The following is a 576716-nucleotide window of genomic DNA, read 5'->3' on the forward strand; positions in this document are numbered from 1 at the left end:
TCATAGAGGGTCACCCGTAGAAACAAAATCCCCAGTGCTAAAAAATCAGAAATAGAATTGGCTTTATTTGACATCTGACAGGACTGTTAACCTTAGAACTAAGGCTGGAGTGTCTTTACACTCCACAACTGTGCCACCCTAAAGTGAGTGAGATTTAGCAGACTGAGTGCAGGTATTCCCACATGCACTCCTGGCTCTGCCCCTGGTTTATTACATGAGCTTCACCACATCATTTCAATTCTGCAAGAAACTCATGGTACGCAACAAGAAGCAGTTAGTATATATAGAGTGCTCCAGAGAGCTGCATGCAGTGCACTGCGACCCTGAAACAAGCGGAACAAGGGAGAAGAATGAAAAATTCAACATGGAAACAAGAGCTAAAACTCTTACTTTTGGCTGCCGGTGCCATCGCCATAGCAATGCTGACTCGGGGAGTGCAGAGCCGGGTGCTGACACTCCACGCAGATGGTGTGGCCCTCCCTGAGGTAATGCATCCAGCGAGTGTATGAGTGGTGGTTGTGCAGGCAGCCCGGCGTGATGGCCACGAGCTGGAACTCCACACAGTACCTGCCAACCGAACAATGGCGGGTCAGCTCAAAAACCAGGGGAGGCCCTGCACGGGCTGCCAGAGCCACACTCACCTGCGAGACCACAGATCACTAACTAAGAGAAACCAAACCATACCAAACCAAACAATCCCCCCATCCAAGGTCATTAAAAACAGAACACGTGGTGTACCTGCATTTTGACAAGGTTAAATAGGGAATAAAACTATTCTGTTGATGCTTTCAGCTAACATATAAAAAATATCAGGTATGACTGGCATCTTTTTTTACCAGTAGGGACACAGACTGGTCAAGCATTTGACTAATCTAATTCCAAGTCTGGTACCCACTTGCTGAGCCACACTTCCTCTATCATCTCCTCTCAGTTACTTAGAATAGGTTTCATAGAGCAGGTTGTGACAGGAGCTATGATTTGGTCTGTAAAGGTTTTCCTTGTGATGATCTCCCTCCTGCAACCAGAGAGACTCTGTAGGTGGCATATGGCTGAGTCCCTGAGCTGAGCCTCCAACTTACCCTGCCCTTTCACTGGCATCAGCTGCAGCTCTTTTCTTCCTCGCTTTTCCAAACCCTCCTGTAGTTATTAATGCCGGGACTGTGTATACCAAAGAGAAAGGGTACAGAGCATCAGTGGCAATGCTGCTCTAAGGCTCTTTATGTCTGCAAAACAGAAAAGATGAGCTTTTAATGTCATAGGGTTTTATCTTTAACAGGCAACAAAAACAATTCTAAGTTTGTATTTTCATATTATCCATCACTGTCAACCATTCCACTCAGAAGAGAATCTGTATAACTGACAGATTTTTGCCTGAGCAGAGTAAGCCTACTTACAGGAACAGCCAAAGACAGGGGGAGGCAATATTCACTTAATGCCAGCTCTCAACAGGTTTGAAGAAGTCACTTGCAGCTGTAATCCAGACTGGACAGATTTTGACCCCAAAATACCAACCAAAATGACAAGCAACTCTTCTAAAAGAATCATAAAGGTGTTCCATGAAAACCTGATTTGAACAAACTGAACCCAGGCTTTTTCTCCAGAAACCATCTGGAGGTCTCCCTTGCCTGCACTCTGCTCCAGTGCAGAGAAGGCATATCTCGGCCTTGAGAGGTATTGCTCTTTTGTGACTTTTTGCAGATAACTCATAAAATAAAAAAATACATACATAAAAATGAAAAAAATAGTGTTCAACACCCACTTACAGAAGTTTTAAACAGACATAAATCTGCCAATCTTACCAAAGTTTTCAGAGATTTACACTTGTATAAGTGAGAGCACAGGAGACCTGTAACATCTCACTTTTGAGACACAGTGGATCACAGTAAATAGCAGGTACCACTTCCAACACTGTCCTGGGAAGGATGTGTCTAAGCCCTTGCATGAAGAGCTCAGTTCTCAATTAGCCCAGGCAGGCCCATGGCAAACATCCCAGTGTCTAAAAACAATTCTTCAAACAGAGTAAAAATCAGCTCTGCTGACCCAAACCAGAGTCCTCCCCACAACTACCCAGACACTTTTCAATGGACTTACTCAGGGACTGTTGGCACTCTGTTCCTTGCCGAGTCCAGTACTCTACACAGCCAGCCCTCTCCTCCAGAGCAGGACATGCTTCTCCCCCGTTCCTGGGCTCCTGAATGATGTGCCTCATCCGGACACGATAGGTTGTCTTACAAGGCTCTGCGCAGCCACTCCAGGCACTCCACTGAGATACGACACAGGGGATAACTGGAAGAAGAGCAACAAATGGGGATGTGGAAGGTTAAAGGAATGATGCCAGTGAAATGCCTGCTCCAGAAATAACACTTTTTGACATAGCTCAGCACAACCTTATTTTAGACCTGTCCCATAGTTCTCTTGGGCAGTTCTGAGTAGTTCTCCTCCAGGCCCCTTCACCGACCCCACAAGACGCACTGAGCCCGGTGGTGCCCGGACACGCAGCCAGAGCCCGAGGCGAGCAGGGGGCTGGTCCGCTCGGGGGCACCGGGGCCGGGAGCGGCCGCGGCCGCAGTCCCTCACCTGTGCAGGCCTGGGCGTAGTCGTGGCAGCAGTCGAGGGTGCGAGCGCACGCCTGGTCGCAGTAGCAGGGCCCGGTGGAGCCGTCGGGCCGCCGGCCGGAGCTCAGGCAGGCGGCGTCGCGGCCGGGGCAGCACAGCCCGCGGGCGGCGCAGCCAGAGGCGCGGCGGGGCAGGGCCGGCGGTGGCAGTGGCAGCAGCAGCAGCAGCGCCGGGAACCAGCAGGGACTGCCGGCCATGGCCTCGGAGCTCCGCCACCTGCGCTGCCGCCGCCCGCTGCCCCCCCCCAGCTGCGGCGGAGCGCCGGGGCGGAGGAGCCGGCCCGGCCCGGCCCCCAGAAGCGGCAGGAGGCGGCCACACCGGGCGGGGCTGGGGCGAGTCCTGTGGCGGCCGCTTCCCCGGGACCACGGTGTCAGCGCATCCCCGGTCCGGGGCCCGGTGTGCCGGGCTGTACCGGGACTGTGCCTGCTTTACTGGGGTTGTACTGGGGTTGTACTAGGGCTGTACCGGACCGTGCCGGGGCTGTGGCCGGTGCCGAGCGGCCGCCCTGAGGCGGCAGGTGCCGCTCATAACAATACCCTCATCTCCTGCCACACTCTTTGTGGCACCTCGCGCTGGCCGCACACCCGACAGTCCCTTTCTGTGGACTTATCAAACCAAAAACTCTTCAGCCCCGACTGCTGGCATTTACCCACCAGATTATCGAAAGATTATCATAAAAAGTAGATTATAAAGGAGACCAATATTTTTGCTGGATTTGACTCCAGCATACCTCAGGAGCCATTAAAAAACAGAAAATACTTCATTGCCAGTACAGCAGCTCCTAAGGAACACGATCCAGCTGGCTATGCTACCTCTCTACAGAATTACCCTGTAATTTCTTCTTAATTCGAAATGCAAGAAGTTTAGAGAGATTACAGCTACTCCTGTGAATTATCTAGCTATTCAGTACAAATCAAAAGGCTTTACTGTAACTTTTTAATCAAAAGAGGCTTGCTCTAAAATATTGATCACAACAAATGTTATACCTTGCTGAACACTGAACTGGGATTTATAAAACCCACCCACTGGTTTTGGGGGTTTTTTTGCAAGCAATTATGCTATTGTACTAAGACGGGGTATGGACAAAGCATTCCCATTTCAGGGAAGCTGCAGCAAAGATGTTTCTAGAAAACCAGAAAATAACATCAGAGGACAGGTTAACACCTTCAGCATGTACAATTCTGGAGGCATGCTGACATTGCATCAGCTTGGGCATGACATGGTAAAATGTTCCAAAAAGATAAGAAATAAAACTTTAGCTTTTTTGTATATCACTAGATGTCTGCAGCAAAGAACAGGCATCTCATTTTCTTGGCAGTGGTCATATTGTCACCTTGGAAATCGCACATGTAACAAATCCTTCAGGGAGCAAGAGGCATAAAGGCTGGGAGAGGAAAGAGCACTAGAAATCAGTAGCTGTGGGGTCTAGGAAGCAGGAATTTAAATATATCAGGTGTTAATTTCTGCCTCTGCCAATGAGTCACTTACTCTGTGACCTCGGGTAAGTCGTTTAACCAATGCATGTCTCGTTCTTGATCTAGAACAGGAAGGACATTCAAAAGGAGATTGCATTACTCAGCTAATAGTTCACACAAACCAGAGGCGGGTGCTGTTCTTGCGCAATCCCCCGAGGGGCAGTAACAGAGCACACTTCCCTGGTCCAGCACTCATGCTGCGATGCTCCACATCCCCCGCCAACAACTGAGGTAGGAGGAGCACCTTCACATTATTCTGAGATACACAGACTGAATGAAAATAAGCTTCAGAAAGCTATGGGTCTGCATAAAGACTGCAATTTTGACTGACCCTGTGCGGTTAGGAAAATTAGATCTGGGTCCAGGCATCTCAGTAGGGATTTTATTCAACCCCCCTCCCCAGCAAGTTCTTGGGAGCAAACTTTGTTTCTTACATTCCCAGAGTGACAGCAGTTCTCCCTTGTTCTGGTTTGACATAGCCCTGGGGATTTTTTAGGGTTTGGGTTTTTTTTTTTTTTCCCTCTGACAGGCTCTGAAGATGCCAAGGAAACATGGCCCAAGCCATGCTGGACCACATCAGCCCAGCAACAGATTTCTTGCAAGACAATTGCCAAGTCTGGGTGGGTTTGCTGGCCCTGTGAGGAGTATTGGAGCCAAGCAAGCATGATTTTACAGAAAGGAAATGTGGCTAGTCTGTCATACAGGGAAAAGTTCAGGAGCAGAACAGCTTGCAGGGATGTCCTTGGGAACACCAGTGGGTGTTCCCTGTTGTATAAAAAGGGGCATTCTTTTGTTGATGAAAAGCATAGTTGGTCAAGATAGAAGTTTTAAGAGCAATACAAACAGAGGATGGTAACTTTTGGGGAGAAAAGGTTTAACTGCACCTTCTCCTCCAGGTTTTTTGGAATTGTTTTTGCCCTGGGACCTCACAATAAGTTTACACAGGCCGACAACCAAGTCCAGCTCTCTGGTATTTCTGGTAGGATCACGCTTTCTTCTGCTGCCTGCAGAACTCAGCCCATGAGTCCCAACACACATTCTACAGTGTGATCACCAGCAATTTTTGACAAGTCAGATGATTTGTGCTGTGGATGATAAAGGAAGGCCTTTGGCTGAATGACCAGAGCTGCCTACAGACCTCACAGCTATTGTTCCATAGCTGTGGACCAGGACTGAACAGGATTGGACCTGGATTTTATCCTAAGACATCACAGAGAAACAAGTTAAGAGCTTTCTTTGGTTGCTTTTTCCAAAACTGTATTTCCATAGACCTGTGTGACCCTGCATTCAAAATTAAGAGTGCTGTATGTTCTTTTTCCACCTGCAGCACAGCACTGCTATGAGCAGTGTCTGACTCGGAGCCTTGAAGAAAACAGTCAGAAGCAGACATCTGAACAATGAAAGAGGTCACATCTAGACCACATTAGCAGAAAACCACAGGCACTGACCTGAGTAACATCTCTTACCAGCACTGCACAATCCAGATGTGCATAGTAGAGATGTGCACAGTCCAGATGTGCACAGTCCTTTGCAACATGGTCCAAAGGGAGCAAGACCAGTTTTTTCTTCTACAAGAAAAGTTAGGCTGCCAATTACTCTGCTTTCAGCAAGTCACAGCTAAATATGACAGCAAGTGGGATGAGTTACAGCTGCAGAAGCTGAGAGGTCGGGCAGCATGCATACAGCTCTCACAGGACAAGGGCACTGTTCCTACTCTTCCAGTTCCTGAGGTCTTTGCCCCCACTATGAGGAAAATAAAGATGAATGAACCCTGCAATAAACACTGCTACAACTCTCTCTACAGGGCTACCACCTCACCCTCTCTAGGAAATCCTCTATAGTTTTCATGATCAGGCAAACCTACAGGAAACCACAACTCACCCGTGGCTGAACCCAGTGCTGCATTCCTGAAGGCCTGAGAGATCCTCTCTTCTGTTAGCCTTGCAGACCTCCCAGGAAGCTTTATATCTTCCTGTTCCCAGCTCTCAAGCCACAGCTGGGGAAACAGCAATGCTGTGATTGATGGACACACTCCTGTCATTAGGCAGAGGGAACATCTGACAACACCCAGATAATGGTGACCTTTCCTCTTCAGTGTGAGGGAAAATCATTAGACTCATCCATGGATAGATGCCTTTGTTAGACTCCCTGTCACCATTCAGACAGGGAAAAGGCAGCTCAGGAGACAATGGTTTACGTTTTGGTTAAAAAAAAAAAAGAAAGGAAAAACAGCAGGGAGAGAACCCACCAATGCCCCTTCCAGCAGCCTGCAACACAGGGTAACTGTGAGGCACCTACTTGTTACTTGAAAGGAAGACTTCATCACATCTCTCAGGCAGCTGGCTGGGCCATCCTCTGTGCCTGTCATATCCAGCCCACACAGCCTGGTGACCCTGCACCCAGACCCGATCTGTTTTCTGTCAATCCTCTCCCTGCTCTGCACTATTCCTGCAAGTACTTTTCTACAGGGCAGGAAAAGAACAGTAAAGAGCAGATTTGCAACTGCTTTATAAACTAACAAGATAACTCAGGAGTTGTCCCCTCCTCACCAAGCCTTCAACTTGCCAAAAGGCTATGGAACAGCAGGTCTACCTGGTCAGCTCAGTCAGAACAAAAACCCAAGTCTGCATGCAAAAACATTCACCAAGTCACTGTAGCTCCTTTTGAGAGATGAGACCTCACCAGCATCCCTTTCACTCCTGCCGATGTTGCTACTTACCTTTACAGGCCGCAACTTCACTCAGGAGAACTTCAACAGCACTCTGACAGTTCCAGAGGCAAGACTGACTGGTGGGACTCTGGCCATAGTTTAGAGGAGTGACAGAGGGCTTACAGAAGGAAATAATGACCAGCAGCACAAAGTATGTCACCCATATGACACAGCAGCAGCTGCTGTGAAGCATGTGCCTGAGGTCCAGGTTTTCATATGCCAGGAACCACTAGAGGATGCACATTGCTTCTGGCACCTTTGGCAAACAGCCTTTTCCCCAGGCATTTTTCCTAAACCCTACTAAGGCATTTCCTCAGGAACATAAATTGCTGACTAAAAAGTTCTCTGTAACTTCCAGTCCTCCTCTATAGATTTCCAAGAAAATTGCATCTATAAATATCCTGCTGTAAAACAGTGACGGCGAATACTCAGAGGAAAAGTCTGCTTTAAACTGGTGGTGTCCAGGGCCTGATCCACATCTGCTGAAAAATGGATTCACTCTCAAGACAGATCTTCTCCCATAAGGGCTGTATCTCAGAGAAAATACGTTTTTATACCCTCTTATTAGCCTAAATTCTTGCAAACATGAATGGAGGCCAAGCCAGTATAACAATTACAGCACTGCTCTTGTAAGGCTTCAAATGATCTGAAGCCATCTGCATGACATGGCAACTGTCTCTGTTCATCAGCAGGCCAGATTTGGAAACATTGGTGGGGGTTAAGGCAATGTCCACCACTGCTGCAACTGTGCAGCACAAAGTGAGTACACATACTCCAAGCTGCTCAACAAGGGCAGAGGTAGAGCTCAGTATTTCTTCTCACTGGGAAATGGTACCCGGAAGGCAGCTGCTGCCCACAGGCCAGGCGCTTTCCCAGACCGAAGTCCGGGTACTCCAGTGTGTGTGGGAGGATCAAAAGCAAAAGCCTCACCTGTCCATTAAAGAGCAGCCCTGAACCAGGAGGCTGTTGAAGACACTGCAGCCACCCACAGTGGGAGGAGCAAGTAGGTGTGGGGCTGCTCTGGGGCGGCCCCTGGGTGCAAGACACACCTCCAGGGAGCAGCTTTCATGAACAGGCTTCAGGGAATCTGTCTGGGCAAGCAGCTTCTCATGAGGCTGCATTTACTGACTGACCAGCCTCGTGCAGCAGCTGAGCCTCCCCAGCCCACAGGAAGAACACCTGCTACCCTGCTGGATCTGGAGGAACGTGCCTTGCTTCATGCAGTCAGCATTGAGACGGCACCTCCAAAGGTCTTGCCGGCCCTGGAGATCCTCGCTGAAGAGTGTTACGTGAACCTGAGGGAGTCTGCAAAGTAGAGAAATGAGGCCAGCCCCTGGATTTAGTATTTGCTTTAAGACTGAGGAAGTCAAGCTTATTCTGAGCACTAGAGGGAAGATTTTAAGCTGACCCAGTCACAGCATTCAAAACTGAGCAGAGCAAGCAACAGGCACAGACAAGTATAGACAGTCCAGTGGACATTTTCCCAAATGTAGCACTAAAGAAATCAGGCAGATTCTCAGGATTACATGGATAGAAAGGGTCCTGAACCTGTTTCCATTTCCAAGACATTTTGTTGCACTCCACCACTGTAAGGGATCTGCCGAAAAATGTGGAAGAGTCTATAGTCTAGAAGTTATAGCTGCAGAACATCTGTTTAAAACACTGAATGCTGTAAGAGACAGAAATACTCTGCTTCAAAACAAAGTCTTCCTCTTACTGCCTGGAACAGTCTGAGGGTCCCAAAATCTGGATCTTCCTTGGGTGGTCACAAACTCAAGTTGTGCTTCGCTGGCTGTCCATGGAAATGTCCAGCCTATCAACACAGCTGATGTGTCAGATAATCTTCTCACTGAGCAGAGATGAAAGCAGAGGAAATAACACAGCAAGTAGAAGCAGCAATAAGTAATGGACTGTGCTTTGCTATAAGCTAATATGCAGCAGCTAACACATGGGTCTAGAAAGAATAATAATCACCATGCAGTCAAAATATGCCTGGGTCTTTGGGAATACAAATGTTAAAACTCTCCCTGTGTATGAAAATTTCTATTAAAAGCAACATCAGACAGAGAAATAATATGTGCTATTTTCCTCTCAAATGCTCACGCCACCAAGAAACAGATCTGTTTGAGAAAAGTAAACATTTGCTTAAACATACCAGCCCAGTGAGTGACTCCAGGTTTCAGTTTAGAAAGTTGCACAAGTACCTACAGGAAGGTTTCTGTTTCTGCTACAACTGATAGAACTGACAGCTCTGCCTGGCCACTGACCTGCAGAGCCCCCCACAGCACTGAACGTGGACGTGCCATGGTTCTGCTTCCTTCGCAGGCTGCTGAGAGCTGCAAGGGAGTTCTCTTTGCAGAGGAAGAGCTGCAAAAGTCAGCCTTTGTCGAGAAAACGCTTCCTGACCTCCATCTCGTTCAAGTCAACCAATAGACAAACTCAGGAGCTGGCCAGGGCCAGCAAAAGTCCGGCTGCTTTAAAGCCAGAGTTAAACCTCCTCATCCCTACCTCTTATCAAAGCACATAGGAAGAGATTTTCAAATGGGGTTGTCTGCCCCCATGCCTGCTACAGCCAAAGCAGTGTGTGTACTAGTTCCCCGTGCCCCGGGAGGTTCTGTCACGGCTGCTCTGGGGACACTGGAGCGGGTCTGGGGGGCTCTGGCTGCATCGGCTTTGGGGGGCTCTGGCTGCATCGGCTTTGGGGGCTCTGGCTGCATCGGCTTTGGGGGGCTCTGGCTGCATCGGCTTTGGGGGGCTCTGGCTGCATCGGCTTTGGGGGGCTCTGGCTGCATCGCCGGCAGGGCCGGGCCGGTGCGGCCCTGAGGGGCGGCAGCGGCCGCACAGCGCCCCCTGCAGGCTGGGCCTGGCCCAGCGCCCCCAGGAACCCAAACTCTGCCCCCCAGGAACCCAAACTCTGCCCCCCAGGAACCCAAACCCTGCCCCCAGCAGTCAGGGGCTGCCTGGGATTAGTACCCTACCAACAGTTTGAAATTTCATCCTGATGCGTGCGTGCAATAGCAACAGTCTGAAACCTGACCTGAGCAACTGTTCTTGCAGAGGTAGTAAAACATGCCAAGAACATGTTTAAGCTGCATCTGTGCCTCCAGCTCCCACTGGACAAGCAGCACTCTCTCCTCCCTACAGGATGTTTGCTGGTAGGTCTGCTCATTACATTAATGAAGTAATTATACTAGCAGCAGTTCTGGTCCCTCATCAATATGTAGTTTCAAGAGATCACACTGCTTACATTAATTGAATGAGAAAAATCTCGATTCAATTAAATTGAAGACTCCTTTGAATGCTGAATAGTAGTCGACTTTCCATCATTGCTGTTTCCTAACAAGCATACATGCCAAAGGCCACTGTCAGCTCAGACATCAAAAAGTCCCCTCCCAAAACCACTGGAACTGTTTATTTAACTGAGGGACCACCCTTGTCCAGTGGCTGAGCACAGCCTGCCCTCGTGATACCTGCAGCACAGCAGCAGCCACAGCCTCAGCCAAGCACTTCTACTCCAGGGTGTGTGGAGCTCTGTTCCATGAGATCATGCCTCATCTCCTGGCTTGAGGCAGCAGGCAGCTCCATTATCACTCACAGCAGCACACTGTTGCTGTGCTCTCCAACTCCCCAAACAATTGGGAATGAGCTGTTAAACATGGGTCAAGAGAATTTCAGTCACCAGCCAAATTTACCCACTGCTCAGATTTTATTAAAAACAGGCTCTCAACAGTACAGAAACACACTGTGCTGCAGCATCCCAGACACCCCTTGCCCTCTTCACAGACTGCCAGGGATACACCACTAAAGCTTTCTGGATTGGCAGGGGAGAATCAAGCCCTGACTCCTTTCCTTACACACAAGGCCATCCTCCCATACCTGACAACTGCTCCAAGGAGCATTTTCCTTGCCTTTAATGACTGTGGCAGGATAACATTCCAGGCAAGGAATGCAGCCCCTGCAGACAAAAGCATCCAACTGCATTAAACATGCAGCAAGTTCCAGCATACATTCCAGTTACATGCCTTGTACCCAGGGGACAAAAAATGTAACACCCTCCATCTAAGTTGGCAGGAGACAAATTCATCACGCCTGACAGCTCTGAGGAAAGACCAGAGCTGTTGCAGGGTGATGTGAATGCTGTGGCTTGGATGAGGATCCCAGGCAGCAGCATGGGAGCAGCAGAACCATCCATCTTCTTTAGCAGAGCACTGAAACCCCAGGAGGGCCCAGGACAACTTCTTCTAAGTCTCAACCTGTCAAGAGAACAGCCAACATTGTGTCTGTCCACTCTACCACAACAGCAAATATACAGCTTTCAAATCACCCCAGCCCCCATAAAAACCACCATTAGACAAGGGCTGCTCTGCAAAGAGCAGAAGCTTTCTCCCTGCCAAACAGGATGAACTCAAACTGCACTGTGAGCTTTTAGAGCAGGACATGCCATCAGCCTGGGGGATCTAACAGAGCAGAGTGCCAGAGAAACGTTCAGGCAGCTCAACCAGCTCCACCATTTGGACTGAGTACTTGTGTCCTACTGCATCCAGGAGCACACAGAGGGCACAATCCTGCTCTTCAGAGACTTCAGCCTCCCTGGAGAAAGAGCAGCTGCACCTGAACAGCAACAGGAGGCTGGAACTGGACGAACCAGTGGCAACAGCAGTTTATCTGATGATGTTAAGCACACTTTCTAAAGAATTAGTGAAATGCTAACCAGACAGGTTTTCAAATGTCACAGTTGATCTTCGAGTAACAAAAATAACACCAAAAGCAATCCTTCTCTTGCAAACAGACACATTGCCGAAAGCATGACTTTCATCCACTTCTCAAGACATTGAGAACCTCCCATTCAGAGGTGGGGGGGGAAATCCAAAAAGTATGAAGAACAAAAGCTCCCAGACTCTGCAAGAAGTACCTTGTTTTAGCACTGCTTAAATGAGGCAAGACAAAAACATTACATTTATGCCCTTGAAGTTGAATCAAAACCTTTCAGACCCCTCTGCCACTAATTTGAGGTCTTTTGGAAGAACTTCAGCTAACAGGAACTTCCCAGCAGGGAAACTGAAGTATTTTAACAGGGATACTCAGGTTTTAGCACTTACAAGGGCCCCTTCTGCAATACTAATCACTCTGCCAAATCTCCAGGGACATTACCTTGTCAAGGCACTGCAGAAACAACTTCCTTGGAGAAAGGTGTTCTTTCCATTTTTATTTAAGCCAGTGAACATAGGTGAATTAAAATCTTACCATTCTCCCCTGGCATAGGGGCACACATGGTGGAGCAAACCAGACAACTGCCCACATCACACACTTCTTCACTGTCAGCTGCAGCCTTAACTTCAGGTCTCCCCAAGGCTCAGCCCCACTTCTGCCTTCACAGTGCCCTGGGGGTAAAGCCAAAGGGAACCATCAGCACCAGGCCCCTGATTCCAATGTTTTGGACAGTTGGTAACACCAGGGTGTGGGACACAGCAGCACTTCCCTGCTGGTGCATCAGACATGATCTGGCTTGAAGAGCAAGAAATCAACACTGTCGCTCTGATGGGGAAAAAAATCAGTCATCACTTACACCAGCAAGTCCCTAGGAGCTGGAGCTGTGGCTGTACACCTATGGCAGCTGTGCCACACTCACACCTTCCCTGGCAGAGCCACAAGCACCATGATCTAATAGCAGAGGAAGTAGCAGAGCCATGCCCACATTTGCAATCCCTTCACACTCCCTTAACCTGGGCAGCAAGGGTCAGGGCAGAAAAGCCTTGCCAGCAGCACCTTCCACAGGGACACACTTCAGCCAGAATGGTTCCTGTTCCTTAATGGGGCAGCTGCTCAGGGCAGCCCATCACCCACACATCTCTGTGCACAGTGCCCTTAAAATGAGCCCTCTGAACACAATGCAGCAGGGAAGCAAACAGGACAGAGCAGTAAACCACCATGCTATTCCACCTCAACACATACAGGGGCAGCTTGCAGCTTCCTTGGCCTGCTGGTTGCCATTCACTTTGGACATGATGGAACAGGAGGCCCTCCCTGTACTCTCATTTCTGCAATACCTAGGCTAACACTCCTCAGTATGGTCTCCAGGGTTAAACCAGAAGCAATTCCCTTGCAGAAAGGTATTTCCTACCCTGTTCTTTTTTTTCCCCTCCCTTCTACTTTTAAAATTTAATTTACACATATGATTCACACCTAATTCAAAGACTTACCATTATGTGCTAGAGGTTCAGGCATGATGGAGCAAACCAGACAACTGCCCACATCACACACTTCTTCACTGTCAGCTGCAGCCTTAACTTCAAGTCTCCCCAAGGCTCAGCCCCACTTCTGCCTTCACAGTGCCCTGGGGGTAAAGCCAAAGGGAACCATCAGCACCAGGCCCCTGATTCCAATGTTTTGGACAGTTGGTAACACCAGGGTGTGGGACACAGCAGCACTTCCCTGCTGGTGCATCAGACATGATCTGGCTTGAAGAGCAAGAAATCAACACTGTCGCTCTGATGGGGAAAAAAATCAGTCATCACTTACACCAGCAAGTCCCTAGGAGCTGGAGCTGTGGCTGCACACCTATGGCAGCTGTGCCACACTCACACCTTCCCTGGCAGAACCAAGGGCAATGATGGAGTTCATGTAAATCCTTCCCCCAAAATAGGTGGCTGGTTGGCATGCCCTACAGGTACACAGGGCAGGGAAATATTCCTTAAAAATATGGAGAACATTGACACATGGGGGTTCCAGAGCAGAGCTCAAGACAGCCAAGACCCTTAACAGAAAAAGAGGCATCAGGCAGAGATTAACAGATTATTTCTGCCTTTTGCAGCCCCAGGTCTGGTGCCCATGTGAGGCTCTCGTTCTCCGCCGGCAGGCGCCGTGCTGCCCGTGCAGCCGCCCGAGCTCATGAGCACCATACGGTGCCCACGGCAGGGCAGGACCCCCGGCCAGCCCCGGAGCCGCCCCGCACCGCCCATCCCGGGCTGCGGCCTCTGCGCGCGGGGCTCCTGCGGGAGGGACCCACACCCGGCACCTCTCCAGTGACAATGCGCGGACCAAGTAAGTCAGTAACTCTTTTGAAAGAGCAAATATAAATACGTGTGGTTTTAGTTCAGTACGGAACAGTTATTTTGCACTTACCGCTGGGCCCTGGCAGGGGCTCGGGCCTGCCGGCGCACGCCGCGGAAGTGCCCTCATCGCCGGCCTGGCTTGGGGCACGGGGCTCCCGCCGGCGCCTTGGGCTCCGCCGCGCCCTACGGGGAAACAAAGCACAGTGAGCACCGGGGGCAGCGGACAGATAGCACCGGCCCGCGGCCGCTCCGCTGGCGTATCAGACACGACCTGGCTTGGACAGCGGTAGTCAACACTGTCGCTCTGACGGGGAAAGAGTCATCACCTCTACCAGCGAACGCCTGGACACGTCCGGGGAAGCTCCGTGTGACCTTCCAGGGAAGAGCGGCCGGAGGCCGGTGAGGGGCCCTTGGGGATAAGACCCGAGGCCGAGCGGGAGCGAGGCGATCACACGGAACGGCGGATGCCTCAGCGGTCGGGGGGGCGGGCACGGAGACGCCCCGGGCCGCCCGCAGAGGCCCGGCCACCCACCCAGGAAGGGGCAGAGGGGAATCCCAGATCCGCCCAGCCCACCAGTACCTGCACGCACCTCGGCCGCTGCGAGAAAGAGGGCGCGAGGGCCCGCGCGAGGCGCTTTATGGGCTCCGCAGGCCCCGCCCCGGGCCCGCCCTGCTCGCCCGCGCTGAGGGGCAGCCATCGCCGCCATGTCGGGTGGTGCCGTGGCGGTCCTGCAGAGCCGCTCCTGCTCTACCCCATCCCCGCCCCGCCCCGCCGCCCGCAGGGGGGCCGGATCCTCCTCCCGCCGCTGCCGCGAGCTGGAAGCTGGGGAAGGCGGTAGGAGGCACGGCTGGAGGGGCGGTCCGCCATTTCGCGGTGCCGCGCGGGCCGGGCGCTGCGCCGCATGGCGAGGCCCGGCTGCGCTGTGGGGGCAGGCGAAGGGGGGCGAGCAGCGGAACCCAGGCTATCTGTACGTGTGGTATTCTTTACCGGGATGGGCGAGCGTGGCTTTGGACACTTAATTTTCTCTTACAAAATAAAAATAAAAACCAAAACAACAGTTCAGAGATGTTCAGTGACTTGTCCAAAAGCACGAGCAGTTGCAGCGCCAACGTCCATCACGCCCGTGATCCCGTCAGGCCGGAGCAGCAGCCCCGGCAGTCTGTTCGGTGCTCAGCCCTAGGTCGGCCTCTGCTGCTACACCGGAGCTCGGCTTGGGTTTGTGCCGCGGGGGGACCCCGCCCCTGTCTGGGGTACACATCAGAGTCAGGTACTTGGCTTTTAGGTGCTTTAGACAGGTGAATTATGTTGCGTTAAATAGTTTGCCACTGAGTGACATGAGGAATGGAATAAAGAGCAAAGGATATGTCTTGAATGAAAACAGCCCAGTTTGTAACCCAAGCACTACCGTGAGTGGTGATTTTTATAGCTAAAAATTCAGCTTGGAAACGGGGTGTGAATTCAGTCATCGGGCTCTAGTGGAGACATTCCACATGACATCCCTGAATACACGTGGAAGGTGTTCCCGGAGCCCTACACTCCAGCAGCCTGTGCATCTCTTGGTGTTCAGCGAGGTCAGCCAGGCACGGCGGCTCGCCCTCCCCGGGGGCGGCCGTACTGCAGGACCTGCTACCACACGATCCCGAGCTGTTGTTCCCTCCCTCCCTCCGTCCCAGCTCCTGCCGGGGAGGGCAGGAACTTGTGTCTCTGGAGTAACAGCAGCTGAAGAGATGGGGTTGAAACGGAGTCACGCAGGGCACAGGCAGGGAGAGGGACAAAGCCAAAAGCCTTTACAGCAGCTGAGACTAAACACAGGAGATGAACAGCTGCGTGCTACAGGAAGAAGCTCTGGTCCAGACAAGCTCACAATCATGTCATGGCTCCATGCTTTGTTTTTTTCTGTTTGTAAAATACACACAGGTTCTACCCCGACAGGAGGCACAGCCACTTGGTCACTCATTCCAAGGTGTGAGAAGGGTCGGCAGTGTGTGACTTGTCCTGTCAGCACTTCACAAACCAGAAACTACCTTGGTACCAGGTCCTACCACCTCATCAGGTCATGAGGGGACCTGACCAAGCTGATTGGGAGCGGAGTGCATTCTCTGGGACCAGTGGAAGGGGAAGGTCGTGCTTGAAATGCGATGAGAACAGGAAAAAGCCACCTGGTGAACTTGTTGGCTGGTTTCCAAACAGAGCCAGGGCTCTGCAAATACCCTGGGGCAACCACAGGAGCTGTTTTAGATGCTCTGAAAGATAAGCATGCCTTTTTTGATTCACCTTCTTGTCCACACATCCTGCAGGGAGATAAATGGGCCTTACAGAATGTCAGGCAGAAACTGGTTAATTCAGCTGTTAAAATGCTTTTTCCAAATTGTGTTTGTAGGCAACTAATTTTTGAAAGCAGCTTATCAAACAGGACTTGTGGAATAAACCTCAGTGCTGTTAATCCAAGTTCCAGAACACCAAAAGATGAAAAGACAATCAAAGGAAGGACATTTTAAGAGAATTACAGGGAAAACTAATCTTGTTACACTGCAAACCCCTGTCACACACACAACACAAAAGGAACTGTAAACATGATTCATGTTCGTGTTGCCTAGCTTGGCAAGGAAGGGAAAGTAGGGAGGTCTGAAATAGTCAACAGCTGCAGCAGAATTTAATATTAAATTTATTCGGTTTTATGTTTGGGTTTTATTCTCCTTGGCAAAACCAAGTGGAAAATGTCTTTAGCTCAGTCAGTCTCGTTGGACTCAGGAAGTTCCTCAAGAGACAGCAGAAGTCTCTTCAGTCCCAGTTCTCCTCCTTGTCTCCATACAACAGGAGCTCTGGTGCCCCACAGTCCATCCCAGGGCATCGGGGGACACTCCCGTGCCCCTGCCCAGCCTCACAGGCATGCCCAGGGTCAGGGTAAATAGCTAAAAGTCACGTTTTGGTTTTTTTTAAGTACCACAGCCCCGGAAGAATGTATTTGTATTCTCTGCCAGCCCTCACAGAGACTCTGTCCGCATCTCCTATGTGCCAGCACAGGATCATTGTTTTCTCCGGGCAGGGGAGACTTGGGAAAAGATGAAATGCTCCTGAATTGCTAAACAAGGCCTTGTTAGATTAAATGTTTCATGTGTTTCATTAACTCTGTTACATTGTTACATATGTTACAACTGTTACATATGTTCAGGGTTCTTTTAAAAGCTGAACTGAACATGAAGAAATCCAAACTTTAGCTGGGATACAACCTCTGCTTTCCTGATATAACAACCTAAACTAGAAAATCAGCACCAGATGCCTACAGTATTCTTGACATTTCTAATACAGATTGTGATTTTCCAGCAAATAGACTTTATTTAAAAAAAAAAAAAAAAAAAGGTAGGCATCAAGAAAGCCATGAAAAGACCTCCCTAAACTGTTGGGTCAGCAGCTTCACTGTGATAGTCAAAATAAAAGTCACACTGATGGGGCTTGGAAAAAACACTTCATGAGCTTCTGCGAAATCACACACGCTGTTCTTTTAGAATAGGAAAAATCCCAAACACAAAATTCACAGAATGGATGGCTCCAGGCTGCTTCCCATTCCCATTCGGCTCTCCTACAGAGCCTTTTACAAGAGCTAAAAGGTGCATTTTAGCTATCTTGCAGGTCAACAGTCCCAAAAACTTTGGCACAAATTCTTTAAGATCTTCATCCTGAAACCAAGACTGATGGACCGCAAAGTCATATTTCTTCCTTGGGGAGTCAGGCCTTCAGGCACTGAAACCAGAAGTGGAAGCTAGTGAGTCCAGCCCTCCCGGCTCTGCCCTGGGCAGCCCTGCGTGCAGAATGACTGCAAGGTTAAAAGGCTGGGGAAATAAGGGGGTCAGTTTGAGGAGAAACAAGAACATTGTCTCAGCTGTGTCTCCTGCCTTTGCTGCATCACGCACAGAGGAGACAACAGGAAAAGCAAAGGACTGTAGTAAAGCCCCACTTTTATCCAGAGCTCACGTCTGCTTACCCAGAATCCACACGGTGCCACGGAGTCTCCCACCAGGAGGCTGTGATTGCAGTGAGGTCTGGAAGAGGAGACACTTCTTACACAGCCCCAAGAGGGGATCAGGGTGTTTAACAGCATTGAACAACTTCCTGTGGCAAAGTGTCTTAATCCAGGTTCTTATAAAGCACAGCATTAGCCACAAGTGACTGCTGCAGAACAGACCCAAGAGCAGGCTCTAGTCCCATCCAAGGAGAAAACTCAACAGCAGCAGATGAAGGCAGGGAGAACCCAAGCCCACGGCTGTCAGTGTGCTCCCTGCTTTCCAAAAGGAATTGTTTAGTAAGGAGTTTCTGAATTGGAAAAATTTGCAATACAAAGCCTCAGCCTAGCAAGTTTCTTTTAATTTTTAAATGTACAGCATTTTAGTTCTACAAATGTAAAAAAATTTAAAAACAAAAAACCTTTACAATGTTTGGGGTTTTTTTGCTTATAATGATTACACCCAACATGATTCAATGCAATCTGGTCTGCAGTTCCTGTGGCCTGATTGCTCTGGATGATGCAAATAAAATGGCCAAGACATTTAGCTGAGATAGCACCTGCAGGAACTGCTCTCTGTGGCAGGAGTTCTTGCGGGCACTGCACACAGGTGTAGGAACTGCTCCTGCAGGTCACAGGTAAGGAAACACTGACTGTAGCTCACACTCGAACGAGACACTGACACATGTCAGCCTGCGGGGCCAGTGCCGGGGCCAGTGCTGGGGCAGGAGCGAAGCTCTGGTTTGCAGCACTGCCCCCAACATCGCTGAGGCAAGGCAAGGTTGTGGCTCGAGTTACAATCAAACAAGGAAACAGTTTAAGTCTCTACTTTGAAGAAGTCCCATCCACCGGCTGTGCCAGGTTCCTCATTTAAGTTAACTTTAAAGTTTCACTTAGAAGTCCAGCTTGAGCTCCCATTAACACAGCTGCACTAACGCTGCGGCACAAATAACAAACTGTACCCACGTTACTTTGCATTCCCTTGCCCTGCCAGGTCTGCACACCCTGCACAGCACAGAACATAGAACATTCTATATGCACTTGAGAACCACTGGAAGTTACTCCACAGCTCAACACACTGCCCGGACTAGAGCACAAGCATTACAAATCTATAAAAAGCAGCCCCTGTGGTGGTGTACAAGAATAAATTAACCAAAAAAATTTAGTATTACCATTTATTGGTGACAAACACTACGTTTTACTTACATTCCATGGGGAGAAAAAATTCCAGCGTAAACAATGAACGGAAGCAGTACTGAACTCGCGCGGCTATCGTGCTGTACCTGGACCAATGCAAACCTCATCGCGCACCGGCCGTGCGCAAGAACACAACATCAAAAGCAACACAGTTATATATAAACATAGGTAATTTTTTTCAGCCCTACATGGAGATGTAATTAAACAGTATAAAGCACTCAAGGAAAATCAATCTGCAGTTTTATATGCACTACATTGAGATCATATCCTGTACTGTAGTGAGCTGTAAGCCACCAACACACAGTCCCTAAAACACAGCTCAGAGATCACTGAAAGTCACGTTGCATTCGAGTTCCCCTACCCCACACTCAAGAAAACTAGAAATTAACCAAAAAAGATCAAACCAAGTTTAAAATTCCTGAAGTGTTTAAATTCCTTCAACCACTGGATAATTAGGGTTGGTTTGCGAAAATATGGGGCTTTTTAAAATGGTGGGACACAGCTTGTTTCCAGTGAAACGCTGCTATTCCAACAAAACCAAAATAACCACATACAGGGATATGATCTTCCCAAGTTAGTTCACAGGTAACATGTCAGTCTGAGAAGACAAAGTTTCTAAACTGTGCTATGGTTCTAGATACAATTAAGAAACTTTTAAATGAAAAATTTATAGTGTCATTTCAATCAAAACAACATAAACTAAAAATGTATCACTGTTTGAAGAAAAAGCAACAGTTATGATTTAGACACTACAGTAGGTTGTAGAGACTGTAGCACTCCAACAGTTAGGTTACATTAAGAGGAAGCATTTGATTTTCTCTGGTGCTTTCAGGTTTGGGTTCAGTCAAGAGCCTATTTCAGGCAGTGCTGTCCAGTGTTTGTCCCAAAGGGTTTGCGCTCGCCGGTTTGAGGAGAGGGTCACTTTCCATTTCTTGTTTCACACATCTAAAATGATAAAACACCTGTTACTTAGGAGACAAAACACTATTTCCACGAATAAGATGCTTTAAATTGGATACAAATAATTTGATGTGCATTTAATAATTTGTTACCATATAAATGCCCCAATTTTTAATCAATTAGCACTTTGTTAATCCCACCACAGTTAATTTAAGAGTTTATTATCTCAATGAGAGGCTCAACTTTCTCTCCTCCCAAACCCAGCCAAGGGAATAATTTGCACCCTCTCCATGTTTCTGCTGAAAATGAGCTTTGACCCCTGCATATCCCTTTACCTGTGACACACAACAGTGCAAGAGAGAGAGAGAGGAGCAGCTGGAACCATGAGCCCACTGCAATGTCACACTCCTTACAGGGAAATGGGAAGGGGCAGCTGAGCTGAGGGAAGCCAGAACTGCTGGGGCCCAGAACTGTCACACTGGGCTGGGGTCACACCACAGCCCCCACACTTCACCCACTCGCTCCTGCTCAGTGCTTTGCCTTTGACACACGAAAGTGACAGGCTTGATCATCCAAACCCCCCTCTGGTCCTGCTGGAGGGCAAACAGCCCTTGGCATTCCAACCTTTCTGGCAAATAAAACCCCTCATGTTATTTGTCTAAAAACTCTCATAGGGTTAATTTGCATCAGTGCAAGGGAAGTCGGTGGAAACCACTCACACAGACATTGGTCCATTTCCTGTCCTTGGCATCTCTGTGGTTTGTTGGTCCAACTCAGACAGCAACTTTAAAATATTCAGTGCAGCCTAAAGAGAAGAGAGAGCACTCAGCAATTCAGCCTCTGGCCAGTTCAGTAATTTAGTGAAAGCACTCACTTAACCCAACCAAATGTTCTTATTTTGGCAATATTTTTAAAGAATTTTTTTTAAGTTGCATAATTATGGTCGAAAAGACAAAGGTGTAGAATTTCATCTTGCTTCATTAAACAGTTCAATGGCGCTGTGACTGGGGATTCCCACTGCACTTGTTTCAGCACTGGGGGAAAAAACTAACACACCAGACTAGAAACAGCAAGAAAAAAGACACTAAATTAGTAACAGCTCAAACGGTGTGGAGCTTAAGACAAAGAATAGAAAAATACACCGAACCAGAATCCTTTTCCAAAAAAGAAAACAAGTTACACAAGAATCAAAAATACAACACAGGTGGGGCCCACGTGACTGTTTAACAGCGTCAGTGTGACATGGCTCAGGCCAAGGTCAGTCACCTCCCTTGAGAACTGGTATCTTTTTTCCACTTCGTTCAGACCAATTTCAGGTGCAGCTTCCCAGCACATCCCTGACTCTGGCACAGGCCTTAGTGACAGCTGAACTTTGAACCGAGGAGGGGACTCACAGTGGCCCCAGTCACAGTGCTCAAGCTCTGAACCAGCTGCTCTTTCCCCTTCTCCCCCCTATCCTGACCCCTGTGCTCAGTCTGACAGGAGCTCTGCATAGCAGAATGTAGAGATGGGCATGAAAATGTCCAAAGAAAGTGACAAAGACCAATGAAATCCGTATCAAACAATGTCCATTAGAAAAGTACTGCAACAGTTTTTTGTATAAAAATCAGCAAAATCAGGTTTTCCTAAGTGTATTCACATATTGCAAATTATTCCTTCAGGCTGCTGCACTCAGGTCACCTCTGGAGCCCAAAAGAACAAGAAAAATTCCTCTGAATGGGAGCAGACTGGGAACATCCTATCAGCTCCACGTAGTTTTTTACAGCCAAAGTCCCCTGTAGGTTTCAGTATAGCAGCCTCATTCTTTCACAAAGAAATATTTCAGCCAGTGGTAATAAAAAAAATCTTTTTTTATAAAGGGAGATGAACAGATTTAGAGTGTCTTTTACTATCCAGTGCTGAACTGCATTTCTTCCACAAGGGATTCCATTTCTGCAGCAAGTCTGGGAACATGAACCCAACTATCACAGCTCTCAATGAAATATCAGCCCATTCTGACATGGTAAGAAAATAAGCTGAGATGCTCCTATGGTTTATAAGTTCCTTTTTGTGCATTTACTGTCATGGGCTCATACAAATACTATGAAGATGCAGCAAATGTGCTTTTTGTAGACCAAAACTGTGAACACATGTTCAGCATATTAAGCATTATTTAGATTAGATTCTGATATTAATAATCATTATTTCCACAACCTGTGAAATACTAGGCAAAAATTAGCCAGGGAACTAACAGTGAACATCTAATTCCTTGCTCCCAGCAGTGATATAAAACCTCGGTCTCCCCTCAGGAGTACCATTTCAGCAATGTTCATCATACCATGTCGTGGCAAGACTCCACATCCTTTCCAATCCCATGACTGATCAGCGGTGGCTGAGAGGAACAGTTTATAAGAGATACAAACTCGTTCTTGTTATTTTTTGGAAAGTCTTTATATTCAACCTGAAGAAAAGAGAAGGATTTATTTCTTTTTGTTAACCAAGTACAGAAAGTATATCACAACTGCTACAGATTATTTGCCCATATATGAAGCTGAGCCTTTCTTCTCATCATTCTCTCAGCCAGCAGAACCACTCTATTTGAAGTTTAACCTCACTTACAATGTTTTTTAGTACTCACAAGAGCTTGGCAAGGCTCCTGAATGCAAGTGGCTACTCAATAATGATTGTTACTGGAACCTTTGTTCTAATCACTGCTGTCTGCATTTCAAACTTCTGTATTATGCTTTTTGATCCACTGAGCTCATCTGTCATATGAATATAGGAACTTAATGCAATTCTCATTAAAGGGACCTAAAATGCAGAGCTTACAGCACATGTTACTATATGACGGATTAGTGAAAGAACCTGATTTCAGATCAGCCAAGTTCAAGTCCACACTGTCCTCCTACATCAGGACAATTTTCAGAAAATGCTTCTTTAATTCTTCTTCCAAGATCTCAGAGTAGCACTGAATTGGGGCTGAGAATGGGACAGAAATGTGCATTTGAAAATTAAATTTAAAAGGCTGCAAAATTTGGTACATGTCATAGGTAAATTCAAACTATGATATGAATTTCAGCAGGCTCAGAACTCATCTCTCACCAGCAGAACTGAAAAGCTTTTGAACAAACAAAAGGTTGGACCAGCTTGGATAGGTCTGGAAGAAGTCTTGCAAAGCCAAACATTTACCTGGATTCCTTGAACATTGGAAAGATAGTCCAGCTGCTCGGAGGGCCTGGTCAGAGGTCCATGGGGGACGTGGCCTGAGGAGTTGTTGCTCTTCAAAATGGTCTCGGCAGTAGGAGAAGTGCCCCCATAGAGCAGCTCCCTGGCAATCATCGCCGTCACCGTCGCCTTGGCAGGGTTGGGAGCTGCCCGACTGAACTCTTTGGTGTGGTGTCCTTGATTGGCTCCTACAGCCTGTGCAACCTCAGGGACCATGGGAAGAATTCCAGCAGGAAGCTGCTGATGGCTGAGATAAGGCATCCTAAACTCATCTTCTTTATTACCTGGGAGAAGAGAGGTGCACACTGAAGAGCTGCTGTTTGTGAGTCCTCCTGCAGGCACACACACAGGCACCAAAAGTCACTTTGGAAAAAAATAATTAATTTCAAATTACTTTTGAAATACTAACAAACTTGGTAAGCTCAATCAGCCTTTGGAGGGTCAGAGCTTCAGCATCATTGAGACAGTTTGTTTATTGAATTACTGACTCAGTGCAACACCTGCTTCTGCCAAAAGGGAGCCCCTTTACCTCCAGGAGCAGCTTCTCCAGGTCAGTCAAGCTTACAGACACCTCAGCTGAAATCACATTCTAGATACATCTTTTGTTTTCAGATTTTTTTATTCCATCATTTAAACTGTAGGAGCAAATAATGAAACCACAGAATGACCAGAACCACCATTAAATGATGTAAAGAGTGACAGTCCACAAAGTTTAAACTGTATATTGTGAGAACAACAGGTAGGAAAGGTAAAATGGAATGTTAGCACAAAGAAGCAAGACTATTTACAGCAAATGTCCAGCCACAGTCAATTGATAGCAATTTGCTGACATTATGGTATAAGTTAGATTAAAGAGGGATAAGAACACCTTTTTAAGGGGAACTCACACAGAGCTATGGATGAAACTTACACAGATGTGCTCAAGAAAATTGGGGAAGACAATGACACCAAAATAAACCAAGGAATCACTATTATGGCAGAACAGATTAATAAAGTTCTGCAGGGCAGAGCTGCTTCAAGCCTAAGGATGAAAGCCAAAACTTGTAGATGGAAGAAAACAGGGATAGAAAAATCTGAATAGGAAGTCAGGAAGTTTATCTAAGACCTTATGGATGCAGGAAAATAGTACTAAAGTCCAAGTCAATCCCAACTTACTATCATTTAAACAGCAAAGTTATACTCAAACACAAAGTACCTGAAACATGCTCTCTAGAACAGCAATCTGTGCTGACAGACAAACTCTCCAAAATGATTCCTCCCACCAGATGACATTCTGGAGAACAATGTCTGTGTACAGGGTGGCCAGGTTTGGGGTGTTTTGGTTCCAGCCTGCCACCTTGGGTGTGACCATCACAACTACTGACTGCCTGAAACAAGTGCAGGCACAGCTCCTGCTCTCAGTCATCAGAGACCAGGCACAGACAAAGGTGGTTCTGGACAAGGCCACTTCTTCCCTCTCCAACTCTGCCTTAGGTTGACCAGTTAGTACTGACACCCTTTCTCATCTTCATCCCAGGACCAGGGCCTTGGGAGGAATAAGTTCTTTGGAGTTTGAACCAAACCTTTCCAAGGGCTCCACTTGGTTTGCAAGGCAGCAGCTGCACAGCTCTGCTCATCCCAGAGTGCTACATGGCACTGCTGAAGGGACTGGGAACAGACCTGACACCCCCCAACAGGGCCCTGCTGCTTTCACCAGGTTACTCACTAGCTGAAGTCTCTTCAGAGCCCGGCTCAAAGAAGGTTACTTTTCTTCCATCACCTGGTTTTTTCACTGGGGTCTTAAAAATAAAAGGAAAAGAACTCAAATACACAATACCCCTTTAAAACTTTTTTCCCCATTAATTTTAAAACAAATTTAAAGTTTTCAAGATGCAGGTGATCTGACCAGCCAAAATTTAACTGAAAAAGTTATTATTCAAAAACATCAATAATCACATTGCTAGCAAGAAAAGAGAAGTTCAGTGATTCTTATTCATTGAAGGCCTAAAACTACCACATCCCAGAGAAGTGGTATTAGGAACACAGCTACTCAAAACTAGATACCAGAATAAAGCCAGTTAAACTGCCATTAGTTACTGGTACTGCTGAGGGGAGCATACCGGACACAAATGAGCACATACAAGAAAACAAGAGAACTAACCCTAGATTTGCTGTTTGAGCTCCCTGGTAGTATCTGCTGAATCACCAGCAGAACACAAGGCTCCTTCCCTGCTAAGGGACCCACCAGAGAAACCCATAACAAACTTTCCACTGCAACTGGTGACAAGGCTGTGTAAAACTGTAGCTACCAGAGTACTGTAACCTATAGGTCCGCAAGTTTCTAAGACAAACACATTGATTATCACAGGTTCTGAGACATTTCACAAAGCAGAACACATTCATTTAGCCTTCTGATGAGACTTTGATTTACTTGAAAACCCAAACACTTAATGTATCCAAAACACTGGATATGAAATATTTTTTCAGAGAGCAGTCCCCTCGATACCATAGTTTCCTGGCTAGCGCAGAGGGAATGAACTTCCTACCCTGTTACTGCCTTGCAAAGCTGCTTCAGTTTCAGCTCAGCCTTTGCTGCAACATTAACCAGCTGCTGCTTCCTCAAGACTCACCTTCTCTTCTGTCTTTAATGCTGGTTTTGGAGGTTGAGGTTGAGGGACTTTGAAACCTAAAATTTCCAACATATTTTCAGCTGCATTGCGTTTAGCAACCTTTTTGTTTGTGCCCATTCCTTCAGCTGTGTGTACACCAACTTTCACCTGGACAGAAGAGGAAGAAAACACAATTCTTAAGCAGTAGTATGGGGATTCCCTTATTAGTGATGTGTCTCAAGCATGCTGTGAGTCACAAAACAGTTCCAAGTGGTCATTGTTCTAAGCAAGTTGTCATTTATTATCAGTGATCATTGGCCTTCAAGCACAAAAAACCCAAAGAGAAGTCACACAAAGAACTGTGTTTCATCATCTCACCTTGGGTACCCAGGTTAGTAGTAATAAATCCTTTGCTACAAAATATAAGCAGCTTAGTATCTCTTAGCAGAACATTAATACTCCTGTTAATTAAAACATTAGGCAGTTACAACATAGACTACTGGTGCCCTGTGCAATTTCTTTTTAAACATGACTCAGATCACTTTTCTTGAACCTTTATCTTCTGTGAATGTAGCCCATTAGATATTTTGTTAAATCATGTCATGGAAACCTGTTAACTCTGTATATCATCATGACAACCTGATAGCCATTAAAAAAAAAAAAAAAAAGAGATGCGAGTCACACCACCAGATCTGTGCAGTGGTCACACCCCACACCACCAGATCTGTGCAGTGGTCACACCCCACACCACCAGATCTCTGCAGTGGTCACACCCCACACCACCAGATCTCTGCAGTGGTCACACCAACCTGCATCACGAACTCCCTGCGCCTGGGCAGCCCACGTTCTGTGATGAGCATGTACTCGGGCTCCTTCTCCTTCTTGGCCTGCTGTATCTGGGCAAGTCTGCTAATGGGATTCATTCCTTGACCGTATTCTGGACTTGTCTGCAGCTACATAGAATAGTGTTTAGGAAGTAAGACAAACTTTGTGAATATTTGGTTTAATAGACAAAACGCAGCATGACACTGAATTCATTCATCTCAAGATTTTAAAAATACTGAAATAAAAATTGCTTAATGAAACACTGTCACAGCCAAAGAGAAATACTGAATTTATCTGGCTCCGCTGTCACACTTGACCACATGTAACCTACCCTGCTAATAGCTTTACAAATTCTAATCCTGCTATATTAGGAGGGACAGCCTTGCAGGACAATTTGCACGAGCAAAATCAAGCAAAACCCGAAGCTGTAAAGTCTGAGGCTTTAAAGTCAGATCTTGATTTTTATGCACTGCTCTTTCTTTTCTAAGGTTTCTCTTTCATCCAGAATTTACTGGTAACTGCTATAAAAGTGGTGTCAGAACCCCATTAGAATGGGAGCAAAATAGCAGCTCATTTGTTGCACCAGACAACTGGGAAAGGTTGAGCAGCTGAAGAGTGTTTATAACTGACTCAGAAAAGCCTCTCTGATGATTATTTGCACAGTCAAATTTCCAACCTTTTCTCTCTTACCTTCACTATTGATTTTGTTTTCTTTTTGATTCGTGGCTTCATTTTCTCAACCATAGGAAGGGGTGGCAATTTTTTCAGTTCTTCTAGGACTGCTATTGCAGCATTTTTCTTTGAGATCTTCTTGCTTTTTCCTTCACCTTCACCCATGAATTCTCCAACTGATACCTTGGTTACAAAACTCTTCATATGGGGAGGACCACTTTCCTTGGTCACCTGTTTCAGAGGGAAAAACTGAGTGAAAGCGTGATAAACACTTATTAAAAATGGCAGGGCACATTGTTTATAGCAAACTTCTCTCAAGAACTAAGGATAAAGAGATTTTAGATCTTCATACCATCCAAAAAGTAAATCATATTCACTCTAATAACATATTCCCACCCAACTAAGCATATACTTTAAAAAGATCAGATGCAGCAAGCAGTAAACTGCATTTACACAAGTCATTAACCTTTCTTATTTAATTGACTGATTTACTGTTTCAGTATAAAAATATGACTGTTCTATTTCATCAGTGTGTACTTCCCCACAGTTAACATCACCTCATTAAATATATCATGGTACAGTAATAGAACATTACAGAGAAAGCAACTCTTTAGGATCTAGCATTTTAGTCCAGAAATTCTGACTTCTGAACTCTGAAGTTCTGAAGAATTCTGGAGATATCTAGGAGATAGCTGCCTGCTACAGATTTAGTCTTTTAACTCCATTCCTAACACATCGTACTCCAAAATATCCATATAGTCAAAAAGTAAGAATGAATTAAGAGCTTCCACCCACAATTGGCTTTGTGTGACAGTGTATTTTTACCAGCGATGCTCAGGCTGATCTGCAATAATTGAAAGTTTCATGTAAAATTTCATAGAACAGTTTCAGAAGCAATTTAGTTACACACAATTGCATTTTCTTACTATAATAATTCAGATATTGGCTTAAATGTTACTCTGCCAGCTCAGGAAAGCAGCATGATAAGTTATTATTTTAGTGAAACAGAGATGCTCCTGTGGAAGCTCCTGATTTAAGATAACTGAAATGATCAAGGAGGGGCAAAGAGGCAGCAAGCAGCCAGGCCAAAGGGAAAGGAAAGTCAGATGCACATGAGGTCACCTCATGGCAAGAAAAGAAACCTACTTGTGAGATTCTGCACCTCATGGGTAGTCCAGATCAGTGCTTAATTAAGCAAATACTTCCATATGTGTCTTTCAGAGTGAGCTCTACTCTTTTGCCTCGACTCTGCACTTCCATGTTCTAACCATTAATGCAGGGTTGTGTTTTGGTTCTTCACTGTAATACGTTTTTTTCAAAAAGCTTGGAAAAAAGATTGCACAGACGACCACAGCATAGCTGTTCACTCCATGTGATCATTTTAGGGCATGAACTTGTGAACAGGTGGATTTTTCTTTTTTCTTCCCTTTACCATATAATCTCCAAGACAAATCAGGGTGACTGTCAAAGGTGAAAGTGTATTCACAACTAACAAGACATGTTAAAAGTCAGTTGTTTGGGTTATCTAGGAGAGACTCAGCTTAATGTGCACCCTTAATAGTCTAATAAAAACAAATCTAGAGCTTGTAAAATAAACATACCTCAAAATTCACAGGCAAGTTCCTTTTAAGTGCAATCTCAAAAACTTGGCTTATTTCAGATTTATTGAGATTTTCATCATCTGGTTCTTTTCCGTTAACCTAAAAGAAGCATACTCTATTTAAAATAAAGATCCTATTAAATTGAATTTTATCCATTCAACCACTTTACTGAACTCTGCAAATTTTAAGTACTCTAACCTTTACTGCCATGTTACATGAATGTGGAGAAATGCAGCTCACACACTACAGAACTGAATCTTAAGAAGCTCATTAAGGTGTATGTGTAAAAGGTTGCAAACCTTCATATTTTCATGTGCTCATTACAAGAGAGAACAAAATGAATAAACGCCAATAGGTTTAAAAATGTGTTTAAAGAAAGTGCTACGTGATTTCCAAATGGAAGTACCTTTATGAAATACAATTTTCATATACTGACTGGACATTTGCACCAAAAGCACTAAGACAGGATCAGGTAAGAGAAAGGGCAGGAAAAATAAAGATTCTAAGAGTGGGACCAGTGTGAATGAGGGATGGCTGACGAGCCCCCTGGCACAGTCCTGTCTTTTCACATGCTCCCTTGTAAGTGCTTCATCTGCAGCTTTGTTTTCTCATGTCAAGAACATCCTATCAGGAACTTCCCTAAATCAAACACAGACCATCTCTGAAAACTCAAACCTGCTAGGACAACAGTGCCAGGGAAGCTTTCCTACAGGCACATCTATGTATCTCCAGGTAAAACTTTGACTCGGATTCCAAAAATGTCTTCACTGGTGCTGGCATCAACATGAGCTAAGGCATGTCAACAGCAACAGAGAAATTTTAGGACTAAGTGTCCAGCAGGGATATTGGAAAGATTATGATAAAGATGAACAGCAACAATACCACCAATTTTATCATGCCGCAATACTAGCTATGCAGCCAGGTAATAAAAATTATTTAAGTATCTTACTGGAGCAGCAGCAGGGGAGCTGAGCTAAAAAGCTTTCATAGATTAAAACTTGTTTGATGGCAGCAAGCATCCCCCAGGTCTGCTACTAACAGGTTAGTTTAAAACATGAAGGATTTTTTTATCCCATCAGTTAAGACAGCCTCTTCCCATCTCAGAAAAAAAAAAATTAGTAAAATTTTCACTCCTCCCACTGTCCGATCAGACTTCCCACTGTTCTCATGGGCTGACTTGTCCGTCAGGCTTGAGCTGCAGGGGAGCACGCTGGGCACAGCCCTGGCACTGCTGGTGCCAGGGGCAGAGGCAGAGCAGGTCCGTGTGGGGCCGTCCCAGAGCACTGCTCTGCTCTGGAGCTGGGCACGGCCCCGCGCGCGGGGCAAAACCGGGCAAAAAGGGGCACAACTGGGCAAAAGGGACAAAACTGAGATCGAGTACAGCAGCCTAAAGTCTCAATCATCATCTCCCAAATCCCATTGCCAACGCACTTGCTAAGTTCACAAGGAACAGCAGCATATTCCCAGGAGCAATATTTGAACTCCTAAGGCCACGTTCACTCTGGCACTGCCAGGAAGGGTCTGTCACTGTCCTCACTCACCAACATTGGCACAACAACTTCAATCACAAGTACTTTTCCTCTCCTTGTAATTTCAGATATATTCTAGTTTTTCAAATTCCAATGTTTTTCTTTGTGAAGATGACCAGGACTTCTCTTTACTGGATTAAATTTTTGCCACTTAATATCCTCTCAGGAGAACACAATTAATAGAAGGGAATTATTTGCTCTATTGCAGTGTATGTTTTTAACATATTCTAAGTCTGTGTGCACTGCGCAAAATGAAGGTTCTTTTCCTCAATACCTTTATCTAAAATAATGAGTTATTATTATTCTTATGAAAATAACCATTAACAGACTATAGCTATTTTACTGATTATTTTGCCTCTACTTGAGTTCTGGATCAGTTTACTTTATAAAGCGAAAATAATCATACACACACACTCTCACTCTTTCCCTGCACACTTCAAGGCAGGTGATGCCTAAAGTTTATTTTTGAAGTATTTTGCATGTTTGCATTGACTAAACTCTCCAGGAATTATGCCTCTAAATCTGAATGAGACCCCGAAGCATTTACCACTCTTAGCTCTCATCACATTGTTCAAGCAAATTCCAAAAGTACTGTACTCCATTAGGAGGGACTTGCCCTCTTCCAGGAACTCCTTCCACAGGCCCTTCCTCAAGGCTGCTTGTGAGCAAACACCAACACCTGTGGAGGTGCTGCCCAGAAATGCACTGATTAATCAGTCATCAGCCTGAGCCTGTTCTTCCACATTAAGGGTACTAAGAGCAGCTGATATTTACCAAATGAGTTGGCAACAAACACAGAAGCAAATTTTGAGGCAAAAATAGAATCCCTGCCTAAGAGTCATGCTAGGAAGCTCAGCTTTACATGTTTCCTAAGCTTTAAATCAATGCTTTATCATTTGTCTTTGAATATGCTAACCCCATCCTGCACCTTCACCAGCACGTCCAACCCCGGCCACACTGAAGGTCCTTGTGAGGGCTCCCACTGCAGCCCCCTCTCAATGAAGAGCTCTAACATTCAACTGAGTTCTTCACACAGGGCTTGGTCCAGCCAAGAGCCAATATTATCACTTTCTTTTTCCTGCCACTTGCTCCTAGATATGCAGCCTGAAAAGGTGTGAGAAATGGTCATTCTTTCCCTTAAAGTCTAATAATTTCATTCAATGATTTCTTCTTAGAATCACAGAACCATTTAGTTTGGAAAAGATCTTTAAGATCATTGAGCCCAACTGTTATTGTGCACTGAATATTTTCTAATTTAAAAATAAAGAGCAAAATTCCATAAAACCAAAAATTTGTAAAAAAACCCCCAAATAATAAAAAAATTTAGAAAATTACTCCCCCTTAAAACACATTAGTTCAAACTTCAGAATATTCTGTTTACACAAGCATACACACAAATGGGATACACCAAAATAACTACATTTAAAAGGAAAATTACTGGCAACATCATATGACTGGGAGGAAGTATCAGGATTATGTCTGTTTGTGAAATCTTCATTTGCCTCTGTTGTATACAGGCATCTTTAACAGCATCTCTCGTGACCCCACACTCCTGTATCCTTTCAGGCCCCTGCCTCAGTGGATGCAGGAATGAACAGGGTTCACTTAGCACCACAACCTTCCTTATTCTACCTTCATCTTGGCTACAGTGAAATGCTGCGACAAAAACAATTCCCTCAGACTTTCCTAAAACTACAACAGTTGAAAGCCACAAATATCAATTAATTCAAGTACCAAACTTTAAGTGAAAACTCGATTTATTCAAGTATTTGTTATAAACCAGCACCCCCTGTTCCAAGGCCCACTCTCCTTCTCCTAAGCTGCATTTCCTATTGTTCCTTTTACAGACAAGTCAAATATAAATTGAAAAATAAAATGAGAAATGCAGTTTTCTCAGAGTCAAGACACCATTCAGGTCCTGTCTTCTTAATAAAATAATTCTCCCTTCTTGCAGTGTCTTACATAATTTACTTCCTCTACCTCTGGATTTATATCCCTCACACAGAATGAGATGTCCTAAAACAACTGCAGTGTTTGTTCTGAAGACCTCACATTATCCAACTCCAAACCAAAATTCTCTACATTTCCAGAAAGTCACCTGTACTGAAGCATCTCTAAAACACTTAAAGAATAGTTCAGTGACATGTGAGCCCTGCAGAGCTGCTCTCCCTGGGTCTGTGCTCCCTGAGGGGGAAAAGGGCCCATGAGAGCAGCTTATCTGTTACGAGGATGGGTGCAAAAAGGGGATGTTCTGCACCACTGATACAGAACAATATTCCAGAATTTGGGGTTCCCAGAACTGAAGGGGAACATCCTCCTCTGCTTTGGCCTCTCCTGCATGAGGACCAGCTGGCCCCTGCCCACACTCTGCCAGTCACCAGTTCAGATTTCAGTGCAGGGCTCACCCCAAGTCCCAGCTCCTGTTCCCAGCATCACTCTCTTTTCCCAACAGCATCTGTAATCCCTAGGAGCTTCCATCTTTCAATAATCTGCATTCCTCCAGGAGAGCTTTTGCTTACCCGAAGCACCTCCATCAATGCCTCCCAAGCCTCTTCCCTGAACTGTCAGATCCAGTGCTTTTGCCCAGTTACCTGGGCAATGCTCACTCCCACACACACCAAGTTTTAACTCAGTGTCCCTTGACTTCCCAACACATTTCCTCAAGCCTCTTGCTCTGCCATTCCTGGTAGTTCCCAGCTATTTTTTTCTCAGTCTGAGACCCCTTGTTGCCTTCTTGCCCAATTCTTCATTTTCCTTCTTTCTCAGCACACAGCCAGACTCCACATCCAGCAAGTTCTCACACTCCCCAGATTGCAAAGCAGCCAACACGCACGGAGGGGTGCAGGCTCCCAGCCAGCCCAGCAGCAAAGCAACTCCTGTGCCCACAGTGAGACCTTCTGCCCAAAGCCACTCAACCAAAAAGCATGAAAAACACAGTAACGGTATTGGAATGCAAAGTGCTGGGCAGCCATAAGTATATGAAGGGATAAAAACTGTCTTCTTATATTCCTATCAAAATGTGTGTATGAGTTTACTACTTCCATGCATTTCTTGTTCTTCTAGAACTTCCATGGTTCTTTCCAAAATCATGTAGGGATTTTGCCCAGGAAGTAAATCCATGCCTGAGTTTTATGTTGCCTATTTATGCACTTCTTCAGAAGTTTGTTTATGATCTGTACCTGGTAAGATATTAATTCCTATCTATGCTTCCAGTGCTCATATCTGACAGAGGTCTACAGCATTGCTGTGGAAAAATATGACAGTAAAAAAATTAACAATTTCATCTGGGAAAATTCTAGTTCCATAGAAATTTATGGTTTTAAATCAAAGTGTTTCTATTGACACAAGTAAGTCACCACTGCTACACAGAATTAAATTTCCCAACTGTCCCCTTCCTCTCAATAAGAAAAAAATCTATAGTAATATCCCAGTTTATTCTAGCAATTTATGCTTACAACACTAAGATTAATTCCCACCTCTGGTTTCTCAGGCAAGGGCTCATTCTGCAGAACTTTCAGTGCTTTAGCAGCTGCATCATGCTTAGCAGCTTGTCTTGTTCTTCCCTTCCCATGAAACTGCTGCCCTCCAATTGAAAGCTCCACTTGGTAAAGTAAAGGCCCGACAGGAAATGGGTAAAAGTACCTGCAAAGAAAGAGGTAAATAAGCAAATGATTTGGCCTACAAAGTAAACAGACATCTAAGTTAGATGTGGGTCAATGTCTTGGATATCAATAACCACAATTCACCATGGAAGCCCTAATTTTAAAAAATCAAATTTTGATTTACAGCTTTAAAGAATTTAGTGAGCAACCTTTGAAACAAATATTGACATTCCTTGTTTTACAATAGGAACACATTTCTGACCAAGTGCTACACAAAGACAACATAACCATGCTTCTATGGACTTGGCAGGCCAGGAAGTTTTGAATTCTAAGTTCCTATGCCTATATAGAATTCTTTAAACTGCAACTTTAATTTAAATAGTTTCAGAAGAAGCATCAAACTGTTTTCTTCAGTTTTGCTTTTACACACAAAGGAAATGCAGGAAATATGTACCTAATATTTAGCTATTTGCTCAATGAAGCTGGCTATACATGAATGTTCTCAAAAAGACTTCAATTTTCAGTCCAGCTCCCTTGCCCCCACCCCAAAGAAATAAAGCACTGGAGATAAGGCAAATTACAGATATTGGTGGGTGTACTTCTCCAAAGCTCCTGCCTTGCAAGCTGGCCATGTTTCAGCTGAGTGTCCCTGGAAGGGGGACACAGCCAGTTTTCAGAAGTCAGCATCGAGGCACAGGGTGGTGAGAGCAGAGGTTCAAAGGTAGGAGCCTGCATTCCCCGAGCCAACACCTACCGTGGGGGGTAGGTACCACCTCGCATGGTGTAGTTGTAGGTGGATCTCATCCCCGTGTAAGGGTCGATGGGTTTGTACATGGGCTTCTTCCCCAGCTTCATGCAAAGTGCATTCAACTCCACTGTGGGGGTTACACTGTCTAAATAAAAAGGAATAGAAAGGGTTGTCCAGCTGTCACAAGGAACAGAGACAATTTAAACTCTTTTTGCTGGCTCAAAGCAGGGAAAAATGAGCTCAACTTTTGCCACATGCAGTATCTTAAATGACTGAATTCCAAACAGAACTGCTAATGAACAGAAAGAGAATAAGTCTGTATGATGCACATTAAATCAGCAGCCTAGTACAGCTGTGGCAAGTCCTGTTACAAAAAAGTAAATTTGCAGGGAGCTCTTTTTGGATTTTTTTTTTTTTTTTGCTTTTAATTTCTGAAGCTGCTAATTTACCTACATTTACAGTGTATCTAACAAAGTGCAGAAAAAGAATTTTCTGCAGGAAAAAAATTTCTCCAAATATACATTCTACATCCTTTCTGTGTCTCTTGTTTACTGCGAATGATCAAACATTTCTCTGTCCTCAATGACCTAAGAACGATTTTTATGACTCTTCACTTTCAAATCACACCTGGCCTTGTCAAAAGGCAGGTAAATTGCTACTGAGGGCTAAAACATTTCTCTCAGTGCCGGTATTGTGGGCATGAAGAACTGACTCCCAGTCCATTCTCACTGGAGAAAGAACAGGCAAGTGTCAATTTTTTCTACCACAGGTCTCACTGGCTCAGAAATCAGTTGTACTCTAGTACAAGAGGTCTGGTGTGAGGTAATTGCCAAAAGAAAGTGAAACTATGGAACAGATGCACAAAGTAAGTACTTGATAGCTTTTAGTATTTTCACTGTTGACCGTACAAAGTGTTTCTAAGGAATGAATTTAGGCAGTATCAGAACAAAGGAGAAGTTTTAACCCTTGCTGAACACACTAATGCTGTCCTAACAGCTTTGGCCTACATGCAAAGCACACACGTGTGCAGCTAAGATGTGAAGACTGCATACAGAATTTTACATTTTAAAAAGAGCTTAAAAGCAATCTAAGTAATGTAAGAACTTCACTAAACATAGCAAACTACAATTTCAATGCTTTTATACAAATCAAGGTATATATTTATCTTTAAAGTACAAATTACACAAATTCCAAAGTTCTGATCCCATCTCCCACAACATAAACTTCTTTGGGTTTTTTGAAATTAACATTTCTAAAGTAGTCTTTTTTGTCCAGCTTTTGAACTATCCTGTCAGAATTACGTAACTCGTTCATCTGCCCATGAAAAAGATTATTCTTTGCTGTGACCAAATTCCTCAAGTAGTTTTTTGTTCTTGTTGTTCTTTTTTTAATTTGTTTTTTTTTAGGATTAGGATAAACATCTTTTTCAGGATTTCCTAGAGTGTTACAATACAAGACAGTAAATCAAGCAACAGGTTCTTCAAGCCAGAATGATTTGACGGAAAAAAAAAATATTTTAAACTTAATATATTTATCATGTCACCTACAACAATCAAAGATTAAATCAAGATGAAGTTCTCACAAAACCTGACAATTTCCATTATTAAACAGGCAGAATCACAGTTTTTATTTGTCCTCATGCAACTTCAATACATACCAAAAGCAGAAAGGTGTATTCTCTCTATGTATAACTATTTTAAATCAGTTTGTTGTGGCATATACCTGGATTCTTGCCTTCACTACGAGATGGACGAGCTGTAGGCTTAGGGAATTTTGTCCCTTCCAAAGCTTTGGCAGCTGCTGCATGTTGCGCTTTTTTAATACTAGTTCCTTCAGCTTCCCAATGCTGGTCCCCAAGAGTCAGCTGCACTGTAAACACCTCAAAACCAGAAACAGGGTATTTTGTAAAAAGCTGCTTCAGAGTTAATGTAGTTTATTAGACCCTATTACACAAAACAATGAGTCTTTCAGTGATGCACAAGTTGAGAATATGGTAATCCAAGTTCTCCTTAACTCCCAGGTCATCTCCAGATTTTCAACACTTTGGACATCAACAGGATTTTCCCAATTACTGAACTAAGAATTTCACAACAATTGTAGCTGGCAAATATCCTGCATGAGATCTGACAGGCTAAAAACCCAGAGCAGTGTGGGGAGAGGTGACAGCCCCAGGGGAGCTGCTGTGCCCAGGTCACTGAACAGCAGACTGGAAACTCACCCTTCTTTGTGACACATAACTCCATTTTTGCTTTAATCCTCTGAAAGGTTTTTTAAAGCTATTTTTCAGCAGTTTGAAGAAAGTTAAGTTCCCACTATACCATAAAAGCTTCTACATGCCCACAGATGAATGAAACACAATTGAACAGATGTTCTCAATGTTATTCCAATACTTTCTGTAAATGCCAACTCCTTCACACCTTGACACCTCGTGACATTTTGAGAACCCAACTTTTTAGTTCCCAGGTACCAGTTTCACACTTGCCTACCATTGATGCTCTGGGGGGGGCTTCCCTTTCCTCTCCATTACTCTGGATTATTTTGCACCAAAATAACACACTTCACCTTTCCACTCCTGAAGGTGAAAGAGCACGAGCAGCAGCAATAAGAAACTTGTATGAACATTTACCTTAGAATGAGCTGGACCTTGCTCACTCAGAAGCTTATACTCGGGCTGAATCTTGTTGAAACGGGCTAATTCATTCACAAGACACATGGGGGTTTTCTCTTTGGGGTTTGCCATGTTTGAAGGAGCTGAAAGGTTGCATAAGATCAGATAAATGAACTGATAACTGTGAACTGTACTACAAATTTTAATTAAAAAAAAGAAATCTCAGTGGCTTAGCATTTAGTTGTGTGCAATGCTGGAATAGACAGCTTTGCTCACTGGCCAAACTGGTAACAATCTATTGAACTCTGGGATTTCCAAGCAATGCTCATGCCTAAAAAGCATCATCATTAAATTCAAGGTTCTAACGCAAGCCAGAAGTAGGAAGTTAGAAGACTCCTGCATACAGCTCCCATCTTATCCAGTACATTTCAAGGTCCAAATCTTCCAAGTATTCATAATTACCACTTGCTTTGAATAATTTCAAAACCTCACATTTCCCTTTTCCTGTTTTCCCCTATTAGCTATTTTTTATTACTCTTTATTTGTTCTCTTGCATTTTTTTAGTGTAATATATTTATCGTTAAACTGGTCATAGAAGAACTAAAGATAATAGAACTAAAACTATTTCCAGCAACACTTTTTTGTACTTAAAACAAGCTACTGGTAGAAAAGATGGATAGTAATGTTTCAAAAATTTATGTCATACAATTAAAAATATTCTTTACTATTACAAACATATCATTTAATTGCTGGAACTTTAGGTTAAAGTATGCTTCTACCTGTCTCCAACAGATTTCATTCCATAGGGAGAAAGCATTGCAAGCTACTGCAGTTGGATAAATATTACTTTTAAATCATGTGTAGGCGCAAGGCATCAGGAATATATCAAGCCAAACTGTAAGGGTTAAAAATACATACAGTTATTGGCCCTCTATCTTACCTGCAGCTGCATTGGTGGATGTAACTGAAGCAGAGGGCAAAGCAGAGTTTTGGATAGGTCTGCCTGCATTTTCAGAGGGCAAAGAACTAGTAGTAGAAGGTATACTCAAAGGCTGTGAAAGAGATGGGGTTTTATTCAGTATTTGGCTCCCAGCAAGGGCAGCAGAAGGTGTCTGAATCTGAACTTGAGACATGTTTCACTTCCAACCAGAGCAGATTCTGTAGGCAAACAGCTTTGAACGCAGACAAATTCCAATTTTGGAAGCCAAATTATTGACCTAAAACGTAAAGATGAAAAACAGATTATACTAAATATTTAGCATTCTCTAACTAACAATCTACTGAAATTATTCCTCCATCAGCGAAAGGAGAAACAGTGTTCAACCAAGCACCCATTGTTCCCATTTTGTCCAATTAGTCCCTCACACATCCAATTTGCACAGCACAGTTCCACCCATACACCCCACTGTGTTTCACACTTCTTTCATTTATAGAAGAGTAGTACAGAAGCGTTATTTATGCTTGTTCATTACTGTCTCTTTTCCCCACCACTGAATCCACTTTGAAAGCAAATCCTGTTACTCACACCCAGAGCCACTGGTTATACACTGAACAAAGAGCAACTTCCACAGACAAATTACATTTCATGCATTCTACCATTTGAAGTTAAACTTTTTCACTTGGAGGGCAAGAAATAAATGCAGTCTTTACAAAAAAACTGCTTAGAGCATACATCCTTTATTATTATCATAGAGTTTTCCCCCAGGATCACCAGGAATGCCAAGCCACTTAAGAGGAGAAAAAGCTGGAGTCCAGCAGGAAATGCTGAAGTAGCTCTGGCTGGGAAAAGCAAAGGTGTAAGAAGAGTTCATAAACTGTATCAGCTACACGTATTCTGAAGTCAGGACACGTCTCAGTCACAGTTCAAGCATCAATTTGGAGTCACTTGGCCTTGCAGCACTATAAACAAGTGCTGGAAGTGCTCACGGGCACTACCTATGGCCATTTAGGAAAAGCCCCTCGGAGCGCAGGACGCGCCCCAGTCTGTGTGCAGTGCTGTGACAGATCTTTCCTGTGCTGGCAAATTAGTATTAGATTTCTCTTACACATGGATGCAAAATTATCCTCATGTTCAGCCAGTGGAACCTAAATAGACATGAACAGGTCAGCTGTCCATATCCACTTACAAGCCACATATCAATTTATAAATACATTTTACAGCCAAGTAAATCCATTTTACACACAAAGACACTCACACGTGCACAGACACACACTGGTCACCTACGGATCTAATCAGGGCAGCACACAAAGGTTTATTCTTTCCTAATTTATAGGTGAAAAGGAGAAATCACTGCTCCAGCTACCACCAGGCAGGCCATTAGTAGCAACACAACTCCACTAGGGCTCTGTGAGCTTCAAATTCTGAACCTGTGAATGGATTTCCAAATGTGAGAGGAGCAGCAATGAGTCAGAGGGAAGTTTTTAGACAGTTACTGACAAAACAAGCCTAAGAGGAGAACCTAGATCAATACATTCATGGACAGAAAGATTTAATTATTTATTAAATAAGAGGTAAGAAGCTACTGGAAAACAACAGATACACCACCAAATCTACCATGTGGAGTATTTTTACTTTGGAAAAAAACATCATAAACATGTCAGACTTATCATACTACCACCTGTATAACTTTGTTTTTACTAGAGAGCAAAAATAGTTCCGTTCCCATTAGTCCAGAAGACACATATGCAGATTATACTCAAAATAAATCCTATATTTGACTACTAAATTTGCAGCAGTTACACTGGGTGCATTGTAACTGTGAGAGTGGTATTAGTGAGTCTGTCTAAAGGACCTCTACGAAATCATAAGACAAAGAAGAAAATTATTTAGAATAAGACTCCAGGGTAATAACTTTACAATCACTAAGTTTCATTCCCAAGAGCATCACTAGAATCACTGAAAATTTTCAGCTACAACACAATAATAATTGCCTGGCAAAGACTATACCAAAGCCTTGCAGATGAAGAAATGCAATGAAGTCTTGGAAGGAAAAAAGCCAACTCTCCTTTTCTGCTGAAGTGCAATGTCTTTTTAAGTAACTGAAGTTACAGTTTTTAGCCACCCATTTTGAGAAGACAACACCAAAAGCTGTTATTTTGATGTCAGAAACACCAGGATGTTTCAGATCATGCTGGAAAGGAGGTCTGACATTATTTTCAGAACACTTCTACAAGCAGTTTGCTTTTAAAGCAAGGCACTACCTTTCACATATTTGCCATTGCCTGGTTTTAGGGAACCAGGTTTCAGCTTCAAAACACATGGGTGAAAGTGGCTTTGTAGTGGTACAGTGCAGGGAAGAGCAGTGCACAATCCCTGGGGTTTGTTTGCCCAAGAAGGGGGGCCCCTGACAAGGACAGTCCAGTTTGCTTTTGCTGTTTCCAGCTGAGTCCCTGAGAAGCTCAGAGCAAAGCCCAGACAGTGCCCAGCTCTCCCCAGGACAGCTCCTCTGTCACAGCTCCCTGCTCAAAGGGGCACCCAGGACACAGTGCAGCCCCTACTCACAGAAATCTGTGGGGACTCAAAGGCACATCCTACTGCTTGAGACAAGCAACTTCAAAGAACAAAAGAACAAAGAACAAAATCTGGAATTTGTGTTTGCACTCACAGCTACCTGTGCAGGTGACGATCCTTTAGCTGATTTGTGGGAAATATTTCACTCAGATGAAAGAACTCACTGTCCATCATTGCACACTTAACTACAGGTTATTTGGGGATTCTGAAAGGCTTTACAGTGCATTTACAAAGAAATATGCTCTTTACTCTATAACAGGCTTATAAAATTCTAACTATCCAAGAAAAAAGCACCATAAGTGAGAAAGCTGAAGCTAACAACTCATAAAGGCTGTTTCAGCAGACAGAGAAAGAAAGACGGCAGAATTTCAGGGGATTTTTCCATGTAATCAGGGCTTAGATCCTTCAAACTTTAAGATACCTACTGGTACAAGTAACTGATCCCTACACACAGTACTCGAGGTGTTGCTAGAATTGAAGGCCACTCAGATATCCAAGAGAGGTAAAAGAACAAAAATTTTACTCACACAGTCTGAGCCAGAAGCTAATTACAGAACTGCTCCTTTCCCACCCTTCCACAGTTACTTTTTGCTAACTCATACCAGAGTATTTGAAGTGTTACCAAAACAGTGTTGCAGTAGGTTATCCTCACCAGGTGGAGGGGGAGAGGGGGGTGGCTGCCATCAAACAACTCAGTGACCTATGGACAATACTAAACTTAAATGGATTTCCAGATGACAGAAGACTGCTCATCACTTGTTTTAGATTTTTATTTTCTTTTGGTGCATCAATGCCTGGAACATTCCCAGAAATTTTGAACACATTAAAATGCAAAGTTCAGGTGTCACTAAGGTAACCAAAGAAATGCACAAAGATGTGAGCATGGTCAATCCACTCACCCAAAAATAAATTAAAATCTTCATATATAAAAGAATGCAACATTTTTAGATAAAAGTTTTCTTGGGTTTTTTTTTGTGTTGTAATTCACACAGGACTTGCAGATACAAGCCAGAGGACCAAACTAAAATCAAACACTTCCTGTGGATAACTGGGTTTTACAACTTGTCATTTTTTTCAACACGATGCAAATAGAAAGGTAAGAAACTTTAATGTTTTAAGTAAATTTCCAGTACCTTTAGGAGATCCAGAGAGTGAAGATTTGTATTTAGTTCTCAATAGGATATTTATGATGGACAATGCCTAAAAGAAAAAACAGAGAGTTAGCATTTTCCTTCCTAAAGGCACAAAAAGATCTTCTGTAGAATATCTCTCACCCTACACTGAGTTTGCTTCACCTGTTTGATCATGAGGACTTGTATGACCCTTCCATTACCACTGACAAACTGTTCAACACAGCTGCTTTTCCAAGCAGAATTTCCAACCGGATCCAAGAATCCTCCTTACTCTTTTCCCAACCCCAAGTGATGTTTCTCACCCAAGCAGTGGAATCTCACAATAGTGCTCTTTGCAGAATTATGAGTCACTTGCCAATTTTCTTTCTGTAGTGAGGCTTCCAGTTCTTCCGTAGTGAGGCTCTTCTTCCTAAGAGCCCTAGAGATCAGCTCCCAAAATTAGACCCAGACCTTAATTCACAAAGCCAAACCAAAAGCAAGCCACAAACTGAGAAACTCTTGTAGCTATTAATTGCAGAAATTGATACAGATTCCACCTTTTGGCTACATTTCCAATCCAGTGATTTCACTCACAAACAGGCTAAAACCATTTTAGAATAAAATTATCTCAATCCTGCATATGAAACCTGTCACTGCATGGACTGCTCTAAATGGAAATCAAAACCTATTTTATTCTGCTTACAAATATAGCACAAAGTGTTTAATCCTTCTTTTCCATGCCTAAGCCAACTGTGTGCAGCTGCCAGCAACATCACTACCAGCCACAAAATGGGGGAGATCTCAATCTTGGTTAAGGTTAGAAGAGGACAGAGCTCTTGAATTTACTTCCGACAGGCATTTCAAACTCTTAGGGTGACTCCTAGGACTGTGAGCAGTTCTCCTGCTGGAACAAAGGAGGATGCAGAGCCTCAAATAGGCCAGCATCACACCTGTTGTTTACCAACAGGAGAGTGAAGAAGGAAGACAAGATTACAGTTGGCTCAACTTCTCTTCTAGAGGGTTTTCTGGAGGCTAAGCTAAGCATCTGAAAAACAAGGAAATGGATAATATTTTCAGGCAGGGTCAAGACCAAGTTGCATAAAGACAACAGAATTTTCTCCCCCAGCCATCCCTGGTGGCCCTGCCAAGAATGAACCCCTCAACCTCAGCACAACAAGTGCAAGGGGCTGGGCAGGCACTGCCCACTGGTAACCATGGTAAAGACACCACTGATGGGCACCAGCAGAGTCTCAGCACAAACCGACGCTGCCAAGCTGCTTTAGAAAAAGCCCTCACCATCCTGAGATAGAGCAACAAAGAACCAGCCCGAGCGAGGTCTGCACTAGTCCTGCTCCATACTCAGACACTGAGCCTTCAGCTGGAACCCTGCACCCACGTGGGGGACCAGGCTCCAGGCAGAATTGACGGAGGAAAAGCCCCAAACACTCAGCTTCAGAGAAATATAACCTAAAGGAAAACTACTAAAGGATTTGAACTTGTATATTCTGAAGAGGGCCGGCTGGGGCCTGAGAACTAGAAGTTCATGTACTTAAAAGGATTTTGGAGTGGAAAAGAACAATCTGTTCTTTATGGTTAAAGCGAAAGAACAAGAGGCAACTGGCTTAAATAAAGGTGCATCAAGAAAACCTTTGTTGTAATGGTCACAATGAAGTACCCTGCTTTGAGTGACAGAGGGGTTCCCCGCTGGTGGCAAGCTGTAAGTCACTGATAGAAATCCACGAGGATGAGGTTGGCACATGAGACACTGCAGAGGAATGGATGGACCACTTCACTCTGAGTCCCTCTCAGGGTGGATTCCCAGCACTGAACACACTTCTGTGCACCTGGCTGGACTGGCACATTTCTATCTCTTATCCGAGGGACACTGGGCCTGGTTGTTGTTAGACAACAGGTTTGGCAGCACAGGATCTCATGTGGGTCCTGCCACAGGCTGGCTCTGAACCCTGAGAAACCACCTGCAAATACAAGAGACTAAATCCTCAAAGAAACAGGTTTCATTCACTGTGAGGACCAGCATACGGAAAGGTGTCCTGTTCTTCAGAAGGTGCAGACTCGGAAGGCTGCAGGTTCTGATGCTCTTCTTGTGCCTCTTGTTAGGAACCAGCCGTATCCCCCATTCCCACCCTGTGTGCACACACTCACCGCTCCTGCTCCACCAGCACCAGGCAGAGCAGCCCGAGAAGCAGGACAAACGCCAGACACAACCATCAAGTTCATATTACAAGGGCTTCCTGACATCATCAAATAAAATTCATGTGACAAACAATATCCAAGAAGCAGGTTTAGCCATAGGAAATGAGATGTTAAATGAGATTCCTCTCTGAAGAGAAGATGCTCCATGACACAGTGCACCAGGACAGTCACCAGCCCATGGCAGCCAGAGCAAGCCATGTTCCTTGTTCCTTATCAACAACAAACTGTTCTCAAGCAAGAAAGTTCATTTATCCTCATTTCACAGGCGGGCACCTAGAACACGAACCCCAAGCCCATCCCTGCCAAAGGGTGTGGGTACCCAGGAGGGTTCAGCTCACAAAGCTGAAGAGGGTGTGCAACACACAGCCCTGACCCCAAGCCCCTCCCCATGAGGCCAGGCACGATAGTCTGGAGCTCTGGGAGAGGGAGCAGGCCCAGCCTGTGCCAGAATTCACAGTCACCCCACACACAGCCCCACTAGTGAACAACAGCATTTTCTCCCCTTTTTTGCAGACTGGGAATACATCAGTGTGTTCACTCCTATTTAAACAGTGATTAGAACGACTCCCTCTCTCCTCCTGTTTTTAAGGAGTTTTAAATAACTCCAGTGTGGTGGCTGAATCTCTTTTGTCCCACACTCAACTATTTTGAGGCACAAAAAATAAATATCCAAAAACTCTAAGAGATTTGTTGAGATGCTTTGTTACCTAAAATACCTTTGAAAAACCCACATTAGGGGTAGCTTGGTAACATACAGCATAAAATTTCCAAGCTGCTGCAACAGTCTTTTAAGGCATCTATTTACAACTGGAAAGTCTAAATAAATACTCACTATAAATTGATAAACAATGACTAAATTTTACAGACTTAAGGCTATTTGCACAAAATGTAAAATACTGGTTGAACAATGTTTTCTTCTTAGATAATCCGCAATACTTCCGCAAGACAGGGTCCATCTCAAAAGTAACACTGTAGAAAAAGATGCTGCTCTTTTGGTTAAGGGCACAAACACTAAATGTTATGCAAAACAGTCTGGGATACAAGATATGGATTATTAATAAGAGAAGAAAAGCTAAAATTTGAAAGTAAAAGCTAAAGGAAAAGAGGAAACTAGCAAACATACATAAGAACCAGGCAGTTCCAAACATAATGCAAATTGATAAACCAGGAAATGATATAATGAATAAACACTTAACTGTTTACTTCTAGCTCAATTAGCGTTGTAACAAAATAGATTTTAACTTTATTCCCTGCAGTAGAACAGGTAACAAAACCCACGGACACTGCTGAGAGCCAACATGCCCAGATCTCCTTCACTGTCCCAGGGCATCTGTAGCTCCTCTAATGAAATAACCAATCCCCGGCAAGGATCCTGGACAAAGCAACCAAAAAAAGGGCTTTTTGAATGTTCATTTGTCTCCAAGACAAAGGTGATGTTCTTCAGGAAGATCTGAAAGGCACAAAGTTTCCAGTTTTGCTCTGACTTTGTACAGTCACACCACTCCAAACTTATTTCAATCTATGAATAATTTTGCCACAAAACACATTTTGACTGACTTGTACTGATAGTGAAAACATGATTCATGATGTTATGAAAAACTCTGAACAGAATGGCTGGATAAAATAACAATACAAAAAGGAATTGTTTCTTGCATACATCCTCTTAGAAGAGTTTTGAAAGTTTCTGATCCAACTTCAGAAAATAGAAAATACAGTAAAAAATTCAGCCCCTTGGCTCTTTACATTCCCATCAAGATGTGACAGACTTTCAGTGAATCTCTGCAAAAGTTAGAACAAACAAATTTGTTGCATGTATGAGATAATCAATAGACAAATCAGAAATTACTTTGTTACATTGCAGCCATATTTGCATAATCAGAACTCAAGTTCTCATGTCCACTAGTATTAAAAAAAGACCAAACCCAAAACATTTCCTCCAGTTTGAGCAAGGGAACTGTGCAGTACACTTGCACGTTCTAGTTAGAAGAAACCAGATTTTATAAATATACCATTCCAAAAGCAGACAACAGATTTCATTCAGATATTTTATTTCACTGATGTATACGTGTATATATAGACCTAGCCTTCACTGACATTGCAAAGGATGTTCATCCCAGGTTTTGCCTTAAACCTGCCAGAAAAGCAGTAACAAAAATACCCAACAGATGAATGCATCGTAAAAATGGCTCTGGCAATACCAAGTACAGCATCCCCTGGATGGACAACACAAACCTGCACTATCTCTAGGATAGACAAAGGCAGTAGAAAGGTTTAAACGGAACTTGTTGCTTTACATCTCCCGAAAAACTAGTGTTCTGCTCAGGAAACAGGGAGAAGCGATCCTGGAGCGGCGACGGCTGCCAGACCCGGTGGAACGAGGAGAAAGCCGGGGTTGCCCGTTCAGCTGTGCGTGCGTTCTGGGAAACACGGCCAGGAGGGGCTGGCGCTGACCCTGCTGCTGTCATCGCACCCGCACGTGCTGCCCCAACAGTCCGACCAGTCTGGTTCGGACTCAGGAGTTTTGGTACCGCCACCCTCTGCCCCGGGGTCCGCAGCCCGGGAGCGCTGTGGGGCTCCGGGCACTCCGCGGAGTGCGACGGCCGCAGCCGCCTCCCCGGGGCCCGGCGGCTGAACCGGCTCTGCTGCCGCGGCCTCTGCGCCGGGGGGCCCCCACTGCCGCCCCCGAGCCGCGCCGGGGATTTCGGCAACAGTGGGGAGCGAGCACCCCCCGTCCACGGCACCGGGGTGCGGTGCCACCGCTTCGGGACCTCCGGAGCGCCGCTGTCACTGCCCGCGCCAGGGCGGCCGCAGCCCCGCCGCCCCCGACACTTCCCCCCCGCGGGCCGGGGGCGCCGGCGCCGGGCCCATCGCGGTCCGGTCCCAGCTCCCCGCCGGGGCCCTCTCCCGGCCCCGCCACCGCAGGAGCGGGTACAGCCCGGATGTGCGCGGGATGAACACCGGGCCGGGAACGGGCACACGGCGAGCCCCGGACGGGGAGGGGGTTCCGAGCCGCCCCCTCCCCACGGCCACGGCCCCGGCTCCGGCCCGGCCCGGCGCGGGCCCGCCAGGCCCCGCCGCCCCCCGCCCGCGGCCCCGCCAGGCCGGGGCCGCCCGCGCCCCCTCACCTGCGCTGGGCTCGGCTCCGGGCCGGGGCGGGCGGGGGTCGCTCAGTCCATGGGCCGGGCGGGACCGGCGGGGCGGCACAGGGCAAACACCAAAGAGAATGAGCGGGGCGGTGCGGCCCGCCGGAACTGACGGCACCGCGCCGGGGGCGGTGCCTCCCCACAACCAATCGGCAGCAAGATAGCCCCCGGCGGCACCGCCCCCCGCCGCGCTCCTGACCAATGGGCGCGCAGCTCTGCCGGGAGCACCGCCTCCTCCGCAGCGACTACAAGTCCCGGCGCGCTCCGCGCGAGCCGCAGCGCGGGAAACTACAGCTCCCGACGTGTCCCGCGCGGGGCCGGGGGCCGGGCCGGGGGCGGGGCGGGGCGGGGCGGGGCGGGGCGGGGCGGGGCCAGGGCCAGGCGGTGCAGTCGCGTCCGCCGCCGCTTCCGACCCCGCCCGTTCCCGTTCCCCGCCCGCTCCCGTTCCCCCGCCCGTTCCCGTTCCCGTTCCCGTTCCCCCGCCCGTTCCCGTTCCCCCGCCCCGTTCCCGTTCCCCCGCCCGCTCCCGTTCCCGTTCCCCCGCCCGTTCCCGTTCCCGTTCCCCGCCCGCTCCCGTTCCCCGCCCGCTCCCGTTCCCCGCCCGTTCCCGTTCCCCGCCCGTTCCCGTTCCCCGGAGCCCGCGCGGCCTTTCCGTGCACCGAAAGCGGCCACACTTACAGTTTTTTCCTTGCATCTGTGCGTTCTGGGAAAAGAAACGTGAGACGAGCGAACGCAGCCGCTGCCGGCGGCCGGGGCGAGGCGCGATGGGCACGGAGGGTCACCCAGCGGGGCCGAAGCAGGAGGTAGCGCAGATGTCACCAACACACCCAGGGATGAGCATTTAACAAACGAAAATCTCAAATTTCAAAACACACGGGTGGGAAGGAAAAGTGATGCCAACCCTACAAAGATCCACAAGTAAACCTGGTAATTCCAGACCTGCAAAAGCCTTTGAACAGACACGGCCCAGCAGAAGCCTCCAGCCCTGGAGTGCACAGCTGCACACAGCTGGCAGGAATTCACCCCGCAGCCAAATAGGGCACACCGTGATTCAAGCTCTACCTTTGAATCGAGAGTCCCTGTTAAAAGGTGTGTGAGCCACACCGGTTTAGCTCCCGTACACAACCCCCACTGCAATAATTACCTGTCACTACCTTCCCCACAGCTCTCACTTTTGTATCTGCTGGACGCCTGTAATTACTGCCTGCAGTGAATCCATGTACAGGAGCTGAGTCAAAGCCCAGATAAACTGTATTTATTTTGCATTAAGGAAGCAAAACTCCCAGCCTGCCAGTACTGAAGTCTCTGATTTGTATTAAATTCCCAGGTTTCACACAACGGAGCCTTTAGGCACAGTCCTGGTGCTGCAGGACCTGCAGCTCCTGGCAGAGCAGTGGCGTGGGTGCAGCTGCCCATCAACTCCCGACAGAGCAGGGGGTCCCCTGGAGCCTGGGAACTGGAGCAAGGAAAATACTGCACAGGATTTAAATTCATCATCATTAAGTTTTTAAAGTCAAGTGTCATTAAATGTTTCAAAATCAACCCTTTTCTTAACCCCCAGCAGTTGTCAGAGCGGCACACCTGATTTCACAGCAGCCCTGCAGGAGCTGCAGCCCATCTGTGCTGGGCACAAAAGAACACCCTGGCAGGAAAACACACCATGAGAAGAAACTTTGGGGTCAGAAATATTTTATCTTTTTCAATAGGTAAAAATACATTTTAAGTCACAAGGTGGCACTTATCCCCTGCGGCATCAATCAACTGCAATCAGTAATTTCTGCCACCGTTCAGCCCCCAGCATTTACTGACTGACCACAGGGAACTGGCTTCCACAGACTGCAAAAGGCTTCAGTTTGTGGGGAGATCACAGCAAAGCCAAAAGAGAATAAAATACACCTAATATACCCAATATACCTAAAACTCCATATCCATTTCTGCATTTAAGACTGACATGGATCCCAAAGATACCATAAAGAAAATATATTGCACAATGAAAATCAACAATGTAGCATTGGAAAGACATTCTCCAGTATAGAAGTATATAGATATATATCCCACATTCAAAGACCTAGTCAGGTGTTCTTGTGGTCTCTTGTATAATAATACATGCTGTTAGATGCTTTAATTATTATTCCAAGCCAGCAAGAGTCACATTTCAGAAGGAAATGAAATTTCAGCTGCTGTGCAATCACTTCTGCAAGGTTCAGCGTTGTCTGTTACGGAACATTTGTGCGAGTTTTTTGTAGAAAGTTATGTGGAGACAGCAAATTCCAAAGCTAGCTTTTTTTCCCAGACTGAGTTACAGTAAATTCAGATTTATGTTTTCTTTTTCCAGAAAACCGTGACTGTCTAGATAAGTGTAATACCTGCACAATTGAGACTAAAAGTATCAGCAGCCAGATCACAAATTTGAACATGATTAAAGCAAATACACATGTAATTCAAAGGCCCGAGGAGCACTTGGCACACCATGTCAAATATCCAATACATGTTCTTTCATTTGAAGGACATTTACTCCTCTATCATGTGAATGATTATTAGTTATTCGAAAACATTCAATAGACTTGTCCACTCTTCTTTATGCATCAGCTTAAACAAGGACAGACTTTTTATAAAGTATTTTAAACTTTCATTTTCTTGTATGAAGGAAGCAGTACTGTAATAACAGTAATTTCAGATGTTCATAGAGAAATTTGATATGTGTTATTAATATATTTTCTTTCTTGAATACTTACTTCAAAGTAGCCCTTTTAACAGCCACAAAATCAAGACTGAATTCCTTTCACAGCTTTAGAAAACGAAAACTTTTTACTAGGAAGCTACATAGATTAACTAGCTGTACTAAACCCCTGCTATTCTGCTTTTCTGACACATTACTCATTTGTAACAAAGCATCTTTTACTTTCCCTTAAGATTCATTGCTTTATTATTTAAGAATTTTCTTTGTTCTCATCTTGAATACAATACAGTAAGTCCAGCATAAGCTTTGAGCTCCCATGAATCAGAAAATTCCTATTTTGAGAAAGAATTTTTAAGCCCTCAGTCACTTTGCCCAAGCTGTCACCAGCAGCCACAGAGCCTTTCGTGTCCTGTCTGGGCCCTGTCCCTGCAGCCCAGTCCCCAGACCACCTCACGTTTCCTCTGCATTACAGTACAGGCAAGAACGTCTTCACACAAATGAGTGAGGGTAGAAAGCTAAGGGGAAACAAAGCATTGATGCTGCTTTCTGATACCTGCGTAGCTTTACTGAGATTTCAGTTTTCCCAGAGGAGCTGTGCCTAGAGCACCTGTGTGTGAACAACTGCACAATTCCCAAAGCAAATGCCTGGAATGGGACAAATGCCTGTGGGACCTCTGCTGAGGGCTGGAAGGACGGGCGCAGCTCTGCTCTCAGCTTCTGCTGCTGGATGGAACTGACAAATACTGTTGTTTCTGAGCAGAAAGGATCAAGCTGTCTTCAAAAATCAATGTCTGGCCTCATCAGGGAGTTGTCAGAAGGAAATGTCTGGCAAGCTGGGAAGGTGACTCTTATCTTAGGACACATGTACAGGAAGGAACAGAGAAACAGAACTTTGCTTTAGTATGTGCTGCCAATGTGCAGCAATGCTGGGAGTATTGTAGCCCCTTCACAGCCCAAGAAAACAAGAAAACACACTGGTCTTGAGGGGGATTTGGTTTTGGGGTTTTTTAAACCAGCAATAAGATATTTTTTCTGCTACAAAAGCCTCAGGACATTATTTACAAGCTGGCAATCACAAATCAGTCAGTAGGCTCTAAGAAAGGACAGCAGATTAGAGTTCCATGACGTCAAAAGATCCCAAAACAGGCATCCTATTGGCCACTTCACACTCCCAGAGAATCAAGTCATATTTTTCCACTTGAATTTGAATTATCTTCTACCATTATCAGCTGCAAGTAAGAATTGGCTTCTTGCTTTCAGAAGATCTCAGTGACGGGCAGGCATTCACTGTCTTAACACAGAATTTGATGCTCCCAAAGCCTCCCAAGGTCCACTGATACTAGGTGTTCCCAGCCTGAGCTCTCCAAAAAAACTGGTGTTTGCCCAAATGTCCAACAAGGATGGCCTAGAGAGGTTTGACAATCTTGCAAAAAAACTGTTAGAGCATTGCTTCATCAGCTTCCACAAAATTAATGGATAAATGTAGGTGGAACTTTGCCTTCTGAATCCTGAGAACAGGAGGTGTCAGGAGAGGCAGAAAGGTCCCTCCTCCATGCAGGGAGGGCACCGCTGATGGCAGAAGTCTGCGCTGCACCGAGCAGCTCACTGCCCCGAAGGGTAAGTGCTCTGCACAAACTCTCCTCACCTCACGAAACCTGCAGAATGTGTTGGGACTGAGGAACACGTCACCGATTGTGCCACAGCCATGTTGACACAGTCTGAGTTACCCAGTTCTGACTGAAGTACAAATATGGTATTTGTTGATCTGAAGTCACTTAGGCACTTACATGGAATGTCTGTCAGACAACCAAGTCCCATGTTGCAAGGAGTGCAAGACAGTGAACATCAAGATTCACTGGTAATTTTCCATTCAGAGCTGATTTTTCTTTGGCTGCCTCTCAAAAAGGTTCTGGCTTTTTGCTGTGAATCCTGTCCAGTTCCATCCATGCTGGTACCAGTAAGACAAGAAAAATCTGTTCCCTTACATATCTCAGCAACCTTGTAGTTTCTAAGAAGTCTTGCTTGCTTACAAGTGCACAAATGAGGTGATCTAAGGTGAGCCCCGAATGCCACTGAGTGCCGCAGAGCCCCTCCCAGCGTGTGCAGGACAGCAGCTCAAGGACACGCAAAGCAGCACATCACATTCCAGGGACAAGGCCACCAGTACCAAGTCCAGTTTGGTTCCTTGAGGCTGACAGGAAAAAGTCTGCAAGTTCTCTAGAACTGTCCTCCGTATTATCCATGGAAAAGGACAAAGCTGCAGAGCAGAGCTCTGAGTATCCCTTTGTCCCGCAGGTTTTGAATGACCACTGCTCCACTAACACTGATATTCCAGGCTGTTTCAGCTTCTTGCAGATGCCACAGGTGTCCCTGTGCTCCGGCCTGGCTGTGGCACTCCTGCTGCCAGGCACTCCAGACACCTGGAACACAGCACAGGCTCCCAGCAGCACTAAGGCAGATGCTCCTCAGGATCAGCACTGCAGGGCTTCACTCCAAGAACTGCTTCCACCTCTTCCCTATGAACAAAGGGGACCTGACACTCCATGACAGACCAGGCACAGGAAAACCTGTTGGTGCTGACTCCTTTAATACTTTTTTCAGGCACTTAGTTACTTAAATCCATTGTCTAACAGGCAACTAATTTCTTTATATATGAAGACTTATGGCCAGAATGCACTCTCACACAGCAGCCACAGGTACCAGGAAGCCTGAAAGACAGTTGATTCTGCCCTGTTCATCCCTCAGTTAATTCAGCAGCTTTCTTGACACAAGGCCCAGCTCCAACAGGCATTAACTAATGCAAATACAAAACACCAGTCCTAATTTGAGTCACCTGCACAGTGTCTGTGGACAAATAACTGAAACAACTCTGTCATGTATGACACTGCTTAATATCACGTAAGTCTGGGACCTCACTTTCATTCAGGACTTTTCCAGGCCTTGTAACTCGATTTATTCCTACCCCTGCAGAACCAGTGCTCTGAAAGCCCACAGTCTGGGAGCTTGGTGCCCAGGCCCCCTGAGAGCATGCAAAGCTCAGGCATTTACCTGCTCACTTCAACAGCCACAACCAGAGTTCAACTGATGCACTTTGAACTCAGGGCCACCGAACCTAATCAGTACATTTTTGAGGAGACAGGGAGAACATCCAAGTTAAACCCAACTCCAAGATCATTGCTTCATTTTTAATACAACAGGAAAACCCCACCTGAAGCCTGATCCCCGCTCCCAGGGAAGACCATTTGCCCTCACTGCATGGTACTGACATGACCTGTTCCAGAAGAGATGTGCCTGCTGGTGAGTATCAAGAGTGACAATAGCTCTGGTCTTCTCCCAAAGTTCTAGATCTGCTCTGTATGATCTTACAATGTACTTATACTATTAAAGAAAATCCCTCACAGTCCCACTATTTTATATTCTATCCTAAGTGTAAAACATCTTTTTTTAAAACTACATTCTTCTACAACAGTAAGTGCACGGTGACAGGCATTTTAAACAAGTACTTCTTATTTATTCACAATTTAGATAAAGTTTAAGGAAAGACAAAAGAAATACAAAGGACAACATTAAAATGAAAAGGAATTTTAGTGACTGAAGTGAGTTTCTACAGCCAGTGCTCTCCACACATTTCCAAGTATTATCCAAACACTGCAGATGCAGATTTCAAATAAATGCCATAACAAACCGCTATGACTATTCCCTTTGAAATTAAACTGGGAATGGAAGTTAGCCACCTTTATCTATGAGTACACAAACCATCAAATTCTTCAGTTTCAGCTTAAAGCCACACTTATCTTTTACACGATGGAATCTGCAATACAATTTCAAGCAGCTTTTTCATTTTGTCTGAGCTCTGCTATAAAAAAGTCAAGTGTCAACCTTCTGCATAACAAACCAGCTTTTGATCTTGCTTGTGGAGTTATCTGCAGTTCAGAGCAGACTCACACTTGCAGCTTGGAGGTATCCCTGGAGATACTGCAATGCTTCTGCGTTCAGGCTGGTGCTCAGCATAGACAGAACCTGAAAGCACAGGGCGGAGCAGAGGTGTCAGTGAGTGAAACATGAACCCACTTCTGTCGCCTGCAATCAATCACACGAAGTCAGACACAGAGCACCAGTTATCCATGGGGAAAGTAGCTGATCTCTCAGGCAATCTTTACTTACCAAAATCTCGGACAAAACAAAGATGCTATGCACTAAAAAAATTAACTGTACACTCACCTTGTCTAATTTTATATAAGCTGCCTGAATTCCCCACGTACTTGCAATCAATTGAACTCAAGACATGTATTAGTCATAGACCATCAAGTGTGTAAATTTTCTTTTTTAAAATGGCATATTTAAGCTTATTACAAAATTAAGTGCTGTGAAAATAAGGCCTTTCTAAGGCTCCTGAGGAAAAACCTTACAAAAGCTATATTCCAACAAGGAATAAAACACAGCAAGATCTTGCATTCTAGTTATGACCTACTTCATTTTGCTGATTATAAAACATTAGCAGAGAGACCCATTCACACAAAGGCATTTCTGCTCTGCAGAATGCAGCATCAGCATGTAAGTGTACAAGTCACCTACCCTGCCTGGGCATGCTGTAGACAGTTTGTGGAGAGACTGTGCCAGATGGATTCTAGGATTGTTCACCATTTGACCTACAGGATCGTGTTCTTTCTTTCCAGCAAAGGCTAGTTGGGAGAATGCAGTCTGATAGCCTGGAGTATCTTCTATGTCAATGAAGTGTTCTTCATCAGGGATCGTGTCATCCTCAGGCAACTCAAAGAGGCCAATGAGGGCCTGCAGCAAAGGAATCCTGGGAGCAAAGAGGGGAGGGCAAAATTGGAGTGCTTAAAATATGTTAGGACAGGGTGTATTTTACAAGGATGCTCAAATTATTTGGAACCCTTTATAATTTAGCCTTTGTAGGTACTTGCTTGGCTACTGAAATTGTAAATGCCCAAGGTAAGCTGGACCAGGAGAATTGTGGGTCTGTATATTTTACAGGTATAATGTGGGTATTCCTATCAACAGCATGAGCAATGTATTTACTTTTTATCAGGTCAAATTGTCATGAAACATACCTAAAAAGAGCAATGATTTTCTGGATCATAACTTTTCTCTGAGTACATTAAAAAAAAGTTCTAGTTCGGGGATCTAGCCTGGGATCCAGTTATTGTCATCCAACTCAAATTACCTAGCAGCCTAGACTGGTGGACTGGTTGACAATCAAACTTCCCAGGTAGCTTTCCCCAAAATTCCACTCTCAAGCCAAGATATTACAGTTTCTTTGTCACGTTATGAATAAGCTCAGGTCTCTTGACCAGAACAGTTTTAAGTCAAAACTGGGCCTAGCTTTTCAGAAATAATACAAGCTGGAGGAAAGTAGTGTATTTCCCTAGATGGAGTTCCAGCTAGCCAAATCCTTGCCATCTCCATCAAAAACATCTCAAACCAATTCAGTCATCTGGTTTGAAAATACAGTTTCATTTGTTGCAAAACAGAAGCAGTATGAAATGCCTAAAAAGCCTTGTGGACCTGAAGAGATCACAATGGAGTTTCCTTCAAGGATGTATTTTGGTGAGAGCTCACATTTTCAGTAACTCAAACAGCCTCACTAGCACAACCTTAAGAAGTGTGGTACTTACCACAGCTTGGTGTACTCAGTGTCCATCATGGGAGGACATTCTGTCAATATTTTTGTAATGCCAACAGCACAGATTTTCTTCTCAACTTGTCCAGACACTTTCTGGATTTCAGGAATTATAATTTTCTCCAACACCATTCCAAACATCCTATTGTGACATTGAGAGAAAAAGTATTAGAAAGCCTTATCAGCCTTATGGTGACAAATGAAAACCAGAATCACGGGGAAATAAGAGACAACCAGGTAATTTGTTAAGATGCTGCCCTGCTGCAGCACACATTTGCACATACAAACTTTTCACAAAGGATAACAACTGAAAACATCAATCTTCCCCTTTTATAATCTTCTTAGATTAGTAACTTGAACTATCAGTGAGGAACTGTAGTCAGAAATTCAGAAAAAGATGACTTGCTAGACAAATAAATGAACCACATTAGGAGAAACATTTGGCCAGTCAAATTAGTGATAAATGTAGTCTGACAGTTAAGCTAAAGAGACAACTCTTTCTTACTTCAAAAGATAAAAAAACCACAGCAGTATTAAATATAACACAAACAAACAAAACATACTAACTTTGGCTGTATGCTGTCAAATATTTCTTGCAGAGCTAATGCCCCGTATCTTACACAATACAAATTAATGAAGACAAGGAAACCTGTAACAAGAAAAAAGTCAAAGTAAAACCCTATGTGGAAACAAAAGAGTAGCTTTAGAGTCAGCAGCAAAACACATTCTAACAAGTTTTTCAAGGGGATAGAAATGACAGTCTTAATACATTTTCAGTTTAAGTGAAGTACATGAACTTGCTGCCTTGAATTTTTCCTAAAAACTGATCTTTTCCCGCAGCACAACACAAAACCAAGGTGGTACAAGACAAAAGTAATTCCTTTTTCCCGTGATAGCAGTTATAAAAAGGCATTAGAAAAGCCATTTGCAATTTTTTTCAGATCAAGAACCAAAAAAACTCTTCAATACTTTTAGCAGAAAACTTCACGCAACACAGACGTTGAGGTGAGCCATGAGCCTTTTGCACAGGTGCTGTGTATTAAAAGCACCACTTCAACTTTGTTTGTGGAACACCATTATAAGCAACTCTATCATTCTTGTTCCTATCAGGTGGCACTGACCAGATTTTATAGGATTAAGTAATACACACTGCGTAATTTGTGTAGTGATAGTATCATTCAAGTAATTTAATCAGTATGACAATCTTCTTGTGACAGCAGGAATAACCAGAATATGTATTTCAATAATCTGTCACAGCTGCACCAGTTTAATATAAAACCTTATCAATAAATTTAGTCATACTAAGGCAAAAATGACACAAAAGTATGGAGTATTTCACAGTACTAACGCACAACTACAGGTAACTCCAGGACGTGTGGCCAGCATTGCTGTGCTGCATGAGAGGGAAAGTTTGCTGCAACTGGCTGGAGATTAAATGGAGACATTTTCAGATAATGACATCACACACACTAGGAAAGGAAGAGAAATATGCAAACTTTGTCCATTATTTTAATTACATTCCCTCAATTTTCATGACGTAAGTGTCACCTGCTATGGTGACTGCCCCATACACCCCTCTTGATGAGAAATAATTTGGAGCAAGTTCTTGGAGTCACCACTATCCCTCCATCCACGTATCCACAGGGCGTGACAGGACATTTGTTCTGTGCAGCTGCACACTCTGAACTACTGCTGTCACCAGAGCTTTTCAAAGAGCAAGGAACTTACTTTTGATAAATTTTGTTGTTTTGGAATTTTGAAGTCTTTGGAATAGCAGAATGAAGATCTGTTTCCTGTACTGGTCAACTGATTCACTGGAAATTTAAAAGAATAGTTATTAAATTCACACTAGGATTTTACTGATGCTACTTCACAGAAAATATGTATAGAAAAGTTAAAATCCATTTGACTGAAAAATGTGATCTTTCAGCTGTTAAAAATTAACATTTGGTATGTTTACACACTTCATAATTAAAGTCTACAGAAGTTAGCTTTAAATTCAGCTCATACTCACGGAGGCATATGCTCGATGATACTGTTTAGAAGATAGAACCCTTGATGATCATTAGCTTTAGAGGCAATCAACTTCTGGAACACACCTAACAATCCAGGCTGCAAGAAAAGCAAATATAAAACCCTAGACAACAATTCTTCATATGTGACCTACCAGAAAATTTCCCATTACCATCTAAGGCATACAGCAAGGCAAAAGCCTTCATAACCTAAGCCAGGATTCAGTTTTTGCAGTTCAGATCAAAGAAGACACACTGGCTTCTTCTCACTCACTCTTCTCAAGACCGTTTTGAACAGAACCTGAGAGGTCTCATTATCCACATGTTTAACATGAGGCAAACAAGACAGGAAAACTGTGGAAACTTACCTACTTGCAGGAGCTAAGAACAGGAATTTTTCATCTCAGTTGACAAAAGCATGATAGCCTAGGATTCATTTATCCACATAGTGGAAAAGCACCCAAAAAGCTACATTCAGAATGTAAGTCTTTCTACGTAAGCACCAAATTCTGCACAAATCCAGCTATTTGCTGAAGTTCCTCATGATTTGTAACCTCAGATCACCGTGTCTCAAGGCAAACACTGTGACTCAGCCCCAGCAACTCACGATTTTGTCGGCAGCAGCGCTGGCGATGGTACTGGCGCCCCGCTCTAAGTAAGCCTGCAGGAGTCGGACCAGAGGGGGAATGTTTCCTGTCCTTTCCCAGAGAACTGGCTGTAGTAGATGAGGAAACAATGCCATATAGGATGATGGGATTTCATTTTTATGCATTTCTAGCAGTAGGGACATCACTTGAAACACATAAGGAATGAACTCTGGAAGAGAAACAATGACATTTACAAAGTCAGACAACATGGTCACTGTCAGTTCCCAGAAATCACGTATCTGTGGATTGAACCCACAATTTTATGATATTATCACCAAGATGTCAATAAATAAAACTATGGAGAAACCTCTTCCAAAATGTAATTATTCCAAAAATTAGCAAGCATTGCATATATAAACTTTCTATTTCCTCTACCCATTAATGTTTCAGAACACAAAATATTAACTACTAGAAACAAGGCAATAGAATTAAGAATAATAATAAGAGGCTTTGGAATAGTGATTGCTAGATATTTTAGAAATGCAATTTAAAAATAAGTGAATGCTGTTTACATACCCTATGGAACAATCTAAACACTTTCAGACTGTGAAAATCTGTTTCTCCCCTTGAATTTCCTCTGGTACAAAAAATCCTGCCATAAGGTAAATCCTAGCAGCCAACGCCAGTGGAGAGAGCACAGGCACTCACTGACTGTCATTACCTTGCACATCATTCTGCAGGATCTCTGTGAACACCAGGAACAAAGCCTCCTCAAAGCTCCCCACTGCCTCTGGGTTTGCCTTGCACGTTATCCTTATCGACAAGCAGATTGACTCAAACATGTAATGGTTAAAGTGAGGTTTGCTGGGATTCTAAAAACAAGTTACAAAGAGACAAATCAACCCAAACTTGCAGACAAGTGATTTATTTTTCGACTGAAGACCAAAATAGCATTTGGGACTAAGGATACTTGTAACTTATTTCTTCATATGCTTATGAAATCAATTCCATAGATAAAAGCAAACATAAAGACCTCTAAGGCATAAAGGAGAGGGGTTTTTCACAAATATTTCTGTGACTACAAGTGTTTTTCAAAAGCTCTATGTAAACTAGCAAACAGTAAAAATATCACAGAACAAAAACCAGAAAAAGATTATTTTTCAATCCTCTAAGTGTCCAGTCAATTGTCTATTGAACACTTCTTATATGCTGCAGCTGAGTTTTAACTGTACAGAGAAGCAGTTTTTCAGGTAGTTGATGAAGGTATTCTAAGGCATTCCCTGATATCAATGGTTAAGAATTTGGCCAGTCTAAACAAAAAACTAAGAGTACTTTACCCACCAAAAGCAGAAGGGTCATTTATTTAATTCAATCCCACATTTCAGTGCCAATATTTATTATCAGCTTCAGACGTTTCATGGGCAAAGAATACAGAAGTTGTGATGAAACCAGATTATTGTATTGGTAGCCTCTGCACAAGCAAGCATTTATACTACAACAAACTAGCGTTACAGAAAGAGTTCATATGCTGCTTCTAAATTTCAGATGAAAGGAGGGAGAATGATCTGAAAGTATGTTCTGAAAGGAAGGCAGTACCTTACTGGAATGCTGTTTCCACTTAGTTGAGTCAGAAAATACTAACTATTTAGAGTATTCTAACAGAACACCACCAACAAGGTATATCTAACTCCTCCGCAAGACCGCTCCAAAAGGTAAAAGGTGACTCTTTTGCTCTGTTTCTTTACCTTACTGACAGCCAGCAGTTTCTGTGTGAGCTGTGTGATGACAGAAGGGATGTATGGAATTATGGACTCCTGTAGCAGAGAAAAACTCCTCATGATGGCTGCAAATAAATGGAAAATGTTATCTTCTGAAGACAAAATAAACTTCTGCCACCCAATGTATGCCTAAATCTTTTACCTTTTACTGTTAAAATAGGATCCCAAGGAATTAGGTACAGTAAAAAGAGCATCTGCTGCAAGAACATTCAATCTATAATCATGACAAAGCATAAAACAAAGTCTCATTATTCCCATTCTACAGATGGAACACGGAATATTAAGTAAGTTTACAAAGACCCCTACTTGTCCTAGGCAAGTCTCAGATCTCAGCATCCTCTTAGCCATGACCACATCTCCTCTCCATGACCAGATTGCTCAGATCTTCCCCTGACACTGTCCAGGTAGCTGCCCTGACTACAAGACTACCAGTTGAGAAAAGATTTCCCACAGTACCATTACGTTTAGTATCTCTCTTTGCTACCGTAAGTTCAGCACAGATGACTTGATACAGTCGGATGAGTAATGGCAGGCTCTTCAGCACATTTGCATAAAATAGGTTTTGCAAATAAAAATGTCAGGAACCTGTAACTGTAAGCCTCAAGTTAACCAAGATATTCTTATATTGCAGGACTCATTAGGCATTTACCTTTCATAATGTATTCATTTTCAGATGAGCCAGGAAGCGTCAGAGCTTTGAAAAGGTTTGTTAACAGCACTTCTACAAATGGTGCCATTTCTGCAGCTGTAATGCTGTTAAGTGAAACACAGCTCTTTAATGATGAAAGAGAGTCACAAACTTCAAGCCTTACACAATACCATAATACACGACATGAAGGATCCCCTACAGGTATTTCTTATCCTTAATGCACAAAATCTATGTAGCAATCAATTTATTTCTGCTTGAAAACTTACAGGGTGGCATTATTTGTCCCTCTCATGGTAAAGAGTCTTTCAAGAGCATGAGCTGCATAGGTATGGACCACGATACTTTCTGCTTGGAGATGATTGATTAAGAGGGGAATAGACACCAGCAGTTGTTCTTTTGGTACCTACAAAAACAGAGCAACAACTCATATATATGTTAAAAAATACAGATGGTTCCAACACTAGAGCACAACCAAGCTCATGAGCAACACACAGAGCTTGGCAGAGGGAGAAACCTTGGGAGGTTCCTCCTGTTGCTACATCACACCTTGAACAACCAGGAAGTACCTATTTCTGTCATCGCTCATATACTTCCCCTCAACACCAATGGTACATTTGATTAGCAGTAAGTGCAGATAATCCTAATGTATATTTCCCTTTCCATTTTACTTTGTCTTAGCAGGTAATTAAAAATATCAAGGTTTAAAAAACCAATATCATGTATATGTCATAAGAAATGACTAAAGGTAATCTGAAATTTAAGAGTAATATTCAACATATTTTCTTATCCCATCTCACAAATCAGAAAAGGTAAAGGACAAAACTGCTGTACTCTGTAACAACTACTGCAATGATACGAGCAATCAAGCATATTTGGACTAACACTGACTTGAAAATGTCTGAGTGTGCCACAGAATTAAGCAGCTAACATATTCAGTGTTCCCACAGCATATGGACAGCATATAGACTACATGTTAATTGGATATTTATAACAATATCATTTACTTTCTGAACTAAAAATTCAGCATGAAGTGTTATATATGACTATCAAACACCTGTTGAGTTAGCATATGGCCAAGTGCGATAAATTAGGCTTGGCAAGTATAAAGTAACAACCTACAATATGTTTTTACCATAAAAGAAAAACTTACTTGGTTTCTAAAAATCATGATATATTTGATACCATCTGCTTTTAGCACAGGGAATTCATTCACTGAAATAGAAAAATATGCAAACTTCATTGATGCTTCTCATACAAATGTGATTACTGAACATGTACTATATATACAGGTGTCACTTGACACTAAGTAACGATCTTCCCCCATAAGAAATAATACTGGCAATGTTTTTCTATATTTCTTAGTTCCTGCACTTTGGTAGGGGCACTGTTAAGAGTATCAGTTTTACGTACAAATCACACCCCAGTACCGTTAAGAGTATGGTCCAGCTCAGATGAAATCTCATCTTCTGGCTTCAATTTTAGCAGCCTCCAATTACAGATTTCGAGACAACCCACTATGCTTCAAATATAGTAAGATAATTGTTGAAGTATAAAATAACTATGTGGCTTAAATCTAGACATCCACAACCTCATCGGTAAGGGCTGATGCAGGTCACGTGGCCTCAGTATTTTAACTTTCTTAGGGTTTTGTAGAGCATAGAAGTTTATCATAACATCTCAAATACAGAAATCAAATTACTTGGATTCAACAAGTTTAAGCATGTAGCTGATAGCAACCATGTGTGTACATGCCGTGATCCTGCAGAGAGCAGGTGGCAAGGTGGCAATCCACCTTGCTGTAATAGCTCCTTCACTGCTGGCCAAACAAAAATGAATTACTGTGTGCCAGGTGTTAACAGTCCCTGTCTCAGAGACTATGCTGACAAAGGAGTGCTTCAGACTTCAGAAACAACGGTCACTGACTAGGTTATGATATATAACAAAAATACCGTATCAAAATTAACATTAACTTACCAGTAGCAGACTTTAAGTCAGGTTGAATGTGATTCACAAAGAATTCTGTCAGATTAACGAGTTCATTGGCCTGTGTTATTCCATGCTGGAAGAAGCAAAAAACAACTCTTATTTTTATATGTCGACATATAAACTGCTAGTTTTCTCACTCATTTTAAATACTCTTAGTTTTCTCTTAAAAAAATGCAGCCTCTTTTTAAACCAGGATTTTTAGACGGAGATTTTTCAATGAAGTGTTCTAAGTTAGTCCGTATTTGCCATTAAATAGCACAGAAAAAGACACAAACTTTGCAGTTTCACAAATGCTACCAGACTGGTTCCCATTACACATCACTAACAACTGCTGGGCAGCAGTATACACCAGGCTTCAGAAGACTGAGAACCTTTAGCAAAATTGCATAAAATGCTGTACGTGTTTTACTATGTTTGCCTCAAATCACTCTTGTGAAGAAACTGAGATTTGAACCGTAACAGCATTTAAAATATCTAAAGTATATCTAAACTTTTTCCATAGGACATTTGATACAATGCTCCTGTTTCCAAATACAGATTAGCCCAGCTGTGGTTTTTCAGTGTCTCCAGCCTATTAACTGCTTTCTCCCCAACAAGTAATGAGATCCATTTCCAGCCATCATTAGCATTCACATGTAATTTACAAATCAAACACTCGAGTAGCAGGAAACACTGGGAAATATCACGACAAGAACTCCAAGAGTCATTTAAATTCCTTTTAGTCTGTTTAACACGTCTGATCATCTTCTCTAAAGCTCTATTTGCCTTCCATGGCTTCCAGAGTGCCTCAGGACCACTTAGAGCTTAGAGGTTCCAGACTGGAGCAGGTTTTGTTTCTTTGTCTGGCTGGATCCCACGTGCCAGTCAGGCTGGCCAAATGGCCACACTGTGCCCTATTTACCTGAAGGTCAGATACCACCAACTGTGATAGGATTATATAAAGGACAGCTTTTAATCTCATCAACATGAACTACTGCACACACAGTTACTCCCATTCTGAAGCAGCTTAAAACGCACGGCAGGCCTCGCCCGCGCTCTAATATCCGAATGCAGACGGATTACAATGAACAGAACACAGAAGTACCTTCTGGGTTTGAGCTTTCGATGCCAAAGACGTTACAAGGTAAATAGCTGCATCTTTGTGCTTCCAGTTAACAGATGGATTCTTTGCATATTCTTGCAGCATAGAATTAACATATCCAGAAAAAATTCCTGTCACAGGTCCTTCAAAAAACTTGCACAAGCCTCTGACTAGATCACAAGCTGCTCTGCGCCTGGTGTCAATATCTGCACGAGAACCAAAGATTCTTTGGATATGAGAAAGCATACAGCTTTTCATATTGATAAACATAATAATCAAAACAGTAACAGTTCCTCAAGTTACAGCCAAACCCCATGCTAATTACTGCAATCCTCCACACTGATGTGTAAGAACACACGTAAGCCTTTTATTTACTGTCACAACTGGACTACTTGTACACCAAGGACAAGGGACACCTGCCCCTGAGCAGTGGCAGCAGACATGCAGGGGGGCTGGTACTGGCTTAACATTATGCACCCAAACATACTGGGTCTGGCTGGGAGGGAGTTCATTTTCTCCCTAGCGGCCCATATGGTGCCGTTTTGTACCAGTGACCCCGGGTTTGGCTGCTGCTGAAGAGCGCTGTCAGTGTCAGGGCTCCCCCTTCCTCCTGCTTTGCCTTCCCAGCAAGTAGTTTGGGGCAGGCAAGGAGTTGGGATGGGGCAAACTGGGCAGCTGATCCAAACTGACCAACGGGATATTCCATGCCGTATGACATGCTCAGCAATAAAAACTGAGGGGAGGGGGTTTGGGGGGAGGCAACCATTGCCCAGGGACAGGCCGGGCAAAAGTCTGCCTGTGGGCAGTAGTGAGTCATTAACTTCTTTCCTCTTTCCTTACTCTTTCATTCAATTAAACTCTTTATCCATGAGACTTCTCACTTTCACCCCTCCCACTCTCTCCCCCATAAGAATGCAGCAGGGTGGAGCACAAGCCAGCTGCTGGCCCACCACTCCTGAAAGGACATTGCTGCAAAAAACTTCACAAATACCTAAAATGCAGCCAATCTTGGATAAGAATGATAAAATGTTTTCTTGAAAAAAGTTCAAAAATTTTTCCTCCAATTTTGTCCTCCACTGCAAGTATTCAGTAATTGCTTAAATCTATTATGAAATGCCATTACTTCAAAAGTGTCTGTCAGTGAACTGCTGGGGGCCCAGAACTGTCACGCAGACCTAGGTTTGGCTCACTCGGGCTCTGGCCTGGCTGCAGAGCACAGCCTCCCTCAGCACCCCAAGCAGCTGGGCCGGCACAGCCATGTCCCAGGGCAGTCACTGCTCTGAACACATGCCACATCCCAGGCTGGCTGCTGTACAGCTGGCCTGAGCAGAGTTTGTATGCAACCCCAGGCAGAATTTCAGTTTAAACATCACAGTCTCTCCCTGTTATTTAGAACTCCACACACTGGAACTAAATACACAGCTGGCTACCACTCAGCACTGACTTACAGGCTGTATTTGCTGAAATTTGCTGAATGTGGGCAGTGCAGAAGACATACCAATCCAATTAAGGAGAAAGACCTATAAACATTGCTCAAACCAGAAAGACACTGTGACGAGCCTATCGTGACAGTAGACTTGATCATAGACTGGATAAAATCCAGCTGGGGGTGGTGCGTGGAAATCTTCTCAATTTCAAAATGAAGTTATAAAAGCTTCAGTAAATTGCTTCAGCACTTTAGAGCTATATTTAAAGACCAAGTATTCTTAGTATAAATCTGTGGATTACCAGATCCTTCCAAATCCCTTCTTATATATTCTTCAGAATTATCTTCAAATGCTTCTTCATCAGCCGCTGAAAATATAAAATACATAGAAGTTTAAATATTGAAGTCTCTGGTTTTTATGGTAAAAGGGTGTATCATTATCAAGTTGCTATATTTTCCAAGGACTTTTCTATAACTTTAATAGTAATTAATCAGAAATATCCAGCCAGACTAGTCTGTTTAGCTTTTGTCGCACAAATTAGTCTTTCATACCCATGGGCTGATACATTAATTCAAAGAAAAACCTCTAACACATATTCAGTGCCAGGTGTATTTGAAGAGGCTTTCAGAGTCATAGACTTAAGAGAGACAAGCTCCTTGTCACTGCAATATATTTTCACTGCATTTTAAATATAGGATCAATATGAGTCCATCAAAAGTTGGAGAACTAAACCCTACAATTTGGTAGGCCTGACATTCCTGCCTATTCAGGCTCCCTGAATTATTCGGATACTCACTTTAAGTGTGGAAATTTATTGGTGGCATATAACCTAGACTTCCTCCAGTGGGATTTCAACACAAAAAATTAGGTATATTCATACAATTCTACAAAGCCCACAGGACAGCAATCTGCTGCAGAAACTTGGGTTTGAATCTAGCACTAAGGTACACAAGAGAGTCACACTCAATTCTTAGTCCTGCGAAGCAACACATCATGATAATTAGTTAGATTTTTGTTGTGGTTTTTAAAATTAAAGTCTCAAAAAGTTACCTCTAAATTCCATATTGGGAACAATAACTTTTTCACAGATGCTTGTCAATGTATTCTGGTCTTCAAACAGATGCTTGTAATGTGGTCTCTCGCAAACTGAGGCCAGAAACTGGATTGCGTTACTGACCAGCTACAGCACCACAAACAGAACACAAAGCTTTAGCATGACTGATCAATTTATAATTTATTATTAAACTTGACAAGATCAGATTTTAGCAACTCACCAAGTCATACTTCACTTCCTGGCCTGTTGTGACTAACAGATTCCAGATTGCTGTTACAAAACGTGGCAGGTAGGGCTGGAATTCTTCATCATATTTTTGAGCATATAAAGCAGCATTATCACAAATTTGTGATTTCAAGAGCTCCAGCAATCCAGCTTCCTCTTCATCCTCACATAAAACAAAACTAAGAACTTAAGATCCAAACTTCAACACTATTTAAACATTAAAAGTATCAACGTATTTAAGTGAAATATTTACATCACCATTTTATCATGTTCTAAATAGGTGAAAGAAATCCCCCTCATGTCCCTAGATCTGCTGTATTTTGCTGATCTGTACCCAAACTGCTCTTCAAGTTAGAAATCATACCTGCATTTCAAAACAAGGTACTATGCACTTGAAAACAGACACAATGGTTCACCCAGAATTAATTTACATATGTAATATGAAAAAGATAACACGAGGCATTGAAAAACATGCTTAGAAGCCACTATATCATGATTCTTTAAACTGAGTAGCTGTAGAAGTTCCCTCCCCTTCCCCACATCAGCACAGATGTTTGTGGAACCACAATGTGAACTGGGAAATTGAGCTGGAATTTAAAAAAAACAACTCAATCAAACACCACCCCAGTTCTGTCTGCCCCTCTCCCCTCCATCCCCACCTTTCAGCTTTACTGCCTGTCCCAGTTCAGCTGCAGGAGTGCTTATGCTGGCAGCAGCCCACAGATACAAGACAAAAGAGCAGAAAAGCTTCTTTTAGCAGCAAAGTAACTAGAGCACAAGATATACTTAATATGCCTCCCTATGTGTTGTCAAGAAATTTACAGAGTTGTTTTGGCTCCATCAAGTGGCAAACTATTGTGCTATATCTGGAAGACATCAGCCCTCAAAATGAGAAAATATGCACAAAAATAACTGGAGCTTTGCTGACCTGCTATCAGCTTTCACCAGTGAAATTACTGACTCTTTAACGAGATCAAGACAACAAATGCTAAAGTACTTAGAGATGTCCTGCCCTCCATGGTCAATTGTTTCAAGTTCTTTAAGATACCCTGTTTTCTAGAACATAGTGCATGAAGCAGCTGAAATGTACAGAAAAACCTGAGCCCTGTGATGCTAATGGTCAGGTTAATTCAGCAGCTCTTCTTGAAAGAATCAACTCAGTGATGAGTATTAGTAATTTGATTTCTGTGCACAGCTGGGTATACCTGTAACTGTCAAACAGCTTTAAGAACTGAACCTCAAATTCCTTAGACAGCAGAGCAACATCTCTTAAACTCCATTTTCTTACAGTCATTCTACCCCCTTGTTTGCCCCACAAAAAAAACACTGCATTGTTCAGAATTAGACCTAACTTGTCAGTCCACTCTGCCCCCAAACCAGGTGGTTTATGCAGTACTTACATCAGTCTGCAAGAGTTTATTATCTAAAGTTAAAAGGCTATGAAAATTTGTCATCCATGTTTCCATGTTATCTTCAAAAAACTCAGGAAGATCCTGTGAAGGAAAAGTATGAATCTACATTTTAATTTCTGACTGCACTGCTTAGATAACATACCTACACAGGAAATAAAGCATTCAACTTCTAATCTACTGAGGGACAATAACCTGTGGAAAACAATCTTCAAATTAAAACAGTGCCCCTTCCTCCTCCCAAACAAAAACTGTCCTGGAAGAGCCCTGGAGTACAACAAGTTCCAAATAAATTAGTTGCTTAGATGCTACACAGCTCACACTTTCATAATGAATGAGCCTTATCAGCTCTCACTCTCAGAATGAGAGCACAAGTCTCTTTTAACTCCAGCTTGTTCTTTTGCCCCCTATGGAAGAACAGCCCAAGGAATTCAGGCACAATCACACTTCACAGCTCATGATGAGACACTAAATAAATGTCACCTCAGCAAGGGAGCTTTTTACCATTTCCCATACAGCACATTTATTAATGTCCAAAATGTAGATCTGATTCCAAACCCAGACTACCCACACTGCTCCCAGAATTACTTGCTCCTACAGTGCCACAGAGCTGCTATATGTAATGGACTTTCACCTACATGACCCAGTTCCTGTCAGTACAGACAATTCATAAAGGGGCACAGTGAATAGAAACTCAGGCATTGGACTCCTGCCTTTCCCAGCTCCTACTCAGAGGCATCATACAACATCTCCTTGAAGCAACACCACCTCAGACTCCCTTGAAATTGTGTTTACACAGGGCCAAGCTAATGTCTTAAATAACCCATCCGTACTGTGCTCCAACACATGCACTGTTGATTTTTCTTTTTGCCATAAAACATGGCCTTAAAGGCTGCCTCAAATGAATTCTAGAGTAACAGCTTCATCAGAACAAAGCAAAACTATCCCAAGAACAAGGAGATTCACCTGAAAATTTAAACTGTAGAACAGCTTCGCAATTAGAATGAGAGAAGAAAACAGAACCTTCAGGGCACTGGCATCATTTGCATGTGTGCTGCAAAGTTCAATAGTTGCCTAGAAAAAGATGCAAGATCATCAAGTACAAAACCCATACCAACAAAAAATACTGAAAAGTGTCATGAAATTTTTTTAAAAACCAGAAAACACAGTTGTTTTTCATCCTCTTATCAATCTTGTTAGGTCTCACTTCATGACTTGAATTTAAACCCCTTTAACAGTTTTGAACAATTATTGAGTTTTAATTTTACAGGCATCCACAACAAGCAATTCAGAACATTAAACTTCTTTTAGAAATGACTCAACAAGAAATACCTTAAAGAGATTTGTCAAGGGTAAAGCAAAGGCATCAAGAACAAGTTTGATCTCTGTCCATAATTCATTTGACTTAAATTCATGGCGGTACCTGACAAGTAACAGAGAAACACATGAAAAACAGAATACAGTCTTCACATTTATTACCAAATTAATTCACACAGATTTTTGTTTTGTGCTGAACCTTGAAACAAATACTGTCAAGTAAACAAGAACTAAACAACATAATTCAAAACCATGCAAGGTATACAACTGGACAACTACTTAAAAGGCATATGTAGAAGTCACAACTATAGGCTTTGTAAATCTCCAAAATTAAGTCTAACATGCCAGCTGAACAGAAAATTTACAATCCATACACAAACTCCCTTATTTCCAGTACCTTTTAAATAAAGAGTGAGCAGTGCGAAGAACCCCATTGATTACGTGGAAATCTCCGCTCTGAAAGCGATTCACCATTTCTGTCAGCAAGTCTGGCCACTTCTGAGGGAAGTCTTCCCGCCCAATGATACTGATGGCATCACTCAACTGCAAAGGAAACGGAACTGTGACCTGACAGAACTGCACACAACAGTCGTGCCAGGTGCTGCAAACATCCGAGAAAATCCTGGTTATTCTTGTCAGATTCAAAAATTACTGTGTTAATTATCTACTACTTTCCACACAAATACAAAAATCTCACCTTAAGTTCACACAGTCTCACTTTCTAGAATTGCTGTTTAACTGCCTAATGCTAGAACTTAGCGGTAAGATTATACAGTAATTGTCTTAAAAAATGTTCAAGTAGGTAGAAATACCTGTAACAATATCCTCGAAGTTATTTGGATCAGGATGAGCTCACTGGTAAGGGAACTGAGCTCTACCAATAACCACAGCCTCTAGACATGCTTAGAATATTCCCAAAGTTTCAGGGATACCACCAGGAATAACATATTACCTGCTTTTGAATTTGTTCTGGGCTGCTAAGCATCAAGGGCACTATGTTGGCTTTAATGGCTATTCTGTCCGATTCACATATTTTATTTGGTTCATCCTCAACCTAAAATGAAAACAATAATTAAGTTACGGGCAGTATTCTCTAGGCAATGAGAGATGATCAGCACTTCAGAAACCAACTGCTTATACTGAGTTATGTAACTATTACATTGCTGAAGAACCTAAGAAGCAGACCTGTTTGAGACGCTGCCTTCAATAAATTTGAACAGCAGTATCTGAAAAAAGCTGAAAAAAATAATGTCCTTCTGTAAAACTTTGAAGTTTTTTTCTCCTTCCCTAAGGGTAACTTTTCAGGTCATCAACTGAGCAGAAGTGAGGGTGGGTGCACACAGCAATAAAATCCCCACATTTAACCAAGTCTCCTCTTCCACTACGCCAAACAGCACCTCTGAAAACCCCACAAATTGATTTTGTGTGAGCTGCCTCAAGCCATACTTTCTAGAGACTGTAAATGAAGGTGTAGGTTACACAATCAAAACGCTAACATTGACTCTAAGAGTTGTCTAACCAGTTCAAAATATCAATCAGTTCCAAGTCCAGTCAGTCAGCAGTGCCAAGCAACAGAAAATTGTAAAACTGCTACTAAAGAAATAAAATAATGAGATGGCTTGTCCCAGCCAGTGACAGCAGTGATAGTCACATTATCTGTGATGACAGCACTGAAGTTCAGAGACCCTGAAATCATCCAGCAATTAAAAGAGAAAAGCACCTCCAGAGAGTCATTCAATCTTAAAATACCTTAAACCTGATGGTACCACCACCCTCCTTCTCACATCCCTTTTACCATCTTCCTGTTAACTTAAATCAAAAGTGGGCAATTTCAAAATTTCAAGGTATGCTTATCTACAACACCAGCCACTAGTGGGGTTCCCCAAGGCACAGTACTGGGGCCAGTACTGATTAATATCTTTACTAATGATCTGGATGAGAGGATCAAGGGCTCCCTCAGTAGGTTCACAGATGACACTGAGTTGGGTGGGAGTGCAGATCTGCTGGAAAGCAGGAAGGCCTTCGGAGGGATCTGGACAGGCTGGATCCTTGGGGTGAGGCCAAGTGCGGGAGGGTCAACACCACCAAGTGCCAGGACCTGCTCTTGGGGCACCACAACCCCATGGAATGCTCCAGGCTGGGACAGAGGGGCTGGAAATCTGGGAAACGACCTGGGAGGGCTGGACAACAGCAGCTAAACATGAGCACAGGTGTGCCCAGGGGGGAAAGAGGCCAGTGGCACTTGGGGTGTGCCAGCCCCAGTGTGGGCACAGCCCCAGTGCAGTGCCCACCCCCTGTGCTGGCACTGCTGGGGCACCTCCAGTGCTGGGGGCAGCTCTGGGCCCTCACACCCGAGAGACCTGGAGGGGCTAGAGTGCTTTCAGGGAAGGGAACGGAGCTGGGAAGGGGCTGGAGCCCCAGGAGCGGCTGAGGGAGCTGGGAAAGGGCTCAGCCTGGAGCAAAGGAGGCTCAGGGGGGACCTTGTGGCTCTGCACAAGCCCCTGACAGGAGGGGGCAGCCGGGGGGGAAAGGAGGAGGGTCGGGCTCTGCTCCCAGGAACAGGAGGAGAGGGAACGGCCTCAGGTTACAGCAGGGAGGGATCAGATTGGATATTAGGGAAAATTTCTTCACCAAAAGCATCATACAGGCTGCCCAGAGCAGACGTGAAGTCCCCATCTCTGGAGGGATTTAAAAGCCATGTGGATGTGGCACTTGGGGACGTGGGTTAGTGGTGGCCTTGGCAGTGCTGGGGGGATGGTTGGATTCGATATTAAAGATCCTTTCCAACATAAATGATTCTGCAAAAAGCAGTTATAAAAATAAGACACAGAGAACTTGCTTTTCCTCTTCTACCATACTGCATTGAATCAGAAGGTACAGAATTGTTATATATACCTTAAAAATAAACAAGAACAAAAACCACAAAAAAGATCATCTTTAAAATATAAGCTTTACAAGTTTGTATTATGTGAACAGCAGCAATAACTGTCCTAGGCAAGCTCCAAGTAGGGAGGCAGGACTCACTGCTATGCATTTAGATAGATGAGGACAGAGGTGGTGGAGTGCTCAGCAACAGCAAATCCTCCTATGGAGTTAATGAGATTATTCAAAGAAATGAAACTTTTTCACAAGACATGAAATGAAGCACATACATGCATATTCTGTACATACTTCAAAAATAAATTAAAACCAGTGAACTCTTCCCTGGTTCCAGCAGTGCCCTGTGCATCTGTCTCTCCAGGCTCCAACAAACTGAAGTTCTTGAATAGGCAAAACCCTTTTCCTTCCACTATGCTTTGTACAAGTCAAGTTCAAGGCTGTGAAACAAACCCCTGTGATCTAGGCAAGCCAGCCTTACAGCTGCATTTTCTGTTCATACAGCTGCTCCTGAAACAAAAGCTTCAGTTTTGGGCAAAACAAAGTGCCTGAAGCCACAGAGCAATCAGAACAGCCCTTGGGATGCACTCTCTGCACAGCATCTCTACCTACTTCAAAACAAAATCCCATCCTGAATTACACTGGCAATCCTTTTCCACTTACAACGTCTTCCATAAAACATTATTTCTACTTACAGTACACTACAGAAGATGCAATTTGGGAGAAATGACAAAGAACACGGCATCAAATGAACAAGGTCCTACATATGTCACACCAGGCTGAATGTGCTGATGTTCTTGAACAAAACCAGACCCAGGACTGCTATAATCTCAATTTAAGTAGGAGGAGAAGGGCAGAAATCACATGCAAATTTGAAAATAGGTACCAGCTAAGATGTAATGATAAAATGTTTCAGTTTCTCTGCAATAAAGAAACATCTGCTATTTTTCAGACAGATATGAACAGTACTTTCAGTAAGGCAAAGCATAAACAGTACCCATCAAAACCTCTCATCATTCAAGGAGTTCAGCTCTCTAAAGCAATACTTTCTACCCTTAAATAAATTTCACGAATACTGATAGCTCTGAATTTAAAATATCCCTGACCTCTTCAAGATAAAGGATGAGATGGTACTAAACAGCAACATTTGTATTCAATCACTACAAACACTTCCATGTGTAAAACTGGCAAGGCCACCAAAACAAACTGCCCCAGACAATTCCGTGCCCCAGTAGCACCTGCTGATGAATGGTACCATCACCTTGAGCTGCAGGGCTGGACAGAGATGTTTTCAACACAGATACAATGGGCCAGCTTGTTCGTAGACACTCCATAATCATTCCAGTTTAAATAACATTAGTTAGCTGAATAAGCTTTCAATATTGTGCTTCTGCAAAATATGTATATAATGTTAGAGAAAATTACTTGTTCATCATTTTATCACCCAGCTCTAGTAGTTTTTAACAGAAGGGACTCCAGAGGCCTGGGTTTCAGTCCCTTATTAGTAAGTTACACCTTGTGTTTGTTCTCTGAATGATCGACTGCATTTCCCAGACCACGGACACACACATTCCTCAGGGTTACTGAAGAACACCTTATTGTACCTTAAATGATGATTAAGTCTTAGCACAATTCCTCACTAGGATACCTACAATTCTCCAGTTCCTTTTAATATAATTCTTGAATGTTACAGATGCACAAACTTTGATGACATTTTCCTGTGATTTCTCCAGCAGCGTTAAGAGCAGCAACGGATAGTTCTGGCTTCCTTCCACAGATTCAAGGAACTTTTCCGCTGTAAGAGAATATACTGGGGTTAGCAAAAGCTGATCTGCTTTCTCTAATGGGAATCCTACAATTTCTCAAGTGTCTGTTTAAAATACCCAGCACAAACACTTCCCCAGAGCTTCACAGGAAGATGTCTGACAAAAGGTATCACAGGTTCTTTGCTCCCGAGCCCCTCAATGCTCCTGCTGTCAACAACAGCTCTCAGATCTCCAGCAGGATGGGGAAATACTGCCTCCTTACCCTTGGAAAAGCCATAACCTGAGAGAAGTAAATCCTGGCTTGTCGTGCACAGCAGCACTGTTTTAAATAACAGTGCAAAAAAATCAAGAATACAGAAAAATAAAATTTAAAAAAAGCAGATAAAATTATTTGTATTTATATCCATCCCTCATTAATCTTTTGAGGGTTTCATTTTAAAAGGATACTGAGAACTTCTGTAAAGAGGTTACTGCATAAATATCCACTGAAGTTTGCTAAACAGAAACAGAAGAGCCAAAAAGAAACAGAACTTTTTTGTTCTCACTCATGAGAATCACTTACCAGGACGCCTTATAGCAGGATCTGGATCTAGTGTTTTCTTTAGATATTCAGTTAAAGTTTGTAAATTGGCATCACTGAGCTCCATTTTGGCAGAACCTAAAACCCACAAGTAGTTTTGTTACAACCAGAGATCAGAAAATCTATCCTAAAGCCACACATGTAAAACCAGATCCCACAGAAGCAACATCAGCTCTTTTCAACAATACCTCACAAGCACAGTCCCAACTAGAGCGCACCAGGCACAGGAAACATTCCACTTCTCAAGCAACAGGTAACTGCTAGTGTCTGGTTTATGGACCCAAAATTCCAGAAAAGGCTCACACATCCAGCAGACATGAACCAGGTACGGCCAAAAGAGGATCTCTTCCCCTTTCAGGACAACAAGAATTTGATTCTGCTTTTGAGAACTGCTGTCAGCCCCAGAAACTGCTCCTGACTGAAAAAGCTGAACAGTCCTGCCCTACATAATTGTAAATAAAACAATTCAAAGTGTGTTGAAGAGTCAAGGTTTTTTTAAAAAAGTCAAACACTCCTTATCAAAGAAAAACCTCAAAATAAAATACTTTTTTAAAAAACATACAAAAGACTGTGCAAAGCCAGACACTTTTGTCCTCTCTGTAAAATTAATTCAGACTAGGATGGGAGCTAATTTAAATGCAATACTTTTTACAAATAACTTTGTGCAGTAAGTCCATATTGCTCCTCTCTAGTAATCCTTCCACATGCATTCTTATCTGTACCACAGTTACGTCACAGCTTGCATTGGAATAATTTAAATTACAGCAACCCTACAACAGTAAGATGTGCTTTAATGGAGATGTTCCTCTGGACATCATCAATCCTGCCCTCCTTCATACCACCACCAGCACAGTTCACTCCGTACCAAGGTTATGAGGAATCAAAGGTTTTCCATTTTTTCTATTTAGTAAGATTGACTGAAATTTACCTGTCCCACTTTGGAGTTGTTTCATGCTAATCATCAGTGCAATAAATAGTTTTATACAAGCATGCTTGCAAAGGCAGTGAGCTTTAGTGACACAATTTTTATGTCAGCTATGGCATCTATGCAATTTAAAAAGCAGCAGGATCTTCTTGAATTAAATGAATGTTAATAAGCAAATCAGATCCTAACATATTCTGCAAGAAGTAAAAATCTACCTAAAGAGTCCTGCCTCCCATGTTTCCCTCTGCTTTTGGGGTTTACTTGTCTGTAGTCTTGTTCACCAATTCACATCCACCAACATATTCTGACCTGTTACCTACATATGCTTATTTCCTTCTCTTCCTCTAGTTCTTCATGTTTGTTTTCCAGTACAAAAACATTGGTGGTACTTTAGCTGGAGTGGTATGATGCTTTGTGTTGTGTCGTAACATGTGCCTGCAGAAAAGGCCTCAGAAAACCCACAAACGTACGTAATACATCACCTACTTTAGTCAAATTAATGCAGACCGCTTACAGAGAGGAAACCCAAACCCGGGCAGAACGCGGCCGTGCCCCTGAGACTCGGACCGGGAAGAGCTTCACACAACTCCATCCCCTCACCCAGCACTGACTGAACAACTCCCACGTGCCGAAGAATGTTCAGGGCCCGGATCTGATGGGAAGAACTATCCTGGCACTGCTCTGAGCATTCCTAGGGGCATTTCCCGCTTCCCCGAAGCGCGGGGCCAGGGGCGGCGGGAGCCAGACCGGCCTCGCAACGCCGCCCGCTCCCGCCGCTCCCCGCGAACCGCGGGCTAAGGCCGTGCCGGAGCGGCCCGCGACTCTCCAGCGGGGGCCAGCCCCGCCCTCCCACGCTCCCGCCAGGCCGCTCACCCGCGGACGGGCCGGGGCCGCTCCATCCGTCCCGGCGCCGGACCGCGCCTGCCCCACTCGCGCTGCCTCGTGCGGCGGCCCCTGCAGAGAGGCCCCGGGGCCGGGCGAGATCCCGAGCGGCCCCAGACCCCTCAGACCAACTCGGTTCCCCCCCCCCGCCCCGAGGACAGCCCAGACTGGCAGCGGCCGCAGCCAATGAGGGGCGCGGGCTGTGCAGGCCCAGCGGCCTCAGCCCAATCGCGAACCGCGAGAGGCGGGCGGAAGGGCCCAGCGTGGTGCGCTGCGCCTGTGGCCGCGCCGCGGGCCCAGCGCCGAGCGCGGGCGGAGTTTTCGCGCGGGCGGCCGCGTGGCCGCCGGTGCACGGGGCCGCCCTTGCCCCATCGCCGTGCGGGGCAGCGCGTGCCGGCCTTACCTGGCGGCTCCCCGCGGCGGCGGCGGCTCCGAGCGCTCCGGCTGCGCTTCACATTCAAACCGCCGGGCGAGGGCGCGGCGGCGGCTGCGTGACCGCATCGCGCGGGGCGGTGACATCGCGCTGCCGCCAGGCCAATCAGCGGCCGCGCCAGCCCCGGGCGCGCCAGCGGAAGCCAATCCGCGCTGCGCTCCACGGGCGGCGGCCAATGGCCGGGCCCTTCCCACAGGGCCCCGCGGCGCCTCTCGCGGCTGCGGCGGCCTCGGCCCGGCCCGGAGCGGGGGCAGCGAGGCGGCGGCGGAGCCCCTGCAATGCCGAGGGAACGGGCCCGGGCTCGGGCCCCTGGCGGAGCAGGAGCGAGGCGGGAGCGTGCGGGGGTATAAAACACGAACCAGACGCCCCCGACCCCGCGGAGAAGCCCGAGTGGCGCCGCAGCCTTTGAGCTTAAGGAACTACCGGAGCAAAGACGCAACACTTCGTAAAACTTTATTGATTTATCACTTGATTAAAGTATGGAATATTATAACTATTATACATCGTATTTTCATGTAGAAAACTTTACATAGTTTTTCATATTATATAATTTTGGTATTCTCTCAGAACTCTATACATCCATTGGCAAGGAATGGTCTTTAAATTATTGATGGTAAATGCACTTAATACGGAGGTATTAAAACTCAGGCATTTTAAATATGTGAAAACATACATTTTAAACAAAGGTGCTGAACAACCTGAACTTACAGATTAAAGGGAAATGTACTGTTGACAGAGTTACTATTTTTAATCTTTGTCTTGAATAGTAAGACTGAGCTAAAATCTGGGGGTTGTCTGTTGTAGCAGTGGACATTGTTTAGATTGTGCTGTTGACAGTTTGGAAAGTGAGATACCAGACGTGGATAACAAACTGCTTTAAAAACAACCTTTTCCTGGACTGTAAGACACAACAGAAGCAACGTGAAGGGAGTTTTTTAATCACCACGAAAGGGAGGGTTTAGGGTTTTCCTCGTTAGCATCCTCTCCCCCTCCCTTCCCTCGGGAGGTCCGAAATGACACGTAACAGCAAACCCCACGGAGTCTCCATTATTTATGCCATTACAGGTGGATGAGTTGCAGATTCATCTATTGCACAAACACGTCCAAGGGTGACTGTCTCTCAGTGCCTGTATTGCACAGTCCTGCTCTCCAGACAGCGAGCCCGGCTGCGCTCCCGGTTCCAGCGGAGCCAGTAACACCCGGTGTCAGTGGAGGGGGGGAGAAGGAACAAGCTGGGTACACTCGAGGAGGGCTGAGCTTCACTGGGAGGGCTGTGGGTTCTGCCCTTTCTGACTCTCTGAGGAAAACCAACAAGTGCTGTGGACGTAACCTGAACACACCCTGATTATTGCTCTAATGGAGACAATCACCTGCAGAAACAGGACAGGATTAAGGCTCTGACAATGCAATTGCATTCCAGTTCCTTCTCCTTCATGCACTGCAGGCTCTGGGATGGTTGGATATCACATACCCAACTTCAGCAGTTTTTAACTGGTGTAATTACAACAAAAGCTTTTCTTAAGGAAAAGAACAGTCTCAGACCAAAGGCTGAAGGGAAGCATGGATTAAACATCCCATGTGCAGAGAGAGTACAAATGCTGCCCCTTACAGTAAAGAAAGCCCATGAAGCAACTGTGAAGTCATTTAAGATCTCAAAATTGAGACTTGTTTCAAGACATGACTGTAGGGCTTTCAAACCTGTGACACACAGAGGAACATGCAGCTGGACCAGGTGTGTCTGATGGGACAGGAGGGAACACATTCCATGAGGCAATAACACATTCCAAATCTGAAAAATTACAGTTCCAATATTTTTCTTAGGACTACCTACAACCAGAAAAAAAGGAATAGCATATTCTTACAGATTTAAATAGAATTAAAATAAATACTTCATTTTCTGCAGTACCCAATGCAATGACAGTCCCAGGGAATGAGCAGCTACACGAGATGCAACACAAAAGGATATTTCAAATGCAGCAAGTTAAGTATCAGCATTGCTTATTTTTCAGTCTTCTCCTATTGTCATATATAGCCATATATTCCCTTCTACTAAATAGCAGTGTATAGATTTAACCTAATGGGCATTTAAAAGTCAAAGAGCCACAACCACCACTTATTTTCTTTGGTTAAAAATAAAAAGTAAAAATAAATTGTGAAAGCCATGTGACTACTACTGACTGCAAAACCTTTCCCAAACAATGCTTACATAGGACAAGCTGATGTACTGAGGAGCACCATAAAAACCCTTTGGAAATAGATCACAAAAACCAACCAAACAAACAAAAACAACAACAAAAAACCCCAAAGACAGCACATTCCCAGCAGCTCAGAGCAGCGTATCCCAAGAAAACCTCACCTGAGGCCATCCTACCAGGAAACTCAACTCAAAAAACAAAATAATGTTATACACTTAGTTCCATTCAAGTAGGTAGGCTGTTGTTGCTGTTTGTCGGTTTGTTTTTTTCTTTAAATATTGTTAATATTTTAAGTTTGCTATTCTGGATAGCACAGTAGTTAATACAACACTTTGCATTATTTTAGGAAGTGGAGCCTCTCCTCCCATCCTGCCACACTTTCCTGGTTTAGAGAAGTCTTGAAACTTGAAATTTAAAATTATTTCAAAGGTCAAGACAATATTCTGTCATGGAAACATTGTCACAGAAACCCAATGCATTTCGAGGAAAGAAAGAAAGAAAAAAAAAAAAAAACCCTCTTGGGCAAGCAAAGCTGTGGTGTCATGTCACATTTTGCTTCACAGATAACCTTCAAAGCACAGAATTGTGTTGGTCACTTAGAGCACAGGAATGAACTTGTTTAATTTTGCTAGAGCAGTTTTTTTGAAATTCGGGTTTTTTTAAGATGCCACTAGGAACTAAGAGTTGAGAACAAAAATCATTTGCACAAAATGACAAATCAGAACTTGCAAATCTGCAGTAAAAGGAGACAAACTTGTGTTAAGGACAGGACTTTTTGCTAAGCAGTCACAATTACTGCTAAATACGTTATATTCAAGGCTCAAAAAGGTGGGTTTATTTGTTCTGAGCCGTTTTTGATGTTCCTGTGTATGCTCTGTCCATGATCTGCCAATGTACGAAAGGAAAAGGAAAGCCTTTTCTTTTTCTTAAATGCCTTTAACTCAAGCCTAATAAACTAAAGGAGTAGATACTATTGATGCTCCTGATGTAAAATCTTCCATAAAACTAAAAATAAGTCTCAGAAGATGCAGTACTGATACTAAATTTTTTTTTAAGTCATTTGCTAAACAGGAGGAAAACCTTCTCCAAATATCCTACAGGCTGTCCATTTCAACAGCCTGGTGCCCTGCCTGGCCTGGTCCTGGATACAAAGGAAAACCCAGAGGGATCTCGGGTGGTCACTGGCCACCGCAGTCGAGTTTATTATGAACACGTGCCAACATCACAAGGCTACACAAATACAGTCATTTTTTCCAAGGGGCATAACTTCTGTTGAGAGATCCAGCTGATTTATCAGCTCTACCTGGGATGCAAGACTGAGCAGTGGATAAAAGACTAGAAGAGACATACTGGATCATACAAATGATTAGCATTGAAACAAAGAGACTGCACACCTACTGTATTGACTCTGTAAGCAATAATTTAAATAAAACTGCTGACACTTTTGTAGGATGGACAGAACAGGATTATTTTCCTCGTTCCCAAATGCCATTGTGGTAAGAATAACTTGCTCCTGTGGTGATACATCAGGGTCCCATTTTTCTCCCATCCATTTCAACCCATCTCTGGACACAGCTTTATGTACGGGCTGGTGTAACAGCCTCACTTAGAGCTACCAGGAAGGCAGGTTTATCCCAGTTGTCCGTGCCTGCTCGTCCGTGATGCAGATGTTGAACACCACCCCTATGCGCAGGAAGAACTTGCGCAGCACCGCGCGCAGCTCGGGGATCAGGTCGAACTGCATGATCTCACACAGGTACGGGTAATACGTGGAAGCGTGTGCCCTGAACTAACCAAGATACAAAAACAGAACGTCATTCTCTATTGCTAGAGGAAAATGCAAAGTTTTGACACATTCATGGCTACACCAACTTGTTAAAACACCAGGTCTCACCCAAGCCCTCCCAATGGCCCAAGGGCACCAAGCTCCGTGTTGTTTGTGACAGCAGCGCACACGGGGCCAGCCTTTGGTGTTACTCCCCAAGCAGAGTCAGGTTTTTGTGAGTTCTCAGACTAGAGGTGGTATCGGGGTCTTTTTGTAGCAACGTGAATATTTGCATTCCCTTTTCCTCAAAAGGGCCAAGATCCTGAGAATTATTCGTGCCATCACTGTCAAGGAACTGGAATTCCAATTTTACAGTGGTGAAATTCAGCCTCACCATTCCTGTGCAGCTGTAATACAGCATAAGCGTATCCTTTACTGCACACTCATTGTGCTTTTATATGAAAGCTGTTCAGTAATTGTATTCACATTCCCACACAACTGGGAATTGGATGGATGCAGCCCCATTTCCACAATGCAGAATGCCTGCAGACAGTGGAGCTGCCACTGCTGTATTGCGAAGAGAGCACTCACTATGAGGAACGTCCCACCTCCAATCTGGATGGAAATGAAGACTGAACTCAGACTGAAGAAGGAATGAAAAACATACTCAAATGCAGATATGACTTCCAGCCTCTTCTTACCTTATCATCACTGATTTTTAGTGTTTTTGTTAAAAGCAACAGCAGGAGGTTGGTCCAGGCTTCTCTGTGGCTTTCTGAGTTGACAGTAATAAAATACGCCAGGGCTTCACTGCACACACTGGAGAGATGGCACAGTTCACACAAACCATAAAGAAAACCCTTACAAAGTTTTTGATTACATGCTCTATTTGTCCTCTCAGTGTACTTTGTTTTCAAACAAGATGCACTTCCATGGGAAAGTTTTCAATCACATGCAACAACTTTAACTACACAAATTTGCTTTTTCTGGTACAGGAATTGTTCCAGATAACTGAACTGAAATACTTTTCATGTTGGTGACGGAGAAGAAAAAGTCTAATTTGCCTGATAAATATTTTGTAATTGAAGTGCTGTCACTTTTAACCTGCAAACATTATTTCGTGACCTGACATTGGGACAGCTTAGGCAACAGCACCATGAGAGAGCTCTCCCTCCAAATTTGGACTGTTTTAATAAAGATCTGCACAGATCAGCATCACAGATTACGAAGGAATTATTATTGTACTAATAAATTTTTGGTCCCTGCTGCAGATTGTCAACACAAGGTACAAACTGTAGCATTTACTATGGCTATTTTAAGGACACTCTTAATTAAAGAAGGACTGAGCAGATTAACATGTCCGTACATGCTGGTAGATCAGAATCCACTGTATTAGTACCAAGAACAAGTTGGGAGATCTTCACATTTGATAAGAGACTGGTACTTTCAACTTCTATGTACCAACTCACCCAAATACCTTTTGATATTTATTTAGAATTATTTTCTACATTTGTTTAAATTCCAGGTATACAGCAGCTTATACTGCACTCTTTTTCTATTAGTGTATCCTATCATACCTCTATCACTATGTACTCAGATGGGAAAACTATTCAGACATCACCACTTCCATAGAGAAAAGCCTATGTCAGGCAAGAAGATGCTTTGTCTATTCTAGACAGATTGCTTCCTTACTGCTAAGTGAACTTTTAATAAAGGGTGGCCACACCCCTCTCTGCCCATTCCCCTCCTGAGCAGGGCTGTCCTACCTGAGCAGCCGCCGCTGCACAGCGTCCCAGGCCTCCCGCCGGCTCTCGTCCACGTACATCCGGAACAGGATCCTCAGGCAGCATGCCAGGCTGCTGGTCTCTTGTTTTAAGAGATTGGGTTTTGATTTACCCTTGAACCCTAGAAATCAGTCCCACACAGAAAGAGAGGGAACATCCACAGTTGGTGTTATTAGCCAAAAATAAATTTTATCAACGATACCTGCACTAGTGACCAATAGTGATTTCTTGTCCAGACAGTATTTCCTCCTCCTTGATTTTGATTGAGTTCTGATTTATTTATAAAGATACTTAGCTACAGCAGTACCAGCAGTGTAGCTCTACTTTAATAAAAAAAAAAAAAAGCAGATAATTTAGCAAACAGAATTATTCAAGTCATCAGGAAGGAGACAAGCAATAAAAGCATGTGACTGTCTAATAAACTCTAGAGGTGATTGCGATGGCATACTGTTGTATCTTGTTACTTAAAGCTAGAAGTGTAGTTCAGCATTTTTATCAAATAAAAATAAAAGCCTTACCTGCTCTCCATAACACAGTTCGCTGCTCATAATTTGAATTAAAGGCTTTTGAAAATGAATGAGACTCTTGCAGACAATCCAGTAACTTAAAGAGGTGATGTGAAGACATGTATTTATACATTCCTTGGTCTTCTGTGTCAATGTGGATGTCTGCATCCAGCGTGTCTCGCTAAAGAACAGGGGGAGAGGGACAGAAAGAGAGAGAGAGAGAGAGAGAGAGAGAGAGAGAGAGAGAGAGAGCTCATGCCACAAACTCTAGTAACTCCTAATTCCAATTTATAGGTGCAATGCAGTATTAGTGCAGTACAACACAGCAGAGTGGTACTCTTCTCAGTAGGATACTTAAGAAGAGAGAGGTTATCATCTATCCTATTTACTGATAAGAAAATAAGACTCAAGAGCAAGGGAAGAACTCCCTTATTGAGACATTGCAGTCATAGCAATACAGTACAGAACATTTCCTCTTCTCTAGAAGGTGACCAGGTAGGTCTGTTGAATTCTGAAAAACATCAAAATGAACGACAAAAGCAGTGCAGGTTTAAATGCTGCCTAGTGTAGAAATCCCCCATCTTTGGCTCATGTCAAATTTAATTAAATTGGTCAATATTTTTAGCTAATTTCACTAGGAATTTAACTATACCATCTCCAAAATACTACCTGAATGCACGAGCCAGAACTTCCAGCTTAGGGCTTTATTAAAGCCAAGCCAGAGGTACTGTGCACTACTGCCCAGAATCAGAACTTTCAGGGACACAGACATCTCCAAGGGTGGCAATGAGTGAAATCTTGACCATTGACCTTGCTGAAGTCCAACTTCTGCAACACTTCCTGTGCAAACATCCAGAGGCTGAGCAAAGCCTCAGCTGTGGCTAAATGAAGACACTCAGTCTAATGAGCAGAAAAGAATGCTTTCCCCCAAACAAACAAAAACCATTTTTGATGAGTATGTATTCATGATAAAAACAATTATAATCTATTTTATTGATAATAAAAATATAGGTAATGTAATACTACAACAGGCAGACCACCAGGCAACACTGGAGGCAGACAAAAAAATCACAACTTAAGAGTAGTTTACACACACATTCAGGGTAGTGCTGAGAGACAGAAAAAGACACTAATCTGTAAACATGTCAGAGCATTGCATAGTTTGTACTTTACTGTCACAACAAGATTACAAGTAAGCTTGATTGGTACCTGAGCTGCAGCCATGTGCTCAGCATCTTCCTTCTTGCTTGTTGCTGGATAGAACACTATGTTATCAATGGTCTGTATCAACTCCAGCTGTACCACACATTTGATCAGGAGGCCAGCAAATAGTTTTTGGTCTAATGAAATGGAGCAACACAAGTTTCAGAAGCAATTCATGCCAATTCACTTACAACAGGCTAGCAAAATAGGACATTCCCATTAACAATTTGATATTTAGTAATGCTGTGAATTATCTTCTAAAGAGAAAATCTCTCTGCAAGGCATAAACACAAATTGCAAAGACTTATCCCAAGTTTAACTGCCTCAAAACTTTCTGTAAAGAACTACAGAAGTGAACTAAGACTGGCTATAAAGGTGCATCGAAAAAGCTTGTATGATTTCCTTACTTGTATAAGGACCACTTTTCCAGCTCTCATCTGTTGGATTTGAATATTGGCTTTGTCCTCTTTCAGAAGCATTTTTATCCATGCTGCTTAAAGACTGGTGATCTAGGTCCAAATCCTAGAAGAGAGTGCAGAGCAATTCCAGCAATCCAAAACACTAATTCCCAACCAGCTATCACTTTTCAGATTACTTCCCTAATCCTACATTCAAAGGCTTCCTGCATCCATTCTTTACATCATTTTTTACAGTAACACCAAATACAATCTACTGTCTTTTTTTTTTGTCAAATGTATTGACTACAACAGAATTTTTCAAAAGCTAACCTAACACACAAAACCCTTCAAGTCAGTTTATTGCCCTGAGTAAACTCTTACCAAGTGTTTTTCAGATGAATCTTCCTCCATTCCTACAGGCTTCCATGTCAGCAAGCTTCACAGAGTTAAGAAAAAAAAACAAAACAAAAAAACAAACAAAACAACAACAAAAAAAACCAACACAAACAAAAAAAACAAACAAAACAGAACAAAACAGAAAAGGTAAATATTGTTGCTCTGGAATTTGGTATCAATGTAAGAATTAAACTTATGAACTTACACATGAGGAATAGTTGTTTTGAAGATTTCTAGCATACAATTGCATGTCTGGCCCCAGACTTCAGGGCTGAATTTCTGTCCATTGAGTATTACCAGGTTTTCTAGGCAGTTTGTACCTGATCGTGCCAACTGCTCATTATCTGTGAAAGAAACATTCCATATTTATCAACTTCTACAATATCAATCAAAAATTAAGCATTCCCTATTACTGCTCCATTAAAAATTTTATCAATTTTTCACAATACTGTGAAATGCACAATGTCTTGGCTCAAAGCCTACCTATATAGTATGTTACAACAATATGAAGCTGAGGAACCTACTGAATAAAAAAAAAAAGAGTTTCAAAATAGCCTTAATGAGATGGAAATCCAACCAGGGAAGATAAAAGACAGGGGAGAAGCAGTAGGGAAGCACACAGTGAGAAAAAGGAAGGAAAAGCAGCAATTGGAAACTTATGATTTACTGCACAATCGTCCCCAACATTCCATGCCAGTAACACGCAGGATTTCAGGGGTAAGAGCTGGAGCCAGAAGGAAAACACGTTCTTTAGAAAGCTGTATTTAGAAGTACACGATGGCTGGGAGAAGGGGGCGAAGCAGGTGTGAAAAAATAAGAAAAAAAGATAAAAATGAGAAAAAAAAGAGAAAAGAAAAAATCAGAATGCATGCACATATCTGTATGTGTAAATAAAGGAGGTAATGTATCCCTGCAGTCAAATGAAGAAAGGTTGTTGGCAGAAGATTCAGAAGATTGACACCAGCCTCCAAAAGCTTTTTCTGTGTCACAGTAACACCATGAGTACATTATGAACACAGCAACAAAATAGTTGCCTAACTCAATAAAAAGATTGGTGCTCAAATACTCAAGATATTGCATCAATCTATTGCAACACATATTGTCCTAATGGGAACTTTTATTCTTCCAAAATTCAGTTAACCTTCCCCTTCTTAAGTAATGAACATTTAAAAATACATTTAATCAAAAAAACAGATAAGTAAGGTACCTTGTTTTACACACCAGTGTAACTGTGCAAGTATGTCGGGAAGAAGGATCTCGTGTAAAGCTTCATAGAACTGCGTGAACACGTCACAGATGGCATAAAGTGCATGGTTGCACGTCGTGGTCATCCACTCTGATTTCTGGGAGAGAAAATGAAGTCTTTGGTTCTATGGGGATTCATCCATAAGGACAACAGTTCGCTTATACATGGCTGGTCAACAAGAGACACAGCTCTGAGGAGAGGAGAACTCAGAATTAAAGCCTCACGACTGCAGATATCTTGTCAGAAGTACTTAGTTGGCCACATGAACACTGCTCAGAAAACTGTACACGTTCACAACAGAGTGAGAACATTCTCCTTGAAAATAATCAGACAGAACACACACACACAGAGGTCACTGGACACTGTGGCAATTTTCATTCATGCCACAGAATTTGGCAGAATATAGAATGTGTTTAGTTAAGTATAGGGCAGTATGGGGTGGCAATATCTGATGTCAATACAAACTGCTGCCTCAGATGTGCAAGTTCTTGAAAAGACAACTCCAGAGAATGCTTACTTCTTGGGGGTTTTTTGGTTTTACCTCTGTTTGTTGTTCAGGGAGTTTCATATTATCAAAAATCCGAAACACAATTCTAAACAGGTCTTGCCACCAGTGCTTTTCAAAGGTATGCCCATAACTCTTCATGATTTCAAACATCACTGTTAAGCCTCTGTAAACAAACCCAAACAAGTATAGGAACAGATGTTAAAATGTGTTACTGTGATATCTTCACTAAATTAATTACAATTTTTTTAAAAATCAAAGAAATAAAACCTTTATTACCTTGTACGAACATCTAATTTGCAACGATTGATGATACAAGAAAGTTCAAACAAAATAGGAAACCATCCTCTGACCCACACTCTGTCCCCAGGAGCCACGTTCATGTCATCGCTTGTGTATTCTCTTAATACCTTGAAGATCAGCAGGCAAAAAAGATTTAAAGAAAAAATTATCTTAAAAATCTTTAAATATGACAAATTTAGATACTAATAGTGGTACAGACAGACTTGGAAAGTTAGCTTAGTCCTACTGTAACACTCCAATCCTGCAAAACGTAAGTATAGCTCTGAGATGTAACTATTTGCAAAAATACTAGAAAATAACATATGGCAATAAATACTTCAATCTGTTTTTTAATTCAGTCCAGCTAAAGGCCTTACAAGTTGCTGAGGTCTGGACTTCTTAGCCATCAACTTTAACAGTGACAGACAACTGTTATATCAATGCACGTTACAAGGAAATCTAAAATTGGCAGAAACCAGTTCTACACATCTCTGGTACACTGAATGCAGCATGCAGTGGGGACGTGCAACTGCAATGTAATTCCAGGCTCTCCTCAGCCAGTGATTCTTACATTCAGTATTCACACAACAGACTGATCTAGAAGAATACACGTTTGTAACCAACTGAACTAGAGATAATTAGGGTGACAGAACAGGAAGTACTGCTTTCCAAGTCATCTTAACACTACAAAACCAAAAAAACAAACAGGGACTATTTAATTCAGTTATTTCCCATTTGGACTTACAAGACTTAACATTATTTAACTAGCCCTAGTTTACTGCTTATATAATACCAAAATTTCTCCTAAATCCAAATAAGCTTTGAATACAAACACTTGCAATTGAAGTTTGAGTCTGAAAGCTCTTTCTCAGTAGATTAAAGTCCATTTAACAGTAGAAGAGAGTGTGAAAATGCAACAGGGTAAAAATTCAAATATACCTGTGGTCTTTCTGAGACATATTTTGCACAGTAACGAATAAGCCTGATGGCTTCCATGCTGGTGTCCGGGAAGGCAACATTACAGGCAAACTCAGAGAGGCATTTTACTGCATCCTGAAATGAGTCAATTGCTGCTGGAAAATGCTGCTGAAAAATATTTGCTGTGAAGAACAAACAAATACACTTCTTAAAATTTACTGATATTAAAATCCATAGATAAACTGCATCAATCTAGGCATGCCACCCATGGTATACTGCTATGGAATAGACAAACATGAAAGGACCAGATCTTCTACATTAAATATGGTTCTTTGCTTTCTCTTGCGTTCTTCCCTGTCCTGCCTCACCAACTGCATTCCAAAGTTCTACAGCAGAATAGCTATATCTAGTTTGTCCTGTCCATAGTATTCAGGAGACTTAATGGGTATGACCCAGCTGCAGAGTTTAAACAGTCTGGCTGCAAGGTTGTGTGTTTATTTGCCTGCAAATACAAAAGCCTTATTCAGATGAGCCTTTTAAGGCAGACTCACAGCAGCAAAGCGAATTTGGGTGCATGCATCTGTCAAGCACTACTTACTAACTATGTGTGCTGTAGTCTGAAAGGCCAGCTCTACGATATTCCCATCGTGGTCTGACGCTGCTTGATGAAAGACTGCAAAGATATTTTTCCAGCCTGAACGAATGTTACCAGCTTGAGAGTTCACCATCTGAGCAATACAGCGGATCACCATGTCTCGAATAGTCGGTGATCTTAAAAAAAAAGGAGAAAGGAAAGCAAGACTACTTTACACTGGCACAAAGTAACTGCCCCACTTCCCTGTACATGACCATCTAACCCATGCCAGGTGACATCCTTAAGTGGGACTAAAGCAAGCTAAAGCAGAAATTGCAGTGCCTCACACCTGTTTTTCTTCATAATATGCTCAAAAGGCCTTAGGAAGTCCTTCTGGAAGCGAAAGTTGGCTAACTCTCCCTTCTCAAGAAATTTCATTGACAGTTGCCTTAATGAGTCTACAGCAAAGATGGCAACATCTTCATTAGGGTTACACCCAACCTAGAAAAAAAGCATATTTTCAAACATTTATCAGCCAAAGTGTCATTTATGTGAGTAACAAATTCATAATTCAGGTTCCATCTCAGCCCACTAAACACTGCTAGCACATTCTAGTGCTCAGATACTCGGGAAAGAAGGGGTTCCTGTTGAAGGGGGCTTTCTGTCATTTTGTCCATCAAAACAGACCCATGGATTTTGAATGCATCAATGCAGCACTATAATAGCCAGCTAGATGCTAAAATTTAAATTAAAATACAATACAATAAAATAAATGAAATCTTTAGTTAAAAAAATCCCATCCTAACATGGTTCAATTTCCTAAGGAAAACAATGGTTGTTCCAGGATCACCTGTGTACATTTCAGAGGCAAACTAACTTGGCATTTTATCAGAAGGAAAAGACAAAGAAAAATTACAAAAATACTAAATCATATAATGAAGATTATATGATTAAAGATCATTCCTGTAAACATATCTATTGTAACTTCAGATTTTTAAATAGGTGCTTCTTTTAGGTGCTTTGAATGGAATTTTTTTCAATATCAGAGCTTAAGCCACTATCAACACAGAAGGGAAAGCTTGATTAAAGAAGTTCCGCTACTCACGCATATAGTGTAACTTGATTTTAAGAAGTACCTTATTGAAGTGATCTCCAATCACATGCCAAATCCTCGACCACTGCAGCCTAATGCGGTTCATGTTGTAATAGGAGATCTCCACTATCTTCTGCAGGCTGAACATGCGCGGGTGGTGCGGGGACGCCAGCTCATCCATGGAAACAGCACACAGCCAGCGCACGAAGTCAACTGCACAGGAGAAGCCTGCTGTGAGCCAGGCTGCTCCAGTGCCAGGGGCCCTGCAACCCACCATACGTACCTATGGCATTCCCATCCAGCCTCGTGGAGCCTGTGAATATCCTACGGAACAAATACAGGAGTTGGAGTTTCAGCTGCGCATCCACAAGAGTCAAGTTAGTGCTGCAGCAAAAAGTCAGCACATCTGGAGGTACTTCACAATCCTCCATGCTATGAACTCTGCACCTCTTGTATTCTTGCTCCTTGGCAGCAGCACATGCATTTTTCCTTAGTCTAAGCATCCTCTTTCCTGCACCAAGTCACAGTCTACTGTGCTCCTGCCCCACTGCAGGAACAGGCACAGGCTCACAAGTTTACCCAGCCAAGTTATGCTGTGTATACCCAACACTCAGTTGGGTGACAGCATGTTAAATTTCATGGGGACAATAAACAGACAGTAAGAAAGCTTTGCTACAAGACTTTACTGGTTATCAGCCACCTTTGATCTTTAAATGCTCTGAGAATATGGTCAGCTGTGGCTGTCAAAACAGAAGAAAGACTGTGGATGCACCGTTGTCCCTTCTTTCCCTTCAGCTGTTCAGTCTTGAGAGAAGTTCAGACTACTGATAGTGGTCCATATAGAACACTGATAAAGTGCAGAACATTCCCAAATCTTCTGGACTTTGATGTGGTAACAGACACATTAATGGTTAGAATAAACACTGCAAATCTGAATATATGATTGTGCAGACTTGCACAATTGTATCAGTAATTACTAAGCAGTCCCATTCCAACACGTGATTTAGGATAGAAGCATGTCTTTAGACATTTCAGAAGGGCAGATGACAAAGATGACGATTTAGGTAAGAGTGCAGAGATTACATTCTCAGTACCTGTCTACTGCTACCACCACACTCTGTGAGCTGGTCTCCCCCACAGACTCCTGAATGTTTGCCATATGCCGTTTGTCAGCCCCACTCCCAACAAGGTTCCCTGCAATAAAAGCCATTAAAAAACAGTATTTGCCATCAGGAAATAACAACTTTATATTAACTGCAATATCAAACAAGTAGACAAGAAGCGTCTACTGCTTCTAGGTACCATGTAATTTGTATGGAGCAGATGGTGCCTTTGCCAGATCTGTGACAGATTATTACACAGCTAAACATCGTATTTATTAAGACAATATGACATTGTTAACAAAATTGGAACTGATGAAATATTATTTTAAAATATGAACTCTAAGTCAGCTACAAGTAGTTAATCAGTTCTGTATTCAGCACAGTTCTGTATTCATCATAATCATCATGTATAGCATCCACTCCAGAGTTTTTTAAAATTAATTTCCTTAGTGGTTTTAAAAGTCAACTTGCCTTGTCCCTCTAATTTACAGCCAAAAATCTAAGGTTTGTTTCTTGCACATACTGCAGAAACAACAGTAACTGGAACATCAAGCCCAACATACAGAGGTAAGAAATTCCTTTGGAAAACCAATTGTCAGTTATCAAAACATCTATTAATTCCTAAAAGTAAATGGCTCTTTTTTTTCTTTTAATTAATAATTGTAACAAAACCATGACTTTGTATGGCAAAACAGTTTTGACAATAACATATTCCAACAAATAAATCTGGAATAGTTATTAAATAGCTTAACCAAATTCCAAAGTTAGAACAGATGTGGTAATAATAAACACACATTGAAATACACAGTTTCATTAATCCAACACAGCTTCCCCTGGAAGCATGTAAATATATTTGAGTATGTTATAAGATTGAGGATTCTTTAACATCCTTACTCCACTTGTATGTGCACCTTTGTGAAATCCAGGATTAATAATCTTACCTAATCCCAGGCTCATAAACTCTTCTCCTGCAGAGGCATAGCCCTTAATGCTGCTTTCCCTCTCACGCCCAGAACCAGACAAATAGCGAGTTTTCACACCAGTTCCTATGAGCTGTGCCAGTTCCAGCTGGCTAATACATTTCAAGATCTAAAACCAAAATAAATTAAACATTGTGTTTCTGGACACCACCATATTTTTATTCTTTACATATAGTTGTATTTAATATTTATAACCTTCCCAGGTTCTCCAACCATTAAAACAACTTTGACCATGACAACAGCTTTGATGGAGCTAAAACATTGCTAATAAAATTGAAAATGAAGTTGAGTGGTTCATTCAATATTATCAGCCACCATGAATCATTCCAATACAAGAATAAAATAAACAGTGCTCAAAAATCTAACCTGGATCTCTAACTACTAAAGGAAACTTTTTTATTACTTTTTACAGCATCAACTTTCAAGACTATAAACAAGTTGGAGCTGATCTTCCAGAGACTTCATTGTTGTACAAAGACAAAAAGACTGAAACGTTGCAGCTATCACCACTTTGAGTAATGATGTTCCAACCTAGACAGTTTAAATGCCAATGCTGTACTTGCCACAGCACAAAATTGACTCTCTTCCTTCTTCCTCCCCCACTACCACATCCTTTGGCTGGCACAAGCACTCAGGAGGGTGTGCTGTGAGCCAGGTCTGAGGCATCTCTCAGCTCTAGCACCTTTTGACTCATAATCACGTAGCCCAAGACTAGAGCCAGAGAACTTAAGGCAGCAGAAATGCTCCTTTTAGCAGCAGCACAGATTTAGAGCTGATAAAATTACTCCTGGAAAATAGGCTTTAAGAAAACACATGATCCTGAGAGCCTATCTTTACCAATCCCCCACCAGATTATTTTAGCCCTAATTTTTCATGTGTTCATGGTGTAAATGTTGCCAAATATTGCACAGAGAAGTCTGGACCTGTGAACTAGAATATTTTTGTTTCCATGAATAAGAATACAATAGTTCATATGCAGAATTTTCTGAAGCCAAGTGAGACTTCTTATTTCGTTTGAAGTCTATGTCAAATGCACCCACCAGAATTACAATATTGTCACACAGTTTCCACAGGCTCTTAAAAAAAAATGCAGTGCATTTTTTTATATACATATATATTAAAAAAAAAACAAAAACCAACCAACCAACCAAAAAAACAAAACAAAAACTTAACAATATAATGCACTTCCTTCGCATTTTCAAGAGGGTTCTGGGAGCTGATAGTAGAAGAAAAAATATGACACCACATTCACTATTTAAACTAATCAAGATTTACCTCATGCCAAGAATTGCCAAGATAGTTGCCATCTGTGTGAGCAACTGTAATGAGTGTCTTAATGGTATCAATGTTCTTCTGTTTCATTTCTGTAATGCTGGAACTCGCAGTCAACAAGGAAAAACGAGCAAGGGCCTGTACATAAGCATCTCGTTCAAGCTACAAGACAGAGAAACAAGCATCAAAATCAAGTCCTCAAAGAACCAGAGAAAGCAACTTGCCTACAAATTTTCCTTCTATGGATAGCTGGCACTGTTAGAGCATTTTCCAGCTAAAGGGGAGTAGGATGCCAGTTAGCAAACATTCTTAATAGAAGATTCACCAAGAAAAAGAAAAGCAGAGCTGAAGAAATACTTGATTACATCAACACCTTTTACCATTTCAAGAAAGCAGATGACACTTCATCTGCTATGTATACGCTGCTTGTAATTCTTCACCTGCCTCCCAGAGCCCACATGGCTGTCAGTGAGTCCCAGGCTAAGTCTGGCACCAACCTGCATTCCAAAGATACAGGCTATCCTAATTGCACAGCGTATTCCTTCCAAACACAGGGATGCAACTTCTGTGTCATCACAGTTCTGCAAACCAACACTGTAAGCTGCCAGCAGTGGAGTCCAGACAAGCTAAAGAGAAGAAGAAACTAAGTTCAGAAGTCTCTTACAACTTTAGCCCAAAACACTGGATCACTGCAGCCAAATATATCCAAAGAGTCCACCTGTTGCATTTAGCAAACTCTGAAGAGTAACTTTCCACTTTTTTTCCCATGCTTAAAACTCTTCGTGATGAAGATACAGCGAGAACCTGACACTCACTTTGAACATGGGTCTGACATGATCCAGGTGAGTGGCGCTGGTGAAAGGTGCCTTTGCATGGCTCACTGCCTCCATGAGGGCTTTGGCTGTCTTTGCCATTTGTTCCATCTCCAAGTTGTACAACAACCTCCGCTGCTTCTCATTAGCTACACCTAAGGGGAACACCACACAGAGGCATTAATTGCTTTTCTTGCAAGAGCATATTCCATGTCTTCACATTGAGCATCACAAAATGTCAAATAAAGGTATTGCAATTGGAAAGATAAAAATCTTGCAAAATCTTAGAAGTCAGGAGGCTGCCCCAAGTTGCAAGCAAGGAAGTCCAGCACTAAAAACCACACCCAAGTTTAAGACGTTATTCTGTACAAAATAACTAATTCAGTCCTTTACTATGTAACATCTGCTATTACCTAATTGTTCAAAGTCAGAGGGGAATACCCTATTAAGTAATTCTGCCTGTAAAAGTGGATGGAGAATCCTGTATCTTCTTAGGCTCACATCCCCAAAACAAAACAAGCCCTCACCACCATGATAAATAAATTGATAACTTAGTGTTTCTTTACCCTTATACTACAGGGTGCAACTTCAATTTTCAAGCAAATTAATTTTGTTCCTATTTTGATTTGAGAAAACCTGCAAACAGCATGAAAACACTGGAAAAACCACTATGCTGACGATTCAGAATTCACTAAGTTGAATTAAATTAGTACCAGCTATTCTCAGTAAAAGTAGGGTACAGCTGGGGATACTACACACAGAAGTCCTCATTTGGTCTGGATGAGGAGAGGTGACTATAGATCACAACAAGTTCTCTAATCTCTCTGTTCTGCAAACACTATCAGAAGGACTGTGACACCTCCCAGCCACTGAACCATGGAGGAAGACAAAAAACCAGCCCAAATCAAGCCCTCACCCATTGTCAACACGTAAAAAGTTAATTGCAAAGTAAGTTCCCCCTTGAGTTATTCCACCCTTTTCCCCTCACACTCATGTTTAAAAACCCCAACAGATCTCGTTTCTTGTTTCTGCTGTGGTACCAGAGGCACCTACACAGCTGTTCCCACCACAGAAAGCCGTGATAAGTTGTAACTGAGCCAGTTTCCCTCCACATAGCTCCATCAACCATTCTAAATGTACTCCATGTATTGCCCCAAGGCATTCTCACAAGGACTCCGCACACCACTGTGCCATCCCAAAGTTCCTGCAATAGTTCAAGAGCACTGTGGTCTTTCCTGTTTCTAGTTCCTTCTTACTTGGTTTACTACACTTGGTTGTAATTGCATATTCTTTTGTCTCTTTCATCGCAATTTTCTTTCCTTCTATTTCTTCATAGATTGTGGATAAATACTCTTCTGGCAGGTCTTTACTGTCATTGATTCCTCGATTCATTTTAATGTACTGCTCCTTTGTCATTTTATTTTTTACCTGTAAGAAGGAATAAGTTGGATATCAGATTTTGAATGCAACTTCCAGGGAAATTTGAACTTCTGTAAGTTTGGATTTTTTAAATTTCTACCTGTGGACTGTGCAAGTCTGTAGTCAGCATTATAATGGAGTATGCCAAAACATAGGCAGTGTCAGCGCTAGCAAATAGTGTTTGCCTGAAGGAGGAAAAAAACAAAACAGGTTTATAGACTCCCAGTTCCTCAGTCCATTAGCTCTAGTCCCATAGGCAAGAAAAATACCCAGAAGTGCTATGGATTCAACCAAAGAGCCAACAAAGCCTGAAGCTAGCTTGATGCTAGAAATGCATCAAACCCCAAGTAGTTTAAAACACAAATAAAAAGGGGGGGGGAAAAGCACATCATCTTTACAATATTGAAAACTAGTGGTGACTGAGATTTTCAAGTACATTGCCTAAAGATTACCCAGAGAACAATAATGTATGATCTTTAAAAAGTTAAAGGACAGCTTATTTTTCACTCACAGAGTTTCAAAAAGATTGATACAAAACCAACCCACTGATACACCAACTGGACTAAGGAATGGGAACTAATTAAGCTTGACATGTAGCTAAACTTCAGTTTAGGTTATTGCATTAGGAACAATAGCAACTTTGCCTATTTGGTATCAAATAGCATATACACATTTTGTTCCACATCTAACAGGCAAGCAAAAGCATTGTAACATCCTATTAGCTGTTTATGCCATGAATTCTAGCCATTTCTACTGCTTATTACTGCTTTTTTATACTTGACTAATCTACATTTGTCTAAAATTGTCTCTGCATAAGCTGTAGCATTTTAACCTACTTCGGGCTTCCCTCTTCCAGTAATTCCTTCTAGCAAGTCCTTGGGATTTAAGGAAATGCCAGCATCAGTATACGTCTTATCCAATATCAGCAGCAAGATCTGCTCCTCACACAAGCCTGCAGAGGTTCCTGGCCTGGTATGAGCTTAATCTATCCTCCACCCCTAAGGGCCACAACAGTACAGCCAGGGGAGTGCTCTTTGGCCACTGATCTGATACAAAGGGTTTGAATTACCGTTGGTTGCATTCAATATATCTAGCAGCAAACTTCTCCATTAATCTATCAATCTTCTGGGCTTCACCTGGCAGACGAAAACCTTCCAGAAATATACGCAGAGCGGAGACAAAGTCTTTTCCACAGAAATCAAGTTGGTCTACATAGGCATACATCACTTCCTTGTTAAACTTGCTGCTTTCCCCAAGAAATTCCCCCACTTGAGTCTAAAAAACACGAGACAGTTATTACTGTGCAATCCAAGTACCAGCTTTGCAAGAAGGTTTCTAGGCCAAGAGCTGCGCAGCTGTCACCTCTGTAAAGCTGAGGTGCTGCTGAGTGGGCAGAGCAGCTGATGGAGGGGTGGCAAGGGACAGGGGTACTAGATACCCCCCTCAGTCTGCATATTCCTGCTTCCCTCACTGCCAAAGGTAAGATCTGCAGAGCCAAGGAAAGCTGAACTGTGCCCAGTTGAACATGCAGCAGAGAATGCTTTGCCACTGCAGCACATGCTACTCCTTTGCTGGCAAGGTACTGCCAGCAACTGACACTATTCCATCTCCCTCCAGTCTCCAGGGACAGATGAAATGCACATTCCACTGATGGGGAACCCTCCAGCACTTCACTGTAATGCAGTACTTTACTAAGAAGCCCGGGACAGCAAGGATACAGTAGGTAGCTTTGGCATTAGGTGTGTCCATGAGAAGCCTTGCCTGTTCGTTTCTCTAAGATACGAACTACAGAGTGGGAGCACACAGATACCAGGGACAGGGCCAGAGGTACTGGGGCAAGTGTATTAATTATGCTGCATGTAATCTTACAGAACAGAGGCGTTCCTCTTGGTGCAAGAATTGTGCCAGGTCCTCTGCTGTAGTGCCAAGCATTCCCTGCTCCTGTAGATACTGTATTCCTCTCTTTGGTTTTTTATTAAACCTATTCAGACAAAAACATGGGAAAATTGAGACATACAATTAAAAAATCACATCCTATAAAATTTGAGTTTTACAGAGTCCTTATAAATCAAAGATTCTGTGCTGTAGCACCATGTCCTTTCTAGTTAGAAAAAAAGTTAATGAATGTGCAACAAATCTATTACCTATCACACCATAGGTTCCATCTCATAAGGTACATTGAGCTACTGATAACCTTAGAAGTTATTGCTGGAAAACTCCAAAACTCACCGTTTTGAACATTTAAAATTAGAGACTTTACATGACAGGTTAAAAATGGTGCTGTTCAAGACCTTTTTCTAGCATTTACAGACACGAAGACCTTCAAATTAAAAAGTAGTAAAGCATAGCTGGACAATGATCTAATTCTTCAAACTCTCTTTCAATAAAAGACAACAAATCATGTAAGCGCTGCAAGACAACCGTGCTCCTCAAACCAATTTCTCTCTAGGCATACACACTTTTGTGCAGCTGAGCCAGCAAAAAGGACAGCTGTGAAAGCCCCTTTCACTCCATCCAGGATTTTATTAAATTTGGCCTCCAGCATTGGTTTTTGACAACAGCAGGCAAGAGTCTACAGCATTAATATCAATTTGTAAGTGTCCCTACAGGTGTGACTGTGTGAGACTGTAAGAAACAACACATTTTATTACTCATGAACTTCAGTTTTCCTGTCATACTGGGCTTACAATTCTATCCCATGTTCAATTATTTCCTTTTGTTGCTTGATGACTTCAAATTGCTCTGGATCATCTGGGACAGCAGTCTGGGTACCAACACTTCCAACTCCTGATGATACAGTGGAGTCCAAGGAACTGACACTACTCCGTCTCCCTCCAGTCTCTAGGCATTTACCTTCAGCCATTTCCTGTTCAGATGGTTTATATGAACCTATTTACAAACAAGGTGAGATTTAAGTTAACCTTGTTCAGTCAAGAGCTTTTAGTTACAGAACTTTTAAGGAGAAATCTAGGAGTCAATATTCTTATTTTACCACATATATTCTTCGGCAGTCTGCGCTACACTACATGAAGATGCTCTATTGATGCAATTCTAAAATAATCCAACAAAAGGCAGAAAAGCAGCAGCCCCTATGGAGAAATTCTAGCACTTCAACTCAGTAACTCCAAGACTGGTCACATGTATTGTTCTATGTGAGCTTTTATAGCATAAACAAGGGCCTGGCTGAAGCTCAGCAACAGAACCCGGTTAATCAAACCAGACGCTTGGAGAATCGGTTACTGCAACACACTAACAACTGTCTGTAAAATACCTCACTTATATAAACAAATTGTTAGGTACAAATCTGGCATCCACATTTCTGAATAGATTCTAAACACTGAACAAACACAAGGATGAACTGATTAAACAAATTAGTCTCTCCATACAGAAACAATCTTACCCAAGCTAGTCTGATGATTGGGGTTCACATAAAGGTCTTTGCTCCATTCTACCATACATTTTAAAATAGAAACCAAACATTCAAGTCCTTTTTTCCTCAGGCTTAGTTCCTAAAACATGAAGAAAAATAATATTAAAATAAAAAAAGAAAACCAACAAACAGTGCTGCAAACAGTCTCTACACCAGTCTCCCTCTAAGGACTTGGAAAGTATAATCTTAAAAATAAAATGCTTATGGTGGAGATATGGCACAAAGTCTGTGCAAAGCAAACCCCACAGAAGGTACCACTGGTTCATAAGCTCCAGAAGCAAAGTCATTTAAATGAGGCCGAGAAAGGCTCATTTGTTCCTCTCTCCCATGGCAGTCCAGCTAAAGAGACCAGAACCAGCCTGGTCTCACAGTGCAAACAGGCAGCAAAATCACCAAGTAAATTAATGGCACTGCTTCAGCACCCAATTGCAAATTTGCGAACTAATAAAAAGTAAGTAACAGACAACCTGAACCACTGGAAGTATCAGTAATGATGCAGAGATAACACTGTTTATGAAACAATAGTACCTTATCTTCAAAGCTGTTTTCCTTACCTGTAAAGGTGTCATTCCCAACTCATGCCCACTTCGTCCCTGTGCGATTTTGGACAAATCATTTACAAGACGTTCAAATATATTAGCAGCATTTAAATCACAATCATAATTAACATAAATATCCACTACACATTGGGCATCTGGAAAATAAAAGCAAATGAAAACATTAGGATTCTGTGCAATAGAATTTTTTAAAGGGACCAGCCAAGTTGGAGCAGGCAGTGCAGATGAATCCAGACATTTCACCCAAGCACTCTAGGATCAAATTCAAATTTTCATACTTAAACATCATATGTGGCATTTCTTTTCAAAATAGTGATTCTTTTACACAGTGGAAATACCTGCACAAATTCTAGTTAAAGTCTGAATCACCATCCATTTGTGTTCAAAGGAACTTGAAGAAGTCTCTAGAATATTCAGGAAGATCTCTTTGAAGAACACCTGCAAAATAAATAAGGTTAAGGACTTGATGATCTGAAACTTATTATAGAACCACGTCAAATGTACAGACTCATTTCTGTTCAGTAATTTCTCTTGAAGAGTAACATTTCATACATATTAGAATTTGGATACAGTAGTAATATACTAGTTTAGTAAGCAAACAAAACTAAGACGTTAAAATGTAAATTCCAGCTGTCTTTTCACCATTACAATATTTTGAGAACTAGAGCATATGCAATTTTATAGATTAAAAGCTTCTCACCTCAATCTGCATTTTTAAATGGGTCTTAAAATTTGAAAGCAGTGTGAGGAAGATGGCAAGAGAGAGCTCAAATACATCAGGAACAGAAGAGACTCCATTTTTAGATAATGCTACACAAAGATATTGCTTGATTGCATTGATGAACATTTCATGTGTCCTGAAAACCAGACCAGCATTCTGCAGCACTGACAGAAGCAGCTGGAGAGACACAACCTTGGAACGCAATTCATGGGATCTAGAAAAAATTCAACATTAAATGTATTTTTGTATTTTCTTAGTATATACTTGTATTCAACATTAGCACTCTAGCATTTCTTCCACATCAAGAAGAAATGACTGCTATTTTAATTCATTTGAATGCAGGGGGAAAGAGGGGTGGAAATCAGCCAAGTGTTTTTTTAACATCTACCACTCAAATTTGAAAAAATTTTCAGTAATATTAACATCTTAGACTGGCCTAATAGATGCAGCTCAGTGCTTCTTAAGCAATTCCCCACTCTCCCATCAAAAGCTTCACAAATACTACAGTCAAAGCCACTCCAACTGGTAAGATTAAGTCTATCATGCGAAACCAAAAAATCTCAGGTATTAAATTTTTAATAATTTGAAGCTATTTTCAATCCTAGATTCATCAAGTTAACTAAACCAAGCACCTGACAAGTGGATTTTGAACATCTGCTTTACTATACAGCAGCTACTTAATTGTCTCCAAAAGCTACCTGGAGAGGACAGAATAATAAGTACAGCTCATTACTTGGGATCTGGTGGTCCATCCCCGAGCGGTTTCATGGAGAGCTTGCACAATGACCTGAACACAAGGAAGGCATCCTTTTGCAGAACATGGGAAAATCTGGCAGCACCTTGATGTCCAGATACATCTGTTTCCTTGAGAGTAAAAAACACAACACAGATGCTCCATGAGACAGAGAAACAGAGCAATTAGGAGATTCCACAGCTCCTGTGAGAGTCAGCTACAGTTTGAAGAAAATAGTACATTTGGCAAAGTTTAAACTAAACCTAAACAGGATCTTTTCACTCGTGTTGACTGACCCTTTATCTCTGTCCCCACTTTGTATTAAAATACAGTATAATCAATTTTAGGACGGATATTTTCAAAATATGCTAAAATTCCAGCCGCTGCTTCCTTTTTGAACTGGAGCGGGACACACACGTTAGGGTTTCTGTCCCTTTCTTCTGCCAAATCCCACTCTATTAGTTGGCACAATAAAAACATTTCTTCTTTCGTAGATGTATATTGGCATCTGATGCAGTTATTTACCAGATTATCAGTGGAGGAAACAGACTGTCCATCATCTGGAATCCCGTTTGTTTGTACATTTTCATTGCTAGAGCCAGAAAGAAGAGTATCTGCAGTCTCCAATGCAGGCAGAGCCTTGACTGGTACTGTTACCTGCTTTTCTTCAGCCACTAAAGGGGAAAAAGGAAAAATTATGAAAATCATGCATGAAGAGTTTTCTATCCCATGACTTTGTGAAGCTCTACCACCGAGTGGGACAGAAGTAGCACTGGTAAACTAGAAAGTTTCTCAGCTATCAGCAAAAGAATATTGTGATACAATCAAAACCTGTTCTTGCTGCCTCAGTAGGTGTTCTTGTCAAGATGCTTAGTAACAAAAATAACTTCCATGCTTCTATAAGCAATACAAATGCAACTATTTTACTTTAGAAGGCTTTACTACCTTTCACAGCTGACTCCACCACGTCTTCCAAGATGCCTTGAACCATTTCCTTTCCTCCATCAATTGTTTCCTCTAATGAAACACACAGAGAATTTTTAACTTAGTATTTTTGTTGAGGAAGAGGATTAAAAGGAAAAACATGACAGAGGCAGAAACGTAAAAGATTATCAGTTTTCTTCAGCAGTTCTCATTGAAAGTAATTTCTGAGAAGTCACTCAAAAATATTCATTGATGTTATTTATGTTGTTTAAATCAAAGCACTGATATTTTTAATGCAGTTATTTTGTCATTTGTATCTATCAACTGTTACAAACATTCTTAATTTTGATGCAGTATGTGCCGATGATACGGTCTTCATAATATGCACCATTTTTACCACAGGACTTCAATTACCTGAAAGCGATTCTGTCCCACATATTATCTGTCCACATATTATGTCCCACATACCATGACAATTCTCTTCCTTTCCTTCCCCTTTATTAACCTACTCAAGCCAAATTCCTTTAAAATTCTCTAGATAAAGCACACATAGTTTAACTAGAATTCTAGGGAGAACAGGAATCTTTCTGCAGCAGTTATAGTGTAGACACAAGCCGAGGATGGCAGCACACTCTGAAAGACTACTGAGGAGAGCCAAAGGAGCCAGTCACCCCAGGCACTGCTCCTCGAAGCGGCCTCCAAGAGCGCTTTCCAACAGCACCGCCGTAAGTGAAAGCAACGGACACCCCGTCCCCTGCTCACCTGCCGCGGGCAGGCCGAGGGCCCGCGGCGGCTCCCCTTGGCCGGGCTGTGCCGTGCCGGGCTCCCCGTTGGCCAGCGCGGCGCCGGCGGCTCTGCCTCCCCGGGAGCTGTGCTGCCACTGGCCCGGCCGCGGGGACCGGGACGCCGCCGCCACCGCCGGGGACTGCGGCTTCTGCGCCGGCGCTCGCTCTGCTTCTCTGGATTCCTGCAGCTTGAAAAGTCCATATGAAAAGGTTCATCTAAGCACAAAATACACTAAGGGAAATTCTGTCTACGATGACTGCTGTTCCTTTGTGAATTCTCATGTTAGCAAGAAACAGTGAAACTACAATCACTTGGCCAATTAGATTTAAAAGATACACTTCAAGTTTATTTGAAAAGCATCATGTGTTTATCCAGTGCCATTTGGCAGAAGCTGCAGTGTGAAACCTTGTTATCAGCAGTGAGCCACACCTTTTATTTTCAAATCAGTCACTATGCCTTCACTGCAGGGTTTGACAGGTTTTCTAACATGACAGATCAACAGATATAAAACTACAATGACAGACTCATTAAAAGCAACAGTAATGAAAAAAGTTTTCAGCCATTTGCAAGCCTAAACATTTGAAAAACAAATAGTTACTTACAGCTTGATTTTCCATCCGTGTAAAAATGACATTTAACATCTGTGTCAGGGTAGCTTTGGCAGTTGTCTGGTTAATAAGATTTTTACTGGCCAGATAGATGTTGTAGCAGGTTCTAACAGTTTGAAGAATTGTTCCTTCATGAATTTCTATATATGGAGATGTTACTGCAGTGAGGAGAGCCTAGAAAAGTCCATAACACGGTAAAAATTAAATCTAAGTAAGTAGGCAGCAATGCTCTTCATGCTCTTCTTCATGCATGTCTTCCAGAATAATCAGTGGGTTTGCTACAAAACACAGGTATCTTTTTTTAAGACTTTACAAGCAGCAACATTTCAAATCGAAGAAAGTTTAAAAGGACTTCCATATCTCTGTTCTCTTCTGAGCTGTTCTTAGAGGGTTTTATCAAAATTAATTTTCCACTAAGGGACATACTGCACCTCCAAATGAAAGTTATTATATTCCATAGCTTCATTTCCATGCAAGAAACAATTGTCCCACACTAACATCAAGCTGGATTACTAGAAGGTTCACCAACTTCCAAACTCAGCTACAGTAGCCCAAGAAGATTTCAGAGCCAGAACACACACCACTGATGGACACTACCACGCCTTGCTGAGAACATACACTGGCAGCTGTCTGGAAAAAAGTCCAGGGGAGCAGACAGGCTTGAACAGCACTCCACGGCACTGCATCCCATTTCCAGGGCTGCTATCAGGGCTGAAAGCAATTCCCTGGCCTGATGGAGGTGGGCACTGCAAGCCTCTAAGAGGAGCATGAAGTTGTCTGAAAGATGGCTCATCTTGGAAAGGACAAACATCTATAAAATATTCCCTTACATTCTGCTTTCCCAGCAGGAAGTACATTTTCCTCACCAACTCTGCCCTGGTGACAGCCTTCCTGAATGCAGTGACACATGGGACAGTGTAAGAAATGGAGCAACTGGGCCCTCAGTAATATTTAGCTTTTTTTTTTTTTCAGTTACAAAATGAAAGGGAGAGAAAGCAAATTAATATTGCACCAAAATAAATGAAATAAAATACCTTAATTATCTGCAGTTGTACTCCTTCATCTGTCTGGGGACCTTGAAAGCAATTGCAAATGGTTTCGACTATTCGGTCAATCAGTCGTTTTCCAGGAGCTCCACTGTCTGGAGCGTTGCCAGTGATATGCCCATATGCAATGAGTTTCTAGATAGAAAGAATGCAGCTTAGATGACCATATACTGTTAAGAAAAACACAGTTTAGCACAGCATAAAAAGGGGTGTTTAGATAGCATACCTCACTTAACCAGCTTTAATGCAAAAATTTAACAACATCCATAGTCTGGCCACCAAATACTTTGACTGCTCACGTATGTGGACAAAACAGATTTCAGTATTACACAAAAGCTTTTTCCACCCAGACCATTTCTTCATACCATAACCAGAGAAATTTTTTTTAACACCAGTCCTTGTGTTACACCTTTGTGTAACACCTATTCAAAACCAAAGGGTTCTGCCCAAGATGTACAAGAATTCTGTAAGAATCGAAAGGGAAAAAAAAAAAAAGAAAGACTCCAGAGTGTGACCTCTGCCATCACACCAGCACCACAAGAAACCCCATGGTAACACTCCTTGTAGAGCACCGCAGACGAAGCACCTTTCCTGACTGATGTAAGGATCCCTGAGCCCCGGCAAAGGCTGCTACAGAAGTGCAGCCACACTCCTCCCTGTGCCCACGTGCCCAGCCCACAGCGAGCCCAGGCAGGGCCCGGGCGTGTGCAGGGCAGGGCTGCCCCTCACCTCTGGAGCTGCACACCAGATTTGGTAACTGCAGCTTTCTCCATCTCACTCTGAGCAGGCTTAACCAGGACACTTACCTGTAAACAATCCAGGGAAGTACTGACGATGCGTGGAGACTTTGACTGGCAGGCCAGCTCAAATGGAAGGAAATATTTATCTGCTTCAATGAAATTTGCTTTTGGTGGAGCAGCAGTGCCTTCTCTAGGTCAGATAAGAAGAGTTATTAATTTTTCTAAACACGTACATCGCAGCAAACTACACTTCCTCCTTTTTTTAAATTTAAAGCTAAATAATGCATAGCTGCTTACAAATGTACTGCAGCTTTCTTGCATATACTTTCTTAAACTAAGATAAATTTTCTTTTAAAATCACACAAAACCCATTTTACATTTATATTCTATCTGATCGTTTTGATACCTTCTTCAGCTTAACTATTCCCTCACTATACTCCAAAACTGTCGCGCTATCTGAAATACTAGAAAATTCCTACACAACTGATGTATCTATCCATGTTATTCAAAACTGGTTAAACAGAGCCCATAAGAGGAAAACTAAGCAAATAGAAACACATTTGGAGACCCATCTACTAATTTTTAATCATAGCACAGTGCTGGAAAATGGTTTTAAAATTTTTATTTAAGTAATATTCAAACTGGTGTTCTTGATCTGGGTAATAAAGAGGACATGCTATCAAACAGAGGGTATGTACCACTCCCCATGATTTCCTATCAAGCTATTGAGTCCAGTAAAAGGAAGCAAAAAACTGGCACCTTTTAGGAATTTTGCAATTTTTTCCTGGTGAAATTCAGAGGCAGTTATGGCTTGAGTACCCACAGCCACAAACATTGTGTAAGTGAAACACACAGGCCAGGCCATATGCTCTTGGCAGAAAGGTGGGTAACCGGGTATTCACAAACTCACTGCTGTAATGTATATACACCCTTACACTTCCACAAAATATTCCATTTGTCCTTTTCACACACTGTTTAGAGTAATTAAGAATTTACCTTTGCTTTTCCAGCTCACTTTTTATTTCATCTGGAAGAGAGAAAAAAAATCAAGCCTTAGTTATCATTACCAATAACACAGTAATACAGAAAAGTTGTTTCAAATCAAGTCTTGCACTTAAGTATTTGCTACTCCATTCCTGTAACACCTCAGCTTCAGAGATCAGTTTCACCAGTTATGGAAAGGTATATCTCTCCAATTTTACATTTAAAAAGCCATTTTTTCCAAACATTCTCAACAAAAGGTATCTTTAGAACACGCAGGCATAGTATGCAACTTTTATTCAAGTGTAAGTCCACATCATAGAGCGCTCAGATCTGCAGAAGCCTTTGAGCTACTGCATAAACCCTGAGCTCAACGCATCCGACCTTCCCGTCACCTGCAGTCCCAGCCAGCCTGCTTGTCTTGAGCCTTACAACAGGAATTGGCCAGACAAGCTCCCAGGAGATAGGAAATCTTAAAATGCACTCTGTCCTTTTGCCAGCAGATTTTTTTTTTTTAATTACACTTTTAAAGAGCTTTTCATAAAACTAAAAACATGAGGAAAGAAAGTTCCTTTCTCATTTCTCTTGCATACAGCATCAGATCCCAAAGATCCTAGTAAGGCTTTTCAAGGATTTCTAAGGTATCACCACATCCATATACAGACCAGCATAAGCACCCACTGTGAACACTGACAAATCCATATCTAAACAAACACCCACAGCAAGGCTGCACAGCTACATCATCTGTAACACCAGTGGAACCTTCCATCCCACCCTACAGCACATGCTGCAAATTACCCTGACTCTGCAAATTACCATGCTTACAAATCTTGTTTCAATTGCACGTACTAGAAAATGATAACTCATTCAATACTTGTTCTCCACAACTCTGGAGAGGCACCATTGTTTGTGATCAGATGTCCACAGTTCAGATGATTTCACTGCTGCCTGTGAACCTCAGGAATTTCTTCTGTCTCGGGAGAATCAATACACAAACCGCACTAAGGAACAAGGACTGCAGCAAACACAGATTACAGTGTTTTGTACAGGCCTGATTGTCAGTGAATGGCACAGGAATTAATCCTCACAGCGTGTACTGATTTTGTAAAATTACTACCCACACTGGATAGAGAAAATGGAAGCAAAACATAGAGAAAACCTGTATAACCATAAGCTGTGAGTGATAAGCTCCATCCAGGACTCCCATTCTCTCTGCCATATCTGCTCATTAATGAGCATCAGTCTGACATCCCTTAGTTCTCATGGCACACAATGATGTTACACAAACTGAAGTAATGTTATCCATCCCGGAGTCGGCCAAAGAGACATCAGAAAAATGGAAGAGTCCCAGGCACACAGTGTTCCCAGGTCTCCTCAAGCCCATCACACAAACAAACATATCCAGCAGCTTTAAAGACCAGTTTTCATTTGCCAACCCTGCAGAAGCCAAGCCCAGTGCCCAGCACTGGGGCCTGGGGCTCCAGGATCAGAAGGAACTTTGCAGCTCAGTGACAGCGCAAACCCAGAACCACCATCCCCTGATACTTCAGGCTTCAACTGGAGAGGAGACAACAGAATGGAGGCTGTTGGTAAGAAATGACCAAGGTTTTCTGTGCCAAACAGACAACGTAAATCTTGCACAGCACCACTTCCTGAACCACTGTGTTTTTCATTCCAGGATCCAGCTGGCCTACCAACAAGGTGACTAGTCAGAAATTCAGTTCTGCATAATTTGAATTCAGGCCTTTATGTTTAATTGCCTTCCCCATCTTTAACCCTATACTGTGATCCAAAGAGCTACTGAGAACAACGTATGCTAACAAACCCACCAGTGTATTGTGTTCCTGGTTTTGTCTGCCATGTTCTTAGCACAGCATATTCCCTAGGCATGCAGGAACCGGCTGCTTAAAACACTGAGTCTTCTGGGTAGCTTTATACCTTCAGAACGCTTAGTCCTGCCTCCAGGTCTTGGCAGAGAAAGGCATATTTTAGCTATAGCTAGAATCCCAAGTACAGCAGGATGCCAGGACCAGAAAAAACACAATTAATGCTGTATTTCAGACGCCCTGTAGAACTAAGGTGTACAGAGCTTTTTCTTAATGAAGAAATTTTTCTAACACAAAAGCTCCACTAAGTTCTTCTTTCTTCCAAGGAGATCATTTTCCCCCCATACTGTTTGTTTTGCAGAGTAAAAAAGATCTTGAATTGAAACTTCACGAAGATTATGGCTCTAAGGGGACATGATCATGCCCATCTTTACTGATACTTGTCTTAGATCTTGCACTGGAAAAATAATGGAAGAATAACATCCCATATTAGAGCAACAACAGTTCAACTCTCAGAAGTACTCTATAAACAACAACAATAAAAAAAGTCTAACCAAGGCCTGACCAAGTTCCCCACTTTTATTATAATAAAAGCTTTTCTAAAGCCATATAAAAACATCTTCACCACAACAGTATTTTAATAGATAATGCTGGCAGAAAAGAATAAATGAAAGGACAAAAGGAAGCTACAGGCATACCTCTGCTACTGATTGCATCAAAATAGTTTGAAAACCTCCACGTTTGAAGTACTCATTTGGTGGTCTGACCATCACAAGTGAGTGAAACAGAAATAGTTGCCTAATTAAAGACTGCTGCCAGGAACAGCTTGCTAAGCCCTAACCAGACACTGCCAGCTTCCAGAAATCGCCTGCCACTGGTACTGTTTTTCTCCAGTCACAGGAATAAGGGGCACAGCTCAACTCCCTTCCATAGCTACAGAACACTGTCTGAATTTTGGTCAACATCTGGTCACCCCAGCACAGTGCTGATCCCTCAGTTGGTGCTTTAGGTACCAGAGCTCCCTGTCACTCTCATGGCATCTCCTTCAGTCAGAAACATCTTCAACCCCTGTGCTGCCCACCCAATGAAAGTCCTGCAGCATTCCTAGCAAGCAACAGAACTGGAACACGAATGGCCTTGCAGCAATTTCTTCCAGAGCTTCTGGCCATAAAAGCAGGATGCAAACCCACACTGAGTAGCTGCCTTTCTCTAGCAGATGGATGGGTTCAGTTCGCTTGCAATGAAAACTACACATTAAAAGAGAGGACATTTGTTGTCTGCCTGCAATTCGATGCCTGCTCTGTGGCCGTAGAGTCAGGTTTGTGTCAGTGGCAGCAAGCAAGCTCCTGTGCAGAAAATGGCTTGTGCTGGCACAAGGACACAGGCCATGCCCTTCCATAGCCCATCCGAGCAGCAGGCAGCAGTGCCAACACAAACACACAGAGGAGCAGCCAAAGCTTCCCTCCCCCAGCCCAGTAAAGCCGACCGCATTGCCCAACTGCAACCTGCCTTCGACTTCATCCAAACGCCACCACCCCGCAAGTATTGATCACATCTGTCCTACAGAGCCCTTCAGAAAAGGCTGCCTGGGCAAGCCGGAGTCTCCTCTTTGCCCCACCATTCTCTGAACACACTGGCCAAGAGGCCAAACTAGGAAACACAACTTATTTTGGACATTTGTCATTTATACACAGAGACTTCTTAAACACACAACCAGATTCCTAAGTGAAGGCACGGTTGAAAAGATTTTAACTTGTTAACAAGCTAACTAAACAAATTGTGTTGTTTACAAAGCTCGAAGATATGTATGTGGAGCTGCCCAGGCAACCAAAGAAAGCCACAGAACCAGGTTGGCTGCACAGGATGTCATTAAAAATAGCCGCAGTAGGGCAGGAGTAATAGTTTATGTGAGAGACCGAGGTGCACAATTAGCTTTATTCTAATATGAACTGCTGTGATACAGACTATCAGTGTTCCACTGCAAATTTTTCAAGATAATTTCAGTAGATTTACTAAGAATCATGTGTACCTGGAGCTCCATGCAAATGCTTATTAAACAACTACTTTATACAATATGATGGTCTGTTGAAAACAAATTTTCTTTAAAACAGTTTTCTTAAGAAGAGCAGAACAGCTTCTCTGTTTAAAACCCTCAATTTCTCCCAATCTCTCCTGGGGTTTACTGGCACTACAAGTACAGGAGACAACCGTTACACCTACTGATGAAGCAAGAGACCGAACGAAGGAATCTATTCAAACTCTGCTTACTTAACATTAACACTGCATATTTCAAAGGAGGGGGTGGAAAGAAGAAAAAAACCCCAAAACCTCAAAAAACACCACTGCAAACTGGTTTTGTTCCTTTTCTTACATATTTCTTGTGTTTGTGTCCTACTTGAGCCTATGTTACTTCTGATTTCTACAATGTCGTGTATTTTGCGGTCCAAAACTGATCAGTATTAGTCCAGTGAAAGGACTGAATGACAGGGAAAAAAGGGTAAGAAGAGTTTCAATTTAGAACAATCAAAGCAGATTAAAAATAGAATGAAAGAATACCATATTTCCTACACAACAGAGACAGCAACATTCAGTACTGATTTACCTAAATTCACAGGAGTTACATGTACAAACCTATACAGAACTCACATAAGAAAACAAGAGCATCATTCCCACAGTTAGAAACTTCTTTCTCTCTCACCAAACAACAAATGTAAAGCATAGGTAAGAGAAACACTACTGCAGTAACACCACAGCAGAAGCCATAAAAACAGGTTCATTTTTGTTAGGCAGCTGTAGAATATACCAGTTTCTCTCTATTTGGAAAAAAAAATTCATCTGAGACTTCCCTTGTCCCAGGAGCAGATACCATGCACACATGCTCTGTGCCTGCATTGCCTGGTTTATAACTGGTGCAATGCTTCAAGGCTCCAATAAAAACACCATTGCATAGAGAAGACTGCACAGCAAAAGGGATTTAGGAAGAGGTAGAAATGGATTATTCAAAGTATGACTTGGAGAAAAGTGCAGCAGACAACAGCTGACACAATGACCATTTTCATAAAGTAACTACATTTCTTTCAAACTGAATTATTTTTACTCAGTGTTAACTGGACTTTTTATTATTATTCGCAACATTGAAGCTTCTTTCATCCATGACAGTTTGTGTAGATTACGAAGTTTGGCCTGAATTCTTCAGACTGCCAGCAACATTCTTCCCTCATTTCCTCACATACATACTATTGCATAGAGCTTGAAAATTAAGTTGACACTTTTGGAACTGTCATAGTTATTATAAAGTATAAGCTTAATTAAAATTAAGTATATGGAAATAAAACTGGTTTTTTCATTTGAGTTAAAAAAAAAAAAAAAGGCTTAACCAAAATAGAATAAAAGAAACTGCATTCCTGTTGGCAACCTACAATGCTCAAATAATATTCGCCAAATGTAACAGAGATCCTCTCATACAGTCATCCAGGCCCCTAACAGTTGGGTCAACAGAAGGTTATCTCTTTATGCTGACTTCTGCTTTAGTCCAGGAAAGCCCACGGACTCTTTTTCGAGGCAAGATGAGGGAAAAAATGTCCACCATCACAACCATCAGCTCCCCTCAAACATACTGTACCTCAAAACATGCAGGCATGGAATAGTCATAGTCCGAATGGCAGGTGCCAACGGGTGGCTACTGCACAACACTCCTCCCAAAATCATCTGCGATGCATTAGCAAACACAGACCTTCACTAGGCATCTTACAAGGAAGTTCCCTTTCTCAACCTCTAAATATATTTACATAGCAGCAAAACAGGTTCTCAGTCCTGTAAATGGGTTTGGTGCATGTGGGGGCAGTTGGGGAAGAGATCAGGAAAAGGAATTAATTAGGAAAAGCAGTCTCTAACTGCTGGGGCACATCTGTTATTCTCTTGCTCACAATGCCAACTTTAAATAATAATTAAAATACCCTCCTATCTGCTTACCTTTCTCTGGATATACTGTCACTACTGGTAGCTCCTACAGATCTCCTGGCAGCAAATATTGCAGGGAGGAAGATAAAAAGGACAGCATTTCTTTAAGCTTGCTCTCACTCTGCCTGGGACAGAACTTGCACCTGTCCAGCGTCCTTACACACTCAGCCTGTCTTTTCTTCTGTCCTGGATACATTAAATGTTCCCAATTCAAAGGAAAATATTGATGGGAAGCAACCAAAACTGAAAGAGAGGTGTCACTTTTGCAAATTAAGAAAGGGCCACAGAGAACTCCAGCTGCAGAGCTCTACTGTTCTACCCAGTTTATCTTTACTCTCTTTGTGACACACCATATGTTGTCAGAACTCTTAACACAGAGACCTTTACATAAGCTTGTACTTGCAGATTTCAGAACCAGTCCACCAACTTCACAAAAACCGCTTTCACGTCTGAAAACATCACAAATATTACATGTACTTGGCCACACTGCTAACAGTCCTCAGCCAGTCCGACCACGACTTAGAGATCAGAGGTCAGATTTATCATCCCGAGAAGCTCTGGGACTCCGTAAATCGAGAGCCTTAAAAAGTCTTGTTTCCTAGTCTAAAAAAAGCAATTAATTTTCTGAAAACCGAAGTGGCAAGTCCAAATTCCTCCTGTTCCATACCGAGATCAAAACTTAACAAAACAGGTATTTGGGGGTTTTCCCCTCGTATTTGCACGTCCTGTACTGGAGGAAGAACGTTCCCTCCGCTCCAAAGTCCCGAGAGCAGCTGGGGGCGCGGGGCTCTCCCGCACCCTGCCGGAGGCGGAGGGGACGTGTCCCGGGGGGCTGGGCCCCTTCCACCGCCGCGCCCCCTGTGCCCTGTGCGGGCCGGGCCGGGCCGACTCACCCAGCGCCACCTGGCAGGCTCTCCGCAGCTGCCCGTGCGGGGGCCGCTTCGCCTCCTTCTCCGCCAGGATCTTCTCCAGGGCCCGCGACACGAACATGCTCTTAGTGCGGGCGTCCTGCTCGCGAGCCGGTGGCTGCATGACGAGGCCGGGAGCGGGGCAGGGGACGGGAGCGAGAGCCGGGCGGGCACTCGGGGCCCGCGGCACCACCCGGAAGGGACGCGCCTCCCTCAGCGGCCGCGCCGCCGCCACGGCGCCGCCATGTTGGTGCCGTCACGTGACTCGGGCCAGCCCCGGCCCACCCCCCCAGAGCCGCGCGTGCCGGGGGCGGGGCCGAGGGGCGGGGCCGAGTGGGCGGGGCCGAGTGGGCGGGGCCGAGTGGGCGGGGCCGAGTGGGCGGGGCCGGGGCCGGGGGCCGGGGCCGGGGGCCGGGGCCGGGGGGCGGGGCCGGGGGGCGGGGCCGGGGGGCGGGGCCGAGGGCCGCCCTCCGTGAGGGAAGGAGCTGTGCTTTGCTGACGGGGGGGTCGCGTTGGTGGAATACTCGGGTTTGTAATGCTTCTAATCGAAGTATCTCCCCATTCGCATTATCCTTGTTAACTCTCACACAGTCCTGTAACGAGGCATGGAGAGAGAACACATGTGAAAGAGCCAAAGCCGTATATTAAAAAGGACTCACTAAAAATTAAATTTCCAGACACAGAAATTAACCCTCCTTTAATAACCTTATACCTAATTGTATCTTCTCCCTTTACCTTCTGCCTAGGTGGTAAAGCACCTTACACCCGAAATCCAGTTCTGGACTCCAGCACAATCTGTAGCAATAATCTGCGTTTACTCTATCGACACCCTCCTCAGTCTATTAACCATCACTGCACGCAGCCGTCTCTTCCATGAAGTTCCACAGAAGTCTCCTTCAAATTCAGACGGCCACATCTAACAGAGAACACAGGAGCACATTCGATTCTCTAGGTTGCAGTTTTGCTTCCTTTTTTTCAAACAGCAGGACTAACTTTAAAATGTCATTAATGAACCCTTAGTGTCGATTTGTGAAGAACTGCAATTTTTGTCCCCAAAACCATTAACAAGGGCTCCAAACACCTGTGCAAATCAATAGTTTAGTATTATGCCCCAGGGAAAATTTACCAGTGCTTGTATTTTTAGATACAGATTTTTAAAAAATGCTCCCAGTCAGAAATGTGCCTGCAAACCCGACCCCCCAATGTACATGTCTGGACATGTGATCTCCTTTCACTTACACTCCTGTAGATGAAGGGTAATTCTACTGTTATCACTGAAATTACAGTGATGCAGAAGTGACATAGCTAAAAGACAAATAAGGCCCTGAATCTTTTTTGAGGGTTGCTGACTTAGTTATTGACACAAAAGGAGGCTGTAATTACTGTCAGTAGCATTGCAGAACTAATTAAGCAGCAGAGCTTTTCATGTATTGTCAGCCAAATTATCAGTTCTGATTTTAGGGTTCTTATTGTGGGACAGGATTAGTTCTCAGGGGAGAAGCAAATGGATACAGGCTAGTTTTTAGAAAACAGATTGAACAGATGGTTTAATGGAGATTTTAAAAAATCTGTCTATCAGGCAAACCCCCTGTTTTTCAAATCATAGATTTGAAATCATGTACTATAGATTCATAGTATCTGAATTCCTAGGTGCAGGGCTACACTGAGGTTATGGTTTGGATTTCAAAGAGCCAAGAGTCAATACTAGGCCTCAGTTACAGTGAGCTCTCTGTCAGTGGCAGATGAAGAACACAGAGCTGGTGGATGGCACACTCTCATAGGTGAGGTTTGGTTATAGGCAAGCTCAAGTTTCAGCAGAACGTAAGTGGTTTGGGAACTCATATCTTTTTAGCAATTCCTATTGCGCATGGCACGACCATCATCATTATTTTAAACCAAAAGAGACGGACAGTCATCCATGCCAAATGCCAATCTCGTAGGAAATAGTTTTACACAAACAGTATAATCTGAAAATACAATATATGCCACTCTCCGTTTCTAGTACAGGGTGCCCTGTACTAGAAATATCACTCTATACAAAATTTAGGCATCTGAAATGAATTTGCAAATTTCGTTTTTAGAAACAGGCATAAAAATTTTTACGTATTGTTTTGTCCCTGGCAAATTCTTCGGCCTTTCCTCAGGAGAGTGTAATGGATCCTATGTGTTGCACACAGGGGATTTATGGGACCTGTTCCTTTTACTTACCTCCTCAGTCTGCTCCATTTGCTCACCAGTTTGTTTTTGTATTACTGATAAATGTTTAAGCAAACTTCCTGGGCTGTTTACTCACCACAACAGCCTACCTGGTAAGGATCTCTAGTTTATTCTCACAGAATAAGCAATAAAGTAGGAAATCCAAGAAACTGAAATGTGATCTGTAGCAGGGCCCAGATGCAGATTAAACCCTTTAATCATTACCAGCATTTTCAAACACTTGGGGAGAGGAGGGCTCTCCAGCTGAGGCTTTCCTCAGCCATGACAAAAGTAACTCAGGAATACTGGTATTTATGCCATAGCAAGGCATTTGCCCCTGGGATGATTTACTGCCTAGGTTGGCATCTGTGACAAAGAATTGCTGCCATTTATATGCTTTCCTATTTTGTTATTGACTTGTCTCTCCCTTGTCTGGGCTATTATAGGTCTGCCACTGTGCATGTGAGCAACAGGGATCATGTGGGAGGAACTTCTACCCACAACCCTGTGTTCCTGAAACACAGCCCTCTTCCTCTTGGTTGCTTTCTCTCTTTTCCACTTTCATAGAAATATGAGTATTTTTTAAATACAAGCACATTCCTTTGGTAAGTGCGATTTGATACTTCAACCATTTGTATCAAACTGATGAGCTCACTACATCAAAGACTGCTTGAGGATTCAAGAAAGAAAAAGCCAAAGAGGCAGAGAAGAGTTCTTTTAAAAATCTGTAATTCAAAAAAAGACACAACCTCATGTGTCTTTTCCTCTAAGTATTTTAAGATTACAGCAGCTGATTTTCTGAGGGAAGAACGTGATTTATTTGGTTAATTCAAAAGCAACAAAGCCTAGTCCAATGCTGTTACTGAACACAGCACCGTGCTGCAGAGCGTAATTGCATGATGGGTGCCCCTGGCTGGAGGCATACAAAGAAAGAAAGCCTTTCCAGTGGGAGAGAAGGCAGACCAAGGGGGAAGAAATCCATGTATCTGCATGCATGTGTTTGCCAGCGGATTCAGTGCCAATTACAAGAATTACTATTAAACTGCTGTAAATAGCTCATTGTGGCAAATACGTCTGTAGTGCGAGACATAAATCATGAGCAAACAATGCCTAACAGGTGGACAGAGTTCACAGTTTGTACAAGCTACTTCCTTGGCAAGAAGCTTCTCTGGATTTCTGCCCAGAGGCCAGGTGCTCTTGCTGACTGACAGGACTAACCTCAGAGCACTTTCCCACTGGCATATTGCTACATAGTTTGCTTTACGAAGGAAACCACACTCTAAAAATAGATGCGGAATGGACAGGAAAATTCTTGGAAAACCAGCACTGGTCTGTATAGTAGCTTAGTTCCCAGTCCAGCATTAGCACAGAACTTATTTTCCCTTCTTCTGTCCATTTTTAATCATTTCCTTCGGGACTGATTCTATAAACTGCCTGGCTTCCAGCCACTTTCCCTGCTGTCCAGTAATGCACTTACTAGTGGATTTCCCAGGGGAGGTCCTTATTTGATTCACTATCTCAGCTCTCTAATTTTTTCCAGTTCAACACTGCATGCCCTACAATCAATAAATCCACATAGTAAAGAGTTATCCCACTGCTAGCAGTATAATTGAGGTAACTATTAAGTGGGTAATTATGCAAGTATCTGTGTGATATTAGCAAGACAGTTCACCATGATGTTTAAAGACAATGCCCTCCCTTTCATTCCCACTATTTTCTTCAAATCCTGGTCTTAGACCTTCTGTGTCTTCTGACCAACTTACTGCCAGCAGCCTCACACTGAACTTGCACTCCTGCCCAGAGAAGCTCTGTAATGTGAAAAAAGGACACTGACAATATATCTAAACAGCGCCGTGCAGTGTCATGAGATGAAAAGAAAAATCACTTGGCAGGGGAGGCACTGGAGCTGTTTGTCCCCTGTGCTGGGCCAGACCAACCAGGCAGCTGCTGCAGCCAGCACTGCATCGCTGCCAGCCCCCACAGCTGGCTCTCAGAACTGACTGCAGCATTTCTGCTCACTGCTGAGATTTTACCTTTCAGCCCAATATTTTACCTTGAAGTAATTTACAAGGGACAACAGCACTATTTGGAATATATGAGATTTATACAATTTTAAGCAAATACAAATTAAATTCTTCTTTCCTTATAAAGCCATCAGGACAGATCAGATTTGCAGTTCTCTCTCTCACAAGAGAACTTGAACTTTCTTATAAAAAATCTGAGAAACATACTTTGGCTTTACCCCAGATCTACAGTTTTCATTTTTTCACATTTCAAAGGATCAGCAGCCTGTCGAAAGAAAGCAGACACTTCTCCCACAGAATAGTTTTGTTAAAATCCCACCTTTCAATCAAAACCAAGTTAGAGATTTTTTTTCCACTTGCCCTGGCAGAAGGAGCCCATTCCTGAGATCAGCTGTGGTACCAGACTCACATGAGAGTATTGCAATAAACCACGTGCTGGACAGAAGCAGACACAGAGCCTTCGATGCTGAAATGCAGCCTCTATTACTTGGCATGATAACAGATAATATGTAACCATAAGAGGATGTGTTAGGGATGTAACAGTGTTCAGACAACCAGAGCTGCAATAGAATCTGAAGATCAGACTTTGAATCAAAGTGTTCACATATTCAAATATGATTGCCTTCATGGCCCATATTACTGAACAGCCACTGCTCTCACTGATAGCAGCATGTGCTTCTGATGAGCAGCAGCCCTAAACACAGTCATTTTAATAGCGTAACATACTCAGGCTTGAAAATTTCAGACTATTTTCCTTTTACGCTGTTTAGAACCATATCTAGGCCAGAAAAGTGTACAATTACCTAAATATAGAGAAACACTAGAAACAACATGTCTTTGAAAGCAACAAAAAGTCTATTTATTTTTAAAAGATAGCAGCCAGAGTGAGGGAGCATTTGGGAAAAATATTTTTGCCAGCTCCTGCTTTTGCCTGCAGAGTGAGAAGTGTAATTGTTTGGAAAGATGCAAATGCAGTTGAGTAGCTCCCACACCCTGAGATGCTGGAGAGGTGGAAGACCCAGGGCTGGATAATCACTCACTTCCAAGTTTCCTGTCTGAGAGGTGATAATGAGACTTTACTTGCCACACAAGCAAGTGCTAGTTAGAGTTGTGTGTATCTGAATGGCACAGGACTGACTTCCATGTTGTATCTGCGCACAGAACAACCTGCTTTGCACAGCACTCTGCTTTTCACCAAGGTAAGAGTATAACGAGGCAGATTTTGCTGACAGAAACTTTGTATTCGGTAAAAACAAAGAAAACAGAATACTAAGCTACTGAAGATCCTGGTTTCCAATTGTAGTGGGTTGACCCTGGCTAGATACAGCAATATAACAAAACTCTGTCAGAATTTCTTAAACTGAAAGGAGTTGAACAATGTTTGCAGATCTACAGCATTTTAGTGATTGCTCTCCACCTCTGATACACATGCCTTGCATCAGCCCTGATTTTGCTTTCTATCAGGATGATTTCAGTCAGGAGAGCTATGAGTGGCTCTATGAGGAATTAAATTGATAAATGACCTTCTCTCTGACCTTTAATCTGATCTTTATGTCTCATCATTTAGTGTAAGAAACTCAGAGTGTCATCAAGAACTGTCCCTAGCTTTACCATACAGTATAGACCTTATTCATGTATGTGCAGAACTCTTCATGTCTTTCACAAAGCCAGCTCAAGACAGTTCCTTGCCTCCTTGATTCAGATTTACAGGCTTGTTTCCCTTCCTCTCAGCAGGAAAGGCTTCCTCTCTCTGCTCATTACTGAACTCATTTATTCTTGAGTTGCAGGTAGGTGTTCTTTAGAGGAATCTTCATCGAGACAAAAGCAGTTTTGTTTTCGTTTTGCTTATTGTATCTTCTTTCTATTGGACCTGAACTAACATGCATAACCCAAGAGGTCCAGTGAGCTATCCAGTCACTCTTATTTTAAGATTAATTTTCTTTGTCCTTGCAGTATTTCCCAAATGCTTTATGAGACTAAATGTTACTGGATCAGAAGAAACATATTGACAAAACTGAAGAGTGTATGTAGAAATTGGGGCAATGGAACTGATCCTTTCTTTTACCCTCCAGATTAGTTCAGTTTATAAAGTGCTAAATTATTTTTCTATGCTGTTGTCAATGGAAACTTTTCCACAATCTTCTTGAACATCTGTGTCTCATCATTACATTATACCTTTTGTCCTTCCTTCTAAAACCACTACTTTAGTGTTCTAGCTTCCCCTTGTCTCCGTACTTCATCACTTAAATCCCAGCCACCATTTTAAGGAAAGTTACAAAAAGCAAAGGTACGAAAATTGAGTTGCAATATGTTGAACTGACACAGAGGAAAGAACCTGTTAACTGTCCTGGTCTGGTGTTCTTAGGCAGCATGTTCAATTTGAAACTGAAATGGTTCTGTAATTTGTTCAGCCAGTAGAATGGAAAAATAATTTCCATATCAGAGACCATCCCAGTGAAATGTGGAGAGTCAGATTTACTAACCCACCCCCTTCTACCCTTAAGCATATGGGCACTGTCAGTGACTCTAACTGGCCTGTTTGTGTGAGCACTCACACAAGTGTCCTTTGCTGCCCTGGTGCATACCAAACAGAAATCCAGCCAACGCCCACACTTCACACACAAACCACTGCCTTCTACCCCTCTAGAGGGAAGATGGGATCCTGCGGGGACTTTGGTACTTGAACGATAACAATATAGGTCTAGTGCAAGCCACGTCCAGAGCATCAGCCACTCTGAGAGAAGACTTTGCACACTTCTAAAGGGCTGTTTTCTCTCCTTGTGCAAGCATAAAAAAAAAGAAAGCAAGCATAAAAGACATTTTGCCACCTTCCCCAGGGACTGACAGAGTTCAGGGCTGCTGTCAGAAGTCTCCAAGGACTCCCAGAAAAGTCTGAATTGTGGAGGTCCATTTGAGCGCTTGGGATGATTGATGTAATAAAACATCATGGAGGTCAGCAATGGATGTAAAGCTGTAAAACTGGCTGCACAATCCAGTTCAAATCAGCATCCTGAGAACGGGAAAGAACATCCTGCTTAACCTTGCCTTAACCTTCCACACTTTATAGTCACCTCATACTAGGGTGTCCCTATGAGCTATAAAAGCCAAACCTCATGCCCGCCAGAGGCAGATACTTATGACTTTGGTAAGTAGTTTTTGTTTAAACAAAGCATTCTCTATCATGTTAGCTACATTCTCTTCAAATTATCTTTTCTTTTTCCCCTGAAAAGCAACCTCAGCATAGCATTGAGCCTATAGTTCCATCTTCCACGGCAAAGCACGTGGGCCTCCTCCTAACTCTGTACCAATGGCTTCCTGTTAAGGCTTGTACAGCATTTACACTGTAATACAAATGATTCTGTGATTTCACAAGTGATGCTGTCAGTTTAGTCACATTTTTATTGCTACACTTACTTTTAATGCTTCTGCACAAGATCAACCAGAGAAAAAGAAAAAAGCCTGTTTTGAAAATAACAATAGTGCAAAAAAAAGTCCAATTCCCCTTCCCTAGCAGCACTGCTGTAGTCAATTAGTATTCTGTTAGAGCTGGTGATGATTTCCTAGAACATCTTTCTCCCCCTATGAGCTCACAGCCCATGCACTGACCTTGTACGAGTGGTTATAATTCCAAGGACTGCATCCTGTGTTGATGCAGGCAGTTGTGCAAGGCTATAGTTTCACAAATGGTCTTTAAACTGATCTGCAGGTGAGGAGGCAATCCCGTCCTTTTCCCAGCCCTGCCCTTACCACAAGACTGAACACCTCCTCTCATGCCAGCAGTAGCTCTTGGGGTTGCACACTGAGCCTGTCAGGGAGCAAATCTGACTGAAAAAGGACCTTTTGTTTGTTTGCCTTCCAGTTAATTTTGAGCTGGATCAGCTGATCAGTTCCTGATCCTGTTCACTACAGTGTCACAAAGGAAGTGGTGAAAACATGCAGCAATGTCGAAAGGGAAAAAAGGGTAGCTCACACTTCAGTTAACTCAAGTTCAACAATAAAAACACAGTCCAAGCTACACAGTTTCCCAGTTACATGAATTCAGCCTTATAGATATAAAATATGTGCACTACAATTACAATGGAGAGAGTTTTATCCTGGATACAAGATGCACAGGGAGCCTATAAATGGCAAAATTATGTATTATGACCAAGCTCTCTATTTTGTGCTAATGTGATATCAAACTGGTTCAGCACATCCTTAGCAAAGATCTTTAGTTTATCAAATGCAGACTTCCATCACTCTTAGTATTTAGTGGAGAAGAATTCACATATTATCTCACAAATGTATGTTAGCTTACTCATATACTCCAGAATTAAAAAAAAATCTGACCAAAATTGCAGGTGCAGACAATAAATCCCTGAAATTACATCTCTGTACAACTGCATTTGGAACACCGAGTATCAAAGAAGCAAGAGATGCAGCATCACATTATGTGATGTTTGCTCCTTTTCCTCACGCAGTGCACAGAGTGGGCCCCAGCTGAGTCAGTTCCTTAGGCATGGTCTGATCTTAAGTGTGAGAACAATTCACCAAAGCCCTTCAGCACATGTTGCACCTGAAAGGCAGCAGGCGGCAGACTGCTGAGCTAGTGCCGATTTCTTGCCCCCAAAATCATTATCTACATCTTCAAAACCACTGAGGTGTATCGGGAAAAGCAGAGAATAGAACTGGAGTAAAGAAGAGCAGATGGATGGATGCCATGTATTCCACATGTATTTATGTGCCATAAAACATTTTTTTCTGATCTTCAACTCTCTGTTCCACACAGAAAATTCTTTCTGGCTCTAGCTGTGAAAACACCACGAGTTTTGAACCGGCTACATAATTCCAGCCTCCACTTCTTCATTACAGTTTCTATACATTGGTCGTGCTGACACAGAGGTAGGTGGCTTTTCCTGTTCGATGTACTGACAGAAGAAATAATGCAAATGCAGTCAGGAAGAAGCAATTTATAACAAAAAACCCCAAAACCCAAGTACTATTGTTCATGTCATTTTTACTTCATGTATTTACAGAGAACAAAATACAGAAAGTAAATCTTTGCTTGATTGTGTTAGCTCAGGGCAAATACTTATCTGCATACAATCTGCAAAGCTTCCACCAGCCTTTTTTGGTACTCCCCCCAAAGAAAACATTTTGTAAGAATGTTAATTTGTCAGAAAAAAATGTAAGGAGTTGAAAACTTGTAAATGGTCTCACATGGGAAAAAAATCACTTGGAACAACCCTGGATTAATCAACTATTCAATCAAAATCTGACAAACTTCCAATTTGCAAAAAAAAAAAAAAGAATTTGCAAAAAAAAAGTCGTTCTACTTCAAGCATATTGAAGTTTGATGCATCTTCTTTTCTTTAGATAAATATACCTGAGCTTGTTGTCAAGGCAGTGTTTCTCCATTGTTGGCTTTACAGGGTAAAGATCAGATCATATGGTATTATGTCAGGAATAATAGAAACACTTTCTGCATCTGACTTAAAAACAAAACTGCTTAAAAATACCCTGAATTAAGAAGGACCATTTGATTAATTAAACCAAAAATCTTCTCTCAGTTTGAGAGCTCAATGAGAACCCTCAATTACATAATCAAAAATTATGTCAGGAAAGAGCATAATGAAAATCTAATTATGCACTTTTTAGTACGTGATTAGTTTTAAGTAGGTGGGTATGATTGAGGAAGAGCAAAAGAGAAGAAATATGATAAAAGAAGTGAATCAGATAGTGGAAAGAAAAGAGTTATCAGAGGAGTGAGTAATAGCAAATACAGCCTTCTCCCAGAGTGTCTTCCAAAATTGAATATTTTGACTTGACTACAGAATGTATGAAATAACACATGCTTCTTCCCCAACTACATGCATTTAGGATTTGACACAAATCTCACTGAAACCTATGAAAAGGAAATAAGCTACATTTCCAATTAATTAGTGAGTTTGATACCAGTAATATTTTCAAAATGTTTTGTCCATCTCCCCTGACCTCATGGGAAGGCTGGAACTCTCCACCATTCGCATTGTGTTGTCCCTCTGCCAAGTCAGACAGTGATGTAATATTTCACAAAAACTTGTGTGCATGTCCCATGATACAGTTTATGGTATCTCCCCCTTTCTTCTTCTCAAATCCCGAATCCTTTTTGTCATGAAGTTGTGTTAACCTTCAGTTTTCTCTAGGGTATTAGAGTTATCAAATAAGTGGGGACGCCAAGGAGAAACACGAGCTTTGGGCACTGCTGTCTCATCGCACTCACAGGTGGCCTAACAACCCCACAGGTAAAATCTGAGTTGCTGGCTGGAGACTCATGTGACATCGTGGGAGCCCCTTTGAGTGGGCTCTGTTTTGCACATATTCACAGTATTCTTGGGCTGCCACTTCAGATGTATGCATCTCAGTTTCCCTGTTTTCAAATGGACGCAATACTTATGTCCTTCTACCACACACCATGTGTCTAATTAAGTGCTTTCAGACTTTAACTGAATGTATGTATTATATTATCCTCTAATCACAGAGAATTCTACCCAACTCTTCCTAGAAAAAGAAAATTCTTTTTCTTTGTTCTCCATGTTCACTCTAAGCCTCTATTTGTTCCAAGTCACTCTGCTGTCAAGTTACCTGAGCATCTTTATCTTAAACCTATTTTTAGGCTGATGTTGAAAAGGGAAATGCAAATGCTCCACTGGCAGTCTAGGTTCCTGGAGAGTGGGAAGGTAAGAAATTATTTCTGCAAAGCTCACTGCAAACCACCTCCATATAGCTTGCTTGAAGATTAATCATTTGTAGAAATCAAAGGGATTAATTCTTAGCCAGAATAAATCAGCAGTGGCTTTAGCAAAATCAGTTATCTGCAATGAATTATATAGGGGCAGGTGAAAGGTGATTCATGTCCACTGCACACAGGCCAGAACCTGATTTTAACTACACACATGGAAGTCCCTATTAACTACATTATTTTGACTGAAGTTTCTAGAATTACTCTGCATATCTACAGGTGCCATATTGGAATTGAAATTAGCTGTTGCCATTCAATAAACAAGTGGTGGAGTCAGGGTTTATTTTCTACTCAGCAGCAGCATTTTAGACCCTCTGTGGAAGCAGCACACTGACCATCACTGCATCCTGAACAGGTCCCTGGTACACAGACTTTAATGTCTTGCACAAACCTTTTACTTCTGTCTCTCAAAGGATATAGTAGAGCTGCTATAAGTACAGGGAAGTGAAAGAAAGATGGTTAGCCATGCAAAATGGCTTCAATATGAGGAGAGTCTAACAGGTTAGAGCATTTTAAGTTGGTGTGGAGGGCACTGAGAGGAAATAAACTAAAGGTCTGCAAAATCTTTAAATGGTGAGTAAAGCATAGACAGTGACTAAGCTCTATTTTTTTGTGGTAATGAAGTTAAGATGCAACCGAGGAAATTATCAGGTCTAAGGCAAGATTTTTTTTTTTTCTCCATATAATAATCATTACATGTGGAACAAACTACTGAAGGATCCTGGAAAAGCCAAACACTTAAATGTGTGTCAAAGGACGATTCAATGGGAAATAGGCTATTAAAAACAGTGGTCCAGATACAACCTTTAACTCAGGAAATTCTTGAACTGCCTTGAGCCAGGTATGTCACATGCTGGGCTTGAGTGCCAAAATTGTTTTGGAAGCCACATTTCAACAAACTTTCAACTACTGATTTCCTGTGAGTCTTTGGGCATTTCTGTACTCTTCAGGGAAAAGGGCTACAGACTAGTAAATGCTGAACTGAAACAGTAAATTTAGGGTGCCCCATGGACATGGTGTACCAAATCTGGAACCAGTGCTCATAGGAGCAATCACCCTCTGCTGGCCTGCCTTACTGCAGCCTTTACTGGCTGCTATGCAGCTCCAGCAAAGCTCATGCCCAGCTTTAAGCTTCTATTAAAGTTATCTTGCCTTATGTGGCCTGTTTGAGACCCATCTTCACCAAGAGATGCAGACAAGTCCCCTGGTATACTAGCACACAGGGATCTGCAGTTCAGTGACTTTTAACAAAGCTGTAAGAAGATGCACACAAGGACCAAGTGGAAATCAACATAGGAGAGGAAAGTTCAGATACCTTCGCTCTCAGATGCACACTGTACCCAACACTTCTTATTGTCCATGTACTTTTCACCACAGAGAGCTTCAATAAACTGTGAAATTGTGGTGTGCTCAATTCTACTGAAAAGCTGTATAAACATTTCCATAAATCAAAGCATGAGAAGCTGGGATTTTTTAGCACCAAAAACCCAAATAAATGTATATATAAATAATATATACACTGTCTTCACAGACAAAGGGTCATGCAGAATATGTAATGCCCGCCCACATTTGCCTTAGTCATCAAGTCGCTTCAAAACTATGCGTGAGCGGCAATTCTCTTTTAAGCCAGAAATAGGGATTTGCTTCAAAATTTCCCAAAGTTAGCAGATAAAACATCTATTAACTTAGCAAAGTTCAGAACAGTGTAGTTTTGGGAAGCCTGATGAACCGATAGTACTTTTTAGAAAGGAATAGCAGTGGTTAAGGAGAAGAAAAAAAGTGGGAGAAAGGCAGGTGTGCGTTCTATCAGGTCTTTCTTGCAGAGTCTAAAGGGTATAGCAGTATAAAACAACAAACTCTACAATTACATGGGACTTCTAGATCTTTTTTCTACAGCAAATAGGGTACCAATCACATCTCACACAACTTTCCAGGGGCTTTCCTAGAGCCTTCAGCAGGCCGGGAGTGAATAACATTTTTTTCTACAAGACTGAATGCAGCCAGTATGCAGACGAACACATAATGGATGATTATTTTCTTTGGTATTGTGATACCATGTGGAGACCTTGCCACCTTGCTGCTACTGGGAGAGACAACATAAAAATATAACAGCTGCAAACAACTTACAAGCACACGTAAATTAATTACATCTTCACGAAAGACCTTGAATTCATGCTAATTGATGTCAGACTCCTTGTAATTGACTCCCTGACCGTTTTACAAAGTGGCAGCATTTCTTTTTTGCTTTTGAAGTGCTCACTTGAAAACACATATTGGCAGTAAAAATTCTCTTCAAAACTGAAAGTAATTGTAAACTACTTCCTTTTTAAAAATATAAAAAATTAAAATGAAGTGAAAAGAAAACAAGCTAGAAGGAGCACATTTTCAGCTAGAGTTTCAGTCAGCTAACACATGGTAGCCCTTCAATAATAAAAGAGCTTGCTGGCTAATTACATATTCTTTTTCTTTAAAATAAAAATCCATGCTAGCAACTACTAAAATATCCATTCAAAAGTAAGGATTATGTGTGTCTGCAATAATTTGGACCTTGCCAAAATGAATTTTCCTAGAGCCAAAAGAAAACACTTTCTAAAAAAGAGTGAAAAATCTGCCTTTAATTTTAATAGAAGCCTTTTTCCTTAACATTTTAATTTTTCCAGTCACAAGTAACATCCTTTTTAAAATCCTTACACAGTAATGCTTTCAATACTGCCACTAAAGCTAGAGGAGTGTTTTGAAGCAATATAGTTTGTACACCATGTTGACAAAAAGGCACTCACCCTCCAGCGGTGGAGGCAGTGCTCCGGTAACATCCTACTTATGTTAGCTGCCATGGGCTCCTGTCTCAGCAATTGCTACGGAAATGAAATTATGGCAAGATTTTTGAGGAAAACACAGGAGAGAGAGTTAACAAATTAACAAGTTTAAAACTAACAACTTTCTCATTCAGCCACAGGGTGGGGGCGTAGCTTTGGTGATGGTGATTTCTCCTAACAGGGTGTATTGGTATTTACTCAGGATCTTTTAGAAGAAAGTCTTGTCTCCTGCCTCTTGCCCAAACAGAAAAAAAAAAAAAATTTGATGATTTCAAAAAAGAGATCGACTGGACACAAAATGAGTAAATAAATGAAAATGCTGTAGTGACTTTCAGAAGAAAATGAAAGGTTAAATGTAAATAGCTTGAAAGAAAACCAGTGAATTTAGAGTCAAATACGACCTTCTGGAGATTCCCTGTCCTTGTCCCAGACCCACTCTGCAGTGCTTTCCCACATCCCAGAGCGCTCCTCAGCACAGCTGAGACCTGCACAGAACCCAGAGCCACCCTGGCCAATCCCTCCCCTCGGCACTTTTCCTCGGACCCACAACATTTAGGGAGATAAGACCTTTCCCACACATTCCTTCCCATTTTGAGCAATCGTGTTTCAGACTGACTTGGAGTGAGAGGAACGTTTGTTACTGATGAGGATGCAGAAAGTGCTACCACAGGGTTATCACAAGAGCCATTATAATTGCACACCTTGACCCAAGACTACCTCATTAGGAGACATGGAGAAATAAAATATTGACACTTGATAAAGACAATTTCCACACCTAGGGCTGAAAGCATTTGAGATATTTTCTTTACACTGCAGACCTGCTGACTGCTGCAACTGTATCTTGACCCAAGAGCTGTTTTCTCATTTCATGTAATGTGATATCCACGAGGCCTTGAGATGACAACTGGGTATGTTAGACTACCAACACTTACTCCTGAATAGAACACTTAAAAACCAGAATAATGATCAGTCAAGACAGAAAAAATAGCCCATGTGTTAAGATAAAAAAAGTTCAAGAGTTATTTTGGTTTAGCCTGGGGAACATGACAATTGTTACATTATTTGTTACGTTTAGTTTTGCTAAGTTTACTTTTTAAGGTAGTATATCCAGTAAGTGTCTCTATCATTACGCCTTTTAAGAGCTCACATTATTGATGTTTTTAAATTTTCCTTTTGAAACCTTTTTCCTTAATTAAAAAAAAAAAAAGTATTTGTACAAAAAAAAAAAAAAAAAAAAAAAGAAAAAGAAAAAAAAGCCTGGCAGTGTTCTTATGGTGGCATGAAGATATTTGGGAAAATTTCCAGTTATGAACCAAGTTAGCTTCTTGGGAATGGGAGGAGTAGCGTTGAATTGCAGCCCTCACCCTGATTTTGTGTGCAGTTTAGTTTGCCCTGTTCATCCCTGCCCTTATGCCGTGCACTCACTTTGCACAAGAAGTTGCAACCCACTTAAAACCTCTGCATTTTGGATTCACAGGAATGAAACACGTGTTTTGTATTTATTCTTTGTTGGCATGGAAGTCTGCGATACCTTATATCTGCATATTTGTGTCCATTCTGGTGTGTGCATTCCTGTGTGACAACTGAGTGCATGAGGTGTCTGCGTGACCACCCACCCCTTAAGTGGTGGGCAGGGCGGGGGACCTGTAGGGCTGGGGGCAAATCCCTGTTCGTGCAAGAAGCCGTGGTGTGTTCATCGCCCTGTGCCGTGTTCGCGTGGCGCGGGGGTGAGTCCAGTGCCCGGCTGTGCTGCGTGACTGAGCTGTGCGGGCTGTGCAGCAACACAACGCACGTGAGAAGTGCAAGGATGCGAGAGGGCGCGGTACGTGGGGGTCTGCCGCGCAAGGGGCGTGAGGGGAGTGTATGCTGGAGGGGGATAAGGGAGTGCGGGTGCGAGGCGGTGTCTGTGTCTGTGTCTGCGTGTGTGAGGGGCTGCGTGCGAGCAGCACCCGCGGCTGTGAGAGCGTGCGGGACCAGCAGATGAGGAGGCCGCACGCCCGTCGCTCTCGCCCCGCCCCGCTGCCTTCCGCCGGCCCGGATAGGCCCCCGGGGCCGGGCTTCGCCGCCTGTGCCCGCCCCGTCCCTCCTTCCCCTCGCTCCCCCTCCCTGCCACCGGGACTTCCCTTCGCGCTCTATTCAGCGGTGCCGCGCCGCTAGCCCGATATGTCCCGCAGCCGGGCTTCGCTCAGCGCCCGGCTTCTGTAACGCCTCCACTCGCGGGCGAGGCAGGGCCGAGGGGGCCATGGGGGGCTCCTGAGGGAGCGGGGAGCGGAGCGCCCGGCCCGCCTCGCCACCATGGAGCCGCCGCCGCCGCCCGGCGCCCCCAGCGCCGCCGAGCCCGCCGGCTGCCCCAAGGACACCGACCGCCAGCTGCGCCTCCGCCTTTGCGTCCTCAACGAGATCCTCAGCACTGAGCGCGACTACGTGGGGACCCTCCGCTTCCTGCAGTCGGTGAGTGGCACCGCGGGGCTGGGGAGCGCCCTCGGGGGCATCGCGGGGCCGGGCGGACGGCCCGGAGCGGCTCCTCCCGGCGGGCCGGGGGCTGCGAGGGCGGTGGGGCAGCGCGGGGGCACAGCTTGTGGAAGTGCCCGTGCCCGGGTCCGCACCGCCGAGAGGGAGTTTCTGTTCGAGAGGCCGCGGGGGCGGGGGACGAGCGAGGGACCGCCTGAGAGCGCGGGGCCGGCAGAGCCGCGGTTCTCTCGCCCCCGCCGCGGAGCGCGGGCAGCGTCGGCCCCGCAGCGTTCCCGGCCCCGCGGGGTGGCCGGAACGGACCCGGGAATGGATCTGCTCTTTGGTTGTTGTTTAGAAGTTGCTTTTACATCCACTTGGAAAATCTACCCTTGCTACCAGTTATTTATAAATAAGTATTGTATATATATCTTTGTTTAATGGTAAACATAAATTTGTGATTGTGCTGGGTGTGTCTGTGCATGTGGAAACAATTATACCTGCCTCTGAAATTATCCACGGGCTAGTTCAGAAGAAAAAAAATCCATCTGGATATTTCCATTTTCCTGTGTAGGCTCTAAATGTGGAATTCATCTGTGTACCACCACACTCCTGCAAATAACTAGGAGAGTCTGCAGTAAAAGTTACTAGATAACAGATATATCATAATAAAAAAAAGAAGAAGAATAAACTAGTGATCACACAGAGATCAAGAATCGAAGCAAAGGAAGTCTCTGCAGAGATTTCTAAAAGATTGGTCAGGGCAGAAATTCTTTCCGGTGTTTTCCTAGATAAAAACTAAACTCTGGTTTCATCTAAATGGGCTTAGACCCTGGGCCCCTTTTGACCTGTCCTTCTGGCAAGATTTTTGTTTGTTTGTTTTTTAAAATCAGTTTGTCTTCAGTGTTTTTCACCCAAGTGGCAAACTGTCTACCATAAAAGATAAATGACAAGGATGTGGTTGCTTTATGAACTGGTCTCTACTTCAACCCTCCTCTTCCCTCTCCAGTAGTTGAACTCAGAACCTTTAATTTGAGTTTTCCAACTGAAGTGCCAGTTAGCTTTATTTAGAACTGTGGTTCTGTCTCAGTGCGAGGAGGTTCTTATAAAAGCTGTAAGTTGTAGAGGTGCCCCACCCTACAGACAAAACAAAGCAAAAATCCCTCAGAAAACTCCTCTGTCCTAAGTACTGAATTTGAGATTTTGTTAGCTGCAGGCTAGAATGTAGATTCAAGCTATATATTTTTAATTTCAGTTCTTAAAGCTAAACGTATTCACAGTGTCAGCTAAATGAGATTTTCATATATTAAAAAAACAAATCAGGTCTTTTATTTATTTGTATTCATTAACTTGGCAGTTTTCATTAGAACAGTAGTGAGTAATATGCCCTAGGTAATGGCAGGAGAATATCCTGACTGAGTGCACTCGCTGAGGTCTTGGCTGGCACTGCTGGCAGTCAGAGTCCTTCCGAGGCACTTTGTTACCGGGTGTAGAGTGGCTATAGTATAATCTTGCGGGTTGGTTCTGGAAGTGCAGCTTTACGCCCTTACAGAATTTGTGTTTTGTTAATTATGTTTGAATAAAGCACTGAGGGATAGGATCTTTCTTATCTCTGGGCCTTAGTTTAGAGTAGCATTCATACACAGGCTTAACTTCATGCACATGTCAAATATTCATGTGCTGTCCTAAATAATGTTAGTTTCTTCAGTCATTGACCTACATCTTATGGACTGAATCTCTGTACAACTGCATTTGGATAGCTGAACGGTGTTAGCCCCAGAGAAAGGAGAATGAGGATCTACTGCAGTGTCTGAGGGTAAAAGAGCAGTAGTGGGATGAAATTTTTTAAAATAAAATTTGGAGTATGAAATATTTCCTGCATAAATTATGCGGATGGCCGTAAATTAATCCTTCTAAGAAGACAGCCCACAAGAGTGAACTCTGCCCCGCCTCCCACATTGGACAGCTGACGCAACATGCAAGGATAATACCATCTATATCATCACTGGGATTCGATGCAGTTATAGGCCTAACATTTTGCTTTATGACACCAATGAAAGTACTGCTGTAGCCCTGGGACTCTATTCTCAACTCTGCTTGGCCTCACAAATGCAGGCCACATAACTCCCATTTGTTGGCTTTCCTGAGCATGCTGGCATCGCTGCATAGGAACCACCCCTCCTGCCCTATGGGTCTCTGTCTCCCCAGCTCACGTTCTGCATGAGCAGCACTTACCCAGTGCAAAATAAACGTAGACTATTCTACTTCCTGGGGTAACGCGCCAGGTTAACACTCCAGTGGGATTGGGCAAGGTTAGTTGTTTTTTCCATAATGTGAATTGTACTGAAATGGTCCAGTACAATTGATCCAGAAGTAATTTTGGCTGCACTGAAAGACTGCAGTTCTGTGCAGGAGAACTGCAGTACCCAGATCTTCTGGAAACTTGTTCCTGTCAAAAAGGAGATGAGAGAGATGTGGGTTATGGGTTCCTTTGCTTAAGAAACTTCAACAGCTTGGGTTAAATAAAGGAAGACTAAATCTCATATCTTTCTATCACCATAATGAGTTTTCTCCAAGTAGGCTGGGACAGTTGTACTTATGTGAGGGAATCTGTGCTCTTGGTTAAATATTTGCTATTGAAGCCCTAGTACTCATTAAGTGTTCTCAATAAGCAATGTTTCAAAAAGCAAACAGCTAAATTCTATGGGTTTATTCACAGCACTGAAGTTGCTTGCTAGCAGCAGCTTCCTGTGTTCCCTGGTAATGTAAAAGAATCTCTTAAGTATTTAAAATCTTGTAAGTATTTAATACTATGCATTTGCAAATAAATCAAAGTAACTTCAGTTTACTTACAGTATTTTAATCTGTTTTAGGAGATGAATATGTGATCATATTTAAGGAAAGGTTTCCTTTTTCTTTTCTTTTTCTATGCTTAGAAACGTTTTCCCACTAAGCTGCAGGGGAAAATAAGTTCATTATTAGCATGAGGACATAGTCCTTACTTGCTTTGCCTAAAAGATTGTGGTCCATATTTTGCTTTCATAAACTAATCAAGTGAGTATCATTAAAGCTGTAGAACATGGAGTTCTATTTTCTAACAATAAAAATTGTGTTAGTCACTTTTAAGAATATTTTGCTGTGAGTTTTGTACTCATTTAATGAAAATGCTACAGATGTTTACGTATTTAAATAAAATTTAGTCTCTAGAATTGGTTATGTTTTATACCTAAAGTAATTTTGACAAATGGAGTTATATCTGCAAACTTAACTTAGGTGTCCCATCATTTTTCACTTTGTATGTGATTTGTAATAATTTTATTCCATTTAATTTTGGACATGAGAAGGCGTTTCTCGTATTTTGCTCATATTTAGTTTCTGGTACTCCTGTTGATATTTTTATTATATGTGTGTGTATATATATAATATATACATTATATGTGTATTATCTATTGTAGTATAATGTATCATAACTATGGGGAGAATGAAACCCAATAGCTTTACCCTGTGGTTTGTTCCTTACAAGGTGAGATGATCAATTACACGGGATATAGCTGTTTTTTAAAACAGAGTCTGGATTTTACATTAAATTGTAATATAATACAGATACGATACTATATGTATGCCATCATTTCAATAGTCCTAGTTGTCCTAGATATTTCTTCAAAATAAGGAGGGAGAGGGGGGAAAACTCTTCTACCAGCTCACAGCTGATGACCTGAAGTTAATGATTTAGTTATGAATATACACATGCCATATTGTGTCCTGTCCTATTTGGTATTTTGTTAGGCAGGGATGATATTATTGCAAATTATGGCATCGTCCTTGAAGAAATGCTGTGTAGCACAGGAGTACTAATAGACAATATTGCAGTTATGCAGCTGTGTTACTAGCTGTACTAGTAGAGGCTCGTTACACAGCCAAACTTTTTAAGCAGCAGGGAGAACTTCATGTAGCAGATGGAAATGTACTGCTGCTAACATCATTAAAGGACTACTGATCACAGAAGAAGCAAAGTGGAAAATTGTCAGAACCTAATGGAACTTTAGTAAAAGTTTCAGGAGTAAGATAAACTTCAAAGACATAAAGGCAGATAATTCTGTTGTAAGTCTCTGGTGTGATCATAAACCATAAGGATTTTCAGTCTCCAGACTTCAAGATTCAATTAATTCTTTGGCCTCTTTTAACTCTGTAACGTGTACAGAAATGTTTATATTGTCTTATGTAATTCTGTAAATATTTCTTTTTTTGTGTGACAGAATCAAACCAGGTGATAATTTAGTTAGTGACCAGTTGGATAAATGCCAGGATCTGTCTGGTGGAGTGCAGTCCTGTGCAGAATGTGGGGCTGCCAGCGCACTACTGAGGTGCAGTATCTGCAGGGTGCAGCCCCCAGGCGTACCCAGCCGCTAGCTAGCTGTTCTTGCTTATAGTGTTAGTTGGTATGGAGAAGTCATGCACAGTTTGTTGAGAAAAGAAAGGTTGTGGTGTGTTTGACTGCTGCATGGTCATTCCACAGAATCCCAGTCAAATCTAACACTAATATTTCAGTGACTAAAGACCAGCTCTCAAGTAAGGAGACACAGGAGCCCTGAGCAATTTCAGACGTATTCATTGACCATCATTCTAAAAATAGATTGAATAGTGAATACACAGCAGTTAGCTGTCTTTTTTAAAGTTTGTTCTTCCCAGTTTGTAGATTTAATCATATGAATTACATGTGGAAATGTTGGAGCAGTAGTCATCCAATACACGAGACTGCAGTGGTAGGTATTTTGTTGCATCACTTCCCCCCCCCCCCAATTCTTTTATTTCATTGAACACTCAGTTCAAACCTGCACATGCAGCTCCCACAGCTTAGATAATTGCAAATCTATAAAGCCAAAATGTTCTCTACATTGTATATAAATATGTCTCTTTCATCTTTCCAAAGACAAACCACCAGCTTGTACATTTCAATGTCAGAATGACAGGATGTACTTTTAGCTTGAGCAATTGCTGTTTGTTCTGTGCAGGCATGAAAGCAGTAGGAAAGGTGAATTGCTCTTACCAGATAGGTATCAAATTGGATAAGTAATTGTACCAGTACAATTTTTAGGTTTTAGTATCATGCATTCCTGTATTTTTATATGAAAACTAGAAGTCGTCTTCAGTCCTATCAATTGTATAAATGTTACATTAGGACACGTGCCATCAGATAAATTAGCCCACATCCTACAGACTCAAAATATTTATGTTTTGCTCCCCTTTCTTGCTTGCTTTGTAGTTGTAAATGATCTATCTCTGGATTTTGCACTCCACCCATCTTGAAACATGATAAGCATCACAGGCCTTTTTTTTTTTTCCTCATTCCCTTTCTATTTCACGATCTTGTTTGCATCCAAGATGAGGCTCTGGTGCTCTAATAGAGTAGCAAACAGACCATTTGTCTCAGCTGTGAGCTGTGGTTTCCTGTCCTACCCTGTTCTCTGCCTGTTCACCCTCAGTAGATACAGATACACGCTGATTCTGGAAGGTGTGCCATATGCTTTCGGTAATGTTGCTCCCTTATTACAAGACAGCTAAAAGAACATTTGGGGGAGAGGAAGGAGATGGGAAAGGAAATTGTTTGGAAGTGATTTAAATTGGCTTTGCTGTTCTGTTATTTTGGGTCAGTTGGTCACCTATAGCCAGTTGTTAGGACTGCAAATGATCAAGATGTTCTGTTTAGTTTTAAAGTCATGGAGCTTTTTTTTTTTTAAAGCCTGGTTCCTGATGTATATAAATTGAGGAATATCACAGCTTTTATTTAAAATGACATATTGTAGCCCTTCTGGTTGTAAAACATGAATTGAAGATAGAACATTAGCAAAACAAAAATGCTCCTGAGTTTTTAGGGGCTTTTGTTATGACTCTTGAATTTGGGGTTGGCAATTCTGCTCATAGAGTTTTCTGTTTAGACCAAGTGTAGTGCAAAATTAGCTGCTAACGGCTGAAATGCAAATAGACTAAAAGGTTCTTTTGCCCTGGATACAAAAAAAGAAAGTGAAGAAAACAGTCTGGATGTAGAAAAATGAAGCAAAAGTGAAAAACTGAAAAGCAAAACAAAGCAAAGAGAAAGCTCAGAAAATATTTATTCTTCTGAGCCTGTGGTCTAGAGAGCCCAGTTTACAGTCACAGGTCTATGATCAGGGCTGTAGGATCCAGATTACCCAGGTTCTCTCCTGCTCTGAGATGTATGAGCTTAGTGTGTCGCTTTGAAAATAGTGTGCTGAGCCCATGCCTTTTGTAGTGAGGCTTTACAAATCAGAGTTATGTAGGAGTACAACAGGTTTTTTGTATGAATGAAGGTGTTCATTCTTTTTGTACTCTCACAGAACTTCCATGGTGAGAAAATATCAATAAATCCCCTGTGTAGTTTCACCAGTTTACTGCCATACAGGTGAGAATTAAAACTACTTTCTCTTTATTTCCCTTAACTCATTCCAGCTTGGTGTGCAGCTGACTCCTGTTACCCTTTATCTCAGACCTACTTTGGTCTTATTACATCCTTTGGAATGAGGTGTCTGACCTCGTTCTGGCTCTGCATCTCTCCCTCCTCTTGGTTGCTGTGCTGTGATCCTTTTGCCGTTTGTCCCTCCCTCTCATTTCAGGCATGCCAGTTGTTGTTTGAATATGTGCCATGATCTCTGAGGGAGGAGGGAGTGCTTGGCTTCCCTGGGCTTTCCCAGAGCCATGCTGGTGCCTCTGCAACAAAACTCCCTTGCGATAGCACTCTGGGAGCTGAGGGAAAGGAGGAACAGAGACCGTGGGCTCTGGCAGGAAAGGGCATGGGGATCAAAAAGTGAACCAAGCATCACAGAGAGCAGAGTATTAGAGTTGCTTGGTATATAGCTGAATGCATGTTTGATTTTTACAGCATTTCGGGCTGATGTTTGCAGGAAGCAGACTGATACCCATTATGAGAGCTTGTTTGTCCCTAAATATAGGAAGCAAAAAAGTTTAAAAGTTTTGATAATTTTCCACTCCCCAGCTCACACAGTATTTCTGCCCTAGGCAGGAGTACTGGTTTGCAGGGATGGGAAATGTGATTCTTCAATTTTACATTGTATTGTAGAATCATGAAACAAAGCCTTGGAGAGAATCTTGACAAACCATCCCATCCTGTTCTGATAGGAAAAGATCTTTTTTCTGATGGTTTACCCTGGTTGTTTAGATGTTGTTAGTATTAGAAAGGTCTTCTTAATGCCTAACATAATGTCTAATCTTTTTTTGCAGTGCTCTTTATTTCTTTGCATCAATCCCGTAAATATTTCAAGAATGTTTTCACATTTTGCTTCAGATTATGCTATATTGTCAAATTGTTTAACTTTTCTTTCTCAAAAACTATGTAATTTTACTTCTGTAGTTCCTGTGCTGTTATCTGGATTCTCTAATGTATGTCCTGAACTCTAGTGCCCAAAACACCAGGTGCAAGACATTTCCAAGGTTTTAGCAGTACCAAGTGAGGGAGTGGATTACTTCACAGGTTTTGTAGAGTATTATTTGTAGAGTATTATTGTCGCAGGAGAGCCTTGTACCTGCATTTGAGGACAACTAATTGCTCATACCAGCAACTGTGACTAGGTGTTGGCATAAAGCATTTATGGGAGCAGTCTAGCATTCAGACTTCTGGGGGGTACCCTGCAAGTGCAACACTGAACCCCCCTATGGGGAAGAGAGTGATGTGTTTGCAGGCCAGCTTTCCAGTGTGCACATCCTGGCAGTCCCAGAGGCATCCACCACAGAGGGTATCTGCGACTTGAAAAAGCAGGATCTCCCAAGTGCAGTGTTTGCCTTTGGGCACCCAGATGAGTCTGTGACAGATGAAGCTTTCAAGAAATTACTTAATTCTGTTGCCTGCCTATTGTTTGCTTCAGGCACTTGCAAGAAAATATAAAGGGACTGTGTGAATTTCTTCTTTCCAGCTGTAGAATCCCTTTTCTGTTTTTGTCTCCCCAAATGGATTTCCAGCCTGCAATGGTAAAGGCCTTGCACAGTTGTGGTGTGGTTTAGGATGTAAATGGTGATGTATCTTTTGATTTTGATGATGCTTGAAATTCCTGTGCAAATGGCAGCTTGTCCTGGTTACCAGGAGTGAGTACAGCTAGAGACAAGAAAAGATTTAAAATAAGCAGCTATGTCGTTTCTCAGTCGGCTACAAAGACTTCCTTGTGGAGCAGTGCAGTTCATGCAAAGCCATCTCATCCAGACTGAACACTACCTTTGACTGCTTTTCCCTTCTGTATTGTAGATTGAGGCTTGGTCTGGGAATTGCACCAACAGCATGCCTGAGATCTAACCAAAATCTTGGATTTAGATATTACTGCAGATGAAGAGTCCTGCCTAATTACCCAGTCAGATGTGATTAAAGCTTTCACACTACCTCTGCAGGTGTGATTGAATCAAGCTGTAGCAGAAATAGAGAACTGCAGTGGATCTGTACTGGGACAGAACCTTAGGGTGGCTGTCTGGTTAAAACATCTGACTTCTGCATGTCACCTTCACCTTCTGTAGATTCCACTCATCTGAAGAGACCTTGGCTCCCTTTGAACTGCAGATCTCAAGAGCAGAGTAAGAGAAAACAGCTCTGTGATGAGAAAACAGTTCCTTCACTCTTCCTAATGAGTCTTCCTCCTTGCTTACACAGCTGAATGCCATATGTCAGGCCATGAGACACTGATTGCCCAAAGCTGAATGTTGCTCTGATAGGCCCCTTCAAACCCATGGACAGAAAGACAGATATTGACTGTTCTGGCATTGTGAGGCTTATGCCTTAGGCCTGTCTGCCCTTTCACCCAGTGTTATCAGCACAAGAACTTGTTACAAACTGGCTGGCAATGTCACTTCCTACAGTTCTGGAAACAGTGACAATTTTATGTCATGTATCTTTGAGTTGCAGAGTGGGCAATAGATTTCTAAACCCTGATTATTTAAATGTGAGTATGGTTACTGAGGTGGTGGGACTGTGGAACTGAGTTACAGGAACATTTAGGTTCATGTGAGGATACTGGGTCATTCTCACTGCTGCTCCCGTTGCTGAAATTATTTTTGCGGAAGCATATCAGCCATAGAAATAATACCTTGTTGCAATTAATCTGATGTCTCATGACTCATGGAATAAATTTTGTGACCATTCTCAACCTGACTTTCATTTTGTACTTCTGGTTTTGCTGTGGTCAGTTCTTGTGCCAACAGGTTAATTTGTTGGTTCCCAAACCACTTTGCTTATCTAAAATGAGGACACTTTTTTTTTAACAGGTGCAGTTGTTTAGTCCTTAAAAATCTTTCTAGACTAATCATAATTTATTTGGCTCAGTAAAACACTTTCAGTTAACAAAAAAAAGAAGGAGCAAACAATCGGATAGGCAGAGTGCTGATTATATATTCCCTGTGGATTTGTCAGTTGTTAAGTTGCCACTAGCTAAGTGATAGGACCAGCATTTCCAGGGCTCCTGTCTCAAGCATACGTTAGGAGCTCTTTTACAGTATGTTTTGGGTGTGAAACTTGATGTGATTGGGCCAGGAGTTTGCCTTGCACAAATCAGGGCGCTGGTTTAGTTGTGAACCAGAGCTGCTGCTAGTGATACCAAAACCACATCCTTTCTGCTGACATGTCTTGGCCCAGGGTGTCAGAATGAGCAAATGCTGATCCTTGAGAGGCACAGTGCTTGCCCCTTCCCTGAGAGCACCTCTTTTACAGAGAGGTTGCTGCAGTCCTTTGCACCAGTGACCATGACTGCTGAGCTTGCCACTAAGGAGTGATGTTTATCTGAGCAATTTACTAAGAAACAGCTTTAAACCCATGAGTCTCATTTTACTGGATGTCTGCCAGACGTTTACTACCTGTGTACATGACAGAATGGGTTTAGGTTTTAAAAAAGCCTAACAACATCATCCATATCCTCTTACACCTTCTTTTATTTACAGTAAATCACATTAGTGATAATACCTTTGTCTTGAAAGTTTTGCCTGCTCATGCTTCTGGCATTCTAGCATGGCTTGAGTAATTTGGAACAACCTGTAATGGGATACATGAGGGAAATACTTGTCAGGAAAGAGGGGAAAACATAAAAGGTTGCATTCAGGGATTATTTTGGATGCTGAGGAAGCTGGCAATGAGAGGAGTTTCCTGATATTCGAAGTGTGTGTGTCACTGGTGGAGGGCCTTGCTTTGGCGGCAGACTCCTGATAAGAACTCACTAAAATGCAAATTCTTATCTCAGACAGGTGGGGGTGGGTTTCAGCTACACAGCAAAGTCTCTGGTCCCACAGGACTTTCTGTCTAATCTGGCAACTGCTTTGAATGCATCACCTCAGGGAGCCTTGGCTGTTAACCTCATCACTAGGTGGCTAAAGAAGCCCCTTCCATTTTGTATGAAGGGGCACTAACAGAAGGTTATAAAAGTTTTTTGGACTTGCAAACCTGATTCTTAAATAGCATCCATGTTGTTGTGGGAAAAATGGACAAGCTTAATGTAGGTATACATGAGTAGGCTGTGTGCTATTTAATATGTAGGTCACAGAGGAGAAGGCATGGATGCCAAAGTTTATCTGTTAGAGCTGATCAGTGGTTAATGCCCTGTATTGTTAAGCAAGAGACTTAAGCTACAAATGTAATAAACAAAACAGTGCCAGGCTTTACTCTTAGGCCCTGTGGCCAACTGGCATGATCTGGTCCTGTCTTGTACCATTGAACTCTTGAGTCTCAAAGCAGGATAGCTGCATTAAGACTGCCTGCTGGGAATGGTCCTTGGCCTCTCCTAACTGGCACCATGCCTGAGAATGGTTTGGGAGAATGCTAGAAGGCCCAGGTCAGAGCATGCCAGGAAACATTCTCCCAGTTTTCTCCCAGAATTGCAAGGCTCAGGCGTGTGGCCTGGCCTTGTGGGCTCACCAGTGGAGGCATGGCCCTACATTCCACCCCAGGCTCCAGCATTTATTGCTGAAGCAGGGTTCTGGTACATGGGAGCTCATACCCAGACCCAGTGCTAGCTTTTCCTTGAGGGTGGTTGATGTGGGTGGTTATATTTCTGATGCTTTGTTGTTACATGAAAGTTCTAGGTGCCAGGCCAGAAGTGCTAGAAATATGTTCTGTCAGCCTTCCTTAGATCTTTGTCATTACTGACTCTTGCCGTCATTACTTGAGATCTTTTATTTTGTTTAATCTGTGGAGGAGGAGACAGAAAGGAAATACAGTTTGAATGGCTGTCGACTACTTCAGGGAAGTGTGAAAAGGAACTGGATGTTAATTACCTAACTCGGTGTCACCACTGACAGTTGTCAGCTGAGATACTGTAGACTGAAAGTACTTTGGCCCTTCATATGAAGGGTGCTTGATCATTTCTCTTTTATTTACTTCCCTTTTTATTGGAGAAAATCAAAGGCTTCAAATGATAATCACTGGGCACTTGGATATAATTTTTTAGCTTGTATCCCTCTGGGTGCTGGTGGTTCTGTTTGTTGTATTACTAAAACTGTGCTCAGAAATCAGTTCAGATGGGAAGCAGCTGTTTGTGAGGAGAGGGTGTTGACAAGACAATAAGGGCAGAACAGTGGGGGAAGTTTTCCAAAGAGAGCTGCAGAAGTGTGTTTGCTTTGAGCATTGGTTTGTCAGAGGCGTGATCCGTCAACAGGAAAAGGAGAGATGCATATTGGGGAGACACTTTCCACAGAGTTTATCTCCTTTGTTGGATCTTAAAAATGTATGTGGGAAGCCACCACTGTTAAAAATACATGTCCCCTCCTCGGTGCTGGCACAAGTCGTCTGTTCACATGAGGAGAATTGTTGGGGTCCCTCCCCCTGCCGTGTGGCCCTGGGAGCAGGGCCCTGAGGGGACAGACACGGGGTTTCCCTGCCCCAGTCAGCCTCGTTCCCCACTGGTTGGTTTGTGTTCCCCTGCCCGGGGGAAGGACCCTGGGTCCCGTGATTGATGCAGTTTCCTCGGCATCCTCAGCCATGCGGCTGGGAAGATAAACATCTCTGAAAATATCTACCAAGAACCGGTCCATATATTTCTTTTCCACGGGCCTCATTGTCTGATACATGTGTTGCAGTATCCCCACTGTAACAGAGAGTGTGTTCTGAAAACTTGTTGGTAAATAAGTAATGATTTTCAGGCTATATGGACCAAAGAGAGTATTTTTGGGAGGTATAGTTGAGAAATGAGATTTACCAATTAAATTATTTGTACAAGACGAAAGTACTGCACGAGATTTTAACTTAGTCGTTAAACGGTACAGGGGACATGAAATATGGTGCACTGAGTGTTGCAGTACCTGTTTTGCTGGGTTTTTTACTGAGTAGGCCTTCAACTTTGCCAGCACTGAACTTCTAGGGTTGTGCTGTATTCAGTCTTCTGGCTGTGACGTTGCCTCCATGTTCTTGCTTTCCAATGATTGCAAGGCCCTTGTGCAAGGACAGATAATCTTACTGTAGATTTTTTTTTCACTTCTGTGCATTCATCCTTCAACACTTAGAAGAAGCATTTGCCAGAATACCTGCACTTAGAAGTTAGGAAACAGGAGCAAAAAGCATTTAGAAACAAAATTGGACCACTGAATTGAAAGTGTAGTCCAGGCTTTTGAATTAAATGCAGTTGGAAAGAGTATTGGTTTTAGATGAATGGAAGGAGTCCAAAAGAAGCACAGATCAGTACTTCTGTATTGAAGTAAATACTTCCGTAATTAGAACAGGTCACTAAGACATATGACATCTTTACGTAATCTTTCACTATTCACCAGCTATGGTGGTTCTCTGAAAAAATCAGCTGTGGGCAGTTCCTGTTGTTATAAATGAACAATTGTGCACAGTTTTTATTACTTTGCTTTGATTTTTGTTGTTGGTTTGGGTTGGTTTTTTTGTCTGTTTGCCAAATGGGGCAATTACTCAGTGAGCAAAACAGTCCCTGAAGAAATGTGTGTTTTCCTCTTTTTGACTGTTAAGCAAGCCTTTCTTTCTCTAAGTGTGCTCAGCTTCATCTTGATTTTTGGCATGGTGAACAGATCAAGCTGATGAAACTTTGCTCTATGGATCGATCTGTTGGTGAAGGATGCTGGAAGTTTTCTGCAGTTATACCAAGTAGCAGAGGAAAATCAAAAAAAGAAGGATTATGTAGGGTGATACTGTTTTGCATGGTGTCTGGTAGAGCACCTTTTGGGGATTCTGCTCCCTCTACAGACTTCATCCTGTGGAGCGCAGAAGCCAGGAGGAGCTGGGAAAGCTCAGCCTGTTCTAGCAGGTGCCTGTCACCTTGCAGTATCAGTACCTTCTGCTTGTAGAACATGAACACCGTGAACAGCAAGGCACATCTGGTATTTCTGCTGTGACCTCTGTTTTCTTCCCTATTGAAAAACAATATGCAACTTGACGTGAAATAAAGCTAGGAAGAACAGGCAGGCTCTTAATGGGCTTTGTCTGTTATATTCTGCATGCACTGTGTCATAAGAGATCCTTTTGCACAATACAGGCCGTCTTTCTTAAGCAATTGCACAAGAAAAGCCACAATATTTGGAAAGTAAAGTATGAATCAAAAATTTTACAGCACATAACCAGAGGAACTGAAATTTGCAAACAGCAAGCAAGAATGAAATTGCAGTGGCAGCAGTTACCACGTCCAGGTGGTGTGTGGAGGCAAGGCTGCATGACATCAGTTCTCTTTTAATGTGGCTCTGGGTGAGCTGCTGGGGCAGCATGGTATCAAAAACCAGCTCAGTCCAGTGGAAAGAAACTTTTCAGACTATTTCACTTAGAGAAGAAGAAAATTTTGTTTTGAAGTGCATTAAGAATAAAGATACTGGTTCATGCAGCACTTTTTTGTCTGGATCATCTCAAAATAGAGCACCAGTATTTAGCAGATGGAGAAACTGAGGTGCAGAAAGGCAAAATGCATTGTCCAAAGGTTGCAGGTGAAGTAACTAACAGAGCCTTGTCTCCATTTCTTACCTCCTTTAGGAGAAAAAGCAGAGCAAAAGATGTCACATAAACTTTGTGACTTTTTTTTTGTGAAAAAGAGCAACAAAAATGTTAATTCTTCGGTTCAGTCTTCTGGCAACCAGCTGACACATCCTTGGCAGTTAGCGCTCGATGAATTGGTGGTCTTAGCTCAATTCCAGGGGGACTGTTAGGCGTAACCAGAAGCAGTCTCTGTGTGCAGACAAAAAATCCATAGGGATGGGAGGCATTAACGGTTTTCCCTTCTGGGAATACCTCTGCTGGATGCAAGGGACTGTGCTGGGAGAGTTTTCCTGCCAAAGTCCTGTGTGAACATAAGGTATAGAATGTAAGTCTTGGCCCTTGAGGAACTGCCAGTCAGCACTTTCCCAATACTCTCAGGGAGTAGTAAAAATGTAAACAAAGAAGCTATGTTAGGTCTCAGAATTACTCAGTGGCAGTTGTCTGAACAGTTGTGCTCACGCTAAAGTCTCGGCAAGTCCAAGTGCAAACACTTGGACATCTGGTTTCATACTTGCCCAGTCTGTTTGTGTGCTAGCTGCTGAAACAAATCCTTCTCAACACTATGCAGAAGTACTTTTTAAAGCAGTAAGTACAAGCCTGAGTTCTGCAATCAAGCACAGATTGAGCACAAAGGGTGTAAAAGACAGAAATGAAGTGAAAATGTCAGTGGTTTGAATGTACTGCTGTACAGGGATTTGAATGCCCCTGCATTCACTAGAAAAAAAACCAGTCTTGACAAGGAAAGTAAAACTGTCTAATGCCAAGCTGAATCCAAGGTGAAATTTTGAAAAAGTTGTTACAAAAGTCAATATCTAGAACATTTCACTTGTGTAGCTTCTTTGCACTTGTTTTTTTTTGCTGAGGAGCTGGAACTTCAGAGATGCCACAGAAAGGAAGTTTCTTCCTCTGTAATTTTCTAGCTCCAAGGTTCAGACTTGAAGTTTGAAAGCGAATTAAAGAAGCATTTTAATCCTCAAATTCACGGCGGAACCTGTAGTTGGGGACAAGAGCATTTATTTCTGGTAGATTTTGTACCCCTCTGCACAATTCTGATCATCTAAGGTTACGCCTCCTTCCTTTTCATTAATTTTGAAGATAACCTCTTCAGTCAACCCTTGTTAGGTCCTTAAAAATTCTCCTTATTTTCACATAAAAGGATTTTTGTTTACCAATTCTGACTCCGGGAGGCCATGACTACTTTGTTCAAACTAACCCAGTACCAAAATAAAAAAGTTAGCATGATATATCTCTGCAAATCATGAGACTGTTGAACCATTTGTGGAAGAGATTGATGAGATTTTGTGTGAGAGTGGTGTGTGGAGAGGTGGAGTAATGCCCTCATAGAAACACTACTTGCCTCTTCTCACATGCCAGCTGATGTGATCTGTCTAGGAAACCAAGACTTATGCTGAGACACCTGGTCTGGTGGGGACTATAGCACAAGGTGGGGTTGGACTGCTTTCCTCAGTTCTGCATACCTGCATCACTACAGCATCCTGTCGCATCTTGTGTCCCACATCACAAATTCTCGGTTGTCTTCACAATATATTTCTGTTCTGCTTTACTCCAGCAGTTCATGAGGTGGGGTGCAAGTACCGTTGTGCAAGGGGAAAGAAAAGAACGAACACGGTGTTCTCAGCTTCCTGCTGGAGCAGGGCTGTGCCGCTGTTGTGTGGGTCAAAGGAGATGGACAGATGAAGGTCCACCAGGACTGGTTGACGCAGGACACAACACAACATTAACATTGTGTGTACTTTGAGATCATAATTTCAGTATTGGCCATTGCAAACAATTGGAGATGCTGGTGTTTGTGATAAGCCATTATCCTGGAATCCATATTTCACTTAATTATCTTAGAGTACAGTAGACCAAACCAGAAGATATTCCCACCACTTTCACTCTTACTCACTGCTTAGAGCTTTGATTTATGTTTGTAAGCGTGTCAAAGTGAGGTGACCATGCCAGTTACTGCCATGCCTGTTTGCCTGGCCCCATTGCTTGGAGGTAAAGTCCCGCAGTGTGAATGGGTGTCTGGGTTTGTATCCTCAGCTGCTACAGCTTTCTGTATACATGCCAATTAAAGGCTGTAGTGGTTTGTTTAAATGTTGAGTTGCAGAGGGCAGTGTTTAAGCAACACATGCACATTTTGTGCAGTCTTGTTAGAAAGAGAGGTCTAACCTTCAGGAGAGGAAGGAACAGAATAGAGGACAAAAATTGCTTCTGTTATCTTGTTTAAATCAGTTTGCAAATGAGAGTCACAGTCCTTAGCCCAAATGCACATTAATTAACAGTTTGTAGTTGACTGTGGGATGGCAGCTGAAATGGTTGAGGATTAGGCACTTACCTTGATTTTTAGAATCAAGAAATGTTAAATACAGATGATGTTTGAGTTGCAGTTTCAAGGGAGGAAGAGAAACATACTGTCTTAGTCTGCTTCTGTTTTCTAGGCTTATGTTATTTTGTATTTGCGGTGTAAGCAAGTTTCAGCTGAGCTGGTGGAATTGGTCAGAAGGGTTGAGACTTCTGGATGAAATGAAAAAAGATTTCCTATGTGGGTTTTTTTTTTTGTGTGTGTGTATGGGGAGTAATTTGGGCTTGAGCGTCCTTTTTTTGTTTAATGATACACCAGCTGTGGAACCAGAGACAGAAATCTCTTTTCATTGCAAAGCTTCTTATTTAAAGCTGTATTACCTGTCTGCTCTAATGTGCATTTAAGTGAAATTTGGCTAAGTGAATAATTTCTGCCTTCACTCATCATTATACAAATCTTTTCTTAAGGAAAAACAAGTCTCTCCTTCCCAGCAGTTTAAACATCAGACAGTGACAGGAGCTAGTTGGAAATCTCCCTGTCTGTTGTGTGTCTAGGTACTATGATATTCTGTTGTCAAACTTGTCTGGTTTTCTGGGGAAACTCTGCTGCATTTAGAAGCTTTTGGGTAGGACACACAATCCCGGACACTCAGCATGATTTCCTGCACATACTTCTGTGAAGTTCTGTGATGCTGTCAGAATTCTGGGATGCCTCTCCAAAAGGGTGATCTGCTTTGGAGTACCTGGAAGAAAAAGGCTTGGTTATATGCAGATCTCCTTAACAGCACTTCTGAAAAGGGCACTCATTCTCTGATGAGGCAATCCTTTTATCACGTATTGTCCTTTTTGGTGGAGTTATTATGTCTTCAGAAGTGAGGGAGAAGAGAAAAGATGCATATCAATTTCAGATTAGTTTCGAGTGTGAAGTTCGGACATGGTGAAATCCTATAGCAAGTTCTCTATCCACATCTTTCTTTAATCAGCACTGACATCTGTGTGAGGTGTGCATGTTGTGCGGATGAGTATTTCATACCCACTGAAGAAGTTCTCATTGTTTTCAGGAAGAATATATCTCAGAGGAGAGATGGAGAGGAATTATGAAATGCCATTTCTCCATATTCTGTCTGTTCTCAAAGAAGTTATGGATATGGGCAGGGGAGTGTTAGTATGAGAAGAGATATACCAGTGTATCTGGTATAACATTGACTGGGAAAGTTTCCATGGGTCCAGAACTTGACGAAAATAATGGGCAAAGGTCTCCTGATTGAGGATTAAGGGAGAATGCTGAAAAGTTGTTAATTTAATCTTCAGATCTATGCAGCAGGTGTCTTTGTTATTTTTGGTGTTATTTGCACAAAACTGCTTTTTTGAGGATTCATCTGCCCTTACTCTTCATTTGCCAGCTTTGATTGGAGATGCCTTTATAGGAATTTTAGTATAAAATAACTATTTTCAAGGTGACTCTAGTATTTATTTTAACTTTCAAGGTGATAAACAGAAGGTTATGAGCTGCTGAGAAATAAAGTATGATTTCTTTTCCCTTTATGTAAAGTTTATCGGTCATTTGGCTTATGAGGGAATTATATACCCAAAGACATAAAGAAGATGGCAAGAGAACGGATTAGAAAAATAATGTCTTATGTGTTTCAGATTCAGTGGAATTTATAGTCTGTGTATATATGTAAAAACTTAACTTTGCAGGCAGTATTACAAATGCAGGAGTGCTAATACTTCTACAACATCTCTGAAATTTGTTTTTTGTGCATTAACGGAGGAATATGTAACAGTAGAGGAATGAGATTCTGTTAGGTTTGTACCTGCACAATAAGAGGTGTTGTGTGCCAGTCCCCACCTGCACAGGGCCTGGGGGCTGCATGCTCTAAGCAGAAGGGTCTGCACCCTGCTTACTGTGCAGGAAGAGAAGCGATGAAGCCTGACTATGATACTTGCACAGTCCTATGTAAAAATCTTGTTTGGCAGTAAATTACTGCTAGTTTGGAGCAGTTTCCTGCTTTCTATGTGTTTCAGTTTTTAGTTTCTAAAACTTATGCCAGAATAGTACCTCCCACATGCACACATATATATCTGTACATGTATATATACTTTGCCTGTTTATTAATGGGAGGTACCTTCTAGGCTATAGCAGAAATATGGGGTTCTTGGTTTTTTTTTTGTAGTCAATTCTTGTCTATTACTGATTTGAGTGGAGTCTCAATGAGTTTACTCAAACTCCAAACGTATAACCTACTGGTGTGTGGTACAACTACTAAAGCATGCATGAGCTGGAAGCCTCATCAGAATCTGAAGTGAGTTATGTAGGGTATTCTTGCATAAAGAGTGGGATGCTAAATATTAGAGGAAGCTGCTCCTCCTTAGCAGCTCATATCTGCTTTCCAGGTTTTGAATTCTACAGTTGCAGTGGCTGTTTCTTCAGAAAAATATCAAAAGGAACCAAAAAAACCTGCTATTTTTTCATACCATGCAAATCTTTCATTAAATAAAATTCCAGGGAAGTATAGATTCGCTTCAGTGGTGGGAACACAGTAGAAACTTCAGTCCCTGCTGCTTTGAATTTTAAGAGGAAAAAATGTAATCTATAAATGAGTGGAGGAATCTGAGGCCACCAGTTCTTCAGAGATAAATAATTCAAGCAGAATATGATGATTGTTCCAAGGGCCAGGTATGAGGGAGAAACGAGAACACATTTGTCTTGATTTCTGGTTGATAGCTTGCTGTGTTGGAGAACAGTTGTGCTCAGAGCAGAGCCGAGAGAGTGTAGGCACAGTAAGGTATAGGCAAGCCCCTGACAGTGACCTAAAAGAGAGGATTTTTGAAAAGAGAAGAAAAAGGCTGAAAAATCCAACGAGTAGACTTCAGGAACTGAGATCTACTGTTCCATTCAAAAGTAACTGAAAAGCCATTTGTCTGACATGCTACTTCATATCCTGTCCTGTTTGTATCCTGAGTGTTTGTATACAAAAGCAAGGAGTCAAACCATGTTTCTCTGTCTGGATTTGCCACCAAGGATGTCCTGCTTGGATGCTGGGCCAGTTGGCGTACACAGCCCTGGCTTTGCTCCTTCAGAAATGAGCGTGGGGATCACAGTGTACTGAACAAACTGCTGAGTGCCATAGTCTGTGCATCTCTGTGTGACAGATATGGGTATCATGTATGAGGACAAGGAAGGCAGAACATGAACAACAGGAGTGTTCTAAAGCAAAACTTGAATGAATTCGGATTGCTCCAGCTGAAAAGGTGTCTGAAACTAGTTCTTGTTGAGAAAGAGTGAAACGGACTAATGAAAGAAGTGTAAAAGATGCTGTGTGCCAGCCTCAGTTACAGAGTGCCTTTCTGGTCTCTCTTAGTCCTGATTTCCTTCATTCTTTGATTTTAAACAGTGGAGAGGATTAGTCAAAGACTTGAAATTGCTTTTAGGCAGCTTTCCTGACTGATTATTTCCTGTTACCTGATTTTATGTATTCGTAACCCTTATCCTTTTGGTCTCATTGAAATTTGTGACGGCTCTTTAATATATCTGAGTGAAGAGTTAGGAAGTTTAGTTTGAAGTGTTTCTTTGGTACCTTGAACTGAGCAAGCTGACACTATGCTGAAGCAGAGGAATAGCTCACATAAACTGTCTGAGAGCAGGGACAGTAGCTTCCAGCAGCAGAGGGGTAACCAAGAAAAGAGGTGTTGAAGTCCTAAATCATTCCAGTTCTTAGCAAAGTAAATGTGACTTACCTTTGTAAGTCAATCCAAACAATTTACCCTGGCTTCTCCAAAAGCCAAGCATATTTAAAAACAGAACAAATCCCTAAAGACACATAAAAAGTGTGGATTCTTTCTTAAAAAAAGAAGTGAAACAAAAGTAATCTTGGAACTATGAATTTCACTAAGGTAAAAATGTGAAATCCAGTTTGATGAGGCTGTTACCAGAGGTAGGAAAGGTACCATGGGGGTACCATGTACCAAGGTACCTATCACATCCTGTGATACTGGGTAGGTGTTTCACATTTGGGAGAGGTTAATAATGTAAAATTGCTGCCTAGGTCATCTTTTTTTACCAGGTAAATTGTTTTATTTCTGGTTCGAAATATGTCCTGAAAATACAGTGACTTGAAGATTCTGTGGCAATCCAGAAGATGACAATATAAATTTGTGACTGTCAGACTGTCAAACTCATGACTGTCAGAATACTAATATCTTCTGTCATTTGAAGCAAAATGACCTAACTTGTTTAAGAACTTTCTCCTCCTAACTGGGATAGCGTGTAATTCCCCTACATTTCTGGCTAGTCACTTGGGCCGAAAGAATAACACTGTGCTTTGTCTGCCTGGATTCTCAAAGATGTAAATCACTGGACTGTTTTCAGTCATACATTGAAATTCTCTTTCTGGGTCCTCCTGAGGAAACCAGACACTGTCAGCTCTCCCTACATGTCTGGCTCTGCTATCTCTGTACACAAGAGCACCATAGTAGACAGGAAGTTTGCTGTGCAGTCAAAAGAATTTTGCCCTTGTTCCTAAGTTACAATTTAGCTCCAGAACCTTGCTGGCTTCACCTTTTTCTAAATTCTTGGCATCCAGCTGCCTCATTTCAACTCATCTTTGTCCTGGATAGTTTTCTTTTGCTGAGAAGTGGCTTCCTCACTCCACTTCCTTAGTGTGGTTCAGCTGCATTTTTCGCTCCTGTAGACAGTATTTCCCCCTAGCACTCTTGCCTCACAGCCCAGTATTCCCACACTTTATAAATATGCTTGCAATTGTGCCATAAGCTGTCCCTTCTTATTTATGGATAGAATTGCAAATATGATCCAGATGGTGCTGGTTTTTAAAGTCTGCTTCTGAAATCTGTTTGCAAGATATGATCTGCCTGAGCATATGCCTGATCGTCTGTTTTTGGGAGATCTCCTTTCAGGATTCTTGGCTTATTTTTGCTGTATCAAAGTTGTGCTTCATTAAATGCCATGAGTCAGTGGAACTGAATCCTTTTGTTTGCCACAGCATCACAGGTAGTGTCTAAAATCTGCTTAGACTTATGTGCTGTTTTGTCAGAATTGTTTCTGAAAGACTTAGTGCTCTTTGAGCTTAATAAGAAAAAAATACTGTTTTATGATCTGTAGTAAATGACAATTAATGATATGATTAGTAGTAATTACTAGCTTTGTATCAAGAGACATTTGACAGTAGTTCTAGCTTTACTAGGGGATGGGGTTTCTCAGTGCTTGTGCGTTTGATGGTACTTGTAACTGCCTGGGTGGATCCCAGCTAGCCACTTGCAGCTTGCACACAGTCCTTCTTGGTTTCTCTTGGGGACTTATGCAATTTGTATTGCCTCTTTTTCTTTTCTCTCATTCTGTTATCTCTTTATGTGCTTACCTTCCTTGTCTCTTAAAACTGGCAAACAAAAATTCTTTGGCATTTAGTGTACCTTAGCATTTTTTCTTAAGCATGCAGATTATCGCGCAATGCCATAAGGAGGTCTCTTACAGCTTCAGTTTTACAAAGTTGTATCTCTGAATAAAGAAGTTGTACAGCAGAGGTGTGTTATGGAGTATGATGAAGTCTGTGCTTCAGTCAAATTGAGACCAGCTTGTGGAATCAGTGTATGAGCACTGAAAGTTTCAAAACTCAAAAGGCAAAGAATTAAAATACCTCTGTCTCAACCCCCAGACACTCTTCTGATTTTAAAGGCAGCTAAACTCTCCTAGTTGATAGGCATCTGCTCAGTATCGTTTGTCATGTAGTTCATTTGTTGGTTCATCATCAACAGTTTTAACGCACTCCGCTTCTTGTTCTTCCAGGCAGAAGGCATGCTGGCAGATTAGCAGGAGAAGCATGGGTGGCATTGTCATCTTCTGTGGAATGCCCAAACTGTGCCTGTCCAAGGGACGCGGCTCTGGTTTGTCCATACATTTAAGTCCATTAGTAGCTGGCTTTGAGGAGACTGAGTAACTAGTGATTGTGGGTGGAAAAAAATAATGCAAATGGCTTTTGTCATGAACTTTCAAATCGTAGTGGTTGCAGTGTCAAAAAGACTTGCAAACCAGAAATACTTTATCATCACCTTCCACAAATTCAAGGCCAACAGAACTTGGCAAAACCTGCTTCTGAGTGTTAATGTCACACTGTACAGAACATGTAGGACAATGACCCAAAGCCTCTTTGAGGCAACCTCTAGCCACTGTTGACAACTACTAAACAGATACGTGCTTTGATGTGTAGAATTGTTGAGGCAATTTGGCTTCTCTGTTTCAGTGGATATAAAACTTCAGCAGCGTGTTAGCTGCTTGGTAAAAGAGGCTGGAGCTCTCTGCTGCAGCAGGATTGTTCTGTTGCTTTGCTTTGGTGTTGCAGCTTTTTGACAGTTGTTTCCATAATCTTCCAACCCAGAGCAATGCATGTTTCTTCAGACAACATGCAGTAAGAGTAGCCTCTGGAAGAAGTTGTGACACCAGAAACCACTGGTATTTGTGCTCTACAACTTGAGTATTTGATAAAATTGGTATGTAGGACTGGGAGAAGTTAGAACTGTCTCATCTGTCTTACCAAGAGCTACCATCCCAGCAGTAACAAACTGTTAAAAAGTCACTCTTTTGACAACTGAATAATGTTAACTGCAAGCAGTTTTGAAGTTTGTTCCTTGGAGGAATTTGCTATTGTTCCTGCCCTCTGTGTGCACTTCTGGAAATGTGAAGACTCATATGCATGTCACAAGCACTCACAGTCCAGAGGGGTGAGTGTTTGCATGCACAGGGAGCAAATGGACAAGCACACTGATCATCCTGCCTGCTGGTGTTACCCTGCTGTTTGTGCCGCTCTGCAAAAAGACAACTGTACTGCCTCAAGTCGTCTTTAGGTCAGCAGAGTGCCGAGGTGGTTATTTAGGATGCGGACCTCTCCTTTGTATCTTGTGCACTGTAGTGCTGAGTGAACTTTGCAGAGGTTTGTTTTAAATCACATAGACTCCTGAAATCAGGGAGAGTTTTTTAATTTCATGTCAATATTGGCTCAAACAGCCACATTCAAAATATATACCACTGTGTTTTTTCAAAGCAGAACACTCAAAATTGTACTAACCCTTGCTGAGAAGGCCTCCTCCCTTCTGCTCTGCTTTTTAACTAACTGGAATAAAATACAACAAAAAGATAGCTTTAATAATTTTTGTTCTTATTAGCAGGGAACTCGTAGCTAGTTTCCGCACTTCAGTTTCCCACTAGTTTTCATTTTTGCATAAAATCTTGGTGTTGTAGGTGTCTGGGGAATGTGGAAAGAGGCAAGAGGGTAGAAAGAGGTGAAATTTTGCTTATCATATGGCCCAATTAGCTCTGGGGGTTTGTGTCTCAGGTTTCACGGGGCAGTGGTGGTTTTACCATGGCTCTTGGTTTTAGCACCACATTTCCCCCTTTTTGGCATGGTAATAGTCAAAACCAGGCCAGCACGGACTGTAGGTTCTTTCAAGGCTACACCTGTTGCCATCTTTATTTCCTTTCTTTTTTTTTTCTTTTTTGCACACTACAGTGTTAATAAACTACTTAATAAACTACTTTTGCCCAGTGAGTGAGAACAGGTGACGTCAGTGCAGTCAGAATTCATGTTGTAATGGGGAACTCAAGTGCATTGTTTATCTGTGCTGCTGCTTCCTCCCAGTTAACTGATGTAGAAGTTACAGCTTCGGTGTACAGATTTTCCCGTGAAACTTGCTGTACAAGACAGAGGATCTGCTACCTTTGCAGAGGTTTTGTTATCAGAGAGCTCTGTTATCACGTGAGCCGTCTGTGCATGCATTCAGCACAAGGGGCGGCGAGGGGTTGTTCTGTTCTGCAGACTGTGACACAGACTAGAAATGGCTGCAGAAGCCTGGGAGCCGTTTTAAGGGCAGGTGCCAGTGTTTGAGAGCTTTGCCTTCCCTTCTGTGCACACGTCAACATCTCTGAGAAGTATCAGTTTGATTTAGAGGGAGACACAGAAAGAAATACAGGATGGGAAAGGGAACAGGAAAGAGAAAAATTGCTGGGTTGGAGGGGGAAGGGGAGAAGTGGCCAAGGAAAGGGAAATGAAGACAGACAGAAAGACAGAGAAAGAACTGTTTCCCCTTTTATGAGGAAAGGGAGCCTTCAAATCAGGATGACTGAGTTCAGCTGTTCAGGCCACTTTATACCCATGAACTTGCAATTAAATGCGGAAGTGGCAAACAAAAGACGAGCTAAAAGAAGATATTGTTAAATAGGCGGCATTGGAGGATGTAGAGGGGAAACTCAGAAAATGGACAGAGCCCAAGTAATGAATAAGCACTCAGTTTCCTGGGATTCTGCTGTGGGTGGGAGGAGTGCTGGAGGTGCTGGAGGCCTCTGTCATTCAGAAGCGCTGTGGTGGCAGAGACCCTTTGTCCTTCTCCCCTGGATGCTGTTACAAAGAGAGGTTTTATTCAATTTCATGGTGCTGAGTCGACAGGCCTCTTTCTACTAAGCAAGGGGTTTATTCCCCAGGCCAAGCCCTCAGAGAGCCTCTGGGAACCTTGATTGTTATTTGGCTTGGAAGTACATTGTTTGCTGCTTGAATTTTTCTTGATCTTTTGCCTAGATAACCTCAGCTGGTTCCTGTTTTGCTTTGGAAAATTACACATGCTGGATCAGTTGTTCCTGGATTATTTCACAGTATGGAGACACCCAGAAGGAGTCAGGACTGTTACCTTGTGGTCTGGCCAGATGGTTCTGAAGTTTTTTTGGTATTTTAGGGGTTTTTTTGGGTGAGACAGAGTAAAAGCTTGCCTAGTCTCTTAATGACAGTTTGCACACATTTCTAGCAACCTGTGCTGGTGAGAGGTAAGCCACGCTTACTCCTGTGAGTTCATGTGCTTCTTGCTTCTGGTCAGAAGTTAAACTAGTATAATCAAAACATTAATTAGAGTTTTGAAAACATGTTGGAATTCTTTTGTCTGGAAGATGGGGAAGGGGGTGTGTGTGTGAGGTTCTTGGGAACCAGGAGCAAACAGTGATTTGACAGGTTAGGATAAAGCTGTCACATTTATTCCCTTGCCATATACCTTTTGGGTAACGGAATGGGAATAGATTTTCTTAATGTTTATGGAGACCTTAGTGGAACACAAAGGATGCATTGTTGAATTTAACAGCATCAGATCTACAAAATTCATAACCTATGAGAACAGAATGGGGGTTCTTGTGCCATAATCTGCCAGACTCACTAAAGTAAAGGAGATTTAACTTCTGTAAGGAGTCAACAGAAAGGGAACACATTCTTCAGGATCAAGCCTCATCTCATGAGTCTGTGGCAAGCATCTGAAATGCCTCATGTATTAAAGATGGTTCTGTAAACTAGTTTTTTGGGGTTTTTATTACTCTTGAGGACTGAAGCAATGTTCAGATTATAGCACATGATTTAAACTGAAGTATATATATTATTATTAGGGACTACAGTGTGTTTTAGCCTGTAGAGAGTGAAAGTAGGTCATTCTGAGTCCTTTGTAGCATTTTGACTCCAATACCAGTTTGCCTCAGCATATAAAATCAGGCTGAGGGGAGCCCTTGAATGGGGTGGTTATTTTGATAGCCTCTGTGAGTGATACTGTCATAACATTCTGCTAATTCCTTTCAAGTTCTTCCCAAGGCTGTGTGTGTTTGATGATTTTGAAGGTTATTTTATTTCTTTCACATGTACAGGGTTGGATTTGAGATGCTGACCTGTTTTGGTGCTGCTGTGGAAGGGACAACAAGCAGGTTTTTCTGTTAGCATTCGGCAGAGCAGAGATAAAGAATGCTGATGCAAAGCTTGTAGTTCCTTTTGTTGCCGCAGTGCTGTGTGGATTAGGCATTGTTGTAAAGGAGATATTTGGCTGCCTCGTGCCAGTTGCCTGCAAATTCTCTACTGTCAGATGTAGTTGTTGCATTTATGACTTCTTACAGTCAAATATGCTGGCACCAGATACCGTGCTGCACTGTCAAACAGATTTCTACAGGTGTATGGTGGGACCAGTTTTGTGTGGATTTTGGCTTCTGTGCCCAACACACCTTGCTATCCACATAGTATACTCCCTCACACTGCAAGGTATGGCCAGATGTCACTGGGAAACACATTGAAAATGTCACTTTTTGCTGATATCATTATAAGCAATTGCTTTGATCGTGAACTATGACGTGATTGGAAGTCTGGGAGTGACATGCAGCCTTAACTACGTTGTCACATTTTCTTTGGATTGGAAGAGCCCCCTGAAAGTGTTATGGAACTTTCCAGAAGAACTGGATTAGCAATCACAGAACAGGATCTGTCCTAAATACATGCTATCAATATATGCCTGCTGGTTGTAGTCAACATTGTCAGGTTGGATGGAATGTGAAGTAAAGCATCTCCCCAGACAGAGATCGCTTATGTCTCCCAAAGTTTTGTTTGTGGTTAGGGAAAGCATTGCTGTGAGTTTTACTCACAATAGTTAATTTCTCCCATTATTTCCAGCTTTCAGTATTTCTGGCTAATTTGGTGATTTGGCCTTTGTGTAAAGATTCCTGTCTAAGGCAAGAAGTGCCTGTTTATAATTTTTATTTCTTTCCTCTCTGTTTCCTAGCTTGTGGAAAACTGTGGAATAAGCAATGTTGATTAAATTTATTCTGCATTGTCATCTACATGATTTAATCAAAACCTCTGGGGCTGCATTTTGCTTTGCTGGCATGAACGTTCTATCTCATGAGGCCTTTCAGGCTGCTGCATGAGTGGTCTTTGCTGCCTAACCCAAATCCCTGGAAGGACCGCTGCCCTGTGGCAGGCAGGCATTTGCCTGTTTCTGAAAACTCTCGCTTCCGGTGGCATTTCTAGTCCTGGCACTGTGAGCAGTTGGCCAGCACATAACCCGTGATTCTTTGCTTGAGCGGAGATGAGTGGAAATTGACAGCAGGTTTATGGGAGGACAGGATGAACAATGGGAAAAAAGACAAGACTTTAGGTTCAAGTGGAAATCGAAGTCAGGTAGAGGACATAAACCTTTCTGTTCTTAGCAAGATTGATTGTATATTAGCAGCTGGAATTGACATGTGTCAAAGATCTCTTTTGTTGCAGTCCTGCACCCACAGCCATATGATGCACTGTAAAGGAGCTACACATTAGAAAAATTCCAGCTGTCCCTGGCTTCAGATGAACTCTTGCCTCAGTGTAAACAGCCCCTTCCCACTCTTTTTCAGGTTTCACTGTAATTTCAAAATAAGGAGACAGAAATTATTTTCTTGGTTTAGGTAATATTTCTTCTTTTTTCTGTAATAAGGACTCAATCTAAAGTAGTGTCACAGTAACAGCTTACACTGAGTGTTAGCAGGACTCTTGAGTAATGCAATACAGATTACAAGCAGATGCAGCAGCTACAATGCCCTTGGTAGCAGGACCAGCATTTTAAAAATACATGTGTGGGGAATACATGGGGAAGTAAGAAAAGAGGGTAAGGAAAACTGAGTAATATCAACCAACATCTTGGTAGGGGCTGGGACAAGCTCTCAGAGTTGAGTTGTGTAAAGGGATGTAATGGAAAGAGGTTGTCCTCTGCTGTAAACTGGCTGACTTACCTCTTGGATTCAGTGCAGACAGGTGATACTGGTCCATGCTTTTCAGGAAGGAATCATTTCTCTCAGGCTGAAGAACAGACATAGTATACAAGGAGAGATCCAGCACTGCAAGTTGGCGTGGCTGAGAATGAGGGGCAGTGTTACAGAGGAAATCCTGTCTGTTGATGGAACACTGAGTAGGGGACATATCTGCCTCCTAACTCAGTGTGTCTGAGGTGGAATGAGTTACATGATGGGCTTTGTGTGTAGCTTGGGTGCAGCTGAGTGGAGCTCAGCAAAGCTTGTGGTGCGTGTTATGTCTGCTGTGCTCTTTGTCTTTCATGGCTGCGGTGACTCCTTCATTTTCTCCTGAAGTTTTCATCCTTTTGCATATGTACACCTGACCAGCCTCACTGATGTGAGGTGCTGGGTGTGGGAGTAAACTCTCCAAGCTGAAATGCCTTAACCTGGTTATGTCTAAAAAGGAGACCCACTTCAGTGATTCCTCTAGCAGTTCTTTTCATATTGGTACAAGTTCAGGCTATTGTGACACAGATACATACACCTTTCCCTCTGCCTGAAGAATGCAGGGCTGTGGATTGACTGATCAGTCTTGACAGCTCAGGTGTAAGTGTAATGGATCGTATGTTCCCCATTTGATGGATTTAATTTTCTAAAGTGTAAATCCAGCTTTTCTATCAACACTTGAATCCTATTAAAAAAAAAAAAAAAAAAAAGAAAAGAAAAGGAGACTATCTCATTAAGTTCGTCACCAAACAGAGTTTTCTCTAAGGATGAAATAACCAAGAGTAGTAGAGTGGGTTATGAAAGTCAGGAAAAACAGTTTATTTACTTTGTAATGTCTGGTACAGGTTTTGGAGTTGCCTGGGTTTTAGTTAGGAAAACTGTGAGCAGGAGGTGATTCGGGAATTTTGTTTCAGTCCTGAGTGAACTATCAGGTGTTCTTTGTTCTTGTGGCACATGCATTTTTTAACAATCTGAATCTTTCTTGACTGAGCGTGTGTTCTGATTCCCTCAGAATGCTTGTGGAAGCTGGGCTGCAGCAATGGGCTCACGGAGCTGCTGTTGGCTGGAGCTCCCCTGGCAATCACTGTTGCTCATCTGTTGTTGTACATTATTCAGAAGCAGTCGAGTGGAGACAATTTTATACAAGTTCACAGGAAGAGAATGAGGGCAGATCTCCAGGAGATGGTTCTGCCTGGTGGTACATTCTTCCAGATGAGACCACTGCAGAGCCGCGCTGCACAGAGATTGCATTTCCTTCTCACGAGTTACTTGTTATGGACACCAAATCAAAGTGAGCTCAGGAATAATGCAGAGATGTTTTAAAATCCTCCTATATTCCTTGCATCTTAAAGACCTTTTGTAGTTGTTCAGTGCAGCATTTACAAGGTTTAAACCTTTGTCTGCAAAGGTAATGATAAATAATAAAAATACTTAGCAAGACCTCAGAGTTTGGAAGTGAAACACTGCTGCTCACAGGATTTATCTATCTAAAGTCTAAAGAAGTAGCCCTGATTACAGCCTGAGATCACCAGGATGCTTTGGCACTGATTGTCAGGGCAGCTATAGGAAATCTGAAGGTGATATGTACATTATGTCCTGGTCTAAAGACATCCCAGATAGGTTGTATATCTTTATGTGATGTTATTTCAGTATTTTTTAATGTATTGTCTTTAGTAATCCATATAGTAATGCATGAGGTACCACAGTCTCGACAGCAACTGTTTTAGTGGGGAAAAAAGGATCATTTTGTCTTAGTAGTCTTCCTGAAGAAGCTTTGGCATCTATTGAATTAAATATTGTTTAATCCTTAGTCCTTTCTGTGAATGGAATATGGCATCTGAGTTCAGTCAGGGATCTGAAGATCTTATCTAACAGCCATGAATAGTGAGGGAACTGTTTTCTTTAATAGATTGGCTCTGACCTTTCATTGACATTCCCAGGTGTGCTGCTTTCTCTTGTAGTCACTTGGGCCAGAGTATGGCTTCCTATCCACAGCCACCTTCTGCATGACAGCGTGGCTGCTAAATATTTACTGTAATGAAAGCCTTGGCCTGTGCAAATAGACCTAACCTGTGTCATTGTCATTTTATTATGTATCCCCTATATTTTAAAATTTTACTGTTTGCAGTTGAATTAATTCCACTGAAAGTTATTTCACTCGGTCAAATGAAGTCTAACAGACTGGATGCTGCCCACACTGATTCTGGAGCTTTCTTACACCTCCCTTATTCCTTTTTCCTGCATTCATCTATCTTACTAGAATAATTTCTGCATCAATCATGTGTTTCTGGGGGCAGAATCAGAAAAGGTGTTTTGAATTCTAAATCATGTTGTGGCCCACAGGCTACTTTTGTAGCTAGCTTTGATTTCCTGGGTGTTGCTGTTCAGCACTTGTTTTGATTGCTGCATGTTGTTGTTAGAGATTACTAAAATGTGTTCTTTGCAGCCTGATAGCCAGGAGAGAGACAGACAAAGGCGGGCCCTTCTCATCTGTGATCTTTAGCAGAGAGCTGTGACCTCCTGGAAAAGGGATCTGGTCTCGTGGTTACTGCAACAAAAGAAGAGCCTGGCCTCGATGTGTTCTGCAGCTCCTCAAGAGAATTACACTGTAGTGTGGATCAGTTTTCTCTGCAGAAAAGATTTTTTTTTCATCTATCCCACTTCTGGATAAAAGCTTATTTTTTCCTGTTTTTCTGTATTCCTTTAATTGGATCAGATGGGGTTCCCCAGAAAGCTGCAAATAACTCCTTTAGAAGGAGCTGGATGTGGCAGTTTTGAGGCAAAATTTGGCCCAATGTGTAATCAAATGGGCTGTGTTACAGTACTGACTTGTAGTCTTTTCCTCTGCAGAGTAGATGCCTGCTTGCAAATGGCTGGAGTAACAGTGAAACTGCACTGAGGTACTACGAGGAAGAAGCAATAGAGGGGGTGAACCAGTAAGGATTGGACTGGGAACACTCTCCCTTTTTCATACACAGCATTAGGAAAAGTGGAAGTGATAGAAAAGAAATAGGCTGAAGGAGATACGGCTCTGTGTGTAGCTTTTGCTCATGGCTACCTATTTTTGCCTTTTCTTCTGAGCTAGCCTTTCTAAGTGTGGAAGCCAAGAAATGTGGCCATCCAGAAACACCAGGTTTTTGGTACACGTGCAGTGTAGCCACTATTTCCTAGGAAGTGATGGATTCTTGCATGCTACTCCTTGGCTTTGAAATGGAAATCCTATGCTTCCAGACACAGAAAAAAGACAGTCTACCTATCCATCAGGTTGAGTATGTCTGACTTTGGGCATCAAAAAGTGCAAGGCTTTTGCAGGCAATCCCCTCACGTGCTGCTGCCCCAGCTACTGGCCAGCTGGAGGCTTTATGTTGCTACAACAGATTTGGAATTGTGCGCCTTTCCCTCATGTTTTGTGTGACCAATTACTGCAGTAAATCTCAGTCCTCTCATCCTGAAGTCTTAAAAATGATTTCCCAGGAACTACTTTGTGCCTCTCTGGTTGGGGGAGTCTTTCTTTGTGATTTCTTGCACTAATATCTCAATTCAAATGAAAAACAGGCCTGAAATTCAGGGCCCCACATGTATCAGGTAAGTGTTATGATCCCCCATGGAGCTCTGCATTTGAAATTATTCACAGGCTGGCCAAACTCTGCATGCAGGGAACCAGCTATCTCTGAATTAGTGTCTAAGTGCTGTGTAGCAGTCTAGATCTCTGTGTCGCCTCGGTTGATAGATCCAAATGTCCTTGTAGATGCTCATCACTTAATTGGCATCACAGGTTTCCTGCTGAGGCTTCTACATCACTTCACAGGGGTTAGAGTAAGTTGTGCTGTGTTGGGGGGAGTACTGCCCATCAGAGCTCTGTAGCTTGGCCTCCTCTCCTGGTATCCCATAGATGTCGTGGTGCTGGGTGGCTGAAGCGATGACTGGGTGTAGCTGGCCTCAGCATGCCATCTCTATAGACCTACTTGCATATATTTAATGCCACATCATAGGCTGTGGTATAAATAGAAGAGCTGTGATGCTGGAGTATCCTGAGAAGCTAACCCTAAATTAGAGCTGTGGTTCTGAAGCTGTTCTCATGGATGGGTAGAAGAGAGAAATGAGTGATTTCCATACCATGCACTTCCCTGTTTAACCCTCACAGCACTGGTTACTGTGTTGCACTGGAAGAAGTGGAGTGCAGAGTAAAGTAGCAGCAGTTTGAGGGAGCAGGAAAAGAGGAAGATTTAGGTGACCTTGATCAGTGGGCTGTAGATCGGAGGTATGTATAATCTCCTTTTATCAGTGAAAGGAAGAGCACAGTGCTGACTTCTGGGGCCTGTAGCTGCCTGTACGGCGGAGACATCTTTGCAAGGAGTCAGACTCAAGCAGTGCTGTATCCTTTTGCAAAAGAGTCTAAACTTTAAAGAGCCTAGATCAGTTCCTCCAGTGTGCTATGGAAGAATCCAGAGTAGTTGTTATACTGACTTGGGTAGAAATTCTCTTCAAGGAAGTCGAGTGCAGAGGTTAGTTCAGAATGGTTTGCTTAGAGGCATTCAATCTTTTCTCTGTTGGGGCAAATCGAGGTTATTATTCCAGTATGTATTTTGGCAAAAGAGAGACTGACATGGTGGCCATTTGCTTGTGTCTGTGCTATAGCAGATGCACACACAGTTGTGCAGTAGACCATACTTTTCTCCTGTATAGCTCCCCTGGGATCCCTGAAGATCCCATGGGCAGAATGGAGTAACATACAGAAAATCAAGCCTAGTGATTTTCTGCGTATTATGTGAAAATTGAAATACTCCCTGCCTTGTTTGGTTCAGAAGAATGATTGTGGCTTCAGTGAGAAAAGTTGGGGTGTCTTGCAATAAATGTGTGGATGTTATTCACTTTTGGAGGCCTCGAGGCTCACTGTTCGCTGCTAATGCATTTAGGATTGTGATGTGGTGTTACAGGCTGAACATCTGGTTTTTACAGGCATCACTAGAGTGTCATCTTCTCCTGAAGTGTTAAATTTCACAGAATACTGTCATTCTAGCCAAGCCCAGAAGTTAACCTCTACAGCATCATGATGCTTCCCATGGCTTCTTTCTTAATGCTGGAAAGTAGACAGAGCATTAATTGTGATACTGTTAGGAACTGTACAGGACTTAATAGGTACATAGTAACCCTCCCTCGATGTCTTCCATAGTAATGTTTTATATGTATCTGAAAATACATTCCCTGTCAGACACTGTTGTTGGTATCTTACTTGTTTTTCTTCCATGCAGTTTTGATGAGGTTGATGGACTTGAGACTTTGAGACTGAGGCTTTGTGTTGCAGCAAGGCACTCTTTAATGTTTAGTGGAGTACGCCTAATCTGTGTTTGAGAGGAAAGTTACGTTTCTCTCCACTTTGACCACCACCAAGAAGGCAGATGGGTGCCTACAGCAATGGTGGTTTTGGAAGAATTAATTTGTGACCCACAGAACTTTTTTGACACAGATGCCAGTTGAGAAAAGCTCTAGGGCATTACTAGAGAGAGCTAAATTCAACTTGACCAAATTTTTATATAATAGTATGAAAAATACTTAGGTGGATAGATTTTAAATACTCTTTACGAGCTCCAAGCCCCTATACCCTGTCTTCTCTTCCCAAAACTGTAATCGCTTAATAGCTATAGAGCAGCAGGATGTATCAGCTTGTGTGTTCTAGTCACATGTGTCTCGCCCCTGGTGAGAATTACTTGCTGCTGAGAGGTTAGGGAACCAAAGTAAAAAGGAGTCCCTATTCCAGAAGGAGTAGGGAGGTCAAAGTAGAGTGTTGGACAAATGATGCTACAAAATATCCCTGAAGGTTTGCTGTACTTGCTTAGTGCCAATGAGATCAGCTGATGGCTCTGGTACTAAGTTGCTTGTCTTGGCTACCAGAACATGACAGAGTCATTGACAAAAGATGACATTTTCCAGGTATGATGTCCATCAGTTTTATGCGAAAATCTTGGAATTACTTTGGCCATGCTGCTCATGGAGTTCTAATTCTCTCTGAGGCAACTCATAGCATTATCTTACCTTTTTCTAGATAACCTTGCTTAATTTTTTATTCCTGACTAAAGTGAAGGGAAGTCTCATATTCTTAAAAGAAATCGGGTTACGTAGTTCCGTTGATGATAGCAACTGTGTAAACATTTTTCCTGAGATGTGAGAAAAGCGGAGGACTTACCTGCATTTCCTTTGTACCATAAGACAATCACGTGTGGAGTTCTCACTATGTATTTCTAAGCAAAGCCTGGTCCAATTATTTGGGTGGTGTATTCCAGTATCACCTTTTAACAGACAGAAACATATTTGCTCCCAAGGCAGTACAATCTGAAGGCAGCTGATGTCTCATGCTGGTTTTCTCACCCCCCAGCAAAAGTGTCCCTGGTGCAGCTGTTTGGGAGACAGCGGATCATGTAACCCAGCTCAGTGAGAGCAAAGTTCTGCAAGGTGTTTCCATATTAGAAAGGAAAACCACCCAAGATCTATCCAAGTAGTGCTACCTGAATTTGAGTAATTTGGTATCTATCAGGTATCACTGATGTCACTGAGAAAGTGCATACGTGGGATATTGGAAAATTAGATAGATTTCTTTAGCTGATTGGAGCAACTGGAAATTTTCTACTTTGGAAACTGCTGGCATAAACCCTTGTTTCTCTGTTAATATTTGTTTCTCTGTTAATATTTGTTTCTCTAGTAATATTTTTTTCTCTAGTAATATTTGTTTCTCTATTAGTACAGCTTTGAGTATTAAAGAATAACATTTACAGGTCATCATTAATACTGACTTTCAATATTTTTGTTACCATGGGAACAAGGTTTACATCTTGAAAATAGTCTTCACTTCTGAAGTGTGTAATGAATGCTTATATATATTGAGCAATCTTATGAAGGCCCTTTCAGAGTAAAAACCTATGTAATGGAAAAGTTTGTACTAGTTTAATACTTATTAAAAAATGTATCTTCTTGTGAAACATGTGGCCTGAAAATGTTTTTAATTATGAAAACATTCTGTAGCATTTACTGAGAGATGAGAGGCTGTATGTGCTTTCATGCAGATCCTCTACAAAACGTTGTGTCCTTCATTCCTTGTTAACTTCATTATGCAATCCTCATCTCCCCAGAGACTTCTCCATTGTCAAGGGCAGCTGCATTTGCTTATTACAAGAACCTTGGTCATTAGTCACATCAATACAAAGCAAAGATCTTAATCCCAGATTATAATTATAAATCAATCCAAATTTCTTTTTAAGTGCAGTTACAATGTATTGCTTTGGATGCATTCACCCTAAGGGCTGCTGCTTATATATATATTTAATCAGTTTTCCCCAAAAATTGTCTTCTCTAGTAGGCAAAATAAGTAGAGTTTTATGCTTAAGTCAGACCTTATTTATTTTCAAGATGAATGGATAAAACTGAGAATCCTGCATCTGTGGAAATCTGTGTCTCTCTCAGCTGCTCTCAGACCTATTCCAGTGCATTGCTGGGAAACTGAGTATCTTACTTGCAGAGCTGGTTGAAATTCAGATCTATCCTCTCATATGATAACTTCAAATATTTCAGAAAGTCCTCTCATCCCAAATCAGGACTAATTGGCTAGCTCCAATTATGAGAGGAGTGGGTTCTAACATGAAGGATTAACCAGCATTCCTTTTGCTCATTGTGGAAATGGATTACAGGTCGAAGCTGTCCAGGAGCTACAGCTCTTAAGGCTTTTGCAACATGATTTGCTGTCTGTTCAGTCCATAATGTTTTTTCGAATCATAGTATTTATGTTTTGCAAACTCAGAGTTACTGCTACAGATAATTGATGCACAGAACTAATGCACTGTGTAGTAACTAGGGCAACAGAGTGTGGGAAGCAAGCCCTGGTCAGGGTCCAGGACAGTGCACTGCTGTATTAAGGGGGTAGCCTGAAGCCTCTTGCTGCTGCACAGTCGCTCTTGGGTTGGAGGGCCTTTGCTTCTTGCTCACCGTGGAAGGAGGTGACACAATGTCACCAGTCCTCTCCTGTTGGTACAATATCCTGACAGCACACTGAAATTTCTTGCGTACAGGCAAATCTAAAACCTCCAGGGAAGTAGACCCCTCACATTAGAAACGGATTCAACTTTCTAGGCTTGTTTCCAAGATAAAATTGCTGAATGCTTTGGGAAGAACTTGGATCTGACATTTTTCTGGGAGATATTAATGGAGAGGAGTGAGTGAGAGGTAGCTGGTTTCCTTAGGAACATGAAGACCTTATCATTCCTGTTCTGCATACTTGTATTGTTTTCCTGTAATATTTTATCTTGATTTCAGTATTCTTTTGCATTCACTGTGCTGCAGTAATTAAAGAGATTTTTGAGCATTTGACTAACACTCTGTCATCTGAGCTACATTGCCATTAAAAATCCCTGGACTGTTTTGCATGTCTCAGTTTGATTATCAGAATGGTTCATAACACTTGATTTTTATAGAGACACCTGTGCCGTTCAGTTGCTCATCTTATTTATAACAAAATTTAAATAGCATGCACACTTCTTCTTTTAAGTGCTCCCAGCACTGGTAATTTTGCTTGCATTTGATAGTCAGATTTCCTGTGGCTTCTTTTGTGGGTACTGAAGTTATAAGTGCATTTTTGTCAGTAAGACTTCAGAATTAGAGGGAAATACAAGCTGTCAGGGAAGGTCTGCTGTGTGCAGAAATACTGCTAGGAATATTGCTTGTGAGGGGAGACTTGCCTCAGCGACTGCCTCACTCTACTTAGTGCAATGTAAAACTGATGCTTCTGGGTCAGTGACAGCTTATGTTGCCATGTGACATTTTGGTAACTGAGCCTATTTCTCTTTGTGAGGAAGGCTTTCGGCTCCTCATATTTCATCCTAGTGGATGATACTGAAGAGAGAATCTTTAGTTAGTAGGACAAGTTGGGAGGCTCTTGGGAGTCCTGGAGTTAGTCTGATCACGCCTTTGTTGCTCTAGCTTGCAGAAGGGAGGGTTGCTGAACTACCAGGCACGCTGATGAGACCTTGCCTTTGGTACATTCAGGTTCTAGATAAATGTCCATGGTTGACCAGGCATGTCTGATTGCTCTGATTTTGTTAGTTAAATACCCCAAGTCCTGAGAATGCTGAAGATTTGGGAGTGAGAGTTTCATGAACTTCATGAATCCTCAGATTTTAGAAATGGAACATCCTTTTTTCACCATCTGAGTATGTGATCCTTAATGAATAACAGAAGAGCCTTGGAGTGTCAGTTGTAATAGTTGCTATCCGGGAGTGAGGGCTGGAATCCATCCTTGTGTTGCTATGTAACATCAGTGTCACACTCAATACCTGAGCAGTAAAATCACATATCCTATTGAAAATGCCGTTCCAGATTTCAACCCATTAATAGAACTTTCGTGGGGCCTTTTAGAATTGGAGCTCCTCGACAGCCAGCATCACTGCAATTAGCACAGGCAAATAGCCATGAAACTGGGCCTTCAGCAGAAGCTTGACTCAAGGAAACTGTTGGCAATGTTATACAAATGTCAGCCTGATAAAGGCTTATAGTTCTTGTGTTCTCATTGTGACTTGAAGCAGTTATTGAAAGGATGGATAGAGCTGGGCTATGACTTCTTTTATTATTTTTGTATGAAAAAGCACTAGTTTCTTCCTTGAATTGTTTCCTCCCAACCTCAGCTGCCACTCTTTCTCCTTTAAGTGCACACTGTTACATTAGGCCTTGTTTACACAAACAGCTGTGGTCGTGGGACCTGAGAAGGGATTTTAAACGAAACTGCTACTCATGTGCAAACATTTTAGCAGTGGTTGTTTGCAGTTCAGCTTAGATCAATGGGGAGCAGTTTCAAACTAACCTGATCTAAGATACTTCCATAGAAATCAAAGTGTCTGCATTGAGGTTTGCACCTGCTTAACTAAATCCCTTTAAATTAGCAGGACCAAAATACTGTCTTTTGCCCACATTTGAAAAATCCGATAGCTTTTCATTTTCACGTTGAGTCTTGATACAAGTGGTCATTTCTGAGGAGTCCCAGGCCCCAGAGGTAAGAGAGGAAGGCTGGAGAAGGGAAGACTTATCCTGGGTTGTAGAGGGTTGTGTTAGATCTCAGCCAGGCAGACTAAATGCCTATAAATCCATGAGCCCTGATGGGATGCACCCATGGGTGCTGAGGGATCTGGCAGATGTTGTTGCTAAGCTGCTCTCCATCATCATCTCTGAAAAATCATGGAGAATGGGAGAGGTGCCTGATGACTGGAGGAAAAGCCAGTGTCAGTCCCATTTTCTAAAAGTGAAAGATGAAGGGCCTGGGAAACTACTGGGCAGTCAGACTCACCTCCATCCCTGGAATGGTGATGGAACAGATCATTCTAGAGGTTGTCATGAGCATGTAAAAGTAAGGCAAGTCATTGGGAGTAGTCAGCATGGATTCATGAAGGGGAAATTGTGCTTGACCAATCTCATGCCTTTTGTGATGGCATGGCAGGATGGGACAACCAGGGGAAAGCAGTGGCTATTTTCTACCTTGACTTCAGCAAGGTTTTTGACACTGTCTCCCATAACATCCTTGTAGGTAAGCTTGGGAAATGTGGGTTGGAGTAGAACCCAGTTAGAGGCCTGCAGTCAGTGGCATTCTCTAGTATTCAGTACTGGGTCTAGCCTTGTTCAGCTTGTTTATCAGTGCCCTGAGCAAAGGGGTAGAACGGACCCTCAGCAAGTTTGTGCAGTATACGGAACTGCGGGGAATGGCTGATACACCTGAAGGCTGACCTGCTATTCAGTGGGACCTTGATAAGCTGGAGAATGGACCAGAGAGAAACCAAATAAGGTTCAGCAAGGTCAAGTGTAGAGGTCTGGAACATCTCTGATGAGGGAAGATTGTGGTATATGGGCTTGTTTAGTCTAGGGAAGAGAAGACTGAGGGGATCTCATTAATGCATGTAAATATCTCCAAGGTGAGTGCCAAGAGGATGGTGACAGACTCTTTTCTGTCTGGTGCCCGGTGACAGGACAAGAAGCAATGGCCGTAAACCAAAACACAAGACATTCCACCTCAACATGAAAGAGAGCTTCTTTCCGTGGAGGGTGGCAGAGCACTGGAACAGCTGCCCAGGGAGGGTGTGGAGTCTCACTCTGTGGAGACATTTCAAACCCATCCGGACATGTTCCTGTGTCACCTGCTCCAGGGCCTTAGCAGGGGGGTTGGACTGGATGATCTCCAGAGGTCACTTCCAATTCCAGCTATTCTGTGATTTTGTGATTCTTATGCTATGAGTCTGCTGCGATGACTCAAAAGGAAGAAGGACATAGGAGAGGCTTTTTTTATAAACTGTCCTCTTAATTCCTGACTGGCAGGTGAGAGTCAGCTAAGAAGGTGCCCCCTTAGGCAAAGTAGTAATTCTCTGGACATTTTAGGCAGAGAGCTTCTATTACCTTGCAGTTCAGCCGTATCGGCTTCTATTGCTAGGTAGTTCAGTCATATAATTTTTATCTTTTAAAGCTTTGCTTTCCAGTCTGAGGATACTGCAATGGAAAAACAATGATGCAACTCAGGCTTAACTGCTCTTGGCGAGTGGAGTGGTAAAGAGAAAGGAATAATATTTGCCAGTGTCTTTGGATATTTCTATGGTATTTGTCTCGGTGATATAAGGTATATGCTGATTAATTTAATTTTTTGCTGAATAGTTTTGAAGAGCTCAACTTCCACATTGTGCTCAAGAAACTTTCTGGTACCTACTTTCTAAAAGAGTGCTTAAGCTGCTCCATGCAAAACTAGTGGTGGCTGTCATGAGTAGAAGGGGCTCACGTGCAAGAGAGCCCCATTAACAGGAGATGTACGTTGTTGTGTCCATTTGGGAAGGTAAGAGTAGCTCTGTGTTGTTTTAAATTTGGTTCCATTAGGTTACTCTGGAAACATTTGTTAACACCCCTAACTAAAATCTGGTGTTTTATCCATGGCTAGGATGTGAGTTTTGTATTCTGCTCTCCTGAGACCCCATCTAGAGTATACTTCGTCCAGCTCTGGGGCCCTCAGCATAGGAAGGAGGTGGACCTGCTGCTCTCTTTTATTTTTAACTTAAGAACTACTCCTTACAACTCTTAAGAGATAGGATAGATAGGCTTTGTCTAAATCTGTACGTTATTTATGTTGTCATGGCAAGGATGAAGACAAATGATGCTGTTTATGTTTTGCAAGTGAAGAAATGCCAGTGGACAATTGAAGGGATTTACTATGGGCTGTAGGTGGATTACTCCAGGTTATAAATGGTACCATTTTATTGGTGGGATTTAAATTCAGGAATTGCTAGTTTGTCATTCTGTGTTTAAATTTAAGGGAATAGATTGTGACTAGAGAACAATAAAAATTAACCCTGACAGTGAAAGACAATTACTTTTCATGAATGCAGAAATATTTTTCTCTAAATAATCCCATGTATTATGCCAGAGGATTAAGTAATTCCCTTCTCTTGGGCTAGTCATGTTGATTTAAGAAAGCTGAAGTCTCTAGAAACAATACACAAGAAACACAAAGAATAAGAATAAGCTGGGCTCTCATGAGAGAAGCAAATAAGAAAGATGTTTCTTTATATATTCTGTGAAATTCTTAGCCCAAACAAGTATGTGTTGGGAGGAAAGGGTTAAAAGCAGATGATTTGGCAAGGAGGGAATAGTTTTGCTCAAAGTGACCTTACAGCTGAGAATGCTGAGTATCAGTGTGGGGAAACTCCATTTATTATGCCTAGTGTTGTTCATCCTGTGCCTGCTTTGAGAAGTAGAATTCCTGGGTAGAGATAACACACTCTCACGGACATGCCTGAGTCTCCTGCTGGGAGAGAGAGAGATCATAAAAACACAGCCTTGTGATAAACTCTGCATGTGTGAAGTCCTTTATATTGGGACAGGCAGGGCCCAATTAACCACTGTCCACTGGGATGAGATGAGCAGAATGGAGCCTGTCTCCATGTGTCTCTGCCCCAGGATGAGCTGAGCCTAACAGAGTTTGTATGTCTCTGCTGCTCAGTGTTGCTAGCAATGTAATGAAATAAATCTACTCCTTGCATTTTGGCTGTGGTTTGGTGGTCACTTCAGTTACCTGTATGTGTCAATTCACGCTTTCTTGGACACGTGAGAGAGGGAAAGTGTAGCGATGGTTAGAGGAACTGAAGATGTTTGTGTATGTTTTAATATAAAAAAATTAGGCCTTGGTAAAAGCCACAGATAGTTTCTATCAAATTAAAATCCTTTTTACCCAGCTGTAAGTTGCATTGGTGGTCTGACATGCAGGTTTTGTCCCACGGGGTCTTACTGACAGGGAGTTCCCATATTAAACGTCTTTCTAAGAAAGAGGTAGGTGGTGAGTGCTTAGAATGAAATTTGGAGATCCAAGTGCAGAGGCACCAAGACTAAGAGGAACAGATCCTGCCGGATCCTAAACCTAAGTGCATGTCTTGGAGTAAAGACACAGAGCAGTCAAGCGTGTCTGCTGTCCTTAGAGAGACCTCCATGAACTGGCACCATTGGAGCCAGGGTGAGTTGTGTTCCCTGTCCTTGTGAGGCCTGGGAAAAACCCGTCCCTTTAGGAGAAAAAACACTTTCTGATATACAAAGGATGCATTTGCTTTCCTTTTGCCACTAAACTAGAACAAAACATCCCATCACATGTTATAGACCTAAAAGCAAGGATGTTATAACTGGGTTTATCAAAGAACGAAAAAGAAGCAATGGAGGGCAGAAATCTTCACAAGGTGTGTCAACATGTTCCTGGACAGTGCTCATATTGCTACCATCACTTATTTTATCATGTCAAAGACAGCATTTAATTCTGTCTTAGGTCAAAATTAATAAATAATCTCAGAGACAGCATTTAGGCATATTCTAATTTTAAGCAGGGAACCTCTGCAGTCACTCCCCTGAAGTGCAGGCTCATTAGCATTCCAGTGCTATCTTATGCCAGGGCAGCATGTGAAAACTTGTAAGGAAAAGTTGGCCTTCTGTTCACACACCTCACTTCTTCACAGGTCTGCCTGTCTCCTTCACCCATATCCTCTGTTGTTCCTTCTGCTGTTTCTGGAAAAAGCTGAAGAAAAGAAGTTTGAATTCTGGGAAAGAAGTTGTTACTCGTGCTGTACCTCCTTTCACCCGACCCTTTTGGATAATTGTGAAACATGTATATAGGTGTCATGAAGGTATTCTGATGAGAAGAGCGGGCTTCAGTATCTTTAGCATGTCTTTGTTCATGACCAGCTGTACTAGGATTTCTTTTCACTTTGTTACCCAGTCTCTGATCAAACTTTCTGTTATAATTGCCTGAAAAGACTTAGTTTTTGCCTATATTAATATGATCGATGTTCTGTTTGTTTTACAGAGATGTTTGAAATAGTCTAGTGTTTTGCAGAGTTTGCTTGAATCATGCCATCTCTCCCTTACAAATTAGTGGTGATTTATTAAGCTTCTGTAGAAAAACCAACAAATCCAAGTAGCACTCAAAGCAGATTTTTCTGAAATAAACCTGGGGTTATTTTGTTGCTTCAGCATTCAGACATGAAAGATTAAATACTTAGAAAATAAGAAATGTCAACATCATCTAGGATGGAAGAAAGGCATTTCCTAGAAATTAGTCTACTTCATTTAGGTAATAAGGCTTAATATTACTTGTTATAGTAGTAATGTTATATTTAATTAAAAACAATGTTTTTTCAAGGGAATGCTAGAAAAATGGGATGGTTTTGTAAGTAATAACCACCATAATTAATTATCTAGATTCAGAACAGTCATTGCTGTTAGCTTTCTGCCTCCTGTATGAAGTGCCAGCAGCACTGTAATGCACAGGAGGACCTTGGATCCAGGGCCATGGGTTACATCTCAGAAGATTTCTGGCATTGCTTCATGTGTGGCTCACTCTTGTAAGAGTTCTGCCCTAAAGACCGAGTTTGGTTTGTGACAGTTCAGTAATTACAAGCATTGCTGGCAGCCCCAGGGCAAGGAGTAAGGTAAAGATGGGGTACCAGCCTGCTTTTCCAATCAGTAATTGACAAGGCATTGGGAGTGATGGTTAAAAGCCATGTAAATTAGCGCTATGATAATGAGCCAGAAATCCCATCAGTACCAAGGAACCTGTCACCTTTAAGACTGAGGTCAGCACTTCCTAATTCTGTAGAATTATTCCCATTCAATCAGCATGTGCATTTGAAACAGAGATTGGTGCTTTATTGTATGGTGCCAGTGATAGAAGAGCAACCAGCTGAGAGTCAATACGGTGAGTAGGAAGTAATTTGTGTGGTCTGTTTCAAGCCAAATGGTCATGCATAGCTTTACTGTGGCATTCAAAAAATAAAGAGGCTCTGTACAGGTTCTGTACTTAGCAAGCAGTAATCAAATGCTTTGCTTTTACTGTTTTCTACTCCATTTGCTAGGAGTAATAAAGCAAGAAGTAACATAGAGACTTGTGGGTAATCCCATCTTGCCTTATGTTGCTTTGTAGAACAGTAAGTGAAGCCAACAAACGTTTGCATTGCTAGCTGGAGAGAGCCAGGAGTCACCAAAAAGGGCTTTGAGCAGACAGCAACCCTTTCCCATTGAGGTGTGTTGCAGTGCCTCAAGGACCGTCCTACTAGGGGAGAAATAAAGTCAAAGCAAACACTCCAGCCACCTTGCCAGTGTATATATAAGGGGACTGTAATGCTTATAGGCTCCACTCAAATCTGGAGGCACTAGTAGCATGACAAACCATATTTTCCATTAAAACTGAAAAGACAATAAGCATCAGAATCCGATCATACAATCATACACAGCACAGTGATGTGCTCCCGGCTGTGAGGTGCTTTCAGCAGAGCATTGTCCTGAAGAAGATTTTACTTTTTTCAGAGATGAACTAAAGTAAAATAAATACTTTTTGTGACATCCTGTGCTTATTACTTCCTGCTGTGGTTTCTCGATATTTCTCATGGGTGTTTTGTATTACCTGCTTTCAGTCCCAAGTGGCTGACAGCAGGAACAAGGCTCTGTGCTTTGACATGGCTGTTTTTGTGTTGTCAGGGATATTGGTGTCAGAGCTTTGTGTTGGTTTTTCAAAGTTCCGTTAAGTGCCCTGGAGATTTTTTTCTCATTTCTTGTTTTGTTTCTCTTCTGCTTCCTGCTAGAAGACTAGCAGAGAGTATTCTAAGCTTTCCTCCCAAGAAAACTACAGGACAGCTTTCAGTGTCAGTAGATTGGAAAAAAGGAAGGTGGGCTCTTCCCAGTTCAGAAGAGTGATTCCCAGAGTACAGAGAGCAGGACACTCTGCTTAGGCTGTTAGCAGAGAAGGAAGAGTTGCAGTTCCAGTTTTCCTCCGGTTTTTGCTTTGTCCACCATCTGTAGTGCATTTAAACACAGTTCCTTAATTTGGTACATGGCTCAAATAATAATAAAAAAAAAGGTAAAGGATCCTGTATTGATGTGACAGTTGATGGAACATCCAGAATTTCCTGGTACCTTTACTGTGCAAAGACTGAAACAGTTCACTAGAAAAGATGTTGGCTCTATAAGCTTCTAAACACTTATTCTTAAAATGCGTTTAGATTTATTGCATTTTCTATGGGAATGACCAACACTTTTTAAAGATGTCTAAATGCAACTTTGTGTGTGTATTTTGCCTTTTAATTTGGCTAATGCAGTTGTGCTTGGGTATGCAAATTGGGTGTGGTTTTTTTCTCTGAACAGTCAGCTATTTAGGCAGAGTAAATGTGAAAAGATATCCACAAACGGAGCCTATTTATAATCCAGGACTTCACACTTTATTTTGTATAAGTAAAATTGGTTGCTGTTTTAATACAAAACTGAGTTGAAACAGACATTTAATTGGCAGAACTTTAAATTCCAGCTTTATTTATGTAGGGAATTCTAAGCATCGTCATAGATGCACCACAAGGCACTGGCAGTCTGAGAGTGTTTCTTTTATTAAATTCTGTGGTGTTTTTCCTCTCTAAATATTTTATTATAAATAAAAGCCCTGCTATGTGTGAGCACTCAGTAACTGGCAATCAGCCGAGTTCACAAATGCAGTTGGGACTCTTGCAAAGGCTAAATTCAATCCAGTGTGTAAATGTGGTAGATGAGGTTTAAACCAGCTGTTTGCTTTGGCAGCATATTTAGAGAGTTGTTCTTTGGACTGATAGAGATGGATCCTCGGGGGAAGTAGTACCAGCAGTGTCTGAGGTGACTGGCGATATGCTGCACTGGCAGATAGGATGAATGGCAGGAGTTATTGGCTCTAAAGGGAACTCCTTGTGTGAATTTCTTTGCTAGATAGTAGATGCTACTATTCAATCTCTAATGAAAAGACAGCTGAAGGGAAAGTATTGAAGAAGATGGCAGCCTGAATGATTTGCTAAACTCAACAGCCAGTGCATTGGTGTGCAGGCAGTATGGTTGATGCCCTTTCTTCAGCAGGGACAATTCCTGTAGCTGGATGGAGTGGTGAACAAAGTCATACCTAATCCTAACTGCAGCTCTGCAGATATGAGATACCTACATTGAAAATAGTTGTTCCAGTTTCTGTCCTGGTGGTAGGTCCCCAAGCTGCTTTAATAATTGTTTTTGTAAGGCAGGGGAGAAAGCTGTGGCAGTACTGAGAAAAGGGCAGGTTGCAGAAACAGATTAGGATTGTGCTTCATGTTTCCTAGCAATGTAACACAGCTGACTTCAGAGGAAAGAAGGTCCAATTTTATTTGGTTTTCATTTAAAAGCATCATAATACTTTGAAAAAACTATTTTGATCACCAAGCCCCTTCTAAAATTAAAATTTTAGTAATTCCTTTTAAGGTTTCCCATCTATTTGCGCCTCTGTAAAGAAAGAGCAAGTGTATATCAAAGCTACATTTACCTTTGCTCTAGACTATGCATAGATTAGAAACACAGCCACCAACACCGCCCTCCTGCCACAACCCAGAACACTGGACCCATCAGCGGTGAATAGCTCGGAGTGGAGCTGGCCTTTTCCTGCAGGTACGGAGCCCGGCGGTAGCAGCAGGGCCTCGCAGACCCTCCAGGCCAGTCAGAGGCCATGGGAAGGCTGGGGAGTGCAGTCTGCCTGCTGGAGCCCTTCAGTTCATGGGCTGCAGCAAGCTTCATTAGCTCAACTTCCCCTTTATGTTTAAAATATAATGGTCTAATTCTTTGCTCTGTTTCACAGGAAGCTGGAGTTTAAGACTGTGTGAGATATGATTGTGTTCTGCAAGAACGTGTATGCAGAGAAGGAATGCCACAATGAGAGAGAGGTTTTCTTCAGTCTGTTGCAAGAAAACAAATGTATTTGAAGGGGAACTATGAAACCTGGCTCTGGGCTGGCTTAGGGCAGTGGGACAGGTGGTATTTTTTAGACTCATCTACCTCTCAGACCTGACAAAATGACATAATTTTCCACTTGTCCAAGAGGAAATGTGATTGGTTACCATTGAGTATTGGGTGAAGAATTTAGGTCTGTCTGGGTACCCCAAATGGGTGCGTTTTTGAATAGCCTGAATGTTCTAGGTGTGTAAAGCTGGGCAGGAGCCCTGACATGAATAAGCCTTCTGAGGATGTTTGAGGTGCTCTGTGGCCAGAGATTGGCTCTAGACCACTCTGCAGTGGGCTTTAGGGCTGTAGTGCTGTTCTGAAAGAAGAAAAAACCCCAAGGCCCATGAATGACATTGTCTGCCTTCAGGGAGAATTCTGGGTTTTTTTTTAATTTTGGCATTATATTTCATAATTAATTAAGGATTTTCTCATGCCTGTTTTTTCCCAAACAGTCGGGGCTCTCCACTGTATTGCAGTATAGGCAAGCTGGTGGGAAAACTGAGCCATTCCCGTGAGCAGTCAGGTGGTGCACGCTTCAAAATGGTGCAGACTGGTTAGGAAAAACAGCTCAGAGCAGCTGCTGGACCTTCAGCCAAACCTTTTGTTCCTGCTTTGGGGTAGTAATAAAAATGTACTTGTGAGGTTCATTTGTCTAATTCTTTTTTTAAACCAACATGTGAAAGATGCTATTTCTTTTTTTTTTCTCCTCTTTTTTTGTGTGTAAATAGTTGCAAATAGATCAAGGCAGATTTTGCAAGTGCAGCTGTGGGTGCAACGCGTCTGTGTGTGCAAGTGCATTAAGCGGGTGAGAGTGAAGCACATGCAAAGAAAGTGGCAACCCAAAAGCTGTGCTCCTTTCTTTCCTGTGGTAGGAAGTATAAATGCACTGTGTTGGAGGTTAGAATTGCTCCTTTTGTTTTCTTTCTCTCAGGGAATTGTCTCCCATGTGTTGCTAAGAGACAATAATGACCGGTACTTAAGAGAGACAAAAGCAGTGGCCAAGGTTCAGGGGAAGGGTGCGTCTGGCTACTCTCTTATCTGAGGGGTTTCTCTGGGAAGGGCAGGGATAGTGAGAGGTTTAGGCTGGGCGCAGCTCCTCGCGCTCTCTCGCTCGGCGGCTTCAGAGGGGAGACAGGCTGCAATCGCTGTGGGGAGAATTCGCCACAACTGCGAGGGTCCGTCTCCTGCTGTCTTCTCCTGCTGTGAGTGGAGCTCGCTCATAAGAGTGGCCATTGCACTGGGACCTTATTAACTTGCTGGGGAAAAAAAGATCCTCACCATCTACTGGGGTGCCTCAGGGGAAGCCCGGGACCCCGAACCCATTCCCTCTCTGAGGGAGCCTCTCCCGGCCGTGTTCCGGAGCTGGGCTGCCGCTACCCATCTCCTGCCGCCTCTCTGGCACTGCTCCGGGTTTTTCGCTACACTGTAACCCCACAGCCCCTGCCTGCCGGGATGCCCCGCGGTTCCAGCTACAGCTGCAGAGTTTCTGATACATTTCATTTACTGCTCCGCTATCTGTGGTCCCAGCCGCTGCCCTGAGGTTCCTGCTACAGCCCGTTTTCGCCACCCAGCCCACCCGCCATTGCTGTGAGGGAGACGCGACCGAACTCGCGCCACAGCGCCCCCTGCAGGTGCGGGGGAATCCTTTCATTTTTGTTTACAGCATTGTTTTGTGAATTACCAAACTATAATACAGACAAATATTTACTGTGATATCAAAATACAGAAATGGAAATCTCTGTAAACAGCTTCTTTCTTTTCTGAGAAGACCTGTAGCATGGCCTATCCTGCAGTTTTTATAAAGACCTTGATTCAGGGACTAAACTTGATTTCAAGGGATGGGGAATGTGATGTGTCACATTGCCTTATGGCTTTTGTGTGGGGAAGACGAAAATTCAGATCATTGTCCTTCTTCAGATTAATTTCCTTCCCATTTACCTGTACAAGGTTAATCCTTAAGCTCACAAATAGACCTGCCCTCACTGCTGGTTTTGGGAGGTGGGAGGATTCATAGTCAGGAGACTTGTTCACTTCATAAAAGCAGCTCAAATTGCACGAATCTCATGGTACCCGGTGTGCTCCAGTAGGACGGGGAGAGACCCAATTCCACAAACATCAGCCCACCCTGCCTTTAAAAGAAAAGATTTGGAGCAATCAGATGTCCCTCACTCAGTGGTGATAACCAAAAAAATGTTATGGCCTTTGCACTGCCTCCATGGAGAGCTGCCTTCCCCACTCTCAGACTACAGGCACTGAAGCTGATTTCTCCCAGCGGGAAATGTCAAGCTCCAAAGGCCAGCAATGCTAAGGCCTGTGTGTTGCACCAGAGCCCCAGCTGCTGCTGAAGGAGGAGGAAAGGTTCCATGAGAATGCACAGCCCTAGCCCCTGCAGACAGTGCTGCATGTCAGGGGAGCCAGCTGTGGCTGCTGCACAGGCAGGTAGCAGGATAGTCTCCTAAACTAGAAATAACTAAAGAGTTTAAGTCCCTTGACCCATGACTGCACCTATAACTAGTATACCTGTATGGATATTCCTAAATGCAATTATTACTACTTGCTGCCAAAAATCTGATGGCTAATATTCTTGAAATTGAGGGATTCACTGACATTTTCAGTAGCTCCTGTCAATTCCTAGACTAGTTTTCTGGAAAAGGACCTACAGTTTTCAGCGCTCCCCATATTACCTCAGTTTTGAAGACTAATTAATAGGAATCCTGTGAGTGCATGAAGAGAGCTGATGCAAATAGCTCTGAGGCCCTCTCTAAGCTGAAATGTTTCATTTTGACGTTTTGATTGGTTCTTTTGTAGCCCTGATTTTTATCAGTGGAGAAGGTATAACTGTCGAGTCATCTTGCACTCTTGGGTCCTTTTAAACATAAGAATCAATCACAAGCATTTATACATTGTATGTACATTTGCAGTTTGATTTGATCCTTAACCTGATAGAAACCCAGCACGTGTATGTCGGCACACAGAATGCTGTTGGCTCAGCTTGTTAGCCACTTGTATCTGTGTGAAATGAGGCCAGATAGACCAGCCCTTGAGAAGGAACCTGTGGAAACTATCTCAGTATTTAGATCCAAAGTCTGATGCTAAACTGGCTTATGAGGGAATATCTTAAGTACATATCATCAGGGCATAGACAATGTTCCTAGGGAAATAAGATCCTGGGATTTTGTTACGTTTGCAATGTAGATCAAGTTTGTGGGTCACCCGAGATCATGCTATTTGGGCCCAGTGTAGATTCACAGGTAGTTTAGAGCAAGTGTCAGTGAACTGATGGCAGCTGAACTGGTCTACTTCAGTTAGGTGAAGTCCTAGACTGTGTTGCAACTAATGAAGAATATTCCATGGACTTTAGGGGACTGGATTCAATTTTAAAGTTTTCCTCTGTGTTGTCTATTTAATGCTTAATGTATTAAGACACCATCGCTGGAAAGAGTAGAAGAGGCAGAGAATAGTCTTTCTGGTATCCAAGTTCTTCAGCTTAGATTGTTATCTGGAAATATTATTTGAAGAAATTCTAATTTTTGCTACAGTTTCACTCGTCATCTTGAATTTACTTTTTTTGGATTCCACTTGATGTTTCTAGTCTCTCTGATGCTTCTACCTCCCTCTGGAAAAAGGAGTAGCTGTGGTAGAGCCCAAAACCTGAGTAAACATCCCCTGGTGCTGATAGGATCTTACTAGTTGGAGCCACCTCTAATCTAGAACTGGTTGCAATCTGCAGGCATCTCTCCACTGTGAATACAGTGAATGTAAGTAATATGAGTCAAATCCTGAAAAATTCATGTGTTTTTTACTAGGCCCTTACTTCTGAAACAAACTTTGGTTACAATACCACAAAGACTAAGCAGACATAGACTTGTCCGGATTTATTTCTCTGCATTGTAGTGGAATGAAGTAAACCACACTGTTCAACCAAACTGTGTCCTGAAAGCATTTTGAACAATGCCATGGTACAGTAAGATGATTAAAATCATCTCGTGATTGTAGAACAGAGAAAATGATGTGAAGAGGCCAGTAAAAGGGAGAATATTCCGAAGGCTTGAGAGAATTAGGCATGTAGCTTTCTTAAGTTCCTTTGAAAATCCAAACAAATACGTTTTCTATTGATATTAGAATGGGTTGGAATCATCCAGGCATAGATACTCACAAAAGAGCATGCTTAAGCAAAGAAGAGAAGGGGTTTGTTTGTTTGTTTTTTCTTAAGTCTATAGTAATGAGATAGCATTTTTCAGGAGGGAGAGCATGAAGAGGAGTCAAGAGAAGTCAGGGTACAGGATATATGCAGAAATAAATAGCAACGGGTCCTGAAGGATTTCAGAGGCGAGAAGTGTAGTTTTTGGGGCCCTGAAGTGAATTGGGATCTTCTGACCTGCCTGAGAATGCAATTATTAGTGACTGAGAGGAGGAGGGGCTAGCAGAGGTCAGGGCAATGGTAGAGGAGAGACAATGGATCTCTGCAGCACCGGCCTGTCTTTCACTTCACAAAAGGTTTTTTGTAATTCAAATTAAAACAACTCCTCCTTAAGAAAGGGATCTCTCTTTGGAGTGAGAAACACTGCAACATGTTTCTCTATGAATTCCCTTCAGTTCCACCTTCCTCCATCAGTCAAAGGATGAATTTGGTTTGATCTTTTTTTGTTGCAGAATTCCAGTGTAAACAGCAGTACGCTGGAAATGCAGATAATGGTCCGGGATCTTTTTAGAGCTTTCTTTGTAAAAGACTTTTTCTGGGAAGTGCTGCTAGATCAGTTCACTTGTGATTAGTCCCAGAATACCACCGTGCTGAGAATGTCCCTGCATGTGAATTTTGCATGTGTCAACTTGCAGTGCCCCCATGTCTCTTAGCATCCATGAGTGACTGAGAGACAGTCCTGATTCACTTCTAGAGACGATTCAGTAGCACTCATTGCCCTGGAATTTGTATTTGCCGGTGCTATGAGAGGAGTACAGGAGAGGAGGGTGGTCTGAGTTAAATTTGTCACCCAGCCTCGCTCTTGATGGAAAGAGAAAACCTTTCTAGATGGTAATTCAGCCTCTCTTCTTCAACATCCTCCTAAAGTACAGTGACTCATCCTCTTAAGTTGCCTGCCCATTGCTCTGTTGTAGTGGGTACCTGGACCACTAACTCAGGGAAGGCTTCAGCTTTCAGGGGGTGCGAGTAGATGAGGTGGATCCTCATTTAAGCCCCAGAGATTTGTTGACAGAAACCGTTTTGTGCTGGACCTCTGTCAAGAAATTCAACGTGAGAAGAAAGCAGTTGGAATGTCTGAGTCCTTAAAGCACAGCTGAAAATCCCAGTGCTGTGCAATGCCAGTATTTTGTGATTGATTAACTTTGATGTTATAGACAGTGTAACACTCAGTGACAAGCTAGATGTAAGATAAATCAGCCAAGAGTGGTCATAAGTGCATGAACCTTATAATTCAGGATTGGCTAAGGACAAATCAGATTTTTGGAATTATCTCAGGCATGTACTTCATATTAGCAGTTGCTGTTTCTCTTATCTACTATTTAAAGAAACAAGTTTATTTATTCAAACATTTTATTCATACATGCACTTACATAATTTAAAATAGCAGAATTTCTGAATGCTCCTCTATATTTCATTTACTATGTATCCACATTCACCATATGTCAGACTAAGAAGTGGGGAAGAAGTTTCAAACTGCCATGATCAGTGCTTAGTTATGCTTATTAAATTGCCAGTATAAGTCGTGGTTTTGTAACATGTGTGCATGTATTTATTGTTTATGCATCTATACAATTACAAAAAATGCCCATTGAAAGTATGCTTCAGGTCAAAGGATCTCCCTTGTGACACATCTAAATTTTGCAACTGAAGCTGCATTTATTTTCTGAGGGTCTTTACAGTTTCACCTGAAGTGGAATCTGCTTTTTTTGCAAATGGTCATGCAGTCTGCTGTGGGAAGAGATGGTTCCTGCTGTAACACCCGTGTTTTTGTGTGTGTGAAATGATTGTTATTCTAAATGCAAAACTGAAATGAAAAGAGACTCCTTAAAAGAAGGAAGTGGAGGGGTGGAGGTGGAGTTGGGGCATATGAGCGAGAAAGACATTGTCCTCAGGGATGTGGGAGTCATAGTTCTGAAGACACAGGTCTTCAAACTTGTTTTCAAAACTAGTGAAATGAATATTCTAGAGCAGAGATGATGTTTATAAGTAGTTCACGTCATTTCACGTCTAACATAGCTCAGGATTATGGAAGACCTGTAACCTTTGTAAAAGAGGTGTCATTTTAAAAACTGTGCAGTAGAGTCTATTTGACCTCCTGCTTAGTAGTAGCAGTGGTGCAGCTTCTACAGCTCAGACTGCCTGAGCTGTTTGCAGAGAATGTGTTTGATACTCCGTGATGTGTGTGACTTTTTATTTATTTATTTATTTTAATCCTCTTGGTTAGCTAATAGTTTAGTTCCTCTTCAGGGGATAGATAAAAAAATAAGTATGTACCAATAAGCTTAGTAGTAGCAGTGGTGCAGCTTCTACAGCTCAGACTGCCTGAGCTGTTTGCAGAGAATGTGTTTGATACTCCGTGATGTGTGTGACTTTTTATTTATTTATTTATTTTAATCCTCTTGGTTAGCTAATAGTTTAGTTCCTCTTCAGGGGATAGATAAAAAAATAAGTATGTACCAATAAGCTTTGAGGCTTTAAAGCCAGTTTGATACACAGGAAGCCTGAAACTAGGGCAATAAATGATATTTCTGGTGCTGTTTCCTCTTACTAAACACCTCTGTCTATCAGGCAAGTCCCTGTTCAGCTGTTGGCTGATGAATTAATTTGCCTGTAGATCTCAGCTACAATATTTTTGCAGAGGTGCTCTCTCACAGCTGTGGCTCTATTGTTTTAAGAGACTATAGAGAAAACATTCTTCATAGGTAAAATCCTCTACACAGGAATTTTAGTATAATGCACTCATCTGATGCTTTGGTTCTTCCTTCCTTCTCCAGACACTGGTAATTTAGAATGTTTTTTTATAGAAATATTAATATAGCAACCAGTAATTGGGCAATGAGGGAATACTGGATTGCCAGTAAGAGGTACAGTAATAGGCTCTTTGAAAGTAGTACAGTTGCTTCAGTATAGCTCCATTTAACATATGTAATGCTAGCAATGTCAAAGGAGTTGCTTCTGATTTCCAATATTCTAACCTAAATTTCACAACTGAAAAACCTGAGTCAGGCCCAATATTCTACATTGTGTACTGGTATTTGCCCAGGACAGCAAGAGATGTTGGAAAAGCAGTCATCTGTATTTACTCAAGAAGTACTTCATCTGTCTTTAAAAATCCAGCTGTCTCTAGGATGGACATCAGTGGACCTTGGTTAACAGTGCACAGCACTGCAGGCCATGCCAGGAGCAACAGAACTAAAGCAGCTTCACCCCCAACTGAGCTGTCTCGATTCCCAGTTGGGTGGTGACCCAAAGCTGTGAGCAGTCACAGTGGAAGTCCTGCAGTCACATAGTTACAACATGCTTGAAGGGAAATGCTGAAAGATTTAAATAGTCCTGTGCAGTCATTATGTTACTTTGAGGTTATTTATTGCATTGTCTTTCAGACTTGAGTGCAGGTGAGAACTGCAGTTGACATGTGGGATGGGATGCAGGGTATTTGTTTCCTGTCATTTGTGTAGAGCTTTAGCTTATGAACTGCATATCTGATAGAAAGCAAAAGAATATGATCAGGATGACAAGGTTCAAAGCTAACAATTGAGTAACATGAGCAAGGATGCACCTGCTCTTAAAACATGAACTTCAGCAAACACTCATTTTAATTTGTCAGACTGTATCAGTAAAGCTGTGTTCCCACAGGACCTTCAAGCTGCTTTGCTAAAGACAATGGGGGTTTTTTGGTACGGAGGCAAAGACTTCCAACAGCCACATTTAGTGGCAACACTAATTCAAGTGATGAAAAAAAAGAGAAATTGAAATTATGCTTGCAAGTTCTTTTTCATATGTGTGGCCCCTGTGCTGTAGTTGCAAAGTGAAGATGCTAGTGATGGTCAGATGTTGGAATTTATTGTTCATGTCACCTCTTAATTTGTTGCTGTGAGCACATTTTCTTGGAAGCAAGATATGTGCACTTGCAAGAAGCTTTAAACAATTGATGGCACAAATGTAAAGCAATTTATTAATATTAACCCTGAAAATACTAGGCTCATTTAGATCCCTGGACCCATGTCCTGAATCATTCCTGATCACTGATGAGTTTAACAAAAATGTCTCACTTGTCTCTTAAGTGCAATGTGACATTCCAGTCAGCTGTTCAGGAAGCAGGTTTTACAGGATTGTGCTTTAAGTTGTTGTTTCTCCAGCAACACGGGGACCAGTTGCCTCACCGCTGTCTGTTTCTGTTCTCCTTTTCGTTTCCCTCAGGGACAGGCACACTTTGCCTGCCTTGCTATTTAGTAAGAAGTCTCTTGCTATTTCTGAATGTTTGAGGAAGTATCTGCTTTAAACATGAATTTTGAGAAGGGGCGTGAGTGAACTGTCACTGCCTCATCCCTAGTATTTGCGTTTTGTTACGCTACATAGAAGATGGAAATTAAATTAAGGCTACAAGTTGAGTTCAACAAGGCCCATTTGAAAAGCATTTGAGAGAAATCCCAGTTGCTTCATGAGTTTCATCAGTGCAACTGTTTCATGTGACAACAACTCACAATTAGCAGATTCTTTCCTTTAAATATGCTCTGTGCTTTTGTGGTTTAGAGGTGCTGCAAGGACACTCAAAACAATGAGGTTTCATTGAAACAGTGGATTGTGAGGATTGTGAATAGAAGAGCAAAACACCTTGATACAAAAGGGGCCATTAAAAAATAATTAATGAAATGAACTAATATACCTAAATTTCATTCAAGATTTGTAGTATGTTTCTATTAGTATTTATTGGAAGGAACTTGTCCAACATGATGTGAAGCAGAAAGGAAGCATTTCATTCTGCTCATTCTAATTTGTCATAGATCTCCTTGAATCCTGCAAGGCTTTGTACTATAAGACAAACTATAAACTGTGCTTATGCATGACATGAGGAGCATCAGCTGTGGCCTGCTGAGTTTGGAAATAGCAGAGTTCTAGGGCAACAAGTCCAGTGCACAAATAAACGTTGTGTTACCACAGCAGAATTTTAAACCAAAACAAGTCCTCTGTGGACTGTTTTCCTAATGTTGAGCACATTAAAATGGAAGATTTTTAAATGGGACCTTCACAGTCTTTATCAGGAGAATGAAAATCAATCATCCTGGTTTACCATTTTTTCCCTGCCTTGTGCCATGACCTATTCTTTTTCTGGATCCATGGGCTCTTGCAGTCCTCCTTTCCTCCTCTGCTGCCCAAGCAAACAGCTTGGGTTGCTCAGATCTGGCCCAGTATGAGCACAGTGGAGCCCTGAGAGTGGCAAGGGAGCAATGCAGTGTCTGGAGGGATAAGGAGGAAAGATGTCATGTTGTCAGTTGTCTTCTTATCTCTGCTTTTTGTGAAATCATTGTCCTTTTAAGTCCTGACCAGGGTATAACAAGAAGATAGAAGGAGGGAGAGCCTACTTTTGTTGCCGGTTCATCAGTTTCAGCTCTTCAACAGTGTCTTGGTGATCTGCGGTTGGTGGTTGTTTCAGTAATCCCTGATAGTTTCAAAGAGGAGAAAACCAAGAGCGTGCCACAGTAGAGATCTCTGCTCTTGATTGCAACGGAGGGGTGATTGTGATAATCTTGCAGTGTCCTAGGAATGATTTTCAGAGTCCCCAGGTTGTACTTTCAAGATCTCCTAAGAAAGCTGACTCCCATGCTTTCACATACACTTGGAGGCTAGTTTCTACAGAGATTGAAGGTGTTGCAGATGAAGAGGGTTATACTGTGGGGTCCCTGAAAGCTCCTTATGAAAAATGCCAAGGACCAGACCCCTTGAATTTATATGTGATTTGTGTAGAATGTGAAGAGCACTCTACACAAAATCACAAAAAGAGGAGCAGCCAGAGAAAATTTGTCTCAGCAACTTTGTAGGTGGCCAGACAAGCCTTTACCCTTTCAACTACTTCCTCCTTAAAATATTTTGGAATATAAATAAGATACAGACATGGCAAGTTTTCTATTCATCCACCACCACCTTCTCTCTTCTGGCATCACTTTTCTCATGTCCTGGTCCAGATTACTCTAATTTTCCAGCTAAATTAATAGGTCTAATGAAAGATCGTAGCACTCCCTTCCCCCAAAAGAGTTGCACACAACTTGTGTAATAGATCTTGGAGTCTGTGTCAAGGAGGTGGTTGGAGGACTAGTGCTGGTACAGATGAGCTTAGACCCTGATAAAACAAGTAGCACAAAAAATCCCTGTAGAAGTTTGGGAAATGCTGACCTGAATGTCAGGATAATATCTCTGGGAAAAGGGTTGATTTTTCCAAGCAGGAAGTGGTTTGGAAGAAAGTGGTGTTGCGATGTGAACGGGGCATGCAGCATTATCTTTGTGAGCTGCTGTTTAATAGCTTGTGTTTTTCATACTTTTAATTTGAGTGACTATGTTGCAAAGGATTCTTCTTGCACCTCAGTAGGCATTGAAAAATGGGGAACAAATGTGTTCTGCATCCACTAAGCTTTGATAAATTTGGGGGGTGGGAATTGCATTTTAGAAAGTAGACTACTAAATTTGTAAGACCAAAACCTCTTGTAACCGTCTTGTTTTATTGGAGAGACTGCTATCCATGCACATTAAGGCAAATCAGAGGCTGTAGGAAATTTGAAAGACTGTCTACAAAGCTGACTGTTTCCCTCCTAGGTCTTTCATCCTTCCTTCTCTCTCTGCTTCTATGCCTTTTTAATTTTTCAAATTTTCAATTTTTGATTTTCCTCTCTCTTTTTCTCCCTTTCTTATGCTCACATCAAGTGATCTTTTCAGGCAAACATCACAGAAAAGCTGTTTTTCAGATTAACACAGTCTCTACTCTTTTATTGAGTGCCCTGTAACAGCTAATGTGATTTGCACTTCTGCATACAGCTCTCTATTATTACCCATCATACTGGGACTGGTGTGCAGGTAACTATTAGTCACCAGTGGAGCTGCTAATTGTGTAGATTAATTGACCATTTCAGTTGGGTTTGTTGTCTCCAAGCATGTTTGTGGTTAAAGCAGGGAAAATCACTGCCTGATTTACTGTTTGAGAATGAGTGACTTTAGTATGATGTGCCACCTTGTATAACTCAGATGCCTGGTTACTAATGCTCAGCTGTTACACCCAACACTGAAGTGGGAGTGCAGCAGCTATTCCTCCTGTCATCAGTCATCATGCTGAACACTTCATCTCAGACAGTTCCCTGACTGCTGCTGAGCAGCTGAGCACTAGAGTTCCTGGCCAGATTATTGGCAGGGTGGACTGGCTGGTTCTTACAAAATAACTTCTGCCACTGGCATGTGTGTTCTGTTCCTTTGCTGCAGGAATCTATTCTTCAGGCTCCTAAGTCCACACAAACTCCTTCAAGTTCTCCATATCTAGCTGGAATCTAGCCAAGATCTTCCTATTTAGCAATACTAGAGGAGCAATATGGTTATAGACCTTGAAATTTATTCAAAAGCAGGTTGAAAATCCAGGGCTAAAAACAAATGCATTGTCTCTGTGCCTCATTAATTAATGTTTTTTTACTGGTGCCTGCCCTGTAAAATGTGAATGGCTGATGAGTGACAGAGAGCCATGCCTAAGCCAGAACAGAGATGTGCCCTTTTTAGAGCTGAAAGTCAGGCAGAGGAACATGTTCACTGTCTTCCAAGCAAAACAGCAGAGAGGAAGGCATTCCATAAGCTGTAAGTCTCGATCAGTGACATTGCTTCTTACCAGGTTGTAAGCTGCTGCTGATCACAGAAGGCAAAAAGCAAAAAGCAAAAGCTGAGTATGCACCAGCTGACGTGGACCCTGCTCAGGAATAGTTCAGCTTTCAAAGGCTTTGTATTACCAAGCTGTAACAAAGCCGCTTTGTGCCCTAAATACAAAGACATGACCCACTTCCCCTCAGTCTCTCAGGTGGGTAAGAGAAGTTCTTTCCTCCTTGTTCACTGCACTCCCCAGGACTCACTCCTTTGTGTGGGAGGGAAGTTAAGAAACCACTGAGAAGACCAGAGAGGGAAGCCCTCTTCCCGTCTTTGCACAGGTTATGTAGTTTATTGCAGCAGATTCTGTCCTCCCTGGCTTCCCTTCAGCCTCTCCTGCACGTATTTCCAACTCTGCTGATGCCTGTGGATAGGAAAATTCTCAGCTCTCAGTTCAGAAGTGCCTTTTAGCCAATAGTTGTGAAACCAGTGGAGTTTTGAGGTAGAAATCCCATGCGGTGTTTTGTAAACCCTTCCCACTGAATCAAATAGGTTGTGGGTGTGTTCAGTGCAAATGCAAGTAGGTCCTCCCAACTTCCAGTAGCCAGAATTATGCTTTTTAGGCTGATACTCAGACCACTGTCCATTTGTATCTGGCCTGGAGCTTTTTATTGATTTGGCTGTTAAAGCCAGAGTTGTGCAGAGCTGAGAGAAGGCAAAACCTGACCTAAGTGAAAAGTTCCAGCATTGCTTCATCTGTTTTTAACCAACTAAAATAAAGTGAACAGGATAATGTATCACAGGCACCATCTGCTGATTTCCATTTCCCTTTCCTGCATATTGAGACTGTTGAACTTGTCTCTAGCCCCAGCTCATGGCTCTGATGTGCATCAGCTCCAGCAGTGTGACTGTCCCTTTGTTGTTCTTTGCAGTCCCTTGCTGACATGCATCTCGCTGTGGGTCGAGCCCACTGCTCTGGTCGGAACAGCTGCATGCATCCTAGAGACACAAGAAACCTTCAAAGAAGTGAATGGACCCTGCTGTAGTCTACTGGCAGTAACAAATAATTAAAGCTAAAAGCTTCAACAAAGGGAATACATTTATTGTCAGGCAAAGCCCAACAGCATTGTAGGGAATGTCTTTGGTAGTGGCTGCATGCAGCCTGGACATCTGTGGTGGGGAGTTCATAAATGTTTAGATTCTTTCAGTCTTAAAGGTAATCAGCTGCACTATGTTGATGGGAACCCAAAGGAAATAAAAGAATGAAATCAAACTATGATCAAACTATTTGAACATAAATCTTTTTTCATCTCTGCAGGCATTTCTTCACCGGATCCGACAAAATGCAGTGGACAAAGCCGAGAAGTACATAACAGAGGAGAATGTTAAGGTATTTCTTCTGTCTTCCTAGTTTTCTTGGAAGGGAAAGTGATATGCAATGAAAGGCTAGGTTCAGGGATATGAATATCAAATATCCTCTTGTCATATTGATGCTTATTGTTAAACTGGTTCCCTAAGGAAAAGAGCTCATGTTGACAGTTTATCTGTCAATCTGTTTGCCCATTCTTATAGCTGTCATCTTCCAGTAATTTTTCATCTCACCAGCTAATTTTAGTAAAATTTGACAACAGTGTAGTGTCAGAGATACTAACTTTTGGCAAGATTTGTGAAATGCTGAGTAGAGTACGAAGGGGCCATTCAGTGTTTTTGAGAGGAAAGGCAGGGAATCCACAGCTCTTGTCTGTTTTGTTTCATAGTATTCACTTAGCCAATTTGCATCTGCTGTTTTCTACCAATAGAAATTTGATAGGGCTTTTGAGAAGGAGGCAGGAATGTTCCTTTGTGTTCTTGTGGAAAGGAATTTGGGTTCTTTTAGGAGGTCTGTGTATTGTGAGACCCTTGTGTGAGGAGGTTCCTGAATGAATTTTGCACTGGAAAGAGTTAAGGGACATAGAGAACTGTGAGGTACAGGCTTCTCTGGGGCCCGTGGTCACAGGGGTGCATGTTGTTCATTAATGTCGTAAGTACACAAAACACTTCCCTGTAGTAATTTGGCTTAAAAACTCACCTTGTACACATGTGCACGTGACACCTATTCCCTCTTCGTAGACGTATGCAAGTGAAACCCACTGATGAGTGGGACAGAGCACAGTTTGTTTGCCTCTGGATGGTGCTTTACTGCACTTGTGTTTGGTCCTGGAGCTCCTGAATCAGCAGCAGCTTTGCCCTGGAGCCCTGTGGGAGCAGGGCAGCCACAGGAGGTGTGTTACACCCAGCCGTGCTGCTGCAGCTGCCACATGTCTCCCTCCATTTCCTGTGCCAGCCTTCCTGGGTGTTCCAGGTGAGCAGGGGTCCAGCCCCACGTTGGCTGTCAGTTCTACAGGCCAGCAATGTGTGGTATTGAATTGCTGGCATCAGAAGGGGCTGGGAACAAGACTGCTGACAGCTCTGTGGAGCTCAGCCTCTTGCCATCCTCAAATCTGGATATCCCCACTCTCCAAAAACTCACCATCCAGCATCTGGAGTAAGTTCAGAGGTGGCTGAAGAAAAAGAAGACAAGTGATTAGTGACAGTAGATCTTGTGTACATAGGAGTGTGCAAAAACTGTGTTCTGCATGAAAATAAACCTACACAACTATTTGTCAGTGTTGATGTTGGTGAAAATTACTATTCTATCACTATTTATATCATCAAAATGAATATTAATTAGGACTGCCATATAATCAGATGCAGTGCCCACAAAGCCTGTTCAGCAGAACTTGTGTTTGAAGTTTCTTCACACTCCTCTGGGGAAGTACCACTTTATCCTTGCATCATTCTTGAAATGCCTGCGGGGTCTTTTTGAGGCTACTGTGAGACCTCATTTATTCCTGTTATAACAGTACCCACCTTTCAATAAGAGAGCTTCCCTACAGTAATAAAAGGCTTATGCCTATTTCTGATGAAGCAGAATCACAAAGCACAGTTTTCCTGTGTCCATAGTTTCCATAGTCAATATTGTCTCCTCCTTCCACCCTCTGTCTCCCTCTATACCAAATAATTTTTCTTTCCTGCAACTGAAAGATACTTGTTTTTATTTCCTGTTCCTTTCTCCCTCCTTGCTGGTAGACCCAGGAAAAGCAAGGTGGTGTTGGGACTTTTGATAATCTGCCTGCTGCTATTACGTGTCTTGAGTCACCAGAGAGCTGTGAGATGGCTTATGGCAGAAGAGACTATAAAAGTGGTTTGGCAGCTTATGTAAGGAGAAGCCTGTCTTTACTCTTTCTTCACGTGGCGGAAATGTCTAGAGGAAAATACGAGGTATTCAAGCAGTCGCTTACCTCTGAGCAGAAGGAGAAAGTGCTTTTTAAGATAAGTTGGGTTATTGCTGCCAGTATTATTTGCAGATTTCTCCTACAGCTGGTTCTAAGCACCAGAGATTTCAGTAATCTTCAGCCACTGTAGCCCCCTCCGGAAAGGCCACATTTAGTCCTGTGCCAGGCCTAGATTTTACAAGTGCTCCAGTGACTAACAGCTGCAGCAATATCATAAAAAATTGGTTTTAATTTATACATTGCCTCATGTGGAAATAACTCTCCTGATATGTTAATACTATGCTATGCTCACAGCAGGCACTGCTGTCACTTCACTGATACAGCAGTTTGAAGGCAGTACAACTTGAAGGTGTGCACAAGGATGGTAACTGGATTTGGCACAGGAGCATGTGCAGTCAAGGTCTGTCTGCTGCCTTGATTTTCAAGTGACTCTTACCTGCAAATTCTGCTGCAAGCAGAGCTTTACTGATCACCTCAGAATTCATTAGCTTGCACAGATATTCCTTGGATCAAAAATCACCCCTGAAGACTGCTCCTGAAGGATCAAATCATCCCTGACAGATGTTTTCCTCTTGCTTGTTAATCCCCTTCTGGCACAGCTTCTAGCAAAGCAATGCAGGCAGGGGCTACTGCATCATCACATCACTTTCAGCCACGTGACAGAACACTTGCAGGTTCCACTTGAATTAGCACAGGAAGTTTTTAGAGAGCAATCAAAGGATCCTAGCTCCCTGGACTTTTTTTGGGTTCAGAGCCAATCAGTGCAAATTGCGTTGGAATCTTTCAGCTTATTGAGAGCTAGAAAGGAGCTCTGAGGCACAGGTGGGCATTAATGATGGTGCACATGACTGTATCTCAGAATTTCTGAAGGGAGAGGGAAGCAAAGACAAGGAAGATGCAACAGGCTTGGCTCTGCACATGCAGCCAGCTTGCAGGAGGAGTTTGAGAGAAGTACTCTGCCCATCCTTGTGAATAATAGAAGATACAGAGTTGAACCTGACTACCTGCAGAGAGGAAAGCCTTGAATTCCTGATCTTGTCTACCCCTGCTAAACCAGAGAAGAACTGGTTTTAAACCAGGAATTGAGGTTTCAGTCCTATCTTTAATGATTAGACTTAATTTACAGATTATTGCTTCTCTGAATTGCTGCCACATCACCAGCCACCAGGCTGAATCAGTGCCACATCTGGTGAATAAATTCCACTGCATAAAGTTGAAGAGTTTAGTGTTACAGTCAGGCATTTTGGGAAGTGTTCGGAGATGTTAGGCTTGATCACTTCCCACACCAAATGCCAGGGAAGAGGAAGGCTGGTTCTGTCAGGCTTCACTCTTTAGGGTCACCTGCTTCACTGAGCCAGATCTGGGAGGCTTCTTCCAATGTGAAAGCTTGTTTGACTGCACCGCAGATCTTCTCTTTGCAAGCGACATAGTTAAAGCAAAGCGATAGAAACACTGCAACATGTATGTCACTGCAGACTCCAGGATTTACTCTGCCCATTCAGGTTTCCCTCCAGTGGCTGCCAGCACTGATGGGTGTCACCTCACATCAGAACTTCTGCCCCTCTGTGGTAGCATTCCATCTTCTACACACAGATTGACACTTTCTTCTCATATTTTATATGAAAATGACCAAGATTTATAATGTGTATAGTATCTTTCACCCTGGCAGTTTAGTCCCCTTAGCACACATGTATTCTAATCACAGAGATCATTTAACTGGTACCATTACGTTTTAATACAAGGTTGAACAAGGGGCCTCTTTCCCCCTACATGTGCCTTTTGGAGTCACTGAGGTCAGTGAAAGGGACCTCTAAATGCTGCTCTTGAGGTTTATGAGAAATGTACACTATTCTGTACTCTGGGCAGTGAAAGGCTGGATTCCATACGGCAGAGATTTTGTCTCCTGTTTACAGGTGCACCCTTGTGTGTGATAGCTTCAAGTCCGTTTCTTCCAGAAAGGGATTTCTAATGCATGGGAAGGAAAGGCAAGCTACTCCCTGCTTCTGTGTCCTGCAAAGTGAGTTTGGCCTTGTGGTTCCATTTACCTGGCTGTTCTCAGAGGAAATATTCTCAAGACTTAAAAGAGGTTGCTTGCATTTATCATGCTCAGGAGTTTGCAAAGATAGCCTTAATTTACAGCAGGGACTTCAGTAGCAATAAAGATTTTTATAGGGGGCTAGGAAAGGGGCAAATACAGTGTAATTCATTCTTTACAAGTCCCTGTCTGAGCTTTGGATCTTGTCATGGTAAGTCTAGAGCTCCACAGTATTTTGGCATTACTACTTAGCAAAAGACTCTTGAGATATATTGTAAACTAGCAATGTTTTTCTCCTTATATTTCAGATCTTATTTTCTAACATTGAAGACATTCTTGGTGTTCACAAGGAGTTCCTGGCTGCCTTGGAATTTTGTTTGCAACCAGAACCCCAGTCTCAGCATGAACTGGGAAATGTTTTCTTAAAATTTGTAAGTACAATGACTTAATGCTATCTGAAAATACAGTTTCCTGTCATAAACTCTCCTGCCCCTTAGCAAGCCCTAATCTCTAAGGCTTGTAGCAGTACTATGACAATGTGTGTCTTGTATGAAAGTTGGAGGTTGGGTGGGAAAAAACCTGTGAATGAGGTTAGAACAATGGACACCACATCAAACAATGATTGAGCTAAACAACAATGTATTTTTAGAAACTCTTCCTTTTCCTGTTGAATTTTTTCCTTTTTTTCTCACCCATCTGATCACATTTTATTGCTGAGAATTTGTCTGCTTTTGTTCCAAAAAGTTTCAAAAAGGCAGCACAATTTCAAGTGCCTCAGAAACAGTATTCATAAAGGTGCTTCCATGGTGTTGAAAGCCGGGGTTTAAGTGGTATTCCATACTCTGCTGCCACGAGCAGCCCACGATGGGGCTGAGGAGCTTTTCTCACAGCACATGCTCTCTCTGTTTTACCCAGGTAAACAATGGGGAACAGTTCTTTGGTCTTTCATTTTGGGCAAGGTTCTCTTGTTGCAATGTGCTTAGAAGAAGTGCTGAAACACTCTCAGTGCTGCTTTTTTGTTATCATCAAATCACAGTGCGTCCTGGGGGGAGCTTGCAGTGAGGAAGTGACATAAGACCCCTGAGTCTTGAATGTATTGGTATATCTGCTGTTGTGATCACCTGGCAAGGTCGTTCTTAGTCCTGATTACGAATCCAGTACTTGTCAGCAGCTGGATGTTAGCACAGGTGCTTTTCTTTAGAAACTCAGCGTTCAAAATACTTAAAAATTTGGTGAATAGCTTGAGAATTCTTGAAGCACTGTTTTTTCCAGACACTGCATTTTTTTTTAGTGGAGCATGTTTCCTCTAAGTTTCTGCCTGTCATATATCCTTGTAACGATCCCCAGATTCACCATGGGGAGTTCCATGAGACTGCAGTGCTTGGGTCCTCTTCATGAGATCTGTGTATCCTTAATGCCTTCTAGTCTACATAGGCCTGACTCTTCCTGGTCTGTCTTGGCCTAGAAGAGCCTTACTTGGCAACGGTCCACCAGCCTTCAGAAACAGAACACTGCTTTTATAGAATCATGGAATCATCAGGGTTGGAAAAGACCTTTAGGACCATCAAGGGCCACGTCAACCCAGCACCACCACCATGTTCACCATTAAACCATGTGCTCAAATGCCACACTGACATTTTTGAATACACCAAGGAATGGTAGTTGTTATGGGCCCAATACTCTCCCAAGGACCTCTAGTTCAGAAGGATTCAAGTCTTGAGTAACACCTAAAGCAAGCCAGCAGATTTTGCAAGAATTCCAGAGAAGAAATTAATGCACATTGTCTTTTTGAAGTATTTTAAGAGATGATGAAATGTGCTTGCTCTGATATTCAGGTGTGAAAAATTGTTTTCCTTCAGGAGACAAACACTGTCTACCTTACTGTACTCCATTTGGTCGGGTAATCAGAAGTTCGTTGTCTGGTGGTAGATGCTAGAGTTTATTCTGAAGCTGTGGTTCAGTGTGACTGTAACAGATGGTAAAGGACATCCTTAAACATTCATTCAAAATCCAGTCTACAGCCTTAAAACAGCATGTAGGACATGTCTTTAATGCCAGAGAGAGCACATGCACCAACTGTGGAGTGACCACACCTCGTGAGCACAGGCTCACTTTTGCAGGGCAGGAAATGGTGTGACAGTGTGAGAAGCAGAAGGGCAGAGAATTCTCAGATCCTTTGTTTCTGATATTGCCATATTGCTAGAGGTTTGGGGACATAACAGCTAGAAACTTGTTCTAGGGAAACCTGTGTTATGCTCATTATTTCAGAGCAATGTTGCATGAGTGATCAGTTTTACTGTCTTAAGTCATCAGGGATATTGTTTTGTTGAGAATTATGTCTTCTGTTTAGGTTTTTCATGTTGACAAGATTTGGTTTCATCTTGCTTTGAAACAAGAAAATGCCATGCCTTGTTAAAAATATGTCCAAATAAAATGTTGCAGTTTTCCAAATGTCTTACTTGCTTTTTTTCCTAGTCAAAACTGTTTTCAAATTTGTACTAATTTGTGGGCAGTACTAATGGATCCAAAATAACATATTTGGATAATAAACTGTTGGTTAAAGATTTATTTTAACCAAACTGAGAACAGTACAGACTTACTTCTGTCACCAAAACAGAAGGTCTAGATGTGTATCCAGCAGATTTGCTGAGTAAGGAAGTGCCATTTTTATGTGGTCACATCTCTGACCATAATTGCATTTTACCCTAGAGCAACTGCAGGTTCAGAATTCCTGGGCTAACATCTGCAATTATGTAACTAATAATTTCCTCACCAGGCTATGGGAGAGCCCAGGACTGAATATCACCCAGAGAGGAAATGAAACACTTCAGACACAGAGTAATTTAAAGCATAGTTCTCATACTTGTGGGTTGCCGGCATGGGGTACAGCTGGGAAAGACTTGAGGAAACACTCTGGTGTGTGTATAATTATTGTACTGTCTTGAGCTTTATTTTGTCATGATCTAAATATAGCCTCCCAAACTCCAGGCACTCAAAGCTGCAGTCAAAAACCTGAGCAGTGACATTTTGTGTGCACTGATGTAATGGATGATCTTGTGTTAATGGCTGCTATTTTTAGTTTCAAGCATGGTGCTTGTTTGCATCCAGGGAATTGAGGAGAGGTGAGAGGAGAAAATGGGGGATAAAATTCTATATCTGCTTTACTCTGTAACTCTCCTGCTTTTATGGTTGACAACAATCCTATTGCTTTTTTTCTATTGTGCTGTGGACCCAGGCCTGCCTTTTCCTGCATCTAGTGGTCAGAAGCTTTTGTTTCTTTGCAGCTTCCCAGTATTGCACCCCGGTAGCAATATGAACAGCTGCTGCTGAAGGATAAAAGTCCTGAACATCTGCATTCCAGCTCTTTTGCACCATACCCTTTGTGGATGCTGTTTTATTTGCTTTGTACCATTGTTCTTGTGTTTGGACATACATCTATTTATTCTCGGTTCTTTCTTTTGAAGTACAAGGAGGGGAAAAAATTAATCAGGTTAGTGATAAACCAAACCCAAAAGTGTTTTACAGACTCTGAACATGTATATCTACCATTGAACATCTGACCAGAATGCCAAATTCTCCTAAACTAACGCTAATGCAATTTCTTTTTCTTGTGACAATAGCAAAGGGAATACCCAGTGACTGCAGCTGTATTCCCATGGTTTCATGCTAGTGAACTGCTTCAGTTGGTAGTAGTTTTTTGCTTGGATCACTGTGAGCTGTCTTAAAAGTAGCTAGATGCTGCAGATATCTTCAGCTGACACAGGAAGCTCTAAGCATCCTAGGAGTCCAATCAAAACTCAAAAAAATTAACTTCCAAGTTCTGGAGAGATGAAAACGTTCAGATAGAATGTTTTCAGACCAGAATCCTGCTGTGAATGCAGCAGCAAACTCTCGAGGGCATTGTTTGCATGGCTTGGTGCCCTGAGAGGGTAGCTCTGGAAAGCCTCATGCATTACCCGGCAGAGTGCCACACTAATGCTTTGAAATTACTTTTGCTATGCAAACTAGCTTGTGTGTGTGCCTCTACATAGTGCTCCATTATGGCATAGAAGCCAACCTGAACCAGGAAATAAAGTACTATTGCGAGAAGCACTCAAAAACAATGGGTTTTTTGGCTTCTGAACCATTCATTTTGCCTAAAGCCTAATACAATCTCATGACCCCCCTTTTATTCTGATGAATGCAATACTAGAAGCTCTGAACATAGCTGCTGAAAGTCCAGCCCTTCCTATCAGCTTTGAGAGGATCAACTCACTCCTTGCCTTATCTTCTGGGGCATGGAAATAGTTGTTCCTGCTTCTTTTGTGAATCACTCCATTGTTTCCAGATGTCTGGTGTTTGCAATGGGTTCAGCATCTCTGATCATGTTAGATACAAGGAGTTGCACTGTCTTTGAATCTGACGATCAGTAGAGCAGAACTTGCAGACCCTGACCTGCCAGCTGACCTTCATTTCTTAATAGAGGATTTCATTCCAGCATGTGCTGGTAGGTGTGACATGTCCTAGTGTTAGTACCTCAATCTCGTTGTGAAGCTATCTTTCCCTTCCTTTAGGATCTGTAATATGTTGGTTATTTGATATGTATTTGATGAAATTCTTCCAGTTACAGAAATTATGGACAGCTGTTTTGTCTGCTGCATGTTTCAGAACACAAAGTAAACCAGCAAACCTACTGGGGCCTGGCTCTCACCCCTGAAAGGCAGGGGATTTCCAGCTGACTGCTTTGTGTTATGGTTCCCCTCCAGATCTCAGAGCTTATTTCAGTCTCTTTCTTGGTTCTTCCTAGCCACCTGTGTTTCTTCCTCCTGCAGGAGTGGTCAGCCTCCTTGCTCCTGGCTTTGTTTTGCTCTTGGCTACTTTCATGGAATATGCGAGTATCTCAAAATAGCAAAATCCCTCCTTTCAGCAAAGAATATTTGTGATCTCAGTGAAGCGTTGAGAGAAAAAGTGCTGAAAGTCTCAGTGCTCAGAAAAGTCTCTGTTAATTTACAACAGAGTAAGTCTGGAATTAGTGAACACCTGTATACATTATTCACATTAGATGAGTGCCACACACTTCATGAAAACTCCAATGCTAGTGCCACTTGGAGTCCACCTCTCTTTGTAAAGAATTTGGTAACAGACTGTGGCAAAATAATCTCTCTAGTGGTGTCTGAGTCAATAAGTTACTTCGTTTTTCCTTGCAGAAAGACAAGTTCTTTGTATACGAGGAGTACTGTAGCAACCACGAGAAAGCACTCAGACTGCTGATGGAATTGAACAAGATCCCGGCAGTGAGAACATTCCTTCTGGTAAGCACCTTCTCTAGCACTCTTGACTGAATGATCTGACTTTGCCCTGTGCTCATAATAGCTCTTCGGTATCCCAGGAATGCTGGGTATTTTGCAGGTATTACCCATTCCAGGTATGGAGCACTCAGGGTGGAGGGATATTGAAATCACTGATGAGTTGAGGCACAGGACTGAGCACTACCAGCATGAGTGATTGCAGTGGAAACAAGGAAGGTATTTTTTTTTTAAGAAGCTACAGAAAAAGCAAGCACAGATGATGGAGTAATGCAGTAAGTCAGCAGCAAGACTGAGGCTAGTTCGCATGGGATTTGATTCCCTGCTCAGTTCTCTGACCAGCCCACCATCTACAGGCTCACTAGAAAAATGTGGCTTGCTGCTTAAGTCAGAAGTAACCTAAGTCCCATCCAATGAGGGACTGTGGCCATACAGCCTTCAAACACGCCTTAGAAGCTGGCCTGGGAAGAGAAACAATCAGTGGGCACTGCCTTCTACCCAGCATTCCTTACTTTTCTTTCTTGGTTGTTTCTTCTCCTTACTTTCACCCCAATTTTGCTTGATTTTTAAATGCCTTGTTTTCTTGGCCATGGATGCATGGCATTTGTAACAGGGTTGGCACATAGGCAAAGGAGTAATTTGTCACATTAGCTTTTTTCCTAGTAAATTCTATGAAGTAAAAGAAGGCTGCCTTTGTTGCAAAGGACCTGATTTTCTTTCTGCTCTTCTTATTTTGTTTTCTGTGAAAGGTCTGTTCTTTCCCAATGTAGTACAGCAAAAGAAAACTTCTGCATATATGTCAGTCACAAGCAGGGCCAGAGCATTCCTTTGCAAGATACAGGCCTCAGAGCGAGCCTACTGTCATGCTGTTGCATAGTCCGAGTCTGTTTGTCATGTCTGAGTTTTAATGAACCTTATCAAACCATTCCTTTGAATTACTAAATGACCCTTACTTTGTTCATTAGTTTTTTTGGGTGCTTCTGGTGAGGGAAACCAATGAAAGAGGAGTGAAGGTGCATGTAAACACTGTCCTTCCCAGCATTCAGAATGTTCTCCACTTCCACTGGATTGACAGTTTCCTGTTTGTGTTAGAGACAACAGCTGGCAAACTGATTACGAGGGATGTCACACTGTCTACTGTTGCTTGCTGTAGCACCTGAATCCAAGAGATTATTAAACTGGCAGCAAATATGGGAAGAGAGGCTGCGCTGATGTGTCTACTTAGCTGTGGCTGCTGTAGTTTCTTCCAGGCTTCCCTTCCCTTTCTCCTCTGCCTCCCAAACCAGTGCTACAATGCTACTATGCAGAGAAGGCAGCACTAAAGTACAGAGCTTTACTTGTGAGGATACACTGGCCCAATTGCCCCCTCACAGCTGCTGAAACATAGAATGTGGGAATGTGTTTGAAAAATCAGTAAGTGTTAAAGGGCAGTTTTGAACCCAGAGCTAGAGAGAGGGGAAGAGATGGGAAGGACTGAATCACCCAAGACTTGGAAATTGGACAGGGGGCATTGTGAGCTGGGTAGCCAGTGCTACAGATCTAGAATAGCCTGGGAACGGGTTATTTTACAGACAATTGTCTTTAAAAATACCAGTTAAGACTAATGAGATTTTATGTATGATGTCTGTGAACATTCCTTGAAGAGAAAAATTGTCGAACTACAGCCAAAAAACTCACTAAATTTCAGAGTGTGTCTGAGCCACGGTTTGTATTTCACAGGGGAAAACATTACTGGTGATGCCCCAAAGTAGGCACTTCTTGGCTGAACTGCATTTAAAGTTCAGCTTCTGTGTGGACAGGACAGGTTTGCAACTGGAGTGACTTTTGGAGCAAAGTCCATATTCATGGTTGAACATAAGAATGTGGAATAGTTTATCTGAAATAGATGTGAAGTCCACCCAAATCTATTACCTGTCTCTGGCAACAGCCAATAGTAGAATTGTCAGGGAAACGTATAAAAAGCTTACAATAGGTCAGTATTGATTTGTCACACAGATTACAGATTACTGTAACAAATTAAGGACAGATCAAGGACTATAAGGGTTTTTTCCCAATGCCATACCCTGTTCTTAAACTCCTATATCAATCCTGAAAAATGAATTTCCGTAAGCTGTTGAAAAGTTCCATGTGTGCTTATTAGCCAGCCAGTGTGCCCAGGCTATTTGTCCAGCTGTGCTTAGGCATGTTTTGCCAGAGAATTGGTGGATGTTATGCAGATGACTCATTTGTTTCAATTCCAGTTCAATTCAGACATGAGAACTGGACTAGAGTTAATTACATGATCACTAGTTAGTAGACTTTATTTTAGCCTTCAAGAGTTTTCTGGACCAGCAGTATACAACTTCACATAGCTAACAAAGACAACTGGTCCTATCTGTTGTGGGGGTAAATTGGATTATTTTAGGTAATGGTCCATCTAGGTTTCCTGTTTGCCATCGTATTGGTAGGGCATTTTTTGAGTCACCAGTTGTATATTTCTCTAAGAAGATACCTTTCTGCACAGCCATTGTTATCCACAGCAAATTTTCTTCCACTGATGTCTGGCAGAACTGTGCAGACTTGATGGCTGTATGTCAGTGGTGAATGAAATGCCACTTCCTGTACCTTAGGTGTGGTAAAGTGCTTTCTGACCATAACACATGTTTTAGAAATACAAAATCATGTCAAAAATCATCTGAAAGCTTTGTGTCTGAAGTAACATTTGTTTCTTTTTTGATTGTAGGGTTGCATGCTTTTGGGAGGCAGAAAGACAACAGACATTCCACTAGAGGGTTATCTGCTGACTCCAATTCAGAGAATTTGCAAATATCCTCTTCTGCTCAAGGTAAATCAGAGAAAATACTTCTGCAGATGGTTGTTTTATTCTTGGAATGATTCTGCATTTTTTTAGCCCTGACTTTTGTTGCCACTATTGCTTTCCTGATTTACACTTCTGAAAGTTGGATCCTTGAAGAAAATGGCTTTTTATGGGTACAGGCAAAAAGCTGCCTGATGCTGGCAGGCTGCTAAATCCTGTAATGGTCTGGGTAGAGCAGACAGGGTGACTTGCTGACTAACCAAAGCCTTTTGACTTCAGTGCTCTTCAGATGTTTATTAAGGCTTGTGCAGGCTGTTTTAGCCACTTCTGTAAAGCTGTGTCTAGCTAGAACTGTGCCAGTGTTCTGAGGGACTGGATGGCTCTGGGGACTCTAAACGGGGTATGTTTTTCATTACAAGGTCTCTAGCCTGATGGTGTTCACGTCATTAATGATCAAAATCCTGTATCTTCTGACAGCTGTTTGGCAGCTTGTTTGAAAACTCTTTGGTTGTCTCAGATGAGTTCCCAATGGGCGGGTGTCATTTCAGAAATGACTATGGTATGTGGCACTAATTGGCCCTCTTGCTAGGATTCTTACCGTAGAAGATAAAGCATAAAAGACCTAAAAAGAGCTAACTTGCCTCTCATCCTTTCAGGTCAGGGCTGGGTCACCTGCCTGATGGGGACAAGGAGAGGGAAAAGGAGAAAGCAGTTTCTGGGAGAGCTTGCATCCCCCAATGGCCTTGTAGATACTCTGTGGTTAACAGCCATCAATCTTCTGTGATGTCAGTCTCTTCCTCAGCCAGAGTAACACTGTGTTTACTAAAACAAAAGTAATAAAAAAAGAAAAAAATTAAGACTTTCCCTCATATTTTGAAAGAAAGGTCCCTTTCTGAGTTCTGGAAGAAAGTAAGAATTCTGTGATGAGCTGGTGCTCTTAGTTCTGGGCTGGTCACATGAGTCAGCCATGTCGTGTACGGCTGTTGCAGTGCTGTGTCCATCCCTTCAGCGCCGTTGAGGGTTTTCATAGGTACGAGCTGGTTAACTTGATACTCATCTGCTGTTCCATTTAAAATTGTAAATTGCTTATTTCATCTCGTAAATGTTTAAATGGTTTATTTCCATCCAGTTGCAGCTTTCAGAGACAAATTTTCAAAATATGTCTTTCCTGCAGGTGGAATTATGTTGTCTGTCCAGCTGAGCACAGATCCATCTCAACAGCACAGTCACGGACTGAGCTGCTGGAACCCATGTGCATACAGCTAGTTTACTAGTCAGTCAGTCCACAACTTCACTTACAGTTTGAGCAAACAAAAGCAGTCTAGACACAGCAGGAGAAGCTAATGGGTGAGACTGCTACAAGTATTTCTTCCACAGCATTAATAATAGTCAAGATGGGGCAAGGATGCTTTCAGATCAGGAAAGCATATAGATGGCTCCAGCTCTGATTTGTTGTCAGAGAGGACTGGTTAGGTAGAGATGATTGAAAACCTAATGATGCCCCAGTTTAAGTGGCCTTTATTTGGGGTTATTGTGGAGAGAGTTTGGTGCCTGTCTAGTCTGTGGATCTGCATGATGAGCAACATCCATGTGTGCAGAAAGGGAGGTTCTGTGGCATCCGGTACAGTAAACAGGCCAGGGGATGTGAGGGCTTCAAAATGTGAATTCCTGACCAAGGATTTGGATAGTGTTTGTTTTCTTCTTTTCATTCTGTGACGTGTTCCAGGACTGTTACTTTGCTGCGTTTTCAAGACTGAAAACGAGAGTTGGTTTTGCTTTGTTACAGAGATCCCTTTTCTATAATCCAAGAAACTTCAACCAGATGAAATAGTGGCTGGGTTCTTAATTTTGATCTCTACATTTGTGCTGTTACTAAAGGTGAAGTTTTAATTTCCAGCAGATTTTCTGTCACGGTTACCATTTGTATGAAGAGAATCATTATTGGTATAGATAATGAAACCTGAACACCAGGTTTCTTCATCCATTTATTCCATGCTGGAGACATCTTAATCCAGCCAGAGTGGTCAGTATCTGGTGTACCTTGCTTTGATTATCTAAAAGTGATCTTTAACCAATTTTGTCCCAAAATTTTCTGGACTTTTTGGATTAAATCAAAAAATCACTGTTGGTACTTCATATTTCTTATCTTTTGCTCTGTGTCTTTGATACACTGGTAGCAGCTATGAAGTTGCTGTGGTTTCATGTGCTGGGTCTGGTCCTGCAATGTGGGGACCAGCAGTCATCTCTTGAGCCACACAGGGCCATCTTAGAGAACTTCCTACATTACTTCTGCGCCTCAGTGCCTCTGATTTTTCTCTTAGCATTACTGTGTTGCTAAATCACTTGTTGCTAATTAGGCCTTCTTAACTTCTAATTTTTTTGGGAAACATGGTTATGAGTGCTGGGACTCTATCAGGTTGGATAATCTGTCGACCTTTTTATCTACGGACGGTAGCTTGACTGGCAAATTGAAATTTCTGTGCTGTTTTAAAAGCTCTACAAAATATTAGAATGGCAAAAGATACCAATACTACAAAATCCTCTGAAATTTCAGGGCTTTTAATCAAATCCTACAAATACGCTGGCTCCAGGAAACACACCAAAAAGAAACTCATACTTTTGATTACAAGATAGTAGCATCATTGGTGCAATGACATTTTGGTATTTTTGACTTTAAATTTACCCCTTCCTCAGCACCATTCTAGGGCAGGTCTTTCAGGAAGTGTGAGGTTCTGTATCAGGGACTGGAGGAATGACAAAAGACTAGGAGAAAATAAATATTTCTAAGCTACAATTAAAATCTTTTAGTGTTAAATGGCAGCTGAAGTCATTGGGCTCTGGGGATCAAATACTGGTGGAAATAAACTGTTGGCTCCCACGCTCCTTGATGTGTACACCTGTATATGTCAAAACTCCTGGGGATCAGACATCCTTTCTTGGAAAGCCAAAGCCAACACCACCAAGAAACAGTGTTTCTTGCCTTCAAACCACAGTGGGGTAAAGATGAATTTGCCCTCCCTGCGCCTACCCTTGGCTCTGGGGCAGCTGACCCAGACCCACATGTACCTGTTGAACAAATGGCCTTGCAGGGAGGAGCCGTGACCGGGCATCTCATGGTGCTGCATTCCATTTTTCTATGGATTTCTTCTTGTATACAGGCTGATAAAAATCACACAAACTGTTCACTTAGTTGAAGATTCCTGGACAGGAAATAAAAGTTTTAAGAAAAAGCAAAGAAGAATTAGGTTTTCATTAGGCAACAAATCTGCCTCAGTCAGTGAGATAATACCATCACTAGAAGTTGTTTGGCTCAGAAAATATCTCCGTGACCATTATAAAGTGTGGTTGATTGTGATTCTCAAAGGTAGTGAGTTTGTAGCAAATAAGTTGTGTCCTATTCAAGACTTATTTGATAGTTGCTAGCATGAAATTACCAGAGTGGACACAAATGTCTCAGACATGAGAACAGTTAAGGGAAAACACAGGTGGATTCTGTTTGTGCTGACCAGGAAAATGGAGCTCTCCAAGCTAGGGGAAAAAAAAGATAGATTTAAAAAGAGCACAACCCTCAAATGAAATGTTTGTTCTCCCTTTGCTACTGAATTTCAGTTATTGCTCCGGAAATAGCTCTTTTGTATTCATGGGGATTTGATCTTACTTTATCTAATTCCCAGGGCAAACAGATACTATTGTATTCCAACTGATGAGAAAAGTCATAGACCAGAGCTAGCCTACTTTTCTCTTTTACTTTGTTTTTAGCAAGAGTTTGTGAACATCCAGATTTTCTGGTAACTTTGATATGACCTTGTCTAATGTAAGTATTTAGTGTAGCCAAGTAGGTGGGTTTGATAAAGCTAATATGCACGAGGTAATTCAGACTTGTTTGTGTTTGAAAGTAAACTGAAGTAGTAGGGTAAGGCACATATTTTAAATAGTATAACTACTTTTGATTAATATCATATGTGTGTGTGTGTGTGTTTGTTCTTCAGAATAATAGCATCTGGCATGGAGTTGGTTTGGGTTTGGGTCCTAATTAAGTTAATTAGGAATAGTACACTGGAATATCTCCAAGTGCTGATCCACTTTAAGCATTGCAATAATTTCCAATGAAATATGGCATCCTGCAACGAGTGACCTTATGTTTTCTCATCCTCTGATGAAGCTGTTCAGTTTTTTTTAACTGACAAATGATGGAGACAGAACAATGATTCAAATGATGGTGATTGATAAATTTCAATTTTATTTATACTTTCACAGTTTTTGTGTCACAAACATTGGAGGTTTGAAGTGGCTGACTGTAAACAGGCTTCTGGTTGGGTTTTTTGGTTTGGGTTTTTTTGTGAGGGGTGGTAAGGTGGGTTTTTTTTGTGGGTGAGGTTTTTTGGGGGTTTTGTTGTGTGGTTTTTTGTTTTTTGGCGGGTTTTTTTTGGTTGGGTTTGGGGGAGGGGGTTGAGTTTTATCATTTTGGTAGCTTTTTCTCTGTCTAATTTGCAAGCCTTTTGTGTGGTTTGAAGGATGGGACTCAAACCTAGCTATGGCATTTCATAATCTCTGTACAAGTAGAGAAGTAATGATATTAATATTTTTGCCCCAATGCAGTTCTTGTCTGCTTCAGACAGAATGCAAGAAAATTAGTGTAGAATTTGTCAGTCAGTAAATTAGTTCCTTATAATTGAGAAGGAGGCTTGGACTAGGGTCAAGCTAAACAAAACTGTGTTGGCTGTGATGGGCATTGGTTTTTGGGAAGAAGGAAGGTAGCAGAGGTGAAGGGACACCCAGACCTTTAGGGCATAAACCGTGTGAGCCACTGGGAGCCAGCACGGGTCTGTGGCTGGAGAACTTGCTGAGCAGATGTTTCCAGCAGGAGGGTTTGGTGAAGGCAGCTCTGTCTTGCCCATGATAATTGTGGGACTCTATTAAACTAGTGTTAACCCCACTGCTTAGGAGTAGAAGGAGCTGTTGTGTAAACCAGTCTCTGAACAAAAATTTTCTTTTCCCCTTAATAGAGTGCATTTATGTCAGCAAGGAGCAAACCCTGGGGCAGTGGTGATCATGAGTTAATCACACCATCGTGTGGGGATTAGGCAGAGTCACTTGTGTCTCCTTCCTCTGGCACAGGAGGAATGTGCAGCACATGACAGCCGCACCCTGCTGCTCCTGAGAGCCCAGAGTTCACAGGGCTTGGGCCTTGGCTGAGGTCTGGTCTGTTGAGGATTTGCTCAGACTCCAGCCAGAAGTGCACATTCCACCTCTGATCCTTTAAAAATATCGGAGTGTACACATTTCCGTGGATGATTAGGGCAGTAATCATGTATTGCTTCATGTGGGGCAGAGTCAGTGGCCCTGGGAGGGGCAGAAAAACTTGTATGCAGAGAGCAGTCACCAGAGTCAGAATCCCCTGGAAAGGAAAGCCCAGCAGTGAGGCCTTCATGATCACTGCCTGCACTTGGAAAGGGAAAGATGGGAAGTCAGTGGTGTGCATCTAGAACAGGATGAAAGAAGGTTACCTTATTGTCTCCCTCATCTCTCCATTCCTCTTGTAGCTGTTCAAGAAACAGAACCTTCTACTTGGCCATAATTGAATATATTTATCTTGGGGGGGGTTGGTTTTTTCTCCTCCCCTTCCCTCCCCCAAGAAAAGTTGTGTTGCTCTTAGATTCATGACACTGTGTGGTTGAAATCCAACCCTATGTAACATAATACTAAAAATTGTCTATTTTCCCTACAGAGCTGTAAGGAGCCCTGCCAATTTATAAATCATGCTTTTGTCTTCCACGTATGCATATAATCACAAATAACTGCTGATATTTATAAAACTGGAAACATGTTTTTATTGCATTTTAGATCAGCATATGTTATAGGTTTGGTGGCACATTGAAGCTAATCTGTTTTATCTGATCTACCATTGCTTGTCAAGTATTTACCCTGCAGAGACACTGACATAAATTACAAATTTTAACAATATGCAGAATAAAAAAACCTATTGTGATTGGCAGGTACACAGAGGAAGCCTGATGTGACATATATTTTCTGGTTGGTTTAAGTGGAGAATGAATTTTATACAGGCAAATATTACAAACTGTAAAATATAAATGTTTTATATCTATTTTATATTTGTGTTTACAGAAGGGTGGTTTGGGTTTTTATTGCAGTTTGTTTGGGTTTTTTTTAAGCACATTTTGGAGCTGAACTGTTGATTAACACAACTTTTTGAACTGATAAACAAAGAAATACGTTGTCTTTTGTTGTGTCTGTAAACCTGTGTTGCTTGGCAGCTCAGCTAGGGCTGCAGCTCTGAAGCTGCGGTTGGTTTGTGCCCTGGGCTGTGGCGCAGAGCAAGGCAGCCTGGCAGCAGTGATCTGCACCAGTCAGTGCAGTGTCAGCATCCCTTGTATAAAGTCCATGTTAAGCCATGCTGAATGTCCTCAGGAGAATAAAGATAGGGGGAAGGAATTTTTAAAATAAAGAAACGTGTAACTTTCAACTGCAAAGTGTGTTTGCTGTCAGCTTGAAGTACACAGTCAGTATTCTGTAGCAAGGGAGGACATGGGGAAGGATGTCAGAGACTTCTTAAAAAACAAAGAAGAAAGAAAAGTGTGTTTTATGAATTAGTTTAAGAAACTCTTTACAAGAAGTAGTTTTCTGCAAGTGGCAGCAACCTCATTTCCTGGCCCTATTGGTGCACAAGTTGCAATACATGAGATAGCAATTCCAGACGACAATGTCTTTGGGCTTTGTGGAGGACAAAACTTACCCAGGGATTGCCATCTGGGCTGTCTTTCAGCTGCCTTTCAAAATGTTGTCAAATGCTCTTAGAGTTTACACATCATAAATGTGTCACTAAAAGAAATAAATACCCAGAGCTCTCTCCCTGTGTTTTGGAAGTGCCAAGCTCTGCTCTTTTGGGAAATGGCGGTGCCAGGGCAGCATGGCTTTGTCTTGGATGGCTTCAGACAGGGCTGTGGAGGAGTGAGTGCCAGTCCCAGCCAGCACCCTCCCTGCCTTTCCCAGCCTCCTCTCCTGCTCCTGGGGTGGGACTGGCATGGGGAAGATGCTGTTTGTTGCAGCAGGATGTGCTGTGAATGAAGAGGTCTTTCTCTGTATTTTGGTGATATTTTTGACAGGGATGTTTAGACAGTGCTAGTGTGTACATACCTGTTTCCAGTGCAGTATGGGTGACACTGGAGCTGCAGAACTTCACTGATTTTTAGTGAGAGTCATCTATGTTGCAACCATGGAGCAGAGGCTAGCGTCACCAAAGCATAACACGTCTCCTGCCTTTGCTTTTTGAACACTGACTTTTCTTGGCCTGACTTTCAGCAAAAGTAGAGTAAAGACTTCCACAGGGAATTTCATTTGTGATGTCAACTGACATTTGTGGCAGTGAGCCTCCTTTCCCTGTGCATCTGTTACTCTGTAAATCCCAGATGGGTTGAAGCAATCTAGCTCCATTCAGATCACAGTGCTGGGCCCTCTGGCTGTACCCAAACTCGTTCTTGTGTCTCATGCAGAATGAATGCAATTCAGCAGCACAGGACTTTTAAACAACCAAATAACATATTGAGGCAAAACAGTGAGACAGTTAAGTATTTCAGTCTTAAACACCATATTATGTATCAAGGTAAAATTACCAGCCATATTTTAGATTTCTTTAATGTATTCTTAGCCAGTTGTGGCTGACTGTGAAATACTATTGGTCTAAAAAAATTATTTAATTGTGAGTTGACAGTGGTTGCCCCTTTTGCCAAACTAGTTAATATTGTCAGGTCCTGAGTTTTGCCTCTGCTGTTTTTCCGTGGGTGGGTCTTAACTGGGCTGTTGTACTTTGAAACAAGTGAAGCAGAGACTCTTACAGACTCCTTCAGAGCAGAGATGTTGTTTGTCTCTATGTCAGGACACGTGCCCCAGCCTTCTAAACATATAAAGTAAACACATCTGACACAGCAAAACATACTTGGCTTGAGCTCTCTTAATGTGGCTTATTTAACATGTGCAATTGCCTCATTTATTTAACAGCATTCATATTAACCCTGTAGATGAAGAAGGGAGAACAGCATCTACAGTAAAATGCCCCCAAATTCACTTTAATTTTGTAGTGGTTCTGCATTTATGTGCAGGATTGCTTGCTAATGCTCATACCTTTCCATGAGCCAGTTCTCAGTTTCTGTGTTTTCTCCTTTTTTAAAAGGAATTAGCTAAGAGGACTCCCTCTAAGCATCCTGATCACCCAGCTGTCCAGAATGCACTGCAGGCGATGAAGACAGTCTGTACAAATATCAACGAGACCAAGAGACAGATGGAGAAACTGGAAGCCCTTGAACAGTTGCAGTCCCACATTGAAGGATGGGAGGTAAGGATGCAGGACCAGCAAGCTCCCTGGAGGCAGTTAACTGCACAGTTTAATGGGCTGGAGTTTAATGACTCATGCTGTGTACAGGCATTTATTTGTGTTTCTTTTGTGATGTGTAAATGCTCTTGAAGGTGTGGGCAGCATCACTCTGGGGAGTTTAAAATTTAGTTTTTATTTTGTGTGTGCAGGCTGCTGCTAAATTGTAGCAGAACAAATGGATTATGAAAGAAAGGAAGGTGTTAGAGCTACAATGGAACTGATGTTTCAAATGGGCAAATCTCACTTGAAAGGCAGATAGATTGGGATGAAATCCGGACTGGTCGAAGTAACAGAAGTTTCCATTCCTACAAGCCTTTAGTTTTTCTGGGAACTTAGAAATTTATTTCACTTAGCTTCATATGGTATGGATTTCTTGTATAAAAGATAAAGGTGAGATTAGCAAGCATTGGATTGGAAAGCAACTGGTCTATTTGTGTTTGCTCAGTGAAGTTACTCATGGATGTGTTTCTTGTGATGTGTTTTCAGTAGGTGCTTCTGTGTAGGTAGAAGCATTTACTATGGCAGGGAAAAAACTGAAAGGGAGGAAACCAGAATGTGAGAGGGAAGAGGAAGTGTCTAAAATTCAGTAGAAATAGTGGGAAGTCAGGATGGTGCAGGGGGTTGGCAGCTTATCTTATGATGACTTTAACTGAGGCCCTTGAATCAGTGGAGCTGGAAGCCTCTGAGAGGTGCACCATGGCAAGTCAGGGGTGTTAAGTGGTCTCATGAAGAGTTTGGCATTGGTGTTTAGTGAGGCTGACATTTAAAGTGTTGAGGCTGATCACTGCCAGCTGAGGATTTCTTAGCTGAGGACATTTTGTTAGAGGTCATGTAAACTTCCTCATGGCTGGACTCTTGGGTGCTCCCCTTGAGTCTCTTTTGGGTTGTTTTTTATCTTTTGTGTATGTTTTAAACCTTGCTCATTTTCTCCCTGAAGGATGTTCTTGGCATCCAGCTACAGATGTGATAACAGCCCAGATATCCAGCTTTGTAATTTCTGGATAGCAAGCTCAGCAAGCAAAGTTGTATAATATTCTACATAGCAAGACTTCTAGAAGCGGATAAAACATTTCAGGTTCAATGCAACTCATGGGTGATTTAGGCAAGAGCCATGGTTTGAAATCTGTAGTCTGAAGCATGACTATTAAAGTGTCCATGAGGCCATAAATAAAGTGATGTCCAAACTTACTGGGGTTTTTTTTAGGGTTTAGCTTATCTACAGCAATATTTTGGGGCTGAAAACCCTTTCAGATTTGTTTCTGTGCACTGTTTTTGTAACACAGACATCTAGGTCACTCAGCTCAAAATTTTGAAAAGGAAGAAGTGCTTTTCCCTCCCAGTTAGCTGTGGAACATTTCTAAACTTTTCTAGTGGCATATTGAATAGAAAATTTACTTTATATATCACAAATACAGGCTAATGTACCTGATAGCATTTTTTTCTTCTGTAAATATGAAAAAGTGTTAAACTGATTGATAGTGTCCAGTCTTCACAGTGCAAGGGTCTTAACAAATTGTGACTCTAGAGTAAAGTGATGTTTGTAAATAACTGCTTTTAGTGCTTTCAGATCTATTTCACAGGTTATTCCTAATGAGAAAGGCTCCTAACTTCTCTTTCGGAAAGCTGCAATTCTGAATTAAATAAAGTTTTAGATTAACAACACAGTCCTATAAGTCACAGAGCTGACTGTAGAAGGAAGTCTGTAATGCAAATTTATACCTATTTTTAGTTTATCTGATGACAGCCTCTCCTGCCTGAAAGAGAAAATTTCCCTTTTCTCGTAGCACAGATATGGATTCTGAAGCACTGGTGGCCTGTCTGTATGGTTATACACCATATATACTTATCAACAAGGCCTGCAGCTTCCAACTGTTTGAATCCAAGGCCTCTAAATTGTCAAAAAGAAGTGAAGATCAGCTTACTTAGGACCAAGTATTTTACGAATATGAGAGACGTAGCCTGAACATGGGGAGTGTGCAAGCAACCCAGCATGAAGGTTGTACCTTTTACAGGTGATTTGGAACAGGTTCCACCTTGACTAATGTTTCTGTTTAACTGGACCAGAGCTTTCACTGGTTTCTGTGACTTTGCATTTCCTTTCAACTGTTCCAGTGGCCCATCCCTGCTCTGATCGTCATCCTGTCAGTGCCACTCTCCAGTATTCCCAGCTTGGAGAACAGCATAACATCATTTTTCTTCTGCAGAGCCTCCTTGTTCTTCAGAGTCAGCTGTAACTTCACCAAGAGCAGTTGATTGTCTTTAGAGCAATTTCCTTAGTTCAACACTTTTTCTTCAACCTCTCCACCCACCGATCCATGTCTTCCTCTCAAATACAACTGTCCTGTCACTGTCCTGCACGGAGCAGATGCTGGCGTCACCCTGTCTGTTTCTGAGACAGATTGCAGTGAGGAGACATGTTCAACTGACCCCAGTCTGGGAAGCCACTGAAGGCCTTCAGCTTAGTCAGAAGTCTGCTCCTCAAAATGAGCTTTGCTCAGATTCATGCTTTTGGAATGCACAGAATCCTTGTAGCCGTATGCTACGGATTAGTTTCAGGCAGATCAATTTGATTCTGGTTAATCCTTCTGGGAAACAAAGATCAGTTTTGAAAAAGGGAGAGGAAAAGTAGAGGATGCATAAGGAGACTAATTTTTGTATGCAAAACCAGTTTTTGTTTTCTTAGTAAAAAACAAGTAAATACAGTGTTTCTGTTAATTATATATTAGTATTTCTATGGGGACAGCTCCTCCCCACAGTGAGTTACTTTTCTTGAACAGTTGCTACATACAAGTAGCAAGTTCTCCCAGTCTGAAATGCATAGGGGAGCAAAACCCCGACACCAGAACAGCATGAGTTGTAATGTATGTGTTGGTGCTTAGGCAGGTTGATCATTTCATAATTGGCTGTAATTTGCAATTCTACCAGCTATGATGTTTTCTATTCTTCCTTCCCCTTCCCTGCAGCTTGATCACACTTAGAAAGGTGAGAAATTCTGCATTGTCTTTGAAACCTTCAAATAAATCTTACTGTGTTTTTTACTATTGAAACAACTTTCAAATGGGTCTAAATGGGAGGTAGGTAGGCCAACAGCAAAAGAGGAAATGCATCAACAGTATTTAGATACCATCATGATGGGTCTGATGGAAAAATAAAGATTCATAGATTTTTAAGGTGAGGAGCAACTGTTGCAGTAATTTGCTTTACTTCCTGCACAGAATAGGTCAGATAATTTTACCCCGTGATTCCTGTGTCAGTAAAAGATTGATTCCAATTTCCGATGTCACTGTGCTTGTTGCCTTTCCTGTTTTGGGATCTTTTGGAAAATTAAGTACTTGATCTTGTGATGCTCTGAAGTCTTGATTCCTCTGTGGGCAAATCACGTGATGAAGACGCTTTTCTGTTGTACAGTCAGTTGCTTTCTGTTCTTGTTTGCATGTGTTCTAATAGGACTTTGGGGTCATAATTCTGAGATAAAGTGATTTCTCCTGGACATAGTAACAAGTCATTGTAAAAATAACAAGTTCTCATTACTGGACATATAGTCAGTCTTCTCATAAAATGATTAAGAAACTAAAAACGTATCAGACAGCAGATGGAATTATTGCATCTAGCTGGTTCTTGTGTCATTCTGTCCAGAATATATAGAAACTCAGATGTGGAACACACAGATTGATGTTGCATCCTTGGTAGCCTTTCAAAGCTCTGGAGTCCCCAGCACAGGACAGACATTGACCTGTTGGAGCAAGTCCACAGGAGGCCACCAAGATGATCAGAGGAATGGAGCGCCTCTGCTATGAGGAAAAGCTGAGAGAATTGGGATTCTTCAACCTAGGAAAGAGAAGACTTCAGAGTGACCATTTAATTGTGGCCCTTCCAGTGCCTGAAGGGGGAGCCTTCAAGAAAGATGGAGAGAATCTATTTACAAGGGTCTGGAATTACAGGACAAGGGGGAATGGCTTCGGACTGATAGAGGGCAGGGTTAGGTTGGGATATTGGGAAGAAATTCTTCCCTGTGAGGGCACAGGGTGCCCAGAGCAGCTGTGGCTGCCCCTGCATCCCTGGCAGTGTCCAAGGCCAGGTTGGACAGGGCTTGGAGCACCCTGGGATAGTGGAAGGTGTCCCTGCCCATGGCAGGAGGTGGCACTGGATGAGCTTAAAGATGCCTTCCAATCCAGGGTATTCTGGGCTTCTGTGAAATAGCTGCTTCCTTGTTAAGTAAAAGCAAGACATGGACAGCACACCTGTCAAGGTTCACTTTAGCAAACAATGTAATCAAAGCTTTGTTCACACCTTTAGAGAGTAACTGCATTGCAGGTAGAAAGGCTGATTTGAGTGATTTTCCCTGAACAGGTTGATGGCAGCAGACTGCACCTTTCCCAAAAAGAAAAGGAAAAAAAAAAAAAGTCTCTCATGCAATGTCTAAAATCATTCAAACAGATCTTTGTGTGGTGACTTTCTAGAGGGAGCTGAATTTCATGTCTGTGTTTTGCAGAATTTTTCTTTTATTTGTGAATATTGGGTTAATGGACCTTGGAAAATTAAGCAGTCATGTAGATAATGAATGTCCTGCAATGCAAAAGTCAGTTCTCTTTTCCAGAAGGACTCAAGGCAGGGGGTTATATCATCTCACTGCCTTCTTGTCTGCATGCCAAGTGTGGAAGAAGTTGCTGTTACTCTAAGTTGTTTTTCCTCCCAACTTAAAGACAAAAGCAAAAACTAGTAACTGATCCAGAATTGGTGCTAAATGTTTCCAAGGCCTCAGGGTGTTTTTCTGAAAATGGACCTTTATTTATTAGTTGCTCTTGTACCTTCAAACTAATTGTAGATCAAAGAATTTAAGGCTAGTGCCTAAGGTTTAGCCAGATTGTCTTGTTTGGTCAATAGAACAGTTGTGGAGCAGATTTTTGACTGTGTGTATGTTCAGAATGTGGGAACACTTGCAGTTTGCCTGTCCTGATAGTTACCTGGAAAGTCTCAACTACTTTGATCCTAAAGGGCCTGGTTTAAAGAACTGTATGATTGCTTTTCCTCAGAATAATCTGAGTAACAGTTTGGGGAGTAAATGTTTGCGAGTGCTCTCCTGTGGTTTTCAGGTTCTGGCCAAGCTTCTAGGCTGGAGTGCTTGTAGCACCCAGCTTGGGTACCTCTGGCTGTGCCGTGTGCAGGGCTCAGCCACTGCTGTCTGTGGCTCTGTGTCTCACTTGCTTGTGTTTGTTAGAACTCCAGAAAAGAGCACCTGTGTATACTCCTAACAAAAGAGTTGGAGAGGTGCATCACCAGTGAGAGGATTTTTCAGAGAGATGCTTGATAGTAACGAATGTCAGTATCAGAGCTACAGTGGTAGGGAAAAACATTATTCTCCTAGAAAGCATTCCTTAAGCCATCATTTGTGGTATTTGCAATGATAGCTCAAGGTACGAAGAGAAGACTCGTGGTCTTGAGAGACTCACAGTACAGTTACTTTGAGAGTGAAAGATCTCTTCAGGAAAAGAATCCCTGTGAGTTTATTAGGGAAGATTTATTGTAGTGTATGAAGACTGAAAAAAAAAAATTTGTAAGACAAAATATGATGTGTTTAGCCATGTTTAGAAATGGAGACTTTCATCCTTATGAGTGCATCAGTTATTTCACAGTTAAATGGCAGATAAAATAAGAGCGTTTTAGTAAAAGACCTTCATTGTGCACTCTTAAAGGAAAGTTAATCTCTCGTTTTTATGTTTCAGGGGTCAAATCTGACAGATATTTGCACACAGCTCTTGCTGCAAGGGACTTTGTTAAAAATCTCAGCAGGAAACATCCAGGAGAGAATGTTCTTTCTATTTGATAATCTCCTGGTCTATTGCAAGAGGAAATCCAGGTGAGTCCCTCTGTATTTTCAGTTTTACCATTCAGAAGATTTGTAAGTGGAGGGTGTGATCAATTGCCGATCACTCACTGTATTCTCTGTTGCTCTGTAGGGCTGAGTCACAGGTGGAACTTCCCTCTGTTCTTGACTATTTCTATTACTTAGGCAATAGGAGAGAGAAGTCATTGTGTGGTAGGATAAATATTCCAGGCAGTAACGGAGTGCACCTCTGAGAAGCGTGCAGTCCAAAGAGGAATTAAAACAGTGCAGCAAAAGCACAGGGTGCATTCTTACAGACAAAAAGCTTCCGAGGGCAGCTGTGGCTCCAGGAATTATGTGAAGGTGCCAACTTACATTGTGAAGTTATGCTAAGCAGAAGAGGGTGATGTTAAAAATGATAAAAAGCCAAGATATGGGAAAGCGTAAGACTAAGCAAACGTTGAATAGATGTGGGGCCCAGGGGAGTGAGAAAGAGATGAAGATTTGGCAGTTGCTGTCAGCATTGCAGCCCATGTGCTCTGTTTGTTGTCTTCCTTCCTTTCTTATCCTAGTAATTTTTTTTGCATCATCCCACCTAAGTAACCTTAAGTATTATTAATACCTGCTGGTTGTAATTAAAATAGCACTGGCAGAGTGGAAGGCAACTTGTTTCTGCAGCAATTATACAGTATTTCAGCTCCTGAGCTTTTCACCTTCACACCTCCAGTCTCATTCTCATGTCCTGGTCTGTTCTGAATTTACAATGCATTCTCTACACTCCCTTCTCCTCTTCTTCCCTTTCCTGTAATATAATCCCCCTGCTTCCAGTTGTACTTCCTTACTGGTGATGGCCAGATAGAACAGCCAACCCAAGTAGAAATTCTGTAAAACCAGTGCTCTCTCCAAAGAAAATTCTCATTTCTCAAAATTTGGTTGGTGTTTTTTTTGGTTTTGTTTTCTTTGGGGGGGGTTGGTTTTTGTTTCTTGTGGGGGATTTTTTGTTTAGTTAGTTTGTTTGTTCTGTATTTTTTTGTTTGTTTCTTTTGGCTTGGGGTTTTCTGTTTGTTTTTGGTTTTTTTTTTTTTTCTCTCTCTTTTTTTTTCCCCCAGGAAAACAATGGAAGTTTTGGAACCATTAAGCTGTGAAAACTAATTTCAGTAATGTTCAGACTTTTTTTGTGTGTGTATGATGCTGAATCTGTACAACCTAAATACAAATTATTAGGTGACATCTACATTCAAAATTATTAGATGAGACATAAATGTTTAAATTTTAAAAAAAATTACACCATTAAATCTAAAAGATGTATAATGTTATCTACCTGAAGCATTCTGACTCTGAAATGACACAAGGGAGAGGAAGCACTTCACGTGGACACTTTACCAGATTCAAAGTCCAAAATTCTGTATGAAACAGAGTTCAGAAATTTGCGTGTTTTCTTACAGAAACTATTCCTTTAAAAAACCCCAGTTAATTTGATACTAATCTTTTAGTTCTTCAGAGCTCTTAGAAACTGTTTTTCTAGCCTGTTTGTAGTTGAGGTTAGCCTAACTCCAGTGGTGTCCGGGCAGTTTTCGTGGAACACTAAGGTTTAGAAAACAAAATGTTCTAGTGCCCTTTAAGCAGAACTTTTTGTACAGGAGACATTACCAAGCTCCTCTGTAGTTTGGCTTGATTTTGGAGGAGGCCGCTGTAACACTTGGATTTCTCAAGGGATTGGTATTGTTTACCTTTTCTGACAATAAAACTTGAATTGATGGGATGTTAAAAAGCATTTTTGAAGCTTATTAAAAATAAGCTTTAAAAAGCATAATTAAAAAGCATAATATTTCATTAAGTCTGCTGGGAGTTTCCTAATGTAGAAGATATATTTTGGTCACTGAGCTACTTTAATTTTGGATATTTCTGCTGTCCCGCTGCTATTTATAATTAGTCCAGAATGGAAATCAATGTCTTTTCCTTTGTGTTGGTGTGTCCATTTGGCCAGCTGCTCTCACACAACTGACATGTTAGTTGCACACACCTTAAGAAAAACCCAAACCCCATTAAGAAACTGTCTATGTCTGTTCCTAATTTGAAATTAAATTACTTAGTTCTCATCTCATTGTGCTATGCTAACTTGTAGAAATCAGTGGAGTGTTCCTTGATTCAAAAATGCAGTCAGAATTCAGGGCTCAGCCTTTGATAAGTAGTCAACAGTGCAGCATTCCAATCTGGACATCATATTTTGTCACAATAACATAAATTAAGGGTAGGATTGTTGAAACCAGTGTAAGGTGTGTTTAGAATCAGATCTGTGATTTTAGCTCTGTAATAGCTCCTTTTGCAGAAGCTTTGGGAAGTCTGGCAAACTGATGACAGATTTTTAGGGCTGAGTACTGGTTTTTGGTTTTAGCAGGATCATAAGCTGCTATTTAAATTGAATCCTGATGTCAGGAACAGTATGTTTCATGTAGGGAAATAGGCTGAATGTTTAAAGGGTTTCCCTAGGGCTGCCAGGACAGCTTTTCTTTTGACTTGAGGAGTTGTCTTCAGGAAAGGATCCAATAGCTCCAAGACCTCAGCCCCTGACAATCCGACTGGACGTAAATAGGTGGTCATCACCAAATGTGTATTTGTCACTAAAGGTAGTTACAAAAGAAAAAAGGTTCAGAAAATATTGGTGATTCTCATCTCACCTCAGTTTATCATAGATATTTCACTCTGACAAGAAATTTTTTCCCCAGATGATTTTTACTGCAATATTTTTTTAATCTTATGATTAAAGCTGCCACAGCAGAACCTTCACTGACTGGAATTTGAACACCTGCCACCTCTTAATGACCATTTGACCAGTTGTGTTTTGGCTTGCATAGCAGGGTTGTTCTTGGATATTAGAGTACAACAGGTGTCACTTGGATAGTTTTAAACCTATTTTAGGCATAAAAATCAGAACATAGCTAGTAATGAAAAGTGCTTTCCTGAATCTTTTGTAAAAAACTTCAACAGAGACACTATCAAGCTTATGGATAAGGATGTAAACTTGGATGCAAAATTGCCACAGCAGAATTTTCCCATACAACAACGTGTAACACACATGGCAGGACATGTGACACTGGCTTCTTTATGTGGTACATTTAATATTTGAAGCTTGGTGCATACCACAAATTGATCAAAGCTTTAGGCAAACAAAGGAGTCAAATGTAATGTTGTCAGGTGATACTGCAGTTGTCATCCCAAGGCTGCTTGCTGTTCATGGACATGTATTTCAGTCAGTCATCAAGAATATAAATCTTGAAGCTGCCTGCATCTTTACATAATCTGGCAAAACAAGCTCATTACTGCTGTATTGACACTGGTACACACCTATCTTGGAAATCTGAATGAGTATTCCAATTATTTAACATTAGAGATGTGGTCAAATATCACCAGCTACTATATTGGAATCCTCCTTTAATAGTCATATCTCAGATTGATTTGTTCATATATATGTTAGACCGTTTGCTTATGTGTTGCTAACAGTCTTCATCCTAATTGCAGAGTTACTGGGAAAAAAACATCTAAAAGGACAAAGTCAATCAATGGGTCCCTTTATATCTTCAGGGGCCGAATAAATACAGAAGTCATGGAAGTAGAGAATGTGGAAGATGGAACAGGTAAGTGACTAAATATTGTCTTTTAACTACACAGCAAGTTCAGATCTTGTGTTGGAAGGTGGTGCAAAAGTACTTGTTCTTTCACTATCTCCTTTAGTGAAATCTGAAGCAATCTATGGAATTTATAGCACCTTCATTATTGGCCCAACTTACGTGGTTGAAAGACTGGAAATGCTTTCAGGCACTAGTCCTTCCTTCTGGAATGACCTTATGAAGAGTATGTGTACCCAGAAGCTTGCCTATTTTTTCTCCTAATCCAAGTTAATTTAATAAAAGATACTTCTGTCTTCTTTCCATCCCTTTTTTTTTTTACATCTTAAGCCATTACAGCTAAAATAACAGAATTTCTGGATCTTCTTCTCATTTAGAATGCTACTAAATACTAGTCTTAGTATCCAAATTAGTAGCATGGAATGTGGCCATGAGCAAAGTACGGGAATGGCAGTTCTGTTATGATTCTTGTATCCTGACACAGAAGACTGGGTGGGTTTCTGATTTAATCCATAAAGGCCACACCAGCCCCTGCCCCTATTGTAATAAGTCAGGAATTGGTATTATGTCCTTTAAACAGTCGACACATGGAGTTCCCATGTCGTGTGGGCAGAAATCCTTACAGTGCAGGAAGATAGCATGTCCCCAGAAAATTCAGAACAACTAACCTGAACAAGCATCATAGACTTTTTCACTGATGTCCTTGTATTTAAAAGACTTTAGTTCTTCTTCTGAGGTGAAATCAGCAAGTGTCACTCTTAGGACTGAAGCATTTAGTCAGTTTGAATGGTCTATTGATACTTGTACTTCCAGAGTGGTAAGTACAGCGGGTTCCATGGGCAGTTGGTGAGGAACACCTCAGAAATCAAGGTCTTCAAAGAAGATGATTTTACTGAAAGTGTTCCACACTGGTTTGGTTAAAGGCGCAGGCTTTCTGCTTACTGTGTGCTTTGTGCTTTGGTCTTTTGCAGCAGATTACCACAGCAACGGCTACACGGTGACAAATGGCTGGAAGATTCACAACACAGCCAAAAACAAGTGGTTTGTCTGTATGGCCAAGACTGCTGAAGATAAACAGAAGTGGCTGGATGCTATAATCAAGGAAAGGGAGCAGAGAGAGAGTAAGTGGATGATGTATTTTGTACTGCACCGAATGAACAAATGTATATGCACGTACACATATTTGAGAGAAAGAGAAAAGGTTGCACTTTTTCCTCCATTAAACTGTCCTTATTAACAAAGAAAAGGGATTGAAAACAAATACTTTTCAATGTGTACCTTGGGATTTTTTTGACTTTTGTCAGTAAATTTGTCCAATATGTTTATTTACCAGAGCCAGTTTCTTTGATGCATTGAATTACTGTGAAAATATTACATTTAATCCATTAAAATTTTGGTTCTTTTATTCGTAAAGAAGATAAAATTGTATTGTATTTATCAGTAAAAGAAAAGAAGAAGCTCCAGGCTTGCAGCCGTTTTCCAGGTGCAATGGGACAAACTTCTTCTCACAAACTTGGCCATCGTGGTCTTGAAATAAACAGTACAGTTCCTGGAGAAGAACTCAGAAATCCTATTCCTGGAGGTGTTCAAGGCCAGGGCTGGATGGAGCTCTGAGCAGCTAGGTCTAGTGGAATGTTTCTCGGTCCCTGGGCAGGGGTTGGAATGATATGATTAAGATCCCTTCCAACCCAAACCATTCTGTGATTCCATGATTCTGTGAAATACTACACTTACACTTGGAACGGTGACAAGTGTATGCAGATGCCTATTACTTTTATCTCTTCTTGTGGAATGAAACACAAACTAAGCTTATCTTGAAACAGTGATCATACAACAGAAGCAAGCTCACAAAGCCATGAATGAGGGTGTGTGATAAAAGTTCTGGTTTCCTTTAAAAGTTGGAACTCTCTTTCACAAGTGAACCTGCTTCCCTGTTTCCCCCATGGGAACAATAATAGCTCATTGCCAGAGAAAATTATGCTTTTTAAAAAAACATTCTGTGCTTGACCTTTAGAAATGGTTCCCCTCTCTGCATATGCAACTCCATTAACGATGTAATTCTTCATTTTATGCTGAATACTTTTCATCTAATTGCTAAATTCAATGCATGTTTCAGGGTTGTTACTATAGAGTATAAAACATTTTTAACATACTTTGATGCATATAAATTCCAATACACCTTTAGATAATAGCAAGGATACTCCCTTCAAAGTGTACACTGGGCATGGTGTAATTTGAAAGAACTACCTGAAGACAGCAGGGAGAATCAGTTTTGTTTTATCCTCATTGGTCTACTGAAAGAATCCTGATCTTCCACCGGAGGTATTTTTTTAAAAAAAGACACTGCTTGGCTGTTAATTTTACCTTCAGATTGCTAAATCCTCCCTCTAAAAGATCCAGTGCATCCATCTCTATTTCATTAGTGAATTTGTGCTTTGGGAGGTCACTCGTGTCCTGTGGGATTTCCCATGCATCAAGTAAAATGTGTAAGTGCAGAGATGGTTCAATAAGAAGTAAAAAGAGACCCTATGTAAACATTGACCTTTCTGGAGAACATGGGGAGGTGACAGAAATAAATCCTAGGAAGGGAAAAGAACTGTTCATTAATAGAATGTTTCCCAAGGTTTTCCATTCAGCGTTGGCTTGTAAGAGTGGTTTTTCTGATGCTTTTTGTCATATAGTTTTATGACATTGCAGCTGATGACAGGCACTTGGGATAAGCATAGTTATTCTGGCAGAGATTCCAGGCCGTATTGGAAAATATTCTTTGGATCAGAGTACTTGCAAAGCCATATAGATACCAGTGGGTGAGATTCCCAGTTCCATAGGGTGAGCTGAGTAGAATGTTCATTCCAGTCTGCCATTTCCTCTGAAGCCTGGCAAGCTCAGTGATGTGAGAGCAGCAGGGCACACGTGTAGGATTTATTACCCAGGCTGGGTTCAGTCCTGAGCTCTCGCTGTGAATTGGCCTCAGCTGCATGTGCAGCATTTGCACTGAATTGGACCCCAGTGCTGGGGAAGAAGAGGATGGAGGAATAATGACAGTGAGGCAGGGGTTTGCAGAACCAAAACCTTTAGCCAGATATTAGACCCATGGAGGAAATACTGTATTTGAAAGACAAAAATGTTGTGCAAGTCAGATTTCTGGAATGTGCATTTCAAGCTTCTAAAACAAATGCATTGTTTTCCAAAAGCTAGGAAATAGCTGTGAGGAGTCAGAAGGTTATTGATTCACGCAGTATCTTACCATAAAGCATTTACATCCAGTTAGGATGAACTTCTCTTGCCAAAAAATGCATAGTTCTCTGTTTCTCTAGCCTTACACCGATCACTTAAATTCTGCCTAATGTCGATCTCTGCTAAAATTAGGCACGGAAGTACAGGGCCACTTCAGGCTGCCTGTTCTCAGCTTAGTCTTGGAGTTGTCTAAAATCGGTATCTCTTTTGGACTCCAGAGTTGCCCAGATTTGCAAGTTCTAGAGTAATATATCCAGAAAACTATGTGTTCAGGCTAGAAGAGGTAAAACATCTACAGTAGCAGAACAGCTTTTGCCAGGTGCTGTCTCCCTAAAGCAATTTGCAAATCTAAAGACAAGAAGGCCAGAAAATGCCAGTTATAAGGATAGTTATAACATAGACACCTGCTGTTTTCAGAGATCATCCTCCTGCCTGTAGCAATTTTCAAGTTAGCATGAACTGTGTACTTGGGAACTTGTACAAAGTGATCTTGAAATGTTCTTTATATTCAATTATCTCTCATTCTTTAAGTCATGCAGTACTTCTTTCATTTACTGGATAATATGATTGTCAAACACTATTTTTAGCTTAAGGGTATTAGTAAATAGGCTAATTAATAAAGAATGAGAAAATAATGTGCCTGCCCAATTTTGATTTATTCACAAATGTGAAATTGATTTCAGCAGTTTTGTATTTTTGGCTTCAAGTAATAGAACATTCAAAAAGTGTCTTGCTCTTCCAAGCGTTTAAATGCCTTTAACAAGTTTTATACTTGAAGTTATTTCAGGTTCACAAGTGAAATTGCCACAGGAAATCAGTTTCAGAAGGTTGAAAATCACAGAATCATAGAATGGTTTGGACTGGAACTGACCTTAAAGGCCATTTAAAGCTGTGGGCAGGGACACCTCCCATTAGACCAGGTTGCTCCAAGCCCCATCCAGCCTGGCCTTGGACACTTCCAGGGATCCAGGGGCAGCCACAGCTTCTCTGGGCACCCTGTGCCAGGGCCTCCCCACCCTCACAGGGAAGAATTCCCTCCCAATATCCCTGTGGCAGTGGGAAACCATTCCCTGTGTCCTGTCCCTCTAGCCCTTGTCCCCAGTCCCTCTCCAGCTCTTCTGGAGCCCCTTCAGGCCCTGGAAGGGGCTCTGAGCTCTCCCTGGAGCTTTTCCTCTCCAGGTGAGCACCCCCAGCTCTCCCAGCCTGGCTCCAGAGCAGAGGGGCTCCAGCCCTGGGAGCAGCTCCATGGCCTCCTCTGGACTCTCTCCAGCAGCTCCACATCTTGCTGATGTTGGGGGCCTCAGACTGAACATAGCACTCTGGATGGGGTCCCACAAGAGCACAGCAGAGGGGCAGAATTCCCCCCTCCCCTGCTGCCCACGCTGGGGGTTCAGCCAGCCCACGGGGGGTTTCTGTGTGGCAGCGCATGTGGCTGGGTCATGTCCAGCTTTTCTTCACCTGCACCTCCAAGTCTCTCTCCAGGGCTGCTACCAGTCCATTCTCCCAGCCTGTATTTGTGCTTGGGATTGCCTTGGCCCATGTTCATCTTTCTTTTGGACTTCCTTCATGTTCTGTAAACCATTCTGCTTTGTGTGATATATAATCATAAGTTTAAAACGGCTTTTTAAAATAGAGAAGAAAAGCTGCATCTCGGTGGTGCTAAACTTACCAATGACAGTTTTGTACTCGGATAAAAAAACTACCTAATTTCCCTCTTAAATGGAAAATAAGTCAGTTTTTGTGTTTCTACCGTTTTCGCTGTTTGGCCTCAGCTTTTGACTTTGAGCAAACATTTTATTTGGTGTTAAAGATCTGAAGGAATTTCTGGTTTATATTCCAGGTTTGAAATTGGGAATGGAGAGGGATGCGTATGTCATGATTGCAGAGAAAGGAGAGAAGCTGTACCAAATGATGATGAGCAAGAAAGTGAACCTTATCAAAGATAGGAGAAGAAAATTAAGTACTGTTCCCAAGTGCTTTCTTGGCAAGTAAGTGACATTTGGATAGAAAAGGTCTCTCACGCCAATTAGCGGACTCCAGAATTTCTGACGATAGCATTGTGACACAGATGTGCTTTGATGCAGCTTAATTAAAAAGACCATAAGCCCCATTACAGTAGTGATTTATTAAAAATAATAATTGATTTTTTTTTTCATACCATACACAGGCTGATTAGTGTGACAGCTCACTCTGTTTTACAGTAAGTCATAACAGCTGCTTCAGATCAGCAAAAGGAGTAAGAAAACTACCTTAACTCCTGCAAGCTCGGGGCTGTTGGTGGCCTAACCTGTACTCTCTTTTGTATACAAGCAAATGCTTTCCAGTGATACTTAAATCCAGCAGAACTGTCCAAGCCTCAGGATTGTATTTAGAAGTTTCCTGTTTGTCAGTGTAACAGGCACGAATGATATTTTGCGTGTCATGTGGCCTGATATATTTGTTAGAAGTATAGGACTTTATTGGCTGGAAAAAACCTCTGATTCAGGCTAGGTATTACAAAATAATTAAAAAGTAATTCTGAAGGATGACGTGTGAAGCAGCAGAAGAAACTCCGTGGGCGTCTCGGGTCGGTGATTGGCAATGGCAGCAGTGGGGTTGTCCTGTGTGGCACACAGGCACACTCAGTAGCTGACCTAAGAAGACTTTTCTGCCTCAGCTGTTTATGATTGAAATGATCAGCTGTGGGAAGAAAAAGAGTTCTGAGGCAGATATGCATTCATTTCCCTTCCCTCTCCAGTCTCTGTCACAGTAGTTTGCAGGCAGCATTGCCATTGCACAGGGGTGGAAATGTCTTTGCCTGACAGAAGGCAGGCTGGTAGCATAGGTTAGTGATACTTCAGGTAGAAAAAAAATTTCTTGATATTGGAGAAGTACTTGCTTTTTTCTTCTTCACACACATCCCCCACCCCTGCAGTTGATCTTGTTGGATTAAAACTGAAACCTTCCAGATCTGATAATGGCATTTCCTATTTTTCCATGCAGCAAACACAAGGTCAGAAACTTAGGTTCTTCCAGTGCTGTTATGTATGAGTCTGTTGTGGGTTCCCTGATATTATGCTTAGTTTCAATTCTTATCCAGGATTTCCTGCTACTTCTATTTTCTTACAGTCTGTCCTGCTTAATGCCCTCAGTTTGCTTGACAGCCACCTGACACTCCAGTAGTGAGGACTTGACCTAACTTCACTAATGGCTAACTGAGCCCAGACTAGACACCTACAGGTATCCTGCTCTCTGACAAAAGGGTTGTTTCTCCTAATGTTTTGGCCATTCCCACAGCAAATAGCTCTGCTGATATCTTTTCTGCATTCACTTGTTGGTATAGTCCTGGGAAACTCAGTTGAGTGCAACTCAGTCAGTACATTCCAGTCATGACTGGCAGATTTTATATCAGTCCCAGGGCTTTCCCTGAACACTGCATATTGCCTGTGACCTGTTTATCTTTGCAGATACTCCTGCCTAAGGGAGTCACTGATAACTGTGCTGAGATGTATTTAGTGGTTTTCTGTTACACGCGGCTGAGAGCAACACCAAGGCCACAAAAATAATTTTTCTCTTGGCCTTTGAATATCAGATAGCATCTCATAATTCAAAAGATAAAATGTGGTTTTTTGGGGAAAATAGCATGATCTAATTTTCAGAGATATCACATGCATTTATATATAAGGCTGTTTATTGAACTTAACTTCAGCAGCTGACTGGCTGGAGTGCAAATCTATTTTCCTGATCACTTTGTGGCATTTAGGCAAGTAAGTGGTGATACAGTTGTAAGGACGTGTGTTGGAGTCACTATGTGTAAATGATACACTGCTCTTTTCAGCACTGCAAAACCTTGAGTGTGTAGTAGAGAGGATCTGGTAACCTCAGGAGATTTCAACCATATCTGATCAGATTGTACATTCCTGGATGGGTTGGATTTTCCTGTGTATTTCTTGTGTAGAAATGCAGTTGTTCCAGGTCCCTTAATTTCCGAGGTATAGCTGGGAGATGGTGTCCTGACCTGGATGTCAGATGAGAACTGAGCATAGCAGCATTGGGAAGTGAGGATACTCTCAGTTACCCTGGAGGACTGCTTCCAACGAGATGAGGAAACAAATCAAGCCTTGCCATCCACTCTTTAAGTTCACAACTTTTTAGAAACAGTCCAGCATATTTCTTAAGAGCCTCTTGGAATATTTTTGGATCATGTGCTTTTCGGGGCTTATAAAGCCTTCAGATCAAAAGATTACTGATTTTGCTTCTGAATCAAATGTCATAGAAATCTTAAACCAACTCTTAAGAAAACCATCCCATGATGGGGAAGCTTCAGGGCTGTGAGGGTAGCATTCAGTTATTTCCTTTTTCAGCTCACTGTATCAACCTTACATTTACAATCCACATAAACTCCAGAGACAGTTCCAAATAAAAGAAGCAGGAAAGGTAACAGGGTAGCTTCCACTGAAGTTTTGGCAACCACTTAAGCACTGTGAAGTGCCATAGACTCATTGCTCTTGATGGAGAACTCCAGAGCAACAGGGCATCTTCCTGGGGTACTTCTTGTGGGTGCAGTCACTGGCAGCAGGTCCATGATGGGGCCCTGCATAGTGTGCCTGCCTTGTGCCCTCAGTAGTGAGGGTGGAGGATCATTCTTACTTCGCCTCCCTCTGCAGTTTATATTCTGTTTCAGCTTTTAAATACTTTCAGAAACAGTTCAGAATCACTGGGAAATTGAGAATGAACTTTCTTTAGGAGATAGCCTGACTCATCACTACTCTGGCTTTAGCAGCTTCATGAAACTCTGCTTGTTTCCATGCGATTCTCCTGGCATAGTTGAATAGATTCTGCTGATTTTTCTACACTATGACAGCTACAGAGTACCCCCTCAGCAAACCAAAGTTTTCAGCCCTGAAGTTGTTTTGTTATTCTAAAGGCAAAATGCCTTTAATTCCTACAAATAATTCCTACATCTTAGATCAGTCAGTGCTGATAAATACGAAGAGACTAAAAATACTTCAGTTAGAGCCCACAAGTGGAGACATGGATACTGGCTTTGTTAAGCAGCAACCTTCTGCACATTGGCAAGCACCCAAGTGTTTTATTGAACACACATTTCCCATAAGTTGCTCTACTTCCATATATTTCTTTTGTTCTTCTCCATGACTGTAACACATTTCTAGTATAATTGCTAATTAACCTGGCAAACAGCTCAGTCCCCTGGGGCTCTGACTGAGCTGGATTCATCAGGCTTGCTATGGCCGCTTTCTGTACTTACTGTTTCTAATGAGTAGCATGCTATGTATCTATCCATTTTTTGGCTTTTATTCTGCTCATATGTTCAGCTCTGTCCCTCCACAGAGAGGTTTTATTTTGTGCTGCGTGAGCAGACAGACTTAGCATCTTTTGTGTATAAATTAGAAGCATGATGTATGTATCTGCCAGGCACCACATCCAGAAAATGACCTTAAATTAACCTGTTGGTGGGACGTGTGCTGTCTGTTACTGTTCTGTGCTTGAATTCAGTAGGTTGAGTCTTCTGTCCTAAATCCTACTGTGTTTCCATTAAAGCCAATCCAATTACACCATGGGGCTAAGGACAGAAATCAGTGAAGAAAGATGAGCATGTGTAATTAAGTCAAATCACAAACACAACTTGGGTAGGTAACTTGGGAAGAGGTAGCTGGGAAGGAAGGATACCCTGTTGTTGAACTTGATTTAAGGTCATCAGTTAACCTTGCTTGCTAATCTTTTCCCCTATGGACATCTGGATTGTTCCATAAGATAAGGATTTGCACCATCCTTATAGATGCAGCCAGGTCATCTTTCCTTTTGTGTGCACATTGTCTATGAGCTAAGGGGAATGATGGGAAGAGCCTGGATCTTCTGCAGAGCATTTCCTCCTGGAATGTAGGAAATCAAGCCACTGGGTAGAGGTACCATTGCTTACAACAGTTTTCACACTTGCTTCCAGAGAGTCTCCTGTGGCTGGCTCATGACTCGTAGAGGCAAGTGCCTGCTGCCACTCAGAGCTAATTGTGTGTGGTCTGCTCTCCTTTGCAGCGAGTTTGTATCCTGGCTCACTGAGATTGGAGAGATAAGCAGACCAGAGGAAGGGGTCAACCTGGGACAGGCACTATTGGAAAATGGAATCATTCATCATGGTGAGTGTGCCATGCCATAAAAAGATACCAGATTTCTGCAGTGCCCTGGAAATGAGAGTGGAAAACTTACTGCAGCTGTTCACATGATGTTCAAATATTTTCTGCTGCCATACCCATCAAATCCTCAAAATGTTTAGTGATTTTTGGGATCAATGAGTGGGCAGTTTTATGCCATGAAAACAGGACTTGTTTGGTATCCAGAAAGTGTTTATGTCTGCAGTTGCTTGATTTCTTTGCAATGTCTTAGCTGGGGACTATATCAGGTGTATATTATTTTGTACTATGTGTATTTGAAAATGTGTTGCAGTCCATAAATACAGCTTTGCACATGAGCCATCAGCAATCCAGAGAAGAGAGGAGCAGTGCTCTTTTAGACTGGGGCACAGGTGATGGGTCATTCAAATGGCTCTGCTTGTCGAAAAGGAAAGAGATTATGGAGGGTTTGTTGTGTTCTCAGCTCATTTGGCAAGAATGTCTCTCTTCAAAATAGTGAGGGACCATCTTTCTTCATCTCACCCAGCTGATGACCTTGAAGTGTTGTGATGAAGGCTGTTCTAGAAGTGTAGGACAGCGCATACAAAAGTGCTGCATGACTGAAGTGTACTTGTTTGAAACTTTTCTGTGCTACCTGCATTTCTACTAAAAGGTCTTTTTCCAGATTACATTGTTTAAATTCAGATTTCTCCTGCTGTTTCCTACTGTTTCCATATTGCGTTATGCAGACAGAGCAACACAGTCCTACTCTAAACAGCAAATATCCCAATTTCAGCATTCAGGTGAGTTTAGCTGTAAAATGCACATCAAAGGAATACTGTAGATGTGTCTTAAGTCACCACTGGTCTACATTTTCATACAGTCTCTTTGAAATCAGTTGAAATAAGGGAGCCATTTAATTAGGCTAGTCCTGCTTTAATCTCTTGGTTACTCAGCACCACAAACTTGTCTTTCAGGTGACAGTAACACTGTAAAGAAATGATGTATGTTAGCTTCTTTTAATTAGTACATGGAGAAATCTATTATAAGCAGTCCCATAGTCCTTCATGCACATAAACTTCCATCCCCACATGCCAAGATGTACTTTCAGGCACATTTAGACTTTGAAGAGTTTCGAACATGAGCTCAAAAGCACTAAACACTTTCGAGTACTTGGTTTTGGAGAACTGAAGTACTCTGGCTCCAGTGTGGAGGGATCCCTCTTTAAATGAGGAATGCTCTTCAGCACTCACTCACTGGCCTACATTCTGAATGTGCACACATGTGCACTGCTGGTACAGAAAGCTCTCCTGACACTTGTTATTTCATAGTGATGGTTTAGTTTGCCATAAGTTCATACTTTGACACTTCCATCAGTATTCTTTTTTCTCTTAACGCAAATTTACACTTCAAAAGTTGTGCTGTTACATCTGCTGCTCTCCTTATTTGAATGCCCTTTGTAAGATGCATCTAGTTTGGTTTTAGTGTGACCTTAGAGTTCCTGATGTTCATGTCTTCAGTGAAAGTTACTGTTAAACACTGGAAGGTATTTGTAATGCTGCATTTACTTGGGAAATACCTCTTGAGATTTTGATAAGGCATGAAAATATCATATTATGTGTCTCATAATGTAGCAAGAATGTATAAGCACCATAACAAGGCCCTTAACCCCATTCTACATTAGGCAGTTATCTTTTATGTTTCGTTTTCACTTGGCATAACGTCATTGATCTGTCAGCCTGCCTGAGAAGCAGAGCCATAGAAGATTGCTAAATGCTGAGCACTGTGTTTTATGCCGCAATTTCCTCCTTGTTTTCTTTAGTTCTGGGTATTTTATCTGGGACTGCTGATGGGGTAGTTCTGGTACCTGTCACCAGGCACAGAAATGATCAGAACCTGATCTGTGTGCCAGCCACAGAAGACACTTTCTGCTAACTCGATTCTCAATTGGATTTAGAAATACAGAATCAATTTGATTTAGAAATTCATAAATCCAGAGCCTGCAGACACTTGAAGTCAATAACTTGCACAGCTTAGAGATTCAACTGTAGACAAAAGGGGACACATTGAATCCTGCAAATTTTTTTTGATCCTGTGAAACTAAAGGAAAATATAATCAAAAAGCAGGACTCTTAATTATAGACCAGGATGTCCTATGTAATGAGGGACGCTCTTAAGAATTTCTGGTCTCTGCCCTCTGAACAATTATCCCACCCACTGGGCAGACTAAATCTCAGACTGTGTCCTGGTACTTTGGAGTCTGCTAATCCTGGGGATTGTCTTCAGTCATCCAGAGGAGCCAGTTTTCTCAGGTTAATCAGACTTAGGTTAAGATGCATCTTAAATAGTGTAAATCCATATTTTCTCTCAGTTCATCAAATGCTGCATCCAAATTATTCAGGAGTACTCCAGCACTGAGATCCAGTCATGGTTTTGGGATGTTGCAAAGGCAGGGAAGATTGCAGTGACTAAGCTACCCTACCTTACCTGTTCTTCTCCAGATTTCCACCTTCTTCCCTGTATTGTTGGAACTGGCTTCCATTAAATTAAGGTGGGAACAATGGCATTTCTCTACTGTAAAATCTGAAAGATACTCTATTGCTTAGTTTTAATTTCCTCAGTTCTTGGCACTTTTATACTTAAGATTGCCACTTATTTACTACTCAGTGAAACAAATAACTTCTACTAGTTACTAAATTGCCATCTTCAGGATGAGGTCCCACTGCCACCTTCTGTGGAAATAGTTTGCCTTGTTTGCTTTAGAATAGAGACAGGATAAGCCTACGTGTAATTGGATATAGACTTCAACCATCTTCCAGTGTGGTGCATTAGATAAATCTGAAACTGGGTATGCTTTTTAACTCTTTTCTGATTTTGGCCAATGCTTCTTTTGAAATGGCTCCTGATCACGCTGAAACATCTTTTGTGTCCTTGCCTTTAAAGCCCATCAGTATATATATTACTCAGTAAGATTTTAACTGCCCCACTGTGGAATGGCTTTTCTGGATGAAAAAAAGTAGTCTAATTTTTAGAAGGAACTTATTGGTAACTCTAAGAACCATGATAGAAGAATACCTCTGACAGCTGTAGTTCCTGCCACCAGCATGCTTCTGCTTTTGGAGTTGCAGAGTTTTGGGCAACTACAAAAATGGCTGTTAAGTGCCGTGATAACTATTGTGGGAATTTGTTGTTCAAAACTCATTGAGAAAGGTCAGATGTTCCCAATTCCCTTCACTAGGACTGTTTCCAAAGCTTTACATAAACTGAATCTGATGTAAAATTTTAAAAATTCAATTTTTACCAACTGGCTTATAAAGAATATGGTGGGGGCAAAAGACTAATTTTAATTATCATGCTGATGTTTTAGTTTCAGATAAGCACCAGTTTAAGAATGAACAGGTGATGTACAGATTTCGCTATGATGATGGAACATACAAGCCAAGAAGTGAATTGGAAGACATTGTGTCCAAGGTTTGTATTATCATTCTTAGTTGGAACTTTGTGATTTGCATCAAGAAGTTTGCTCTCCCTCTGAATGTCATTGACCTGTTGTATAGGAAATTGCCAGTGCTGTTGATCTGTGTTGTATTAAGCTGTCCATCCTAATGCCATAGGAGATATTCACTTTAGGGAGAGGAAGCAGAATTTAGCAATGAATAACAGTACAGTTGTGACTCCACCCAAGACTGCTGATTGCAATCCTAATAGCGTAACAAAAGGTCTTAAAACAGTAGGTGATAACGTGTCTGCTGCAAATCTGGGCATGATGGTTCAGGGGGATATAAGAAATCAGTATTTAACTGTTCCTAATAATTGTCTGTCAAATGAGTTCTGTTGATCCCATATTTGTCCACATACCTTTTAATAAATTTGATTTTTTTCTTATGGACGTTGGTTAATGGGTTAATCATGAGGAAGGATTAATGGAGAAAGTGTTGGAATGGAGGTGACTAGAGATAAAAACAGATTTTTGGCTGTTGGAAGCCAGGAAAGAAGAAAGAATGTTTGACAGAGAGGATAAGGGAACTGTTTTGAATGTCAATATTAATCAATAGGTATTTCCAGCTGAGTAGAGACATCAGTGTCCAGGTTTTGCTAGCATTAGCTAGTCGGTGTTTCTTTGAAAAGGAAAAAGCTGCTAACACTGTGCATCTTGCCTTCTTCAGGGGGTGAGGCTGTACTGCCGACTGCACTGCCTGTATACTCCAGTGGTAAAGTAAGTTCCCCTTCATGGTCCCCTTCTATTTATTATCTGGCTTTGTTAAAAGGATGACATTACTATTGAAATCTTTCTTGTTTCCTATTACAAACAGTAATTTTCTGAATTTTCTGAATTTTCTTGGCTCTTTTACTGCCCTTGCATCTTCACAGCTTAGCTCTGTAGTAGCACTGCTGCTGCTGCAGGATGTTGGAACTGGGGATTCAGGCAGAGTGAGCAGCTGGGTAGGGTTAGTGACTGATTCAAGGCAGATCGTGTGGTGTGATTGTAGCTGCTGTATTATTTGTGTTACAGAAAATGTCAACAGATGCTGAAGTGATGTAAACAGATTCCAATGTGGTGCTAGGATTCTGTCATTCAGAGCACACTAAACAAAAGCCAGTCTGAAGCAGAATAAAAGCTGAAGCTGTAATTTGAAGAAACCCTGAAAGTTTTGTGTGGAATCTTACAAACTTGGTTCTGCATAAATAACTGCTGAAGAATTGAGATAGTCTGCAAGTGCTAGGTAACTCTCTTCCCAGATCCCAGGAGATGATTTTCAGGTTTTGTTACCTTACTGACATCAGATGAACATTTCTGGCCCCTAATGGAAACCACCCTGACCCGTGTAGGTGTTCTGTTCAGGTATTTATGGTGGAAAATCAGACATTTTCACTTAGGAGAACTTAATTTTTTAAAAAATAGAAAACTGATGAGGAAGGAAAAATCTCTACTGAAGATGGCTGGACTCTCAAATTCAACAAAACTGAGCTCTTGTCCATGAGTTGTAAAATAGAATTTTCACTGAGAGATGCCACTGTTGTGCTAAAAGGAGCTGCAATGATAGTTAGAGTTCATCAGTCATGAATTTGCATAATGAGAGCTCTGGGGTGTTTTCCCAGAATAACTGTTCTACAGTGGCACAGATTTCACCTAGCCCAAAAGGTACAGAGAGAGCAGGAAAGCACAGTGCTGCCAGTGGTAGACAAAATGGTTCTGTAGATGCATGTGTGTATTTGCACATACACATTTCACCCCTGAAGATAGCAATTCACATGCAGAGTAGAAATGATGGTAAGTGGAGTTCAAAAAATGTCCCTGACCTCAGGGTACCCACAAACTGAAGTGGATCTACTCTAATGCTTTAGGGAATCAACACGGACAAAATAACTCCCACAGGCCCATCTTGTGGTGTTGTAGTGTTTTGTCAATGTGCTATTTTTATAATAGCTTCCCAGCTGGAGAATCTTCTCATATCAGGATTAACCTGTGCTAGTGACGTCATGAATCCAAACTGTGTATAATCAATGAAAAGTATCAGACTCTCAGAAGTTTCAGGATCCTTCTGAATTGACTTAATTATCAGTATGTTTAGGCTCTTCTTCCTGCTATTCTCTTTCTTACTCGTTCTTAATTTTATAGCCACATTAGAAAAGTTAATCTCTCAGGCTGTCATTGTTTTATGTCTTCTAGCCATGACTTTTTGCCTCTGACAAGCCTAACGTTAGCCCAAGGGAGCTAGCTTTTCCCTAGTTAGTTGTGCAAAGCCCATTGCTTTGTGGATCACTGCTTTATCTGACATCTTAGGACTGCTGATCCCTTCACTCATGCTGGCTTTTCTGGTGCCACCTTGCTTCTAGAAAATTGGTAAAGCTGGTTGGAGTAGCAAGTACATGTGCCACAGGGATCTGGAGGAATCAGAAGTTCAAAATTATTTTGCTGACAACCTTGAGATACAATTTTACTTATTTTTTTTCCCTGGAAACCTTGGCATTTCCATGTAGTCTTTATATTTTTCATCAAGTAAAATCTGACACCCTTATACTTTGAGGGCAAGATGATATATGCCACTGGAAACAAATCATACTACTTTGGGGGTTGAAGTATAAAAAGTAAAACATTTTGAAAATTCTGAATATGTCTCTGATGTACTTCTGGGAAGCTGTGAGGTGGGAGAACTTGTTTCCACTTCTGTGTGTAATGGACAATATGTCAGCGCATCACTGGGCTGGGCCCTGTGAAGAATATTCTATTCCTCTAGTTTCTGTGAGGCAGCAAGGTTCTGCCAAAATTTCAGTGGTTCCCACCTCTATATTTGACTATTCACATGAGGTTCATGGTTCTGGATAATGTTCTATGATTCATGTTCTGCTCCTGTTCAGGGTAGATTGAAATGGGGAGAAAAGAGAGTGAACTAATATTGATCCTGACCAGCACTGACCTGCAAGCAGGGGAAGACTGGGTCTTGGACCAAAATTGATGGCAGCTTATTCAAAACTGTCAACATCTGTAGGGAAGTTTTGGGAGTTGCTTCTCATCTGGAACCCCCTACTCATTAGCGCTCAATATTTTAATGTTTTCCTTTATTGTGCTGACATTTCAAAGGCACATTTTCCCAAGATAAGAGTGTGAGAGGGAAAAACTGCCCAGAAAACTCCTACAGCTTTGTGCTGGGTTTAGCACATTACTGGAAGACAAGTTGAAAACTGTGTGTAAGCACTATGAGGAAAGCTTTTGTTCTGAGGACACATATTTCTGGAAATGCTGTCATGTTTTTGGGGGTTTTTTCCAAGCTCTGAAAGTCCCACTTCTCTTTCTAATTTCTCACACCCTGCATTCTGCAAACACACAGACATTTCTGCTGCATTTATTTACAACAGCCAGTCACAACATCTCTGTATCTGTAGATGATTAGTAAGAGGAACAGGGTTGGGTAGGATGGGTTTTAGATGGTGTTTGGCTATTAGATTTTTAGGGAAAAGGCAGTATCAGATAGTGTGGTGCTAATGAAAGAGGCTGATTTGACAGAACTGAAGAATAAAGTCTTGTCTTGACCTGCCTCATGGCTACATCCGGACTGTAAAACAATCCCAGTGGCTGTGCTTCCTTCCACAGTAATGCCAGTGGAGCTCAAGCTTCAAATACAAGGACCACCCCCAAGGGTGAGAGAGGAATTAATTCTTCATAGCCTGTTCAGCATTTGGCCTCTCTACTGAGACTCTCAATGAGAGGGAGCCAATTAATGCAAATTAATTGTGGTAAAGGTTTTTGTGATGTGGAACTAGGAGCTGGATCAAGACCATGAAACTTATTTCACATGGGCCAGTAAACAGTTTTAAAATGGCTTTTATGCTCTTCCGAGCTGGATTAAATCCAGTGACCTTGGAGGTGAAAGGTGTTAGAGCCCAATGTCCTGAGCCCCACAATCCTCTTACATTTGTATCAAAATTCTTTAGAAATATTTCACGAAAGGCTAAACCCATCAATTATCTCCATGGCTTTGAGAAGAGAAATGGAAGAAAACTGCAAAAAGCATCAAGTTACAAGAGGGTTCCTTTTCCTTCTTTCAGGAACAACGCTGCTGTCTGCTGGGTGTGAGCTGGGTGTCAGCTGGTGCCAGTTGTGTTACAAGAACTAAACACAACTCTTCCTATTTACAATAACTGAAATTACCTAATTCCATAAAAGGATACTGTGTACTCTATTTGTGTCAGCTACTATGTGATATTTTACTAAAGGAAATAAAATCTGAACAAGTGCGGAGAATCAGGAAAATCTCGCTTGACAAAACTGACTAAAAGCTGCCTAATTCCATGAGCCTCACAAAAAGGAGGCACAGAGGGAATGTGTAGAGTCCCTATCTATGAATACATTAATAGGTAAACACTATAGGAGAATTATTGAAGCTTATAGATGGTACTGAGCCAAAAGATGTAAGCTGGACATGAATGGATTTTGGATGGAAACTAGATGATTTCCAGCCAGAAGAGTGTTATTTTTAGTGGAACTGCTGGTGGCAGTATTCTAACCTGAGTTACAGCAGCAGCTCAGGAAATCTGTGAAAAGAATCTTCTGGTGCCTCTGGCAAGAATGTGAGCTCTCTGAAGATGGCTTGAAAGAAGATCTAGAGAAATTTTAACACTGCTTTGCGTTGATCTGAAGTATCTTCCTAATTCAAGTTGTTAGAAAAGTCTAAAACTTTTCTAGAGAGAAAAGATGTCTGCTTCTTATTAGTAGGTCCCAATAGTATATATAGGTTTATACTGTGAAAGAAATGTATACCTTTTTGTTCTGATTTTCCCTGAATTCTCTTTTTTAATTAGAGACCGTGACTACCACCTAAAGACCTACAAATCAGTAATCCCTGCAAGTAAACTAGTGGACTGGCTTATCGCACAGGTAAGAAAAATTTAAGATACTGTCTTTGCTAAGGAGCACTTCATAATCCTAAACCTTTCCTTTTTCAGTATATAACAGAAAATTTAGAAGGGGTTTGGTTGCTGTTCTTACCTGTGTGCATCTGCTTTATTTCCTCCTTCAAGGGAGCTGTAAACAGTCTTGGTCTGAGACCATCTTAATTGCTGGGTTTACACAACCCAAAGCAACTGGCCACCATGATTAGGGCTTTAGACATCACATCATTACCAAAACTAGTCAGCAATGATAATAATTGTAATGGTGGCAGTAGTAATAAGAGTAATAGTAATGTGCTCTGGACATGCTTCTTCACTGTGGTACTGACTATAAACTGTTTCTGTAATTCTTATGACTCAAATGGAGAGATTGTATTGAGTAAACCTAAATTATCTTGTCAAAAGTAGTGTATCTAGTTTCACATCTAGTTTCTGTATGAAAAGGCTGAGACACATTTTGTGAAGATTGATGATTCTAAATGGCTCTATTTTCTGAAGATTTTTTGTTACTGCTTTTATTGTATTTGGGAAAATATCTACCTTAGTGAGCTGAAAGAATTAAAGCTGTATTTTCTAAATGGAGAATGCTATTTTCCTAGGGAAATGTTTTGAGGCCAAGGTAACGTCATCAGGAGTAGCCAAGCTGGTTTAAACCCTTCCTGTGCAAAGATTTTGTTGCCTAGAACAAATACAGATTGCTAAAGGTTTAAGCTGGTAACATTAGAAGGCTTTTCTTCTCCAGTTTATTTACAACTGAAAGAATAAATTGGATTTTTAAATCCCAGCCTCTGTAAAATAAACTACCCATTTATCCCATAAAATAACACAACATGAGCGTTGAGCATTGTCTCATTGCAGGATGTTGAAAATGAGGGAAGACTTGTGAAGACTTGAAATTTGTTTATACTAAAAGTTAAACTTCTGGTTTATTAAAGCTATTTTCTTGGCTTTCCTTGTGTGATTACATAGTCATGCAATTCTCTCAGAACTGCCTTGATCCCTTTTCTACCAAGACAACAGTGTTTAGTTCTTAATTTGTAAATGTGCCTTTTCTGGTCTCAGGCTCTTTAACAGAAGCCAGTAGTGCTGTGGATTGGCCAGAGCTGATCCTGTTTTATCCTGTATTTAAATAATGCTGATACACCTCAGTGATGGGTTTTGCCAGCATTTGCTTGGCAAATAACTGCTGCTCTCCTTAGCCGGATTTGAAGTACAACTGATGTTCTGCTGACAAGATCAGAAGGTGCCTGGTTGCTTAAAACAGTCAGTACACTACCCTGCAGCTGCTGTGAGAGCTTTCGGGTATCTAGTTCTCCGGATGGAGGGGAGAAAAGGTGTAATACTTGTGTAGGATACAGCTTCTAATTAAATAGGACTGAAAGCCATACACTGAAATTGATTCTGTTGCCAAAGCAGCAGGTGCCCTCCCTGCTGGAATGAGTTTAGCAACTGCTCTCACTGAGATGGTCGGCGTCAGGTTCTCCTGTGTCTCTTTGGGACAGGGTAGCAGCGCATCTCACATCAAGGAACCGGTATTAACAACCTTCGTGAGACCAGTAGGGCCTTCTGATTTTTACCAGCACTATTTAAAACTTACTTGTCTGCCTAAAAAGTGTGACCACATTTGTAAAGTCTTCACTTGTGACTGCAAATGAGCAGATACATAGAGAAAACCAGGCATTTCTTGTATTTAGCTGAGCTGTAGATGTAAAGCTTAAGGCTGCTGTTTCGGGGAAATCTGTAAATTCGCAAGTCACCTTTGGTACCTATTTTGAATGACTACACTCAGGGCTTCAGGTAGTGAGAAACGGAAGCCTTTGTAATCTGCTGTGTAAGCAAACTCCTGCTGCAGTTTTAACCTGTCTGACCTTTGGAGTTCACATACTTAGCTTTACTCAGGTTTTTTTCCCTTCAGCTGAATATGGATGGGATCTCTCAGCCTCTAAGAAAGAGTGTTACTGTCTGTGGCTAATGGGTCCTAAAGTCCAACACTATGATTTCAAATAAAATGTCTTTACACTGAGATAACATGGTATCTTTCCCCAATCCTGGTCCTTGTTCCCCTGATTCCTGTAGGAGGGAGAGATGCTGTCTGTAGGAATGAATAGTGTTTGGGCAATGGGATACCTGTTTTAATGGCTTGCTATTGTTCCCTACACAGATCATCCTGCTAATTTCAGAGCCACAAGCTATGTGCTGGGGAGGGGGGAATAATTTAGCGTAGAAAATCATCTGAGGTGTAACATTATTCTCCTGTTTCTAGGGAGACTGTCAGACTCGGGAGGAAGCTGTCGCACTGGGTGTGGGACTCTGCAATAACGGCTTCATGCATCATGGTAATACATCAATATTGCTTCCCTCAGTCAGTTAAATGAGCTCTGACTTCAGTCAGATCAGCTTTTTTAGGCTGTGCCATTCATGCTGTGTGCACGATTTGCAGGCATTCCTGCAGGTCCTTCTCAAATACAGTCCTCAAGCTAATATATGTCTAAGCCTGGTGCCTTCCCAAGGGAAGCCCCTTGCTGATAGTTATGGGAAGCACTGAAGGGATTACACAAGGTAGAAGGAGCACTTTTTTTCACTGCATCTCTTCCAGAGCCATCTGAGCAATGCACAAGCCAAATACTGTCCTGAAATACCACCAAAAATATCAGATGTTAAATAAAATTGCCTAGTTCTTGCCTCTTGGACAAACACAATTCTTAGTGCTGAGGCGTCCAAATCTGAGGTGCCAGACTGCCAAATTAGACATCATCCATCCTCAAACAGGGGAAGTAAAAAAATCACATCTGTATCAGTATCAAATAGAACATAAAAGTCCCAAGAGTAAACATAGCTTGTCAAATGAAACATTCAGTTTTAGTCATAGATAACATTTAGTCACTGTATTTTGAATAGTGTTTTTGAGAGCAGATTATTGTAAATAACTAATGGAGAATTTGCATAGTAATTAATAATAATGTAAGAATAGCTGGGGTCTTCTTAAAAGAATTTGGTCTGTTCTGACCCCATGCAAACTTTTGGGATTTATTGCATCCTTTGCCAAGGAAGACCTTTGCATAAGTACATGTTGAATGAAGGAGTTGCTCCTCACTTGCTGCTTTTATTGAAGCCCCTGGGTCTCTGTTTGGAAAAACTGGTAGAGAACTTTTTCATGCCTTCCAGAATTTTATAGATCTCATTTCCCTCTCAATTTTTTTTAAGGTTGAAGAGCCTTAGTCTGTGTGGATACCTTATATGCTTTTAAACAGCCCCTTTACCCCTCTTTGCTCCTTTTATAGTTTTACCATATTCATTTCGATGAGGCAAAGGAGCATGGGGTTTTGAGTAGCATCTTCCCTCCAAGAGAATCTTTTGCATTTTATATACATTCTGCATGCCAGGGAGGTCACATCATGTCATGAGCTACTATGCACTGTGAAGAAAATCATTGTCCTAAAATACAGAATTAGCTTAAAAATACTGAGCTGAGGAACTGACTGATAGAGATGCATCTGGTCTGTGTCCTGTAAAGACTGGGGAAATATTTAGAATTTCCTTTGACTTTCTTCTCTGTTTCTCTCTTTCTTTCTCCATGTAAATGCATGTATGTATTTCATATATATCATTTCCAGTCCTGGAGAAAAGTGAATTTAAGGATGAATCCTTATATTTCCGCTTTTATGCTGATGAGGAGATGGAGGGCACCAGTTCGAAGAGCAAACAATTACGTAATGACTTCAAGCTCATGGAAAACATCCTGGGAAAGAATCTTCTGGTAAGAAATATGTTAATGTAAACCTTGATGTTTCTGCAAAAATGGTATTGTTTTATAGTAGAGGAGAATAAGAAGGAAAATTATGAGAGACAAGAATTAAAATGGGCAATTGCACCTCTAGCTAGACTTTTCTTCACTGCATAAATGCTACTAATTCTTGATCTGCTTTGCTGTATATCTCCAGCTTCTGTAGCTCTGACTTTTTAGTTAGGCAGACTGCATAACTTATTGTAGGACCAAGGGAAATCCTTGCATTGCAGGCCCCTTTCTGGAGCACATGACCATCCTGCTGTACTGGGAGCTTTAGATGTACATTTCACACAGGTGCAAATGCATGGAAGTTCCTGCCTGTTTCCAGTGCACAGCTCAAGCCCTTTCTATTCCCAAGAAGCCCTTGCAAGAGTCTGGAAGTGAGCTGGGAGCTGGAGATGTTTTAGCAGACACAACAGTGTTGACTGAGGAAAAAGTAATGGGCTCTACTCTCTTGGAAGAGATCTGCCATCAAGTTTAAACACAGTTTAAATTCAAACATGGTTCAAACATGTGAGGTAAATATGTGAGGTAAATTCAGCTTCAAGTTAAAAGACTGATTAGAACACAGATATTTCAGGGCATCATTCTCTAAGCCATGTGAATGCTGTTTTTGTAGTTCTGAAGTGCATCAGTCACCCTCTGTCAAAAAGCAGTCCCATCTCAAACAGAAAACAAATGAAGAGCACATGCTGAGGAAAAAAATCTCCTACTTAGAGGACACAGATTTCTGTCAAATGTGTAGTAGTCATGCTTAAGTCATGAGTTGCTTTCACTTGCATGCATAAATTAACAGTCCCTCGAGTGAAGGGACTTGTGAAGATCCCGCAAAAGCAGTACAGTAAATTCATTACACTTATCCACAAAAAAATTGTGCCTGACTTCTGCTTTATGCTGTGTTTAGCAGTTATGAGCAGCTGTAATCCTGAGGCTTTGCTGTCTGTGGAACATCACTGCTTGCCTCTGTGCTAATGATAGGGCATTAATCCTTCCCATCCTCTCATCCCACCATAGGAGGTTTATTGGAATTTCCTCAGCACTGGCTTTTGAAATATGCTTTCCTACTGCTGTGAAATCCTAGCTGTTTAGTGGATAGGTTTCCCCACCCCCTTCATCAAAGTTTGCTCTATCACAGGAGAGTTTGCCTTTGAAAACAGAAAACAACAGAAACCTTGGCAAATACTTGTTAAAAATGCCAAGGAACAAAGTGCTTTCAGTCTGGAAAAACACAGTTCAAACAAAAGCTAGTATTTATTTATTTGCACAATTATTTCTCATTGAAGGACATAAATCTTGACAAACTGAAAAAATATACAACATTCTTTGCATAGTTGAAGAAAATTTGGATTTTGGCCTGACTCCAGGCATTGTGATTTGGTTACTGCAGTGTGCTGTGAACTTGTGATCAGCACCTCTACCTGTTAGCCCAAACTGACCACATCACAAATCAGACCTGGTTGCTTAGATCTGAGTATCAGACGAAGGAGAGTTTCCTGTAGAGATTGGCCATGATCAAAGTTGTGTGAGAGGTTTAATTGCACATGTGATGATGGAGTCCCAGCAGATTCAAAAGAGAAGCATTCTCAATGATTTCTGAAGATGATGCCTGCGTACATTTTATGTAGCAGTATCAAGACTCTTGTGCTGACTTGGAGATCTAGACTGGAATTCTAAAGATCATCAACTTCCCAGACCTGTAATAACTTCTACATTCATCCAGGATATCCCATGTTTCTTATCCTCTGTAAAGTGTGGCAGTAGTTGCCCAACTCTGCAAAATTTCAGCAGAGAGAGCAAAGAAGAACTTTCCCTTTGTTCTTCATTATACTGGTGTACCACAGTCTGTTGTAGCTACAGAATTAAACTCATGGATTTAAAACACCTCTGGGAGGAAAGCCACTAAGAGCTCATCCTCTAGGGATTTCTGATCCCAAGGGGACAGGCTGGAAAGTCAGTGACGAGGCATTCATCATCCAGGTGTATGCAGCCACATAAGGGCTTTGAGTGGTTTCAGATACTAACAGTGAACTCTGAAGTGAAAAATGCCCTTTAGGCTCTAAGTCTTCAATGGTTCAGAAGGAACAGTTTGAGTTCAGTGCTCAATTTCAAAGCTCACAAACGAGAAGAAACTTGGAGTCATACTGTATGTATTTAACCTCTTTTGCTAATGTTGCAAAACATACCTTTAAAGATAACAGTAGGGGTGCTTAGATTCTGAAGCTACTCATTGGAAAGCAATTTTGTTGTTTCAAATCTTGTTTTGTGCCCCAAAGCTGTGGGCTTGTGAAAAGCTGTGGAGACTGGAACAACCTGGGAGATGAGGTGGCAGGAAAGAAACTGTCTTTAAATGCTGCTGAGGGCCTCAGAAACCTCCTTCGTTTTCTGAAGTGTTTGGACTTGACATTGTCTGATACCAAGTCAGGCTGTTGAGGTGTTTCCAACAGAGAAGGGTTTTGCTGGAGAGCTGTAGGGAAGTATGTGAGAGAAGAATGTGCATCCTGGACCCAGGTTCAGGGAATGGTGGTTGATGTGCTGTGCTGCCTCTTCTGGTGTTGATGTCCCCAAGAGTTCAGGATGACAGTTCCTGCTGCTGTGTGAGACTGGTGTAATAGGCCATTCTTGGCACACCTTTCATCTCTGCAGATCCCATTCCCCTTGCCCATACCAAAATTTTCTTTGAATGTGTTCTGAGTACATTTGCCCCCTGTTTTTGATTAAACATGCTTGTTTTTCAAATGGTCTCATTTGTTAATGTGATTATCTCTCAAGACTAAACAGCTGCTGCCTTACATTCCAAAAACTGATTGGGCTTCAGGGGCATAGAAATAGTCCTTGCAGGTGGTGATTTGGTTAATAGCTTTGGACTCCCTAGGGATGAATGGGGTTCAGCTGTGGAATGGCAGTGTTCCTACTTTATAATAAAGAACGAATCATTCCCTTCTCCAAGTAGTGCAAATGGAATATTATCCATAGTCTGCCTTTTCGTAAGGGGTGTCTCCAGCACAGGAAGTTCTGAATGTTGATGCATGTGGGGCTTCTTAAAAGTGTTTTAGTTCTTTGCTTTCAAACAATACATATTTGCAATACCAACGATCAGAGAGAGGTAGGTTATTAAAAATAATAACAAGTAAAAGATCTTCTTGCACAGTACTGATGGCTTCACCCCAAGAGGTAGGTAAGGTTATATAGCTTGCTGGCTGCTGAAGTTGGACAAATCAAAGCCTTCAAGTTGTTTAATGTGTATTTCACATATGCTTTCAAAATTCAAGAAAAGAAACTGAACAGTCCCTTCAAATGTAAAGTGAGAATTGGAGGGAAGAGGTAGCCTAGAACTTTTCCATTGAATCCCAAATATGAAGTGATAAAAGTACGTGCTGTGTTGGGCTGAAACTCAGTCCACTTGCAACATTAAAAATCTAACCAGCAATTTACCTGATTTTCTAAGGTCCTTTGTTGAACAAGCACTACTAGCATTGCTTCTGAAAATACTTAAAAATAGCCAAAAGTGGGAAACTTACCTTCCAGTCTTTTTACTTTCCTGTGCATCCTCTAATGTGAACATCACCTGATAAGGACTTTTCCCCTTATATTATGCCATGCATTATTTTAACTTGACTGTATGGCTCCTACAGGACAGAATTATTACAGGACAGGTAATTACATGTAAAAGGACAAAATTTATAATCTGATGGAATTTACTTCAAAGGAAAAGGGAGGACAGTATATTAAAACAGTGCAGAAATCATCAGAAGCGAGGAAACAATTCTGGGTAATTTTTTCCCCCAGCTAGATTATGAATAGCTTTATTTTTCCTCTTAAATCAGTTCTGTTTTATCAGATGGTTCTTAAATACATAATATTTGTTCAAATGCAAGATGTCTATCAGTTAGATTTTCCACTCATCCATTTACCAGTGGCTAGGCTTGGTTTATTTTTCTATAATGGGGAGTGAGTTGTTAAGCTTTTTACTCATTGTTAATAAACCATTAGAAAAGGATGAGTGAAATGTGTATTTGTCATGATTGATATGATTTTAAAGGATATGTATAAGGTGGATCTGTATGACTTCAGTGCAAATAAGAGGAAGCAGAAATTCAGGAGTGCGAATTACGAAGGCTTCTGTCTTCCACACAAAGTACAAACTGAGCACAGGGTATGGAGTTTGTGTTTTTTCCCTTACACGAAGCTTGTTTGCCTGTCTCTAGAGGAAGGACTTACAGAAGTCAGAAATTTTTGTCTCACTGGTCAGATAGAATTTTAGCCATCAGACTGCCATTATGATGTAGAATTATGTAGTGTGTAGTTAGATCTCAGGTAGTCCCAAGATCTGCAATTTGTCTGAAACTGATAGCTGAGAAGCACTCAGATCAGTCATTATGAGGTATGTGGGATGTATTCTAAAAAATAAATAAATGATTCTGCTCAATCTGTAGTACATTCACCAATGGAAAATACTGAATAATGATGAATTCTGTAATCTAAAAGTGAAAGATCTATTGAAGGATGAAGAGCTAGGCATTAAAACCAAATGCAGTTTCTAATAGAAGAGTTGATTAACCATTAGAACAAACTCTCAGGGGTGGGAATAGATTCTTTACTTCTTAAAGACTGCAGATCATACCTGAGTTAACTCTGGAAAATCTGCTTTAGTATATATTAAGGACTCAGTGCAGAAATAACTAGGATAAATTTTATGGCTCGTGTTATGTAGACCAGACCAAATGATCTTGTAGTCCCTTTCCATTCTAAGATACAGAAGTCTAGATCAGTTGTGGCTTGCAATGAAAAGTCTAATTTCTTATCTCCAGTCTTCACCTTTTCTGTGAACTCCATATTTATGAACCATAAATATGTGTAAAATCTGTGCTCTGTTTAAGATTTTACCAGAAGAGGATGACTATGGATTTGACATAGAAGAAAAGAACAAAGCAATTGTGGTGAGGTCAGTTCGACGAGGGTCTTCTGCCGAGGTAGGACCTCACATTCATATTTTGGTATCTGAGAATGTTTCACTACTTTGAAAAGTAACAAACCATCTTTTTGAAATCTGTTTCCTTTTAAAGGCAGCTAATAGAAGATGGCTGTCTTCTACAATTCCTGGTAATAAGCTGTTTCTGTAAATTGATAAGTGTTTGGCATTACTGGGTGACTTGAATATTATTGATAAGTGATAGGATGAATATTATTGATAAGTGATAGGATGAGAGCAGTATCTGTGTGATGATAGCTTACCTCAGGTTCCTCAGCAACTTTAATTTAAGGAGGGAGGGAAAGTAACACTCTTTTGGGATAGCAAAGGTGTTCAATGGGAAAGGTTTATTTGAGTGAAGCTGCATTTTTAGATATGTATTTTTTCCTTAAAAAGCATGCAGTCATTTCTCTCCATGGTATTTTTTAATTCTACAGAATATATTTGTGTTGTTTCTTTGAAGTGTGTAGATGGCCCAAATGTCATAGGATCTGAGTATTTCTTAATCACCCATTTATCCATAGAGAATCCTTATGTGGATAACACAGTCTGATCTTCCATTTACCAAAATAAGGCATGGATAAACTGATGAAGATAAGAGAGGACTAAATGACTTGTCTGGGGCTTCACAGTAAATTGTGGCAGCACACAGGACAGAGCTTCTAATTAAAAGTCCAGGACAACCATTACAGAATTTTTGAATGTCCATGTTAATTTGTGGGTTACTCCTTTGGACTACGTTTAACTCCTGGATAACTTGCTTAGTGGAAACGGCTGAAGTGGACAGACTGATTTTAGCAAGTTGAGAATGTCACATGGGTAGGAATTTTGAACTGAAGTTTAGTGTTAGAATGAAATTATTTCAGTATTCCTGATTGTCATTTGGTTTATGGTCACCAAAGAAACCAATCCTATGCTTTATCTAGTACTCAAAATCAACATAGGTTGGCCAAAAATTTTATTAATCTAAACCTGTGCTGTGAACCATTGCCTGCCAGATAATCCTTCTGCCCTTTCTTTGGCTGGAAGCTTGGGGAATAGACTGCAAATCTGTTGTGTTTTAGGACAACGGCAGCACACCATTTTCTAAGGAATCTTCTTCTTGATCTTTCAAGATAATCTGTGACCACGAGCCCATCTTTTGAACTTGATCTAATTATACTGCTCCAGCAAAAAACTAAATCTGCATCTCTCTGAGCCAGAGGAAGGAGAGAGTAATGCTGTGTGGACCTCCTGTTTCAAGTCAAGAAACTTGTCAGTGGATTCCAGGCAGAATAGAAAAGGGTTTGCCACATTTAGAAGGAAACCCAACTGCTGAACCTTGAAGTTATACGAAGTAATTCTAGTCTGGAAGGTTTAATAATTTTGGTTCCTGGATACCTAACACCTAGTCCAAATATTGCTATGTTACATTTTAACTGGTAGAGATCATCAAGGGGTACATTTAAAGCTATTGTCCAGTGGGCACAGTAGGGGATCTCAGTTTTGTCATTGGATCTGTCTCCGACTCCCTGTGTGACCATTGCCAAATAACTAAAGTTAGGTGCAAAACCTAGGAATTAAAATCTTGTGGCTTTTTAGGCTAATGGAGAGCTAGTACTTCAGTTAAAGCAGAGACAGGTTTTTATCAACTCTTCAAACCAGGTAACATTTACTGACATGACTGGGTATAGGTTGCTTTTGCAAGGCTGATGGCTGAAACCTGCCCAGGGCTCCTGTGCCCAAGGTGTAGGAAGTCACACTTCTGCGTCTCACTGAGTATTACAGCCCATCTATTACAGGCCCCTAGATTTCAGTTGTGTCCCCCCACCCCTTGTTTTTTTATAGTCTCCTTTTTAATAGTACCTGAAAAAATTGTAGCAGAAAAGTACTAAGATTTATCCATTGCAAACTAAGATACATCTGTAGAGTGGCATATTTCTAAGGATACTAGTGACATCTCTTTGTTTTCTGTAAATGAAGAAAACTTGAAGGGGGAGTGACAAATGACTTGATGAACCAACACTACTTATAGAGTATTCCATGCAAAAATAATCCTAGAAATGTCCATAAGTAGGGAACAGTTGAACCTTGAAGCCTGAGCTTTCAGAGTTGCTGCCAGTGACCCAAAGTGCTGTGTGGTGTTTGTTCCCTTTGCAGATGGCTGGCCTGCAAGCAGGAAGAAAAATCTATTCCATCAATGAGGATTTAGTATTCCTACGCCCGTTTTCAGAAGTGGAAACCATCTTATCCCAGTCCTTCTGCTCACGAAGGCCACTTAGGCTTCTGGTAGCCACCAAATCAAAAGAGTAAGTGCCAAGATGGGCAGACAGAGAAGATTATTGAGAAATGTCAGTTACTAAATAGTACTTCTGCAGTTGTAGTGAAACCTCTGTAAACACTGTGCCCTGCAGAAGCCACTCAATAGGAAAACAGATGACAGAAATGAGGTACAAGAGTCACGGCTTGTTTTTAGTGATGACCCTTGGGCTGCTAGGAGAGGTTGGCATGTGTTCTCTTCATATTGCAGATAGCTTTTGGTTTCCTTGTGCACAAACGAAACTGAATCACAAAGATTGTCATTCTCAGGTGTGAAGCTTCTCACACTATTATATGTGCATGGGAAAACAATTTCCACCTATTAAAGCTTGGCTTATTTTTGGATGACTAACAATGTCAGTCCTTACAGTTTTTCAGTCTGTTATTGTTTCTTACAATGAGAGTTGGCCCTGTTAGTGTCTTGTGTATTGTTAAATTCTGTAATCCCAGAACGTGCCATAGAAAGTGAATGTCTCAGTGAACATTTGTTGCTGAATTCTAGTTCAGAGTGTCTTGTCCAGTCTACTTTTTTTTTTTTTAATTTTTTAATGGAAAAAAATCCTCTGCTGGTATAGGTCAGCACAGCTGCACTGAAGCTTGCCTAGAAATGGAAGTGAATATAAATGCCTTAGAAAGTTTCTGTCAAGTTTTATTCACTTAAAGATGTAACAAATTAAGAAGTGCCAAATTTTAATTAGCAAATAAAATCTCCCATCTGCCTTGGAGATTGAAGATGGAGTATATTTCTTCATTTGTTATTTATTCGTAAACACTGTGGATGTTTTCTCTCATCCAAACCCAGCTGTGAATGCTGGGGAAAGATGCTGTTAAGAACTGCCCAGAATTCTGGCAGCCTAATTTAAAATCATGCTTTCTCTTCTCCTTGATTTATCTGCAGGATTATTAAAATCCCAGATTGTCCTGAAGCACTTTGCTTTCAGATACGGGGAGCAGCACCACCATACGTTCACGCAGTAGGAAGAGGTAAGTAGAAACTCTGTGGTACAGTTAAGTTGGGAGTACAGCTGAATAGATACACGTGTGTATATAAAGTGTGTGTGTGTGTGTGTATCCGTATTTCAACGAAGACAGATCCAGGTTTCATTGTCCAACTTGTTCTATACAAGTTCTGACAAATTTAGTGACCACAGTGATGAGAACTCATGATAGACGAGAATCACACTCATATAACCATAGAACAGTGTGAGATTTCCTGCATCCAAGTGCTTATCATCTAAATATATTCTAAGACAGCGGTATCATTCTTGTGAACTGAGTGTTGAGTCTCTAATCCCATCAACACAATACAAGGAATAATTTAATTCCACAGTGGAAGAAACTTGAATACTGCAATGCACAATACCATGTGCATGATCAGAAGGCATTATCACTTTAGCTCTTGCAAGCTAGAAATGGACTTGCTTAGTGACCCTACCCTTGTTTCTTCTGAGACTACTAAGGTAAAGCTTGACAGCCACAGTGAAAAAACCCCCTAAAGCTGAGATAGTTGAGAAGAAGTTGAGAGGTAATGGTGTCTGTTGCTTCCTCAGTACTTTTGCCAGTTTGGGTCACTGGGTTCTGAAGGTGCTGTAGGATCAGCAGGTTAGTAGACAAGTCATAACACAATCTGGACATCACAAAGTGACATATGACTTGGAGACTAGTTCTTCCTTTACATAGGCATATATTGCTGCAAATTACCAGTATAACACAGAGGCAAACTGCTCTCCTTGATATTTTTAAAAGGAGAAAACACAATTTGACAGAGATATTTACTACTTCTGTACCTGATATATTAACTGAGCCACAAGCAAAGCACAGCTTTAACCTTTGTTACGCAGATGCAGAAAATGCAGCCTTTTAGACATACACCACTTCCTTCCTTCAGAACAAATGTGCGTCTCCACCTGAGTGCAGTTAGCTTAGGCAGCACCCACAGATGGCATTCCCAGGGACACACATTTATGACACCCTTTTATAGCAGCACCTATAACCACTTTTTCACAGTTTGGGAGTGCAAGCTGGAAGTTCCAGCTAGAAGATTGTACTTTTTCAGGATTTGGCCTGGAAAAGACAAATTACATTTGACATCATAGTCTTTTTCTATGGCAAATTGTGTAGCATGCAAGTGGTTCTGTCTTCCAGGTACAAGAGGCTGGAACAAATATAACAGTTTATACTTTAGCAAGACTGCAGCTAATGTAACCATAAGGCTAAAAGAGAAACGTATCAGAATCCCAAATGATTTCCCACAGAAATGTCAATTTCTAGCATGAATGCATTTAGATCAAGGAGGTGTCTGTTTTTCCCAGCACTACTGAAAACATGAAGGATAGACACATGATGTTATCCTTACACAACAAAGCTCTCTGAATAGTAGCAAAGGCTTAGTAGCAAAGGCATGACAGGACTGACCCAGCTCTTCTTACTTTTTCTAACCAGAAAGCTTTTGCAAACTTTCCAGTATTCTCATCCATAGGCAGATGGCATTTCTGTCTAACTTCTCTCCTGTTATTTTTCAGGTTCTGAGGCTGCCGCTGTAGGCCTTCATCCAGGGCAGTGTATTTTGAAAGTTAATGGGAATAATGCAACACATGGAAATTACAAAGAAGTTCTGGAGCACTTCACAGCCTATAGGACCAGGCAGCAGGAAGCACTGGTATGAATGCAAAACCTCAAAGGAAGTACATTAATTCCTGCCCTTCTTCTGCCCTCCCCTTTTCCTCTGCTTTTATGCTCACTAAATATTCAGATAAAGAACATCTACATGTTTGTTTTGACTCATTTCCTTCTATGCCAGGGTCCTGCTGTCACTGAGGGGACCTGATTCCAGTTGCCTATAGTTGCAAAACACATACAGATAATATGAAAGCCATTTCATACATACACTGCATACAGTACTGAAAATTACTAACCACAGAAGTTTACCCAGCAATTGATCTAGATTTTATGTTCTCTGAAGTTCAGAGAAAAGCTCAGGGAACGTTGATATTTCAGCCTACTTAGAAGATACAGAATTGATAGCTGGATTCACCTTTGTAGTCCAAATGTTTGGAGATTGAGCATTTTGAGGTCCTAGCTGAAGCCTGTATCTGTTGGAAGGGATTGTACCAGTGGGTGTACAGAACACATGAAGATGCTGAAGAGGACAGAGTTCAGCAAGCAGCATCCCCTGCATGTTTGAATGGCAGTCGCCCAGGCTCCAGCAAAGACAGCTCTGCACTAGAAGGACATGCAGAATTGGAATCCCTTCAAAGCAGCCAACAGGAATCAGGTAAAGATTCTCATGGGGGAAGAAAACCTAGGGACAATTCAGCGGCTTTCAGAAGGAAAACTGCAGTAGAAGTATAAAGTATAATTATTATTGTAGAATCTCTCTTGTCTTAACAAAGCTTTGTAATTGAATGAGGTCTGCCAGAGGAGGTATTTGTATGCTGCAGTTTATTCAGGAGAAGAAAAAATTGCGATACACATAGAAATTGTGCACCTGTGACTGTGCTTTACAAGATAGCCAGTTATGGGAGTGAAGAGACTCAGCATTTTTAGAATCCTTTGGTAGCCCCTGCAAACCAGGCATTTATGGGCAGTAGCTGATGGAGAGGGAAGGTCTGCAAGTACCTCTCCATACCTGCAAGAACAATCTATGTTTTCTGTTATTTTTGATTAAAGATTAAGATGTTAAATTACTTTCACCTGGAGCAAGTTTTCAAGGCATGTTACCACTGTGTCAGGAAAAGATGTGGGTGTATTTCTTCCAACTTTTGAAAGCATAGCTCAAAAAACAGTTCTACTCTCATGTTGAGGGCTTATTTGGAAAAGTAGATGTTAAGGGAGACTACTAAAGCAAAATTTAATCCAAAGGACTGAGCCTGGTAGAAGTGTGTGAGCAATTCCCTGGCAAATCTCAATCTGACTGTAACTGGAATCTCTTCTCTAGTGGCAATAGAATTGCTTTGTGTAAAAAATGTTACCTCCTCACCACATCTCTTCCCTGATATCTCAGTCTTCCAGAGGGCTATTGCAGACAACAGGACTCAGAGGTTAACATACTTCACTTCCCTTACAAGCATCTGCTAGTGAACAGAACTAGAAGTAGTGTCCTGAGCATGGATATGTGCACACATGTATGGAAGAAATCAGAATGGGGATTGGAGCATGTGGACTATCTAAACATCTGTCACTGTCTCCATTAGTGGCAAACAGCAAATGTCTTCCTTAGAATATTCTCTCAGTCTACAGCAGTACATAGTTCGAGACACTCCTTGAGCCAAAGGTTGTGTCACTGCATTCAGTAATTTTTCTCAGCAGGTTTCTCTTGCCTGGGCAGGCCTGTGTTCACATGTGCTGTCAGATGCTTCTAATGACTTCCTTTGGTTCCAGCCCAGACACCACAGACTGTTACTTCTCCACTGGTCATTGGTGAAGAAACCTCTCTCATCAGCCTAACTGTGGATAACACCCATCTGGAGCATGGGGTGGTGTACGAATATGTTAGCAGTGCAGGAATCAAATCCTTTGTCCTGGAGAAAATTGTGGAACCAAAAGGTTGCTTCAATCTCACTGCGAAGGTACTGAAAACTGGACATGGTCAGCTTTATTCCTAAACAGAATGGGAAACCAATAATATAGCTTATTACTGCCTGCTGTGGGCTTGGATCTTCAGTTGAGGTTGACATTAGCCTTCTCAGCCCTGCTTAGAGTTTTGTTCATTAGGATGCACTGAGTTACAATAGCTTGACTGGTATGAGCAAATCAGCAAGTGCTTCCAGGACTTCAACTGTTGAGGTAGATGGAGGAGAACCCTCAGCTCCTGTTCCTGTGGAATTCTTGCTTTTATCTGCCTGGTAACATACTCTCTGATGATATTCAAGATTAATCTTTTCAGGCAGGAATTTGCTTTACCTTGGAAGAAAATCAAGCAGCTTTTTCCCACCTGAAAGGCTGGATGGGTTGCTTTTTTGCGTAGAACTGCTGCTATTGGAAGGCAGTAGAGTCTGCTGAGTGTCTTTGTCATCTCTGACAAAAATGAGCTAATAGAGAATGTTTGTCACATCCCAGTATATTATCGTTACGTCCCATGAAAGCATGCCAGAGCAGGTAACTTGGACGGTGGATATTTCAATTCACTTCCACGATTCTAAAAATTTTTGAGGAATGTTATATGACTCTGAGGATTAGACACATTAGTGGTTCTCAGGCAGTAATAAAGGCAGCTTGTTCTGGAGGCAGCTTTATCCAGCCATGGGGCTTTGCCACTCACTGAGTGGAAGAAAGCTGTATTTTCCCTCCCTGTCAAGACTCATATCACTGACATCCTGTCTTTTTGTTCAGATTTTAGAGGCCTTTGCTGCAGAGGACAGTCACTTCGTAAGGAATTGTGAAAGACTCATATCCCTAAGCAGTGCTGTGGTCACCATGCCCCAGTATGAATTCCGGCAAATCTGTGACACTAAGCTGGAAAGCATTAGCAGGAGGCTCACAAACTACCAAGAGGTACAACACTACTAGTTATTGGTGAAGTCTTGAGACAATACTTCATTGTGTTAAGTGGGTCTTAGTATTCTTTATTAATGAATCCAAACTGTTTCTGAGGTGGGTGTCCTGGAGGCATGAGAACAGTTCTGCAAGTTACTGAAATTGCAAGTTTTGAGTGAAAAATACCTTGTCTGTAAATCGTTCCTTTCTGCTTGTCAGAGCTGTGGGTTAAAACATATTGTTGCAGGTTCATTTCCACTGTATTAATGAATAAATATGAGAACAGATTGATGCATGTCTTAGATAACTTGAATGTAACTACAGTGTATCATGGTGTAAACAAAGTATGTATGCTTTTTTTGTGCAGTTATCTGAGCTGCTTGAAAAGAGAGTAGTAGGAGATATAGCTAATTGCCTTCCTTTGTTATTTTATGAACTTTTTTTAATGTGTTATTTCAGCTGCAGCAGAAGTCTGAATTCCTGGATTTCTGGAATAGGAGGCAGGGAGAGAAAAGAATTGTCTGTATTGCATCAAATTTTTTTTGAAAGTGAAGTAACACACACCTACTTTATTTCTTCTAGTTTGCAGATGAATTGAAAACAAAGGTGAGCCCAGCCTTCAAACAAGCTGTTACGGAACCACATTCCCTCAACAGCATGGATTTCTGCCCCACCAACTGCCATATTAACCTCATGGAGGTATCATACCCCAAAAGCACTACCTCAGCAGGGAGATCGTTCAGTATTCGCATTGGACGAAAACCTTCTATTATTGGTCTTGATCCAGAGCAAGGTGATAATTAACTTTAAAGTGATAACTGATTTTATCTGTATAAAAAGTTGTGTTTTTACACTGCTCAGCAAGGTCAAATATAAACATAGTCTTGCCAGTACTCTTTCTTCCTCCTTAAAATTTTATAGTTAAATGGCAGCCCTCTTGTGTTGTGAAAAAGTAATGGATTTAAGGATAGAGAGGCTTCAGGTCTGATGTTTTTGCTAGCTAGGCTGTTTGTGCATCTCATGGTAGTTACATGTCCGGGGTGCTGTTGCCCTTAGTAGAGGTGACCTGCTTGAGTGAGCAGGGACTGATGGCAATGCTGGTGCTTCATTCAGGGGAACAGCTGAAGTCAATCACATTGTAGTGCTACTTTCTACTCTTATTACTAAATAAATTCCATGCACTGGAGTTGAAAGTCTCTACTTTGTCAGGGGATCTATTTTCTGATAAATTGCTGCTATGCAGCATTGCTCCTACAATCTGGTTGTTTGAGTTACAATATTTCTTTATCATGATCTCACTTAACATGTTTCTGATTCATTGCCTTACGAAGGTCAGAGTGCAGGAATGTTTGGAAGAGGGAAGTATAGACTAACCAACCTTCTGAACAATGGCATTGACTATTAAAATTGAGGTCTATAAATGAGCCCTGCTTGCTTGGGCAATAATATTTTTAATGCGAGCTAAGGTAGTTAGCAAAGTACTGCAACAAAACTGTCAGCATTTCTAAATGAAAAAGCATTAATTTATCTTCTGTAAGGACAGAATCCAGTATTTCTTTATATGTGTATGTGTGTGTGAGTGTAAATGTCTGTAGAGCTGGCATAATAACACAGACCGACTCCTGAGAACCCAAATTCATTAACTTTTCAGCAAATGCTTTTAGAGAGCTTCTGTGTTGACTATATATGTGTGGACATATGTCTTTACTTCCATAATTTAACCAGTTTCTGAACTGCAGTAAATTCAAAACAGCTAGCTAGCATGCCAGGGGAAAAAAACCAACTTCCTTGGGGTTTTGGGGGTTTTTCCAGAATGATTTTGTCATAGAATGTAATTATATAAAATAGTTCTGTGAAATTTTAGTTTTTCCTGTTAAAACTCCACGTATCCTAAACAATCATCATTGGGATGGAGTGGGGAAAGTCATGAAAGCCATACTAACTAGGTTCTTTAATGTTTAGTAGGTACCTTAAATCCAGTCTCATATACTCAACATTGCATCACCACTATGGCTGCACCATCCTGGAGATGTCCAGCCCCAGAAGATGGAGATCCTGATGGTAGCTTTGGCCAGCAGAATGGAGGAACAGTTCAGGAAGAAAGGGGACTCAGTTTTCTGCTGAAACAGGAAGACTGGGAGATGCAGGACTCCTACTTGCACCTTTTTAACAAACTTGACATTGCAGTGAAGGAAATGAAGCAGTATGTCATACAGATAAATAAGTGAGTACAAAATCCTGTATGCACTGGAGAAAGAAATTCTTATGACATTGAGGCATTAACCTCCAAAAACACATTGTGCTGTCAGCCCCAGCTGTCAGCCTCTTTACTCACCTGTTCACACCTGCCCTTGTATGACAGGTCCTTGCTGGTTGCGTCAAATCTACTCCTGGGCAGATCCATCAGTGTTTGTATTATTGTCCTTTGCTTCTAAAAGTCTACCTGAATTTGACAGCCACTGTTTTGCTTACTATATATTCCAAAATAAGAATCTATTTGATGTCAAGAGCAGTTTTGGAATCCCATATGAGCACAGACCCTTGAGATTTTGTCTGTCATAAGACAGACTAAGCAAAACATGTAATTGCAGGCCCGTTTCTCTATGGAACCTATGGTTTCCTTTCCTCTTTTTGTCTTTTTATTTCTGTCTTTATCATCACAGGTCTCCTAGTAGCAGTAACGAAAGATGGAGTAGCGTGTCTGTGATTTGTGCATAATAGGCAAGGTTTTGGTAGCAGGGGCTGCAGGGATGAGCTGTGTGGGAGGAGGCCTTACGATGACCTAAGCTGATGACAGCCACTTCCAGGAATCCCAGTAATGAAAAGAACAGCCCATTGTGCACTGTCATGGTTTGACCCCAGCCAGCAACTCAGCCCCGCACAGCCACTTGTTCAGTCCCTGCCAGAGGGATTGGGAATGGAGTCAGAAAAATAAAAGTGAGAAAACTTGTGGGTTGAAATAAAGACAGTTCAACAGGTGAAGCAAAAGCTGCACACAAGGAAAGCAAAACCAGGGATTCAGTCACTGCTTCCCAAGGGCAGGCAGGTGTTCAGAGTAGGGCCCCATCCTGCAGAATGGTGACTTGGGAAGACAAACGCCATGACTCCAAATATTCCTCCTTTCCTCCTTCTCCCCCCACTTTATATTCTGAGCATGGTGTCACATGATCTGGAATATCCCTTGGGTCAGCTGGGGTCACCTGTCCGGGCTATGTCTTCTCCCAGTCTCCCACACACCCCAGCCCCCTCCCCAGTGTGGCTGTGCAAGAGGCAGAAAAGGCCTCAGCAATAACAAAAACATCTCTGTATTATCAACCCTGTATTCAGCACAAATCCACAACAGTCCCGTATCAGCCAATGGAAAAAAATTAACTGTATCCCTGCCAAAACCAGCACATAACCAAAGCTTCACCTGACTGGAAAGCACATGGAGCCTTGGCTCCAACATGTATACAGAAGGGTGGTAGCTGCTGGGTAGAGGCAGTGAGCTGAGGAGGAGAAATCCAGTGCCTTGGATGAAGAAAGTGAGGACTTCCAGGCCACCATGGTTACAGTGATTAAGCTACACCTTATAGAAGTAGGGTACCTGTGGAAACAGGACCTTTTGGGAACTGGGATTCATGGGAATCTCCTGAGGTTCAACAAGACCAAGTGCAAGGTGCTGCACCTAGTCAGGGCACTACAGGCTGGGGAATAAAGGGACTGAAAGCAGCTGTGCCAAGAAGGACTTGGGAGTGCTGGTGGATGAGAGGCTGGACATAAGCCATCAATGTGTACTGGCAGCATCATTCAGTCCTGAGCCACCCATGTCCTGGGCTTATCCCCACAGTGTGGGCAGCAGGTGAAGTTGGGGGGAATCTGCCCCTCTGCCCTGCTCAGGTGAGACCCTACCTGCAGAGCTGCCTTCAGCTCCGGCATGCCCAGCCCAGGCAGGACATGGGGGAGAGTCCAGAGGAGGCCATGGAGATGAGCAGAGGGATGGAGCAGCTCTGCTGTGAGGAAAGGCTGAGAAAATTGGGATTGTTCAGCTGAAGAGAAGGCTCTGGGGTGACCTACTTGTGGGTTTCCAGTACCTGATGGGAGCCTGCAAGAAAGATGGAGAGAGACTCTACAACGGCCTGGAGTGACAGGACAAGGGGGAATGGCTCCAAACCAAGAGCATGTTCAGATCAGATGTTAGAAAGTAGTCTATGTAAAAGTGCTTGCAAAGTTTGCTCTGATTTCACATAGCTGGATTTAGCCTGAGTTGTGACAGTTCATTTGTGGGACTGAGAGCTCTATGTTGTGCTTCTGCAGACTTTTGTCCACCATAACAGAACCTACAGAAGGTGGTGCCTGTGAGCCACCATCTACTGAGGAGACATCTTCACCTTCCCTGGGAACAGAAGAGAGCGATGCTGACAAAGCTGAGCATGGTGGAATCAAGAAAGTCTGTTTCAAAGTTTCTGAGGAGGACCAGGAAGACTCTGGACATGACACAATGAGTTTCAGAGACTCCTACAGGTCAGTCTGAAGATTATGCCACTTTTACCTTACTAAAAGTGTTTCAGAATTCTGATTCCAGTATGGATTCAACAGGTTGTTTTCCAGTCAGTCAATTATCTAGTATTCACTTAGTATTCACTTTACTGAAGTATTCATTATATTTATTATTATGGAGACATACATAGCAAAAATACTTCTGCCAAAATAATGGCAAAATATTAAAACTTCTAGAAAATTGAATAAAATGAAATAAATAGGTCTAGTGTGACTTTTTGTATCCTGTAGCCAGAAACTGCAGAAGTCCAGCAGAATTCTTAGACTGCTTGGTCTTATAATAGCTGGTATTTCCATTTGGTTCTGCAGCCAATTTTCCTGAATGTCTAAGACACTGAGAAACAGAAATGGACATTGAGTTTTTTATTTTTAATGGGCCTTTGAAACCACAAATGCAAGTATTTATTCAGGTGTCTCAAAATCTTTTTGGGACATGACTGACTGTTGGTTCTCCAGGAATATTTGCTGCCAAAGGGAATCTCACTACAATTCTCTCTATTTTGGGGGAAAACATTTGGAAACTCAGCTTCAGAGTAAGTGGAGTAACAAGTTGTGGCCGTGTCTGACTACTGCAATTTAACATCCTTAACTGGCCATTTTTACATTTCTAGTAAGGCCCTAGAGCTGGGAGGATTACAGGGACCTGAATGAATGATCTGTCTTTGTAACTTCCCCGCTGCAGTCCTGATGCTTTATTTGCTGTTGTTGGGCACTCGTACTAGTAGCAATAGGTGCCACCCATGCAGGACTGCAGAATGGCAGAAGGGGAACAGTTTGTGTTGGAATGGGTCTCTGGAGCTTGCACAGTCCAGTCCCTTGCTCAGGAGAGGGCCAGTTAAGAGTGGTTGCTTGGGATCTTGTCCAGTTGAATATTGATCACCTCAAAGGACAGCAATACGAAGTCAATAAAGAAATAGAACGAGCACTTGCAGCGGGGCAGCCTCTGTTGTGTGAGATTTCAATCTACACGTGTGCTCTGGAGCTTTCTGAGTGAAAGGTGCCGTATTTCTTTCACTGTTAATAGGATATCCGTGTAGTTTAAATTTCTGTAATTAAGGCTAATCTATTCTGGGTAACAAAGTGACAGCACTAAAAACCTCTCTGGGTTTGTCGCTTGTTCCAGAATTCTACACATAAATTTAAGATGAGAAACACTATTCTGTCTTATCTTTATTAGACAGAGGCAGAGAATTAAGCATATATTACAGGTAATAGTTACTCAAGGGGGAATATGTTCTTACGAGTTTTAAAAGAGCATTGATTAGCTACAAACCCAAGCAAATTGCACATTAGAAAATACCTTGCCATGCTTCTTTTTCTGGGATTGTTTGGAGGTGCAATTCCTAAGGGTTTGTAGTGCAGAGTAGTTACCATAAGTGCTAATCTTCTTAAGAAAAAAACAGATTTCTTTGATACTAGATTTTAAAAAGGACAGCAAGAATCCTAATTAGGGTTCTTTCCGTTGCTCTTATATTTTTCTTTCATCTCAGTTAATAATTTAATCAGACGCAGAGACAGTGGAGAATTTTGTAAGCTTTGTTTTGGGCTTGTACTATTAAAACCACTGTCACTTCACTGGAAGGGGACAGCCTGAGATCCATAATCTTTTTGATTACTTTTAGTAAGAATAGCTAAAGTGAACCTTAAAGAGAGGAGATTCACACTAGAATTTTCCAGGTGTGCATGAGCCAAGATTGGTGTGGAGCCGACCGTCGTGACTCCTCTGCGTCATGATAGGATCTGCAGTGCCTGATTCTCCAGTGGCGTAGATTCCTTAAATTTTCACTCCCACCTCCATTATCTGCAGCCTCCCTATATGCTGGATTTGGATGCTGTAATATCCTGAGAATTGGTAGCAAACATTTAGTGGAGATCCAATATTTTAATTATTTCTCCCCTACTCAATGCCCATAGAGCAAATTTAATGATGTGGCCCAGCCGAGGACTGTGGTGTGACATCTGTTTTCATTATTTACAGAAGCAGGGTGATATATTAAGCATTCAGTGTTAACTGCAAATTGAGAAAGACATCCTGTGGCAGTCCGCTCCCAAGTCCTTGCTTAACAGCTGTTCTGCGTGTCATTAGTTATAGTCATTTCATTTTCACAGAATTAGGTTTGGGGAGACAGCGCTAACAAAGGCAGAATATCAGTGTATCAGGGACTGGGTGCAGGCACAGCTTTTGTTCAATCCCCTCTCTGCTTTACTTTATAGTGAGTGTAACAGTAACCGGGATTCCGTGTTGTCCTACACCAGCGTGCGGAGCAACAGCTCTTACCTGGGCAGTGATGAGATGGGATCAGGTGAGTGTGCACACAGGTCACAGGCATCCTTCTCGTGCCTGACCCTTCAGCAGTGCTGACAAGTCTTTGCTGATTATAAGCACTTGGCATATTTAATTTGCACAGGTGGTCTCTTCAAAACTAATCACAAGAACATAAAGATACAGCTTTGCCCTTTTCTATTAAGTCACAAAAAATCTGGAACATGGGAGAGGTATGAGGCAGGGTTAAGTTTCTTTAGTTACTGGATACTTGCATTGTATGAAAATAATGAGTGTTTTGATCTAAGAATTGGAGATAAAGCAGCAATCGTTATTTACTTCACAGCAGTGTGAAGATGTGCCTGTGCCTCATGACAGATTATGTTTGTAAGTTAAAAGCTTTTAATTTCTTCTTTATTAGGAGATGAGCTTCCCAATGATATGAGGATACCTTTGGACAAACAAGACAAACTCCATGGCTGTCTGGAACACCTTTTTAACCAGGTATGTAAAGCGTTATTCTTACACAGAATTGCTTTCTCTTTATCAAATGTCAATTAAGAAATTGGAAGTACTAAATTGTGTTATGAGATCATATTTTGAGGAAGGCATACTATTGAGATTTTGGGGTACAGTGTAAGCAAGTGCATTATAGGACAGTCTGAGGAATCACTTTTGTCTGCATTATTAAAGTTGCCTCATGATTTAAGCAAGGCTGACCTTCCCTACCTAAGGCATGAGACTAAGGGGAAAAAAAGCTTTCATGAAAAAAAAGACAAACTTCTAATACTTTGTTTGATGTAAATGGATCACATTTGCAGATTTCAGGAGATGTGTTTATAATGTGTACCACTGGAGAGTTAGTTGTTTGCTATTCTCTTACCTCATCAGCATGCGGATCGTCATGCAAAATGCTGTTACTAAATGTGAGAGGCTCTTGAGGCCAGTTCATGGCTACAAAGTCTGACTGCTGTGTGTCAGTCATTCCAAAATACAAATAGTGTAATGGCTTCAGCAGTTTCCCACAACAGTTCTTTCTGTTCAGATGTTCTTCTGCAAGTCTTACTGACACTGGTTGATAACATTCCAATTGTAGGTTGATGCAATCAATGCACTTCTAAAAGGACCAGGGATAACTAAGGCCTTTGAGGAAACCAAGCACTTTCCCATGGACCACAGTTTGCAAGGTAAAGAAATAGATTGATTGTATTTAATAATGTGATTTCCAAGACTTTAAAGCTTAACGTACATGCTATGGCCACGCAGTCTACCCCGCCCTGAATTAGGCAGGTACCATGTCTGACCACTGAAATTTTGTATCTCTTAAGAGGCCATTTTCATGGGAATTCCTCCACACAGAGGCCTCTTTTGTTACATGCTGCTCAATTCTTGCAGCTCTTTCACAAGTTTCCAAATCTCCGCTTTGATGGGAACATATCTGAAAAGGTACGAAGTAGGAATAGTCAGATTGAAGGTGAAAGAGTGCTCTGATAAGCTGATGAGGGGCTGACCACTGTAGATTCAAGGCACCAAAAGGTTCTGCCTCAGTTTGCTCAATGAGTTACTCTGTTTTTCGTCAGATGGATGATTGCCAGAGTAAACTCATCCTCCCATAACACTTACTTTGAAAACTGATTCTCATAGAGAGCAAACAGATGATACCATGTTTTCTTTTTTCTCAGGGAGCTTGATGACTCTCTGGTCTTAATGGTTTTGGGACTCTGGATGTGGTTTCTTTTCTCCCTGAAACACACAGGATTTTATTTTCTAAATATTTGCTGCCATTTCCTTTCCCACTTGAAATCTGAAATGTTTCCTACGATTCCTGCTGTACCTCAGGTGCTGTAGGAGGTGAGAGCTCCAACCTCTCAAAGGCTCTGGTTTTTAGTAATGGTGGCAAACTCTAGAATTAGAGATCTTTTCTTGCTTTTTTTTTTCCTTGACTCCAGAAATAACTCCTGTGAAGTTCTGTTATATGAACTCATCTCTGTAAACACATTCATGTTTCTATAGAATGTTAGTCTTTCCATGCACTGCTTGAATGAAGAAATAACAGACATTTATTTTGTTTAAATAGAATCTCATTTATTAAAAATAGATTAATTACCCTGAGAGAGTCTTTTAGTTAACTGATTATTCCACACTCATCACACTGAGGAACAGACAAGTCCTGCTTACACTCAGCTAGAATCCTGGATCACAGTGTCTGTTTAATAGCTACCATAGACACCTTTTCATAATGGATGGACATTGGAATGCTCTCCTGTTCCTGTTCAGGATCAGTTATTTGGCATAGTTTTTTTTGTCTTTCTCTGTCTGCTTACACATCTTATCACCAACAGTGGGGGTGTTTGGCTTAACTACATAGCTAAGTCATGGGGAATAAATTTTCTACTCTATAATTAGTTAGTTTTCATCAGGTGAAAGAATGCAGGATATTTCAGAACTTCTCATCAGTATTTCGGGATGTGACAGTTGCAGCCAAAAAGTTGATCTGATTGTCTGTGTCTACCCGATACAGCTGCCTGCTGGTCGTTAAAGGCAGAGGAAACAGAAAGGGGTTCTTTGTCTAGTGAGTGGGGCAGAGCTCCCTGCACTTTGCATGTCAACCAGGCCTACAATCCTGAAAGCAATGCAGGAAGACTGCTGATAATGGGACTATGGGAATGGTCTTTTGTCCTCTCTATTAGTTCTATTTAAGGACCTTTTGAATTCCCAGTTACTACTATTGGTACTGTGTCTCTGTTTTCATCTGTATTCACATTATAACTCCTAAGCCACTCTTAGTTATTTAGCATTTCCTAAATGGCTAACACACTCCACGTTTTCTAGAATTTAAACAGAAGGAAGAAACCACAGTTAGGTGCCGGAATAATATTCAAGCCAGCATTCAGGAAGATCCATGGAACCTTCCACTGCGCATCAAGAACCTTGTTGACATCATACAGAAACACGTGGAAGGTCTGTAAATAAGGAAACATTTGTTACTGTCTTCAGGGAGAAGAGATCTTAATCAAATCTAGCAGTTGATTTCATAATTTTAACTCAATTTGTAGTAAGGCTGTCCTGGGCTCTAGAGATGACCAGGTAGAACAGGTTGTGGTTTGCAGAGTCCTGGTGCTTTATGGTAAAATTGCACCTGTGCAGCAATCCCACAGAACTTTCCCCCCCCTTACTTTATTTCATCAGCCCATTCAGAATGATGTCAGACTGATCTATCTCCCTGTGCATTTTAAACCCTTTTAGAAAATGAATAGATACTTCCAAACTGTGAAGTGAATGCTAATCAGGTATTACAATATTCTAAACCATTGCAATTTGGTTGAACTGAAACAGGAGATGAAACTGATGTCTCCAGATCAGTGCGAAGCACTGGATGGAGATCACCTCCTTAGGATTCATCTGCAAGTGCAATTTGTTTCCAGTAATTCATGGTTAACAGAGCATGTAGCCAGTGAAATTCTTTGCTTTACGCTTTGTTTTTTTTCAGTCATGAACATGTCTGTGCAAGTGAGGGCTACCAGAGTAAATAGACGTGGCCATGCAGGTGCCAGGGATTGGGGGGAATGAGGAAACTTAACCAGCTGCAATCTACCCTGGTATTATGTTGAACAGCATTTGTTTTCTTCACTGTTTTAGATGGGAAGAATCAGCTGCTTTTGGCCTTGTTAAAATGCACAGGTAAGGGGTTTTCATTTTTTACAAAACAACAACATACATACAGAAGTCCCTACGACAGGGTTTTTCTGTCTTCATTTTTTCCTTTGTACAACCCTCCTTCCCAGATGGAAGAGAACCCTCCTTCCCTTTACTGCTTCCTGCTGTGGTGAGAACATGCAGCAAAAATGAGATATATTGCACAACTTTTTTGAGCCCATGGACTCTGTCATCTTTCCAAACAGAGCAGGCATACTGAAATTACAGCCAAGAATAGATGAAGACCTTAAATGTGCAAGGAGAACCCAAATACACTGGGGACATCAGGAACCTGTTAGACGCACCAACCTTTGTGCTTGCAGAGCAAGGGACAGGTCTTTACAAGGAGCCTGTGCACAGTCTTTTTGTAATTGTAGCACTTGGCGTTCTTTTGTTTGAAAATGAGATAATACATAACTGGAATAGGCAGTCATTGTTTCACTGTGCCACACTTGATTCTCAAATCTTCATAGAATGAAGACCAGAGATTTGTATGGCTCTAACTTATCTCTCAGCTCCTGCCAGGGCTGGTCTGTGAGTCTGTCCAAACCAGGCTGTGTGCCAGTTTACTGACCATAAAGGCTGGTTTTATTGATAGCAGATAAAATGTCTCCCAAAGTGTCTCTCTCTGTGTGCCCCATCTCCTGCAGCATTTCCATGAACATCTGCTGGAAAGAAGGATGGCTGCTCTTAAGCTGAGAATATGGCCCAGTGCCTGGAGTGTGTTAGTCAGTCTGTTGTGTTCAGTGCTTATAAAAATAATCTGGACCTTCAAAGCCTCTGGGTGATGTCTTCAGCCTCCTTCTGTAGGGAACAGTACCTTTCCAATGAGAGCCTGCTGGAAGGGCTGGGGGTGCCTGGGAAGTAACTCTTTACTTATTCATGTGCTTCTCTGGCCTGCAATCCCCTTAAGCATGACAAGATTGATTTGACCAGCATGTGGCTGCCTGGCAGGCACACAGGAAGCAAAATTAATGCAGGGGAAATTCTCCCAAGAAACAAACCAATTCATACTATATGGATGGGCACAGTTAATGCATTAGGCATATGGGAAACCCACAAATTACAGATGGATGGGGGAAGATTAATCTCTAATAGCCCAGGAGAGAAGTAATGGCAGAGACCTTCTTTCAATAATTCTCTTGCTCCTGTAAACATAAAAAGAAGGGAATCAGTCCAGATATGGCTGTAACTAAGGAGTTTATTACTTTCCAGTAGTTAGTTTCTTTCCAGTCGGAAGGAGCATGCAGATGGCAGAGGGAGTAATGAACAGTCAATTGGACTAGAAAATTTCGTGACATGCACATGTGCTAGCTGTGCTGTCTTATCTGTCCACCCAGGTCACACAGCAAGGAGAGGTATCTGTGAAGTCAGTGCAAAGCTACAGCAGAAGCTGAACATTATTTGCGCACACACACACAAACTGCTTTGTTGGCAGTGAGAAGGAAGATGAGTATATTCATGACTTCTTTATGCTTCTCTCTCCTTCTCTGACAGATACTGAGCTACAGCTGAGACGTGATTCCATCTTCTGTCAGTCTCTTGTGGCTGCTATTTGCACCTTTTCAGAGCAGTTATTGGCTGCTCTCAACTATCGGTACAACAACAATGGGGAATATGAAGAGAGCAGTAGAGATGCCAGCAGAAAATGGCTGGAGCAGATAGCAGCCACTGGAGTTTTACTGAATTACCAGTCTCTTCTCTCCCCCACCATGGTAAGATGAAGAGCTGTGGTATCCTCAGGTCTGCTTTTATTTGCCTGTGTGATTCTGTGCCACTCAGCACAGCCAGAGCTGTGGAACCTGTTACCTGCATTCTAGCAGTGTATTCAGACTCTCACTACTGCAGACTCTGGAGATTTCCTCAGCTGACAACCAAGTGCCCATATTCCTTATCCAGTCATATTCATATGCTCACAAAAAGTGACCCACTGTCACACTAGAACACTATAGAAAACCGTCAGCCTTCATACTGGGAACAATGCTGCTGCATTTAGAGGTTTTAGGGCCCAGGTGTTGGTGGCATGAGTGTCCCCTGCCATCCCGTGGTGAGGACATGCATCTCCCAAACAGGCGAGAAAGTTCTGAGTATTGCAGGAGTCCAGACAAAGAGATACAGTGCAGTCCATCTCTCAGGTCTGTGCTGCTGGGGCTGGAGGCATCGTGTCTAGGGAGAAAAGCCGTGCTTGCATAGTTCATCTGCACCTAATGAACCGATGAGCTACAGCAGATCAGCTACTGTAACTGTAAAAATGCTAAGAAAAGAGAGGCATAAAACAGACAAGCAGCTCTGACATTATAGAGAAGGGAATTCTTTTTCTTACTTTGTAGATATTGCAGATTGAGTGTGGATATTTTTTATAAAATACAATCCAAACTATCTGTGCATGTAACTGCTATTTGTTTGCGTTGCACAGAATGTATCAGTATTTATTTTGCAGTAACTGATCAGCTGTTCTTCACATTTGTAGGTATAAAGTTTGGAGAAAGAGATCCCTTCAAACTTACTCAGTTCTTAAACCTTTCTACTCCATGAATCACATCAAATGACATCTAAGCAAAGGGTGGTTAAAGTTATATTGCAGTTTAAAAGCTGTTAGTAATTGCCTGGCTGGGATGGAGCTAATGAAAAGCTCTGCACTCTAAAGCAAAATATGCCCATAACAACAGTACCTTCCTGCCACACATCTTTTGGCAGATAATAACCTATTTGTATCGCTCTACAGAAGGAGGAGCGCACCATGCTGGAAGACATCCAGGTCACTCTGGCTGAACTAGACAAAGTTGCCTTTTTTTTCAAACAGCTGGATGAAAGTCTTGTAGCAAGTGAGTATTGTCTGTTTCTTTGAGGCACTTTTTTTTTTTTTGTATAGTCTGTGGATTAATAACCTCTATGATTATAAATCTAAGAGACCATCTCACACCTGGAGAGCACTGGGCAGCTTCTGTGACGCACTGTTGTATTCCCTCAGCTTCCACTGCAAGCGCACAGCCCCTAAAGCAGGACTGACACGATGGAGTGGTGGTGCGTGTTCTGTGCTGTGTAGCTGTGGCCTGTGCCAATGTGCCTTATCTGTGTGATTTTGTACAGAGGGAAGAGAGATGACATTCCCTGTTGGTGTATTCCTAACTTTTCAGTGTCCAGTGTCTTACCCTCCCATATCTCTCTCTCTTCATGTTTGCTGGCTATGAAATGCCATGAAACAACATGGGATTCTAATTATTAAATACAGTTATTGTATTTGCATCAAACATCATACTAGGTCACGCTAACTGTGTTCTTTTAAGTGTAATATTTCAGAGCCTGCATTCTCTCCATAAAGGCTCTCCCTTACTCACCTTATGGTGGATATGTGATATGTCATTAGGTAATCTAACATACTCAGACAGCAGTGGTTTTACAATTCTCCTGCTGTGGTAAAGCAGCAAGTGTTTTATCTTCATTTCTCCAGATACTCATGTCTTCTACCACATCGAAGGAAGTCGTCAGGCCTTGAAGGTTATCTTTCATCTTGACAGCTACTACTTCTCCAAACTGCCTGCTCGGTTTCAGAATGGGGGAACCTTGAAACTGCACACAGTGCTCTTTACAAAAGGTGTCTATAAAAAGCTTTCTTGAGAAAAATAAGCTAACTACTGATCTTGAAAGATTAAAAATATAGAACGACCATAAAGCTCTTAAAAACGCAGCTGAGACCTACAGACACACTTAGGAAGCAGATATTTCTATTTTAGGAAGCCCTGGGGGAGGTGCTAGACTTTAGAATTAGACATGAGAACAAAATATGCTTGTTTGGGGCTTTTTCATGCCTCAGCCATAGAGACATTATACTGGACGACATGATCTAGTGTAGGATCAGGAGGTGTGCCTGGGCTACAGAGAAGTGTTTTAAAACACGAACACTGTGACAGAATGATCTGGACTAGAAACTGACTTGATAAGCAAATATTCACACCAAAATACAACACAGGAAATTTCTTTCAGGGGACCATTAATGGGGAGTAACTACTGTCAGACAGAACTGCTTTCTGTGAAGCTCACCTCTGTGATACTACCACTGTACTCCCATACTGGGAAAAGCATTAAATTTATAGAGTAACAGAATCAGCCTTGACATGATCCAAGAGTCATCTGCTGAGCAATGAGATGATAGAGAGATAAATATATTTATTTTAAAAAACCACTAATAACATAGCTTTAGTAAAAGTGTTTTCTTCTTCAGCTCTGGAGAGTACAGAGGGGCAATCACAACCAGCTGGCTCATCTCTAGAAGAACTCCCACAGCAAATTAATGGTATTTCACTTGAAAAAGTGCAGCAATACTACCGTAAACTCAGGTATTTTGTACTTCTGCTTTGCCTTAAAAGACATTGAAAATTTCAGCGCGCTCCTTGCTAAGGGCCTTAAAATTTAATGAAAAACAGGTCCCATTCCTGATGCAGTTTTTGTACAAATGGGATTTTTGGAGATCCTCATTGTGTGGGAAACTTGTTAACTTCTTCCAATAGTTTAGCCCATTCAGAAGGAATGCAAATTTGACCTCAGAATTTTGTGCAGGGCTAGAATTATACTTTTCTTAATGGGAGTTTGGAATATTTTAGTACAGACTCTGTAAATTACTGCAATCACAATGGTTCAATAAGGAAGATCTTCAAGTGCATGATTTTTTAGCATAGCTTTCTCAGCTGTTTTATACAAGATAGGATACATATATGTGCTCGAAATGGAGCAAACCCAACTAATGTAGTACTTGCTGGCCTTTTTGCAGGACATTTTACCTAGAGAGATCAAACTTGCCCACTGATTCCAATACTACTGCAGTGAAGATTGACCAGGTATTGTTTCTGCATTTATTTCTCCAATAAATTCTCTCATAGAAGTATTATTTCAACATCTCTAAAATTCCAGTTGTGGGATACCTGTATGGCAGATCTGTACAAATCCAAACAGCATTTTAAAATGTTCCCTACCTTAAAGGGGTGATCTGAATTTCTCTGAAGCTTGGCTACAGTTCTTTTGCTGAGAAGAAAATGTGCAGAACCTGGGTAGACACAAACCCCCTGCACTGCAACACCAAGACTCTATGTGACCCTGCCTGCCCTTGCCAAACACGGTGTCTGATGCCAAACAAAATGGGCTCATGTTCCTCTCCCACAGATGCATGAAAACAAGCAAACGTTCAATTTGCAAGTTACACTCTGTTCACAGTCACAGACAAAACAAGAAAATAGTGCTGCCCAGCATCTCACGTGTAGGCAGTCTGTCTAACTGGGCAGGTGACATGTGAATATGTGCATGCAAAGCATTAAAATGCTACTGCAGGGAACACAAAGCCAGAGACCATCTTTGCAATTGTAATATAAATTGTAAACAATCTATGTGATTAGTGACAAAAACTTGTCCCAAGCCTAAGTAATTTTATTCTGCCACTTCCAAAGTTCATACATATTCTAAATAGTTGTTACTGTGTGGCAGTTACTCTCCTGTAGAATATTGTGCTTAGACAATAGGAGAAAGACTTGTAAATGTCTTTATAGCTTGAACGTGTTAATAGGCTACTGATTGTTTTTGTATTGCTTTGTTTAGCTTATTCGCCCTATCAATGCAATGGATGAGCTTTGCAGGCTGATGAAGTCTTTCATTAGTACAAAACCAATGCAGTCAGGATGTTCCGGCAGTGCCGCATCAGGAGCTGGCCTGCTGCCCATATCCTCTGAGCTCTGTTACCGGCTGGGAGCCTGTCAGATCACCATGTGTGCCACTGGGATGCAGAGGTGAGGGGTAAACCTGTGTGCTACTGCTGTGATGGGAACTTCGGTCCTTTCTAGAGATGTGATCCTATTCAAAGCAAAATAAGGTGAATTTTAAGGGAATGTAATAAGGACCTAAATCTGCTGACTTTACTTCAGGGGAGGTTGTAACTTTTAATACTTTTGTTAATAACTAGTATAGACACAAAAGTTCTTGTGTTTCAGTGCATCAACCAATGCAACTCACTAAGAGAGCTCGTTGCATAGAACTTGTAGTCAGCATTGTCTTCAGTCACATACTGAAAATGTAGGAAGTTGCTCAAAAATAGCTCTAGAATCTTGGTGTGTGCACACATTGATTTTGAAACACACCACTGTTCTGCCAGTGTCTCAAATGTAAAGATTAATTTGTGAATTGCTTTAAAATGAATCAGTGCAGATGATCCAGGTGCAACAAGACTGAGGTAATTTAATAGTTTTGTATGTAAGAAAATCTAAAAAAAAAAATAAAAGTAAATAGCTAACAGAAGTAATACTTAACAGGTAAGTGTCCTGCACATACCTATTTATAGTTTTAAAATATGATCTGTGACTACCTAACTCTTGTTCCCTCGTTCAGGAGCACACTGAGTGTGTCCCTGGAGCAAGCAGCCATACTGGCTCGCAGCCATGGACTCCTGCCCAAGTGTATCATGCAAGCTACAGACATCATGCGAAAGCAAGTGAGTATTGGCATGTGTCTGCTGCATGCCACCATCTTCATTTCAGTAACATGGTACAAACACCAGTTTATTTTGCTGTGGCACTGTATTTTGTGCACTACAAACCTACATATCCAAACTTCTACTAATGTCTGAATAACTACACCTGTGTGTGATAGGAACAACTTAACTTTTGCATGTACGGCCCCTGCAGCAATTAAAGTCTATGCCTCAGTGTATATTAACCGTGTGCCTTGATGGTTATAAAAGAGAGACTGTGCAGTATATTTAAGACAATTTCTGTATAGAAAAAACCCAAGTCTCAATCATATTGTTAAAATAGCAGAAGTTACCTAGTGCTTACCTAATAGCACTTACCTAGTGCTAGACAGCAGTGCTTGTAAAGTGCTTTGGGACTAATTTATCTTTTAAGTAAACACAGATGATAATTGTATCCACCAAATGGATTCCAAATCTTTTAGAAGTAGTTAATGAATTCTCAAGTAGGAGCCATACTCCCATTATAGTATTCTTCCCTAAGGATCATTTGCTTTATCAATACTGTCAGTACCATAAATTCTCTGCTTCCATAGGGACCAAGAGTCGAAATCTCGGCCAAGAATCTGAAAGTGATGGACCAAATGCCACAGTGTGCACCTCGGTAGGTTATTATGTATTGTGTGTTTTCTCTGAGTGCTGGTTTTATGTTTCTGTAACAATTGTGGAGTTCCTGCTATAACCAAAGATGATCTCAGTAGCAATATTGGAAAAAAAAGAAAAAAAAAAATCCTATTCTTTTTCTCCCTGTGCTAAACTAAGTGCATACTGTAGATGAATCAGCTTTGCTGCTTACAATTTGCAGATCATCAGCTTCAAGGGTTTCTGCATTTTCTGAATCAAACATAGCTGATCTTTTTTGGACTGTTTCTATGAGTTGGCAAAGCTAGTGATGGACAGTCATCTCTTGAATGCTTAGGAAAAAAAAAAATTCCTGAACAGCAAATTTGACTGCAGATATGCAAAGGTAATACAGTAGTGTGCTTACAAGAGTCTGATGGTTTAGTTCTTGCAGAGCAGGTTTAAGAGCAAGCACTTCAAGTCAGAGTAACCACACAGTAATGCAGCCCTGAGGAACCTCAGCTGCCTGGGGTTATACACGGGTTTGTCTAGAAGGCAGCTTTGAAAAGCACTGTACATTTGTGGATCCTACTGCACCTAATGGGAGATAGAGATGTTCATCTCTCTCTAGAGGAGAATAATACCTTTACTTTTAAGAAAAGTATCTTGGGTCAGTTTCTTCCAGTTTCATCTCTCAGAGGGAAAAGAATGATCTTCAATAAACTGTAACACAGCATTTTCCCACAATGGCAGTAACAATTTGTCATGGTTCAGATGACAGTGTATACAGAATCTGTCTGTACAAATACCAGAGAAACTTCTGATTCTGCCGTTGTTAATGGCATTGTTTACATGAAGAGAAAACAAGAATCAGCATCAGAAAAGGTCCAGCAAAGTCTGTGCCATATCTTCAGACAGACCAAATATGTTTGCTAGTGCCAGAGTCGTCCAAAGAGCACATTGGTTCAGTGTCAAGAAGACTCCTTAAACACTGGTACCTTATCCACCAATTAAGACTGCTGAGTTAGTCTAAATTAGCCCCTCTTTTTTCTTTTTTCTCTCCTATCCGCTCCTCAAAATGTTTATAGAAAATTATTTTAAACTTTAGAGACTGTGGTGGTGTTTCCTCTAACAGTCTTGGTTCATTTTCTCAGAGATGTTTAAACTAAAACAATGGTGTTGGCTCCTGTACCATGGCCCAGGTGCCATCCATCAGTGTTTTGGCAGTGTGGTTATTTTGCCTTATTAATGGCCATACGTTACTTTGGCTCCATTGTTATGGCCATAACTGCATGTTACCTTCAAAAAGAAACAGTTTTAAAAACAAATCACAAGATGAGTTGTTTTTTTTCTTTTGCGTAGACTCCAAATCACAATGATAAATTCCAGAAGTATTTACTTGGATTATTTCAGGGCAATAAAGCTCAGATATTGTGTGCTCCTCCTGGGTTCCGTCATAATATGAAATAAAACTGAACAAAGTTAAAAGGAGATCTGGTGAATTAATATTAACTCCCAGGATTATATTTCTTAGCACAAATCTGTAATAGCCATCTTGAAAGAGAAGTTATAAAAGACTGGAGTTTAATCAGAAGTAAAGAAGAAAAAGCCAAGAAAAAGCTCACAAAGTCATGCATGAATGTCAAGTCAACATGTGCTTAGGTTTAACCACTGTTCTCAATTTGATAATCTTGTGAGTCAAAAAATTTCTCTGAAAACATCATTATTAATTTTAAGATTTGTTCAAGCATGTAAACAAACAGATAGGTTCTTTTATGTGTTTGGTACCCCAGCCTGTATGAGGGGCAGGCAGAACTTTTTTGTTCAGGAAAAATGGTGAACTGGGTTTAAAACCAAAAGAAATAGAAAAAGAGAGAAGGGACTGTTGAAGACCCAGACTGAGCCAAAATTAAGAGGAAGTGATGGAGAGTCTCAAATAATATTGTAAACAGTGATTGTAAATACTTTAGTTAACAAATGGCTAGTGGCACTTTTAAATTTGCAATTACTAAGATTAAAAATAGGGGTATTCTTGATACGTCATTACCTCTAAAGCTTGCAGAATGACAAAGAAGCTGCTGACCCTCGTACATTATTCCAATAATTTTGTTATCTGTATGATCTTTAATTCCCTACTCTTCATCTGCACTACAGACTCTATAGGTTGTGCCAGCCGCCTACAGATGGGGATTTATAGAAGTAAGAGGCACCTCTTGGCAGCCCCACAAGAGAACTTGGCTCTGAGGAGCCCTGGCTGAGGACCCTACGAACTGTCTCCAGTGGTGCTGCTGTGCTCTGGAAGAGAGGGACCTGCTGGCCCAGGCATCAGGAATCTGCCTTTGAACTCCTGAAACCCATGCAGGATTTGTGTATTTCTTTGATTACTTGAAACTCTTGAAACAAACACCACAGGCAAGAATGGATGCTGCTGCCATTCGCCAGATGGCTGGAAAATGACCATTATTCTTCAAGAAGGCACAGTTCTCCTGGTGACTTCTTTGTGCAACCACCTCAAAGTTGTAGACTTCAAGATACAGCTTGGTTCAGAAAATCCTGATGGACATGCCTCTCTCCCTGTACTGCACCTGGCACCCATTTAACTGCCAGCAGGTTTTTGGTCAACATCCTTTAGCGGTATCTTCATAAACCCCTCTTTTTCATGAACAGACCTGCACTTCTGAGCAAAGAATAGCACAGTCTATGGCTTATTCAAATAAGAACATAAAGTATTTCTTCCAGAGTAATTTTCCACTTCAGCCCAGTGAGAGAATCTATGCTGCAGAGTATACATTCCATAATACTACTTATCGTTACTTCATTTTACTTACTGTAGCTTTCAGGTTTTTGATTAACTCTTTTTACTAATGCCCTGTGATTATGTACTCTGGAATACAGTGCTAGTGAAGAGGAGTGTGGGATTTTTAAGAAAACTTTACAGAGAAAAAATACAGTCTTACAATCTGATTATTTGAACAGATGTAGTTTTTAAAACAGGTCAGAAGAACTATACTTATTTATGTGGAGTGGAATAATACGTGTTTTCAATCATGTTATTATATGTACAAGATTAAAATAAAAATTATATTGTTTAAAATGGGACCAATATACTGGCAGTATACACAGTTACTCCCAGTTTACTGAAAAAATCTACATTATTTAAAATCTTCAGTATTTAAGCAGTCTTAAATACAGTTATTAAGATGTATTAGGGATGCTTTTAAGTTAAAAGAAAAAAGGAATCGTGTATATAATGTTCTTTATTTTTTCTTGTTTGAAAAATCGTTCTCCATTCTGTCAGTGTTACCCTAAGCATTGTCATTTTTTCCGAATTACTGGCTGAAACTAATCAAAGCATGTCAGCAGTCTCAGGACAGAAATAATGTTCTTTTGGAGTGAGTGCCTTAACATGACCAGCCCTCCCTAACATGGCAGGTGTACAGGAAACTCCCCATTCCTCTGTTTTTCCACAGCCTCCTTTAAACCAGCTCCCAGTCAGGAAACCCAGGAGTGCTTTGCAGTAATGTATATTTTAGAAAATAAAGGTTTGGGGGTTTTATTTGTGTTGTTGTTTGTTTTTTAGTAGGCTTAATTTTATTTTATTAACATCCAAAGCAACTCAAAAACTAAAATTGAATGTTTTTATTTGGACATGAAGGCCTCTTAAATTTTTCTAATCTCTTGAATGCAAAACTGTTTATGGCAAGTTGGGGGATGCAGTTTGTTATGAATCTTGTTTCTTAATTTTTTAATATTTGTTTTCTTCTCTCACAGACTGAAATAATTTCGGGGAAGGAACTTGTTTTGGTTTTATCTCTTTTTTTTATTTTGTACTTTTATCTGCTTCCTCTGATCTACAGCAACATGTTGCAGGGAACTAGGACAGCCCATGGACTGCCAGCTGTGGGATGCATGGATTTGGTACTGGGTATCTGTTCTGGACTGCAGCCAGATGAGCAGATCACTATTTCAATGCACTTTTTGTTAAATTTTGGAAAACTTACTGTTACCATTTGCTATTTGAAGAAGAAATAGATACTTCCTCACTGAATCCTCAATTTAAAAAGTACTTAGTACTGTAAGAAGCATAGGAAGACCGTAAAGTAAAAAAGAACCCACTGGGTGAGCCCTGGCTGTGTCCCCATCAGTTCTGCTCCGCATAACAGCTGCAGCCTGGGCAGGATCCTGGCCCACGCCTGCAGCCTCTGTCAACACGAGAGATGCAGGGTAACCAAGGGCATGTACACTGTGCACTGTTTTACACTGAAATGTTTGTGTTGTTCTCACTGAAACCCTGAGAGAAGTTTTTATTATTAAAAGTTGCTTTATATTATAAGGAAAGAAGGTTGATCTTATTTTCTCTTACACCCTTTAGTTCCTTAGCCCTGCATTCTGTTGAGCAGTTTTAAGTTCTGATATACTTGTATGGCGTGGGGAGGAGTCAGAAGTAGAAATGGGAAGGGGAAGGGTGGGTTTGATTTCAGCTCAAACTGGCAGTGTAGAGCTGAAATTCTTCCTGTTTGTGCAGTCCCCTAAAGCTGTGGGGGAGACCACAGACTCCTGTTAAGGTAGAAACGAAAAACTGGTTTGATGTCATAAAATTGTGGGGTATGAACCAGTGCTGGGAAAGAACAGGTTCAAGTGGAAAAAGAAGAGAGCAATGCACAAACCAACCTGCAAGCAGAGAGGTTAGGTCTGCAGAATTTCCAGGGCTAAAAGCAAAGAATCAGGCCTGGCAACAACAGAACAAGTGCAGATTTTGTAGATTTGGAACATCTGATACAGTGGAAGTGTGGAAAATAATCAAGATGGAGAACACGGGAACTATAGCAGCTGGATGATGAGGTGTGTGGGGTTGGGTGGCAGCTGCAAGTGGAATTTCTTATGTATGTGTCTTGTAACTGAGTTTGCTGAACATTTTCATTAACCACTGAAGCACAGATATTAGCAAGTTGAGGTGATGCTGATTTGGGAGACACTAATCCTGCAAAGGATTCTGGTACGGACACAAAAAAACCCTGAAGGACTTTGAACACTGAAGGGGATGAAATGAGTGGGAGTAAATTTTTCAGTACATGAAGATTGAACAAAATATTTTGCTATATTTCTTGTTGATAATAAAAGGACCATGTCATAGAGTTTGTCACAAGATGACACCGAGGCAATTTGATGGAATCATGAAAGCTCAGCCTGCACTAGGAGACAAATGGTCAGTTATGATGGAGAAGTATTCAAGCCTCTCTGCTGGGGCTAAATAATTGAAAATGCAGTAGCTAGGAGTTGAGGAGTTGAGGAGAACAGATGCCTCTATAAGAAAATAATAATGAGAAAGGTAAAGACAGTTCAATCTGAACATAAATACAGCCTGAAGGAGACAAAGGGGTACAAGTGATCAGGGATAAATATTGGCTGAAAGTTTTTCTTCCGTCAGGCTTTGACAAAAAAAGAGGTAGCTTGTCCAAAGCAGGTTTTAAAGGCTGAAGCAGTGCCTGGTGCAGCAGGAGAGCATGCAAGCTGTCTCCAATTCTGATTAAGATGGATTCTCTGAGGAGCTAAAAGGTGAGAAAGGTGAAACGTAAGTGTAAAAAATGCAGGCTGTATGGTAAATGTTGCTAAAAGTCAATAAAAGGACAGTACACTCCCTTAGGTGGAGTCTTGATCACCCTTGAGCTTACAAAGCATGTGATTTGAATGAGCAAAATTGAGCGATTGAATTAGCTGCAGAAAAAAGGAGTGAAACCGATGGGTGACATTAGTTAATTAGTGCACATGATGGTTATAATAATCTCATCAGGACTTAAGATCTAGTATCAGAAAAATTACTGATATATTAGTGCCATTCTTCTTATAGAACAGTCAGCCATTAGGTTTAATTCTCAAAGTTACATATCAAAAAGGTAGTTCTTTACCAAAGGAATTTACATCCAAAAATCTGTCCCACTTTTGGAGGGTGTTGTGATTCCCCCAGTTCCTAACAAGGGAGGTTAGCAGGTAGAGAGGGTCTAGACAGAAAACCCCCAACAAAACCAGCCCTACTGTTGTAAGGCTCTGGGTCCTGGGTCAAATCCTGAGCAGATTGTGCTCAGACTCTTTATCCATTTCAAAAAAAGCAATAAACCTCCTGATTTTTACACTTCTAAACTGATCTAAAGTGTTCTCTATCCTGTTCCAGCATGTCTCAATAAAGCTGTTTCTTTGCTTTAGGACACAATTTCTTCAGCTTTCTTGCCCATTGGCAGCAGGGAAAGCAGAGAGCAGCGCCCTGGCTGGTCTGAAGAGCAGAGAGTTACCACGACTTTTCCAGTCATCCTGGAGAAGCCAAACTGCTGCTAAATAAAGCTACTTTCACTGAGCTGCCAAAGCTCCCTTGGAGCTCTTTAACAACCCCTTCTGGCTGACAGGATTCACTATTTGAAAAATAATTCTCCTTGCCAAAATAATGTCTCATTTTGTAAAATGTCAATTAATACCCTGCAGAGTCTGCAAAAAAATAGGTCTGTTTTTAAATGAATTAGGATTAAAATTAGTAATTAATGTTTGAATCAAGTGATTATTTTCTCAATCCTGCTTAAAATTAAATTTGGTTATAAGCATGTTGAAGGCAATGAGGAAAGAATCATTATTATTTAATCAGTTTTAAATGACTTACATAATTACTTACATGAGTGACATATTTTCATCTTGAGATAATTAAAAATAATTAGTATGGTTTTATCACAGTTTTAATGTGCAAAAATCAAATTCACATTATTAGAGGTCCTTGAATGCTTGGGTTTTTGATGGAACTTATCTGCAAATTATCGCATGAAAGTTAATGCAATGCTTGCAGAGAGTGATTTGGCAAGGATGCATCATTCATCTCTGATTCCACATGAACTCAGTTCTATTTTATTTTTCAGGGAGTTTATTATAGTCTTCTGAAATAATAAGCAATTTTAATAATAAGCAATTTTAGAGCTGGTATAAGGCATAGTGTGTCTTGCTGCAAGAAATAACAAACCTTGAGCCTTATTTCTTCTGCCTACTCTGGTGTTATAGAGTTGATTGCAAACCAGCAACAACCAATAGGTTTAAGCATATAACTCAAACCCAACAGAAATTTCCAACATTTTAAGCAGTAATTTAAAATTATGAAGTAGGGAGCTATTTCACCTCTGTACAGATGGTAAATGAGAACAAGATGTAATTCTAACTGAAATGACTGCATTAAAATTGTGGAGTGACAAGAAACAAACACCAGTTTTCACACTGGATGGGTGTGATCAGCACTACATGGCTCACATCTCTCTTGGGATCTGCCAGGAATTGTTCACCAATGATCTGATAAGTGGGATAAGTAGTCTTGTGGGACCAAAAAAAAAAAAATCATTAAATGTCTTTTAGGACAACGAAATCCAAAGGCAATTGAAAAAAGCTGCAGAAGAATGTTGCAGTAATGAGTGTCTGAAGTGATGTAATGGCAATAAAATGAACTATCAGCAACTGCAGAGTATTGGTCACACAAAATAAATAATTAGGCACTGGAGGTACAAAGTCAAGTTTTAAATTTGATACCCAAGCTTTGGAAAATCTTTCAGAGTTTCCTTGGACTGTTCCCTGGAATCATTAGTTCAGCATTTTGTGGCAATCTAAAAGAAAATAGAATTGTTAGGAACAGAAAAAGAACCATAGCTGAAAACCTTCTTAATTCCATGGTCCCCCTGAGTCCTAAACACTACAAGATTTATTATCGGTTTAGGCATGAAACACTTTTGAACCACCTTGAGAATCTGCACACAAGAAATATGCCCTGTGCCATCCAAGAAGGGGTTTTTGCAGCACAGAAATAACTCAATTTCATGGGAGTGTAGGCATCCTCTGACCTCTGAACCACCTGTACTCAAATTCAGCAGTTTTTCCTCCTGATTTTCTTCTCTGTATATACCCCAGAAAGTTCTTGATGAGAAGCTCTGGGTTTCTCCCTTCATCAAGTGAGTTTCCTTTAGTTTGGGTTTTTATAACCATTAAAAAAATGTCAAAAAATACTGTTCAGAATTTGCCTTAATAGCTGAGATCAGACTCATCTGAGTCTGGTCTCAAAGTGGTGAAAAAAAATGGAAACCACATATTTCTAGCTTAATTCCTCATTAGTAGCTAAGTTTTATTCATGGATACGCATAAAATTGTAAAATACGTTAAATCTCATGGAAATATCTGTATAAGCAGCAGTAAGTAAAACTCCTGCTGGTTTCAACAGCCTTTTGCAGACATAAAATCAGGCAGGAGAAAAGATTTTATGACAAGTTGCCATGGCTTACAAAACCACAGTTCCATTTAGTATATCTCTATTTGATAAAGGCTCTAGCAAACTTCCCAATTTCCAATTAGTAATGGAATTAAAACTACAGTTTCAGCATACCTGTGCATTAACAATCCATAGAAACTACAGCAGCTGTGCATTTACTGGCTGGTAAATAGCCTTATCCCTCTTTGCATGTGGAGAAATTAAATACAAAGGTAAATTACCATGTTAAGATAGAAAAGGAGAGAATAAGATTCCTCTTTTCCTCAGACGGAAACTTTTTCTGCTGGGCCAAGCCATGTGGCTAATGGCTTCCAGAAGCCATGATCAGCAGATAGTCAACACAGGCTTCTTCTCCTCCCAGAATAACCAAGTACTAGGTAACCATTAAAGTTGTATTGTGTTTATCGCAGTCAAAAATCTACTTCTGGATTCATGATTAAGGAAATTCATGAAAGGACAGAGTGCCCTCTTCCAAATTAATGTCATGTTAGATGTGAATCTGAAATTTCCACTGCCAGATTCTGAAAAATGGCAGGGGCTGCAGAATTAAAACTAAAAAAAAACCTATCAAGCAAAGAAATTTCCAGTATCGCTTTACAATTATGCTGCCTATATCTACAGCTGAAAGGAGAATGCATTAAGAACAGTTGCCCAGGTCTGAAACCCTGTCTGGAGTAGCTGGATTCCCTAAAGACAGAAGAAGTAAATATTCAGTTAGCTCCACTGGGATAATTTAGCTGTTTTTGTCATCAGGACATTTCAAAATCCGTACAGCTATAGACACACACATAAAATACTGAGCTTTCCAAAAGAGAGACCTGTAAAACTAAGCTTTTCTGTGTAAAGATCCATCAGCTGCTGTCATGACTATGCAGGTCAGTCAGGTGTAATTGCCCTAAACTGGTCCTCCTGGGGCTATCCTTTACTGCAGCTGAATGACAATCAAATATGCAAAATTGCTTCTTGCCTCTGAAAGCCAGAGGACATGAAGGGAATCACTCCCAGGCTCTCTCTTTCTCAAAATGAATTTTCCCACTTATTAACATGAGCAATAAGCAAATACAGCTTAAGCAGTCACAGGAAATTGTTTTCAAAAAGGAATTTTTGATCAATACAGCTGAATGAACACTATTAAGGGTGATATTTAAAAATTAATTTCACTGTTCATATCTTTTTGCACATGTCCTTCATATGATTTTTTGCATAATACCACTCCAGTAATATCACTTTTTTGCTCATCTGGACAGGACAATAGACAGCTAGAGAGACTCCTCATAACTACCCTCAAAAGTGTTCAGCCTCACTAGTTTCAGACAGACCAGCCCATAAAAATCTTCAGACATACTAAGAGCTTCCATGTGCATCCCAAAACTGATATACACAGTAAACTGCAATCTGTGTAAACCTAAAAAAACCCTCAAAATAGATTTTAAAGACAGGACAACTGTTCACTCCCACTCCTTTCCCATCATTACACCAGTATGGCCTGAATATATTCAGAGTGCTATCACCTGTAATGGAAGCTGCTGCTGGTAGGTGCTGAAACAGGATGTCTTTTCCACACACTTCAATTACATTAAAGTGGCAGGGGTTTGGAATTGTCAAACTATTCAGTTATTGACCGGCCTTCAGACAGGATTTGTTTCTAGTTTTTCACTTTAACCTTGTGTTCCATTAAATTCACTACAGTTAGCACTCGGAAGAATTGCATTTTGGAAGATTAAGTCAGATAGTAAGGCTACGTGCACAATCCTCTCTCTGACCAATCCCTTACACTTCATCAGCTCTTGTGAAAAAAAAACTGAGCAAGATAACAGTCTCTGAAAGAGCAGGGTTGAAAGGGATTTTAATCACCTGATTTTTTCCTCTTTTCCACAAAACAGTGGAGAGCATAGGACAGCCAAAGGGAAGGGACATTGTTTCATTTTCTGACTGAAAACACCATAAGAAATGATTGCTTCACAAAACCATGTCAGGATCCATTTTTTCCCCTAGTATTTAAGCCAGCTTCTTCACAGGAGGAATGATCACTTGATATTAAAATTAAAATCACCACTAAAAGATCAACTGCAGATGAATTTCATCAACAGTATCTAAGAAACTTTTGGCTAGTTTTTTTATAATGCATCTCTCCCCTGAAAGCAGTAGAAGTATAGTCAGTATAAGGGGAAGGAGATTTTGGTTCCCTGCATTCAGATCCCCCTATATAAAGCTGCTTCAGTCCTGCATTAAGTGCTACAGCATGATTTAATGTGGGATGTGTAGAACAAAGATGAAAATATGCCAGATTGTAAAATAGTAATTTCTTTTTTTTTTTCTATTTATAGTTTCTTCACAATGTTCTGTCTTAAATGGAAGAGATTTTTAATAAATTACTGTCTTTGCAGAGCCACAAAACATCAACAGTTTATACATAGGACATCCATGTGATTGAAACATCTGGCAACACATTAATCTTTCTTAGTCTTTCCCTAGACAGAACTTCTACAGAAACCAACAGATTTCCATTCATTTAATTTAGTTCCCTGAAAATCTCTCTCTTTGATTCTAGATGCTGCTTGGCACAGCAGTCACATGTGCTTAAATGTACAGTCAAATGGATGGGTTGCCTAAGAGCAAGGGTATACATGTACACGGAGATTCAGTGCTGCAGCCGAAGGGAAGGGCTTCAGCCTCACAGTTCTGGCACGTCCTGGGCCAGGTTTGGCACTCATCCCACTTTTCTGTGAACTGGTTCAATTTGCTAACTCAGCCACAATCTCTTCATTCTTTTGCTGGCATGCTTTCTGCTCAGTTAGCAAGCTGCATCAGCTAACAGCAGGGTCCAGTGAATCACTACAAGGTACCAGAGGAAAGCATGGAGTGCGGAGCAGGAAAAGGACTCTGTCCCCCTCTCAGTACTGCATTCTCCATGGGTGTAACTTCACTCTGAGATACTTCACTAAAACCCAGTACCCTTCTGGAACTCCGGACACAGACATTCCTGAGTAAGGAGTTTCCCGATGGCCAGCTGAGGGGTAGAACCACAGGCACTACCATTACTATGAAGAAGGCTGCTGGCAACCAAGGCTGTTACCATTGCCAGGGGCTTATCATGGCCTCCCTGGTGCAGCTCGGGACCCTAGAGCTGAACAAACAGCTCATGGCAGTACTCTCATCTGCTTCAGTGCAAAGTTGGAGGGCTCCCTTGATCCCTCCCTCCTCGAATGCTGTTTGGTAAACACGGGCAGACTTTGTGATAAACTGACAGTGAACAGATGGATAACACACCCTGTCAGCTCTGCCTGCACCGCCTCCAAAGGCACACTGAAAACTGCTGGTAACATCCATTATCTTTTGCATAGTGATCACAGTCTTCAGTTTTCAACCTCAGGGAGGGAAAGCTGAAAGGAGACAAGGAAATGAGGGGGGTTCAGCTAGATGAAGGACCATGTGAAAAGATTATAATGATTTCTTTTTCAGCGGAAGGGAACACTGTGGAGCCTACTACACATGATGGCTCTGTACTGTTAAGAGATCTCGAAAAGTATAGGCTTGACAGTAAACCTGAAGGTTTCAGGTTTTAAACATGAAAACTTAAGATGATAACCATGCCTTCTGTTCACTGGTTTTTGTCATTTGACTAAGAGAAGCAGGCATTGTAGGAGAGAACACGAAAACAGGTGGAATCTTTCGCTGACCCACAGCTCAGCAGGACTGGTAAGTGTTTTTTTGAATTGACTTTAAAGATCAGTTACCAGGTTAGAGTGAAATCTCTTGCAATTTTCATTATTGATGAAGGCCAGAGAGAATTCCTTTGTTAGTGGTACCACATCAGATCAGAACACATTTTCAGATGCTGTCAGCGAACCAGAAAGCAGCAAGAGGATTTCACGGGGAAAGAATAATCTTATGAGTCTCTGAAATGAGTGCCCTGCTGGCCTGCTGAATGTGGGCAAAACCCATGATTAAAGCTGCCACCATTCCAGCTTTGCTGTCTGCTGTTGGTAGACTTTATATCACAGAGAGGTCAAAGTCTTAATCTGAGGTCATCTTGTATGTCTACAAAGCCCCAAAACTTACCAGGGACAGGTCTTATTACCTCTCAATTATTTTCTGGTGAGAAGCCTTTTACAATTATCTGTTCTGCGGCATGGGGTTTCTTTGGAACATTTGGCTAATACACATGATACAGACATATGCATCTTCTGGGCATAACAATATGCTCAAATAATTTGTTTACTAGATGAGTGGAGGTCTACTGAGCATGAGAAAGAGTGCCATAAAATAATACCTGCTCTTTAAGAAGTAAAAAGATGAAAACCATTAAACCAAATCCTTTATCCTTAAAGTCTCACAGACTACATGGTGGGGAATAAAAAATTGTTGTCCTTCATTGTAGATATGAATGGGAACTAACAATAACAAAAAATGAGATTAAGTGTTTCTCCTAACCTTGTTGAGAAGTGGTGTCAGCTTCTGGCCAAATTTTTTCTCCCATGCAGTCAATTGAGAGAGCTGTGGAATTAGAGCACAGAAAGGATGTGAACAAACACAATGAATCTAAACATTAAATGGCTGCAAGCCCCTGGTCTCATTTTTTAAGAACTTTTTTTTTTCTTGTAAACCACAAACCAAAGTCTCAAAATGCTGTACTGGTACTTCCCAGCTTTGCCTCCTTACCCATTAGTCTTTTCCAGACACACACACAAGATACAATGCATACTGACATTTCGAAGTGCAACCTTTATATAGCACTAGCTGGCAGATTGGCTCTGAAGGTGGCTATACTTAAGTGGGTTTTTTAATCTACTTGTGGCTATGAACTCAGAGGTCACAATAAGGCAAGTTATTGGAAGATAAAAATTAGGAAATGCTCATTCCAAACTGGTATTTGAGAAAATAAATATTTAAGCTGACTTAAATATATGCCAGAATTTTCTAATGAAGAAAGACCATAGAAAATGTAGTCATACTGAAGATTAGATTTTTAGGGGAGATATACAGGTCTTATGGAAATGATTGTTCCAAATAAATGAAAGGAAATAGTTTTGTCCCTTCACAAGCAGTGACAGGGATATTTCTTAAACAGCAAAGCAAGCATAAGGCATTTATTGGCACTATCTGACTAGCTGATAGGACTGATGGCATCCAGCTGCACCTTTAGCCATTCACTTCAACAGATTTTTAAGCTCTTGTGCTGATACAGTCACTTCAGGAAGCGAAACTAAAAGTACAGACTGAATTTATGTGGATGTGTAACACAAAGGGGTATTGTTCATCTGTAAGGGTATTAAAGAAGTCTAAGGCATTGTCTAAGGAAAGCGTACTTAAATTGTCCTGCTTTTATAGCACAAATAATTGATTTATCCCCATTTACATATTACATCAATGATGGAACAAATGTACAAATTTGACTAGTCGGGACCTGTTGGACCAGACAGCCAACCTATGATGAATGAAGTGCTCCCTTTTTCTCTGAATGCTCAGATAAATAACTGGTATAATAATCACAGAATGGCCTGTACCAAATCCATAGGGATCCCCACTGAAAATCCCTGCTTCCACAGAGTGGGGGGCAATGGTACATCTCACAAGTGGGTGGAAGAATTTTATTATTCTCTGTTGCTTGACCAGGAGATGGCAGTGATTCCCTTTGCAGAAATAAGAAAGCTCCAAAAAGACAAAGAACTGCAGTCAAGGGGCTTAGGGGACATGGAAAAACATGCAGAAAAGAGACATGCAGAAAACAGCCTCCTTGAGCTCAGTGAACAAAATCACACTGCAGATACCAGAGGGAGTATAGCTAAGGTATTTTCCTTGTTTCTGTGACTATCGTTAGTATTTCTTTGGTGTCTAAAATAAAGAAAAATTCTTGGAGAGACACACAGCTCCCAGAGCTTTCAGTTTGGTGTTATTTATAGCCCTAATTATATTTCAAGAAGAGCAAGAAATTTATATCTGTCAATTAGCAGCTGTATGTTAATGTTACTTGTATGTTAGTGATATTTGTGAAAATATGCTCAGAAGCTTGTGCATTTGAAAGAGCCTGAATAAGCAGAAGAGATCACCTTCCCCCCAGGCTCCTCCACAGAGAAAAGCTCCATATTCCTGTGCCAGTGCTGTGACTCAGAACAGGCAGCTTCGCACCACTGCTCCCTGTCATTGCCTCTTTGTGTCCATCCTCCCCCCTTGCAACTTCATAGATCTCATCATTATTGTGCTATCCCTAGAGCACATCCTGGGTATGTTCTGTAAATCCTCCCCTGCCTCAGCCTCGGCCCACACTGACAGCCTACTTGCATCACTCCTGAACTGTCCAGGGAGGTTGTGGATGCCCAGAGACCAGAAGTGTCCAAGGCCAGACTGGATGGGTTTTGGAGCAACCTGGGTTAGTAGAAGGTGTCCCTGCTCATGGCAGGGGGAGTGTTGGGACTGCATCCCTTACAACCCTTAACAATCTGTAGAAAAAGACTTGCTCTCCTAAAGAAGCAGTAGGAATTGTGCGGCTGCGTAGGAAACTCTTACTCTCTGGCCTGCAAAATGCATATGCACAAAAAAAAAAGCTTTTGAAACAGTTTATTTCCCTCATTTTGCTGAGGGTCTAGAAATAATCTACAGAGGGAAGATCCAGACCAGAGTGCTGAAAAATATAGTGAATTTTGTGTGGTTCTTAAAAGATATTAATGGTAACCACATTTCAAAATTATATTTATCCTGGAAGTATGAGAGTTATAAATTTATTAAATAACTATGACAGATCCAGTTGTGGTTTGTGTGATGCCGCCCCATTAATCTCAATCTAAAAGAAATTTGTAGATTTTTACCAAGAATCTGGCAGAATGAGTGGAGGAATATAGTTTGCCCATTCAAAGGAGTTAACACTTCAAAAGTCATGATAAACATTCCTAGAAAATAGCTCACAGAAGTTCCCATGAGAGAAATTTTTTACATCAAATATTCATTATATCACTGTAAATATACACCACCAGTTAGTCCACAATGTTATGTCAATGTAAGAAAAGGCATGGGTCTTCCTGTAAATTATGTCTTGCGGCTTTTGAAAGACTTCTGCAGGACAAATTATGTAAGTAAGGACTGTTGGAATAGGGCTTTCTCTGCATCTTTGTCATTTCCCTTTCAATAGGTATGTGTGATGGTTTCAGTGGTCTGACCAAACCACATAACTCTGCTGTCATCTGCATCCCATAAAAAAGTATTTATTCCCACCTTGTCAGTCTAAACTTCTTCTACTACTCCTTCTACTAGGAAGAACAACTCAAGCTGTCTTTTTGCAGGCTGGCATTAACTACTTCCATATCATGCAATCCTCCAACCTCCAGGCAGATAGATTCCAGTCTCTTCGAGGTTATAAGTGTCCTCTAGGCTCACACTGAAGCTCTGCAGACAGAACACTCTAAGTTCAATAGCTTTACGCTGGATCACACCGTGGCAAGAAGGTATTTTGCAAATAAATGGGGGCATACTCTGTGTGGGAACTAAGCAAGCTGGCTAACTTTATTTCAAGCCAAGAACCTGAAAAGTCACATTAACACAGCCTGGAGCATTGTGGAGCAAATTCACCTCACCCAGAGATTCGAGGACAGAGACTGCCTTTCAAGCAATAATTCTTGTGCATCTACAAAAGCCAGTCCAGTTTTAGCTAGTTGTGGATCAGTCTCCACTGTTTCCATTGGCTTAAAAAAATTGTACTTACATTTGGGTAGCTATTGTAGTCTATCCCTAAGGAGAGCAGCAACTTCTCTTTTAAATGTAATATGTAAATTAAAAGCAGCCTTTAGTCTCCTAGTGGCTAGAAAATGGATGTCAACACTGGGTACCTCAGTGTATGTCACTGGGACGGAAGCACACTGCCATGGCAGGAAGGAAAACAACATGGAAGAGGTTAGCATTATTTCTCCATTAAGTTTCTACCATTCTGTCTCATAATAATCCAAAAAGAGAAATTACAAACTTTGCATTAATATGTATTTGTTTTATAGAGTACCGTCATATACATATGAAAACGTGTTACTGTTAAACGTTACTGCACTATTTGAGCAAGATAAAGGATGAAGATTTTTCTCCCACTAGCCAGAATTTATTCACACAGTTTGCTTTTAGGAAGTTTCTTTAAACACTTTTTACATTCTTTGTAAACTTTCCTCCTATAGCTTCACTATAGGAGGAATATTATTAAATTATATCATATCAGTTTAGTTTAGTTTATTTGATTTTGGTTTAGATTTTTATTGTAACCATCCAGTGCAGCCTTAAAGATTCATTTCTTCGGTGTCAGCTTGCTGGGTTTACCCTCAAATAGTCACAAAATCATCAAAGCAAATACAAGGCTATTTGGCTGAACACACCAAATCACGAGTTAATTGCTTTTAGTGAGAGAATAGCTTTGTTCCAACAAAGACAGGTGCCACAGCACAACTCAAGTATATCAGAAACAACATGACTAGCAGGAAAATGAAAAGGTCCAAAAAGCTATTGTCCCTTGCTCTTTTACTGCAAACTAATGTGCATATATATGGTACATATCAGATGATAAGCTTGAGAAACTGCATTTTTGATGGATGTGATTACTATAACTGCAGTAACACGTCTCAGTGACAATACAGCCTGATTATTTAACCTCAATCTAATATTTGATCATTAGAAGGATCTAGGTCTTCACAATGTCTCTTTACATTTTCCTTTAAAAGCACCACATTCTTTCCTTTTGTCTAATCAAAACACACTGAATTAAATCTGGGCCTGTCAGGACAGATAGTCTTGAAAACTAATGTGGCATGTTATCTAGTAAAATGACATTAATTGACATCAATTTATCCAATAAAATGACTTCAATTCACCCAAAAGTTATGGCCCATAGAGTACAATAGAGCATGGATTTCCTCACATCTGGAAATCAGAATCATGGTCACATTCAACATCAATTTCCTTCCTTCCCAACTTTCAGCTAATGTCATTCCAGCCCGAGTGCTGGCATCAGCAGATGTGCTGCCTTGCTTAGCCATTGCAGCTCTTTCCAAATGGCCCCTAATCTTGTTGGTTGTCAAGCTGCCGGGTAAAAGGAATCTGTCAATACACACAGCTCCAGCTTCCTAAATCCCTCCGTAATTCTCATTCCAGTCAATGTCAGAGTAATTGCAGTTTCATATGATCAGTGTCCTATCCAAGTACAGTCCCACACCCGCATAAATATTTCCTGATCTGTATTTTCACCCAGCCCTGGGAGATAAGTAATTATTTCCTATTATACTTGTTTTACCATTTCAGTCCTTAGCCTCAAATTCAAGGTGTCTCTTAGTTGCCATCCATGTGAAGGTTATTCTGTTATCAGCATAATGCCCTTCCTCATTCACACTGTCATCATCTCCTCCTCTGTTCTCCGTGATGATTGCCTGTCCTTAAAGTCTGTATCTGGATAATGTAATATTACAGCCTGTTTCCTGAACTGGCAACATTTCACTTACTCCAATTACACCAGATTTGTCTTCAAGCAGCAGATGTCCTTGCTCTCCCAGTCTTGTTTGCCATTTCCCTCCCGGCCTCATCATGCCCACCAGCACACAAAGGATTCCCCTGCTAAACAGTAAGCTGAAGCTGGTCTGCCTCATTCAACATTTTTCATACCTGTCTAACTGGAAGATGAAGTTGTGCAGTTATTTCCTCTGTGAAATAAAAATCTAGGATCTTTTATCGGATCACGGTTAGCCCCTGCTTCAACAATAAAGGGTGCTCAGTATAACCTCTAACAGAGACAAGGCAAAACATTATACAAGAGAAGCTTTCCCATATTCTTAGCCCTTGTAAGCTCCCAGAGAGTCAGACAGCTGCAACAGCTCCTACATGGGTTGTAAAATAGCACCTGTCTGTTTCTGGTCACCAGTTGCTAAAAGCTAGAACAAACATCAAGGCCCCTGTGAAAAGACACGTCCAAAACTCACAGATGCCTGTGGAGATTTTGACTTCACTCAAGTATTTCTGGGTCTCAAAGTCAGGCTTTTGCCATTCACTTTGCAATGTAGGTTTTGCCACTTATTTCCACAGATGTCTGCATTAGCAAAAAGACTGTAATATATCCTATGGCTGGAGCCATTGCAGTTCATCTGTCACTCTGCCTCTTATTGCCAAGGGGATAGGCATGTAGGCTGATGATTTCTATTTTACAGGAACCCTGGCTGTACTAGCTCTACAACTTTCAACACCAGAGGCCTCTCCTCCTGCTCTAGCGAAATACTGCTTAACACCCGAGTCACCAACCTTAGTCACAGAAACAGCATAAGGTTTTCCAGCTCACACACTCACTGTGCATGTTATTTCATTTTCATTTTACTTGAATACACGTATTGCATATGCATTAGGCCAGCTATGCCAGAAGCATCATCACAGAAACATACTTAATTTGACAGCCTGCTCAAGTGGAACAGCAATGTTACTCATTATTTACTAGGCTTTAAGTCTACCAGAGCAGAGACTTCTAATGGAAGCTTTCCTTCCCCTCTGTGACCTATCAAGAATAGAGGAATTGCTATTCTCTGTCTCACTTCTGAGCAACAGATCATCATGCTGGATTCAAAGTGGATGTAGTCAGGATACAGTAAGAACATTTTTGGTTCTCAGAATATCCAAATAGGAGCAAAAATGTAATTCATAGTCTGCAAGTTCAGTAAAAACCAACTATGCTGGCTGTGCATGTTTTTCTCACCAGTATTACTTTCTGAGCTACCATGGCCTAAGTTAAATTTCTCATCTACTTCAATTCAAATTCCAGAGCATGTGTGAATTTGTCCTTCTGTAATTTCTATCATATGATAAGTACATGTCTCCATTTTCTCCCATTTAAAAAATATTAGAACATTTGGCATTTTAAGTGTCTAGAAATGAGGTGAAAGGATACAAAAAAAATACATTAGAAGTGTGACTAAACATTCACACTAAACATGTGAAGTACCAGTGGCATAATGTACTTACCAAGAAAGCATCGAACAGTTTTTCATTGTGGCATCTTTGAGGGAACGGTAAAATATCTTGAAGCTCTGAGAAACCACTGTCAGTTGTGCAACCACTCTGTAATTTGTGTTCCAGTACCACTGAAAGAGTATTACTAGAAATACTTTTTTCTCTTCTTTTCACAAGTCTAATCAGTTTCTAGGACTGGGGAGCTAAGGTAGTAAAGTCATGAATACTATGAATATAAAATATCTAACTTGCATTAGCTCCTCTGTATTTTATAAATGGTAATTAAATGTCCCTCACAGCTCCCAGGCTAAATAACTAGCCCAATTTTACAAGTGGAAAAGCGCCGGTTCAAGTACACAATCTGACATGGCTGCAGTTATTTTTTTAAATTCAGATACCTACATTGAAGCAGAGGATACCTTACTTTGATGAAAGTCAACTACAAGGGACAGAAAAAAATTCCAGTCTGAAATTTCCCTCTTTCTGCTGTTTTATGGACCAAAAGGAGAGGAAGACATGAGAAATTTGAGAACAATCTCATAGTGCACTGTGCTATGCCCCTTGTGTGAGGCTGATCTGTTCCCTCTCAGCTCTCCTTTGCTGTGCTCTGTCTGTTGTTACAAAACCAGACTTGATCGAGTCCCTCTGCATTCTATTTAGGGAAGCACATGACCCATCTGAAAAAAGGAAAGCTTGCTACTATTGCTTTTATTTATTCCACAGGTGCTAAGGGCCAGATCAAACACCTCTACTGCATCCAGAGCTGCCCTGATTCCACAAGAAAGGTGTGCTGTCCCTGTAGCACCAAGCTGCCAGGGACAAGGACATCTCTGTGGTTTCCTGAGGGTCATTAAGAGGTCATTTTGTGCAACTTACATACACTGTACACTCTGAGACTACAACAGAAACTTAGAGAAAGTTTTAGCTATCGAGCTAAATTTACTTTCAGGGATGTTGTTAAGTTAGTAGCTTCCAATTTCTGTGAAGGTGAGGCGCCTAAGACCAGTCTTAGTCCTAACTGAGCAGAGAAGAGATGGCAAATGTCACTTTCACATCAAACTCACAAACATTTTCTGTTGCTAAAAAGGAGTTGTGATTCCCCTCTTAGTATAGGTAGTTTCCTTAGCTTCCTGGCAAGAAATGCATATATTTATAAGAATTTCTCTTAGCCAAGTGTATGTTGCCAAACGTTCATGTCCTAGAAATACTGCTGTTTCCCGTTAGTTATTATCCCAACTATTTATTCCAAGTTATTATAATGCCATATGGCCATAGTAACTCGCCTGCTGCTTCCACAGTGCAATTACTTCAATTTTGGCAGCATTAATCTACAGTATTTGCTGTCTCTTTGGATGACATCATAATGGTACAATGCAAAAGTGATCAACATCTCCCAGGCTGTGAGAAAGGCAGTGTCTGCACAGACTATGATTTAAACCAGGCAAGAAACTTTTTCTTGAAAAAACAATAAACTATTTTCACTAATGCTATTTTTAGAAATATTTGGGATAGGAGGAAGGAACCACATTATTCTAATATAGAGTTGCTAAAGCCCTCCAAGGTTCAAAATTTGTATCTAAAAAAATGCAGAGCAAACGCCTGCTTGTTTCCAGATAATTCCAAAAAATAAAAATTGCAACTGTTACATTAGGAAAAAAAATTATTATTATCTTCTGTGGTCAGCAAACCACTGACATCTGTAGGTTAAGTACAGATTTTAAATCTGTGTACCAATCTATAATTCTGGAGGATTCTAATTGCTGAATAACTGAGATGTTGTGGCTCTGTGAGCAATTAGAGATCCTCCAGAAGAGTCAGTGAGCTGGAGGTGACCATCCTCTAGGTACTGCAAAACTGCTTCATAAATTTGTGAAGCATTTGTTCACACGTGACTAATCACATATATCAGTCTAGTCTCAAATGACTTACGACCTGAATTGGTCTCATTACCCATGTTGTGAAGTGATGTCTGCTACTATTTTAATTGCCTGCGAGTCTGAGGAGTGGAAACAGAAGTCAGAATTTGTTACCCTATTCAAACACCAAGTAAAATTAACATGCTGAAAGCCCGGACTTAGGTTCACTTCATCCTGTGCATATATGGACTAAAATCCTGTCAAGACCTACATATGTTCTTAGCATTATTATCATTAGCACTCCTGCTAATGTGGATCAAAGTGAAGTCAACGTACGACTATGAGCACAATCAGAAGCAGAATGATACTACCACAAGGCAAGACAAAAAGCTCAGATAGAACAGGGCTGTACCACATCTTCCTTGTCAAATCACTCCCCAAGAACCTGTGGAAAACCAGTGGTATTAAATATAACTTTGATATAAGATCATACTTTAAATGATCACCCTATGATTATACAAAAAATATCTGTGAGTGATCTTTTCTAGGCAGCAGGCAAGCCCACCTGCTGTGAGAGACCCATAAAACCTTAATTTACCTGTTGTCTTCAGATGCCCAGTCCTGACCACGAGCTCAAAACCTCAATGCATCTGAGCACTTCTATGAACTGCATATAATGAACAGCCTGGATGCTTCCTCACCCACTTAAAACCAGCCTCCCCACACTTATGCCCATTTGACATACTCTATATATTCGTCAATGTACAGACATATTCCAAATTTTACTTTTTTTTTCTTGGATGAATACTTTTATAGTTACAGTTCGGTACTAATTTTGGATAGATTCATGTGGTATGCTACAGTGATGGTATAATAAGCTCTATACATAGCAATACCAGTGATCCACATTCTATTGAAAAGGAAAATTATCAACACTATAGCCTGTGTTAATATGTCAGTTGGGCATACATGTTGAGGAAATCTCAAGCAGGGATATGATTAACACATTTGTGCATAATCCAAGTGATCATTTATCATCACCAGAATACTGGTAGTTACTCAATACAGAACAGGACAATGAAAGGCAGGGATTTCAGCTATGCAACAAGTCATGGTGTTCCTAATGGAAGAAGAGACTTTGGATTTTCAAGGATTCCACTGAAAGAGAATGGCCTCCATCCCTACAGAATGAGAAAATCATGCACAACAGAATTTGAAGAAAGTAGGATCACAGCCTCTGTTTGATTATGGAGAAGACTCATTTTTAGGCCTGGTTGCTGATCTTTCGACACGCCAATTATCATTTACTATGCACAAGAACATGATGATCCACTGTTACCTCCCACCACATATTTCATTGTAAACAAGGAACAGAGACATCCCCTCTGCATGTTCTATTTTTCACAAACTGCCACTCACTTCTGACACTATCATTACAAATCATGCTTTTTATACAGGAATGATACCCAAGCTGATAAATGAAAGGCAGAAGGTGCTTTGGAATAAAAATTCCAAGTCAAAATTGGCACATGCCTACAAGATAAACAGCACTGAAGGTTCTGAAAGCAGTTAAGGTGTCACCATGGCCAGTTCCAATAATAAAAACAGGTTTAATTTTTACAGGCTACACTATATAACCTATAAAGAAAGACTGTCTCCCTTTGGCGGCATTTGCCCACAAATTCAATGTCAAAATTTGTATTTATTTGTATTTTTTGCACTGGATGAGTGCAAAACAAAGCAGAATGTGTATACTGCATACAATCCTTGGCTGCTGCTTCACTGCTCTCCTCTGAGCTCTACAAAGCACTCAAGGACACTGACCCACTTTTCATGTCTTCAGATACAGCCAAGCAATTCCTTAACAGTATTTCTATGCTGTATGAGCTAATCCTGTGTAAAGATTTTAGGTACCTTTGAGCAAGAAATCCTGCACAGCAGAAGTCACATAATCATATTAGTGCAGCTCTCCATGGGGGCTAAAAAGCCTTGTTAGGAAGGGCTTTGCTGAGCAGGGCTTCTCAAGCCAAGCTTGGTAGCTCCCTGGTGGTAATTCAGATACCTGCTCTGTGCCGTGCAGACACCCCTTTGTTCTCCTTTACCTAAGATCTGGATCACCCTCAGCTTCGTTCCTGCTTTCTTTCCCTAGCCTGACTGGTTTAGGTATGTGGCTGCTGTCAAGATTACAAAATCATATTAGCTCCTTCATTTTAGTGGGAAGAACTGCTAATGGAGCTTTTTTTGCCCCTTTCATCACTGAAGTTTAGTCTGCTATCAAAGGCAGCATATTTCTGGTGATTACAGATTTATTATAAAGGTATCGGTGAAACACTCCAGGCTGGTTTCCTGCTTGTTTCTGCCCAGGAGTACACCATACCCTGGAAATATGCTGCCGAGATTAAGCCTGAATTATCTGCAGGGAATGAAAAAGGACAATCCAACACACTCAGTAATGAACCCTGCAGATCCTATGTAAAGGGACTGTGCCCCTCCAGGTTCTCCATGTGAAAGCTGACTAAGCAGCTCCTGCAGGAAGACTGATTTTCTTCTAAAACTGCTATAAAATGAAATGGTTGTTTCAAATCCAGCAATGGACCACAGGTGCAATTTAACTTAAAAAATCCCAGCTCTCTTCATAGACATCTGTAAATCTTTGCCCTTTAGATCAGTACTAGGCATCCCAGTTTGCTAAGCTCTCCTAATTTAATGACACACATTTATTTGGAAATCCTGTAGCAGGACAGCTTCAAAAGCATTATTTTGGCATTATTACACTGCGAGAAATTATGGTGGTTAGGAGTCTTCCAGCCTAATTAGATTCCATTTTGCTCAGTCATCCTAAAATGAAACTTTTCTTTTCAAAGGATTTTGTGAACAGTCTGCTAGTGAAAGAGAATTTGTAGTATTTATGAGGCAACAGTGTAAGTGGAATTTAATAGCCAAGTGCCAGCAGGGAACTGTCTAATCTTTATCAAATTCTGATTAGCACCTAAGGACTTCTGGTGAGATAATGAGGCCCAGACTGGCTTCTATCCAGTTTTTTACATTGGCACCAATGAACATCTAGTAATTGCTAGAGGAATACATACAATAACTGAACTTCAACTAATTAGTGGAGATTTAACCAAGTCATTGAAGCTTACGTCTTCGCAATTTACCAAAATATCAAAAATCAGGTAATCACCAGAGACACTTAATGTACACCTTACTTTATCCTGCGTAAATAAATTAAGAGATGAATTTCCAGAACTGGTGACTCCTCAAAAACTTAGCATTGGAATGTATTACAGTAACTACCGTTAGTCCAGACCTAGGAACTAAAAACGGTTCCATGCCAAACTGAACAAAGACCTGCACATCTAAACTGACTTCAGGTCCTCCTAACAGGATCTGTCTGTGACCTTAATTATCAGGTCTTGAAAGTACCAAGTGGCCAAACCAAAATCATTGGATTATGAGAACTTTAGTATCTAGATCATTTTTTTTCTATCTTCACTAAGGTGGCCACCGCACAAAAACCTGAGAGCTTAAGTTAGACATTCCCTCACACAGCCAAGCACAGAATTTTATGTATTTCTAGAATGAAGACCCCAATTTTTTAAAGTTTTTTTATTTGAATGGTCATTTCTCTTCTGGCTCCCCTTCATCTTCCATCAGAACCTCTGAAGCTCTGAAGGTATCCAGAAACCTTAATTTGCAGTATCTATCAGTGTATGTTCTTGTCACAGCATTAGAGTCCTTCAGCATGATAAAGTCCAACAGTGCACTGAAGAAAGTTTATCCTCCTTTTCCCATTGTACCACAAACCTTACATATTCTGTTAAGTGACAAGAGGGATACTATCACTAATTAGAATCTGTTAAACAAGTGAGAATAAAAGAGCCAATAATTTATGGATGCAAGTGGGTAGTACTGATAAAAGAAAGAATAAGACTACTGTCAAAGACTTCTGTATGGAGCTTCTGTATGGAATTATTTGATAAAATGAAATTTGTAATTAATGAAGAAAATATTTTATGTTCCATCCAGCTAAAAAAAAAACCCTTTCAAAATTCATGTAATTGTTATTTTGGCTTGGAAAGGGGAAGCTGCACAGATGATCAATTTATATAACATTTCAAATCTACTGTATTATTTAATAAATATATACATATATAATGGATGATTACTAACAGCAATTACATCAAATGGGTGAGAGCAGCAATTACTTCAGATACAATAGCAAAATCCACAAAACTGAAATGATGCAACTAAGAAATCTCTTGCTATTACTCTCTGCAAGACACAAAATTCAGGTTGTTTTGACCCAATTCAAGATTGCAAAAAAACTCAGTGTATAAAAAGACAGTCATAAGGAGGGAGATGGAGAGGAAACACAGAAGATACAAGAGATCTGCAACATTATCACAAGATTACCAATGGTACGGAATGACAGCACTACTCTGTGAGCACAGTCCATATGGAAGTGTTCAGTTTCTTACTTGCAAAGTCCTTTGAAGAATAAACTGCATTAAATTCTCTCTGGAATGATGACAATGAAAACTACTAAAAGTTTGTTAATGCCTGAAGACCTTTCTTATTTGTCTTTTCTTTTGCTTATCTACCACTAATCCAGAAAAAGAGACGTGGGAATCTGACTTGTTAATCTGAGTTATGCGGAAGACAAGTGAATAATTTTGTGCTTTTTAGCATCACAGTTTTCTGGAAAATTTTCTCTAAAATCTTTTAGAAGTTTTGAATGTTCAACAAAATCAGTACTGATGGCATGATCTCCTATGGCATCTCCTATAAAGACACTTTCAAGCTCTGCTGCCTTGAACTACTTCATATTAAAAAAAGAAAAAACATTTATATGTATCCATAACCAGAAATGACATTTCAATGCGGTGATGACCTTCCGCATAGTTCAGAAAATGAGCTTTGCATATGTATCTATGTATTGTAGCCTGCAGCTAAACTAATTTTTCTAATCATTTTATTTCCCATAAGGACTACAGTGACCAGCAACAGGTTCTTGACCTTCTTCCAGCTGCAAGATAGTGCATGCCAGGAGATCTATGTGAGCTGTGCTGCTGCTCTGGACCCTGTAGGAGGACTAAACACCAGGGAGCTCTGTGCTCTCCTAACTCTGTAATGAATGAGGGGTTTGTTGTGTTCTCACGAGAAGGGTGTATTTGCCAGTGATGGTAACCTCTTGCCTCTGGGGTTTCTCCTAATTGGAGCATTTTAAAAGTACAGTAGCTACAGTGTTTGCATATAAGGGCTGGGGCATGAAAACCTACAAGAAAGGAAGATTTTTATCATTTTTATTTTCAATAGCCATATCTCTCATTAAGAGAAACACCCCAAATCACAACACAACACAACACCAAACATAGTTCTGTACAAACACAGGCAGTGTCTTGTTTTGCCCCAACAGAGATATCAGTGCAATAGAGCACTTGTCAGTTCTGCTGCAGAGTGCTGCTTTGGCACTCTTCAAATTGAATAGAAGGAGTCAATTATTATGGTCAGAGATAATTATTTCCTTGGGTTACTTTGGCCCTGCTCTTTAAATGCAGCTCCCCTGAAAAATTTTTCACTATTGGAGGGTTCAGACAAAATCTATGCTAGTTCTTTCCCCTTTATAATTGAGAATTAGACTTCAAGTGGGTATGAATACTTATTGGCAACGTAGGACATCTTCTGCTATCTCCTTTAATTTATCAAGCCAGCATTAGGATGGAAATAGAGACAGTAGGTAGCAAAAAGTTCAGAGTAATGGGTAGCTTCATGTGGTTCCTGGTTTTTTTTGACTTTCATTATCAGTGAGAAACACTTCTGGTGCAGAGGGATATGCATATAAGCCACAGTTTTACAGACTTTTGTCTTCTTACAATAGCAAAAAGCCAGAATGTATATTAAGTATGTCAAGAACTTGGATGCCCCATTACTGAATACCATTCCTATTCACACCCTGCTGGATATTTGCTTAACAAGTCAGAGCCGGCAGGTTGAAAAGCTGCTGCAATGTAGCTAGTGGGTGTTCTGAAAGTAATGCCAGGGATGTAAAATAAGGCTATCAGAAGTATTCATTTAAAGGACTTCCAAAATAAATTGAATTTCATTTTGTGTAACAATGCTTAAAGCCTATACTGTGAATTTGAAGGGCCTAAGGGCACAGGAAAAAATATAAATCTGTTACACTTCCAAGAAAGCTTCTCTAATTTAAGTCCAGGATTTCAGTCAGAAATAAGAATTCTCATCTCTTCAGTTCCATTCTACTGGTACTTGGGATTTCACTTAAGTCCCTTCTCTGTTGTTTTGATTTAGATTCCTTTTCCAATAGAACCTTGGCAAATCGCTTCCTGTTATGCCTAGTGCTGAGATCTAAGTGGCCTTGTTTCTTTTCCCCTACAAAGCAAATTAGAGGCATCTGAAACAAATTATAGAATACAAAGAAGGATTCTTTTCTGGATAAAACTTTCTCCGTTTCTTCTCCATAAATGAGCTCTTGAACAAATTAAGAAGTTGCATCTGACTTCTCAGAGGACGTAAAAAAGAAAAGGTAATTGTTTAGTAAAGTAATCCACACATGGGAAGGTCAAGAGAGACGAAAAGCATACTCCATACTAGAACGATCTGTGCATGCAAAGTCATGTAAAGTAGCCCCCAGTCATTCAATCACTGCAGTCTTATTTTTATTTGGCTTTGCTTAATAAAAAAGTTCATTATATTTCTAAATTGCATGATGAGTCAATCTACAATGAAATATACTACTTGGCACCTAATTTGGGCATCAGAAGTTGTTGGTCACAAGCCACAGTCTGAATGTGCTTTATTCTCAAAGCAAGTGACAGCTGTTGCTCAAGTGAACCATACTTTTGGTGTATTCCTTTACCGGTTATCAAGACAACTTAGAACAGACATGATAAGAATGGTTTTCATCAGCAGTGTAACTTGTGTTACTAAGGTAGGAGAATGCTGGAAATACATTTTCAAGAAAAGCACTTTTTAGACATTTGCTGTTGGCTTTGTATTCTTACAAAGCAGGTGGTGAAGGGCAAAAATAGAAGAAAAAACCTGTACACAGTGAACAGCAATTCTGTTGTAATCATATAAGGCCACAAAACCTCCTTGAGAAATCTGGAATGCTTGTGTCATACACTTTTATTGGTAATAGGATTTGGGTACTGCTGGAGATTATATTTCAGAGTAGATATTTAGTATTCAGTAGTTTTGTCTAGTCTGGAAATTTCTGTATTCTATGATCCTATTGACCCAAGACACAGAAGGATTTCAGTGGTTCAAAGACAAAATCAAGGGAATCTTGGAAGACATAAAATGTAATGGAAATTAAAGGAAATTACTGGAAGAGGTGTAGTTATACAATTGTGGGGCTTGCTAGGTTAATAATTTCCCATTCATATTTTATTACTTTAAAAAAATATATGTTTGCTGTCCACTTCACAAAGAAGGTAAAATCTTAAACTACTAGTTCTAGCCCATTTTAACTTTAAAGGACTGGATTGCTGTTTCTGATTTTTTTTTCTTTTTTTTTTTTAATATTAACACATTCATCTGCTTTTCTTCAGTCTTCCAGCAACCTCCAGTAACAGAAATTATATTAAAATCTCATCAACATTATTTTAATATATTTTCCTATTTTTACTTAATCTTTTTCATCAAAATTGACAGACTGTCAGAACAATGGATGTCTGCTGCATTTTCTGTTCCTGCTTGCAGTTGTGTACGAGTATGTTATCTCATGACTATGTATTTGCAGCTATTTTCCTGCTCCTGCATATTATTGTGACAAGTGCAGAAAAAGAGCATCAACAACATTCCATTTCCTTGGCACCTGAAAAATACTGAACAGAAATTGAATAAAATGAACACAGACTACTAATGCTTGGCTATCATATCACCAAATTCTCATCATCCTCTAAGGACTATATAGACTCATTTCCCATAACCTGTATGTTCTACCTGTTATAGTGGGATGCGATAAACGTTTTTTTCAAATCAGAACAAAAATTTACTGTGCACTGCACAGCATTTAGGCTGCACTTATTAATATCCAGGTGTTCTTATTATGTTCTTTCAAAGGAATAATATATTTCAGGAAGGGCAAGATAAGGTAAGAAGGATTTACCAAAATACTCCAAAACATAGTTTTGAACTTTTCATAACTACTTCCTTAATGTTCACTTTCACTATTAGGAATCTTCTCATTCACTGAAGAGTTTCTAAGAAATCAAACTGTTTTGAGCCTTGTCTAGATTAAGGAAAGAGCACTTGGGGGACAGGAAAGTGAGTATGTGTCTTTATTCTTCAAAGGGAGTAAATAAGTGCCTTGCTCACGTCTGAATACGCCTGCCATAAAGTATCCCATCGAAAGATTATTATAGCTGATATAATCAAAAAGCTGTCATTTAAAGAATGGTTTCTCGTATGCCAATGCAGGACTTACACAAAATTAGATGTCTTAATTCACTCTCTGGTTCAAATTTTTACATTCAACTAGTTTTCATTTTAATCTCACCATATCATTAAAACATGAAACTTCATATAAACAAATGAAATATGGTCCTCCCTGCAGATGTCCTCATATTAGTTGTATACAGCAGAGCTTCAGCTTGGTAGGTGCTTTAATGTTTATTCTGTAAACATGTACATTTGATATACTCTATCCCCTTGGCTTGTTTGAGCTACCAAGGAGGTCTGGGCAAAAGCCGCTACGATTCCTCAGGGCCAAAACTCAAATGTCAAGATAAACTTCTTATATTATGGATGCTTACGAGACAGCTCAATTTCTGGCTTCTCATCCTTCCAAATTTTCCCTGCCTTTAAAAATTATTTTGATATTTTTGAAAGCATTGGGTTATATTAATTTACTATAATTGAACATAGAAATAGACTATTAATTCATACCGACTAACTGGACTCTGCCCATCTACTTACATGAATAAATGTCCAACAAGCACCTAAAATTATAGCAACTATGCTTGAATATTGGGCACTCAATTCCACTCAGCCAGGATTCTGAAGTGATCGAATCCAAGGCTTTGGATTGTAAATGTATCTGAAATTTTTTTTGCCTTGTTTTATTGTAATTGACAAACCATTTTTGCTTTGTTTTTAATGTGTACCCATAATACAAAGGTCTGATACACATTATACTTGAGATAGGTAAGGTACATGATAAAGGAAGTTCATTTTTCTTAGGCTGTTAATGTAAAGACTAGTAATATACTGCTATTTCAAATAAACTGCTGTGTTCCCTGAATCTTTGACCATATATCCTTTGCACAGAGGATTATTTATTATTTCTATTGTACTACTTGTATGTAGTATAGCTTCTTACAATTACTGATTAAATGACAGGAGAGGGACTTCAGTCAATCATGGCCAAGAAGAGAAACATTATTTTCTGACCTCTGCTGATAGCTTTATTAGCATCAGGCAGAATTAATTCCTAGGTAACATCATTGATTCCAATGGCACTACTACAGTAGTGAATTATGTACTCACATCCTGGTTATTTTCACAGTTACCACAACAGTTTAATGCATCTATGTCACAACGATGGACAGTCCAATTTTTAGGGTGTCCTACTTACGGAATGGAAGAACCTAATTTCATTTCACTTTGTACTGAATTACCGCAGTCAACCCCTTCAGACCTAAGCCTCAATCTCAGTGTGCTAAAAGGCCCCACTTCATTTCTGCATCCAGTGCATCCACTGCAGGAATTTCCATCAGATGAGCCAAGGGCACTGCTAGCTGGCCATTGTCCTGCCACAGGGCAGAGTTGGCTGCAAATCAGGCCGAGACGCTCACATTGTAGATGAATGAGTGTGTTAACAGTGGGCTCTTGGATTTGATGAGGAGTACATTTACCAATTTTTATATTCAGCTGCTTTCTCTGCAAAGCTCCAAGACAAAGCCCCAAAAACACCTATCAGTTTGACTAACAGATGGAAAAGAAACCTGGTTTGAAAATCCCATGGGAATCATTTGTGAATTATTTCTTTAGGAAGGTTGGTGGTTACAGCAGCTACAAGACACACACTTCCTTATTTGCATCTAAGCTCCAAAGAGATTTATGCTGCAGAGAAGCTCATGTTTCGTGATTCCAGCAGTGATCAGTGTTTTCTGGAAAGCTGGAAGTGATGGCTAGAGGCTTTTCCACAGATCTGCAAACCGAGGTATAAGGGCAACAGTATTTGTAGATTTGAGCCTTGGCTTTATTTTAACAATTTACCACAGATGTTCTTACTTTCTCATCCTCAAATAAGAAAAAATCTCCAGAAATTATTAAATAACAAAGATATCTAGGAGGCAAGATTTGCTGTCTCCTTGGTCTGAAGAACAAAGGTCTCTTCCTTTTATGAAGTCTAACACCTGTTAAGTTAGGCTACTTCAGGTTAATTGCTACTTAATCTGAAATATTTTACCTACTGTATATGACTTGCTGATGAAATGCTTATGGCAAACTTAGCAATCTGGATTTAGGTCAGTGAGAGCAAAAGGGCCCACTCATACTGGCACCTTTTAGAACACAGAGAATTAAAACTAGTTCTGTCAGAGTTTTCCATCTAAAGCTGTATTGTCCATCAAGCTCTTTCAGCACAAGACATCAGCATCTTTTCTTGAAAAGTGAAGTATATCAGAATCTTTCTTACTGCACTTGATTAATGTAAATGATTTTCCTGCAGCAATCAGACTCTGCTTGCCAGGATCATCATTATACAGTAACAGAGATTAGTGAGGTACTTAATCAGAACCAGCAGTGATTGATACTCCATCAGTTTTGGTCTTCAATCAGAGAAGTTTTCATCCAATCATCAGCTATTAAAGAATTTCGTCTGATGTTTTTTTTATTACTGGAATATATTTATTTATTTATAAAAGCTATAGACTTCTTGTGACATTACCCAAATATATGATTCTTTTTTCAACATTCTGTAGCAGGGGAAAACTAACCTGCGTCAACAATTATTTATACAGGATGGTTTGTTCAGCTGGCTGGGACTCGGACAGAATTTTTCAGCTCAGATGTAGAGCACTAGTAGAATTTAGCAATGATCAAAACTAATTTTCATTTTAGAGCTCTTTGGAAGCCAGCTGTAAATGAGTTGGTGGTCTCAGTCTCATTTCTAGAAAGCAGCAAAGTTTCCAATAAATTTGTCACTTTTCATTTTTCCTTATGATGGCTAACCTAGAATACAGAATTGAGAAACTAAGTCAAGTAACTGATGTTTCTTTCAGAAGGAATGGATAATTTATAACACAGTGTGAATGAGCCAGCTCCTGGACATAATTTCCCCTCAACTTTCTCTGCACATTAGCAACTCATCTAATCACTACAAAATGGAAGACTTGTTTCACAATGTGTATCATGAAGCTATGTAAGTCCCAAACAATTCTTCAAAAGTTTTAAGACTTTCCCAGCTTTAATGAATTACAGTATAAACAAAGCCTAAATTTGGTTGTCAGGTGTGTAGAGCTACTTAGAACAAAGAACTTAATGCTCAATTTTGATAAATACAGAGGTGCAAAAATAGCTGGTGGTAATCCTGCAGTTGAGGTAGATCCCCTTAGAGGCAGAAAGGTAAATAAAATCAAAATAACGAAGTTGTGAAATACCACTTCCCCCAAAGAGTCATACTGGACTGGAATGGTAAGACAAAACACATCAACCAAATAGCTGCTAGTGTAAAAGGTACTAAAAAGACAGGTTACAGACTGAACCAAATTCATTCACAGAATCTGGAAAAATATTCTTGTTTCATGTTCTTGAATTGTGTATTTTTTGACATGAATGAAATATGTGAAATTAACCCAGTGGTACACATACTCATGGAATCTCCAAGCAACACTGATACTTATGATCACATGTACTTTTCACAAGTGGAAACATATGGGCCGTTTCGAACCTTTAGCCAGAATAACCAATCCCTAAAACATACACTTTTTTATACATGACTGGTGTAATTGCGTAATAGTGGATTATGACAACCAAGTGTGACTTTGCAGTACATTATATTTGTATCTCTTCCCTCCTTCTAGTTCCTTAACAGATACAATTAATGCAGTTGATTCTGTGTCATTCCTTCTCATCTCATTTGCTATTTCTGAACAAGTGGAATTCCCAGCTGACCAGAAGAAAGGTCAGGTGTCTTCATTAGATTCTACTTGCTTATTTGTGGAGTTCTTAAAACTGTGTGTCCAAGTCCTAATTCTAAAGGAAATTTCAGAGGCAGCAAGTATTGAGGTTCAAGTGTTCACATACTAGTCTTCCTTCCTTGAGGGAGGGAGAACACTGGTGTGGAGAAGGATCGTACATCAGCTCTGCTACAGTTCCTACACTTGACCTACGTTTTTACTTATGCCACTGGTATAAGTCATCCCCTCTAAATATTTAAATAAACATACAGCCAGTCTATCATATTGTTCTCCTTCCTTTCCATTTAAATGATTCCAGTCTTGGGTAAGATGTAACCCTGGAATAACACAGGATCATACCTTTAGATCAGGTGCTGTACAATGTATCTAAACCCATTACAGAAATGAAGAACTGAACCAGTCTGTAAATGTGCTATGCCTTTGGGCTATAAGGAAGAACTGAAAGGACAGGAGAGCAATATACACAAATTTCAATTATTCTGCACTTCCTTCAGAGCTTTTTAGCTTTAAATAGGAATAATACATGACAACTTTGGGTAAAAGTGGGTTATCATCCATCTCAGTTATACCTAAGAGGTAACACAACATTTGACCACCATTTATTACAAATGAGGGTGGCTAAAGGGAAATTTAATCCAGATAAGGTCAGGACAGGTTTTTCTCCTTCGGCAAAGGAAATTCCCTGTTGATTTTTCAAGTGGCCTAACCACCAGCAGATCACACAGGTCTAGCCTGAGTCACAGCAATAAGGTCTGGGAAAGGAGTAGACCAGATGATGTTCCTGCCCAAGCTCATTAACCACAAAAAGCATATTAAAGCCATTGATAATTATATCAGTGGGAATTAGAAGTGCAACAGCTCAAACAAGTCAGGCCACCAGATGGCAGATCATTAACAGTTTGAAGTCTCATTTGGAGGCTGGTCATTATTTCAAATTCCAAATTTTAATGAATGTTAAAACCTACAGCTTCAATTAATAAAACAACGCTTGCTTTAAAGAAGAATGGACAAAACCCCTTGGATTTCTGATATAAATCTAAATTTAAAAAATCCTGCTGACTGCAATTTTTTCAGTGCAAAATCTATTAAACACATACAGCTGTACAACTACCTGTAGCTGCTGTTCATTAGCTGACATTTGACCGTGCTGCAACCATAATCAGTTAGGGAAGAGACTGAGAAACAAGACCTAATGAAAAAGCTTTGTTAAGACTTTGCAGGGAAAAATTAGGCTAAGAAACATCCAGTGAAGCTATGTATAATATTTGGTAAAGAGTGGGTAAGAACTAAGGCTCTTACATTTCTTTACACCTTACGGTTTTGTTACTGTCAGGAGGACATTTAGCATATGCTAGCTGGGATAGGTTCCTTTAATGGGGCAATAGCAACAGATGGAGGCCAGGGTACCAGTTAGTATCGGTCAAACAGAGTAGTAGCTTTCTTTTCTTTCAATAGTGTAGCATGAGAACAACCTTATCTAAAAAAACTCTTCCCCATGGCAGCAAAGGAAAGTAGAGTACATGGCATAGCCTGTCATTAGTACTGGATGACCAAATGGACCTTGGAGCTTCTAATCAAATATCATCTCCCAACAGTGAGGAAGTTTCTATCACCCTTGAAGGTGACACAGATACACCATTAAGTGGTTAAATAGAGGTTGGGGTTTTTTCTCTTGAGATACAACTGTGGGGGTTTTCTTTTTTCTACAGTTTCTTTCCTTTTCTTGAATTCCATTTTACTGGGATGTTGAAAGAGGGAATGAATCATCTAAATCTAAGAGAGCTGTGGGTGTCATGTATTTGTAACCACAATACACCATGCTCACACGTGGAGCAATCATATTTATTTAGGTATTAAAGCAAGAGGATTTTCATCAGCCTTCACCAGAGCTGATGTTCTAGGCTGTGCTTTGGAAGTCAGATTTTGGGAAAAATTCTTGTAATGGTGCATGAGAACAGTGGTGATGGCTTTGCTCAAAATCTCAAAATAAAAAGACCATTAGCAGCCTTTGACTGACACAGAATTTTTTTTTTTTTACGGAAAGCTTTTAAAACTTCACTTATATAAGTTGATCATAGCCAGTCTTGGATAATGAATGTACACAGAGAGTTAAGACTTTTTGTGAGCAGACGAGTTCTTATAGAGATGCAATATTTGTGGTATGTACCATATTAGCTACCACCAGATTAGCCCTTGCGATGACATATTTCAAACAGATAGTCCAGAAAAAGCATGTAATAAATCGATGAAACGCAATGAAAAAATTCATTTTTTTGCTAGATTTTCCTTTGTACTTTAATATGATTTATTTACTGGGCTTGGCTGAATGTTAGAATATGTTTTTTAAGCGCTGATGTATGCAATCTGCAGCTCTGGAGACAAGGCTTTCAAGACTTGCTTTCCCACTCCATATGAGCACCAGGACTGAAATAGCAGCAGTGGATTTACAAAACCCTGATATTCCAGGCAACGAAGTAAGTCTTTTCCTTGCTCCTCAGGGAAATGCAGGGGGATTAAAAGGAAGATAATTGACCATGTTCTTACTAGGCTGGCAAGCACGAATCTCTGGAATGGGATCAGATCTTGGTTGTCAAAGTTTCAGTGAACCTGTACAATACTCCAAAGCTACGCAGCCGTGTCTAGGAAGAATAGTGCAATATGAAATGATTTCTCAAAACAAAAAACCCAAACTTTAAAATCAGGGTCCAATGTAAATCCAAAAGGTTTCTGTTGGGTGGTACATGGGAGATAAAACTGGCCCTGTTACATTAACAGTTAGCGGATTGGTCATTTTAAAACAGCTGTCATAATCTGAAATGAAGCACGGTCCATTGCTAGTCAATCCTAAAATAGTTAATACTGTGCAATTCATGCAAAATTAGAATCTTGATTTGGCTAATGCATTCAGTTACATCATTATCACCCATTACAGAACGGAAATTGTTTTTAAAAAAAGCAATCTAGCATCACACAAATCTAAACTGATTATTACACAGGATTTCAGTCATACCCACTCATTTCTAGCTAGATACAGAGGAGCAAACAGCTTCCATGCCCTCAACAGTGTTTTGAAATCGACAAGAACATTGAAGCAGCTTGTTAGCATAGTGATATAACATATTCATTATATGCCAGCTGAAGTATTGCAAAGTTTGGATCTGTTGTCTTGAAGATAGATTGATTCTACATAGGATTCATTACAATTCTAGCCTGCATTGTCCCTGCTTTCAAGCTAAGTAAAGAGCTATTTCCCCAGCAACTACAGAACGATTCATTTCCGTTCTTTCACAATACACATCATCATTACCTCAGTGCCAAAACAACCTTCTGATGGAAAGCCCTTCTAAATGATAAATTGTACATTCAAGAAGTGTAGTTTAGAAAACTACTACATTCCAAAACTGTTCTCTCTTGTATTCCTAACCTGTATGTGTCAATTGGAACTGAGGAGTTCCAATTTTAGTAACTATTTTACTACTGGGTATATGTGTCTGATATGCAAATACTTTCAATAACAGCACACAGATAACTCGTACATTCAGCTGCAACCAACTAATCAGGTATGTTTGCATTCCCTATTTATGTCCACCCACAGTCACGGGGAATGTACATACAACTTAAAATCATACTTTTCTGTGTGTATTTGCCAATTTTTTAAAAAGTAACCAAAATTGTGCAATGTATCATAATCAAAAAACTTGCCCAAACATATGTATAGCCATACTTAAAACTAGCACAAGCATTTCTGAATACCAATTACTGCAATCAAACATTTATGCAGCTGCACACGCAATTGAGGCTGTAGAAGTGCTGAATACCATCCTCTGATTAAACTGTGCTCTTTCAGATTTCATGAATACACATACACTCCAAGATGAATTACCAAAATCTAATTAAAAATTTATAAATCCCCTGCTATTTAAGGCTTTCTATAGAGTCTACAAATGCTGATAAAAAAGAGGTTCATCAACATTTTCATTAGGGATTATATTATTCAAATGTCTAAAAGTAAGTAAACCCCTAAAAAGTACTTCAGTTATTTATTTGAATCTTTATTAGTCTCTAATATAAGAACACCATTCCACACATTTGGTTCCCCTGACAGCCTGGCAGTCTTTTGAAGAAAGTAATAAAAGATAGCAATACCTTAAAAAGATAGCTCTTACAGAGTGTTTTCACTCATAGATCTTACAGTTCTTTACAAAAGAACTAAGTCTCTTTATAGTCTTTAGTTTCACCAAGTGAGAATCCAATCTATGCATGTGTATCCACAATTTGTATGTAAAAGAGGTGCATTAGCCATGCAAATTATTATTATTATCTTAGAGATAGCTCAGTTTAAAAATACACCTTCTCTGCTTTATTGCACTCTTTAGAATTTGTTTCCTGAGGACTGGAAGAAATGGTGAATGTTTTGAGTGTCTAAGGACTGTGAAATGTACCACATGACGCATTCACACTCCTGAGGCTTATGAAAGTCAATAAAAGTCATATGTCATATGTCCATTATCATTCCGTGGTGCCAGGTAAGAAAACAACATGAGTCTCTCTTGCCCACAGTACAGAAATAATAATTAACCCCCTTTACTGGATTCATTGTTGAAAAATTTCAACATCTTTATAGTTCATAACTAATTTCTATACTCAGAGACCCTGCAAGTGAGATCTATCCATTAAACAAGAAATACAATCAAGATAAAACAACATTTTTTTGAAATGTGGCCAAATTAGCTTCACGGAATAGAAAACAAACGCTTCAAAAAGGACAAGGTGTTCAGTAGTTGTCAAGCAGTATTTCAACTTTTAAGAGAAAAAGCAAATGCACTTTGGGTCCTAGTCTATTGTTACTTATCTGTATGTTTGCCTTATGCTTGCCTTGTCTCACTCAAACATATACAGAGCTTGAAATACATCTCCATCTGCTGAGAACTACATCATGTTGAAATGATGCTGTGCTTTCACGATTGAATGAACTAATTCAGACCTCAGCTAAAGACCATCATAATTACACAGGAATGTCTAACTCCAAGTTTCTTCAACCACATTAGACTGATTCAACTCCTCTCATTTAAGAGAATGACAGTGTATGACAGTCGTGAAATTTCCTTGGTCTCAGATTAGGCTGAGGGTCACAGTGTATCAGATAAGTCAGTTACTCTGGTATGCAGCTATACTTTCCTCCCCAACAACTCTGATAATAGAAGAGCCCTTCCTTCACGTAACAAATTATTAATTAGTAGAGAGCAAACATGTCTTACAGAGAAAAATCCAAGACCTAGCTTTCCTCTAGTGTTTACCAGTACCACCAACACAGGGGGATGACCAATTCCCACAGAAACTTTCTGAGCCTACCTTCCATGAAGTGAATCGTGCAAGTGATGCCCATGACACTACCTCATGTTTGCTATCTGTTTTTCTTATTAAGAATACAAACTATTTTACATCCTTAAAATCCCTTCCTTCTTGGCTAAAGGCCTCAAAAAACATGCACACATATGGTTACCTTATCAGGGAGGCAATTGTTACATCTGAAGTGTTTTTCTTATGAATCCAATGCAAGGTTTTGAGCAGTGATATTCTGTTCATGAATTTCTAATGCAAGTCATGCCTCCATAAACATACCCTGGTTGTTGTCAAGTGACTCATGTTCCCTACTTTGAGATAAATTTGTATCTTTGCCATCTTCCCCATGTTCCCTTCCTTCACAGTATCTCCTGCTTCTCTCATCCTCAGAAACTCCCAACCAATCCTGTAATGTCCTACCATCACTCACACTGCTGCCCTCTCCCTTTTAGAATAGCAAAGACCAAACTTTTCTGTCTTTTCCCTCTTTTGTTGTACCTCCTTGTCAATTTATTTTTGCCTGCCCCCTCTTTTCAATTACTCTTTCCTCGTCAGTGTCCCAAAATGCAGTAAAGGCCCTATTGCACATGAGATGACTGCACACAGGCAGATGAGAGGCACCACAGCCTGCCCATTGGGGTTGATCTCTTCCACTGGGAAGCTGTTCTGTGAGAGATCATGGACACCTCAGCTGTTCAGTGGCCAGTCCGTCAGCAAGAGCCTGTGTCCTGGATGGTCAGACATTTGGTTGTGCTCTCTCCTGTCAGGCCTCAGGGGCAGCAAATCATGCAGGCTGCCCCTCAATTGTTGTTATGCCAAAGAAACTGTCCTGCAAAGCATGTGCTGCACAAGTCTTTCCCAGAGCTTCTCACACAGTAACTAAGTGACATATCAGTATTTCTAGGTTTTCACACAGCCTCACCTGTGGCGTTCATAATGTTTTTGCATTTCAGCTCCCCTTCTGCCACAGTCATATGTGACATGTTATGTTCCATTTTAAAATATGTACATATGTCCTAGCTTTACTTGAGAATTTCAAATAGGATCTTTGCAAAGCTACAGAACATATGTTTGCTTCTACTAATTGATATAAACTGTTTTCCTTTTTAGAGAGCCCTGTTCAAAATAATTGGATCTAAACCAGAAAATAAACTGTTTCAAAGTGGAATGGATGACAACACTGTGCTGATTGATCGGCTCGTTACCGAGGTGGGTGCCGGAGGGAATCTAATGGTGTCCGTTCTGCTCCGTCAAGATGTGACTCTAAAAGCATGATGCTTAGTTCCCCTGCCTGCCCAAACAGCAATGTGTGCCTACCTATTCTGAAGGCTTGTTCTCAGATTGTAGCATTTTTGTATATGTGATGAAAACTGAGTCCACATTCAAAGTGTTAAAAAACTTGTATGTATCAACATAAGAGTAAGATTATGCTACCAAGAAATGTTAACACTTAGAAAAATATGGGTGAAAATTGACTTGCACAGACAAATATGCTTTACAGACAGTTAAATAACACTGCATGGCGTGGTTGGAAAGCACAGGTCACTAAATGTAGCAATACTGAATGAATAAATAGCTAGAAAAAATGAACAAAATCTTGGTAAGTTGTCAAAATCTCCACTTGAAACAGACTACCTGGTCTTTTGTGCAGTAAGTCCTTGTAAACCAAGTATTTATTAAATTAATCCTCCATTCCCATGCCTGCAGCTTCATCCCATCTTCTAAAGCAGGAGCAGCACTGGGACGGACAGTGGAATTAGACATGGAGGGCTGTGCCACATACCCCGGTGCTTCAGTTCCCAGCATTATCAAGCACCTGAATGACCAAAAGGGCCGTATGGATTTGCCATAACAAAACAAAACTTCAGGAGAATGGAAGGATATATAAGTCACTGACCATTTCCAACCACGCCCCAAAAAGGAAATCAAAAGTATTTCTCCATAACAACTATGTTCTTAAAAACGGGATGATCTTTCCAGGGATAAAACATACTCTCACATGGGACCCTGTAGCACTTCTGTGGCACCACCCAAATCTTGACAAGAGGCCACCTAGCTGTATAAAAATTGCAGTCATCAAGGCTGACAAAGACCCAGTCATACAGCAGGAGCTATAGGAAACTTTAAAGGTGTATTAACACAAATGGGTTTTTCAGCTTGGGCTCCAGAAAAAATGGTTACAGCACGAGCAGTAATGCAACACGGTAAAGAAACAGACTCACAGAAACGAACATTTTACACATTTGTAACTTTTATACAACTAAAATACCATGATAATCAGAAAGTAGATTTTAAAAAGGAAGAGTGAAAAAACAGTCCTGAAAGGTGACACAGATACCAGAGATGGCAGAACCAAATCAGCGTACCTCATTTCCCTCATGATGTGTCTTGCTCCCTCCTTACTCAGATGCTACAAATAACATGATTTGAGAATTTATTTTACACTCAACATGTACAGCCACCCCAAAGCCAAGGATTAAGCCAGGAGTAGAAAGTATCTGTGCAGAATCTTTTCCTTCATCTGCTACTCCCAAAGCCACAGAGTAAAACCAGAACAAAAATCAAGCAATCAATTACATGCACAAATTTTCATTTACAAGGCACTATTTCAGGTTTTTTCACCTGTTGGTACTTTTCAAATACTGCAATTTGCTTTATTTTTTCAGCTAGTGAGTACTTAAACTATCACCATTCATGCTAGCAAAGTAACAGAAATTAACTTTTTCACCTACAAATCCCATGCCCTCAAAAGATGAGTATTACTGATATAAGTAGGATTGCCTAAAAATACAGTGGAAGAGAAATATGTATGAAAGTGGTAAAGAACACAGTCTGATGAACGATCACAAGATCTCAAGTGTGCCCAACACAGGAGCTGAGATTTTCACACATATGGAAATAAGAGAGAAAAATGTTTTCCTGGTGATATCACCTCCAATCCTCACATGGAAACGAACATAGAAATTACACTTTTCTATGGATGATTTTGCTTGGAGTAGGAGGAGTGTTTTAGGGTAAATAGCAAACCATAGTTTGCCTATCTTTCAGTAAATGCATGAGAGCATATTTCCATTGGACACATAACATATCCTAAACAACAGAACAACGAGGAATGTGTCTTGTTTTTTCAACTCAAATATTTTCACAGGCAAGAAGAAAGTACAGAAGAAGAGTAATTTACAATAGCTTGGAAGCTGTTCATTTGAAAGGCGAAGAAGAAAAATGTGTCTGAAATGCAGTGGATCATCATCTAAAGTGGAAAAAATAGGCAACACACATTGATTTTCTCTTTGGAATCCTTGCAAGCCAAAGGTTTGCCAGATTAATTAGCAACCGTGTTAACTAAGGAGCCAGGTCACAGCATCATCATGATGGAAGACTTTTCAATCTTTTTTAAATTTATGACCTTGTTGGTTTTGGTCCATACTTCTCAAGCAGACTGGAATCTAGCAGATTTCAGATCTCATGGTATTTTACTCTGGTTCAATCCAATTTAACTGATTTTGCACTGATTTCAGAGATATTTGACACTCAGAAAGATGCCTTAAGAATAAGCAAGTTCTCTGGCACTATTCACTAGGAGGTTCAAAAGGATCTTCTTTCTCCTCCTCCATATCATATTACACTAGACACATGTACACAACCTTTTAAAGTGCTTTCTAAAAGCATATTGGAATATTAAATTTTACAGCTCTAGATTTGTAGGAGCTTGTATGTATTTTGTGGAAGAACCTGGCAAAAGAAGGATAGATGTTGATCCTCTTCCTTTGGTTATTAATTTCCCCCACAGCATTTTTTCCTACTTAGTTCCAAACAGGTTTGATTTTGGATTTTGCTTTCAAGGGGTGTTCAAGTAGACTCTAAGTATAAAAGACCACATTAATTAAAGTGAACAAAATTTACTTGTTCACAGGCTAAAAAAAAAGTGAAACTGCTCCTGTATTCAAGACAAATCCACAACAAACCTCAGCTGAATTTAATAGCTCTGTAAAAAATAACAGAACTCAAATAATATTCACTACTATGTTTCCTAAAATTATATATGCATATTCAATTTGTTCTTCTGGACTTCTACTGCGACACAGAACTGCATAATTCAATTTCCCCTACAAATCCATCTATTGACAGGGAAAGTTCAGTTCAGCAACTGCTACTTAGATATTCACAACCAGAGTCTTCCAACCTTTTCAAAAACACATGCATAAATTGAGATTCCTAAACGGATACCAGGGATTCTCATGGGCATGCGGAGTGTTCCCTGATTTCAGCAGGCTTTTGTAAGTACTTAGAACATTTAATATACAATTTCACACAGGGACTCAGGATCCTCTGTTGGAAATGATACAACATTCCCAGTTAATTTTTAATTAGTTTTAATTAGTTGTATGCAGGGCCCACTTTTGGCCAGCATGAGTTAAGTTTCTTCACAGACATTTATTGTTACTTTGATCATTAAATCATCCAAATCTTAAGTTTGCTAAAACTAACCCTGACAAGCTTCAATAAACAAAACCAAAGGGATTTGAAGATTGGGCATCTGGGATTTTAAATTTATGGCCCTTCAAGGACATTGGAGTAACCAGAAAATACAGAGGAGATTAAGGCCTGGAAAGCTTCCCCCATCTGAGGAAGAGACAAGGACTAAAGGATGTGGACCAGATTAGCATGAAGATTGAGAAATCAATAACCAGCAGGGGCCAGAACCCTAACTAATGAAGAGAGTTATGCAACTCAGAGCCAATGAACGTTCATTTCTCTGTTTGCTAAAAATGTATAGGTAAGTGAAAAGGTTTTGTTTTGGGGTCTGTGTGGAGGCCACAACTTTGCCAGTTACACACACACACACCGCCCTCTTGGCCAAGAATAAAGTACTGTCTTACTTCCTAACATTAAAAAGGCAGAGTCTTACTTAGCCCAAATATTTCAGAGGATTTTGGTAACACCTCCATATACCAAAACATCCAAATTTGCCTATTCTCCCAACTTAACAGCTATTTGCCTATTCTCCCAACTTAACAGCTTTCCCTAGGTCAAAGTTGACTGAAACTCTCATTCAAATTTATTAATAAAAAGCAAGGAGTTTGATGTTTTACATAGTTCTGTTCCATCCTGCTGCAGGATGATAGGACACGTGAATATATATGCTTACCCATAACCTATATATGTACCCTCAACCCACATCTGAAGAGGAAGGACTTCTGGTACTGCAAATTATTTTAAGTGCTTTTTAACCTTTCCTGGTATTGACATAATTTCCTTTGGGAGTGGAACAGACCCTGTCATAAGTTACAGCTTCTATTCAGCACAGTAGATCTCATCTAGTCTGGCAGAGATTCTTCTCTGGCAATTAATTTCATGTTTTATTCATCCCAGAATTCTTTAAAGCTCCAAATCAAAATGCCACTTTGTGCATTGCTAACCACATTATGAGCACCCAGTATTACAAATAAAGGTGCTTTTGGCATAGCAATCAGATTGCCTCTTTTCAGAGAAAATTAATCTAGCTCTGTATTTATCTCACTAATTGCATTCACAGCATTACAAATTATCACCCGACTCCCATTTACATTATTCAAAACTCAATCCCTGTAAGTTACTAAACCAAAAGTGAGCCAGACATTTCCTCCTGAGACCTACACACACTGAGAAAACACATTGTTTGAACTGTTGATATATATGAACTAGATTTATCAGGAAAAAAGTTTAGATACCATAATTGATAAGAGAATAATCACCTGAGAGCATGTGTGTGCTGCATATGCACTGCTTAGGAGAAAAGAGGACAGCTGACCCAGCAGATTGCTGAATTTATGTCCCTCCGATAATTATAAAAGTGAAGAGCCAGCATCTTACCTGAGTTCAGTTAAATTCAAGAGATAATGTAACATCCAAATGGAAAGCAGTGACTGCTTTCACAGCTTCCCCCCCAGATGCCCTCAAGGCACAAGTAAGTTTATGGGTAAGGTTAGTCAGTTTTCATTGTTCCACTGCACGACTGAAAACCAAAAATCTTCCATAAAGAACTACATAAATATGTGTCCCAACTAGCTGGAAAATTGCACTGCACAAAGAGTTACAATTCAGGGGCCAGAACCTGGTGTTCTTATTTAGGCCCAGCTCTCACTGATGTCAATGTGTTCTTTTGCTTGAAGCTGTACTGGGTAAAACCAGAGAGACTGAACCCCCAGCTGAAATGCTGGACTTCAGAAAGTAGTGGGGGTCAAGGTGGCAACTGACTGTATAAAAACCAACAGGTAAGCTACAGTAGAAAAGAAAGTAATTTTTCTATGCGACAGAAGCTGCTGTATGAGACCACTAATTTAGAGGTAAATATTCTCACTGCAGCTTGATTCTTGTATGAACTACTGAATTTTTGTGATCATTAATCTACCAAATTCCAGGTTTTCCTTTTCAAAATTTTTAGAAAATTCTCATAAATAATGAATGATAGACTGTGCCATGTAAATATGATTCAGTCTATCTTTAGGAAAATGATCTAAACTAATCACCAGCTGAAGGAAGATGTTCCCCTTCTTTCCTTAACAATGTTCATGTGTATTTCATAGATATAACATATATATTAGGATAAGACTGTATTCAAAAAGCACAAAATGCCAACAAAAAAGGTTTTTCACTTTACATTTCCTTCTATTGCCCTACTTCATTTTATTTATTGTATTTATTTGACAGCCTGATGGCCAAATGCCTATATTTGTTAATTACACTCCTCATTTATCCTGAGCAATATAGGGTTTTTTTCTGGTAATGTGAGGAGGAGATATATACACTATGGTCCATAAAAGCACCTCAGTTTACTACTGCCATCATACAGGTAAATATGTACCTTAGCAGGGATCCCATTTTGTCTGCTCAGATGATGGTGTCCACCTAGAGGCCCCTCTTGTCTGTATTATCTGGTGCTGAGCTAAGAGGGGAGGGTGGAAAATGTCAAATTTCTGTCTTTTTTCAGGAATTTCCACCACCTCCACTTTTGCTGAACTCTGCTTCAGATGAGGTCACTTATTTTGGGCAGGATTCCTCTCAACAATGCCATTAGCAAACAAAGACAGATTTACAGTAAAACATTTACTGTAATGCTACGTGTTGTCTCATCTGATTGGTTTACAAAATATGAGGAAAAAATCTTTAACAAGTATCACTAGCAATGTCAGTGAAAGTTAAACCGTCCTAAACAAGTCTGCTAGAGAGTAGAAAAGAGGCATACAGCCTTTCCTGTTCATCCACCTCATCATATTTGTCATTTCAATGTATACTTTAATAAAGACACCAAAAGGCATGTTCAGTGACCATCTTTTACTTGCAAAAGGAAAAATTTAATACTGCAGCAAATCCCTGGCTCTAAACCTTATTTTCACATATTACAGGTAAGACATCGCTGAATCAGAAGAGCTACAATTTTTATTATTCCTCAACTATTTCCATTTGGAATTATACAGAATAGAGACATGTGCTTCCTCTTATTATTTAAGTATCATTTGCTTCCTCATGCTTTTACAGCCTCACATACAGGCCCATGACTGTCCCTTTCACCTGCCAAATGCAGACCAGAGATCCCTCAAATCCATCTGTGCAATGACAAATCCCTCACCAGGTTCAGCTAGTAATAAATCAGATTTAATAACAATTTAGAAATTATTCTTACTGTAACTTCCTCATGAATCTTGCTTATCATCTTCTCCCATCACAGAGAGAGAATAATACAGGATTCAAGATCTGACATGCAAATAAGGTGAATTTTGGTGGGAGAGTCTGGTATCTTCTATTCTGAGATGTAAACTTTGTCCTAAAAAAAAAATCACCTTGTAGGCTTACATTAGAGTTTCACTATGACAAATAACATGTATAATACAATGGGTGCAGTAGAAGTAAACAACAGATATTATGCTGTTACTAAAATACAAAACTCGCTTGTATCAGCATAACAAAGCTCATGAGAGGTAAGAGAGGAAAGCCAGATGTGGGGAGAAATGCACACATTACTACTATCCCACCTCCTGGGCCTGCTGCTGCTGTATGCTTTGTCTTCCCAGTCACTCATCCAGCAAAATTTTATTTCCTCTGTGCCTCTCCCACCAAGCTTCCACTTCCACTCCCTGGTACAATATATGGTACCAGAAGCTTATGTCACAGTCCTTTGGGTAGACAGTCTTCTATTCTCAGAGGCTAAACAGAAAAACACTAAGCAGTCACTAACAGCAGTGATGTCCATTCCTTTGACTGCAGCAGGAATCACAGGATAAATCATATTTGAATAAACCATATTCAGTAGATTTATATCCTGGCGATCTACTAGACTGCTAAGTACTGCTGGGTGAGTGAAATATGAAACTGCACAAGGTTTCACTTGACATCACATATGTAATGTGATGACTTATTTTCCTCTCTCAAGGTAAGATCTCTTCTTCCTTTCACAGTTAAGTTCCAGCTAGCTTAAAAAACTGGATCACTTTATAAGGATATATTCACCCTGTGTCACTTGAAAACAAATCATGGTCTCCAGAGAAGGAGCAGAAAAGGAAAAGGATTTCTCCCTTCCTTTCCCAGTCACTATGGGCCTCAAACAGTTTTCACGTGTAATATGGCCAAACTGCAGTTGCTTGGAGAAACACAGTGGTCTGTAAAGGTCCATGAAAATAGACATGTGCAAAGGGATGAAAATATGATAGAAAAATATTTTATAGTTAATGCCTATGAAAACCTAGTCAATGGTCTTCCAAACAAGGAACGGAAGGAACATCATACGGTTTAATAACATTTGCTCACCGAATAAATTGAAGTTACTGCTGTGCTGGAGATGAGGAATGAAGTAGTTGTAGAGAATTACCTCTTTACTTAAAACATTCATACAAGTTACAGTATTTTGAACCCTTACCAAAATCCTCGTGGAACTACAAGCAGCCATCAGGGCATTCCAGAATCTTCACTGAATGATCAAAGAATCCCCTGCTGAAAATGCAAGGGAGAAAAATGGTCTGTAGACAATTCTGTCTCACTTGCTTCAAATATTCTGCCTGCAATTCTCCTTCTCTGGAAGGCAAAGTAGGAGGAATCTTCCCCCTGATGTTAGTGTGAATTTAGCTTGTGTGTTTGTGTCTCCATGGAGACAATGTAAACACATCTGTTTTCTTTTTGCGCTTCCGATGGAAGCATTCTACACAGAATTCATCGTTGCAGAGAACAAAAACATTATCTTGAGGCAGAAATAGAGATAATTCCTCACACAATGAAAAAGGAAACCTGGTTTAGTTCATTTCCATCAATGATCAGTGTCACCAGAAGAGCAGAGCAGTGGAGTTTACAGTCATATCTTAAAGCTCAGGGTTTGCATATCTTGACACTTGAATAATAAAATAACGTTAAGAAAACAGTGGATGTTAAACTCATGTTACAAGGGTAGAAAAAGAAATATAAATGCAGGATACTCAAAGCCATCAGGAGAAATGCAATATTCTACACTTCTGAAATGTCAGTATGACATTATAATGCTGCCAGATCTGTAATACATTGTTGCCCTTCGTGCAGTCTCTCAATCTTAGTAATTCCCAAGACCTGGCAACAAAGCTACGTTATCTGTAACTTTATTTTACATTTCCCCTAACATCTATGCACTGCCAGTTAACGAAAGAGGAAAACACATTGCACTGCAGTGGTGTCAGTTATTTGTTCCTTTTGTTAAAGATGTTTCAAGAACTGGCGAAAGAAAACAAGTTTAAGCAGGGTTCATTGTTTCAATAGCTGAATGTCCATTCGGCACCTGAAGCATGTTAAGCAGTCATAAGAATGTCCCATGCTCCTTGTTAATCCACTAATGTAATGGAACAAACCACTTGCAAGCATCACTGTCTGCAAAAGGGGAAAATATTAAATAAAGATTTCCTACCAGAATTTTAGTGGTTTTCACAAAATCAAATCATTAATCTTAGAAAATCCACATTTATCACAACACACAACCTTCAATATGCATTCCTAATATTCCAGCATCTTATCAATCATTCTCGCTTGTGAAATCTTTAGCCTGCAAAATGAAATAGGCCCATGATTTTTGGTTGTGGCCATGAGCCCAGAAATAAGTTCTTTCTGTAAAGTACCCTCTCTTAGATAGAAGCAATTACTCTTTGCCACACAAAATCCTCACAACAGTAAAGAAACAGAAACAATGTTTTAAAGATATACTGGAAATTTCAAATACCAAAACTTTTTGCTATGGACTAGTAAAGTACTAATAGTTTTCCCTGGTGAGTCCTATCATCTTAGGAGCCCCTGGCTCTTCTCTGTAAAACTTCCAGTGTGCTGCAGCATAGTCAGCAGATCTCTGAGTCATGTATTAATAGACTGGGCCCATCTATTTCTTCCAATGTTGCAGCCTGTGGCTGGAAGGAAAAGGTGACCTTGTGCTCCCGATTCCCTCCCCAACTGTCTCAAGGCCCTGAAGACACTTTTGATTGACTCTGGACTGTGCATTGTGATTTCATCGCCATCCACAAGGAAAAGCAGTAACAGGCAATAGTCGAGGGCCATACCACATCAGGAAGCTTCCTAGTGATGTCCTTAACCTAGGCTTGGGGAAGCAGCAGACAGAGGAGGGTCTGGCATTTGGACCCTCTATTCCCCTTAGAAGGGAAATACCCACCTACAACTATAACCTACCTTTCTTTAGACCAAGTCACAGAGTTTGGCCCTTCCGCCCCTGGCAACACCTCTGGTGTAGATCGGCCATCACCACATCATGCACCGACCGGCCTCGCACATCCAGAGCTTCAATGTCTCGAAGCCTCATCCTGGTCCTTGCAGAGGACAAGGCTCTGCGCTGAGGGGAACACCTGGGCCCAGTTAATTCTCGTCAGTGAAGAAGACACCGCTCTGCGCTGAGGGGACAACGCCCCAGCCCGCCGCCCCCTCAGCCGCTGCCCCCGGACGATGGCGGAGCCGCCCGCGCGCAGTCCGCACGCGCGCCGCACGCTCCCCTTTAAACAACTCGGGGCTCGCGGGCGGCTCTCGCGAGAGCTGCCGGCCTGAGGGGGAGCTGCGCGCTCTCCTCTCTTGGGTGACGTGGCTTTCCACTCAATTATCTTTCAATACTTTCAGTATTTATTTTATAACAGTATCTGCTACCCCGCCCGAAAAACATTCTGCAGGAAGAGGTATTAGCATTCATATCGCGATTTAATTTGTTTAATTGCCAGCTAGTTAGGCGGGATATCCCTGCTGCAGCGCAAGTGTTCTCTGGAAGGACAGTTCAGATGATTAAAGCTGGAACCATTTCAGTCATTTCACAGCTCCTTCAGCTGGGCCGTGATTTTTTATGCCTTTCAGAATACTTTGGCGAAGGAATTTAATGACATGGCCAAACTTAGAGTGAAAAGGGCATAGTCCACATCTTAGGCAAATTACAATTAAGAAAAAAAAGAGATGTAAAAGGAGTATGATACTACGGTAGAAGAAGCAGGCAACAGGTGAAAATCAGGACAAAAAGGGCGCCTAAGGAGAGCTGGCTTTTGAGTAGCACAAACGGAAAGGTATAAAGGAAAAGAGAGCCCTGGAATAAATTGCCCACACATACACCTGTGATGTGACTGAACTGCAAGTAGCTTGATGGTTCTTTCATTTTCCTCTCTTCATATTTTGCAGAAACATATTTGTCACATATAAATCAGGATTTAATATATGTGGCTATTCCAGTGAAATGTCTGATTTTTCAGTTGAAGAGTAGCATGGCATAACATTACGCGAATCAAGAATAGCATAAATAGTGAAGAAAAGATTGATTAATTCCAGTAACTAATATTTCTGCTGTGTGCCCCAAGAGTTCCAAGTCAATGCAGAAATGTTGCTGAGATGGAGGATCTTCTGTAAACTTAGAATTACTTCTGATGGTACAACATTCTGTGTTACAAGCATGTGATACAGTCAATGATGTACCTGTGGCACAGTTCACAGATAGAAGCAGTACAAAACCACCTAGGGACTAAGTCTTGCTTAGCTCTGAAGCACTGCTGCATTAAGAGACAAATACTGAAGGACTGGTATACATGTCCTCAACAGAAATTGCAGTAAGAGTATATATATAAAATTACATCCGGTTATATATATGTATAACTTTTGAAAAATGTTCCTCTGTCAAACAGTGAAAATATTTTAAGTGGGATCCATGGGGGGGTGGTGTTCTAATCTCAAGTTAAAAAATATTTTCTATTGTCAGTATGGATAATAAGAGTAGAGGATAATTATAATATCTGCCTGTGACGTATCCTTTAGAGGCCCTGCAAACATTTCGGAGCTGAGAATTCAAAATTATCTTGACAGGTTGGAGAGAATCTAAAATGAACAAAGTTAAATTCAACAAAGGTAAGTGTAAAATGCTCTACACTTAGGAAAGACAAATGAAATGCATAAAAGCAAAATGGCGACCATCTGGTAAGGCAGCATTTCAGCATAAAAGCATTTAAAACTTATGGTGAATTAATAACATGATGCTCAAACACAAAAGACTGATCTCATTCTGGGAGGCCTTGCAGGAGTCATATGTAAGATACAGATGCAATCTACTGCACTTCATGTGAGAAATGAAGATAGTGTTTCCAGGTTGGGGAACCAGATAGTAAAAAAGTAGAAGAATCAGAGAGATTCTAGAAGTGTAGGAACAGCAAGGGACATGGACACAACTGGCAGAGAAACTAAATATGGGACAGTCTAGAATGTCCTGTAACACAGAGTGTCAAGAGTTATGTAAAAGGTGCCCCTGAAAAAGATGTTTCACAGTAGAAATGAATCCAATATAAGGACAGAAAATCAGGAGATCTTTATCCAGACCAGCAGAGCAAAAATTAGCCATGCATCTAAAAGGTTACTAACTTTAACTCAATGCAAAAACTAATTGAACTTCAGGAAAAGGCAGTCAATATTTTCCCTCATTAAAAGTATAAAAATAAAACTGTCCATAAAGAAGGAACAACTCCTACACTTTGTAAAGCCTTTTCAGTACATACTGCAATATTTTCAGAGGGGAGGCAGTTTAATAGAAGAGAATGAGGTACCCCTAAAGTGCTAGTAATCAAGAAGAATGTGACTGTGTATTTGTGATGATTCCAAGGTTAGCATTATCCAACATTTTCTGACATGTTCTTTCCTTGTTGTGATTTAGAGAATGGCTTTGCCCTCATTGCTGTGGTTAACGTTTCTTCAGTCTGAGTGACATCAGCCTCTAACTTTTTATGTTGACTTTTAAACAGGAAAGGCAAACAAGCAATGAATGTTCTGTGGGCATTGGGGGGAGGGTTACAATTCCCATTACAGGAAGAGTTCCTGCTGCAGTAGAGAACGCTAATACAAGGGCTTTGGTCCCTTGTTAAGTCTTTGCCTAATTATGAAGGAAACATACAGATACAGTAGGTTCCATCTAATTCTTTTAACTAAATCAACAAAGAATGCGAGGCTCAGCTATGTACACTCACTGTTGTGCCTGCAGGCTTCTTAAACACAGAGATACCACTTAAAATTCTGTAAGGTTATATAAGGTTATAAGTGCCAGTATTCTGGCTGGTTATGCTATCATCAGTTGGTTGGTTTAATCTTTTTTTGAAACCATAGACAAACCAGTCTATTTCCACAGGCAACCAGTTACATTAACTGGTGTTAGGCACTAAGCTGTCTTTTAATTTCATTCCATTCCTGCTTTGATCATTTCAGGGAATAGCACTCATTTACCTAATGAGGAGAAACAAAGTAGAATAAGTCACTGAAAGGTCTCAGTTTGTAGTGGTGACCAGCTATGAAATCAAAGCTCTTTCTGGTTAGCACAGACGTGGGGAGAAAAGTGATTTGTACATGCTGATGCCGATTTTTGGGTAGCAGAAAATTAGGTTATTGTTGTTCCACTACAAGTGCATTATTTTTCTTTCTGTGAATTTACAATACTCAAACATTGTACAAAGAAATATTGGAGATATTTATGAGCATATAACTCCAGAGAAAAATGTGCTCTCTTTCATTGCTGGTATCCAGAATATACTCCTCCACAATGATTCAGCATTAGAAAAAAGTTCCTGTATCTTCCTTTCTCCCTGTGATACATTCACCCATTTCCACATTGTGTGTGTCATCATTTGGTTTTAATTTTCCGATGTCTTCTAGTGCACTATTGCCACTGAAGGATGGTACAACAAAAATATGATCTACTTGACAGGCAAATGTTTCTTTGCTCTAAATCAACACATCACCAACAATACATTAACCTGCTACTACGTGTACTATAAGGGGATGTGGAGGTGTGGGGTGTAGTAATTAAGAATCAGTCAAAACCTCTGTTTGAGGCGCTTTTCCCACCCACCCCTTCTCATTCTGTCCACTGGGAAAATAACCTACTCAAATACGAAGGGATTCTCTCAGGTAACAAAAACGGACTTCACTCTTTCAGTTTTATCTTCAGCAATAATTAAGATTTAAATTAACTTTAGTGTGCAAATATTATTCCTGTGACCCTTTGGGAGCAGCACACACATCCCCTGAAAACTGCACTCCCCAAATTCAAAATTTAGTTCATAGCACAGTGCTTCCTTCAGGACAAAATGCCATACTCCTGAAAGCCTTGGCATTCTCTCTGCTCTGTTGCTGAAGGATTGCTATTCCTAGAAGATTCAGCTCTGTAAGATAAGTGTTAATACATTCTTTCTGCAGGTCTCCAGGGCCTGAAGTTTGAATTTAATGTGAACTGAATAAAATAATTTGCTTTTTATCAGCATGGTCCATGAACTGTGGTTTGAGGCCAATATGTGACTCTTAAGGTAAATGAGTTTAGCTGCAACTCCCTAATCCCCAGATAAGATCATAAAATCACCACACATCACTCAGTACTGTTTAGCAAAAAATGCCTGCCTCTCTAATAATAACAAAAACTCTGAATTATAGTCACTGGCTTCTCAAAGATGATGGCTCTTGCAGGTTCAGGTGAAGTATGTGACTGTGTATGGAGAGGATGGAGTGCAGCCAGCATAGCACAGTAACCTCCATTTCACATTAATGTTTGATTTCTGGAAATCTACTCAGAAATCTACTTTTTAAAAAATGAACCATCCTGTTGCCTACTCTTTCTCTCTTAAACAGCAACATACACATACTTTTATACATAATCCTTTTTAGTTAAAACTCATGCTCTGCCTTAGCTAAAATTCAAGAATAAACATGGGAGTAACTCCTGATGTAGACTATTGTAATAACAAGTATAGTTATGATTTTTTCAGTTTATTCACATGCAAACATGGAAACTCAAATGTAGAGACAGTTGCTGAAACAATTAGTCTTTTCCATAAAATTACAGATGCTAGAGAAGGAAAACACTCAAATATGCAACAGGCAAGGTGTCCTCATTCTTATGAATTCACTGTTACTTCAAACATAGGTACCACCTCTCTGGATTACTTGCTACTAGTTTCACTAAATAGATAATTTAGTAGCAAGAACTTCTACCAAATGACTAAAAGCAAATCAGTAGCAAGAATTTCACTAAAATAGAAAAGTATGTCTAAATTTCAACTCAATGGCATGCACAGGTACTGCACATTTAACAGCATAAATCTGATGGTGCTTGTGTCCTAGCATGGAGCAGAAACAACCAATACAGTGAATCCTCCCATTTAATAGGTAAAGCCTAACTAAATAGAACACTTCTGTCAATTTAATGGCATAATCTTGCATGAAAAGCATCCATGAGAGAAAATGCAGAGGCAAAAATACTCTGAACACCTTATTTCTTACAAGTTCGTTGCACAAGCCTGTGAGCTCCTTTAACATTCTTCTCACAGTAAAAGATGAACTCAGCAGAACACTCTCAACTTTTTTTCTCTGAAGCAAGCTTCAGTATTTTTTATTCCATCATGTAATCTTTTTAAGAACCTTTCCTTCAAGCTCAATAGACTTATCAAACAAATTTTCAGTTAATAGGGAGATAGGAGTTTAAAGAACAGCAAATAGACATAAGACAGTAAATTGATGGATGCCAACATCACTCAGATATTTTTTTGTACAATTTAAGTTACTACAATCAAGCACATTCTACTCAGGTGAGGTCTGGAGTGCTATTCTAAATGCAGAATCATTTCATTATGTAGGCACAGGCAGAACAGGTCCAGATTGACCAAAAGCAGAACAGAATTTGTTCACAGACAATATTATAAAAGCTTAATTTAAGATTCAACTTAGCCCTGGTGGTTTAACCTGATTTGCTAGTTTGAGAACAGTCCCTCACTAATCTGCACAATCAGCAAACCAGTTTAGAATGTGAACAGAGCTCAAAGCTGTCCACATCTTACTGTGACCATTCAAAGTTAGTTAAAAACATATTTAAAGTAAGGATATTAATCAAAGAAATCTGAAATAAGAGTCACTACAAAAATAGTTACACTGTTTAAACCAGTACTAGTCAGTGTGTATAGATTAGTTGTAACATTTTCTGTAATTCTTGTTTGAACTCAAGTGCAGTGAATTATCTAACTCCACCTCTAAAAAAAAGAAATCAAAAGCAGTTTTCATTTGGCACAGAATTTTTAGGCAAGGGTGACAGATCCTAGCAAGAATATGTTGGGGCTATCATGCATGCATACCTATTTTACACAGTACTAAATAAAATATCAGTCTTTAAAAAAAAACAAAAACAAAGCAAACAAACTGACAGGGATGTTCAAATAGGAATTCAGAGTTCGACAGTGATATTCTTAAGAATATATGACTTTACAACCTGGATTAAAGTGAATATATACTAATCTGAAAGATGCTCATACTCAAAAATTCATTATTGATTATGAATATATTATTATCATATTATGAATTATTCTGTGCAGATGTGCTGCAGTATTTTCTTCCAGAAGGGTTCACGTAGGGTCCAGTTCAAACATTTTCAGGACTACGTTTTTCTGGTTCATTTCTGACAAACAAGAACATTATCATCTTGTCTTATACTTTGTTTCAAGCTGAATCTCTTTATTCAGTTTCCCTCATCATACTTCATCACCTCCCCTCCCTTGTTTGACCTCCTTCTGAATCACTTTTGAGTCTAAGTTTTATGCCCTTTCAACATGTATTCATTTTCGTTTCCATGCTTGAATTTGAACATTTCTTGCCTACACAGTCCACAGATGGCAAAACTCTCCAGTCTATGTATGTATCTGTTTCTGCCCCTCTGCCTAGACATGTTCTCTTCAATGAGGAGCTGTGGGAACAGGTGAGAAACGAGTAACCGGAGGGTATAGGGCAATTGCATTAGAGATCTCTCAAATGACCAATGGGAGGAAAATGCTTTTAAATCCCAGCTTTTCAAGATGGAGGAAAAACCTCTGTTAATACAAAATATACTGACTTAGATAAACCAAACTGTTAGGGAAAAAGAATTTTTAGGATATAGTGATGCACAGACCTAAACAGAAGCAAAGCCTCAAAAATGCAGGAATTTTTCATACATTCATTTGAAAATTAGATCCAGCCTCTCTAATGTGTATTTCAGTTCAGAGGTAAAACATCTGTAATACCCACCAGCACTTACACAAGAAGTGATCTTTACTCTGCTAAAGTGTTTTCTTCTGCATTTGATTTTGGGATGGGGAGGAGACATAGGGATTTTTCTATTAGCTTGGTTTTTACATAGCAAGAACTGACTTGGTCCTGGCTAAAACTTCAGTGCCACTGAAATTATGCCAGGGATATATTTGGATCCCAAATACATCAAACCTGAAGTGCCAAGAAACAACATCACAGTGTTCAGCTCAGATATGGCAACAGAACACAAACACAGGGGAATAAGGAATATTTTCTTTCAAATGCAAATCTACATGTAGCAGGTAAAATTTTGTCATCTGATGAGAGGCCTCACATGGCATTCAGTGCATGTTTCCAGTAGTAAATGGCTAATTTTCCTGCACTGCCTTTTGGAACAGTCTGGGCCCTGTATTTTTAAGGATAAGCAGACAATGCATGCTTGTTGCCTAACAGGACTGGAAATAGCAGCAATGCTACCATTAATTCCCTGCTGTTTTAAATGGGACCCAAACAATAAAAGGCAAAGTATTGCGCATGCCAGGCTATTGTATGTGGGCAGGAGTAGTCTGTGGTGCTAAGTGATACTGCTGCAGAGTTTGTAATAGACAAAATGTTGTGAAGAAATAATTATTTTAATGGTACCATATTGGTGTAAGATTAAGTGAATAATGAAGATAATATGATTTAATCTTGCTGTGACATATATGCTAATGAAATTATGGTAACCAACAGGTTTACCCTGAGTTTACTGTGAGATTATGCATGCCATACATACAATAAAGAATATGTAAACCAGCACCAAGGAAAAATGGATTCTAAAGAATGACTTTTTACAGCTATCCCCTATGGTCTTGCTGCAATGCCTGCTGTATATTCTGTTTCAGACAAATTGTAGTGGGAGTAGGAAAGCTTCTGTCTTTTGATTCTTCCAATAAAGATAGCTCCTGTCTATCTGGTTTTGGCAGAAACTCAATTGCCTTATAATAATCCATGCAATATTGTTCCCAGGGACAAGCCATCTAACATCATTCACAGCTGTAGGAAATTCAAGAGTTACAATTAAGGGCAACAGGCATAGGGAAGTATCATGTTTGCAGTGTGCTGTATATGCAGTATATGCAGTATATGCAGTGCTGTTGCTAGAGGGTAGTTAATATCCTCCTGCCTTGGAGTTCTGGCAGTTCTGCTTCTTAACTCAGCACAGCATAGCATGAATGTAGACAACTCAGCCTCGTGCTGTGCCTGAGCTGAAATACCTTTGCAGGATCTGGAACTTGTGGAAACCCAACAATTCATCACAGAGCTTAGCCCCAAAGGCTTAGAGGTCATTCCATGGCATGGCACGCCTACATGTTCTGTGGCAGCCAAACAATCCAAATTTTTCCATATCTGCAGGGGATCCTGTTTTCCAGCAGGTAAGACGTTAACTCTGTACAGATCTAAGTGCCAAACCAGTTATATTCTGTTACAGACTAATGCAAAGGCTCCCGAGGCTATTGATCTCTTCTTATTTTGCATTAATAATACCCAGTATTTGTTCAACTCCCACTGAATGGACTGGTGGACAGAAGGTGGGTAACACGAAATTACCTCCAACTTAGATGGGGTAAAATGAACTGCAGCATACTGATTACAAGTTTGATGGCTCAGGCCCCTACTGCTCCATAACAACATGGTAAGAGCAAATTACCAGATGTACTGCAGAGACAAACATGCTCATTAGCAGAGGTTGTTGTTTTGCCAGGGAGGACAACCACTTCAAAAGCAGGATTCTTCATGCTGGAAGACAGAGTCACAGCAGCATTTTGCTTTTTTAAATTTCCAAATTAGTATACATATCTGTCATGTCAGGCTTCTACATCTGTTTAAATGTTGCAAACATTTATGAATATTAATTATTATTTGTTCCAGAAGAGCTGTAAATCAGTTACTTAGAAAACTGTCGTCATATTTATATTGTCTAAAGAAAAATCCAAACTACAATAGAATATGAAATTAAGCTAAAATTTAGTCTGCAATCACTATTTATAAATACATCAATTGGTGCACGCATAGCTTTCACATAACATGAGGTAATTTTTTTTTTCTACTGGTTATATGTTGACCTAAAAAATAAAAAAGAGCTGAAAGATATATTGTGATCACATTCCATTAACAGTTAGGCAAAGCACAGATCAAATGGGCCAGGGTTGGACTCTCAGCTCAAAGAAGCCACCAGCTTTAGGAGTTGCTGAATTCAGCAAGCTGAGAATTACAGAGAATGAACCCCTAAAATCAGCAATAAAAATTAATTACCCACAACTGAATGACATACTGACAAATAAAGGCTTAATTGGCAAATATTTAACACTGGAGCTTTCCTTCCTATACACCTTCTTCCAATATTAATAAGATAATAACTTCAGTGTTTTATGAATGCAAATCGCCTTTTCTACGTACTCAGTTAATTTTATCTCTAAACAATGATGATTTCTCTTCATTGATTCACATTACATAATCTGTATCACTCATATACTCCAGCCAGCAATACTTAAAACCTACATTCTTCCCTCACAGTTTGAGGAGAGTAGAGCAAATACAAATTGGCACAAGTGTAACAAAAGATCCTTTAAAATATTTTGTCCGACTTTGCCCCTTCTGTAAGTATGATGTATTAAAAAGACACGGTACCAAAATGCTCAGCTATAGCCAACTGTTGCTTTCATTAACATTCTAAGATCCCAAAGTTTTGTCTGTGAACACAAGTCCTCCTAGATTTTAACCTTTCTCTCTGAAGTAGCCCATAATGTAGTCTGTTAGTCAATAGATGCAAAAAAAAAAAAATTAGCAGTGCCTTTAGTAAGTGGCAGTCTTAGAAAGTTAACACTAAGTAATGTTATTTCAGTGCACGGGAGAAAATTACTTGTATGAGGGACACACTTGTAATTGTCTAACACCGAAATGCAAACTACTCCAATATGGAGAGGGGTGAAGGAGACAAAGTCAGCCCCCAAATAGAAATAAATTTCACTACACAATGTAGGTGGCTTTTTGCATTTAAATTACTTCTGATGGATACCTGTTCACTCCTTTTCTATTAATTTTTTAATTAAAACTTGCATGCATTAAATTTTAACATTATCAAAGAAGCTTGAAAATACTTCCCAAAGCTTCCATGCAGTGGACACATAATAATCAAATGCCTAGAATTTTACACATTGCTTCATGAGAAGTATCTGCCTGTAGATTTTACATCATTTTTTTCCACTTTCAAGCAAATGGAATAATGTGGGACATGTAAGTTAAAATAAGGGTTCATTTACTCTCTCACACATATTACCCTTTTATGATTATTTTGACTTATGTGCAACCAAAAACAATGTATAGAATATGAATTAAGCCCAGTTGAAGTTAACGACTGTCTTCTCTTCCTTGGGGCCAAAGTTCCAGCTCAGTGGCCATCAATCCCCAGGAAATGCCTGGTTCCTGCAATCATTATTGTATAATTGAAAGGATAGCAACCAACACAGTAGAAAACATATAGCCTTCTAATGGGAATGTATAGAGTACAGGCTCACACTGAGGAGCTCTTTTCTTCCATACCCTCAGATCAGGAGTTGAGAACAACCTGGGAGGGGAAATAAATCTGAAGATACAAAGAGCTTCAACAGCAAACCAGCAGGTCATAAATAAAATCCTCCCACAAATCCCACAGATGCCAACTGGTTTGGTTTTTCTTTCTTTTCTTTTTTTTTTTTCTCTTTTTTTTTTTTCTTCTCTTTATCATTATTCATCCTGACGTGAATCCTAATTAAAATTTTACACAGTGTGTCTTTTAATTAGCCGTGGCTGGAGTGGTGAAAGCTATCAATATTTAGCAGGATAATTGTACAAAATTACTTTTCAAAAATGAACAGCAGGCATGGATCCTCTCAGCAGCAGGGGGTTATTCAGCAAGATGGGGTGCCTCAGATAATGTGTGAGAGATAATAATGCACACAGGGAGGGACACATGCTGCCATATTTTGTGCTTCATTGGTTTTCTGCAAACAGCATTTGGCTCTTGTTGCACTCAGAACATCAGAGTTCACACAACCTTTAAGCTGGTTATTTTTTATCTTTTTGTTGTTGTTTTATTTTAACTTAAATACAAGGACGTGTTTAGTAACAGTGCACACAAACACAATGCTAAGACACAGCTCCATGTATGATCTAGTTTGTATACTGTATATTTTGCTGATGCTAACAATGAACAAGGTCAAGAACAGAGGTCTTCTTTCTTCCTTCCTTTTTTTTAATCAAAAAGAAAAGAAAAAAACTTTGCCCATCCTAGCAGAATACAAAGCAGTTAATTAATTTCTGGTTTGCAAATCCATGGTGTAAATGTACTCAGATGTATTTTAAAATAGATTTGTAACAGATTTGTAAATTTCTCACATAATCTTTCTCTCCTTTCTTTTGCAAAAGAACCAGGACAGGGAAATTGCAGCATGATGTGCTTGCTATTTACTTTTTGCACATAAAAAACCCTGAAAAACCAGGAAACACCTGCAAATGTTTCCTACATGCACCAAGGAAACATTCAGTAAGCTCACATAGAATGGGGTTCCCAGGCAGTTACTCACAAGAAAGCGGTCTGGGGGACAAAGGCCTTAAGAAACTATGTATCCAAGAGTAAGACAAATCCCAGCACACAAATTCCCTACACAGAGAGCCAGATATAAAGCCCAAATGAGAGCAGTAGCAGAGGGCACAGTCAGGTGAAATGTATGCAAGAACCAGCTCTTTAGATTTAGACGATATGAATGAGCACATCTCTTGCTTTACCATCACAACAAAGAGAATTCCCTCAGTTCCAGGTAATTCCCTCATCTCCTACAACTAGGCAGGTAGAGCAGAATAATGGTGTTTGTCCAAGGCTCTAAATAATACTAGAATTGAATACAAAGGCCCAAATTGGTACTGCAATTTCTGCTCATCGATAATGGGAGATTGGTGATTAAAACTGTATGGATTCTGTATAAGATGATAGCACCTGTATGATTTCAGCACACAAAAAACCCCACAGTGTGACATCCCTAAAATGCACGTAACTTCAGTATACTCTTGCCTTGTCCTTTTTTTCTTCTTTTCCTTTTTTGTAGTATGAGATGATAGAAATAGCCTGGGCCCACAATGCAGTATTTCAGCAGAAACTTTAGTTTCATTTTAGATGTGGCACATAATGCAGCACCAATTCATCCAAACTTTACCCATCATTCTGTTGCCTTTCCCTGGTCTTAAAATTAAGAACCAAGCTTAAATTAAGTGAAAAGGGGTTTTTGCCTCAGTATTTATTTAAGGATCCTTAAGGTGCGCCACTTTGACCAGGTGGGATGTGCCGAAATGCAGACCGAAATGCACACCCACGATAGATTGCGTATACAATTTATAGGCCTTGCAAATAAGCATATCTATCAAAGATTCCCCAATGAGAGGCTTGAATAAATGCCCCCATCCTGAGAAATTCCCCCTGGATGGGCCTATCTTAGTTTACAGGATGTTCTAGGGAAGACCTTGGTTTCTCAGGATAGCATAGGGCTGTCTGGCCTCTAACTGTGAGGCCTCCAGGATGTTTGGTCTCCTGGCTTAACGGAATATTGGGTCTAAGCTAAGTTATCAGACTTAAGGAATTACAAGTATGCATGCTAAAAGCACTGGGGATACATAAAAGCTATATAAAAGGGTATATAAAAGGTAAATATAAAAAAAGGCAAAAAATCATCATGGCATCAATTCTTTACAGCCAAATCAGCTATAAAACTCAGAAACCAAGACATATAGCCACATTGTATGCTACCTCAATGCACTCATACCAGCAACAGAACAATTATAAAGCTGATAATGGAATTAGATTGACAGAAACCTGAGAGATTTACAAGGCGAGACCAGTAGGAAAGACTTTGACAAATTAACAGAAGTGTAGAGCATTAAGGTTTAGAGTTCAGCAGCCCGTGCTGTACCACTGTGGAATGACCCCCTCCCAGGCTGTGATCTACAGCCCTGTGAAGCTACACGAGTTCCTTCACTGGGCTCAGGAACTACTGGAATGGGCTCCCAAAGTAAGTTTGCGTGCAAGCCTTGGAATCCAAAATTTTGTTCTCAATGTTGCAAAGATGGTTGAGGGACTTCAGTTAGTTCATTTCCCCCTTCTATGCCTTAGTTTCAGTTTAAAGAGAATCACAGCATTTTTTACAATCTCCATTGAGTACCAGTTGTAAATCTCTTTCAAATTCCTGAGAGGTGGTATACTGGTGCTAAGTATTTTTAACACTAAACACATTACCATGTACAGAGTTGGCAGTTAATGATTAAGCAGCAAAGATAAGAGACACAAAATACCCAGAAAATTGGGAGCAACACATGACAATATCCTAAAGTTAAAAAATTAAAAAATAAAAGTTAAAACCCAAGACAACTGATTTATCCAACCGCCTACTTTAAAATTGTTCTGTATAAATACCAGAATTCACCCTTCTCTGAACATGAATCAGATCACAAACAGAATTTGTTTTGTCATTAAAAAAGAGGGGGACAAAATATTAAGGGAAGGAAAAAGGTCATGGAAGGAAAAAAACCAGACTTTTTAATGTGATGGATACAAGATAGAACAAATTTAGAAAAAGCAGCCTGACATATGATTAATACTCAAAGAGCTTTGGGTGGCAAAAGTGCATTAAAATGACAACACCAGCTATTTTGACTTTCAGGTTACAGCAGAACATCTGTTTATATGCAGTATCTCTTAATGTAACACACAACAGAATGTCTGTAGCAGACAGGAGGGTAATAACAAGAATTCAAAAAGTACAGCAAGACAATGATTGAGTGGTACAGCCATGATAAAAAAAGAACTAGTTTCATGGAGTGTCATCTCCTCTTAAGGAATGACCAAGGTTAACATCAGCAGCAGGCTGATGTTTGCAAAGTGTTTCAAAGATGGGAAGCTGTGTCTGAGGACCAGAATTGAGGTGAGGGCAACGGCATCTGTAACTTCTCCTTCAGTTAACATAAATCAGCAAAGGAATGAAGTCCTCTGTCAGTATCTATTGCACATCTCGAGAGGCACAGCCTGGGCTTCAACACTGGTTGCACAGTCTTGTCCCCCCAGAAACCATCACCCTGACACTTCAACTCCCACACAAATAAATTAGAAAAATAATTAGAGGAAATAATCTGTCTAGAGCCAGAAGCATCTGCATTGGCTGAGTGACCCCAGAGATCTTGTTACACATTCATATCATTCACAATACATTAATCTTGCTGCCAGTAAAAGCAATTGCTTAAGAATTAACTTGGGTATTTATAAAGGCATCTTACCCTTCATCTAAATAAAAGTTCTGTCATTTAGTGAGTCTTGCAAAAAATACAGTAACCAAAGGGACATTTGGATTAAACAAGAAAATAGTGTTAGAATAGTGGGAATCTGCCATGATTAAAAAAGAGATCTAAACATAAAGTACTATGGTAATTTATAAACTGGGTTATTGTCTCTCCTCGATGCTAATAGGTAATGAGCACCAAAATCTCTTACATGTTTTGAAGGTAAAATGTACTAAATAATAAAGCCTTGCTTTCGGATTAATTGAATATGTAGCCCTGATAATTTGTTCCTGAAAGAGAAGGTTTAATAGGCAGAAATACCTCAACAGAAGAGTAGTTGAGTCTATTTTTCTGAGAGGGATAACGTGTTCCTACAATACTGCTGTGAAGAAGTCATTTAGCTGCCTATAGCAGCTGTCTGAAACACTGCAAAGTTTGCCATGCATTGTATAATGCAGGGCATTCAGTTTAATTTTGCTTCCATTCGGAACTGGTGAATGGTGTTGATGTTATGAATGAAATGAACATAAATTTATTTTTCCTGTTTTTTTAAATACCAATGTGCATCATTATCTCTGTCACAGCCACTAACACCTTGTGTTATGATATGGATCCTTGGTCTTTTAATAAGAAGCAAATGTGTAAGAAATATTCCAAGCACAGTTTACAGACCTTTAGGAAATAGGAGAGAGAAGGGAAGTGAAGTACTATCTATGTCAGTTTCTCTTCTCACCTGTTTGCATAGAAGTTCAGAGGGCATTGCAGACTGGATTTCAAGGCAGTTGTCTGCAAAAGCAAACATGAGATAGGGATGGGAAAACCACCCACTGGAAACAGAAGGGTGATGGAATGACTTGCGTGAGTAACCCTCCACAGTGCCCATCTCCACTGCATCCCTGCACTGGGTCTAATCCCCACTGCCGCACCAGTGCTGGCTGCAAGAGCCCTGGACTTGCTGGGTGGCCTTGGTAAAATACTGTTCCCCTGCATCTTCTCCTGCTTCCCATGGCAGACTGGAAAGATGGCAGGTCCAGCCCTGCTTCCCCTGATGGCTTCTGTGGCTCTGTCCTGATAACAGTGCTTTCTTCTGGGCTCAGGTTAGTGCTGGTGCTTTTGGGGCCACAACACCGTAGCTGGGGGTGGGCAGCTCCTCAGATTTGCAGATGGGGATGGCTCAAGGGTGCCATCAAGTCCCCAGGTTCCCATCTATTTTACTGTTGGATTAACTAAGGCACAGAGAAGAAGTTAATACAAAATCGAAGTTAAGTCAACAGAAGACTCCTAAGTGACTTCTTGATGATCTCGGGGCTATACAGGTCATCAGTCCTCATTCCTTTCCCAGCAGTAAATTATTCCTCAAGGGGTAAAACGTTAACATTAAGCTATCGTGTTCCTGGCAGTGGTAATATCCTTTATGTAACCTCCTCAGATTGTTTATCTGTATCAAAAGTGCTGTGTGCATCACTGAAGTCTTTAAAGAACAGGAATCAAAGAAGGTCAAGACACATCATTTTAGTGACATTACATGATATGTTGGGTAAATCCTATGCTCACTGTCATCCAATGCAGTCACAATAAGCATACAGTGAATGAGTTAATGTAATTATTTTGCAGTGTTTTCGAAGACCAGATCTTTTCCCTAACACTGTATACTGCATAATGTTCATCATCAGACATACAACTGGAATAATTCTTCATTATGTACTAAGCTGCCTGTATGTAGTCACCCAGACCATTTTATGGAGTTTGACTTATTCACTGGCTTTATATGTAAATATAATATAGAAGTTAGAATATGGATGGTAGTTAATTTCTGCCAAATGGCAAACACACTGACATATGATGATACAAAGACATCTACATTCGTCAAATCAGACTTTGCTATAATCCACTGCTCAACCCCCATCAGTCCCAGGCATATAGATCTATGTAACAGTGTTTCACAAAAAGATCAACTAACTTACTAAAAGCAAAGCCATCAGGAGTCACAGCTGCAACTGCTTCAAATGTTACTACTCCAAATGCGTACTGTAATTTTGTAAATTACATCAATATCAAAGGATTCATATTTGAACACACACATACAGACAAATATTGCATACATTCACACATCCTGAACTAAAACTTTCCAGTTGAAGTGTAGCTGTCTGACCTGAAAACTGTAATTCTAAATCAGTTCACTGTAAACCTGCAAGAATTAAATATTTCTGCCTTAATTTTGCAGCTGGTATGCTAAAGAAAGAGTCAAAGGGACTAGTGATCTACTCTGAAAAAAACCCATGAAATCTGATTTAAAGTTATTGTCATGAATCATCATCACAAGAAATGGCACCAAGCAGTGTACAATCCTTCTGTGCAAAAACCACCAACTTTTTGCATAATTGGAATGATAGTTGCAGATCAAAGTAAGAATTAACCTAAATTTCCAGTCTTAAATATCTAATGGTACCCATCTCAGTGGTCGCTCAGCATCCTCCCCATCTCACTCTATGAGTATTGTTGCCTTTGGACAAATCACTTTTCATTGCCTGGCAATAGGAGATCCCTAACAAACTAGAGCTAACAAGGACTAAGTATGTGTGAATCCTTTATACCGCTTGAAAAGGACATTAGGAGAATAACAACAGCAACAAACCCAAAAATTTGCAGCATTGAATACTAACATTATTTTTAAATTATATCCCCATCTTTCAAACTTACTCACTTGACTTCTCATAACTAAGCAGTCCCACATCTCTGGAGGTAATTCTAAATACTTGTGACAATCACCTCCCTAAGTAAACCCGGACTCATGAACCTGAGACCAAATACATTGTGTGACTCTCAAGATCTGCACCATTTACTTTTAATGTCCCTGGTCATAGTTCTTTCATTATGTGTTTCATTTATACTGAAACAAAACAAAAAATCCCCATAAGAAGATGTGATCTTTGCTTCTCCTGTTAATATGTGGTATGTTGTATCTTTAGAAAGTAAAATGTGGATGAATATAGGCAATGTTCAATTCCCATCTCTTATAAAGAGAGATTCTATCTGTTCCTGGACAACATGCTTGAATCACATGATGTTATCTTAAATTATTATTTCATTTACCATAATTTTTTTTGGGTCTCGTTTACTGAGATACCAAACTCATTTGGGTAGGATCTTTCCTAACCAGCTGTCCACACAGAGTCTAGCAAAACAGAGCCGTAGCATTCTGCATACTACATACTATTACTCTATGTGTTAAGAGTTTCGATTAGCAATAATCAATTAGCAATAATTGAAGGAATGGCAGGAAATTATATAAGGTAGGTTGAAGTTGGATATTAGAAAAAGACGTTTCCCTCAGAGGGTGGTGGGGCACTGCTCAGGCTCCCCAGGGAATGGGCACAGCCCCAAGGCTGCCAGAACTCCAAGAGTGTTTGGACAACACTCTCAGGGATGCACAGGGTGGGGTTGTTGGGGTGTCTGTGCAGGGCCAGAGGTTGGACTCTGATGATCCTTGTGTGTCTCTTCCAACTCAGAATATTCTGTGATTCTGTGCTTTTATGCACTGTGACTACTATATCTCCCAGTCACTTTGATGCCCTGCTGGTTTAATTTTTTTTCAATTTTCTTACTGCTATTAGGCAGACCTTACAGCCTCAGTGGGATATAGCAAGTATATCTGATCACTTGTAGATCACCTGTAGAACACAGGGTGTTAGTTATAAATGCAAATCCTCCAAAGTTAGCATAGCAATCACCATCTCGTACTCTCCCAAACACAGACTGAAGCACCACCCTGACTACATAGGGTATCTTTCTGGATAGCACAACTAAAGCCCCAGCTGAAGCAAGTCCTTGGCACTAAGAGAGAGATTTGCTCAACTTTACTTAAGGACCTAGCTCACTTAGCAAATAATTTGCTCAATGACACAATGCATTTTAAAATTAAACTGCATATCTGAAACTGGCTTTTGGCACACAGTAATGGCATGACTTTCTACAATTTCTGTGTTCCTCTCAAACACGAACAATTCAGACAAATGGACAGTGAATGGTATGGTTATGAGCAGAATTCTGAAAGAAAATGGCATAGAATCAGTAGCTCTAATAATGACAACCATACCCTTTGGGGATCAAAACCAGAGCTCCTGTACATACCCTTGTCACTTTTCCAAGCAAGAAACTGAGCCTGTGGTTTAAACAGCGATATTTCCTGGAGCATACTTATGTGAAACAGAGATCACTGGAATCCCATAGGGAAGAGAAAATAGTGCATTAGCTCCCTTGGTAAAAACACACAGACTGATGGAGCAAATAGACACTGCTTACTCATTTACTTCACAGTGTAAAGAGTACTTGGGATAGATGTAATACTGCAAGCTGGGAAAATATCTGATTAATCCAATATCAGCCAAATATGACATCAGTCTCTGACATATTAACTCTTCCCAGACACATCAAGTGAAAAATCCAAGGACTGAGCAAGGAGAGTATAGTATATCACATAGGTGATTTAAGTCACTTTATTGCATTGATACAGCCAATGATGTATGCAAAATGTAAAATTAATTGTATTTTAGCAGCAACATATATTTCTTCAGAGTTTGAGCTATGTCTAACAGTATTGTGTCAGAGTTTACTGTATAAGCCTATAGAGCAAATCTACTGTAGAACAGCTTAAGAATGAGGCCATAAAAGAGCCTGCTACTTCAGAACACATTTTGAAAGCCAGTAAGACTATAAAACAAAAGTAAAAATCTCTGAGAACAAAACAAAAAGCAACACAGCCCTTTTGACAGTCTTGCTGACTGTACCAGCTGAAGCTCTACTCAAAAAAGGAAAATAAACTTGTGCAAGACTTTCAGATGCCTTACATTGTCAAATCATTGAACATAATGTAATGTGTCACTGATACAATGAAAATACCTTAAAATAGTAAGAAAATGCTTACTATTACTTATTAAACTACGCAAGCTTGTAACAGAAGATAATGTAGGAGGGAAATAATGTTTGTTCTTTTCCAACTTTTTAGCAGAAAGCAAAGATAAGGAATTCAGGTGAGAGAGCTACATCTCGGCCATCAAATCAAAAAGGGACAAAAATTGATTCTGAGTGGGAGAAAATAGTCAACTGCATTGGCTGATACTTAGCAGTTAACAACAGCAAAAGCTGATCATACATCATAACAAAAAAAGCTGTAATATGAAGAATAGCTTTATAGTATTACCCTGAGTTTGTCAATTTACCTATTGATTTAGGGAATTAATCTGTCCAATATAAGACATACATGCACAGCATTGTCTATAAATTTCACAATAAATGTGAATGTTAAAGACACAAAAATCTCAGCTGCAGAGGCGGATGTCCATTTTCATTATTATTTATTTTTGCTACAGGTTTCAATATGATTTAACAGCACACAATACAATAGGACAAATCTCAGTACTCACAGGGATCATTCCAAGAGGTGAATGACATCAATCAACAAAAACTAACTTAGAAGGAACATGGACTTTTGGGGGATGCCTGTCAGTAGAAAACATGGACTTTGTGGCAATACATGAGCAAGAAAATTCTGAATGTGGGTAAACAGGTGGAAGTTTCACTTCCTTTGAAATAAACAATTAAAATATTCAAGGAGAAGCTGCAACTGGGAGAGCACTAGTATCCTACTGAGAATGCATTCTACATAGGTAGCACCTTGCAGTCACTCACAGATTTTTTTGCAAGGCAGAAGAAACATCAGCAAAATTACAGTGTGTGTGCTTGTCTGCATGTGTGTAGAGATGTATCACATGGATTTTTAGCAAGACTAAAACTTAGCATGACAGGTCTTTTGTTATAATCAGCCAAGATCCAGTTTCTTCTTGCCCTAAACGGTACCACCACAATTTTACTTTTGTGCTCTGGACCATGTAAAGTTATACACCAGATAATTCAGTTGAGGGTTTAGGGGGTTGTTTTGTTGGTAGATTCATGTTATGATCCATGTTTCCATTTTTTACACAGAAAATGATGAGCAGATAAAAAATGGAATTCATCACATTATCTGAGCAGAATGGTATGCAGCTAGTATTAAGCTGATTATTATACAGGCATAGAACAACACAAGACTCTTGGCCCAGGAAGATAACAATCAAGTACAAAAATAATAACAGGGTTTGAATACGTGGTAACTTACTTAGCTGTTAGGGCCAAACCGGAAGAAGCAACCATGAAGTTCTCAGGTTTGCTTTATTTTCAAAAATATAAAGAATCATCATCCTAAAGTGTGACATTCTTTTATGGCAATGATCCCAAATATTACAGTTTAATTTCTGAGTAATGCACACATCTGGAATCATTGCTGAAACATATTGTCATGGTTTGCGGGGATGGGAGATAAAGAGGTTAGATCTGAGGGATTTGATTTAAAGGCTAGTGAAAAGAATGAGGAGTAAACAAGAGATTAAGAATAATTCATGTTTCTTTGCAATACTGCTTAAACTTCTAATATTATAAACTATTTTTACTGATAATATTTCTACTCATGTTACTAAGGTGTTAAATTGTAATTTAATCTTATTCACTGAAGTAAACGAGCTGACATAAAAAAACCTCTCAAAAATGTAATGCTACAGAAAATGGATCCTTTGAAGTAAATTTCAGAGGAGTTTAAAGCTGCATAACATTGTATCTGGCAATTTTTTCCTAGACATTTAACCATTTTTCCAATATGATTCAGATCCTTACATTCCTTTTATGTTAGAAAATAGCTTACAGACTTTTTTTCCCTGAGCTAAACTGTCTTTTTTTCATTTTGAAGTTAATTTCAAAACTTAAGATTGACAAATGCCCCAGCACTAAGTCAGTAGAACGGCAACAACAAAGTTTACAATTAGACCATGATTATTTGATCTTGAACTGCTAGCAAAACAGCAAAACTCAGCAGATTTTTAAAGGAATTCAAAAAAGTCACAAATATAATTCAATAAACCTGAAACCTGTTCAGCATTCATCTTCTCTGTCCTTTGATGTTCTCACGCAGAAGTATAAAGTCTCATTTCTCAAAATCTTTTCCAGCACAATGATATCATCCATTTCTCTTGTAGCTCTCACACTGCATTAACTCCTTTTTTACCTTACAGAGAATTTTTGACAAAAGGGTATAACCCATGGTGTACACAAAAGATTTCACTCACACTTTGTATCATTCATTCATTTGTATAAAGTTGGTGGATAATTTTCAAACAAATTCTATAAATCTAAATATTTTGAGAAACTGAAAATCTATCTAGGACCTATCTGGGACAAACATATCAAATTAATTACAAATGTAAATATGTATTTACACAATATTTGCACAATAAAAACTGGTATTTGATCAACAAATAAATATTCCTGCATTCCTCTGTGTCAAACATACCAAATGCATACTTTCATTACAGGTTTTTAAAACTGAATTTATTATTCTAGTTCAACATATACTTTTTAGGAAACAGGTTCATATTCCATATACAAAATCCAATTAGCATGTATGTTGTCTGTTCAGCAACATTTTGTCCACTGTGAACACTGGAGTTCAGTAAGCTCTAGTTACATCCCTGACATACTTGTTTACTCTTTGAAACAGAATATAAGAAGTGCAGGGATAGCTTGGTTCAGCTCTTTTTATTATGCAGTCATTTTCCCACTAGCTTGTTTCCCAAAGATTGCCAAATAGTAAAAATCATCAGACACAATGAACTTGGGTCAAACTGATTTGTTTCTATAGCCTCATATTAAAAATTCCATATCTGTTTCCCAACCTCTTGACCCACAGCTTGGGATTATTTTTTTCAATCCGATACATATCAGCTGTAGCTAGTACTAACCCAAAAACTTCAATCTCTCCCTTTCATTTTTATTTCTTCTCAATCAAACACCTCTGCAAAGGGAATATAACAGGCTTCTGGCTGTGTAATTGTGAAGAATAATACATGGAATATAAAAACTTGACAAAGATGAAATGCAGAGTGAAGTTACCCTTCTGGGTCTATTAGAGAATATTTAAACTATTTTAATCACAACAAGGACTATTTAGCTGGAATGTTAATGATACATGTTTTAATGGATTGGAACATTTAAAATCACCTTAAAACTAAAAAGACATTTACTTCAAAAGATTGGCAGGATATATTAGAGAGCAGGTCATGTCTTTATGTGAATGACAGAAGGCAGTATAAAGAAAATAACTTACCACTGTCCTTAGTCCAAATTTCTTGCCTTTTAAGAAGAATATTTCTATACAGGAGCACTCCTTTTCCCTGCCCTACCACTCTGCTACAAAATTATTATAGACTGGTATTTCAAAGATTTTTATCTTCCCAGATTAGGTCCTTGGCACTTTGGGTTTCACATAACATGTCATTAAGGATAAAATGCCTCACGGATTGGTAAGAAGTGAAAAAATTTGTCACCTCTCTTCCCGGAATAGATCAATAACTAAATAGTTAATGATAAGATTACTGGTTTCTAAATTTAAGGTGGAATAGAAAAAAAATACAACATAGGTTACGACAAGGTATGTTGTATAAGTGGAGCTATGTCAACATTTAAAAGCTACAAATCTGGCCCAAATGTCTCCTGGTATAATATGCCACAACCTTTCTACCCTTCACAGTAAATACATCTACACAGAACAAATTAGTTTATCCACATTATAATGTAATAACATCATAAGACATTTATAGAACATAAGACACTAATACAAGTCCATTGTCAGTAGTCTGGCCAGACTGGCCATCAGGGAGCAAGGAGTGTAATTAAATGGCTCAGCTGGGGATAGTAAAAGATTAATGGTAAACCACTAACCTACAAGCTAGGATAAGAGTGCTTGTCTATGGCTACTGAAGTGCCAATGCTGTACTGTCAGGAAAATTCGTAGTGTGGTTCTAATACACTGATAAAGAGTCCCCACCAAACAGTCCAGTGGAGGTGAAGGGGCTCTTGATATGACTCCAGGATGGGGAGTGAAACCTTTAGACTATTTTAAATGGGTTTGGGGTTTTTGTGGTTTTTTTAGGAATGTATTAGTCTAGTAAATAAGCGTAGTTCAGAAAATTGGCTTAGAGAGCTCTTCTTTGGGGGGTGATCTAAAGTTGTGAATTTTCTCCCTGCTGGAGACACATAGGTTTACACTTAGAAAGGAGACATCTTTCACAACATCTGTTTTTTGAAAATGCAACCTCCAAAATGTATTCTGTATCTCAATGACAAACACACAGAAAACTTGTTGCCTGCAGTAACTTCACAGTCATGTAACAGTTTGCCTGCATATACTCAGGTTGGTTGCCACTAATAAAATAGAAGTGCTTCACGTTTGTCAGATTCAAAATTTCAAAGAAGCTTTAAAACAAAAGCATATGTATTGCAAGATAACAAACAATTATGTTCTTCATGTCAAAACAGGAAGCAATTGTAAAGGATAAATTACATACTATTATGTAAGTACTTGTTGCAATCCTTTATGCATTATCTGTTGTAATGATGACTCCCTTTACATATATCATAGTAAACTCATGAACTCCAACATACTCTCTCCTCCTTACATAAGATATTAATAATACAAGTGAAAGCTTTGGTATGTATATTTTTCAAGCAAAGTCTGCTGGGTTTTTTGGTCAGTTTTATGTGCTTCTGGATCCTATACCTAACCTAAAGATGTTAATATTATTATTTTCTCTTTGTGGGCTTAGATATCATATTTTGTTTTCAAAATAATTGGCTTTGAATTTGTCATTCAATCCCTACTTTAATAAAAACTGCAAACTAGACCTACTTACTGTTCATTGTGTCTCAGTCAATAGTTTGTAACAGGCTACAGATGTTATGCATTAAATATTAAGATTTTTAGATGTTAAGATATTTAATGTTATGCATTAAATATTAAGGTCTTAGAAAAGGAACTGCAATCAGCATAGGTTTCCCAAAGGAAATGTACCCAGTTTCTTGGTAATAGTGAAATAGCTACATAAAGGGAGAAACAACTCTTTACAAAAAGAAAAGATATGTACTCGAAAGAAATTTCACTTATTAAATGCTGCAAAATCACAAATTTTCTGCTGAAAGAGTCCTTTTATATACACAGCATATAAATACCTGCTTAGGACTTACACACAGGAAGAAGATAAGCCATGAATATACATACACAATTAAAAAAACACATAGTACAAGTCTCTGTGTTTCTATGGTAAGTTCAGTTTTGAAGGACAATATTCCAAATCTCTTTCTTAAAACCATTTGGGACAGATGGAAGCCAAGGTGGCTGTAAGCCAGCTCTACCTCAGCCAGGGATTCCCTCTTGCAGAAGAAATCTCAGCTGCCAACTGTGGAAAGCTTTATAGATCCTTTTAGTGGAAAGGAGCCAGGACACAGTCCAGGACATGGACTAATACTTTTTTCCCCTCTAAAGTAGGTTTTTTGGCTGTAAGACACTTACTGAAACAAAACAAAACAAAACAAAAAAAAGACTGGTAAAAGACTGAGTCCCCATATTAAGCAATTTACCTGGAGGTTAATTTTCTACCACCAATACAATGTAAGCAGAAATGATATCATTTAGCTCTTCATGCACAGTTTGCAGTGACCTTGCATAAATCTAGTTAATAGTAGGAAAAGAATAAGCAAATTCAAGGATTCTATTTCTTTTCGTGAACTTTTTTTTTTGTCCCCTTATTCATATTTTACCTTTCTTTTGTCCTCCATGCCATTCTTTTCGTACGGATTTTTGAATTCTATGCTTTTCACTGTCTTTCAAATTAATAGGTGCATATTAAGGTTAGAATGAATGAGTGAAATGGAACATGCAATGTGTAAGTAAGTCCATTGCAAATGACATCATCCATATTCCAGAAGAAAATGTGCCTAAACCCTTTTAAAGTATCTAAAAATGTTGCCTCCAGTGAACACCTAAAGGACTCTAATGATTTTTATAGGTAACAAATAAAACTCATTATGAGGCTAGTCTATGTGCTTATTAAGCAGCCTAAGTTTCTAAGCAATAAAAGGATCCTGTTGCATATGGGGGAAAAACAAAAACTTGGGGAGGTGGGAGAAAGAAATGAAAATCCTACACAAAATTTTATTCTCATAACATAGAAGAACATGCACAAGTTCTCCAACAGAAGTTGTATTTAGTACAACTGGGGTGTTTTCTTTAATGATATCTGAGAATGAAAGAACATAAATTTATTATAAGGAATAAGCAATATGTAAATTAAACAAATAGAGCTTGCCTTGGATTGCCCAAGTCTTGCATGCCATGACAATATTGAGGAAAAACCCCAAGGAGATTTTTGGCAGTTAGTCATATTGAGCCTTTTGTTATTCTCAAAAGACTGTGTCCAGATACATGCATAACTCATGCATTTGCAAATAACAGAGTAACTGGAAGACCAGACATAAGAACTCTAGGGTGAAGTGGACTTAAAACCAACAGTCAGTACAGCTATCTGTGCTGCTCTTTCCCAGAAATCAGGAAATGTCATCTGTAAATGCTTTTAAATTATGCTTCGTGTGTGTTACTCTGTATTACCCAACATTAAAAGGCATACCATGTGCTAAACAAAAAAGAAGGGCTGACTTTTAGATTAATTCTTCAAATAATAAAAGAAGGTAAAATAAAAATGCATGTGCAGCCAGTCATAATCCATATTTTCCAGGTTTACTATTAGGTTATATGACCACACTTCTTAGAAATTCCCACTACAGCCTTACTTTAACAGCTGCTGATAAAAACTGAGAGCTGACTTTTGATTTTTACAATCAAACAGAACGAAATATAGAATAGGTGATTTATATATATGTGCCTACTCTTTTTTGTCCACACTAATATTTGCCTGTCATAATCACAAAGCAAGAAACACAACAGCTGCAAATAAAAAGAATGTACTACAATTTATAAGAAATTCTCCTTCATATTTAGTTCTCTCATGCATTGTGCTAAGAAATAGGTTAAATGAACAGAAAATCAGTGTGGTCAGGCAATGGGGTGAAAGTTCAAATGATAACTAGCTCTCAGCAGGAATAAAATGAATTTAGGAAGTATTATGATTTATTGCTAATGCTTAAAAAAAAAAAAACTAGAAAACCTCACAAACATGTAACAGCTCAGATAAATCAAACCCAGAAATTAATCCACCCACCAAATGGCAGAAAATAATTTGAATTTTCTTTCTAAATCATTACTGCTTCAGATAATGTTACTCTGTTACAATCCCTTTGCACTGCCTTTGTTTGTTATCTTCTATAATTCAGTAGCCAAAACACCATGATTCATGTATTTTAGGGCCAAACCTGAATGTGTGGATGTCAAAGCTCTTGTCTTGGGAGGGCTCTGTTCCCATACATTTTCAGGTTGCAAACAACACACGACAATTTTATATATTCTGCAGTTATTCTTTGTTATACCATCACAGTATAGAAATAAACATTACAAATACTTATAAATATTTAAGTTTACATTCTGCCTGTAAAGATCATGATCCTTACAGCTGCTGTTCCAGGCGTGTTAAATTAACTTTTGCTACATAACTTTTGGGGGATAATTTGTATGACACCATATATTGAAAAAGGACACTATCTGGTAAAATCTGCTTAATAAAAAAAGAGCCCCTCTTCAATGGATTTTTCCAGACAAAACTTTGATCCTTTTGCAAAAACCAGAACTCATTTTTACATTCTGGGAAATGTCAACCTAGTTTGGCAGGATTTCATCTTAGCGATGAATGGGTTAAAAATCAAACAATGGCCTGGGTATTTATTCCACAATGTAGTTTCTCTCGTAAGAACCATATAATGAAAACCTCTGTGTGGGATCCTCGTTTGCTGCTCCTGCTTCCTAGAAGCTGCACAGCTCAGTCCCTTCCCCCTTCATGCACACATTCAGATTTCTCTACTCTGTCAATACAAAACTAAAAGGCAAACCCTCAGGATTCATAAAATTAGGGGTTGTAGCATGTGATGTCACTGTCATGGGAGCAGATATTTCTTTAATCAGAATTTCTTTATGTAACAAGAGAACGGTTGAAATTGTTTCTTATTTCTGTGCTTTATAGCAACATGCCAAACTGGAAGAAGAGCACAGCATGGGACTGTACACTTGCTTTCTGCATAAGGAAAGGTTATGCGCAAAGAAGGATGTCTTACTGTGATGTATCATTTGTGACTAATACCTATTTTATGCTTCACAATCCAATTTATATTGAAAGCTCTTTGACTTCAGCCCAACACTTGTCCATCCTTCAATAAAAGACATGTTTATACAGATGCATGTTATTCAGAAAAACTCTTTACAACATAAAGACTGTATATATAAGAATACATTCAGTGCCTATACTTGAGAAGAATAAAATCCAAAAGAAATTTCGCTTTTGCATATATATTCTCTGTTGCCTAGCATAAGCAAATACTTTCAAATCAACTATCTTTGAGACCTTGGAGATTCAAAATCTGTCTTCATACATACTGACATGTATCTCAGTGGTGCAGGTCTGGTTTGAGTCCAGATACTAAGTCAATAAAGGAAAATGGCAATTCTGGTAGAGATTTTTAAGTAGTAAGGGCTAGCAGCTAAATCCAGGTGTGACTGTGGTTCAGACTGCTTGTCCCAAAAAGGTCAGGGAGTGTTTGATTTTAAGGCTCAATACATAGAAACACACATGGCATATGCAAGTAAAATACTGCCTAACAATATCTGTGGTATCGAACAGTTGCCGTAGTAGAGACATTGGTAACCAGTGAAGCTTGAAAGATTTGCATTATAACCAGAAAAGCAAGATGCCAGATCAAGTTAATCTGTCACAATGGTTCCTGCTTCCCTTAATATCTACAAATGTGTAGATTATTACATATTTGTGTAGCCTAGCCTATAGCTATTATATTTTGGATCTAGAACAAGGAAGCATGAAGAAAATGTTTAAATACAGAGTGTAACTTAACGTGTGACTGAAGACAGCAGTAAACCAATGAGTGTTCGTTGCTGGTGAAGAGTGAAACTTGGAGCTGACTTAAAGCCTTAAGGAGCACATATCTTACTGTTCATCTGCAAATTACAGATCCACTGGTTAATATACCAGTGTACCTGTAGTACCATTGTATAATTGAAATACAACCTCCAAATACCAAAAGAAACATTTCCCAGGGATAACTGTGTTAAATTCCTCAGGCATTTAAGAATGAAGAAATTGCATTTTTGTCAATTGACATTACTTTAGAAATACACAAATAGGAAAAATCCATGGACTTGTAACCAGAAATATGCCATATGCACATTCAACCCATATGAACTGTACTAGATCTGTGCACAATCTCTATATGCAAGAGTGAGTAACTTCAGAGATCCCTCTGCTTAGTCTCATTTTTAACTTGCCTTGTTCAAAATGAAATCATCAATCATGAGATCTGTACCATGTTTTATGGGATTATTTGATCTTTCCCATGACAAATACAATTAAAGCATGTCACTTCTCCATACACATCGCATTCGTATGTACAGGCATGATATATTGGTACAATCACAACTTTCTGACTTTGGTGAAATTGCAAAGCTTCATTAGAAATGAGGAGACAGAGAGCCCTGGCAGTTTTCAGATCTTTAGGGAGGCATTTATTGATGTAATAAATTTCTTTTTTTTTCTGTCGGAAGGGTAGAGTCTAAACACTGTAATAGAGCAATATTGAAGTATTTATTTTACCTTCTTTTTCTTCAACTGAAATGTTAGCAAGGGAGTGTTTTTTTCAGTTTGGCAGGCAGCCAGCTGTTTTGCAGTAAATAATGTGAACCTTGTCCTGCAGTGTAAAGCTGTACATCTTTACAAAAATATTCAGTCCCCTGCTAGAGTTCAAGGAATCTTTGCTCACAAAGTTGTTGCAGAAACTTCTACAGCAAGTAACTTGGCAAAGAATTCTAAGCTATATTAAGTACTTTCTCCCTCTGTCTCTTTTTCCCCACTAAAAAGACTTCACGTATTCCTCATCAAGATGCTTTTCCTCAACATACTGGAGATACAAAAAAAATATTATACTAGTTCTTAATAAAATGTCTCAGGTGCTGTCTTCTAGCCGAATCCTGAAAAAATATGCTCTGTAACAATCTGCCAGATTCAGTACTGTATCAAAACTGACATGCAATATATGCAATTGCTCAGACAGCCTCACTGGCAGGGCTCCATTATTACTATGTGCACTTGAAGTACATGACTGTACTATGCACTTCAAATTAAGAAATTTTGTTTAGTTACCAACAACTGATGTTGTAAATAGGCTCTTAAAATGGTAACTTTTGGATACATATAATTCAGATCATTTAGGCTACCAGCTGAAAAAGGCAAGATCAGTGCTCTAAGACAGAAGCTGTAGAGGGTACAAAGTCAAGGAGTCCCATTCTTACCGAAAGCAAAGGCAGTTGGTGTAAGTGAATGCATCCAGACAGGTGGAGTCATATTGATGAATTGGACTGAAAAGGCAAACTCCATGTTATAGAGGGATTGTGTCTAAAATTAAATCCATTTTAGGTTAAATGTAGAAACCAATACAGTAACTGTTGCTTTTGAAGACATAGAAAATCAGAAAAGAAAAGTAATTTGTGAGCATGTGTGGGTAGCAGAAAGAACTTGATGACTCTGATCCTTCTGTCAGCACAGCAACCTGCCTTTATACTAACACATCAAAGGAGAAATCTAACTTGTGGAAGGAGATAATGAGGCTTTTTTTACCTCTGTGTATCATCTCACACCTCAAGAAAGGAAAAGATTTACAGCTACTGTTAAGCATGTTCTTTGTAGCTATCCAAAGAGGATGCTTTCAGCAGCTATCACTCCAGTACTGCCTCTCTGCACGTGCTCACTCACTCAACTCACAGCACAGTTCAATCTTTAAGAGCAGTAACAAAGCCCAACTGTTTAGAGGAAGGATTATGTGCTTCCCCAGAACTGAACACAGAACTGATTAATCAGTGCTTGCAAGGCTCCTTGAAACAGAAAAGTGCTCTAAAAGCTACAGATTGTTATTGCTGAACACTTCCCTGTTAGCACTGGAGTTACAAATCCACTTCCCTTAATGTGTTCTGAGGAAGGGGATAGGAAACATGAGATTGCAGTTACCACAGTTACCAAAGAACATGCAGAAACTCACAGTTTTGGTGTTTACCTAGAGAGACTCATCTTGGAATCTATTTGATTCTACTCTATTACCTGCTGAAGTTTAGACAGCTATTTCCTTATGTACCTCTTGTGCCTCTTGTTGCTATTGTTGCTTTTCTGTTTTTCCCCTTCCCCTTACAGATACAGCTGCTTGCCAGCAGAAGATATGGCCCTGTGGGGTAGGAACTTAACTTTTCATTTACCATCCGCTGGCATTTTCAGTGATTAGCACTGTCCATCCATGTTTTTGCTTGCTCACTAGTGTCAGCAGCTAAATGACATTTCAGCTGGTTTCAGTTCTGCAGCTTCCAAGATGAATTTGTTTAGGTAAAGATGCTACACTGTCTAAATCTAGGCTAGGTCTTGCCACATTTGAAGTAGTACATTCATTTTCATAATGGTTCCTGAGTCATCACTGGCACATAACCAAAAAAAAGAAAAATTCTAGCTTTTCACAGTTTATAAAAAGTGGCAACATTCCCACAGATCTGCTTTGTCTTTATAACAAAGCAACTTCTTTATGACTAAGGCTCCAAGGTATGTTTCTGATTAGTTTCTTCAGTCCTGATTTTTTTTTTTTCCACTGGGAACTTAACATACAGAAAAAAAGGAAAAGGAGGGGGTAGGTTAAAATTCAAACTTCGGTTTTGCACTCACATACTGAGTTCCACTCATATGGTTTTGGCTGGTTCACTTCAAAGAACAGCCTGCTTCAAGATCTGAAACTAAATCCATGGCCCAAGTTTGCACTATTTGGATCTTTGGGTTTGCTTTTACATTCACACTAGTATTTAATTACTGATGCTATTAATGTAACTTGATATATCTTTATTTGGACAGGGGAAGTTGGCAAGAACAATCAGATTTGTTGGATTGATTAAACGTTAATAGATCTTCAAAGACATTAGGGATTAAAAAAATTTATTATTACAGCTAGCTTATTTCAATATTTTTAACTCTGCTGAAAGCATCACCCTAATAGATCACATTTTTCTCTGCTTTGCATAAAGAAAAGATGGGGGAAGAAAATTACAGCAGAACTATATGCAACATGCACACAACCATAAAACGAAAATTCTTAATGCAAACATGTAGTGTGGGAATGGCAAGAGATGGTGTTTCCTGAGCTTATTACATTAATGAACACCTGCTGCACATGGAAAACACACCAAAATAGTTTTTGAATAGTTCTCTTGGTGGTACCAGATCCTCATGTCACTGAACTCCCATAACTAGGCACTGCAATAATTTTTCATGAAAAAAACAAAGTTTTTCAGGGATACAGTGTTTTTCATCATGAACTTAGTGGAAACCTGTTCATTCTCCATCTTTGGTCATTTGTATTTTCACTGCTTCAGAGGTCAGTTGTGTGCTTATAGGTAGTTTTATTTCCAACCATCCTTTGTCTTTCATATATGATGACAGCATGCTCTTCTGTCAAGTGAAGAGCAATTTTTCATGCATGTATTTGGCACCTAGGTCAATTTGTTTAAGCTGTTAGAAGAATTTCTATATATTAATAAAATCAATAATAACATTCTTAAAGTAGTAAGACCAAATCATGCATTAATGTTAGACACAATATCTCACAAAATTATTATGATCAGTCTTGATTACAATATATATGGAATTAACTTAGGCTTGAGAATAGCTTTGTAAGATTAATGGAAGATTCACTAGCCAATTTATCATTCTGGTAATCATAACCATATAGAAATTGTTCCTTGAAAATATCTTGTAGTGACAATTCGTCCCTTCAGATTTAGAGGCATTACACATGCATATTGAGGACAAAATTTTATCCATTTGGAGTCTCCTAAGAAAGACTGCAATCATTTAATTTTGTGTACTTTTGAGACTTTTTTGTAATAATAAGATAAAGCTGTTGAGCACCTTTAATACAAAGATAAAACTTTCTTGGTGGGCAAGAAAGAGATCCCATCTTTGAAAATGTTTATTTGGAGTAACATGTTGAACCACTTACAAGCCATGTCATAACAGCATTGGTATAAAATACAGCTGGTTGGCTTTACTTCCAGAAATCATATTTTTTTATAATAAAAGGAGCTATGATTAATTTAATTACAAGATTACCCAGCTTATTTTGACCCTTTGACATTCACCCCACCACAAAACTTACATAATACTATACGTCAAATCCTCAAGCCCTGCAAATAGTGTCTAGTCCATACTCTGGTTTTAAATATGTAATTTGACACTGCTCTGGTGAGAAATAAGAATCTGATGGTTTAAAAAAAAAAAAAAAAAAAAAGACAAAATTAGAACTTGTATTAACCCATTTTAAAAAGTACCTTTTCTACTTTACACAGCATGAATCTCAAGATTATTTACTTAACTTTAAGTTGTTGAAAGTTGACATAAATTTGCATATTTTTCTTGACATGACTTCCTAAAAATATTACTCTAGAACCTGTTGGAATAAAGCTATTGTCTTATTCCCTGGATTTTATTTCCCTGCAGAATCAACAGAAAACATAGGCACCTAGTTAAAAAGCATGATCAGGGAGGCCTGTAACAAGGAAATTATTAATACAAAAAGAGAAGTAAAACAGGAACTATCACTCTGCTTTCGTGAAAGTTTACACCTGCACTGCAAGTATCTCAACTACTGTTACGTGCAGTGGAGACCCAAAATAAGGGCCTGGGCACATAGGTTGTCCTCATGTTTTTGGGAAAACCCTCCAGTTGGGAACGTGAAAGGCTAAAACTCAAACCCGTTAAATAGTGGAAGAGACTTGACTCTTTTGGGAGAGCTTGCTCACAAGAGATGTCTAAGTCTAAACACAGATTTTAGCCCGGTTTCTGACACTGAAGCAGGATGAGACACATTTCTCCGTGCAGCATTCCATGTCGAGAATCCCACTTGTTAGGTGGGAAGTACAAAAATTTTATCAGGTCGGGACTTTATCGCCTGCACACCTGAGGAGGATCAGTTCCACATGCAGCTCTTGCTCCCTGACATCCCCGTCCCTCTCGCTGCCCCACCTGGCACTCCTGAGGCGGTTGTCCGGGCGGGCGCTGAGGGCGCTGTGAGGGGAGCTGAGCGCTGAGGGAGAAGCGGCGGCCCTGAGATGGGGAGATTCCTGGTGGGGGGAAGGAGGCGGGGCACAGCCGCAGTCCCCGAGATGCGCAGGGTGAAGAGCTCCTTGGAGGGACCGCAGGCTCCCTGCAGGCTTCCCCCTCCTCGGCTGCGCTTGGGTGGGAGCCCCCGGCTAAGGGCTGGAGGAGGCGCCTCGCAACAGATGGTTCAAGCCGGCTCCCGGCTCCTAGCGCGGCCCGCATTGGCCAGCGGCGCGGCCCGGGCGGAGGAAGGGCGGGCTGCAGTGGCGGCTCCGCGGCGGGAGTGCAGCGCCCACATCCCAGCTCCCTCGCCTCCAGCGAGGCTGCCGAGACCACCTACGCTCCGGAACGTCGGCCGTCTCTCACGGCTGCAGTCACCTGTGAGTGCCCGCCCGGCGGGGCTGCGAGTACCGCCGTATCCGCGCGCAGCCGGCCGGGACTGCCGGGACTGCTCCGGGGGCGGGAGGCCCGCAGGGCGCGAGGCCCGGAGGGCGCGGTTCCTGCGGCTGCTGCCCGTGCTTGGGGCGGGCGAGCCGGAGCTGCCTCCTTCTCTGGCCTAGCCGGTGCACTAGGGAAGCGGGGAAGGGGTGGGGGGATTCTCCCCTGAGCGGAAGACGGAATCCATGCTGGGGAGACTTTTCGGTAGGTGAGGGGACACCCCCGCTCTCTATTCCCGCTCCCCCTTTCCCTTTATTCCAGCTTCATCGATGCAGAGCCACTTGTAGCGAGTAATTACCGGGTTTTGGTCCTCGGCGCTCAGTGCGGAGGGGGGGACGGGGACAGACTGTCAGCTGGGGAGCTGGGATGCGGGGGAAGTGACTTGCCCAAGGTCACTCCGTGAGGCAGTGGCAAATAATATGTGCTGTACTAAAAACTTCTGATATCTAGCCCTGTGCTGGGCTGTTCAACAGCCCTGCAAGACACCAGGCATAAATCTGTCTGAGCTGTAAGTAGGACTCTAATTAGCTACTTTTTGTTGTTGCTGTTGTTTTGTTTTAAAATTTTGTATGGACGTTAAAGCATGCAGAGGTGCAGCATCTGTGTCGTCTCCCGTGTTTTCTCCTGCCTTCAGACATGTGAATGAATGCATATGTGATCATGCTTTTCTGTGGCTAATGCTAAATTCAGTAGGAAATTAATGGTAAGAATACCATGTTTTTTCCTAAACTTTTACCATGGCAATAAGTTGTTGGTTTTTTGTTGATTTCTCCCCCTCCCCCCCCATTAATAGTGAATGTCTTCTTATGCTGTCAGAGAGTTGTTGTGAAAAGCCCTTTAATTGGTTAAATGGCAGCTGCGTTCCAAAATTAATCTGCAGTGCAATAGCTTTTATTCTCAGTGCATGTGAGATCTAAAGCATGGCGGGCCATGATTTAAGAACTTAGGGCTAGAATATAAGGTGGCTGAGTTCTCCAAAGGATGCAAGTGGAGTGATTGCTTTGGTGATAGCTATATACATAGCAATTGTCTTTCCTTCCCTCTCTCCAAAAATAATTTCAAGGAGTTTGCACGAAGACATTCTGTAGTTTACCCCTGCTAATGTTCAGTGTTTCTTTTGAATTTCTCATTATGTGAAAGTAAAACGGACACCTATAAGGATATTTTTTAGATTAAAAGTGTTATTAGAGTAGTCAGAGTCAATCCTCTTCACAGACTTTGATTAATCCTTGCATTTCATAAAATGTCCTACAGCAGTGAAACTTTAAGTGTGCTGTTCAAAATCTAAACTGTCCCTGCTACCGTCTCAGTTTAGCTTAGCTGCTCTTCTTAGTTTTTGGGGGGGTAGGGAAATTGAATATCAGAGAAGTTTAGTAAAATGCTCAAAATATTAGTATAAGTAGGACAGCTTTATTTTAATCTATATTAGAGTGTTAGGTGAACTCTGTACACTCTTCAACACAAATCACGGAATTCAAGGCCGGGTCTCCGGTACCACAGGGTTTCCCTACCGTGGATGTTTTATCGTTTGAATGTGGAGGGGTTTGTATGTGTTTGTTTTAGTCTCATTCAGAAAACAGAGTGTTTTTCTCAAATCCTTTAATGGTTTTATTTTCCCCTGGACTTGGATATTTGAAAAAAAAAAAAAAAAAAAAAAAGAAACTTTTTATTGTGCTTGTGTTTTGGCTATATAATATTTGGTGGGGGTTTTTTGTGCTTTGTATTTGGGTTTTTTTTTTCTTCATTAGATTCCTTGCAAGGAGTCTTATTTTGGGTAATTTCTAGCTGAAAGAGTTTGTCCTTACTGCATAAACTCATTTGCTTAGTTTGCCCTTTCAGTACCAGCTTCTCCATAATTTCTTCTAAATGCATAGGAAAATGTCTTTAGTTTTTTTTACCTAAGTAGCTGATATTATTTAATTAAACAAGATGTTAAGTTGAAATAGATGATGTTTTGTTTTTAAGAAAGTCTGTGTATTTCACTATTGTAACTTCCTTTTGAGCATTTCTGTTATGAGGATCTCAGGTTGGAAGAGTTAATGGTTGCTTATCTACAAAGAATAATTCAAACAGACTTGGCGATATCAAATTTGCAAGTATAACTGATTTGCGTTTATAAATGAGTAAGAGCCTTCTGTGTTGTGAGAGAGAAGGTGATGGAATAAAGCAAACACTTCTGTGGTGTAGTAGAAATATGTATTTTTGAGATGCTAGTTTTAATATCTAATATCAAAAAACTCTACAACTTGGTGCAAATTTATATTTTACCTTCCCTTCAAAATTGCTTTAGAATTAATTTGAATGCCAGATATCTCTAACTTACTTCGGTATAGATAGCATAAAATGATTAAAATATTTTTCAAATAGTTGTAACTCCTCAGTGAAGCACAGTATTTTTTTCACTTTTTTTCTCTTAGCCACCTGAAGATGTCTTACTGTGAAATTTAGAATTGAGTGAAAGTAAGATCAAGAACTTCTACAAACCCATCAGAGAATCTTGGTTGAAGATTTCAGTGAGATCATACTTCTGTGAAGAATACTCCATACCTTTGCCAATTTTCATGAAGAGTAGATAAAACCTGCCTTTTCAATTGTCTCTTGCAGTATTCTTGACAGAACACATTCTCATTTTTTTATCAATATGTTGGGTCAATTTCTCAGGCTGGAGTGGGCATAATAGAGAATGGCATATATGCTTACGGATAAAATGGATGTTCCAGTATGCTCATGTTTTTGAGAATATGTTGGGTTTATTCTAGTACAAACCATGATTTAATTTGAAACCTGAAAACCTTAATGAGTGGGGTTTACTTTGTCTTTTTTTGTTTGGTTGGGTATTTTGTGTGTGTGGTTGGTTGGTTGGTTGGTTGGTTGTGGTTTGTTTTTTTTTTTTTCCCTGTTCCCCCCTACTTCCCATTTAAATGAGTTTCTTATACTCTTGGATTTTTGTTTAACTTTGGAAATTGTCTGAATTTCTCCATGTAGTTTGTTGCTGGTTAACTGCTTCTCCACTACCTGTCGCCACCACCCTTCCTCACCCTTCACTTAAATGGTGTGTGGGAATAAATTCTGAAATGATAGTAAAAGTTCAGTAAGGGAGGATTTCAGCTAATTAGTGGCTGACCTCTGTAGGAAGAAAAATGTTGTGTAATATTTCTGAATTTCGTAAAAATGTTATTCTGGTTTTTCTTTATTATTTTATATCTCTGTGTGTTTTCCAGCATTAGTTGACCTTTCGCAGTAAAATCAGAATAGCATCTCTAAGTTCAGTGAGTTTAAGCAGTTTGTGGAACTGAAATAAAAGTTCTGATGAGTAATCACTAGTACTGATTAGCCATATTTAATGGATTATTGGGATAGAGTATCAAAATAAAATTAGTCTATCGGGCTATTAGTTGTCGCTAACCTGTATGTAGTATTCTGAAATGAAGGTTGCAATTTTGTGGTGATGGGTAAACAACTGTAAGTATCAACACCTCTCAAGAAATGACATAAATATTAGATGAAGTTTCATTGCTCCTGAAAGACATATTCCATTTAGAAATGGGCAGCACCTTATTTCAAGTTCCTGAAAGGAAAGCAATTGAATTGCCTGTCTTATTTGAAGATTTTAGGCAGCAGGCATTGTGAAACAATGAAATTTTTGTTCCCTGAGGTAGGAAGCACTGTAAAGTGTGGTTCTACTATGATCTGACAGTTCTGATAATCTCCATGACTGAATCATTGACTATGAATCTCCATCTTAATAGATTAAATCACTGTATATAAGAACTTGCGATTTTTGAGTAATATTTGGGAAAGGAAGATTGTGCATCTAAAAGGTGCTGAGTTGTGTCAGAAGCTGATGTTATTTTCAATCTGAAAACTGAATAAGGAAAGTATCTTACGGGTTTTTGGTATCTGGAAGTCCTGATTGATTGACCTGTTATATAGATTTTCTTAGGTCTGCTTATATATTTAATATTTTTCTTCTGAATTGTGTCTTTATGGTTGAAGTGCTAACAATATGAAGGTCTTGGTGCATCTTTTTTTGCATGTTACCCCAGAGTTTCTGCCTTTTAGTGGACAGAAAGAACACAAGTCAAAACGGGCCAGGAGGGTGTTTTAGGGTGGGGTTTTAGTTGCTCTGTTTTTATAACTTTAATATTAGAATCCTAAATTCATACATTTTACTTCTGTGACTGAAATATGCAGTCTGGGAAATCACAGCTTGCTTCTAAGGAAAGTTAAGGTACCAAAATCCTAAGAACTAAAGTTTCAATACTTCTCCAACAACAAATACTTGGTAGGTGCATGATAAGAAGACTAGTACTTAATTTTTTATTTTCCTTTGTATTACAGTACAGCATTCTTTGAAGGACTTCCTAAATAACTGGTCTCCTCTGTCATTCTTTTTTTGTCAGAGGGAGAAGTAGTCAGTATAGAAGTCTTGAGCGGCTTAGAGAAAAATATGTTTCTGCTGTTAGAAGGCTTTTTCCATAGATAGTATGTGCAGAGACAAATTACTTTACGAAATGTAACTTAGTTGTGCCTACAGAAGGGTGAGGCAGTTTAGTTGCCGTTGAAGACAGCACTGCAATGTGTCTTCTGCCTTCTAATTCACTGGATAAATCTTTAGCTCATGTTGGACATCTAGCAGTATCATAATGCAGTGGATTCTGTGGTCTGGTTAGGGTCTTCTGACTGCTCCAGATCCTAGCACACTGATGAAAGCGGAGGCATCTGTAAGAATGTAGATAAATGAGTTCCAACTAGTACATCTAAATCTCTATCTAATGATTTAGTCTTTAGTCACACTTGTCTGATAGTCTTAACTGTAAGATCAAAGCAATCATTAAAAATTCTATTGAATTACCTTGCCAGTGATATTTTCATGGGCTGTCTTCTCAGTGCTGTCTGCTGGAGAACAGACTTGCAACCAGCAGAGCTTAGATATGATACAAGACCTTGTCGGTTCTGTAGCTGCTCGCTGTGAATTAATGGTGTTAAATTAGCAACATCAACGGTCTTAATTGATTTATTTTATTCAGACTGTGACATTTCTTTGGTAAAATGATCGTTAAACATGTGCAAAGATCCTGTGTGCAGCAAAAGATCTTTGGGCCCTGACAAATGATAAATGAGAAAATTACAGGTTGTAGAAAAACGTAAATATTCTTTGGGAAGCTGTTCTATGGCAAGACAAAAATGTTCCCCTTTAAGCAATGAAGGATTTATTATCTCTTCCCACCTCCATAAAAAAGCTTATTTTACATACTTGACACGTGTGTTGGTGTCTTCCTTTCTTTCAGGCACTGCTGTTGAATTGGAATTTGTCCTGGTTTTGTGAGGCAAGTAGTCCAGCACTTCACTGTAGGAAAGTGTTGTAGTCTCAATTAGCTCCTCTTGTAATCTTCGGGAAAATTTTGAGACTGTCTTACGTTTTTGTTTTTAACAGTTTTAGTTCACTTGTTAAGTCCTTTTCCATCAGATGGCTATATGTAATACTAACTTATGTGTTTAATTGATGAATGCATTAACCATGGCTTTAGGGAAAGGTTTAATCTAGTTTCAGATAATCCTTGTGACATTTACTCTTCCTGTCTCTAGCAGAGCAAGGATTTGTAGTGTCACACTGGAGTACTAACATCGCTACCTACAGAACATAAAAGCTTCAACAATATGATGCATTTAGAGTAGCTTATTATCTAGTACAATTTATAAGTATATTTTATAGCTCCTGCACCAATGTTCTGAAGTGTGACTGAGTACTGTATTTCAGCCACTGCCACTTATCTCATTAAAAGTACAGCTGAAGTTACTGTGCTATCGAACAATAAAACTAAATTGTGAGTTCATCCTGCTTTTATCTTGTAGTATGCAGTTTGGAAAGAACCAGACAGCCTTGATAGTTAGTCATTTTCAAAATCACAAAAATAATTTTCAAATACTTCAAAAATTTTTGTCAGTCTTTGCAAGAATGGAGATGTTACAAGCAATTAAAAGAACAGTTAAATTAAATTTTTTAAAAATAATTACGGAAAGATTTAACTTTTAACTAGCAAAAATATCTCTCTTCCCTTCCTCTGGAAACTAGATTTGCAAATAGCAATCCTGTAGGTTTATTAAAGACCTGTTAAAAAAAAACCCAACAAACCAAAACAACAAAACAAACCAAAAACCTAAACACAATGCAAGAGCAGAGCTCATTTATTTTTCAAAAATGAACAGATCAATTCCATTGAATAGAATGTCTGATACCTCTGTTCTTCAATGTGTATTTTTTTGCAAGTTTTTCTAGGATGTGAATCCAAAGTTAATGATGTATGCTAAGATAACTAATAGCACAATCTGGTATTTTCATGGTCATTTGAATGCATTTAAGCTATACCACCATACACCAAACTTGGCAAGTCTGATCCAGAAACAAGTGTTTCATGCACCAAAATGTTCTTCAGCAGGGCAGAATCTTCAAAGAAATGTAGACGTAGATTTTTAAAGAAACACTTGCTGAGCTCTGTAGAGGGAGAAGGGGCATGGTAATAGAGCCTGAATTTGGCAAGTTTCACATAGCGAGGCAGCATATATGCCTTATATTTTGGTTCCAGGAGATAGGAGGAGTACCTTGGCACTAGTAACATGTAAAAGCTGAACCTCAAATGAAGTACTTCCCTCATTTAAGTCTTTGGCTATATTTGTAGAGGTTGAGGAATTGGTTTTTGTCTCATATTGTTAGGAGCTGTCACATATCAGCATTTTCTCCTCTTAAGGAACTATCCTGGAAACATCAACTCCCTAGGAGGGATCTAGAGAAAAGGAGCAAAATTATCTATGATCTAAAATAATTATTACCCCGGTAAGAGAAGACTGAGTGTCCTGGAATTAGGTGAGAAGCCAAACAGAATTCCATCTTTCTAAGACTTTGAGAAAGCCTGTGATTTCTCTGCTGTGCTCTTAAAAGATACTATGCTGTGTGACTTGTTTCTAGTGGTCTTGGGCAGAGGGTCCTCAAAATAAACTGGCAATATTTTATAGTTTACACTATGAACATGCACTATGTATTTGTGATGCTAATGTGGTCTTCTGCATTTCACGTTGCATTTCCAAGAACTGGAATTGAGTACCCAGTAAAGTTGTGAAACCTTTTGAGAAGTTTAACAGGTTAGACAGTCATAAGATCTCTGTATACCTCCTTTCTCCTATGGTGCAAAGGCATAAGCTGGCTGAACTCCAGTGATCCTTTTATTTTTGAATCAGCCCTCTGTGATCAGGTTGGACTTGACTGCATATTGCTAAGGTGTAAATATATAATGCTTCCCATGTTCTTATTTAGAAAGCATAGTTACTTGTTAGAACCCCCTCTGTTTAGCAGGGTTGTAGTGAATGTTAAGTTTGAAGAGAGCTTAATTCCAAGAGTTTTTCCCATATATCATATATCTTCTTAATAAAATTTGTGTACAGAATTCTCTTAATACGCATTATTTTGAGTATTTAAAAAAAAAAATTCTGTTATATGTGTTAACAGAACTCCTTCAATTATGGAACATCTAGTTAGATTTGTGTTCCTCACCAAATTCAGATAGCCCTGGTTTCTCAGTCTTGGAGTATCACTAGCAGGATGAATGTATTTATGCTGTGGGTTATGTTTCACTGTGTCTGATTCCATGTTCCTGGTGTAGAATGAAGACACGGCAGCCATGGTGGCAGAGGTAGGTGTGACGGAACCATCTGAAATTACATTCAACTTCTTGGGTTTAGAGCACTTGCTTATTTTCAGGCTGCTAGTAGTATCAAGGAAAGTAGGTACAAAACTAGCTGGGGCCAAAATCAGCATTGTGCTAGGAGGAGGAAGCACTTAGAAGTGAGCCATTGTCTGGTTGTGTCAGATTTGAAGAGGCATTAGTACCTTTCCTAATTTTCAGAATACGTAAGTACTCGTCTTTATGCAGTATTTTAAGTTTTCTTCCTCTAGTTTTCACTGGTATGATATTAAGGAATGAGAAATGTGTATGTGTGTAGGGGAAACCTGCTACAAGAGAATAGGAAGGGAAATCTGCTACAAGAGAGGAGGAAGAGAACAGTTAAAAGGCAGATTTCCTTTCTATGGTAAAAAATAAACTCTTTGCAATACTTACTTCAAATTGACTTTTTCCATGTATGTATATAAAATATGTAAGTGGAAAACGTTCTACTATCAATTGCACTTGAATGTATTTTTATTCTTACCTGAATCAACATTAAACCGGCTTTCCAGACAGTAAAGTTTTAATGCTCAATACTCATACAAGGACTCTAAGTGTTTTCATCATCTGCATGCTGAATTTTCCTGTTCTCTTTGATCTCAGGGCAAAGGCTCAGCCACCAACATTATCGTGTTAATAACTTTCAGTAGTCTTCCACATGTGCATTCTCTGCATCTTCAATGATGAAACAGTAATTGGAGCATTCAAGATGCTTATTGGGAGCTACTGATGCTTAAAAACCTAATGTCTGCCTCATAGGGCTGAGTCTTAAAACCCAGTAGAAGTTGTCTGTATCTGCCAAAAATATTCTGGTTCGACTGGGCACAAATCTTGCAACATATGATATGAATTTACACAGGATGAAATGGAGCTTAAATACATGGACACCTGAATGATAAGCATAACCCTCTTTGCAAAGGGATATTTAATTCTGTTTTCAGTCAAATACCAGGTAGTTTAGTAATGCCCACTTCCAAAAAGCCCTTGCCAGAGGTGAAGCCAACACTACCAAAGGCAAAGAAACGGAATAACTCCAGATTGTATTTGGTGAAGTGTATTCCTTTGCAAGAACCCAGCATAATGGCAGTTTTGTCCCTGAGCAGGAGAGAATATTTATGTTTGGAGAGTCAGCTGTCTGATTTGCAGACAAGATGACCTCTGCCCATCAATTTTCAATTTGGAATTGGACTCAAAGCTTCTAGGGTAGGTCCTTGCCTACAGTCTTAACTTCTACTACGCTGTAAAGCAGTGATTTTTGAACACTGACTGTTTGAAGCTTCATGCTGAACAGCAAGGGGCAAGGCATTTTCCTCTTTTTCCTGTCATTGATGCGGATACTTGGATTTGTTAGGGTAGGTTGAGAGCCAGCAGTAGAACTTACCTGAATTAAAAGTTACAGATGTCTAATTCTTGGATTTGCTATTATTCAAATACTTCTAAAATAATTTCCTATAGGCCAAATGCGTGGCTACTTCTGGTCCTGTGCCATTCCTATTTTGCTTTTAGGTAAGAAATGAAAGATTTCCCTTGAATGGAAAAAAACTCCTGAACAGATCTACTGTAACGTCCCCATGTTGGATCTACTGCCTCAAATCCTGTTTCCTGACTTGTCACAGTTGGAATGGAGTATCTTGCGGAAGGGGCAAAAATACTGTGGATTTAGGTGATGCTGTCTGCTAAAAAGTACAGCTGATGCCAAGGGAGGTATCAGCACCATTTTCAATTGTAATATGTTCCCTTGCTATTTGTTGCATGCTCCTCTCTGTCCCCACTGTTAGTTGGATACTCCTGGCAATCTAGCCTCGGATGCTGTTGGAAATCTAGCCTCAGATGCACTTAGCCACCTTGCCTGTGGATCACCAGAGGTACAGGTACTCTGTATAATGCAGTATAACTAAGCTAGCTCCAAATGGGATTCCTTGAGTACTGGAAGCAGTGTTACGTGTGTTAGTGACCTGATCAGAGCTCTGCATGAATCTATTTGGTAGGTTTTTGTTCTAATGTGCTTAAATTACTTTGAGCTAGTTTGGGTATTTTTAAATGGAGCTATGCTCTGTGGACACAGGTACTCTGGATTTTGCAGAGTCTCTGCACTCTTGGAATTAGCTCTTGTAGACCAGGATAATGTATTTTTATATGCTTCATAAATACATTTGGATATCTCAGTTTAATTTTTTGAGGGGGAGTTGAAATTTCATCTCGGAAGTTGTATTGATTTCACTGGAAGCAGAGAGTTATACAAATTGGATGTCCAAATGAAATTTCAGAATTAAGATGTCTTCAAATTGGAATCTTTTTTTATTTTCTTCTCTCCAGCTGACTGACCTAGCAAAATCTTAAATGTTTGTGAAGACTTTGGAAGATAACCAAGTTAGAACTATAATATACATAGTGTTCTGAAAAAAACCAAAGCATAGTGAGGCTACTAACTTGAAACTGATTTATTTTCAGATTTTTCTTCAGATAACTAATGATAAAATAGGTCTTTTCTGCCACTGTAACATAACAGAAAACCATTTCTTGGTATTTAATGCCATGTTGCAGTTGTTGACACTGGCTTCACACTACAGGAATTTTTGGAACTATTAGTGAGCAGTCAAGCCAAGCTGAAAGCAACTATTCTGATGAATGACATCTTAAAGCAGAAAGAATGTTTGTTAATAACTTAAGGCATTGCCGCTAGAAAGGGAAAACAGGATTTACGGGCTATTCATAATACTAATTTCTGGAAGGTGGTATGTGTGGGGGCATGCTGCCTGTGTATGTGTTACAAATTTAAAGTTATTTAGTGAACCCAGAGTCAAAAGAGGGCAAAGCTAAAACTTTGAAGGCTTCTGATGTTTTCTGTGACTATTGTGGTGGATAAAGCTAAGTTAGTCCCTTGCTTCAATTGCATGTGTGAAGAAAAAGGGGACTATGTGGTAAGGAAATTTTTTATCAGAAGCAGAGAAGTCATTAACACTAAATTTGAGGTCTTGATTTAAATGTTAGTGTATGCTAAGCTGCTTCATCTTCATCAGCTAATGTGTAGTTAGATGCTATTCTGCATTACTAAATAAACACACTTTAGGCAGCCTCTTAGGGCAAGATGGTTGGTGCTGAGCACCTAACATCCATTGGAAACAGCTGTTGCAAAGTGGTGTTGATTTAAAACAAACCTAAACCAAGGTCAGAATTTTCCAGTGTGTTGATTATCCTTATAGACATGTGTTTGTAGCAATATAAATTTAAATACCTCGTTGACACTCGTGTGTAGCACATATGTCACCTCCTAAGGAATGCAGTGTAGTTATGTGGTGTAATATTAAATGAATTTTTCAGTTGTGCTTTTGAATTTAAAAAAAAATCCCCAAACCAAACCTGAAATAAAATTTGAAAGTGTCATAGGTAAGGACAGCTAAATGTCTTTTGAACATCTGGTCTCTGTTTTAAAAAAATCCGCGCTGGATTTATCTCAGTGACTCAGTTAATTTGACTCTTGATCACACTTCTAATTTTTATTTTCTGGTGAGATAGTCTCAGTTACAATTAGCAGATTAGGATTTTAAAATACTGAACTACAATATGCCAGTTTTTATACTCTTCATTTTTGCTATTTCCTCTCCCTTCCATATATGCTGTGAGAAAATGAACTGTCTAGTTTTGATTTATTTTACACAACACAAACTAAGCTTATTAAGTCCAAGTCAATGCAAATGAAATGTTTGAGCATATGTCGGCTTCCCAGAAAATTGTATTGTGTAATCCTGCATGTCACTATTCTGAGAAGCTGAAGAAATGTTTCCAGTAGAGGAATCAGTCAGAAGAAATGAATCTGTGGGGAGATCAAGGAGGGGGAAAAAAAGGCAAAAATAATGTCCTCTATAAATCAGTTTACCTTTGAGTGAACTCTGGCTACCTCTAGAACGGTTATAACCTAGAATAGACCTTGATACTGCAAACCAGTATTCAAATTGTTTGCTGTATTCATTTTCTGTACTTGGCCGACACAGAAGGAAAGATCATCAGCTGGGGAAGAGCTTCCTTTCAACATTTGATCCCAGATTCTGTTCCTGCTTTTACAGTAGCCTTAGGAAGAGTAAGTGTCTGATTCCACTTGGTTAAATGTATTTCTAGTATTGCATTGTGTTCTGAAGGAAATAGTCCAAGTTTACTTGTTCTGTTATATTATCTGTCATTAAAAAAATGTTGTTCTGTATTATCTTCTTTCCTTTGCAAGCATGTATTCTGTAGAAACCACTAACAGAGAAGTTATTGTACTTCAAGTGGAAGCCTCTTGCAGAAGATGCCAACTGTTCTTTGTGGTAGAAGCCTTAAATGGAGTTCCAAGCTGAAATTATTTACTGCAGATAGGAACTTGTCATTTTATTTCTGAAGTAGGATCTAATCATTGTATTACAGTAATCCTATTCATGGTGCCTAAGTTGCAGAAAATACAAGGCTGAGCTAAAAATCACTTCCAATACAAGCACTTCCAGTACAAATTTTGCTGCAAATTCTTCTGATTTGTCAATGTGTAGACTTCTACTTGAGTAACTTGATTTGTCTTTCCTTCTTTAGAAAAACTTGTTTGACAATTTCGAAGTGGTTAGTCTCTTTACATGACAGAAAAGAAGAGAGAGAGCATGCAGCAGTAGCCACTTTCCTAGCTATATTCATATTTACATCGTGGGGGGCGCAACATTATCCATTTCTACCTTACTAAGTAGGCCAAGGATGTTGTGTATCTGTTTCAAGACTTTATTTTGGGGTGGGTTTATAAGCGGTTTTATGCCTATAATGAAGGTGGTGAAAACATTTTGAAAAATGCAGTACCTCAGTTTATATCAGCAGAAGCTGGAAAATAACTTGGCTTGTATTTTATTGGTCTAATTAAAAATTACCTGTTTAAGAATCTCAAAAGTAAAGATAGTACTGGACCAATGCAGCTAAGTAACATCCTGGCCTAATCCAGTACTCTTATTCTTACACCAAGGCAGTTACAGAGACCTGTCAAGATTAGTGTTTTATTTCTTGTTGCAGCTGATAATAGGCACTCTAGTGTGTAATAAGAATACAGACATAAAGAGGTATGATACTGAGAAGTCCCTATGGCTCAGCAAGTTCTACAAGTTCTACTGGGTTTACGTGTCACAATTAGTAATCTTGATGGATTTTTTTTTTGTCTATAAATGTATGTTTTCACTAAATTGAGCCTGTACTACTGTTTTAACAATTCTTGACAATTTATGTTTGGATTGCGCTTTTCACAAAGATTTTGAAGCTTTCTTCTGGGTGGTAGTTCACAGTTTTGAGCTCTATGTTGAGTATGGATCAATAAGGTGGTATGAAGAGAAGGGAACTAACTTGAGGATATATGCCTGACTATGATTAGAATAGGATTGTTTAGGAAAAAAGACAGCTGAAAAAGAGAGGAAATTGTTAGAAAAATGTCAGGTTGAAACATAACATTTCCAATGAAAGAAAACACTTAATGATTCTCTGTGATTTAGGAAAACAGTACTTGTTAATTTAAAACTGTATTCTAAGTCCCATGTAAACTTTGTATTCAGAAGCAGCAGCAATTAGAATTGCTTATCTGATGACCTATGAATGTGTTTGGTATATTGTGAAGGTTATTGTGTTCGAGTTGGAATATGGTAAGGATTTCTTTGACTCTTAGTAGGCATAGAGCTGAGGCACTTAATAAACTATTTTCCCAGAAAGCCTTTTATGGGTTGATTTACTACTGTGTTGTAAAAAAAAGTCTCAGGAGTGTAGTAACATTTAGCTGGCTATAAATTTTAGATTTTACTGAACATTGTGTGTCATCTGTTGGAGGTTGGGGTGAAAACAAATTCCAAACAATGACACTAAAGCATATGGTGTGGAAACCATATTGTGTTGGGGGATGATTTGTTTGGGGGTTCTTCTGATGTCTAAACGCTATTAAGTTTTATATCATCTGCTCTAGAAACCCTGTGCTGCAGAAATTGTACGTTCACATGATGATGAAGTTAGACTGAATAGTACTACAGAATGGAATTTTGTTAAACACTGGTTTTATTTTTTTATTTTCAATTCTGATCTTGATGCAAGTTTTGGAAAGAGAACTCAGAGTTCTCAAGAGAACACATTTCTGTAGCTTGCATGAAGTGAAGAAAAGTGATAGGTTTATAAGTTACTAATGCAGGTGCTATATGTTTCTGAATTTTAGGAAAGCTACATGTAATAAATACTTTGCTGCAGAGAATTAAAAGTCTTGAAGTTATTGCTTTAGATCTATTTATTTTTGTATTCTGTCTAATCCTGTTTCAAGGCCTTAAGATCAACCCACTTAAAAAAAAGTGAATCAACGCCACTGGTTTGAAATCCATTATACTTAAGAGCAAAACCAAAGAGTGTTATTTTGCTTTTTTCTTTGAGCTGTTTAGACTGGGATTTTTAAGCTTTCCTACAGTTGTGCAAGATAATTAAGTGATTCCTGAGATAATTTAATTTCTAGCAGGTGGAGCTTTCAGAAAATCACCTAACAGCAGAAGAGTTTGTAATGATACACAAACCTCTCTTAAGTATGGCTGCTGATATTGGGCTGTTCCTTGCCACCTTTATTTTTTTGAGCTGTGGTTTGTTAATATATTAGCTATACATCCATTTTGTTGTGAAAAATGTGATCTTATACCTCTATGAGGGCAGGGTTTTTTCTCTTGAAAATTGTACCTTTGGCTTTTTACCTTCCACTGTGTACATCTTAGTGTTCTATTCATGCCTTGCAAAGCTTTAAATAGAACTTGCTGTTTGTGTCTTTCCTGAATCATGCATTCATCAGCATGTGTGATATATTATTAATCTTTAATCTAAGGATTCAAGTATTGTCACAGAAAACATGCATCTTAACCTCTTCTAATATTGCCAAGATTGGAAAAAAGATACCAAAATCATAAATTTCACTTCTTTTTCTTATGAGTGTTTTAGAGCAAAATAAAATTGTTCCGTTCATACTTACGAAAGCTTATAAACTGGGGAACAGGTGGGAAAACCATATTTATGGAGGATGATGGGATACACAGTTGCTTGGTTTAACATTGTTCTACCAGTAAGAACTACCTGCCATGAGTTGAAGCTCAAGTACTCACATCATAAAGTACTTGTTTTGTTTCTGTGGGTGTATTGTAAGCAATACTAACTGTAGAAGGAGGAAAGACTGAATTTTGGGAAGCTGCAGTAAAACCTCTTGTGGTGTACTGAACTTTAATAATGTCCCGTGAATTTCGTGTGCTCGTGTTGTGAGCGAAGATGCAGGAAACCAAAATGCTGAAATCTACAAAGTGTCTACAAAACTTTCAAGAAGTTGTCCAGATGTGTTCTTACTCTAATCTTTAGTTTAGTTTACTCATCTAAGACAGTTATTAAGTGTGGCCACTTGGACTTTTTGTAAGCTGGATCTAGGCTCAGCTTGATTCTGATTCAGTCTTTTTTTCAATTTCTTCCTTTTTCCCAATGTTTGTAAGGTAGACTTTTTTTTCTTCTTTAAAAAAAGCTATTATATGGCCTAAAAAGTCCCATTTATGGACAGTAGGGACTCTATAAAAAGAAAATAAGGTCGGATTCAAAATTCTGCCAAATTTTGTATGGTGTTAAGTTCCTTCTCTCAGTTGTTGCAACTAATTTTAGTACAAATGTTGAGATGACCTGTTGATTTTCAGATAAATGTTTGTTTTCTGCAGACTGATAATTCAGTGAAATTTATTAGTGATAATTTAGGAATTTGGTGAAAAATAAATACAAATCATCAAATAGAACTGGATCACTTTAGAATGCAAATGCTAGAGTATGGTAATACTCATACAGTGAATATGGAATAGAGAAGATATAGAGCCCTGTGGTGTAGTTGCTACAATCAAACTATTGGAGTGACAATTTTAAGATGGTTAAACACATGCTATTGCAAAGCAGAATAACTTTCGGAGATAAGATGAGGTGTTTTAAAGTCACCTTTATATGAAGTTAAGGGGAGAAACAGGTGAAAGGACATAAAGAAAAGTTTGAAGCTTTTGGGCTCTTCTGCCATTTATCCTCTTCACCACTGCTATCCTGATCCCATTCTGGGACTTCGATTCTGACTGGCAGTGCCTACCTACTGCAAATCCTGTAGTTTGACCTCAAGGGCTTGTAACATTAGAGATCAATATGTTCAGAGATCAATATGTTTATGTGAGTTAAGTGTTTGAGGTGGGTGCGTGTGTGGGATTCTTATATGTGGGGGGCCATTGGGAGGTTTCCAGGTCAGGGAGGAGTGGGAGGTGCAGGAATCTTGGCGTGGGACAGAAACATGCTACCTGGGATATTCAGCTGAAGCGGAGCTGGGACAGTGACCTCAGTTTAAGTAGAAAATGTAGCTGCTGTAAATGGACATGGCTGTTCAGAGAGCTGCAAGGGGATAGGCTTGTACCACCACATAGTTTTGTTCTAATGCTTGGCTGGGGTGTGCAGAAATCATTCCTTTGGCTGCTGAGCAGTAAATGTTTGCAACCTTGATATTAGGGGTAAGAGAGGGTTTTCTTCCCCTCACCCCACCCCTCCCTTCAATTGTTGCCATCTGAGCAAGAGAAGATACTGTGTTTATGTACAAAAATGCATTATTTAGGTATTGATTAATTATATGTGGTGTGAAAAATACAATTTAGATGAAGCTACAATATTCAAATGGAATTATTTTATTTTCAAAGTCATTTTTTGGTAAAGAAATACTTGCCTAGTAATTTGCTGGTTTAGTTATATAAATTCCTGGGTGCAGGGGTCACCCTTGTTGCAAAACTTATTCTCAAGTCTAGCACAGATTTGACTTACACTTATTTTTCACTTTAACTGTGGGTTTTTTATTGAATAGGAGTTTGTTGACTCTGGATCCTTATTACCTGTTGGTTACTTTTATTGAAAATGGAGTATTTCAGATTAAAATGGCATCTTAGAAGGAAAATGTTCAGTTTATCTTTAAGTCAAAATTTTAGTGCCACATGTTCCACCTAAAATTTTGGTCTGCACACCCACACCATTCAACTACTCTAGTTTGTTTTCTATGTGTAATTATTTACTAGTGCACCTTGTCTGCTGCCACTTCTATCTTTTTGGTTTTTTTCCTTGCACAGCAGCAGAAGAGAGGAAGATGTTAAGAACAAGGGACTAGCTATAAACATGATAGCAGCCATGGAAATTAAGATCTTTTTAGTTCTCTCTAACCTAGACCTGGTTGGTAGTCTCTCAATTTAACCTGATATGACTACAGGATTCTCGATAATTCATGCAGTCTTTCCAAACCCTCGTCGTTAGTGCAGACTGATGCAAATCTGTTGGCTACAAACAGGTTCTAAATGTTTATTTAGTATTGCCAATTCTTGCAATGTTTGGGCTATTGGACCTCTTATCTTAGAGCTGCTGAGGTATTTTGTTTGTCAGAGACTGTATTGAGACAAAATACTTGCATATGTTATTTAGGTGCTGATCAGACTCATTAAAACATAATGGTTAGGGTTTTTTTTCTTAACCCACATAACATTTTTTTTAGACTTGTGTTTTGACTACTTTCTTGCAAACCCTGTTTTGGAGGAAAAGCTTACTTAAATATTTTCCAGTGTAGTAAAAAAAAAAGGGGGGGAGACAAAACCCCAGACTGTATACAATGTTAAATATTCAGTATTTGTGCATGTATTTGAATACTTAGATTCAGAACCATTTAAGCTGTATGCATGTGTGTGTATACAGTGTACTTTGTTTCATCAAAATAATGTGAAATTAGTTAAAAGTGGTATGAATCATGACGGACATGGTGCCTTGGTATCTAAGATACATCAGCATGCTGATAAGTTACTTACTTTCCTGCTGTGAGAACTGGTCGCTGTATTTGATTCTTTAGCCGAATACAAACTGAATTAAATCTGCAGTGACCTATATTGTGCTCTAGCTAATGACCCAGTTAACCTCTGGTTAATTTTCTGTCTCTTGGTGTCCTGGGAACAGGGACATGTTTATTTCAGTTACCACAAACCTTTAGAAATGTGCCACTGGCATTTATTATTCCAGAGCTCTGTGTTTTAACAGAAATTAGCTAATGGGCCATGGGGGTCTGCAGAAGTTGTAGAATGCCAATGAGGAGCTCTCTTTCATTTTTCCTCCACCCTGATTTACATGACTAAGCTTTTAGCTTTTCTTGATTTTTTGTTTTGTTTCTTGAGTATTGATCTGTCTCCTGTGGAGGAAACAAGCTATTTGCTTAAAGTGCAGGAGGACATTACTGCTGGCAGCTTCCCAGGAGCTCCCCTCTTTTTCATGCTTTAAATTAAACTAGAACCAGTACAGATGTTGGTAGGGAAGTTTGTAACTGATGCAATTCTATTATTGCATGGCTGTGTTATGCAAATAAGTCTGAATATAACCACAAAATAATAACGAAGATCTTGTCTTAAGGGCAGATCTCAATACCGTTTTTCTGATGCAAATGAGATTCTCTGGCACCTGGGTGGGCTCATGCATGAAGTGTATATTCTTTTTAAGAAAGTGAAATTATACAACAGTCAGTTGAAAAAGGTGGAATGATTATTCACACCAATTTGTAGTAGCAGTTCATACTGTCTGTGTCACAGATCTATTAAGTAATGCATAATCCAAAACAACCTGAGCATTTTCTGACAATTAGAACGTCGAGTGTTTACAGGGTGAGGCCTTGAGCTGCTCTAGAGCCAATCCTTTCTGCGCTGTCTGTTCCTTGAAGTTTTTACCACAGATTTCCTTTGGAGGTAAAATCTTTACTTATTTTTTGTTTTGCCTGTGGCAGCAAGAGCATCTAGAAACAACTTACTGAGTGCTCTGCAAAAAGCAGACAGAAACACTTCTACAGCAATCCTGAGTCCCGTGTTGGCCATGCAGACAGATGGGTTTGGTGGGGGAGTGTGGAATTTTGGGCTGTTATGGGACACTGATTCAGACACTTGTTTTTGTTTGGGACTTCTTATGACATAAGAGTTGTTTCTGGATGATTATACGTTACAAATACGCAATATCAAGAGGGACAGGTGAAATTTCCATTAACAGATGCTTGGGAACTTGGTCTGTTCAATCAGGTGGCTTAGAGCACCACACCAAATAAGCAGTGTCTTTGCTTGGTGTATGCCTTGGGTATGTTCTGCAATTTTGCTAGAGATCAGCTGCCTCCACCAACTGGGAAGAACTGGCATATGCTGTTATCTGTCCTCCTTTCCTTGTTACCTGTAAAATACATTGAACATAATGAAAACATTCCTGTGGCAGGAAGCTTTATTGCTTGCTGTGAAACCACTGCCACCCAAGCGGGACTTTGCATATATTCTACCTGGTGGTTAAACCAATTTTTTCCTCTATTCTAAGAGCCTGTATGTAAAGGATCTGCCACATTGTATCCTACTGGGCACTGCAGCCCTTCTTCTTTTTTTAAGGGTGAGGAAGAAAAAATGATTCTGTAGAAATAATACTGAAATTGTGGTTTGTTATGTTGTTACAATATGGCTTTGTGCCTAAATTTAAATGATAAAAATGTGTCCTGTGTTTTCCTGGGATTTTTGTTTTGGGTTCTTTTTCTTATGGCAGCAGAAGAAGTAGAATACAGCCTCTGTCTTGTTCTAGTTTTCTTGAAAATTAAGTTGAAACAATAGGAATTTTAAGTTGTGAGATATTAAATCCCTCTCTCTCTACTGACTGCAGCATCTTGAAAATGAGAACTTTTTCTGTCAGTCATCTGAGAGTACAGGGAATTGTATGTATAAAGGGAGCTGAAGTGCCCCACAGCTTAGTCCCTGCTCTTTTCTTTTTATGAGCTTATTCTGTCAGGGTCTGTTAGTTTTGGTATTGTTAGCTGTTTAACAGGATTTCAGACTTGGTGGTGGTCTCCGTGGGTCGTTTCCCTATTTCAACTCTGAGTATTCCTACTGCTAGAGGCAAAAACCAACTGTGACTGAGAAGATTGGAATTACACACAGTGTAATTCCCTTATTCATAAATTTATAGGGGAATTGCTTCTCTTGGTTAGTGGTTGAGAAGCACCAGATTGCAAGCTTTTGGAAGGGTGGGTATATGCTTTTCAGATAGTTCAAATCCTAAATTCAGCAATATCTCTTGTGTTTAAAAAGAAATTAATGAGATAAGTTATTCCTGTATAGATATAGCTAAGTTTCTGTTAATTTGTACAAATTTTCAGCTGCTGCTATTAAGCCAGGAAGAATTTTTTCAAATTGAAGGCTGAACCTGAATTCCTTCAAGACCAGGTAAGAATATACTGAGTTGATTATACTGTGTTCTGGATAATATTTTCATGTGGTATGTGTTCAGATTAAGTTTTGTGAGTAAAAATAATTTTGCCCTCTTGTTGATGGGGCAATCTGGCATCATGCATTCATTTATCACAAATAATTTCTGAGTACCTCACAATGCAATGGACTTTTATGTGATTAACTTTTTAAGGTGAAGGTAGGGAAGCATGAGAATGACAGACAATGGAAAAAGTTGAAATATTTCTGAAATAGTATTTCAGAAAGAAATTTCAGAAATTCTCTTCACTGAATATGACTCTCATTGCACGTGCATTTACAAAAAGGGAAAAGATTTTAAAAAATATTTTGAATTATCGCCAAAGATTTCATATAGTACTTGATGAATATCATAATAAATAATATCTCTGAAATGCTTCTGTTCATAGAAAAGAAATTATCTCCCTAATGGTTCTTAATTTCAATTACTTAACCAACTTATCAGAGACTCTGCTCTTGTGTTTGATTTCTTTCTTCAGTGCAACTTTGACACATGCAGGAAGGTTAACAGCCACTGCTTACATTCTGGGCACTTGAGGACACTTTAGATACTACCACTCTTTGTCTCAAAGGTCTGAAAATACTTTGCATAAATATTCTATAATATGGGGATGGTATGAAGAAGCTCGTCTCCTGTATTTGTGCCTGAAAGTAGTTCTGTTTGAAGTGTAAACACTAATGGAAAAAACAGTATGTTATTTTGAGAATAGATTTGTATTTAAAAGGCAAATATGTAAAAAACAGAGTTGGGTTTTGATATTATAAACATGACTATTAATGACATTCATGAATCTACTTGTTTAGCCTGATGGATATAATTTCAAAAACCTTCTTCTTAAACATTAAAATGTATATTGCCATACAGCTCTAGGGGTATGGACTACAGGAAATTAGTGCTGGCTGTTTATGGGTACTGATTCCATTACTGTACCCAAGATCTCAATACATATTTAGTGTATTGAAATATATCCTGTTACAGTTTTCTTTTTAAACAATATATCTAAAAACTCTGAAACAAAATACCAAGCTTTTAATTATCATCTGCCTCTTTTCCTCTTTTCTCCTCTTGGTGCTCCCTGATTGTTGTGAGCAGGACAACAATTAATCTGCCAAATAGTTTTCAACACAGAGTGCAGACTTCAAGTACCTTCTGTCAATCCACTTTTTTTCCAGGCAGAATTTAACAAGACATTGTGATCTCTCCAGGTACTGCAGATGCTCAATACTGAAAAAAGAAACCTACCTCATATCACAGTGTTTTCCTAAACCAAATGCAATGCTAAAGCCTTTTTGAGAATGTTTCTAGAAAGAATAAAGCATGCTGTGTTGAATATTGTTGAATTAGTTTACATAGTTTCAGCCTTTAAATATATGTAGAATAATTTGGATTTTTCTTTTCCCCCCCATCCAACTGTCTTGAAGTCTGCAAAACTTCAGAATAACAAGTTAATGAAAAATAGCAGATGTTTCCTGCAGAGAAATATCTGTAACTGGTTTTCTATTTTGGGAGAAAAATGTCTGTTCAAGTGGGAACAACAGTTGTGTCAACTACTGGAAAATACAGTAGGTATTTGTTAATGTCCACAGAATAACGCTGACATTTTCTTGCAAGTATACCTTTTTTCTTAAAGGATTTTCACAATAAAAATATCATACTCTGTAATACACATTTGTGTCAAAATCAATATGCAAGGTATGTGGTTAAAAGATGAGTACAGTTGGTATTTGAACATCAGTTATTATTGACGCTGTTCCTATACTCTGTACACTTTGAGGCAATTAATGGCAGTGTTGCGATCCTTCAAGAAAAATTAATTGTCCCTGCTAATTCAGTTCCCATGCTTCATTCTTAACCCTGTTTTCTGATAGCCCAGCAGGTTTGGAGAGCTGGTGTTTGTTTATACAGAATGTTTCATTGCTTTGAGGGGAGGATGTGAACATTTAAAAATTCAGCAGCTGTTTCAGGTCACAGCTTAAGCAGCTCTTTCGTTTTGAATGATTTATTTAGTTGAGCTCTCATTGAGATGTTAGCAGTTTGCAGAGACTGTAGCCATGTGACAAAAAGATCCTAATTTGTCAGCTTGAGAGAAGGGGAGGTTTGTTTCTCGGAAAGAGACATTCAGTTTCTCAGAAAGAAAAAAGCATTCGTTCATTTTGTGGGTCTGACATGTTGGCTATCCCCAGATACAGTTTTGAAGGAAAGATGGCTATCAGCCATGCATTTGTGATTAGAGACTGAAAAGTGGAGAAGGGGAGGTGACTGTGTGAGGTTAAATGAAGGTAGCAGAGATTGGAATAGGATATTTATTCTGAAAGACGTGAGAGATGGTACATCTGTGCACATTTGATGCCTGAGAGGGAAAACTAGAGGGAGTTGTCAGAACTGTGAGCAGATATGAATATGAAGCTGAGCTTTCCCCCATTTTGAGAATAAGATACAGTACATGACATTAAAAAGAAATAACTGCAGTGCTAAATAAGATACAAGTATAAAGTATATACCTCTTAACTGACTCACTTGCTATGGCAGTTCACAACAGTAGGAAGTTTGTCAGATGTATGGCACAAAAATATAATTCAAAATGAGTTTGACAGTAATGCTGAAGTCATTAGATGCAAACCTCATCTGCAGGTGTAAATTGATAATTTCTAGAAATGAAGAAGAATGATGGATGTCACCTGTATGTAAATTGTCATGCTTTGGCTGAACATGTATTATCAGGGTGATAGAGGGTTTCACCTTTTTTGAAATATCACATCTTGGCACTTGGAGGGAGAAGGACAAGAGCAGGATTACATGATGGTGTTCCCAGTGAGATAATGCTTTTTTAAGTGCCTATGCAGAAGCTGGTTGCATTTCAAGTTGGTGATGCTTGTCCCTATGGATAAGAGTAGGTTTTATTGGCATACTTGTAGAATGTGATTCAAGTAATGCTATTGATAGGTGTCTGTAGTTACTATTTGTATAAAATTGCATTTAGTAATCTTAGTGTTCCTTAATTATATTATTGACCTAATCTGATTAGCTCAGTTGGTTAGAGCATGGTACTAATAACACCGTGGTTCGATCCCTTATAGACCTTTCACTTCAGATTTGGAGTTCATGATCTTTGTGGCTTGTTTCCAACTCAGAATATTCTGAGATTCTGTGACTGGCAAAAGTACCTTCTTAAGTGTCTACTTTTCTCACACCTACAATTGCTTTGTATATTAATTAATTTAACACTAATAATCCAGATCATATTCTGGAAGAATCCATTTTGAAACCAGACTATTTCTGTACTCTTGCATTATGGAAGGATACTGAGATTTCTGAACAGTTACCCTTTGAGTGTATTGTAACCAGAACTAACTGAATGCCAGAACATTAATTTTCTTTTACTCATGAACTTTTGCTATAACCTTATAACCTAAGTTCTTAAAATTAGGGTTTTATATTTTCCCAGAATCACAGTATTATTTGGGTTGGAAGGGACCTTACAGATCATCTTGTTCCAACTCCACTGCCATGGGCAAGGATGCCTTCCATTAGACCAGCTTGCTCAGAGCCCCGTCAACCTGACCTTGAACACTTCCAGGAATGGGAATTTTATGCTGACAATTATTGATAGAGGCAAATGGTATTGAGAATCTAGAATGGGTATGTATCTCTAATATTAGATACCCATTTTGCATGCTTGTGTGTACAGTTTATATATTTTTAATAGATTTACTTACTACAGTCACAGATTAAAAACAGGAGTTTCAGGGATTTTATTTTTCTTTAGATGTGTTTAACTTCGCCTTTCTGCAAGTGTAATACATTGATCTCTACTAATATGTGTTTCTTATGGATACTGGAACTTCATATACAATGTTTAAAATGATTGACACTAGAAATATATACTCCTCTGGTTTTAGCCTACTTAAGCTAGGAAATCTCTGTGTGTTTGTATATGTGTGTGTGTGTGTGTGTGTATATATATATATGACATATAGAAGTTAGGCTTGGCTTGGAATTTTTGACAGCTTCATACACCCAGTCACTAAAATTGGTCTAGCAAGATTGTTCTGATATGCAGGCAATGTATTCTTCATTGTTCTGCTTGAGTAAACATTCTGTTGGTCCCTGCTATTTTGGGGTATTTTGGTCTCTTTTGATACTTGTCTTTTTTTTCTCCTTTTTCTGTTTTATTTTCTCTGCATCTCTGCCCCATGTGTACATTGGATGCTTGAAAAATACAAGTGTTTCAAAACAGAGAGGAACCCTTTAGGCCAGAATTAATTGGTATTTTTGGCTTGTAACACAAGGATTTATGGCAAATATTATATTCCTTGCAGATCTGTGCTATCTACACTGGTAATATATACAATTGCACTTCATCAGAGCGAATGAAAGTTTATGTTTTCCTTTGGCTGTAGGTAGTATGTGAGAGACACCATCAGTCACTATCAGAAACTTGTACATCGGACATGCCTCTGAATGCCAGCTTCCTTGGGACACAAGAACTGGATGACATTTCATTTGCGAAGTCTTTTTCTTATTATTTTTGTACATAGTTTCTTGCATGATTGTAGGTGATGATGCAGGGGACAAAGACAATATAAAAATTTTAACTGTGGCGCATGATATATACAGAAAGGACAAGGAAGTGGAATTAAACCACTGTGCAGAAAGATAAATAACTCCAATTAAATATTGCTTCATTTCTGAAAATATTCTAATATTGGGGTGTTAATTTTTAAGAAAATGCAGCTGATCTCAGATATGAGTAGTATTTGTTGCAGCAGGAACAATTTTTTTAGTAGTATGGCTGAACTAAATCTCTTGAAATAGCCAAAGTACTATGGATATAAATCACTTTCCTGGTGTTGCAATGACACAAAAAACTCCCCAGTCCTGCATGGACGTTTCAGTTAATGTAGATTTCAGGTCAAAGTATTTTCAATAAAAGGAGTATAGAAAAAAATCTACTCTTTTTAACAATTGAAAAATAATTAGTAGCTGTATTGTTTCTAAAGAAAAGTATTTTTGAAATCAAAATATAGCACGAGTGTTAAGGATTGTCTACACGAAGGCCTGATGTGAGCTTTTCTGAATAGAATGAAGTGAATAGTTTTGTTTGGAGCAGTATTTCCTTGTATAAATGAATAGTGATTGTTCGTTTTAATATGCACTAAAAAATAAATTCAGGCTGTATGGAGCAATGGAGAGTATTAGGTTGTGTGCATATAAACAATTATTCTTTGTTTAAGTCTCTAGTAGATTTACAGAGCAAACATTCTAAAATGTGCGGAGAGATAGCTCTGGCTTTTGAGGCTGAATTCTGCGGTGCACTGGTGGTATAACACACCTGCATCTCTGGAAGAACTTTATTAAGGAAGTGCTGAGTCTGTTCTCTTGGCTCTATGTTTAACTACAGCGCATGCTAAAAACTACTGAATTCCTGTCCTTGGAGTAATTGAGTGGTTTTATTCTGATTAGATATGTTATTTTTCCTTTTGTCTGAATGTCCTGTAAGTCTGTTCTTCGTTGTTTAGTATCTTATGTATATGGTAAGATTTAATCTTGAGATAAGTAGGTCCAGACAGTGGTTTAGAATTAATTTCAAATATGAAAATATTTTTCATTTGTGGCCACATGAATGACAAGTATTTACCACATCACTATCTTATCTCCATACAAGCTTAAGATATAAAGGGAAGTATGCATTTAATTACTTTAATTTCAGTCAAGTCTGCTCTAAAAGATGTTTTGTAACCTCAAATTATTAGCCATTTGCTTGCTCACCAGAGAATTCCTGATAAAAATGATCAAGTGTTCTACTAGAAAAACAAAATTCTTGTTCTCTCATCCTGTACCCATTACTCTGGTGAGAAAATTTGATCAAATCAACAAATGAAAAAATTGAACAACTCTTATGTTACTATTATAAAAGAAAAAATAATTTCTGCATTTCAAGAAATGGAATAAAGATGAGCAAACTTTACCTTTCAAAACTTTTAGGTTTCTCTGTGAGTATTTTGCATAGCTTGAATTGTTATATTGTAGACCAAGGAAGTTATTGAGCAACCTTTGAGACTGATTGTATGTAAGCGCAAATAATGATGAGGGATAATGAGAAACACTGCAAAAGTTCTATTAAGAAATAATACTATAATTTTTAATATAAATATAAAATTAATAAATATAATAATATCTAAATGGTTTAAAGCACAAGCAGCTGCTAGTTGTAGTGGTTGCGTACTTCTTTATAGTTCCTCCAATTCCTTAGGAATTTGGAGCATGTTGGATTTAGCTTAGCTACAGTAGTTCAGGTTTTTGGCAGTCATGTACAGGCTATGCTCAAACCTTCTTAACTTAAAGTAGATTTAAGGGGATTTTTAGATGTTGGATTTTTTTCTTATATAAAACAATGTTAGGCATTTTCGTTGGTTGACATAGTTACTACTGTTCCTAGTATGATAAAGCAAGAGGAAGAAAAAATTTCTTAGCGGTTCATATGAGCTACTAGAGAAACCTCTCATAAGATTAATTCTAAATCATACAGAGAAACCATTCTGCTGACTTTGCTGTTGTGTAACCTTTCAGTAGAATCACATCTTTCTTTTGCTTATTTCTTCCATTCTTCTAGTAATCTGGCTTCCCTTTAACAGGGAATTTTAATGGAAAGCTGTGGTGTGTTTGGCTCCCATTCTTTTCTGCAGACAATGTTAGTAGTGAAGAGTTCCTCATGAAGAAATGCGTCTCTCTTGCATGCCCAGATTCAATTCCGTATACTCGTGTATGCTCCTTGACTGTGTCACAGCACAGTGTATGGTCCTCAAAAACTGCAAATTTGTCTGCTCACTGGAAAATTAAGTTCAGGGGGATTTCAAAGTGAAAACTGATTGTCACTGAAGAGGGATTGATTAATGTCTGTGTGAGAACTGCAATTTTGAACCTGAGCTGCTAGTGAATGAGGATTGCAACTGTTTTAACAGCTAGGGGTATGCTGCTGTTAAATACTAAACATTGACCCACCCCTTTTAAGTTTAATTTTATGCTTGTAAAGCTGAGCACTCAAGTGGTCTTTTTGTTTGGTCCTGTGCACAAGTATATTGTCATTATATGTGTCCATGTCATAAACGTGTGGTTTCTGTGTTCCAGGGTCCAGTAGGCAGGACAGGTGGAGCTTACTGCACCAGATAACTGCAGCACTTTCTCACTGTCCTGTTGCCTGGTGTATCAGACACTGTACAACAGTGAACCTGAATGCTATTTCGGATAACTTACAGCGACTATCAACGTATCTAAATACTTTGTGATTATTACAGGGTTTGAAAATCGGTGTCATTACTGCACTGTTCCAGACAAAGTGGAGGTAGGTGTGGCACAATTTAGATTAAAACTTTGTGATTATTTTAGGAATATGGGGGACTGATTTATCTAGATGACTTTGCATTTTTGGAGCATTTTACAGCATAATTGTTATAAACATTTCTTCGGCTTCATTTGCAGTGTAGCATATACAGTGCTTCTGAGATACTCAGTTAACACCCAGGAGATGGTGACCATAGCAATAGGTATCAGCTGTGGGAAAAAGCCTTGCTCTAACTAATTTCTTGGTCATGCAGCAGAAGTTATTAATAGTTAAATGTTAGTGTAATTGCTCACCATTGAGCATGCTTTTTCTGGTGAAGGGTTATTTTGTTCTTGCTTGGAATTTTTTGGGTTAGTTTTGTTTGCTTTTGCTGTCACATGGAAGACTGCTGCAGGCCAGTCTGTAAGAGCAGTGGGAACCTTCACATTCATACTATCGTGTTCTACTTAATGAGTGTAGTTAGTGCTGTAGTAACTTTTGTTATCCTCTGCATGTGAAAGAGCTATGTGGCCTTGCCATAAACCTAAATAGTTTTATGCCAACAGAAAGAGGGCTTCAGCAGCTGAGGGATTCTAGATTTACTTTCAAGTTCCAGAGGCAGATATGCAGATGTAGCTAAAAGGACCCTGAATCTGTTCTACCCACTTGTCTGTTTTTTATTAGCCTTTCACCTTCCTGGCTATTAGAAATAGTTAACAGCAAATGAGTTCCTTGCCTCTAATAGAAGAAAGAAAACAGGTTGAAGACCTGTGACGTGTTCACTCTGTTTACCTGTGCCAGTAAATTTATGGAGGGTTTTAGATGAGTTCTGAGGATAGTATACAAGAATAGAGTTCACTATAGACTAGTTAAAAATGTGTACTGTTTCAAAAATTCTTCAGTGGGTTCTTGGAAATTGAATGATGATATATGCATTGCAAGCCACAGTAGGTTTTGCTTTTCAGTTTATCTTTCATTTAGTCATCTCGTATATTAAAAAACAACATTGTGTGTAAAGAGAATGTATCAATTAAAGATGACTGGAACAAATTGCAGTCTGTGGCACTTGTACAGGTAAATTTGTTTGATTGTTTAACTGGGTGCACATTTTTCATGCAAGAATTATGGTTATTACTGTGCTTGAGGGCAATTGTTTTAATGGTTTTGTCCCCTTTGAAATACAGTACTTATATCAATAACAGAAATAGCTAATTATGTCCAGGATCTTTAGTCTCATTCAGTACAACACTGAACCCAGGAAGGGGTGACTAGTCTTAAAGTAATCTGCAATAGTGTTATGGTGAACTCCAAGTAAGTGTAAGTTAAATCCAGCGTATATATTTGTCTACTGAGGTAGCAGGCAAGTTATCCTTTGACATCTTTTTTCATGAATTTCTAACCTTGTTGATGTTGAACCATTCATCTGACTTTTCATCCCCATGAAAGGGGAAATACGATTTGGTCCAAAACTGACATTTGTAATACATCTTTAATGGATTTTGACGCAGTTGAGAAGAGAAAGTGTTCTAGCACAGTGTGAGGTTCTTCTGGGTAAATTGAGCGGATTATACTGTGTGTAGTTAGAAGCACACACTGGTTGTAGGCTGTCTTAATGTTTCGCTGTCCACTGGACAGAGATGAACAGGGCCAATGTGCCTGAGAAAAATTATTAGGGAGACTAGGATGTGATGTTCTAGGCCAGAAAGATGCTTGGCTTTGGAAGGGAAGCAGAAACAACTGGCACAAGGAGTTTTATGGTTTTGAAAAAGTGGATTGAAGGTAAGAAGAGATGACAATAAAAACAGAGGGACTGAACTTTACAGGGCTATGGATCAATGTAAACTGTACTAAGTGAAACACTGGAATATGATTTGCGAAGTATCCCTAATGCTGGCAAGGGGATGAACTGAATGATAATCTAATATGGGACAAACACAGTTCATGGTTATACCCTTCATTTTGGGCTGTCTATAGAGCTGAATAGAGATTAGTGATAAACAGTTTTTCTTTCTGCTTTATTTTCTTTGTGCCCATGAGCTTTGCAAACATGTTTTAATAAAAAGCTGAAGTAGATCTTAGGCACTGTTTCAGGCTTTAAGCTTTTGCTGCCTTCTAATACTACCTCAGAGGGGGCGTTCATGTACTTCTGAGAATATCAGTGTAAAAATATAGGCCTTGTTAAAGAAGTGTGTACCCTCTATATTAGCTAATTTTAGGTGGATTTTTCCCTTTCAAGGCATCTGAGTGTCTTCAGAAAGCACTATGAAGCTATAATTAATTGTCAAAGCCCTACTGATGAAGTCCACACTGCTCCAGAACATAAAAATGATATGTATGTTACCTGTAATGTCATGACTTGTTTCCTTGAACAGTAATTGGTGTCAATTATAGATAAACTATAAACTTGAAATTGTGTCGTTTAGCTGCTAAGGACCTTGAGAGTGTGATCTTCTAACTCAGCTACAGTAGTATAGATTCCATCTGTAGTGCAGAAATTGTCTAGGGACATAAATTACAGCAATTAAAATTAGCTAAAGGCGAGAGAATGATGCATTATTAATTGGCATAGTCATTAAAGGGCTGAAAAGAACCTAAAAGAGATACAATGTCAATACTCAAGCACTAAAAGTGACAGGCAGTGTGCAAAGACCAGTGATTGTATTCAAAGCCTAAGGTCATTAAGACACAGGCAATTACGTGGAATTTTATGACTGTGGATTAAGATCACTCAAACATACTAACAATATGTTGAAATGGAAATTTTTTAGGAATGGTCATGTTCAGATGCCTACTCTGAAGACTGAAATAGTAGTGCAATTAATTTCTACTTAAGAATGTGTAGCATTGTATCTTAAAGACGTTGGAAGCAATAAAGAATTGTAAGGAAATCCCATCTGTAATTTGGTGAATTTAAGCAGAAAATTAACATTTTTCAGCATTACATATAATAATCTGAGCTCATATAAAGAAGAATAAATCCTGGTACACTGAAGAATGAAGATTTAATTAAGTCTCTTTATACCTCAGAAGTAAAGTCTTGCCTGTGTCATGCTGAGAAAGACAGCAGTGTGAGTAAGAGGCTTGTGATAATGTTGCTGTATATCAGCTACTTAATTATTCATAAAACTTCTTGTCCGTGAGTTTCAGTGATACACTTACCTCAGCTAATTTTCTTTATAGGAAAATAATGCTTGTTTTGTAAAATAGTTCACTTAGAGTGCTATAAATGAGGAAAAAATGGGGAAAGGATCTGTCTTTCATGAAAGAGCAGTTTTAATAATTGATTTGCAAAGCAAAGTAGGCTTCAAATACTGGAGGCATTAGGACAGTAATTTACTTACTTTGACAACTAATGGGACAGTGTATTTGGACTAATGGGACTGGGTGGAGAGTTAAAACTCCAAAGCAAACATCTCAAATTTTCCTCTTCTAAGGGAACCTTGGGAATTTTTGGCTTTTAAAAACTTGCCAATGGTTTCCTATTCTACTTGCTAAGAATCCAGATTTCTAATTCTTCTCACTGTCTACTCTAAAGTTTAAACACTGAATGTGATTAGCTTTGCTGAACAGATGTCGAATTGAATGGCCTCTGTTGATTCAGAGAATCTGAGTAGTGTCACAGTTCAGTTACTATGCTTTCAGGAAGGCCTGTTGCCAAAATGAGCTTTCTTTTTTTTATTTCCAGTTTCTATGCCAGAGTCTGCATCAGCATGCAACTGGACTCAAAAAAAGCATGTATGTATAGCCACTGAAAGAGCAATACAAATGTACAGCTACATCTTCTCTAAGCCCCCCATGCATTATTTGCTCCGACAGCAAGTTAAGGGGGGCTCCCCGTTTGCCTGTTAGACAGGTACCTTTTTGCCTAAATGAATATTTTTGACCAGTTAGTATCCTTCTGGGTACCGAGAACCAGATATGCCATGACTTGTCTATTTAGCCATTGAGCAGTGGTTAAAATCTGTCATGTAACCTCAGAGACAGCAAGGGCATGGCCAGCTTTATTGCTGTGTTTGGTGTAGTAGAAGGGTTTGCTTGTTCCAGGTTTAATGATTTAGCGCTATCACTCTGAAATGGCTTTATTATATCCAGCACTTCATTATTTTAGATTTAGATACTTGGCTGTTACATCCTCAAAACTGCATTGGTTTAAATTAACTGTTTGGTAGTCAGAGTGGGCATCTTATGATGCAGTGTACTTTTTTATTGGTTTTGTTCTCTCAGGATGTTTCTGTGATTTAGTGCATGATACCAACTAGAAATTGTGGAATTCAAAGTCTTTGGGGTCTAAGTAACTAACAAATTTCCACTATTCCATTCCTGTCTTCCATTAATATTGCTGCTGCTCTTTTCAGGGTGTTAGGCTGTGTGACCAACTCATTGCCCGGAGGTGTAATCATGACAATCATCAGAACTGAACCAGAATGGTGAATATTCATTTTAAGTCATACAGGCAAATAAGTTTGGCTCATATTTTCAAACAGTGTTTGATGTCAAAAAGGGAAATATGTGCCCACGGTCTTGGCTATGTTCTACCCTGCTCCTTTGGCTCAGATTTCCTGCAATGCAACATAAAATAAAATCGACTGCACAAAACCCAATCGACCAAATGCTTCATTACTTAAACACTAACGTATTTTATACAAAATAGTAGTCCAAATTAAATGGGTTTTACTGGAATTTACTGCTGCTCATTGGTGTGAGCACTGCGCATTTTGCTTTAATTTACTCAAATTATGAAATATAGGAGGGAGATAATGGGATTGTTGTTACAGTGTAGTTATAGTCCACAGCATTTGACTTTGGCACTACTTTGCCACATAGTATCAGAAAAGTAGTTGTTGTCTGCTTGTGGGGCTGGTTTTTTCTGCTAGTGGGGAACTGAAAATCGTGCATAACATGAATTGATAGGATTATTAAGATGAAGACACTTTTATTTTAGAAATGAAATATATAAAGGTTGCAAGTGTGCTACAGTGATTAGAGAGAAACATTGGTATTATTGATATTCTTTTTTAACTAGGGTGGGGACAGAATAAGGCAAAATTATAGAGAAATTTGTCTTCTTTTGGTCAGTATTTGGTGAGCAGTAACCTTTTCATCAGGTTGCTTGTAGCTGGGGAGCCAGTTGTTACTTCCCTGCCATTTCCTCAAAACTCCTGCATTGTCGGTCGCAGCATTACTACAAGCTAGTCTGACTATCCAGACAAACTAAAAGACCTCATGAAATGATTTGATTGAAGTAAGGTTGAAAGGTGATGCTAAACTCTTGTGATGCCTGTCAGAGTGGTTGGGTATTGCAGATACGAAGCATGATATTTCCATTTGAGTAAATAGGAGGCCCTACTACTCAGAATTGCTGTAAATAATGACAATACTAAGGAAGAAAGAGGTATCAAATAAGGTCGTCGTACTATAAAAAGATAAGTTTCATTTAATGTTATTTGAAACCACAATTTAATGATAACAGTTATAGGATACTGTCTTACAGTTCTCTTGACAACAGACCACAGGAAATAGAGCACACGTTCTTGTAACAGAAGAAACGGATTATCTCTGTAATTATGTTGCTTGCTCTCCTTTATCTTGTAAGAACTTCGGAATGTGTTAATGTCTCTTTGAGCTTTTTCTGACAGTTTGACATTGTTGAATTTTGAGAAAAGACTATACAGTTGTTCCCTAGGAAAAGGGAAAAAACCTTTAAGAAAAAATTGTCATTTTCTTTTTTTTGTGTGTGTGTGCTAAGAAGTGTTCTCATGTGGAGCAGGGATTCAGCTTGACTTGAGGATGTTGTGGGACTGGTCTTTCTGATTTAACAATCCTACTCAAGCACAAAAGCTAAAAAGAGTATTGGTTATATGATCCATCGTTTCATTTACATGCCTAGCAGCTTTCTGAGGGGGGAAAAAAAACCAAACCAACAAAACAACCCCATATTTTTTGTGCCTTCACTTTCTCTTCTTTTTGCTTTTTGACCAGTTAGTTTTTACATATGCTGTCCTTAAGAGTGAACCCAACAGAGTTCAGAAGGCCTTTCCACCAGCAGTTCTTCCGATCTGCCAAGACACTGAACACCCCCAGAAATACAATCCTTGTATTTAGTTATTGCATTCTTTATGCTGAAGCATTAGTGAAAATATTTTTTAACTGTACAAGTAAAGTGAGTGGGCTATACATGAATTACAGTGTATGAACAGTAGCATTTCCTAAATTGTAATGCTTTCCCTTTCACTTTATATTTTTACTTTCCTTTTTGATGCAAGAGCTTGCAAATCTTATTGATGTTTGATTAACAACATTGTAATTTTATTTTCCTGTGTTACAGTTACATGAAAATGTAGCAGACTGTGAGAAACTGGAATTCAGAGAACTTGTAGGTATAACAGGATAAGGCTTTGAAAATTTACTAGTAATTTGTGTATATGGTACTGTCTTGAAATACTCAATGTCAAATTTCTTCCAAAGAACCCTCTCTTCTTGACAGTATCCTTTGCGAGACATGAAAATCTGGCATGGGGAGTTACCCTGTGCTGTTTGCACATATGTAGGCTTATGTGTACTATGTTTAAAGATGCATCATTACTGGTTTTCCTTTCTTGAGCTTCTTGTGTCATTTATCACATTCTGAGAGGTCAATTTCACTTTCATAAACAGTTTATCAGTGATCTTCATTCAGTTAACATAGCCAGGGAACAGCACGTCCCATGCAGCAGTGCCACCTTTCATATCAGAACTACTTTACCTGCATTCTTTGTGCCAGATTAAAGTCATGGTGTGGATGCATCTTCCCATTTCACTTACAATAAAATAAGTTACACTGGAATGTTTGCAGTCGCCATTGGCAAAATATATGACTTTAATCACGAGCAGGAGATACTAGAGTGGTAACTGGCATGTGACCTGAACTACTACTGCATAGTAGCTGTAGTGTAAACAGTTACTGACAGCTAAGGGCTGTAGATGCAGGGTACATAACAAACTTTTGATGAGAGTTTTACTGGTCCATGTAGTTTCGTCTTGACAATATCTTTCACCAGCGTGCTACACATTTTAATAATGTGATATGCAGGAAAAATAAGCACATTAATGGAATGTATTGCTTGATGATTTAATTTGATTTCCTCTGGTTCTTGTATTCTACACTGAGGTTAGTGGAATTGAGGTGGCATAACTTAAACAGGGCAAAACATGATGTCAAGGATCAGAAAAAAATGACACTGAGAATTCCAGGAAAGAGCAATAGGAGCTTGAACTCTTTTATTTGTAAGTCCACAAATCCTCCCACTTTTCGTTGTTCCTCTCTAACTGGATTGTACAAGGACCTGGACAATTTTAACCATCTCTTATGCCTTTTTTGGTTTCTTTTTTGCCTCTCTTCTACAATATGAAGCCAACATTACTGCTGTTCATATAGAGTTGATAACTGCACTTATATCTATTGTTTATTGCATAATTTGCTAGATATTGTAGATGAAATTAAGGGTTTATATGCACTTTTTAAAAGATATGAATGGAGTTCTTTGACTTTCTTAAAAATACCAGGTTTTTTGGTAAGCGGAGAAGAAGCCAGCTATCAAAATATTACATTGTGTTATTCTTGTTACAGTTGCTAGTGGAGTGTTGAAGTGATGCTTCCTATGTGGGAAAAGCTTTATAAGCAACTGAGAATCTGCTTGAGCCAAATTACATTGGCTGACAAACTACATGGCTTTGCATTTTTCTTTTTGTGGGAATTTGTAGTTTTAACTTCTTAATCTTTGCCTCCTCTTTCCTAGCAATGTGTTTTGCAAGGCAGAGGAGTGCTTTGTACTCTGTGATCTCCTGAGGTTATCTGCTGTAATTTTCATTTATTATATTTTGCTTTCTTTGTTGACTCTTAATTTCATTTTATCATAACTTGGCGTGTTGTTTAGCTGCTGTTTCCCTGAGGTCTACAGCGCCCCTGCCTTGGTCATGTCACTTTTGATTAAGCGGCTGCAAAGCCCTTTAGCCAGCTTCTAAAGGGTAAAAGTCAAAAATCAATAATGTGCCAGTCCTCCCAAAGTGCAGTAGCAGTGAGAGGTAAATGAATGATTAAACATGATTAATAACAGTATAATGGAAGACGCAAAGTAGGGAAAAGTGCTCACTTTAGCCTAAATTCAGAGATTTATTGCTGAGTACTACAAATAATGGAATCATCAATCTTCCAAGGACTACAAAAGGCATCTGCTGCCGCCATTTTAAAATGCAGTGAAAAAAAATCTGGCTTCTTCATCATTGTCTGCTGTGGCCCAGTTATTCTGAGTATAAAATACATGCTGCATAAAGAAATAGGTATGTAAACTTTGTAGTTAAAATTGGTTGCTTCTTGTAGAGTTTAAAGTTGTCATTACTGTTGGCAGAGAAATAAAAATAGCCAGTATCGATTACTATGAATGTGTGTACAAAGATACCAGTGTTCATGTGGTTTTATAAGATGGTAGTTACACTTACTAAAACAGGGGATGAAGGAATGTTGCTAAAGGAGTGAAAAGAGAAACTTGCTAAGGACATAAGGCAAGTAAGAATATAAAATCTAGAGCTCTTATGGGATAATGGAAAAAAATTTAATGATACATGATCAACAGTGCCTAGTGTTTGGTTATTGACAACACAGAAGACTAACTAGGGACAGGACCGTTTTCCTTACCTTGCTCACCAAAGATGAAAATATACAGAAATGGTGAGGGGTCATTATTACATAACTGGAAAAGTTTTGTTAGCTGTTTGTAGCTGTAGCCTCTCAGAGTTAAGTTGTCAGTGTCAGAGAAGAAAACCTTCCAGGACAGTCCAGCTTCTGCAGGAAGCAGTGCTGTGGATTTCAGTTGAAATTCTGTATTTTAAGAGTTGTAAATTTGCATCCCGGAAAAGAGTAATATCTAAGGTATCTCAAAGCCATTCCTGCACAGCAAAATATGTCTGCATTTCTAAAGGTGTGTACATGGGAGCAAGCTCAGAGAAGCATAGAAATGTCTTCCTGGGGCAGATATAATAGCAGGGAGTCCTGAAGGACTGTGTGTTACAGCACAGAGCAACATTTCCATGGATGTGGTGCTACAGCTTCATTTGTAATGAAATCTTTTTTGGCAAACCAGAGACTTGTAAAAGCTCTTCATTCAGTAGGAAAAATAGAACAGCGAAGTCTTTGTTTTTTTTCTTTCTATCTTTGAATAAACTAAAGCTTGGTGTTAGGACTTGTTCTGTCTCCAGCATGAGAAGTCTTGGGTAACTTCAAGTATTCTCAGTTCAAGAACACATCATTATCTCTAGTTTTCAGTACCAACTTCTTGCACAGTTACATTCTAGATGCGTAAATTCATCCTGTGGCTTTTAATGGATGTGTCATCACTGTTCTGGGTTTTATTCTCACCATCATGTCTCTTGTGTGCTTCCTTGCTTCTTCCATATAAAAATAAAATCCTTTTTACTTTGAGATCTCTTTGTGCATTATGTTTCACGTAACCCATTAGCTCTTCAGAGAAATCCCTACTCTGATCTGTTCTTCTCTTGTATTCTCCTTATCCCCAGTACTTATATGGAATCTACTTATCTTATACATATGTATGTCTTTCCTAAATATATGGAGTCCACTTTTCTTACACAAATCTGTCCTGGAGGATGTGTATCTTCTCTGTGAAACTTTCATCTAGTGATTCTGATACTTAATTCACTTTCACAGTGAGGTCAGGAAGCTGCAGCCATCTTGAATGCCTAGATTCATTGCCCAGTGACATCTCAGCATTCTTGCAGCAACCTCTTTTCATTTATTGCACATACAGTTAGTTTGCCATGGGGTCTGGTACTGATCTTTCAATCACATTAAAATCAGCTATTTTAATTTTAAAATCAGCTATTTTAATTTTAACCCTTTTTCCTTGAAAGAACAGAAATGGTATCCTGAGGTATTTTCCAATTACTTCAAGTGACTAATCCACCCTTTCTTCTTTAACATTCTTGACTGAACTATGGTGCAAGAAATAAAAAGCTTTCTGAAAGAGCTTGAAAAAGCACTTTCAAAAGGAGTATTCTACCACTAAAGAGAAGGAAGATGACACAGACAAAGGCTGTGACTGACTTAGTTGCCAATTCTGCTGAGTAGTGGGGTGATATTTGTGTTCCTGGGCAGTTCATTCATGTTTGATATGATCACTTGGGTTGTATCATTACACTCTGAGGCCCATTTGAATGGGAACTGCACTGTATTAAGCTTTATTGCATGCAGTCCATTGTTTGATGTTGGCTTTCATTCTGTGCCTGCTTCTCTCTTCTCTCCTGGCTTTTACTGCCTTGTGGAGCTGTTTAAAGGGAAGGAATCTATACACATGGATTTATTGTTATTTACTGTCTAGACAGACAGTTTATATTCATTTGATCCATCTTAATTATTCTTGTATTTCTGCCAGTTTGGAATGTAGCCCGAACAAATATACTCTGGGAGACAAATTCATGGATTGACCTTTTCTCAATCAGTGAACTAACACCAGCGATACTCTTGATGTAAGATTTTGGGACTGTGACCTAGGCTGCAGCTCAGGCCATCAAATTTTCTGCTTTCAACAATGGAATGTATTGCTCACTGAACTTTTCTCAGTCATTTTGTCTTCAAACCTTTTTTCATTTTAGTGAGTATTGACTTCTTGTATAAGCTTCCACCATTTTTCTTCTCAGGTAAAAAGGGACTAGAGAACTCTTGCTTGCCATTCCATTTGGTTCATCATCTCTGCCTCACTTCATCAGCAGAGAAGATGACAAAGCATGGAGCTAAGTCAGAGTCTCTGGGCACTTAGATATGGACTTCTAAGTTGGGCATATGGAATTTTTCAAGTGTCCTAAGAGCTGCAGTTCTAGTCTGTGAGGCTCAACCTATCAGTGAAAATTCTTACAGAAAGATTTCCCTAAAGCAAAGGTAGGTCTTGTGATATTGGCCTTACAAGGACAGACCAATGCTGCCAAGTAAGTGACATCAATATTGGACAGCAGATTCTGTCTTCCTGTTGTGAGGAAAGTTTTTGTGTCTTTTCCTCTCACAGCAGCTCTTAAAGTGTTCTGCACTGGGCTCTGCCACAAATCTCACTTTTCAAAAATGCTTGGACCAGTTGCAAAACCCGGTGTTGGGATCTAACAATTAGAGTTGCACTCCACAGGCCCTCGCTTTGGGTGTTTAAGTCTGACCAGGCAAAAGGAATGTGTCTGTCTTTCCACTCAATGGGCTTACTCTGTATTAAAATATAAAGAGTGCTTTAGGCAATCTGTGACCAGATCAAAGGCATATGAGCTCTTCATTCCCTATGTAGATGAATCAGGGGATTAGATATATAAACAGGAAAACATTTTTTTTGTTTCAACGTGGCTCTGGGCTTAGGTGAATAGCATACGACCTCCTGTCTGAAACTAGCCAGGGAGAATCCTGCACACTTCCACGAGGATGTACGCCCCTGCCCAGTTCTATGCAGAAGGGCAGTCAGTGCTTGAGAGAAACTCCTTAAAATGCAGAACCTTCTCCCTCAAGCATTATGAAAGATTTGTTATTCAAACTCTCTTTGAGGATCTAGCAATAGCTAAAATGGAAGTTTATAGTTTAGAAACAGTTTTATTAACACCCCCCCCCCAATTATATTTTACTTTTCAAAGTTTGAAAAACAGAAAAAATATGGATTTATTTTTCCTGAGGTCATACGCTGATTTTGTGAAAACTGTCCTTTCTCACAATGACACTGAATAACAGTTGCCAGTTTATAGATTTGAGACAGAGAGGAAGAGATTAGATTACAGGACTTCCATCCTGTTAACTCCCTCTCCTACTCTGTGGTGCTGGTATTTCTGTGGTTTTAGTACAGCATCACAGCTTGTCTTTAACCCTTTGACTCTAAATGTCAGGTGTAGGGAGCTGGAGAGAGCCTGTGATAATCCATGGAGGACATTATGCTCATCTCTGCCAGCAGCTCCATGTTATGGGAGCATGTGTCTGTTATAATGCACTGGGAGGGAAGGAGACCTTTTTCACCCTTCTCCTGAGGCTGCTTTTACCACCTGTTATGCATCTAAATTCAGAGGGGCACAGGGAAGTTCAAGGAAGTATTGGCTAAAAATGCAGGGATAACTCAGTCTTCACCGTCAAAGGGTAGCATCCTTTGTTGCTTATCTGTGAGGAGCATTGTGATGAAAGCACCATTTTAAAGTGAGGTCAGTCTTGACACCTAGCAGCTCTGGTAAATATTAGCAGTAACACTTAGGTTCTGCTAACATTCTCTGTCATGAATAATAGCAGATCTGCAATTAAGCATCTCAGAAACACGGGATATAAATTCTACTTGTGTTCCTTGGGTAAGCACATTTATGATTTTCTCAGGTGTTGATAAGTCAACTGACATAATATAGATTAGCTACAGCAAACTTATCATTATCATTACCTATGAAAATTGAATTTGATTCCTTCCCCTGTGCACATAAAATGTATTATGTCTTTTGACTGCAGAAAAAGTTGCTTGATAGCAACTTTCCCTCTCTCCTCAGGGCAAGTTTTTTGTGCATACTAGGAATTAGTTTCTACATCATGTTAGAACCCTTACTGCTTGTTTGAAAGGCTTGGTTTCATGAAATCTCAAACAGCATGGTAACCATGCCAATCATATCCTGTTCATGCTGCTCCTCTCAAAGCGACTCATGGTCTCAAAACCCCTGCAAGCAAGATACTAAAATAACTCAGTAGTGGGCAAAGAGGACATTCTGGAAATTTCTGACAGAATATGAGATAAATTTTCTTCCCTGAAGTCCCCTACTGACATTCCTGGAAAAAAACACGAGACACAGTGGATGATTTGGAAAGTATATTACAGTCTGATTGTGCTGGCATTATTTGTGTGGGAAGTTGCCAGTGGATCAATTCTGACATTGTTGTAAACAGTCTAAACCCCTGTTTAATATTAAAGCTATTGCTATACTCAAGAGAAAATTAAAAAAAAATTAGAATAAGTTAGATAAGAGATTTCTCATTCCGTAAACACTGTTTATCAGCTCATCTGGAATAAAACTTGTAGAACTTCTGAATGACAAGGGTTTGTACTAATGTACCTCTCTGTAGAGCAGAATGAGCATTCGTTGGTTTATGCTGTTCTGTCCTCTTAGGCAGTAACATATTAACTCAATAACAATTTTTTTTTTGCCTCATCTTACTAGAAGAGACTCACTCTATGTACTCCTCATGAGCCAACTTCATTTCAGTTTCTTACATTGTTTTGCTGATTTACACAAACCTTCAAAGACAGGACAAGAGTTACAGTTCCAAGTTAGATGCCTTTTGCTGCTGGATGTCAACTGCATCTCCATGACTGTTTTGTCTCTCAGGAGCTGCTTCAGGAGTTCCTGCTGTTCTGGTGACATATTTCAGTGCTGACCTTGGCTGCATTAAAAACATGTCGGAACAGATGCTGTTTCAAAAATCCATAATGGTGACAGCACCTTTTCACAAATGCAGCGTCCATTTATCACCCAGGGGACATTATTTCAATGCCAAAGGCTAACAGAGGATGGCCATACATCTTCATTGTTGCTTGTCTGTCAGTGTTGGTGCACCAGTATCAATGGTTTTTACTCAATATGCAACACTAGAAACTTGTATCAGGAGAGCTAAAATGTTCCTAGGAATCTTAGCTATTCTGGTGGTTATTCTCAAAGTTAACTTGTCAGGTCCCTTATTTATTTGTGAGGAGACTGTAGAGGTTTTTATTCTTCAAGCATTATCTACTGAATGCTAATTCATGTTAAGGCTTTTTATTCTTCTGAAGCCTTAAATAATCACGAAAAATCATTTTAGCATTCACCTATTGACTTTCTAGCTCCTACCAAATGACTTGAAATAAATAAATCATGAAAACAGTGTGACACTTCACAGACAAAAGTGTGCATTGGTGAGGAATGAAGGATTTGATTCAGTTAGGGTAACAGTGAATGTTGTTGGAAGTGACAGATATGTGCAAAAATGCAATCAGACATATCAGACTTCACTCCAACCCATTGGTACGTTTCAAAGGGCTTTTGAAATGGTTTCCTTTCTTTGCAGGTGCATTACACCTCACATCTGCTAGCATTTTTTCATAGTATTTTATCTTCTGAATGATGGATTTCTATATTAGAAGAGCCTCAAAAGACTGTATTTTATTCAAGACTTCAGGATGCTAAGTCCCGCAGAAATGCATAAAAAGATGCAGCCTCTGCTCTCACCTTACTTGATTACAAATAAGTGTGAGGCTGGAGGACAAACAATATGTGGCTTTCTGCCCTAAACCAGCCTCCTAGCAAGACTTTTGCTATGTTTTCTATTTTCTTTTAAGCTAACAATACTCCTGATTATACATGTTCCAGAAAATAAGGAAATATATATAATATCAATTTGCTATCTAAGAGTATGAACAACAGCTGCCCCATAAGGCCAGTATGTGTAATAATACATCTGCTGTTATGCCTGCTTATAGGAGTTTAAACAGATTCATTTCTTTTCTATAAAATATCTGGCATGTATTCACCTACAAATCCCTAGAATGCCTGATAAATATGTAATATAAGGCTTATTTATTTAAAGAAACATTGGAATTTACTCTGTGCTTCTTTGAAATGGGAAGCTTTACTGCTTAAGCTGTTTAATAAAAAGGTGACCCCTAAAACTAAAACTTTTTAGTGGTTAATTATGGTTTCTTAAACACATTAACCTGACTATTCTGCCATTTGTTCCTTTTGGTTTTGTTCTATTCTATTTATTTGCTTTGGAAATAGGCAGTTTTGCTAAGGGATTCATTTCTTCTGTGGTGGAATTTTCCAAGCCAGGGTTTTACAGAATATCTTGCATATACACTTTGGCTCATTTATTGAGCTTCTCAGTGAATATTTTCTTTGAAAGCTCAAAGTAGTCTTGTAGATGCCTTATTTTCCTCAGCCATTACAGTATGTGATCATGTTTGTTCCTGGAGAGGTTCACAGGGCAAACTATGATTCACTTGAGTATTTTTTAAAATTTCACTAAATGTACAGGTTTTCAAGAAGATTCTTTAATTCCCGGTTTTATATCAGTTCAGAGACATCCCCACCCCCATATATACTCATATTAAACAGCTTCTAATGTAGAAAGCACATTTGCAACCTATACTAACCACCTACCAAGGAAATAACCCTGGACTCTAGAAACACACTGTTGTACCTTATGACCTAGATGAACATCAGTAGTAACTGAAACAAAAAAAAATGCTCCAGATGTGTAGTGGACATGCTTCATAGTGGTACAGCAGAAAACCACATGGCTGGCATTTGATCCTGTTGAGAATCATTAATGAAGGGACACAGTAGCGTGCTGCTTACCAAATACAACCTAGTTGTTTTCCATAGCATTTAAAATAATAGTATAACCCTGTCTGCTTGGTCCCACTGTTCAGTTAGGTTTGTGCAAGAAGCTGGCATGCGTAAACCCTGTTGTATTTAGTGCAGAAGTGGAAAATGTATAAACAGAAATAGAACTTCATAGTTTTTCTCAGAATTGTCAATAACCATTACTTGGTCTTTCTGAAGTCATGCTAGGGAGAGTGCATTGATATGATGAATACATGCTGCTGCTCTAGGTGTTAATACAACTTTCATTTTAACACCTCTGCAAATATTTGGGTGAGCAGGTTCCTGCATGCCATCAGACTTGGTGCGTAAAGCTTTCAGAATAAAATACTAATTACAGCCTTACTGCTTGAGTTTCGTCATGTGTTGAAAGTACCTTCTATTACATTTTTTTACTTTTCAGGTGCTCCTTAGTTTGGAAATTAAGAGTTTGGGCCTTTTTTGTTTTGGTTTGGTTTTTTTGAGCAATAGGGCAAGCAGTATCAAAGGCTTGAAAGTTTTGCTTAGTTTTGAAGTATAATGGAATGAGTGAGAAGGAAATCTTTTATTCTAGGAATTAGGTATGTAGTTCATGTAAGTGTTTTACACTAATGCATAATTCGAAAGGAATGTGTTTTCCTAAAGGGCAAAGGTGCTCAGGATGGCAGACAGTTTTTCCTATTAGACAACTAACTATTCAGAAAATTGTAAAATAGTGTTTCCTAAAAAGCTGTATGTAGTTTGACTTAAGGTCTGGCTGGAACAAGAGGAGCTTACAGAGTATGGGTTCTGTGTAGAATACTTTTTTCCTTCATCTTTTTTTAAGGTGAAAGTTCGTGGATTTAGCATATTCTGAGCATACTAAACATGCTGGAGGACGATAAAAGAAGGACAGAACGCAACAATAAGAATAGAGGGGGGAAATGTGAAAATACCAGACCGAATATGGATAAAAGCTTGTCAGGGCATTCTCATATCTGATGCCAAGGAATTGCTTTGACAGATAAAGATGAGAGAACATCAGGGAGGTTGAAGTTAGTATGAGCTTTGTGTTGGAAACAGACAGTGCACCGATTTTTGGGTATACTGTAAATGTATTACTTGTCTAGGATTCTGGAGCAGGTGTTTTGGAAAGATGAATAATTTGTCATATCACTGAATACAGCAAGCCTGGTAGCCATCAGGTTTTCTGACTTTAACTGCCTGAGATTTCAGATTTTTTTTTTCGTAGTGTTGAAGCCATTCTGTTCCTGCTTGATTCTTACACTGCTCAGATCAGCATAATGTCTTGGCATCTTTCAGTATTTTGTCACATAAGTAGTTGTCCTTTAGATTGTTTCTCTTACTCATCCTCTGTTTAGGTAGAGAAGTGGATGTGCAATGCAATCCTTGGTTTCAGTAGATTTATTTATTTAAGGATACATTGGATAAAATTTTATTATAAAACAGAACTTTGACATGCACTCAGTTTTTAATGGAAGTTAGGTGTAAATTTTTCTCGCAGTAGAAAGGTTTTGTCAGAAGAACTAGAGTAATCAGGAATTCTTGAACCTTATTCTCTGTTGCTCTGCATGTATATCGTTGTTTATGTTGCTACATATGTGAAATGAGGTGAACAGCATTAAATGCAAATATTTTGCACCCTTTTGCTTAGCCACTCAAAGTAGTGGTCAGGTACTTGTTGCTTTCTAATGGATCATGCTGTGATTTTGAACAGATAACCACCTTCTTCTGCTGGCTTCTTTTGAAAAAATAAGGGTAAGAGTGGTCAGCCAGAACAATACAAGGACTGATAATGAGGGTGCTTAGCTACCTCGTAAATTAGCAGAACCATGTAAGTTCTTCGAATTGAAAGCCTTAGGCTGATCTCTACTGCGTCTGTTTCTTTATATGCTTAAACTGGTTTACTGGGGACCAGAGCTTTAAAATTATGGAATTCTGAATTCGTGCCTCATTACTTTTTTCCTGTTGGCCTCTGAAACTTTTGATAGACACTGAATCTTTTATGAACTTCTAATATATAACAGTGCTTTTTTAAAAGCCAGAAGAACATAGTCGATTTAAATGCCACTATGCAGTACCGTTGTACTGGCAAGGTCACATCAGGGGGCAGAGATTTTATGAGTGTTTTCTGCAGCACATGAAGTTTATGGAGAAATAGTAGCAGCAGTATAGGAACATGTGAACTAAGATGACACTTCAGTATTCCATTCTTAAGTACATTCTATGTAGCCTAAAAACACTGTGTGTGTATTTGACACTGTATGTTTTCCTAACCTCTTCCTTTCACAGAAAATCTTTAATGGTTAACTGGAGAGAGGAAACTCAGGCTGCTAGCTATTTCCTCTACCTACTTATCTAGATCTCGTTGTCTCTTCTTCCTTGAATATTTACTTATCTGAATCTAGTTGACTCCTTTGTTTCTTTTTCTGGCCTGATTTTCCTGAAGCAATAATGTAAAATCATAATGAGCAAACTTTCCGCTCGAAGATGCTCACTGAGGCACCCACTCAGACTTCATCCAGGTTTCCCAGAATTATTTGATAATATGCTTGACCTTTGTGGTAAGTTGTAGTAAGACTTCCCATATGCATTACTAAGTCAGAAAAGGTAAAAAGAAGTATTAATAAAATTGTAAATATCAAAGGAGCTGGAGAGTATTTACAAGTTTTTGAGGATGTATCACTGTTGATTTATGGAGTTACTAAAGTTTAATGGTTTCTAAATGCATGGGAGCCTTGTCCAAATTTTTGAAGAGCATTTCTTCACTGAGATCAGGATAATATAATGCCTGAGTATTACCTGTTTGTCATGTAGCTTATCTGCATTTAATGTTGAATTGCAGCATTATTTTGAGTATTGGTATGAAAGTATGCAAAAATGAAAGCTTCATATTACACACTCGAAGAATTCACAATGCCGTATTTCATTTGTCTGTTGTAGTTCAATCTTTTTAACTTTGGAACTGCTGCAAAGCTATTCAGGTCACTCAGCATGTATTTTTAGAGCTGCAGGTCAGCGAGAGAACATGTAATGCTCTTATTATAGCTCTTATTATAGGGATGGTGATATTATGCTTTATTGTAGCTACCAGCATCAGTCTTGTATGCAGCTGATATTATGTCCCTAGGAATAGCCATCCTTACTGTAATTCTTGGACTATGATAGTATGTCAGATGGTGTACAAAATGTTTCAAGGCCTAAACTTCAGAAAGAGTCATCACCACACACATAGAAAGACCTGTTACACTGTTTTTAAATGTCATATGCTTTGGGTTGTAAAAAGAAGAGGTCGGTTATTCTAATCTTACATAATAGTGTTGCTAAGCATAACCTACAGTTTTCTGTACACTGCCTCAGGCCAGTGTACTTAGACCATTTATACCATGTTGTCTGTTTCAGTTTAAAGTAGTGTGGGAAAAAGCATGGAGATAACAGATTATTTATGTCACAAAGCTGACACAGAAAAGGGGACAGGTGGGGACTGGCGTGTATCTTAAGTAAAGTCAGAAACAGTTACGCACCATAAGCTTTAAAAGTCCACCTGCAGTTAGTAGTATCTGTAGCTGTTTTATAATCATCTGCCACATTATTTCGCTATTCCTTTCCACGAACCTGATCCAAGGTACTAAAACTTAAGCTTCTAACTTAACATAGTTCATCGCTGTTCTTGTCACTGAGGCAGGTATAATGAACTTTTTCCTGTGTTCATTTTTGTCAGGCTTAACAATGAGAGGATAAGGAGATCAGCACATTGCAAACTGAATGAAGAAAAAGGCATTGGTAACTTTTTGAGAAAGTTTATTATGAGGTTACTCTTGTAAAAGGTCTAAGAAGCTCCTGCTTTGTGACACAGTCTGCTAAATAGTTCCAGTGTCTTCACCTTATATTTAGGTCTGATAAGCAAATATTAACACTCCCAATCCCCAGCTTTGTTTTAAAGCAAGAAGAATGACATTTGTAATACTTAAGATTAAATCTGTGCACTACTGGGTTATCTGGAGGTGTAAACTAAATACAGGTCTGTCTTTCTGCTGGATTGAACCAAGTGGATGATTTATTCTGTTGAACTATGGGAGGAGAAGTTATACCTGATGTAGCACAAAGTCTCTGGGGATGAAGTTACCCCAGTGACATTTTTGAACATGTTTGAACTAGCAGAACAGCTTAAAGTCAGCCCTTTTGTTTTTTTTTTGCTCTTGTAAGGCCATCCTAAAATTCAGTAGAATTTTTTAAAATCATGCTTTCAGCAGCATAGAGTATTCTCACACTCAGTAGTATGATTTCTGCCTCTAGTTTTATCAGCCACATGCTCACAACTGAGGTGGTGTAGGGAAAATTAGAACTTGCAGAAACTAGAGAAGGGAAGGAAAGAAAAGATGTGCTACTTGAAGAAAAAACATCTAGTCTAAGAAAGGAGTGTTTTCAAAAGTCAGAACAAGCCCTTGAGGTTTCTCTGGTGTTCAGATTTGATCACAGGGTAAAAACTGATGAGCAGTGCTTTCTAACTTGAGATGCTGTTAACAGCTGTGGAGTGTCTCAATGATTTGAAAAGGGTGCGCATGGCACATATATGTCAGCATCCTGGAGGCAGTTTGTAATTAGATACAAACTAGTACAGCTATGCAAATTTTTTGAGCTATCACCTTGCCTGTTATCAACTGCAACAGATAAATCTGCATTACGCTTGAATTTTAATCAACATTTTAGTCTTTTAAGATCTCTTACAGCAGAGGCACCAGTTAAGCACTGATGAAAGGGACTCAGTTGAAATGTGATATTTTCTTCTGGAGCTTGAGCATTTGTGTGCAATTTTGGACACCATAATTCCAACTGTCCTCCCTTCCTTCTTCTTCCCCCAGCTTTTTATTGCTGAGCTCAATGTCATATGGTATGGAATATCCCTTTGGTCAGTTGGAATCATCTGTCCCATCTGTTTCTCCCCCTCTCTGGCTTATTATACACCCCCAGTGTCCTTGCTGTTGGGACAGTGTGAGAAGCAGAAAAGGCCTTGGTGCTCTGTATGCACTGTTCAGCAATAAGTAAAGCATCAGTGTGTTGTCAACACTTGTTTTCATCACAATCTAAAGCACAGCACCATATTGGCTGCTATGAAGCAAATTAATTCTGTCCCAGCCAGAACCAGTACAGATCCTTAGGGGATCAGAGTAAATGGACTGCTTGTTGGCTGTTGTAGCAAGATCCTGAATCATGACTTTCCAACATAAATTCCTTGGTATTTCCCTACTCAAATTTTTTTCCTCACAAAATGGGCAGGGCCTGGATAAGTTGTAAGTACCTGAAGTTATGTGATTATATCAGAATCCTAAATAGTTACTCATTCTTTGAAACTTCCTATTGTAACTGTTTGTTTCATGATTCATGAGCGCTTGAGCATTGTGCCATCAATAGGGATATGTCGACCTGAGTTTTCAGACAGCCCAGAATACCATATATGGGAAGTAAAAAGTGCTTTACTAAGCAGGAGTGTTTCTGTTTTAATTTTAATACCAGTTGGTGTAGGGGTATGTGCGTTGTGTGAGAAGGTTGTTATCTCCTTGGTCGTTGTGCCCCACCAGTGGCCTTGTCCTTTCTCCTCTCCCCCTTCCTCTGGCTCATCCTGCTTCCCCAGAAGCATGTGCATATTGCCCACAGCAGTAAGAGCTGGAGCATACCTTAGATGACATAGAGTAGGTGCATGTGCACACATGTAGGTTCTTTGTGTGCCCAGAGAGCAGGACAGGTCTCATGCTTGCTCCTCAGTAGCATTATTTGTGTGTATTTGCATCTGCCTTTATCCCTGTGCTGTTGCTCTAGTTATCTAAATGGGTGACAGTTCAGAGCATAATTATCTGAGTATCAAGGAGAGCTGTCATCACAGGTTAGTTGGTATGTTCTGATGCACGTATAGAAGCTACGGGAAGCAAAGCAAATGATAACATATATTGTAGCCTATAAATTTAACCTGTGGAGCCCCAGAGATCCTTGGGCTTCAAGCTGGAAGCTGTTGGCCTGGTAAATACAATGGTGTTTTGGAGCCCGGAATATCTGTTCCTAGATGGGTCGCTGACCCATTGAATTGACCTTGAGTAAGTAATTTTACCTTTCTACAGCTCAGTTTCTCAGTGGATATTACAAATGTTCCATACCGAATTTGTAAACCTCTTCGAGATTTAATTATGAAAAGCAATAGGTAAGAAGTAAACTTACTGTTAGAGATATGTAAAAGTTAAGCTAAAAAAGTAACTGAATTATAACTTTTATATTTTCATCTAAGAAAAGCCAAGGATAGTAAAGTTTAATTTATCTGCATAATGACCTCAGATCTGAACTACCCTGCCATTGCTAGTGTAGAGTCCTGCTGCAGATGTCATCTTACTGTTCTGCAGTGTTGGCCAAAAATCTTATTTATGATAAGATATTCCTTATCTTGGGTTTTGCAAGAACTTTATCCCCAAGATAGTTTGAAAAAAAAATTAAAATTGTTCTGGGAATTTTACAGGTTTTAATCGTAAAACTGGGACTGATTAATAGGTTCTCATTTAGCAGTGGTATCACAGAGCTTTTGGTGAAATATTTTTTGTTCATTTTAAATACTTTCTTCTTGGAAAAGTATACTTTGCTATTTCAGTTACAGTGTATTAACTGATCGAAGAACAAAATTTGGTGTGTGATCTTGTGTGCATTTAGAAATACCAAAGCCAAAAATGTACTGGGGATAGGAAATCTGCTTTGGAATTGCATACTGCCATAGAGCTCATCAGATAAAACATTCCACTTTACTTCACAAAAGATTTTGGCCTTTTTAAAATCCATTCAGCTGGAAATTATTAAGCCTAATGGTTGTCCTGACCTCTTTCTTTGCTAGTAAACAAAATTTAAAACATTTTAATGCTGAGCTATAAATACTAACTGGCACTTAATATCATTCATGCTTGAAAGACAATTTAGTTTTCGTGGGTTTACCACTTTTGTCAGTAAAAATCTGTGTGATGACTTGATAGGTACCTCCAGAAGCTTTTTGTTGATACTACATAGTTTTATTCAGGTAAAAAAGGGAGCCAAATGAAAAATTAAATGTTTGAATTTATTGCTCTGTGTCTACAGTTTACATACCAACTTTTCAGTGTATGGTAGAGAATTTTTCTAACTGGGAGCATCCAGTCTTGTCTTGAAAAATAATCTCTTAAAGTCCTGTGGAAGTATACTCAGATATCCTCATGTCAGACACTCCTGTTTGGCAGGGGAAGTAGTGCATGTACTTTGGGGCTCTCAAAGAATTCTCAAGAATTGCCGCTGTAGTCAATCATGAGAGTGATGCGGCATACAAATAACATAAGGTGAACTGAAGTACAAATAAAAGAGGTTTCATTGCCAGACATCAAGAGTGTTCAACTACAGTTTCAGGACCTAAGAAAAACTACGTAAGTTTTCAGAACTGTTTTGTGTGGCTGCTTACTACTTCTGAAAAATCAGTCCTCTGTATTTTAGGGGTGTAAATGAGACTTACTGTAAGTAAGATATCTTACCTGTCATTTGTTGCTTACTGATAATATCAGAGCTTCGCAGTGATAGAAAAATAAACTGTGCTTCTAGTTATTAATACATTTCTCTCTGAATTAAGGATCAGAAATAGTAACGTATTCTAAGCCAGAAGGACAACCATGATGTTTAATTCTTCTGTCTGAGGGTAGCACCTGCGACACTGGCATGGGTTGCCCGGAGAAGATGTGGCTGCCCCATCCCTGGAAGTGTTCAAGTCCAGGTTGGACAAGGCTTTGAGCAACCTGGTCTAGTGGAAAGTGTCCCTGCCCATGGCAGGAGGTTGGAAGGAATGATCCTTAAGTCCCTTCCAACCCAAACAATTCTATGATTTGAGGCATCACTGAGTCAGTTGCCATTCATGGTATAGTATTGTAGTCATGATCTAGGTTTTTTCATATGCAGGAATCTTGTCTCAACCTTATGGAAGATTGTAAACTCTAAAGGTAGGGGAGTGATGCTAAAGCTTACATGTAGATTCAACTTTATTTTTAACTTTTTGGAAATGAAAGTAAAGCATTCTTTAGCCAGGGGCAGCACTTGTGTCTGTTTCAGTGTCTTTTTTGTCTTGAATGAAGTAGAAAGAATTTGAATGGCTTTAGTGTCCTTTAAACATTATATAAATAATCTCTACCCTTGATACGTGGTAGAAAAAAATGGAACAGCTTTGTTATTAAAAAGCAACTTTTTCAAAAATGTAATAGTTGGTATTTTAAGAATGCAAAAGGTATGCATTATATCTTTCAAAAAACAGCACATTATGACTACTGAGAGTAATGAAGCTACCATAACACTATCAAAACTGTATATCTACTTGCTGATACATCTCTGTAGTCTCTAGAGGAAAGTAACCTGCCTACCCAAATGCCCCAAATGACCTTACACAAAGGGAATCAAAAAATCCCCAAGGTCCTTGGAGATGATCAGTGAGAGAAATGCCTGTGACTGGTAGGTGAACATTTCTCATAAAGTGACTACTCTATGTCTGATGAATCAGTCCTGACCCTCAAGGGAAATCCACAAAGCGCTTTCAAAAGATAAGCCTTAATATTAAAATTCATGACTCTGATAAAAGGTAAAAATGATAGACTTACTAGACATACCAGTTTTAAAGGTATTGTAATTTTCTTAACCTCTCTCCTGATTTCTCCCAGCTCAGTAACAAGTCTGTGTTTTTCAGCAGATGAGTTACTACCTTATTTTAATGATCCAAACTGTCTCCTTTTTCTTTGTTAGCAAGCCTTCCTATATCAGAGATAGGAGCTACTTTTTTTTCACGTGGCTTGGTTAAAACATTAGTCAAATTCAGAGCAGCTTAGCTTTGAAGATAGCTGCTTCTGTTTCAGATCTGAAGAAGTGCTTGATATGCCTGAGGCTGTGTCTGTTCATTCCCATCTGTAGCAGTTGATCTAATAACAGGTATCACATCCCACCATAAGCTTTGCCTCACTTGTGCTATAGAGGCAAGAGAACAAGAAAATTACTTCCTGCATGTGCGAAATGCAGGCAGTTGTGTAATTTTCGCTCCCAATATTTCTTGCAATTGTCCATTTGAAGCCCAGCTTAGAATATATAAATATACAGTCAGATCAAGGTATCTATATTACTATTTGAAGTATTTGAGGTAGAGGGGGAGAACTGTTGAACGGTAGTAGTTAGAAGACAGTGAAAAGCAGAGTGAGTAAACACAGCTTTCCTAATGGAGGTGAAGTCCAGGTGCATCCCTTTGGACTTTGTGCCTACAGGATAGGTCTTTGTAAGTGAAAGTACTTCTGCTGTAGGTGCATCAAATTCAGCTGAACCTAAAGACTGCAAACAAAACCTTCATATGGGAAAAAGTGTGTAACATAGATTGTATACCTGTGCCAGTTTGTGAAATGTTCAGAGGCAGGACATGAAGGTGACCATTCAGGGTACTAGGACTGGTCTACTGGAGATAAATGGAGATAGGGTGGTCATACAAAGAGACCCTTGACTAAAGTTAAACGCACAGGGAACCACAGAAAAGAGTGAATGTCGCGTTGAGGCCTGCTGTTCTATCCATCCTCTCTATCAGTTGATTATACCTTTTTCTGCTTTAATACTTTCAAATCAGAGCATAGTTGTTTTTAGATAGTATTTTATCATTACATACTTTACTCTTTTGTTAGGAAATGTTATTTAGATAAGGGAGTGGCTGTTGTCTTCTGTAGGAGAATTTTCAGTAAAAAAAAAAAACTTAAGAGTCGTTCGCATTTTGCATCACATACCAAATTGTGCTGAGATTGCAGCTAATCATCAATTAAACAATGTGTGTGTTTGATGATTGGTCTGTTGCTCCATTTGCATAAAACATCGGGAACTGGAACAGGAGGGAGTCTGAGCACTGTAGTACAGCCTGCTGAAAGCCTACAAAGGAAAACAAGATCAGGATGTATAAAAGAAAAATATGAATTCCTTATGAAAAGAAAAATTCTTTATTAAAATAAATTATTGAATTATTGCTGACTTACAGGCAGTTATTTTAAGGGTCATTTATAAATAGGGTAAAAAAAGGCTACTGTTCTTTTTCCTTTTATGGGCTGTGTGACCAACAATAGTTCTTTGAGTTGACGTTCTTCATCTTTCAGATGCATTCTTGGGCATTATTAATAATATTAATACTCAGGACACACATACTAATTTTATGTGTGAGCTTTGGGATTCTGCTAGTGTTTTCTTAGGAATTTCTCTTTGGCATTGCAGGAAGGTTTTGTTTTCAGTTTGTTGTCCAGAAAGATAAGTTATCACTTCTGTCAGTGCACTAGGGTGTTACTTTTATTGTTGTTACATCCTCCTCATTATCTTTGTTGCTTCAATATTTTGCTGAATAGCTTGCATTCACTGTTGTGAATTATGATAAAAATTAATTTGATTAGTATTAAACCAGAATTATATTGTTGCAAACTCGTAGTTGTAACTAAGTTCATACAGTGTAATATATTTAATCTTTATTTTCACACAGAAGAATGTAATGCTTAGCATTTGGATCAATCAAACTTCATTTTTTTTCTTTCTCCTTTGCTTTTCCTGTCAGTGTTCCCCTTTTTCACTTTGTGTAGTACCTGAAAATGTATAAACCATTTCCCCCATAATGTGACTGAACATTTATTGAAAGTGCAACTTGACTTTAAAAGACAGGTGTCAAGCAATTACCTATAAAATCGTGTTGAGCTGGAGTCTGTCATGTAAAACACATGTCATGTGAGGGATCAAGGAGTGGAATATATTGTGCTGTTTGTGCCTTCCTAATAGCTTTTTGATTTGTTGTTGAAGTAGTATTTACACACTTTAAGCAACTGAAATGCGGTTGTTTAAAGTAGTAAAAAATTAAACTCTATGAACTCTGCCATAAGAGCTCTGACCAGTGTAATTACTGTAACTGTGGACTGATTACTGTAATAACTTATACTGAGGAAAAGCAATGGAGATCAGGCTCATATTCTGTTAATTTGCTTTATATTTAGGTCTTTAAAGATGGCTCAAAGCCATCTTTACTTTGATAGACATTAAGAAATGTGAAAGCAGAGAGGAGAAATCTAAATGACTAATGGTGTGAGAGGTTTACGTATGATGGGTTACTATAAAGCTAAATATTTGCAAGTCTGAAGAAGAGTTAGAAGGCATGGTTAAGTATGTAGAAGTGTGAAAGCTAGCCCTTTTTTCCTGTTTCTTATAACATGAGGACAATATTCAAGCTCTGAAAGCACAATATATTTGGCAACAATGAAAAAGACATGCTTCACACAGCATGTTGCTTAGCTTCTATTTTTGGGATTTTTAAAAATTACTTCTGAACTCCTTCTGACCATGTTCTTGTTTCCCAGAAGTTGCTTCTCTGTATCGTTGACATGCTGCCCTTTCCTCATGACAGTTCCCCTGACTGCTTGTTACACCCTGAAGTTTAAGCTGTTGTCTCAGGACTAATTAAAAGATAATGCTGTGGACCCCCACTATCTGCCAGGTGGATCAAAGTGGTTCCCCTTTACATGCAGCTCCATAGTTCACTTGATAGTCCCACATGCGTTGTTCCATATGTATTCCTGTGCTGTGCTACTTGAGAGTAAGGCGGACAGAGAACCTGCAGATTAAATGTTTAAAGGAATTTTTCCAGCTAACAATGTAGATGGATGTGCGATTTTTAAAGAAATGACTGCACTTCTGTTTTCTCCTAACTTTGATAGTTATATCCTATGTTTTAGAAAATCCTAGGATAATTTTAGACAAATTATTTAGATAATAGGCAACATTTGTTATTTGAGGTGCAGTAAAATAAATTCAAGCTGTTCAATGCCGTGATGCAGGAGAAATCTGAAGTTCATTTGGTGTAAAATCTCGGGTCTGGCAGTGGAAGGGAATGATCTTGCTTTTTCGTTTTGTCTTTTGAACTCAGCCATGATGATCCATATACATCAATGGAATCCTTTTCCAGGTAGTTAATAAAATGACTTTGTTTTAAAATGAGATACCTAAAAGATTTCTTCATCATTTCACGAGGAAGTTTTCAGACCTTCTCGTTTTACCAGTAATTTCACATGATTTTATTGCCTTAGACTTCAAATAAACCACAGTGTTTTAAATACATCTTTATCCCTTGAGTTTTTGGCAATAGGAAAATAGCTGACATCACTAAACCGCTTCAAGTTTGGATGCATAATAGTTGTTACCCATCCTATTTTGTAACTGTGCCAGAACAAGTTCTTTTGAAATGCATGAGATGGAAATGCCATTCTCTTGAAGAGGAAGCACCTTTCACTTTGCAGGGTTGTCTCAGACCAGGGGGTGTATTATCCTCTTAATGCACTTGCATAACTCCCATTAACATTAATGGAAATTACATGCGCTCCCTGTGAGGTGAACATACTCTTCTGTTGAAATGAGCAATCTATTGTGACATTTTCCAGTGATGTTAAATCAAATTTAGATTCCTATATTGATGTCACTAATCCTAGTCTTAGTATCTTTTGATGCTTGTAGTTTATATTAATGACATTGTAGTTTAGTATTAGGTCATGTGTTTCTTAAAATGGAAAATCCCATTTACAGTCCTCTAGAAATACAGGTAGATAATCAGTTTTCTTCTCCAATGTGAAATGTGGACCATAGCAAACTTAGTATTTTCTTTGGCTTGGTAGTTACTGCTTGCAGTCCCTTTAGAGCTAGTTTGTAGAGGTTGCATATTGCCGGTGGCAAACCGTTGGCCTGTGGTTAGGACAGAGGAATGTCGGGTTCCTCGTTCTGTGCCTGGCCTGAAAGGCTGTTTGACTCTGGGTGACTCAGCTGCCTTTAGCCACTAATTCAAGTCTAAAATCTGCAGAATCAGAACATTCTGGCTCACGGGTGTGTTGTAAAAGTAATTGTCTGTAAATTGTTTCATTGTGAGTTGAAAGTTGCTAGGCAAAGGTTGAATGTTATCTCAGAAAGCAATAAAAGAATGTTATCAAAATGTTAGCGAGATGTAGCTCCTGTTTTATGCACATCATATGGGTCTATGATTAGTTTAACTCCTTGTTAGGGAGTGGCTTATTTATCCCAATACAGTTGTGTTGTTGCAGCCCCTAGTGTGAACAGTGTTTTACTGACATACAGTGTTTCACTTATATTGCTCATTCCTGTACATACAGGAGCACACTTGGTACCTTAGCAGTGAGATCGTTGTGTTTGGAGGAAGTGTGCTATTACATTGTTGGCTAATTTAGGATCTGTCTATGCATAGCCAAGAACAGAGCCAACAATGAAAAACTGTTCAAGACTGTTAGCCTTTTCCAGCAAAGTCCAGAGGAGGCCATTGGAGGCAATGCTTCTTCTAAAGCAAAAGTCCTAATACATCATAGATTGAACAGAATATTAGATGTAATAAGAAGGGTTGGGAAGTTCTGGAGTAACCTGTGCTGCATGTCTGACACTATCAGTATGGGAATGCTAGAAGAAAACGCTTCATTCTTACAGGTTTTTTAACATGGTAATCTACTAGTATCTTTGAAAGATACTTATTTAAGAGGTCTTTAAAGAATCCACTGAAGAACTTAACGATTTAGATAGTTACTCAAACAAGTTCCAGGAGTAAAGTGTTAACTGGTTGCCAGTCGTGTAGACTGCACCTGCTGTGAACACAGTCCCTACCTCGAAGAGCTTTGTTAGGCTTTTCTTAATTACTTATAAATATTGAGCCCTTTAATTTCAACTGCACCAGTGGAACGGGGTCTGTGTTAGCATGACCTTTTAGAAGCCTTCAGGCCCTCCTCACAGGTGTCTCGGTCCAGGCTCCGGGGCAGACGCAGGCCTTCAGCCCCTTTGGAGGATGCCACCTCCGTCCTCCACCTCACAGAGCTGGGGATGGGGGGCAGCTGCTGCGTGGGGCTGGCAGCACTCGGCAAACGCCTAGCGATAGGAGACAAGACGAGCACAGACTATGAGGGGCAATTACATTCCCCTTCCCCCGCCCCCCATGAACTATCCCCTTTGCTTTTAAAGGCTCTGTGCACCCGGCGGGCGCTCAGCGTCGGCCCCTTTTCTTTGGAGCGGGGCTGGCTCTGGGACCTCCCCAGTTCCCCCTTGCGCGCCGAGCTGCGCCATCGTCTTCGCCGCGGTGCTGCCGCTGGATTTTGAACAAGCCCGGGGCTGGTAGAACAGGTTTCCTCCCTGCTCGCCGCTGGGCATTGCGTCAATCCCGGGGGGAGGATCCTCGAGGTAAATGAACTTTTTAATCTGGAAAAGGAGAAGAAGGGAGAGGAGGAAGAAGAGGCGGGGGCAGCACCAGCCCGAGCGCTTCCTCTAAACGCTTCTTCGGGAAACGGGATTCGGCTGCTGCCCAGCACCGCGGCCCGAGGATGCGCTTTCCCGCGCCACCGGGCCCCGGGCTCCGCGGGCGGGCGGTGGTTGCACCGGCCCTGGCCTGGCACGGCTGAGCGCCGGCTCCGCGGGTAAGTGGGGAGCGCTAGAGGGGAGGTCTGGAGCCCCCGCCTCCCCCTCACGAGCTGGGGACGGCGGGGCTGCCGTGCCTCTGGTGGAGTTGCTGGCCACAGAGCCAGGCTGCCATCGCGGGGAACCTGGGTGGAGGGTCTAAGGGAGCTGTATAGGGACCGGGTGGGGCTGGAAGTTGAGTGAGGGGGCCCGGGGGCGATGTGGTCTCGCCAGCCGCGGCCAGCCCTGCTGGGAGCTCCCCTGAGCTCCCCCGCCCTGCTGCGGCCCTGCCGGCCCGGCGGGCGGGCGCTGCCGCGGGGGGCTGCGAGCCGGGCGGAGGGGTCGTGCCGCCCCCTCGTGAGGCCCGGCCGCGGGGGCGTTCGGGGGTGCGGGCTGAGGGAGCCGCGCCGGGCCGGGGCTATGCGGAAAACAGTTCCCAAAAGACAATTGATGCCGTAGCGCTCAGCTTCACATTTGGCACATCACCGGACGGATCCGAGTAATGTGTGTATCTGAACGCCTGTGTGTGTGTTTGCAGCTGTATAAACACAGTGAGACTTTTATTTTTTCCTCCTCTGTATACAGCTACAAAAAAATGCGTTTACTTGGTAGAATGTATTTGTGTAGTAGTAACTGGTTTTGCCTACTTTTTCTGTCTTAAAGCACTTGCATTCATTTCCTTATGGTATTTTCAGAAGTAAAAGTTTGTGGTTATTACTGTACTTAATACAAGCTAATATAATTATCTTTAAAGTCAAAGACTGCATCTATTATATGTCATTATGTGATGATAATAGGTAAAATAGCAAAATAATTCTTTGTTTCTTTCAAGTTGTTGTTGGTTCTTGCATATGGTGCAGAAAAACGTGTTTGTTATTGTGGATTTGGGGAATCCAAACAGCAATTTAACCTATCAGAGGACTAATTAATTCTCTGTGTGTCACTGGGAAACAGTAATTTGCAAGCAGTTGACAGAAAGAAAGTAGATTGAGCTGCTTAAAACATTTCTTAAAATATCAAGTCCCAGGGAAATTTATAACTAATTTATAGTTCTGTTTTATTTAAAATGAAGTTACAAAATATGAATGAGATTTTGTAATGTGACCAAGCTTCTCTGAAAAATATTTATTTTTGTACAGAGTTCACCAGCATAAGGCAAGCAAGTCAGAAGAATGTGCCTCAATAGTAATTCAGTGCTCTAGTAGTCTGGAAGCTCTGTTCCTGTTGTGATTCCTGTAAATCAGCACAACTGTAATCTTCAAGAGTCACATTTAGCACTGGGGATTTGATTTTTGTACGTTCTCATAAATTTTTGAGTGCCTGGGGAAAAAAAAAATCAGAAAGTAGAAAACTATAAGCAAACGCAGCATGTTGTTACATTACAGCAGTAATGTTGATACTAGTCTTCCCCTGGGACCCCTGTTTGATTGCAAATAAGATTCTTCCCAATCCACATATAAAAATGTGTTTATCTCTTACAAACACAATATAATGTTTTGAAGTGATGGTTGACAGCTTTATTGAAAAAAGACCTAGCATAACCAAAGCAAAGGAGTGACACCAGTTAAAAGAACAGCAGCACAGCTGAATCCTTTTAACTGGCAGAGTGGATTTAATTGGGTTGGTTGCTAGGGAATGGCTCTAGCACCATGTATTTCAATGAATTTAAACATTGGCAAATGACATATCTAGATCTGCTTAAATAATACACCTGGTATTGGCTCTAGCCATATTGAGAGCAGGTGTGTGTTGCTTCTCTAGCCAGTTTTCCCTTACTGTGTAGTTCCACTGTGTGGCTCACATGCAGTTACCCTGTTCTGTGGTGGCTGCTGGGCAAGTTGAACTTGTCACACCAATTCTGTATTTAGTGTTTTGCAGTATACTTATTTAAGAGATGAACAAACCAAAACAAACTAAACCCCAAGCTGAATAATGTAAACATTACTAGAAGCAGCTTTCTAGAAGTAGACTTGAAGTGGGGCTTAAATTTTTGATACAGAGGTACAGGAGAGTCAGATGCTACTCTTGGTTGTGTTGTAATAATTGAATCACCTGACTTCAGTGAAGTGGCACTGAGTTTACGCATGGGACAGTTGTGCTGGGACTTGGATTAGTGAGGTTGGGAACACCAGTCTATGTAAGCTACTGTCAATTACTAATTTTGCATACATGGGGCCTCTTATATCTGTGCCAAGCAATACTAATCAATAGCGTGTTAAAAATACCATCTGGGGTGGAACTGACATCAGTCTTCCCTGTGCATTCTGCCTATACTGCTGCAGAACTGACATTAATTACTGAGGGCAGTGTTGCAGTGTTATAAAGAACAAATCTTTCTTTGGTGTAAAGGCTACTTGGAAACAGCCCTCTGCTGAGTTCTTTTATAAATGGAATAAATGTGTGGCTTTATCTCTTCAACATTTGTAATGTGAGTTAGTGTAACATTCTGTGTTGCCACAAAGGAGAAAGGAAGAGGACCAGGCTTTCTCAAAAGCAGCCTTCTAAGAGGTTTCATAGGCTTAGTAAAGCTCAGCTGATGACCCATCTGAAGATTTCATAAATTTCTGATAGCACTTTCGTAAGTATAAAACATGAGTGACCAGACTTTCATGTGTGTAATCTCGAAGAAAATAAGAGGTGTACCGAATTCTCATGAGAACCACTACAGATTAAGCATCTTTAATACTGGAGGATGGCCTGCAGAGGCACAGAGAGCAGTGGACTACCTGTACCACTCAGATCAAAATGCATCATTGGAGAGGGTGCTAAAAGTGAAGGCAGACTGGGGCACTGCTGTGGAACTGTTCCGGCTTTATCTGTGAGTTGCAGATTAACCTTGTTGACAGAAATGGGAAAAGAACTGGTAATAGAAACTTTGTTATGTTTCTTCCTGGAAGTTCACCAAAGACTAGGGGTTAAAAAACCCAATCTGTATTTGGCAATCCATGAGAGACACTCTTGTGTTGCTATTCTGATAACTACTTAAAGCTAGCTTCTGAATTGTACTGCATACATGCTGTTAGTTGTGGCATGTATGTCTTGTGAAAACATACTTTAAGAAATAGGTTATTTTCTAAAATTGTTTTAATTTTCTTATCTAGTTATTGGTATGACTTTTGCACATAATTACATACTTTGAGTTGATTCCTGGGAGTACTTATCCTGATAACAGTAGGAACATAACACATCACAATAGCTGAAAAATACTCATTGAGGATGGGGGGTGAGAATAACAGGTTTGGTGGAAGATGCCTGTTGTACTTGACATGAAATTCTCTCTTCCACTTGCAGTATCCTTTCAGAGATCACTAATTCTTTTAACCATTAATATACAAGTGTGGATAGAATAGCTGTGGGAGAGCAGTTTATGTGCGTCCCCAAATGTCTTAATTATTTCATAGATATCTAAGCAGCTCTCTGAGCTGGGGACAGCTTCTATTTTTAGTTACAAGTGGAGTGTGTGGGGGCAATAAACTGTGAGGGAAAGACAGGCTGAGGGGAGAGAGGCAATGAGGTCATGAGGTTAAAACATGCATTTGTTTTAAAGAAGAGAAAATTGTAAGAAAGACTGTTAAATGCACAATACTGTAGGGAAGGTAGTTACGACCAGATATAGCAAGAACGGACAGCCTTCCAAATGCTGCAAGAAAAGTCAGTAAGTGCTATTATTTTGAGAAGCTGTTGGCTAGTATAGACAGAAGAATACACACAAACATTTTTCTGAAAGGTCTGAAAGTTGATGTGGGTTATGAAAACATCTATACTGTCAGTTTATTTTTTTAAGCAAAAGTACATGCGTAATAATTTCTGGAGAGCAGAAGGCATTTCTTTACCTCCCCCCTAAAAAAGCTCGTGTCTAAGAATATGTGCCTGCTAAGCAAACTTTCTTTTTATCTTCCCTGTTGAAACAGATGCAGGTTCCTTTCTCAAGCTGCTTTTGACTACTCTGGACAGTAGCAACACATTGACATGATTCTTCCCAGTTGTACTGCTGCAGATGGAATTCTGAGTACAAGGAATGAAAATTCATTGGACTTGTCGGTGTTTCTTTTGCTATAGCCTGGCGGATTTCTGAGCAGCAGCAGCAGATACTAAAGCTGCATCTGTAAAATTTGAAAGCTCTTTCCCTGCCCATTGGAGCAAGTGTGAGGATATTTAAATCAAGTTTTAGTTTCTAGGGAAAAAGTTAACTTCACCTGCCTGTGAAACTCACTGGACTAGTAAGCAAGGAGGATTTTTCATTTCCTCAAAACCCTATTAGTGTGCAAATTTGGAAAGTAGCCTTAATAAATATTCTGTCACAGTATAGCAACGTGTCTGTTGACGTATGTGAAAATTCAATATACATTTCTAATATGAGCATAGAAACTGACTATAATTTTTCAGACCAGTAGTTTTGCTACTGCATGAAAAGTTTGATCAAGAAAGTTTATCTCAAAGAGCAGTTGCTGTCAGAGATGAAGTAAAAATGTGGCTAGGAAAAAATCTGCTGGAGTAAAAACTGTTTTCCCAAGGGGTTTCTTAGGGTAAAACACATTGCACTATGTTCTCTCAGCTCAGGCATTTTTGGTCTTTACAAAAAACAGATAATCTCTCTTGCGTCATTTTAAATTGATTTTTCTTCTCTTACAAGAGATCATTGGCACCAGTCCAGGAAAAGACAGGGAGCAAGCAGGGAATTAATAAAAAACGGACTCACTGATTGATGTATCTGATGAAATAATTAGTACTTGATATTTTCAGTACATTTTCATATTGTTATTTTGATTTCTGAAAGCAAGAGAAGATCCCTTTATATCAGAAGATGACTGAGCAAAACTGTGATTTCAAAGGTTCTTCAGCATGCTAATTCATTTCTTGTAATCTCCTTGTAGGAATTGCTAAGAATTTTTTATTTTTATACTCACTAACAGGAGTAGCACCAGTTAGATGTGGTCTGTTTTGCAATCTAGTCTATTTTGGGGCATATGCTCCGTTTTGCAATAAAGTCATAGGCAGTGCAAGTCACTTTGATGCATCCATTCCCAAACATTTGAAGTAATGGGCCTTCAAATATGTTCATTATTAATAATGATATTTTTAAAAATATATATAATCTTGGAAGCCAACAGAAATGCTCAAGGATATCGCACTTACATCAAAACTGTAGACTTCAAACAGTATCATACCATAGTTCCAAGATCAGGGCAGGTTTGCTCTCTAATGGCTTTGTAAGATAGATCAGCGTATAACAAATCTTCTGTTTGAGTGTTCTATGACTTTGCAAATATGTTGTTAGCTCAGTAAATTTTGCTACAGTCCTGTTTAAAAATAATGATAGATATGGGGTTTTTCTCTTCAACATTTGCATTTTTGATGTTAACAAAAATGTGATCTGGAAACATCTTGGATCACTAAGGAAGAATTGCTATTTATATGTATGAAAGCAAAAGAATTTGATACGCTGCTAAATCCTTGAACTTGCTGCCAAATCTGAGCTTTGAGTGAAATTTCGTTGTCTACATTGATAACAGCTTATGAATTTAATTTTTCAAGTTTTCTGCTTCTAGCTGGCACTAGAAAAATAAGTGTTTGCTTTGTTGTTGTTTGGGAGTTTGGTTAGTTTTTTTTTCTTAGGAGTTAAGATTATTTCAAGTATATTGCTTTTTACTTCTTTGGAGAGCACCTGGCTGTTCCTTGATGGGTGCAGAGGGGTAAAAATATAGATAAATACTTGTTTCCCTCTCCCTTATAGGAGACCTGCAAAGAAAAAGAAATAGAAGCCATTAAGCCAACTTGTTCAGAGAGAACATTAAATCAGCACAACATGGCACAGCATAGTATTGTCCTTGGATTATTCATGATGACTGTTTTGTCACTGTTGGATGGAAGTTCAGCTTTCCTGTTAAATCAACGTCTGAAGGGAAGATTTCAAAGAGACCGTAGAAACATCCGCCCAAACATCATCCTTGTTCTTACTGATGATCAGGATGTAGAACTTGGTAAGAGCCTAATATAAAGAGAATTTTAGCCAATGGGTATGACACTGCTTTTTCTTGAAGCTAGATTCTTGCATTCAAAATAAGAAATTTTTTCAGTGTGAAAAATGATAGGAAGAACAAGTTTTAACCTGCCTTTATGTAGAACATCCTTTCCATCTGCCTGCAATTCAGGGACAGCAGAAGTTAGTCCCAAAATGTTAACTTTCCTGTTCCTGTGGAAATACGCAATCCATGCCTGTCTGTCTTCATCTAAACACCTAAACTTTGCTTCTGGCAATTGCAAGTATAACCTGGGAAGCTACATGCCAAAACAGTAGGTTTAAATTCATAATTGCACCATGTAACTACCCAAATTCTTTTGTGTACTTGCAGGCATTCATTACATACACAATTTTCATTTTATTTACTAAAATGTTACCTAACACAGTCATACTATTCTTGTAATTGTCCATTTAGATGTGTAGTTCATTACTGACCAAAATGACGCAGAGTGAGAAGGTTCTGCTGAGTTATCAACGCTATGTTAATTTTTGAAGAAAGGAGATGAAGATTAAACACATGCTTTGCCTAATGTTTTGGAATAATGAATTAACTGACAGACTTTGGCTTTTGTTGTTTTACCTGAACAAGCTTGTATTTACCAAATGCTGTCTTTAGTTATGAGAACTGATTAGCACAAACCAGTTAACATTAATAATTTTGCATTAGAATTATGCTCTTAAGTATATATAAAGCCTGGGTCATCTGAAAAATGAGAACTCGTGTATGTGTAGTCTGGTTGGGGGAGTTTTGCCACCAAATTTTTCTGCATTGGATTTCTAGCATGGATAGAAAAATTTGGAAAACGGATCTCACAGAAGAAATGGAACACAAAATTAATCAACTTGTACTTCTCATACACTTACTCATCTTGTTGAGAAGTTAATCACAGCAATGTGGTAGTCTTTTTACAGATGCTTCCTTTGTATCAATGTTACTGTGCGTCCGCAGTATCATAGATGTCACATTCTTCTCTGAGGTGGTAAGACAGCCTGCTATGGAAGTAATGTCATCAAATTAAATCCAGTTCAAATTAGCAGGATCAGAAGATTTTTGTTGTTGCTGTTGTCGTCACCTTTTTTTAATGGTTATCTGGATCACAAGTGAAGCAATTTCAATAATGTATATCCCAAAGAACCTAAGTACTTTACCTTGCAGGGTTGGAAGGTCTTGAAAAATGTATCATCTTCTATTTTATGCTACCCTTTGTGTTTCTGATGCAATTGTCTAAGTCCTTTGGGGAGTATATTTCGCTTCTCTGGTAACTTGATGCTTTCCAGTTTCAAGGATAATGGGCACGTGTCCACGCAGATTAGGATCTGAGGAAAATCCATTTGATGAAGCTGAGAGTTGATACTCATCATTTGCCACTAATGGCTTTGGGAGATCCAATATTTGTTTGAATTAATTTTTATTCTTGTCTGTTGTCTGGTGAGCTGTCCAAGTTAATCAAAATTGCCATTTGTGGTGATTGTGGCTAGTGCATTTAAGAAAGATCAAAACAGGACATGAATTACAAATAAAAGCGAAGGAAAAGTTGGAAGCTATGAAAGCGTAGGGAAGAAAACTGTGGGTAAGATTTCCTCTGTTCCTAAGAATATTCTGTAACTGATGGGTGTTGTAGATTTCATTGTTCTTTTGTAGCTACTTTGGAGGTGAAAGGGAATACAACATAATCTCAAGTGCCTTTAACAGCCTTTCTTTGCCGGTTTGGGCAAATTTGGAAATATATCCTCTGAGAGATGGCAGGTTACAACCACCCCTCCCCCACCAGGTTCGGGATAAAAAAGAATTTTTTTTCTCAAAGGAAAGTGAAAGAGATAAAAACTATTTATTTGACAAACACACTGGAAGAGGATAATAATGCTAAATAATGAAACCTCTTGCTGTAGAGAGAAAACCTGGGAAAATTTCGGAGTCCTTCTCTAGGTAGCCTCTCTCCTCCTCCTCAGAGTTGGGATGGGGTGGGGCCCCCTCCTCCAGGGCCTCCACCTTGGTGGAAAAAGTCCTGATGTGTTCTGATGTTGAAACAGTCCAAAAAAGAAGAAGGGAAAAAAACGAAGTCCCAGGAAAACAAAAGTTCAGCTCTCTGTCTCCTGCCGGAGAAGAAGAAAGCTGAAAGCTGGCTGAAAAGCAAGCAAGCATGGTGCTTCCTCCCGCTCCTGGCGCTGCTGAACGCAGAGAGAGTTTTATCTGTGTCATTGAAAACAAACTCTAAACTGCTTTGAAAGTTCCCTCAGTTTTCTCTCCCTCCCTCTCAAGCTCAAGTGAAAGGCATAGAAAGGCACAAAATTAATTTCTGGGCATAGAACAGTGATGTGGGATGCAACATCATAAAGCCACCCCAAGACACTTTCCTTTATTTATTTAAAGATAGATTTAGCAATGGCCCAGTAGCAGGTGGAGTTTACCAGAAAGACAATGTTATCCTTTCCTGAAAGGAGTACAGCTCTTTTTTTTTTTTTTTTTTTTTTTTTTTTTTTCTGAATTCCCATTACTGTTAATCATGAGTTTTATTTGGGGAACCAAACCTCAGCCTTGTATTGAAAGAAGGAAAATACGGATGAAGGGCTGATGGATCAAGTGCACACTCTCTGGAGAGCATCAAAGGAGAATGAGTGTAAAATGTAGTGGATACAAATGGGAAAAGACAAATGAGAACGCCAAGAACTACTGACACATACATATTTGATAGACTGTCTAATCAAAAGAGTTGTATTGACAGGCATAATATGAAGAAGAGGAATATACTGACAAGGAATAATTAATTAGGAACAAAGATTTTTTTTTTTCCCCCATTAGAGCCATTTAAATCCAAGTTAGTATAATGCTGATGTCCCCTGTGTAGCGGACTCAGCATCTCCAGTTTAGTTGGATTTGCTATGGTTTTAACAAACCAGTTCATTTCATAATCTAGTTGGAGAAAGATCTGATTATTTAGGGGGTATTTCAACCATGTTAGAGAAGTCTGAGTGGGAAGTGATTTGTATGTTTCGAGACCTTCCTCTGAAAAGCTACAAAAATAGCATGGAAGATGATTTTTCTTATCATATGTGGAGATTAGGCTTTAGAGCTTTGTTAAATGTGAGAGGAAGAAAAGGAAATGAAGATGTGAAAAGGGTGTCTAAGGAGTTTCAAATACAATTAAAAGAGAAGTCTTTAGGGGACAGTTAATTAAAATTCTGGGGTTCAGTTTACTGGAAAACACTTCTGAAGTTGTGCTTCAGAGTAGACAAGTCACTTGGTACTTAATACAGGTTCTTCAACAGTTGGAGCTCCCTAAAACATGTAAATTATTCCCTCTGACAACAAAACACAACTAATAGGAAGTCAGTATTATTTCATAAATAATTGGGTTTTTTTTCTCTGTTAATATTAGTCAAAATATCAGTTTTTATCCCTGAGGTGAACAGTGAAGATATGTGAAGCAAAGTTATGGAAAGCACACATTTCCGGTGAAATTTCAACATAGATTTTGCTTAGCGTTGTTCACTGAGTAACTTTAGTACATCAAATTAGTTAAACTTCCATATTTTCACAGTAGTCCAATGGATATTTTCTTAAAATGGCTTAGAAATTTCACTTTTAACTGCTAGATTTTTGTTTATTATCAGTGGTTTTAGATGAGTAACAGAACGTTTTCTGAATTAAGTATTGGCACTTTCAAAGCATGACTGCCACTAGTACATCCACTAGTGAAACCTCAGAAGGTTTTCTAGCTCAAAAGGTGATGCAGTGAGGTTCCAGTTGCTGATTAACACATAAGTAATCTGCCAGAGAATGGATGTGTGTGTATTGGAGGCAAACTGAAGAAAATAAGTTTTGGTTGGCTATTTTAATGCTGTTTAAAATATTTAAAGCTGCCCTATTTAAGATTATACAGAAGAGCATGCTGGATTTTTACCTTCCACTGCTCTGTCACTCTATTAGTTCTCAAACTGGAGAAGCAGATTAGATCATATGTTTTTGTGTTAAAGACTGTTGGTATATAGGGCCTTGTCATTACAGCAGTTTTATTAAAGAAGCTTATTGTCCCCAAGGGGAGTCTTAACATGTACTGTTATTTATGCACAAATGCCTCTGTCATTTAAAGGGGTTGTTAAATTGTATTTCAATATTGGGATGACAAAACGTTCTTTCAGACTGCCTGTTTATGCTTGGGCTAGCTCATAAGACAGCACAGAGGAAACATGACAGTTTTCAGGCTCACATCATGTATAATTAGCTGTTATAATTGTTAACTGCATTATTAGTACCTTTAGGCATTAACACTTAATACACAGCTATTATAGAAACAAAAGAGTAAATCTTGCTTTTTTCAGAAACTCCTTTTTGATAGGTGAAGTTTAGCAAGTTCTAAGGGGACAGTGCAATAACCTGCCTTGGTTCATGTCACAAAGTGATGCGACGTCCTCCGACCCGAGAAATGCACAAACAGATTTGTAATTTTTCTTTTTTTTTTTTTTAATACTCATTCCAAACAAGTGGTCTCAAACTAATACTATGGCAGTTTTTAGGTGAAATGACCTACAGTAGCAATTAACCTTCCTTCATGGTGCCAGAGAGTCAGATTTTGTATGTGGCTTAAGACCATTTTCCCTCTAGGTTTTGATTCCTGGTTATATCAATGTGCTCTGTATCAATCAACTTACTGTTGCAATTTCATAATGAAATCCCTGCATAAAGAGCTTAGAAGAAACCTAAATGCATTATTGACAGAAACAACACAGTTTGTGCCAGATGGTTGCAAGATGCATTGATTAAAGCTGAACGGTTAATCCAACTCAGCCTTGGGTAAGTTAGCCCCAACCCTATTCTAGCATGAGCCCATACCTTCATCTACGTGTTGTCAGTTGGCTTTCTCTGCTCCTAACAAGAAGGAAGGGTTGGTGATGAACAGGTTTAATCTCCTTTGCAAGGTCATGCTGTTGACAGGTACCATGATGAATTCTTTACAAAATTGGAATTCTTCCTAGATCAAGAAAATTTTACCTAACTTGTTCTGATGCAGTTTTAACTATTAGGCACTGATAGAACAGGGAAATTAAATTTCTTGTTTCTCTGATTCTTGGTGTTTCTGGGTTTAAGAAGAGCACTGATATGGATCCAGATTTAGCTAGGTGGATGTCTATGGTAAGGATCCAGTCTTTGACCAAAACCTTGTCTTAAATAAACAGAAAAACCATTTGGCAGCACTGTGGCATTCAGTAATTGTTGTCAAAGACTTTTATTCATGTTACCCCGATTTATTCAAGTCCCTTGCTTATTTGTTTTTAGACAATGGTTATGTAATACATAGTGTTACCTGCCCTGAGTAGTCATCTAAAAATCTGATTCTGCAGAATCAAGCCTAAGAAGATGTAGATACGAAGTCTGTTAGCAGAATGGATGAAGCAGATAGCTAGAACTCACTGAACTCGTTATGGAAATTATTATGGGAGCTTTTTGTTGTCTTTGGTTCAGTGACAATTACAGAAATCAATACCTCCTAATACCTCACATTAGGGAATAGAATAATTTATCTAGAGAACAACTCTAGCAGACCCTTCTTGAGCAGTAGTTTGGACTAAATAGTCTTCCAAACGAAATGATTCTGTGGTTACAGCCCTCAGCCTTTTGCATAAAGCTGGCACAAAAGGTAGCGTATCAGGTTTCTTGTGAAACCAAAGATTAGATAACACTTAAAGAGCATGCAAGCTTTGGTCAGGGTTTCTGCATAAAGTGCTTTTCACCCTCAGTACTAGGGTGAACAGTATTAGCAGCTCCAGAAAGGCTGTGGAGATGGTGCAGATAGTTACAGTTGTAAATCTTGAATTTAGAGAGAGAGAAATGAAAGAAGCATTATGATCTATGTTAACATGGTTGAGTCAAATCTTTACTTGGTACTTCAGTATTTAGTCCTTACTGAAACAGTGGGAGAACTTCACTGAGGCAGGAGTAACCTCTCTGGATTTGGGTTCAGTCAGAGATAACAATGCCCTTTCTACTTGTGCTTCCTTCTGGTTTCTAATGTAACGTCCGAGCTTTTACATAGCTCTTGTGACTGAAACAAGAAAATAATTCTGAAATGTTTTTCCTCTTACAGGTTCTATGCAAGTGATGAATAAAACAAGACGTATCATGGAACATGGAGGTGCTCATTTCATCAATGCCTTTGTGACGACGCCCATGTGCTGCCCATCTCGCTCCTCTATTCTTACGGGGAAGTATGTCCACAACCACAACACTTACACTAACAATGAGAACTGTTCTTCTCCATCCTGGCAGGCTCAGCATGAAATACGCACGTTTGCAGTGTACCTCAACAATACAGGGTACAGGACAGGTAAGGCTGGGTCCATCTGAAAGCTTCCTTAGACTTACTAGTACAGAGACTATCGTATATAATATTTTAATTCTAATTTCTTCTTTACTGCAGCAGTGTGTAATGCCAGAGCTTAAGTCTTCCATGTTGGTTTAGCTTCCTTGCACTTTTACTTGAGGAAATTTTTATTTACAAATGAACAGTCAACAAAAAACCCAAGACTTTTGTTTTTCAGAAGGTGGGAATAAAATACTGTTCATGCTTGAACTGAAGGTCTAGCAAACGTAGAATATGGCCTACAATTACCTGAAGTGTGCAGAACAACCAAGAAAAATGCTATGAAAAGGAATTAGTGTTCTGACTTTTTTCATAAAACTGATATATTAAGCAAATTAAGAATGAAAGGGAAGGGACTGCTCCTTTTGTGCTTTGGGACAGTCAGCTGGTGTGATTTCTCTGGACAATCAATTCCCGGAAAGGTGTTTAGGATAAATAATGACTGAGGAATAATTGGCGAGATGAAATGCACTCCTGAGAAACAAATTATCCTCTTTTCATGCAGTGCTCCTCAGGAACAAATATCCTGTAGAAAGGATTTCAGAAAACATATAGCATATGTTTCACACCTAATTTCTTCTTGCTTCCCCCTGACATCAGATTCAGGTCCTTGCCTGTGACAGTGGTTTTGTTACATTTCTTGCCTTTTGTCATGATGAGAAATGAGCATAAAACTGGTTCTTTTTGTGATATTTATAGTGTATATGTACTGCAGTATTGTATTATACTCATTAGTAATAGTATGTGGTTTTTTTCCTTGAATTCATAGTTATTTGATGCTTCCAGAAACTAATATAAGCCTTGAATAGTAATTGTAACAAGATCATTATTTTCTTTCTGACTATTCAAGTGAGTTTTATGTGTTATTTCTTCTAAGTTTCAGTCTTAAGTAAGGGATTTCCTTGTTTTGTTTTTCTAAAATGAAGATCTGAATTAATTTGGAAAGAGCTAAACTAGGGGAAGTGCACATATCTTATTAATTGCTTGCTGTGTCCCTCCGTTTATCATTCCTGGCACCAATACCAATGAGCATATGAGTACAAACCAAGGTTAATGTTTTATTCTTCATAGATTATTTGGTTTGTGTTTACTGAGCTTTGTCTGTTGTAATAATTTTTATATTTAGTGGTTGTATTTCAAGAACCTGCAATTTTTACCAACTTGAGTAGCTATTGCAAGGTGTTCATATGTCTTTTTTTTTTTTTACATTAACTTAATGTTTAAATTTAGACCCAAGATCTTAGTCAATCTATATTACATATTCAGTCTACCTCTCTTAATGTGGAAACTAAATTTATTGGAACACATAGAAATAGGGCTTTTACAAGTACAAAGTGATCGTAAGGTGAAAATGAGATCCTCATTCATGTAGTTAAATGTGACATGTTGTTATACAAATTTAAATGGAATTTGCTGTAATTGGAGGCTGGCATTCATTTCTGTTCTCCAGTTAAAGTCTGGAGTTATCCACTATGAAGGATGTCAGCAGTAATAAGGTATTTTTTATCTTTTTTCCCCCCCGCAAAGATATTAGCGTTACCTGCTTCAGAAACAGCAGGAGATTGTATTTGAGAACCTTGTATATACTCAGTTTCTCAAGTTTCAAAAGAAACTTGCTAAGAAGAATACTTTGAAGATTATGAATAAAGTTTCTCTGAAATGGAGAGACCTCCTTGAACATGACTACAGTGAACAAAGGAAGATGTGGAAAGCATAGGAATTAATTTGTTGGGTTTTATTTTTTATTTTTGAAGTCCTTTGTAGTACTGGTTTGCTCTGCAAACATACAGTTTAGTTTCTTAATTCCTTGGTTTTGGTGTGGTTTGTTTGTTCGTTGGTTTTGGGGTTTTTTTGTTTGGTCGGTTTTGGATTTTTTAAGGAGTAGAAAAAGAGGCAATGAGGAGTAAAGCTTTTTGAGGCATGCTTTTGTATTTCAGTTGACAACCTTGGAATGAGAAAGCTTTTTAATTGATTCATAACCCAGGCCTTCTCCCTGTGTTTTTTCTCTTCTTTTTTCTCTTTTGTGTTATCTTGAAGGCAGAAATTGTACTCTCCTACCCCACTTCATAGCTTCCATCTGTTTTTCTTTCCTGCTGCTGGTTTCACATCTCCTTTGCCTCTTCTCTATCCATTGTGATTTCCCTGTGTTTTGTTTTGTTGCAAAAGATGATTCTTCTGGGGATCAGTCTTTCTGCACTGTAGTGTGTTCTCTGGGGTAGTGGCATTTGTGGCTGGGATCTATAGAGACTTGTGCAGCTGCTGACACCTTTGGGAATGTGCTAGTCGCATGCAGGCAGGAGAGAGCAGTGTGGTGCAGGTTTTTCTGGCACAAGTTGCAAGTGAAAAATAGATGGAAAAGGTATGTCTTTCCCCCAGTTGTTTCTTCGGTTTCAGCCTTGGTTGTCAGTTTTACATTTTTTAACTTTGGCACGTTGAAAACCTTGACCAACTTTGTTAGGCACTGTACTTGGAAGAATAGAGGGGCTGAGCTCAAGGGAAGTTCAGTCTTTGGCTGTAACAGCCAGGATTTTGACTGTCATCCATAGGCTTGCTGTCACTTTATGTCCATCAATTAAATATCATGGTGTAGTGGTTTGGTCTAAAATACTCATTACTGTTTATCTTCTGTGAGATAAGAATTAGGAGAAATGCAAAGCAGGCATCAAACTTGAAAGAATATAAAGAAGTTTATTAACAGACCTAAAAGAAGGGAAAAAAAAAAATTATACCACCTTCAGAACTCTCCTCCTCCCCCCACCTTCCTCCCTTCTCCCACTGACAATGTGAAAAGACAACCCTTAAGATGTTCAGTCTGTTTACCACTTCCATAATAACCTTGTTCAGTCCATTTAGAAAGAGAAGTCTCTCCTTGCTCATGCTATGAAAACATTATCACAACGAGACAGCCGCCCACTTCCAAATATTGTTCAGTCCATTTAGGAAGAGGAGTCTCTCTGCTCACATGTGAGTCCTTTCCCCCGACTTGCAGCTTGTTCAAGGTCACACACAGATAGCAATTGGTTTTCCCGTGTTCGAGGGTGCACTCTTGAAGTGTTTTGGGGTACAATTTTAAGGTTGAGCCATTCAGAAACAAAAACAGAGGCCCTTCTCCTTCCCTGGGAGCAAAGGGTCTTCCTCATCTTCATCGTTAGGACCATCTCTGGGAGCATCTCTAGGGACTGAGGTTTTCTCCTTTCCCGTTTGGAGCAAAAGTCCTCATCTGGTCCATCTCTCCCTGTCCAAACTTCTCATGAAATTACAGCTGCGTCAGCATCTGCCTATCTCGGCGCAGGTGCTTTTGCTCACGAGTTGAACACTCCACCCCCCCGTATCTTCATGAAATTACAACAGGATACTCTGATATATCATAGCTTCACAACAGAATTTCAGCTTTAAGCATCTCCTCTCTCTCTCTTCCCTCAGGTTTTCAGCTCTTCACAGCAGTAAAAGGGTTAATCTCACCTTGGCCTTGCAGCTTTGCAGCTGGAATGTTGAATTTTCCTTATCGCAGTGGAGAGGGGGGAGAGCCGAGCCGCTCCGGCTGCCCACGGCAAGGCAGTGGGGGGGGTTCCATGGCTGGAACAGGTCCATGGCTCCAGGATGGCCGGGCCTGCTGGCCCCCACACAGGGCCTGCAGCCACCTGTGCCAGCGCCAGAAACGAGAGAGAGCTTGGAGGGGAGTTTGCCTATTCTTAAATGTGGATCACAGAGGTGTTCACAACTTTAAGTGGCTTAAAGAATTGTCCATATTCAAACTGGCCAGCTGATAGGTTCTATCAGTTCCCAGAGGAAACTGTAAGCACCCCTTAGCAAGGACATCCCTTCTGGGACTATGCTTGCTGACCTATGACACATGGGAATACAGAGGGTGGGTTTTCCTTCTACAAGGGAAGCCATTGAGGCAATAGGCATTACAAGTATGTTGTGTTCTGCATTAACATGTCTCACAGTTTAAAAACTGCCAGTGTCCTGAATAGCAACATGTGTTCTTGTTATGTAGCCACTATACCTTCCCACGAGTTCCCAATCTCAGTATATTCTCCTATAGCATAAAGTGGGAAATTGGGCAAGGAGGACAGTTTATGTAAGTAAACCAATTCAGTTGATGAATCAATCTTCAGAAAGTCACTAAGCTACATCTGAATCATGACTAACTTAAAATAGTGGATGCTGGTACTTCAGCTTAGAGTAGGACATTACTAGAATGGAAAAGAAACAAAGAGATCCTGTGACAAGCATTTCTGAATGGCAGTTCTCTGCCAAGTGTTCCTGGTAAATATTTATAGAAAAAAGGATCTGTTTTCTATGAACATATGCATCTCTTTCTCTGAGAAGGGTTTTAAAATGCACAATGCATTGTTGTATACTTTGGTCCTGCAGCAACAAATACCAAGATGTTATATTGAAATACAGGTTTAAACTTTCTTTTGACATTACTGAATGAGAAAAGCTTCTCTTTTCCGCTTGTCCAGCTGGCTGAATGATGAGGTCTTAAATTGATGACTGATTCTAAGGTATTTTGTCAGCTTTCTCTGCAGTCAGGAAATGAAAAGACATGTTTTATCTTAAGAAATTCAAAAGAACTAGGGATGGTAGGTCAATTGCAGCCTGGCAGAAGGACGCTTTTGCTTCAGTGATTCTTCTGAGAGAGTTCCGTTAATTTATGTTAGGGCTGAGTGTGGCTCAGTATGCACCAAATGCAGTACACATTTTGACTAACTTACCTTCCTTGTTCCTGTTGAGCAGTACCCTATAGTACAGCTACCCCAATTCAGTTAAATGAACGTATTAACAAAGGCAAAAGCTGCTGCTTCTATGGTGATGTGTGGGTATCTCTTTGTGGTGGTAAGTCTGTACTTGAATTATACAAAGAATTAATAAAATGCCATTTTGAACCAATTGTGTATTTTGAACCTAGAGAAAAGTGGGTTTGGGAGGTCCAACTCTGCCATTATGAAATATTTATTTGGAATAAAAGTAATAATCATTCTTAGCGTTTTCATGAGGCTTTACAATAATCAACTAATGAATTAATTAAAATTCAGTGACAGCTTTCCATTTCCTTCCATTAATATTAGAGTAAGAGATACAGTGGCTGACTCCATTCAAGTAATTATTTTGTACTTCACTGTCTGAGCTTTTGCTATTTTAAAGTGATTTTAACGTTAAATTGTGAGAAGGAGAAGAAAGGCTATTGGTGAATAGCCTTTGAGGTTCATTCCTCCTTTAATAAACATGTGACCAGTTTTTAATATCTAGATACAGGTCAGGAATAAGACTCTTAGATAACTGTTCCCTCCTGTAGAATTTGCTCTATGCAATAGTTGCTGCTTGCTATTTTTTCTTACAGAAATACTTAAAAACTTAAGTTGATCTTTGTGTATAATAGCTTGATGAGGAATAATGAGTGACCTAAAAACTCAAAGCATAGATAGAAGTAGAAACAGAATTGTGAAGTACTTTCTACAAGGTCCCATGCAGATGAAAACCAACACGAAGAAGAGATGCAAGTTTTCATCCACCCTCCAGTGTCCTAGCCACTATGCCACACTGCACTCTGTCATGTTATCTGCATGTAATGAAAACAGATTATCCAGATCAGAGTAACAACCTATTTGCAGAACAGATGGCTTTTGCAGTCGATGAAGGACTGCAGGCCGTTGTTAAAAATAATAACCAAGTGATTTAAAAGTCAGACTTAATTTTTAGAAGTGATTTGCTTGACTAGGAACTGAAGTGTTGGATACCTCCAGGACATTTTGGTAACTTACAAAACTGGGTAGCAGGTTTCTGAATTATTTTTCTAGAAGGTAAATTAGTTTCCATAGGTCCTCTGCTCTCTATATAGAAATATTACTGTCTTAGCAAGGGCTGTCATCCATTAGATAGTTTGAGACTATCGGGCTTGAAATTGATGTGAAAGAAAGATTCTGCAGAGTGTCTATATCGTGATAGCTGTTATTGCAAAAGGAAACCAAGGATCTACGATGAGTCCTCATGTATAGCCCAGATCTACTGACTCAGTCCATCTTACTACTTCTTCTGATAGGCTTGGTTCATGGTGGTGAGTTAGTAAGATGGTCTTTCAAAATCATCAAGCTTATTTTACTAACGTAATGTACTCAGAACAATTTTTCCTAAGTTGTTTTTCCTGTATGTTTAAGGTGTGAGTGTTCTGTATCGCCCACATGGTTATATACCTGTCCTCCACAGCAGTGATACACAATTGAGTAGGCACTGGAAGAATTTAGTGATATGGGAGTTCAAATAAGCTGTATGCCTTAATGAAGTGCATAAGAGAACAGTAATGTTTCCAGAGACTTGCCAGTGCCTACAGCATAAAATTTGCAGATAGATTCTAATTCCATTTCTGAAAGTTGAATTTCTATTTCTTTGAATTTAAGCAAGCTCGTGTCTTTTTTGTATGCTTTGGTAGCAAAAGTACTGCCTGAGACCTTTGTCTTGTCTTCCAAGTTAGAGACAATAGCACTTTGCACACAGGCAGGGGCCTGTGTGTTATGTGTGGGAGGACTAGGTACATTTTTGAGATGGAGGCATTTCAGAACTGTAAGAGGTTATTGGTTGATTACAAAAAAAGTGTCAAATATATTTTTTTGTCAAAAGTAAAAGGTAAATGTACAGACAATAAACGACTGTAAAATCTAGATGACTTTTTATTCAGTGTATATCTTGTTGAAAGGAAGTCTGTGATTATACTGAACTGTGGTTGGACTTTTCACCTAATTGGATTCAGTAAGACTTTATTATTTTTATTCATGAACTAATGCTTTTAGTAGGTTTCTTCCTGGTTTATTGGTAGATGGGAAAACACCCAACTTTGTTAAAATGCAGCAAATAATTATTCTTGTGCGGAATATCCTAATAGCTCCCTGAAACTTGGCAACCGGGTTTTCTTCAGATCCTATAAACAAAATGGCTCTAAATGAAATTCTTTCAGGGGTCGCCCAAACAGCATAGTGCAGACTTTGGTATTTTAGTAAAGATTCAGCATTAAGCTGGGTAAACTTTTGCTTAGAGTAAAAAAGCATTTTAAAAGTTATTTTAAAAAGTCTGACAATCTACTGTTGAGGAGGTTTTTGAGTTTTACATGTGGAAGAGGAAGAAATCTTGCATGTGGAAAGGGGAGGATAAATCTAAATGTTAAGATTCTTCTGTGCTCATGGTGTATAAAAGGGGGGGCGTGATGCCCATGGTAAATTTTTATTAAAATGTCTCGCTATTGTGGTTTTGACATTAGGAAACGTTTTATGGAAAATCTGAATTGTCAGGATTGGCTGCCAAGGTGTATGAGCAGACTGAGGAGCGCTAGTGAGGTGTGTCGTAAAGGAGCGTTCTCAGCCAAGGCACCAGCAAGCACTCCTACTGCCCCTTCTGCTGCCTGGTGTAGGAAATCATGCTGTTATGATACACCAAGACATCATGTCCTGAATTGTAATAAAGATTGGTGACATAAAGATTACCATTTCTACATTTTTTTTCCTTGTAACTTTCAAAGGGTGCCTGAGAGGGATGTTCAGAAAGATATTTGTGCCTTACAGTTCTAGTTGGGTTTAAAGTTTTGTAAGCTGTCCTAGGCATCAGTGAAAAGGACCTTTGGTCCCAATTCCATTGGAAATTTGCTTATCTGAGAAGGACAAGCAACACTTGGCTCACCATCAGCATTCTTTGGTTTGATTCCTTGTTGACCATTTCGAGGTATTTAGTTTGAGTACTTTTGTTTTATTTGGCTTCATCTGCTCCCCTCCCACCAATTCCCCTGTAAATAGATCTTGGCACTGATCCTTGGCAACCACTGAGGAATGTGCAATGCAAATTCAGGAAGAAGAACAAAGGTGTCACAAAGATTACCGTGCTTTGCCTTTGTCCTGCTAGATATCAGACTAGTCCCCTGCGAGATGGTGGATGGAGCATGTGATAGCACACTGCACTATCAGTGTGCTGCAAGGTAGAGAAAAATTGGCCATCAGTGCACAGTAGACTAAAATGTGTGTGTGAATACACACCTGTGTTTCTCCTCTTAATCTACCTGGTGAAGTACTTCAATGGATTCATCATTTCAAGGACTGTTGCAGACATACAAGAGACAAGAAACAGTAAGAGGTACTCAGAACCCAGTCTTCCTTAGCATCTTGAAACTGATGTTACTAAAGGGATCTGGTAACAAAATGTAGTCTTAAGCCCCTCTTTGCATCCTTGAAAATACTCTAAGATTGAGGGACTCACTGTATGTTTTATACAACTCATTAGATTTCCTGCAGTTACTAAGGTAATAATACTAATGCCACATCTTCTAACCCTTACAGTAGTGTCATATTTTCAGTTGTCACAAAAGTTGCTGACTGGGACCGTTTTGTTGACTATTTTGAAGGTGGCTTCAGCACTTAGGAGTTACTGATTTTTGGAAAGCTTGGTCAGTTATTTTGATACCTAAAAAGAACTGGTATCTCTTGAAAACATCTTACCCATGGAACCAAACTTAATACTGAATTACAGGATTTTATCTTGGAACTCCCTTATTTCTGCAGTAAACCCATTAACTTCACGAGGTTTATTCCACTGTATATTGTCAGTCTAAGAGTATATTTGGCCATGATGTGAAGGCAAAATGTAGTTGACCTTTGGGCTAACTGGTTGTTCCATGCAATGCCAAGAGTACTTTCTCATCTGCTTTCCTCTGATTGTCTCTCAGGGGACAAAAAGTACTGAAAGTAATTTTTGCTAGATATACCTCAGAAAAAAGGACAGAAGTGTTCCCTCGCTCCCCCCACTCCATCCCTATACTAAGGGATTGGGCAATTGTACCTAATTGTTCAGCTTTGAGCTGGGGAAAACTGATACCAGATACAGAAGTAAAAGATTTTAAAGAGGTAAACAAATCTTTAGGAGTAATTAAGACTCATGCTCAAAACCCAAGTTAATATCTGGAAAATTGTCTGTTGAAATAGGTCAGAAAAACAATGTTCTAAATAAATTTTTTAAGTACTTTATGCACAGCATTCATGTTTAAATGTAGAGTGTTAATATCTTAAAACATGAGTTTTAATTTCACACTCTTAGTGGGAAGTTCAGTTTCATGGGGCACTAATAGGTGGATGGATGCAGCTCAGCAGCGTGAAGGATAAGAAGAGTCTAGGAGGAAGAACGTGTGGTCTGATTCCAAGTATATCAGGCACTGAAAAAGAAAATATAATGGTAATCGTGGTCCAGTTTCTCATATACATAGGTTGTAAATCAAAATATCTACATTATAGAGATACAAATTAAAAAAACAGAGGCAATCTTAAAACTCAGAACTTACCTTAAATCTATTGTAATGGAGAGGACAAAATTATTTTAAGAAAAAACAGAAAGAAAAGAATCTCTTTAACTATGGTGTTTCTGTTATGCCTTCTTACTACGCTTCTGTTTTCTACCCCTAGCTTTCTTTGGAAAGTACCTTAATGAATACAATGGCTCCTATGTGCCTCCTGGTTGGAAAGAATGGGTTGGATTACTTAAAAATTCTCGATTTTACAACTACACACTCTGTAGAAACGGAGTGAAGGAGAAGCATGGATATGACTACTCCAGGGTAGGTCCTGTTGATTTATTTCTATTTACATTTAGACATGACCATAAGAAAGCTGTACTTTATGGTTTCAGTCTCTTTTTATACTTGAAAGCCGGTACGTGTAACATTATCTACAACTGGTAACAGTAGTGTTTGGGCATGGTTACCTTCCATTCTGGGAGGGTCATGTTACTGAAAACATTACTACCAGCAGTGGAAACAAGTAAAATATTCTGAGACTGTATTAGATACTACAAGCTGAAGATGTGAAAGTAGACTTAAATGCTGTGTGTTAGCTATTTCTGTGCTTTGTATGTAATTATTGTGTCAGCGGAGTTACACAAGCATTAATGAGATAAGAATCCGTTTCCCTCCAGCTAGACCAATCCTTTTAGTATAAGCAACTTGTTTCACAGCCACAATATTATGGAGTGTTCACAGAATCTTGGTACAATTTATGATAATTTTGAATGAGTGGAGGATTTAAATATTATGTTTGTATTTCTGTGCATACAGATGCATATGTTTCTTAATATCCTTTCAAGGATGTTATATCCTGACCAAACTTACAAAAATGCTTGATAGTCATTGTCAAACACAGTATTATTTTTTTCCTCATCTAACATGTTACAGCTCAATACCTGCTTGCAGTCAGGGATATGTTTATTTCAGCTAAGTGTTCCTTTCCGAAGGAACCAGCTTTAGTGAAGTCCTAAAGTGGGCAGAAGTGACTCTGAAGTAGGATGGTAACTAAATCTATCCAAAAACTGCTCTAGTTTTAGTGTATCACTAAGGAAATTGACTCATTCTGAAGTGATTTGTAATGTATATTTGTTTAACAGATGTTTTGTTCGCTTTCTCTATCTGATGGCAAATCCTGCCTTCCTATTTGTGTTTCATTAGCAGAGTGTTCACAGCCAGTTTTTCCTTTAAAAGGTTGGTGTCTGTGGTTTCCTCTCTGTGATTTCCATTTTCCTTTGCCCTATTTGCCTTTTATAATTGAATGTACTTTGTGCTGAGAGATAAAACTTCACAGTCGTCTAGGGCTGCCTTTTCCATCATCAGCTGCTAAAGGGAAAGTGCAAACTAGTGTACAGAATTATTTGTCTTCTGTTTTCCTTCTGATCTATGAAGAATGACAGAGCTAATCTTTACAGCCGTGTACTAAAATGTTATGATGGAAATATATCTTCTGTGGAACAGTGTCAGTCAAGTGATTTCATAGGCACTGTTCTCCATCTCCATTGTACCAAGGAGCCAACAGGGAGCTTTATGTTCCAATATATTCAACTGTTTGTGTATGCCAGACTTGAAAATGTTAAGGTTTTCACTTGTTTTAGTTTTTCTTACTGATTTTGGTAATAAATAAATCAAAAAATAAGGCTGATGAAAAGACAGACTTTTTATAATCTTCATATTCTTGCATAATAAACAGCTACAGTAATAAACAGATGATAGTGTGCAGAGCAACAGCACTGGTTGATGTTAACACTGGAGTTCAAATGAGCAAACAGAAGCCGAATTGGAAGACTGTTTCTCTTTCTTTTCTGCCATTCTTGTTGCTGAAAATGTGATTTTCCAGCAATGAGCAATATAATCAGACTATTTTTTAGTCCTGTCTGTTTAACCAGCTGATGTTAATTATGTGCCAGTGGAAAACTAGGAAAAAAAACCAAAACAACAGTTCATTTTGTCCTCTAAAGTAACTGCTAAGCTTCTCTGAAAATTAAATTCTTTCAGATTTTCTGACAAAATATATTCTACTTTGATTTTTCTTTTTCAATTTCTGCCAACATCTTTTAGATGAATTTTAATTTCATACAACTACAACCTCTATAATGTGGACCTTTAAAAAAAACCCAAAAGAAATCAGTTCAGTGAAATGTTTCTGTTTGGTCTTTTGGCCTGGTAAATGCTGGGTTTGTAGTGATTTTCACTTTGAGCATGTGGAAACCTGTCTCTTTAAGATGAAATTGGAAAACTCTACTCTTCTAATGGCTAAATCAAAGAGGAGTTACAGGCTTAAAGTGATTGACCGGCTTAAAGAAGCAGCACAATGAAGATAAACAGCAGTGCATTTTTGAGATCACTTCAGTATTCTCTCTCAGCTATGAATATCGTCTCAGGCATTGAAAGCATGTTCAGAAGTCAGTTTTGCTTTGGTACATTTTCCCTTCCCCTGCCTACTTTTATGAGTGGAAGTCCTTCATTTAATGCCTATTTAGAGTGAAAATACCGTCCCAGGAACAGTCATAATCATGGCAGTTTTGTAACAGTCATGCCTTGTGTTGGGACCAGAGTGTAAAATTATAAATGGAGACTTTGCCAGCCTTGTTCTGGGATAGACAAGAAATAACTTGGGGGAAGTAAATATAGTCTGTGGAAAAGGCTTCCTTTGAATGAAAGGAAGGTGACTTTTCAGACCAAGGATGCTGACAGAGGTGAAAAGGAGCAAGTGTCTTAACCATGGGCAGAAAGCTGTACTCAAAAGGAGATGCAATCCAGTCTATACCACACCTTGTACTTGTTGGCTTGACCATATGTTACATCTGATTTTACATTCTGCTGTGACATGACAGTTATTTTGGGTTTTTTTAAGGTGTAGTTTCATATCCTACTAATGTTTGATGGATATTTAGACTTGTAGTGTTCCTGTGAAGCACCTAAGGGAGAGCATGGCTTGTCATTAAAAATCCTGTCTTCAATCCCTATAGCTCTTGCAGATATCATAAGAACGATAATGACACTTCTTAGAAAGTATAGAGATAGTCCAACTCTTCTACAGGAAGATTTCTAAATTCTCAACAATATGTGCAATAGAGCTACATCTCTATCAGATTGTCACTGTATTTTTGAATGAAGTCTTTCGTTCAATTAGCCCACCATCTTCTCGTGTTAGTGACTTCTGGTTCAGAAGAAGGTTAAGAAAAAAGAATATTGAGCCATTTGGTTTTTCAAAGTATTTTTGTGATGTAAGGTTGGACTATACACCTTAGAAGATACCGACACTGATAATTTTTTTTCATTCATACCTGGTCATTGTATTTAGCATTGTGTTTTTCATAATGTAGTTATCCACTTTAGGAAGAAAGAGTACTATTTGATCTTCTTTAGTGTCATTCATTTCTGAGAAAAAGCTAGAAGCTGTTGGTTTTTGTTTTTCTAGGCACTGAAGAAAGAATTATTTGATTTTAGTTTTTTGAGATTTTAACATCTGTAACTTACTTCTTCCTCCTACCTTTGTTAGTGAAGTAGCTTCTTTTTTCCTATTTCTTATGGTACCTCAGACCTCTCCTTCCTATTACCTCCCAGTTTGAAATTCCTTTTCAAGTGTCTCATTATACTTTTGCTTCTACTTGCAGGATTATCTGACTGATCTGATTACCAATGACAGTATTACCTTCTTTAGAATATCAAAGAAGATGTATCCTCACAGGCCAGTACTGATGGTTATAAGCCATGCTGCTCCTCATGGCCCTGAAGATTCAGCCCCTCAGTACTCACAGCTCTTTCCTAATGCCTCACAACACATGTAAGGAAAAAACAAAACCTTTGATTGATTTTCAGGTTCTGGAGTATGGAAGTTCTGGGTACCTCTGGGTGAACAATGTTTTCTTTATAGTACTCTTGGCATAACTTGTCACAAATATTTAAGAGGAGTTTTCAGTGGCCTAGGTTTAAGAGTAAATGTAAAAATGCAGAATGTGTACATACAGTGAAGGAATGATACAAATTAGTTCTCTACTTTCCATTTTTCCCCTTGTTCCCAAATTCCAGGGAATCTCAGTGACAGATAAATCTCTCAATGATAAAGGGTTGCAGGCAGTTCTTACTGTTTGGTTGTCATGTGGATATTGTAAGGAAGGATCAGAATGCAGGTGGAACACTTACAAATTGCCCTAAAGCAATAAGCAATACCCTGAGCAAAGTCTTTGCCTAGTCCCCAAACCAGAAGGCAGTACACTGTGTGGTATGACTCCACACGTTTCCTTGTGGCAGCAGTGGCGAAGACTGTAAGTGGATTCTGTGGAAAAGAAAAGCCAAGTGAAAGTGGGATGGTAGTGCTTGACATTGGTTGATGTACACACTACATCATGTGACGTTGCTAGTAATAGCTAAAAGACAGTGGTATGGGTTTTAGTCTGGGTGCTGCTTTGCCTTGGAGCTCTGGTATGTACTTCTGTGGCTAATTTATGCTGCTGTTCTCTTGATTCTCTACCATATTCTGGCTGGTATGACCATTCTGCCCTATACTGCAGACTCTCTCCATCTCATTCTGTAGAGCTCCTCTCTGTGAGCATCTTCAGTCTTGTCTTGTTTGAAAATTATTCACAGAGAAAATCCCTCAGCTGCATGGTTTTCCTTTATTGCTGCCTATATTGTGAGCTGTAGAGAATGTGGCAGCTGGGCAGTTTTAGCGGTGATCAGAATTCACTTCAATAGAGGGTACATTTTACCATCCATCTTTTTCAAGGTCAAATTCAGTCTGTCTGGGGCTTCCCTTCTGGATACATTCGAAGAAGTTGTTTCAGCTAGCTTCTAGGAATGTTACTTTTTTGTATTTTTCCCATAAGACAGACAAATCTGTTAAGGATTAAAGTGTTACATTTGTAGTAATCAAAGAAAATTGTGGGCTTTAGTTGGACTAAATAGTGGGAGGTTTCAAATCAGCCAGGGAATTACAAAGTAAGCTGAAAAGGAGTTAGCGAAGCATTTTTGATTCATTCTGAGCATCACATAGCAACAGTTTCCGTAACGGTCAGCATTTTCAGAGAAGCAATGTCATTATTTCAACCACAATAACATTCTGAAATTCAAGAGACTATTAACAATACACAGAGAATAGACACCAGCACTTTCCTCCCTGTATGAAGAAGCCTCCACTTGCCACCTAAAAAAGTTTTTCAGATAGCATCTAACAGAGGCTTTCAGCATAAAACATTTCACTGTCGGATTATTAGTTTAATATTTATATTAAATGTCTTCTGACTGTCATATTCAGAGATACATTAGATACGCAGTATTTTGATGAGAAGTTTCAACTTATGTTATTTTTTAGCTTAATAACTTACCTTGCTGCTCTCTTGCCTACACAAAACCAACAGTAGAAATTTCCCAAATAGGAATTTATCAGGAAATTCTGTGTTGGTAAGAGGAAAGTAAATGAGTATTTGCTATTTTTTCCTGTGTTACCGTGTTACTCTCTTGGCTTGCAGATTGGCACAGACCAAGTTTACTGCTTTGAATGAGAAAAGGAAGTCTAACCAAATTACCTAGGAAAAGTAATTTTTAACACTTTAGACTCTGTGCATGATGTCTTTGAGCCATGATGTGAAGAAATTGTAAAAGGTGGTCTTCAACCATAAGTAATAAGGAATAAATATAGTATGTAAGAATAGTATTTCTTGCAAATGTAAGCTATAATAATATCTTCTAATGAGTTGGTGATGTGGAGAGTTGACATCATGGTGGTAATATAAATCTTGTATTTAGGTTCAGCTAACCTGAAGTAATATAATTATGCATAGAAAAGTGATTGCTGGGACTCCCAACCATGTGAAACTGTGGACAATATTTTTCCTCATCACTTTAATGATGTCCCAGGATCGTGAGAACTTTGAGGGACAGTGAGATTCCAGGTGGACGTTGAACCCAGTTATTGGGATTTTGCAGGCACTTCAAGTAAAGGAGTTGGTGGCTGGAATGAGTCTTCAAAATACAGCCCTATTTTCCTCATCCCACTTTTCTTTGCAGGTCTTTAAAATCTGGCTGTGTATCCACTTCTGCTGCTCACATGCAATTGGATACCAGTAGACAGAGTGCCTTTGCTCCTCTGTTGCATAAGTGTGAAAGTATTCAAGTAGCCAGTCATGCTGAATTCCAAAAAGCTGTTAAAGAACATAGTAGAACCTTTACAGCAAGTTGTATAGTTATTTTCAAACAGCTTGCACAAGACGTAGTATTTGGTGCTAATGTGAGTGGAGTGAAAGCAAAGCAATTACATGAGTAGGAGCTCTGTAATACGTGCTTCATCCTGATCATACTTGTGGAGTTAAGACTTCTGAGGCTAAGTCCCTTGGCCTTGAAATGTACACTTGTTAGTCTGGAATCACTGGAAAGATAAGGTATGTTTAATGTTTTCATAGATTTTATTCCCTCCTCCCAAGTTGTTTTCATTTTCCTGTGTTTCATAACATGAAACTAGAAGACATTTCAAAAGTAATATTTTCTTGTGCACCTCAGATAGTACTTCCTATAGTGTTGATCAAATAGAAATTAATATTCATTACCATCACTTTTTTCTTCTTGGCTAAAACATTGTGGTTTTCTCTCATTTCCTTAGTACTCCCAGTTATAACTATGCTCCAAACCCAGACAAGCACTGGATAATGAGGTATACCGGTCCCATGAAACCCATACATATGGAGTTCACTAACATGCTACAGAGAAAGCGCCTTCAAACACTCATGTCTGTGGATGACTCTATGGAGATGGTAAGATTAATAGTCGCTTTTGTTTTGTTTTGTTTTTTGGGTAAACAGGTGCTTGTTTCTTGAGTTAAGCTCCACATAGTCCTGCATATGAAGATAAGGGAGAAAGAAGGTGGAGAAGGACTGCATCAGTTTTTTAATAGTGTGTAATCCTCTCACCTCTGATCATTTTGTCTCTTTATTCAATGTGTAAGGTTCCTCATCTCCTAAAGACAGGTACCCTGAGTTGGGTGGTGTGAACAAGCTGATTTGATGCCCAGAACTACTGCTGATAAAGGGGAGGAGAAAGGGATTGCCTGAAAATCTACGCATCATAAAGCCTAAAAATGTACCTTTGATAAAGAAAGTCATCATACAGCCTGTTGGAAATAACTACCTAAATGTGTGTCTGTTTTAATCTTGTGACACTGAGTTTGTGAGAGAAGAAAACAACAGCAGCAAAAAGTGATGATACAGGAGTCCTAACTGGAATGATCCCAGGGTAAACCCAGCCCAGGAGGTTAAATACTGGAAGTAAATAAATACATAGATTGGTATTTTAAAATTATCTGCATCATCTAACAATGAGATTTCTTAATACAAACTATATGTCTCCCACAGAAAGATCTGGATTCACTAAAAGCTGTACTGAAAAAGAATGGTTATGCAGATTTAAAAGTGTTGCAATTACTGCTTATCCCTTGGCATTCTTAGTCAAAAAAAGCTAGAACATAAATTAGAGGATTAGAGGAGTCTACATTAGACTTAGAGGAGTCCTCTAGGCCAAAAAGGAGATTATCTGGATGGCATTGCATAAGCTTGTTACTAATATAATTACTAATATCTTATAATTACTGATTCAGGCAAATATGACCTCTGCTTCCTGTTAATGAAGCTGTTTAGATGGATCAGATACCAGCATTAGGGGAAATTGGTGATCTTTACTACACTATTAGGATTTTCTGTTTAGTAAAAGGTTTTCACTCCAGGTGATTTACTGCAGGCAAGTCAGTTAGGTTCTTTTTTAGTTTTAATTACAAAGTTAGGCTGATCTTTTTCTACTGATTTATGTGTTAATAGTCTTTCAAAATTAAAAAGAAAAAACAACAAAAAACCTCACACACTCAAAAAAAACCCAAAACAAACAAACAAACAAACCAAAACAAAAAAAGCCAAAAAACAATCAAAAACCCTGCAACCCCCCCCCAAAACCAAAACAAAAGCCAAAAAAAGCCAAACCCACAAACAAAACAACCTGAAAAAGAACCAAAAATAAACTCCCAAACCAACACAACAGTTTTGTCCTGTGCTGATGTGTTTTGCACCTGTGTGAGGCACCACTTTGGTGGTATTCCACCACCTTCTTACCTTTCTCAAGCCAAAATGTCACATGAAAATTGATCCTTGATGCTAAAGTTGGTACATTTCACATAGTTTCTTATGTAAATCTGTAGAAGCATCCACATTTAAATCTCCTCGTAATTCTCCATAGTGAGAGTACTATGATGGAGCGATATTTATCTGGAAGATATTTTGCAAATATTCTGCATAATGGAGACTCATTTGTCTGAAGCTGAAGTTGTTGAGTGCTGCCTGAATATATGTGAGATTCAAAAGGCTGTCATTTTATTAAAATTTCTTGCTGCAAGAAAAAGATAAAAGTGGAGAGAAAATTTTGAAATTACACCTTGTGTTACTGTATGTATTTAGTACTATCTTGACAGCTCTCACGCAAAATACTGAACCCAAACATTTTTGAAATGGCATGCTGTGTTTTACCTTGAAACAGAGTTTTGCCTTGTAATAGCCACACTATTCAGTTAGTAAAATTAAGATGTGATTATGTATTATTCAGAGTGGTTCATTGTGATAACTCAGTGCCATCCTTAGCTGTTGTTATTTGTATGTTGCACATAGGCAGAAAGCGATATCCAGTGTTCCACATGTAGAGCTACTCAGTGGAATTAATTTCATATTTTGTTTTGCTCTTTTTCAGATTTACAATATGTTGGCTGAAACAGGAGAACTGGAAAATACGTATATAATATACATGGCCGACCATGGTTATCATATTGGGCAGTTTGGGCTGGTGAAAGGGAAGTCTATGCCATATGAGTTTGATATCAGAGTTCCATTCTATGTCCGAGGACCAAATGTGGAGGCTGGGTCCTTGTAAGTTCTTTGCTATTGTGTGTGTTGTGACCTGAAAATTTCATGTTCACATCTCTAGTTGTATTGACCTGGCAGCCAAATGGAGGTACAAAGTATTGCCCATCCTGGTTATCTTTGGCAGAAAAATATGTCTACTCAAAAAACAGGACTGATTGCACAGGCTGGTGTAACAAACTCAAGGCCATTGCCTTTTTGCTTGCATGGGTGTGCAGCACAAGCCACTGCACTTTAGTGGATCTAGTTGAAAAATCACTTTGAATGATGTCCAGTCTAGGAAACACTTACTTGCATTCTTTTAAGGAGTGCAAATTATACATGTAACTGTCATTTTAAAGTTAAAAAATATACTGTATAATGCCATAGTAGATAATTATTGGTGAACATTGGAGTCACTTGTTTCAATTTATAATGATCAGTTCATATACTATCATCCACAAAATATTCTTTCTGGCTCGTTCTTTGGGGCTATGTGGTTAGGCCTGTTTGTCAGATGCACACAAAGCATGCAGAGTATGACTGTTAATTGAAATGGTAGCTTTGATCAGCTAAAAAATTAAGCAAATACACTTTCTAAGCAATTATTTTGGATAGCAAATATTTGCACTTAAGTAATGATGTTGGACAGAGTGCCATAAATTGCTGCCTAATAGTCGTATCAGTGTGCATGTTTTAGCATAATTAACACACACAGTCTTCCACACACAATTTTTTCTTTACTGCAGAGGAATGCATCTAATGTGTAATATGATAGCAAATAGTTATAAAAAAAATCTCATTCTGTATGCTGGTTAAATTCACTGATTCACGTTATCTGCAGGCAGAAAAATGTTAAATTCTGTAGATATTACACTGTGTTTCTAATTTATTTTCAGCAGTTGTGCATGTGAAAAAAATAATATTCTTTAAAGAGCAGGGAGAGATTCCTCAGTTGGGATTAAACATACTACCTTGGCACTGAAAGAGTTTTGTCTGCAGCAGCCCAGAATTTCAAATGAGCTGGAATAGCCTTCTACAAACCTGCTCTCTTTCCCTTTGTCTGCAGTTTTTGGCCTTCCTAGAGAGTCAGTGCTAACATGGCCCAAGTGACTGAGCTAGTGCTTCTGCAACATAGTGCTAGAGACCAGCCACATTGTGTCTATGGTAGTTCAAGGATCCTTACACACAGATATCCACAAAAGCTCTGAAACCTTCCCACTGAATTTTATTTTTCAGACTTCCAAAGATGAAAACATCTTTCTGTTAGAATTGGAATAGTCAGCCTGACAGTCTTAACAGAACAGAGCTTGTCACAGTAGAGCAAATAGGAAGAACAGGGTAAAACACCTTGGAGAGGGAATACATCAGATAATAAATTGATCTTCCCTTTCAGCCTGATTTTCTTTTATGGTAGAACTTCTGTCATCTGTGTTTTGCGTGAACCTTATGTTTTTCCTGCAGAATCATTGTCATGACTCCCTTTGGATACCAGGGAAATTTTAATATCAATCACTGTAGCAAGTGATTGATTACTAACCTCTCATTTCTGTTACTAAATATGCTACATCATAATTATCAGTAATTAAAATCAAATCGCATACATCAATTTAATTCATCACCTATGCTCTTGTCAGTGCCTGTTTGCTTGCTCAGTCAAAGATGTAGTAATTTTAAAATAGTATCTCATTAAATAGTGTGAATTTAGCAGCTTTCTTCTGTCCTGTATTCTGAGCTGGAATTCTGCACTGACATGTATTGCAGTCCATCTGGTCCCATCCTTCCTTTGTGCCTGCTGGTCATAACATGGTGATTCTTTATGCTCAGTGCTGTAGAACACTGTTTGTGTAGCAGTATGCTCATGTTATTATTTTTCCCCACTTTCAAGAAATGGAGGGTCTGTTGTGATTTTTTAATCCTTGTTTTCCAAAGAAGTAAGGAAAAGCAATAGCACACGGCTGATAAACAGTATTCATATATGTAATATTGTGAGTAATTGCGCATTCGACTTCAACACTATCATAGACATGGTTGAAATGAGTTTTTAAGATTTAATGTAATGAACAACTGGGGTGCAGGACATGAAGGAATATGAAGTAAATTTGCTGATGATACTAAATTGGGAGGAGCTGTCGACCCTCGCAAAGGCAGAGAGGCCCTGCAGAGACACACTGACAAATTAGAGAGATGGGCAATCATCAGCTCTCTGAAGTTTAACAAGGGCAAGTTTTGGAATCTTCACCTGCAACAGGGCAACCCTGGAGATACAGACAGACTCTGGGGAGAGAGAGGCTGGAGACCAGCTTTGGAAAGGGACTGGGGGATCCTGGTCGACAGAAAGTCGAATGAGAGTCAGCACTGCCCTGGAAGCCAGGAGGGCCAACCGTGTCCTGGGGAGCACCAGGCCCAGCATTGCTGGCCAGGCAAGGGAGGGGATTGTCCTGCTCTGCTCTGCTCTGGGGCAGCCTCAGCTTGAGTTCTGGGTGCAGTTTGGGGCACTACAGTATTAGAAGGATATAAAGCTATTTAGAGAGCATCCAAAGGAGGCTATGAAGATGGTGATAGGCCTGGAGCCTTGTGAGGTGCAGCTGAGGTCACTTGGCTTTTTCAGACTGGAGGAGACTGAGGGGAGGGGAGACCCCATAGCAGTATACAACTTCCTCTTAAGGAGAAACAAAGGGATAGGCACCAACACCTTCTCTCTGGTGACTAGTGACAGGACTCAAGGGAACAGCATGAAGTTCTGGCAGGGGAGGTTTAGGTTGGATATTGGGAAAATGCTCTTCTTGCAGAGGATGTTCAGGCACTGGGACAGGCTGCTGGGAGAAGCAGTCTTGGCACTGAACCTGCCGGAGCTGAAGAAGCATTTTGGACAATGCTTTCAGGCACGTGTTGGGATTCTTGTGGCTGTCCTGTGCAGGGCCACAAGTTGGACTCAGAGATCCTTGTAGGTCCTTTCCAGCTCAGGATACTCTGTGATTCTGTGAACATAAACAGAAAACACTTCTGCAAAAGCAGACCTACAGTAAAACCAAATCACATGATTAAAAATTTTGGGTATTCATTTAGCTACTGAATTCTGGGCTGGATGGATATGAGTTCATCTGTCAGAGCCAGATGCTCTGATATATTAACTCATATTTAGCTGTGACAGTTCAGTGGGTTTGGGGATAGAAGCTAACATACTACTTGGGAGTTAATGCTAGTGTTTTAACCAAATCCGAAGTCAGTTTGAATTCAGATGTATTGTTAACTGCGGTGGCTGAGGAGCATATGCCGTACTCTGCAAAGTACCAGAGGGTGGCTGTTCATAAGTTTTTGCAGAATGTGCAAATGTGTGCCCTTTGAAAGATCATTTTAGTTAAAGCTGTTATTTTTTTCTCTTTTTTTCTTCATAACTGTTTCCCCCATGCTGCTTTTTTTTTCATCCCTTTCCTTTTTATGTCTCACACTGTAAATTAGCAGTCACTTTTAGTTTTCACTAGTGCCTAGCAATACATTTCTCATGTTCTCTTCAGAACATGCCTACTGTGATAGGAACTGAGGTACTCATTTCTATACCAGATTTCGAAACAGGTAAAGCACGTGCTACCTGCCAAATCTACTTTTTAAGAAAGTCATTAACATATTTGGCAGTCATTTTGATTCTGTAAGACACCCAAACAGTTTTTCTAATGCTTTTTAAACTGTCTTTTGCAAAAATTAACTAACTTTGCCTTATGAACTACTTTTCTTTCTCAAAAATGCTCTATGCTAAAGTTTAAAATATTTGTATTAGTCCCCTTGAGGTTATGCAACTTATCTATGTATTATATGTTAATTTCCATCATGGAAAGGAATCAGATTGTGTCCTCTTTTATTTGCAGGTGTCACAAAATAAGACTTTTCAGATCCTTGGACTCTGTGGAAGCTGGAGTTGCTTGGTATTATTGTATAGACTTTAAACTGTGTTCTCCTATGTTTTTTTCAGGAATCCTCACATTGTGTTGAATATTGATCTTGCACCCACAATTCTAGATATTGCTGGATTGGATATTCCATCTGATATGGATGGTAAATCCATTCTAAAGCTGCTGGATTCTGAGAGACCAGTCAATAGGTAAGAAATGGAAATGTTGCATGGAAACATGCATGTGTTTTTGCAAGACTGAACAGGTGTTCAGCAGCATGCAGAAAGAAAATTTAAAGGAAAATATAAGAAAACCACCATCTGTCTGAGTACATCATTCACTGGAAAGTCTGAAGACTATTCGGCATATACAACTCACTTCAGTCATTTATTTTCATTTTGGCACATTCATATTCTAGATGTATGGCATATGTGGTATCTGTATATACTAAATGTAGTCTGTGTAGAAGTAAGAGGGCTACACATGAAAGTCTTCAGCTATGTGAGTTACAGATTTTAAATGTCTCTGTGGCATCATTTGTAGCAAAGCATTTCATATTGAATAAATAGTAAAATAATTGACGGTGTTGATTGTGTGTCAGACTATAATATAAAGACAGACTCGCAGTAAAAACTGCAATTATTATTTAAGACTTTCCATCCATACTTTCATTGGAAAAAGACTGAGGAAGAGAATTAGACTGGCTAGAGAATGCTTGCAAGAGAAAATCAGGGAAGGAGAACTATTTGCTTTACAAGTAGCTGGGTGGAGGGAAAGCGGGAAAGGAGCAGCTGCTTTAGAATAGGATACTTTGTGGGTAGATGCAGGTTAAGAGCCCAAATTTGAGTCAGGAAGACCTGATTTAATTTGTGATCCTTTGTGAACAAGACAATTCAGTTAATGCCTCATGCCTTAAACATGCTTATGTTGAAGAAGTTGTACTGCATAAACCTGTTGTGGATTTTGTCCCCGTGAGAAAAATATATCCTATTGTTTTCAGTGGAGAGGCATATGTCCCTGCTTCATAGAGCTGAATGTCCTCTTGTGCAGTTATGTGGCACATTTCTTGTTGGAATTAGGGGTGGGAGAGAAAACTGGGGCATAACTTGGTTACTGGTTTTGTGGGAATTGCTTCTTCCTCTCCTTGTTTCCTCCTAGGTTTCATTTAAAGAAAAAGATGAAGGTGTGGAGAGACTCGTTCCTAGTGGAAAGAGGGTAAGGAAAGTGTGAATCACAAAGCCCAATCTTTTTAAATAGAAGGATATTGAATAGCTAAAGCCAAAGCAGCACTCCACCACAGTGTAAAGCCATTTAGCTGTGTCAGCAGGGACATGGCTGCAGTATGCCTAGTGGCAGTGATTGTGTGATTGGACGGAATGCATGGCCTTTGCCTACAACCTGCATGAACACGCTGCTGTGGTGGGGGAAGGGGAGTTTACTTAGATTGAGAGATGGGAAGGCATCCCAATTTGCTTTCAGCTGCTGCTCCCCACCCTCCTGCTTGTATCATGGGATTATGAACAACCCTTCCTCTCTGCATCTTCATCTGCTGGCCATTCCCTCTGCACCTCTGCCTTAATACATAAATGGGAGAGTGAGGGGTTTGCAAAGTGCAGCCCTGTAGAATGAGATGTGGTCTCTCTATATTGACTGTTGTCACTGCCTGTCACTCAGGCATGTAACACACTGTCTTGATTTTATGTGTTTTTGTATGCTCCCTGAGAGCATGACATGAGTAACTTGTGTGTTATTGGACAGGCTAAATGCTAGTTTCTACTGGACTGCTAAGTTTTGGCTACTAGAGATGGTATGGACTTGGAAAATAACTACTCCTCTGAGTCTTTTCAGCAAACTGTATTTTTATCTTGGAGTTAATATTAATGTAAAAATACTTTTTTTTCTTTTCCAGTAAACTGCTGCATAAAAGGGAGAATGAGAAGGTAGATGCCCAAGAAGAAAACTTTCTACCCAAATACCAGCGCGTGAAAGATCTCTGTCAGCGAGCTGAGTATCAAACAGCTTGTGAACAGCTTGGCCAGGTAGGCATTGTTACCACTGACTGCAAGTAAGCAGTTATAATTGGGCTAAGCTCAACACCTTCACTGTGTCAATGTCCTTCACCTCATCATCAATGCCAGCATATGAATCAAATGGCTCATTCTGTGGCCTTTGCTCAAAGCTTTGTTACAGCATTTATGAGATTGACTGCCAGTCAGGAAATTGCTGATTCAAGTGTTCTGCATTGATTCCTGACTACTGTTAAGAAAACCACCTAGGCTGTTTTAATGTTTTATTCCCCAAAGAGAATGTGATGTGGGATTCATTAGCAATGAGAAGCTACACTGTACCTAACAGACTGGCCTTCTTCAAATACATACAGCTTGCTTTGCTTTGAATTCTCTTTTTAATTCATTTTGTTGTTGTTATTTAGAATTACATATAGTAATGGGAAACTAACATTCTGTTAACTCAATATATATACACCTCCTCTTAACAAAAACACACTTGGAAAACACACGTGCAGTTATGACTGGAGGCAGTCTGTGTGTATATGGGCATAAAGCTAATTGATTGTGTGTCATTTCCCTTGTTGCATAACTGTTCTGGGCAGATATGACAATTTAGATACAAGTTACAGAGAAGAAATTAATGGGGGAAAAAAAATAGGGTAGTATCAATACATGATCTTGACACGCACAGGAGAGGATCTTGCAAATTTACCAGAGCAGTGCCAAGGCATAGCATAGCTATCTCCAGAGAATTCACCACTCTTGGCAAAATTGACTCTGTGTTATTGCTCTCTCATCCAGGTATGGGTCAGAGAACTCCTTTCCAAGGACTATAACACATTCTGTGGACAAAGGGGTGAGGGTAACTGGGTCCACATGCTAATGTGTCTGTTACTACACTGGCATTACCTCATATCCCGGCAGCCCAGAGGGCTGTCAAGGGAAGTTAGTCTGTGGAATAGAGCTATTCTTGCAGACAGGATATGACTTACCAAGGCTATAGTCAGTAAGGGGTTACTTAGGCTGCAGTAGTTCATTTTTTACTGTCAAAGGCCAGACTCCATACTTCTGGCTCTACTGATCATGTAGTTTAGTGCACCTGTGAAATAAATCCATTGTTCCTTAGGTGTTTGGATCCAGTTTATATGCATAAGAATTTTCCAGATGTTCTTTTCTTCCTGTGGCTTCTATGTCAGACTTAGTATACAGAGTGATTTTAGCGTCCTGTTCTTCGTAAAAATACTAAACTTAAAGGAATACTATATGTAGTAGCTTATTGTTACCAGAAGTCTTGAGCTGAAATTTTAGCTGAATGGGAGAAATCTGTTGTTTTATGAATTTGCAATGTTATTTGAGGAACTGGAGGAAAAGTTATTGTTTCTACTACGACATCATCCAGTAAGTAGTATGGGGAAATACAGCTTTTCTTTTCCATCACTATTTTCTCTTCAAGAGATGTTTCAGCTTTCTGTCTTTGTCCTCCCAGTTATTTTGAACATTACTGTAAGAACAGAGGGAAGAGAGACTTTCCAAGTCCATGTTGTCACTGAGTCTTTGTCTTTGCATAAGGTAACTTAGCTACATTCAGGCTTTCTTACTCTAACTACCACGTTTCAATTGTGGAAGAAAGGGGGAAGGTCGTGTAATGTCTACACACATTCACAGGCTTATGTTTTCTTCCACGGATGATAAAATATCTTTGACCTCTTTAAGAAGTGGGTATGAAATGTCAACTCCATAGTCAAAACTGCCAATAAATTCTGAAGGATAGATGTGCTAATAAGAGATGCTTGTGCTGCATCCTTATTGTCAGGAGACAGAGAGGAGAATTGTTTTGAGCAGTTTGGTCAGGCATAATTGGAAATGATAGGATGAAATTGAGCAAAAAAAGGAATTTACACTGGACATCAGGAAAAATTGCCAAACAGTCAAGTCAATTAAAGTCTGTGAAGGGCTCTCAAAGGAGTCTCAATCCATCTAACCTCTACTCTAGAAAATATGTCTTAGTAGTCTGTCTAGACAATAGGACTAGTGGGAGATAAACTTGCTTATTTGAGGATAAATTGTGTCTAAATATGGGTGCACCCAAAAATCTCTTCAGAGTGAAGCAAGACTAACTTCTCAAATGACAAATGGGTGTTGTCTGTTTGCTGGTGCTGTTCACAGCTCTACATAGTAAGTAGAATGAGCCCAAATTAATAACATACCACTGCCTTGGGGAGTTGATGTTATGCAGATGCAACGGTTATTTAGCAGATGTCTTCTGATGCTGCAGGACACTCTATTTAACAGTACCTGGAGTATTCAGTACAAAAAGTGCATTTTCATATCCTGATGCAAAGATAGTGACACATCCAGGTCAGAATTAGTTGAAAGTTTGCTGAAGTCATTGGGACTCTTTCTTTTGACTTAAACAAGTTTTGGGGACTCACTATTCCATGCACAGAGAAATCTGAGCAGTCGAAGGGAATCTGAAGTGTGAGCAGGAGACAGGAAGCACAAATGGAGGACAAAGACTCAGAAGGGTGTGAAGGACAAGAGACAAGGACAGAACTTAAAGAAGAGGTAAAGAAAGGAGAAGTAAATAAAGCTTTGAATGTATGATGGAGAATTTGAAATTCTGCTTTGTGAGCGTGCAAGTTTGTGAATACAGGTCTATTGCCACAAAATGATCTTTGAAAATCTCTGTCACCCTCCTTAACCTATAATTGTTTTGATAAGAGAGTACCAAGATCATGGAGATGAGGCTATTCATGGTGTCTAAAACCTTGTTTCACAGTCCATCATGTGGAATTTTTTTGGCACCACTGATATATGTAAATTCTTCTGAGAGCAATGGGAATCTGTGTGTCGCCATGTTTTCTTTTTCAGTTATTAGGGTTTGGTCTGTGTTAGTTATTTGCGTCCAACAAAGGGTGACTGTAGAATCAGATGAAAGAGCAGTTCAGCATTCATATTCAAGGATTTAAAAGAGATGAGCTCTTCGCACATGAAATATAAAAACATTTATCCTAGTACCTAATGCCTTCCACACACATTTTTTCTTTTCAGTATAGTTTGGCCTTTCATTCGAAACTGCCTGGTGAGTGGAAGCTGACCCACTTTTATCTGGTAGCCTGCATTAATGTGCTTTTGTGGAAGCCAATTATGATACCAGCATTGCTCTGTAGAGTCCTACCCCACAGTATCATAACACCAGCTGCACAAAATCTCTGTCTAAGTAAGTTGCCAATTTTGCACACATTTGATAAACATGCAATACCTGCAGCAGTGCTGATTGCTAGAGGGAATCTATGCTGTACATGTGAAAACTCCGCAGATTAAAAGATAGTAATTTTTTCTTTAGCAGGACCTAATTTTTTCTTTAGAAGCATAATACAATAATACTGCTAACTCATGAAGAGAAATAGTTGCCTGATTGCACATTATTTCCTTTTCAAATACATTTTATTTTCAGAGCTTTATTTACATGCAAATCTGATACAGTAGAAATTGCCTTTAAATAGCATTCAAAGTATCATTTTATATGGCAGTTTTCACAGGAGAACATTCAAAATGCCAATGTTAGCACATTGTTTCTTTCAGGTGTTCTACAAATGAAAGGTTTGACATAGTCTTCCCTCCAATTGCTTTGTATTGCTCAATATCCCTTTGATCATGAAGGGATATTCTCTTTTATAACTGGCCTGAAGATACCATAAGTAAAAGCACGTTGCTTACTTGCTTGGTGCCCCCAGTTCCCTCACATAACATGGCATACCAGTGATGAAAACTATTCTGATCAGTGTGTGCCTTCCTTAGCAGTTCATAAATGGCACCTCTACATCATATTGCTGATTTCACCACAATCATTATTAGCCATTGTTTAGTGCCAAGGGAGGAGCAATAGAAAAAAAATTGCTTATATTTTCTCCTTTGTCTGACGCCACTGTAGCTTGAGGTTGTATCAACCGGACCTAGGAAACAGTGTCATGTTTTGGAAGGAATTTTTTTTTAATTGGGAAGAAAGCTTTGGATCTGTCTATCTTTTGTGGTTTATTGGTACTTTTGTAGCTGGCAGAGATATACTGAGGTTATGAAAGGATTTAAGTTCTGTTGATAAGTGATGTATATTAAGCCAGCTAGAGTCCAGATAACTTCAACAGCCCTTTTGCCAGATCTTTGGAGTTCCTGAATTTCAGAACAAGTTGCACATGATCAGCTTTCAGGATTGAATTCATAATCTGTAATTGCAGCAAGAAATGACTTGCTGATAACTTCATACATTAAACGTTTTATCAGCCCTGGAACTGATAAAATTAGGAGGCAACAAACCATGAAAATTAAAATCATGATGGTTTATTAAGGCTGAATAAATCTGAGGATTTAAAGGATAAATCAGATGGAATCTGAGGATTGTATTCCTTATGAGGAACTCTTAATTAACAAGACTTTTCCTTCTTAAGCTAGAAATAGCCTGTAATAATTTTCAGAGGCTGTTTTACTTATGGGATTTTTTTGCTTGTTGCTTCACAAACTCGAAGAAATTTGCATTTCTGGATAAGAAATTTTTTAACTCACTGTCATTACAGTATTGGCTATTGTAAGTAGCTTGCTAAAATCGACACCAACATTTAATAATACTACAGCTTTTAAAAATATCCTGATATGAGTAGTGGTGTACTTTAGCTAAAAGACTACTGGAGGTCAGGAAACTGGCTTCAGTCTAAGTGCTATTACAGGCTCAGTGTGGCACCTCAGACAAATCAATTCCCCTTTTGGTGCTGCTGGTTTTTTCCTTCACAACTAATGTAATTTCTGCTAAGACTGCGCTCAGTCCTTAGCTTGTGCAATGCCTAGCGCAGCAGCTGGGACCATTTGATACCACAATCCAATTATTATATTAATAATAAATGAATTATATAATTGTAATCTTAAAATTAGCTGAATACCTGATTCTTCATTTTTTGTGCTAGTTGTGATGGTCCCACCTGTCTCACGTCAACTACAATTTGTGGCATTAAAGAGCCCTTAAAATCTTCTGCCATCTGTCTTATCATTTCAAGATTTGAGTGGTATGTAGTGTGTGACAACTGAAATTGAGCTGAGAGTTCAGAGGTCTGAATCTCCAAAAATCATGAGTCAGTGTAATGAAATTATGTTGCCCTGGAATGAAAACCAGGCAGTATTCTTCATTTATATACTGATAACATGAAGTAGAGGAAACCAGACTTTATCTTTTGCCAGTAGATGAGCGGGAAGAAGGTACCAGGAGAAGGGGTGAACCCAACAAAAATGTTAAAATGTTAAGGAAGTGATACCTGATAGGAAGAACTAAGGAACTGGGCATAATCAGTTAAAAAAATAGCTGAGAAGAGAGAGGTCTGACTGCCTGAATCTTAGAGACGTTGTGAAGAAGACACGAATTGATTATTTTAAGTCATCTAGAACAGAGAAGTAGTAATGTGTATGAGGCAAACAATGGCAAATTCAAGTTGTCTGTTCCCTGAACCTCGTACCATCTGAGCAGTAGGATAAGCTGCCAGCAAAAACAGAAGAACAATCTCTTGTAGAGTAGGGTCCTGTGTGTGTCTCTCTGGATTTTGTTGGTTTGTCCTCATTAGCCCAATGGAAAATAACACAAGGAGCAAACCACAGCAGAGAAGAGCTAACTAAACTGTAACTGTACTGTTTCATAAAAGGAAAAAAAAAAGTATCCTGACTACTCATGAATCAATTAGACTGGAAGTTAGAATATTTCTAGCTATTAAAGCAGTTTGTTTATAGCTCACCATCTAATGTGGCAGCAACATTGGGTTCAGAAAGCATCTGCGTAAATTAAAGACAACATATATTACTGAGGTGTTTTTCTCAGATTGTTGGCAAAGACAGAGGACTTTATTTTCCTGTAGAAACTTGGATTCCTAGAGCCGTTAGGGAGCTGCTGGCAGGTCAGGGATCAAACTGTTCCACTTTTTACTTTCTGTAAAAAGGATGGAATCTCTTTGGCTTAATAAAAAAACCCAAACAAACAGTTGCTGAGACACAGAATGATGAATTAGGGCTGAGCTCTGAACGACATGTGTTTCAACGGAATATTTTCTTAGCGAGGCTTATATGATTGGCTGTTTTCCCCCAAAGAAAGCAGTGTCAGTTGAGAGACACTCACTGAGGGAAATGAGTTGAATGAATTGTAGAAAAAAATCCTACAGGGAAATTCATGGCTATTTATTTCTGATTGGGGCCTTAAATAATGACTTTGAATTAACATCTGTGATTGCTGTAATGGTAAGAAGACATTGATGCACAACAGTGCAAAACCCACTTCACGGTGATAAGGGCTGTGAAGGAAATAATAGGTTTTTAACACACAGAAAAATGCAATGTGTCTTTCTGGTACTGGGTCACTTGCATGTTCAAGGTAAATAGTGTTACTGGAAGGGAACAAGGTGTCTGTTCAGTCCACAATTGCTGCCGTTAAGATTCATGTTTCATAGATATTGAAGTCCTAATTTAATCTTGGATACATATAGCAGATAGTTTGGGCTCAAGAGAACGTGTTAACAAACTGTGGTTTGGTTTTTTTTCTTCCTTTGCAGTGTACATTTGAACAAGATTTCTGTTCACTGCCAGTAACTTGCCTATTAAACTAATAAAGCCTAGACTTTTCTGCTTTGCAAGCAAATAGCTGGGTAGCATGAGTTGTGCAATGGGAAGTGGGATAGGGGATGAAGTAGAAGCATCAGAACAAGCTTAGCACAACTGGTGACAGAAAGCATGAGCACAGCAGCTAACTTGGCCTGAGGGTGGTGGGAAATCTCCAGCTGGAACAGCTTTAATGTTAAAAGGAGGTGTCTGGAAAGTTTTGCACAATGTGAGCTTGATGGACTTCAGGCTATATTGCAAAAGCCATTTATGTGGTGGCTTGAGTAGCTGTTCTGCCAGGCTTTGCAGGAGGAAAGAAAGGTTCTTCCTTGGGAATTTTGATATGAGCTGGAATGAAGATTGTGGAGCAGTCTGGGTTTTCCACTCCACTGAGTTTTGGTTGCTGTTAAACTCCCCCCTCTTTCAGGACTTTCTGCTTTTGAAGTGTAACAAGCTATAGGTCTTGATTTAGGAATGTATCATTTGCCCTAATGAAGAAAATATCTGGAAATTTTGGTGAACTAAGGGCTTTTAGTTTTCTTGACAGTTGAATTAATCCACTGTTTATAAATAATTATGTTTGCTGCTGGATGGTTATCGCATCTACCTACAAGTCAAAGTATCTCTGGGACACTCTGAAGTTCTTCATATAGAGATTTATTTATTTAAGTGATTATCTCTTAAAAAATATTTTAATTGCTTCCAGGGTTTTCCACAGGTATATGCATGATCATAGAATTGCATAATGGGAAAGATTGGAAAGGACCACATGGGTCATCTCTTCCAACCTCCCTGCTTAGGCAGGGTCATCTTAGAGCGCATGGCACAGGACTGTGTCCAGATGTTTCTGGAATATCTCCAGGGATATTCTCTACACCCTCTCTGGCCAGCATGTTCCAGTGTTCACTCATCTGCATTGTAAAGAAGTTCGTCCTCATATTCAAGTGGAACTTCCTGTGCATCAGTTCCTACCCATTGCCTCTCATCCTACTGGCAGCACTGACCAGAGCCTGGTCCATCCTCTGACACCTCCCTGCATACACAGACAGACATGGGTGAGGTCCCCTCTTCTCCAGCCTGAACAGGCCCAGCTCCCTCAGCCTTTCCTCGGCAGGGAGGTGCTCCAGTCCCTTCATCTCCACAGCCTCTGATGGACCACTTCAGGAGCTTCATGTTTCTCTTGCTCTGAGTAGCCCAGAACTGGACACAGCACTCCAGATGTGCCTCACTAGGGCTGAGTAGAGGGGCAGGATCAGCTCCCTGACCTGCTGACAATGCAGTCCAGGACACTGTTGGCACTCTTGGCCCCCAAGACATAATGGACAACTTATTGTCCACCAGGACCCCCTAGTCCTTCTCCATAGAGCAGATGGTATGCTGCACACTAGAAAGCAATTTAAAATGCCAGAATTAACAGTGTTTAAAGCTTCTTAACTGTTAAGCAGAGGTTTTCATTTTTCTTGCAATTCCTGCCCTTTTCCCCTAAGTTTGAAGGCATCCTGTGGAAATGACTGCAGCTGATAGAGCCATGATATCAACTTAGAGAATTTGCATTTGGACCTACAAGCAGACCAAGAGTAAGCTGTTGAATCCCAGACATATTCACACACATGCCCATATCTGTTTTGTGGAAAAAAAAGAAGAAACTTGAGACTTTCCTTCTCCCTGCTTCCTGCCCCCCCCATGTGTTCAATGTTTGCTTCTAATGTAATTTATGTAGCTCTGCACTGCAGTCACTCAGCAGTGGGGCCTGTTAATTCATACAATGTGCCCTTCAGCGAAGTCTTTGAGATGTTTTCACTGTAGCATACAGCTGCACCAAAAATTAAAGGATTTTTTCCAGTTCACCTGGAGGGGAAAAATGAGCATCACTCTCTTGACAAGAGATGAAAGAGAGAAAAAATATTTTTGGCCACACATCAGAGTACTTGCAGTAATTCTCATCATGGCATTGAACTGGTCCTCTGTTGAAACTTCATTTTTCATGTATTAAAATGTACCTAGAGCATAGAGCTCTATCTACTGAACAGAAAATGCAGTTTGTTTATATATTTTCAAAAATAATGTTCAGAGGAAATGGGAAACAGCAAAAAACATTTTTACATCTCTTTTAGTTGTGAAAGAAAGCATTGGTTATTCTAGTAAAATAACTTTTAGTTCAAACCTCAGTCTGTACAGCAATCAGTGTTAGGCATTTAGAAAAGTAAGAGCAATTTATTCTTCAGATGTTAATCCTTTACCACATCTAGATAAATGAGTACTGCTTTACAGATGAAGATAGTCATGCAAAGGTCTTATTGTCATATCTCTCCTTGATTTTCTGTGATTTGTTGTGCTGAAAGTTAAGCTGGGTTTGTCTGCATCAGAGCAAGGCTTGGGCTGTACAGGAGGTTGAACATAGATACCTCTCAGGAGACTTGGCATCCAGGTGTCCGAAGAAATCAGTGGGCACACCATAAAACTGATTCTTTTACATGAGAGGTTGTGCCACAGAGATAGGTAAATGTACTGTAGCTGGCCAATTCACTTTTGACTCCTTTTAAAGTATGATAATAAAAGCACAGTGATCTTGTTTTCTTACTTTTCTGTCCTGCAAACAATGGAGTGAATTTCAATGGAAAATGTAGGCTTTTTTGTCCCAGCCTTTGCACACCTTGCTGTGGAAACTGAAGTGGCTGAGTCTCCCTCGGAGAGCTGCAGGCTGCTGTAAAATATCATCTTGGAATATCCTGCTGTTTTTACTTATGTCCTTTTATTTGGAAAATTCTCAATATTCCAGTGATTCCTGGAGGCACAAGCTTATAGGATTTTGTAATAGAGAAGAAGAGGAACTCTTCTCAAGACTCAACAAGAAGCTGAGTGTTTCTGAGAAACTTTAAATAAAGCAGTAGCAACTGCTACTCTAAGGGTTTTTTTATGTGTCTTAAAATCTCTGTAGCTAGTAAAGTGTTGATAAATTAAGGAGTAGGTGAAATAATTTTGTGAGGTACCTGGGAAGTGGGTGGAACTTCTGTGCCAGTTTGAAGGCAGCTAAACTCCCTTGCCCTTGGTACAGCTCTGACAGCAGCACAAATGGCACTGTGAGCGAGTTACTTCAGGTTTTGAGTAACAGAGTGAATTGGTGATCAGGGACAGTATTTTCTCTAGTTTGAGTGCAAGAGAGAGGGGTTTCTCACTTCAGAGACATCCAGTGCAGCTCGCCATTACAAGTCAAAGCCCAAGGGTGTTGAATGGAAAAAGCTATTATGAGAATCACTCAAGATGGAGATAAATTTGTGCAGCTAAGGAATTCCACAGCTGATCTGACCCTTTTAAAGGTCATTGAAGAGAAACAGGTGCTTTTGCAGAGCAATCCTGGAGGTGTTCAAGGACAGGTTGGATGGCGCTCTGAAGAACCTAATCTAGTGGAAGGTGTCCCTGCGTATGGCAGGGTGGTTGGAACGAGATGGTCTTTAAGGTCCCTTCCAACCCAAACCAATATATGATTCTACCTGGAGAGCTTCCATAAAACTGGAAGGTTTTGGTCCCACTGCTCTGAGGGTTATAAATATAGTAAGACTATCAGGATTAGGATACGGCTTGAATGTCCTTGGTTTATGCCACAGTTATATTTCTGAAAGTTGTCACTTTCCGCCTCCATGTTTTTAGCTGCAGTATTGATTTTTTAAAGAAATTTCAATTGTTCTGCCTCCAAGAAGCAAAATCAGAAACAAATGCAAGGGTGTTCCAAAGAGTTGCTGTTTTGCGTGAAATTGGAAGATTACAAAACTCTGGTTTGATAATAGGTGATAGATGAGCCCTGTTTTACTACAAGGAATATCTGATAAATTGCTGGAGTTGGCCATTAGACAGAACACAGTTGGGACACATTTTTAATGACCAAATTTTTCTTCCAGAAATGGCAGTGTGTGGAAGATGCCACTGGAAAGCTCAAGCTGCACAAGTGCAAGGGAATGGGAAACTTGGCAGCTGCAGGCAATGGCAGAGGCGCCTCCAATATTTTGCCCAAGTATTACAACAGGAATAGTGAAGATTGCAATTGTGAAGAGAATGAATACAAGCTGAGCCACATCGGACAGAGAAAGAAACTCTTCTCCAAGAGAAGTAAGCAAACCCACTGCATCTTCTGTCTCTGCCTTAGAAAGCTGTGGTTTGCTAACTTACATAATCATCTTGACTTTTGTAAGCATTGAATTGTGTTAGCATATTTCCTGTGTATCTTAACTATGAAACAGCATGTCTCATACTGGACAATCAGATTTGAAAATATCTGTAGGAAGAATGTTTGGTTCTGGAACATGCAGTGGCCATGCTGAAGAGGCAGATTGCACATGGTTACATAGGCCATGGAACATGAACAGTGTTCTACAGCAAATATTTCAGTTTTCAATAGCTACTGCAATGCTTGGAGCTGTTACTTCAGTAATTCATTTTTAATAGGGATGTGTGTGCTTTGTTACAGAAGCTGCTTGCTTCTAACATCCTTTTCCTTCTGCTCAGACAGCAGAGACAAGGCTGACTTTTAATCGGAGATAATGACCAAAGGGGATGACTGTTTCTTGTTTCCTTGACACAGATTAGTGCTTTTTCAGAAAACCGATTTTACTGACTCTGTTAAACCTTAGTCAGACTAACATCTATATTTGAAGTATATAGCCTAGTTATAGATTAGAGGCAACACAGAATTATTAGTTACGTGTAATGTTTCTTTCATCTCACTTCACAAATACAGAGCCTTAATTATTTAGCAGATTAGTCTTTTTATATAATGACCTGGCACAAACTTGAAACACAGAGTTTTAATTTATTTTCTCCCACTATATTTGTCTTGCAAGCTGATTAATAGTTACTAAGCTAATTTTTAGTTGAAAAAAAATTACTGGTTCCATCAACTATACTTGATGTTCAAATATGTGGCACAGCAGATAATCTTTAAAGAGCACTAGAATTTGTACTTATTTAACTACTTTTTTTTTAAGTCACAGAGAAGGAAGTCAAGTCATGGGGAGTGAACAGCAGTAGTTGGAAGGCACTTAATGAGGACAGGAAAACAATTTAAGTGAGGGCAACATAATGCTATCTGATAATACTTAACACTTAAGTACTTTTCATTGTTGCTTTCTAAACATTAACTAATTTTCACAACATCCTAAGGAGGTGGTTATGTGTATAATTACCTTTAATTTATGTATGTAGGAAATTGAGGTAAAAAAAATGAAAGTTGCTTCCTCTCACAGAGGAATCAGAATGGTGTTTTCTCCCTGTGTTCAGCTCAGAAGAGACAGAGTTTACACTATACCCTTCAGCTCATTAGCCTCAGTGAACCTTAAGGCACAAACTTCAGCAACATAAAATAGGATCTTGACAATCACATTGCCATTGTTTGTGTCTTAAGTAAAGTATTTGGCTCCACAGATGCTTTGTTTTTCCCTCTGCCCACATCTGGGATGTGCTATACAGGGAAGAGGTTAGCTTGGACCTATTTACAGAGACCTTTTCATTTGGTGTTGGCTGTTCTTCTACATGCACTTATCTAATAAATCACACACCAAATGCAAATGAGCACAAAGCAGTACAAGTCAAGGTAACATACCAAGGTTTTTCTAAACAAATTTTGTGGAAAGCTGTCTCACTGGACTGTGGATAGTTAAGAGGGTGACCTGGATACTCATGATGTGTATTTGGGTTTTTATGACCTGTTCCACTTTATTTGGGATAAAGTGTGGTCTGCGCTGGGTTGCATAAATCTTAGGGCACCTTTGGGGTCTGCTACACACAATTTGATGAGTGCATGAGATTACATTGCAGCCCTACTTGAATGCCATTAAATAATATTCATTAGTTTGAATCATTGCTAAATAGAAAATAGAGGTTTCTAACTGAACTGAGGGTCATGTTCACATTAATGCAGTAGTTCCAAGCAGTAGTGGAGTTTCAAAGGAAATGCCCTGATCTCTCCTTTCTGTTGTGCACAACAGAGATAGATTTGCAAAAGGTCATTTTGTTGGATTCCAATCTACAGTCATTTGCATAAAACTGGGATGGATGCCCTGCCTCTAGGGTGCATCAAGCATGTTGTAAACCCTAGTAGTGTATAAGGATGGGTCTTTCAGAAAGATTGAAACCAGTTACTTATTGTGAGAACCTATGGTCTAAAAGACCAGACTAAATTTCTGGTAGAGGGGCTGGAGCACGAGATGTTTTGATGAAATAATTACTTTCTAGTGTGGGCATGGTCTAGAACTCATTTTCAGGTGCACCAGTGCATTTAGCAGGGAACGGTATTTTCTAAAATGAGAAAGGTCAGTTTTAAAACAGGGTCATGTCATATATGTGCCATTTGGACAATGTAAGAATACATAACTTGACTGCAAAGCTCTTAAGTGCCAGAAACCCATAAACATTAATATTTGGTATACCTGGATTTAGGTGTCCAGAATGTTTTCATTTTTGTCCTCTTTATTTCTTTAGTATGCTCTTACTTTTATAAGAAAGATCAAACAGAGCTTTGCAGTAGGTAGAAATTTAAATAGTGAGCTCTTAAAATCTTTGGCTGTCTTGTGGCCTATTATGTTTTTCTTGCTGTGGATTTGATCTCTTCTTCCTGTGATGAACGAGTGTGTGTGATTAAAGGAATTCTTAAGCTGCATGTAGAGAAATGATGATAGGCCACACTGATTAGTAAAGAAACAGAAGGTGTGTACAAAGGGGCTACTGCATTTTTATTGAAATTTTCCTGACATTCAATTTTCTTTTGAGGTAGTCTCAGTGCTGGATCAAAATGACAGTTTTAGTAACATTCATTGTTACTGGGGGAAAAAAAAATCCATTATTTTACAGATAATGCATTAGAAGTATGATTTTTAATGGCAGTTGTGAAAAATGGGATACAAGATAGTACCTCTAAACTTTATCCATATTTCTAGACACTAGAGATTTTTTAAAAGAATGTCTTTAAAGTGCCCAGTTTTACTTTGTGTTATCAAAAAAAATGCTCTTCTGTCTACCAAGTGCAAAATGTATAGACATTAGGAGAAAACTTTGTTCCTTTCAGGTTCCAATGAAGACAAACATGCTGGTCAAGTGGTGCAAGACCAGGTGGATGAGTGGGTCTCTGAAAGCAATTGGCTTTCTTGGCTTAAATTCTTCTGGACTCCATTTTGCGACTCAATTTTGAGGTTGTAACTTCTTAGCAGTACCTTCTTAGCAGTAAGACAGCTGGTCTCTGTAGTAGTTGAGGAAGAGAGGCATTGGGATTCAGAGAGCTTACCAAAGCCAAACTTTGGTAATCTGAAGAAGGGAGCATAGATGTCTTTGGGCAAATATTTAACAGCCCTGGATCAACTGTTTGTAGGCTGTGTACAGAGGTAAATTGATTGGAGAATAAAACCTGGGGGAGTATTGACTAATAAGTAATTAAACATTAGTATTTATGCCTGCAGTGCACTTTGCAGATGGGAGCATACAGCACAAATGAATATTGATCTTATTAAATATTTTAACCACTTCAGAGTTTGATACTAATCACAGCACTGAGTCAGCACTGTGAGTAGCACGTTAGGATAAAGCAATACAAGCAGTCCTTTATGAGCTGCCTCACTCCATACCAATTAGTTAGCTCTAAGGCTGCGTTAATTTGGCTGCAAAGGGAGGAGTAACCTGGCTCCTAGTTGTTCAGGGACACGTGTACTTGATGGTTCCCTGGGACTATCTGCTGAGGTCCAGCATGCTTGATTGGTGTATTAGACTTGGACGGAAGATTAATTGTTAGTTGGCTGAGCTGAACAAGATAAAATGAAGGAATGATTAAATAAATGTGAGTTTATACTTTGAATCCAATTGGTAGGGTGTAGCTTTTTGGAACTTCCTCCTACTTTGGAGAAGATGGGAGTTTCCTTCTCATTTATTCAAACATTTCCTGACTGGGTGCCTGAAATAGGGCTGGTCTTTTGTGGCTTTTTTTATCCCTTCAGCAGTAACTCACCTGGGTTAATATCAGCAATATACTTTGAACCACAGGTGAAAATGTGCAAAGCCAGACAATCCAGCTGGTATTCTACTTTCTATGTGTGGCACTGACAAAAATATCATGCTTGGCCCAGTTTCAGGTGGGAGGAGATGTTTATTCCGCTTCCCACAGTCTGCAAAACGGCTTTTGAGACTGTGCAATCTATCTGAAATGAATGTAAGACTTATTGAAAAAGTCACTCTGCATTAATGGCAGAGCATGACAGTTAAGGAAGGTACTTTTCTGTCAATTTTGGTTGTTCTACCTCCGGTTCCATATTTTCTTTTCCCTCTGCTTATTTTGCTGGGGAGATTATCCCATTGAGGAAGATGGTCTTTCTGTGGAGCTTGGGATTGCAAGGATCGATCTTCTCATTTGGCACATTGGTTGAATTTTCCCTTTATCAGATTGCAGAAGGAAGTCCCATCTCATGAGGTGTGCTGTGTGTTTCAGTCTCTTTAAATGAGAGGTGACCAAAGGACCCAAGGGACTTAGTTGTTTCTAGTAATGTCTGTGGTAACTCCAAGCCTCATATACTGAGCAAAGGCTCAGGCTCTCTGTCGTGGTTTGACACTGGTCCAACACCAGGCACCCTCGAGAGCCACTCGCTCACCCTTCCCTGCCACAGCTGGGCAGAGGAGGGAAAAGGAAAGAAAAAAAAATTAACGAATGCTTCATGAGTGAGATAAGGACCATAAAACACTTCAAGGGCAAAACAGGCTCAACCTAAGTTGCAAAGTGAATTTATTACTAACAGAATCAGAGGAGGCTAATGAGAAGTAAAATAAGCCCTTAGAACACCTTCCACCCCCCAGCCCCTCCCTCCTTCCCACTGACAGCACAGGCAGACAGGGCATGGGGGTTTGGTCAGTTCATCACTGAGATTTCCTTCTGCTGCTCCAGGAGAGGAGTCTTCCCCTGTGAGGCCGTGGGGTCCCTCCCACAGGAGACAGTTCTCCGTGAACTTCCCCAGCATGGGTCCACTCTTATGAGCAGCAGCCACACCGCACCTGCTGCAATGTGAGTCCTCCCATTGGCAAGTACTCCTCCCAGAACTGCTGCGCCATGGGTGTCTCTTTCCACGGGCTGCAGTCCTCCAAGGCCAGGCTGCTCCAGCCTGGAAGCAGGGCCCTCTCTCTCCACCAGGTCTTCCACTGGAACACAGCCTCCTCCAGGCATCTACCCGCTCCAGCGTGGGCACCTCCCCCACGGGCCGTGGGTGGATCTTTGCATCCCCCGTGGATTCCCAGGAGCTGCAGGGGGACAACCTGATTCACCATGGTCTCACCACGGCCTGCAGAGGCATCTCGGCTCCAGCGCCTGGAGCACCTCCTCCCCCTCCTTCTTCACTGACCTTGGTGTTGCCATGTTGTTTTCCCTCACGTGTTCTCACCTCCTCCTTTTCTCTGACTAGAATCCAAAATCTTGTGACTTTTTGATTTTCTTCTTAAATATGTCATTGCAGAGGCATTACCAACCTCTCTAACTGGCCCAGTTTTGGCCAGCAGCATGTCCATCTTCAGAGCTATCAACCATTGGCCCTGTCAGACATGGTGGAAGCTTCCAGCAGCTTCCTCACAGGAGCCATCTTTGTGGCCCTCCTGCTACCTAAAACCAGGCCATGCCAAACCAATACACTCCCCTAGGGCAGGGAGCACAAGAGAGTCTGTGGTACCTAGGTTGTACTTTTTTCTCAAGTAATGATATGATTGTGCCTAATGAGTGACTCTCAGCAGTTGCTGGTGGTGAGCAGGAAATACAGTCAGAGATGGACTCCATCACACAGCAGGGAAGTTTAGATATAGATTTAGATTTCATAACTACATTCTCCTTGTGTCATTCCAGACCAAACAGAAGAGAGGAGTTTGGGGGATTTGGGCAAAGATCCATGAGAATCTCATATTTGCACACTGGCAATTCATAACAAATGTTTCATTTTGCTTTTGAGCTGCAAATGCAGAAGCAAAGTTTGAGGGAGTACAGAGCACTGGAGGGTGGTGCTTCATGGAGAAACTGACTGTCTGTACTGCACATCAGGAAGAGAATTGCAAGGAAGAGAATTGCAAAGAAAAGAATTGCATGTGGATAAAAGTAAAGATTCGGATATTAATCCCTTCCAAAAAAATCAAGGATCTAGCCTTGAAGAATGAACATAGGACTGGGAAAAGGCTCAGGCTGAGCACTAGGAATACTGGGACAACTTCCAGAAAGTGTTGCAGGAATCCTAGCAGTGAAGGATTGTATGGTGGACCGCAGAAAAGCACAGAGAACTGGTCCCTGAGGGTGACCCCGTAACAGCTGTGACAACTGTCGTAGTTAGTGCTTAAGGTGTGACTGCCATCTGGTGATCGTGGGGGAAGAGCAAGCATCCATTTGAATGAGCTATTTGTTCTCACTGGTGCTGGACTAGAGCATTTTCTTTCCCCTTTGCCATTCTTTTGTATTTGCATTGTACCTCCCCTCTCATGCCCTGAAGTATCCATCCATTCACCCATCCATGCCAAAGCTGGGGAAGCAGCAGCTCACAGAATAACTGCAACAAACATTGTCATCCAGTTAATTCCAAACAGCACAGTATGGGCTGGGTTTTTTCCTTCCAAGAACCACAAAGAAGAGCAAATTGTAACATGCTGTTTCTGCCCCGCTTGCACTTTTTCCATGCAGAATTCAAACCAAGCTATGTCCGGAATCGCTCTGCCCGTTCTGTATCTGTTGAGCTGGATGGAGCTGACTATAACCTCGGTTTAGAGGATGGTTACCAGCCCATCTTACCAAGGAACATCACCAAGCGGCACAAGGTGCAGAGGGCCGTTTTCCAGGAGGAGGAAGATAGAGACATGGGGGAATACAGTGGCACTGGTAGCATTGCCGAGTACACAGCCCCTAACCTGATCAAAGTAACCCACAGGTAAGTGCACATGGTAGATTTTGAAAAGCTTTTGCTCCTTAAGTGACTGCTTTACATAAATGGGTGGGTTGAAATGTGCTGAGCATGTTGTGTCCCTCTCGGATACCCAGTCTAGCTTCACTAAAATTCTTATTCCCATGTGTACAATAGTGTTCAGTTTTATTTTAGTTTCGTCATTGCAGAGGGGCATGAAGCTCCTGAAGAGTTGCAGCAGTGCATTTGTGTCTTCTGCATTGGGTAGAGACAGTAACCACTCATCAGTGTATATGTTTCTAGTGAGGACAAGTAAAACTGTTTGCAACAGTGGTGTTAAACCTGTGTGAAACCAAAAGAGGCCTTACACCTGAAAATCAGTGTGTAGTGGATAACCTGGCCTAGCTGGAGACCAAAGGCCTTGACTGGAGCATGAACTGGTTTTGTGTCACTGGTTGGTTTGTACAGAGTTTTCTGTAACCAGTGCTAGGAGAGGAAAATCTATACTGTGACTGAAGTTGGATGGGCCAGGAGCATTGGGAAATGAAACATATTGAGAGAGAAGGAAGGCAATTGTCCGATCACTTGGACTAGTAATCAGCTAAAATAATTTCCTCAATGTTGAATCTAGGGACTGATGATGTCTCTTCAGCTGTACTTTAATTCATTTAGTCCCCATTTCCACCTGTGAATTATCAGAAAATCCACCAATCATCATTGATTACATGCATTAAATTGTTTCATGACTAGCTCATGTAAACATGCAGGAGCCAGGTAGCTGCTGTTGATATCTGTGTTTTCCATTTGACTTCTGTTCGCAGAAGTGAATTAGAAACTCACCAATATGAGGAAATGTAGGCATCAGAGAATTGTGCCCTCTTACCCCAGCTCTCATGAATGTTTAGGACCCATGAATCACTGTTTGTTTTTTCCTTCTGGAACAAATTGAATTGACTTTTGCTGCCTTACTGGGTGAATCCAAGATTCGTACAATGAACTGTCAGGAAGGTTGTGCATTATTCATGAGCTGTCCTTAGCAGAAAAGAAGGCTATGGGACAAAATACATGAGGTGGTTTAAAGAAAATAAAGCAGTATTGCAAATATTCAGCTTTGATTTAAACAAGCATTCAGAAATGACTGCATGGTATTCAACCCCTAATAAATTTTCCAGGTAAATCTGTCAAGTGGTGATTTTTGCTTTCTTCTTTATTAATTTTAAAAAATGGATTTCACTAGAAGTTAGTGAAACATAAGGATTTTATATTGTCAGAGGGTGTTTTGCTTTCAAAGTCAGGGAGACACCCTTGAAAAATTTTAATCACTTTTGTAGAAAACATCAAAATTTCTTTGCTTCTGGTTTCTGGTTTTGGGTTTCCTCTCTTTTCTTTATGGTGTACAAGATGTATGGTGTATAAGATGGTATACATCTTATAAGGAAGTACTTTATCCTTGCTCCTACTCCTGCATCACTTAATTATGCATTGGGAAATTGCCTCTGAGTAATGCTTTCAATTCTTGCTAGTTAGTAATGATTATTTATGTAGGAAGTCTAATGAATAAGCAAGAATTCTGTGCAGCACCATTTACGAATAGAAATGAAGCAGTCAACAGGTTCTGCTTGATAGAAATATTCTCGTTGAATTTTTCTACTTAAAAATTTCCATGGCAACTCAAACCCAGACTTCTTTCCTGGCTCAGAACACGCTTGTATTTTCTTGAATGAACATTGGTTTTTGAATTCTGCATGTCATTTCCAATCCATGGTCTCATTTGTCCTGGAGCTGTGTTATTAAGAGCAGCTGTTTGCATTGCTCTGAGTGTGTATGTGTAGCCACTGTAATAAACACTGTTTGCTTTTCCATGCCAAGGTGCTATATCCTGGAGAATGATACCGTTCAGTGTGACACAGATCTGTACAGGTCACTGCAAGCTTGGAAGGACCATAAACTGCATATTGACCATGAGGTCAGTGATGTTTTCAGTGTGTTTTTAGTGTTGCTTTCTGTGGGCTGATAGGATCAAGCTGTCTGTCTGTGTGTCTGTTTGCCTCTGGGTGTCTGTCCCTCCCTGGAATCTTTTGAACTTGCTGGCTGATTTCAGAATGGACATTTCAGAAATAATTAAATTATTTCAAGTTTGTGAAGACAAGATGCCGAGTGGAGGAGAGAATTGCAACTGAAGGTACAGCTGAGAAATGTCATATGGCTTATGAGACAAACAAGACTTAAAGCTGTCCCCATCCTGGGAAAAAAATTAATCTGGATCTTTTTAACATCTTAGTAGCTGTGTTCCCCAGTGTACCTCTGAAAACACAGTCCTTCAGTATCAAATATATAAGCCCAAGGAAAAGTGAGTTTAGTTTAGTTCATTAGTTTTGGTGCTTCTAGAATTAATTTCTTTCACTTGTTAGTGCTAGATAATTTGAACATGCTTGTTAGTGGTGAGAGTGGGAGCCATGGAAGATAGTGAAGAGGAAGCTCTTGGTGACAGTAGGATGGGTTTGAGAAGGTTAGAATAAGACTAAATCATGCTGGTTTCTTTCAACCTCTGTCTTTGTGCCTTATTGTTGTTTTGGTTTTTTTTTAAAGATTGAAACTTTGCAAAATAAAATAAAAAACCTGAGGGAGGTGAGAGGTCATCTAAAGAAGAAGCGACCTGAAGAGTGTGATTGTAACAAGCTAAGGTATTTTTTGTGTACTTCATAAAAATTATTTTTAGTGTGCAACTGTAACTGATTTATGTCCTCACAGGAGAGATCAGGATCTGTTTTTTTCGGTGGTTGCCTGCTTACTGTACTCCTGTGTACACATTCAGGGGAAGTTGAGCTGCTGCACAAGTACAAGGCCCACTGTCTGCCAGGCAGGAGTTTAATTGCCTCTGCACCACATCAAGTAGTGATGATGTAACAGGCCGTGTGACATGGCTTGTAAACCAGTTAGTTATGCTCTTGTACTGAAGATGCTGCTATTAGATATTGGAGATTATTATTTTAAGCTGCACATTTTTTTCTGAAAACTTTCACAAGGGCAAATCGTTATTATGGTGGAGTGATACATAAATCTGTTTTACAAATAACAGTACATGATGTATATGAATGGGGAGATGAGAGAATTTTTTCCCATCCAATTTTTTTTTCAAGGCTGGAGGTATTATCTCCTAGGATAAAATCACTGCACTATTTAGCAGCTACATCAGGTGGGAGAGGCAGGAATTTAACAGCTGGTGGAGAGTACCTGTATTTGTAACTACTACTGACTCAGTGCACCAGATCTCTTTATTTCATACTACAAATTATTTGTGAATGAAGTGCAGTAGGCACTTGAATAGTGATTATGCGTTAAGGTCTCTGCATAGTTGGTTCTTACATAGCCAAATATTTGCAAAATGGCCATACGATTAGCCCATTGATTATGTGGAAAGAAGGTCCATAGAATCATAGAATGTTAAGGTTCAGAAGGGACTTAAAGATCATCCAGTTGCAACCCCACTGCCATGGGCAGGAACACCTCCCACTAGACCAGGTTGCTCATGGCCTTATACAGCCTGGCTTTGAACACTGTAAGGGTTGAGGAATCTACAGCCTCCCTGGGCAACCTGTACCAGTGTCTCACCACCCTCACAGTAAAAAATTGGTTTCTAATACCTAACCTAATTTTCCCCTTTACAATTTGTACCTATTGCCCCTTGTCCTATCACTACAGTTCCAGACAGAGTCTCTCTACGGCTTCCCTGTAGGCCCTTTCAGATACTGCATGGCTGCTATGAGGTCTCCACACAACTTTTCTCTTCTCCAGGCTGAAGACCCCCAACTTTCTCAGCCTGTCTTTGCAGGGTATGTGCTTCAGTCCTCTTATCAACTTTGTGGCCTCCTCTGGACTTGCTCCAGCAGTTCCATGTCATTCTTATGTTGGGGACTGTACACAGTCCTCCACTTGGGGTCTCACAAGAGCAGACTAGAGGGGTAGAATCCCCTTCCTGGACCTGCTGGCCACACTCCTTTGGGTGAAGCCCAGGATACATGTGGCTTTCTGGGCTGCATACGCTCACTGTGGGCTTGGGTGCTTCATCAACCATCACCCCCACATTTCTCTCCACAGAGCTGCTCACAGTAACTTCTCTACCCAAACTGTAGGTTTGTCAGAGATTGCCATAATCCAGGTGTAGGACCTTGCACTTCCCTTTGTTGAACCTCATGAGGTTTGCATTGGCCCCGTCTCTCAAGCCTGTCAAGGTCCCTCTGTATGGCATCTCTTCTCTCTAGAGTGTGTGACTGCACCACACAGCTTGGTGTCATCCACAAACTTGCTGAGTGTGCCCTTGATCCCACTGTGTGTTGACAACAAAGACATTTGAGCATTATGAGCCCCAGTATCGACCCCCGAGGGACCTCACTCATCACAGGTCTCCACATGGACAATGGGCCCTTGAACGCAATTCTTTGCGTGCGACCATCCAGCCAGTTCTTCCTCCACTGAGTGATCTATCCATCAAATCCATGTCTCTACAATTTAAAAGACAAGGATAGCATGCGGGACAGTGTCAAATGCTTTACATAAGTTCAGGTAGACAGTGTCAGTTGCTCTGCTTCCTCCACCAACACTGTAGCCCAGTCACAAAAGGCTACCAAATTTGTCAGGCGCAATTTCCCCTTTGTAAGGCCGTGTTGGCTGTTACCCATCACCTCTTCAATTTCCATATGCCCTTAGCATAGCTTCCAGAAGAATCTGTTCCATGATCTTGCCGGGCATAGAAACGAGACTGACTGATCTGTGGTGTCCTGGATCTTCTGCTTTCCCCTTTTTAAAAATGGGCATTATATTTCCCTTTTTCTAGTCATCAGGGACTTGACTGCCACAATTTTTCAAAAATGGTGGATAGTGGCTTAGCAACTTTCCATGCAAGATCCCTTGGGACCCATGGAAAAATCTTATCAGGTCCCATGGACTTGTGCACATTCTGGTTCCTTAGATGATCTCAAACCTGATCCTGATCCAGATTCAAGCACACCTGAAACCCAGGGGCAATCGAGCTCTTGCTCTGAAAATAAGCACAACAGAAAATCTTCCAAAATTGAACAGAATTTGCCCCTGAGAAAAGCTGTTCAGAAAGAGACCAGGAGCACCTTCTCCTGCTCATGGTGATCACAGAGCCAGCTCTGAGGCTGCTGAGAGCCAGGTATCACTGGGTGTACTGTAGTCACAGTGGCAGAATGGTATGATTAACACAAAAAAAAAAATAGCTGTATCTGAATGGAATCAAAACTGCAAGGCAGCTGTGCTGTTAGCTGTGGCTTAAGCACCTCTTACCAAGTAGACTCTGTGAGAGGGTGTGGATAAAACTTCTCTTTCTCACTGGTGTCACAGAATGCCTTTTTGAACTTAATGCTTAAAACCTTGGAGGTGCAACATACTCTATAGATACGAGGTGTATAATTATTGTGGATGTGGCCCATGTGGGCAACGTAGTTTCAGCACCAGATCACTAAAATATGGAAAACATCAATTTCTTGGGTTATGGGAGCCCATGTCAAAAACTGCTTAAGATGTATCACTCTAGATGGTAAATAGACAGAAAGTTTATCTTGGTTTATAATCCACTGCTTTCAAAACTGATTAACTGAGTTTATATAAACTGAGCTTATTTAATATGTACTGTAAAGATGAATTTATTTTTGGTGAATGTTTTCTAGAAAATGTAAAATAATTTTATTTTTCAGACTGATATAGAGTACACTTATATTCGTGCATGGCATTATTAAGATAACTAATCCCACTGAAATCAATGAAGTTAATCATCTGAGTTATATATAGTCAAGTGTTTGCATTTCAATTGCATTGATTTAGCATTTAGAATTAGTTGATGAAATGCCCAGCATCTGTGCAAGATAAAAAAATTGACTGAAGAAGATAGTTCTTTAATAAACTTACTTTATTAATTTGTTATGCAGATTAAACTTAAGAAAGCTCCCAACAGCATTAAGAACTTAAAAGATTTGTTTTGAAGGGAATTTTAATACGACAACTAACTGAATTCAGACATACTGTTTAGAAAACAACATTTATTAAACCAAGTTTGAGTTTGCTGATTTGTGTAGGTAGTAACTTTATCAATGAGAAAATATTGCCATTGACTGAGGCTGTTCTTTTTTTTAACTTTGGTAATGCCACAGAAAAGGAAATTACTGAAAAATTGTTAAGAGTTCCTGGAGACGGAGGCAAAGCAGTAGTAACTCAGCAAGAATATATGTCTGCTTACACTCTGTCTATCTCGGACTATATTAGACACTGCTCTTGCTGGAACAATTCAATCCATCTTGTTAAAGTTTTCCTGGAACTTCCAGCTAGTAATAATGGAGGACACCCACATCCCCTGCCTCCCAGCCCTACAAAGTACAGCTGGTGTTGAAATGCTTGTATTCAGTAGGAAAATAACAGGAACGTTGTATAAACTTGTCATTAGGGAATTTAGGGAATATTCAGTTGCAGAAATGTAATTTAATTACAAATCTATTTATTCTATGTGCCTATTTAAAATAAGAGTCAATTGTAGCTGGACATGGCTATACATTGCAATGCAGTGTTAGCACACCGGCTGTCACTGTGGACAAAGGAGCGGAGGAAAGAGGCACAGTGAGGCTGGGAAGTGCCTGATCCAGTCGAGCGAGATTGCCTTTATTCATCACATACACTAATAAATTGAAGAGAGAAGTGACACTGGATTAAATCTGTTTCAAATCCAGTCAGATAATGTGGTAAGAGCAGGGGCAGTTGTCTTGCTGTTGTTCACCAGCAATGTTGTTTTTATTTTCCAGTTATCATTCAAAACACAAGAGCAAACTGAGACACAAAGGATCCAGTCTTCATCCTTTCAAGTAAGTGAAGGCCTGTTCCTTTGAAAGATGATGTTCAAAATGTTAATATTAACATTTGGTCTGTACACACCAGTTACACACTAGGCAAAAGTAGTAGTATTTAATTTACCCTGTATTAAAAAGCATAAACACAGAGACACCTGGGCAAGGAACTAAGCCCATATCAAAATGCTTGTAAATTCTAAGATAAAGTCTCTGCTTTGGAAAATATCACATTGCAAACCTCAGGCCTACAAGCCCCTTTGACTGCTTTTTTTTTTTTCCAGTGCTATTGAATTGCAGAGTCATCTCCATTTGTATGGAACACCATTTAATTAAAAAATGCAGATTCTTTCCCTCTGAGCAGCTTATTTTATTAGCTGGTTCAGGTTTTTATAGGTGTGTTCAAGTTTAACAGAGTTTGCATGACCCTAATGTTTCATGTGTGCAGGAAAGCCCTACAGGAGAAAGACAGGCTGTGGCTGCTGCGAGAGCAGAGACGGAAGAAGAAACTGCGTAAATTGCTTAAGAGAATTAAAAATAATGACACATGCAGCATGCCTGGTCTGACCTGCTTCACCCATGACAACCAGCACTGGCAAACTGCTCCCCTGTGGACACGTAAGAATACTGTAAACTAAGGAATGGGGGGCAAATTTTGGCTAGACTGGGCCAGGATGTTGGGTTACTGGCAGCTACTGGTTTTGGTTTACAGCTACTCTGTAACCAAAGCCATGCAGTCTTCTCCATAGTAAATAATCTCTGTTTCAGAGTTGTAGTTATTCTTGCACAAAAGGCAAGGATGTAAAACCAACTGCAAATAACCAACAGATACTGAATACTGTACAATGACCTGCATGGTATCTCACCATCTGGAATGTTTTCCAACCAGAGAAAGCAACTAGACAAGAGGTTACTTTAGTCATGTTATGTGGGTTAGGTATGCACAGAACAAGAAGCTGATGCTGGAAGGCATTCTTTGCTTTAGAGCTCAGGAGTAACTGTCTGTGAATAAAGTAATACCATAAACAGAAAGTAATTAACAGGGCTAAAGACAGAAGCATGTAGCTTATGTCTTTATAACTCTTCAATTTGCAGTGGGCCCTTTCTGTGCCTGTACCAGTGCCAACAACAACACGTACTGGTGTTTGAGGACAATCAACGAGACCCACAACTTCCTGTTCTGTGAATTTGCTACTGGATTTTTGGAGTATTTTGATCTCAATACCGATCCATATCAGGTATCTGATCATAGATCTTGAGATCACAGCTCAAGAAACACATCATTGTTACTTATCAACAATACATTGAAATTGTGCAGTATTGCTGCAGGATGTAGTTAAGGCCTGTATCATTTAAACTAGTATAATGTGGCTCTTTCCTGTTACAAATAAACAACCTATATTCCAAAAGTTACCAAATTACAGAGCAATAGTTACTAACAAGAACCACCTGTTTATTGCAGCTAATTAATGCAGTGAATACGCTCGACAGAGATGTTCTTAATCAGTTGCATGTCCAGCTCATGGAACTCAGAAGTTGCAGAGGGTATAAGCAATGCAATCCAAGAACTAGGAACATGGATCTAGGTAAGTGCCTCTCCTATTGCACTCACAAACTCCCCAAAAGACCCTTACCATTATGAAACTTATACTTACGATTTACTTATACTAGTAATGTCCTGCTGAGGCTGACTGCGTTCTCAGATTTCTGTACGTGTTCAGTTTGTGTTATGTCATGTTTTTAAGATGAAGAATGACCCTTAGCATAGTGATAAATATTGCTGAGATGCAGAAGATGAGGAAGGAACAGTACTGGTGAAAGGGAGAGAATACCGTAATAGCCACTGTTAGGTGGTCACAGGTCAGTTCAAGTTGGAAGGGACTTCTGGAGTTCTGCTCCAAACTTCTGCTCTCAGTGCAGGGTCAGATATGAGGGCATACCAGCTTACTCAAGGCATCAGGAAATTTGTTAAATTCCTGAGTATTTGTTTTAAATTGTGATTTACCTCATACAGGCAATTGTTAGTAACATTGTTAATTTTCTTCATATAGGACTTAAAGATGGAAGCTACGAGCAGTACAGGTACATTTAAAAAAAAAAAGTTATGTTATTTTTCTTAAGTACTACCTTCATGCTGAAAGAGCAAGTGTGGGATTGGGAACCACATGGAAAGCCCTGGCCTAAAAGAGCATTTGAAAGACCTTTCCACCCCAGTTGCTTTGAAACACTGGAGCTATTTGTTTCAATGTTACAGTATGTTCTGATCCTAGTAGTCAAAATTCTGGCTGAATTCTTCTTCCTCCTCTTTCACACTGTGTGGTGCTGGTTGCTTTCTTGGTGATGGTTAACTTTTTTTCTCCTTTTGCTGCTTGAAAATTAGGCAATTTCAGCGTCGAAAATGGCCAGATGTGAAGAGACCATCATCTGCCAAGTCACTGTGAGTTGGGAGCAATTCACCAAAAGCATTAGCTTTTACTTAGCTTTTTCCCTTCTCTTTTTGCATGTACCACCTTTTTTACCATCATCATCTATTCTCATGGAATGCTTAGGAGGAAAGTCCTCTAAATTATGCAAGAAATACGATACTGCCATATCTTTACTGACTACTATTGCTGCACAAAACCTCTTGGTACATGTTTTTTGGGAATCTAGGAGCATTAAGGTCAAGGCAATTTCAAACAAGTTAGATGCTCAGTTGAAGAAACCAGTTATGGTCAACTGCCAGTAAAAATTAAAGTCCAATATATTGGTTTTGTCTGGATTTAAACTAGTAGCAGCTACCTAGTAGTTTTTCACACAGTCCAGAAAGAACAAAACCGACTAATTTCTCATGAGTTGTGAGGCAGCATCATGTATTTTCTTGCTCTTTATCCAACTACAGCCTTGTGCTGTGAGCAGAAAAAGGAATTTAAATCTGAAAGTAGACTACAAGACAGATTTGTATCTAAAACTGCTTTTTTCTTACTCAGCTGGCATTTAAAACTTGATGATGATCTGGCAGTTTCTCAAACTGCCAGAGCTCCAAGGTGAGGTACAAATTTACGTAGATTAAAAAGTTACCGTTGCCTGTTACTGTCTCTGAATCTCCACTTAAAAAGAAGGCAGGGACTTCATTAAAAATCATAAAATGTTCTCAAACTGTACAGTGGAAAAACCAGGTACAAGTCCCTTTCTAGGCACAGTCTGGTCTTCTTGCCCAAGAGGAGTTGCTCCTATAATGCAGTGTTTTTATTTCTAATTGAAGAGATCTAAGACTGGCTTTAGAACCAAAATGAAGGCTGAATTAACAAGCTGTGTACAGGCTGAAGTTTCAAACACAGTTGGATTGTTTGTCATTCAACTGCTATGCTTTTATAGGTGGTTCATGGTGTTTCCATTGTTTTTTACTGCATGGAACCATTAAAAATACCTTTCTAACTACTTTCTACTAGAATGCTATACACTTAACTGCATTTGTTTTATTTTAAAGAGGACAACTGTGGGAAGGCTGGGAGGGCTAATCTCCCCCATGTGCTGCACCTCCATGAGGATACAACCTGGCCAGGACTTGAATCCATGTACAGACTAAAAGAATTGTAACATTTGCCTGAAGAACTAGATAAACTTTGAGGCTGAAATAGATAGAATGTTTGCACTGGTGAGTGAGTTGAATAGAAGCAATGAAATTATGGGAAATGCTGTCAGAAATACAGGTCTCTGAAATCCACTGTTGTACCGGCTTTTTTGCTTTGGATTATACCTCATCAGCTTCACAAGGCATTTTACTTCAAGACACAACTACCGCTGATTCAGGAATTGATACAGGAGGAAACCTAGCCACATCCCAAAGAGGACTGCCACTGCAGCGGCAGTGTTTACACAGACAGTTGAAGAGACCTTAAAACAATTTCCAGTTCACTTGTATCTTTAGTTGTCATGAGAAAAACTTCAAAGCCAAGTACAACTCTAAAGCAAGATTTAGAAAACAAGCTTTTTCTTATCACTGGGGTAAAGGTAATGGTTGAAAAGAACTTTGAAAAGATTCAGGAACTGAAGTCAGCAGCACTGAGTGTTCTCAATACCATGGAATTTCTTCAATTTCCTCTGAGGATACATTTTAGTTCCACATCTACTTGTTCATCGTATTGTCACCTCTATGAATATTAGAGAAAAATCTTGTCTAACAGGATGCCAGATTTTTGGAGGGGTTGTGTAAATATTGATCAGTATACTGTTTGAAAATAAATTCCTTCAGGTTGTGAAGAAATTTGTTAATAAAAAAGAGTATAACACCCACCCACCATTTCTCAAAATGCTACTTACTGTTGCATAGTACATCAGAATTTACTCATTTTTAAAGGTACTGAAAAATTTCAGTAAATGTACATCTTAAATTTTAACAAAATCTGATTTGTATGACTTTTTTAATGTGGTAATATTATACTGTATGTTCAAAACCAAAACAGTTCCTTTGAGAAAGCAGTGTTTGCTTAGCAGTGTAACTTTTACATTTATTTTTTAAAAAAGGCAGCTCTGAGAGTTCAATACTTGTAGTCAATAAAGAATAATCTAGTTCTGCTTTAGTCTGCAAAAAAATAAATGTTCTGAATGACAGTTACTATTCAAAGGTTTTCACAGGGGCAAAAAACCTATAATTTTACTAAGCACAGTGTACAGAATTATTTGAGTAGTTTCATAAGGACATTATTAAATACGTTGTAGTACAGGCACTAGTAGTGAGATTTGCATTTTTAATTTGTTTCATGTTACGTTGCTACCTGTGTTTAAAGGCAAATGCCTGAGGGCGCTCATGGGACAGACTCAACCACCTGTGGCCTTCACTCCTAACAAAGAGGTTTTTTTTTTTTCAAAATGCAAACTTGCCCTTGTAGAAATGCAGTGTAAAAATACAGCATGGAAATTATTTTGAAGCCCTTCCTGGTTTTCCAGTTAGGAAAATCAAGTGGAATTATATCCAGGCATATAGATCCCTGGTATCACAACCCCATACTCAAAAAAATGTACTTGAATTTAGGAAGTGAGAAAAAATCCCTGCTCAGAAACCAGAAGTGCAGTCTTTGTATATGGTAAGATAGGGCTTGAGTATTTGTATCACATGTGGTAAGTCAAATACACTACCCAAAGCTTTCTTGCAAGCTTTTTTTGATTATGGAAGTAAAATCGGAATGTCTGTCTTAATCTAGCCATGTATTTTCTTTATAACTTGTTACAAATTTCATGGATTATCAGAAAAATCTACTAGATGGTGAGGTCCCAGATACATACAAGTAAGTTAAAAAATACTTAAGTTCCCAAAAAATCCCACATTTTTGGTGCTTTCCAGAGAAGAGTTTTAGGTATCTGCCATTCCCAGTGTGCATGCAGAAAGAGTATGAGGTTAGATTTTTAAAAAATTTGCATGCACTTGTATGTTTAGCCTATAATCTCTGGCAAGGTGAGGTTGTGACTGTCAAAATCCTGCAGGACCAGTGTTACTGCACCTGTTACTTTTCAGTCAAAAGCTTGAAAAGTTATCTTGTCCCTTTACAGAAAATACTGAGCTGTGAGACATGTATGTGACACAAGAAGCAGCTGGTATATAATGAAAGGTATGTTGTTGCCAAGTTTGGACAAAGACACCACCTCTCATCCTTTCAGCTCTTCTAGAGACTGCTATTTAAGTTGAAAAAGATGTGAATTCTAGTCAGTGTCAGTGCTAAATGTGTGTCTCGTAAGTGAAAGGTCTCAGTTGTTATTCCCTCAGCTTTTACAGCCAACTTCGAAAAAATGTAAATCATTCTTTCCACAGTTTTCATCAGTGGTAGCAGGGAATTTTCTCAGTGATAGCAGGGAATTTACAGGATAATCAGCCTTAAAGTATTAGCTCATACAGTGTCACCAAGTTCTGATTTTAAATAAATCTTTATTTACATTATTATTAACATCCAAAACAAAAACCAGAAGGGCAGTAATACCTTACAACCAGCTTTTATAAATCAGTCCTCATGATTTTTCTGTTTTGCAAAATAAAGATACAGATATTTCAAGCAATACTTATAATGTAAACTAAACTTATATGCAATTCTCAGTACTGTATGCCTTCTCCTGAGAATTTTTTGAAATATTGCTCTCAGAATTACATAGTTTCACACTTGTTGTGTCATTCTGTCATCTGGTAGTCTGCACATAAATTCTAAAATAAAAGGTGTGCTAATTGGTGCAACATTTAAATAAGTTTTGTCTTGTGACAGAAACGTGGTCTGAATTTCTCACTTTGAAAGCAGTATTTTAGGCCAATAGAAAAAGTACAACTACCTACGGGTTTATTAAATGCATGGTGTCTGTGATCAAAAAAGTAACAGAGCCGTAGCAAAACAAAACTTGTTTATGCAGCAGTGATCAGAAGTTGCTGTACTAGTTAATTCATCTCTTACTGTTGAAAAATGTTACATGGGTTTTATTTTTAAAAAATTCAAAAAATCTACTGCTATAGGACCAAAGCAAAATTGATGGTGGTAGCTAAATGTCAACAGATTTCAAACTAGATATACTATTTAGTGCTGCCATGAAAGATGCCATTTTAAAATGCCTTTTTAAAGTGCCCCCTGCCCCTTCCTCAAGTTTAAACTAAAAATCTTTTAATTCAGAAAAAAAAGTAGGTACTGGAAAGCTCCAACATTCTAAACAGATGAGAAAAGGATGAGCCTTTATAGCGTCAGTCAGGTAGGTACCAATTATACATAGATGTATAAAGAGAATTACTAACATTTTAAAAAATTGCACTGCAAGATGTATATAGCAGTATATAGTCTAGAGCTCACCTAATGAAAGCAATCAGTGTTTGTAGTTTCCATCAATATAATGAACTACAAAATATAAATATTGTTCTACTCTGATTTGATATAAAAAGCAAGGGATTGTTGCCTTTCACCTTCAGTAAAAGCAGCACTTACTCAACAAATAGGTATGTTCCAAGAAATGAAAAGATAAAAGTTCCTTAGGCTTTTAAAAGTTTTGCATTTATAAACACACATTAACGGGACTGAAAATTTCAAATAAATGCTGTGATAATCTATATACTCAGAACTGAGGAGACAGGGTTGCATGAAATAGATCAATTGACTCTACATTCCCTTTGAAACACAGGTGGGTAGGTGCTAAGGATTAATTTTTTGAGACTATTTCTCTTAAAACTTACTTGTATTAAAATGGAAGATCACTGAATATTTTGAACAACAAAACCCCTCTTGCTAACAGTACCAAGAATAAGCAAAGAAGAACACAGATCAGGTTTTTTTGGTTTCTTTTACTCACTTGGGAGAAATCAGTTTTCCATTACACAATGAACAACAGAACAGAAGCACCACACATCTTAAACATTTCTGGATCATCCCTTATGAAGGTTTCACGGTTTAAGTCCTTGTAACTGCAAAAAGTGCAAAGGGATCTTCATTTCAAGCACCCAAAACAGAGGGGGAAAAAACCCCCATGCTATCAGCAAATAATATGTAACCAGACTTAAATACTGATATGAGAGAAATCTGCTTAGAAAATACATTCGTTACTATTAGAACAATCCAATGAGGTGTAGACATTTGGTTGAAGTGTGGCTTAATATCCTTAAAGATTTCTGGATGTGACTTAACAATAACTATTTTTCAACAGACAAACATTTTTGAAGAACATTAAGAGTTCATTAAAATTGACCAAGAAGACACAATCCAGCTTCATCAACTGAAAAGGCAACCTATTATAGACAGACATGAGCATTCTGACAAGTTGTAAGATCCTACAATGCAGAGCCTTTGTGTCATATTGCCTTAAGTAAAAAGAAATGTAACAGAAGTGCTCACAGGTGGAGAAAGTATTTAACAACCGGTCTTTTATTTTATAAAAAGCTGTATGTTAAAGATGTAAAAATAAATGAAGTGTTGAAGACCAAAGAAGAAAAATATGTGGGCAAAATCACCCAGATTCAAAGTCCTTAAATTTAATTAAAAATTCTATTTGGACCTCAACTACAGCGAGTTTCCAGAAATCAATTTTGTTAAATATTTAGCTTCACAAACTCTGCAAAAATGAGTTAGTGACCTACAAAAGTCATATATATAATACATTATTTTAAAGATCATATTTACAAAATTTATTCACAAAAAAGACTGCAAAATTCTGATTCTGACTGCAGTGTCTTGCCTTGAGTTTTCTTAAGTTATTTAAAAAAAAAAAGGTGAAAGATTATTGCTCTGATTTCCATACACAGAAAGCATTACATTATGCAGTCTTTTCAAATAATTCTTGAGATTGTGTTTGAGAAGGAACATGAGTACACCCCACCTTCATATTAAGTCCTTATCAAAGATATTGCATTAATCCATTATATAGTCTTCTATAAAGTGCACTCAGCTGCACAGCAATATGTAAATATTAGTCACAATTGTGTTTAAATAATTTAAATCGTTTATCCTCTCTTTTTAACCCTTGGCTTCAATGGACAGGATTTTGGACTAGCATGTGCCAATTAATTTTGCAGTGCTACTTTGCTTGGGAAATCCCTGACTCTTGGGGTAAGAGACTAAAAGCAGCATTTATATTCAGGAATTCATATAAAAGAGTCAAGGCTAAGAACTACATTCTCTGTCAGATATTGTTATTAGAGAAATCAGGAAATTCTTACCACTGTGACTTCTCCAGGCACTTTTGTCTGCCTGTAGTTAAAGGGCTTTGGATAGCTACAGTAAACAGATAAGGTATACCAGGAGTCTACCCATCAACTCTATTAAAATGCCATTACCAAATTCACATATCTAGAGGAAGAGCACCAAAAATACTAAGCTTTTTTTGTGCCCCACATTATACAGTAATACAGAGACTGCTTCTACTAAAATGTATTTTTGTTCAGTAGGGTTTTTTGGTTTGTTTTCCTCTGGATGAGAAAATTTATCACTGGTTTCTGTAAGCCCAGTATGAGTTGCCATGAAGAATGTGTCACTTTCCTTTCTAACACTAGTGCATTTAGCCATTCTTGTTTGAAGATGTGGTTCTAGATGTCAGCAGTATTTCTGTTAAAGAAAAGATACTTTCATCAGAGAAGACATGTTTGCTGAAAAAAAGTGGTCCATGTACTGCATTTGGAAGAGGAAACTACTGACAGTCAATGCCTAGAAGCAGAAGAATAGCGTTTTAGTGCTCCACTTTGTAAATAATTTCTAGAAAAGAAATGCTGTCCTTGGATTTCATAAACATACTATTTGGGTATCTTTATGTCATGTAGATTTGGAAAATCTGACATTTCACCTTTATATTCTCCTCTTTATAAAAGGCATTTGTTGTATCAAAGTCCTCCAAAACTTTACTAATGCCCAGAAGTCCTCAGATTATTCTGACTGCTTCCTCAGGTATGCTGGACAAAATTTCATGAGATACTTTTTACTTGAATAGACTTAGCTTATGTCAGTATTATGTTGCTCATGCCTAGGTATTTTGTGGAAAAATTGTAGCAAAAGTGTATTTTGTATTTCAGCTTTCTTTTCAGTGCCTGTTATAAGCACACTTTCACCTTAAATGAGGGGGCTAAATTTTCCATAGTTTCTGGCTATGCATACACAAGTTATTCTAAGGTATTGTAAGGGCAAGTATCATTACCTGCATCTGCCAGGATACCACACTATCAGGATTCTTAGCCTGACTTGTAAGAGCTGTTATGTATAATTTTCAAGATCTGCTGACGATGCATTTCTCAATGCCCATGGGGTTTTTTCCTGGGGTTTCTCCAGGTTCAGAAGTATTTCAATCCTTTGTGCAGTTTAAGGCTTGATCCTACCCATGATACTTCAAAGAAGTCAACAGCTAATCATGCCATACAGCTTGGGTTCATTGTGAATTTGGTTACATATCCTCAAAAATAAAGTATCTCTTTGGACATAAAATTAATAGGCCCACAGATGCAAATATAAACAGGATAACTGAGAGCAGGATTGTGCCAGAGGAATGGATGTAATCAGACTGTACTCAATGGAAAAAGAGTCAGCAAATCTTTTTCATCAGTCTTGATGTACAACTTACCTGGTCTGGACCCATAGGCATTCCTGACATAGGCATGGTATTAATACTCATCTGTCCAATATGGCCACTGCTGCCATTCATGTGCATCATACTGTACGCTGCTGGATTACCTTGATGGCTGAACTGCTGCTGGGGAAAAGAACTGAAGTACAAAAGGACAAATAAAATTACCTTCCAAGAAGTTTACACACTGATGTATTGCCTTCCCTGCACCAGCTGTCAACACATGAAAGATAAAACTATTTTTATATTTACCTGTTTTTAGCTAGTATCTGTTTAACATGGAAACTTCCTTCCCAAAAGGAATTTGAGTCTTTAGAAATGCACAGTTGTATGTGTATGCCTAATGTAACCTTTTGGAGGCTAGTATTAGGGCTGTATCATCCACTGTAATACTATGTGAACTTTTGTATTTCCCCACCCCCTCCTCCAAGTTATTTTTTCAATATTTAAAGACTGAATGTTCCATCTGGTTACAAAGATTGTAGAGGTCCAGTATGAATCATTGGAGCTAAGCATAAAATACACTTAATCACTCTATTTCCCAAACCAGAGCAGGATGAAGGACAATACAGACACTAGAGAGGTGGTTATTTTTTCCTCTTGTAAATCCTTTTCCTACTACATGCTATTTAACATAGTTTCTACTTCCAGCAAAATGAAAGACTTTTTGAGAAACAGGTTGTAATTGTGAAGTTCACCTGTTTCTGGGCATGCTTCCTGAGGGCCAGCCCTTCATCTCTGAGGACTGGTACATTGTTGCTGACTGAGGATGCTGCAACATAGGGTTCTGGGAGGGTCCAATTCTTGATGATATCATTGGATTGGGAGGGCTTGATACTCTACTAAATGCAGGATCAGGTTGTTGGCTTATTCCTTAAAATAAAACAAAGGAGACAGATACAACATACTTCAGTTAGCATCACCTAGTACTTCTAGTTTATCTTCTTGCAGTGATTGGAAGGGGAAAAGTCATCCTTTTTTGCAGCAGTATTTTCAATTTCTCAGAATGACTGGTATTTAGGTAGTTTGGATTAATTAAAAAATGGAAAAGAAAACCAGACAAATAAAAAAGAAACCAACCATGTTAGTACTAGTACCATAATTAGGTGGATAGGGGAATTGCTGTGAAGGAACTTGAGCCATTGGAGGGCCTGTCAAAGCACTATCCATGCTTCCTGAGGCAGTCACATTTGGTGGTGGACTGAAGGCCTGAGGTTGCTGTTGCTGCTGCATCATCATTGCCATCCTCTGTTGTCTAAAATGGTGACTTATTAGCTCCCTGTTACGCTGAGCCACCATTTGAGCATTAAGAAAACCTTGCTATCCCCCAAAGAGAAGAAAAATCATATTAGAAGATGTTTTTACAAATAAAATCATGTCACAGTCAAACTAATTTCTAAGACCCAGCAAGTTAAGGAAAAACCCCAGCCAGTACAAAAGAAATCATCAAAATATTGAGACAAAAGTTTTCATTAAATTGTCATTAATGCTAAACAAATGATAATGATATTTTACATGGAAAAACTATTGGCATACTGAATTGACAGTATAACCTAATGAACAAATCCCCCTGCAATCTCAGGAATAAGGGAGGTAAAAAAACCCCCTTTTTTTTAAATTATGCAGAGGAACAAAACCAAGGAGGAATGCTATAAAACGATGAAAGAAGGTTGGAATTCTAAATAGATGGCTACTGTAATAATTATTTACCTGGGATCCCACCTGTGGCTGCATAACTGGTCTCATCACTGAGTTAGTACCACTTACTGGATTTTCCATTTTTATTTCAAGCGTTTGACGGGTCTGATTCATGAACTTGGAAAAAGACATTTTAGCACTATTAGCTTGAAAATAACAGCATCTGAACCAAGTAATGGCAACTCCTGCAAAACCACTCTTTACAGACCTCTTGAATCCATAAAGTGCAATGGCTAATTTTTGCCTTGTCTAATGTACCTGAAGAACCAAACTATTTGTTTAAGCAGCTCAAACACACACAAACCCCACCCCACCCCCCCCTCCTTCAAACAGTGCAGCATTAACTGTCCTTGGTTTTTTATTTCCCTTGAAATTAGCATTCTTCAAGAATAAAGAGCAGACTATCTGTTTCAAACAGTTGTGTCACAGAAAACCGAGAGAGAACACAGTATTTCCTAACATTGCCATTCCACGTGTGGAGAGGAAAGGGTTGAAAAATGGAAGATTGTCGAGGAGAGAGAAAAGCTGTTTTTAGAATCATTTTCTCTCAAAGACCAATGATGCATTTGGGGGATGTTAGAAAATACTCTGGCTGAGAAAATTCACGCTAATGTTTACTCTGAGATGTTGTCTGTCTAAGGAAAAGAAATGGAATTTTCTCACAAAAGATAGCAGGACGTTGTAAAGACTTTTAAAAGCCTTTCCCATAGACTTGGGCCTCTTTGTAAAGGTGGGGGAAGGGAGATAAGAGGGTTTGGAGATGTAAAACTACAGCCTGGCAAAGGACTGTGCATGCTCCAGGCCCTTTTGATATGTAATGCAGGGCTCAAGCCTGGGTGCTTTTTGCCCCTGCTAAAATGAGCTTAGCAGTTTATGTGTATCTGTGTTTTTGGAATCCAAGATGATGGAATAAACCTACTCTTTGCACTTCAGCTCTGTGTTGTTGTTGTCTTGGTGTTACCTGCATGTATTCTGTTCACACACCATGTCATACAGCAGTAGTTCAGTTTTCCAAGTTTTATTTGTACGCTGTATTTAATACCAAGCCTGCATTTTCACGTGAGGAATTCAATGCTGAAATCATGCACCAATTTTTTAAGCAGCTTCTTCAACCTAGTGTTAAGATCTATGTGGCTGTATCTGTTCTCTCACCTTTCATCCAAAGAAAGTACCTAAAGTCACATCAAATCATGAAATGGAAAGCAAACCCATATATCGATAAACCCAAATGATTAGTTAGAAAATACAGCAAGAAAGAAGTAACACCTGATTTACAGAAGAAATACAGCTCTCATTTAATGCTATCTGTGAGGTTCCGAGAACATACTAATCTTAAAATGGATAAAGAGTTACATTGTACAAAAGCACTGTTTTAACTAGCAATCGTTTTGTGTGCTGCAGGAACCAATCTAACCTGTAGCTGATAAAGGAGAAACACTTGTCTTAATAAATGTTCTTCCACTCCTACAGCCATCAGGCATTCAATGAGAAGCACTGTCGAAATGAAAGATCCACCCTCTCAATCACCTGTTGTGATCTCCATTGTTATATATGTGAAGCAACACAATTCCGTGTGCAAGTGATTCAATTCTGAAACATGGAGGAAATGTAAATGTAGGAGCAAAAAATTACCTGCTGTCCCTGGAGCCTCTGCTGGAGCTGCATGCGTAGCTGCTTTGGTGTGTTGGTTCGAGGTCTCATCACATTTCCTCGGGGATGCATACTTTGCATAGGAAAATTGCTCGGTTGGCTCATCTGATTCATCACTGAATTAAAAGACGGCTGTTGTCCCTGGACATTACTGAAACTTCCTGGCATTGCTGTCCCTTGCCCTTGGTAGGGTTGACCATATAACAAAGGCTTCTGGTCAATCATAACTGAAGATTCCTGACCTTGAAATGAATCTTGTTTGGGTTCCAAAGTTTGTCCCTTCAACAGATACAAAAGTGCTTTCACTAGCAGTATATATAGAACTCCTAAAGAAGCAATAAAATTAACACAGCATAATACACCAGTCAGCAATTTTTTGGATAGAACATAACATGGACAGCTACTGTTAGTTCTGTCTCCAGACTAATGAAATAGTAAAAGTGATTAATAATAATTCTTTTTAAAATCAATTTTGCTGCACACTGCATACACAGGCAGACCAGTGTCACTATTCAAGCCCCTCTGCATTTTATGATGCTATTTGTACAAATGATAGTGTCATTTTGTGGTTCTTAGCAAGTTCCAAATTACTCACAGAAATTCTTTTTCATATTTGCTAGCCATGCAAATTCGAGCTGCAACCGAAGGAGATACACATCACTGCCAGTCAAATAATTCACAACCTAAGCTCAGCTGACAACAGGCTACTAAAGAAACCCAACACAATTCTCAGCTTATAGATTTATAATGAATTACACCCAAAACCCCACCTTTATATACCAAGGCATGATATAATAAACTTCTGTAAGAATATGCCATTTTATATTTCTTGTAATGCACAAGAAATTTAATCCATACTGAGCTTCTCCATTGAAAATCACTAGTCAATGTAGAGGTTTCCAAAAGCAACTGTATGAAAATGAAGATGAGGATGTGAGGAGATGAACTAAATGAGGAGGCCCTCTTCACTTTCTTTTCAAGTAACAAAACAATATTGGTCTTTGGAAAATAAATGGCTAAAATATCTGTTTACTTACTTGGTTTACAAGATCAGGAATTCCTAATGCTCTGTCAATTTCTTCCAGACCTGTGACATCTGTATTACTCAGTAGTGTGTGCAGCTGATCCAGAAGCGCCCTTTCATCATTCTGACCTTCCATATTTGGTGCCGAACATAAGAGATCATCCAAAGAGCTTCTAACTAATTGTCTATAAATAAAAAAAAGATTAAAATCATAGAATCTATAAGGTTAGAAAAGACCTCCAAGAACACTGAGACCAGCCTTTGACTGAATACCACCTTGCCAACTACACTATAGCACTAAGTGCAACATATAGTCGTTTCTTGAACACTTTAGGAATGGTGTCTCCACCACCTGCCTGGGCAGCCCATTCCAATGCCTGACCACTCTTTCAGTGAAGAAATTCATTACAACCATTACAATAAAAACCACAGTTTTATATAGTATATTGAGCTGGGTATGATTAAGTACTATCATCACCCAGATGACTGAAGTAAGACTTAACAACTTAAGTCCCAAATTTATGTCCTAAAATGTCCAGTCACCTTCCATGCATCCATGAACATACATAAATTCTGTTTTCTCCTAGCTTCTGCCATGTGCCACAGAGATACGATTTCGGAGTTTCCCATCTCTTTTTTCTGTGCCTCCCAACTCAAGGACTGATAGATTTTGTTAACAATGCCTTTTATGGAGCTGGGTTAAAAGATATCCAGTGTCGGATCAGCAGCAGAAATGGAAACATGTCTGAAACACTCCATAAATGGAATTCTGACTCCAATTTGTTATCCCCACTGTGTATGCTACACAGTTTTATTTCCAGGTCTTACATTCTTCTGACAGACAGCAAACAGTTGTATTCAGAATTACCTTAAAACCTTCCCCAATTCTACCTGCTTTGTGAACCCCGTGATGCTTGCTCCATGGACATCATATTGTCAGGCCACAATCCAGGTTGGTTAGAAGGTCCAGGCTGTCCATATGGATTCCCTCCCATGTCAATGTTTATCTCATTTGGCCCTGCAAGGTAAAACATTTGTGTATTTTTTAAAAACCGAAGGTCTCCGCTTGCTCTCCTAGTGTTCACATTAGGATGATCACACAAATTGTCAAGCAGCTTCTTGAGCTTTCCATTATCATGTTTTACAGTGTATACACAAAAACTCACAATTAAGATAATTTCACAAGTATAACAGACAACAGATTTAAATATGGCAGACCGTGATCTAGACCTGCTACGCTGTTACAGCAGAATTGCTATTTCTATTCCTTTAGCCTCTAAATAGGAGCATGATAGACATAGCACTTTACATGAAAAAAAAACTCAACAAAAATTCTGGACAATGATATCTGGGTACCAGCAAATATACACTGTCATAGTGACATCAAAATTTGTCATTTTAAATTCCAATACAGAGTGGAAATCAAAAGAAACACACACTACATAACATTTTGGTCTTTGGGAGTACTTTCTTCCCTCTACCTGTCCAGGGACATACAGCAATACAAAGGAGAGTTTATGTCATTCCATTATTTCCCAGTATCTGTGTGAATCACCTAGCAACAATAATTTCTAGGAAGCTAAGCTGAAAAATTCTGACTCAGTCAGGACTGCACAAATTTCTTCCACATTTAAACTTATACCCATTTGTTGCATTGAAATAGTAAGTCTGTTTAAGAGAACTGGTAACAGTCCTGGTAGCTTTCCATGATAAGAAAGGAATGCTGTCTAATTAAGCTGGTTTGGGGCATACTGCTACTGGCATAGTAGACTGGACAATTTCAGCTCTAGACTAAACCTTTGTTAAAGATATAGAACAGGAAAAACCCACAGGCTTTAAGACTGTTCATATTTTAGATATACAGCTTATTTTCTCTCGTGCACACATGAATACTTTGAAGAGAAACAGAATTGCAACGTGGTTTTATATGAAATTTGGCTACTCCATGTGAAAAGAATTTTGAAATGCTTGAGAGAAAAATTTCAAAAGATACTGATTACCAAGAAGTTAACAGAAAAAAAAAAAAAAAGGCATCTATATCAAGTAGGATGAATTAAATTAATCACAATACTAGTATCTTCACATATGGAATCACAGATGCTATTTAGCTCCTGGAATTTAGCAAAGAAGTACTGCACTAAATAAATACACAGAAATTACTCCCCCCAAATCTCGGGATCCAGAACAAATTATCTGCATATGAGACATACAGCACCAGAAGAAAACAAGACCACCACCAAAAAGTCATAAAATGTCACAGTCAGGGAACAATACGAGAGTCTCTACCTCAAAAAGCCTTTCAACGAAAATCTAGCATTTTACCAAAACTGCAAAGATTCTTATGATGAATGCTTACCAAGAAACCAATGAGATAGTGCTATGTAGGACAATAAGAAGTTAAGAACTTACTCATGTGGTGAATCATTTGCTGTTGCAGCATTGGCCTAGTACCAGGTATGCTGTTAGAGCGAACAGGCAACCCAGACATAGAGCCACCCTCTGGGGGCCTGGGAAGGGTTGTACTAAATTCAGGTCCTGGTCTCAACATGGAAGCAGAACTTGCAGATTCCAATCTGTTCACCTTGGAGTTTGGCAAACCCCAGTCTCCTGACTGATGCTGATTCATCACATTTCTGTTGGGAGTGCTTGCTACAATGAAGAGCAGAAAACACAACAATTCATTACCTGGAGTACATGATATGTTTTGGTTTTAGAATTTTTTGCTATTTCACCAAGTGCACCTGCTAATGTCAGAGCAATTCACTGAAGTCTTACAAAAGCAACTAGAGCTCACCATGCCAAGTTCTAAATCATACAAAAACGATATGAGTCTAAATGTATGTAAAGTTCATAATGACCGGCTTCCACTGTGAACTGTTCTTGCTTCTATATATCAAAATAGTAAAAAATAATTTAACTACTTGAAGTTAAGTACTGGTAATGACACACAGACAGTAAACAGCTATGTTCTTATAGTTTTAGCTAAGATAATAATTCACAAGTGTTAATGATGGTAAAATTATAAGTCATTAATGTTAAAATTTCTTCTAACAGAAATTTGTATTTTAATCTTGCAATTTTTTGTACATAAAAGCCTTTTCCTTTACAATGAGAGCTGTTTGTACACAACCAACAAACCCAGATTTGCTCCAAAATTTTCTTGGTTTTCAATCATTCTTGGACTTCCACCCATCAGGTTTTGTTTTTGTAACATGGAGAACGCATTGACATTCCTCACTGAAGCACCTGAGCCCACAGGGCTGTCTAAAGACAAGGCTCTGTTAAAAGGTGGGCGAGTAGTCTGCACAGACTGGGGATTCTTCACACCTGTTAAAGAATTAAAAGATGCATGCAACTGTACATTTTAAATAAAATATGCTATTAATGACTTAAATAAATTAGTCTCATCTATTTATGAGCTCATATACTTGATCTTAAGCAAGCCAGGAATAGTTATGTTGCTTATGTTCTCACTACAAAAATTCCCATTTTGAACACATAGTTAAGACCTTTTGCAGAAAAAGTCCAAGGCCGTTCCCTTTGGCCCTAGACAGAAAGAGAGTTCATTTTAATTTCAGTTCTGTAATGAACTTAGTAAAACAGACTTCTTGATATATCTAAGTGGACTGTCCAGACTTTGGTTAACTCTCACATGGAGGTAGAAACAAATGGTTCTGTTTGGAACAGCTGGAATCCAGACATGGTGTTCTGAGCACAGTGTCCTACATGGACAATTAACCCACAAGTCACTGTGCTTCACAGCCAATAGTGTCAGTGGCCTTACGTGTTCTTGTACCTGGTTTTATATTTTTCATTATCCATGTTTCACCTCCTTCGGTTATCTCAGCAATCCATTGCCCTATATAATCAAGAGATGACCAGTGTCATGAAGGGAAGCAACAACTGCCATGATGCTGGTCTATTAGCTAGGTTATCCTCCCCTCCTACTCAGCTTCCTGCTAAGGAAGGGAATTCCTTCTGATGTCAAGGAGGAGTAACGATTAGAATTTACTGGCCACAGGATGTTTTCACATAGAATAAGAAAGAAATTAAAAGCTTGTCACCAATTCCATATTACATCCTTAGTCATCAGTAAAGGATAAAAATTCTCAATTTTAATTTACAATTCACAAAACATCTTTCCCGATGACTTGTCTCTGAGAAATCTATGAACCCATATAAGATGAACCCAGAATAAACCACAAAACAAGGAACTGAATGCTACTCGTGTATATAGAAGGTGAGTGCTCTCAAGACAGCCAATAGTGTATATAATAGCCTATGAAAGCCATATATAATTAGCCATTTTGCATTACATTTGCCCTTGAAGAAATAGGAGATGAAGAAAGTGTTCTCTAAGGGTTTGAGAATGCATTATGTTAACATCGGGTAAGAAGAAAACCCTAACTTTAAAACCCAAGTGGTAGATTTAATTCCTTACCCAGTAGGGCATTTCCTTGAAATAATGCTTGCTTTGTTCCAAGGTTATTTCCATTTGCAGACATAGCATTATTGTAAAACTCTGAACTAGTAAGATCACCTAGAATTGCATCCAAATTCTCCAAGTCTCCATTCTTCTGAAAATGATGCAGTAAAATACCAAGGTTATTTACTCTCATATGGCTATACTTCACTTTTTACTTAGCTCCTTGCTAATCTTAGAATATATAACTGGGAGACAAATGATTTAATTCACTGACACTATCTTGAGCTATCTTTTAACTTCCAAAGAACTTCAAATATCATTTAGATACATTTTTTTAGAGTATTTTGCTGGGGTAGTTCTGAGAATTAGCAGAAACTGGAGGTACACATAACTAAAATGAAAAGTATTTCTGAATATAAACATTTAAATCATCACAAATTACAAAGACATATACACTAATGATGGTGAACAACACCAAGAATGTGTACCCTTAAGTGATAAACAACGTCTCCATCATACACAAAAAGCTACTAGTGAACACTGTAAGATATGAAAATTACCCACAAGGTTTTTCTGGTCAGCTGGAGGCCTAGCTTTCTGTAAAAGCTTGTTTTCAAATCAGATACAGTTTCAATAGACAAATAATTTATATATAGTGGATCCCTATCTTCACAAAAAAGTGCTTCTCTGAATACCTTAATTACATCTCAGCAGCAAGTATTGAAACTACATGTTGTGTAGTATTACAGAGTTGTTAGTGACTTTTCCGGTAAGTGGTATTCTAACAATGTTATAAGGTGTTTCATTTATAGTCACCCCTTAGCTAATATAAAAAAATTGTGCATAATTTTTTTTATATACACAGTTATTAATGATTTGGGAAATTCAAGGTCTAAGAAATGGACATATCTTCAGTAAACTCTGTCATACTGACCAGTACTGTTTACTTCGAAGCTCCAAATCTTAGGACTTAAATACAAAAATGTTATATATAGATTGTAATTTTAAGAACAGCTGTTCCTAACTAGTGTACTACTGGTTTCAGAATAGTTGTTCCATGGTGCTAGTCTTCTGTATCATGACATTTCTTGGAATTCCAGCTCTAGAATTTATTTATTTGTATTTATTTATTCAAATTATGTATACATTTATACATTTTAATAGGTATTTATTTGAATGCTGAATACAAATATAAGTATTTGAAGAACATATTCCCCCATTTAAGGAAAGAAAAAGACCACTAAAACCAATGAATGAACTAAACCAAATTATGGCTATTTCAAGTATTACACATTTTTGTGTACTGTTTATATTTTCAAAACGAAATCATGTTCTACGTTTTGCTCTTGTATTGCCAACTAATTACAGAGGCAGTTACAGCCCCATTTCCTAGTAAGCCATAAAACCAAACATGTGCTAAGATCTGATTTTAAGGAATAATTTGTAAATAGTACTTTAATTGTACCATAACTTAAAAACATTAGTCCAGGACTTCAGACTTGGTTATATACATATCCTGTAATTCTTTTTGTTTGTGCCTTTTCATTCACAATTAAACCTGAGTTTTTTGTTTGACATCATTTGCACAAAACTTTTAAAGAAGTGTTTACACATGCATACTGTAGAGTGTTCTATATTTAGTCATTCATGTAATGTATACATGATATGTATATATTTACATTCATGTAATAATAAAAGATTGGTTTGCTCACTGCCATCATTTTACATTACACGTACCTCCTCTGCTGGCTCCATTTTTATTTTCATCTCTTTTTCTTGACTTGAAGTAGGAATTGTAGAACTCGTGCATTGTCCCATCTTATTATCCACACCTTCTACTTTAGGCTTCAACTCTTTGGAAAGCGGATCTTTAACATCATCTTTATCTAGCAGATATCTGAGCAAAGCATTGTTTTCTTTCTTCTTTGGGCTCAGTTGTTCCTGTTTGACAGTGCCTTCTCCACATCCTGTGTTACTAGCATCATGATACGTGTCTTTACCAGTAGCTTCAGCTGTGATCTTGGCCACCTCTGCTGGAGAATTACCATTCTGCAACAACTTATGTAAAATCCTGTGCTTCTCTTGCAGGAGCGATCCATGCATGTTTGAGGAGGAAGATACCCCTCCAGATGTTGATGAGGAAACTCCTGAAGGACTGGTAACGCTGGCAGAAGATTCTTTACTATTTGTGTCTACAGGTGAGTTTGATGGTGTAGAATGTCCTCTTTCATCTGAGGAGCATGTGAGTAGCTGAAGGAGTTTTTTATGCCCTTTGCTCTCAGATGGTCCTCTCTGACTTTCAGATGCTTCCAGATTACCCTCTTTACTATCTTTTTCACTAAGGAGATCCCTGCTGTTTGACTGGCACATGGAACTTTCCACTTGGTTTTGTTCACAATACAAACCAGAAGGGCTTTTGGAGTCCTGGGTACTTGTTTTACTTTGCTGAGTTATGCTAATGTTTGGGGAATTATCCAGTTTTGGACCCGGCGAAGAAAGTGTTGATAAAAGGGAATTTCCAACACCCTCACTAATGGCTTGCAGAGCACTAAGAGAACTGCTAGAGAAAGTGTTGTTGCTAGTGTTGCTGGCAGATCCCATTGGCGAGTGCATACCTGTATCATACGACAGAGATCAAACTTATTAGATTACAGTACTGCCTGTATCTACTCTTCCTTTGGATTATGTATGACTGCCACACTGAGTTAATAATTTTAAAATACATATTTACCATGAAGTCATACTACATTCAAGTAACACATATAGAGTCATATAGAACGGTTAAAATGGATGAAAGATGGGATTCAGGTAAAAGTGAGAAAAGACAGCTTGGAAAAAAAAAGGAGTTTATAGCAAAAATAAAATACCTGTAACTGGAGAATACTGGTGTGAACTTATTTTTGGACTCCCTCGATTCCTAGGAGATACCATTATATTCTGTTGGCTGGAAGTTAAGCCAGAACTACCATGTGGTGGGCTACTTATATTTAACCCATAACTGTTATTCTGATAAGCAGAGGACTGCACTCCAGGTCCAGAGTTCACTGGCCCCATATTCCCAGGGCCTCCATATCGTGTGCTGGTGAGCTGACCCACTGCATTCGCATCTCCCATCCCATAGCTCCTGTTCTGCATTGGCATGGCTTGACCAGGTGACATGTTCAGAAGACCACCAACAGAATTTGTGTTTCCAGTCACAGGTGTTCTGATGTTTTGCCCAACAGAATTAGGATTTGGCTGATATCCGCTTTGTTCCCTGTAAATTCAACATCATCCCCATAAATGCAAGAAAATAAATTAAAACCTTATTTGGAATCATGTGCTACAAATACATTATTAAATAATTGCCCAAATATTTTTTGCAAAAAAGAGCAGTGAGAATCAAGCTTCCACAAAAGCAGAACTAAGCCATGACACTCATTTATTCATTACAGAAATGCTTGATCCTTTGGGGGCTTTGAGTCAGAAGCACATAATGGATCACTGCCCTCAAAAGGCTTTAATCGATGGTCAGATTATTAATCAGATTTACCAATTTAAAGATCCTCCTTTTTTTACCACCTTCCTGAGTTAATGTCTGACACCATTCTACTGTGCACATTAATGATATGTAACCCTGAAAAATCTCAGTTACTAATTTTTCAGCATCTGGAGGCACTCTAATGCCAGAGGGAGACAGATTCCCTCCAAAGTGACATTTCAATTATTCTTGCAAAGAACAAGAACAGGTCATAGGAAATGCTACTTAAGGTACATTTCAGTCATGGATTATGTATCTGAGAGGGTTTTGCTGTATTTTTAATCGGTCTGCAAAAGCATGTGACCGAGCATTTCTATTTTCAGTGTTTCATCAATGTTACCACAAAAGACTAATAAAAACATAGCACAGGCTTTGTGCAGGTACCGAGAAAAAAACCCCTCTTTTGACTGCGATTGTCCTTCTGCCACATAGTTAAACGGGACTCTGCTATGTTTACACATTTATTTGTGTGCTATGCAGCTCTGTTCCCCAAGTTATTCCCCATCTGAGTTTTAATCAGGTAAAATATTTTACTATGCTATTTTTCTCAGGTTATCTTCAAGGTCAGATGCATGTTTAAAAACTGTAACACTTAAATTATAAACAGATACTACTAATTTCACCTTTGAAGGAAGTGGGTAGAGACAAATCCATGGCGGTCATTAGTTACAGGATTTCGAAACAGTTTACTCTTTGTTTGTGCTGTCACTATCGTACCATCCGCTAAAGAAAACCGATACAATGGGGTTTCAGCATGACCTTGTGTATAAGCTGTAAAGGGAATATACAAATACAGTTAATATTTAAAATCCCAAGAATTATTAATATGAATCATAAGATATTTTTGACACAATGCCCTTCATTTGCTAAAGATTAAAAAAACCCCAAAAAGCCATAAAACTTTAAAAATAAATAAATGAATAAATAAAATAAGGAAAAGGCATCAACACAACCGTTACCACTTTCAGAGTGGTCCTTTAACAAAGGAAAGGGTGAATTAAAACAAAGTCAAACTAACATTAACCAAAAATAACAAGCTAATGATAATTAAAGATGACATATCACCACAGAAATATAACTGTCTCTTGTAATTGCTGTATCCATCTATGGAAAAACAGCTTCCTTGAGGTCCCCAGATCATGTATCTGACATTTTCCATGAAAATTTCCAAAACAAACATGCTGAAAAACAAAACAACTTCCAGCAGAATTCCTCGTTCTCAAGAGATCATCCTCCTTCAGTTTGTAAATGAATCATGGTAATTAACAAAAAACATGAAAAAAAGGAACATAGGCAGAATTTAGCATTTTTGTTTTTCAGAAAAAAATGCAGCCCCTAGAAGATGCAATATGACCCAAACATTGTAAACTGATTTTTACCTTCATGATAGTGGCGTTTATTTGACCACGACTGCCCATCATTATGGCATAAGAATCTCTGGATACACCGACGAATTGTATCTTCAAAGCCAGGTCTCATAGAAGATCGTAATGAGTTTGTATCAATGTTGACAAGTTTGCCTAACATGAAAAAAAATTCACAAGTTAAACTCTTTATGACTATGACAATTCTTTTTGTATAAATATGGTACATTTCATAAGGCTCCAACACCACCCTTTTAATCACCGAATTCTGAGCATGCAGAAGTTACATTTATGAATTATCTGCCATATGAGAATATGATGCTGCTTGTTGAAGCATCACTATTCAAAGGGATTTATATAATTGAGTAAGAGGAAGTTAATCACCCACAGGTCAATGTCAGAGCTTTAGAAAACAGTAACTTTAGTCTCTGGTTACAGGCACCTAAGGGATGCACAGAGTAAAATTTTAAAAAATACTGACCAATTACACAGAATGAACATCATAAACACAAACTGGCACCTGAAAAAGTCCCATTTAGATTAAACAACTCTTTCGATTTAAACAGCATAAACCATTTTAAACACTAGCTCATGTATTGTATAAAAATACAAACATTCTGAAGGACTTCCATTCGCTTCAGTTATGACCTAAAATATTTCTTATGCGTAAAGGAAAGCAGAATGACAACCATTTGAAATGCTAGTTAAAACACAAGTAATGCTTTTTACCAAGCTACCAAACAGTAACATAGAGAAGAAAATGCCTCCCACAGTTTTTATTACACCTCACTGCCAACAATGGTATACTGTAAAAAGCAGTTGGGAATTCTCAGTATGAATTCCATTAGTCACTACAGATACACAATATATACTCCATTTATTTAAAACAAGAGCATGTGGACAAAGAAGACTCCTTCATACCTTCCTCCTGGGTATGCTTCCTACCTGAAAGATCATGTCTTGTAACAAAGCTCTCTGGATTTGTTGGAAATGCCCTTTCTGCAGTTGCGATACGGCGCGCCACACAAATCATGCAGGACTGCAAATCTGTATTTAAAAAAGAATGTTTCTTCTTTCATCTTCTCCTGTTTTACTCTACTGAAGAATCTAATGAAATAGCTGAAGCGTCTTTCGTTGTTACAGTGGAAGTACAGACAGTAAGGATTAAAGTTGCTGTGTTCTTAGAAATGGATTGCAAAACACCAAAGAGCTTTTCCCAGAAATTTCTATGCAGGATAATTCCACAAAAATTCCTACCTTCCCCCTCTTCCATCATAGCTCTTGGCTGCGATAAAGCAAAGCACTGCATAGTTTCATATCTTTGACGTATATCCTGGTAGCCATCTACATCTTCCAAGAGATCATGAGAGCTTTTCACCATCATCCGGCAATTGAATGTATGGCTCTTCTGTCGAGGTGTTTCATTAGTCCAAGCAACTCCATTAACTTAAAAGAACACAGTGAGAATTCATATAGATTTTCAGATACAATCAATTAATAACTGATTCTTCTTAATTTAGATACCCTGTTCCTAGATTACAGATAATAAAGACTATTTTAAGATGCCTTCTCAATATACCATCAATATAAGCTCAGCATAAAATAGGAGTATTGAGAACCAAGTAAAAAACACTCTTTCTTTTGCATGACACTTTCAGTCACTTGAAGAAGTGCTGGAAAGTCATTCATATATTTTAAAAACAAGCAGTTCCTTCAGCTAGCCTTGTGGTATTAGGAAAGGTGTTCCTTAGCGTCGCTGTTTGAAAGTTACAGGTAAACAAATTGCAAAGGCTAAAGTAAAGTGTGAATTTCCAGCACATTTATTTCTGATGGTGTGCTGTTGTAAAAACACAGTAATATTTATCAAGATATTTTTGTAGACAAAAATTCTTTATAGAAGCAATCTCTTTTGAAAGGTTATCCATTACAAGGTCTCTTTTTTTTCTTTTCTGATTGCTTTCAAATAGCCTAGTAAGTGTAGTAAATCAACTTTTACTACCTGAAGATTTAGGTAAGTTTTTAAGAAAGTCCTTCCGGTCCTCTTCATGCAAGATACCATAGACACTTGTATTAACCAAATCTTCTTGTTTATACTGCAGATACTGTGTGACATTTTCTGATACAAATACTATGTTCCCATCTCGATTTACAACAAAGAGGAAGCCGTCCAATGCCTAAATATTAACACAACAACATATAATATAACACATACTGACTAATTTTGAACAGAATTTAGTTTGAGAACTGTGTGGGTGATAAATGTCAAGTCACAATACATTAATTTATTTTCAAGGATAGAGATGAAGTTTTAAATTCTTCTTTGAGGAAAAGTGTGCCTGGTAGAGAATTATTTAAATAATAATAATAACTAATATGTTCATTTGATATTCCATTCAGCTTTCACACTGATAACCAGCCTTCTTGTTTCATTCTTAATCTATACGAACACTAGATCATGAATTTGTAACATTAATTCAATAGCTAGCAAATTGAAACAAGAAGTTCAATAGAAACAAGTAGTATGTCATGAATATGAATACATTTCCACTAGCAAGTGATGAGATAGTAGGATCTAGCCAAATACTGTATATTCTTAATTGAAAGAAAAATTCAATATCTATGTTACAAAATTAGGCTTCAAAAATGCTTTAATTAACTTGTAAATATCAGATTGGTCTTCTAGGCATAAAGAAAGGCTATCTGCTATGTACCTTTGTTTACTATTATTCTAGGGTTACTTTGCTTGATGGCAACATCCATTCAAAATGCTTCATAATTCAGTAACACAAATGCAAACACACATAACAAACCTCTCCTTACTCCTCCATTTAATGTCTACCCCCTATAAGAAATAAAATATTCCTTGTACGAATAAGCATTGCTTCAGTAGAATTTTGCTAATGACTGCTGGAGTAAATAAAGCATAGGAGTATTAGAAAAAGTCAAAGGCTATTCTATTTCCTTCTACGGAGAATTTCAGCAAAATGAAGGACACATGATAGATTTTATTCCTGACCCTTTCAAACATACTTCTGCATGGTTCTTGCATGCTGTTTTATTACTATAGGATTGCATACTTTATTGTAATATTTTCACCTGCCTTAAGTATTTTGTTCCACAGGAATTTACTAGGGCCTAATTTGTACTTGCCTGTAATAAAAGAGGTCCCAATGAATCCTTGTCAATAACTCCTTGACCCGTGGAAGATACATCAGCTTTCTGAACATCATCATCATTAGAAACTGCTTTTCCTGAAAGCCAAAAGATACATTTCCTGAAAGTGACATTTCACGTGAAGACCACATTTTAATATAACAAGCCAGATTCTAGGAAGCTTGTGAATAAAGGCAATAAGAAGCACAACTGAGAGAGGAAGGCTCACATACTGTTAGTTGCTAAGACTAGAAAAATGTAATGGCCGCATAATGCCAAACTCTTCGCTCACATAAATTGACTTGGCAGTTGAAGTTGACAAGATGAACTTGCTTTGTGAACATTTCTTGTTTTTCAGATACCGTCTGAGGAGTCTTTCAATAGCCATTAAACACACTCATAATATATATCTCTTTGTCGTGCTTTTATTTTGATCATCTCATTATCACTGGTCACAGTCTTCAGATGCCATCACCACTGTTCTACAAAAAGGCCTTGATTCATGTTAACAGTCTTGTGTCTGTATGTGTATATATGCACGTGTGTGTGTGTGGGCATGCGTATAATAAAACTGTATTTTAAAATCAAAATATCCTAAATTAATTGATTGCACAGGAAGGTGGTATGGGAATCCATGCCATGCAGCAGAATAACAGAAAAAAAAATTGTAAACTTTATTTTGTGGTACTTGCTGGCTGGTTAAGCAGACCACAAGAGGAGTGCATCATCTCAACTCCAACATTAAACATTAGAACACACTGGATGGCACTACAAAAATCACTAAAAGCAGAAGATGATTCTTAAAAGTAGTTCTAGCATGTCTTCATAAGATGTGGCAATTTACCACAACAGGTAAGATATACACCACAGCATATTCCGGTTTTCTAATGCTTTACTGACCAAATGACACACATAAGCTTGGGAGGCTAGTCATTGAGAGGAGGAGATGGGGGCGGGGTGGTGTTTTAAAAAAGAAATTATATATACCTCTCACTCTGTATTTTGAAACATGGGGTTTGCACCCACCTGTTTGTTAAAAAAAAAGTATTACATCACTTAGGTTTACCCTATCTGACAGAAATTACCAAGATATGATGCATTGTTTCTTTCTCCTTTGTTGACTTGGCTGTATTCTGAGTACATTCAATCACACTAAAATAGCATTAAAAATCACTATCTGTGATTGGAGGCTTGCTCATAAGAAAAGGATGAATTTCCTAGAGCTGAAAGGCAACAGCATGTATTCTGCACACCGATGAGTATTCGGTGTATTGTACAAGCTGATGGTAGAGTACCATCTCCTTTTTTTGACTTTGCCTGTGGTACAAAACTGGTAAGAAAGATCATACAAAGTTTTAAAATCTTGATTCCCAATAAAAAGTGTTGATAAATACCTGTTTACTTTTAAACAGAAAATTACTTAGGGTGCATTTAAGGTTTGAATCAAGACAAAGCCCAAAGACCTGCTCAGTTACACGGTATTGTGAAAACCACTACTCAATTTCCCAGGTAACTATTGCTTCAAAAAAAGAATCACAATGAAATTAAACTATTCATTTTGACTTAGCAGGGAACTGTACCTTGCTCTTTTATTTGTCGAATCTGTCTCACGGTTTCTTTTAAAATAGCACATTTGTCTGGTTTGACATTGAAATTGTCAATGTCACTCAGATTAGCAGATATCAGCTCAGCCAGTTCTTCAATGTATTTGCTTTCCTGCTCACGTCGACGCTTTTCACCACTGCAGACCAGACTAGGAATCAAAAACATTGTTTCATATACTTACATACCATCCTATACAAAACCTGTGCTCACTCTGTGAACTATAATGTACTTCACTTAACACCCTCCCATTAAACCTAGGCAGTAGTTATTCTTCCAGCGAACATGAATCCGAAGGGCGAATATGTGTGTTTTGTTACACTGGTGTTTGGTTTGGGGTTTATGTTTGGTTTGCATTTTTTTTAAGAATTTCAAATACAAATTTATATCAAGAGGATAGAAGAAAGCTATTAATAAAAAAAAAATCCTCCTGTTTTTACTCTATTACTTTATTGACAGATTTCATGAAAAGAGCAACTGCTTTTGTCATAAAATTGTAGCACTCCTACAGAAAGTATATTTTAACCTTAAAAGTTGCTTTACAGTTGCTTAAAATTTATTAGACAAATGAAACTGAATTTTAACATTCTATTAACTCCCTTCAGTTTGCTTGTAAAGAGATGACTATAAGAGGTGATACCTCAGAAATTTCTAGGCCAGGATCTATATGCCATCTCAACATGCAACCCCAGACAACCTAATGTTGCTAGATACAGTGTCTCTTTGAAATTCCTTTTCCTACCCAGGTTAATATGTTGAGTAAATATACTGTCTCCAGACTAAATCAATAGGGAGAAATGTCATACACAGTATGGCAAGAATAGGAGAAGAAGGACTCAGGGCAGGGGCAAGAATGGACACATCAAGGTAACTGAAAGAGAATAATCATTCTTTGAGAAGAAACCAAGCGAAAGAGTTAGGAAACTACGGATGGACCAACACTGGAGAAAACAAATACATTACAAAGCAGGAGCTTGAAAGATAAAGAAAGCTAATGAAGGGTGACAATCTGAAAAAGAATTCCTGAATGGATAGACAGACGCTGCAGAAAGAGAAAATGGAATGGAGGACACTCATAAAAAGACACTCAGATACAGTAGAAGCATTTAAGGATCTCATACACAATCTGTCGAATGATGAAGGCAATTGGCATGGGGCACTGGGGATATATATATAAAAGGGACAAATATTAGCACACAGAACGCCTGAAGATGAATTTAATAAAAGTTAATACTCTGTAGGAAGAAGAACACAAAAGGATAAAAGAGAACACTTCACATGATGGAGAGCAATGAAACTTGTGGGGAACAGAAAACTGAGTCCCTCAGACAACAGTTATCTGACAGAGTTGGGTGAGGGCCAGGCAGGTAGTATAGACTGCCAAAATTTAAGATGAACTTGCAAAGAACTAGTCTAAAGAAGTACAAACAAATTAGCAAAAAGCTCAACCTCTTGCAGTATTCTTTGCTAAATGTAACTGCCTGAAATGAGGCCTGTCAAATCAATTACCAGCTACAAGATGTCACCTTAAAAATTACTGTGAAGCAAGAGGTTTTTCTTCTTTTGCCTTGCAATCACAACTTCAAAAGTCATTCCTTATCTAGTGGAAGGTATCCCTGCCCATGACAGGGGAACAGGAACTAGATGATCTTTAAGGTCCATTCCAACTCAATCCATTCTATATGTTCATTGTATTAAAACTTCCACAAGAGTCTAAACTATAAAGCACAGTTCATCAACTTTGGCATATCTACACCTATTAGTAAAGTTACCTATCTTCACAACAGAAGCTGACCTAGAGAATTTTTCAACTAAACAAATTCCTTAGTTAGAACTTACTCTAAATTGCAATGCAAATTTGAGAAATATTTTTCAAAACTCATTAAAAACCAGAAAAGTTCTATATAAACCTACCTTGCTCCTGGTGTATCACAGGGCAATGGCTTGCGCTTCCTTGACTCATTAGTCAAACTATCCAACGACTTTTCTCCTAATCCACTCATCTTGACCATGCATCAGCAACTAAAAGCAATGAAACAATAATTGTGAATAAAATGCTCAAAATACTAATTCAAAATACAGAGAACTTATCCAGATAAGCAATTTATCAGATTTACAAGTGAATTTTCTTACTGCAAATCCATAAACTTTTTTGCTACTAAAAAATAATGTTTGGATACCTTTCTTTAAAACCTACCCCATATTTAGCCAAAACACAGGTTTATAAAGCTTTGTATCATTGTAAGCAAAAGTAAAGGTTAAAAATGCATTTAATTTGTTTCAGAGATATTTAAAATTTCCACCATTGTACTGGGACCACTGCATAGCTTCAATTCGTCTTAAAAAAAATTCTCAGTATTTAAATATATATTTCAATAACCTGAAAAGAAAGTGATAAATTAATGTTGTACCAAAATACAACTGCAGAAACAAATAATTTTCATCCTTAGGAGTAAATCAAGGGGCTTACAAGAGTTTCACACCTGTCTCTGTATAAAGCCAACAGATTACTATTACCATCGTCACAGGTTACTATCGTTTTTGTATCTCTTGCTAAACCTTCTAAAATGAATACAGTTTTCTAAAACTTTGAGGCCAAGGCAAGCAACGACTTCAAGCATCTTTCACTTCTATTGCTTCTGCAGCAAAGACTGGGCCATAACCCAATAAGATATCAGGTAATTTTGTTTAAGTCTAGTTACATTAAACAAACCTGGCGGATTAGACATATATGACACTCATCTCCCCTCACTCCCAGGAAAAAAAAAGGAGCACAGGCACAAAGGAGAGAAGAAAGCTGTGTCAGGTCCTGCTACGCTATAATCAACAACATGCTGAGGGAAGAAAAAAAATTTAATGGATCTATGCTATGTATGTAGTTGGAGTATTTTAGAACATAAGTAGAACTATAAAATGATCTAAAAAATTGGTCTTAGTCTTTTGTACTACAATGAAACAAAACAGATCTGGGCAGTTAGAATTTCAGCATTAATTTATCCTTTTTACAGAAATTTCCAAATTATGTGTAAATTTATTTTACTGCATTCTAGTTCAGACCACAGTTCTTTACCCTATACAGCAGTGGCAATAAATGGTGCTAAATATTTAGTTAATAGAGCTAGACTTGTCAGTTAGAGAGAAACTTTTCCATAACATAACCCAGGCACTAAGAGATTGTGACAGAGATCTTTCATAGAAAAATTTCTTTATGTCCACGAGCGAAAACCACCATTATTACATTCGTTAAAAGAAACTGGCCTAGGACGACCAAATTCCTAGGAGTCAGTGATCACATAACACAAGGACAAGGAACCGACAGAACTAAATGAAGTTTATGTTAAGGTATCAGAGGCTGGTAGCCAACGGACTCAAGCAGCTCTGCAGAACAGAATATGGGCACCCCGTTGAACAAGAAGTTAGTAAAACACAAGTCAGCAGTGTATCCTTACAGCAAAGACAACCAACCCCTCAGAAAAGGCACCTAATAAACTAACTGCTTCCAGGACAAGACATCTGAGGAGAGGGGGGGGAAAAAAAAAAAAAAAAAAGAAAAAAAAAAAAAAAAAAGAAAAAAAAAAAAGTGTGTTTTACTGCTCAAAAGTAGTAACTTTCAAGGTTACTAACCTTGACTGACTGAACTTTTGTTTATTGGCTTCTTGTGGGGGAAAAAAAAATCTGCTTTAGTTTTTTCTAAAGTCTAAACTGAAAGGACACACAAGAACAGATTTACATGAAGCAGTATGGGGGTTTGAAATTCTCTAGGTGGAGAATTTAAAAGAACATTCTTCTTACAGCAGTACAAAACCTTTAAAGTTAAACAAGACAGAGGACTGGATTACTCTAGCATGTGTAAAAAGCCCAGAAATAAAAATGCCATCTTTTTAAAGTACGAATTCTCTTTGCAGCTAAGAAAATGTTACAATGCTTAACATAAAACTGTATCATAACCAGTCCTCATGCCAATCGATATGCATTACAAAAGGAAGGATAACATGTTTTTAAAATGTTAACAGAATTAAACTCAACAATCAAACGTAATCTTCCATTTGAAATAAACAATTACAAAAGATGCCTAACTCTGTATTATGGGCATGAACTGTACAGGTAAGAACTTGGTATTACATATAAATATTTGATTAAAAAACCAGGATGAATAAGACAAAATCAACAGAGACATGGAAGAGCAAGTCTGAAGACCTTTATCCATTCATATATTCCTCCAGGGCAAAAAACTCCCAAATACGCATGTAGCGGCCTACGTTATGTAAAGTTCAAGAAAAATACATTGCTAGGCCACTAGATGACAGTACAGAACTGGAGAACTGCAGGGATCGTATTTCCTTCATTTAAATGGCTAAATGAAAAACTACTCTTCTGAAAGAGTACGCAGTTGCCAAAAAGAGATTATAAAAACAGCTTATGATCATGCAAAAAGCAGTTGATTATCTGAAGCTGATACTCAGCATTACATATGACTCAAGGTCTTATGTCTACAGACCTCACAGCTAAGGCTGAATCTTCAGTTATGCTGTCAGTGACACATGCGCACATTCCCAGGACTGCCGCTTCCCTTCCTGTAACTACACTTGCAGGCTGAGTATAGACAGAACTGCAGGTTTAAGAGCTAATGTGGAAAGAGAAAGGAAGAGCGCAAAATGTAAGGCTAGCTCAGGAAGGATGTGGACAAAGCAAGTATTTCTGAAGCCAAGAGTAAATTCTGTTTAAGAGGAGGAAGCATTTGAAACACATTAGGCAGTTGAAAATTTGAGCTAGGACAGATATTTCACTCTAACATAATTTTGAAGGTTACATGGTTGCATTAAATTATTTAGAATAGAAATGTCATTTTTGATTTAACATCTACTTGTGCTGAGAAATAACTCGCAACATGATTAAATAGAAAACCAAAAATTATTACATTTTGTCTCAGAAACATTATAAATATCAGAGAATAAAACCCTTCTTCTATTTTAAAAAAAGCACTTTTCAGTGCCTAAATATAGGAGTTTGGACAAGGAAGGAAAAATCAGTAATTTGCATAGGATGTTACCGTACTCTTACACCCAAGTAGCCAGTGGTAGTTTATGCAGGTCTGAAGCTGCAGAGCTGCTGCACGTGTGTTTTTCTTTCCCTAAGAATATACAACAAGCCGCGCAGGCAGGTCATGCCTAGAACAACTCTGTAACTGTTTTGCTAAGGAAGTTACAGAAGCTGCTTCCCAATACAGATGGATTTACAGTACAGATTGTTAACGGTCAAACTAATTTCCCAGCTACAGGAAGTATTTGCAAAAGAAGCTACTACTCGGTCAGTTAATAATGAAAGAAATCACCAGTTCTAAAAGTACCGGGCGTTATATTTATTCATTGGAGATGAACCTGTAATTTCTAATGGGCTAAAAAGCTTTTCCAAAAGGAAAGCTATTTTGAGGGTTTGGGGGAGTTTTCCTGAAGTAAATTATTTCAGAAGACAGCTCTGAAACTTCTATGCATTTTTACTGCTAAAAGCAAAAAAAAAAATTAACAGTGGCATCTTTGTAAACTTACTTTCTGAGCTAAGAGGCAACAACATTATTTCTGGCTTATGAACCACTAATGCTGGCTAGAAAGGCTTCTCTGCTAGTTATAGCGCACAATATTACCTACCTAAATGAAGCACGTTTTTAAAGAAAATAATTACAGAGTGAAATTCTTTCTATTATTTGCATGACTAAAATAAATCTAAAAGCTAGCTTAATTTGACTAAATAGCTCAGTTACCACATAAAACTGGGCAAATACAAGAAATTCTGTTAAATTTTAGATCAGTATAAATTACCCAAAACACAGGAATGATAATCTTCTGTCCTGGAATATTATTCTTACTCAGAATAATGGAAATGCAGACATGACAGCAACAACTTCCATGAAAAATCTGACAATTGTTCTGCTTTCTTTGAAGTTGCATGCAGAAGCTCAAAATATAGACAGCAAACCTGCTGCAAAGAAGGACAACTAACAGTGGGACTGTATTATGAACTTAGGCTAACAATACACACTATTATGTACTTTTCAATGAAATTTGTATGCGAGTATTTGCTTAAAATGCAAGAAGCTACAGCAGATTGAGTATATGTAAGGATGAAGAAATGCTGAATATAAATTCTATCCAGGGACAAGACATGATGTTTTTCTAAAATTTATCTGTTCCTACTAATATAATTCATAATTTCTTGGGATTTCTACATTTTAAAGCCAGGTATTTAATGAACAATAACTTCTACATATAGAACAGTACTTAAATGTTTGCCAGTCTGATGTCATCATCACCTGCAACTAATTTGAATTTCTAAATTAAACTGCCCATGTTACTCCACTGTATTGGAATACTTCGTCATTTCATTGAACACTGTAGAAATTAAATGCATTTTTTGCTACACTGCACATTTAGCCATTGAAAACAGATGACACAAACCCATACATTCTTCTGTCCAGTGTGATTTTCTAAAGCGTATTTGGAGAAAAAAAGCCCTAGCTCTTTCCAAATAATTTAGATAGGTATGTGTTCGTATAAAACAGAATGTTAAAGTTGAAAGGAATAAAGATGTCCAGAGCCCTCCAAAGTTTATACTTCCAGAGAAACAAAGGTGACATAAGAAAAGGTTCAAAGTCTTCAAAGCAACGCACTGCTTAATTCCATTGGTTGTAGCAACAATGAACCACTACATCATGATGCTCCTAACCCCACCAGTGGAGTGGAACCAAAGGCAGCAATATTTTGAGCAAAAGTTCCAAACTTTCGTGACTATGTGCAACATCTTTTCAGGAATAATCCTAAGTTTTCCAACATTCTTCTCAATTCAAGAAAACAAAAGCTAATGAAGATATTCTTGTTCAGCATTAACTGTGCTGAAAAAACACCAGTCCTTATTATTAAAATGCTAAAAAGGCATTTAATGCTAAAATGCTTAAAAGGCCTACATCCTTTGCCACATCATTTGTCAGTGAAAAGCATAAATGACCTGTTAAAAAGGTACTGGGTTCTGCACATGGCAGGTAAAATAAATTCCAGTAATTACTAATCCATCCATTGCAACAGCGTATGTACAGCCTTTCAAACACAACCATAGAATTTAAAGAAATCATGAGCGTTCATGAGTAGCAGTTTCCAACATGCCATGGTTTCAGTATTTTGACAGGGTAAAACTCATTGTCTTCTAATATTCTGCCCTGGAGTAACAAGAAAACAATGCACATGCCAACAATACAGTATGTTTGAAATGGGGGAAGTTCCTTAGGCCATTTCCTATAGAGCATTCAAGCCAAAATGATGTCAAAATTACTAGGCACAGTAAGCAGAAAGTTTTCAATTTGATGCAACTATTTCTTCCCTGGTCTTACTCAACTCATCCCACAGAATTTGGAAAGCTACTAACTTAATATCCCTTAGATTGCTTTCTGCTAGCTTGTCTTTCAATGCACTCGTTTCCTTCTCCAGCTCAAGAATGATTCATTCCCTTATGCCCAAATTCTCAGTAGCTGGTAGATGAAAGACCTATTCACCAAACAGGACATGGCAAGCGAGAAGATTTTGTCCTAGCAGGGGCCCAAAAATACAAACAATTAGATGCTTCGGATTTAGTTTTTATATCTGTTTCTCTGAAACAGTTGACTACCCTCCAAAATGCGTAACTATACAATACTAATTTAAAACATATCCAAATTTTTTTTTTAATAATATTTTTTGAATGAAAGCATTTTTAATACTTTGTTGGTCCCATGAAACCACCAAGTTTTTCCTATATTAAGTATGTGTACTTGTGGTATCTTGCATCCTTGAAGCTCTTCTATCTGAGCTGATTTCTTGTTTGAAAAATTGGCTAAGCAGAACTTAGCATTACTTAGAATAAGCCAATTACAAAGAGTTAAATCAAACAAGTTCATTTCAATGAATCATGAGGATGCCCTGGAACTTTTAAAATTGTATACAATGTTAAAATATTAAATATAATTCTCCCTCCTAAAAATCAAGATGTAAGTCACACATTTTTGCAAGATGCATATTGTAGTATTTAAATTTTATTTGATAATAAATAAATCTAGAGGATATTCCATTCTGCAACTCTTTATTCTTAGTGGAAATTTGTTATTTCACACCTGTATCTCCCTCAAATACACATTAAAAAAGTATCAAAGCTTTCCAGTGAAACTTCTGATTCAAAATATTATTGATATTATGCAGAGATTCTTTTGCTCTAAGACTGACCACAGAAACAACTGATGTTTCCACTTACATAGACAGGAATCCACAAGAACATAAGCAGCAATTTCACTTTCTGGCAGTAGTGCAGTAAGGCTTTTGGTTTGAGTTGGGTTTTTTCCTTCTTTCTTCCCTCCCCTCCCTTTTTTTTAAAGTACATGCTTCTCATATACTAAACTGTAGCTTTAAAAATGTTCAGGTATATATAGTCCAAATATGAGATCAGTCACTTACTAGTCTTTAGCAAACATTCAAGCACTGCATATTTTTCAGTGGACCTTCAGAATAAGAAGTCATTAAGTCACATCCTGAAAAACAAAAATAATATATAATATGTAACTTCAAGTAACTGTCATCTCTGCTATACATTGAACAGCTCAGAATTCTGAATCTTAACATCACAAGTGACATCCAGTAAGGCAGATTTTCTTTCACATAACAACTAAAAGTATTTATTTTAAATGTAGTGTTCCTCTCTTTTTTTTTTTTTTTTAAGAAACAGTGAAACTAGTATAGATGTGTGGTCTTAGTAACTTTTAAATTTTAATATGAAAAGCCACACTATCAAAGTAATTATTTAGTGAAGATATGACCAGCAAGTAAAATTAAATGTGCAGCCACTCTACATTGGTCTGTACACACTGCTTGCTATGTAACTAATACATGAGAGCAACAAATTGTTTTCAGCGCTATGAACACTCAGGTTTCTGGATCGCTCTCCTTCTGTGGAATTCTACAAATGATTCATCCATATTATCATTCATTTTATACAAAGTATGATTAAGTGTACTAACTAGTGAGATTCCAGGTCTCCGTGGAGAATTACAGTAACTTGGGAAAAGTTTTAAACAACAGCTGTGCAATTGATCTTTTGAAAACTGCTTAAAGTGCTATGTAAGGCAGAACTTGCTCAAGCTAATAAATTGCACTTGGGAAGTATTTATGAGACATTCACATGTAAGCACACCATAGTCCTACCCAAAAGAAAGAGTTTAAAAACTGATACCTACATGCAGACTATTTAATCACTAGCAGGCAGGTGAAGGAGTTTTATTTAAGTAGCTCATTTCTTAAGAAATTAAACTGAAGCTTTTCCTACCAACACATTACATATGCCTTCGTCTGCTTTTTAACCATCCCTTTGACAATACTGATTGTAGCTTTATTTATACAAACTTGAATTAACAACTAGAAGGTTGATTGACAATACGGTCAAATAAGAGTAAGCATCAAGTGTAAATTTTCTCCTAATTAAAGACTTCAATAACACCATGTTTATGCTACATCTACCTCTGCTAATCATGAAAACTCGGCCAAAAGCGCACACACACACACAGAAGAAAAACCTAAGAAATCTTAAAATGCAGTATCAGAAACATTTGTATGTCAAGTAAAATAAATCCTTCAGCTTTTCATTTCTGTAAAAAATGTTATACAAGACATATACTGCTCAGTGATAGCTTGATATCTAGCTTCCCTGGGGTAGTCTTATATACCCAACAAGGGCTCTTTTCTGATGTCTCTGCTGGACAGAATTTATAAAACAAAAATGTAGCATAAATTACAGTCACAGTTCAGTCACATGTGCAGGTTTTTTCCTCAAATTTGAAAAACATAAGATGGAATACAACTCCAGAATATGAACTCTATAAATAGTATTGCAGTAAAATAATTAAAAAATAACCTTATGAATAATTTGAATCTGGAAGACTAGAGCAGCATTTGCACTCATTTGGTCTGGCCAAACACTGCAGAGGACCATTCTAAGAGAACTCTCAACTGGCAGGGCAACCTAGACACATATTCTTGGTTCTGTTTTACAGACCCAAATGATACTAAAACAGCCTGAATTAGGGATGAAAACCCTTCCCGGTGAGCGAAAACACTACACCAAATATGCTACAGCAACATGTCATATGTCCACAGTAAATCAGACTTCAAGTTACTACCACTACAAATAAAACAGGATATATAAATTCTATAATCCACAAAGTCATTACATTGTGATTCTTGAGGTGTGCAGGGCCAGGCATAGGACTCAATGATCTTGATGGGTCCCTTTCAATTCAGCACATTCTATGATTCTATGATCTATGACATTTAAATGAAAAAACGAAATACGTCCGTCTTTTTCAATAATACTTGGTCTTTTTTTTTTTTTTGCTAATGACAGTCCAAACTCTTAGATATTCAAAGCTGACCATTCAACTCTATTGTCCCTACTCTAAACCCACATGCTCCTCTTCTAAATACAGAGGTATCAGTCAACTGCTTAACACCTTAATTTCAAAACATATTTTATTTTAACATTGTGCTCTGTTTTGCTTCACACGAAATAGTTTAAGTTATTACGGTGCTTGTATCAAAGCACAGCCATGCACTACACGCTTGGCATTTGGGGCCATGCAGTCAGCTTCCCTATCAGATCTTACCACACCAGTACAATTTTCAACACATGAGCATACAATTTCCTGCCTAAAGCCTGTTCAACCAAAACCCAAGAGTGCGCAAACAAAAACATCATTCAGCATGTTTTGATCTCAATGAGCTCAACACACTGACCTTTGACCGATTTCCCCACCCTCTGGATGAGCTACAAAGATAATCAATTCACATCATATAGAAACTTAGCATCCAACACAGCCTGGCTACCAAATCTAAGTTTACATATGGTACGTTTTTTGATCCCATTTTTAAAACGCATAAAGAAAGATCATTACATTACAGTCTGGATGAGATGGCTAAGTGACAAACCATATTGTTACCTGTGGCACAGACAAAAACAAGATGACAGACACCTAAACCTACACTGTGTTCAGGTTAAAAATATACATATATATATATGTACAATGTGCCAGATATGGTAAACACAATGGTTACTTTTTAAAAGAAGACATAAAAAGAGTAGCATTTACAATCTTCCTTAAATGTTTCAGAGATAATGAATGTGCCTCTTTAAAAAAGAACCCAAATACAACACACTTTAAATTACAGTGCATAAGACCAATGTATTTTTAAACCTCTGAGGGAGGGGCAAAACGCAGCAGACAAAAAATGCCACTGAACCTTTCTACAGCTTTGCGAATCTGAGACTGCAATGTAACAAACTATTGAAACAGATACTCATGTACACTGAGTAAATAAGGAGGTTTTTGTGTACTGTAAGTAGTTTATACTAAGAAGTCTTCATTACCTTTTAAGATGAAAGCACCTACACTTATATTATGAAGCAAACAGGAAATTATATTAATTGTATTGATACACCACTGTGCTAATCCAGCACTCCCTCCATCAGTACAGTAACTAACAAAATACTATTCCAAAACATAGACATTTGATCATTCTCTACTCTTTCTCCCTCCCACATTCCTCCCACAGACAAAAAAAGTGATTTACTAGGTAATAAATGACTCAGAGAAGTCACTGAATCAGGACTTTCACTTGAAAAAAAAAAAGTGCCATCTATAATGCCAGTGAAGCACACCTTGTTGCAACATGTTAATTATTCTTAACTCCACGTACATTCATTTTATATTATACATTCCATCTTAGGGAGACTAATTTTTCAGACCATATCAGGTTTAATTTACCAACTCCCCTGCAGTGTTTATGTGCAGTAAACACCATGCACTCCTGGGCTATTTTTCAGACATGACAATTAACTTGAGCCTTTTTCACTTTGCATATATTAATATGACAGAACACTTTTAGTTAAGGTATGGTCAGAGGTGGAAGATGCTTGGCGTTTGTCTCCCGTTCCTCCGATAAATAATGCATGTGATCTATTTTTGGAATGTCATTACTTGTTAATTTGTTTCCTACACATCCCTGTTTGCTAGTCAGGGCAACACATAAAGGACCACGTTTACAGCAAACAAAATGTATGAAAGAGAAAAGCGGGGCCCCGGTGAACACATTTATAAAAAGAACTATTTTTTACCCTTATGCCTTCACCGCACACTGCCAAACACTTGTAAGAATTTGTCACTTGTCCGCTTCCAAACAAAGCACTGTGGTGAAGTGGTCACTGCATCTCATCACAGCTCCAAAGACATGTGAGCCACATTCTAGCCTCAGAACAGCTGCTGTTCTCAGAACCCAGCTGTGAACAGGTAGTAGCTTATCTGTCTAGAGGTGTTTGTTCAGGATATAGCTTTCGTAAGGAAGAGGCAGTTGGGCATGATGCAGCCATGCCACTTATTTGCACGATCCCTGCAGTGAGAATTCGTAGGCTCAAACACAGCAGGCCAGAAAGATATTGAAGGTGGTCTTCAATCTTGACTAATTTCCAAGCCACTGTGCTGGAAGAGGTAATTAGGGCTTTCATTATAGCCAATGGCTTCAGTTGAGCGGCTTTAGAATACATTTAGAGTATTTTTAACATAGGTAAGTCATTAAAGACTGGTATCTAAAAGGAGGTAGTAAATAGTTATTTTAAAAAAAACCAACTTAAAATTGACTGAATATATACATATATAGAAACAGAAAAATCTCTAGCTCAAATACCAAAAAGAAAGAAACAGGATGTGATGTCTGGGTTACAATAGTGGGACTTCTAACTACATAACTGGTAGGAAACAGCAGCCTACTACTATACTCTGTAAAAACATGCTCACAATAATTTCAGTCCCTCTTCCTAAATACTGGAAGGCAGTTCTAAAAAATATAGCATTCCATGCTACCAAGCCTCAAGTACTGGACAGAAGCATTGATCACCCCCTGAAAAAAAAAGTGCCAGAAACTGGGCAGCATGCAGTCATGAATTTGCACCCAGCTGAAATACACAATACTTTCAAGGGCACATGTATTTGACGGAACAGAATTCAACACGACAAACAATAATGAGAAGCACCTTAAATAATTTAGCTAAATGTTTAATCTCACCATCCTATAAAACAACTAGAAACTATGCTGCATCAACAGATTTTTTTACCTTTTGAGTGATGGGAAGAAAGTAGCCACACATAGAAGGATGTTGGTACAAGACAGTTCAGACATGTAGTGTGAAACAGAATAGTTTCCTGTTTCTGTAAAAGCTTGCTTTTTCCATACATAAATAACCTATCTCAAGACCATGTACAAGAGAAATCTGTTTGCTTACAGTAAAATAATTTTTAATGAATGGAAGACCACTGCTACTGCTTGCTCAACTAAACCATTTGCGTACCTGTGCAAATAATATGGTCCACAAGCAAATACAAATTGTCTACCATGACACCTCAATGTACGGAATCAAGAGACGGAACACATGCGGTGCTCCACATACTTCAAAGAAATCTACATCTATCCTAAGAACTAAAATCTAAATTCACTCTTCTGACAGACAGGGAATACGGTATTGAGGGTAGCTAATCTCAGAGTAAAAATGTCTCTATTCATATTTATATTCATAAAACTAAAAGTATTTATTTAGAATTAGTTATTTCTAATACTCCTAGTTGTTTTAACAGCACAGGTGCACACACCTGCCTTTAATCTTCAGGATAGCATAAATATAGCTTTAAAACTCAATTGCACACCTACATTTCACAGTAAAACTGCACAATCCTTTGGTGATATTTTTAAGTCAACCATCTTCTGCCATGTTTTGCCACAGATTTCCAGTATATACAAATACTGCCAGCTAAATCTTCCATTCACTCAAGCAGAATAATTTAAAAATTATTTGTGACCTAAATTTCGTTTTGTAGAGCATATGCCAATTTGCCTGAGAAAGTGAATCAAAGGAGGACCGGTCATTACAGTTTCATGTGAGAGAAGAACCCAGAAGAGTGTACACATCTGTGACATCTCAATATGAATAGAGACAATAGGAGCCTTATACAGCTATAATGGAGGGTGTGGGGGAGGATGGCTTGCAAGCCTTTTTTGTTTGTAACACGAAGATGTGAATAATTTTGCAAAATGCAGTTAGGAAGCCTTATGTGCCATAACTAAATTAGTCTATTTCTTGCTGGATTTCTCTGCTGAATTCAATTTTTAGATGAATCAGACAGCAGTCATGAAACAAACTCAAACACAGAAACAAGAAAAGAAAACATGAGTCTTTGCAGGAGGAGAAGAAAAAGGAACCAGATGTGTATGATGGAGACATTTTATAAAAACAATCGAAAAAAGGGCAAATCCATGGAACAAATAATGCCTAGCATTTCTATGGACTGCAAAAAACCTTATTGCCGGGACATCAGAAAAGGTAGATAAGACCCTTATAGAAGTACTGGAATAAAGGCAGCAGAAAACAAAAAAATATCAAATTCTTACTATAACTCACCAGATGTAGACTTTCTAAATTTCATTCAAAATTTGGCATAGTATTTAGGGATCTTTATAAGACCAACAAGACTACTAGTCAGAATAAAATTGATTGGCTTTGAATACCTCTACTGTAAGTTCAAACAGGCCTTTCAAAGCTTAAGCTCATTTTTAACATGATTTTTTTTAATAGGAAAATGCAGTGACATACTAAAAAGACCAAGTAGTAGAATCAACACAAATTCAAAGCTAGTACAAAGCTATTTGTTTCTACTTCAGCAGAAATCAGTAAGGAAAGCCACTGTTTACTGTCCCTGTGGCCTGAGAGATTAAGAAACCTGAGCCTGTAACAGAAGCTAGAAATAACCTGATTATCCAGGCACATCAACCCACCCTAACCTACAAACATTTACACAGATAATGCAACCTATAGAGATTATAAATGCATAAAGTCCTTTCAGCTATAGCACCCAATCCTCATATTTATCACGTTTTTCAAGGAAGTGCAGGAGGTGAAATGCAACTTGCAGCAGGAGGTCTGCTTCATCAAGATCACACCACTTTTGTGTCAGAAGAACACTATTCTTTCTACATACTGGTTTGTACATTAAAAGAGAAAAAAAATTTCTCAGATACTGATTCCTGAAAAACAAGGCTGTGTGTATGTACACATATCCTTAAAGGAATTCACATGTCTACAGCTTAAAAATTTTTGTGTCTATTCATGGTGCATCCTGATGGTATTGCAAGAGAACTTACAAAATTATTATACTAGCAGAGGAGGTAAAAAAATGAATAGATTGATTTTATTTTAAACTGTCTTTCAGTAAGTTGTTGCTATAAACATGCTCTTCAAAAAGGCATTTAAAATCCAGAAACCCAAGCCATTATTGCTGCAGAAGACCAAGAGTTCACTCATCACTGAAAACTGCACCAAGGATGTGGACAGGACAGTTTTGAGACAAACCTGAGGAAGAAGCCAAGAAAAAGCCACTTATTGCATCCCACGATGAAACCATCGCACTGCAGGCAGTAAGTTTCACCACCAACTGAAACAGATATAAAAGCAGAAAAGACAGATACAATGGTAATGTTTCAAAACCAAACAAAAATCTGGAGTCCAACTACTACCTGTCTGCTCTTTTTCAGCATCATTTATGCCAGCATGAGAGTGAGGAGCTGATCTAGGGGGAAGTGCCAAGCCTTAATAAACCAGCAGAAGTTTGAAGCACGCAATAGTAGTCCTGACAAGCTTTGGAACATACAGTAGTTTTCCAAACTGAGAGGCTGTGCTCTAGAATTTCCTCTAAATCACCTTTCCATCCTTCTGCTTAGAAGAAAGCAGATAAAAAACTGCTTCTAGATAGAAAACTGCTTACTCTAGATAGAGAAAAATATAGATGAAAACACCATGGCATGAACTTCTCTTTAAATTTCTTGTTCACTGTAAATGTTCTTGTTCACTTGTGCAGAAACCTTGGTGGGGGAAGAAAATTCTAAAATGGCAGCTACAAAGTAGCTAGCAAGACTCCACTGTGGCATACGGGGAGAGGACACCAACACCAAGATATACTCTCAATAAACACACAGACTAAAACAGTATAGAAGGCCAACACTGATTTTCAGTTTGTGAGTGCTCATTTAATGCTTTTTGGTTACAAAATGTCTCCGCAGTATCTGTGATAACCTTCTTTCCAGCCATATTCATTACAGGAAATGGTTACACTAGTGACATTTCATTATCAGCAGTTAGATCTCAGTAATAGTCTTCAAAAACACTCCCCCCAGTGGGGTCCTTCGAAGTTAAAGGATTTACAAAACTAATGAAACTTGTGCTTCTGTAGCTTCAGTGTCAGTGTTCATTTTTTTGCCAGTTTCCCACCCTCCTGCTGGCACGTGCAGCAACAATTTTAGAGTTTATGGATTTCTGCCACTAAAAGGCATGTACACACAGTGTTACCACAATGCAATCATGCAACTGTTCAAGAGAGACACATTAAATGATGCTTCAGAAATAAGAGTTCCGAAGTGATTCCTAATTTCTGACAGTTGTTACTCACTCTCCTTTAGAAGAGCACTTATTCCATTTTACTGTGACAGGCAACATGATGTGCAGCTTCACTGCAGCTCCACTGTGAAGGCAGATGAACTGCCACGAAACAGACAATGAGAAGCAGACAGGACGTACACAGGCACAGGGAGGACAGAACAAAGAATCACAGGGAGTGGGGAAAAAGACACCAGATAATAGCTGCTGCTTAGGAACACCAGCTGGAACAAACAGGGAGGCCACAAACTATCATTACAAGTGCATGTTTCTCTTGCAGTTGCAAGGACAATTGCACACAAGAGGGTGCAGAGGATCTGCTATTAATCATTTAATATTCATTGTTCCCTCGATGTTGCTGGCAATGCTTCTGGAGACTCCCTCAATTCCCAGAAAAAGCTGCATCAAGAACAGCAACACTACAAGAACAGCCCACACCTAACAGCCACAATTTTGTCCTACTGTATTAATGCTGCTGTAAACATGTCTTAACCACTAAACTGTTTACAGACTGAATTTTTTGAAAGTCCAAATCACAGCAGTTGTGGGTTCCTCCCCAGCTAAATCTCTAATTAGGAAAATGAACATGCTATATAAATCTGATGAAACTATTTGCAAGAACAAGACACGAGAGATATGAAAACCACAGACTGAAGTAGTCAGGCATCAGGTTTCTTTGTTGAGGAAGAGTTTTGAATGGTATCTCTAGGTAAGGTGCTGAGTGACTGCTTGATTAAGTGGCACTTAACATTCAGTAAATTTAATGTTACAGCAAGAACAGGAGGCTGATATCTGTGCCTACGAGCTAGTGAGGGAGGAAATGGAAGCTGATGTAGTAATCAAGTTAGCTATTCTTTTGTCAGTGAAAAGACACATTTAAGGAGAAAGAAACGTGGAATAATGAAATGTCGTGTTCGTATTTCACTGAAAATGTAATGCTGCTATAATTTGACTGCTTTGGCAAAGCTACACAAGGAAGACAAATTTTCTCGGCCACAGATATTGCAGGTTTGTGATAAAATCTGCATAGTATGAAAATGACACACACTTTAATTAGGTCCAGAATTTGCTAGAGTCGCACACCCTAAATAAAAATTCGTAACATTGGCTTCTCTGGGCCCCTGACACTTTGCAAGCTGGCAGTGAAGTTCAGCTGGCACTACTTGTCTCCCAGACTGAGGTGTTTGGGGTTTTCTTGTTTACGGAAGATGCAGAAAAGTAGTTAGTTAGGTAAATATGTATTTAATTCACGGACGTATGAACTAAGTAGTAATACTGAGACATTTCTACGTTGGATTTCAGTAAGAAGACACCAATCTTTTAAAAAGCTCAACACGTGTATTAAGCAACTGAGCTCGCTGAAACCAGCGTACGGGGTGACTCATCCTCCCTTCCCCACTTTCTACTTAGCCCCGATCGTCAGCATCAATTTGCAGGTTGTTTTTTCTTTAACCATACAGAAACATGTCGGAAACTGAAAAACGGCCTCGTACTTGTTTAGCGATATGAGTTTCAGAAGATAGCTGGTACTAGCCGTTAAAGGCATATTCCAGCCTTGCCGTTAGCAGCACACGAGCACTTGTTCTCGTCCTCCTCCTCCCTCGAAGGAGCTGCATGCAGCACAGCACGATCACAGACAAAAAATACAGGAAGGGGGGGAACCCAACCCTCTGCTCTTGGCAAGGGGAAGGCGTTCCACAAGAACTGTAACAGGGTCAAAAGTTTACCGTGGTTTCAATTTCACCTTTTTGCAACCAATGAGCGCGCGGCGGCTCCAGACAGAACCGCGGGCGGCAGCGGCCCTTAACTCCTTGCGGTCCGGCCCGCCCCCGCCAGGGAGCGGACAGTGAGGGAGAAGGGCCTCTCTCCTCCCTTTTCCCGCTCTTCGAACGATCAGCAGAACGCCCAGCAGCCTCCTCCGGACCGAGCATTGCTTTCAGCATGGAAATAAAAGGAAAGGGGAGCCGTCGTTAGCAGTATGGCAGCGAGGCAGAAGTTAAGACCTGCACAAGTAGGGCCCCTTTCCCCCACTGTAGCTGAAAACCATGGCAGTAACCGAAGGGGTAGAACTGATACTAGGCATTATCAAAGCATCACAACTCTGGAGATGTTACAGCTATGAGCTGTCTGTTTGTGCTGGCAAACAAGAAAGTCTGACCTTGAGAAAGGGGAGGGAGAGCACCAGCACAAAACTCTCAGAAAAGATTCTGAATGCGCAGTCCAGAGCTGCAGTAATTTACTTTGTTTCACCTCAAAAGGAGGAATCCACGGTGCTGTGGCTTAAGGCCGGGCAGCCCAGGAAGTACTGCTGCCCAGTCCCTAGAGTACCAGTAATAATAGCCTGCTTCTAGATGTTGACTAGAAAACAGGACATCTTCTACTCCATGAAGGATGGAAATAGAATTCATGGCTCCTGGCACAAAAATCCTCAGGTTTTCAGTGTCTTGCAAAGGAAAACAAGTAATGCATAGCCACAAAAGTAAAAAATGGTCTGGACATGAGATTTATAATAGATTGGCTTGGTTTAGCACTGAAACAGACAAGATGCACTTTTACTCCACTCATGTTATTACAGAACTAGAGCATGAACACAGAACAGGCTTCTTGGTCCACTGTGTCATCACTAACAATGCAGTTTTCACCTCAGGAACTACAGACTCAGTGAATCAGTCCATGGTGGGGTACCTCAGAATCTGTGCTGCCACCAGATTTTTCTCTGGGAGACTGGTGAAAATGTTGATGACAGCAAATCTGAATGGCACCATCTACGATTCTGTTTTGGCATCCGTTTGAACTTGAAAAAAGTCAATGTCCAACTACACTTAAGCAAGGAGAGCAACAGATTTATCACCCCTTTACTGGTCTTGCAGACTACAAGGAAAAGAGGGCTAAAGGACGTGTGAAGATGCGGAGAGAGTTCTCAGTTCAGTGTAGCAATGGACAATATAATACAAGACATCATGAACGGAAGTATATAAAGCATGTAGTTCAGGCAAAATCTGTATCATTGTAACCTAAGAGTATGATTCAACACAGCAGAAAGGGGTAGGCTTACTTAGAGATCTTAGCAGCTCTGATTTGATACCAAGTAGAATGGCAAGTCATTGCATACATTTGCAGAGTAAGACACATGGAACTAACCATTCCAAAGCAGGAGGCAGTCAAATCAGGAAACACCTGGAGGCATGTATGTTGGCGTAGTCTGATCTCTAACACAGTGCAAAAAGGATGACAAGAATCTGAACATACTGTGAAGAGGTAAAATGAGTAAATATGCCATCCACATGCAGAAAAGGTTCATGGTAAGGATGCCGGTGAAAATACAACTCAGTTTTCCAAACCCTGAAGCCAAGGTAGATTGTTCAAGATAATGCACGTGACAACGTAAGGGGGGAAAAAACCACTGTTTTTCAGTTGGCAGCTATTACTAATTTTCCATCGAGACACAGTTTCAAAATCAGTAAATTATCTAGAACCTTAAAGGCTTTCAGTGCACTTTGCAATGGTGAAAGATACTCTGGTCTCAGACCTCTATACAGATCCAGAAAAAGGATAAAGACTCTTACAAAACATCTATGCCAGCTGAAAACACTGCCAATCAAACTTTTGTAAATCATTCTTTTGCAAATCATACTTCTGCAACTCAATTCACAAAATAGTTTTAGGCAATAAGATAATCATGCAAAACCTCCTTAAAACCTGCCTCAGGAATAGTCAGCCACTCCATTTCAGAGCAGCCAAAGAAAAACAATTTCCACCTGGTGGGCAAGGTCAAACAGTGATTTCTTGAGCCGACATAGGTAGATTCCTTTCTTAATCTATGCAAATAGGCACAGCGGCAGCTTAAGGCAGATACTATGAGGTTAAGTTTAGTGCCTTGAGATCTGCTAACAAAAGATGCAGGAAGTGATTAAAACAAAGTCAGAAAGTTGAAGACATCATAATCTTAGCTGACTGAGTTAATGCCCTACTACCAAGTTTTTCTACTGTAGTTCAAAAATGGAAAGACACCAAAGAAAATGCTATCAAATAATGCTGTATCTTCACAGCTTAGCTAGGTTAAAATACAGTTTTGCCAATACCAATTTAAGACTTAATTACTTTTCTAAAAAGCTCTTGGTACATTCCTCTCAGTAAAAAGTGCAGTTTGGTTTTGTTGTTTTGCCTTCTCTAAATACCGTGTCATTTTAGAGAAATTCTTTTAAAGTAAGATATCATACATGAATTCCCTTTTTGTAAGAGGGCCTCCTTTTAAAAGAAAATGGATACTATAAAATTTTATATCAAGTCAGCATGTTACCAAGAAGCTTTTCTGTGTTTTCTGAATTTGATTAATACAAGCCAAGGTCACTTCCTGAAAGAAAGATGCCTACTACTGCAGCTGCAAGCAAACTAGACTCAAAAAGCTGGGGGATGGGAAGGCAATACTGGCAATTGCTAGCACTGTCTCCAAAAATATACCAGTTACAAAACTTGAGTAAAATTTGGAATTTTTTACTTCATCCCTACATAAGTAACCTAATAACTAAAGTCTGAGTCTGTATAATTACTGTTCCAAGCAAACAAGATTCACAATGATGCACCAGCTAGCCTGCAAAAAATGGCTAATTCTGAGGACCCTTTACTAAACTGTATGCAATTTACTCAAAAATGTACCTTTTTTTTTTTTAATGCTATCTATGTTTTATCATGCAGTTCATGAAGCTAATAAGAGACTGCCCTTGAATTAACAGCATGTCTCAGTCCTACTAAGACTGTGAGACTCCAGTGTCCTATTCTGAAGTCATTTAGGAAAAACACATTTTGGGAAAGCATGCAAGTTCTTTACAGATGTCTACAGCATGCATTTTTCCAGTTTCTGAAGACTGTACCTAGCTTACGAAAACAATTAGAAATAAGCTGTGTTCACCTGTTATGTGTAAAGATATTTTTAGCCCTGTAAGGGTATTTTAAAGTAAGTTGTTTTTAAAATGTGCTACATTTGCATTATGCATGAGGCCAATCACATGTAGTTTTCCCTTCCCTGTTAACACAACAGGTCATGAAAATGAGACCCTACCAAACAGAAATAGTATTACTTTTCCTCTTTCTACAATTTGGAGTACCACATTGGCAGCAGGGTGAAAGGAATCTATTACTGAAAAACATTTAAAACCATAGATCAACAGACATTTCCACAAGGACATCAGGGGACACACAGACATACACACACTCACCTTTAATTTAATATACTTCATCTTTAATAAAACAGCCTTGATACACCCATCATTGCAACAGATGTTTCATACCAGGCTGAAATTAGGATGATCGCCTGAATGAAAGTTAATTTTGACAAATCGGTGCAGCAAAAAGAAAGGAGCCTTGCTGGTTTTGGGTGGGCATCTTTGCCTAAAATAGAAAAATAAACTACAGCATATCGGTGCCTGTGCAGGCACGACTACATCTGTGGTTAAGGATGCCTAACATTTTCCATCACAGCAGCCTGTTCTAATTCTTTAATGCCTGTCTCTGACATGTGCCTCAGAACTACTTTTTGGTTCAGACATTTAAAAAATGAGTGGAGAATTCTGTTGAACAAAGCGTAACCTTTTATTTAGGCCAAGAAGTTAAAGCTTTGGAAGAGAAACTGATCGAATGTCTAAGCAAACTGAACTCCATCTTGTTGCTCCAGTGAAGATCTCTGTATAGCTGGTAAGTGCCATATTTGAAGTACTTGAACATGCTTAGTTTTGGTTTAAACCAGTTGCCAAGATCCTCAAGTATTTTATCTAACCAAGTTTGCTTTGTTGCTGCACAGCTCCTCCATGATAACAAGACAGAACATGCTTTATCACTACATTACCAAAACCAAGAGCAACTTCTCTATAAACCTGCCAGCTACAAAGCAGTTAAAAGCCCCTGGCTGCACAGTAGTTAATGAACAGGGACATTTTTCTAGGTTATACTGCCACACCCATACACAGCATCCACAAAGCATGAGGCAGCAGCAGGATCAAGGGCTTAGCAAAGGCCACACTTCCCTCCAAGATTTCATTTGAAATGGTAGCTGGAGGTCTCAGCCAACAGCGCTAAAACCCCACTTTCCTGCCCGTCCAGTGAGTAACCCCTGTAGAAGGTGCACTCAGTTCAGTGACCAGGGTGGCATCCTGCTCGATGACTACCTCACTGGCAAACAGAGTAGAAATTTCCTTATGGCAAATTATACTTCTTTTCCATAAGCTTTTTAAAGACATACAGAAACTTACACTGAAAATACTAAGGATGTGAGCTCATTCAAAAAACTTTAAAAAGTATTGTCAGCTCCACCTCTCAACACTTCTTTAACCCTTTCCACACATTCTTACTTTAAGCAGATTGCTGAAATAGTGCACTGCACAGATGACAGAACAGACGAATAAGACTACAGTAGTCTTTTCTGTGAACTGATGGGGGCCAATCCCACAGGAGAGTCTCATAAGCAGTTACACAGCAATGACTTCCAATTTACCACACAGTAATAGATAATCATCTCATAAATGGAGATCTGAAGTCTGTCGAGGACCTGTATCTTAACTTGGCCTTTGCCCAGCATGGGTACTTAGGGAGTTCCAGTGACATTCAAATTAGGACACACAGGTTTTTTCTAATGAAGAGTAAACAACATGGATACATACTGTCTTGATTATGACAGATCCCAACTTCTGATTAAGAACATCCTTTTAGAGGAGACTTTAAACTGGCATTTAATCACTGATTTAACTGTTGGAATATATTCAGACCCATCAATATGTGTGGGCCCATGAGCATGAAAGAAATATACTCCATAAATCCCATTGCCTTGCTTTAGGCACATTTTGCTAGTTGGCAGATGCAGTACTTATGAACATTTATCCATGTGCTTGCACAAGAATTAAGTTATAGAATTAATGTAAAGCAAAGATATTATTTTACACTGGAAACGTTACAGTTTAGAAAACGTAGATTCATATTCTGAAAAAGTGTTTGAGTGCTGTGGGGAGAGGGTAGGGGGGAAGGCATCTATCCATTACAGGGTTTCAAATTGCATGAGTCTACTCAGACTCACACAAACTGGCTTTAAGAGCAGTTAAGTGCCCGGTGTCTTAAGAGTGCTTTTGAGAATCCTACTTTGTATCTGTTTCCATCGTGCTGCTAAAATAGAGTATTTTTAAAATTTATTGAAAAACACATATCCTCTGTTTTTAAGATCAGATCTTGGTATCTGCTGATCTAATAGTAATTAAAGGCCTGTTAATGAGTTTTTGACATAACTAGACTCTCAGATTTGATAGTAGGAGATCAAAAACTACTAAAGCCAAAGTAAGCTGCTGAAGAAAGGAAATCAAAATAGTTCAAGTTTTCCATGCATAGCATCAGTGCTTATATATGATTTATTTAATTGAAAGGAATATGTACAGCTACTTAATACAAAGGTGACATTTCTAAACACCAATTTGTCCTTGAAATATGGAAATGTTTCAAGCTCAACGCTGTAATTAAAATCTGATTAAGTTTGAGTATATGCAGGTACATTTTGTTTGGCTGCAAGAGGTACTCACTTAGTTCAACAAAAATGCTTACCATTCAAAATTTGAAGCAAGATCAGCTGTCTACCTATATTATACCAACAGATTTCAGCATTCCAATAATTAGGATCCCCTTTTCTCTATTTCTTTTTCATACACCTTACCATGCTTCATTCACAGTGAACAGAGCTTAGTAGAGTACCTTCAGTTATATTGAAAAATAAAGGCAGAACAGAATCACCCCCAAATCAGGTTAATTAATCTTTCCACAATACAGTCAGGTTATCTTGTTATATTTCAGATGTTACCCACCCACTGTGTACCAATGTTTGTAACACAGAGCATCCGCTACAATTTACTGCTCAAAACAAAGGTGCAGTGGTATTGTGCACATCTCTGGTCAAATGAAATCTTAAGATTTAAGGGCTCAATTATTTAAAAATTAAGCAAAGTGAAGTAATAAAAAGGAAAAAGCCCCAAGGTTGGTATCTTTGTTCAGTGCTACATAAAACAGAGAAGTACCACCTAGAGAGGTATTAGAGACTGGAGAGTCCCAGAGTCTCCTCCGAGAACTACAAGAAAAGGGCAATAGGCAAGCTTTATTACCTGCAACAAGTTAAATTTCAGTTTTTAAATAGTTACTGAACACAGGAACCACTTTCAGACAGCCTACAGAATCCCTATCCTGAGAGACTTTTAATACTTGACTGAAAAAAACCTTGATCAACGAGCACTAACTTTGCTCATGGTATTTGAATTGATGCTAGCATAGTTATGCTATGAGTTTCAGTAAAACATTATCATCAGGGAATTATGTACTATAGCCCAGAGATAAACTCCTACCATTATAACAGTAGGCCACTAAGACAGGAAAGTAACATTACAATTGATCCTACTTTGTTTAATCTTAAGATATATTACCACATTCTTTTTGGTTCTGAGTTAAGAGGTATGTTTTATTAATATCATGTACGCTTTAGATTTTTTATACATATATCAGCAGTCCCATCTTTACTGGACACAAAGTATGTAATCCTGACCACAACATTCATTCCTACCACCAAGGATCTTTTTTCCCTCCCATTTATGAGAAAAAACGGCATGCTTTTGAATAAGGCTCTCAGTGCCCTCTGGATTTTTTTTGTGGTCCAAACCTTTCTATTCTTTACGAGAAATTTCCATTGCATAAAAACCTTATGCTCCTAGTTTTTCTAATGTTCTATTAAAGAAACGATATCTTCACTTTCATTAAAAAAGCCATTTTCCAACAAATCTCACATTAAGATCCCTAAGATTCCTCAAGCAGGCAAAAAATCAGTCTTACTCATGGAAGTTTTTATACAAATGGCACTTCTCAAACACTAATGCTTATCTGCAGAACTCTCCAAAATGACACAAGAACCATTAGCATAGAAATGCCAAGTAATTTTAAGAAGATTAGCAGCCATTCTGGAAGTTAGTACAAGAGGTCAATGACTACCAAAACCAGATGGGATGATATCCTTCCTCTTCAACAAAAGCATTTATGATGTCTTCAGATCCAGTTCCTTCCTTGTTTATAGATAAATAGCTAAGCAGTTGTGCAGTTTCACATCATCAGGAAGCAAATTTTACGTATTCTTCGATAGTGCACTGATGGAAATGCCAGGACAGAGGTGTAGATTTTTTTATTATTACTTTTTTCTTACATGCATTTTTTCTTTCGTTCCCATATACATAGACTGACTGAATTGTATCTAACAATCAGTAAACCCTGAGCTGGAGAGCCATTGCTTGATCTTTAAAGGGAGTATTCAGCCACATCACTGCACTGCAACATTGCCATATTAGCATCTGATAAACAAATAAAACATAGTAGCTAACTGAGTAGCACGTGATCATGCATTTATGCCATACAAGCGGAGAAGATCGGCTATGCAGCATGATTGATGGCGTGAGTTTTCTTATCAGTATATGCCACACTGCATTCATCCAGTGAATGAGCTTCTGCTACAGCACGTCCCACACAGCGTGGGAAGTTACGTTTAGGTACACCGCAGTCAGAAGTTTATATTCTTGGGCCCCGTCAAAATTATTAGGAGAAAAGTTACTAGTAATTGTCTCTAGGCATAGAATAGCTTCTCTTTTCAAAGTCCAGTAAGTATTTTTTAGTGTACCCAACAGTCCACTGAAAGTTCAAAAACCTACAAAGCCTTACCTACCCCTGAGCTTTCATCAGTACGAAAGCTTGCTAGAATCTCATATAGATGAAGCCTCTAAGTAACACTGTGCAAACAGTAATAGGATAATCACAGCACACCATGGAGGGAACACAAGAAAAGAGCATACAAAACTTAAGTCTGGTATCATTAATCTTCTTAAAGAATAAAATTGATGTGACTTTTTTTTATTGAAAGTAGATTTATGACAGACAATATGCTCAGACAAGTGCCTGCATCCAGTCGAGCAAATGTTATTTATCACTTCTCTCCACCTCGTACTATTTACCTCAGTGTGTCAACTGTCTACAAAACATGGCTTAGGAACTGTAATGTTTTGATGAGCACAGCTATCTGTAAAAAACCACAAACTCTTCTGTCCTTTGAAGAGATTATTCTCCAAAGGTTTGCTTTCAACTGTCTCCTTTCATTTTCTTCATTTTGCTTTAACCTTACCTCACTCTAACCAAGCCAGCTCACCTGAATTCTATTTCAGGGCACCTGCTAAACTGCAGAGCATAGAGTCTGAACTTATGACAAGAGATTATTCCAAAGGAGGTGCTTCCTTTCTTGAGACCAAAATCCCACTGAATAGAATGTCCAGACAAGTTTTCAGTTTCACTACTCTCCAGCAACAGATATAGAAGCTGACATATTAATCTAATGGAGTATTGAAGGCTAAATTGCTTACCCTAAGAGCTATGATCAAGCCTCAAACAAACAATACCCAGCAGCAATTAGCATTGTATCTGCATTGAGCCCAGAACAGATTTAGCTAAGAAATCCTATTTCATAACCAGTCTTTCAAAATAACGTGAAGACTTTGCTCAGAACAATTATTGGTTACTTCAGGAAGAAGAAAGCTCTAGTACCGGTGATAGAGAGAATTAAAAACCAAAGGCAGAATGTCTTGGGGTGACTTTATGATGTGTATACCATATCACTGCCCTATGCCCAAAAATTAATTTTTGTGCCTTTCTATGCCTTTAAACTGAGCCTGAGAGGAGGAAGGAAAAACTGAGCAAAACTTTTTCAAAGCAGTTTGCAGCTTGTTCAAGGTCACACAGAGATAGCAATTTTTTTTTTTTTTCAGCTGCGGCAGGAGAGCAAGAGGGAAAGGAAGCACCCAGGCTTGCTTTTCCTTCCAGTTGGCTTTCAGCAGTTTTTTTCCTCAGCTCCTTTTCCTTTGGAGAGCTGAACTTTTGTTTTCCTGGGACTTCATTTTTTTTTCCTTTTCTCTCTGCTGGACTGTTTCAGCATCGGAATACATTGGGAGGACTTTCCACCGAGGCCTTGGCCCTGGAGGTGGGCCTACCATCCCGTCCCAGCTCCAAGGAGGGGGAGAGAGAGATCTACAGAAGGACTCTGAAATTTTCCCAGGTTTCTCCCAGCAGATCAAGAGGTTGTATTATTTAGCATCATTATCTTTTTTCCTATGTGTTTGTTAAACAAATAGTTTTTATCTCTTTCACTTTCCTTCGAGGAAAATTTATTTTTTCCCAAACCTGGTGGGGGAGGGGTGGTTGTGACTTGCCTTCTCTCAGAGGATATATTTTTGAATTTGGCCAAACCGGAACACAGATATATACACACAAGGATGCTAGCACTCCATCCCACAGCTGAAGAGGAGCATGCTCTAATGGTCCAAGTGTTCCCCAAAAAGCCTGATAGCATTAGATACTGCGATACATACCAAGGCCAGGTCATACCATGAACTTCCTCAAGTTTAAGTGAGGTGGAAGACAGCAAACTATATTTGATATTAATACAGAACATTAAAAAACCCCTTTATTTTTCTAAGGGAATTGAAAGTTTCTCCCTTTTTTAACTCCCTAAATATCAATTGTTTATGAGAATTGATGCAGAGAAAACAAAGTACTTATGACAGAAAACTTACCTAGCGCAGTGCTCTCTCCAACAGAAGCCAGTAGCAATACCTAGAAAGAAAAAGCATATGAATGTGTTCTAGCATACTCTCAAACTTTACAGTCTACTGTTCAGGAATTTCCTGGTTCAAAAGGACTAAGTCTCCTAGCTGCTGGATATTCTGTGGCAGTCAGTTCTGTAGTTAAGCTCTACACTATCTGAAAGTGGTTTTTTTTTATTTTTAGCCCTGCCATCTGATAATAAGGAGAGTAAGTGAAATGAGTGAAGAAGAAAATGCTTTCATCCTGTCGCTTTTCCATTACCCTTGCGGTTTTGTATAGATCTGCCCTGTACTGTTAGGCCAACAAAATAAAATTAAAAAAAAAGGGAGAGAAATGCTGGAAATTCTGTTTCTCATTAAAAATACAGAGAAACATAGTCCATTATATTCTTTTTGATACTGCATATACCAGAAATACTTATATTCAAGAGGAAGACATAATATGACTGTATAATGATGTAGTATTTTCAATTTTCTAACCTTTTTCTTTACTGACAACACTCAACTTTTGGAGCACTACTTCGCACTGGTCTGTCGTTTTGACAGAAGAATTAATTCAGATTTATTTTTTATTCTATTGAGTGGAGGAAAATTGAACAAATATTTATTGATTATAGCATGCCCTCTTCTTCCCTCAGTAAAACACTACGCATAAAGACAAAAGCATCACTGGAGTAAGGACAAGTCTCCTAACCCAAGTGCTGGCGATACATCCAGTCAGTCATCCTGAAAAGTAAGTTCTCTTAAATCACCACGGCTTTGTCTTCAATGACCACTCTGACTGCAATTATTACTTGTGGTTACCAAATCTCATTTATAGAAGACAAGAATAAAATATCAGAGGTAACCAAGCCACACTAGAACCTACTACCAGAACAAGAAGGATTTGAGTTTTTTTCTTGAAGTTGACCAAATCTTCATGCATTAAGCTTCTGCTCAGAGCAGAATTGCTTCAGTCAAGGTCAACCTTATTTCTATAACGTATTTAGCAAACTTACCAGTTAAGTCAATAAATGAGTTTGCAATAAGCAGAATAAAGATACATGTAAAACCAAGCTCAAAGAACACTGGAAACTTCTGCAAGGCCTCAGCATCTAACACTATAGTGAAATATCTCATCTGCCACGCTAGCTTTATCCAAAGCCCAGATAAACAAAGTAAATTTGTTTTAGGCTTTGACAATAAACACATTTCAGTTGTCTTATGTCTTCAGCAATACATTTTGCCTTCAGGAAGAGAAAGTCTCACTAAGACTTAGAAATCCCATCTCAAGCTTGAACTTTGCATCAAATTTGTAAAGCAAATTTGTAAAGCAAATATACAAAGCAGTGGCAGTAATTTTAGTACTTTTAATCAGTGAGAAACCAATTAAACAATACACAATTCACAATACAATCCTTACATAAGCTGGAAAAGATATTAAGGTTCATGTAAAGTTCAACATGCTCTATTTTTAACTTTAGTCATTAGCATTCTCATTAGCAGTAACTTAATACGTGAGAAAGGATTATAAGCAGTCAGGAAGTCAGATGTTGAAATTTTTATATAATTACTTTAAAAAAAAAAAAAAAAAGTAGCCCAACAAGTGCTTCCATAAAAATTACTTGGACCTAGTCAACTAATGCAATCCCCCATTGTCCCAGTATACTAAATTAAGGCTTTATAAATTAGCAATTAATTGCTTGCTATTATTATTTTTTCTTTATCATGGTGTACTTCATAAGCATGTTTCATTCCAAAAGTTAAAAAAAAAAAAAAAAAAAAAAAAAAAAAAAAATCTGGACTCCCATTTTGCTCTAAGTCACAAGAGTAACAATCCTCACATCCATGTAGTTTGACACTAATGCAACAATTTCTTTAGAAAGCCTTTTTAAAAGTGAAATTTAGGATACTGCTGTAAGAGCTACTCAAGATACTTCTTAAAGCATTTCACGAGATCAAAGCAACCCAGCCAAACTCACGACAGACTTACTAGGAGTTGACATAATAGTGAACTGAAAGACAATCCCTTTGAAAATGTCCTGATACAACTGCACTTCAAGAAGGCTAACAAATAGGGAAGAGGCATGAGCATCTGCTAGCCTTTAAGACGTAACAAACTGGTTTTGAGCGCTCCTGTATGTCTGAGCCCCAACACTGCAAGGTAGCCTTGACTGAAGGCCAGAACTCTTTGAAGAATTATAGGCTATATGAACTATCTGGTTTTTTGTAGAGATTTAGAAGCAGCAGATACCGTGACGTATTTACATACATATGGAAGATACTGAAACTGCTTCAGATGACTGCTAGGAAAACAGTGAATTAGGGGCCATCTTCATGTTATTTTACTGCATGCAAGCAATAACTTAATTTCTCTGAGAGGATTAAACTAATTTCTGCCAATTCTGACATCAGTAAATTCTGCCTTGTCACAGTAAATTGTAACTAATACAGAACTTAATATTTACAAGATGACAGTAATAGCTTTTTAAGCTTGAACAATAGAAAAGTGCTGTAGTAAACTTTGCCTCAAGACAGGTCAGTCACATCTGGATATATGGCATCAAACCCAAGGTGAACAAATAATCCCAAATGGAAAACCACCGAAACAGCTTCATTCTAGAAGCTGTAACTTCTGCTTATTTAAAACTATTAAAGCATTTTTAATTTTTTTTTATCTGATGCTTGATCTGTGCTTTGTCCTTCTGTTTCTTTAGCTTTTGACAAACAGAGACAATGTAGGACTGCATGGAGTAAAGCAGATTCAAGGTAATGCCAAATTCTAGCAGCCTTTGTCATGAAGTTTCTCTTTCACCTAGAATGAGGAAAGAACTACTAAGATAGCTACCTGTGAAGAAATTTAAGTTGATTAGAAATGTGGGTGAACAGCTCTATACCTTAGGCTTGTTCCAGACTTACTTCAAAAAAGTGACACAACTTTCCTGGAAAACTAGTTGTTTTGACCAAGCTGTATTTAACAAGCTGTATCCTCTCATGAGAGTTAAGAAAGTTTCAATGTAAAATAAAAGCTGCTTCATCTGTTCTGCAAAACGTGTCTACCATACTGTCTTATGTAACAAATCTTAATGTTAAATTCCACCAGCTATGACACACCACTTACAAACTAACTGACTATTTCCCTCACAGAAGAGATATCCAAAAACTGTCTGGACACAATTTTGTGCAATGTGCTCTAGGATGTCTTGAGCAGGGAGGTTGGACCAGACGACCCACTGTGATGGTCCCTTCTGACCTTATCCATTCTGTGATTCTGTGACGGTGGCCAATCTCGAGTTAGACCTTAAGCAGCTGCTTAATTCTGTTCCATGTCTCCTCAGATTCTTTAGAATAATATTGAAATGCAAGCATACAGAGAAAAGTCAGACCAGTTTCTGAAATCGTTGGCTCAGGGGTAAAGCCTTTAATTTAGCACAAATATGCTAAAAATGCTGTCTTAGTATATACTTGGCAAGTTAGAACAAGCCACTTTTCAGCTGTATTCTTTTGTGGGTGTGGCTTTGGTTTTGTTTTACACTAACCAATAGCTCTAGCTGTATCATTGTTTCAAATGATACAGCTAAAGTCTGTCCAGGACTGTCAGTTACTTTTTTTTTTCCACTGTTGATGCTATGGAGCCAGCGTAACTCTAGAAGAAAAACATTCTATTTCATGTACAGTTTTTTGAGTTGTTTGGGTTTTTTTCCTTGCTTGTTTTTAACCATAACAGCACATGAAAATCTTTTCTAAATGAATCAGTCTGTGCTGAAACGCCTTGCTAACTGTTATTTGGGAAGGAAGAAAAGTCTGAAAGTTTTGCAAGTTTATTATTCCAGAAAAACAAAAAGCCTAGACCAGATTAGAATTACTAAATATCAAGGCTCCATATTAGAAAAGCTTTCAGGGCAGCGCATCTGACTATAGGAAAGTATCCAACCTTTTGTTCAAAATACTACATTAGAAAGCTGGATCAGCTGTGGGACTGCAAAGAACTTAAAAAAGCTTTTGAGGTTGCCAAGGCAAGTAATGTGCCTAAACTTGAAACTTTTGGCTATAGCCTGTACATATATTGGAATAAAACATTCCTACTGCCTAGGATCTTAGCTGACCTGCTTTTGAAGATATCAAATAGCTGGATCCTCAATAAATCTGTAACAACTGTGGAATATCAGTGTCTTTCTCTCATGAACTCTTGGACAGTTCTTAAATAGACGTAACTACTGCAAAATGCCATGAAAAATACAGGCATAAGCCTGACCCACAAGTCTACCCATTCACTTTCAGAAAACCATGTTGAGTGTTTTAGCCTAGTCAATTCAATCTTATGTGTGCAGTATAGTAGAATCTATTGTAACTTCAGACACAAGTTCAACCTCACGAACCACCCCCTTCTTTAGCCTTACCTGTGAATCACTGCACCTTAGACTAAAAATGCTCTCAAATGTATTTGACATTCTCTGACTACGTACACAAGGATTTAGGTAAGAGCATGCATCTGAACGTCTCATTTAAAAAGTTCTTAAATATGAGAAGCTCTGAATTCCCAGTTCAGTGTAAGTTTTCACCATCTTGTCTAAATTTTCACCAGTATAAGCAGTCATTTTTGTACGAGAAACGTCAGGCTTGGTCACCAATTTCTATTCAAATTCTTCAACTTCTACAGGTTCTACTTTTTGTTTTGTTTTGCTTTTAAATGTGACATTTTTCAGTCATTGATATTAAATTATTTATGACTCACATTCGAATTAAAATCTGCCTCTCAATGTTCATAATACTCTTCAACTATGTAATGGATGAATCTACAGCATAACGGAAGACAATCTCCTTTCCCTTGACCCAAAAATAAAATACTACTTTGCATCCCTGTTGTTGCTTTTTCAAAGCAGAATTATCATTTCTGGAATTGTCTGGTGTAGATATTTTGCTTAAGCAAGAAGCACTCCATGGTACAACCAATCAGTGACCTTGAGACTGCTCTTAGAAGGCAGTTGCTATAGTAACACCACCACAACTGAGGTACATCCTCAGCTGGCACCACCACTCTGGTGAAACAGATCCATCTTAAATACATCTATCCTCTACTAGTGTCTCAATATTTAAGGAAGAAGCTACTGTATCGGGGTTTTTTTAGAATTATTTAAAAAAACTTGTGCTGTGGTAAATCCTGTATACTAGGTATGAAATCAAGTGACTAATGCTATATATGCACAAGTCCACATAGTGTTAAATAAAGTACCCTGAAATAATGTATTACTGAAAGTTAAAGGTACTTCACTCACTGTGTTAATCCAGAGCAGTTATTGGTCAAGGAAATTAGTCTACTGAAGAAATCTTGCAATAGCACGTAACCTAGAAAGCAAGTTTGACATCTTTTTCCAGATTCTCTGAAACAGATAAAGTTAATGGAACCCTGCTATATCAAACTTAATGCAAAATGCAAGCACAATGAATTACTGCTGCATGCCAGAATACTCCTAGTCTCACATGTACAACCTCATCACCTTGAAAAAGCTTTCAAGCCAACTTTGCACTAAGGAATAGTGTTGCCCCAAAGGGTTTCTCTCTATACAGTGTGCTACTAGTTCTTGTGAGCTCTGAAAGAGGATGAAAAAGGTGACTCATTACTGAAACGTCAACAATGAAACATGTAAACTTGAAGAGTGCTAGTAAACAGAAACATTAAGGACAACCAGTTCTGTTTAAAGACAGAGGATTAATGAACAGATTATTAGTTAATTATAGCAAACTATTACTCAGACATTAAAGTTTACTTTATAGCTAAACTGCATTTTCAAGACACTATTTTCTTCCTTAAACTCAAATCAACAGGAAAGGCCAGTCACAGATGCTTCATAGATTGTTAATGTTCAAGAGATCCTATTCCAGGTAAAACATTTGTGGATTCTAATCAGAAACAAGTATTAGGACTGTTCTGCCTCTGATAAAGTCAGCTCACGTCATAGGTTTGCGTTATCATAAATTAGAGAAACATTTGCTAAACTTCCATAGCAGTGAAACCTGCATGTCATCTAAAAGGTAATTCCAGATACAAGTCACACACTTGAAATAAGACTTTTGGACACTCCACTCTTAAAAAAGTCTGATCCCTACTTAACTCAATAAAGTATCTGCCCTGAAAAGTGACTGAGGATCTCCTGCATGCATAACTGTAACATAAAGGTAGACAGAAAACAGGAAAAAAGCTTACAGAAAATATTAAGCAGACATCAAACAGGGCCCTAAAAAAAAAAATTAATAATAACTTCTGCAGCTGTGTGTTACAGTAAGAGGGTTCAGCTGTGCTGTTTTTGGAGGTTGAGAAACACTGTCATGTGAACTTAAAAAAAAGTCAATTACTCTTATGTGCCACTCTTCCCACTTTCATCACTTCCATGAAGTTGCAGGTAAGGTGGCTATATTTGAAATTGACCTGTGTCCTATAAATCTGTGTTATAGGCATTGATAGCTTCTTTCTGAACAAGTGTTCATATAAACATAGAATATATTTCTACTTAGTAGTAGCTTCCTACAATAAACAAACTTTTATGAGAGTACAATAATTTGTCTTCAGCTTTGCATGTAGTTGTTTACTTTAGCCTAGCTGCACAGGTTAATTTGAAAACTGTCTAGACCTAGACACAAAAGGCACTCTTGGTATACCGTACACAAAAGACGTTCTCTACTCTTCTCCCCTCCCCTTTTGTTTTTTTCCCACATAAAAAGATCCTTGGACAAAAATATGAACCTTGATTTCATGGAAGTGAAAACTAGAGTATTAAGCCCAAATCCTGTAAATGCTGGCAAGTGTGTCAGTCTACTCTGCAGGTTCATTTAGATGCACACACCAGGAGCTATTAAAGATCTTAGTCCCATTCTCAGTCCTTAAACCTCAGCCTAGCAACCACGAATTCCCTTACCACCTATGAAGCACCACTGATTACAACAGCATAGGAAAAAAGCAAAAGAAGTAGTTTCTCCTAACAAAACCTAGTATATTCTAATTCTAGAGTCCCGTTAAAAATCCTTCAACCCTAAACCAAACAGCATGGGATTGGTGACCTTCCGAGCCCTTATAGATGTGGTCCATTCAACAGATTAAAGACATTAATTCTACTCCAAAATAAACATTATTCTAGTATTTATCCCCTTCAGTCAGATAGTCTGCTTAGCAATATGTGTATGCTCTACACTAGTAAAAAATACACATTAAATGCAGCAGGTCACTCAACATCAGTTTTCAGGACAGCATTCAATATATCTACTCAATCCTTATTGACTTAAGTGAAATTAGTTTTCTAATGCAGATACAGCAGGTAAAGAACTACCAGCAACAACACAATCAGTATCTCATCCAACTCTTCCCCGTTACAGCCCCTGGGTTTATAGAGGGTGCTGAATTCATTCTATGCTCAGGCACCACTTGAGTCTCTCTTCTCTATCACATTTGTTTCAGAAGCAGACTCTTAGAGGAACTCCTTCTAGTTTACATTTTGACACGACTGTGGCTACTATAGTCCCATCCCACCCATCCCCTTGCACTAGTACTGGCGTTTGGGCAACTAGGGGTAAGACGGTAGCCAGGAGTTGCCTGGGTGGTTAAGTCTGTTTTGGGGTTTAACTTTTATTGTTGGCAGGAAGGAGGGAATGGGCAATTTTGAGTTAAAATCTGTTTGCTGATGACAAGAGACTCAGCCTCAGAGCAAGGGAAAGAGAGGTAACAGAAAAGGAAGCACAATAGCCCTGACTTGGCTTGAGAGCTGTGGAAGTGTACTATGCTGTCTTAAAAAGACAACATTCCATTAACATGCATTTAAAAGGTTCTGGTTTTAAATTTTCAATTAATACTAGAAAGACAAGAGTTTGTTGTGATGTTGCTTACATTTTACACAGTACAGTAAAGTAAGAGCTTAGCTCCCACCCCAGCATTTAAGAAAAAAGACAAACCTCAACCCAATAGATGAAAGATTCTTTAGGCCCTAACCTAAAACAGCATAAGTCAACGATAAATAACTGTAGTGACAGAAAGACAAGACACATTCCAAGTACAGCGTCCTCTACATCTTGGAGAAAGGTCAGGCAGCTTTTAGTGAACAAGAACAACTTACACAGAAAAGAGCTTTAAGGTAGACAAACGAGATTGAACCTGTAGATCCCTTCAGTTTGATTTTCACCACTGTATCTGAAACTACAATAATTTTAAAAATAACCATTAAATAATCTTTAAGGTTAACTCTTTGACAAAAGATATGTTTCCTAATGTCTTTCTTCCTTTGTATATTAAAGAAACGATAATTAAGATTTCTATTTTAGCAGCAGACAGGCCTTACTGGAAATGCTAATCTAGAATTACCGGAAGCAAGAAAAGATGTATTGTCACCTAGCAGCGATCACGTAGTAATAGGAACAGTTAACACACTGTAAAACGAGAAACTGAAGATTAACGTAATCAGTAGTTGATACCCAGCATGAGAGTAGTTTATGCGCAGTCTTGCATGTGAGAATTTATTTCTTGACAACTGATTTTCAGCAAGCACTTGCTCACCAAATAGCTTGAAGTTTCAGTCAGGAAGGGATTCCTAACTGAAATTCCAGCAATAAAAGCATGCCTGCATGTTATTAAAGGAAACAGTGGAAAATTTCTCAGGCTGACATCCAGAATGTCTGCGGTTCCTTTTCATATTTCTCTTCTTGCAAAGCAGTTATTAAACCAGACCCTAAAAGCTTTTTTTTTTTTTCTTTCGTGAAGCCTGGAAATTTCCACTGCTTTTAAAGATTTTTAAAAAGTTCTCTCATATATACTGCTCAAACAACCTTCCACTTCTGCCTAGACAGATTCTTTCGTTTAAAGTTTCATTGCTGTAAAGCAGGGCTAAGATGAGAGGGAAGGAAAAAATTTTGCTCATATACCAAAAGCATTGCTTGGCCAATCTGAAATATTATCATACTGTGTATTAATCTTGATAGAGGTCACTTGACGTTCAGCTACAGACAGACAGATGGGCAAGAGAAGACAAAGCACTTGATAAAGCTGCCTCGTAGCTGTACATTTGAACGGAAATCACAGTGGATGACAACGTAAGCTATTCTGTTCCTATCAAGTGATGGCACTCCTTCAACTTTCTCAAATTTGCACTCGTTTTCCATTGTCCTGAATCCCACTCATCATTCCTACTACCTGCTTATTGTTTCTCTTAAGACTGGCAAGTTTGCTAGTACCAGTTCTACACCTCACCTCTACCAATCTTATTCACTGGCCTTGAAAATACATCACCAAAGATTAGAAGGTTCAACAGAAGACCTACAGCTGTAATACAAAAGTCTTTGAAAGCTACTTCAGCCAGTGAAGATGTTTTCTTTTTCCAGTTTTCTGTGCACTGATTAGAGAAACTGCCTTCCTTCTAAAGGGGGGATCAAATGTACTTTCTAGGTTAACAGATTATGTCCGTTTTGTTCTATTTTAATCAAGTGAACAGTTTGCAGATAAAGTACTCTTGCTTTTGTTGCCATTAGCTCTATCTTTGAATCGATGACTAGATAAATACTTGAAATACTGATTAGGAGGGGATTCTTTCAATTACTACCTAAGAACGTTAAGCAATATGCTGACTGACCTCTGCCCATTGAGCCAGAAATCTCTACTCTGAATATTAAAAAGGCTGCCATAGAATATAAAACCAGGAGGGTACTATAACAAAAGATGCTGCTATGTCTGCTTTAGTTCATTGCAGCAGCAAAGATGGACCAAGCACAAAAAGAACTGCAAACCAAGTCAAAATTCCCTATTTCCACCTAACCTCTCTAGCCTAGTCTTTATGGGGAAAGAAAAATTATTATGGGGGAAGATGCCTGAAAAGCCTATCCCTATCACTGGCAAAGAAATTGCAAGTTTTTGTTTGAAATCATCTCCTTAAGATGTAAGCTGCCAAAAATGAAAAACCGTTTTAGAGTTGTCATTGTTGATACAATAAAATAATTTTTGAAGCTTTACTGCTTCTTCCATAAGATTCAAAAAAGCCAATATAGCATTTCCATATACTGATTGACTACGTGTGGACGCACGCACGTGTATGCTCCTGATGGCTGTCTAAAAGGTTTTAGAAAAAGTTTATCCACATAGACCATATTAGCTACCTCCTCAGGCACACATAGCAGGAAAAAGCAAGTAGCAGTTTACCTTTTTCTGCGACTTACTAGCCTCCAGAGAATGTGATGATAAAACGCAGCAATGGTGAGATGTTAATATACTCTACAGGGCAATCTGCAAAGCGTTAGAATTACAGATTGAGTGCACAAAGCAAAACCAGAAGAATGCTACCTTTGATTTAGATTTATTTAGTTCTTCAGACTCACACAAAACCAACAGAGAACTCTTCTCCTGACTGACTGTTCTGAACAATAGTTTCCCCAAAATATTGGGGAGAACATGTATGTCTTTTTTTTTTTCAAGTAAATTGTCTTTTACTTAACCCTTCCATTAAAAGATACAGCAACAGAAGTCGCCAAACCCAGTCGCTGTCCCATTACCTTTCACCTTGGGAGGTTGCAGTGAGGCAGGGCATGCTGTTATTAGACACACTGCACACAAAAGATTAAAAATCCTTTATGAGATTGAAGGCAAGGTAATTTTGTTTGACTTTTCAAAAATCAGCTTATTGATAACTGTAAATTTTAAAAGTCACCAGTTAAGTATTATTAAAGTAACAGGATCCATCTGAAATATACCTCGCTTAAATATGGTGCAAAAAATAATTTGATATACCTTCGCTCAACTAAACACAGCATACAAAAATCAGAGTAAGTAGAAATACAATTCCATAGCAGATTTAAATTAGTAGCAGTTAAATTCTTTTGTAATTGCCTCTTTCCTAATACACTACATCTAGAAACATCAATAGATCTAGCCAGAGGGGAAGGGGAGAAAAACAAATGAAAAAAACTACATAGGCAGGCTGCCCCAGCATTCGGGTTAGATATTCTTCACCACCCTTTCATACCCTTGTCATAAAGGATACTATTCCTCCCCTCCCCCTCTCCTCCATTTTTTTTTTTATTAAAGCAAGTCAGAAGAATATCTAAGATGTTTCTAAATACTCAAAAAGCTTGAACATGAAATGCAGTCATTTAAGATCACCTTTTCGAGAGAGACTAATTTAAATGCAGGAACTGAAGCAACCTCCAGTGTCAGACTGTAGTGTCCAATACCTTTTCACATGCTACAAATGCTTTAATTATGCAGGCAAATATAATCGAGACACCTTTTCTTTCCCAGTTTTTCAAAATTAAAAGCACACACCCCCTTTGCTATGAAACTGTACCACAGAGATTAATCCTGAAGATTTTGTGATTTCTTGTCCATTATTAAGGAAAAAAACCCACCATGATCAAAAGATAAGGTTCCATTGTAAAACAGATTTGCTTCTCCTTCCTAATCTGCATTTTGTCTCAGCTATACGTTAGGGTATACGTCACTGATACAATGCAAAAAAAGAAAAAAAAAAGATAACTCGGCAATGCAAAACTTCCAAGTTAATAAATCCAAAGCCAGGATGAACAAGGCCTTCAAATGAACAGTTAAAAGAAACACAAAGCCACAGGCAAGCCCAAAATGCACGCAAGTCATATTCCAAATAAAATCAGACTGGAAACAACACATTGTAAATCAGGAGAGGTACTTAAAGTGAGGCTGAATGCTGGGTTTATTCTATCACTTCCCATATCCCACAGCCTCTATCCTCACATCACAGCAGAGAATCCATCAAATCCACTGGTATTAGTTAAAAAAAAAAAAACAACACAGTAGTAGTAACAGAGTTGAAAGAAATTCTTTACAACAGTCAGTTGAACAGCCCACTGTAACAGCAATTAACAGTAAATATGACTGCATGCTATAACGCACAATCTTGTTTAAAAAACAAAAGTAACAAAACCGAAACAAAACAAAAAGCCCAAAACGCCCCCAAACCACCCAATTTTGTCTGTTTCCTCTACCCAAGCTTTTATTCCCTGGTTTTCACTCATATACTATTTGTTTCTATGAAGCTATACTTTATATTCAGAACATACAACTTTGTTTCATGTGAAGCAGCACATTTTAAGATGAAAATGTTCCATGAGAAAATATTTATTTTTACAATAGCAATGACAGAATTTTAAGCTTATTGTAAGAGTCCATTTTAACTGTGTTACAGATACCATATAGCTAGGTATTACCATACCTCACACTTTCAGATTTCCTTTTGTTTTGTCTTGTTATTCCAGTTAGAATCCAACATACTGTTTTCTGTTAACTTCTATCTAAAAGAGGAAGGAAATACGGAGGATTCAAATGACTCTGAAGATGAGCTGACAAATTCAGAAGCTTCGCTTTGAAAGGAAAACTTGACTGTGCTTAGGAGCGGGAGCAGAAACCACAAACAAAACCAACTTTAGAACCAAAGAAAGAGAATTGCGGCAAATATCTCAACCTCACGCTACATTCTAACTCATAATCACCCTATTTATATCCCAGAAACACTAACAACTAAAGTGGCATGCGACCTCGGGGCGGGGGGTGGGGAGGGAGAACACATCATCTCCAGCCCTCAAAAACATAGTTTCATTACAGCTACGAGGCAGAAAGAGGTAAGAGGAATGGAAATGAACCTTTCATTTGCAGTATTTTTCATCCCTTCTCTTATTACCAGAGATAAGGAGGCAAGAGAAGTCAGCTCTGAAACTTACCGAGGCTACAGGATGACCAGGAGAATGCAGCTATCAAGGTCTTTGGAACCGCCTCAGTACCAGATAAACCCAAATGAATGGCAGACGGGGCCATTCTAACCGAGGCGTTTCACCCACACCCCGCTTCTGCTCAGGCTGAGAAAACGTGGGTCAGACGATTCTAAAGCCAAGTCCACGGCGATCTCAGATCTCTTTGTATTCTACGAGGAACCTCCACCCAAAATCACCGTACTTAGATATGCATCACACAGCGATACGAGAAGCCTTCACTCCACACATCAATTCCCCGCCACTGCCTCAGGAATGCTCCTTCAAACTCAGTCACCAGTGAAGTTACAATAGCTAGAAAGAGGTAAAGGCAGCCACACGTTGCTCGGGGAACCCCCTTATCCCCAGCCCTAGGAATACTCCTCACACAACCCATCTACGCTCCCCTTCCTCCTCCCCTCAGGCAACCACGTTCATATTGAGGAGGGGGGCGAGAGACAGAAAAGAGCCGCCCCTCAGGGCCACCCCCAAGCTTCGCCCTTCCCCGGCAAGGGGCAGCGCTCCCTCCGCCATCCCCGTCCCACCCCAGCACTAGAAGCAGAGGAACACGAACTAGAACTCTCCTCCCTCCACTCATTACTCACTCCCTCCCTCCAAACCCCACTCACCTAGGAAATGCGCCAAATCTCAGGTACATCTCCGTCTCCCCCACACTCAGCCGCGCACCGCCATTTTCCTCACTGCCTGGATTTAAATCGGGACCGGAGTGGAGACACCAGACGGTGTGAAGCATTGTGGGAGCTGTAGTGCGGCTCCGCGCGGGCGTTCGCGCAGGCGTTCACGGGACCCACTCCCTCTTCCCGTGGGAGCTGATGGTACTTGTAGTCCGCGCCAGGCCCGGTGCCGGAGCCGTCAGGCAGCGCTCCGGTGCCGCGTTCTCCGCGGTAGGGCGTGCTGAAACGGGGAGGAGGAAGTGGTCCCAGGGGAAGCTGCCTATGCCGCGCAACCCCAGGCACGTTCCGGCGGCACTTGCACAATGCGCCTAGAGGTCGCGCGATGCCGTATCTGTATGATAAGGAGCGTTTTACTGCGCACTAGAGTTCAAAATACAGTGCGGTACCAGCCCTGGGTCGTGCGATTTCCCCCCCTGTTTCTGCTGACCTCCAGCTGTGGGTCCTGATTGTATCCCTGATCCTGTACTCGGGTTTCTCAGGGGTTTTGGTTCTTGTTTTGTTTGTGTGCAGTGTGTGTTTGTACATGTTGGAGCTGCTCTCCCTGTGGCCGCAGCCGTGAGAGAGCAGGATAACAAAACAAAACAAAACAATCGATTTTCGTGTTACTCTTAAAATTTTCACAGTTTACATTGGGCTTCATTGGCCCTGCCAGTGAGACGTGCGGCACCATCGCGAGGGCTGGAGCTGTCGTGGCGGGTCTGTGAGCACAGATTCCGATCATCGTACAGCCGTTTTCTCCAGCCGCGCAGGGTGATATCCCCGCAGGAGCGTCACAGGGAAGGGATGAGACATCTGGCATTGCCTGGAGCGCGGGAACAGAGGAGGAGCAAGGCAGAGAACAGCCTGAGAGGGAGACGAGACACCATCCTCGGACACATTGCGCCTTTGCTGTGGGGCCGCCGCCAGCCTGTGAGACGGGAGCTAGGGAGGGACTTCGACCATTTGGGGGATTGCCCTCCCTTTATTTTTCTGGAAGATGCTCCTTTTGCAGGTGGGGGGGGGGGGGGGGGGTGGGGGTGTACACATATGTAAATGGCTTTATTAAAGAAACATGCTGCTGTCCGGGCTAGTGTGATTCGTTTTTGCCTTCTTTGGGGACGAGTAAAAAGGGAGGGAATTGGAGTCCGCGGGATGATGATGTCATTTCGGGCACCCCAGTGTCACTTGGAGAGTGAAGATGCAGTGGAGGAGAAGGTGAGTAGGGTATGAGAGGGCTTAGGTGGTGTTCTCCCAAAAAAGGGAGGTTACAGCCCAAAAATGCCTGGAAGTTTAGAGGGCGTGTTTGTGCAGAAAATATTAAAAACTGTACCTTTCCTTACCTTTATATATATATAAAATTAATAATTTATATTAAAATGGATTTCAAAATACAACCCCGTATCTAGTGTATTATATACAGGATCTTCGAGGATAAGAAGTCCTAAATATGGATATATAAGGTTTAAAAATGCAAATATAACTTTTATATATATAAATTAAACAAGAAAAGGCTTGAAAATGGAAGAAAATATGGTACCTATGAAGGCAATAGAAATAGCTTAGTGTATTCAGTTTTTTTCTCTCCGTCAGCGATTTAAGTGCCAGCCTGAGATTGTGGCTGGCACTTAAATCGCTGCTGCCACCTGGTGATAAGAACTGCACGTACTGACGTACTGCAGCCGCTCGGTGAGCCTATGCCACACTCAAGATGGCGGCTTGGGCACGGGTAACGCCGTCCTTCCCAAGATGGGGGGTGGTCACACATGCGCTTCGTGGAAGGGAAAAATTGCTCAACGGCAGGAGCTTTCTCTTCACAAAGGCGTCCTCCCGCCTGCCTGAGCCCGACCCCGACCCCACGCTTTTGCAGCCCGATCCTGCGCGGCGCTTTGCGGTGTGCGGACGCGGATGGTGCAAGAGCAAGAGTCGACGTCGGAGTCGGGGTTGGGTTCAGGCGACGGAAAAAAAAGCTTTTCTGAGGAGCGGGACCCTTTTTTTGTACCACACAAAAGATGGCGGCCCCGCCGGAAGCGGCTTCTGCCAGATCCCAAGATGGCGAGGAAGGGCGGAAGTCACGTGATGCCACACCAACCATGTCAGCACGCCGATTTTTGGCGGCACCGTGCGCCGGTGAGACACAGTGCGCATGCGCCTTTGCGTAAGGACCAAACATGGTGCCTCAAGGTTCCCCACTTCTCCGAAAGGCGTCTTTTCAGCTGTCTGAACCCGACCCCTATTTCGATGCCGACCCGGCGCTTTCAGCGCGATTTTCCGTGGAGTCTCTCGGTGTGGGGTCTCGGGGGTAGGCAGGAGCCGAGCGTGCGGCGGCAAGCAGCGGCGAGGACGTCTCTGTCCCGGTCGTGCCGCGCCGCGCGTGACGAGGACCCCGCGACGCCACGCGATGCCGGACCGGGCTCCTGGCCACACCCCACCCCCGGGAAATGCATGAAAACTCAAAATGGTCAGAAAATACCAAACAGTCACTAAAGCTGCCTTTGCCATCCCCCTGCTCCCCCAAAGGGCAGGAGCTGTGCAGAGACGGGAGCACACAGCAAGGATGCAGCTCCTCTTTCCCTGGAGGTGAGAGCTGGGCGGGGCGGCAGAGCTTGAGGCAAGGTTTCCCAGAGAGGGGGAGCAGGGAGAATTTCAGCTCGTAGCAGCTCTGTGAGTGCCGGATGGACTCCGTGCTGAGCAGGTGGGAGATGTGGGTCGTATTCACGTTCCCAGGAACTGCTGAAATGACAAGTCGCAGCAGCCTCGCGTGTCTGCGTGTAGAACCAGCTCTAATGCTGGCAGCCACGCGTGAGCTGGGAAATTAACATCAGGAGGCTGGGAACAAGTCCCAGAAATTGGTTAAAATGAGATGGACTTTGGCTAAGCATGTGAAAATCACTTTTGGTTTTGCTTAAGGAATTCAAAACTGAAGTGATTCTCAAGGTGTTGGCATCTCTTTTAGTGTAGTATTGGTGAGGTGCTGGCTCAGTACCTTTCTTGCAGCTGCTGTTGGCTGAACAGATCGGCACCTGATTTACCGGTAAGGTCCTGCTTTGTTCACTGCCTCTCACAGCTTGTACAGTAGCCGGAATCCCAGTGGTGCAGGGATGCACTGGAATTTCTGAGTTAACATTAAGTGTTGCCACATGATTTTTACAAGGTTAAATTCCAGTGAATCTGTACCAAAAACTGGAAGACCTGAAGCACAAGAAGCTGTGCTGCAGGACCTGATGGCCTTGGTGTGCCCCTGGCTGTACCTGTTCTGATGCTCCCCTGCTGTGCTGTCGGTGCTGCCTGTCGGTGGGGATGGGCAGATCCAAAGAGCTGGAGTTAAACCCCACGGAGGCATTTCGGAGCAGGCGGGTGGAGCCAAGGCAGAGCTGCTCAGGGACTGCAGGTAGAAACTGAAGCCCTCACAGGGAAAGCTGTGTAATCATCACAATCCTCTGCTTTTCCTATGACAGAACCTGTCCTCAGTCATTCCTGCGGTTTGCAGGGAGTAAAAATGCCCTTGGGGATTTGCTACTGGGACCAGCGATCCATTTTCTGAGGGGAGTCCTTGAAACAGACCTGTGAGAAATGAGGATGCTGCAGCCAGAGCAATGGGAATGGAGAGTCCATAGTGAATGTTGTCCGGTGAGTCTCTTGATATCTCCAATCTAATGCTGTGCTATCACAAAGTGACCTCATTCTGATTTAAATTGTCCCAGTGTGCTGAAAGTACACACTGAAGTACAAAATGCCTGTGGGAAACTTCATGCTCCCAAGGGATTAGTTTAGGGATGTGCAGCTTCTGAACTGCACAAATAATTCAGATTGCCACAGAAGCCTGCTGGGCCATGGTTCTGGGCCAGGAGTATCAGGAAAGTGGAATCTTCATTGCCAGCTCAATAGTTATTTTCCTTGGAGCTATCAAGGAAAATAACAGAACAAAATGGTGTTCATGCCCCACTTGCAAACCACAGAGCAGGATAAATGGTGCAACAGTGTATTTTTTCCTGCTTTCTGCACTCGCTCAAGGATGCCCTGAAGTGCTCTGGCTTATGGCAATATAATCTGTGTGTAACAGCTTCCCATGCCTGTCTGTGCAGCTGGGTCAGTCACCGTGTGTCCCGTAGAATCCCTGAGGCGGGAAAAGCCTTTTGAGACCATCAGGTCTGACTGCTGCCCCAGCACTGTCAGGGCCACCCCTTAGCCGTGTTCCCAAGTGCCGCATCAGGAACCACCCACCGACACAAATTGGGGTGAGGGCTGCAGGCACAGATAGTGTCATTTCTCACTGGCAGGGGGGCTGGGGGTTCCCAGAGGGGTTCCAAAACCCCTGGCCTTCCCAGGCACGATGGCTGGTGTGGAGAACACAGGCTGCAGGGGGGAGCAGCCCAAAGCCAGACTTGAGATCATTTCCCTGCAGTTCAAGGAGCCGGTGCCCAAAGCACCTTTAACTCCACTGTGCTTGGCACCTTTTTGTAGGTGTAGGTTTTTATGCACTTGGAAACAGATTTTGGGATCTGCCATTGAATTCAGTGGATTGTCTCAGCCAGAGACCTTTTTGCTGACCTAAGAGTAGCTTTTGAACCCCAGAGCCACAGGGTACGTAGTATTTTACAGCACCAGAGCAAGACCCAGCGGATTATCCTGTTCAGCGACGCAGCTGCCCATGAGGGCCAGGTCAGCTGGGACAGCCCTCCCTGTCATGCATTTTCCTCCCTCGGAGAAGGAGAAACCGCTTGGCTTTACTCTGCAGGGTTCACCGAGGCTATGAATTGTAATCCAGAGCATCTTCAGGCTCCCGGTGCTTGGGGCTGTGGTCTCTGGTGTGCAGAACACACCCCGATCTGTGTAACTCGGGTTCGGATGCATATTTGCAGAGTTACTCGGACTGGGAAGATGCCAAGAGGGTGGTGTGGGAACAGCTTTCTCCCAGGCCTGAACACCCTCAAGGCAGGGATGATTTTTATATGTTTGTTGTCTTTTATTTCCTGGCCCAGGGCTAAGTTGGTGTTCCCTGAATTGGATGCGTAGTTAAGGCATGCAAAGGATCATGACAAGCGCAGCACTGAAAACGTCAGGATGAAACAACTCTCAAGAAACTCAACTTTCTAAAGCATTTGTCAAGATAAAATCATACAGGAATGACCTTGGCAGAAAAGGCCCCGTGAAGAAAGGCAGCAGGAGAACAGCATTGAACAGAAACACTAAGGAATTGCTGCTGGCTCCTGGTGTCCTGGTTTTTTCAGGCAGGTTTTCTACTGAATTGAAAGGCAGTGTTCTTGCCTCTGCAAGGCACCTGCATCCTACCAGAAGGAGAAAGTGTGGAGCGGCAAGTGGGAGGAAGGACCAGTTTTAGACCTGCCTTTGGATTCCAGTTCCTCGTGGAGGGTCTGTGCTGCCTGAAGTACCAACGAAGTAAATCCTGGAGTACCTGTTTGTTCACCTGCTGAGCTTGGAAGACACATACTGGACATGAAATTCCAGGGAAGCTGCACTTGCAGTAGTGGCTGGAGCAAGAAGCAGTGGAAGCTGTTTGCTATGTGTTTGTTCCCCACCCTCACCTCAGTTTCCTGGGGCCCCAGGTAATCACACGTCACCTTTGCTTTTTCCAAGGTCTTTGCTGAAGTGCTTCTAAATGTGGCAGTGATGTTTTCCATAGCTGGAATTTACTTCTGTTTTGAGAAGCGTGTCTCATTGTACAGTGTGGGATTTAACAGTTCCCATGAAAGGATAATTGCACTGGAAGAAGGCAAATGAAGCCAAGAGCCTGGACTAGGATGCCACAGGCTCCTGCCGAGCACAGGTTACAAAATACCAACCCCCCCCAGGTTACAAAAATACTAAACTGAAAGCCCATGTCACAAAATACCACCCTCCCCCCGCCTACAGAAATACCAAAAAAACCAGCCTACCAAAAAAATAAAAAATTGGATTCCAAGATACCAGAATAACCTAGTTCCAAAATAATAGAAAAACAAGTTAAAAAATACCAGAAAACCAGGTTTCAAAATACCAGAAAACTAAGTTGGAAAACACAAAAGTACCCTAGTTTCAATATACAAAGTTCAGAAATAGCAAAGTAACTCATTTTCAAAATAGTAGAATACCAAATCCCAAACTACCAAAGTAGTCCAGTTTTGTAATACCAGAAAACCAAGTTTCAAAGTAGCAAAGTAACCTAGTTTCAAAATACCAGAATACCAGGTTCCAAAATACCAAAATAATTCCATTTCAAAATATCAGAATATTAAGTTCCAAAAATATCAAAATGGCCCAATTTCAAGTTTCAGCTGTCTTAGATGTGCAAGATTCCCAAACCCAAAAGAGTGCATTACTGTCAAAATGGGATCTGTGCTACCAAAATGGACATTTTCTCTTCCAAAAAAGCTTTCCCCTCGTGACCATCAATACTTGTATTTATTTTGATTATTTAGCCAGATGTAATAAGAATTTTACTTTAAAAGTGAACAATTGTAGTACTTTTCTGCTTAGTTAGTGTCTGTGAGAACCAGCATTTGGGCAGGAGAGCTGCAGTTGGGAGCAAAGGATGGAGTAATCTGCTCCCTGGATGGACAGGGAAAGACTGAGTAGCAGGCAAAGGGAGTATTTATAAACTATATCGATATTCACTGAAATTCAGGGTAGACCAGAGATGGGGATGAAATTGTTGTTTGAGTTTCATATACATGTCTTGAACTGGGGTCAATACAGAGTTAGATTGTTGTGCTGGCTTTGCCTCTTTATTTACTAGTTGTTCTTTTACTAAGCTTGAGACTTTATTCCCAACAATATATGTGAAACAAATCCATCTTTCTCCTTTTGGACATTTACTTCCCAACCTGCTCCCACTTAGGCCCTTCCCAGCTTCGAGGGAAATTCACTCCCTCTTCAAGCCCCAAAATCATGGAAAAGTTCCTTTGTATCCTTCTCTCCACAGCCCCTACATGGATTAATCAACTTTTCCGAGCTGATTAATGGTTTGACAGAAGAACTGCCTGGAGAGCAGCTGAATTCCCACAGCAAAATTCCTGACTGAGGGAAATGACCTTGGGTTCCTCCCCTTCCCGTAAAGCCTGGGAAATCTGGGGAAATCACAGCTCCAAAGGAGCTGCTCCCCTCACCTCCAGATTCAAAGAGAAATGGAGAAACACTCGAGGAAGTTTTGAGATAAAACCACTGCAGATAAAATTGAAATGAGCCCTTCGGCCCTTTTTTTGTGTGGTATTTAGGATGCAAGGGAAAGAAGGGCTGGGTAATCCCTGGGATTAGGGAACAGCACGGCTGAGGTCCCAGATTTCGAGGCCAGGTAATGGCTGGAACAAAACATTAATATGGACTTTGTCTTTAAAAGCAAAAGCTTTGAAAATTAGGAATAGAACAGAAACTCTCATTAATTCAGGACTGTACAGAGCCTAAAGCCTCCTTAGGTTTTCAGCTCAAAGCAACTTTCTTTTTCATGGGGCCATAAACAGATTTTTTCTGGCTTTTTAAAGCTGTTTCCTCTACTAAAATCCATTCAGCTGTGAATCCATCCTCCCTCAGAAGGTGTCAGTGCAATCTACCTTAAATTTAAAAAAAAGCCCAGGGAAGAAGATCTTATTTCCCAGATGGAGAATGGGACAGGAAGAATAATAAAAGTGAAAGTGATTCACCAGGACTGGTGATGAAAAAATCCATGATGGAATCAAGATTAGGGTCTTAATCTGCTCCCTTCTTTCCACCTTTCCCCAGATCTGGGGCAGCTCTTGCTGGGCTGGATCCAGGATCACTGAAAGCGCCAAAGGCTTCCAGGAACTTCAAATGCAGCAAAAATCCCCCCAGCTCTGCCTGAAATAGGAATATTGGGTTTAAAATGGGCCTTTTGTTACAGGGCTGGAATTAGGGAGCCACCTAGCAGGGACTGAAAACACATCTGAGGATCATCAGAGGAAAAAGCAGCTTTTTCCTGCTGTCTGCAGGTCAGAGCTCTTTAAATTGGGGCTGTTAAATGTCCCTGGCCACAGGAGATTGGGGAAGCAGAGGCGAAGGGAAAAAATCCTCTTTATTCCCTGATTGATCCTGAGCTTGGGCTGCTCCAAAATGCAGCCCCAGAAAAAGAAGAAGCAGAGAGAGGGAATTTGTGCCTGCAGGGAGGGGCTTTGCAAAGGGCTGGGTGACAGCAGCTTTAATGCTTTAACTAATTCTTTAATTGGTGTTTTAATGTGTTGATGCCCAGCCTCATAAGATGTTTTTAGGGTGAGGGATATGATGAGGGCATCAAAAGGAGGATGGTGGATCCATGATCTCCATCCCAGAAGAGAAACCTGAGTTATTCCTTGATAATCCCAGCACTAACCAAGCCAAGGATTTTCCAATATTCCCCCTGTATGGGTGGGAAGTGTCTGTTTTCCCTGCAGCAGCTGTTGGGAGAGTGTGGAACAGCCTGTGGACCTGCAGGGGAGAAACCTCCCTCTGGAAAATCCAGGTGTGATGTTGGAGTGGCCCATGCCTGGCCAGGCAGCACCAGGTACAAGTAAGAAGGAAAAAAAAAATCCCAAAATCCTGGAATTTTTAAGGTTGGAAAAGCACTTAAAGGTCATCAAGTCCAACCCTCAACCAGCACCACTACGTCCCCAAGTGCCACACCTACGGGTTTTTTGAAGACTTCCAGGGATTGGGACTCCAGCACTCCGGTGTGCTCCAGTGCTTTCCAACCCCCTCCAGGGTCCAGCTGCAGCATTCTGGCACCTGCTGCTGTGAAAGAGCTTCATGGATGATCCCAGCTGGAATCCCACCTGGAGCCCTCTGGCACAGAGCCCACAGCATCCAGGGACGTGTCCCAGGTAAGCAGCATCTCCCAGCACCTTTTGCTCCCCAGGAATTCCAAGGTTCAACCCCTAAAGAATGCATCCTACCGATCGAATTCTAAAGTGACGGGGATAGGTGGCGGCAGGAGGATTACTGCACAGGGAGATCCCAACACAGCCCTGCAGGATCCCTGCAGCCTCTGCAGCCTCTGGGAGCTGCTCCAGATGTTTTTCCAGGTGTTCTATTGCATTGCAGGGGGGGTTCTGCTGTGCTGCCCCTTCTCGAGCAGAATTCTGGGCTGCCCTGGCCATTGTGTGTGTTTGGTAATCGCAAATAATATTTCAGTAAAAAGGCACCTGCTCTTCCCAGCCTTCAAACTTACTTGTGTTCCTTGTTTTCCCATCCTGAGCTGTCCACAACAGCTGCATCTTAAATTTCATCCCAGATCTTTAATAATCTGGACTTAGTGAGAGAAACAAACTGCCCAAGGAAGCAATTAACTTACATTTACCTGAATCCAAAACCTTCCCCAAAGACATGAACGAGTTCCAGGTGGTTCATGCCTGGGAAGGGCTTCCAGCACGTGTGGATCAAGTTTCTTTCTAGCCTGGATGTTCCTGATTTCCCTGTCCAAGAATCAAAGCTTAAACACGGAATTTACTGCTTCCAAAAAGTTTTGAGTTGTGCATTAAACGGCAATTGGTGTGCTGAGATATTTCCTTAAGTAAAGGAAAAATAAATGGAAAAAGGAAAAAGAAGAGAGAGAAAGGGAAAGAAAGAGGTGGGAAAGAGAAAGGGAAGGGAGAGGGAAAGGGAAAGAAAGAGGTGGGAAAGAGAAAGGGAATGTGAAGGGAAAGGGAAGGAAAAATTAGACATAAAAATAAAATTAAACCCAAAAATAGATATAAAAACAGAAAAAGAGACAGCAAGAAAAACAGAAAGAAAAATGAAAATAAAAAGAGAAAGAGAAAAGGGAAAGGGAAAGAAAAAAGTGAGGAAGAGGAAAAGGGAAGAGCAGGTGGTAAAAATTGATGCTTGAATGTTATAGAATCTCATTTAAATTAAATTAGAAGTTTCTGTTTGCTCTAGAAATGGAACCAAGGATAACAAATGGTGCCAGGTGACATGAGGGGAACAGGATTTTCTGAGTGGTCCCAAATGAACTGGATAAAATAATGGAGCAGGAAGGCAGTTTAGGGAACCCTTGATACCCCCAGAAACTCCTCCAGAAGGAGGAAAAAATCCTGACTAAATAAGCCCTGTGGCGTTCCTGCCTCAGCTCTGTCCCACTGCTCTGCTCTGGGCTGTAGGATTGGACACAACCAGCCCTGCAGCACCTGGGGAGTCACTGAAAAAGGGGTTTTTTCACTAAAAACCACTAAATGCCTCTTTTGCTGAGGCACTGTGCCACCCGCAGGCCAGCTGTGGCCAGCTGTGCAGGGCAGCTCCTGCAGAGCTTCTTCCTTCTGCTGCCTGCGCTCATTCCCGGCTTGGAAAAATCCCTTCCCGGAGCCATCGACCTCCTCCCCGGCCTGATCCCCGCTGCTTTTCCTGGAGACAGGAGTGGAAATTGTCCATTTTTGCCGTTCACTGCTCGGCAGTCACAAAAATGTCCTTGTCCCACTCAGCAGCGCCTGCAGCAGGGGAGCCCTGGCTGCCGCTCAGCGGATTCCTGCTCTTCCCGGCACGGATGGATGCATCCAAGCGCTGATTGCTGATCTCTGTGCTGACAGCCGCGCTGCCGAGGTGCAGCCTGCTCTAGCAGAGCATTTGGACACGGCAGGGATTTGCCTGAGCTTTCTTACCTCTCCCAAATATTCTGTTTCACACGTGCAGGGAGTTAATTCTCTCTGCGGATCCAGTTTTCTGTTCTGATGTTGCCATTTCTAGCAGCACATGTTCTCTGGGCTGGAGTTACACATTTTCCTGTCCCTGCACCAGGCCCAGGAGCTGCGTTGTTTCTTCTGAGCATCCTCTGTGGCTTTTCCCGATGCTTTCCTTTTTTCAGGCTATTCTCTGGGATGGAATTTTGCCTCCGTGCCTCAGTCCAGCACTCCCAGGGTGCTGCTGTGCTGGAAAAGCTGCAGCCCGTGGACAGGGTCACTTGGGCAGGGTTGGAAACTGGCTGATGGCCAGCCCAGGGAGGGGTGGGAATGGTGCCGTACCCAGTTGGGAGCAGCCTGGTGTGCCCCAGGGATCAGCGCTGGGCCCAGTCCTGTTCAATATCTTTATTGATGATCTGGATTAGGGGATCGAGGGCACCCTCGGTAAATTCACAGATGGCATCGAGTCAGGTGGGATGTTGATCTGCTGGGGGGCAGGGAGGCTCTGCAGAGGGATCGGGACAGGCTGGATCCATGGGGTGAGAGCAGCAGTGTGAGGGCCAACAAGGCCAAGTGCCCGGTCCTTCCCTTGGCTCACCGTGGAACACTCCAAGCTGGGGGAAGAGGGGCTGGAAAACTGGGAAAGGCCCTGGGGGTGCTGGGGACAGCAGCTGGACACGAGCTGGGTGTGCCCAGGTGGGCAAAGCCAAGGGCACCTGGGCTGTGCCAGCTCAGGGTGACAGCAGGGCTGGGGCAGTGCCCGTCCCTGTGCTGGCACTGCTGGGGCACCTCCAGTGCTGGGGGCAGCTCTGGGACAAGAGGGACACGGAGGGGCTGGAGCAAGTCCAGGGAAGGGAACGGAGCTGGGAAGGGGCTGGAGTGTTCCTGAGAGAGCTGGGAAAGGGGCACAGCCCGGAGCAAAGGAGGCTCAGGGGGGACCTTGTGGCTCTGCACAAGTCTGTGACAGGAGGGGGCAGCCGGGGGGGTCGGGCTCTGCTCCCAGGGAACAGGGACAGGAGGAGAGGGAACAGCCTCAGGCTGGGCCAGGGGAGGCTCAGGGTGGACGTCAGCAGGAATTTCCACATGGAAACGGCGCTCAGACCTTGGAAGTGCCCAGGGAGGTTTGGAGTGCCCATCGCTGGAGGTGTCCCAGGAAGGCCTGGCCGTGGCACTCAGCGCTCTGGGCTGGGGACAAGGTGGGGATGGGGCACACGCTGGGTTCGATGGTCCCAAAGCGCTTCTCCAGCGCAGCGATCCCTCAGGGGATGTGAGGGGCCCACGGGGTCCCGGGGCCGCTCCCGCCCTGCCCCTGACGGGCACCGACCGCGGCTGCCAGGGGGCGCCAGGAGCCGCGCCTCACGCACGCGCTGCGCCCGCTCCCGCGTGCAGCGCCGCTCCCGGCCCGGCCCGGCCGCGCCGCCTCAGACACGGAGGATCAGCTCTGGCAGAGCGGCTCCCTGTCTCCCCTGCCACTGGAGCTGCATCGTTCCCTTCGCTTCTTGCAGCTTGTGAGGCGGGGCTGCGCTGCGCGGAGGGATGTTGCTGGGCGGTGGAGGGATACGGCTGCGCGGGGCCGGGGGACCCCGGCGGGGGCGGCGGTGGCACGGCCGATCTCCGTGGTGGCGGGCGAGGAGGCAGCGGTCAAGCCAAATGATCTCTAAAGAAAGGAAAAGGGAGGTATTGTTATAAATGTACTGTGGTATTGGCTTTTCGCATGTTCCATAATTGTTATGAATGTATTGTGATGTTGGCTTTTTTCGTGTTCCTTAATGTTAGAAAAACTTTGCCTAGGTTGTGGAATGTAATGCTATAGAATGTCTGTAGTTTGGGTGACAGTTTGGGAAGGATGCAGGGGGTCTTCACATTCCTGGAAAATCTTATCAGAAGAAAAAAAAAAACCGAAACCAGAGCCAAGGAAAAAGATAAGACTGATAAGATGATACTCAGCAACTCCAAAGAATTAATGAATTATGCATAGTGGTGATTGCTACAGCGGGGATTACTGTTAACACGCATATATCAAACCAAGAGTCCTGTGGAATGGAAATATATATGGACGGATTGTTGGTAGATGTTTCAGAAATGTTTACTTCCCCAGAAGTTTCAACTTCTCTCTGTGTCATTTAGTTTGTGTCTATGTTATGTAGTTTGTGTCCATCGTCTTGTGTGTCACAGGGCTTTGTTATGTCTCGGTGCTTTATCGGCATCGTTCTGGGCCACATCGGCAGCGGGGGTCTCTGCTCGCGTACTTTCCTGGATCGGGCTTAGTCTGGCATCTTTACATTTTTGCTTTTTGAGACCAGAAGAAGTACACAAGATACTCTCATCCATCTTCCTTCTCACTTTTGATAAGCACCTTCTTTTCACGTTCCATTCCCTTGGACTTCTCTTTGGAGAGTATTAGACTCTTCTCACGTGACCGCAGTGGTTCTGTAGGTTCCGCTGCGTCAAAGCGTATCTGGCTCGAGAATTAATCTTCCGGAGATTTATTTCAAGCCCTTGCATCATCTTTGTTTATATTGGGCGCACCACCTTGTTCGTGTGCTGCTTAGGGTAGCTGCCCTGGCCCGGCACGTAGGGTCACGGTTAAGTAGAAGAGTTATCAAACTTAGTGGTTCATCTCTTTTCTATGGGTTTTTGGGTAGAAAACTTACAGGCCCCGGTGTGGGAATAACTCCCAGCCCTCGGCGTCTCGTTGACCGCCTCCCGTTGTCCTGCAGGTCCCCGAGGCGGCTCCGGATCTCCGCGGTCACCGACGCTGCCGATTTTCCCGGCGCGCGCCGTTCGACGTCGAGGAGCAGCATCCAGAAGCTGTTTCGGAGCATCTCCATGGCTGGGATGTTTGGAGTAAGGGCTGCAGTCAGGGTGTAAGCTGAAGGGTGTGTGACTGTGTGTGTGTGTGCCTGTGTCTGTCTGCCTGCGAGAAGAGTGCGGGTGTGGAATGGTCCTAACCTTGTGTGTGTGAGTTTTGCCTTTCAGGCTTTTCAGCTACTTTTTAAACTCAGAGTGAAAACAACCCAGCTGCGCTGGCTGGGGATGTTTTCCCTCCCGGCTGGGTTTGTTTATCTGGGACCTGGCCGGTCTGTGAGGTGCCGTTCATCGCCAGGGTTTGGGTGCCGACCGTGCCTGGGATTTGTCAGGCGGGATGATTTTGGGGCTCCCGGGAACCGCGTTCCCATGGGGTGCTCTCGAGACGAGAGCGAGGGTGGGTTTGTGTGTCAGCTGAAGGAGGTGTGTGGTGGATGAATGTTTTGTTCTCCCTGTGCTGCTGTTGTTTTGGGTTTCCTGGAACAATAAAATGCAATGAATTTTCCAGAAATAGAACAATTGTTACATTGTACTGATAGGGGGTTGGCTTGTGTTGCTCTGTGTTGGTGTTTGCTGCTGCCCTTGCACATATTGCTCTGTATGTCAATTGGACTTTGACCAGTGTACATATGGATTGTATTTGTGCTTGTGTACATTGTTGTTTCCACTTGCTTTGCTGAAGTGTAAATAAAAAACCCTCAATCAAGTTGAATAAACCCTAATAAAGATACCCCCCCTCCCCCCCTTTTGGTTGCTCTCTTCCTTTGGTGTGGTTTAGTAATTTTTTCACCGTATTTCTTGCTTGGCTACTCTGCTTTGCTTTACTTTTCAGTCTATTCCTCACTTAACTTTTTCTAACTCTTTATTTTTTCTCATGGTTTAACTGTTTCTGGATGTCTCTGTCACTCTATTTCTCAGTTTCTCTTTTTCTCTTCAACACTAATTCTCTTTTAAACTCAATGTCTTTTTCTCTCAAACCCTATTCTTCTGTTTCTCTATTCCTTTTTCTCTCTATTTTTCTTTCTCTTTCTTTCTGACTTTCTTTCTTTCTTTCTTTCTTTCTTTCTTTCTTTCTTTCTTTCTTTCTTTCTTTCTTTCTTTCTTTCTTTTCTTTCTTTCTTTCTTTCTTTCTTTCTTTCTTTCTTTCTTTCTTTCTTTCTTTCTTTCTTTCTTTCTTTCTTTCTTTCTTTCTTTCTTTCTTTCTTTCTTTCTTTCTTTCTTTCTTTCTTTCTTTCTTTCTTTCTTTCTTTCTTTCTTTCTTTCTTTCTTTCTTTCTTTCTTTCTTTCTTTCTTTCTTTCTTTCTTTCTTTCTTTCTTTCTTTCTTTCTTTCTTTCTTTCTTTCTTTCTTTCTTTCTTTCTTTCTTTCTTTCTTTCTTTCTGACTTTGACTTTTGAACTACTTTTTTCACCTTCCTTCCTTTGTTCATTTTTACCTTTCTACCTTTGTTTGTTTCTGTAGCAGCTTGGAAAAAAACAGAGACCACTGTTTCTTCAGGCAGGATCTCTCTTTATTACACAAGCCCCAGTATTTCTGTGTTTCTATTTTGGGAAAATTTTAAGAGAGTTTTGGGAAGGGGCACAGGGAAAGACAAAACAGATCCATGCCCACAGACTGGTCAGGGCAGACTCTCTGCCCCTTCTGGGCCACTGACTCAAACATGAAACCCCCCAGCTTTCTGGGAGGTGAAGGAAGAACAGTCACACCTGGTGCTTCTACCTGTAGCCATTTGCCTGCTCTGCATCTTTCCCAGGAGAGCAGAAGGCCCTTAGCAAAGTGAAGATCAATGGAACAAGTTGCTCTTCCACACAGGGCTCTCGTTAAGGCTGGAATGGCTGCTGCCAGCCTCTGCACTTTCTGCCTCCCCAACTTCCTACCTTTGTTCATTTCTACCTTTTTAACTTTCTACCTTTGTTTGGTTCTGACTCTCTACCTTTCTATCTTTCTACCTTTGTTGCTTTCTACCTTTCTAAATTTCTAACTTGACATGTTTGTTTGTTTCTACCATTTGAACTTTCTATCTTTCCATCTTTCTTCATTTCTAACTTTCTACATTTCTACCTTTGTTCATTTCTATGTTTCTACCTTTCTGCATTTGTTCATTTCTACCCTTCTGACCTTCTGACATTCTACCTTTTTCGTTTCTACTTTTATGACTTTGTACCACCTTTCTAAGTTTTCTCTCTTTTTACCTTTGTTCATTTTTACCTTTGGTAGTTTCTAACTTTCTACATCTCTGACTTTCTATATTTGTTTCTACTTTTCTGACTTTCTACATTTCTAGCTCTCTATTTTTGCTTGTTTCTACCTTTCTACATTCCTACCATTTTTGTTTCTACCTCTCTAACTTTCTACCTTTGTTTCTAACTTTCTAGATTTGTCCCTTTCTGCCTTTGTTTGTTTGTAACTTTGAAACTTTATACCTTTGTTTTTCTCCCCATTTTTACCTTTCTAACTTTGTTTGTTTCTAACACTCTACATTTCTAACTTTGTGCCTTTCTAAATTTGTTTTTTACTTTCTAACTTTTACCTTTCTAACTTTGTTTCTAACCTTCTTGTTAGAGTGAAGGCTCCTCTGGCCTCAGGCCCAGAGGGAAGCCAAAGCACTAGGTTTGAATTAAAACCTTTGGACAAGCTGACATCCATGAAGCCACACCAAAGTGAAATAGAAATACAGATTTTTAACTTTTAGTAGAAATAGATGCTAAGTGCCTTAAACATGAAAAAGCTGTAGCAGAGATCTTAAACACAGCTCTCGCTGCAGCAGTGTTACCTTTTCACAGAATTCTTTACTTTAGACAAAATCTAGATAGAATTACACCGTTAACATTTTTTAGATGGAGTGCTCACATAAACAGTAAGAGCTGATAGAAACTGTATGTGCAAATCTGTGTAATACAGATGTAACACTTGTGTGAGGCTTACGAGTGTTAGAATTAGACCAGGATGGGTTAAGGAAAAGAAAACTAGAATCGTGTGTTAATCTTACTGGTCAATGAACAAATGGAATCCACACTTCTGTAAGAAAAAAATAGAGTGTATGGAGCATATAGAAGAAGCTGTTTTTGCCTGCTGCTGCTGCTTGGCTTTATCATGTAACCCCATTCGAACTCTGCCTTCAAGACAGCTGTGAGACTGTGAAATAAAGAACTTAGCAGAACAGCAGCCTCCTCTGCTCTTTCACCCTGGTCCGAGAAGGAAGGGTACCCTGTCAAAGGCTCAACACTTGCCTTTCTGACTTTGTTCCTAAATTTCTACCTTTCTAATTTCGTTTGTTTCTAATTTTTCTTTTTTTTTTCTAACTTTGTTTGTTTTAACTTTCTACCTTTAGAAATTTGTTTGTTTCTTTTATTTTACCTCTTTGTTTGTTTCTAAATTTCTGCCGTTGTAACTTTGTTTCTAACTTTCTACTTTTAAAATTTCTTTTGTTTTTAACTTTTTACCATTCCTCCCAGCGAGGGCTGTGTGCAGAATACTAAAACCTGTTAAGTTCTTCACTTTTACATCTATAGGCAAATGCTACTGATTTAGATGAAAATTCATTTTGAAATAAGCCAGCCCTCTCTGTCTACTCTGTCGCATACAGCAATATAAGAAGCTGGGAATAGAGATCCGCAGGTTTTGAGAATAAGGAGCCGGCGTTTTTCTGTAGGAAGGAAAGCAGCAAGCGCCTGGCCGCAGGAGCCGAGACGCTCGGGCTGCAGGAGCTGCAGAGCGCCCGGAGCCGGCTTTTCCCTGTGCTCTGTGCCTGCCCCCGGGCTGAGCTGGGCGGCGCTGCTGCCGCCTGGTGGCGAGAGCGCGGCACTGCCGCCCCCGACACGGCGCCCCGGCGCTGCTGCCGCCCGGTGGCGGCTGAGCCGAGAGGGCGGCGGCCTCGGTGGCTGCCGAGCGTGGCAAGGAACGGGAGCGAGCGGGGCCGGGTCTGTCAGCGGAGGGGAGGGGCGAAGGGCGGTTCGTAGCGCCAAGGGACACGGCCGTGCATGAGCGGGGCCACAGCTATGGAAAGGAGCGGGCGCCGTGCGGGGCGGTGACCGCGGGGAATGACAGCGCGGGGGGCGGCCCGGCGGGGCCGGTTTTGCCGGGCAGCAGAGGCGCGGTCGCAGCGCGACCCGGGCGGGAGGCACCGGGCGGGCACGGTCGGAATCGAGTCGCCCGCGTGTCGCTCTCAAGGAGGCGGCTCGGAAAGGAAGGCGCAGTTCCGCGCTCTCGGGACGGCGTTAAGTGACGTTTTTATTAGAAGATGACAGTATTTATTTTATTTTATTATTTTATTATCTGCCAGGACCTTGCAGAGGGTGGTTTACACTTCCGCCACACTCAAGATGGCGGACGCAGTAGGCCCCCTGCGAGAGGTGTCCCTGCCGATGCCTGCCGCCGGTCGCGGAGCCGTCGGCCGCCTCCGGCGCGGCTGACCCCGCCAGCCGTGTCCTCGCACCGGGAAGCACGGCGGAAAATCGCGCGGAAAGCGCGGGGCCGGCGTCGGAGTCCGGGCCGGATTCAGGCAGCCGACTAGACAGAAGCCCTTGTGAGGGGCGGCGGGGGCCCTAAGTGTACCACACTAAAGATGGCGGCTCGACCGGAAGTGGCTTCTGCCAGCACCCAAGATGGCGGCGAAGGGAGGAAGTTACATCACTGCCACACTAAAGATGGCGGTCGTGCGCACTGTTTTCTGACCTTCTCAATATGGCGGCAGGGAAGGCCCCCCCCCCCCCAAGCTGCGTCTATTCGGCTGCCTGAACGCGACACCGACGCCGGCGCCAGCCCAGCGCTTGCACGCAATTTTCTGAGGCGTTTCCCGCTACGCGGACACCGACTGTGGGGTCAGCGGCGCCTGGGGCAGGCGGGAGCATTCAGGCAGTCGAATAGACGGAGCGGGGGGGGGGGGGGGGGGTCCTTCCGGCCGCCATCTTGAGAAGGTCGAATAGCCACATCGGTGCGGTACCGGTGACTTCCGCCCTTCTTCGCCAGGAGCGGCGATGGCGGGGAGCCCGGGGAGCAGCGCTGCCGGGCCGGGGGCACCGGGGCGGGTGCTCCGGGCTCGGAGGTGAGCGGGGAACGGGGACAGCCCCGAGCGGACGGTGGGGGCCGCGGGGGATCGGTATTCCGGCCCAGGGATGAGTGTTCCGGCACAGGGGTGGCTGTCTCGGCACAGGGATGCGTTCATGGACTGTCTAATAATATTATTTAACGATCGTGCAAGGAGATCTGTATAAAAAAATCCTCCGTGGTCATCCTTCTCCCACAGCCCCGCTGTGTTTTCAGGATCTTGGGGGAAGAGTTTGGGTCTGAACAAGGCTCTCGGGCACAGGGTGGGATTCTTGGGGTGCAGGGCCAGGATTTGGACTCGATGCTCCCTGTGGGTCCCTTGCAGCCCAGGAAATGCTGCGATCCTGTGCCTCTGAGGGTGAAATAAAGGGCAGCGGTGGGGTTTGTGCCCGCTGTATTCACGGCCCCGCCGGCTCAGGGCGGGTTAAAGGCGCAGCTGCCCCGAGACAGCGGGACCGGCCGGGGCTGCTCGCTCCCGGTGCTGCCGCCTCGTGGGGAGAGCCCGGCACTGCAGCCCGCGCAGGCGCTGGACCACGGGATGGGCGTGGAACAGCAGCGCAGGGGATGCTGAGGCAGCCCAGGGAATGCTGCGGTCCCAGGGAAGGCTGAGGCGTCCCCTGCCCGGGGCACTCGGCAGCAAAGCCCTGATGTTGAGCAGAAAAAGGGAAGTTCTGGGTTAGTGGGAGGAGGTTTCTGGAATGGAGCTGGGACAGGTGCTGATCCACGCATGGAATCACGGGCTGGTTTGGCTTGGAAGGGACCACCAGGATCATTTACACTCTGTTTGTTGTCTGATTGCACAGCGAAGAACATCCAGAACTGCCGCCTCACCCTCACGGACAGCAGGAATGTCTTCCATAGCTCTTGTTTTGGAATGGGAATGGCTGTTGGGAGCTCTGGCAGGACCAGGTAAGAAGAGGAATGGGATCATTGTGGCTGCTGCTGGAGGTGGTTTTCTGCTTTCCGGCTGTTCTTCTCATTGATCCTTTCACAGCAGTGTTCTAGGGCACATTTGAGGGTAATTGCAGGAATTTGAAACCAGATAAAAACTGGTGGGGAAAAAATGTGAACGCGATCCATTTCTGGTAATTCCAAGCTTCTCCCACAACACCGTTCCAGGGGAAAGCTGATAAAAGGGTAAAGATGCAGGGGAACAAGTGCTGTAAACCCCCCTGGCACTCTGACAGAGCAAACCTTCCAGTACTCCCAGCAGATCTCTTGGAGAAAGTGTGGGATCGCAAGGTTTTCCAGGACAGTGAAACAAGGGTGGAGATGAGGGAATAGGCTTCCAGTTCTTGCTTTAGCTGAAAGCCTGGGGGAATTGAGAGGGGCCACAAGAGCTGTTTGTGTAGGAAAATGGGAGTTTGGGGGCTGAATCTGAGTTTCCCTCTGGGGCATTTTTGAGGGAAAAGCTGAGGTGCTGTTTAAGGGAGAGAATGCACATTTTTGGGGTGGAAAAGGTTTAATCAATATTGTAGAGGAAGTAAAATGTTGGGGGTAAAAGTGGATGCAATCTGGAGGGGACAGAAGGAATATTTTGGAGGCAAAATGGGGCACTCAGTAGTGGACAGATGGGGAACATTTTGGAGGCAACACTTGACAAACTCTCTGGGGTGGAGAACGACCACATTGAGGGAAAAATGAGGTGATGAGCAGTGGGCACGTAGGGAAGGATGTGGGGGTAAATCTTGAGAAAAGCCCCGTGGTATTCAAGAAATCCTTGGAAGCAGGAGTGAGGAATTCAGTGGTGGAAAAATAGGGGAATTTTGCGGGGGTAAAACTTTAAAAGACCTAAGAGTTGAGAGTGTGTGTTTTTAGGTAAAAAGGATGTCTCGTTGAAGTTGGGCGCCTGGATTGTGGCATTTCTGGATCACAGGGTGTTTTTCCTGAAAGTAGAAGGTAAAGAAGACTCCCAAAGCCTCAGTAGCTGTGTTAAGAAATCCCTCCCAGGGAAGAAAGGTACCTAAACCTCCTAGAAGTAGGGACTAATTAGCATGGGAAGGGGAAAACCCACCCCCAGTGGGAGAGAGCACGCCGGGTAAGGGAAGAGAAGGATGCCCTTAAGAAGAAGCAGGGAAGGTGAATTTCTCGGTTTGCTGAAATGTATCAAAAAGTTTGGAATCTGGGTCTGTGTGGAGGCCGGGATTTTCTCGGCCATATGAGAGCCCAGCACTAGGAATAGAGTAATTCCAGGCTTTACAACGCCAAAAATGCAGTACCAGAGAGTTCTGTTATTCCGAGGACTTGGGGGATATTTGGCAAAAATTTCTGGGGGCCCAGGCTGGACCGAGCTTTTAACGCTCCCCGGATTCACGGGATCGGGGATTCCAGCGTGCCCTGCACGGGTTTTTTCAGGGAAGTCCCAAATCCGTGTGAGCACGAAGCAGAATCCCCTGGGAGCTGTGAAGGCAACAGGATATTTCTTGGGAATTTTGAAGGGTTGGGTGAGTCCTCAGTGTTAGGTTGGAATGAACGCAAACTGTCCGGGAGTTGCTGGTTTGGGGATGGCCGGGTCTGGGTTTGGATTTGTGGGCACCGAGTGTTCCTTGTGTCAGCTTTAGGTCTTCTGGATTGGTGGGAATTGTCAGAGAAAAGAGAAGGCAATTGAAATGCAGAGCTCCATTCCCGGAGAAATGGTCAGGATGGGAGAGGAAAGGCTGTGGAGCTGCTGGGAGCTGCTGGAGAACGAAAGGATCTGAGGCCTGGAGGCAAAAGCTGTGGAACAAAGCCTGAAAAGGGTGTGGGGTGGGGCGGGGGGGGGAGGAGGGCACCGTGGTGGGGGGAAAGAGGGAAAGGATCCCTGCTCCGGGAATCCAGCAGGGACCAGGAGAGGATCATTTTCCATCCACTGCTCTCAGTGGAATCCTAATAAGGACGGTGGAAGGGAAGTGATTCGTTTGTTCTTAGGTTTGGAATGAAAGGCGCTCTTCCAGAGGGGACTATTGACCTGTTAAAATTCTGTTGGATACAGGAAAAGAGGGAGGAAGCAAGCAGCTGGGGAATGAAGGGGTGGATTTTTTGGTGGATACAGGGAAAGACACGGGAAGGGGCTCTCAAGTAAAATGCACCTCACGGGCAGCACCAGGAAAAGCCTCAAGTGCCCTTTTTTTCCAAGCTCTGACATTCCAGAGGAGTAAGCAGTGGTCAGCCCATCACTTTCTGTATTCCTTGGATGCCCAGTGCTTTGTTGGGAAGAGATAATATTTGGAAATGAACAAATCCGGGGATGTAATTTCCTGATAGTAAAGCCCCAGAGAGCCTGGTTTTGATATCCTTCCAGCACCCAAACGCAGCAGAGGGAATCCTGGCGGAGCTGGAAAACGCTGTCGCTTCGTTGGTGGAATTCCTGGGAACTGGAAAGCAGCAGAAGCAGCAAGAACAGAGTTGGAAGCAGGCTCCAGCCGGGTAAGGCAGACACCAAATCCTTTGGAACTGGGCAGGGGTGGGAAGAATGAATTCTTACATTTGTAGCCCAGGGATTCCTGAGCAGGATCCCAGCAGGGAAGACTGCAGGGATCAGACTGGGGCCTGATCGCAGCTGGGGGCAGCGAGCCTTGGAATTGGCTGAAGGGAAGAAAGAGGGATCCTTTGAGCACAAGGATCAGGTGTCAAATGCGGAGATGGCATCAGACAATTCCTCGGGAGGGTTTAGTTCCTGGGCCAAATCGATCTCCTGCCTTGTGAAGGAGCTCAGAGACCTGGGAAGAGCCCGACCAACGCAGGGAATGCACCGGCAGATAAAAGTGCCGGGGAACGGTGGGGAAAAGCATCCGAACAGGGGGCCTCGTTTTGTACAGGAACGGTACAAAAAATTGTCCGAAAGAATAGGAATGGAATGGGATTTTACGTATTCCTCGGAGGCCACAATCCGGTGGGAAGGCTGAGAGAAAGAAACAAAGCCTAAAAAGGCAGATGAGCCAGATCTGCCCAAAGCCTCCAACGGCCACATTTCCTGGCATTGCTGAGGACTTCAGCCAAGCTCCAAGCAAAAGGTGAGCCCCTGATTTTGGTGCCAAGGGAAACTCCAAGTTAAGAATAATCCAAATATGAAGCACTTCTCACAAAACTCAGCTTTGCAAACCTTTATTTGGGCTAAAAAAGAAAAGATGGGAATGCCCTTGGCAGAAAAGCAGCTGTGAGGCACAGCAGGCTTCAAATGCCTGTCAGCAGGAGCTCCAGGAGAAACGGCTGCTGGCTCCGGGCATCCTGGGCTTTCCAGGCAGGTTTTGTACTGGATTGCAAGGCAGTTTTCCTGCCTCTGGGGGGTGGCACCTGCATCCCACTGGAAAGGGAAAATGTGGAGAGAGGGGCAAGCGGGAAGACGGTTGCTGATGTGTGTCCTTGGATCGCAGTTCCTCCCGGTGAGTCTGTGCTGCTGGAAGTTTGAAGGAGATCAGTCCTGGAGTACGTGTGGGTTCACCTGTGGGGTTTGGGAGCGACGCTGGCCATGAAATTCCAGGGATGTTCCCCTTGCTGGAGTGAGAAGCAGTGGAAGCACTTTGCTGTCTGCTTCTTCATCGCCTTCGCCTCGGTCCCCTGGGGCTCCAGGTAATCCCCTCTCACCTTTGCTTTTCCAAGGGTCTCTAAATGAGGGCTTGAGCTTTGGTGCAGCTCCCTTTACAGGGAAGATCTGTTCCAGGAAAGGTCTCCTGGTCTGGACCGATGGCGTTGCAGGAAGAGCAGGAAACCCCGCAGCTCCTGTGGCTCCCTCATCCGATTTGCCTGCAGGCAGCAGCAAGGATCATTCCCAAGTGTCATGCCCTGGCTCCGTGACTCGGTGAGGTTGTGTTCCCCCAAAGGCCAGGGGCCGCTTTGTTTTGCGGCTCACGAAAGTCCAGCTCGGTGGTGCTGGGTTTGGTTTTTGTGTGCAATGAAGGCACTAAAAAATTCCCCTCCTTCCCTGGCACAGCCCTGGAGTGGGAGCAGATTCCCCTTATCCCGTAGTTATCCCGCTCCTGCCGTGGATCCCTGCGGTGCCGTGTGTTCTCCAAGCTCACAGCACTGCTGGCTCTAAACAAGAAAAACAATCCCTGTTCCTTCTCTTCTTCGTCCTTGATGTTCCCAGGCCCTGCATCTCCCTGGCTATTCCCTGTGGGAGTCTTCATCTCCATCCCACCTTATCCCGATCAAATAAGGGCCTGAGACGTGTTTAGCAGCAAATGCATTCTTGTAAAGAAAGCCAAGAGCAAAGAGCATCCAGATGCAGAGAAGTCTTTAGAAAAGCGTTGCAGACGTGCAAATGAGGGATGTGTCTTCCTGCATCTCCTGTTGTTTTTCTCTGTCACGTTTTGGAAGGGTTTCTCTCAGTGATTTCCTGCAGTCCAGGTGCGTCCCTTCTTTTGTCCAAATCCAGTGCCAGAGGATCGAACAACTGACAAGTGGGGCCTGGGATGAAAACGGTTCTCCTAAAATGAGGGAAACAATGCTAGAAGAGAAATGAGCATCCTTTTAATGCCTGGAATAAAAATGCTGGAAAAGGGCACTTTTTATTTGATATGGTGTCATTCTCCTTTTTTTTTTCCATAGCTAAAACTCCATGGTGAGCAATCAGAGCAGAAATAGGAAATGCAGGAGTCTTGGATTCCACAGTGGGATTAACTTCCCTTTTCTGCTCTCTTTCAGGACAGGAAAAACCACTGAACTCGCCCCATCTTTGGTTAACAGAGCACAGAGGTGTTCAGTGCCATCGTGAGTCTTTAGGGCTGTGGCTCCTGCAGAGGTCCTTGGTGCTCTGATGGACGTGCTCCAAGCGTCCATCCTGGACTCCTGTATCAGGGGCGAGAAGGAAAGCATGTTTTTCCATGTCACAATTGTGACTTCTGCTACTGTGCGCGTAGTAGCCTTTCTCTGTGCGCTACCCTCACCTGCCAGGTCGTTTGCACCGCGCTGACCTGCGTTGTTTCAAACGTTCGTCTTGCGCATTGCTGCACTCCTCCCGAACCCAAGCACGGGCTGGGCTCTTCTCCTTCTCGCTAACACTGCAAGTAAGAACACCGCACACGTGCAGTACAGAAGATCCCACCCGTGCATGTGAACTCAGCAGCGCCGTGCACGTGCAGTTAAAAAGCAGTAATAAAACTCCTCAAACATAAAAAAACCCCAGCAGAAATACCTGCACATAAGCGGCAGAACTCAAAAAAGCAAAGGAATGAGCAACGACTTGGAGAGCGGCACACGCGCAGTAAATTGAGAAGCCGTGCCCGTGCAGTAACGCGGAAAACCGCACCGGTGCAATGACAGAAAGCGACGTGCGCGCAGGGAAGCGGGAGAGCTGCGTGGTGCTGCTCGCTGCTTCCACCTGCTGGTGCACAGGAGGCACTACAGCCACCCCGGGGAGCAGCTGCACGCGCGCATTGGCCCAACGATGCCGGCTGAAGAAAGCTGCGCATGTGCAGGGAGCGGCCGCAGCTACCCACGCGCAGCGCCGCGGGAAGGCCGTGCGGGCGCGGCGGCTTTTTACGCTCGGTGCTGCCGCTCAGGGGGTAACATCCCGTACCGCAGGCCACGACCTCACGATTTCCGTGGGTGCCGCCGCCTCATGCTTGTCCCGGCCGTGTGGGGCTTCAGTGGCCAGAGCGCAAATCGCGGAGCGGTGGCGCTGCTGCCGCCAGGCATTCGCGGTCCTGTTGCTCGGATGCTGGGCACGTTCTGTAGGGGATAAAACGAACGTTTTGGGGGTAAAATGTGAGTTAATTTGTATGGGAGAAAATGAACGTTTTGAGGTAAAATCGAGGCAATTAGTAGGTGACATTTTGGGATGAAAATTGAGGTTCTTATCGGTAGGGGACAGACAGAGACAATTTGAGGGAAAAGACCTGAGCTAATCTGTGAGGGACAGAATGAACGTTTTGAAGGTACATACGAGGAAAACTACAGGGGACAGAGTGAAAATTTCGGTTTTAATATAAGAAGGGCAATCAGTAGGGAACAGAAAAAGCATTCAGAGGTAAAAGAGAAGTATTAAGTAGGGACAGTTTGGGGGTAAAACTTAGTCTAGTCAGAGGATGTGTTGGGAGTGAAATCCGAGGTAATTTGTAGGGGACAAAATGAACATTTTTGGGGCTCAGCAGACGGCATTGGGCCGGAGATGTAAAAACCCTCACCTGGACTGCTGCACTTGGAGTGAGATCTGGCTACAAATGGAATTCTGGAAATAGCCTCCAAAATGTGCAATAATCATACATTTTAAATGACTCCAAAGGGCAACAGCTCCAGTGCCAGCTCAAGTACCTGCATGAGTCTTTGTCCCAGCCCTGGCTCACTGACGCGCACAATAAGCCAATGGCCACAGAGGCCCTGCTTGCAGAATTCCTAACACAAACCCTTGGCTTTTCTGCCCAGAGCTGAGGGAAATCTGACGGAATATTAATAAATAACCGTTGCTGAGAGCAGTCATCACCCCAGTCCTTCAAGCTTGGCAGGATTTGGTAGTGAATAGACTCAAATTCTTAATCTAAGTTTCTAACACATTTTGTTAGAAAGATACTGGACAGTAAATCATGTAACACAATGAAAAGACCGCACAAGGAATAATGGAAGATTTTTCACGAACAACAGAAGTTCCTTTTTTTTTCCTCATCGGTCTGGGACTGTAGGACTGAATCCTTGCAACCGAGACACAATAGAGTTGTTATTAATGCTTAAACCTCTCAAGCATTGTTTTTTGAGTTACTCCCATGTGTCTAGAGTGCTTTGGGGAGAGGCAAGACAACATCTTCTGTTTGGAAAAGTTTCAAGATAATAAAAACTAATTTCCCTTCCCTCTCTCTGACCCATAACCAAAGCAGTCATGTATAACAATGTGGACTATTCAAACCCCAAACCAAATTTCAAGGTGAAAACACGCCGCTTCCATAATGGAAGCACACAAAACTAATTTAAGCCAGAGAGAAAATCAGAAAGAGAGCCAAAAGAAATGTTCTTCTTTGATAAACTCTCTGGTTGATAATTCCAAAGGAAATTCCCCACTGATCATAAGCAATTTCCAATACCTTTTTCTCTGGAATCATTACTGACTTGGCTTTCTGTGGAAGTGTTTGACACATCCCTTGAGGGGTCAGGGGTTTGGTTAAGTTGTTTATGGCTCATCTCGACAGGCCCAGGCCAAACCCAACTACCCTCATCACTGCTCTGGCCCCAGTTTCAGTGAAATATTGATACTGTTTATAAATACTCCCATTGCCTGCTACTCAGTCCTTCACTGTGCATCTAGGGAGTGGATTTACTCCATCCTTTGTTCCCAACAGCACCTCTGCAGCTCAGATCCCAGTTCTCACAGACACAAACCAAACAGACCTAAAGTGACCGGAGTTCTGAGCTCCCTGTTCCCTCGATTGCTCATCCAAGCACTCACAGCAATCTCACCTCAGGCCAGAGACTCTTTGTCCTCAGAGGGAAACACGACCTGATGTGATGCAGCTCTGGCACCACATTTCCTCTTATTCCTGCTGTCCTGGAAACCCCACAGGTAAATTCAGGTCCTCAGACCTTGCATCCCTGAACACCAGGAGAACTGGAGTCTTACCCGGATCCCAGCGGCCTGCATGGCTGCGCTGACACGAGCACAGGCCGATCGCTCTGCCCAGCACCATCCCTCATTTTATTCCCATTGCTCCCAAACCTCACCCACGTCTGTGCTGGGGCCAGTGCCAGCGTTCGCCCAAGCCCAACCAGAGGTTGTCACCCAGCCCTGCACCGGCTGACATCCCTGACAGAGCTGGGAAGCCACCGAGAGCTCTGCTCCCCGGGCTCCCATACCCCCAAACCAGTCCTTAGACGCACGAATAATGCCCAACCTGCCTCTCTTGGCACAGCCAAACGCCACAACTCCATCACCCCCAAGGAACTCTGGCATTTGCCTCTTCGCCTCTGCCCGTTTGCAGCAGACATGCGGTAGGACCGGGCTGTCAGAAATGTCATTCCCATGGCACTTAATCCCAGCAGAGAGGAAAAGAGGAACCCTGCGTCCCTCTGACCCCACAGCGCAGGCAAGACCACGGGCCCTCCACCACAGGCCCCCGGCGCCGGTGCCCCTTGGCTTTGGCTGCTCAAACACCAAAGCTTTTGGCATCACTGGGCCCACTTAAATGGATTTTCCTTTCCTGAAAGAGAGGAGAATAAAAAAAAAGACCCCTAAGCCCACTGCAGAAGTCAAAGGATCACCAATTTCACACCTCTCTTTTAATTGCTCACTACAGAGGTTTTTTGTGTAGAAACCACTGAACTGGATTTCACTGAGCTGCACCACAAAGCTGTTAACAGCAGGCAAAGGCAAGAGGCACACAGCACCAAGATGCAGTCCCTGCGCTTTGGGGGAACGCAACCTTACCGAGTTCCAGAGCCAGGGGATGGTATTTGGGAACAATCCTCGCTGCCTGGAGGCAGTTCAGACAAGCGAGCCTCAGGAGCTGTGGGATTTTTTGCTTTCCCTGCGCTTTCATCGGTCCACACCATGAGACATTTCCTGGAACAGATCCTCCCTATAAACAGGAGCTACAGCAAAGCTCAGGCCCTCATTTAGAGACCCTTGGAAAAAGCAAAGGGGAGGTGGGATTACCTGGAGCCCCAGGGGATGGTGGTGAAGGTGATAAAGAAGCAGACAGCAAACAGCTTTCCCTGCTGCTCACCCCAGCGAGGGGAATTTCCCTGGAATTTCATGTCCAGCATCTCCTCCAAGCCCCACAGGTGAACCAACAGGTACTCGAAGACTGATCTCCTCTGTACTTCTGGCAGCACAAACCCACCAGGAAGAACTGCAATCCAAGGACACAGGTCAGCAACGGTCTTCCCTCTTGCCCCTCTCCCCACATTTTCCCTTTCCAGTGGGATGCAGGTGCCACTCGCCAGAGGCAGGAAAACTGCCTTGCAATCCAGTACAAAACCTGCCTGGAAAGCCCAGGATGCCCGGAGCCAGCAGCCCATTTCTCCTGAATTTCCTGCTGACAGGCATTTAAAGCCTGCTTTACTTCACAGCTGCTTTTCTGCCAAGGGCATTCCCACCTTTTTTTTTTTTTTTTTTTTTTTTAGCCCAAATAAAGGTTTGGAAAGCTGAGTTTCATGAGAACCGGTTCATGTTTTGATTATTCTTAACTCAGAGTTTCCTTTGGCATCAAAATCCAGGTGTGACCAGCTGCTTTCAGAGGGTTACCCGGGCACACCCGCACAGGGAGCTGCTAATCCAGAGGGGCCAACGGGGGCATCCCGAACATTCCTCCAGAAATGACGGTCGGAGCACTTGGCAGGCGCTAAGGAGCAGGGAAACCCCGTGCCTCCCCTCAGGACCCCGCTCCCAGGGCTCCATGGCGGGGGGAGGAGATCCCGAGAGGTGATGAATCCGAAATAAGCCATGTACTTTTAAAGACGATCTTTTGGATGTAGAGTTGTGCCTTTGGATCTCTGCCGAAGCGCCCGGCCATAACACCCTTTTTGCTGTTGTCTCCTAATTATCTCCTGCAAATACCCGATTTTTCACCGCAAAATCCCCTTTTTCCACCTCAGATTCCCAATTTTTCACCCCAAATTCCTGAACTTCACCCCAAATTCCCCCTTTTTAACCCCAAATTCCCGATTTTTCACCCCAAATGTGAAAAACAGAGGGTGGGCAGTAGTGGGCAGCGCGCCCGCGCATGCGCAGAGGTTTCTTTCGGACCAGGGCTGCATTTCCATCCCCCGCTCTGGGAGTCACCAGGTGCGTTAGGAGCGAGCCGATCCCGCTGCCTGAGACACAATGGCTTGCTCGAGGAGACTGTTCCTGTTCCTCTCTTCCAGCCACTCTGCTCTCCCCAAAACACCCATTTCCTCGGAGCTCCTCTGAAACTGCATTTCCATGGACCCAGGGCTCCAGAAGCTGCAGAGTCGTGCAATGGGGTTTTTTTGGGAAGGGACCTTAAGCTCTTGCAGTTCCACCTCTGTCATGAGAATTTCAGGGCTCTAAGACTCACAGAACCATTTGGGCTTGGAAGGACCTTCAAGCTCATCCAGTGCCAGCACTGCCACGGGCAGGGACACCTCCCACTGTCCCAGGCTGCTCCCAGCCCCAGTGTGCAGCCTGGCCTGGAACATTCCAGGGCATCCAGGGGCAAATCCCCCTCTCTGGGCAGACAGAATGAGCTAAACCTGGCTATTCCTGAGGGAGTGATGGCAGCACAGCCGAGTCCTGCATCCCTGATTCCCACGGGGAATCTCCATGTCCTTCCTGCTATGGGATCCAGGAGTTGCAGTAGGATTTTTGTGTTTGGTGCTGCATTCCCAGCATGGCAGAAGCTGTCACGCTCGGAAACACAGCCAGTGTGACAAGGTTTTGCTCCCTTTCTGCTTTGTTTTTGCTGTGTTTTGTTTCTCTCGACAGCTGGCTTAGAACTTGTGTGTTGCTGTTTAGACATCAAGCATTGGGGCTGAGGTTTTTTTATTCCCAAGTGCTTGCTGGCAGTAGAAATACACTTCACATCTGCAGTGTGTGCACATGGCTTGGGCTGTGGATTCACAATTCTGGGGCAAAAAGAAGTCCCTTCACACCTGTGCTGCTGGTGGTGTCCCCTGTGAGAAGTTTGGTGGCTCGTTTGTGGCTCTCTCAGTTGTTCCCTTTCACAGAGCCCGGCATTTCTCCCCTTTTCAGTTTCATCCTGCAGAGCTTCGTTCCTGCTGCCGCAGCGTGTTCTGAACCCTCCGCTCGCAGCCTGGGGGTGCCTTTTGTGCTGCTCCTCCGTGGGGCTGCCTTGAGAGCGGAATCAAGGTTGGAAAAGACCTCGGAGATCACTGAGTACAACCAGCACCAGCATGGCCAGCGCTGACCACGTCCGCCCATGCCACAGCCACAGGTGTTGGAGCACTCCCAGGGGTGGGCACTCCAAACCTCCCTGGGCAGCTGTGCCAAGGCCTGAGCGCCCTTTCCATGGAGGAATTTCCCCAATATCCACCCTGAGCCTCCCCTGGCCCAGCCTGAGGCCGTTCCCTCTCCTCCTGTCCTTGTTCCCTGGGAGCAGAGCCCGACCCCGCCGGCTGCCCCCTCCTGTCAGGGACTTGTCCAGAGCCACAAGGTCCCCCCTGAGCCGCCTTTGCTCCAGGCTGTGCCCCTTTCCCAGCTCCCTCAGGAACTCTCCAGCCCCTTCCCAGCTCCGTTCCCTTGCCTGGACTCGCTCCAGCCCCTCCGTGTCCCTCGTGTCTCAGAGCTGCTCCCAGCACCGGAGGTGCCCCAGCAGTGCCAGCACAGGGACGGGCCCAGCGCGCCGGCATATGCGCAGTGGGGGGTAGCCAGTGCGCCCGCGCATGCGCAGTGGGGGCGGGGTGGGGCAGCGCGCCCGCGCATGCACAGTGGGGGTGGGGGTGGGGCCAGCGCGCCCACGTATGCGCAGTGGGGGGCGGGGTGGGCAGCGCGCCCGCGCATGCGCAGTGAGGTGGGGGGGGACCAGCAGGCGCGCCCGCGCATGCGCACTGGGTGCGGGGGGGCCCAGCCTGGGGGTGCCTTTTGTGCTGCTCCTCCGTGGGGCTGCCTTGAGAGCGGAATCAAGGTTGGAAAAGACCTCGGAGATCACTGAGTGCAACCAGCACCAGCATGGCCAGCGCTGACCACGTCCGCCCATGCCACAGCCACAGGTGTTGGAGCGCTCCCAGGGGTAGGCACTCCAAACCTCCCTGGGCAGCTGTGCCAAGGCCTGAGCGCCCTTTCCATGGAGGAATTTCCCCAATATCCACCCTGAGCCTCCCCTGGCCCAGCCTGAGGCCGTTCCCTCTCCTCCTGTCCCTGTTCCCTGGGAGCAGAGCCCGACCCCGCCGGCTGCCCCCTCCTGTCAGGGACTTGTGCAGAGCCACAAGGTCCCCCCTGAGCCTCCTTTGCTCCGGGCTGTGCCCCTTTCCCAGCTCCTTCAGGAACTCTCCAGCCCCTTCCCAGCTCCGTTCCCTTGCCTGGACTCGCTCCAGCCCCTCCGTGTCCCTCTTGTCCCAGAGGTGCTCCCAGCACCGTAGGTGCCCCAGCAGTGCCAGCACAGGGACGGGCCCGGATGTGGGGCGGTGGGTACCCGGATATGAGGGGGGGAGGGGGTGAATGACCCGGATGTGGAGGGTGGGGAGGGGAAGGACCCGGATGTGGGGGGGGGAGGGCCCCGGATTTGGGGCGGGGATGTTAGGGGCTGGGATTAGGGTTAGGGTTTAGGGGTTAGGGTTTAGTTTTACGCCTAGGGTTAGGGTTGAGGAAACCACAAAGCCAGGAGCTCCAGGCATGCTCGCCTTGCGAAAGACATACCAAGGTGACCGCAGCACATCCAAAACCTTGCTCCCTCTTCTTCTTTCTGCAAGGGTTAGGGTTAGGGTTAGGGGCTCGGGTTAGGGGTAGGTGTTAGGGTTAGGGGTTAGGGTTAGGGTTATGCCTGGGGTTAGGTTTGAGAAAACCACAAAGCCAGGAGACCCAGGGACACTAACCATGCAAAAGACCTACCAAGGTGACAGCAGAATATCTAAAGCCTTGCTCCCTCTTTGTCATTCTGCTCAGAACTCGCCACAGCCTAAGGCCCAGTTTCTGGCTCGAGCTAGGGTTAGGGTTTGGTTTAGGGTTAGGGTTAGGGTTAGGGTTAGGCTTACGCCTAGGGTTAGGGTTGAGGAAGCTACAAAGCCAGGAGCTCCAGGCATGCTCACCTTGCGAAAGACATACCAAGGTGACCGCAGCACATCCAAAACCTTTCTCCCTCTTCTTCTTTCTGCAAGGGTTAGGGTTAGGGTTAGGGCCTCGGGTTAGGGTTAGGGGTTAGGGTTAGGGGTAGGGTTATGCCTAGGGTTAGGACTGAGAAAATCACAAAGCCAGGAACCCCAGAGACACTAACCATGCAAAAGACCTACCAAGGTGACAGCAGCATATCCAAAACCTTCCTCCCTCTTCGCATTCTGCTCAGAAGTCGCCACAGCCTAAGGCCCTGTTTCTGGCTTGACCTCGGGTTAGGGTTAGGGTTTGGTTTAGGGTTAGGGTTAGGGTTAAGCCTAGGGTTAGGGTTAGGGTTAGGGTTAGGGTTAGTCTTTCGCCTAGGGTTAGGGTTAGGGTTAGGGTTTTGCCTAGGGTTAGGATTGAGAAAACCACAAAGCCAGGGGACCCAGGCACACTAACCATGCAAAAGGCAGGCCAAGTTAAGCACAGCACATCAAAACCTTGCTCCCTCTTTCTGCTCGGAACTCATCACAGACCAATGCCCAGTTTCTGGCTCAGCCTAGGGTTAGGGTTAGGGTTTGGTTTAAGGTTAGGGTTAGGGTTAGGGTTAGGCTTACGCCTAGGGTTAGGGTTGAGGAAACCACAAAGCCAGGAGCTCCAGGTGTACTCACCATGCGAAAGGCATACCAAGGTGACCGCAGCACATCCAAAACCTTGCTCCCTCTTCTTCTTTCTGCAAGGGTTAGGGTTAGGGTTAGGGGCTCGGGTTAGGGTTAGGGGTTAGGGTTAGGGATAAGGGCTAGGGTTTTGCCTAGGGTTAGGATTGAGAAAACCACAAAGCCAGGGGACCCAGGCACACTAACCATGCAAAAGGCTGGCCAAGTTAAGCACAGCACATCAAAACCTTGCTCCCTCTTCCTCTTTCTGCTCGGAACTCATCACAGCCCAATGCCCAGTTTCTGGCTCAGCCTAGGGTTAGGGTTAGGGTTTGGTTTAGGGTTAGGGTTAGGGTTAGGCTTACGCCTAGGGTTAGGGTTGAGGAAACCACAAAGCCAGGAGCTCCAGGGATAGTCAGCATGCAAAAGGCATACCAAGGGGACCACAGCACATCCAAAACCTTGCTCCCTCTTCGTCATTCTGCTCAGAAGTCGCCACAGCCTAAGGCCCAGTTTCTGGCTCGAGCTAGGGTTAGGGTTAGGGTTAGGGTTTGGTTCAGGGTTTGGGTTAGGGTTAAGCTTATGCCTAGGGTTAGGGTTGAGGAAACCACAAAGCCAGGAGCTCCAGGCGTACTCACCATGCAAAAGACATTCCAAGGTGACCGCAGCACATCCAAAACCTTGCCCCCTCTTCTTCTTTCTGCAAGGGTTAGGGTTAGGGGTTAGGGTTAGGGGTTAGGGTTAGGGTTTTGCCTAGGGTTAGGATTGAGAAAACCACAAAGCCAGGGGACCCAGGCACACTAACGATGCAAAAGGCTGGCCAAGTTAAGCACAGCACATCAAAACCTTGCTTCCTCTTCCTCTTTCTGCTCGGAACTCATCACAGCCCAATGCCCAGTTTCTGGCTCAGCCTAGGGTTAGGGTTAGGGTTTGGTTTAGGGTTAGGGTTAGGGTTAGGCTTACGCCTAGGGTTAGGGTTGAGGAAACCACAAAGCCAGGAGCTCCAGGGATAGTCAGCATGCAAAAGGCATACCAAGGGGACCACAGCACATCCAAAACCTTGCTCCCTCTTCGTCATTCTGCTCAGAAGTCGCCACAGCCTAAGGCCCAGTTTCTGGCTCGAGCTAGGGTTAGGGTTAGGGTTAGGGTTTGGTTCAGGGTTTGGGTTAGGGTTAAGCTTATGCCTAGGGTTAGGGTTGAGGAAACCACAAAGCCAGGAGCTCCAGGCGTACTCACCATGCAAAAGACATTCCAAGGTGACCGCAGCACATCCAAAACCTTGCCCCCTCTTCTTCTTTCTGCAAGGGTTAGGGTTAGGGGCTCGGGTTAGGGTTAGGGGTTAGGGTTAGGGTTTTGCCTAGGGTTAGGATTGAGAAAACCACAAAGCCAGGGGACCCAGGCACACTAACCATGCAAAAGGCTGGCCAAGTTAAGCACAGCACATCAAAACCTTGCTCCCTCTTCCTCTTTCTGCTCGGAACTCATCACAGCCCAATGCCCAGTTTCTGGCTCAGCCTAGGGTTAGGGTTAGGGTTTGGTTTAAGGTTAGGGTTAGGGTTAGGGTTAGGCTTACGCCTAGGGTTAGGGTTGAGGAAACCACAAAGCCAGGAGCTCCAGGGATAGTCACCATGCGAAAGGCATACCAAGGGGACCACAGCACATCCAAAACCTTGCTCCCTCTTCGTCATTCTGCTCAGAAGTCGCCACAGCCTAAGGCCCAGTTTCTGGCTCGAGCTAGGGTTAGGGTTAGGGTTAGGGTTTGGTTCAGGGTTAGGGTTAGGGTTAAGCTTACGCCTAGGGTTAGGGTTGAGGAAACCACAAAGCCAGGAGCTCCAGGCGTACTCACCATGCAAAATACATAGCAAGGGGACCGCAGCACATCCAAAACCTTCCTCCCTCTTCGTCATTCTGCTCAGAACTCGCCACAACCCTCTGCTGGATTTCTGGCTCAAGGTAGGGGTTGGGTCAGCGTTACGCCTAGGGTTAGGGTTAGGGTTGAGAAAACCACAAAGCCAGACGCTCCAGGGATAGTCAGCATGCAAAAGGCATACCAAGGTGAGGAGGACACCCCCCAAACCTTGCTCCCTCTTTGTCATTCTGCTCAGAATTGCCAGAACCCTCTGCCGGATTTCTGGCTCAAGGTAGGGTTAGGGATAGGGTTAGGCCTTGGGTTAGGGTTAGGGGTACGCCTAGGGTTAAGGTTGAGAAAACCACAAAGCCAGGAGCTCCAGGGTCACTGATCATGCAAAAGGCAGGCCAAGTTAAGCACGGCACATCCAAAACCTAGCTCCCTCTTCTTCTTTCTGCAAGGGTTAGGGTTAGGGTTAGGGGCTCGGGTTAGGGTTAGGGGTTAGTGTTAGGGGTTAGGGTTAGGGTTTTGCCTAGGGTTAGGATTGAGAAAACCACAAAGCCAGGGGACCCAGGCACACTAACCATGCAAAAGGCTGGCCAAGTTAAGCACAGCACATCAAAACCTTGCTACCTCTTCCTCTTTCTGCTCGGAACTCATCACAGCCCAATGCCCAGTTTCTGGCTCAGCCTAGGGTTAGGGTTAGGGTTTGGTTTAGGGTTAGGGTTAGGGTTAGGGTTAGGCTAACGCCTAGGGTTAGGGTTGAGGAAACCACAAAGCCAGGAGCTCCAGGGATAGTCAGCATGCAAAAGGCATACCAAGGGGACCACAGCACATCCAAAACCTTGCTCCCTCTTCGTCATTCTGCTCAGAAGTCGCCACAGCCTAAGGCCCAGTTTCTGGCTCGAGCTAGGGTTAGGGTTAGGGTTAGGGTTTGGTTCAGGGTTAGGGTTAGGGTTAAGCTTACGCCTAGGGTTAGGGTTGAGGAAACCACAAAGCCAGGAGCTCCAGGCGTACTCACCATGCGAAAGACATAGCAAGCGGACCGCAGCACATCCAAAACCTTCCTCCCTCTTCGTCATTCTGCTTAGAACTCACCACAACCCTCTGCTGGATTTCTGGCTCAAGGTAGGGGTTGGGTCAGGGTTACGCCTAGGGTTAGGGTTAGGGTTGAGAAAACCACAAAGCCAGGCGCTCCAGGGATAGTCAGCATGCAAAAGGCATACCAAGGTGAGGAGGACACCACCCAAACCTTGCTCCCTCTTTGTCATTCTGCTCAGAATTGCCAGAACCCTCTGCCGGATTTCTGGCT

At 40.7% G+C, this 576716-nt stretch overlaps 7 protein-coding genes and 1 long non-coding RNA gene across 26 annotated transcripts in view; 2 read left to right on the forward strand and 6 right to left on the reverse strand.

Annotated features, from left to right (window-relative positions):
* Nucleotides 1-2818, reverse strand: part of LOC309579379 (somatomedin-B and thrombospondin type-1 domain-containing protein-like) — a 5434-nt gene extending 2616 nt beyond the window's left edge. Inside the window, exons 1-4 of the mRNA XM_082292659.1 lie at nucleotides 2578-2818; nucleotides 2092-2286; nucleotides 1080-1158; nucleotides 391-567 (exon numbers count right to left, since the gene is read on the reverse strand). Coding sequence (XP_082148785.1) covers nucleotides 391-567; nucleotides 1080-1158; nucleotides 2092-2286; nucleotides 2578-2812 — 686 coding nt within the window. The 5' untranslated portion in view covers nucleotides 2813-2818. The remainder of the gene's footprint in view (nucleotides 1-390; nucleotides 568-1079; nucleotides 1159-2091; nucleotides 2287-2577) is intronic.
* Nucleotides 2819-10487: 7669 nt separating this feature from the next.
* Nucleotides 10488-14453, reverse strand: LOC309579380. The gene is made up of 5 exons (XR_014226902.1): nucleotides 14433-14453; nucleotides 13923-14035; nucleotides 13001-13134; nucleotides 12045-12181; nucleotides 10488-11053 (listed from the first exon to the last, which is right to left on the reverse strand). It is a non-coding gene; the product is annotated as an uncharacterized lncRNA (long non-coding RNA).
* Nucleotides 14454-19268: 4815 nt separating this feature from the next.
* On the reverse strand, nucleotides 19269-47407 carry STAU1 (staufen double-stranded RNA binding protein 1). Of its 6 annotated transcripts, none has more exons than XM_082292899.1 (16): nucleotides 47290-47407; nucleotides 41972-42038; nucleotides 38268-38544; nucleotides 37346-37470; nucleotides 36442-36598; nucleotides 34726-34864; nucleotides 33846-34011; nucleotides 28841-28939; nucleotides 27258-27470; nucleotides 26552-26695; nucleotides 25764-25910; nucleotides 24860-24932; nucleotides 23119-23438; nucleotides 22268-22390; nucleotides 20670-20755; nucleotides 19269-19995 (listed from the first exon to the last, which is right to left on the reverse strand). In XM_082292899.1, the coding sequence occupies exons 3-16, from the start codon at nucleotides 38458-38460 to the stop codon at nucleotides 19908-19910; spliced, it is 2073 nt and encodes a 690-aa protein (XP_082149025.1). In that variant the 5' UTR covers nucleotides 38461-38544; nucleotides 41972-42038; nucleotides 47290-47407; the 3' UTR covers nucleotides 19269-19907. The 6 variants fall into 6 exon arrangements, with proteins under 6 accessions (XP_082149025.1, XP_082149023.1, XP_082149024.1 ...); XM_082292897.1 differs by having other exon boundaries at nucleotides 23119-23486; XM_082292898.1 differs by having other exon boundaries at nucleotides 27258-27488.
* Nucleotides 47408-53553: 6146 nt separating this feature from the next.
* On the reverse strand, nucleotides 53554-76695 carry CSE1L (chromosome segregation 1 like). The gene is made up of 25 exons (XM_082292903.1): nucleotides 76590-76695; nucleotides 74362-74457; nucleotides 73686-73828; nucleotides 70109-70210; nucleotides 69554-69699; nucleotides 69172-69262; nucleotides 68806-68913; nucleotides 67831-67923; nucleotides 66426-66593; nucleotides 66202-66331; nucleotides 65453-65518; nucleotides 63728-63930; nucleotides 62632-62716; nucleotides 61808-61869; nucleotides 60924-61060; nucleotides 60658-60761; nucleotides 59976-60073; nucleotides 58952-59102; nucleotides 58251-58459; nucleotides 57646-57743; nucleotides 57360-57445; nucleotides 56199-56280; nucleotides 55627-55773; nucleotides 54563-54794; nucleotides 53554-54007 (listed from the first exon to the last, which is right to left on the reverse strand). Exons 2-25 carry the CDS (start codon nucleotides 74444-74446, stop codon nucleotides 53918-53920), a joined length of 2916 nt encoding a protein of 971 aa, XP_082149029.1. The 5' UTR covers nucleotides 74447-74457; nucleotides 76590-76695; the 3' UTR covers nucleotides 53554-53917.
* A 351-nt stretch (nucleotides 76696-77046) lies between these two features.
* Nucleotides 77047-112536, reverse strand: ARFGEF2 (ARF guanine nucleotide exchange factor 2). Its single transcript, XM_082292845.1, has 39 exons — nucleotides 112276-112536; nucleotides 105612-105642; nucleotides 104682-104805; nucleotides 103864-104010; nucleotides 102824-103003; nucleotides 102198-102408; nucleotides 101457-101528; nucleotides 101037-101185; nucleotides 100512-100642; nucleotides 99758-99992; nucleotides 99396-99495; nucleotides 99055-99194; nucleotides 98471-98579; nucleotides 97758-97959; nucleotides 96940-97051; nucleotides 96140-96345; nucleotides 95171-95255; nucleotides 94908-95079; nucleotides 93655-93806; nucleotides 93337-93465; nucleotides 92843-93001; nucleotides 91529-91676; nucleotides 90579-90678; nucleotides 89768-89808; nucleotides 89528-89697; nucleotides 88741-88892; nucleotides 88416-88588; nucleotides 87839-87999; nucleotides 86897-87027; nucleotides 86654-86783; nucleotides 86074-86209; nucleotides 85072-85210; nucleotides 84852-84906; nucleotides 84480-84594; nucleotides 84079-84209; nucleotides 82882-83050; nucleotides 82346-82484; nucleotides 81281-81398; nucleotides 77047-80603 (listed from the first exon to the last, which is right to left on the reverse strand). Exons 1-39 carry the CDS (start codon nucleotides 112412-112414, stop codon nucleotides 80427-80429), a joined length of 5370 nt encoding a protein of 1789 aa, XP_082148971.1. The 5' UTR covers nucleotides 112415-112536; the 3' UTR covers nucleotides 77047-80426.
* Nucleotides 112537-128251: 15715 nt separating this feature from the next.
* PREX1 (phosphatidylinositol-3,4,5-trisphosphate dependent Rac exchange factor 1) lies at nucleotides 128252-273313 on the forward strand. Of its 2 annotated transcripts, none has more exons than XM_082293003.1 (40): nucleotides 128252-128537; nucleotides 187813-187884; nucleotides 192152-192274; nucleotides 197030-197134; nucleotides 199851-199952; nucleotides 208114-208275; nucleotides 214038-214171; nucleotides 217658-217773; nucleotides 218736-218885; nucleotides 222842-222989; nucleotides 227035-227135; nucleotides 230476-230579; nucleotides 231275-231324; nucleotides 235410-235485; nucleotides 237763-237835; nucleotides 239114-239256; nucleotides 244164-244256; nucleotides 246395-246543; nucleotides 247452-247537; nucleotides 249076-249212; nucleotides 249656-249827; nucleotides 250934-251121; nucleotides 251885-252046; nucleotides 252611-252821; nucleotides 253991-254252; nucleotides 256325-256531; nucleotides 258782-258870; nucleotides 259252-259334; nucleotides 259927-260017; nucleotides 261663-261791; nucleotides 262470-262511; nucleotides 264024-264241; nucleotides 265252-265351; nucleotides 265978-266121; nucleotides 266749-266863; nucleotides 267295-267361; nucleotides 268113-268300; nucleotides 268896-268998; nucleotides 269571-269638; nucleotides 271750-273313. In XM_082293003.1, the coding sequence occupies exons 1-40, from the start codon at nucleotides 128382-128384 to the stop codon at nucleotides 271790-271792; spliced, it is 4962 nt and encodes a 1653-aa protein (XP_082149129.1). In that variant the 5' UTR covers nucleotides 128252-128381; the 3' UTR covers nucleotides 271793-273313. The 2 variants fall into 2 exon arrangements, with proteins under 2 accessions (XP_082149129.1, XP_082149130.1); XM_082293004.1 differs by having other exon boundaries at nucleotides 253994-254252.
* Nucleotides 273314-415718: 142405 nt separating this feature from the next.
* On the forward strand, nucleotides 415719-474263 carry SULF2 (sulfatase 2; the record flags this gene model as incomplete). Its single annotated transcript, XM_082292844.1, has 20 exons — nucleotides 415719-415911; nucleotides 422036-422275; nucleotides 431752-431903; nucleotides 435245-435414; nucleotides 438226-438376; nucleotides 440349-440524; nucleotides 444468-444596; nucleotides 445546-445602; nucleotides 446297-446426; nucleotides 456917-457124; nucleotides 463693-463936; nucleotides 465779-465875; nucleotides 466499-466593; nucleotides 470722-470781; nucleotides 471212-471381; nucleotides 471859-472001; nucleotides 472226-472349; nucleotides 472815-472845; nucleotides 473144-473200; nucleotides 474233-474263. The coding sequence occupies exons 1-20, from the start codon at nucleotides 415737-415739 to the stop codon at nucleotides 474261-474263; spliced, it is 2640 nt and encodes an 879-aa protein (XP_082148970.1). The 5' UTR covers nucleotides 415719-415736.
* On the reverse strand, nucleotides 470756-540903 carry NCOA3 (nuclear receptor coactivator 3). Of its 13 annotated transcripts, XR_014226909.1 has the most exons (27): nucleotides 540781-540867; nucleotides 539620-539698; nucleotides 527399-527438; nucleotides 514701-514782; nucleotides 507716-507789; nucleotides 501159-501266; nucleotides 499223-499395; nucleotides 497640-497740; nucleotides 496489-496663; nucleotides 495747-495935; nucleotides 495435-495536; nucleotides 494505-494645; nucleotides 493749-493896; nucleotides 492473-492861; nucleotides 491343-492220; nucleotides 489621-489756; nucleotides 488318-488506; nucleotides 487589-487828; nucleotides 486071-486197; nucleotides 485193-485364; nucleotides 484138-484434; nucleotides 482518-482622; nucleotides 481905-482127; nucleotides 481506-481680; nucleotides 480805-480946; nucleotides 478057-478168; nucleotides 470756-470799 (listed from the first exon to the last, which is right to left on the reverse strand). XR_014226909.1 is itself a non-coding variant. In XM_082292843.1 (26 exons), exons 6-26 carry the CDS (start codon nucleotides 501254-501256, stop codon nucleotides 478148-478150), a joined length of 4221 nt encoding a protein of 1406 aa, XP_082148969.1. In that variant the 5' UTR covers nucleotides 501257-501266; nucleotides 507716-507789; nucleotides 514701-514782; nucleotides 527399-527438; nucleotides 539620-539698; nucleotides 540781-540867; the 3' UTR covers nucleotides 476712-478147. The 13 variants fall into 13 exon arrangements, 12 of the variants coding, with proteins under 12 accessions (XP_082148969.1, XP_082148959.1, XP_082148968.1 ...); XM_082292843.1 differs by lacking the exon at nucleotides 470756-470799 and having other exon boundaries at nucleotides 476712-478168; XM_082292833.1 differs by lacking the exon at nucleotides 470756-470799 and having other exon boundaries at nucleotides 476712-479801.
* Between the last annotated feature and the right edge of the window lie 35813 nt (nucleotides 540904-576716).

This window comes from Coloeus monedula, assembly GCF_965178545.1.
Source record: "Coloeus monedula genome assembly, chromosome: 17".
In the NCBI taxonomy this organism is placed as follows: Eukaryota; Metazoa; Chordata; class Aves; order Passeriformes; family Corvidae; genus Coloeus; species Coloeus monedula.

What these genes read in the sequence shown, in the direction of transcription:
- STAU1 (XM_082292895.1), bottom strand. Translation starts at nt 38,460, where the DNA reads ATGTCTCAAGTTCAGATTCAGACACCTTCTGCTGCCCTTGCTGGGAGC. An exon ending in GGTGGTACCTACCCCCCACG is followed by an intron (nt 34,012 to 34,725) that starts GTAGGTGTTGGC and finishes CTTTCTTTGCAG; the next exon opens with GTACTTTTACCCATTTCCTG. An exon ending in CCTTGCCTGAGAAACCAGAG is followed by an intron (nt 28,940 to 33,845) that starts GTGGGAATTAAT and finishes TGCTTCTTTTAG; the next exon opens with GTTAACGGAAAAGAACCAGA.
- CSE1L (XM_082292903.1), bottom strand. Translation starts at nt 74,446, where the DNA reads ATGGAGCTCAGTGATGCCAATTTACAAACTTTAACTGAATATCTAAAG. An exon ending in TCATGATTTTTAGAAACCAA is followed by an intron (nt 61,061 to 61,807) that starts GTAAGTTTTTCT and finishes CTGTTTTTGTAG; the next exon opens with GTACCAAAAGAACAACTGCT. An exon ending in CCTGCAGAATGATGTGCAAG is followed by an intron (nt 58,460 to 58,951) that starts GTAATGACAGTC and finishes TTTCTCTTCCAG; the next exon opens with AGTTCATTCCTTATGTGTTT.
- ARFGEF2 (XM_082292845.1), bottom strand. Translation starts at nt 112,414, where the DNA reads ATGCAGCCACCGGCTCGCGAGCAGGACGCCCGCACTAAGAGCATGTTC. An exon ending in TTGGCAATTCTTGGCATGAG is followed by an intron (nt 91,677 to 92,842) that starts GTAAATCTTGAT and finishes TTTTGGTTTTAG; the next exon opens with ATCTTGAAATGTATTAGCCA. An exon ending in AAAACAACTATTCCTCATGT is followed by an intron (nt 84,907 to 85,071) that starts GTAAGTTCATAA and finishes AACTCTGTGAAG; the next exon opens with CTTGCTGACATGGAAGCCTG.
- PREX1 (XM_082293003.1), top strand. Translation starts at nt 128,382, where the DNA reads ATGGAGCCGCCGCCGCCGCCCGGCGCCCCCAGCGCCGCCGAGCCCGCC. An exon ending in TGGACTGGCTTATCGCACAG is followed by an intron (nt 235,486 to 237,762) that starts GTAAGAAAAATT and finishes TCCTGTTTCTAG; the next exon opens with GGAGACTGTCAGACTCGGGA. An exon ending in TCCTGGGAAAGAATCTTCTG is followed by an intron (nt 239,257 to 244,163) that starts GTAAGAAATATG and finishes GCTCTGTTTAAG; the next exon opens with ATTTTACCAGAAGAGGATGA.
- NCOA3 (XM_082292840.1), bottom strand. Translation starts at nt 501,256, where the DNA reads ATGGTCAAGATGAGTGGATTAGGAGAAAAGTCGTTGGATAGTTTGACT. An exon ending in CCAGTATTCTCCAGTTACAG is followed by an intron (nt 492,221 to 492,472) that starts GTATTTTATTTT and finishes CGTATGATACAG; the next exon opens with GTATGCACTCGCCAATGGGA. An exon ending in AAATGGAGCCAGCAGAGGAG is followed by an intron (nt 489,757 to 491,342) that starts GTACGTGTAATG and finishes CATCATTTTCAG; the next exon opens with AAGAATGGAGACTTGGAGAA.